The following is a 543348-nucleotide window of genomic DNA, read 5'->3' on the forward strand; positions in this document are numbered from 1 at the left end:
TAACACACACACGTAGCCACGAATGCTTTAAAGTCTTCTTGTTTCCTCTTTTCAATACTGGAAACACAAACTTATTTCATACTATTTCACCATTTTGAATCAGGTTGTTGCAACCAGTTTAGGCCATAGACATTGTTTACACACTGTAATAATATAAAATAAGAATATTTCCCCAAAAGTCAGTATCTTTTTCAGTATTGACTTTGTATCTGTTAATTAGCTTGCACAGTGTTTAAAAAGACTGAATTACAGCGTACCCATAAATTATAAAATTTGTTTTTCACCACCTCTCAAATAAAATACATTTAATCTTGGCTATGATTCTTTGTTTGTCACCATGGTGGGTATTTGTGTGTCTAATTTGGATGAATGTGTGACCAAGAATGTGAGTGGGCTAGTGAGAGTGAGTGAGTGGGCCCATTTGTGGCTGAGAGGGCCAGTGTGGGATAGCGGAGAGACGGAGGATGACTTTATGACACTGAGGGGACAGGATCAGGGGCAGGAACAGAGAGGAGCTGGTGGAGGTGGAGGTGGTATGGGAAGAGGGGCTGCCCAAGCTGTCAGCTCTGAGGGGCTGCTGGAAGGCTCAGCAGGAGCCCGGCTTGGCCCCCAGGATCCCTTGTCACCACGGCGAGGCCCTGGAATGCACCAGCACACAATGAGCTCCTGGGGCTTAGAGGGCACTCCGATTTGATAACCACATTAAAGTCCTAGCAACATCTGTTGGGGTGCAGGAGAAAGGCCTACTGGCAAGCTTTAACCCCCGAAACTGGGATCATTAACCCTCAGCCCTGTGAGAGAAGGGGGACAACAGCCCTCTATTTGTCAGCCGCCCTGCACAGGGCTGCGGGGGCTAATATTTTACCAAAAACAGCGTGAGAAGAGAAGCTGCCCTGGACACCATGGAGAGTGTTCCTTCACACTTTACACGCACAGTGACAGGAAAGTACAGTCTCTTTTGTAGCTCACAAAATAACATTTGCACAGCCTCCAAAGCCTTTCTGATCATGTTACCGATTTACTTTAAATTAATCATAATTACTTTAGATTGCATTAAAAAAGTAAACATGAACATTAATCCCATCACTCCTTTATTTAAATCAGTGCAGATCATCTTAGAAATGATCAAATAAATAAACAGAAAGGATTGTTTCATTCCTCATTAACCTAGGCTATGATGCGCAGGTTTTTTGTTCCACTCTGATTTGTTAATGTGTGGTTAGAGGAGAGGGGCTGAAGTTGATAGAAGATAGAGGAATAACAGGTGTCCTATCACAAAGACACGTCTCAGGCTCCAGGATGCTCTGGTGCTTCGTGGGTCAGCCCCAAGCCTCATCCACCTCCACAGGTTTCAAAGCAAAGGCCACCTCTCTTTAATGAATAATTAAGGAAACAAAAGGGCCCAGGGGGGTGAGAGTGTAGGGGAGGAGGGTAAAGCTGTGGAGGGCCTACTGCAGCTAGACCAGATGCAGCGAGGAGAGCTGAGGTTTTTGCCCCTGCACTTCATAGAAAACATCTTCCTAAATGTATTCCCTGAAGATGAGGGCCTGCAGGAGGTGCCCCCCGATGCACAGGGTCCTCAAGTGCCTCCACACAAGTAATCCCATTCACTGCAGCTCATTACATGGGCAATTAAGTGCTGGGGTGGAGGAGCGGGATGGGGTGTGGATGGGAGGTGATGACGAAAAAAGTGTGCATGTGGCTGTGTTTGTGTGCGTGTGTGTGTGTGTGTGTGTGTGTGTAAGTGTGCGTATGAGGAGGAGGGTAACAGGACCATCATTGGATTTTAAGGACCAAAACCACTACCAATCCAATCCCCCCTCACCAGCTTTGCCCTCACAACCCACCCCTCCCTACTCCTTCACCTGGGCTGAATCTCTATGGACACCTGCCTCTCCTAATGAAGATCCATGGCTTCATTTCCATTTCTGGAGTCATATCAGAGACTGCCAAGCACAAAACAGGCCTGTTTCCTCAGAGGCCTGGAGAGCCGGATTGAATGACGCGGCTAAGTGCTCTGGCAGAGCCGGGCAGCTGCAGAGCCTGAAAATGGGATTTGGTTGGGGGTTCTGAAGTGGGGGGCTCGGATGGAGAGGACCTGATGTTTGGATTGGCCACAATGGCAGCCGTGTGCTACCTCAGCAGCTCCTTGGTACTAATGAGGCTTTCTGCAGAGATGGAAGAGGAGCGGAGAGGGCATGAGGAGGTGGAGAAGAGAAGAACAGAGGAGGAGTGCACCACTACACACCTACCTCACACACCACTCTCACCTCCTCTGCTGATAACAGCTATGCTAACTCTTGAAGACACACACCAAAGATCTTCTATAACACACACTCGCACAGTCACACACAGGTGTCAACACTCACATAACCACAAAGCACCTGCTTTACTCTATAGCTGTTTAAGCTCTTGTCAGGGGTAGTAAAATGTTTTAGGACTAAACAATTTAAACTCTTGAAGATAGGCGTGAATTTGCTTTTACGCATTTTCTACGTACAAATATAAAGATACCTTTGGGGAAATATTTCCAAATCCTGCTTTGAAGAGATCACTCACCCCACTCCAAAATCGTCATTATCATGTCACGGGGCTCTCAGACTGTACATATACATATAAGGTTTCTCCAAAAAAACACGATTGCTTATCGGCTGGAGCTCTTTCCACCCCGCCCCGTTGCCCCCCTGTACAGCGAGCATGTGTGTCTTTCAATACAGTGGTTGAGACTGAGCTTGTTAACATGTTCTAGCTCACTGATTCCTCTCAGCACCCGGGGGTAGGGACTCAGGGAGCCAGGTGAGGAAGAGGAAGAAAGGAAAACAAACAAGGCGACACCTTAGCCATATCACAGCTGCCTGCTTCAGTGACACACCTTAAGGAAGTTTGGCCTGACTTATACAGGTACATTCAGCCAAAACAAAAACAAAATAAACTATTCTGGGAAATATATTGTTAAAGCGCAAGGTTTCAACAAAGGATTTAATCTACTCGGGTTCAACACATATTTAGCGTCTGGTACAGGACAGGAGCAAAAGTTCAGATCAGAGCAATCAGACTTAAGAGAAGTTTCCAATATGTTTGGCACAGTGTTTTAAATCATTGTATTCTACAGCAAAAAAAGGAGGTCAGTGCATGAGACATAAAGGTGACCTGTTTGTGTGTGTAAGGGCGGAGCCTGAAAAGGAGGGGGGGTTTTAGGGAGGGATTGTGTATGGTGTCATTTTGCGGGCCCCTCTGCACTCACCTGGAACAGAGCACTTCCCCTCCCTAAGTCTTATCAGTTCCCAGAGGAAATACCTGCTGCAGGTAAACACGACCCTTCGACCCCTCGGCCATCTACTCTGCCCCACACTCAGCAGCCCGATGCCCCTGTCCTGGAGACTGTCTCAGTCTAAATCCAGGGATTAGCGCTATACCTCAGACCCCAACACCCAGCTCGGTGCCTCACCTCTGCGTGTAGCCCGGAGTCTGTGTTCAGACCAGGTCTTCTTCTGACAACCCCTTTGGCCCCTGCCCCAACCACCTTAGATGTTGTTCTTCATGCTCCGCTGAGGAAACCTTTATCCCCTCCACCCTTCCTCCGTCCCCTCATTCTTCTGTCTCAAATTTAATCTTATCTACATATCACCAGGTGTAACCAAATATCCCTCTTATCAACCAAGGTGTCTTCATCTCTGTTTTGCATTGTCAGGGGAGTGATTTATTCAGGGGGGAAAATTAATTCAATAATATGTCATATGTCAAAAGAATTACGGTGTTTGCGACGGAAGTTAGCGTCATTAGAGTATGAGAAATATGATGAACTTCCAAAGTGATCACATTAAAGAATGATTGTAATTAAAATGAAGACGTAGTCTACTTTTAATGACTTTGGAGTGTAATTAATTCTTATACAGTATCTACAACAGATTTTCTAATAAATGTGTGGGTGGTGATTTATTTTTAATTACTTCCTTAAGAATTTTTGAAATAAGAGTTTTCCTATGAAATATGACATAGCCAGTCATTATGGTGAAGCGAATGCCACACCCTGCTCATTTTACAGATGACACATATGCATGCTCATTGACTTTTGCGCCAGTGTGAACGAACGTAAGCAAATATGCGTAGGTGTTTACTGCAGCTGCAGAGTGATTTAAAAAAAGAGTAGAAAAACATAAAGAAAAAGTAAAATGTGCTGAATATATCTCATTTCTGTTAGTCCTGTTGTGGTATAGATGAGGCGAAATGTGGGCAGGCTCTGGCGATACTAGCAAAAAAAAATAATTGTCTCCCAAGGGAGATATAGTCCTGTTTCCCCCAGTACCCTGTCTTCCTGCAGGAACTAGGGCCGGGCCAGAGGGCACTGCCTGCCTCCCATGGACACCCCTCTCAACACAACCCGCCTCCCCACACCACTGCCACCGCAGGGTCAGGGTTACTCTCTCACCCCTAGGCCACCTACCTCTTCCACTTCTCTACCCCTCCTCCACTGTCACCTGAGCCACACAGGTAAATGCTTGACTTTATTTGATGGATGCGGTTTCCCACGGCGACAGTGATGTATGCAGGACCAGAGGCCCCTCCTCCACTCTTCCCCCTGGTGGAGTCTGGCGCTGGAGTGGCGATTTTGTGCTGATAACCTCCTCGGCCCACCCCCTTTCGGCAGGGGCCGAGGAAACTGGAGAGGACAAGACATCCTGTGTGATGCACCTGAGTTTATGCCTCATCAGTCTGAAACAAAGAAGCCTCCATTCAGCAACCAGCCCACTAATACATCCACACGTATCAAAATAACTAACTTTCATGCTTTGTGAATGTGATAACTGTGTAATGAGTGGGTGCACATTTTGCATGTGCACGTAAAATAAATTTGTCAACTTATTTCATAATTTAGAAATGTATACATAAGATCTAGGGTAAGCAAAACAGGCTTACAACTCTAGTACAGACTATGAGGTGATAACAGCCCCCAGACTACACCTTAATTAACAAAAAATTGCGTTTTTTGTTCTCTGTCAGTGACAGCACCTCCCTCTGTGTCCTCCTGTCTCCTCCTCATCATTAGCAGATAACCCTACATTAGAGATAAGCAGTGACAATAGGCCGGGGTGAAGGCCTGGATCACAGTTGTGTTTTATCTCTCACCTCATCTGCAGCCTGTGGTGTCTCTGTCAGAGGATGTTGTTAAACCAAGTCAAACACTCAAACATCCTGTGGCATCACCCTGCCCATACATCCCGCAGCCCCACACACAAACACACACACATGCCGCACACCCCTCTTTTATGGCAGTTCACACTTGGCTGGGGTCTGGCCCCCGCGGACGGTTCACAGGCCCGGTGCTGCTGTTTATTTGGAGGATTTGAAGTCATCAAATCAGACATTTGCTTAAATACAGATTAAATTGAAGCCAGAGGATAGGTTTCATGATGAGATGAGTAACCAAATTAAATATTAAAGCCTCAGAAAGTGACAAAGGTGTTACTGTGACGAGTAAACTACCAAATTTCAATGATGACTTTTATTATAGTATAGAAATTGCCAACTTTAGTGGTGGCAAAATTATGGAGTATGGCTCTTTTTGGCCAACTTCAGTCTGCACTAGTCCTCAAAACGCTTACACTATTGCACTCACACGCACGCATCTCCTGTGTGAAGGGAGGAAGCCCCGGTGCCGGCAGGTTAATATCAGGAGCACTTGACAACAATAGTGTGTTATGAGGTGCAGCAGCGGTAATAAGGTCTTTGTTGGGACTTTAGAGCACAGCCACATCACATCATTACTCATCCTGGGAGACCAGTTGCCAGTCGGCATGGCAACCGGGACTTGGCTGAAGCCAGAAGCAAGACCAGAATCTCAATGCCCAGAGAGGGAACACACACACAAAGAATGTTCTAGTGGGAGGAAAAAGTTTACAAGTGGCCACAGTGACCCCAAATCAGTGCCTCGGAGATGGGAGAGAGTTGATCTCATACCTAACAAATTAAATCAAAATGATATTTTGCACAGAAAACTATCCAAAAGTGTGAAGTGAGGTGCAAATTACATTTCACAGCACAAAGAAATTTTAATGTTCACATCCGTGTTTATGTTACATTTTCCAACATTTTATTCTTCAAAGTAAACTTCCGATTGGCTCAGATAAATAAGACTGAGGGGATTATCCAATTGAACAGGAAACCGATTCAATTCAGTCGCATTGAGAGAGTGAATGGACAGATTAGGAGTGGACAGTGCAGTCAGTGGAGGTATGCAGCGGTGTGAGAGTTTTATCCTGCAGGTTGTTGGGAGTGTTGGGTCAGTGTGGAGCGGTCAGCAGCTGCTGCCTGGCCTAGGTCCCACAGTTCCCAGGCTGGGGGGATTGACAGGCCAGTAATAAAATCAGGCGCCCTGGTTGGGCTGTGTGCGGCCCATTGTTCCCCCAGCAAGGCCCGCGGCTGCTGTTTACTTTCTCCCATATGCATTATTCAACGGCACAGGAGCTCCCGGAGAAAGGGGCCCCATTCAGGGATCCTCTTGCCCTTGTTTTGTTTTGCTAATTTTCAATTAAAATAAACCATCTCTTGCCAGTGCCATGGCTGAGTGGGGAAAGAGAGAGGGACACTGTCCCTGCCATTTGGGCCGTCTGAGGAGATTAGACAGAATGCATAAATGAGAATAAAGTAGGATGTATCGTTGATACTGTCAGTGATATGTTTTTCTATAGTAGGATTTAAATGGAGACAATGAAAGGGGTTGCAGTTTCAGTTGAGACCATACGTTGGCCTCTTATTTATGTTGTTGTTGTGAAGCGTATCCCCCGGTGTGACCTCATTTTTTGAAAGAGGATTATATATGTAAACAGAAATCAAATATCTTCTGATTATTTTCAGCTCGTCAACAAGTGCACAACTGTTCTACTGAGGCGAAAGTCACCCTTGAGGTTGCAACAGGAGGATTCCCATATGTTAGGGGAAAGTGTGAACTAATCACAAAGACAATGACTTTTCAATAATGACTCCCAGAGGTCATTAAATGAAGCCAGCCAGGGCAGCCTGGGCTAATCAATAAGTCCAGTGATAGGTCTCTTTTTAGTCGGCTTTTTCTCACAGGAGGGGGCCGAGCCAACTTTGCGAGGAGCAGGGACAGATGCGGTGACAGTGGGGACCAGGCAGAGTTAAAGATTCACCACACATCTGTCACTTCAACTGGGGCGGGAGCTTATAGTCTGCCCCTGCTGCCTGTCTGCCGGCCTGCTTGCCTGATGCCATGCCTACCTGTGGCTGGGGTTATGGTCTGTTGCTAAGGTTTACCATATGCCTCGTTTTTGGGGTCTCTGTCGGCTTGATCCCTCTACATGTCCCTCTAATTCCTTCCTAAACTGGCTCCATTCTTTTTTTATTTTCTTCTCATGTACAACCCCAATGCCCAACACACACAAACACCTAATATGCCCCATCCTCCTCTACAATTACCTCTTGAAAAAAAATCTGGAAAGCAATCCTAACTGGCTGCCACCCAAAGCCCTCACTCTCGCTACCTGTCAAATGTTGATAATTACAGAGTTTAGCAGCAACCTGTTCTGGCCTGTTTGGAGACTTACAGAAGCCAACATTTATTGAACAAAATCATTTACCACAGCCTATACAGTACATGTACTCTTCACTGATCAACTGATGATTCTCTTCCGTCTGTAAGGAGAAATAATCATTTCTCTCTGGCGGTGCCATAGCCCGTTAGTGCCTGGTGAGTGGGGATGTGAATGTGGAGGGCCTCTTGGCTTGGCTGGACACAGTATGTTCTCCCGCTGGGTGCAGGTGAGCTCTCAATGCAGCCCTCAGCACCTGCCCTCTTTGTTCCCTTGTTGATGGCTTTACGGCGTGAAGGGGATCCGTCTGTCTGGCTCTCGTAAAGCCAGCAGCGCGGGGCCTAGTAAAAGCCACACTGCTGCCAGGGCATTGTGTGGGGCCCCCATGGCTCCCAGAGTGACCCCACCAGCCACCAAGAGAGATCATTTTAGCACCCACTACAATTAACGCACAAGCTTATAGCGTACTCCCAATTGGGTATTTATAGTAACACAAACAAATACATTAAAAATACACATGTTCGAATGCAGAGGGGTTTCCAGAGCTTTGAGATGTATCTCATTTCAAAAAAATAACACTCATGCAGAGTAACTGTACACACTTCATACACAATAAAACTACTGTATTTCAGCCATTTTATATTGGACTTTAAAAACTGAGTTTTTGAGAGTGTTAAATAGAGAGTGTTTCACTGCAGTATTTTTTAAAAATGTGCATGTGCGAGTGACTTTGCAGATTAAGATTTTATATACTGTATAAACATCTTAAAAAACGGACGTACTGATTTACATTTAACAGCCCAAGCGTGTCTAAAATAGTTAAAATAAGATGCATCTTGGTCAGTTAAAACATGAAAGTGCTAATGGTATGTTAATACAGAACTATAAAAAAATCAGATACACACTTTTTTTTAGTTTTCCTTGACAAAAATGTTCAACAGCATGCATTTTGCCTGTAATGAAATTAGATTCTGTTCATCCTGGTATTTCTGCTCATTCTTCAGAAACACTGGGGGAAAGATGGGAGTGCTTTTCACTTGTTGCATCATCTCTTTTTTAAAACCTAATCTTGAGGAAACCGTGGCTCTCCTATCACTAGGAACACAAGGTGATGTTACAAATTGAAGCCTATTCTTTCATTGCACTCGTGCATTGGTGTCATCTATAAGAGCACTGACTGATCGATCAAATCTAACTGCGAAGTCAAGGTATAACAGCATATGCAATGATACTTTTGCAAGTACCTCTCAAGTGTAAAGCTAGTCTGCGCTGAAGACTTTGCATCAGTTTGACTGACAAACACTGAGTCTCAGCCCAGATAAAGCAGCTCAATGGCTGTTGGAGGTCAGTGTTGCACAGAAATAAGCCCCACATTAATGTTTAATTTATGTGATTTTTCCCGGATATGAAATCTTACTGATAAGCTGAAGCAAATTAAGTGGCTGAAAGGAGGGTCATAAGCAGCCTGGTATTTGAGATCAGGTCTTTGAGTGGGAGCATCTTAGAAACCAATTACCAGACAAGAAATAGATCATTATTTTTTCTTAGAGGATTCCGTTGTGGGGATGTGGGGGGGCAAAGGTGGTTGCTAAAAGGAAGGGAGGGTTTTCTAGATTGAGGAGAGGGCACAATAAAGACATAATCATCTACCCTCAACTTTTCCTATCCAACTTTCAGATTTTAATTTGCCGTCTGTGAAGTGGTACCTAATTTACTTTCGCCTCATCCCTTCAATGCACCATTGTTGCCGCTGCTGAGATTCAGAGCTTCCTCTCTTAGCTCACCTCGGCGTGAAATTGGTTTAATGAAGCTGAAAGGTATGGGGCTCTCACAACACTGTGGATTCCAGTGACACTGCTTGATCCACCCACCCCTCCTCTCAGAAGCCCTCCGTGTGAAGCCCCCTACCCCAACCCGGCTCCCCGCACACTCACATTATGGTACAATTTATAACGCACCCACAAAAGATCCATATCTCACACATTACATCAGTGCATATTACTGTCCCTTTGAGAGCGTCAACCCCAAGGCAAATGGCGAAGGGGGGTTAAAAAAAAAAAAAAGCGAATCAAGCCAATCGGTTCGGCTATACGGCATGCATGAGTCACTTTAAATTATCAGTCAACCAGCATTAAAATGGATCAGCAGATACTTGGCTGGTGAGAGAGACAGGGAGAAATAGTTTTAAAGTAAAAGAGAAAGAAAGAAAAATCAGAGATATGAAGGGGTGAAAATAACCAGAGAGCAATCTCGCCTGTTTTTCCCACCTCTTCCAATCTGACCCTGTGAAAGGTGTTCTCGTGTTACCTGTCCTCCTGGGTGTGGTTTCTGATGGGAATGGGAAGGAAGTCCTGTGGGATTATCGTGTGTGTGCATTACATTAATATGATCCCCTTAAGTCATATCGCTTACTTCTTCTCGTCCCCTTTTTGGACAATCAAATGGAAATGCATCCGTAACCAAATATTCCAGCCTGTACCACTCGTTCCTGGTTTGAGGCCCAATTTGGAGCTGGTAGTCTTCGGACAAATGCTGAAGGAAGAGGAAAAGAAAGTAGGCCACATCAGAGAGTCGAAATGGCAAGATATGCAAGCACAATTTCCTATTGTGCTGGCCGCCCATGCCAGAGGTGACGAGAAACTGTTTTGTTAGAGGATATGTTGATATTTTTATAAGTGCTGCATGTGTTTAAACAACAGTCAAGGTGCTTACATGGACACTTAAACAGTTTCGGTGGCTGAATTCATTCCTCCTGCTCGTGCTGGCTATGAAAAAATAGTTTCGCAATGCACGTCCACTGTGATTTAGGACAAAAACTACAATCTGCATTCCAGACAGGCTAGTAATGAAAGTTTATCCAAATCTGTTCTGCAGCTTGGGTAGTCTGAGTCAAACAGATATCTTCCAAAGTGGCAGATGCACACAGCAACTAAGCAAGAAATTACATTCTCCAGTAAACTTTAATCTAAACCTTGAAAGACATGTTTTGCACAAGAGTGAAACACAGTCACTTGAGGGCATAATATGAATGGGCTTATTAATGGTCACTCTGATGAATGACTGAAAAATCAGTGTCCTTGTTCATGTAGGTGGCTGAACATTGTTTTCTGAAAGTCATGAAAGATAGGAACATTTCTTTAGTGAAAAGTGACAGAAAGAGACAGAAAGTTTAAAAGAAATAAAGAAAGAAAGAGAGAGAGAGGGAGAGAGAGGGAGAGAGGGGGAGAGAAGAGAAGAGAACAGGAGAGAAGAAGCTGGCAAAGTTCAAAAACTTCAAGACAAAGGGAATAGCCAAGAAAACCAGGAAAGGGACAGGGGTGACTAACAAAGGTTTTTTTTTAACACTGTAATGACACGGGCATTATGCTGAACCTCGTCTGCCGTAAGTCAAAAAGAATGAACACTTTCACTGCTGTGGACCTCTGGCCAGCAGCATGCACTGCTGTTTGTCTTTCAAATGCCATTGTGGGTGAGGCCACTAGTGTACTCACAAAATGCCTGTTACAACTTTCCATTCACTGTGGGATTGTGAAACTCACAAAGGAATGTCAAATTGTCGTCCTCCGATTTTGTTCAATTTTGAATGACCAACCATCATCTTGTCAGATTTGCTAAATGATTTTTTAAACACTTTCCTGTTTCCTGTGATTTCATAGCTGCTGAGGCCAGTTTAGTGATAGCACAAGACCAGTTATGCACGCACAGCATGTAACTCACACACATTTACACAGAGAGCAGTGCTAAACTGTCGTATTTAGCTTTTTCCCAAGCTAAAACCTGATCTGCAGTGGATAGAGATGGGAAGATTACTGCTGAACAGAACCACAGGAGTGCTATCTTTTACAGGTAATTACTCAATTATCAGTAAACACTGTCGCAGGGGACACAATGCCATAGAGGGGATCACACAAACTGCTGAATGATTCACTTCAGCACCACAACAACATGCATTCACGGAGAGGATAGTCCTGTGAGGAAATGAAAAAGTTGTTACACCCACTTGTCAATACAATTTTACTGCATGATTCAGGATAAGGAATGAAGAAGTGTGCTAAAATCATAAAGTAAATATGTCTTGGGCGTGTTTCATCATCTGCTTTTTAGCAATTGAACTGGTCCAGCTTATGTTGATGGTTTGATCCAACTTTAATTAATGTCTCTTATTCAATAATAAATCCTTTACATAGATAAACTAAACTCTATGTATTCAAGCCATGCTTTGGCCTTGACAGTACTGCTTTTCTTCCACTAGTGGGAGCTAGTAAACAGATGACACTGGGCTCCAGCGAGCTCCTGCAGGCTCAGAAAAAGTTTGTTTGAACTGTTGGGAACCAACAGTGATTTTATAGGTGTGTTTAAAGACACAGGTTAAGACACAGGCAGCCAGGTAGTTAAACAGATGAGTTTGAACGGGCTGGGTGTTAGGTTACACTGATGTAGGCTGAAAGGATGGGGAAACCAACCCAGAGTGCTTTCATTGGTCTGTAAACATTTAGGCAGAGTGGATACAGTGGGACACTTGCTCTGAAATACTGAGCTGTAGCAGAACTGCAAGGAGCGGAAGAGTCCGTTTTAAGCTGAAAGGTTAGTCAGAGTGCTGCGTCGCTCCACCTGAAGCATGAAACCACACACACTTACACGCACCACCAAGGTGGAAAACCCTCTATGGCTTTAGGTGCTTGTCAGTGGTCAGTGGTCACACACCTGGGCTAAATCCACACTCCTTCACTGTGGTCTTATACTCACCACATAGGTTAACACACACTCAGTAAAACACTCCTCTGTGCTGAAGCAGCCCTGCAGGCCTTCTAAATCTCCCATGAGACAACCTGCCGTGAGGTAATGAGGAATTAGAGGGGAGGAAGGAGGTCTCGTGAAGATTTACGGGTTTTAACTCTTGTTACTGTCACCCGGGAAGAGCCACAGGCCGGTGGCTATCAATAACAACAGCACAAACCTCCCTAACACCCTACAACTAATGCAAGACTAGTAAAATGAGAGTTAGTGGCCATGCCAGTCATTGAAAAAGCAGCTTTAAATCAACCTTAATGCGTAAGCGTGTCATACACACTGACTTCTCGGTGGTCTTTTTGAAGGCTCACGTGTGCATCTGAGTTATTTTTAGTGTTTAACTTCAATCCATGACCTCAAATATGTAAAGAAAAACCTGTCCAGAGTTCACCCTTTTCTGCTTTCTTTAGTTGCAAATCAGCAACCCACTACTGTTACATCTGCTTTTATAAAACATCAGTGTCTTTGTTTTTATTAGACAAACTTCATGGAACTAGAACCCAAATTCTCCCTATTACATTCATGTCTTAATGTTATTGTTTCTTTTTATCTGTTTTGGTCAGATACAACTTAAAGAAGGACAGATATGAGGATTGTAAATACACTGTTGCTCAAGACGTTCAAATAAAACATTTTTCTTACCTCTTCTCATGAAATGATTATGACAATGTGATTTATTCTTGATAGAAAGAGACTATATCTTCTCAGTACTTTATTGATCAATCTCTTCTAAACATATAATGGTTCATGTGTATGTGTCTAAATAGGAATAAAAAGAGGAATGTGTCTGAAAACAAAATTATTTCAGCTGCATGGAAAACCGTGTGCATTTCATTGTGATGTTCCTTATAGGAAATATCAAGCATGAAGCAACCATTAATACAGTGCAACATGAAAATGGCAAATACAAGGTATTTTAATAAACCTGAATTTCAGGTACTTGTATGATGCTTTAATTAATCTTTGTTTACAACGATATGTCTGTGTTTACCTCTAATGACTGGTTTTCAGACATGCTCATGTGACAAACATCTGTGGCCACTCCTCATTCCAGCTTGCATGTACCTGGAACACGCAGGTAAATACCCTTAAATTAGACTGCTTAACCTCCCCATGTGCTTTCATTTACTTTCGCATTTATTGTTCCTCGTTGTTTTTCTTGAGTGTAACAGGTGATTGAGTCTCCCTTCCCTTCGCTTCTACATTAAGGTAAATTCAGTGTTACAACCGGCCATCAAGTGTTGTGGTAACAATATAATGTTTTTATGAAAGTCTTATATCCGTCATACACAGGCAGCACATGTAACTACACAAGCACATATAATGTAAGAGTGGGGATTTCATAGGAGTCGGATGAGAAAAAAGAACCAAACCCTGCTGCTGATTTAATCTTGTGGGCCAAAAAGATAAGCAGGGTTTCTGATTTAAAGTTAAGAGAGAGAGTGACATGAGCAAAACAACCAAAAATAACTAACACAAAATATTTCTAGCCGATGTATGCAATACTTTTGTGGTTACAGTATACATAACGTACAACCACAGACATCACCAGCAGCCAAACACATGCTCACAGAGCCTGACTCATTCAGGTGTCGTGAAAATAACCTGCAGGATTGAGAACTCTGCTCTGATTCACATGTCAAGATGACTGTTGAAAACCATAATGACTAAATGTTTGACAGAGAAGGAGGGTTCTCTTGGTGTGGGGTGCTTGCAGCACAGGGGGAGATGCACCCTGACAATGGCTGGTACTGAATGACAGACAGGAGGGGTCCCTCTCTCTGTTACGACAATAAAGTGAGCCGTTTAACACAGGGGCCCCATGTTCAGCGGATGGGCTTACACCCTGGACAGGTATGTACCGTGCAATTATCAGACTAGCTCAGAGCGTGCAGTAATCAGTAGGTGCTCTACCATTAAGTATGGGGGCGGTGGTGAAAACAACTTTAAAGAGAGACCACTAGTGTCAGGTGTCGAGATTTACTGCACCTGACTAATTTTTCTCCCTTACAACTGAGCAGGCTGTCCTGCGATATGAGGAGAGACTAGCTGCCTGACATGGGCTGTAATGGGTGTGCCCAAGCATGGGAGAATGTGTGTAGGTGTGCTTACCGTTTTAAAAATAGGCCATGCCTGAGAGACAACTGACAAATCTAAAGCATGTGTGTGTGCGTGTGTGCGTGTGTGCGTGCGTGCGTTTGTGTGTGTGTTTACGTTTGTGCTGCTGAAGACCGTGTGAATGTGTCTTTGCCTTGTCTAGGTCTGACACATGGCATGAAAGTGTGCGACAACTCCATCATCAGAGATCGAGCGCAGAGATGGCAAGAATGTGCGTGTGTACGTACGCACAGTAAAGGGTCTTGGGCACGCGTGCAGGGTGTCATATGGAAATATGAGAAAGAAAAGTTATGCTTACATGCTTGAAAACACAAATAAAAGATATGCATGATTCTTGCGTTGTGTGTCAGTGTGTGTGCGTGCATGCGTGTGTTCAGCCATGTCTGCAGGGTGAGGTGGAGGCTGATGCTTTGGCAGCAGGTCTGGCACGTCTTTCAGGCCCAAACCTGCAGAGGAGAGAGACGGAACAGGAGCAGAAAGTAAATAGGTGTGAGAGTCTGCCTGACTTCATGTAATATGCTTCACTTATTCCTCACCATCACTAAATTCTCCTGGCCGAACTAAAAACGTCATTTTAATACCATGTCCTGTTTTTAAAGTGGGATACAGACAGTATTGGACTGAATAACAGGGCTGCAGTTACCTTAAGCTAGGTTCACACACCCAACATATGAGCTCCTAGTGCCACTGTATACGTCCACTTGTTGTTTTCATCCACCTGGGTGGTTACGGTTTCCACTTGGCACTATTTCATGATTTTCTCTTCGTAATGTTTTGGTTTAGATTTGCATCTGCACATTTCTTCTAGTGCAGAGCAAAAAGCAGGCATGTGGGGCATCTTTGTTTTGCTTCGATGTTTCAGCCAGGCGCAACGCTGCTGATGAATACATTGTACTTCAGTAGTCAAGCATTTCAGGAATGTTGTCAAAATCTATTTGCGGCGCTCTTTGGGTTCGTTTCTCCCTCAATCACCCACACATTTCAGTTCTATTTTATTTAGATTTAAGCTTTCCGGGATTCCGTTTCATGCTACTGTATTAAATTTGCTGCCATCCGAATCACCAGCTGGATTCTTCACTCATCAGGCCGGTTTACTATAGTGTGATCAAGATTAAAGGTGACTTTTCAAATTAAGTCAAAACTCTGCTGCGGATATAGTTAGATAAAAGGATTTCCTGAGTAATATCCGGATAATACCTTCACCTACACGAGAACACTTCTAAAGAGAGTATGTGTTCCCTAAGGCAGTAAGTAAATCACTGTACATTGTGACCATGGCACAAAAGTGACGTTGGAAAGAGTGTATCAACTCCATAACCTCAAAGGAAATCTCTATTCAGTGGCTATAAAAGAAAGCCTTAACCCACTATCGCTGTGGGGCCGGTTGTAGAAAGAGAGAATGGATTAAGAGAGAAAACAGAGAGGAGAAAAGTAGAGAGTGTACAGGTGAAGTCCAATGGCTGTGGAGGTTTGCTCAGCTGTGTGGTATTCTTTTCTGCGCCCCACCCAGTAACCATTTCACTCTTCTCCACCCTCCCTCTCTACATCTCGCTCTCTTTCATATTTACACAGGTGAGAGGACAGCAGTCCAATAGGTGTGGGTGGGAGACTTGAAAGTCAGGTTTGCCTGGCTGGTAGAAGCAGTTCACCTGTGGACTGTGGATGGATGGAGATCTGATGGCGGGGGCCCTGCCAGCCTTTTGTCTTGAAAGACAGACAGCAAACACAGCAACGCACGAAAACGGAGGAATTCTGTCAATGGGCAATTGGCGCTAGAGCTCATTAGCCGCGATGGCCTGTAGTCCGGTGAAATATCAGGGTGAGAGACACAACGTATGATTAAATAATAAGGTGTTGCGCTAAGGAACCTGAACATCCAGAACATCAGTTCAAGAAAGATGCACAGGAGCATGCAGGAAAGAGGGAGGGACCGATTAAAGGGAGGCAGGTGGAGCAGTGAAGGAGTCATCTGGGTGGAGTGATTTTGGTCCCGGGGCCAAAAGTTCACAACGAGAAAAAGCGAGTACGGTAACCTTAGCCGCCATGTGCCAGAGTCTCACGTGTTCTCCTCATTGTCTTAAAAGGCTGGTGCTCGGGTTTCTGGAGCACGGCAAGCTTAGTAGGATGAGGTCCAGCATACCCCCCCCCCACACACACACACACACACACACACACACCTCACCCGTCTACCCCTTGGACCCTTCACCCCACCCTGCAAAGTTAAACACACACACAATAAGCAAACACATACACAATACATCAACACTCATGAGATTTAGGCAAACACTGGAGTACAGGCAAGCACAAGGAACACCAAACCACTCCAACCTAGTGGACAAATACTGGCCCAAATCAAAGTGAGGCCTTCCTTATTACACAGAAATATCAAGAGCCTCTCAGAGCGGTTCTTAGAAAAATACGCTCAGCCCATGTAACCAGAGGAACGAGTTGTAAATCAGCATAATTACCATTACGCCCAAGAAAGTCTCGCTCAGACACATGAGGCACGGGATTATCAGACATCAGGATATGTACACCAGAGGTAATTTCCCTCCCTCCCTACCTTCCTCCCTCCCTCTCCTCCCCCTGTACAATTCCACCTGAGGATCTTTCTCTGATGCATAACTTGGTGAAATGTTAGCCTTCAGCACCCTCTGTCATTGTTATGTAAGTGAACGTCTCAGCCAATGTGCAACATGTTACACATTCAAGTACACATTTTATCCAGTATGTGAGCACAGATTTTACACATCATTTCTGTATGACTCATTTAAAGGGGTAATTTACTGAAGACAGGCTGATGGTTGAAAAGATAAATAAAGATCACTGCAAGTTTCTGAAAAGGAAGAAAACGCTGAATTGTAATCAGTAAAACAAGTGCTCTGACCAGAATGACATAAGAAAATAATGTCTCGCGTCCTTGGTTTAGATGTTTAGCCACGCTAGTATAGTTGCATAAGTGATGATCCACATCGTGAGTCTAATCCTGCTGACGCTGGTGATCTCCAGTCTTTCACCACATTCTTGGTCCCCAGAGGATGACTACCCACAAAACATATATAATATACCTATTGTTTAGAGCTAATTAGTCAATGTTAGCAGATTCACAAATAAAACCAGGACTGGAAAACATTTTAGGTTGCTAACTATAGCCTTGCAGAACTGTTAGCAACAAGTTTAGCACAGTTAGGACAAAACAAGGTGTAATTATGGAAGCTAGTTGTTTAGAAGATCTCCAGGAGGTGGACTAGTAGCCTTGAGACAAAGGTGCTGCTACGTTCCCACTTTGCATCCACTTGGGGACTTTTGTTTTATGTTGACCCTTATTTCTCCCTACTGCCTTGTCTTATCTTCACTTTCTATGGTAATCCCAATATTAAAGGAATAAAATGCTCAACCAAAGGTCCCCAAAATGCTGATAAATGCGGATATTATTAAAACAAAACTTGAATCAAGAAAAAAAAAACGATGCTGTCCGCTCTGAAACATTGTGCATGTCACCCACATACCTGCCAGCAGGATTAAAGCGAATAACCTTGAGTTTTAACTAATTGCTCTTCTCCGTGTACCTTATAAGTAGGCGATGTGAAACGCCTACCGTACTTTGGAGTATCAAGCCCACACATGCACGTTCAGAATTTAAAGCTTTCTCTGTCTCTCTCACTCTGTCGGCCTCTTTGCGAGCAGCCCAACTTGAAGCTGGTGATCCTCATGATCTCTGAACACACAGAGCCCAGAATCACTGTGATGTCATCAGGATTCCATGAGGCCTGCACAATGACCGTCTCCACGACAACATAACTCAACCAGCTATGAGCTAGAATGTGTGTCTGTGTGTGCACTATTACTCATGTTGTGGGGAGATAAATGTGTTTACAAGTTCACGTTGTTGGTCCCATTTGGGAATCAAACACAAGTCCCCATAGTGCAAATAATTTCATAGTACTTTGCCCTTTTAATACTTTTATGAACCACTGACGCATCTGAATAATAAAAAATAAATAAATCAGTGTGCATTTTTTTAACTTTGCATGTTATTGGAAAGTATTTTTCATTGGTGTTAACATGTGTGGACACAGAAACTATAGGACTGAAATTTGAATACTGAAAGTTTATTAAAAGTACATTTCATTGGTGATAAAACTTATAACATGTAGCTTTAGAACTATTTAGTGTTACTATTTTGGTGTTCAAACATGCCATATCGTTTCAGATTGCACATATTTGAACTTCACTATTTCAACAGCAAGTTAAAGAAAGGTTTGGGTGAGTCTTAAGGCCAAGTATCGCCTCTGAAGTGATGGAAGCATGACTCTGAGTATGTGTAGGAGAAAAGGAAAGGCAGATAGAACTTAAAACCTTGACCTATAAAGTACATTACAACAGCTCCTGAGAGAGTCTTTACATATGTAATATGTATGTACAGATGTAAAACACCACCTTTTTAACATGTTAATAATAGAAATGAGATCATAACATGATCTAACCTTCTTCTAAACTGCGCTTCATATCACACACCGCTGTCTTTAGTTCGAAGACTGCATAGATACTGATATACAAGCGAGTCTCTTTCTTCACGGGGGGCAACGGGTCTGGCCTTTTCCAGCCGCTGGTGACTCTCTGATTGCTGCTGACAAGGTGCTCTGGCTAATGGTCCCCCACTGGGAGAACAAAAGACTTCACGTGTTAAAGCCACGTAAGCTGCAGTAGGTGGGAACCACCGCATATGCGCGAAGTTTCACCTGGTCAGCTCATGAATGGACATGTGTCATGAAAAATTATCAGGGAGAAAAGCTGTTTTTGTTTTTGTTTTTTATAAAAAGAAAAAAAGGAAAAGAGGTTGAGGACAAACAGTTAAAAAAAAAATTTAAACAGTGTTAATAAATGTATTTATTGATCACATTTTTTAATATATTTTGCCAGATTTAGAAGCAGGATTGATAACGACTGGTTATCTTGGTTGAATAAAACAAACAGATTTTAAATTGCTATGATCCCTGTCACTGCATTTTAAATATCAGAAATAATGTAAAATATTTATTTTTACTTAAATATTTTTTTTTCTCAAAGACACCGGCTGACATGTTAATGAACTGATATACCACATGAACAGATGCAGTACTTGTGCATGAACCTGTGCATATAAGGTGCGGAACAATGAGAGGATATACCTCAATGCAGAATAAACAAACACAAACCAAAGAATCATAAATGAACTCAAATCTATACCTCCCTAGGAGTATGATAGGAATTCATTATTTTGTCTTATTTTGTCCAGCAGCTGTGTTTCTTCTGCTCAGCCAAAAGTTATCAAAGCTATGAGTGAAGTCTGGTTTCCCTGTGCATTTTGGAGCCTCTGGAAAGCCCTGGGACTCTGTGTGGAGGTGTGAATGCTAACATGGCTCAATCGGTATGCCACAGAGAAAAAATAATCCATGCTAATCTGCCACCACAGACAGGAGTCCAGTTAGGCCAATCAGGAGAGGAATCATCTGGAGTGGAGAGGGCTCGGAGAAGCCTAGATCAGTGCCCTGATTGCAGCGGGGTGATTTACAGCTCGAGAACAATGATGGCTGCCTGGGTCAGCACTGATGGAGAGGCTCTGACTGCATCAGCACAGACAGCTCAAACTCACCTGACGTTCATGTGCATACATGCATGAGGCGCGCGCTTGCACAATAGCAGCCGCCACGGCACTCACACTCGGTGTTAGTCACAAAGTTTCTGGTATCGACCTTGCTCGGTTTACTCTGTGACCTAAACGTGCCCCCGAGGCTTCCATCTGACCCGGTGCATTTTACTAACAACAGATAAACCAAAACAACTCAGCAAGCTACTTCCTATGAAGTCACCAGAGATAAAACGGGAAACTAACTTTGCCCTGCAGCCTCGTATGTAAATACGACGGGAAAGGCTGAGGTTTGCATGAATGAAAGAAGAGGAGTTCAGATGTTAAGTGTGTATGGGGAGGCAGGGAGTGGGGGGTGTCTCCATCAAGAGTTTTCTTTAAAGCACCCCCCTTTGATCTGCTTGGTCATCATTTTGGAAAAGAGGAAAGACCACAAGGGATGAAAGGTCTCTACAGAGTGACCCTGTGGCTTCACTGGCAGCATCCGCACTTGGGTGGTGCATCAGGTCATGCAACAAACATTTGTGCATAATGGACAAAACTGAAGTTATACAGACAAAAACAAATTTTATTACCCAAATCCGCCATATTATGCTAACACTTGCTGTCATTTGAGGTTGACAAGAAACAAAATATGTTAACTAACCCCACTTAAATACCTAAAGCCAAGAAATGGGGAAATGACTTTCAAGATGATCAAAGGTTTGGAGTTCAAATTTGAATATAATTTGTGGGATTTCTTAACACCTTAACTCATTACTCATGAACATCAGAGCCAGGGCATAACAATAAAAACAAATGCAGCGGCAGCTTGTTCAGTGTTTGGTCATTCTCTTCACGGATGCTTTCATTGTTGTACTTTTCAAACAGTCGCAGCAAATATGAAGTATCAAGGTTCTGCAGCTGTGAGGTGTTTTAAAACAGATCTGCTCCTACATGCATGGGAAGATAGCGGCATTAAGAGTTAATTCAGGGTTTGTCTCCCGTGTTTTAAAGTGGCCGCACTGTTGCCCGAGGTCCTGTGTGGGAGTTGTTGTGAGGCTGGCTTTGACGTGCGATACTACACAGATTGCTCTCGGCTTCTAGAACAGGCAGGTGAGTACATGCACATGTGCACCCCCCTTCCCCCCCACTCCCCATACACACACTTAAATGCAAACACGGATACAAAGTCACAGGTCACGTGGTGATCAGACTCATTCATGTAACCGTGTTAGGGACAGTGTAAGGTGGAAATTGGATATCAGAAGGTTTAATTTGTTTTGAAAGCTTTACACAGAAGTTTAATGTGGCTTGCAAGTAGAAAAAGATTCCCCAGCCTGTTTTGAAAACACCTGACAGTGATATATGGGGCGTATAGGACATCCCTGACTGATGACAGAGACTGGAAACCATGGCTACGGTTGGCAAATACATCCTGTTTTAGACCTTAGGGTTATGACTCATAACATCAAAACCAATGCTTAATAGGGTGAAGGTTTTGTTGCAGTAGGTATTCTTCTTTCATGCTGTTGAGAACAAATGAACAACTTCCAGTAGCTTGCACACTGTACACCCCAGAGTCCAGGGAGGGAGGTCTGGCGAGGGTGAGAAAGCAAAGTGGGGGGTGACGAGAGAATATTTTTAGGGTGCCTAGAGTTTTTGGGGGTGAGTGGGTCTATTTAGCCCCCAGCAGATTGCCCCCCCCACCCTCCTCCTCTCCTTCCCTCCCCTCCTCCTCCCCCACCCCTCTCCTCCCCCTGGCTTTGTGCGCCCTGAGCCCACTCCTCCCCCTTTTGTCACCCGGGCATTCCGCTTTGGTTAGCACACACAATGGGCGCTCAGTGCTCACCCTCCTGACACTGCATTCTGCCTGTGCACCAGGGAGTGGGCACGGGAGGGGGAGGGAAAGGGGTCCAGGGGGGAGGGTTAAGGGATGACAGCAACTCACCCCATGTGACCAAAATGCCATCAAGTATCAACTACCCCCTCCCTCCTTTTTTTTTTTTTTTTTTCCCTTTCCCCAACGACCATCATCTAACTTCACCCATCCATACAGATGGGCAGTAAAACTAGTGCCAGCAGGCCTGGTTGGCACAGTGAAAAACAAAACCTCGACTTCATTAGCCAAACAAACGAACAGGTGTCTCTTATGGCTGACTGGCGATATGGAGCCCTGCCTTCACCCACTTGCTTCGCTGTGTGTCCAGCTACATGTGTGTTCCCTTCATCTTTACACTGCTGGGCACACATCCTAAATGGAATTTTAAGACCCGGCTTCAGAACGTTTTTGTCTGAAAATTAATCCCCAACTTCGGCAATGGTAAGAGTAAAATTGGCATAATTACAAGTCCAGGCTTTACTGCTCTGACATGTTTATCAAAGATTTGGAATGCTTCCTGGCCTCCAGCAGTTCGCCCCCGCTGGTATAATGGCTGAGTTTGACATGCAACGGCTTATGTCATTGTGTAAATACTGTAACTGCATGTATATAACTCTCAAACTGATGATTCCACATAGCTGATGATGAGTCTCACTTCCATATGAACATATAAACACAAACACACTAATGTAACAAGAGCAGATATTGCATTCTTCCTTAGTGGAACTTACAGCAGATAAAACAGCAGACCATAATCACATGTTGCCTGAAAGTACAAAAAGTCGAGAGTAAAGTTTCAGAGCATGTACACCGGCTTAAAATTGAATTCCTGTTTAAGGAAAGCAACCAGTGGAGTGCGAGAGGATGACTGGGTCTACATATGTGTGTGTGGCAGAAGCTCAGAGGCTGGTGGGGGGTTAGTTTGAGTTTCAAAGACCCTGCTTGTTCGCCCATATTTCACACCACGGTGACATCTTAAAGCCTAGACAGGCCTGGTTGCTTCGCCCTCTCTTTCACTTTCTGAGAAAAAAAAGGAGAATTGGGATGTGAGGGAGGGGGCACTGAAATATATGCAAATGGTCCCCCAGAGGGGATACGAATTTTATGGGTTTAGAATTTAGTTCAGCCAACCTGAATAATCAAATGTGGGAACAAAAAAAAAAAAAACGAGCCCCTCTCACCATCCCACCACCACAATTCCATACCTCCAACTTCAAACCCCCACCTCTGGCCTCATCTCTGCTCCCTCCTGCCAGGTCTTCACATAAGAGGAGCTCAGTACGTCCAAACTCTTATTAGGATCTCCTTACGGGGCAGGGGAAGGGAAGAGAAATGAGGGGAGAGGGGGAGAGGAAGAGGAGGGATTTGAGGAAACGAGAAGAGGGGCTAGTGTACCTGATCAGGCAGAACTGCCGGCTCCTGATTACGACACCATTTTCTCAGCAGGCTTCCAAGCCTCATCCTGCTTCTGTGAATATGGAGCATAGGGCCAGCCAATCCCCACAGCGCTCCCTCTCATCTAATGGCAGAATTAAGACCGTTTAGAGTGATTTCCTCTGCCTTCATGGTCGCTTTCTGAAAGAGCTGAATCTTTTTCCCTTTGCGCCGATTTACAATGTGGGGGGTCTGGCATGCAACTGGTGAGAGAAAAGTTCTACATGACTGAACATAACATTACAACAGGTGGGGAATTGAACAGAGACCCGTCAGAACATGGCTGAGAACAATTTTACTTTCGCCTATATATTCTCATTAAAGTGAACTACTATTTCAGTTTGGTCAAAATCTTTACTTTTGTGGTGCACTTACCTTCACACGGGCTTGTGATTATACAACCAGCCTCCCTGCTGAATCATAACCACAATTTCTATACATGTACATTAATATATCGTATATTACAACACACAAAGTGACACCAATAACATGTTTACTCAATTTTCAAGTTGGTGTTACAGCGTGTTTTTAGAAATGAGACACCAAAAAGACCAAGAGCCTCATCTCTAAATGTTTTTCTGCCACCTCTTTGTTTTTTTCTTTTGATTTGCTGGCGGTACAAGAAAAAGATATGCCTCACATTATATTTTTATCACTTCACTGCTTAGTAAAGCTGTTTAAAAATGCATTTTAATTTTCAATATTACAACTTTATTAAACAAATAATTTGAGCTGTAGGTGCCGATGACATGAGCAAAACATAAAAGATGCAGGGGAGACCTTTTGTTTATACTTTAGTTTTAGAAAATTCAACTGCTTCTGTTTAAATAAAGTAAAATCAAATTATTTTAAAATAAGGCTAAAAATGTGATACTAAAATCAATACTAAAAAACAAAATCCTTAGTTTTACTTTTGAAGATTTCTGCTCTTTTTATATTTTGTCAAATCTTCTCCAACGCTGATCTGAAATGTCTCAAATAAACCACAGAATTAATTGTTCCTAAACAACATAAAAGTATTCACTGTCACAAAGCTGAACAAGCTTAGCTCAAGAACGTTGACATTCAAAGCTATAGAACAGCAGAGATTTGTTGAATTAACATACATGGGGTCCGTAAATGGAAGTGCTCAGGGTTGAAAGCTGATCGTGGGTCATTATGATCATCCTGATTCATAATGACACTAACCCAAACAGGGTGTAAATCTGGGCTCAAATCTGCTTAAAGTCGCTCTCTCTGTGTCAAACTGCATTACATCAAGCCCATCACTCTAGAATACGGCATAGCACCGTATCAAACAACCACAGCTTGAACCTGTTGCTTTTGTATTTCCCATGCTGTCTAATGATCCCCCCACTTTTCCTCCAACCTCCAGTAGACAAATCCTTCAGCTTTATTGCCCAGACTCAAGGGCTGCAGGTGCACAGGCCACAAAAGGGAAGAGGAGAAGGGGGGTGCAGGGGTGGAGGAGGGGATGGGATGGGAAAGAGAATGGTCAGTCGGGAGATAAGAGGGGAAGGAACCGAGCCCCCCAGCACCACCCTGGTTTAACCTTTACACCCACCCATCCCCCCCCACCCCCACCCCGCCTCCACCCCAGCCCCGTCTCTACCCTGCAGCAGCACCTCTCTGTTTTGCTCTGCTGCTTTGCCACACGTGAGAGGAGTGCAAACTGCGAGTGGTGCCGCCTGGCGCTACCAGGCCTCCCTGGGTGTGTGTGGCAGGGGACAGGGGGCAGGCGTGGCAGCCTGGCCATGTGGCGGGAGCGGCCCCTTTCTTCTAAGCCAGTAGAGGAGCAGTAATGACTACGGGCTACAGCTGTGCCTACTGAGGCTTGCCCTATACCTTGCCCTGCAGTGGCCCCTCTACTTCATTTGAACATGTTGTCTTCTGCTCCTGGCCTCTGCGGCATATGTCAGTGCGTTCACCTCCACTGAAACTCAAAAACAGTGCAGTGAGATGGTCATGTTATAATAACGGTTGGAAAAAATATTTAAACTAAAGCATACTCTGAAAAAGTTCTACAGTCAAGGACTAGCTACTGAATAATGCTTGACTGGTCAATTAATCGCTGGATCGTTTAACTGATTGTAACTTCAGTTTTTGAAAGGAACCTTCTTCAAATAAATCAGAAGTATTTCAGGTATTGTCCTTTTTACCCCAACTGCTGTCAACAGCTGGAAAGTGATTTGGGCAACCAAGGTAAATTAGGAAGCTGTTGAAGTTAGTTAAGGCCTAATATTTTAGACTGTTGTTCAAATGCAGGTCGGTTGCGCATGAATCCTTGTAACTGTTTACAACTGGTGTCTCATCCATTTGAAAAGGTACAACAATAGATTTATATTCATTCGTAATTACTGCTGCCACTTAATTGTTGTCATTTCATCCCCCTTTATCCTCTACTAATACTGTCATTATTTGAACCATCCTGTCTCAAAATGAAGCTGAAAAACTAGTCCGTGCATTTCTTACTTCTAGGCTGGATGATAACATCGTAATCCAGCTGATCATAAGACGTTATCATTTCTTCAATATAACAGTAGGTGCCAGCTTACTTCTGCAGTTTCAGAATTAGAATGGGAGCCAGAGCCCACATTATCAGGTTCCTCTCTTGTGGAACCAGTTCCAAGGCAGGCAGACACCCTCTCCACTATTAAGACTAGACACATTGTACAGTTACGGCTGGATCACCTTAGTCATGATGCTTTTAACCTAAGCAGCTCATGTGATGCACTGAACATCCCTCCTCTTGTCTCTTTTACTCTCCATATGGCATTACTGCATGCCATTACCTTTGTATTGTCGAAAACGCACTTGTTATTTCTGCCAACAAGCCGTATTTGTCTGTTTCTCGTCTCTCTCTGCTCATCTCTCACCCTAACTGGGTGAGGCAGATGTCTGGCCACCTTGAGTGTGGATCTCTTGGGGTTTTCATCCTGTTAAAAGTTTGTTTTCCCTCCCTGTAGTTGCCTAGAGCCGCTCAAGTGGGCACTGTTGGGTTTCTCTCTATAAAGATTTATGTAGTGATGCCCTGACCTGATATAAATATATAAATTGACCTGCGCTGACTTATATATATATATATATAGATAGATAGATAGATAGATAGATAGATAGATAGATAGATAGATAGATAGATAGATAGATATAGAGATAGATAGATATAGATATAGAGATATATAGATATATATCATATTTATTTATGGACATTTCTAAATTTCTTTTCATTTTGAAGGGAGAAAATATTTGAAAAAGGTGAACAGATATATAAATTTGCTTAATCTTCAAACTGGCTGTGAGTGTTTGTGTGGTTTAAATGAGTCAGGCCTTTGGAAGGCAGTATGCATAAGGTGAGTAACAGAGAAGATTATGGTGTCGTGCCAATGAAGAAACACCCAAGAGAAGTTGAAAGTCATCAGAAGTTTTGTGCTATATGGGTCAAATGTTGTCTGCTGTGCAACTTAGCTCCACCTACTGCCACATAACTTAGCCTATGCACATATAACATGCAAGCCCATGTCATCACTCATATATATATATATATATATATATATATATATATATATGTATACGTATATATATGCTCAACACTCAAAACTGCCTATGTTCCTGGAGCTGCCGTGCTGGGAACACACCCTCAGAGACAGGAATAACAGGCCACTCCAGAGCATGAGGACATCTGAGACACAGTGGCACCATGCAAGCAGGATGACTCTTTAACGTCTCCTTATCTCCATCCCTAAGCTTCTGCCGCTTCAGCATCAGCTACTGTTTACACCAAACACAAGTCAAGTGTAAAAGCAGAAAATGGACTTTCTTCATTTTGAAAAGATAAAGTCCACTAGAAAGCCATTGAGGAAGGCCTCTAGTGTGGAGGGAGCCTCATATTGAATAAGGATTGAAATTTACATGACAACTTAGGAAAAATGCTTTTTTATTACTCATTCATCCTCTAAATCACTTTGCTCCCCCACTCCTTTTCCTCTGCCTGAGCTATTAAATCACCATCTTGACCCTGCGACCTGGGGCTGCAACCATAAAGAGCCCCCTGTGGGTCAGAGGCCTGATTGTAACATTTGAATATGAAATGGACTTGGCTGGGCCTGGAAACAGCCCCATGCACCGAGACTCAGGCTGACCCCCAGGAGAGAGGCCTGCCACAGCAGCCCCAGGCCTGGAGGCTCCCTCTTCTCTCAGCGAGGATTTACTTGGACTTGAGAAGGAGCGAGAGACAGAGAGAGGGCTGAAGTCGGGGGTGGAGGGGAAGAGGGTTGAGGATGGGGGGTGAAGTGGGGTAGGGTTTGAGAGAGTGAGGGAGAGGAGAAAGAGAGAGGGCAGACATTTGAATAAGACAAGAAGCGAGTACTGTTTGCATGACAAAGGAGCCCGCCATCTCCCCTGATTGGTGTCACAGTGCGCCACTAAAGCCATGCAGGCCCCCCGGGGTGGGGTGATGTGTGGAGCACAGGCATGTTTATGCATCCAAGGTGTGATATTAGGGAGGGACAGTGGGGGCCTGTCGTCAAGTTTGGGGTTAAGAAGTTTGTGCGCATATTCTGAAAGGGAAAAGAAGTCTGCATTATTCCGACGATAAATTTACAATTTTAAGTTAAAATCAAGTCCAGAAGATTGCTTTTTCCTCTTTAAAAGTATCTTTGAAACTTTAAGAAATTGTACATACATCGATAGGACCAGAGTTAAACGATAAATCCAGTTTGTTACAGTTTAGACAGTTTCGGGCCAACTTTTCTATCGTTTATGACTGGATTGTATTCTGTTCTGTGTGTGCAGAAAACATATTAATAAGCCAACAATTGATCATGACTATGGCTCACTATTTAGTGGGACAGCTGAAAGGGAATATACCTGAAGTTACAGTGATTAGCTCGCTGTATGCAGAGAGAATCAATCCATGGACAGTTTGTGGGGATTTTTCCGCTGACATTTGTCCTTTCTTTACAAATGAATTTGGGCAATGTGGGAGTTGCATGAACTTGTATGTTTCCTGATCTCAGCAGTTAATTTGTACAAAGCAGTTTTATTATCTTACCAACAGGAAAAAAATGTCCAAACCCAAATACTTTGCCAAATAAGGGCACTATCCTTTTAAACTGAATGATTTTGATCAAAATCAGCCTCTGGAGTTTAATAACTTGTCCAGAGTAGATGGTTTACACCTGCACTCTCACTATAAAACACAAAGAGCTGTATTCTCACTCATCCTCCACCTTGTTTCCTCTGGTGTGTCGCCCATGTCTCTACCTGTAGCCCTGATTCTACTAATTATTCCAGATAGGCGTGAAGTCCGGCACCATCACTGTCCCCTGCTGGGCTGTCACTGGAGTCGTCAGCCACTGCAGATGGACCTCAGACACCACCAAGCCCTGACCATCATTCTTCCTCCGCCACTCACTCCTTCTTACGCTTTGATTGGAAAAGTGACAATAGAAAAACAGAGATGAGAGAGGATCGTATGAGTAGGCAAATCCAGGGGGCTGTGAAGGGGATTTCACAGCTCAATAAGTTTGGACAATTTGTTTACAATCCCCATTATTGCAGGTCCCTTGGGAGTAGGTGTATGCATAAACATTGATGAATTTTCTCAGAGATATTGAAGATTAGCCAGGAGTCGGTCCACTCAAGAAAAACGGTAAAGTGCAAGTAAAAGTACGGCAGGGGGTCAAAAAGAGGAGGGATGAAGATGAAGAAAGGATGAGAGAGAGTTGGCGAGGTCACAACCCTTACTCACACAGTGTAGGCAAGATAGACACACACACACACACACTAAACCCCCTGCAGACAAAGCCTCCACACTCATCTGGGCAGTGCTGCCGGCCCTCAGGGACACACCTCCAAGAGAGATGGCCTGACTAACTCTCCATGGCAACTAATCAATAAGTGACAGAGTCAGTCAGGACTGACCCATAGCCGAGTGTGTTCCACCTCCCCCTAAGTTCCCAGGGTTACAATCCTATAAACCACACACACACACACACACACACACACACACACACACACACACACACACACACACACATATAGACTGGGCTACACTAAAAGACAAAGTGCACCCAACCCGTCCAGTCCCCCAAGGAAAATAAATCTTTTCTCATACCATTTTTCAACATGTGTATGTGTGTTCCTTCTGTATGCATTGTAAGTGTGTACATGTGGGGGTCACACATGGGTACAGGTTGCTGAATGAACACTGGCTCCTGACAATAGCAATATGATCAGAGGGCCTCTGATGGAACCGAGTCACCACACCACCATTGTGTATCTGTCAATCTGTGTTCCTTCTCACTGTCCTCGACAAACACTAATCAATATCCGTGGCCTAGATGAGACGCCTAATCTTCCCCCTTGTCGCCCCCTTAAGTCTCTCTCCCCCTGGGTCTGCATTGTCTTGCAGTTGTCCCATACTCACTTCGCCATCCCCTAGGCACAGTATATATATTGGTACATGTACACTCGGCCCGTTTTTCCAGGCTTCCAGGTCAGAAGTGGGGTCAACTCTAGTTGGGCAAATTACAAGCAACTCTACATGCTCCAGTGTTCATAGACAAAGTGTTGTGTGTTACAGAAAGAGACCATCTGCAGCAGACACACTTTTACACTAGAGTGACTCTCTGGGTGTCTGAGCCTTCCTGAACGCACATCAGAAGCAACCGTTTGTGTAGTAATCGTCATTACAGGTTATTCAGGAAGGAACCTCTTGATCCAGTTTCATTCTCGATGTGCGTGTGCGTGGTTTTTCTACACATCTTTCTCCGACCACAATTACAAGCGAAAACAAGTTCAAGTAAAGCTCAGCAGCGCTTAGCCGAACAAAACGTCAAAGGCTCACCGGCAGAAAAAAACTCTCTAAACATACACACCGAGCAGCAGCGAAACAAAACAGATTCCTCCCATTTCAGCTGTTCGTGTGATTTGTATTTGTTTTGTTTGGGACAAAAGAGGCAGTAATCCCGTCTTATATTTGACAAGTCTCATATTCACACACACCTGCCGGGACAAGGTAAACACACCTTCAGAGTCAAACACCTTAATGGATGACCCTCGCATTAAAACCTTAGTCTGGATAAACCTGAAAGCATGCATGTTGACATGATATGGTACGGAGACATGCCCATTCTGGATGTGATTGATGAGGAGTAGCCACATCACAGGTAACTTGTGTGCGGTCTGTTAGGTCTGTACATAGGTCGAACAACATCATCAAGTCAATTTCTCTTGTCCATAACCACAATTATTACGGATTATTGGTTTATTTCCTGAATTGTTCAAAATGATTTTTAAAAATCTGACATGTTCCTAGAGCAACATCAATCTGTTTTAAAAGTAATTTTCCACAATTGATTTATCTACATGTCCTACTCTAGAGCAGGTGGGGCGCCTGAATGTCTATAATGCCTTAATTCAACTAATTTACTTTCCGCTGACATAAAAACAAGTAACTCACAGCTGGGCGGATGCCGTTTCTTGAGTGGCGGCATGCTTGTCTTTGAAGCAGTTCCCACTCAGCATTCCTTGCGGTTGTGTAAGGCAAGGCAATCCAACCACAGCTGTCATTAATGAGACATCACGCAAGAAGTAAGACGCTGCTCACGTAAGTTCAGGCAGGGACCTGAAAATTTGGGGCGTACTTAAAAGAGGAGAGTTATGAAAATGTGATTTTCTAGTGTTTCCTGTGAGCGGCGTCAGTGAACGAGTGGGTGAGTGAATGGAGAGGGATTCAGAGGACGGTGCACTGGAGAGGGATGGCTCTCAGTGGGTCAGCCCAAAAGCCCTGACCCCAGGAGGATTTGATGCCATTTTCCCACGCAGGGAGTCGACCTGAGAGGAGCTCGTTAACAACATCTGCCCCAGTTCAGGCAGATTAACCCCCGTCCCCAACCCCCGCACCTCTACACACTCCACTCTGCTGTCAATCTCAGTACCTCACACAGGTCTCACTACTCTGGACAGGCTGGCCCAAGCTGGACAGGCCACCCTCGGCCTCCTCCGGGCTCAGATCAAAGGGTCTCCTGGATATCCCAGCCACAGCAAATCTACACAGTCTGATTCTGTCATAGGTGCAATCCCTAACAGCACTCATGCATTCATCCGTCACAGTCAAACTACGTTGTAGGTGATGTCTGTTGTGCTCATCACAGGAAGTTCCAGATTTCAGACAGAGATTATATAAAGAGTTGCGAGTATTTTCAGAAGGTGTGCTCCTGTTGGAAGTTGCCCAGCCAGTCGAGCAGGAGAGCTAATGATGTCACAAATGTCAGTCTGCGAGACAGATTTGTGTAATGAGTTTTCCACTCATCACACTGACGTATAAAGAGACACTCGAAGCGCACTCCTATCATTTTTACTACCCTGTTCACGTATACTCTCACAAAATGTGCAACTGACGAGGCATGTTCTGACATAATATGAGGGGAGACATGTGAAAAACAGGATTGACTGAAACATGGCCCATGGCACTGCTGCTGTTAAGCCGGAGCGTTGCACACACAGATAGGTGCACACAGACACACAGTGGCAGAATCCACTGGGAATCCGCTGAATCCATGTTCTACAGGGTTATAATTAGGTTAGTTTTTGGAGAGGGGGTTAAACAAACAGGGGCTGTGAGGTCATAGGCAGATGGAAGTGGGATATGCCTGCACTTGCTGAGTGGGCACAGAACTCCACATGACAGGAGAGAGAGAGAGAGAGGGGCCCTCCGGGCACTCAGCAGGGGGAGAGCGTGTGGGGGTGGGGTGTAGGTGGGGAGCCAACTCCGATTGGCCTAACTGCCAGAACATTCAAACGCAATGAATAGATACACATGGCACGGCCGCACACCTTTCACCGAAACTAAATTTTCAGCCCTAAACCAGTAGTGGACCTTACATTTCTGCGGCAGTCCCAGCAATCACATAAAGAGCTGAAAGAAAACAGTTCACAGCACAGACATGTTTTACACCAGTTGTTGAGCAGTAATCTCAGCTGTTAGGCCGAATACATGCTGTATCTTGGTGTATTTATCAAGGCAGTCATGATGTGAAAGCCATCCTTCTGAGTTTGATAAATGACCACAAACCACTGCTCCGTCCGGACGACAGCAAACACCGCTGACACTGAGGAGCAGGAAGAGAAAAGCTGCTTAATTACAAAAAAATGAGTTGGAGAGTGTGATTAGGTGACGGGTGGCTGCTGGCACGCTAGAGTGACTTAAACCCTGTCAGTGAATGCAGGGAGGTCCGGATAATCTTTCCCTCCACAAAGGTGCGTGGGGCTAATCCAGGCCGCTGTGCTGAGCCGTGGATCAAGTCCTACAGGGAGTGTGGGAAGGCCAGCAGGACCGCCACTGCTTCGGCCCTCTTGGTGGCCAGAGCTTACTTATCCTAAGGTACACTGCAACAGCAGGCCAGTCCATTCTCCCAAACACCTTTGTATTATAGGAGTGTCTGCTACTAAGTGTGTCAAAGGGGGTTAAGTTTGTGAACAATTCCAGTGTAATTTGTTAAAAAACAAAATTCACATCATAGATTATAGTTTCTAGAGTCATAATAATTTTAACAGCTGTAGCAGCATTTAACAGATCGACCATCATCCAGCTAATTCAAAGGGTTTTAAATGTACACGAGCACAAAGTCTCTGTGCTCATCAGAACATATATGAAAGGTCAAGAGAGAAGATTCTTTTAAATCTCGTACATTATTTTCAAGTTTCAAATTACACGTGTCGACACAGAAAGTAAATTTAGTAAACACTTCACATGAGCTCCACATCTTTTATGTATTTTATGGGCTATACATTTAAATGCCACGAAAACTCTTCTGGATAATGAGTGAACTGAAACCACTTTCTGAACGTGCTCTCACAATCATCAGTTTTTTGAATTTGTTTGTGCAAATTGTTTTTTCTTAAAATAGTAGAATAATAATTGATTTAGATCAAATCTGAAAAATGCCATCCTGCGCAGTAGAGTGCTGATGGTCAGCTTTCATCTCTTGTAGATTTTTGAAATAAGGCTGTGGCTGAATTTAAATGGGAGTAATGATGCTTGTTGAGGCAACACCAGGTTTTTCAGCAACTGATCAGATTTAAAAAAAAAAGAAATAATAAAAAAAAAGAGGATACAACCACATTTTCTAGAATTATTTGCTGACCCGCTTAAAAATAACTATTTCCAAGTGCAGGCTGAAGAGATTAATATTAAACTATATATTATTTAACTATAATATGTAAACTCCAGGAATGCAAATCAATTTTTAAAGCACCTGGAGTAATTGGAAAACCAAATCATTGGCATAGAAGGAAATCTGAGTGAAGTAAAAATATCACTGTCTTTTCTTTTTCTTTAAAATGTAACTGTTGTGATCTTAAAATATTGATAACATAACGGACCATCCTTATACCTGAAGATCCTTTTTTTCCAATTTTGTGCCCTCTTTGGAAAAACAAAAACAATAATCTGTACGGGGAGATTTTGAGCAACTAAACCCAGATCTCCAAAGCTCACATCAAAAACACAAACGACAGAGTCACAAATCACGTTTCGTAGAAATTTATTCAGCATTTAAGAATAGAGGATGGTCTTAAAATATGTAGAAACGTCAGTTTAAATAAACCTTTTCGTTCAGGATAATGAGTAAACATGACACTGTCAAAACCATCACAGAACAGAACATTTTTACAAAAACAAATCTGAACATTTTCACGTGAAAAACATCGGGTTCACAAGCTAAAAAGGAAAAAAACAAAAACCTTACTATAAATAAAACTTGCGTTTGCGACCCGCACAGTCTTTATTTCATTTAACCTAGTTTATGAGGAGGGGGGGACAAAAAGACTACAAAATTTGGACACAGTCGAGACAACTGACATTCTACAAATTAAGTGTAAACATTTATGAACCAACTTTCCATCCAGCTTTTCTGAAATACACCTGCCCCTTCATGAGGCCACATGCCTTTTCGTATAGAGAAAATATGGCATTATTTAAAATATAGAAGTCCAATTCTTCTACATAACTTGATTGCTTATACTTGTGATAAAAAGCCTCTTTTCGATGCCACTGACTCTGCTGGGCTTAACGTTCAGTTTCGATCCATTTAAAATTCATTTTAAAATGGACAACTCAAACGAGATAAAAATGTTTTTGAACAAAACTGCTGAACGCTGTTTCTTTAGCAACCAAAAAGTTCAAGTATCCGAAGTACTTTTTTAAAAAGTTTGAAGTCTTTTTTCTCTCTCTCTCTTGCTCTCAGATGTGGGTGAGAGGTAGAGTCCCATTGACGCCAGTCCCTGCGGTCTGATAGTGCGGATGGACGCTGTGTAACCGGCTGCTCTGCAGGGAGGAATGCTCTGCGCTGTCCCCGCCAGGAGGCAGGTACATGCTTATCATATCCCTCAGGTCCCCCAAACACGCCCTCTGAGAGTGGGACGTGATGGCCGGCGGAGGTGAGCTCGGCTCGGTCTTGCACACGGAAGCCATGGAGCTCAGTCCCATGGCGCTGCTGGTCTGCTGCGTGTACGCCGGAGACATGCTGTATGTGGAAGCCGCGTTCATGTAGGTCTGCGCCGAAGACATCATCGGGTACTGGAGGCCCGCCATCTCGTACCGGTGCATCTGCTGAATCTGTGGGCTGTTCATGCTGTGATGTTGAGGGTAGGCCAACTGGTCCTGCATGAGGGAGTACGCACTGTTTGTCCACCCGTTCATGTGCGCGTAACCATCCATCCGCTGCCCCACAGACACAGAGTTGTTGACGGTATTGGCTCCTGGCGCCAACAGTCCCCCGGGCAAAGAATACTTGTCTTTCTTGAGCAGGGTCTTGGTCTTCCTGCGGGGACGGTATTTATAATCCGGATGCTCCTTCATGTGCATAGCCCGTAGACGCTTGGCCTCGTCGATGAATGGCCTCTTTTCAGCGTCGGTCAGAAGTTTCCAGTCAGCGCCAAGCCGCTTGCTGATTTCAGAGTTGTGCATTTTGGGATTTTCTTGTGCCATCTTCCTCCGCTGTCCCCGAGACCAGACCATGAAGGCGTTCATCGGCCGCTTTACCCGCTCCTGGTCGCTGACACTGTTGTTCTTTGCGCCCGGCGCCGAGCCCGAGTTGGACTGCGGGAGCGGGGTCTTGATCTCGGTTTCCATCATGTTATACATTCAGGCGGCTTTTAGTGTTCACTCGCAGGCAGAAAAAGAAAAAAAAGTTCACAAAACAACGCCAAGAGTCAAAGAGGTAGAGGTACTGACCAGTCACATAAGAAGATGAAAAGAAAAAGTTCTGCCCAAAGAGGCAAATGCGATTGCAGGTGCTTCTGGGTTCTCTCCGCTCAAGGCTGATCCGTTCCTCTCCGCTCTGAAACAGAAGTCTGTAAACTTGTTCGCCAAGCTCATCTGTTAATAGGCCTGGAGGCCGGACCATGTGATCCGGATTGACAGCATGACAATGAGGAGCAGGCGACCAATCAGTGCGCAGCTCCCATATCCACCGCGTAATCAACCGCAGCACACACCGCTGTGTTTTGGTTAGAGGAGGGAGAGGTAAAGTTTTAAAACAGCAGCGCAGCTCAACAACCTGAGCGGCACAATATTATACATTTACACCATTTATAATCCGAGAATGAGTCGAGAAATGAAGCCGATTCATTTTTGTCATTGCGCAGATGTTGCCTGAACGCACAGAAACCGCTCCGATGACAAATTAAATCCATGAAAATCTTACTTTGTGAACATTTTCCTGCAGACAGGACTCAGACGAATACAAATAGATCTAAAGACCGAGTATAGACATGCAGATTTTATATAAAAACTAAGAGTGTTCGCCATTGTGTATGCCGGCAAATGCATGTGGTGGGATCAGTGGCAGTAAATTAATTAGCCCGAAACAGAGGTGGATCACAAAAGGCCCAAACCGGTACATAATAAGTTCAAACACTTCAAGTAACACATTGAATATGTGAATAAAACTTGCCCCTGGAAAATCTCTTTTACCTTATTCTTCCACCTGCCGTCAGATTGGTTTTTGTTGCTTCCCTTCAAACACAATTCACAAAAAAAATATATAATATTATGACAATAAAAATCCTTTACTCTGGAGGATTTATGTTTTGTGAAAACCCTCAATAGATTGATATATAAATATATATTTTAAAAGATGACCTGAACATTTTTTTAAATAAACATTTTGCTACCTGCTTTAAAGTTTTTCCTCAACAGTCTCTTTGGGCGCTTTAAAGAAGAAAAGACCTCCACAGCATGAATTTCCCTTTAACGACTAAAGACAAAACTTTCAGAGGGGATTAATTAAATTCCTTCTTTAGTTTTCTGTTTTATTCTTAATTAAACTAAGTACAGCTAATGACTGCAGTAATTTAAATATATTTAGATTTTTGGAAATAAAATAAAGTGTCATAAACAACAGTTTAATTAAAAATAATTTAAATTGCTTTAATGTTCTGGGAATAAAATAAGGGAGAGGGATTTAATCTGAATTAAATGAACGGTCCGTTTAAACTGGACGCATCTCCAGCGTGAAGGGAGCCGCAAAGCAAAACTTTAATACATCAACGACCTCTTGTGGAGGAGACAGGCCACCTCTTTAGTCCCTGGGGAAAAGTTTGGTTTGAGACGGTCCGTGAGTGACACCCTGAAAGAAGAAGAAGAAAAAAAAGGCGACTCCAGTTTGTTTGCTGACTTGTTTTCTCTCCGCGGTGTTAATGCTTATCAAAACGATTAGCGTGGAGTGGCCTTCGTTTGCATGTGTCTCCTTACAAACTATTTTCTCCACAGAAACCAATCGCTCGTCGGGACAAACCTCACACCTGCTAATCATTACGAGCGAATCGGCCATCGAAAACGACTATTAACACCTCGGTATGCATATGTGCTCCTCGGGGATCGTGGTGGTATGTGCATTTCAGAGCGTTTCACCTCCTGGAGTTTTAAAAGTTAAAAATGCAGCCACCGTAGGCCCGCTGCATGCATTACGCACGGGCGTGCGCGCAGCAGAGCAGGATAGAAACGTTATTTATAATGTGTCTTTTTTATTATTATTTATTGTTTGTCGCTATAAATCAGATATTTTGTGAGGATACCAAACAAAGATCAATGTCCTTTCTGATATACAATGTTCCGATTATATTATATAATCATTAAACTCTACCGTTTTTCTTTTTCCCACAAAAATTATTGGATATTCCGTTTGTTATTTTTTTTTTTTAAAGCAACACCATAATCCAAGCCCATATTAGTTGAAATAAAAGCCTTAGGGATATTAAATGTATTTTCCAGCCATTACAAATGTTTTTCTTTGAGTAACTCTGGGGGCTGTGACTCAGTTGGTCCATCTCGTATAAATAAAATAAAACAGACACATGCACAAACAACGTTAAGAAAAAATGATCCGTTATCTTAAAGGAAGGGGAAGTCTGTAGCCCCTCAGCCACATAGTTGTAATAAATCAGCTGAAAAGAGACATCACTTCATGAATTTAATTTTCACCTTCAATGGGGCGTAACAAACAGAGCAGGAGCAATAAAACTAACGTCCAATTAGTAGTCATGTAATTCTCGGAGACCAGTTATTTGTTTATCTGGGCAAATCTCAATACTGATCCGCTTGTAATCTTCTTATGGAAATTGGCCGGTAGCAGAGAGAGAAAGAAAGAAAGAAAAAAAAAAACACCAGGAGTAACCCGGAGTTTGGTAATGAGGGCCTCTGTGCAGCTAATTTCCTAATTAAGGAACGGAGGACCACCAGCACAGTCTGCTCTGATTCAGACTCAACGAGCCTGACAGCCCTGAGGGGCTCTCAGGGCGCGCTGCAGCAAGATCCCACTGTTGAATGTTGGGAAATATGTGGATATCCTGATGGGAGGATGTAGAACATTGTAACTTGCATGCAGTCAGCTCACTCGCGGATCATTTTATGTTTAAAAAATAAAATAAAAAATAAAATGAAGTGGGCGTGTGCACGCAGTGTGGAAATTAAATCCAAATCTCAAACCGTCCATTTCTGTGGAGAAATTACTTTGAATATTTTCTCTTATAATGCAAGGTGTAAGATATGATTATTAGGAATGAGAATCGGCATTTATATTAACTCCCCAAACGTGGTAGGAATCAGATAAATAAAGATTTTGGATATTTGGGTAGAGATTATAACGTTGGCCTCCGGGCCCATAAAATAAAATTAATATAAAACACAAAAAAAATGGTTTTATTTGCTCAGCGCTTTAAGGGAATTAAATTCTATTCAGGTCGACTAAATGGCACAGAAAGACATTAATCCCACCCTTGATGACTGGTCTTCGGCGTGTCTGCAATCTTTCCTCGGCTGTCAGTGGAGCTTTATGGTCGGACAAGTTGAATTCATGGCGAGCAAAACGCGCCTAACTTTAATATTATAGGACAAGACACAGAAGCTGCTTGTCTGCCATTCATGCTCCAACAACTAACTGATAATAGCCTGCCATTTATTGCCTTTTTATGGCCCTTTTATAGCTATAGCCTGCCTTTAGAGTTTATTCCATTCATCATATGTTACCCAAACATCCCAAGACAGAGAAATTTTTCCAGTCGAAGGTCACATTTCAAATCCACAACAAACAACATCATTTCACGTGTCCATTTTAAACCCCGCGACCTCCACAATCAATAACTTTTTTTTTTTTTGTTTCAGCTCAGTGACTGCGGACAAGGCCTTTGAGAAACAGTAATTAACAAAGAATGGGTTTTCAATTACAGCCACAATGGAGACTGTCTCATTAAGATTTGCATGATTTTTGGACCAGGAATGCAAATGAAGATGCAATTTACGCACGGTCTGCTGTTCCCATTGTGCGGCGTGAATGGTTGCGTCCTCCCAGTTCAACACAGGTAAAAATAATATTCACGGGTCATTTAAAAGAATAAAAGTGTCGCTATTGTCACCTCTTTGTGTCACAAGGCAGGGCTAGGATTCCTCATGGCTTTTTGACGTATTTGACGCGTAAGAGCTGTGGTTGTCAAAAAACAAAAACAAACAAAACAAAAAAAAAAATATGTTTAACGTCTGTGTTTGAGAAACGTTTTTCTTTTCTTTTTTTTTTTAATCTGTGAAATGACATGTTTTATATCACCCTCTTTGACACTCATCAATCACTGCTCATCATTATAGCAGGGAATTCTTAGCAGTAAATTCTGCAAGGACATAAATAACTAAATTAAAATAAAATAAAAATATTCATTTTATGGATGATGCTTTGGTAAATTCCAGTTTCTATGGTATGATCTTGTTTAGCAACAGGTATTTACCATTTCAACGACCTTTTTAAAAGCCTTGAAACAGGAACTTCACCTAATCTCTCTAATATTATTTTTAACGTGGGAAATTTTTAATCTGTGTAATATTGCATTTCTCTTTAATTAAAATTTCATGAGAGGCTGGTTAATGTAGAAAGACATGATGATTTAAATCAAATGTACGCATTTTACTAAATATTGTGCATGCATCTGGTTGTAGTGATGGGGAAAATGCTTGGACTTAATAATCAAATCTGTTGAATATTGTTTTAAATATGTTTTCATCACCTCCTGACAGGGAGCAGATGCGAGGATGAGAAGTATCAGGGCAGGGAATAAAAAGAGGCTTTAAGAGAAATGTGATTATCAGATAGTGATTTTTAGAAGTGCTCTGCGTCATCACGTTTTCAGAGTTATTTAGAGTCTTAGTCGTCAGAGAGACTTGGAAGGCATGGAGCAGGGCGATTAGTGAACTCACCACATGTCCGGATGCGACCCTGATGATCATCTCTGACTGTCACCTTGAAGCTGAAGCTCAGTCATTAAGAGAGGGGACTGTCAATCAAACCTTCAAGAGAAGCAAAACACACACTCAGAGGACAGATGCATTGATTTCAGAGGAGCTTTAGTGGAGTGTTGCAAGTCTGTCAGGAGGCCTCCAGGCTAATGGAGAGCACTGCATTCTTCCCTGCACTGTAGCAAAGTATTTTGTGTTTTTCATTGTTTGTGGTATGGGGGAGTGAAGCCCAGAAGTGTTATGCCTGCACTCAACAGTCACCTTGCTCCACTCCTGTGGAATGTAACCGTCTTACTTATTGACCTCTGCTTGTAAAACAACACGCAAAAAGCTGTTCACCGCCTGTGAAGGCTGCTTCAAACTTGAGCCTCTTTTTCTCCCCGGCAGGCCAAGCATGTCCTTCCTCATTATGTTGCTGTGTGAGCAAGGCCAAGGCTGCTGACACGGACCCAGTGTAATCTCTTTAACCCGCCACTGTCATGAGCAGACAAGGCGTGACCACCCAACGCTCTGCTCCATCTCACTTAGCCGAGGGAATAGTTTTTTCACCTCATCACCTTCTGTGGCTTGTAGCTGCTTATCATTTAGGGATTTCAAACACATTTGATCGCACACGCACACACTCAGGGTTAATCACTGTTACAAGACCACTCCATATAATCATGTGCAGCAGTTAAAAATCCATCACTGACCCCCGGAGCTCCCATAATTGACACAAGCACTTTTGCAGTGGTTATTGACTAATGAAGCTAAAAGCAAATTAAATTACATCACAGGAGAGGACATCGGTGGAAGCATTTTTAAATGAATATACAATGATTACTAGCTCCTTGATGTCATTCCTTAGACAAAGGCTCTTTACGTTTACTTAGCAGATTAGGGGAAACATTCCCATTAAAGCATTTGGTATATGATGCGTTAAATGAAAAAATAAAATACCAAATGACTGTGAATTATAGGCTCAAATCCACTGAGAGCTAATTTCAGTTCAGTTTAAATTAAGCAGAAAATTTCAATAAATATGGTTTTGCTTCTGAGCCACTGGGTGAGGCTGTATTAAGCCATCTAGCACGACTCCTGCGTCTGCTCAGGAACAAAGTCTGCCGCCTAAACTTCCTCATCTGAAGCTCAGCTCACAGCTGTAATCTATAATCTGTGCGGTTTTCATTTAAACAGACACATGCTACATCTAATTAAATGAAAACATCTATTTTTTTTTCTTCTGCGTATGTGCAATAAAAGAAAAGCATTTAAATGAAGTCTCCAGATGCTTATTTTTCACCCGGCATTGAAGTTATGATCATCTGTCAGCAAGCAGATGCCTGCTGCTTAAAAACGGCTGCATGTGAATGGCATTATCAAGCACCTCTATACGAGGATCACTTTAAGTACTGTTATTGCCCGACCAGCTAATTACAGCCCTCATTATTTTCCATGTATCTGTTGAATCAATGCCATGTTCAGTTTTGCCAAAAACAATGGAAACTTTCTCCGTTTTGTGTTTGGTAGAAAGTGCTGAATCGTCACTTTTTGCTTTGTGCCATGCCCAAGCAAGCAGCCCTCTTTTGTTTTAGCCATAATTGAGATCCCACTAATCTAGCCTCTTTTAAAAAATGAAACAGTCTCTTTGTCAGGCCTTCATTAGCTTAAGATAATATTGTGAGAATGCACAATTAATTTGCAGTGTAACTTTAATTAATTAAATACACCCAATTTTGTAATATGATTAATGCCACCAAGTTGTTATCTGTATTCTCCACCAAAATGAATATGTAACAGCGATACAGCGCTGAGAATTAATTGCAGAAATTGGGGCTTTTAAGAGGCAAAAACTCAGTTAGGTAATTATAAGAGGTAATTTATTAAATCCTAAATAAAGAAACAAACAAGCATAAATTGATATATAAATCATGAGAACCATAAAGTGTAATCTGACCGTGATTTGGGAGAAAATGACAAATCTCTGTTCCATGCCAAGCATTTGATAAAGCAGATAGTGGTCATAAATTTAGTCCCAGTCAAGGTTTCATTAAAAAAAAAAGAAAAAGGGCCTAATTTAATTAAGAGTTAGCCATCGCCCTCTAAATATATTAATTACCTTGAGTATGACGAGATAAGTGTGGTGATTATTGCACATTTCATTAGAGTACGTCTTCTGGGAGAAGAGCAAACTAAGGTAGGGAGCTGGCTGTGTTGACAAGATAATGGATGGGCTGGCCTGAGATGAATTTGGTCACCTTGCCCTGGGTTGAGCTCAGAGAGGTGAGGCAGAGGACAATACAGGTCCTTTGACTCACCTCTCAGCTTTGTTTACCTTGATATTAAGAAGGTGAATATAAGAGATCTTAAGTAAACAGTTTTTATAAAGCATTTTATATTTGAAGAATATGACTTAATGATACCAGAGTTATGAGAGTGCATAAAAAGGTGGCAATTTAGGGATAATACTACATTTGTATTATGAAAAACTAAATTTCTAAACTACGCTGAAAGGGATTAAGCAAGATTAGAAGTATATTTAGGGGTTTGAAATCATTTATTTGGTCTTGCTTTTTCAAGAAGCTGCACCTGCATCCCTTAAGCTATGGTTTCTGATGTTAAATTTGGATTTAGTGTCTTCCATTTTAATACTTTTACCCCCTGAGTGCAAAAGACAAAAACAAAATACATGCACACAAATAATAGCAAATGACATAATCATGCTCAAGTCTTAGTAGAAATGTTGAACTAAATGCTGAGCACTGAGATTCTCCATTGATTGTGGTGGCACTACTAACGCTTCACTTACACATTCCGCCTACATTGAGTTTCGCTTTTCACTAACGCAGCTAGAAGCTACCTCGATGGGCCACCTATCCGCACCCACAACACAGACCGTGAGCGTGCGGAGGGGTGCAGAGGCGACGGCTCATGGGCTGATGTGTCAATGAAACATACAAGATGTTGCCGCTGCATTGGAGAGATTTCCAGCCTCGCTCCTCTCCTGGCTGACAGCCGGACAAAGAGCCTAAGCTACCATTATCTGGAAGCAAGCTCTCATTCTTGCTTTCATCCGTTCAATTCACTTACACAATCATAGATGTTTACAGAGCTCAGCATAAAGTCACTGATGCAGCCAGTGTGGGTATCAGACAGGATAAACCTTTAGAATTGGAGGGTGTTTGTTAAAACGGTTGAGTGTTTGGAGCTTACATTTTTATGCTTATCATGTAAAAAAATACATATATTTTAAGGATGGACAAGTTTTATATTTTGAATTTTGAGCTCATGTTGCCAAACCTTACTGTTGCAGACCAACAGGTTGACATGCCTGGCCTTTAAAAATAAATGATTTCCACACATTAAATCAGACAGTGTCTTAACAAATATAGTGACCAGACCGCAACTCGCACAACACAAAGCTCCCTACGCCCGTCTTCCTCAACGCCCCCTCCCTCTTCTCTCCTCTCTTTATTGCTATCCTCCTCCCACTCTGACCAGAAAATTGAGGACACTCACCAAGCTCTCACTGGTCCCAAGGCTGCTGCTGCTTCCCAATCCCTCTGCTAGACACACCTTCAACAGCTGACTGTCAGCAGGCCCCGGAGCAGGACCATGGACTGTAGGATGGCAGGGACATCCACAGCCCGCAGCCTTTCAAAACCTCCACCAAGGCGGCTCTTCAGTGCGGTGGGGAAATATAAACCATGAGAGAGCTGGGCAGTCACTGGTATAGTAGTGCACACTGCAGCTGAGCTCTCCCTGCTCTGGGACCCATCTCATTCAGCCAAGATTGCTTCATACAAAAGTTGACAATGCACCAGTGAAAGCCATTGTTGATATTCAACATTTTTTAAATAGCTGAGCAGAATAGACAACATGGCAGCCTGCAAAACTTGGCAAGGGAAACTGACCTGGAGCTTCCCGTTTGAAAGGGTTGCCACACTGGGTGAGAGGAGAGAGGGCTATTGTGTTTAAGAAAAAAAAAAAAAAAAAAAACAAGGAAAAGAAAAAGAGGGAGAGCTGGTGTGAAAGAGCTCAAAAAACAAAACGTCTCCCATCCCAGGAGGGCAGAGTACAATGCTTTCCGTGCAGCAGGAAGAGGACAATCACCTTGCACAGTCACAAGCATATACGCATTACCAAGAAAGGAACAGAACAATGAAATCAGTGCAATCAGATCCATTTTAAAAAGGGATATTATATTTCTGACATTTGCACCAAGCAAGGACTCAACCAAAATAAACCAGAGTTAAAGACTTTTGCTTTTGCGACCAAACCAGAACTATAGTTTATCCTCTGTGCATTGGCTCGGCTAATGTCCAAAGGAATGTACTGCGGAGAGCCATCTATTTCTCTTATGTTGCACAGATGAGGATGATATTGCCCGACGCTGTTAACGGTGTTCTGTTTCCGTCATTGTCGAGCTGACAGGCGTGCAGACTGATACGGATATTTAAGAAGCCTTTAACCTTCCACATGTCAGAGCATCACTGTGCCGCTCGTGCCTCAGAAGCTACCAATACATCTAACGCCGTGTGTGTATACTGTAGGTGCAGGTGTCTGTGTGTGTGTGAGAATAACCCTGAGGCAGATAGCAGTGTTGTGTTTCGCACATCCTTGTGTCTTGTGGCGGGAGCAGGGTGGGATGGATTGTCACAGCACTGTAAACTCAGTTTGCAGTGCGCTAATAGCTCTAAACATGTTCTAAACTCTTTTTTTTTAAATCTGTGTGACTCTTAGGATAAAGCTAGTAATAAATGGCAACAAATGTCCACTGGAAATTTCTTGGATGCTGTTTAAATTTTTTTTAAAAACACTAAGGGATTCAAATTTAATTTTATTAAAGTTAATTATTTAAATTGTTTTTCCATTATTATTAATATTAATGTTGGTTCTTTTTCTTTCACCTGACTAATAGATTAATTCTGCTTTAGTTTTTCTTATCCATTTCAAATTAATAATCGCAATAATTGCTAACAACTACAAAATCTAACTTTGTTTCCGTCAAAATCTCGACTTCTCCTCTTCAAAATACTATCATTATGATTGTCAGAGTGTGAACATCCTTTACATTTTCTCTAGCACACCTCTGAAACGTCTGTTTAAACGCAGCTACATATGTCTTGAACCATGGACGTGAACAGGGCCTGCAGAACCCAAAGCAGAGCGTGAATTCAGAAAGAACATTTCAGTGACGTGTAAAGTCCAGGACACGTGTAACAAAATCTGCACTTGCTCACATGCCACCTGTAATTTGAGAGCAAACTCTGCTAGTCTTCCCTCACTCAATGGCTGCTGTTTGCATCCGTACATGAGAAACAGGACCTGACAAGCTCTTTGACACGGGGCGAGCTGGAGCTGTCTAATTACACTGATCAGGGAGAAATCACATCTCTGAGAAAGAGGGCAGGGCCTGCGTAATCTTATAGGTGCGTCAGACAGAGAGAGGCAGGGATATGGGGAGAGAAAGAGAGAGAGAGGGAACCTGTGGCGTCTTTACTGGAAATCCACGTAAGTGCCACCCATCACACACTATTAGCCGCCATCAAAGCTCTAATTTTACTCTAGCATTACACCCCGCTCCCTATATCCCCCTCCCTCCCCTGCTGGTCTGGATGGCGCAGCCTGGTGGGAAAACGACATTCAATCCGCTGTCCACCCCATTCAGGCCAAATTGGCAAATGACAGCTTTCCTCCTCTCAGATTGCGGGAAGTGAAAGGTGCCGCTGCCACGGTCCGACTGTGCCTCCAAGAGCTGCTGGGGCTTGGGATGGAGGAAGGGTGAGTGCAGGGGGAGACTGAGAACCAGAGCGGACTGAGCTGGGTTAACAGCCTCCCTTGTCCTCCTCGGTGGTGACGGTGCTGGACAGAAAGCACAGAGAAAAGGTGGAAGAATGCCTACTCAGCAGATCAAAGGAACTTCCCCGAGACCAATGGGAAAAGTTGACCTCGGCCCTCTAATCACCCACTCTACCACCCCGGGCTGAGCTGTGAGGGCGGATGAGAAAACAGCATTTGGCCTCATGGAGGTCCACAGCAGCGAGGGATCAGTGTTAAATCTTACAGAGGTATGGACCGAGACGTCTTTTCTTTCTCTGTTCAAAATGTATTCAAACAAAAAGAAAAAAATGATCAGAAACTAAACCATAAAGACAACAGGCCGTGGCATCTTTCCTCTGACCAGCTGCTTAAGAGGTGATAAACAGAATAAAATCATAACGTGTCTTGTATATGGAAGCTGAACTCATGCACAGACAAACACCAATGTCTTTCATCAGTATTTTACCATGACGCACAGGAAAAAGACAGAACATATTATGTTAGACACTAACTTGCTGCCCAGCTGAATGGTACTCTTACCGCTAATTAAGTGCTAATGGCAGTTCCCCCTGCAGAGAATACTAATTAATGTTCCATTCTTCCCCGGGCTGAGCGTGCACTCCACCACGGCCTAATGAGGGGAGGCAGGTACGTCTTCTCCCAGGCTGGGTTAATAAGCACAACACAGTGGGGTCTGAGTAGAGAGGACCATACCAGGGGGCTGCTTCCTGTTCCCTAATCTTAACAGACCCCCCTCAGAACACTCACAATGAGCCATTGAGGTAATGAAAGGATTGGTCCTATAAAAAAAAAAAAGAAGAAAAAAAAAAAGAAAATAGGCCAGCGTATGTGTCTGCATGGATACCACCTCAAAAGTTTTGGTGTCTGTGCTTGTGTAAATACATTAACACCGGGGAAATGCTATATTTAAGAAACACAAGACAACAAAATAAGTCTGCAAACTAAGAGGAACTTGCATATAACTCTGAATATTGTGTAACTACTTTATGGACAAAAAGCAAAAACTATTCTAGAAAGAAAACACACACACACACACACACACACACGCTGAGCAGCGTTCATAGAGAGTGTCTTTCTGTGTGTCCTCCCACTGAATTGCCACCTAGAAACTGCTGATGTCTCTGAGAAAACAACTTCCATTTTATATAGTTTCCAGCTCCCTGAGAATGTGCTCTGCCGAGAAATAAATAAATACATTACCTGTTTGGATGCAGAAAGCCTGGGAATCAGATTCAAAGTGCTGAAGAATGAATGGATGTGCGAGTATGTGGGTGTGTGCATGAGCGTAAACATAGATTGAGGATGGTATTGGAATTACCTGAGTGAGATAATGGTGGTGCATTAGATTAACTTTCAGCCCTTAAATGCAACACATTTAGGCAATCTTGTCCCCCAAAAACATGTCAATGTCTGAAAGGCCTCCCTCTCGCTATCAGGAGCCTCTGGTCCCCCACACTGATGCAGCTGGCAAGGCGCTACCGTCGACTGTCAAAACGCAGCGCCAGATCTAGTTATAAAATAATTGAATTTTCATATCAGAGGGGACCAGAGTCCCAGCAGACAATAGGACTGCTGAGTCCTCTCTGATATTGGCTCAGGCCCTTTGCCATGCGCATGAAATCAGTATGTTAATGTTCCAGGGTTTTCTTTTTTTAAGGGCACTTGTGCTCTCGCAATGTACTACCGATGCGGTTTCAAAAAAAAATTGCAACTATTGATAAGTAGGCAGCCAGCAACCCCTCGACCCCTCCTCCCACCCAACATGCCCACCCCCGCCTCCCCCCATACCCACCGAGGCTCTAGACGTTCTCGCACCCCCATCCTCCCCCATTATTAAAATTGTAATTTATTTTTCTAAATCAGAATGACAGCTTGCTTTCTTTTCTCTGCAGCAGGCAGTGAATCACCGAGCTTTAATTACTTTCGTAACTTCGCTGACCCTGTGAGCGTGCTGCTCTGCCAGTGAAAATGGGACCTCCAACAAAGGCCCGCCGCAGCCTCAGCCGCCTTCGGTTCATTCAAAATGCGAAAATTTATCAAACTACGGATTTTATAAGATTTTGTTAACATTTCACCTCCTATCTTTTTCACACTCCCCCAAAACACCCCCGCTTGGAAGAGTTCTGCACTCCCAATCTCGTGCCTCACCTCCTGAAGTAACTCAGTGTAACTAAACAACCTAATTCCAACTCTCCCTCTTCACTTCCCTCTCTCTTTCTGCGTGTTGACTCAACAAGGTCGCTCCAGGTCAAAACGGCCAGAGGTCACACTATTATCAGGAACCCCTTCATATCCAGGCCGTGGCCTCGGCAGCACGGAGACAGGCAGCACGAGGTCCCGAGGCCACAAGGCACAGATCAACAGGGATGAACACTAAATTTGATCACTTCACAGGTCTCTGGCCTGCAGACATCAGGGTCAAGCTTTATTGAGCAGAGCTGTCAGAGTCTATCACGCAGCTATCAAAGGCGTTTTCCGTCCACAGGTCACTGCCACAAAAGAGTAGCTTCTGTCTTTAAAGGGATGAAAAGCTCCCTGAAACCATCACTTGCGCCGCGGCCGTGACACTGATGAGTGAGACAGCCGTGCGCGCCTCCTCGGTTGAACGGGAAGAAGGTTGAAGATACAGCCGTCCTCTGCTTTGTTGCTACAAAGTTCAGGCATGTTCACCACCAGACCTCTATTTGCTTCACATTATTCCTGGTGCGTGACTTATTAAAGTAGCTAATATGTTGTAATCCCTGCTATCGCTCTCACCTTCTCACTGGCACACCTCTGTTTTGGGCTGTGCCACTGTGTGAACCAGGGGTGCGCAGGCACGGTTGGTCTTTTGCTGACTGCCTGATAATTGAATGAGCGATTATCCCTCCCATTAATAGACAATGATACAGAAAGCACTGCCATATGTACAGAATATTAATGAGTGGCTGCAGCGGCCTAGATAAGAGAAGCGCCGTGCAGTTGCTGTAATAGGGGTTAAAACAATTTGCCCCCCCACCACCACCACCACCACCACCCTATCCCTCCTTGCATGCACACCACCTCCCATGCTTTCCACTATACTAATCCTCCATCCTCTCACCAACTAAGCAGGCCGCCACCGACAAAACACCCCCCACAGCCTGGACTTATGCTTGGTGCTGACCTCCTCGCCACCAAGGCCTACCCGCCATTGTGTTAGAAAGCGAGCGGGGTCACTTGACAACAAAATGCATGCTAATGATGGGAAGCAGCGGGTGTTTAGCGTTTATGTTAGGATACATTTTGCAATAACGGATTTGGGAGAAACACGCAGACAGAAACTATAACCGTGCATGCCATTCTTTTTTTTTTTTTTTTTCAATTTTCTAACTTTATATCAGCTTAAATCTGCCTTCATCTTCTTACTGTCACAAGTAAGTGTTTTTTTTTTTCTTCTTCTTTCTGTGTTCAAGTAAAGATGCAAGAGCAGCTGAAGCCCCCGGCGCCACAAAGGCCCATCCAGCATCACCTCCATCCAATTTCCTCAAAGGTTGCGGAGAGTCAGACAGGTGAAACAGTTGGGCCACGCTTCTATAAGAATCGCCATGCCAATCAATATCTAACATCTATTAGCATTGGAAAGCAATAGTTCCCCTTTTACCTTGCAATAATTGTGCTTAATGCTGTGAAGTACCTTATCATAGGTCTGGCGGCAAAAGAAAGGCCAGTTACCATGGCGACTATGAAAGCCATTGGTTTCCTTTTCACCAGAATAATGAACTTCTCTCCTCCGTGTGTCACTCTTCCACTCCACTCTCAGCCTCTTCGATTAAATTGAAGTCCTCGAGTCCTTGAAATCCCTCGTCTCTGCCTTATAATTTGCCAAACAAGGGGAAAAACACAGAGAGAAAATGTTCAAGGCTCAACAAATGCAACACTTTAGGCCGAGGCGTGGGTGCCTCTCACAATCAATGCGCACTGTATTTTTAAAAAACTTCACCAACATCAATGAGTCCGATTAATTAAAAGAGGATAGTCCATGTTTGCTGTCACATTCTATTATTTATCTATTTATTCAGATGAATGAATGATGCTCAAGATTTCTCTGACTTTAGGCAGCATGACATGATTGTGAGATGATCAGCATGATATTTTCTCTCAGAAAGCCTGTATTGATACTCTTAGAATATAAACAACTCTGAAATGGAGGTTAAAAACTGTTCAAAATAGGTTTCAAGACCATTATCATGAGTTGCTTTTAATAAATTATTTGCAATCTTTTAGGTGCATTAAATGAATCCCTCCGCTCTTCACTCTCACAAATCTCAGCAGCAGCAGTTTTTGCTGTGAAGAGCTGGATGGAAAGGTATTTTAAATTCAATACTATAGGAGAAACTTGATAATGGTGTATGCGTGCAGCTAAATAGATTCATCAAAGAAGTCCTCAAGGAGGTAGGCTTTCAGGTTTTTTTTCCCCTCCAAGTTTTTAAAAAGTAATAATAATAATTCTCGTCTCTAAATGTCGTGAATCTCATCATTGATTGCTCTCGCTATCCACAGTGTCCTTGAGCGCAGACATCCTCGCTGAACGTGGACATCCAGTGTTTCATTCAGAGGTGCATGACGGTCGATAAGGGGGGGGGGGCTGAAACTAATTCAAGCAAACTCTCTGAACTCCGAAAGAATCAAGACGCACATGGATCCAAACAACCCCACCAAATAATGCGGTGCATTAAACAGAGGCGGAGGACAAATCTTCATCAGTTACAGTTAAACTCATAAACAACCTTGCTTGTTAAAGCCTTTTATTTATTAATTAATTTAAACCGCAGTGGCCACTTGAATTCTTCGATTTTTGTGATATGATCGGGAACTTATGAAAGTTCAGGCTCATTATAATTCCATCATTTTATCTCATCTAATCAAATACGGAATCTTTTAATGTTTTTTTTTTTGTTTTTTTTCCCTGACTTGGAGCATCACTTAAATGTAAATTATTTTTCCCTAGGTGTTATCGCCTATAAAATGAGTAACGACTGCTGATCAAATATCATCCCAAAATAAAAATAACAATGAAAACAAATAATTACCTTGTTTTTTTTCTTTCTTCATATGTGTTTTTGCAATTTGCCAAAGAATATACAATGAATCGTGACTGAGGTGGGCTAAAATACCCGCGGTCTTGTCTTGCAGGCTAAGGGTGGGGCCCTGGCAACAAATTAATAATAATCATCGTTTCTGACGCCTCCACAAAAACATTAAACTACCAAAAAAAATGGCCCTAACATTACAACAGATCATTAATACTAATTATCATCCAATAAACAGTTTTTTTGACAGTATCTTAAAGTTGTGTGTAGCTATAATAATTTCTCTTCGGATTCATTAAACAATATCCAATCAGACATATACTACAATGTGCGTCTTGAATTATTCTGTATAAACGTGTCTCCATACTTCTGCTGTCACCAACATTTCCAGTCAGCATGAGCGCAAATCATACATATCGTTTCCATCAATCAATCGGGTCTAATTTTATTTAATGAAACTGTGACTCATAAAATAGCAAGCAGACACATGAGGTGAGTGAGGAGCATGGGTCAGGTAATGATGTGGACTTTGTCTAATTGTCACACATTAAAGCAGTCAGCTGAGCTTAAATGTAAGAAAAAAGGCATCAGCCTTCGGCTCCATGGTCAATCACCTTCTGAGCTCAGACTCAACAACACGAGGTGCATTTTAACTTCAAGTGGATGGGCGTCTCAAATGGGCTATACTGTAAATCCCCCCAAAACATTATTGAACAATTACGCATTAACCATCTTCCACGTTTCAGGTTTACTTGTCGTCAGTCCCTGTTTGCACAGGCACCTGCTCTACAAGTGGCATTACTAAGAAAATTGTACTCAGAACGTGCTTGAAATGTTGTCAGGCATAAATTGGTTTGATTATTACTTCTTTCCCGTAGAACGCTGAGGTGATCGTTGAGGCTGTAATTTTACTTAAGAATAATTCACAAATAGAGTTTATTTTTTCCCCGGCTGTGCTTTAGTCTGGATGTTGTGGCCATCTTACCAAGTCTCTGGGAATTGCTGCATTCACCCAGTTTCTTTCTTTGTGTTTAAAACAACGTCGAGTGCCCAGAGCATTCTGTGAGGAGACAAATTTACAACAACAAAAAAAACAGGTATTATTAAAAAGCTACATAATCACAGTAATTTTGAAGTTATTTATTGAAAGCGCACACCTGTATACATCTGCTTTCCCGACCTGCTACGGAGCACCGAGTCTTTACCACATCTGGCCACGGGGAGGCGCTAGTAAGCTTGCATGGCAGGAATAAAGGAGTTCCCACTGAGTGAAGGCTGTCACTGATAGCAACGTGAAGAGGTGAAATGTGCACAAAACTGACGCGTCTTCTTCTCAACAAACCTTCTTTAGATTACTAGATATTTCTTATTAAGAGCTATTCAAAATGGATCTCAAGGTAAAAACTCATCTGATAAACTTTGATGAATTTTGAATGCCAAAGGATTGTGTTTATAAAATGACACAAGGGGAATCAAACCTAATCTGATGTCTGACTGCAGTCAGTGCAACACTGGAACAATATACTATACATTTAGTCATTAACAATCCAAAAGTGCTCCCCCAAATGTTGATTATTCATTATTCATCATTTATTCAGGGCCTTTGATCTCATTTGTGTTGTTTTCTTCTACTTGACCTTTACACGGATGTGACAACATGAATGATCCAAGCTTCTTTCTCACCACTAAGGGAGATGTTTCAACCGTGTTTAGTAACTTCTGCATGTCTCTTTCATTCTCTGCTGTCAATGGTACATTTCTAAAGAAAATAATTTTCACACAGTTTGAGTCTTCTTTTTTCACTTCCCTAACAAAATCTATAGTTAGTTTCACTTTAGCTAAACAAGAGTTAGATGAATATGTTATGTGATTGTCGCAGGTCACTTTACATTACATTGGATTTTGACAAGACCTCCCTGACCAGTGACTAGACAGGAAAGACTCACTGCACAATCATTCATTCATTCATCTTCTGTACCCACTTATTCCCGTTAAGGGTCGCGGGGGTCTGCTGGAGCCTATCCCAGCTGTCATCGGGCGAGAGGCGGGGGTACACCCTGGACAGATCACCAGTCTATCACAGGGCTAACACAGAGAGACAGACAACCATTCACACTCACATGCACACCTACGGCCAATTTAGAATCACCAATTAACCTAATGAGCATGTCTTTGGAAGCCGGAGTACCCAGAGAGAACCCACGCAGACACAGGGAGAACATGCAAACTCCACACAGAAAGGCCCAGTCAGCCCATGGATTCGAACGCGGGACCTTCTCGCTGTGAGGCATCAGTGCTAACCACCTCGCCACTGTGCCGCCCACTGCACAATCAGTTCATGAGAAATACAGTTTATGACACCTTTAACTCATGTGGCAACACTTTATGATACATATCAACTGTAATAACAAAAACATCTTCAGAGATCCTGCTTGATATCATGGGAGTACAATGTGAAAACAACATTGAAACCTCGGGTGGAAGGTTCTTTATCATTGCGAAGAATTTTTCCGGCACTGATTCCCACTCCTGCTAAACTATCATGGAGATTAACCTCCATTTGTAAACTTGAAATTCCATATATCTCAAAGGTAAAAAGGAAAAGGGAAAATCCCTTTTCCCTCGACCTAGGTGTGGGTGGATTTGAGAGCACAGAGACTGTCCGGAGCCGTCTGTATGTCTTTCGCCACAGTTGAAAAACAGACAGCTGAGAAAGCTGAAGGACAAAAACAGCTGGGATCCGGAAGCTACACTGCTTCCAGCTGCAGTTTCTTGGTAACACTGTTGATACAACAGGAAGGATTGCCTCACAACTACATCATTTCTGACAAAACAGCATGGTTATCTTATCAAAAACTGGGTAGGGCTGAACACAATCAAAGTTTGTTTTTTATTGACTGAATGTTCTATCATTCATTTAAGGCGTCTGTGACCTCTTGTCTCAAAGCTGTTTACTCAAGCGTCTAACTTTCTTCTGCATTTGCAGCATTTTCTCAAAAAGAAAAATTATGTTTAGCAAAGAAAATTTCTGTCTGTTTACATGTTGAGTTCCAAGTAATACTTCATACAAATAAAAGGACCAGAGTTGTCACCTCCTGTTGAAATCTGAAGAAGGTGAGGGAAATCAAAACATGGTCTTTATGTCTGTTGAACACAGGTTCAGGTAAACTTGTTCCTGACCGATCCATTAGAAATGTCAGGACCTCTCCGCGCTGGCTCCATTGGCTGAGTTCGTATAAGTCAGACCCATATTGTTCAGCTGTGACGGTGCCTGTTCATAGTTTTGGCTGATTGTCGTCAATCTTTTTCCTGTCAGAAGAGACATCAGTTTCGAGCGGAGGTGATCCCCAGCCAGGAAATACAGAATGGGGTCGATGCAACTGTTGACGCTGGCCAGCGGCCTGGTGATCTTATAAGCAAAGTTTACAATGTTAAGGAATTCACAGTTAAGCTCCAGCACACGGGACGTGTAGTAGAGGGTCCGTGTAATATGAAATGGGACGAAGCTCACTGCAAACACCACCAGCACCACGATGATGAGTTTGATGGATTTACTACGTGAGGCAGCAGCCGCCTGGCTGGCTGATATTCCCTGTCTAGGCTGGCAAAGGGTCCGTGCCATCAGACAGTAACAAACCACAATGACCATGAATGGGATGCCAAAGAGCAGCACCATGACAACAGAGCTGTAGACCACATACTCCTTAAAGGACGCCTGATTGGTTGTGTCATGGCACAGTGTGTCATTGTCTCTCCTGGAGGTAGTGACAAAGATGAGATTGGGCACCAAGCACACTGTCACCACACCCCACACCAGGCCACACACTAGGTGTGCATGATGAGGTTTCACCCTGGTAATAGCCTTGATGGGGTGACAGATGCCAAGATAGCGATGCACGCTTATACACGTGAGAAGGAGGATGCTGCAGTAGAGGTTGGCATAGAAGAGGAAGCGCACAATTTTGCATAAGGCGACACCAAAGGGCCAGTGGCTACGGTTGGCATAGTAGTAGATAAGGGTGGGAAGGGAGCAAACATACAGGAAGTCAGACAGAGCGAGGTGGAACATAAACACTGTACTGGGGTTCCACGGACGCATCTTAAGGAACAGCCATAAAGCCGTGGCGTTGAGTATGAAGCCAACCACTAACACCAGACTGTAGGACACGGGCAGCAGGATGTATTTGAACTCCTCGTCAAAGCGGCAGCTGGAGTTGAAGATTGATGTGAACACTGATGACTGGTTGTGTGCATCGGGGATGTTGATGGTTGTTTCCATAGCGATGGGACCTCTGAGCTCAGCTTTAAAGGCAGGAGAAAAAAAAGTGTAGTGGAAAAAGAAAACATGAGACATGGAAAAAGTACATTATATAAATATAATATAAATATATATATATAAAGAATATAAACTGAACACGCATAACATTATGACTATGTTCCTAATATTGTGTAGGTCTGCCTTGTGCCTCCAAAACGGTTCTGACAGATCAGAGAATGGACATGTGCCTTCTGAGGGTGTCCTGTGGTGTCTGGTAACAGAATGTTGTTAGCGGGGGCCTTTGGGCTGTTCTTCATGTTGTTTGAGTTGTTCCTAAACCGTTTTTGTGCGTGTGCCTGTGTCAGGCTGCATCCTGCTGGGGATGGCTGCTACCATCAAGGAGTGTCATTGCTATTGGGTGGGGGGTGCCTGGTCTGGTCTAGGTGGGTGCTACATGTCTAAGCCACATCCACACGAACGCCAGGTCCAAATGTTTCCCAGCAGAACACTGAATATTCACAAGATGGTCAATGTTATTCACTTCTCCTGTCCGGTCATAATGTTGTGGCTGATTGGTGTAATTTTTGTTGATTGTTGATTGACAGAAAACTGACTGGCTTCTGAACTAATCTCAGTCTCTCTTCACAATGTTGATGTTGGGCTCTAGGAAGACTCAATCCCTGCTCATCGTGTATTCAGGATCCTTCATGTAAGTCTTAAAAAAATATATACAGTTTTCAGTAAGCTATGGAGGTTAATTCAATTTTTACCTAAGCACAGTATTTTAAGTATCACAAGCAAGAATACTCCATGTGCAGAATATTACCCTATAAAGGATCATGATTAATATTATTAGATAGTGTTGAGATACGTGTAACTACAGCAGATGTAGTGGAGGAAAAGTAACATGTTTCACTTTGAAATGTAAAACAAAAGAATAGCAAAGTAGCGAAAACCTAACCTTAGGACAGCATTTGCAACTTCCCAGTATGTCTTGTTCATAGTTTTAAAGTTTTAAAGTGAATTAAGTATCTAACAGCACCCAAAGTGCGCCCTTCTACACATGCTGAACCGATTATGGCAACACTGCCGCCACAAACTCACCCCGACAGGCTCCTAAAGTGTTGATGTCAGGCTGGGGATCCGGGCGCTACAGAGGACTCTCCCAACTTCACACTGGGTTGAAATATTCAGCCGGGATGAGCTCCTCTTTCGTCTCGTTTTCGGGACATAAACTCCAGCCGGTGAGCATCGGACACGCACTTATAACGAGTCTAATTTCTAGTCGTAGAAAGTCATGTAGTCACTGAGAGCGCAGGATTCGTGGGAGGGTGTAACACACAGGCTGAAATGGGAAGTGGGCAGTCACACTGCTGAGTGAGCAACAGCCGCTGACCTTATAGCAGCTCCGGTAAAGCTCCCATACATTTAGGTTACAGATGTTTGCCAGAAGTGTTTTAGCTTTTGGACAATTATGTCTTAAAATCGATTATTACTCCATTAATTAAAAGATCGTTCTTGGAGTGCAGCCAAATATATCAAAGTATTTATGCATGTATATGTGCAGGAACAATCGTCTTTTCTTTTCTTCTTTCATCTGCTTTACAACCAGGAGAACATTACAGTTTTATAGAACAGTTTGTTGACTGACTCTTGCAGGATTTTATTTTGTAATAGAGCATTGCTCCACTGGGATGCTGCTCAGTAAACAGTTGAAAAATTCTTCCATCATTGTCTTTGGGATGAAAGTAATTACCAGAAGAGCACTCATCTGAAGTCAATAGATTCAATACTTGCATGGCTGTACAGTAGCCTGTATACTGTGTAATCCTTTTTAAGTCATTACTCTCAGGAGTAGTAGAGTACTGACTGGTTTGACAAGGTGTCAGGTGAGTCCAATGGAAAAGCCGAAGATATCAAATGACAAGGTGTGGAATTATAAAGCCGGATCATAAAGCAATAAAAGCAGGCAGGAGGTGCAGTCCTGTTGTCGCAGGCAGGCAATAAACTCAGATGAAGTCTTACTTAATAAGTTACTTAAAACTAAAGTTTGAGTGACCCACAGCTGGAATCAAGATCATACCCACTCCAGTGAACCCATGCCTGTGACAAATTACTCTTAAAATGAACAACAGAACACAATCTAGACTCAATCTAAAAAAAAAAAACCTGAGCACATCTCTGGATTTACACTGTGGTCGGTCCTGCTTTGATAAAAGCCTAATAACTCAGAGCATGGGAAAGATTATTTAAGATACATTTACCGTTATCTATTAACATAACCTCACCTAAATCATGATAATGGTAAAAATAGTAAATACAAATAAGCATGAGGAATACCCATAGTGATGTGGTTGTGTGAGTCCACAGGTTAGCTCTGTGAATGTGCGTCTCTGGGTCAGTTACACCCAGAGAGGTTTACAGGAAACAAACACACTTGTGTTTCACTTAGCTATGCTAGTGGTTCTCATGATATTTCTTAGTCATTACAGTGGCATGTCAAGAGGAAACATTTATATTTCCTCTTTTTCAACCAAACTTTGATGCTTTGTAACAAAGGATCATCTACTGGAGAACACAAAGTCATTGTGATTCTAAAAATAAAACTTCTGAGACTTTTTAACCCATTACCTTTCAAAACGTCCCAGCACTTCTGCAGCTGATGTCATCACGACAGTCAGTAACTAAGTGACTTAGTGGTCACTGACACATACCTCCTGTCAGCAGACATGTGTTTGGCTATGCTTTAATAAGTAACTACTTCAGCTGAATGAAAAAAGAGTTGTTTTTGGCTCAGATTCACACTTGTCTCATGTCTGTCTGTAGTAGTCTATTATTATACTGACAAATACCATCTTGTGGTTTTGGACATGACTTTTCGAGCAAATGTAGTCGATATAGTTATATAACTTGTTTGACAGCAGGATTCGTCTGGACTATGGTCATTTTTGCTTTAAAAGAAGGACAGCTGTACTCTACAAGAACTTCAACAAAAATGTAAAGTACAAATTGTGCAGAACCTAGTGAGAAAAAGAAATCACAAATCAACTTTCTCAGTATGTTGGTACTTGGGCTACTTGCATGAATTCATTATACATACGATATACCAAGGCATGAGCTATAGGTCTTATTCCCTACATGGCTAAAAGGTGTGGGTGTCTGTCACAGCTTCCACATATATCAAAGGACCATCTAGTTGGAATGCATTGCATTGACATTTTGAATCTTTCTATTAGTAAAGTTAAAAATGGTTTTGTAAATTCTTTACTCATTATAGAGACTTACCTTTCTCAACAATCACCTGAACGCATCGCTGCATCAAACAATATACAAGCAGGATGGAGATTAGAAATATGCAAATGAGATTTATTTTTTGACACTGTTCCACAGCGTGAAGTGAAACGTGTGTTTGCTCAGTGACAATCAACAGTTGCTTTAGGCACTTTATAAACGATGCATTAAACCTGCACAGTGGACATCGGTACTGATTAAGTGACATGATAGTGACAATAAGAGATGGTAAACAAAATGACATATGGCAGGTCTTTCTATACCAGCTTTCCAGGCAGTCTTCCAGTAGATATGCATGGATTTTATGCTCAAATGGTTTAATAGAGGGTTTTTAAAAGCTCTGGTCCAGGCTCAATAATGACCGCGTAACGGAAGAACACCGTAGATGGCGTGAAGGTGGAAGGCAAACACTGGCCTTGTGTGAACACTGTAAATTGAAGAACTACATCTTTATAGTCATTAAAAAATCATTGAAAACAAAAAAAAAAAAAAAATCCATGAGGCACTGACACCATGATCCATTTTTTCTATACATGTCAGTAATTGGAGATGCATATCAAGGCTTTCATTGATATCACCTACCTCTTTCTTTATCTATTGAGACGGATAGATGAATAAAGCAAACTGTGCAGTGGCCACTTCCTGCATTATGCTCTCTGTGCTTTGTTGACACTGACCAACTGTTGTTACAGTATTGATTGAGTAAATGAAAATATGACAGGGCCGTGGTAAAGTCCAGCTGATGTGACAGCCCTAGCAGTTCTTCCAGTTCTAAATGAGCAGATTACAAGGCTTCGTACCATCAATGCTTTTCATCGCTCTATGTCAGTTCCAATTCCTGGGCAGGTTTTCAAGGATCCTGCGTCGATGGGATGGATTTGTCACTCCAGCAGCACACAGATCTGCCTCAGTGATGCCACTGTGAAAGAATAAATTATTGATTAAAATTACAGATATGAATCATACGGAGAGGTTTTAACCTACCGTAACTTTATAAACCAGTAATGTTATGTAAATGTATGAGGTGTAAGCATCTCTATACAGATACAAGAAGCTATATACTGTATCCAACATTAAAGAAACTACACCTACTTCATTTGAAATTTACCTTAAAAAAACTGATTCACATTCAAGTCAGTCATAAAACACACACTGTATGTCATTCCCTGCCTTTCAACTGGCCATGAAGAGGTTGGCTTTCACTAGAAGCTCACATTCAAACATTCTTACACTCATAGATGTCAAGAGAGCTTGTGTAGAAGTATTTCTGGTGCAAAATGTTCTTCCAGTGTAACTCAAGAAATAACTCTGTCTGGGAAAACACGAGGGAATTTGGGAGTGAATGTTGATTTGTGCACAAATTGTGAATGGAAGTGGTAACCAATGACGTTCGAGGTGCTAACCTGACAGCAGAGCATGACTGTCACATGACAGTGGAAATTCAATTAGGACTTCAGCTGCTTCTTCTAAGTCTCTTTTGAACACTTAGGTTATCTCTACAGGGAATTATACACTAAAGGTTATTCATCTTATGGAGGTTGGTTGTTCGTCAATATTTCTATTAAACTGCATTATGTTGAATGTGTTTCAACTTCAAATATGTAAAATCAAAGAGAAACCAAGTTCTGTTTTAGGAAGAAAGGTAAAGCAGCACATTGTTGTCATTTTGTGGAAAATACCCCTCAGCGGTGGTAACAGTGTTTCATCATTTTGTAGAGGTGGGTTATTCTTCAGTATTTCTATTTAACTGCATAATGCGGTCTGTATTTCAACTTACTACATTAAATATGCAACACAGAGTGAAGTAGAAATCGAAAGTTCTGTTTTAAAACTGTTTTAAAAATAAAAGTGGAGCAGTCCATTGGTAGAAAATACTCATTGGTTTTAGTGACAACAGCTTCTATGGTACGTATGGTAGCTGGCCTAACAGTTAACTTCTCTATGTATGTCAAATCAGAAACCACAGCCTGGGTGATGCAATAAATGCCTATTAGTTCTGTTTCTATAATGATTTCTTGTAAGTGTAGTCCACATTTAACGGAAATATAAACTGTTTTACGTACATAACACCCCCACCCCCCCATTTGCAGGACTGGTGCTTGTGTTAATGGTTCAGTCTGTCACACTCAGCTCAAATTGACATTTTGTGGCTCTAATAACTATCAAATAGTTACCACAGTATTTATTTATTTATTACATTCATCTCACCTGAAGTAATCCAGATCATCCCAGCCATTGAGGCTAAGTCCCAGGGTGTATTTCTGAAGACCCAGAGCTGTGAGAAGCTCCCGTACAGTCTCTGGTGCGCCTTGGAGGACAGACACCTGTGTGTATTGAGATAAAGTAGAAAGAATTTTTACAAAGAAACAGATGCAACTACTTTTAACATCCATCTTTGAAAGCAGGGTCATACCTCTTTCTCCCTGCTGTAGCCTCTATCTCCATGCATGGAAGGACCATTTCTGTAATTTGGCCTCTGGTTGTGTAGGGATGGGACCTGCTGCTCTGTGGGGAAGAAGTCAACTTCGCTGAGGGATTTGGCAATTTGCAAAGCAGTGAGTGAGTTGTCTCCCATAGGTCCAGGGGGCTGCAGCTCCGCCATCCACGAAGCAGAGGCCTGACAGTGTCTTGAGTGAGAAGGGGTGTAAGGTAAAGCTGATGGTGCTTTGGCTGCTTTGACACGATTGTTCCTTTCTGGGAGCAGCTGGTGTTGATCCCGTCTGGCTTTTTCCTTGATGATTGCTGAGTGGTTCATGTACAAGTTGCTTACATTACTTTCAGGCTGTATGGAGTCCTGAACAATACTTCTACCGTGGTATTTATCTCTGGGCTGTGAAGTCTGTTCCTGGTACTGTGAGATGGCGTTACTTGAGGGTGATGGTATGGGCGACTGGCTTTTGGCAGGGAAAAGCTGATAGGAGGAGTTGGTTTGGGGTGTATGGAGGTCATTGGTTGAAGTGTACTGGGGCACGATGGCTGGAATTTCAATCTCTGTAAAGTCTGATCTGCGACAGGGTCTCCTGTCAAAGCCCTGGCGGCCTGAGACTTTAGGAAGCTGCAAGGCCTCAGTACCAGACCAGATTAACTGAGAGTCTCTTCTCGGGGGTGGAGCCTCCTCCACCTTGCGTGCCACTGACACACCTTCAAAGATGAAGTAGGCTGGGTTGGTGTAGCTGCTCGGAGTTGGTTTGAGAGGGACTGCAGAGGACCTGCAATGAATATAATTAGTCTTGAGTTTTGGCATCTGAACTTGATATAACTGTTCCTAAAACTATTCTCAACTGCCACTCACTGTCTTCACAACCATTTAAAATATGTGCCTTGGCACTCAATGGTAGTTTTGCAAGTATTCAGACCAAAGCGACCTTGTGCTAAACAACACAAGTCTTCAGTGATGCGGGTTTGTGGTTACAGGTTCTGATAAGAAAATGACATACAATCCAGAAGTCTGGTTTGACTATTATGCCGACAAGGTTAAAGTCATATGAAATACCAAAACACGAGCTCTTGGTGGCAAGTATTTATCATCAATTCCAGGATAGTGCCAAAATTTTAGCTAGATTCTGGAAATTATAGCCATGTGTTTCAAACTCTAGTTGTTGAGCCTTTGAATCATTTTTCTTGCTATTGTTTTTGCAGTTTTGAATAAAAAGGATAGAAAATTTAATGGATCTCAAAACAATGCTATGCAAATTTAAGCGTGTTAATATGGCAGAATGTGCTCACAACCATGTTAGAATTTGCAAACTTCTAAAACAAAATACTGGTTTTGGAAAAGAAGGTAGATGGTGTTGCTGAAAATTGTTTTTCTTTGAGAACTGAATGTCTTCTGATGATTTACGCTCAAAAACATTAAGAGGTCCTCACCTGGTTACTGGCATCCGTGTCATTGCAGGAGACATGTGAGCCCTTGCAGGACCCTTATCATCTTTCTCAAAGGAGAACCACTCTGAAAAATTCAAATCACAAGATGTGAACAACTAATTTTGTAATGAGAAAGACTTCTTCAAAATCTGTGTGGTGCATGTAGGTCAAAGGGTATTGTCATCGCACAGTAAAGTGGTGTTTGTGTGTGTTGTGCCTGACCTGGTGGCATAATACCCATCTTTCCTGTTTCAGTGTCTCAGGATGCATCTGGTCAGGGTCAGTCATTCAGAAGACCAAAAGAGGAAACGGTCGATAGCAAGTGCAAAGCCAAGCCAGGGATCATTGAGGAACCAAATAGAGGAAGCAATGTGAGACTCATAGGAGTCAAAGGATTCAGTGACAGTGAAGATGAAAGCTTAGTGGGAAGTGATAGTGCAAGCAAGGCAGAGATTTTGAAGAAGACCAGTTTTGGCTGACGCACCATAGACCTTTTCCCTTGTTCCCCGTCTGTCTTTGGGAACATGGATTCTGACCCGTCCACGTATAGAGCCCATCTCCTCACCTCTGTGACTCAAAAATGTCTCAAATTGCTCTGATGCACCAGTGAGTGAGTGCAGAGCCACACAGCATTCACCTACGACAAAAAAGAAAACAAGAAATGACATATTACATGAATGGGGAAAACCATCCAGTAAGACCTAGTTTGTGTATGTCATGGTGTTACAGGACCAAATGAGTTCAAAACACATTATTTATGTGTTTTTTTGTATCTCTTGAATGAAAAGGGAATTACCAAAGAAACTGTTTAAAATTTCAGCATTTTAAGCACGATGAATGTGTTGATGGCATGTAAAGATGAAATCAGCAATCCTTAAAATAACATACTGGAGCCAGCTGTAGTGTGATGTGATCAGAGTAAATTCAATAAACAACAACAAAGCATTACGGTCTTGAGTAAACAGTGTCTTTAATAGCTATGACTAGCAACAACATCAGTGCAATGGAATGAAGTTTGAATGTAATAGTGACCAACCGTATGACTCAAACCCATCACATGACTTCACAGACAACAGCAGGTGCTGGTCCTGAAGATACTCCATGTCAGACATAATCGGAAGGAGCTATGACAGAGATGAACAAACCCAAAGTTATCAAAAAGGCTTAAAAAGGTGCTTTGAAGCATTTTGAGATGACCTCAGCCTCTGACCTTCGGCAGCTGTTTGTAGGACCAGCCCAGTTTCAGGAATCCAGGAACATCACAGCTCTGTGAGTCATTCTCACTGGAGCGTCGTGTCTCTGCAAAGATAGATATGAATGTATTTCTGCTACTTTTCTGCATGATGCTTTATTGTGATTTTCCTTTTGATATGACACCATACCTTCAAGGCATGAGGAATAGAATTCAATGAAGAATTTTGCTTTGCTTGCCGTTTTCACAATGGACTCGATGCCTTCAAGCTCAATCCAGGCCTTCTCCATGCTGGAATTTGAATCTGTTTAAATTAAAGAGGCAATACTGTTCACTTACTGAAAAAAGTCAGTCACATTCCAGCCGTTAGTGTCTGAAGGGCCAAAACAATGACAGCACCTGTTTTGGAGCTGAACCGTGACGCCACTCCTACTTGGAAGGTGGCAAAAACAGGCGAATGATCACTTGTGAAGATGTCATCTGTGCAACCTGGCAGGAGACAAACCATTATGTTACTTCACTTGTAAAAACAAGTTACCTATAGTACATGTCCTGTAAAATTATGTAACACCTCTCTAAGGAACATGAGCTTCCTGAAATATTTCAACAGGTGTCGCGACACTCTATTTAAAAGGAAAAAGAGGTTCTGCTGCAAACCAGAATTCGTTATGTTCGTTGTGCTTTGATGGTTTGCTGAGGTTAGAACAAACGTTCAGGCTGAAACAGAGGAAATGACTCTGTTTCTTTATGGACCACAGACCAGGATGCAGGGGTTGAGGGCTATTCGTTGACATGGTGGCCCTTATTTTATGGTGGCACAAATAAAAAAATACTAACCACTGCCCAGCCTTTACAGCTTTAACACATTTTCTAGAATGCTTTATTTATTTGTGCTTTATTTTTTATTTTTATTTTTTTAATTTAATATATAAAACAACAGATCATACCATATGCAGTGCAGATGATGTGTGTCTCTGGGTAGGACCTCCACAGAATCCTATCACACCATGATGGAACATTGACCCGCACCTACAGAAACAGAATTAGCTATAGTATCACCAGCAACATATTGTATGTTTGTCTGTTTACTAATTAAATTGACAGATACATATATAGCATATGCACTGAAGGGGGCCTTCATTCCTGTAATGCCAGATATTTTTGTTTCAGACAGGAGGTTAAATCTTAACCTCCTATTTTTAGTGGTCATGGCAGCTGCTGCCAAAATCACCTGTCTCTATAGACCTTTTAAAAAGATTAAGTTAGAAATAAATAATCTTAAGAACTGTTCACAAGTACAACTACCTAGGGTCTTACAGAAAAGACCTGCAGTTTTCTAAGTACAGTGTATAGAATCTTCTAAAAATAGATTAAACCTACAGGCTGAAAGTATAACAGCAACAAACCAGAAAATCTCCTTTAGAAAAATGATCAACATACAAAACCAGAGGAATATTAGGATTCTATGCCAGTTCAGCTGCAGACTGAACCAAAGAAATGACAGGCGAGCCTAGATAATAACCTTGATAAAGTTCAGGTAACTCTTATTATGTGTCCCATAACGAATGTGGGCATGCTTTTTTCTCTACAGTGTAAAATATTTTGGTGAAACAATTAATTACTCACCCCTGAAGACTTGTACTTTTCCCAGAGGTAGCAGTCTCTGGAGCCCCGTTCATAACGGTAGGTGGGTGGAAAAGCAATCTTCTCTTCCTCTTAACCATGATAATAAGAGAAAAAGTGCAGAGCAATTTAAGCACTTGTACAGCCAAATCAAAATGAAAAAGTATTATTTAATTATTAGTTCTTTTGTTGGTAGAAAATGACATTTTAGTGCTTTTACAAATAAATTCTTGATATTATATTTAGAGCTCACTGAAATTGAGAAAGGCCTTCCTTTTGTGTCTTTCTCGGGTCAGCTGGTCGGCACACATGAGCTCCTCAAATTCCCTCTTAGACACATGTTTCAGGATATCCTAGAGTTAGAAGCAGTAACATAAATGTCTGGGGTATCTCAATTACCTATCATTCCACATTTAAACAAGAATGAAAAGTGTCAGTCGGACCTGTACATCCAAGTCAAGCCTGTAGTTGAGGTCTCCACACCAGAACAGATGAGTGAAGCGCAGGCTGATGTCAAAGGCACTGAGGTGTTTGTCACCCAGAGAAAGCAGCCTGAGGATGTCTACAAAGTTCTGGTTCCTCCTGGAAATATGTTGCAAGACAGAAATACATTTTAAAACATAGCATAAAAATGTAAGTAGCACACACACACACCTTTTACACACTATGCACCTCAGGACTTTCTCACTTCCAGAAGTCAGGTGGCAGTTAATAAAACCAAATGATGTTCCACTGAAGTGGAAGGAGACCCCAACTGCTCCCTTGTTTCCTGAAACAAGAGAAATAGTCGACCTCAGACCTCCAGAAAAATAAAAACACATCTTGGTCCGGTTAATCATCATCAGTCTTTAATATTTAGTGCCAACAGTTATGATATTGTACATTTTCTGTATTTTCTTTGTATATATTTCTAGTGGTGTGAAAATGCAGGGTGGCCTACCCAACGTATTCCCCAAGCCAGTCTTCACACTGGCTGTGTTCACATGGCTGATGCGACTCTCATGCTCTGGCTTGACAAACACGGCCAACCTCATATTCCACAGGGACTGCACTGCCACCTACAGGATATTATCTTGCATTACATTAAATAACAACAGTAACAACAGCGGAAGAACTTTTATTTCATTACGTTCTTAAAGTATTTTTACTGAAAAATGTGAGTCCACATTCTACAGTCTACACATCTAGTATTTATGGGTGGGTGTCCTTTAAAATTCTGAAGAAAGTGTTTTCATTGCATATACCATAAAAAGAATGAATCACAGATTTGCAGGAAGTTAAAGTACAAGCTTTGTAAGACTAAAATGCCAGGGTTGAGCTAATTCTAACTGTAAATGATTGTAGACCATTACTGTAGAGTAGACTGTATGTATAAAGTGTATGGTTCATGCTTTATATAGATGGCTGTTAAAATATTTTAAGTTTACAACCACTCAAACTCTCCCAGAAAATACAAAAATAATTGTATACAGATTCAGATCAGAGGCATTATAAAAGATTAAAGTATTGCATGTTGTGTAAAATTAAAGAATAACATTAGATTACACAATAATAGTTCAGGCGTGGCAAGTTTATATAGCTAGATAATTGCTTTAAGATTTCTGTGAGGAGCATTTGGAAAAGTGAGATGAGCTTTGATAAATTGTGTATTTAGAAACCATATGAGCTGGGTGGCTGCGTAATTGTTTTAGCATTATACAAATTTGTTTGGAGGAAAAACGTGTCAAATCGCGAGGGTTTGGCCTCGTTTAGAATCAGAGCAAGCTGGGTTTTCGTAACGTATAAAATAACATAAAAATAGATGACTGATTAGCAATCATTGTGTAGAACAGGAATTTGAATTTAAATTCCTCAGAATGTATAGTGTTTACTTTTTACATTTTACTTGTTATAAATGACTCACAATAAAAGACAGATCATAATCTGATCGTGACACAATTAATCAGACTTTGTAAAGCATAAAGAGTTTGACGTACAAGTTTGGAGTTCCCCTTTGTTAAATTCTAGGTATGTGCATCTGTGAATCTTTTCTAAGATTATCCCATATGTTTGTTGGTGACTGATGAAAACGCATTTGAAGAAGATTTGAAGACAAGACATACTTGTTTGAAGTCAATACGAGTATAGCTGCGCAGGGTTGCTTTGATATGTTCTGTCCACTCTCTCTCCCCCTGAGCGTTTTCCTGAGTCCCCACGGCATAGATGTCATGAGGAAGCAAGGCGATCGACTCATCAGGAGTGTGTCCCAACCCGCAGCATGTCACCCATGACTGCAGGCTTCGAGGTGGAGGGGAACCACCTGCATATACAAAACAACACAATAAATCAGTCACTCTTGTTCAGCATGTTGGGGTATTTTCTTTATGTTGCCTGACAGCGAAAGAGACTGTCAGCACATTAATGCTAACCCATATTCCAGGTGCCAACAAAAACGGAGATCACATCAGGTTCACTCCGCTTAGAGTGCCTGGTTTTCATCAGCTGGAGGAGTTGGCAGAAGGAGTCACATTTCTGAAAAAGAAGACAGTGAATTATGGTAAAGGAAACAGTGGATTCCAGTAAATTAGAAAACCTGTTATCTTGTCTTACCCGTGCACTCTCAAACGTCATCTCACGCGGTGCGTTGTGGTGGCTGTCAACCACCATGCGTACCTTGGCTGGACTGCTATGGAACTTGACAATCTGAAGAACTGATACACACAAAACAAAACAACAGACGTATGGATATATGTTATATTACACAATATATTTGTAGGCAAGATAATGTTATTGGCACTATAAGATTTTTCTTACTTCTCTCATGTGAGACCCTCTCTATACTAAATGAACCAGATTTCTTGTCAAAAAGCACCACTCCTGTATCCACATCCACCGAAACAGTTTGTCTGCCATACCTAAACATTTTCACCTTCACAGACAAAGGAAAAAACTGTTAACACGTTTATAAAGTCAGCTGATATGTCTTTCGTTGTCATAAAGTAAGATGTAAGTGAAGGGCAGGGTTATTGTAGAATCTCTACTGATGTAAAATGAAGTTCATTTGTCACCCTGATTTACCTGAAAGGCATGAACAGGCACTTGTCTGGCAGTGTTCTTCACAGGTGTTACACTGGCGGGCGTTGGTTCTGGAGTGGGTGGGCTAGGCTGCATTGCCAGATTGTGATTGGTCACAGCATCTTGTAATGCTTTCAACACCTGTATGTGCAGAGGGTATTACAATGTTACAGTCCAACTGGTCTATTACAGGAAGGATTTGTCATTGTAAAAACTCAGAACTCAGAACTGTGAAATGCAATAATGCAGAAACAGTATTCATACATAAACACACCTTTTTCTCCAATGAAGAAAGAAGGCTGACCAAAGCTGAGATCTTACACAGCAGGTTGTCCATCTCCATCTCTGGACCCTTGATCCCGAAAACACAAGACAGAAGGCACGATAAGCTTGCATATACAGATGTATAAGAATGCACCTTCAGCCTTAACTCCTATGAACGGAATTGCTGGTAGTTTTTGTTCTTATAAAAGCATATTGCTTGGTTTGTATTGTACCTGTGCCTTAGTGGGTGTCAAAGAGCAGCTAGGATGGTCGAAGACCTTGGCCAGGGTTTCCAGACTTGAAAGAGTCAAGTCAATCTCACTGCAGAACCGATACATGTACATTCATTTAATCGCTGTAAATAAATGTTTTATATGCACATACACAGCATGCAGCAAACAAGGAAAATATTCAGCAATAATCATTCCTGACAACCGTTTATACATTCACAGCCATCAAACTACTGGTTGCTTTGTGATCCTCATTAACATTAAGTGTAGAATAATGCTAACCTGTTGAGGCCTTGGCAGGCAGCACCCAGAGTACGCTTGAGGTGGCACAGATTTGTTGCCCCTTTATGCACATTCTCAATGTCGAGAGGCAGCTCACTGAAGAGGTAGTCATTGAGCAGGGCGATCACCTCACCTGCAGTACTGTCAAAGAAACAAAATAAAAAAAACTAAATTAAAAAAGTAAAATGGTTAGAATTCAGATTCAGACAGAAATTTGTGAAAAACAGTAGTGTAAGAGCACCGCAGATACTATATGATCATCATTTATTGATAGGACAAAAAAGTTAAAAGAGGGAAGAACGTACAAGTAGTTGCTATACTTGACTGCCAGCAGAGCATAATGTATGTAAATAAAATGTAGAATCGTAGCAAACACATCATGTGATACGAACTTTACAGCTCAGTTCAGTTAATAGTTTTATAGTTCATATAAAATTGAGCTGAATAGTCATACTTTGATGTGTTCAGCTCTTGCAGCTTATCCAAGAACAGGGCATGAGGGGCTGGTTTTGCTGTGGGTCCTGTGAAAGGTGCAGTGCTGACAGAGGCTGGAACAGGAGGAGGCTTCTCATCATCTGGGCACACACGAAACATAAAAGTTAACAAAGAGCAAGTGTATTACATATAAAACATCACATACAGTTGATATGTGAAACAGCTGGTGGCTCACCTGAGCTCTCATCCCCAGTGTCTGCATCACGGGGAACAGGGAAGAGCAGTGGAATGACCAGGCCTTTGTGCGGATGCTGGTACCCCAAAACTAAGTCCTCCAGTGTCCGGAAACAATTCACCTGCACCCCTTGTGTTGTCTGTGGGACACACAAACCCAATATTAATTCATAAAAACTGCATAAACTTTTATGCATGATCCTGTGAAAAGCCAACAACAATGAAACAAACGTACTGTAAAAAACATTGAGAATAAATCAATTAAGATAATTAATTTCTGTTGACTAACTTTCTTTGAGTAAATCAGAAAAAAATATTTCACTATTGGGTTGTGCACAAAATTTGGGTAGCAGTAACAAATGTATAGCTAAAAGGTTATAGGTGTATTCTAACAAGTTATACCCAGGCTTCATTCAGCTCTAAAAAGAGAAATAAAATGGGTCGTTTACTTCCTTTATAATCCTCGTCTTTCTTAAACTAAATAAACATGATAAAAACTTGAAAACTAAACTCTAAGACTTATTTGATGCCTGTTCATTGCTCTAATTGTATTAAAAATGACTTTAAATACAACAACTTTAACTTAATGTTTCACAGAGTACACGCAACACCAAACCGCTTCCGAAATCTTTCTTGGTAGAACAAAGCAGAAGTATTTATTTGCATGACAGAAAAAGGCACATGCAGATGATTCGCTGTGATAACAGGAATCCCTGAGGGATTAAAAAAGCTGTGGCCTGAACCCCAAAGGAGAGCAAGTATCACTGACAGCTACTTCCTCTATCCAGCTGCATGCTTCATCGTGGGCTAACATTCTCATTTAGTCCAAAAAATGCATATGTTGATGCATTTGAGCCACAAGCACAAGCAAGACTTCTCTCATACTTTCCATAAAAGCCTGCACAATTACACTTCAATCTACCTCTAAGTAGCACAGGCAAAAAAATAGATTAATAAAGGTGCTGGCTTATGTACTCACAGTGACCCAATTCACTTTCAAAATCAGCATGCTACACATTAGACCACAATACCAAGTGAACTCTTTTCCTGTGCCCTCTTTTTAGCAGTTTTTGTTTTTATTCTGCGGTCAAAGAAACCATTTGTTGGCTTGAGGTACCTGTGTGTTTTGCCAGAAACTCTTCAAATAGTATTTTTTAAACCACAAGGACCTCTTGAAAAGCAATTAAAAAGAAATGAAAAGGAATAAGAGACAGCAAAAGACAAAATTGGCCCCAAAATAGCTCCATGGCCCTCTTGGAAAAACAAAAAGGCAAGCATGCGACTAGTGAGTTAGTGGAGCAACTCCAGTGAGGGAAAATACGTACTGGAGGGTTATACTGATGACAGTGGAAAAACAACTGAAATAGCAACAGAGTTTAAGGTCTTCACTGGAAAGCAGAGGATTTTTCCAAGTCAAAGACTTAAAAACGACTGCCAGACATTCAGTATTTAACTCGTCATTGGATTTCAATATGCAGACATAGTTTTAAAAAACGTCACACAATTTGTGGTTTGGCCTCGAAAAGGTTTGTTTCTATCATTCTCACGCTTTCTCTCAACCACATAGAGTGTGGTTGTAACTTTGTGCTAGTAGGTTTTTATAGTCTAATAATTAGGTCATTTGCTGACTAAATGGCCCTCTGCTCAAAGTATCAAAAACAGACACATACCATCCCTGACTTAAACCCTGCCACATCCAACGGACTCATTATGTCTAATACAAACAGCTCCTTACATACACATAACAAATAAACCACCCACTGGTCAATGACCTAGTGTGTGGGTTGAGTAGGAATCTCTGAGACATAAAAACAATTTCTTCACTGTGTTGCTGAGCTCATGCTGCAAGCATGCAGCTACATGGCAGTGATGCCATTCAAACAACAAAGTTATTGCAGTTGTAACAGTCTGTAGAGAAAGGAAAACACAAACGTGTTCTTGTTCTCATTACAACAGGCAATAACAAACCACTGTTTGATCCTTCTAACTGCATCTGACTGGCTGTTTCTTCCCGTGTTTAGAGTTTGTGCCAAGGTTTCAGACATATATCGTGTTTTCCTTTAATCTGGTGATAAACACTCACCTGAACTGCTAGAAGACCATCTGCATCAGGGAGAATACGGTAGGTGTGAACATGACGTTGGAACCTTTGGAAATCAAAAATAACTTATTAGTGAGATTGCAATTTACTACAAAAGCAAACATTCAAATGGAAAGTTTGATTTTCATATCTCTCACTGTAGTTAAAGACACTGTCATTTTTTTAACAAGGCGGCAGTTGTTTTACAGATCATTAATGATGTGCCTTGTTTTAGCTATACAATGTGTGAGATACCCTGAAATTATCACGTCCATCTGTTCCTTCAATGGAAGTTGTGTCAGACAGTATATATTAGCCAGCTACTGTATAGTACATGAACAAAGTGGAATTATTATAGTAGGAAAACAGTGGAGAAATTTAAGAAATTAAAAGAGGGAATGATATACTGAGAAAAGAATGAAGGGAAAGAAGGAGCACTGTGAGCAGCAAGAGGGCTCAGCTTTCAGGAATGTATCTGGCTTGGGCTGATGAGCAGTCAGCGTAGTGCGGTCGCTGGAGCTCCCACCCACTTTCAGGGGCCCCAGGGAAGAAAGAGGGGTAAGTGGGGAAACAGGGAGTCAAAATCTAAGGTTTGACTGACTGAGATTAACTTTATTTGGACAGAACAGTCTAACTAGTCCCCAGATGGCATTAGTGTGAAGTTGGCACAGACTTTGTGTTCCACTTTTAGCCACAGTAGTTCCTTTGCTGACTGCTGGCAGATGATGGAGAAAGTAATGGATGTGACAGGATGAGAGAAGTTGCTGAATCAAATTACAGATGGGAACATTCTGCAGAACTTAATTCATGAATAATCAATGAATCATGCCAAAAATCCCCAAATCTCCCAAGATTTGGGTATATACACTGTTAGATTTCTCCTCACATAGTAGAAGTTGTGTTTAGTTCTTCAGTGAACTATTGAACGATTCATTCGTTAATATAAAGGAAGTGGAAGACATACAGGATTTTGTCCAACTATAGGTCACAGATGCTTATGTAGAATGCACTAAGATATAATGCCAGTTAAAGGTAAGATAAACTGGCTATACTGGCTATTCAACTGGGTGAATATGTGTGTACTCACAGTAGGCACAATGCATAGGCTCCTGGCACAGACTCACTGTCTCTCACTAGGTAGCTGCCATCCCTCCCTGCCCGTGCCAACAGGTCCTCTGCATGCACACGGCTGATGTCACGATGGTACCATGCTGCCGTAGCCATGACAATCAATATTGAGAGATATGTTCTGAAAAATAATCCACATGAGGTGATGAACTTGATATAACACAAGCTTGATGCAAATGTCAGACTTGCTCAGGTGGCATCGCGCTGGAGGTCTGCCACTCAAGTCACTTCAGTGTTTGAAATGTTCCCATGATCCTTTTCTTCAGGGGCAAAGTGTCAAACAACCCTATCAGCAATCACTTCCTGGATTCCTGTTGGTTGCTTCTGGGTCCCGCATCCTGTTACACTGAAGGCAGAAAGAAGAAACATCCAGCGGACTGTGTGATTAGTCCATTCCAACAACGGCTTGCTCCTCAGCAGAAGCTCCAGTCCACCTTTCCTTGTGTAGAGAGACCCAGGTTCAGTCTGTGGTTTCAAGCTGCAGCACCCAGGTGGGTGTGTTGCTCCAACAAACACAGGCCATCACAGCAGTGCGGGGAAGGGAGAGAGAGAGAGAGAGAGAGAAGGAGGTAGAGGAAAAACAGCAAGAGGTGCGGAGTCTGAATGAAGCAGCCACCCCTGAGGCAGCAACTGTGCCTCTAGCTTAACCACAAACACAAGCCCTCCTCCTGTCCCAAAACAAAAGCCCCGCATGCAAACAACAGGAAAAGAAGAACCAAGAATGGCAAAACAAACAAATCAAGCCTCACACACGGCGCCCACACGCTCACACACGCACATAGCAGAGACAAAAACATACCAGATGGAACTCAGTCAGCACTAAAACCAGACAGGCATGCAACAGAAACCAGACTAATTCAAATGATTTCCCAGCTCTGTTGCCATATAAGGGAAAAGGAACACCCTCCAAAAAGTTCAGCTGATGAATGCAGTTGTCTTTGCTTCTTCCAAGCCCAGATTCCATTTAGACTATGTCTGGTTGGGCGCAGGCTACTCCGGGGGTCTTATTTTCATGCTGGATGTTTGTGTGCTGGCGTGTGTCTTGTCAAAAGTCCGCTCTGCACTGGCGTGGTCTCCAGCGGTTCTTCAGAGTGCTGTCAGAGCAGAGGGAGGGAGCAGAGAGGCAGAGGACAACCCTGTTAGAGCGCAGGGCAGACAGAGGAAGTGACTCGACATTCCAGATGGCGGACATAGCCAGGAGAATTCTTGTGAGGGGCTCAACTTCACCACCAGTGTGTGAAACAGCAGCCTGCTTCCTCTTTCTCTCTCTCTCCTCCTGTCTATTTTATCCTCCCCCCTCCACCCCGTCCTGTCTCTTTCCTGATATCCCAAACAGAAATCAAAGCTTTCTACTCACAGGTGAGCCGTTTGTCTTATCCTCACTTTCTTTCTTATTTTTAAAGATTTTTATCTTAAAACAATTCAGCCTCTGTCAGGCATATTTACTTCCACCCTTTATTTCTCCTGTCCCAACCCCTTTTTTTTTTGTCACCCTCCCTTTACTTTTCTTCCTCACTCCTTCCCTCTCAGCAAAACACTGTTTCCATATGGTTATGATCATTACTAACTTTCTTATTTTTGCCCTTGTAGAATAACGCCCATTATTCAGCCCTCCTACATCCCTCCCACTCCATTAAGTGGAGCGTATAACTCTGTGGGAAGCTGTTTAGTCCCACATTTACAGTTCTGCCTCTCGCTACTCAGCAGAAATGTGCAGACCACCAACCACAGACCCCATAAAACAAATAGACGCAGAGTCCATCCCAATTTGATGATGCATCTTCTCAACCTTCAATCTATAATCAGTTCTTCCTAGCACTGTTCTGTGCTTCGTACAGCACATAGTTGGAAGACACCCATTATCAAGACACTAAAGCTTTACTGCCACATACTGAGCTACATGTTGACAGGGACATGCTAAGATTTATACAATGACAATGGATACATGCAGTGCTATTATCGTTAATGCTTAGCAGATAAGGTGGTCATTAGTTTTGCTAAATATATGACAAAACCAGCCTCCTGGTGGTGCTAGAGGAAAGGTCACTGGATCACCAAATGAGTAGGGTGGACTCATTGTCTGGAAACAATGAATTCTACACCTTATTTTAAGACAATTCAATAAAAATATTGAAACATTTCAGTTTCAGTGACCTGCTGGTGATATTAGAGGGGATCACAAAGGTCACCAGAGGGTTCCTCTTCTGAGGAGAATGGATATATTGTTGCTAGAACATTAACAAAAATGTCAGCTTCATGGTGGTGCTAGAGGAAAAACTCAGGGATCACTCAACTTAGTGCAATTCATTGTTTTGGGACCACAAACGTCTTTACAAAGATTCATGGCAATCCATTCAGTTGTTGAGATATTTCACCCAAGTGTCGTAAGCACCCGAAAAATATCACACTCCCAACAATTCTACAATTTGGAAGATAACACAGCTGAGATAATTTGTCATGAACCTCCCAGAATACCATAATAATAAACACCTTATTGCTATTATAGGCTTTGAAAAAGTTACATTGAATAAATTCACTTAAATGTGGTGACAGCAGTAGGAAACTGGCTGAAAAACAGCTCTTTATCAGAATACAAGCTGTCATGAAGACATGATCAAATTATCAAAAGCACACTGTTTTCACCATGGTTACTGCAAAAGTCCAGACAATTTTCATTTTATCCCAGTTGTCATTTTCAGAAACAGCAGTCATTGTGTTTCGCTTATGTTTTTTTTGCTTTTTTTTTTACTACCAAATGTTCTTCTTATGTAAGCAATGGATTGGACAAGATACAGAGGACAGACTCAGAGACTCTGAGAATCGCCTACTCACTCTCATTTTCCATGCCAGCAGTCAGATCATTTTCTGAGTTTAATTAACTTTATTTTCAAGAATTCTAGTTTTGCTGATATTGAACAGTACCTCCATTATATTCCAGTATATTATACTATAGTCAAGGTCTATGTTATATATGAGGGACAACTAATTCACAAAATTAATTGACTAAAGTTTATTTCCATTAAACATATTCAGTTTTACCTAAAATATCAGTGGAAGATAAACTGGCTCAGACTGTGTCATGAAAACGTAACAAAACCATCCCTAACAACGCCACGTCACAAATAAAACATGGTTTATAGTCCCACAATGGATCTAGAGAAAAATATGAGTGTCTGTGTGTCAGAATTGTTTTGTAATTTCTTTGTGTATTTCAAAAAATGGTGTTTGGAACTGAGCAGCTTGTGTTGGAAAACACTGCAAGGCAGAAAAGAGAGAAGACATCGCACTCGGTGGTATGTAGGAGGCAGAAGGAGAGGCCAGCCACGGAGGGATGTGGGCGAGGAAATGCATTCTGGGCCAATCATAGCTGTTGTGGTCTATGTTGTCGTCAGGCTGGGCTAAGGTATGGCGCTACATTTTTACGGAATAGATGAGAAGACAAAATACCTAAATCTAGCTTTAGAAATGGGTAGTGAGTAAGCATTCTAGTTGTAGATGACCTTGTGCTCAAAACAGACATTTTTGCAACTGATGGCAATTACAGCCATTCATAATTACAACATCAGATGAGCTGAGTTACTAAGAAACAGCTGTTAGAAATACAGTTGGCTAAAGGTCACATGAGAGCCTATGTGACAGACGGCCAACAAGTAACAAGCCTGTGGCTGCCTGAGATTTAGTCCGTTTCATGTGCATTCAAAATTAAAATCAGCAACACTGATTAATACGTTAGTAGTAGTATTGCAGTCCAACAAATCTTTTTGAAGCTTTAACTGATAGCACAGTCTACCATGCATTAGAGGCATTAATTTCCTCAGCATCTGCAGTAGCAGGGTTCCAGTTCACAGCAAACACTGCATCACTGTCTTAATTTAGCAACACACTGAAGACCGTGTTGTTAAGAAGCGGTAATACCACAGCTCTGTAATTCACTGGGTCTAGTCTGACATCCCTTCGAGGGACAATATAGACCGTCTATGTAAAGTGTGTGCCTAAAATGGCACCAGCTTAACTATAAGGGGCTTATGGGACTGTGTGCGCCCTCACAGAGACAAAAGTGGAAAGAGAAAACTCAGGATACGCAGTTCATAATGAACTAACCTGAACATATGATTAGCCTAGGTTTTTTTAAGCGACTTTATCCTTCACAGTAACAAATGCAGTAACTCATGTACAGTAGTAGTAGTTACTGTATCTCAATAGCTACACCTTTAAAGATGACTATTCAATGCTATAAATGAACATTAACCAACACAATCATGTACATATTTGCCATGTGATTAATTAGAATTAAAGGGCATTTAAACATATTTATTTTCAAAAGAGGGGCAAGATACATAAGGAACTGCTGCTCAACATTAACTGCCTACTTATAACAGCCTTGAGTTTCAGCATCTTTTGGGTAAAGTCAAGATATCTAAGAGTGAAGCTGCATGTTTTGTGTTGAGTGAGTGGAGTGACCAGAAGAGCATTAACCAATTAAAGAGGTTAACCTCTTGGCGGACGATCCGGTGGTGGAATTCACATTAATGCTGTCTTGCCTGGGCAGATTTAAAGAGATCGAAACTTTGCCCCCAAAAGACCATTGAATGGAGGCCAATGCAAACATCCACAGATCTCATTCATTACCCTCGACTGCCAAGGTGTGACAATCCGTCCAAGAAACCAATCATCCTGCTCTCTTATTAATCAATCAATTACTCCCAGCTAAGAAAGTGAGAAGATCCTCTATGGCAGTGGATTTGCCTCTAGTGCCAGTTCAGAGGCTGGTTCGTCCAAAGACAAATAAATGTGGGTGCATTAAAATATTTGAAAGCCAAACTTGTGCATTTCAGGGAAACTACGCAAATTTTCCAAGTTCGACATTGGAAATTTAGTATATGCATTTAATTAAAATACAACATGAATGACACTTAACACTGAGTTTATGGTACAACCACCATTTCATATCAGCTATTATTCTCTCAATATGTCTGTGAAGGTTCTCATTCATCCAGGTCAAGTAACTTCTGCTGAAACTTGTTGTTAACCCATACAGCAAGTTTTAGCAGAAGTTCCTACTTAAACCTCAAACTTCCCACCAGTCCCCTAGAACTGAAGAAGCTACTCGGATGAGTGGTGAAACGTCCAGTTGCCTTTTTTTAAATGCTTTTTTTGATATACCAATATGGCCACAGATTGGCATAAACCTGACATTGCAATTTACTTAATTCTATCAAATTGCTAAACCAAACTTGATCAGAACCATAAACACTAGAACTGATTTGACAGAACAGTTTTGTAATCAAACTGACGGGAGTTGCTGCTTGGACACCAGTAAGTCATCAGGTCACCTAGCTTTCTGTAAACCTGTGAGCACAGACTGTAAAAGGCTTGGTGGAGAAGCCATCTGTCATCCCTGCTACCATAACAACTAAAATCCAACTAATACCACTCTACTCCAATCTAAGCTATAAGAAAGGGAGTCCTTGAACATTCACACAGTCCATTTCCAAGATAACCTTTTAACCTTGCTTGAATAGTATTTTAAAACTATCTCACACTTTAGAGCAAGTAAGTTATATAAATACTCTGTTACAATATTACATAAGTGAACCACTAAACTCAATATTGTAACCAAGGTGTTTACAAGCACAGACTGTGAAAAATCTGTTTGTCAATAGACTGTTTATAAAATAGGCTTTGGCAAGAAATAAAGGAAATTGGTTAAGAAACTACAACCAGCTGTGTGCTGTTTAAGCATGTCATTGAAACATGTATGTGCAGAGTGTCAAAAGCACAGCATTATTCATACACTGTACTAAATCCATTAAAAAAATAAATAAATGGCCAAAACAGTAACAGGACATGCCATGCTTTTGCTGTCCGTCCAAACCATTAGACCAAGACTGACCATTATTTATATCCAAGCTATGGACCAAAACAGTAGCATTATAATTAAAAACAACCTCCTTTCAGGCTGGGTAAGCTGAAGGGAGGGCTCCAAGGGTGGGAGGTCATGGTATAAAAGCCAACGGGAGTCAGTGATTAGGAGTCACTTCCACAGTCAACAGTGTTGGATTAGGGAAGACGGCAGAGAAGAGAGCAGACAGCACGGTAAGTGAGTGGCTTCTCTTACTCACCCACAACCTTATACTACATACTACAACTATTGCACAGAAAAGAATCAGTATTGAGTCAAGTTAGTAATTGCAAATGTAATATGAAACCATTTTCATAGTTTGAGGAATGTTGTCTTGATTGTCATGAGTCAATGATGATGAGTCTAGCATTATAAACTAAACTAAACTTTTTATTTGCAGACTGGATCTATAATTTTGCCATCAAAATGTCAAAGTGAGTATAACAATGTATTAAACAGGATAATAAAGTTTATTATTATTATTGTAACATCAATACTTTTTAAGGTACTACTTTCCCTTTATTTTATGATTTATATTATGGAAACAAGAGTGCAGGGGTCAGACATCCTCAGTAGCACAGACGTACAGTAACAAGAACAGTCTCTGGTACTCCTCTAACATTCTCATTACATGTTTTTTTTCATATGATTGATCCAAGATATGGACAAATCCATTTGAAGATGGATTGTGCAGATTTGTTCTTGGCAGAGATATTTACAAGACAAAGGAAAAGTTTTAACCGGATTACCGTACTTAGCAAGGCTTGAAAGAGGCAAAACACCACTGTGGATTACTTGTTTTTGTGAGACATGCGGATGCCGCCAAGGGATTACACCTCACAGTGTAAAAGTCTCTGGATATTTTTAGACACTGACGCAAACTTTGACAGATTTAACAATGCAAGAGTTTTGCAGGAATACGCCACTACTATTTCTCTTGCAATATATAACTTTTCCTTGGTTCCTTGGATTTTCTATAATGTTTTCATGCATACGAACTTACCACAACACAGTAAGGTTTGCCCAGATTAGACACTTGTGCCAGCAGGTTCTTTTCCATGTAATGCACTAATCCATCCTCACAGGAAAGGAGTGAGGTGGTGGGTTATCCTGTAATTAGAAATGACAAGCAGGAAAGCTGTTACAAAATCATGACATAAGACAAGTTTGGAACTAGAAAATGGATCCTAAGTATAAGCAATTACATTATGGGAGAGGCACATTTGGACTTGACCCTGAAAACCTTGTGTTTAGTGAGGCTAACATTGTTTATAGTGTGAAATAACAGTGTGATTCACTGTATTTTCCATTTTCTCTCTTTTCAGAGTATTCAAGAAGACCAGCGGGAATGGACATGTAAGTGGACTCTACAATATAGCCATTACAGGGCTCCCTTTGGTTACAGGGAGGAGTGCAGTTTGTATGCCACTCTTCCAACTCCCAAAAAAGCTTCCAAGTTCTTGTAACCTTGGTGGAGGAATAACTGCTTTCCTCTCTTTGCTTTTCTCCATTTCCTCAGATTACCCTGTACTTGGGGAAGAGAGACTTTGTTGACCACTTGGATTCAGTGGATGTAGTTGGTGCGTGGCACTATTGCAGCCTCATATGTAGCATATATATATATGAAATATAATGCTATTTTCTTGTTTGCAGATGGGGTGATTAAAGTGGACCCTTCTGGTCTTGATGGCAGAAAGGGTACTTTTATTTTGTGCACAATCATTTCTAAAAGTTTTAAATGATCAATTTAACCAACCCAGAGTAATATGCAACTATTTCTCGTTTTATTGTAGTATTTGTCTACCTTGCTTGCGCATTCCGCTATGGAAGTGAAGACTTGGATGTCATTGGGCTGTCCTTCAGGAGAGACATCTGGGTTCAGCGCGTTCAGGTGTATCCACCTACAGGTGATACCACAGCTAAAACACCAATGCAGGAATCCCTCCTGAAGAAAGTTGGAGAGCAAGGATGTCCTTTTTCCTTCCAGGTGAGGAGGCAAAATCTGTTCAGCGTTATTTCGATAAACTGCAGATCATACTTTCACCTTTCTTTTCAAGTCATCACATTATAGTGAAATGATTAATGTGCCCTGCGTCTTCTTGTTTCAGATGCCACCAAATCTTCCATGCTCAGTCTCCTTACAGCCTGGGCCAAATGATTCTGGCAAGGTACAATTAAAGGCCGATTTATTATATCCTTCCCTTCACTCTTGACATTGAATCTCTGAAAAATATTTATCCGAGTTTGGTTTTGTTCTAGGCTTGTGGTGTGGACTTTGAGGTCAAAGGATACATTGCCAATGCAGCCGATAGTGGAGATGAAGTCATCGACAAGAAGTATGTGTGCTCAGAAAAAAAAAAAAAGAAGAAGAAGAATAAAAGACATGCCGAGGGCTATCCCTGAACCCTTATCAATATATTTCTTCTGGTCTTAGGGATACTTGCCGTCTGATGATTCGCAAAATACAGTTCGCACCTGCCAGCAACAATCCCGGACCCAAGGCTGACATAAGTAAACAGTTCATGATGAGCGACAAACCAATCCACTTGGAAGCCGCCCTTGAAAAAGAGGTGAAAGGAACTCTACAGTCATTTTTGCATTATAGCCATTATATTCTATTGCTGAATTATTAAAAACCAATCATTCTCATTTATAGATTTATTACCACGGAGATCCAATCACTGTCAAAGTAAAAATCAATAATGAAACGACCAAGACTGTGAAGAAAATCAAAGTTTCAGGTAAGGAATTGTTAAAGTAATGAATTAAATTATTCAATGAATTCCAAATTATATTAGAATTACAAAATAAGAATTTCTGTTTGCGTTTATTCAAATACCTGAAAGAGAAGGCTGTATAAACATATCTAAAACCGTCTCTATAGATTCAGGAGTCATGCATTTTCACAGATACTTCTGACATTAACTATTTCTATATTTAGTTGAGCAGATAACAAATGTGGTCCTCTACTCTTCTGACACTTACGTCAAGGACGTGTGCTCCGAGGAGTTTGGGTAAGTCTTTCACTGTATCAAATGAGGCTTACAGACAGGAATTGGATAATTTCAGACTCAATTTGATTTGTTTAGATTACGCATTTTCTGCAGAATTAAATATCTGGATATCCCAGCCTTTATAATACCTGCCACCATCAATGCATATAATGGCTGTTAAGTGAATGTGTATAATTTATTATTTCTGTATTTCATTTATACACACAGAGAGACAGTAAATGCCAACTCTACACTTGAGAAGTCCTTCAAATTAACTCCCCTGCTGTCCAGCAACAAAGAGAAGCGAGGTCTTGCAGTGGATGGACGGCTAAAAGACGAGGACACCCACTTAGCATCTACAACACTGTAAGTCATTCATGTCTTTCACCAAACAGCTTAGGGGTTAGAGGTTTTCATCCTCTTATTGAGTGGTGGTGATGGAGCTATACATAGCATCATCTGCTTAAAGTGTCTTAAACCAAATCCTTGACCTCTGAAAGGTAAACTATTCCTGTCTCCTCACAGGAGTCAAGGGGAAAGGGAGATGCAAGGAATCCTCATCACCTACAAAGTCAAGATCAACCTAATGGTGTCCAGTGGAGGGTAAGGCTAAACTGAACAGAAAATATATAAAATACATAAATAATATATTATGGCAAATTGTGCAAACTAAGGGTGTCTTTTGTTGTTTCTTTTTTCCTGAAGCCTGCTGGGTGGCCTGACAGGAAGGTAAGCATACATTTTACTGTATTTAAAAAATAATAATAATAAAAAACAAAAACATAAATTACAATTCAATACGTTTTTATAATTTAACTTTTTTTTCAGTGATGTCACTTTGGAGCTTCCTCTGACTCTGATGTCACCAAAACCTGCAGGTGAGTGCAAATTTTTACACCTCATCGCAATTTAAATTATTTTTGAGTCAGTTCACTTACACAAATAAGATGGGTTTTCTGTAACTGGTTAATGGTGATGATTATATTCTTCTCTATCATGCCCTCCCCCCCTTTCTCAATTTATTGCATGTCATTGCTGAGCAGAAGTGTAAGTAGAAGTACAGAATTGTCTCCATAAAATTTGCTTGTGACTTTGATGTTTGTGACATGCTGCTGACATTTTTCTCATGTGCAATTGTGTGTTTTATGACAGCACATTGGATTAAAGGCCTCTTTAGTTCAAATGATGTCAACTCAGATTCAGTAAGTTTTACAGTGTTTACTATTTCAAGGGTTACTGTCTTTCCTGTACTGCCCCTAAACACTAAAATATTAAATACATATAACCAATGACAATCTTCAACTGTAAAATGATCATTTGAAATGCAAGGTAAGGAAGCACAGATGTGACGGCCCTTGAATGAGTTCACTGTTTCACTCTTCAGCCCTGTTTTATGTGTGTTAAATAGAATTAAAAAAGCTCCACTCCCCCAAGACGATTTTTCTAACATCCTCCAGTAGCTGAGAATAGCAACAAGTATGCTGATATGGGAAGTTGTGCAATAGCTGTCAGATAAACTACCCATAATACGCATATGCCAAAAGAGGTAGTTCACTTTATGTTATAAAAATTCACAATTGCACGTTGCCCATTTTAGTCCGAGCCATGTACAAAACAAGATCAAATATATAAGTTACTTCGGTGTGATCCTGGAGTCACAGTCAGTTGTCTGTCCATTTCATGAACAGGGCAGACATCACACTTGAGTCCACAGACGGATGAGACAAGCAAGGAAAATCATCTCTCTAACAGAAAACACAGAACACAAAGGAACTCAGCACCAACGAAGACAAACCACAAAGTGTCATACTACATTGTTCTCATTTCACCTGTACATAAACATTTTTATGATGACTTACTATGTGTGACATTTCTCTGCATTCCCTCATAGCATTACATAGTCAAACACGTATTGTACATTGTCTGTCCTATAAGATAAAGCATAGACGTCTCTGCTCATGTTATGTATACTGAAGCTGCAAAGCTTGATTTGTCTTTAATCTTTGTTGTTGTGTCATTAGAGCAATAAGAATATGAATGAATACAGCTGAAGGCTGAATATCCCCAAAATACTCTACCTGTGTCAGTCTTTATGGAAAAAAAATTAAATAAACAAATATTCCCCCAATACTCACCCATCTTTGTTTATTTTTCCTCAGTAAATTGAAGTCGTAATTTTTATTTTTTTATCCGCAATAACATAGAATTGTTTACTAGTGAAAATCTGCAAAGTGAAAAGGCTTTTTGTGAACTATTTTTCTTTTCTCTCCGTGGTTGCCTCTTGGTTGCGCTATTTCACTACTGGATGTTTAAGAAAACAATAGCGCTGGCTAGTGCAGGATAAAGATACACTGCTCGGTCCTCTCCGGTCTAGACATCACATCATTAGCCGAGTCAGCTAGTTAGCTGTTTATTTTTTGACAAAATGTCAACCACGACCGGCGGCGGAGAGTTTGGCAACCCCTTACGAAAGTTCAAGCTCGTCTTTCTGGGCGAACAGAGTGGTAAGCTGGACTCGATGTACTTCAACCAAGTGTTAATTTGGTCGGATGTAAGGAATGTTACAAGAAATGGCAAGATTAGCTAACTAGCCTCTCCGTTTAGCTTGCTGCTAGCCAACAGGGCAAACTAATCCAGTGGATGTCAACGGACAGTAATGATATGAGGCAAGGTGTTAAGGTTTCAATGTCATTACAGTTTATAAGAATAACAGGGACGCAGACGGTTTCGAACCCACCGATTTTTCTCTCTGGTGATGATGTCATTGGGTAGCTACCGTTAGCTGACGGTAGGTCGCTAAGCTAGCTAAACACCTCACTGGTTCAAGGATAAACGCTAACATTAAACTAAATAAACCTGCCATATTAGTTACATATTATTTTATTTAAAACAGCGAGCAATTTCATAATTGTGGTCATTAGTCTGCGATGCATTAGCATCATCTCACTTGCGCAATCTCACTTAAATAATGTTGACCTTCATTTCCTACTTGAAACTAGACGTATATCACACATTACTGCCTTTAAACATGATGCTGCGTATACCTTAAAATAATTAACAGTAACTATCTTCATTTGTCAATGTAGACTTGTTCAGCTCGTTAGCTGCTAGCTTCCTGCGGCAGCATCTTGCAGAGCCACGTCGGCCAGTGGGCTCAGACCAGTTGGCCTTTTCTATCCCTTTTACTTTCTGCTGCTGGGACCGACGCAGACGCTATTTGACGTGACTGTGATTTGAGGATGTTTCTTTGTCACGACAATTATAGACTTATATCACGAAATAAATAACAGGAGTTACGTTATTTTATTTTTTCCAAATTTTCTGACTCCACCCATATTGCCAGCTCAGCGTGTGGGTTCAGCAGTCCTACTGCATCAGTGATAATAGCAGTTTACTCACCATGTGATGTCACTGAGTCATATTTTTAATTTTTTTTCAGCATTAGACATTATTTGTCCCGGTATACATATTTATGTTACCGGCTAAGTTTTGGCGTGACTCTTTTAATTACTATATCAAATCCTGTGTTACCAAATGTGTAAACTACAACTAAGGTGTTACTGTGTTTGTGTGTGTACAGTTGGGAAGACCTCCCTCATCACCAGGTTTATGTATGACAGTTTCGACAACACTTACCAGGTAAGAAGAAAGTTACAGCGCTGAATTTGTGTGTCAAGAAACTCAATGAGTGTCTTCCGGTCCTGGAATAGGGTCAGCTTCTTAAATACAACTGTTATCAATATGATTCATTCATTGTAGCTGCTCCATGACCTTCCAGTCACAGGTGCTTTGTTTGCATGTATGATGACATAACATTATGCCATAAGTGAGAGCTAAAATTAAACAGAAACCCTGAGTGTGTTTACATGCACAATAGAATGGTTTTGATCATCAATCAAGATACAGTGTTTACGTGGAACATGAGGAACACGGTTTCTGATACTGCTCTAATTTTCTCAGACAAGGATAAGACAATATTCCTGATTCAGAAAAGTAAAAGATGTTTTTTCCACAAATCTGTTCATAATCAGGATATTTGTGCATTTAGGAATAATGTTATATGAGCCATCTGTGCCATTCCTACTGTGACTGTTCAAAATGTTTTGTAAAAGGTAGATAATGTTTAACCTATAATGTGGTCTAGTAGGTTTTCTTAGATATATACTCTACATTATACATTGACTGTTGGTGCATAAATATCACTGTTTAATTGCAACAATTGTCTTACAGGCAACAATTGGCATTGACTTTTTGTCAAAAACTATGTACCTTGAAGATCGCACGGTAAGCACTATATAAAATATTGTGTTTTTCATCACATCATTACATCATTGATTAAGTTTTTAAATTGCTAGAAAAGCATGCGTCTGCTTTTTATGTAGTAGCCACCATTTATTTCCATCTCACCATTTCACATTGAGTTTTTACATTATCCTAGATTTGTGTAATGTTTTTAGTTCCCATCATTATTTCAAGATTTTGTTTTCCTTCCATCCCCCTGGCCGGATCATGAAATGCCCCCTCGTTCCCTCATTTGTTTCGTGGCTGGCCACAGATTCGGCTGCAGCTCTGGGATACAGCCGGACAGGAACGTTTCCGCAGCCTCATCCCCAGTTACATCCGCGACTCAGCCGCTGCTGTGGTGGTTTATGACATAGCCAGTAGGTATCATGGCCTTGCCTCTCCTCCTTGTCCTTCGCTTAGTATGTGGAAGGGCAAAAACAAACAAGAGCACTTACTAGCAAACCCCACTGAACGGCATGGTGATGGTATATTCCAGGCCCTTTGCATCAGCTGCAGGGACACTGAACCATTTCTCTGTCAAGGGGGAGGGTGGGTCTTCTCTTCCTAAATTCTGTCACCTATGAAGCAGATGGGAGACATAAAAGAAAATGTCTACAAATGTCACTTCATGGGGAGAGATCCACTGATCCTACCTAAATAATGATTCAGCAGGGTCTCCTCTACATGTCTAATTTGCGCCACCCTCGTCCTCTTTGCGCCCTCCCCATTCCTCCATACAAATCCATTTTCATCTCTGCTGCTTGGCTTGCATTTCCTTTGTGTCTGCCCTCCACTTCTTTGTTCTTCCTGTGCCTTTCTTTATCTCTACCCTTTTTGTTGTTTTTCTTCTCCAACATTCCTATCCTCAGGTCCGGCTCCAGCTGTGGGACACTGCTGGACAGGAGCGTTTTCGTAGCCTAATTCCCAGCTACATCCGTGACTCTACCATTGCTGTGGTTGTTTATGACATCACCAGTGAGTCAGGGCTGTACTCTAACATTTTTGTAGAGCTGTAGAGAACTTGGAAGAAAACTATCTTGGCATGGTTTCATCTAATCGCTGTTTCCTCTTCTTAAAACTTCTGCTAACTAACACATGACTATGAGCTTCTCTCACATAAGACGTTCTGCCTTTTTCATGCCGAATAAGTCCAACCTATGCACACTTTTTCCTTTAGCTGTTACAAAAAAATGTCTTTTAAGGCTGCATGTGGTTGAGTGTACAATAATTCTGTTTTGTTTATTTTCCATTTGCAGATCTTAATTCATTCCAGCAAACCTCAAAGTGGATTGATGATGTTAGAACAGAACGAGGAAGTGATGTCATTATCATGCTTGTTGGGAACAAAACAGACTTAGCGGATAAAAGGTACACGGTTGTGTGATGAGTGTGGATGATTATAATAATGATTGTCATAGTCTGTTAACAGCATGATATATATACTGTAATGTTATCTTTTTACTACTATTAGAAACTTGTTAGAAGAGGATTGTTACGTAAAAACTCTGCCAATGCCTGGAGTCCCACTTTTCTTTCCTTTAGTGCATCTCATCTGATTTTTACTTTAATCATTCCCTAATATATTGCATACGCTGAACTTTCTATCAGCAATTCAAGTTTATTTTTTTTAAGTTTTTTATGATTTGATCATTTTTCTGTTCTGCTTTTTTTTTCTTTTCTTTGCCTTACCTTTTTTGTTACTCTTCCTTGTATGTTCTCTCCATTTCATCTTGTTTTTGTTTGTTTTTTTTGTGTGTGTTTCCCTCGACACAACACTCCACCACACTTCCTCCCCCTCCCCTTCCCGGGACCATGGCAGGCAAGTTTCTGTTGAGGCGGCAGAGAGGAAAGCTCGTGAGCTCAATGTGATGTACATAGAGACCAGTGCCAAGGCTGGCTATAACGTCAAACAGGTTGGTGTTCAGCTACAGCTGGTGTTAAACTGACAAATCCTCCTGTTTCCAGTGCAGGTCATGATGTCCTGTAGGTCAGCGAGGCCCATCTTAGATGTGGATCTCTTCCATGTGTTCGCTCATTATATGGATTAGAGTGTGGCAGTTGAATGAATGAGTGACCTCTGGAGTTGATTTCCTCCTGCTCCGTCTTTACTCAGCACAACAACTCCTCTACCTTTGTCCACTTCCCCGTCTGTCCGAGTTATAAACTAACCTCTCTCTCTCCCATCCAAAACAAGACTGAGTGTTGAGCTCTCTTTGTTTTTCTCTCCGTTTCTTCTCTCTTCCTACTTTCGGCCTCTTCCTCTTTGCAATGTTTCTGTTTCTGTTCGTCCATCTCCTGCCTTTCTGCTTTTACTGGAGCAGACAGATCACCACGGAGGAGGGCGAGCAGAGAGCTAAGGAACTCAATGTCATGTTCATTGAAACCAGCGCAAAGACTGGCTACAATGTCAAACAGGTAGCGACTCTGTTTTCTCTGGGTAGTTGAGCTAATTCTACCCTCAAAGTCTCTACGCCACTTCTTCTGCATCTCTTTCCTCTCTTGTTGCCCATCATAGCACTGTCGACTATATTTCTCATCCCACAGTCTTTTGCTTGTAGAGGATTTAGTATGGTTTCACTTTCTCTGCAAAGGTTTCTGTGATTTTTGTCTGATTCCCTAAAACTTCTACAACTTTCAGAAGATTTCTGTGATCTGTGAATATAATAGACTTGCTCAGTGGAGGCGGTTAGCAGTGCTACCTTCATATGTATGCTCTTGTATAAAATGGCAATGACAATCATGGTTTGTTCTCCTGCTTTAACTGGTTCTTGTGTTTGTTTTTATTTTATTTCTAGGAGTGACTAGTTGGTCACTTGCTGTCTATAGAAGGACAGTATGGCTGGGTGATATGATATATGCCATTATAAGAAAAACGAATTGTTTATCATTGTCAAGATTAATCAGCAAGACTGCATTATCTCAGTTTTGGTAGATTCATGGACATTACATAAATTTGACTTTGCAAACTGACGTACACAAAAATAGATGATTCTGACAGCATATTTTAGGTATAAATGCACAAATCTGTTTATTAGGTTCACCGGTGAAAACAAATGCCTTCTAATATAACAGCAAATGCACTAAATCTTAGCTTCATGAGCTTCATATTCAGCATTTGTTTAAAATTACAGAGAGCTGCTGTGTTTTCAGTTTGGAGGCTGTGGTTTGTGTGTACCAACACATGCTTCTGTTATTTTGACAACCTCATTTTAGTTGACGGTTAGTGGGCTAGGCTACATAGCAGAAAGACTTCAGTGTTTAATTCAATCCAGTTTAACGGCACCACAAAATACATCCCACAATATGATCATACAGTTTAATTACCACCTTTCTGATGCTGTTTCAGCATAAACTGAATATTAAAACAGTCATGCAGGAAAATGTAGCGCAGGACTATTTATATTGGAATGCATTTGTTTTCGCTAGTTTACCCACTAAACTATAGTGTAGAAAAATGACTGTCATGATATTTCAGTATCATAACAGAGGATTGTATCCATATCATCCACCCCTGTTTGATAGCACTGTGCTTTGTATCGCCTTCTTGTAAGAGCAGTTTCTAACACGTTCAACTGTTTAATTCTTCTGACTTTGTTTTTTAGCTGTTCCGACGTGTTGCTGCTGCATTGCCTGGGATGGACAGCACACCAGAGAAAAGCAAAGAGGACAGTATCCTTTTACTTTCATCAGAAATTCTTACTTTAATGTATAGAATATTTAACAAGCTGGTAATAAGTACATTTTGTTTGCGGGGCAGGAAAGAAAGAAATCATTCAGATGAGGTGACAGATAGATAGCCCTGCAAAACTGAAGTGAAATTTTCAATTCATTCACATTGTTGCTTAACTATCGCTTATCAGTGATCGACATCAAACTGGAGAAACAGCCAGAAATGACTGTAACCGAGAGCAGCTGCTCATGCTAGTACACCTCACCCCCACCCAGCCTGTCTCCGCCCCACCAACAGCTTGTCTCTCAGTGGCCACTCTCTCCACCCTTGGCACGCAGCTATTGGGATGGAGGACCTGTCTCTCTCTTTTTTTTTTTTCCCCTTTTCAACTCAGTGACTTTTCAGAGTAACCGTGTGGATGTGCATTACTGTATTGAAACAGATTATTTGGGGACAAAATGGTTCAAAAAGTAAACATTTAAAACATGGAATAAGTAAAATGATATGTTCAGATTTCATCCAGTTGCATGGCATTATATAGGATTGCAGACTGACATAGCTAACCGCTCTTGAGTTATTGCACAGTTCAGAATCTTAGTGCTGTTACTCTTGTCGTTGTAAAGTAAAACTGCTTGGGATTATTTAAATGACTCCTGCAAGGCCGAACTCTCTGCCTGTTGTATTTTATTTTTTATTTTGAGTGGAGAGTTTGCCCGTTTCATCCGACTTGGTTATTTCTTTATTTTTATTTTTTTTTCTTATTTTGAGGAAGTAGAGACAGGATCTTACCAATGAATTTACGCCATTGCTAACCAACGTATTACACTATTAGGCTCAAATGATCCCTTTGGAACCATTTACATACACTTAAACACATCTTAATAGTAAATTACAGCAGTGGCAGTGTGAATTTAAGGCTGTATTTAAAACAGTTCCTGCAAAAAGATGTGAAACCAGGAAGTTGATATCCTTTATCATCAAAGGGAAGCCATCCCAGGTTCATTTGAATGGCTACTAACCTGAAAATATGTCTGCATTAAAACTATAGCAATTATCTTTCCACTGCTGGTAAATTAGCTGCACGCGTACTAACACTTCTGAGGAGGAGTTTTCAGTTACTAGAAGGGTCTAAATAAAAAAAAAAAAGTTAAAAGTTTTCCACATTGATGGAGAGTTGACACATTGGTCGCTACGACGTACCCACCATCTCATCGATAATTTGTGTTGTGTTGATTACACTATTGCAAGAACATGCAGCATGCCCACCATGCAGGATTTATATGGATAAGAACACAGATGCCTTGCTTGTTTGTTCACCAACGTTGTGCACTGAATCAAGCCACAATATTGTAAAATATCAAAGAAGCCTGCTGACTGGTTCATGGCTTCAATAGTCGTTTTGTAGAGCTGGTAGGTAGATGTCCTCAGATACAGCTAATGCTTACTAACACCCCTTGCTGTAAAAAAGTGCAGAGAAGTTAGTTGCAGTATCCTTTGCTGTATTGCTATTGCCTGTGTAGGACTGTCGGTTTTATGCTTTTATTTATTTTGTAACTCGGACATAGAGATAACGTTGTTCGCTTGACCAAAAGTGCAGATGCTGACACGCATGTTAAACGGTTTACTTTATTTATTGTTTGCGTGTCTGCTGAGGCGCCACCTAAAGGTGACACTTGGGCCTGGTAATGTTTTTTCCTGTATAGTCAGTAGCTTGGTTTATAAGTCACAGGTAAAAGGCTGCACCGTCTCCAGACACACACACAGTGTAACACAAACCCACTAACTAGCCATAGCACAACAAAAGACACTGGTCATTTGCTGTAGCTTGTTTGGAAATGTTTTAACAAAACGGATTCGAAGGTTTAAGTATTTCCTTACATCACGAACGACCATTTTAACATGAGCAGCTCTTCTATTACGTGTCACCGACTAAATACTCAGCTTTGTGCTATTCTGAATCGTGTCTGTCCATTTGAAATATGATGTCTACTCGTGTTTAGCAACGTTTGTGTGAATAATGTACTATTACTATCTTATGTATAAAAAGGAGAGTTAATGAAACACAAGTGTAGGCCTATCACATGGAATAAAAATAAAGATATTTCACCAAAATTTAACAGCTGTGATCTTTTCCTTCTACTAGAAAATAAAGCTCCATTACTTTGATTATCAGTTTTATTTTTCCCACTTCAAATACCAGTCACATTTACACTTTCTGTGCTGTTTATAATCGACAGCACACCACTCCTAAACTAAAGATGAAAAACCTGTTGCGTGTGCGTGTGTACACTGAAACTACTCATTGGGCAATGCATGTCGGTATAAAATGTTACAACAGATAGGTGTGGCCAGATATGAGCATGAGAATGCGTTGCGCACTAAGTCCGACGTCATCACTGTTCGTTATGGGACAAAGCAATGCAGTGTGTGTGTGTGACTAAATACTGAACTGGAGTTACGTAAAGCTTACGGCCAAGATTCACTACACAGATAGGCCTTTTTAAAACGACGCTGTCTGATCTCTGTGTGTATCTGTTTTATACTCTAATTTCTGTTTGGGACCTTTAGAGTTGTGACACTATTTGGGGGAAATCAGGCCATTATTTGCAGCCCCCACTTTGGGACACAGCTTCAAAGGGATGTTTGAGGGTTGTCTTTCTATTTTTAAATCTTTAAGAGGGAACATTTCTCGATCGCGTGGTCACTTTGGCCAGTTTCACTACTTCAGAGGACTGTTTGAAGGTTGAGGTGGTCAACCATGAGTTCAGAAACACACTTTCTGATTCTGAAAGTGGCTTGGAAATAAAAAGTTGTTGAAAACGTGCAGAATAAATGGCTTCATGCAAAATGTCCTATACACTTATATTTTGAAATCAGTGTTTTTAATTGATTTCATTTTTATGTTTTGTTATAGATGTCTTGATCTGTGCTGTATAGTAGTTAGTATAATTTATATGGGGCTTTAATGTAGCGTTTTATTTATTTTTTTATCAAAGATTTTATTCAGGAGTAATTTATACAATTACATCGATAGGCCCATTTTAAGGGCAGATAAATACAGATTTAAATACAGAGGATACATCCAGATTTATATTTTATTATGTTTCTACTCATAGTTTATTGTTTAACATTTATAGTCGTGATGATACTGTGGATGCATCAACACTGAGCAATTCTCACCTACCCACTCCCCTGTTCCGCCCACGGTGCTCAGCCCACAGCACACACAGCCCTGTTTTCTACTTAAGCCCTTTCTGATATTAAAACCCATCAAATCTTTGTATTTCCTCTGGTGTCAGTTCATAACTCTAGTAGCGTGTGTGTTTGATTGTTGAAGCTGTAGCGTGTGAACCTTTAGGGGCGTGGCCATCTTTTTTTTTTTTCTTTTCTGTTTTTTTCTTTACGCACACCTGGATCCCGGAAGTAACGTCAGCGGGGAAAGGTGTTCGGAGGAGGCATGGCTCAGGAATCCAGCACAAAAATCCTGCTCGACCTGATAAGCAATCAGCGCGCATATATTCGTCTCACCGGTCGCACACAACCACAGAAGCCTTAAACTTTACCAGTGAGAAAGGTCACCGCACTTCTCTCCCCTGGACCGAGCAGCTTGATAAGATTTTTGTTTATTTTTTTTAAAGAAGATTTATTTTGTAATACACAAAGATGTCCCAGCAGTCGAATATTTTGCCCGACGATGCGGCCTTTGCTGACTTCAGAAGGCAGTGTTTATCCACCGAGAATTGGCACAGCAAGTATGACAATAATGGCATGCAAGTGTGGATCGAAGTTACTCCTCCAACTAAAGGAAGTCAAGGCCCCAAAATCCACAAGATCAAGGTAAGTTCATTTCAACTCTGTAAGCACTGTTTCTACTTAATTTTGGTCGTCATGTTTTTTTCTTTACTTTGTTTCTTTATATATATAAAAAAAACTTTGATCATGTGTGTTTCAGTGCAAAATGACAGTCAAAGATGTATCAGCTGCTACCATGTACGACGTCCTTCATGATGGCCAGTACCGTAAGAAATGGGATGCCACCATGCTGGAGAGTTTTGACATCGCCAGGCTCTCTGAGAACGCTGATGTGGGCTATTACTCCTGTGAGCACTCCTCTATCTTTTCAATCTTTCCCACATTGTGTTTGTGTCCCATCACAAACCCTTTGGTCTACAGAGCAGGCCTGACTCGGTTTCACCTTCCTTGCACAATTAAATTCAGATAAGGCAAATTATTTACAAGGGTCAATAATACTTGTTCAGTGCGGTAAATGATTAAAATCTGTACAGTTTGATGTGCTAAAGGTGCTGTACATAGTATAAAAAAGGTCAATTGTACTCCATTGCTTTACAGAGTCATAAACAATGCAGCCAGTAGCTGCCCCCAGCAAGAATGTTTAATGATATTTCTTTATGCAAACTTAACATTTTCCTTTTTAAACCCATCGATAGCTAAGTACATCCATATTTAATTAAAACCTGTTGCTACTGTCGACACACCCCCAAGCTGGTGCAGTCCTCAGGGATGAGGAATGAGCGGCTTCTTGTTACGCCTGTGTATTTATTGCCACAACAAGGGTGGACTTGATCAACGGTTGTGTTGGTAAAAAGAAAAACTGCAGAAGTCAGTCAAGATTTTTATGTCTCATTGTTTTTCTTCCTCCTTCTTTTCTCTGCAGGGCTTTGTCCAAAGCCAATAAAAAACAGAGATGTTGTGACTCTGCGTTCCTGGCGGGTGACGGATGACGAGTACATCATCGTTAACTTCTCAGTCAAACACCCGGTACGCCACCTCCTTCTCCTTCACACGCTCCAAGGCACATAGCAACCGCTGCTTTCGAACATACAGTTTCTACAGCTCCTTTGGCATCTGTAGTTCTTCATTTTTAAATTATTTTTTTTTGACCGTGTGCATGCATGTCTGGATCGCATTAGGGGTTTTTATGCAAAACAGTTTTCCTCATTATTCTCCAAACTGTTGTGGTTCGTTCACAGAAATTCCCTCCTCGCAGCGACCTTGTGAGAGCCATTTCCATCTTAACTGGCTATTTGATCAAGCCCACAGGACCAAACAGCTGTACCTTCACGTACCTTTCACAAGCCGACCCCAAAGGTAAAACTAGATCTAAAACAAATCCTTTCTGTATTCTTGCAGAAAATGTTTAGAGCTGTTCTTAAACTTTCACGTGTTTCTCTTCTAGGCTCTCTTCCAAAGTGGGTGGTGAACAAAGCATCCCAGGTTCTCGCTCCTCGGGTATGTATCTACTGTCACAAACTACTTGTTGCTCAGGTTTTCACTCCCAGTACACAGCAGAGTTGAAAGTGATCACAACTATCAGCTTATCAACGTGTCTGACGGTGTGGGTGTGTGTCCACGAGTTGGAGTGTGCGAGAGGTGTGTGCACATGAGGGAGTGGGGGTTTCACGTGTCTTAAAGGACAATGGTAACCGTGGAAACACAATTTAGGAGCCTGTCCCGGTAAGGCTGCTCACAAAGAAGTATCTTAGCTCGCTCTCCTGGAGGAACTCGTTCCCCTGGTTTCATATCGTCCGTAGATTGAAACTATTCAGAGTAAAGTGTATCAACGAGTGTGTGTGTGTGTGTGTGAGAGAGAAACTTTTCCCTGAGAGACTCTTGCCTTGAACTTAATACACTCAACGCTGAAACTCTTTTCTAGTCACAGGGTAACATATCAAGAGATCAGACACAAACGGTAATCTCAATACAAGGCTGTGATTTGAGGTACTGCCTCAACCAGCGGTGGCCCTTTTTCAAAAAAGGATTAAGACAAGATTTACTTACCATGAAGGTTCATGCTTGCTTAAATCTTTCATTGTCTTTTAATGTGCCTGATTTGTACTAGATTTAATCATTAACAGCAGAAACATGACAAATGTTCAAAACATTTTGGCATCAAGCTGACAAGCGGCTCACATAAAAGACAGTTAAGTCCATCAGATTAAACCTCAGCAGGAAGAGATGTGGAGATGTTCTCAATGTTTATGACTTCTTGGTTTCTTTCTTTGCGCTCCATGTGCATAACTAATAGCTTACTGACTTTTTCCACAATCTGGACATCAAGCGATTCTGTTCACCTCGGTATCAGTAACAGTGACATGCGCTGACTCACAGAGCTCTAAACTGTTTTCCACAATCAGTATAGCCGGTTACACAGCGCTATGTGACCGGTTTTGTTGACTGAGGACGAAGGTGTGGTTTAATCCTCATTGTCAGACTGCAGCCCTCTGATAATCGTATCGTCTCTTCTCCTTCAAGGTGATGAAGAATGTGCTCAAGGCGGGACAGAACTACCCGGAGTGGAAACGGCAGAACTCTCCCGACCAGAAGGCGTGGCTGTACCCGGAACAGAGCAATCTGCCCATGATGGACCCCGCCGAACTGTCGATACAGAGGGCGGACTCGCTAGAAAATGTGGATGAAAGTTCCAAGATGGATGCTCAGGACGGCGAGGACAGCAGCTAGATTCCACCAAAGTCACCGGAGGAAGGCTGGCCAGGAGGGAGAGACTCAACAAGAAAAACAAACAAACCAAAAAAAAAAAAAAGGACTTGAGACCTCCAGCTCTCTGTGATTTCAGGCTAATCCTCCAGTTTTCCAAATCAGTGTGCCTTTTTTCTGGATGAGCAAGAGCATGAAGTGTTTACACCTGTCTTACCAGATGGAAATGAGCGCAGATCAAGTTGCCATTCACCTCCGTCCATCTTGAACTAAGCTAAGCATCTCTTCTGTGTGCACCGCCATGGTGTTATTCCTTTACAGTGTACAGGATTAGAGGTGTTACGGTCTGAATGGGACATAGTTACAGCACTACATTTACAATAGGTCCTCTGCTGGGGCAATATTAGCTGCAGCTACGTTAAAAAAAAAAAAAACACACACGCACAACACACAAATAGTTTAAAGTTGTTGAAAATGAAGCTTAGGGGTGTGTTTTGACTGTGAATAGGAATAATATTAGGTATCGTGGTGAAAGTAGAGTTGTGTATTTCTGGCACCACGTTATTTTCTTTTTTTTTTTTACACATTCTTAAAACACGATAGAGACTGTTTTAACCTTTTTTTTGTTCAGAGACCGACACATAATATAGCCACTTTATTTTATTTTTTTACTCTTCTGCTACTAGTATTGCTTTTTAAACGTGAATGTTGGACTACTGCGTTCATATCATTTTGCCAGTTTTCTGCATTTTTCAGTGTGAAATGGAGATGTTTGTTGCATTTGCTCAGATCAGAGAGTGTGCGTGCAGATGATAGACTTGTTGTGGCTCACAATCAACATGTAAGCTGTATTAACATGTAAACTGTACATACCAATGTTATAGTCTATCAGTTAAATACGCCTTTACTTGAAGGATTTCAATGGCCTTGAAGGGTATCTTATTTTATTTATTTATTTTAAGTTACTGTAAGTTCAGATGGAGAACAGACTCTTGATGGTAATGAAGCCGCACATGCTGAGATCATCCAGTTGTTCTTCTTAGGATATTTAATGTCAGGAATGATGCACAGTCTCTTGTGAATAAACCTCACAAGGTTACCATGCTTTAGTAATCTGTCATTGACTGCATTCCCCTTCTGTGACAGTTTCAGGAGAAACCAGCCTACAGAGTGGAACAAGTTTTGCTACTTGCACCGGAGCAAACCAGTCTGTCTTCAGTAAAAAGTCAAAGTCAACTAGGGTTTAAAACTTTTTATTCTGGATATGTTATGTCAGGTTACTTTATAAAAAAATGCTGACTCGTTCATCAAATCGGAAACACACATTTATGAAAACTATTAGTGTGCAACAAGTGTTTAAACTGACTAATTATTAAAATCAAAACCTCAGAGCCTCCATTTCACACAGACACACACCCATTACAGGCTGTACCGCTACTAGATATGTGTTGTGCACCTTTAATAGCATGTCACAAGTCCTAGTTATCAGCTGTTTGGCACCTCAAGTTTATACATGAACAGAGAAGGTAAAACTTGTCATGTTTGAAACATAAAAATGACAATATTACAGTAAGTAGCCCCCAAAAGCAGTCACTGAAATGTATATTTACATTAACTTATTTCATGAACCATTACAAAATATGAGTTAAACACGTAAAACGAATCAGTGATATTTAAAAATGACCAGAAGTCTTGCACTATCATTTACTCTTGACAGTTTGAAAGCCTCTACTGTCTTTGTGTCAGTGTGTACTAAAATATACAGTCTCTATTTTATGTCAGTGCACCCATGTGCTAAAATGAAACTCTTAAAGTGGCAATCTTGAACATTTTCATTTAAATGAATGTCTGTAAGATAACTGAATGGGGGAAAAAAATAAATGAGCTTAAGGCCCTCTGATATAAATACAGCAACATTTACATATTTTCATCATTTTGAAGCGGGTGTCTGTGGCCACATTCCTGGAAGACAAACAGTATTAAGTTACAACTAATGTAATATCTACAAACAGATATCTGAATGCGAAAGCAGAATCCTAAATCGTCGCCACACAACAGCCGGGTTTCAAAGCTGTTGCTAATGAAAACTTTTTTCCTACTGCTTTTTTAAACGTGAGATTAGCGCTTGTTGCTATTGTTCATCAAAAATGCATCTATGAATGTATTTCATGGAGTGATGGAACAAGGAGCCCAGTCAACAGGCTCCACACCTCTTAACTTCCAGAGAGGAGTAACCAGTGTGCTCTGCTGTTCACAGACTCATCCCATACGAAGCATAAAATCACAGTTGCTCAAAGAATGATGGAAAAAGGCCAATTACAACACAATAGCTAGTTTTTGATTCCCCCTGGATTCTGTGGCATTAAACCACGTTTGCTGTTACCACCAGTAACTGCAGGTGTCTCCAAATCCAAAGGACTGTAATGTTTGAGATTGCAAGTTTAAGATTGCAGTTTTTATAAATGATCATTTTTATTAGTTCTATAATCCATCATGTAAAATGTCAATGGTTCTGATCCTGATGCATAAAAAAACATATAAAAAAAAGCTGCCTGTGACTACATCTCGATGGAGTAGAAATCATCATAGTAGATCACAGATAGCGTTGCACCACTCTCTTTGAAAAGAAGCCTTTAACAGATAATATTTTTTCCTCACATGGAGGACTCTGACTGAAAGTGTTTGTCATACATCAGACATCTTGAAGCTGAGACAGAATAGAGGCCAGAGCGCGTGGGAGGAAAGTACGGATGTGTCGTGTAGTGTCCACCTCTATCTCTTTCTCTCTCTCTGCTGCCACCTAGTGTACAGTCCTCTCCTTTTGCCTTTGGTAGTCTGATAAAAGAACACACAAAGGACATCATTATAGTTCTGAAAGGTGCGTTATATAACCTACCAGCATGATACAATTCACTGACTCCAAATACTGTTTTTTGTTGTTTCTCACTGAATGCCTGCAGTGAGATCCGATCAGATAGTTATCTTAGACCGTAGGTGTTAAAACATGCTAGTATCTGCTCATTCTTGAGAGATAGGTTCTTTCTTTTTCCCCTCTGTCACACGTGAACTTTTTACATTTTGATAAGCTGTATAATACCATAATAGCACAGATGGGGATGATAGATAGATACAATCTGTATTAAAAATGCAGAACAGACTGGAATCTACCGTAATCAAACACAAACTGAGCGAACGATGCCTTTGGGCTGTGTAAAATTACGTTTCATCTTATCTCATCTTAATAGCAACACTTCACAACAACAAAATTTGGTGCTGCTACAAAGAAAAGGTAAATACAGACAGGAACATTTTACCCAGTAATACAAATCTTGTATCAGAACACTGTCCTTTATATGCTGCTGCAACACTGCAAATTTGCCCACTGTGAGATAAAGAAAGGATTATCTTATCTTGCCTTATCTTAAGAAAACATAAGAAACACCAACAGATATAACAAAATAGTGCTCACTTCTGGTTTGTCATCATGCTCCTGATATAATTTAAGAGACCAAGGCTTACTGTAAGGAAAGAAGCGAACCCTCATCAGGATTTCTCTGGCAGTTTTCAGAATTTCTACAGCCTGAGAAGGAAGACAAATGTTATCCTCTATGAAATTAGTTTCAACAGAATGTGTGTTATTCATATCGACAGAATACACATACATAAAAATACATAATGCATTATTGTGATTAGACAACAATGACACTGTGGCCTCATACTAATAAACTATGAGATCTTGTGATTTGCCCGTTAACACAGAGATATTTGCGTGAGAGGCAGTGACAAAAACTGACGGGTCTAAATTACCGTATGATCTACATCTCAGTGCCTAAGCAGTACTGTTTTGACCAATTTCATTAACGTTTCTTGTACACATAAACAGGAACTGAAATGTGTGGTTATGGTTTCAGAATAAGTGCCCCACAGATGTCAGCAAGAATTACTGATAAAAAAAAACAGCTTTCTGAAGCTGTGACCATCAGACAAACACTTTTGAAGGAAGATAATATGAATGTAAATATATATACTGAAACTAGATTAACTCTACTGATGTCATGCTACATTCTCTCACATGTTGACTACTATCAAATAATGTGTCTAATTAGTTTGTTTGGACCTCTGCTCTGACTTACTCTTGAGTGCTCAATGTCTTGAAAATCAACCTCATTCACGGAAAGAACCTGATCTCCCTCCTGTAGGCCTGCTCTGTGAGCATCAGAGTCTGGAACCACCTGCCAACATATAATACACACACACACACACAAATTTATACATTGCAATGTGGACATTTTTGAAGACCAAACAATCAGTCAATCTGAGGTGAAAAAAGGAATCACCACTCTTGCAATGAGGATCTCGAAGTGTTTCTTTATTCAAGCAGTGCACAGGGTGTCACACAACACAAGGTTACGGGAGAGGAGCTCCCAGAACAGAAAAATTAAACAGTATTTATACACAATAATCTACAATGCTAGATTATCTTCATGTTATCTATTCTCTGGAAGGAGGGAGTATCTTCCTTGAGATGGCACCATGGTTTCAGGCCTCCTGCAATCTCCTTGAACTAATAGGTTTTCTACAAAACAAGGCACTTTATCGTGCATGAATATAACCTGTTTACTAAACCTAGTAACTAAACCCAATATTTTTCTATCAGTCAACAACATATCATGTATATACCGGCCCTGCACACCTACCTTTGATATAAAGATTCCTAATTGTGACGCCTTGCCCCCTCGGATGTTGAAACCCAGCTGTGCTCCTGGAGGTTTCTTCAATACTACGGTGCGAGGCAGGAACTGGGTGAGCTCATTGTTATAGTCAGGGTGATGAACTCGCTAGAAATTAAACAAGAAAGGAAGAACAGCTGACATAATGCAGTTCCACTAAAATTGTGAGAGTGAAATGTGGTAAGAGTTCACAACCTCTGCGGAAAATGGTGATACAGGACAGCACTATCATGAAAATATTCAGCGTTATATGTTTGACAAAAAGGAGGGTGAGGAGAAGAGGTCCATATGCTGCAGCTTAAAGTTAATACCTTAAAACTGGAAATTTAAAGCATTTTAATCTGTTTTAATCTACTTCTTGCAGAGCTTTCAGCCGCATAACACTGTCATCACTTTAGCGTCACGTGTGAACACACCCTGAATCTTTTTCTGATGTCCACTAACTCCAGGTCCAATAATAATAAAAGCAGTTTGAAAAAAAACACTATGATACAGTTCATGCATGTAACATGTGCAACATCTGAAACAATTTTAATCAAATAACTTCAAACTTGTACAAAAAAACAGCAAAGAAAAGGCAAAACCATGTGTCTACATATGTGCCAATATTTAAAACAAAGCTATAGCAAAGGCAGCCGGACTTGTTTAAATTTTTTTTAAGACATTTCACTACTCATCTGAGTGGCTGCTTCACTTCTGAAATTCAAATTTCTGCCGGGTCTTTTTTTAGATGTTGTGAGATCTGCATTTTGACAAAAATGTTGACTTCCACCACACCGGGAGGCAACACTTCACTGAGCAGATGTGATGTCAGTAAGTTTAGCATCTGTTCAGCATCCGTCATGATGGTGAAATGAAACTTTCACTCACTCTCACTGAGCAGCAGGTGGTTCGGGGCTTTATGCAAGATTCTCTTAGCTCTGTGGCTGTTCACTGATAGGCCAGGCGAAAGCTAGTGGAAGGAAGAATGAGTTTTCCTGTAATCTTTAAAGTTTCTTAAATGCCCTTTTATGTACACCAACACCAATCTGAGGTGCTCGCCGTTAAGAGAATTCTCAGTCATCCAGGTCTTCTTCAGTACTAAAGAAGACACTTAGATGAGTTGTGAAACGTCTCCAAGAAACTCAAACATGTTTAGATGACTTTATGTTAGTTTGACCTAGAAGATTGAGAATCTTCACATATGGGTACAGCTTCTAACTGTACATGTGAAATGTCTTTGGTATATTATACATATATCTGTATAGTGCACATGTGCTACATCTGTGGTAGTTGTGTAAAAAATAATTTTGTGCAAAATGTGTGCAGTATATGTGGTAACAGTCTGACTGTAAGTAATGTAGAGCTTTTGAGATCCAGACAATAAATAAAAGTAAAGTAAAAATTAAATTAAATTAAAGTCACTAAACGAGAGTAAATGAAAGTCAGATAAAGACAAAAGAAAACTGAGAACACCTTTATATATCCACCCATGATTATTACATGACCACAGTCAGACAGTGTTGTGGCCACAGCTGTGCCATCTCCATGACAACCGAGAAGACTCCATCACCGAATGCAACTGACAGATTCAGAAAAAAAACTAGCAGAACTTTGTGGCGCTTGAGTCGAGTTATCTAACATCTGTAAGAGGCATATATGGGTTTTATTACAGAGTGTGGTTCGACTAAAATGTAACATACCTCTTGAGGAGGTATCCACGCTGGTGGGTTCTCGTAAGAAGGCAGGAATACCACGGGCAGCTGGTAGTCATCATAGGGAATTTTCTGATCCATTGTTACCGAAAACACCTACAAACAGAGGAGTTTACTGTTATGAAAAGTCATTACATATGGTTTAGGGCACCGCAAGTCATAATTCACAATATTACACACAAGCTTCGTCTTATTGCATGTCAGCTGCGCTCAAGTCTCCTTACTAATTTACTAAGTTTAACTATAATACAGTCCCCAAAGAGTAAAATTAGAGACATAGCATGTACGTTTGTACCAGGTGGTGGAAGTAAAATGAAGTAAAATAAATGTTTTAGCCGACATCGGATACTTGTACCAACAATTTGATAGCTCACTACGGCTAGCTTACTAGCTAACTCGAAACGAGCTCCTTTAAACAAATGCCATTTAAGAATTCACTATTATCACCATCTGTACTATACATAAAGACGTTGCTTAAAGTTTTGGATGGACAAAAACAAAGTGACAGCCTTATAACAATAGAAATATCTCTCACCTGCCAGTTTGAAAGCTAGCAGTATACACTTCTTGCATTCAGCGACAACTGGGCTCCAGTGCATGAGCGCCCCCTGCTGCCGTGGAGGAGTCATGTCGACAACAACGTTAGACTAATGGATTCCTCACTGTTGGCTGTCTGAAACATGTTGCTATACTCTGCTATACTCTTTATCATAATTTATGTGGCTATATGGACTGCTAAGTTTAAGAAAAGTTAATTAGAAAGAAACAACTGCATGACGTAAATGAAACACTATTATAATAATGACACATCGTGCCAAAAATAATGTATTTGTATTTGTATGTATTTGTAATGTATTTGCTGACTTTACTGAAGCTGGTGTGCCATAATTATTATCACAGGGCCATGAGTGTTCATTAAACACTACACTTATCTCTCACAACAGAGAGCTTCATCTGAATAGTGTAAAACCCTTTGAACTTCTTCAGATGGCCTGTAATTTAATAAATTATATATTAACGTCATGTCATTAACTTACATTAACGTATAATAGTCCCTCAGGTCACCATTTTTATCTGACGACACATCCCATCATTCTCCAGAATTTTTTATACCTGTTACAACCTCTCATGTACTGTATACACTGCTTTGCAACTTCATCAGAACGTAATCAAACATTTCTATAGAAAGACCCTGAGGCTCGATTAAACACTAGATGTGGCTGCATTTCTCGGGTATGCTGTTGTGAGAAATTAACTTATAAAAGCATGACCGATCAAAGTAAACCACTCATGACGTTCAGGAGTTTCATTCACAGACAAGTTTCAAGTCTCTGCAAGTTTTAAAGTGCAATTAAACGAAACTGAAATGTTGTTGCGTGGGAGGCATGCTATGTGCATATTTGACACACAAACAACTCTTAAAAAAATGCATGCAAGGTTCGGAAAATGGAAATCATGCATTTTGGGTTAAATAAACATGCATACAGGTTCAGTCTTCTGAACCCACGTTCAGGCATTCTAGCTGCAGGGTTTCTTTAGTCGAGGTGCCATTAAATAAATATTATGTCTATAAAATGTTGTTCTCCCTGTTAGTTACTTTTTATTTAAAGCTAGCATAAGTGAGCATATCACAATGTAGAATTACTACAGGCAGCTGTTAATAACTGTGCACTGATTTTTATTTACTTTTTGTTAAGTATGCAAAGTACCAAAAGTACTCCTCGTGTAGAAGGTCCAGTTTTATTAAACAGTAAAGACATCTTTTAAAATGTCGTTATTGAGTACATACATTGTATTGAATCTGCATCGTTTATCTGGGGAATACATAGCACTGGGATGCAAGCCGGCCGAGGCAGTGTGATGCTTTGGGCAGTGTTCTTCTGGGAGACTTGCCAGACCATGCGCAACTTTTCATGGAAACTGTATTCCCTAATGGCTGTGGCCTCTTTCAGCAGGATAATGAGCCCTGCCATGATCCACAGGAATGATATGAGGAGGTGTTCCAAATTCTGGCCTCCAAATTCCCCCAGCTCTTAATCCAATTGAGCATCTGTGGGATGTGCTGGACAAACAAGTCTGATCTAGGGAGGCCCCACCTCACAATTTACAGGACTTAAAAGATGCTGCTAACATCTTTGTGCCAGGTGCCACAGCATACCTTCAAGGCTGTTTTGGCAGGAAAAGGGGGGAGGCAACACAGTATTAGTAGGGTGGTCATAATGTTATGCCTGATATGTGTGTATTGTACATATAACCCATCCATTACGACATACAAAGAGTGGGGCATACATTTTAAACCTGTGCGGAATCTTACTGAGAGGGATCCAACAAATAAAGAAATTGACCCTGACGTGATTTGAACACGCAACCTTCTGATCTGGAGTCAGACGCGCTACCGTTGCGCCACAGAGTCAGATACCGTAGAAGCGTAAGTGACGAGTCTCGGTCCACATACATTTAATTTGTTGCAGTGTTATATTTATTTATAAAAAGACATGTATAGGTTTACCTTGTTTAATAAATATATGGCCCGAAGATAATCATTTTGACGGATTTAAACAATACGCACTATCATAACTACATCCTATATTGTACAGGTGTATTTGCGCGTTTTCCAACCTAGCCAATAGTCAGAGAAGAAGCCCAATCGCCTATCTTCTGAACTAATTGGAGAAATGTCCCTATAAAAACAAAAACAAAAAAAACCTTAACAACAAATACAAGTTTATAGTTTAAAGTGACTTTGAGAACACTTTCCCTTCCCTACAACCTCGACGCTATTTGTCACAGACGCCGGTGCACCTGTCGGTACAGGTAGAAGACGTTTCCCCGCGACGCTCGCTCACCTGAACTGCACTCGCTCTGGGAACCTCCCCTGTGTCTCTGTTCGGGCTACACCCCCTCATTCCTCCCTCCTCCATTCATCGGGGCCCATTCAACAGTCAGTTCACGGACTCGAGGCAACCGAAACGCGTGAAGAGGACTGGAGGCAAACAGTGTGGGGCTTTATGCGCGTCTCGGAGAGCTCACCACATGCAGCAGGGGATTTAACGGTTGGATTACTGGTGAGTCAATTGTGATTTGTTCGACTGCGCATAAAACATAGATAGATAGATAGATAGATAGATAGATAGATAGATAGATAGATAGATAGATAGATGAAGAAATCCCTGCTAAATTTGACAGGTTGAAATGTTGTCTCATGGGGGATTACACTAATGAATGCAATGCAATATTTCATGACACCATAGTTTATTGCTTTTTGTATACAGCTTATAACTTTTTGTATTCATTCATTGATGTTCTTAATGACCGCTTGTCCTGTGAAGGGTCGAAGGGGGGCTGGGGCCTATCCCAGCTGTCATCGGGAGATGCCAGTCTATGGCAGGGCTAACTTTTTGCATATATAAGTGAATTAACTTAAGGTTGTAACAATGCAAGGAGCAAGGAAGGCGAAAAAATCCATCCAAGGACATTTCTGTCCATGTAGGACACAGGTGTCAAACATGCCCGAAAGTGGCCCACCAGAGAGTCTGATCTGGCCCGCAGCATGAATTTGCAAAGTGCAAATTATTTATCTACTGTTTTAGTGGACAGACAGTAGACAGTAATGTGAACAAATTGCACTTATTTTCTTAAATTCTCCTAATTTACTTGTTCATCTTTGCACTAAAACAAATGGACAAAATCTGGAGTTGTCGTTACTTAAAGGTTATTATTCTGTTATCTTACTGGTCTGGCCTGCTTGAGATCAATTTGGGCTGTGTGTGGCCCCCAAACGAAAATTAGTTTGACACCCCTGATGTAGGAGATTGCCTTTACCCCCCAAAGTAATGTTGGAAACATGTCATCTAATGTTAAAATGCTTCACTTTAAGAAATCCCTGTGAACATGAGCTTGATTTGACTTAAATTTGGCAGGTTGCACCATGATTATTTATTGCTTTTTGTATATAACTCCTAATTCACCCAGAATTATGACAACTTAACAATACAAGAAGCCAGAAAAGAGAGAAGGCATTAGTAAAACGACCTGTTCCTAGACAAATAAGTACATAATGAATATAATAAAATGAATAAATACAAATAAAAGTGGAGGAAACATGTCAATTAGTGTTAAATTACTTCACTCTGTTAAAAATACAAAAAAACAAAGCACATAAAACACAACACTGGCTGACATGGGTTGTATTCACACGTCTCTTGTGTGGGAATATATATTTTTTCTTTTATCATATGACTATTAGTTCAGAACACGTGAAACTGACCTTGCTGGGGTTTTTGGCAACAGTTGTTAAAAGAAAGAATGAAACTGGTTTTTGGAAAGTGGAAGCTTAAAGCGAGTATGTCAGTAACTTTGACAGCGCAGCGGGACTCAGTCCAAGAGGAAATAACTTTGTGAAGGTATGAGACAAAGTGGGAATGTGTGTGTGAGGGAGAGAGAGTTTTATTTGTTTTCCCCATGCATTTATCAACCGTCAGATGTTCGAGATTTTATCTGTCATCCTCTTTTCATTAGAGAAGTACTCCCACTGTACTGCTGCCTAATTACAGTTTATATTACAGCGATAAAGGTCGTGTGGATGAACAAATTTGGAGGGCGTGTCTGCATGCTGTCATTAATCTGGAGGACAATAGCACAGGTAAGAGTTGCACATTTATTTCACAGCGGAAACACACGCTTTAGCGTTGAGATGTGTTGCATTTAAAATATCCTTTAATAAACAAAGACATAAGAGCTCACTGTTGCAATGCCCTCAACCATGACGGCCTTTATTGTTCTTTGACTGAACAGGGACATTTTTCTTTTGTCATCTCGTCACTAGATGACAGCGTGGTTGGGCACAGATAAAGGTTATTACTCAACATTCATATCAGGTTCAAATCTTCCTGGTAAATATATACCTTGTTCAGTGAAACAGGGCGACTTATGTTTCAGACATGAAGCACGGTCCAAACATGCTCAAACAGGCTATAATGTCCTAATTCTTTTTAAGTGACGTTAATGATTGGGTGGCCCTTTTTACATATTAATTTGGAGTGATTCATTCATTTTTTTTCTTCATTTTCTTGACCCGTTTAAAACACATCTACTAACCTTGACCTTGACTATCGCCATGAGGGCTGTGACTGTGAAAACAAAACGAATAATCCTGACGAGAAGTCACAGCCCCAAGTCAAATCAAGTCCAACGAGAAACAGTTTTATCACAACAGAAACGTTTATTACCCAATGTGTCTGTTTGGTGGGTGACAAATAATGCAATAAGTTTCCCAGGTACTCGAGTGGAAGGGACCGAAACCTGACACGACTGAGGAAAGATATGCTCAAACATGTTTACTTAAGTCTCGCCATGACCTGTCACTGCACATCAGCTCAGAAATATCAGCAATCTGATCCCCTATAAACTTGTCAACCATCTGGAAGGGTTTTTCTCATAGTTCATTTCCTCCACTAGCTCTCCGTGCATTGCAGTGCCTGTCACTGCTTTGTGAACTGCAAAGGGTTGAACAGTGTGATTTCACTCTCCGGCCGGTCCCTGCACTGCTCACAATGCCCTGTGGTGTTGGTCATTGTAAAGGGAACCAGTAGCTACCCCCCACCCCACCCTTGCACACAGGCTCTATTGAGCAGGGATCGCCTTAACGCTCAAAGAAACCCCCCACTCCCATTTACTTTCTGTCACAGTCGTCTTTTTTTTTTCCTCCACAGGTTTAAGGAAGTGAATGAGAGCAGGCCTCTCGTTTGTATCAGGTGTCGAGGCTGCACAGAGCAGAATCTGAATCCTTCACTGTGAACAAGGAGCAGCAGGGATGTCTGAAGCCTGTTGCAGAGTTTGCAGCAGGGGCTTTTACAGCTGCAACTGGAGGTCCTCAAGTCAAGGGAGGAGTAAAGTGAGTATTTATTCAGGCATATTGCTGTGTGTATTTAAGCTTACCATATGTTTTTATCAGATCATGCCTCAGGTGTTTCAATTGTCTGCAGCAGCGCTCCAGGTGAGCGTTTTTTTCCCCAGGATCTTCAATTGAGCAAAACCTTTACAAATCTCTATAATCGGGTATTAACATTCCACTGAAGTTAATTCAGAATTATAAATTATGGCCAACACACTGCCCGGCCACAGGATTTAAAAATTAAGAAGAAAGCTATTCACTTCTCTTTATCACTAACAAATAAAAAGCAAAATGAAGCAAGTGATGATTGAAGCGCTGAAAATACATGTGCGTGCCAAGAATTAAAAAAAAGGTGACAGGTTCTAACAGGCCTGTTGGGGACTTAACTAGAACAGGATTATAGAGGTGGTGGTGGGGGGAGGATGGTGGTTGTCTCTAATTTTGAGAAAAGTATGAGAGTGTGTTGGAAGTGGATGTGTTGATAGAGAAACAGCATGACGGGCCTGTTTGTGTTGAGTTGGCACGGCATGGCACAGAGCAGAACACAATGGCGGGTACAGATAAAACAAAAATATTGGATTTCTTCCATTGTTTTTTCACCATGGAGTGTACACATAAACAATTTTTATCATCTTACTAAAACAACATTCCACCTGTTATTTTCATTTCAGCGTGCGTGCTTGTGGTTCTCATTTGTTGCTCTGGCCTCCCTGCTTTCCCTGTGCTGGATGTACATTTGCCTGGTTACTTTTAATGACCGGGATGAAGTTAACTGGTGAGTGATCGCAAACATAGGCACACACAAGACTCACAATGAGTCCAGTACAAAAGCCCGAAACCCTCCTTGTTTTCTGTCTATTTTTATATGTGACCTTTATCCTGCTGACCCTGTGCCACCCGCTTTTGTCCCATTATCAGGATGGGGTTCACAAAACTGAAAGTGTGGGTGAACTGGTTCATGGTGGTGATCATCATCGCTGCAGTGTTAACCATCTACTGCGTTCTGCTGCTGGTGAGAACATAGTAGTATTATTTATTGGTTTTATGTCTTGATGCACTTTTGTCTATTTTTATAATTTGCACAGTTTTGCGATGTAGCAATGTTAATTTCATTGGACATGTCCAAGAACAAATCAAGCATCCTATTCTGTTCTATTGTCTCGGTGATAATGAGGCTATAATTATGGCTATGAGACCTTATTGACCTGGTTAATTACTGAACAACATTTTAAAGTGTTTAACATCGTCTAACACAGTGAAACCAGTTCATAGGTATCGTTTCATAAGTTTCCCTATTGATTGCAGCTCTTTGCACTGTTCCAAGTTGCCTTAGGAGAACAGCTCGACTTACACTGGCTGCACAAGGTATTGTAAACATCAAACTGCCTGACATTTTACACACATAATACACATAATTTGTTGAGTTAAATCACTGAATGTCATATTTGCTTTTCCTCTCTACAGATCTTCTTATTTTTTGGTGTGATAATTGTCACTTGCAAGGTCACAGGAATTAGTCTCTGGGGGAGTCATGAATGGCCAACTGTTCTTCTTTCACTGCAGGTACAGAGAGGGCACAAATAATAGGAAAGAAAATGTTTGTTCTGTTTTTTCGTAGCTCTGGGTTGTGTGAGAATATCACATGTTTTTGATGTCCCCTTCCCAGGCCACGGCTCCTTTCCTGCAGTTTGGAGCCGTTGTAGCTTTGACACTGCTGAGCTTGTTTGTCTTTCAACTCTTCCATACGGCCAAAACAGGTAACTGCCAGATATAATTTATGAGTTTATGTGGGGTGAAAAAGGGAATAACCATTCTTGCAATGAGGATCTGGAAGTCAGCGTTTCTTTATTCAAGCATTGCACTGAATCTCACACAACACAAGGTTATGGGAGAGGAGCTCCCAGAACAGAAAAATGAAACAGTATTCATACACAATGCTGGATTATCTGCAGTACACGTCATACTGCCTTCAGTTTACATAGGCATGACGGATGGGCAACTAAAAGACTGTTGACAGACAAAAACATTGTCTGTCAATTTGAAACCGGCTTTGATCAGCAAATAGCTTCTAGAGAAGACAAACATGATCTTAATCCCAGACATTGCAATGGTACAGAAAAAACAGAATGAAATATCAACATCCATAACTAATTATCTTAACTTATAATTATCAGATTTGCTTGTGATAAGCTGGTGTAATGATGCATGCATTATGCCAGTCAGCTCACTATTACAACCATTGTCACTGACATAGTTCATAGCTTTATGAGCACGCTGTAAACCCACTAAGCTTTTGTATAATAAATGCTCTATCATGCATAGTATCTAGTATCATGTACTCTTGTTTGCATCATATGCTGCATGTATACCGTATCCAGTTGTTTACATCTCCCCTGCTCGAGGAGATTCAGGTTGTGCGTTCTGCAGAGCTTCTTGAGACAGGCAGTGTAAATATGAAACTAAAGATCATTGTTTGACTTTTGTTTTCTCCAGGATCCAAGTTCCTGATTGCACCGGTATTTCTAGTGGTATCAGCAGCCATCCTCCTGTGTCCCTTGTGGATCCAGTCTCCTTGTCTGATAGGGAGGGATGAATTACCTGAAAAACCAAAGCTCGTTGGCCACAGAGGTGCACCGATGGTGAGCATCCTGCTCTAGCTGACAGCACCCCAAGTAGTAAACTTGGCTGCTATTAAATACTATCTGGTGCTGTCATTAATACACGCTTGGAAAGAGGTGCTGAGGTTGAGATGGTAGCATATTTAATCAATCAATCAGACATCGTTTAATGGATGTATTTAATAAGAAGACCAATCCCTTTTGAAAGGAAGTCACTGCTCCTCTCAGTCCATTCCACATTTTACCAGTTTCTCTAGAATAACCAGATATACTCACACTCAACAGGGAAATCAGCTGCTATAATCCTTGCCAGTATCAATACTTCTTACCATTCAAAGCAATTTATATATATATTTATATCTGTTTGCTAATGCAATATGTAAAATGACTGTGCATATTCATATATTGCCATTATAACAAAGACCATGGCTCAGGTGTGAGCAGACGTCCAGTCATGTGAGGGGCCCCATATGTTGTCCTTGTTAGTTTGCTTTGCTTCTGGCTCAACAAATAAGCTCCACTGAACACTCTGTACGGGGGTTGTGTGTGTTCACACAGCTTCAGGGTAGTTAGGGCACTTAAGCACATGAGTGTGTCTCACCCATCTGTCCTCTCTGTGTTCAGCTGGCCCCAGAGAACACCATGATGTCTTTCAACAGGAGCGTCGCATGCGGCGTGACGGTCTTCGAGACAGATGTGCAGCTCAGGTACAGTTAACGTGAGCTCCTAGTGTTATGAAGCACCGTGGAGCAGTGTTTTCAGAGATGATCCCAAGTTTGTTTGATGAATGTGCGCAAGGACAGAAATGCATTCCATTAAGCCAATCATAATTATTACATGTTGACCTGATAGCAATTATATGTGTGGCTTTCAATACGTTTGCATGATAGCTCCAATTCACCTGTATGGAAAGAGCTGAACGTAGCTTACAGGAATGCCATGCCTCTATCACTGTTTCCACCATTTGAAGTCTGACTGGAGTGCTTTCAGTGATGTCTAGTGCCACAAACTGTTTATCTTGGGGCCAGTTTCTAATACGGTGCTGGCGTGGTCAAAGAAATGCAGTTGTGCAATTATTTATGTGACAGTCAGTAAAATTTTATGATCGTGGCAGCGTTCAGTAACATGCCAAGAAATGAAGCAATGATCCTATTTGAAGAAAAAACAAAAACAAACTTAGATCTGAAAAACCAACACAGGTTTTGATATCCTTCCAAAAACCGGTTCTACAACCGTTTGATGAAGAAATTAGTTTTAGGCCTCAGATGTACATTTTGTACTGTGTTCTGGTGAAAAAACGTGTATGCAAATATGTTAACATATATATATATTTTTTTATTTTTATTTTTACTACTTCTTGAATTTAGTAAAGACCGAGTTCCCTTCTTGATGCATGACAATGGATCTGAGTTCCTTCTGCGAACAACAAATGTCAAAGAAAAGTTCCCCGACAAAACCTTCAACAACAGCACTGACTTAACCTTCGAGGAATTACAGAGTCTGAATGCAGGCGAATGGTTCTTAAAGGTGAGGGTTGTGCTTCAGTGCATGCTTGTCCAGACGCTTGCTTGTATTGAGCAACAAAAAAAACGAGGTATTATCTGAATTTCCAGACAGATCCTTTCCACTCCGTGTCCCAGCTGTCAGACGAGGAGATTGAAAGAGCCAGGATCCAGACTATACCCTCCTTACGTCAGCTCCTTGATCTCGCCAAACAGCACAACATCTCCGTGCTATTTGACCTATATAGCCCCAACCAGGAAAATGACACAGAGGACATAGTCAACACCATCTTAGAATCTGGAATTGACCAAAGCCTGGTAAGTTAAATTCTGCCCTTTTACTCTAATTCTGGTGGATTTTGACTTAAATATTTCATTATGAGACACATTTTTAACATGTTTTCTTTTTATAGGTTTTGTGGCTTCCTCCAAAAACAAGACACATGACGGCTCCAGGCTTCATCCAGATCTATGACAACGAAGACAATATGCGTCAAGAAAATGGAAGCCACCTAAATGTAAACTACAACAAACTGAATATGAGTAAAATCAGGTAAAAAAAATAAAAAAATAAAAAAATAATGATAATAATAAACATACCTGAGTGTGCTGGTGCTATAGGGCATGCACAGCAGAGTATTAATTAAAGGCGTATGTGCAGCATGCTGAGACACGGTGCTGGGGCTTAATATAGAGGCATAGGAAACTCCCACAGGGAATAAAATTCAAAAAACGTCCCAACCAAGGACTGTTGTTAAATAAAACCAAGCATGAAAACAAAAGTTACAAAAGAAAGGAAGTGTAGCTACATGTTTGGAGAAGTTCATAAAGTGCTGCACTGAGCCCTAAATGAACTCACTGTACACAGGCTCCTCTTCTTACTTTATGACATGGGCTTTTCGCACATCTACTTTTCACTGGGTGGCACAAATTAACACATGGACAATGTTTACACATGTGTGACTGGAATAAGTCATGATGCTTTTATTGTGCAGGGTGGGTGTGTGTATGTATCCTTTTATCCCTCTCGCTACATATGCATACATGCAGGTCTGTATTTTATTTTGGTGTTGCTAAATTGCAAAATGATCTGCTAAGACAAAACATATGGACAAATAAAGACCCACAGAAGAGTTATACTTTATGCATATTTGCATGCCCATACACCCAGATACATATAGTTTACACAGAGCTAACCATACATTTACTTAATATGCTGTATGCAAATATTTACAGTCCTGCTTTCTGTGGATCCTGTCTTTCTTCTATTTGAAATATATTTTTGTTTGTATCTAACAGGGATCTTCGGAGTCAGAACTATACAGTGAACATGTGGTCGGTCAATGAGCGCTGGCTGTTCTCTCTGCTGTGGTGTGCAGGGGTCAGCTCTGTTACTACCAACACCTGCCACCTCCTAAAAGATGTAGACAGGCCTGACTGGATCATGGTGAGCCATACAGTACAGTAGATGGTTGTTTATTTCCCTATCTGTTTATATCATTACCCAGCATCTTTTTCATGATATTGCATGATATTGGTATTGCTACACTGTCATGCTTGTGTGTTTCAGGATCGTCTTACATATAAAATAATCTGGATATCAGTGGATATTGTGTCAATAGTGATAATGATTGGACTGTACATCTTTCAGTGGTAAGCTGGGCACTGGTTTTACCATATTAATTTGTGTCCGTTGTATGAAAATGTTGATCACAGTGACTGACTCCTCCAACTGACTGTTTCTCCCAGGAAAACACACTGTTTCTGTCACAGAGAAGGTAGTGTAATTTTACATGTAAATATGGTGACTGCAACTGATCATTGTCAATCAATTGATTGTTAAGTCTATAAGAGTATTCATCGTTATTATTTTATTTTTACACATAGATAGCATCTATCTCAGTTCACTATCAAATAAAACAGAATAAATCCGGGTTAGTTTTGCTATCTTGCTTGAAAAATGACAAGCAATTAATTGATTATGAAATCAGTTGCAGATTAACTTTGTGTTTACCGACTAACCAACAAATGTTACACCTCTAGTTAACATTTTGACCATTATCATACTAAAAAGGACTAGCTACCAATATGTATATGATCCACATTTGAATGTTGCACACAGTGTTCTATATTTGGGTTTGACATGGTGTTAATAACCACAAAAACAAAACAAAAAATCCAGTCAACTAACTTTTTGGTACCACTTTCTAATTCCTAATGATAATAATTCACTAACATGTTGAACATGAACTTAGCATGATTTCACAACCTGGTGGCCTAAAGGTTGATATTTATATCAGTTTAGATTCCTCTATTAATCATTATTTATGCCTTTTCTTAACTTGTGACAGGGTCCAACAGAGCGGATACTCCAACCTACAATAAGAAAGAGCTGGATCCCTTTTTATAATGAGACCAGATGCCTCCTTCCACACACAGAGTGGTTCGGACCTGAATCAGGAAGAGAGCAAGTTAATGTGAACTGCCAACACTGTATTCTGAAGCCATGAAAAGTAGACGTTGTCTTTTTTTACATTATACATACATTATGTATAAGATGTCAGTTTAAGTGTTTATGGTTTTATACAGTATATCAGGGTTTTTATGTTTGGTGATTGTTAAATGCTGGTTTTGACGCTCTGATTGTATAACATGCACTGTAGATCTGTATTGCTATTCTTCATGACGTGACAGTAACCTGAGCCAAAAGCACAACAACTTTTTTTTTTTTTAACTTTGTATTTACACACTATTTTTTACTACTTTGTATTTACACACTATTTTTTACTACTTTGTATTCAACCCTCTATGGCATTGTCTACTGTACAACATTTTTGACAGCTTTTTGTATTAGACTGCGGACCTCTGATATTTACATAAAAGAAAAAGTATTACTTACAATGAAAAAATATTCATACAATTAAAAAATAAAACTGTGAAATTAGGAAAGTTGTAGTAGTGGAACATATGCATGGTCCCTTTTTTGTGGAATGAACCATACTCCACAACACGTGTTGCTGTTTGTGCTTACAAGAATTGATTAAAGAAACGTCTCCCTCTCAAGGACAAAGGGTGTGTAGTTTCTGTGTGTTTGCTCTAGACTTTCAAAACCTGCCTTAAAATAACTGCATCTTAACCAGAATCAGAAAGACTTTATTGCCAAGTATGTTTGTACAAGGAACTTGTCTTGGTGTTGTTGCACACAGTATGCATAAATAAAATAAAAAATAAATAAAACAGCAATAGTAAATATACACACACTCAAATATACAAAAAAAAAATAAAATAAAATTGTATAAAACAACAGGAACATTTGCAGTGGGATGGTGGTGGGTTTGTTGTGTCCATGCCCCCCCCCCCCCAGTTACCTATAATTTAACTCGAATGGTGCTGAAGTATCTGAAATAATTTATCTTGAACTTAGTTAACCTAACCTAACCTTGTCTCATAGAAGAGTTTTGGAGACAATTAAACTTATACTATATAACTATATGACTTAATTGATTTAGCATTATACTCCACAAAACATTACTGAGCTTACAATGCTTAGTTTTAAAAAGAGGGCAAGAAATATCAACATATATAATTGTTTTAATATAACAGTCTTCTTCCTTGTCAAACTCGGCGCCTACATTACCCACAATGCAGCTCGGTAGTCCAATGTTGTGCCAGGGATGCTGTTGCGTTATGCTAGTAGCAGCTAATGTAGCCTCAAGCCGCTAGCCTCTTGCAGCGATGAGGAGCAGGACACATAGCTCCGGTAAGCTTTTATTTAGCTTCTGGATTTTAAAAAATATATATTTTCAAGCTTGGAGTCCTCGACTCCAGAGGACGTAGACTCACTGAGTTAGCTAGTTTATCGTTTAACTTTTTCATCCCAAGAGCTAACCTGCTGGGTTTGTAAAATAAACATTCCCTTGCACCGCCTTAAAACGCCACAAGATGGCGCACACTGCAAAAAAATGGGAAAAAGAAAGACGTTATGTGATGAGAGGGGGAAAAAAGTTAACCACGAATCAACACACAGCTTTACTAGCATACTGATTTCTACTGATAATAGCCTACCATGCAAGGTTATCTGGAGGTGATACTTTTTAAATAATTAACACCCGGGTTTGAGTGCAGCCGGTGAGGATGGGCCAAAGGGCCTTATCCACGAAGGCGAGGCATGAGTGGGATGGGAGGAGGGACATGCCGAACTTTCTGGCTCCGTTTTGCCCAAAACTTCTGGAAAGTTGTCATGAAGTGAACTCTCTCTCTACTTGTCACATCCTAACCTCAGTCTGTGGGTGTGGATCAGGCAGCTGACCGCGGCAGCAACTCTCCGGCAAACTGGGAGGGTCCAGGGACTGGATTTAAAACTCAACATCTCACTTGTTGTGAGGGAGCAGCGACAGTTGTGAAAATTATCCGAGGCGATTTGCTCTTATTGTTTTTCTTCTAAACCCCTCCCAATAACTGCATTTTACATGACTTTTCGAGTTGGCCACACCATGGTGCATAAATATGGTAAGTACCGTGAACGCAGCGTCCTTCATCTCCCTCGTGTGTCATTTATTTACTTTATTTATTTATTTATTTTTTCGCTGTAAATCTCGGTTGAAGTTAAAAGTTTTTAGGTTAATACCAGCTCATTACTCCATCAAAGTTATTGCACGGCTTTTCACTGGCCCACTAACCCCAGCTATAATCCTTTGAGTAACACAATCTTTTTTTGTTAGTCCTCGGGGAATGAAAAAGTTAAAATACTGTAACTTGAAATTGCAACTTCCGGTCTGTAGTTTATAGTTGTTTTTTATTAGATTTTCTTGATGGAAATGTTCCGGATCAGGTAGGGAACTGTGAAGTAGTAGATTTACCTTCGTGGTGTGCATCATCTCTCGGTTATGTTCCTCTCCACCCACCGGGTTCAACCACCAGCTGTACAGTCCTGTCAGAAGAGAAAAATAGCTTTAATGTGCTCTGCAGAGAATATGACAGATAACAGTGCTACTGCAGAGCATTTGGTTATAATACTGACATAAATCCTTATTATTAATATGTGATGGCTTTTAATAATCCCCATATTTTGTTCCTGAACGTGTGTCCACAACAAAAAATACTCCATAACTTCTGTGACATACTATTATTTATGTGTGCTGCATTAGAGGATTATTTGAAATGACTTTATTTTCTACAGGTTTTTGAGCTGATCTCCATAAGTGATTAGTTTAATGTTAGAGAGTAGTCAGAGACAGTTTTGTGAATTGATAGTGTAGTTTTTGAAGGAATAGTGGTAGATATGGACTTGTTCCAGCCTCAAATGTGATTTTTTTTTATCCACACCTCTGGGTTTTTAATGTTTTTAATGTTTGGTGGCTGAAACACTAATGCACACTTTAAAACCTCATACCAATATTACTATTTTATCACATTTGGTGATTTGTCACAAAGATTTATTGATGCGGCTACAACAGATTTGTCATAGTTGATAGATAGACAGACAGACAGACAGACAGATAGATTGATAGATAGATGTGTTGCTCTACAGCAGCATCACAAGCAATAGAAAAAGACAGCTTCAAAAAGAGTTACAGATATAATACAGCTACATCAGACATAATACCCCCATTTACCACTTAATTGGGCACATTAAAGTATTGGGCATGTTTGTAGTACTGTTGAACTGTATTGTGTTGTACTGACACGTTTCTATTATTTTGACAGCCCCATTTTACTCAGTGGGCTAGGCTAAATAACAGAAACGCTTTAGTGTTTGATTCAACATAGTTTATCAGCACCACGGACGACATCCTCCTAAATGATCCTACAGCTGAATTACCACCTTTCTTGTACTGTTGCAGCATAAACTGAACGTTGTATGTGTCGTGACGGAAGATTTTGTGCAGGACTGTGATATTAAAATGCATTCGTTTTTGCTAGTGTATCTAATGAACTGGCAAGTGAGTTCACTTTAATGCCAGATTGTGAGAACACCACTCTGAGACATGTATTCATTTTGTGAGGCAGACACCGAGAGGGCGGTGGGGCTGCTCAGACAATACCAGGCCAACCTGACCAGTCCAGAGGAGCAGGCACTGAAGACCAGCGTGGGCAAAGTGTCTGCCATCCTGGGGAGCCAGTTGTTCCAAGCTCTTCTTGGTAAGAACTTGTTTTGAGGAAGGGAGTCTTTCAAAACTCTGACTTCTAGTTTAAATTACATCAGACTTTCCTCAGGGTGAACTTTCTACATAACTTTTCCTGTTCACATGACTTGAGCTTTTTGCTTTGCCTTAGGAATATGAGTAATTTATTCAGTGTAGCTTATATAGTTTGAAGTGTTGTGTGAATGGCTGCAGGCAGACACAGAATGTGGACTGGGTCAGGTTGTATTAATTTGTATAGGCAGTTAACTGAGTCCTAATGTTTCCCAATTAAGTCTTATGAAAGAGGCCTTTCAGTTCACCTCACAAAGGTTTGCTGTATGTCCTTCTCTGTACCCTACTCAGATTGTAATGAAATCTCATTAAAGCCGAACACAACACAGTCTATCTATGACGGAGCTGTTATAAACTCAGCCTTGTCACACTGTTAAAGTACAATTCTTCCTTTCACTTTTACAAATAGGTGTCTTGTACTTTAAACTCCATAAACTTATGTCAACATGATCATTGCTCTGAACACACAACCAGAAAGCAGTTATTACCTTCCGACTCCGCTGCTGACTTAACTAATATTGCTGATGTTGAAGGAGTCCTGTAGTGTGCATAGTTTCTACTGCGACTCATCTGAAGAGCATCTATTATTAGCTCTAACCAGCTACACCTCCATGACGGGTTTGGTGTTTTGGGAAAGAGCTCAGAGGAGCCAGTGTAAAACTGTGTTCCTTTTTAGGGCCGATAAAGCACATTACTCCAGTTTAACCCATGGTTGAGTGGTTTTTCTAATTACCACAGTCATGTTATAAGATGCTCGCCCTCCGGTCTGCTATTGCTTCTGCTGACCCACTGCTGCTTCTTTGCTGGGGTTCTGAGGGGGAAGGGCCATCATACACTATGGCAGTTTTTACTGGTGATGTTTACTGAAGGGAGTTTAAAGTTTAATTTCCTGTGCAAGGTTGATGCAACTTTGAGGCATAAAGACAAGATCTGTTGCCTGTGATGATATGCTCTTTGTACTGAATGGGAATGCACTATTACATCTACACATACACCGCCATGCCATGAATGTCTAAGGATAGTTTTGTAGTGATTGCATACAGTTGTGTTTGAATGCTAACAGGCTAAACTAAGATGATGAACATGGTACACATTATATTTGCTAAATAATGGCATGTTAGCTTCGTTATTGTTAGCATGTAGCTTATAGCAGAGCTTTGCCTAAGGACAGCTTCCCAGAGCGGTTAGCATGGCTGTAGACTCTCCATCTTTTTATATCACAGCCTTTCAGCTGACTTTATTCTTAAGCTAAGTGCAGGCATTTAACATATCAGCAGTTTCCTTTTTGCATCTATACAAAGCCTTCATTATTGCATGCTACCAACTTCCTCCATGACACAGGTTTCAGCCTCAGAGTTATTAAGAATCAGCTGCACCTAAAGTGACCTCGAGCAAAGTACTGGTCCTCCAGGGGCCTTTAATGTTTATCTGTCACCGGACGGGGTAAAGCCATTAAAAACCCAAGTCCCGTCCCATTTCTCTAGGCATTAGTGACACTAATGGGATATACTGAGACAGCATTTTTATGAAACCTTCAGTTTTGCACAGTTTTAATGTAGTGACTAATGACATCAGCTGTAATATGTTATTTATTGCAGTGAGGTAGACTCGGAGAGGATTAGCTTTCCAAATCAGGATTCCAAACATTCCTCACAAAGAATTTTCGATCAGGACAGGGCCTGAGGCAGACAGGAAAATAAATTGCTCTTGGCTGACATGCCAGTGCTCTTCCACAACTTTCTGGGATTGCTGGATCACCCCGCACAGTGTATGAGGTTAGAAGAAGAGGCCTGTGATCGTTGTGTCTGAGGTGCAGGGTTCACCCCTCATTCAACATGTGGTTCTCATCAGGAAAGGCAGAGAGGAGGAGTTGCCGGTTCACAGCACTTATAAGAATACAGTCCAGTATAAACATTACTCATCCTCTTATCCGCTCCCCTTGTGTTTGCCTTCACATGCTCGGGGCCATGTGAACTGATTCTATTTGGACCGTTTTATGTTGTGTTCATCACTGTGGTTGTGATACAATAGGTTGAAAAGCGGAAAGCTTTTTGAGCAGAGCAGGTACTGTTGTAAACCTTTTCTGTTCAAATGAGAACTTACAAAATTAGAAAGTTTTTCTGATAATAAAAAAAGCAAAAGACAATCTGAACATAGTGATCTGTCAACATTACAGGCAAGTATTTGTCTTTAAAAGATCTCTTTAACTTTGATACACTGTGGGAAGTAAAGAGGTGTTCAGTGCAGTGTGGGAAGGTTCAGTACTGGCCACTTGATTGGATGTGCATGGTTGCACAGTCACGAACAAAGGTTGCCTTAACTCTGCATCCATCCCTTTTGTTCCAGCGTACAAACATACAGTGGAGGGCATGGAGGGGGGTATGCTTGGTGGGAGTTGGGGCACACATGCAGACAGACACTTTACTTACAGAATACTCTAAATGCCTGGGGTAAATGTTATTGAGGCAGGGACAAGGGGGTGAATTGTTTGCCCTGCCTTAAAATTGTGACCTAGTTTTCTGTCACTGTTGTTCCAGTGAGCTGTGGGTTGCTCATCACCATGTAAAGAACCAGGGACACATTCTTTTTTGCATGATTCACCCCGGGCCATGCAGACTGATGACTTCAGTCCAGTTGAATAGGTACATGACAAAGAGATGAGGCCTTTAACACACCAATCCTGCATGCAGAGTTCTGTAGGACTGGGAGAAGGCGCAGGAAAGCCCCTATGACTGTGACAAAAAGGCTCAGAGCTCCGACCAGGCCATCCCAAAATAGTCGCAACTTCAAAAAGAGATCTGGAATAAGTCTTGCGAAAGAGACTTCTGGCTTGGATTATGTATTTTGTTTCGTGGCCAGGAATGCATGTGGTCTGTGAGGGTTGGAACAGTTCACAGAGAATTTTTGGAAAGTCACAGATGTAAAATAAAAAGAAACAACTCTGTACTTTGTGTGCCTGTGAATCTTGATCTCAGAACACTTGAAAACGTGATTGAGCACCTTTGTCTGTCTTGTTACCGCTGCCAGGAATAGATGAACGACGTAATTAGAAGTGTTAGCTGTGTGACAGTAAGCCAGGTGTCCAAGATGCAACTGAAGAGCAAACCCTGCAAACTCAACAGATGCACTTTTATTTCCAAGACACATTTATAGCTGTTTTAGATGAACAATGGGTCAAATGACTGAAGATACAGTGCTGAGCAAAGGTTTGTCACTAAATGAAAGTGAGTATACTTTTAACAATAATTTGAATGACAAATAAAATAATTCAAAGTGCAGTAATAGCCCCCAATCAAAATATTTTAAACAACAGCAGTTCTCTTAGGCACTCTTTTGCACTTTTGCACTTTGAAGGTATCTTGAAATACTTCCCACAACTCTTCTGGGGATTGCCTGTCTCTTTATGTAATCTCAGACTGACTGGAGTCTGATCATGGCTTTGTGGGGGACATACCATCTGTTGCAGGACTGCTTGTTCTTCTTGTCGCTAAAGACAGTTCTTTATGGCTTTCAGCTCTTTGTGTTAGTTATAGGGCCGACATCCAACAACTTGCAGCAATAAAGGCTGACATTGGCATCGTGTCGCTTGTGTCTAGGCAAAACACTTTCATTTGAACACACCATCAAGACTACAGCCAACACCCGACTAGCACATGCATTCTGTGAGAAGAACAACTCTCCAAACCAGCAGGTGGCAGTAGTCTGCATTTGTCATTGAAAATAGGAACCTGGAAAAGCTAGGCATACGAACTGTTGTACGAAGCTGCATCCTTCTCAGTCATACTGATTTTGTTTGGATGAGCTGAAGATGAAAAATTAGAAAAGATTCTGCGTGTATCCTCTTGCTTTTATCATTTGTTACTTGTTTTGTCACTTCCTCCCGTCGTTCACTGTTTCACTTAGCTAAACAGCTAGTTAGGGTGATCTTTCTCACCGATTGGTTCAGCCACCGATTCAACAGGCTCAATTAGCCGGAAAGGTGATGGTTTGATGTGTTGTCAGCTTTAATGTCAGTCGCCTCTGTCAGCTGGCCAGCTCTGGTTAGATCACTATGAACTACGTGACCAGCATCAGACGATAGGTACTGTAGATAACATTACTGACTAGCTGGTAAACACAATGGAGCTTTCATTCATTCATTCGTCTTCTGTAACCGCTTGTCATGTGAAGGGTCGCAGGGGGCTGGAGCCTATTCCAGCTGTTGCAGTGGAGCTTTCATAAAATAAAATAAAAAACAGGAGTGTTCCTATATTAGAGCTAAAATATGAACTAAGATCTTTTTAGTGACTAGATCCATAATTGAAGATGAACTGCTCCCTTTTAAATAGGAAAACTGTTTGCTAGCAGTTATGTAATAAATACTTTATTAGGATTTATTTTAGTGATGTGTTAACAGCATGTCCTGCAGCCAGTGGAAGATAATTAGTTTATCCAGGTTTCAGAGAAAGGACACGATCAAAAGGAAACTTACATGTTGACAGCATCCAATATAAAAAAACTGATTGGTAACTACCAATAAGTAGATTTACGTGTTATCATGGGTATCTGGATGCATGTCTGTCTCTGTACATCTGTAAAACGCAGATAGGCCTTCAGTGAGTGTGTCTGTCTGCATGTATATAAGAGTTTGAGGCTGCTCTTTAGTCAGCTGGTCAATAAACTCCTCAACCCACACATGGCTTCACTCCTCCACATTCAGACACAGTGATGAGTCACATGCTCCATTCTTACACTTTTGTTCTCACAGTGTCTTGTTGGGACGTACTGACTCTTATCTCCTCGTCTCACACACACATGCAGTACACACAATAAGCAGAACTTTTGTCTCGGTGTCTGTTTCAGCAAGCGAGACACATCATTATGTAGCAAGCATCTCAGATGTGGAGCCCATCTTGTCCTGACAGTGAACTTTGGAAAGTTGATGAACTCTTCAGCAACCTCTTTATGTCAACTCTGCAGGAAGCAGGCCTGCGTTTGACATCAGCAAAATTGTCCCAGTGCATTCTCATCAAATGGCTGCCACTCAATAGGTGACCACATGAGATGGGCCAAGAGGTGACGAGTGGAGAAGACTTGAGAAGAATCGAGGAGGAGTTGAGGAATAGTCTGGGATGTAGATTTGTAACTACTCTGAGAAAGAGTGACGTGTTTGATTACCCCTTTACACACACTACGTTTCCACACAAAATACAGGGACAGTTTTCCTTGCCATCTTATTTTCTGGGAAAACCTTCTTTATCGTTTCAAAATGAGATAATATTTAACTTATTTGCCATGCTGGTGATATGTGTCCCTAGGGACGACAACATACTGTAGATCAACCAGTTGGTAATTTTGGTCAAGAATGACATTGGACTGACTGTCTGGGAATATTCGGAACATGCTTTTATGTTCTCAAGAAGAATATGACTCCTATTGACTTTTGGGATCCCGAGGGTTTTCCTCACATTGTCGCCAGCAGCTTGACGTTTATGGTTTGAAATGAAAATATTTGATGCGTTGCCATGGAATTCAGTACAATCATTGGTGTTCTGTTCAGGACGAGCTGTAATGATTCTGGCAATGCCTTCACCTTTTCGTCTTTCATCAGTCCTCCGTAACGTCACCCATGTCTTTCTTGGAGAGCACTTTTAATATCAGTGTCGTGCCTCTGGCCGATGCCATCTTGGCAGGGCTTCAATCCATCTAACTCCCAGATATTCCAAAAATGGGCAAAAAGGTGGATTTGAGGTTGATGGGTGATGCTGTAGAAGAAGACTATCAACATTTGTTGCGACACCCACCTGTCACTCAAAGCAGCCACACCCATAACTATGCATAGCTTTACGCCTTCATACAATTATTTATGTATTTGGCCTTTTGTGCCTTTATTAGGTAGTCATCAGTGGAGAGAGACAGGTATTAATGGTGCAAAAGAGAGGGGAGGACACACAGCAAAGGGTGGTGAGGACTATAGCCTCACACTTTATGGGGCACCTGCCAAACCCAAGGAGAGGGGTGTCCCACCTTCTTACAATTTAAACCTAGCCTCAAGTGGTCATTCGAGGAACTGCAATTTTGTTCACTTAAGCCCTGAAGGTTGCTGCTTTATCTAAAATCTGTCCACTGCTTTGGTGTATGACCCAATAAATGTTGCCATCATTACTCATATTTAGCACATGTTAACATTTTAGCTCACACTTCAGCACTCTGATCTGTTCATGTGTGAACTGACCATTACTCAGCTAGGGGGCAGTGTTTACATGTATCCACCATGTGTAGGAGCCTCACCTGAAAATGAAGCATCAAAGCAGCAAGACTGGAAATGATCCACTTTGTAATTAATCTGTGATCATAATGATGATGAAGTAAAAGAGTAGGCAAATGTTTTTAGTTGGTGATAATGTTCAGTGTGTGTGAAATATTGTAACGTGTTCTTCTGAGACACTGACTTGACAACTTAGTACCTGAGCCATATAGCGCAGCAAGAAGATAAGAAGAACGCTTTCAAATGTGGAGACATAACTTTCCTTGTAAACAGGCGACTTCCGCCCCCACATTTTTTTCTGCTTCACCACTGTGGAAAACAAGACATCTCCCAATGTGCAACTGATTGATCAGTGGGTTATTTGTTTTACACAACTTCCTTAGAAGGCTGAACATTTAAAAACAAAAAAATAAACATGACGAAGTGGAAAAATGCTCACAACTAATGTGTGTAATATTCCAAGTGAAAAAAATGAGTGAACAAAGAACAGCTCATAATAGTTTTTTTTTCTCACAGATATTCAAGAGTGTTACGAGGTGACCTTGCAACTGAACACAGAACAAACTGTTGTGAAAGAAGACAGCAGGCAGGATGCGTGGGAGGTAATTTTCTTGCTTCACATTATAGATTGGAAAAAATATGCTTAATGTTTGCTTTGCATCTAGTGTCACATGTGCTGTGTTGTGTGCTGTGCTATTTACTAGGTAGCCAACACACAAGATGTGACCTGCGTCCTTCTCACTCCTACATGGGTAACATGTTACATTATGAGTCAGTGCGGCTATGATTTCAACCTGGAGTGTGAGTGTCAAACGGAGAGATTGTTGGAGGGAGGCACGCACGGGTATAGAGAGAAGAGGAAATTAGACAGAGTCAAAAGAGCGCTGATTACCATTTGCTCATCAGTGGGCTGCTCTCATGAAGTCAGCCAGTCCTTTCATTATAACAAGTGTTTGTAGTCACATGGTTATTTAGAATATTTTTAGTATAGGACGCAGAAAGAAACAACTATACTGAAAGGAGAGAAAGTAGATTCTGCGTTGGCCTGGAATATTTGAATCTTGAAGAAGGTTCGGGCTGTATGTTATAGCTACTAAAATATCCATAAATCCATGCACTCAGGATAAATATGGACATTTGTTGTTGTCACTGATCCCCTTAGCCTTTGTATATTGGACAGGAACCCGTTTCTTTATATAACTTATGTGCTTTATTGTTGCCGTATAACTTTCCTCGAGCTATGCCAAAATGTTAATGAAATTGATCTTTGGCTGACTCTTATAACCCATTAACTGAATGATCTTGGGTCCGTTTTTAGCGGAGATTAGAAAAATGCTGTAGCTTCTGCATAATAAGTGTGTGTATGTCTGGATGTATCACTCACAGCGGTGCAGCTTTAGCGTCTCCATGTAGTACGCGGCGCCCCGGATGAAAAACGTGATTTCAATTTTAGCGCAACATTTTTTAAATGTAATTATAAAAATTGAATTAAATTCACAACGGCCAGCTTTGAATCCTTTGATAGATATATCAGTGAAGGATTTCATAAAATACAAAGCAGACAGCCATTCTCTAAAGTTTTTGGTTGTCTGTTATTATTATCCAGAAAGAAATAAGGATAATGTTCCTGGTTAAGAAATATGCTCAGTAAAACCAAGTGTATTGATTTGTATTTATTATATTATGTTATATTTATACTTATTTAGAGAGTTTGCAGCAGTTTATTATATATATATTAGGATCTATTTTAAAATCTGCTGTAACACTACAAAAATCCAAATGGGTACTTAACGAACTGTGTTCAACTCAAGATGAGTTGTAATAATTTTGGCAATGTATCTGCCATCAATCCAGCACTGAGGATGTATATAAAGGTGGATGAATCCTCTTAAACATCACCCATATATTTCCTGAAAAGTGTTTTTAAAGCTCAGTGCGGTGGCTCCAGCTATCACCGTCTTGGCATTGCCTGACTTTACTTCGTGGTTTACAGCAGAGACAGGGAAAGCCAGTCCAGGTGTTGTGAAAGTTCTCGGGTTAGAGGAGGCACTGTCACCACTCCCTTGTTTTGACAGGGACCGGGGGGGGGGGGGCAAAGGTGAGAGAGAAATTACGCGATTCAATCCTCACATGAGATGAGAACTTTCAATCTAACATTATTCCTTTATGCTTAGCAGCCCCTCCCTTTAGTCAATCACTTAATGTCAATGTGTATTTGGAAGTCTGAACTGGATTATGTACAGTCAGCTGAACAGGGGAACTGCAATAAACTTGTCATTTACAGTGCTTGACTGTATTAAATGGATGCTGGAGTGCAGAAGACAGTTTGTCCGCTTTATGGCTACACCTCAACACAGTGCAGGTCTTATTTTCAACAGAAAATGCATTTGTAAACGTGTGTAGAAGACATAATAGGGAACCTATCAACAGCCCTGGTTTTGGCAAGGTTTTTAAATGAATGATTCAAATTGATTTTAAACTGAATGTTTTATAACAGTTTAATTGTAGAAAAATCATACAAAACATGGCATATGTATTATGCCGTTGCAATATTTTTTGCTGTTGAATAGATAGTGTAGGGGTCTTTTAGGGCCAGTTTGCTTTCATATTGCAATGTATTCATTGAGTTACTGTAACTATTTTTACAGTTTATCCGTAACTCATGATGGTCTGTTTCAGCAATCTTAATATTTCTACCAACGATCCTTTTTAAAACTCTTACCAGGCTACTTCCCAATCTTTCCAAGTCCCCTCTGTGCATTAAACAAGTAGCCACTTGTTGGGAATCACTGGACTCTTCAATTATAAACTGCAGCTCATTACAGTGCCATGTGTTCAGAATCTGTCACTCACACTGTAGAGCACCTAAACCATAAATGGTGACTGTGACTAAAAGTTTATTCTCTCATCCAAAGCGCCTCTCCATGCGTTCAGTGATCCACCCTGTTTAGCTTCTAATTCAGTGCAGCATGCCTCTTGATCCTTCCCCCATCCCTCACTCTCTGGACTCCAGCTGTTTGTGGGACCCAGGCACTGTGCTGGAAAAAGAGAGGGAAGCTGATGGGAGGATGCAGCAGTCATAGTGGGAAGTTTGAGAGAGGGAGATACAGAGAGAGAGAGAGTGCTGCTTAATGGACACCCAGTGAGGTGCTTATCAGTATTCTAGCCATGCTGTCACCTGAGTGGAGGATGGTAGGGAAACTAAATGAGTCTGCAAATTCCCTGATTTGGTGCAGAGTAGCAGGTGAGAGTGGAAAACAGCTCCTTTGAAAAGGAACGAAACCGTAGGAGAAGAAGACGTTTTTAGTTGATTTCATGCTTGCATAGTAATTCGCGTTTTGGTTTTAAGAAAACTGTGGTCATTTGTTTGATTCTATTGTTTTATTTATCATGAAAGAGTTAAAACGGTCAACAAGAAACCGAACCATTTCATACATCTTAGATATTATTCATTCATTCATTCATCTTCTGTAACCGCTTGTTCCTGTTAAGGGTCGCGGGGTCTGCTGGATCCTGTCCCAGCTGTCATCGGGCAAGGTACACCCTGGACAGGTTGCCAGTCTATCTTAGGGCTAACACAGAGAGACAGACAACCATTCACACTCAGACCTGCGGCCAATTTAGAATCACCAATTGGTGCTCTAATGAGCATCTTTGGACAGTGGGAGGAAGCCGGAGTACCCAGAGAGAACCCATGCAGACACAGGGAGAACATGCAAACTCCACACAGAAAGGCCCCAGTCAGCCCATGGATTCAAACCCGGGACCTTCTCGCTGTGAGACATCAGTGCTAACCACCTCGCCACTGTACCGCCCTCTTAGATATTATATGAGTTGGAATTATTATTTGATTAACTCGTTTCAAATACGTCTTCTCAGATTTATGTGTGTGAATGTGTGTGAACAGTGAAAAGGTCATACTCTTAGCTCAGCTCTGGCAGGACAAGTGTCAGCTGACCTGCCTGTCAGCTCCGCCACGTGGGACTGGAGCTGTCAAAATTACACAGTTCATCTGATTCACATGGTTGCAAAATAAAAAATAAACACATATTTTAAGAATTCTGCAAACTGAAATTGACATTAATGTCATTTTCCAAGGTGTGTTTTTTTTTTAACCCCGTCGTGTACGTTGATGCCAGGTACAGCCGCCAGCGTGTTTATGGCTGTGGGTGTGTTTATATAAACACTTGTGTTTTTGACGTGAACTCAGATGGAGCTTTCGTTTTGATTTGGACGTATTCAGTGGGAGAAAAGGCATAATTTACTTTGAAAATCATTGGGCTTGTTTTGTGGCAACTCTTCTTGCAACTTTGCACCAGTGATGGCCGGCTCTAAAGCCTGCCCTCTGCTGTCAGTTCAGGCTCTGTGTGGCCTGAGCTGTGGCAATGACTCCAGTGGATGTCAGGTACTGCAGAATCTGTGTCACTATGAAACTCCATCTGTCAAAGTTAATTTATGTTGGTGGCGTGATTAACTACAGGTTTGCTGCTATGTAGTTTCATTTGTCATAAATTATAAGATTGGCTCAAACATTATGTCCTGTCCTGTGCTGCTCTGGCTTATCACTGTTTCCACAACAAACAGTACTGTGCTCAATGTTATCCTTAACATTTTCAGAAGGTACTTTGATTCTCCTTTATACTGAAATGTGCCTGTTCAAAAGATTTCAACGTCACTAAAAGTATAATTTAACATTTTGGAAAAACGTTTCTCCTTTCTAGCTGAGATGAGAAGACTGATAGCAGTCTTGTTTCTCTTAACTTCTGAAGATGAAGCTAAAGCCAACAGATGGTTAGCTTAACTAAACACAAAGCCTGGAGTCAAGGAAAACGGCTTGCCTCTATCGCAGCAAGACTATAGGAAGTCACTTTGACAGAAAAAAATAGTAAAGTTAATAGTAAATGTACACACTAGACAGATTTCTCTCATCTGATCTGACACTTTATGCTAAGGCTCTTGCAGAAGCCTTTGAAAGTCCTAAAATATTCTTTTTTAATTTTCTCAACTCGGGCGGCACAGTGGCAAGCTGGTTAGCACTGATGCCTCACAGCGAGAAGGTCCAGGGTGTACCCCGCCTCTCGCCCGATGACAGCTGGGATAGGCTCCAGCAGACCCCTGCGACCCTTAACAGGAATAAGCGGGTACAGAAGATGAATGAATGAATGAATTTTCTCAACTTAATCCTTTAGATGTGTGAGCGGTATCAGTCATTGTCCTCTTTTCTAAAATGTTTGACCTTTCTTCAAAAGACGTTGAGAACGATTACCCTTGCAACACGAGTCTTTTCAGTTTTAACGTGGCTGATTTTATTCACACATGTATCCGTCTCTGTGGTGCAGGACCAGGAGGACGAGGGCGTGTTTCGGGTGCGAGTCACCAGCAGGAGCAGCCCTCACAAAGTGGAGCGAGTGTCTGGCCTGGTGTCTCGCTCCCGTGTCGACTTACCGAAGGTGAGTAAAGCGAGAGAAAAAAAAGGAGGAGCTTCCCCAGTGTTTCCTCCTGAACCTGAACTTAAGGCATGAGACAGGGCAGCTGCTGATGATGTGATGATTACGCATTCTCCATGACATTTAGCGAGGTATTAGAAAAGTGCCCCAGCATCATGAAATGTTCGTTACTGTTCATAAAGGTTGATGACCTTTGGAACATTTGGTTAATGCTGCTGCTGAATCACAAAGCGGCCCGAGGGTCCACTGAGTTCAGGAGTTGGTGAATTTGTTTGATCAGTTTGAACTGGTGAAGTAATTTCAGTCTGAACTGCTTATGTTAGTAATGATTGTTGTAAATTATTTCATGCTTGTAGTGAGGCTAGTAATCAGCAATGTTTACGTCCAGCTGAAAACACCGTCATTCAAGCTATGTGCTAATCCAAAAAAAATAAAAGGTATAATTTAATATTTTGATAAATATGCTTAGTCCTTGCTAAGAGTTTGGTGAGAAGATCAATACACCTCTTAGATTTGCTCATTAAATATAGCTTTGTCACAGTGTTATCACTGGCTTTATGCTAATGGGAGCTTTACACATTTATAGTAACTTCTGGCAAGAAAGCAGTATACTTCCTATAATGTCAATCAGTTTCCTTAAAGCTTGTGGTCAGTCCGCTGTGCACATGAGCAACAAGCTCAGTCCTCGTCTCTATTGTTGAAAGCCCTTGTGTTCACTTGCGTTCCCCATTACAACACGGCCAGTGGCACATGGCAGCACAGTGGCCGCAGGCGTTGGCTTTTCAGCTGAGCCTAAAACTAGTGCAGTGGGTGGGGGTGTGGAGGCATGAGGATCGGGGGACTTGGAAGGGGTAAAAGAGAGGGTGATTCAGGCTGTAAGCACATGGATTCGTTGTGCTCATATGATAAAGTCTGCATAAGAATACAGTGACAGCACAGGTTGACTCTGGTGTGGATAATATGGAGCTGGCTGCGTGTGTGTGTGTGTGTGCGCACGTAACTCCCTCTATCACATGAAGGAGGGAGGTGAGGGAGCTAAGGAGGTGCAGGGAATGGAAGGGAGGGAGTGGAAGGAAGAGAGGGGGGTGTAGAGAAAAAGATATAGTGGGGGAGGCTGGAGAGAGAGAGAGAGAGAGAGAGAGAGAGAGAGAGAGAGAGAGAGAGAGAGAGAGCAAGGCGGCTGAGAGGCGAGGGCCGGTGCAGTGCAGAGCTGGAACGGACACCCAGAGCTCAGCCTTCCTCAGGTTGCCATGGAAACCACATTCCTCCCCCGCCTGCATCCCTACAGACTGCTCTGACTCTCTTTCTCTCTCTATCTATCCCTCTCCCCGCTTCTCTGTTTTTCATCCTGCCTTTTTCATTCCTCTTTTAATTCGTGTCTTTGTTTGTTTGTTTTTTTCCTTCTCTCGCTCTCTTTCTGTTCTGCTTTTACACCATACACGCATTGAGCACATTCGTGATGATGCACACTCAGCAAGCACACAGATTTCAGATGCAATGCACTCTGTGGCAAGGTGAATGGGTAATTACACCATTTATTTTGCATTCCCATGCACTCATGGATGCATAAGCACTTTGTTGTTTTCTCAGCGTCTCTCTATTTTCTTCTCTCTATTTTTACTTCCCCTTCTGTTCAGCACCATGCTTCGGTAATGCCCCCTCTAGTCATCGCATTTCTGCCCACACACGGGGCACCTTAGCTTCGTCTTTCCTCTGTTATGGCATCTGTCGTGCACCTACAGCACCCCCATCATATTTTACCAACTGATCTCACCTTCCTGGCACCCCTTTTCATGGCTCCCTCATTTTTTCACTTCTGGCTCTATATGCATGTACCGGATATACCAAACATTGTTTGGTGCAGCTCTGATACAATCTCCCACTCTCGTCTTTCCAAGTCACCCTCATTTTCCCTCTATTCCTGTTCTCATTTTTCTGCATGTGTATGTTTCTCTCTCTCATTATTCCATCAGTTGGAGGTGCTGTGTTTGGCGTGTGTGGTGGAGCAGCTGTTCTTTGGCACTAAGGCCTATTAATAGGAGTCTTAGCTGCGTAGCCTTTGTTTTCTGCGTCTGCATTGCTGGGAGAGCAACATCTTGGCAGGTTACTTTGTGTTAGTGCAAAACTGATGAGTATCTCCAGTTTCTCTGGACCTGGCTGGCTTCATTCAGCTGTGATTATTGAACGGTGAAAGTATTTACTGTAAAGAAGATTCAGCCTCCTAAAGTCTGGGCGTTATTCTATCTGTAAGATGAAACAAGTGGCTGCAATAATGCCTGAGAGGGACTCGATTCTTCATCCCATCTTGCATTTAGTTAAGGCTACAGTAGAGGAGCTTGTATGTGTTGATAAGGAGCTGCCTCTTTAAGACTGTCTCACTACCGACTGTCCTTTTATGGTGCTGCATCCGGTCAGGTGACGAAGGAGCAGTCACACAGTCACACAGCTTCTCAGAGAAATGCCTGGAAATGACTGAAAAGCTCAATACATGGTCCGTGCAGTGGTTGGGGGGTTGCAATGCTCATTATGATAGTGTGTATGTGTGTTTGTTGCAGGGTGTCCAGGTGGGTTTATGTAATAAGTGCTGTGCAGGCTGATGCTGAGCTGATAGTGTCAGGGCAGCTGCAGAGAAGCATCGCCTTTCAAAAGCACTGGATCATTTCCTCGTTTATACCATAACTTGAAGGTCCTTTTTTTTGCCATATGTCAGGAGAAGTTCAGAGGTCACAGCCTTCATTCCAAACATACATCACTATAAGGCTCTTGTCTTTTATTTGGGCACAATACTAACAAGGATTGCACACACGCTACATTTTTCCATGACTGCTACATGATTGCTGTTGTTCTGAGTCCATTATAACCACCAAGCTTTTCGCCTTTCTCCATGATAGGTTTGGTTAATTAAGATGTACAGGGTTTTTTTTTATTCACACGTTTTTATACAAATTTCGTAGATCAGACTACAATTAGGCAGACTGCTGTGTGAGTTTCTGTTCTCTTTTTGTTATTGTTTATTGGTTTTACATTTTGACAAGACCACATTTAACCAATATTTATACAGTAGGTAGTCACTAAAGAAATACCAGAACATTTCTGCTTGGCACTGTGTCAAAAATGAAGAAATCTTATATATATGAAAATGTTATTACAATCATGTCATCTAAGGTAAGGACCTTACAAATAAGTGTGTAATAGTGCAGAACCAAAACTAGGTTTTGCAGGATTATGGACTTTTCTTTTTACATTATATGGTACGTGAGTCTAGATTTCACTTGATCAGCACATAGCTGAAATATTTCTTAAAGAAGCACAAGTTAAGAGACCTTAAAACAGAAAATCTAGACTTCTTTATTGTGTGGAAAATCACCTGTCTTACAATATGTGCACCAACACTGCATTAACCTTTAAGACATTTCCTGTCCTGTGTAAAAGCTCTAATGAAATTAGATTACATTAACATTCTGTATTCCTTCCTGCTTCTTTTCTGATTCAGAAATCAGAAAAAGAAAAATATATTTTCTCTATTTTACATTACGTAATATTTAAATGTAGATGTTTCTTTCCCCTTGAGGTACTATATGCTGCCCTACATACACATGTGCCGTACATATCACAGATGTGTTTGTATGTGGACGTTCATTTGGGGCAGGAGATTTTTCTCTGCCCATCTCTCCTTCTTTTATTATGTATATCCAGCTTGCCATTTCCTCATGTTGTGCACTGCACAGTATTAATTTTATTTGTTTTATGCTGAAAACCCTCTGAATGTACTGATCGGTAAATGCGACGTGGACAGTTTCTAAGAGAGACAGAGCGAGACTATGGAGGGATGGTTGCAACATGTGCTCGGTCATGTGTGCTTTGATCGATATGCTTACATCGGTCTTTCGAGCCACTGCTTCAAAGCCCCGCCTCGCCACTCTGATTGGCTTCAGCACGGTTTATAGCTGCATTCTACAATGCAACTTGAGGCATTCAGGGCTTTCTGGCCTCCGCTTCAAAATACCCAAGTTTCTCCTTTTTTTTTTTTGCTCTTTTGCTGGGAAATTCTCTGTAGGTTAGAGTGAAAGAATATCATCATAATGAAGTGAGTTACTGTTGCATGTAATGAAGTGAGGCTGAGCCTGCTGTGTGTGCCTCCTGGTAGGGCTGAAACACAATGCAGTGTGCCCTCGTCCTGAGATCCTCTTCAGTTTAAAAGGAAGGCACTACGTTTTACGCGTTTATCAAAACACTGAAAAGCTGCTAGTGTTCATGTATGAGCACTGTAACATGCAGAGCATGTATAAATATACTCTCTCCCCCATGCAGACACACCCAGCTCCGTTCCCCGTCACATTTCATTAATAATGCATATATGCAGGGCTTTAATGGCGACACTGTAGCATTCCCTCTCTAAAAAAAATAAACCTTCACCCACAGTGTCAAGATGTTTTATATCTAGCTGTGATCAACCCACAAATTCTTAAGCATGCAAAATGGCTCACAGGCAGTCCTATCGCATTACTGAAAATATAACTGCCACAGATACATGAAAGCCATATAGTCTCTCCTTCTCTCTTTTTTCCCCTTCACACATTCTCTCTCTCAATCTCATCCTCCACCCACTCGAAAGCCCAAGCGTGTAATCTTGTTGGTTTCGTACACATGTGTTGATGTCATCATTGAGAACATAAAATAATTCCCCTATGGTTCTTAAATGAGGCTTCAGGAGCGCAGTTTTCTCTCACTTATTTTGACCCAGTCCTGTACACGGGCATGACTTAACCATAAAATAATTCAACAGCAGTGTTGATTAAGGCAGTAAGAGGGATAATGTACACCCCAAGAGTGATGCAAAGTAATGCAGTGTGAGTCAAAGGCATCCTCTGTTAAAAGGCAGGTCTAATGATCCCCAGGAGAGAAAGGATTTTCTTCTACTTCCATTGTGGGATTATTTACAGATGTGTGCTGTGACACAGAGCCCAAGGTTGACAGTTACTAGTACGAGAAAGCAGTTGAACTGCATATGACCGTGGAGGTGACCAGTGATCAGTCAGAGGGACAGGGGTGCTCATTGTAAGTTGGATTTTGGCTGTAGTGGTCTGATGAAAAACATGGATTAGACTTGCAATTAGAAGATCAGAGTGCGGTCGCTTGGCATTGATTATTTGCAGACTATTACTTCCTGACGCTTTTTCTCTATAAAATATTAAGAAAATAGACAAATATGGGAATAAAATGCGCCTTGAATTGTAAGGATGTGCTTTTTCACCCAAGGCAGGCAGCGGTGAGGTTTAAGTGTCGCTGCCCCTTTAAGAGCAGCTAGTGAAGCGCTCAGTCCTGTTGGTGCTGCTGCTGCTGATGGCAGCGCTGCAAGTTGATTGGCTGTGGCTGTCAGGGCTGAGGTGCTAGAGGGATGCTGCTACGTATCTCTACCCCCTCCCTCCCTCACCTCTCTCTCTCGCTCTCCCTCTCTCTCTCTCACCATCTCCCTCTTGCTTGCTCACATCCCTCTGAATAATCCACATCTAGGGCAAGCTGGCTGAGAGGCGATCCAGTGCTCAGCTCCTCTCTGCAGGCTGAGAAAAAGAGACAGAGAGCGAAAGACAACGATTTTCAACGCAGGAGGAAAACCGTGAGATTTGGACAGCACAGGAAGATACCAAGAATTAACAGAGGAAGATTTTCATCTGAGGATATCATTTATTTATACATATTGTTTATATATCTATATATATATTTGTACACACGCATATAGATATTTATATATATATACATTTATCCTTGTACATATCTGTATTCGTGCTTGTCTGTTTATAGTAATATTTTTATATGTATTTGTGTGTGTAAATATATATATGATATATAAACAAAAGAATATATATATATACCTATGAATTTATATGCGTATCACTGTGAACCAAGAGAAGCAAGAGGAAATTTCTATCATCAGGGCTGGTCTCTGATTGTGTGGCGGTATACAATATTTTAAATATTTCCTTTGATCTTCTACGTCAAGAGGACAAAGACTACGTGCCCATTTTGTATTTTTTTTTTTTTGTTTTCCTGTTGCTGCTTCCCATCCCTCTCAATCTCTTTTTTTTCTACATCCGAGAGGAATAAAGCGGAGAGTGACAGGATTTGACGAAAAAGGGAAAATCTGTAGAAATTCCTGTGATTAGTGTTATTTCCATCGGCATTAGCACTCTGTGAGCCGATCACAGCGTGCTGTGTGAGATCTGAGGAGGCAGCAGAGACAGAGTGCCACGCCGCTCATCTCAGCGTCAGCCCAGCCAGCACAGCCAGCATGCACAAACACCACCACTGCTGCAAGTGCCCAGAATGTTATGAGGTGACCCGTATGGCTGCCCTGCGTAGGATGGACGCCCCGTCGTATGGAGGAGACTGGCAGGCCGAGCCCTATGGATACCCACCTGGGTACGGGGGAGGCCAGACCTTACCCCCTCCAGCCTCAGGGGGAGGTGGAAGCATGAGTGGAGGAGGGGGCACTTTGGGGAGAAGTAAGGGCAAGATTATGTCTGGTGGGGGCCCTGGAGGCCCAAACCCAAAGGGCCAATCCAAAGGTGGCCCCAAAGTAAATGGCAACAACTCCAGTGGACAAGGAGGATGGTGGCCCGAGTGCACCTGTACCAACCGGGAGTGGTATGACCAGGTAACTCATCTTCCTCACTCTGTTAGGTAGCTCAGGCCTATGTGGCCTGACAGGGGAAAATGGAAGTAGAAGAGCTGTTGCTGTAGTAAAATAGAAATGACCACGTATCATCTGAAGATGTCAGTTTATGAAATGAAAATTTATATTTAGTATTCATCTCGAGCCCTCTGTTTCCCATTTGTTGACTCCTTCATCTGTTGGAAGCAGAGGAAGGAGAACAGGACTAATCCAGTTTCACTGCACACACATGTAGCCGATCTTCATGTTTGCATGTGATGCAGATGACTAATGCATATAGATTTAACACACCTAGTGTGTGTCGTCAAAGGCTTACGCTGATGCGGTTACCATAGGCCAAAAAATGGTGCATTTTCATTCATTGATGTGGGACCGAGGGGCAATTTGCAGTTAAGTTTTCTTCAAGGCCGGCGACTCTGACATTACAGACTTTTAGATTAGATGTAAGAAATGGATTGCTCAGAGATCAGCTAATTGTGGGAGTGTGTCCCATTAGCTCAGAGAAGAGAAGGCGATGATGAAATCGATGTATGATGCAAGTTTTGGCCATTTCGCTTAAAAGAATCACAATATGATGAACGTGTTGTATAATAGAGAATCAGCAGTAATTTGTGTCTCAGAGCTGCCTGTCTTTCATGTTGCACAGTGTGAATGAAACTCCCTCTTTACGTGTGCCCCATTTTGTTTCTATTATCTCCATTGATTTACATGTATTTATAAACTAAGGTTGATAAAAGGTCAGAACAGCTTCAGAAGCACAGTCTTTAATTAAGCAAGGTGCATGTATGTGAGCATGAGAGTGAGCTCGGGTGGGGGAAGGGTGGCTTGGTGAGCATGAGATTCAAGGAATGGTTCTTGCCGTGCATGAGTATGTGTCTGTGCAGTCTCGTATTTGCGGCAAGTGAAGCCACCGCGTTGATTGTCTTTCCTCCATTTATGTCTGATTGTGTCTTCTTGGAGGAAGGATAGGAAGAAGGAAGGTGAGAAGAAAATGGAGGCTGAAATTTCAGCAGCAGAGTGGAGGAGATCTTCCTGAGCTGAGCTCTCACATGAGCCGCAACCTGGCTGATATTAACAGATCACTACGGCCAAGGAGATGTTTTAGCATTGTGGAGGCAAAAACAAACGGTTCATGTTGTATTAATATCTATTCCATTAGAGCTGCAGTCACACCAATCAGGCGTATTTCATGTTCCACACATTTGAAAGCTCACAGCAGATGTGATTATGTAAGCATTTATTGCTTACATGGAGATTTTATTCTCCATCAGTATTTGACTGCTCTGTCTTTGCACATTTATTTCCATATTCAATTTACAGTGGTACAAATTAGTCTCTTCCTGAGGAAATACGTCTTTCGACTGCTTCGTGATTCATGCAAGGATCTTATGTTGTCGAAACAGCACCGTTAATGGATGAACCCCTCTAGATTTCTGTTTTGTGCCATCCTTTCAAAGGATCATCGCTTCCTTGCTGTATCATGTGAATGTACACCCCATAAAACTCTGTAGAGAAAGTATTCAACCTGGCGTTCACGTAAAGGAGCACGCATATTTATTACATTTCTCAATGAAATCAGAAGTGCTGGTAAGGAGTGAAGGATGGGGGGGGGGGTCAGTAGGGTAAAAATGCAAAGGTTGAAAACGAGAGAAATAAGCCAATAAAGGCAGGCAGCGGCCCTGATGAGGGGGAGGGGGTTATGTAAGAGGAGGCAGTTGGTGGTGCTGTCAGAGAGAGAAACAGGAGAGGCACTGACACCGTGGACAAGCATCTGCCCCTCCATCTCTTAAAACAGGCACGTGAATGGCTGATATGTGCTCCCCTTCCCGTGAACGGGTGTGGATGGAAACGCACACCCACCATCACCCCCCCCACCCTCCTAGCTCTCCTCAGTCACCATTGCTCATCCTTGCTGGGAAATGTGAATGCGACCCATCCCCCCACTACCTATACACAGCCGGAGAGCAGGGCAGCAATCACACACGCCCAGCCACGCACGAATATTATCTTATAGCCTCAATAACAACCCGTGTTTTTGGATGCTGGCGCGATGAAAAGCATTAACCTTGCACAGTCATTTAGAGTTACCAGGGCTGCCTTTTCGTAGCTGGATCATTGACATTTTTAAATGGCTCCTGTAGCGCTGAACATTTCATGTATGTGTGAGGAAATCATTAGACACCCCAAGACATAATGATGCCATATTCATTTTTTTTCCCTCTGTCATGTATTTTCAAAATTACTGTGCTGCTTTTGTCAAGAGGCTGCTAGGTTAATTGTGGACAGTGTCAGCTGGGATTATATGAACATTCTTTAAAACAAGAGCTTTTGAATTTAAATCTGAGGGAAGTAGAGACCTCAGTCTACTGGGAGCATCATTCAGCTCCCTCTTCCCCCCGCGGGCTCCAATCTGTCTTTGTGTGTTCTCCAACTCTGTGGCTATGATTAGCTTTAAATATTAATTGGATTTTACTTTATTTATTAGCATCAAGATTTAGTCCAAAATGCTTTGCCAGACCTGTTGTTTTTTAACAGCCCTCTGTAGTGGCAGTAGTGTTTTAAATTGAAGCACAAGCACGGTGGGCGTTCCATGTCCAACGCTCCCATATGATTCTGACTAGAAAGCCCTCAGGCCTTGATCAGAAATATCTGTGTGTGCATGTGTGTGTGTTTTTTTTTTTACAGTCACATTGATTTATTGGTGTCACCGGTTTGCACATCTGTCTGATGAGATTTTGTTCAGTCAGATTTGATTTGCCATTCCTGCAAGAGCAACCCGGAGAGCATTAACGGATGGGATTTACATGTGCTCCTTGTCCAAGTGTCTTGAGCTGGATCCCCTGCTGTGATCTTGAAATGCCTCATCTTAAACCTGGAATATTCTCATCAGATCAAGAGAGATTTATCAGTGAGCTTGTATTAGAAAAAAAAAGAAAAAAAGGCGAGTGTGTGACGTGTATCAAAGTGCACTCAACATATCCGCACGTTTTCTTCGGAAAATGCGCGTGAATGATAACGCCAAGATGGATGACATTTTCATTACACCTGCGGGTGCAGTTCCTGTCAATACTTTCAGTCCAGTGAGACACGTCATTACTGCACTGTTGTTTTTTAAGTGTCAAGTAAGAGAGGGAAATTTGCATATTTATTTTTTCCGATAGATATGTTAGAAAGACAGCTGATTACCATCTTGGAGTTGAACTTATGATAATGAATAAATTAAGAATAGAGGGAAGAGGAGGGAACTCATTTCAGTTCAGCTACAGGTTAAATAATAAAAGCTACAAGATACAGTTGATATTATGGATGATGTGTAGCTAGAAGTGTGTTAAATACGGGTCAAAAATATGATCCTTCTGTCTTCCCTGGCTCTCAGTTCTAACAACTCACAAGGCCAGGCAACCTCAACCATAAGAAATAAGGACATCACAAAGGCAGTGTTTTGCCATCCTTTCTCTCATTGCCTTCGTAATTCTATCTGTAAATCTCCTTCACATCACAAGCGGTGAAGCGACATAAGCTTCAGTTTGGTCATCTTTCTGTCTTATCAGAAGACTCACCCTGCTAGTGATGTCGCAGTACCTTTGGACACCGCTCTTTGGATTCAGTGCTGAATTGACATTTCATCTGAGGACCTTGGTCCTCCCTCTCTCCCACTCTCAGCCCAAGCAGCATTATTAAAATTCTGTAGGAGGGAAAAACAAGCAGAAACAATGTAGCAGTAATTACTGTTTGAAGTCGGTGTGTACTGTAGCTTAGTCCCTGTTTTTAAGCCTGCAGCACCTTCTCCAGGTGGTTTTCAGGTGGTTTTGCTGTGCATTATTGCATCTACCATACCCATAAACTTCATCATATCTGCCTGAACTACTGACGTTGTTTAAAACATTCCTTTTTCTTTTTTTTTTTTATCAGGATGCTCTCTGCTGTTTAACTCAGTAGACATGACTTAGCTCTCATGATTGGAGCTGTCAGGTTGTCACTTGTTGGCAAAAGAGTGTATTCAGCCAATACTATCATTTAATGTAGGGCAAACAGAGCAAAGCTTTCTTGCACAGGTAGTAGAAGATGAATTTCCTTTGCACATTAATGTCCAAATGGGTCCTGATTTCTACATAATTATCTGCTTAAATCTAGTGTAAGGTATCTGCTTGATATTTGTCATGCCTTGTAGGTCTTTCACACTGTACTGATAGTAACAACCTGACATAGTTTTAGGAACTCGGAGCAGAATGTGGAGCAGTTACAGTAGAAATGAGCTCCACAAACTTTGCTCTTGTGTGATCAGAATTCCCTGCAACAAAAAGATTCAAGCAAAAAGTTCAGTATAGTTTCTCCATAACCTTGACAGGCTCTGACCAGCCGTGCTCAAGCATGTTGAATAGTTCATTGAAAATAGTTTCAAATTTGCAAATTTGGCTTTCCAAATGCAAAATGTGTTGCATCAAGCTTTCACTTTGTTGCATTATAGAAGGATGCAAGTAGAGCAGCTGCTGGTTCTTATCAATGTAACACTGAACTTAGCTTTCTCATTTATGTTAATGAAGCAGAGGAAAAAAATTTCTCTTGCTGGTTACACCAGTATGCGTCTGGAACTATGTGAATGAAAGACAGTATTTTTTATTTCTTTCCACTTACAGTCAATGTATTTGCAGATTTAAATAAAACTAAAAAAAAACACCATATTGAACCATTTAACTGACAGACTTCAATTTTTGATTCTACTGATCTTATACAAATTCAGATGTCTGCTACCAAACCTCCTTCATCAACACACACGTACATACAGTATAAACACACACTCCCGTGCTTACGCAGACAGTTACACAAAAATGAAGCTTTTCCCACAAGAATTTGGAGGTAAGGGGAGGTTGGTGAATTAAAGGCAATGCACTATGAAACAAGGGAGACGAGGTACACTGCAATATTTATGTGCACTTTGACAAAAGTTAGCTTTTAATACGTTGTGAGAGGGATGGAGCGCCTGAGAAAAGGCCAGTCAGACGTTGACGTCAGCATGCTGTGGAAACTTTGACAAGCCAGCCACCATTATGGGGGCTGAAGAGCTTGATCTTTGGTGCAGAGCTGCTGTAGCTGTGACCCAGAACCTGAACTGTGATGAAGCCCACCTCCTACACTTCCCTTAAAAGCCTCCACTCAGCTTCTCTGTTGTTCTTTATCTTTGTGTTGCGTTCACAGGCTGAATCTGCTCTTATTGTTTCAACATGGTGGTCCTCTCTGAAATGCTGGATTCGGAGTCCTCTGCCAACGCAGATTTTTGCTCATCAAGTGGTTTACTCATTACTGCAGTTTGGCTTCCACTATGCAATGTATACGGAGGCTTTTGTACAGTGTTACAGGTGCAGTAGCCTGAAGCTGCAGATCCTGTGTGTGGAGGTGTGTGTCCTGCTGGAAGCCAAGGCTGCCATGCCCCTGTGATCCATATGGTCATTGTCAGAGGCCCTGCCAGGGCTCAGCCCCATATCAGCTCGCCTGTTCCCCTCTCTGGCTCTCACTGCCAACCAGGGGAGGAGAGCAGAGAAGAAAGGAGAAGGGAGGGGAATGTTGTTTGTTTGCTTGCTTGCCTGCTTTGTTTTATTTAGGGGGGGTTTTGCTTATCACAGTGAAGACTGGCCTAGAAATGTGACTGTGCTGTGCAGGGCAGACCGGACTTCTGAATCAGCAATGGAAGCATCAGATTTGCAGTGAGAGAGTAAACACAGGCCCTTTGATGGAATGATGTGGCATTTAAAATGCTGTACCACTGTAGTTGTTAATGAAAAGAATCACATATCGCGATACGCTGCACGTAAAGCTTTTATTTCGAAATCCTAGACTTCTCTTAAGCAAGAATGTGCTAGCATCCTCAGCGAAGTACACCAGTTACATCACCCACATGCTGCCATGGAATACGTGTATGTCCAATCAATATCAGTGAAGAGCTAGTCCCTAAGCCTTCTGACTCCTCTTCATTTTTGTGGGGGTGTGTGGGTGCTTTCAACAGTGCTTGTGCTTTTATTGCTTTTATTCAAGCGTCACATCAGCTGTTATTTTGGTAACTCTTCACAATAAGGTGCACAAAATCCTGAGTAGTCAGTACCAAAGAACTCGACGTTAACTGCTTAAATAGAAATAAAAACTATTTGGTAATTTCAAAGACTTGAAACTCAGTCACTATATATAGTAGAAGAAGAGCATGCTGCTGGATATTAGATATTTGTGATCATCTGAATTTCTTTTAGTAAACTGTCAAATAGTTGCCAGGGTCAGTGTTTACCCCGAAGGTAGATGGAGCTATGTCTTTATTTAAAACAGAATAAACCTCGTGTTCGTCATTTGTTGCAGAAGAAACTCACATTAGCCTGTTGTCCTGATGAATTTGTTATGTTCATCAGTACACCAACATCCTACAATCGCCTCGCCTCTCTTCTCTAAAAGAATTGCGGTTTTCATTCACTAATTATTTCCACTCGGTTCTATTTTGCCGTTTTGATTTTGTGTTAAGACGCCGTCACACTTCCTGCTCTGATGTTTCACATTAAAAGCCTTCTTGTGGGCTCAAAAGGCTTTTAATTTGAAACATCTGCAGGAAGTGTTGAGTTCAGTTTAAAGTAATTTAATGATGCTTGAAGAATGCTGAGCTAAATCTGCTTCTTTTTTTTTACTTGATGGCTGCTGCTTAATTAGAAATTATTGATTTGTTCTTCGCTGACAACTACTCAGGGTTTTTGGTACTTTCAGGCTACATTTTATTATATGCGCTCTTAAAACTGACGTTGGCTAAGTAGTTTAAGTCCTGCTTTACAGGAAATTATATGAATTCCAATCAGTGACTAGCTACTAAACATTTCTTCTTCTGTCTTCCATTTTCTGGGAACATGTGTGAATCTGTGTGTGTGGAGGACATTTGGCGAAGCAGTGCATTTCTTACCATGTGTAGCTGCTCGGAGTGCCATCTCTGTCTAATGCATTATCCAAGCAGCCCTTCAGCCATTTGGTCTGGCCTCTCATTTTTGTGTGTGTGTTGTTTTTTTTTCAGTGTTCTTCATTACTATCATCCCCCTCCTGTCTTCCACGGCCCTTCTCCTCCTCCGCTCTTTCTTTTCTTCATACATAGTACAAATCAAAGGCTTCATTTTGGGGTGTAGAGAAGTACTCGGAGAGTATGCAGCAGCATCAGACATCTCTGGACCTGTGATTTAGTTTGATAAGTGATACTTGTTTTCAGTGCTTTAGAATAATAGCACATTAAAATCTCATTCGTTACTTAAATCTCACTGATCTTGTCTGGTTGAATGCCACAATAACTGAGCCACAGTATATCCATCTCTGTATTCTTATAGGAACATTTTAAATACTTTATGATTTGATTTGTGATTTATGATAACTAACATATGTTATAAAACTGTCCACAGGGCCACAGGGTTTTTTGTCCCATTTTACAATTATATGATATGGAGTGAAACAAACTAATACCAGAATATCTTATATTTTGTCCCATATATTAGAAATTATGTTTGTTATTAATATTTTATCGCAAAAAAGAAAAAAATAACCAAATGAAGCAGCAGAATCTTTTAATAAATCTTAATGTGACTAAATTTGTCTTGCATCATTTGATATTTTTTTCTTATGTAGTTGCCTTCTGAGGTAGCCAAATGTCTTTCTGATTGATGGACTATATTGGTCAGCTTTAATCACTTTAACAGCCCTGATAGATGTGTCCAGTCTGGACTAACGTATACATACAGTACATAAACTGGATTAATGGTATTTCTAGTGACTTGTTTTAAGATGTGCTCAAGACAAACCCCAAATTTAGCAGTGGATGATCTCAATTTTATTATTTTAAACCTATTTTAAAGTAACAGTTAGGAGCTCAAGTGCTTGTTGGTCTGTGCTTCTTTGCACTGCAGCTCTGAATCACTGCATATATCGATATATAGTGACAGTGAACACTTTTTGAGTTCATAGCAGTTAAATATTATATATGGTGCATTGTGTATGTGATTAGTTATGCTATGTGATTAGTATAGACGTGCGATAACATACGTTTGGCTCAAATAGACTTCCTGTTTTTCCTCCCACTTAGATGACAGCTAACGTTGTGCAGACCCATGTCTGTTGTATGTACACAGAACCACAGATGGGCTTTAAACATGTTCCTCCATTTATTATCAGGCATTTCTATCAGGGAAAATCGACTCGATCTACCCTCTGAGTTTAGGAACAAACAAAAACACACATCTCAATCTCAGAGACAAAGAGAGAAGGATCAAGAAAGTGCGTGTCCTCGGATCATTACGGACATAAACAATACAAGCAATCCCAGCTTAATATCATACATTTTATTACACCGCTGGTAGAACATCCTTTGCTTGGATTAGATTTTTATGGATTTATTACTTTTTGTTTCTCGCAGTGGTGTGTCTTTGCATTTCTGTTGCTATTTCCTCAGAATGTAACACAACCTTTCCCAGTACGAGCCACATCCAAATTGTCTCTCTTGACCTTGCGTAGATTAAATTGAAGTATACTGTCGAGAAATATAGACAACATCCAGACCCAGCTGTAGTGGTTGTTGCTTTGTATGAAAGTATCCACAGTGTGTTTCTGATTGCCTTCTTGTCCACACGCGGCACAGACCAATTTCTTATATCTGCATCAAACCCACTCAAATGAATCCATGCTTCATGTTCATGTCAGTCAGACCAGTTAGTTCAGCTCCAAACCAGATTCTCATTTACAGTGACAACAAAGTAAATGATAAACACCTGCATCGGCATTATTATAGTCTGGTGAGATGAGATGCTAGATTATTATATAAGTATGTTGAAATACATATTTGCACTTCTGCACAACAACTTAATTCAGCTGATGTGATTGTTTTTTCGATCAGTCAAAATTGACTAGCAGCGTAACTGTAACAAACCCTCTGACTGTCACCATCTTGGTAGCGCCTGACTCCACCCAACTCCAGGGTAATTCAAAAATGGTCAAAGAAGTACAGCATCAAAGGCACATCAGTGGAGCTATGACAAGCGGGTGATGCCAAGGCAGACAGCTATCGACTTGTTGCTGAAAGTGGCCGCGCCCTTAATTATGTCTAACTTTAAGCCTTGATACCATTTGAACAGGTGGGTTGTAAAAGAAAATGTCCCCGTACTGTTGTCATGAATGGGGAAATGAACTATAGAGACTGAAATAGTTTTTCTTGCAAGTCTATAAATGTGTTAATTTTTGCTCCAAATATTAAAATTTAGTGAACGGCGGTTTTCAACACTAATTCACTTTTCTGCCCAAAGGCTGAAGTTTGAAGCTAATGCTTTAATGTTTCCTCAATCCTCCATCTAAATCTTATTTTTATATAAAGGAGAACAAAACATACAGTACATTGCATGATCATGGTGGATGTTTTATTCTGTGATGAATGCATTTTTGTAAATCTAAGGTTCAAACCTATGTCTCTATTCTGAGATTACCTTAATTTGCGAAGTTAATAACCTATTACATATACAGATAAATGTTTTATCTCAGTTCTAAGATAAAATATAAACTCCATAGTGAATATAAAATCCTGAATGACCCTATAGTGAGGATTTTACAAAAATATTTAGCACAATGCTGTAAAAAGATATTAAATGTACAGTTTGTAATAGATCACAACTACTGAGTACTGTATGACACTCGCTACCATCATTGGAACCTAATCAGGACCTGTTTTTGTTTTATTGTCACTCATCACAACTATAGATGAGGCATTTGACAAAATTTGATACTACTCTTCCCCCTTCTCTCCCACAACTGTGAAACTTGATGCTTTTGTGCTTGAAGACATAATATAGTATAATATAAATAATATAATAATATAATATTCTATTTTTTTAAACAAGTCTGCTTTTCCTGTTTTAGTTGCCTAAGCTGAAGTCACGCACACTGAGACGTGTGAGGAAAGAACAACGCAGGCATATTGTGTTTTAATGTGTTGTACACGGCAGCTGGAAATAAGTCAGAGCGCATTTTCATGACGTTCTAGTTTCTGCCTCAGATTGTTGGGATAGACTAGCAGGATGTTGTTACCTGAATCAGTTAATAAGCACATGAAAAGTGAACATCAGACCTTATATTGTAATGTTAGTTTGCAGCAATCGACCAACAATTATGGTGAAGCAACTAAATAAGATGAGTACAACTTATGGATTCATAGGAGGTTTTTTACCTTATTTTCACTGAAGATGTTTCCCATTTCAGAAAGTATGATGTTTTATACTATACTCGGATTATAGGATGCTGAGGAGGATGATTGTGTATACAAAGCAAAGCACTTTGGCACACAAACCATTATTTTTGTCCTTCACTATTTGCGAGCAATTAGAAACTTAAGGTTTGAGACTTTTATTTTGGTTAAATATCTTTCGCTGGCCTTAAGTGCTTCGAGGTGTCCAAACACTTGTGAAATGTAAAAAAAAATAGTCGTGACATTTTGGGGAAATAAACATATTTGCAGTCTTGCCAAGAGTTAACTGAGAAGATCTTGGTGTAGCTTAGCAGGAGATACAGGACATAGAAGCTAACTAGAGTTTGTCCAGAAGTTGAAAATGTGTCCACAGTCCTGTCTCACTAATCACCACTAAGACATTTAGCCTTGTTTAAAAATGAAGAAGAAATCCTTAATTACACTTTAGTAGCCAGGTAGTGGAAATCATAGAGAACACAAAAAGGAATACTTGGTGAATATTATGCAAATTGTTCAGCATAAACATTTAGTATTGTCTGTGAAGATCTTGCAGATACATTAAATGCACACATTTTGTTGTTAAAATGTACACAATCCATTCAACTATATGATACCTAAAAAAACATCAGCTGATTCAGATGAGTTCAGTATGGACGTAGATTCATCACACTGATTTTTCGTGTGTCATAAAAAGGCTCAGTCCTGTGTTGAGAATATCGAGGAAAGCAGCAACGCCGAGCCCTACCCGGCTGTGAACCAGCGAGTGTCTTTTATGGTGTGTCGGTTTTCGGCTGTGATGATGCAAGCGGGGACGGGATGCACGGGAGGGAGATTTGGAGCGGAGAAGGGCAGAGAGGAAGGGATGGGAAGCGGGAAAAAGGAGGTGAAGAAGTGAGAGGTGTGGCGTAAAGAAAGGGACGAGTCAGTGAAGAAGAGGAACGAGCTAGGGAGAGAGATGGGGGGAGGGAGGGAAAGCGTAGAGGAGCCTGTGCTCAGACACAGCCCTGTGTGTTGCCATGGTGCAGGCTCAGTCGGAGCTGCACAGTAGCTTCGCTGCTCAGCTAGCTAATTACCACAGACTGCAATGTTGATAAGCAGACGACCAAAGGCTTCTGGTTTTCATCGTCACGTTGGCACAATGTACGAGTCAAGGAACAGATCTTTTGTATATAGGTAGAACATAATTTGTGATCACATAAGGTGCAACAACTATAAGAAATGAAGGTGCTATAGGTATGTGGTGAACAGCATTATCGAACATTGTAGTGGTGCTCTGCTGTGTCAGCCGTGCCACTTGTGCAATATTAAGAGCTCTTCTAGCTCAGAGCCTCATTGTCCATAGACTGACGTTGCTTGCTGAGAGCCTGCAGATCCTGATCAGCCTGCTTATAAAACCCAATATGGGCCATTGTGGATTAATATTCACCATTAAAATTTCCAATTATGTAATCAGCCAAATCCAAGCCCTGCATATGTTCACTGGAATATCTCAGCAGGCCAGAATGAGGCAGGGGAGGAGACGTGGAGTCTGAATGATGACGCAGCACCAGTCCATGCAGCCAGAATGTTTCTGTTGAAATGAAATCTGTTTGTGTAGATGAAATTCAGCCACTCAGTCATTTATTGTACTTAACGGAAATCGAGATGTAGTTGTTTTGGTCTATTTAAAGCAGCTTAACATAAGAAATTAGGTGTGTCTTTCTGTTCATGAAATCAAATATTCCTGTTTCCTGTTTTCTTGTTACAGCAGTGATTTAATTAGTGGACAAACTGTCTGTGATTATGTAATAAAAGACTGAATCTAATAGCTGATCCTGTGGAACACAGTGAAATTAAAATTCTGCTTTAATCTCGTGGCGTTTGTTTTCTTACGAGAAACAGCGGCTTTAAATTATAGTTTGTTCTAAGATGCGTTGAGGGTGAAGAACAGCTTAATGCACATTATTATATTACAAATTCACCAAAAATATTGTTTTATAGAGTCAGAGTTTAGATCTGACCAACAGTCCAAAGAATAAACAGTAATTATGATTAAAATACTCGCATTTTAGAAGTAGTTTTGTGCTAAATATGAAGAAAAACTATCTGGGAACCCATCAGCTCCCGTGTGATGACTGTCGTGACGGCCGTGACCAATGTTTCTGGGTTCTGGTGCAGTCAGATAACCACTGACATGTAATCATCTCTGCTCCGTGCTTACAGTAGGGCAGGGTATCGCTACTGATTTCCTGAATCGATTCCAAATCACAAGATCACAATTCGATTTGATTCATCTAGAGATATTTCTGTTTCAAAACAAATGGCTTCAGAGATTTGTCGTATTTTCCACAATATTTTACCTCTTGTTGGGTTTGGATTTTTCCAGCTCTTCTCTGTCGTCATACTTTTTAAAGCCCAAATGCTTCCCCACATTAGCTCTGAGACATGACAGTACTCTCCAGTTCTAGCTTCTGTCGTGTTTTGTATCTCCCTCACACGAGGACTAATGTCGTTGCGCGGTCCCGTGGGACTAGTTATGCGAAACCAGTCTTGCGAGACGGCTGCGAGAGGACGAGAGGATGCAGGAAATAGCGTATATTTAAAAAAATCGATCCAAGGATTTTATGAATTGATATCTGATTTTTTTGATTCAAATTGTGTGCATTTTAGCTCAAGGCTCAAGATGGTTTAAATAACTGGTGATTATAAATTGGTTGTAGGTGTGCACGTGAGTGTGAATGGAATAGGTTCCACCCCACCACAACCCTCTAGAGGATAACCGATTACAGATAATGAATGAATGAACAGAAAACAATTGTTTATCTTCATTTTGTTTTAGACATCCATAGGTTTTGTCGTTGTATTCTGTCCAAGAGATCACATATGTGCTTTGACAGCCAGCTGCTAACAACTTCTTTCCTCACAGGAATCCTTCTTAAATGTCTTTGAGCATTAAAGGTCTTCAGATCAGTGTATCATATTCTCAGTCCAATAAGATGCCTGCTCTGATCTTGGCACGTTCTTTAGGGGACAGAGAGCCTTGACTGAACACACCTGAAGGTAGGCAGAGAGAAAAAAAAAAGACAAATCTGGACCCTCGACAGGAGGCAGATTGATTTGGCAATCACCAAAGTGCTACAAACGTTTAAGACAATGCCCTGTTTTTTCCCCCCTCTGCCATTTGGCGCTAAATACATCAGCATATGGATAAATGTGCTCATGTTTTCATAACTACGAGAGGGAAACAAGAGACACGGCTCTTGTTTTTGTTGCCTCGTCCGTTGTCCTACTTAATGTAATTCTTCATCACTTCCAACACCTACACTTGTTGTGAGCCAAAACTCAGGAAGGGGTAGTGAATGGAGATATGCGAGTGTGTGGGCGTTCCCTAGTGGAGCTTATAGAAGAGGATGAAACTTCAACCATGACAGGAGGATAGCTCCTCTATAGCTGTACAGAGACAGGCCGAGTCAGACATTTTTCATTGGCCTTTGGGTCAAAGTTAGCCTTGTTATGTCCCCCATATTATTTTTACAGTGGATCTCTAGGTACTGCATATGCTCTCTAGTTTTATGACTGTGTCGTAATTTGTATATACAAACCTTTGCCATGTATTGTAGTCCGACATTACACACATTACAGCCACATCTAAGGAATTAGAAAATATTAGGCTTTGTGACGAAAATCTTGTGCAGGTAAAGGAAATAAGAGAAAAACTGAATCTTCTTTTTCTAGTAAATTGCTCTGGAGGGATCATTGTGGCTCTGGGGGAGAGTGTTCAAAACATCAGTGGGACCATGAAGCAGACTCACAGTCCAATGTTCCCAATTAAAAGGGGAAAAAGTCTGAAATTGGAAGGGTCTTATTGCAGCTCAGAAGATTGTGTTCTCGGGTGATCAAGAAAGGAATGAGGCAAATGAGGATGAGAAAAGTGAATCAGAGCAGGGTGCTCCCATTGAAAAAAAAAAAAAACAACTGAGAACCACGGCCCATCAGGTGTGTTTTGTAGTAAATGTGGATCCCTGTTTGTTGCTGCAAGGTAGTTTTCTGAAAGTTCTTCTAGTTGATAAGTTTGGGCTGTAGTTAGAGATTGGAGCGGGATGGAGGCAAAAAGAGGCAGTTGAGGATTATTTCAATGGATAGTTGACTAGTCTCATGTCTGTCAGTACTTCCTACCACTTCTGACACGCATGTTGGTTGATTACTTACAAACAAATGTAAAAATGACAGGTCACCCACTCCAATATAACTCCTCGTAAACAGCTAAATTCTGTCTTTAAACTTACAGTCTTTTCTAGAGATTAAACCAATTAGATATAATATTTTAATTAATGGTCTTATAAATTCAGATTTTTGGCAGAACCAGGCCTGCTAGTCATTATTCTACGATAAGCTAACTGTGTGCTCTGTCCTTTCAGTTGATCCTCAAATTATGTATGTAATACAGTAAGGTCTGTAGACACAGTAGTTTTAAAAATTGTAATCACACTCGTATATCTTAAAACCAGTTTAATTTGTAATGCCTAAAATCCTAACTCAAAGAGCTATAACAACCTCTGTCTTTAGATAGTCAGTTAAAATATATTCTGCATCTTTAACTCCTAACTACCTCATCCACTCATGCAAGCGTACTTTTATACAGGTTTCTAATCTGTGAATGTCCGTATTATGATATGTCTAACCTTCTCGTGTCAGACAAAAGCTGTTACCTCAGCAACTCCATCAGCATCTTTGTGCCTTGCACAGAGAAAATAAAAAGTACCATACACACGCACACAAACGAATTAATTTACTTTAATGTGAACAAAAGAAAATCCTCAAATCAGAGCAGAAGAGTAATACACTCATGTGAACTGAGGAGGCAGCGTGACAGTGGTGAAAGCATCAAAATGGCAGCTCTGAGTTGTGTGTGGTTGTGCACTGTCACCGGTACTTAGCTGAGGATCCAAAACACCAGAGAGGGACAAGCTTAGCGGCTCTTTCAGCTTAGCAACAAAGGGTAGCAACTAGTCGAGAGCAGTGAGCTAACATGCTGCAGTGACCTCTGATGTAGGGGAAGAAGTGGGGGCGGCATTATGTGAAGCATACTGATGACACTCACACATGACAGGCTTCCTCTAGTGTGGAGCCTCGCCACAGCACATGTGGTACCTTTCACTGAGCCGTTATTTTGTGATTGAGTGCCGGTGATCACCAGGCTGAAGTAAACTGGCAGTACAGTAACTGTACGATGCAACTGGATAAGGAATCTGTGATGATTACTGACTGTTTATATCTTTAGCCCGACAGTCGGCTGTTGCCATGAGGGGGAGCACCTGCAATTCTGTCACACTCATTAGCAGCAACATTTGAATGGCAAGGATGACTCAATCAGAGAAACAACACTGAGACATCACTTGTAATGCTGCTCTATATACATGTACAGTACTTCATAGCAAGGAATAATGAGGAACCATGTAGGCAGTATATTTTAATAAATAAATGAACAGATTAAAGGCATTAATAGGGTGAGTCAGATGATTGAAACTATTTAACATGCATTCTCTGCTCTCAGCTTTTTGACTGGGTAATTGTCCAGTTGTATTGTTCGGTTTTCTTCCTTCAGGTTTGCCACAAGTTAAATTTATTCATTCATTCATTCATCTTCTGTAACCGTTTGTCCTGTGAAGGCTCGCAGGGGGCTGGGGCCTATCCCTATCCCCCTGAACAGGTTGCCAGTCTATCGCAGGGCCAAATAGTAGTCATAGTAGCCGGATAGTCATAGTATAATAGGTTACATTTGGGTCAGCACACAGTGAACGCAAATTAATTAGCATAGCCAACACAACTAAAATAGTTTTCCCAAGGATATTTTATGATGTCTGCTTAAATCACTCTTAATCAAATGCACAAAAAAAATAACCAAAATGATCATGAGCTGAATTAACTACGTTTCAGTGTTATGCAATAAATGACTCAAAATTCATTCACTAATTCAGACTTTTAGTTTTTCATTCATAATGCTTGGAACTGAAGACTATTATCAGTAGAAGATGATGTTGATTGAAAGTCACAGGTGTTACTGCTCTAATAACATTAACAACGGTTCAGTTTTATGTGACACTGTGACACCGAGCCAGCATGAACAAATCAGCCATCATTAATGTTATTATTTACCACCTGTGCTTTTCCCACTGAGACACATCAAAATTCACACTTGCCACACGGTGTATATATGTCAGAGGCACACGGAAAGAGGGAGCCACTGTCAGGTTCAAAGCCAATCAGCAGACTTATAGAAGGCCCACTCGTGCAACACTGTTATGAATATTCGTTACACTAAGTACTTTTCCCTGTGTGGCTGCACTTGTGAAGGTCAAACTAGCCAGCTCTCATTTGGAGCTGCTCAACATGACAGCGAGGTAAGCCAGAGCATGCTTTTGTAATATTACATAAGGATGAGGAGGGAGCGCTGCTGACAGCTGTGACAGGCTATTAATTATAGTTTCATAGATGTGCGTCGTGGTGTGTGTTGGGAGGGTTTCGAATGGGGAGGGCAGCATAGTCAAAATGCTCAATCACAGCCATCAAATCAGAAAACTTTGAGCTTTAATGGGACCGTTTAACGGGCGAACTAATTAATTTCCTCATTGAAATAAATGCCTGAATTCAACTGGCATTGTAGACGCAGAGACGGAGCAGTTGACCTTTACCGCTATGGGATTTTCTTTATTACATCTCGTTATTCCGCCTTTGTCCCTGACATTGAGTTTTGACGGTGTCTGCGAGTAAAACATCATTCGCTGTCATGTGTTCATCCTTCTCAGATCTATCCATCTGTCACTTCTTCTCTCACCTTGCTTCTTTCCTTCGCTCTTCCCCCTGGCACAGGGGATACAGCGTGAATGAGATGTTGGGTGCATGGTAATTGAGTAGGTATTGATTGGACTGCAGCGTGGCCTACGAGAGGCCAATGAGAACCAGAGGATCAGAGCAGCGCCACTGACTGCGCACCTCTCATCCTACATTCTGCAAGAAAACATAAACGCAGTGCCGCTAGAGGCATCTATGTTTTTAGGTAACATAAGAACATCATAGCCTTGATTTCCTGCCTGTTATTAGCTCCGTCTTCAAGCCCAGTAAGAGACTCCTTCACCATTGGCTGCATCATTTGACTGACTTGGTGCATCATCTGAGAGGGGTTGACTGTCATATTTCAATGCAATGTCACCACAGGAGACTGAGCTCCCGTGTCAGGACGTCTTGGTGAGATAGGAACTGATATGGAAATGTTTGCTCAGGAGGAAAGGTTTATTGCCGTGTCAGCATTTCTTCGCTGTGGCCGACCCTCTTGTTCATCTTCTCCCATCTACCTATGAGGGGTTGAAAACACAATTCTGACAGGTCTATATGCTGCAGGAAAGAGCACCGTGTTCAATTGGTATTTTCTTGATGACCATATTTTCTGCCATTTGTTTGCCACAGTAGTAACATGAATTAAAAAGAAACAGCGTGCTACCATATTTAGGCCTTTAATTAAAGAACAGAATGTTCTATGTTTTGGGAGGTATCCTTACTTGCCTTCTTGCAGAGAGTTAGGTGAGATTATTTGCACCATCTGTATAGTACATATTAAGCTACCCCCAGCAGCCAGCTAAATTAGCTTGACATAAAGACTGAAAACAAGAAGAAACGACTAGCTTGGCGCTCTTCAAAGGTAACAAATTTCCCCCATAAAGCAGCAAATTGGAAAAGAAAGAAAATCAGTTTTAATTAATTTTTGAATCTTTCCTCTTAGCTCTAGCCAAGGAAGCATGATGTGGATGATCAAGGGTACATCTGCCTGACAAACGCTGTGTTTTATTGCAAAATCAAAAATACTTGTCAGCTGACGCATGTGCGTGTCAAATGGTCATGGTTCTTTAAATACTTGTTACAGAGATTTTGAATAGTCACTTAAATCCATCCTCCTGACTCTGCTTGTGCTATAATTTTATTTTTGAACACTTCTCTCTTTTCATTCTCTCAAATCCATATGTGGTGATAGCACATGACACACACCTCAGTGTGTGTGTGTGAGATGTAGACAGGCAGCGCTGAAGGCAGTCAGGCACATCCAACCTATGGCAGGCATGTGTGAGCACAGAGCCGCATAAACTGCAGTGAGGTAACAGTGAGATCCCTGAGAGGCGAAGCACGGGGAGGTGGCTAAGCAGGCTTTCTGGCCAATACTGTGCGAGTACTGGTTACCATGGGAACACATTGATTATTTAACAATTTGGATGATGTCTGTGTCCTGCACTTGCAATGTTCACTGGGAGTCTTTGTAGCTTCACTGTCCCGTGGGTCTGCAGCCAAGTGAGTGCCGTGTGGTGCATTGCCACCAGGACATGATATGCTTACACAGTGATGCTGAGAGACAAGAGACAGACACACAATCTCAAATGGCTGAAGAGTAAGATGATAGATTGATGAATAAGAAACTATTATGAACAGATGGGTGAATGAACCTTGGGAGTGAGAGAAAGAAAGCACTGTAGCGAGTGAGTTTTCATCACTCCTGGTGGTCAGTGGGGACTCGTTGTAATGATCTCATGCTGGGGAAGCAGTCTGGACTTGTTGTCATTGTGTGTACATGAGGTCTTTGTGTCTAGTATGCTCACTTGTTTCCATATCAGAACCCATTTGAAGGCCAAAACTACTTTGCATTGCACAAAACCTTTAATAATTCATGTTTTGAATTAAATGGCAATATCTGCCATATCTCATAGGTCCCATATGTATACCTGAAAGACTGATGGTTAAGTCTTCTGGGGAAACATGTAATAAACATGTGAATGATGTCTGGATATATTATCTGGATATGGAAAATAAGAAATAAGGAATAAAAGGTGTAAATTCTCAGGGAATGCATTGTGATCTGATCAGATGGCTTGTATGTGTATATATATATATTACGACTGGATCTCAGCCACCTGTACATTTCATCTATCTGCCATGCCCATTGTATAATGAAAAAAACAACAAAAGGCTAACTTTACTCCCGTGCTGCTAACTAGTAAGTATTTATTTTTGGAAAAAGAGACATAACTGACTTCCTCTCGTTCATGGCATTGATTTCTTTGATCTGGAAAATCCATTGTACTTGCAGAGGGCTATTGATTGAAACTCATGATCCAGGTAATAAATCTGGGCACAGATCAAAGAAGCTGTAAACGAAGATGTCATGTCACCTTCTCCTTGAGGGCTAGTTCAGGTCAAGTGATGTGTTTTCTTTGTCAAATAGCTGGTTTTTATGGCTCTGTATGCTAATCGTTGCTGCATTTGAGTTTTTTTTCCTTTAAAGAGCTGATATTAGTGTTTTTCCTTTCCAAAGACCTTGTCTGTGCAGCGCAGGCATACTAATTAATATTTCATGCTGAGTGGCCATCTGTTGGGGCCTTATCTTTGGTTGTTCCAAGATTTTACCAAGTTCGAAACGAGACCCAAGTCCTCATCAAGTTTGATTGAAGTCCAGGTCTCCAGGCTCAAGTCTGCAGCTCTGGCACTGTACCACATCTGTAATCGAATCTCTTGAAGTTCTCTGACCCACATTCACCTGCAACACACTGACAGACATTCCCATCCACTCTTGGACTGACATCAGTTTGTAAGAGACCGTTTTTATTTCTTTTTTTTTTCCTCCTGCGGTAGGAGAATCCAGATTCTGCCAGATTCTGCGAGTCAGTGTTCGTCTTCTGTCTTTCCTCTATTCACTAAAGTTCAGACGGAGCTGCATGCTACCTTCATTACGTGATACAAACTTCAGTGGTGACCAGATGTCATCGTCTTTGATCAGCTGTCTTTTTTCTTGTGCATGAGGTGGCAGCAGGTCATCCACAGTCCCAAAGAGGGAGCGGTAATCCAGTCTAATTGGAAGTTACCTGAGTTAATTGCTAACTAAACAAACTCATGTCGAGATTACTCGAATTGAGATTATCTTCCAATATTCTTTTTGGTTGCTTGTTATGTGAAATTCAGATAGAGGGATTATGCAGAGCTCCCAGGCCAGGATAATACTGCTGTTTTTTTACAACTGATGGGCTTATTGTGTTTCAGCTCGACTTGTAGGTTCAGTGATCCCATTGGGTAGCATTGGCCCGCTATGATACTTACAATAAGCACCGCAGGCATAACAGGTGTGTTTTGTCACATGTGGTCACAGTAGTGGATTCAATAGCTTAGTCTGTCAGTCACCAAGGGGACAACTGTAGCTGATGTATTCCCCTGTGTTGCCCTCAGGGTGTGTTTCATCACTTCTTGCTGCATTGACTTTGGTTTTCATTCACAAGAGACCGTGGCTATCATGGCTGCCGTGGATTAAAAATAGTACAGATGCTTTCGCCATTAAAATCTCCGATGGATTTTGGACGTGAGTCGAGATCTAAGATGAAGGGGAGGGAAAAGTGCAACGCTTTTTGTAAAAAAAAAAAAAAATGTGCAAACACAAGCACAGACGTGAGCATCTGTTAGTCCATATGCAGATTACAATGAAGGCCCGATTATGCTGACTTGGGGAGGGGGGATTGCAGCCACAGCTGTCCAGAGTCACAGCGCATCACCACAGAGCGGAGCAGGTCAAAACCGCAGCTCTGGTTTATCTGGAGAGCAACCTTCATTACAAGGGACTGGACTCAGAGACGGGTGGTGGACTGGAGGAATGATCTACAGCTTGGGAGGTGCCGAATTTGTAGACAGAGGTTTTGCAGCTATATGGCATGTTGAAAAGTGTTTTATCTCTTCATGTAGTTTTGTTTCATCATTTTGTTTTATCGTTTATTGTAGTATAGTTTATTTTGATTTTATCTTACCAAATCCTAGATAATACTGAATCTCCTATCAGGATGTTTTATTTTATTGTCTAATTGTCCAATTCTGCAGTGAATCTACTACATCAGTGTTGCTGTATGTAGTTAAACATTACACAAGGAAATGTTGCAGTTCCCTTATACATTCATATCATAAATAGTGTGTAATATGTAAGGATTCAGGAGGAAGATCAGGATCATCAGCTTGAACATGACGGAGATGGGAGGGTGAGATTGAAGGAGTCGGGGGGGGGTGGTGGAGATAAAATAGACAGCTAGTGATTTTCTCCTCATTGTTGGACCTCAGGAAGTATAAGGTCCCCTAGCAGCGCTGTCAGCATCCCCTCACCCACACGACTCGATCAAATCAATGAGAAGTAGTCAGTCAGTGTGCTGGACTAAAGGACGGCCGCTGTGCCTCCTCCTCTGCTTCCACTCCGGCCGCTTTGCTTCTTCGGCTGAGAGAAACACCAGGTGGCACAAAAGAGCTGAGCCAGTTAATTGGACTGAACTTGATATATAGCACTTGATGTTGGATTTAATTTGCTTTCTAAATGCTGTTACTGACACTCTTGACGTTGATGTTTAACGTGTATTCTTAAAGAAAACTAAAATATAATGAGCCATTCCATATTTTACTTTCTCCAGCCCTCCTGTAACATCATTAAATGGCAGAGGAGACGTCAGTGTTCAGAATTATTAGACAACATTAACGAATCAAGGTTTAGCACTGCAACTGACAATTCTGTTCATCACTCATTTATCAGACGATTAGTTTTTCCTATTAAATATTTAGTATAAACGGTTAAAACACTAAAGGAGGCTCATCACAGTGCAGCATCTTCAGATTCGTTGTTGTTTCACGTAAAATACCTAGTAATATTTCTATAATAATATAATATAAGAAATATTTGACCATGGTCTGTGGACTAAACAAGTATATTAAACTGATGTTGTGCATACTGTAGGTGGAAGATAATAAATATATTTCCTTTTTACCAACCAGACATCCTGTAACACATATAACATATAATAATCAAAATTTCAAATGTATTACATTTACAACTGTATTAATCAGAAATAAGTAGTAATTTGATTTCAGCATACAATAAAAGGTCTCTGTTGGTTCAAAACACTAGATAAATCCTAAATTAGAGAATAAAACCTCGTTCCTTGTTATAGCCATATTTGCATAGGTCTGTGTAATTCTGTAAATATTAGCTTGTAAACAAATTGGTTACTAAATCCTAAAACCATGCATTTTCTATGTGATACTATGTGGTGTTAAGTTTCAAGTGTGTGAAATGAAAGTGGAAGTAGATGTGGGATAAGCGTTTTGTCCCAGCAGCTGCAACACAAGCCGGTTTGTTTTATGAGGCGACCGCAGGATGTCTGGCTGTGGCGGTTAATAAGCAGCAGTCTCGCTGCCCCAGTCCTCATTCTCAGTCCTCACACCTTTCAACACCCCCTCACCCCCCCACAGTCTCAGTCCCAAGGAGACTCACTGACTGTTCCTATGGCATCCGTTCACTTTTCTCCCGAGTGATAGTGTGTGTGTGTGTACCGCATTACGTCTGTGTGCTGCCAGCCTCGCTCACTGAGATAATGTGTATCTCTTCATATTCACAGGCCAACCCTCCCCCCATCATTGTCAACGCAGACTCACTAGATGCAGGCCCTTATGTAAGTATCTGTTCTCGCTGTCTGTACAGTATAGACCCCTCTCATTCACACTTCCTATGTGTCCGTGCATGAGCATGTTGGTATGTTTGTGTGTGTATGAAAAGGCCTCCTCCTGGTGGCAACATGCTGTTTGCCATGTGGACCGACATCCATTATCCTATTGACCCTGCCTGTTTGTAGGGAATGTGCATTCTGCGGTTGCACATGTAGCGTCACAGCCTTTATGTATCTTTCATTTAAACAAATCTGTAATTCACAGCGGTATTTTTAGATGCACACTATCTGATGAATGTATATTCTTTCTATTTTGTCGATAATGCTGTTCTCCACAGCGCTCTGTGTTCAGTCTTTATTTAGAGCCTTTTCTTCTGTATTTATAGTAAAGAATTATGGTGAAACATTTACATGCTTTTCATTTTTTTGTTCTGTATTTTAAGGAAATGACATCATGTGTGGTCAGTGATCTAACTAATGATTGTGTCTTTTTATTTTGGCAGGTAAATGGCAGTGATGGGATGTACAAATATGAAGAGATCATTTTAGAGCGGGTAAGCTTCTTCCACTTGCTTATTACATTTTTTCCACATCATACACATCCCTCATGGATTTTCTGCATCATGGATTTCTCCCCACTAGGTGGTAGTAAGCAGCTCAGTCGTTGCTCATCAAGCTTAAAGAACATGAATACCAAAGACAAATCTTACTTTCTGTACATTTATTTAGAATGATATGTTAAAGCATGTGTAAGTGAAGCTGTAGCTGTTGCGTCACCGCAATGAGAAACTCCTAAGTGTTATTTCTCATGTGAGTCTGAGCACAGAGTAACAGCAGTGAGGCATGGCTCTTTACATAATCCTGATGCACATGTCATCAGCAGACCCCAGAAATGTAAAGTGCTCTCCTGTTCAATTGTTCAGCAGGCACCACTGCACTTGTCAGTGGTGGTTCAGCCTGTAGTGGCAGAGCTATATGTTTCTGCTCTCATTATTCCTCCCACATATAGATGCACCTCCAGAACCCACGATAGATGCACAGTATCTCCCTGCCCCATCCACTCTAAGTGGCATTTCTCCATGGAGAAAGCTTAAATAAACTATGCAAAGTCACACTTTAAAAGGTCTGTGGGTGTGTAACATTTGGTGGTAAGGTCCCGTGTACTTCTCTCGTCTCCAGAGCAGCACACTGGGAGGCCTCAGCCTCCCTCTGTCCTAATTTGTTGCGACTGTTGCTCATTAATTATAGAAAATAATAAAGTGAAGTCTTTTCTCAGCTGTCTTGTTTGCTGCCTGTCTCTGTGGCCACTGCTGTCAGATGCAGCAGCGTGCCTGGACCCACTGGATCCAAATGGGTCCTCTGTCATCTCAGGGACAGGAACGGCAGGAGGTGCCAGTGTCTATCTCCTGCAGAGAGTGAGAAGCACTGTATCATGCAATCGAAATGATATTTCTGAACTCATAGTCACTTCACATCATAAATCCACTTTTCTGTGGACACAGAGCATTTCTAACACAGATGTCTGTCTGTGGGTTGATAGAATTCGTGTGACATTTACAATGAAGTGTCCTCTTCTAATGGAATAAATGGCGGTACCCTTTGTCACATGTGAGGACACATGTGAGGACACATGTGAGGACACATGTGTGTCCACGAAAGCAACATCAGAAAACATGGGAAATGCCTGCAGCAGTCTGCATCAATCACGTGATACCAATACACTTAAGACCCATATTATACCGACCTTGAGCCCATACTGGGTCCATTACTTATGTACATCTAAGTGCATGCATGTGTGTGTTGGTTGTACTGTACTGACAATGTCACTCATAACTTGTGTTCAGGGGAACTCTGGCCTGGGCTTTAGCATTGCTGGAGGAATAGACAATCCCCACATTCCTGATGATCCGGGGATCTTCATCACCAAGATTATCCCTGGAGGAGCAGCTGCTATGGATGGACGGCTGGGGTAAGCTCCCCTCTTTGCAATGTAACCTTCCTCCACACCCCCCTCCACTTCACCTCGTTCATTCGTTCTGCTCTTTCCGAGCTCCACTGCTCTCTCCATCCTCTCTCTGCTCTAACCTCTCTACTCTCATCTTTAACGTTCACCGACACTGTGTCCCGCCAGGCAGCGCCGTGTGGGAGGCGGTTTCTACAGCCCTCTGCCCCCAGGCTCTGTGTGCTTCCTCAAACTTATGATTCACTGGAAAACCAAAGCCTGAAACATGGAAAAATTATGATATAGAGTGCTTTTTTATGTGCTTTGGAGGTTTCTGATTATACTGACCTTGCTGAGTCTCCCTTCTTTTGAGCGGTGAATTAACTTCATAGGCAGTGTTGTGTGTATATATTCAATATACATATAAACCTTTTCTTTCACAGGGTCAACGACTGTGTGCTGCGTGTGAACGATGTCGACGTGTCTGAGGTGGTTCACAGCCGGGCGGTGGAAGCCCTGAAGGAGGCGGGGCCTGTGGTGCGACTGCTGGTCCGACGGAGGCAGGCACCACCTGAGACAATCCTGGAGGTCAATCTGCTGAAAGGGCCCAAAGGTCAGATACGTTTGTAGATATAGTATAGGTGAAGATTAGCACAACCAGAAGCTCTTCTTTGTACATGTTTTCACCATCTGACTGTGTGTTGCTCAATCAGGACTGGGATTCAGTATCGCTGGAGGGATCGGGAACCAGCATATCCCAGGAGACAACAGCATCTATATTACCAAGATCATAGAAGGAGGTGCTGCCCAGAAAGATGGACGACTGCAGACCGGAGACCGCCTGCTAGCTGTATGAACATTACTCTAGCACATGTTTGACACGAAAACAAACAGATTAATAGTTCATCTTTATCAAAGTCCTGATTAGAAACATCTATTTCTGTAGCTGGGCAGGTAGGCTCTCTGTATGACTCACTATTTATGGGACATGTTAAGTGCACCAGATTATCTAGTTGGTTGCTCCATCCCGTCGGATGATCCCATGAGGTGAGAAAATAAAAAGGTCCAACAGCCGGACTTAAGAGTAACAAACATTAAATTAGTTTTAGGTTGTTAAATATCAAAGAAGAAATCATTAATCACACAGTCTTTGTGGAAAACCCTGCACGTAATTAGAGATACCCTCATCACTGAACTCTCATTAGTAAGCATTTATGGATCATTTATTTTACACAGCCAAAATGCAAACACATGAGATTTTGTGCTATTCTTATTTTATTGGAAGTAACATAGACCAGATTGGGAAAATCCACTTTATCACAATGGTTATAGAGCTGTAGCCAGAAGGGTATGTTGTTTCTAACTGTATTTGCACCTAATTGTAGTAAGCACACACTACAAATTTCATCTCGGTGCCATCTCATCTTATCGACAGGCAAATTACAAAGATCTGCTGTCACACTAGACGGCAGTCATTGTGGGAGTCCAATCTCAGATGTTCTGTGTCTCTGGCCTTGGAGATGTTTTAAAAAATTATGTGATTATCAAAAGACATCTAGACGATTTAGAAGATCTGTGTTTAAGAAACGTTTGGCAGACATACTTCACTGTGCGTTTACACGACATAATGGGAGCTAAAAGTATAGATCCATGCCATCCTGAATATTTAACCATTTAGGTTCACATTTGCTGTACTGTACCATCTCCTTTACTCTCTATTGCATTATTAACAGTGTGCACATTGCTCCAGTGTAACCAAAACTGCTGTTTAAAAACTTTTGACTGACAGTGGGGAGCTGAATCTTAAAAGAGAAACAGTGGAAATTAATTTCAGAGCATCTATAAAACCTCTACCTACTGCTTTTGACCTCTGTTAACGCTGCACAACACACCAACCTTTCACTCTGCCGTTGAGATGTACTGAAATCTCATATTACCTTCAAGCTATGATTCATGATTGTGTTGGCTGGTGTGATGGCGTCTGTGATGCGTGATGTTGTCACAGCGGAGCAGAGACACGAGGCTTTCAGGTGTTGATACAAAGATTTTTCCTCCTCTCCTCTCTTGACAATCATCGCAATTCAGGTGAACAACATTGTGCTTCAGGACGTGCGTCATGAGGAGGCAGTGGCTGCACTGAAGAACACCTCCGATATGGTTTACCTCAAGGTGGCCAAGCCTGGACCGGTGCATTTGAATGACATGTATGCCCCTCCAGATTACTCCAGCAGTACGTATCTACCTCTTCTTGTTATACCTCTTCTTCAAGTTCAGTCACTATTTATGCACCGTTCAAGAAATGAACAATGATCAGAAATGTTATATTCACTAGTCCATACGCAGACAGCTCCAAAGCTAGAACATGTTTATTTATAGAAAATGTTTGACATAAAGTTAAGAGTCATTTAAAAGTCTGGGTCCATGTTCGTGCAAATCATTTTTTAGTCTTTACCAGGGATGTTTTCAGAGTTTTTGTGTTGAATAGCTGATCTCTACCCAAAACTGCTATGCCCAGGCACCCACATAGTGAATGTAGTGAATGCTAACACACACACACACACACACAATCCTTCCCACAGCATCAACAAGCGCTGTTCTCTGCCTCCCACTGAGTGTGGATGGTTTCTCACATCCCACCTGCTCATGAGAGCCCACGATCTTGATCTGCAGCATCTCAAATTTCCACGGAAACAGTGATTTAGTATCAGAGGGGACTACTGAGGGCTTTTTGTATGTTCTAAATGTTTGCACTTGTCGGGGTTGAAGCGAGTCCCTGAATGCAGACTCAACCCCGCTCTGACAGTGTAATCCGTGGTCAGATGATCAGGATCTGGATGTGATTTATCATGCTCGGCTGCCTCCATCAAGAATGTAAATTGTAAATTCGGACGAAAGAAGTGTGTGTGGGTGGGTGGGTGGGTGCGGGGTGTTGCTTGTGTTCAGCCTTTTTGCATTTATGTGCGGAAACTACACAAACTCACATCTAAATTGCTGAATCATTCTCTTCACACTCATTGCAATGCTCAACATTACATCAACAGACATAGAATACAGATTATTAGTTTGTCTTCATGAAAAGCCAACCCAATTTCCAAAATGTCATGATTTCTTTTTATATGACTGAGTTTTTGTATTCCTATTTTTGTGGCTTTGGCCAGTTATGCCTAATTCTACTTATATCACTGTTCTCACAAAGTTAATTGTTCTGGGAATGCTGAGACATCGTTAAAAAGACATTGGATATAAATACAAGCAGTCATATGATCATACAAGTTTTAAGCACACAACTTATATTTGAGGAGATTATTCTCAGTCTGTTCTGTTCATTCAATCCTACTTCACACAAATGGACTGGTTCAACTTTGACCTGCTGTAATTGTGATACTTGTGACATTTGTCAGCAGTTTTCTTGTGCAATGACTGGAACATTATGGGTGCACTCATTTCACGTTTTACTGTACATCCACATAAAATACTGCTTTTTAGCGTTTTACTTTGTTTCAAGTGCCAATGTGTTGCCACATATTAGCATTTACTCTGGAAAATGGAAAACATTTAAAAGGCAACACAAAAGTTGTAATAAAGCGGATCTTTCTCGCAGTAATATTTTATAAGTTGCAGTTATGTGCAGTCTCTCTGTGTTGTAATCATTCTTTCTTTCCCCCTACTGGCCTGGCCCTCCCTCCAGCCTTCCCCACCATGGTGGACAACCACGTCAGCCACAACTACATGGGGGGAATGGAGCCCAAGCCAGTGTACCCGCCGCCCCAAGTCACCCCGTCCAGGTACTCGCCCGTTCCCCGCCACATGCTAGGGGAGGAAGACTTCACAAGGTAGGTCACAGGCCGCTTCTTCTATGAATCATTCTCCTCTAGTACATGAAATTCATATGACTCCTTATGCATAGGTTTGGCTAAATCATAGCAGAGTTTTCTTGTGGAGATTGAATGACTTGTTGGTAGTTGTGTTGCAAACTTGTATCGGGGTAAATTGCATTTTTAAAACAGCCATTTTCATTTTGCATGTATTTTGTTTCCAGTGCCCTCTATTATGTTGCTGTTTTACAGGTGCCATCATGGTGTTTTTGATGATACGTGTATTTCAGTAGTTTGAAGCATCCTCAGAAAGTGCTTGATGAAGAAATAGAAAAGCTTAATTCACAGTTTTCAGCTCATTGGACCCCTGGTGGTGCATACTATATTACAGCGGGACAGTGTGTGTGGTGGCTGTGTGCTGAGAGAGGCCTCTTGTCACTTCTTGTACTTGTTATGACTCCGTGTTAACCTTTGAGCTCCTATCCAAGTACTGGATCAGGGTAGCATTCATAGGGGCTTGATTGGAGCGTCCCACGAGGCCTTTAGTCAGCTTAACCCACAGCTCTGGGGAGGGAGCTGTATTCCCTCTGTGCGTATGACTGCATGCAAGTGTTAGTGTGTGCTTTGGAGTGAATGCGTTACTGGACGAGTGTTTGTTATGTTGCCCTGTTATGTCCTTGTACAAGCTGTCTACGACTTGTATGTGCATTTGTCGCATTTTTGTTGGTATGTGTGTTGTATTTGTCTCCTACACTTGTCCCGTTCACTGTGATTCCTGTACCCCACAGCAGGGCCGAACCTATATACAGTGTCATCAACAAACCTGGGGACAGCAAGGTGCCCCAGGCCCTCTACAGAGGCTTCTGTCCTTCCTCTGCTCCCTTGTGCCAAGGTCCACTCCCCTTCTCTGGCAGGTACTAACCTAGTCCATCACGCCTTGCTTAGCTAACCCTCCTCTCTATAGCAGCTTCTTGATCTGGCCTCAGACAGGACTAGAGAGAGCCCACCTGCTTCACCAGCAGTAATATTGTGCCACATCTGTGCACATATGTCGCTAAAAAGCAGAGAAGATGGATAGAGAGGATAAGGACTAACATAGAGAAGTGGAAGGAAGGAAGAGTTGGAAGGGTGGTATTCTTCTTTTAGCTTCTCTTGGCTTTCTGTCTCTATGTTTGCATGTAAATGTTTCCCCATCTTGTGTTACTGTTTTATATGCTGTTACTGAGTGCAAGAGTGTTTTTCTGTGTGTGTTTGGCATACTCAGTATTCGATTCAGATGCGCCTACTACTTAATCTTTCACAACTTCTCATGAAACATGTGAAACAAAATACTGTAACAACAACTGACAACTTCCAGAGCACAAATGAAAGAAATTACCTCATTATTTATTGCCCCTCGTCAATGTGCTTTTCTCATCTCTTCTATTCAATTAAAAGTACATGTCTTTCAGTTTTCTGTTAATCTGCCCACATCTATGAATCTCAAAAGTGCCCTGTTCACTGCAGTTTAAAATGGAGCCGTACCTGCTCTTCGCAAACACATCACCACAGGAGTGCAGCCGAAAGGGCTTCACGCTCCCACAAGCTGCTCAATTCCATCTGTCAGGAGGCATTGATAAAACTAGGCCTATATCTTGGGCCAAGCTACTTTCACTAGTGGTTACTGCTGAGGGCAATAATATACATACATTGGATCTGTGGCAAAGGCTTGTGTTTTCTTTTCATTTTTTTATTTTATCTCCGTTATTTATTTACAGTATCTTTTCCATCATGCATCACTTCATGGATGAAGGTTACTATGTGTAAATCAGTGTTTCTATGTATTATATATACATACAGTATGTGTGGCGTTTAAAGAAAGGAGAGAAAATAAGCATAGTGGGGCTGACTGGAGCTGGCCAGCACAAGGTTTCTGCTTTGCAGCGTTGGAATGTTTTGCCTGCCTCTATGTATGTAAATATAAACACAGAGTCTCGCCGTTACCATAAATGCAATGGGGGGTAAGAGCCTGATCCGGTACAGGCCAGCAGACCAGTAGGAGTAGATGGTCCTGCAGCTGTCATGATTCATCTGCCCACTGCAAAAACCAGGACATGCACTCAGGTCTTACCCCTCTCATCAACCATGCTGCCACTGTACACTGAGACAGTTGGGGACACACACTAACACACGCGCATGCACACGCTTTGAGTTCAGTGCACAATTATGACACAGACACATACCTATGTGCATGCATCCTGCACACCAGATAAATCACAAATCAGCTGTACAATTGAGAGCGGCTTACATACCGGGACCACGCATGCACCTGTTTGCACCTATAGGGGTGTTGCGTGTCATGTCCGCCGTATGATCACAAAAGAGCGGCATTGTCTCCGAGGACATCATGGCTGACAACCAACTTGATCCCAATCAGAGCGGATGAGCATCCAGCTCCATCATACTGACAGGCAGATAGCAGACACCTCCCTCCAGCCTCAACAGCTTTCCCCATTGGCTCCAACCAGGAAGGCTTACTTTAAATGGATTCTATAGTAAGCACTGGCTTCCGCTGAAGTGGAGCAGGCTGGTTGTGAGGAATGAGTCAGAGCTTGTGTCGGCCCTCTGCCCATCTGCACATCCCCCTCAGTGGTGTCATCGCAAACACACCCCCCGACACCCCTCCCCTCGCTTCTCCATCTGATATTGCCCCGTTTCTCAAGATATGTCATTACTGTAATCAGTAGCTGCTTTTAATCCTTGTTTCTGTCTACACTTGACTCGATAAGAGATAAAGCCTCTGAGTTTAATGTGTGTGTTCGGTGTAAACATACATCTGCATGCACTGGTGACAGTACACACAGTCAGAACAGTCTTCTAACCAAGTACCTTGAAAAACTTGTCTGCTGGCACCAAATATTAATTGGGTTTATTTTTTTGTAGTTATCTGATAAGCATAAAACTATTTACAGTATGATTGTTGAAAGAAGGCTCCCTTTACTTTCCTATCATAAAACCTTCGCACAGTATGTACACAACAATGCTTTTAGTTTGGATGCTTTGTTTGGGTACAGCTTGGGTAAATACAGCAGCCTGAGTACGGCAGCAGCAGGTGAGCTAATCAGTAACTTTTTGTGCCTCACACAATCATGCACAAACAGAAAACCTTTGGCTGGTCATTGCAAGAATTCAGTCATCAATAACGACTTGACCTTTGGTTGGCACTTTTAAAAGCTGCAAAAGCACAAAGCGGAGTTTAAAATAAAGGTAATCGCAACAGGTTCAGCTGAGAACACGTCTGAGGCGTTAATCATTTATCACTCCGATTTTATTCTTAGTCACAGTGAGAGGCATGAAGTATAAAGTGTCTATCACCTTAGCAGTGAATAAATATTTCCCTGTCAAATTAGAGGAAACGAAAAAGGCCATAAAAAAGAGGCAGCCACAGAAGATCTATGGGTAAGATTTAGGCAGTGAAAGGACCGAGAGAAGACAGAGCACGCCTCTATACTGATGTAATCTTTTCAGGGAAGGGAGAGATAAAGTGCTGTGAGAGGTAGTGTCTGTCTGTGGAAAATGGCGTCCATCTGTGGCGTCCACCATTAATCAGCCAAGCAGAGCCAATTACTGGGCTGAGTCCAGGGCAGCGTGACCTGCTGAACCCCACAGCCCAGATATCCATTCACAGCTTTAGGATTAGGCTGCGACCGCCTCAGCCGAAGCACTAAAGCACAGAGGGAAAATGTAGTAGTGGGAGGGGAGGTGGATTCTGAATTAGAGAAATGGCTGCGCAGAGAGAGAGGGTTTTTGCCGCTCTAAAACTGTTTACATTTTTGGCGTGGATGACAAGGCGAAGGGGTGGGAGGGCGAGGAAGCAGGTCTTGTGATGAAGAGGGAGGACTCGATCCCTGCATTTAAAAGGAATTCACTCCTATTTTCCCTGAAAATGCCCTGGACTTTTCAAACATACAACAAAGAAACAATAACATACCGCTCTTTTGGAAAGTATCACCACTTCTAAAGATAGAAAGAGATAGAGACCTTAAATGTCAAAATATTCCACAGTGATCTGGACATTGTTTTTCTGTAAATCTATCTTGCTGTCCAGCAAGTCCTGAAAGTCCGTTCATGAGCTCCTCTGTTTGTTTACGCGCTGACAAATTAGCAAGGAATCTATCTGCCTAGTCTCCAGAGGGCCGGGCTGACAGAGAGGAATGCTGGTGTGCTGGACTAGAAGGGGGCTGAACCCACTGTAGCCTCTCAGCAGAGATGAAGGACCAGTACGGGGTGAATGGGAATCAAACTCGGACCACCTCAAATACGTCAGAACCCTCATTATTTCAAATGTGAGTGAGCTTCTGTCTGTCGAAAAACAAAGAAAATTATTTGTGTGGGAGTGTTAGGGTTAAGTGTCTTGCCTTGCGGGTGATAGTGAGGGAACGATTGTCACAGCCCGAAGAGAAGCTGTTTTCCATCACAGCACACGAGGATAAGATAGGGAACACACAAGTTTCTAAAATTGTAGTCCACCTCTCTGTGGATGACCAGATAGGAAGAGGGGTTGAGGACTAATGCTGAGCTGAGTGATGTGCCATAGCCAACATGTTCACAGTCAACGTCTCATCTTCCATGCCGATGGTGAGGAGCCCGCCTGATCGCACAGTTAGGAAATGCTCTTTCAGAAGCAAGCACCGGATCTGGATCCTAAGGTAACCATGGAGATCTGTGTGCCTTGTCAAGCTGAGATGAAAAGCTCAAGATGGAAAGCGAGGATATTTTAAGATGGACTTGGTTGAAACAGAGTCAGTTGTTTTAGCATATAATTTACAACTTGCCATTTTTTTATCTCGTGGTACTTAAAGATTCTAAGGCTATGAAGAAAAGTAAGAACCTAAGGGAACAACTGTCTTAAGGCTCGTCTGTTGTACAGTTGTACTTAATCTGTCCTTTAATCCCTCCTGTAGAAACACAACCTACTGTAAAAGGAATCATGCAGACCAACAGTCCCTATATGGCTACTGATCTGAATCTCTTCAGTCCTCCTACAAAAACTCTCCATATCTTCTAAATCCAGTTCATTTAAAATGAATAATGCTGTAGGCACAATTTTACTATTCAGACATTTCCATACTCTTCCGCTCCTTCAGTGGCGTAGCCAGAGCTTTTTCCAGTCACTCATGGGTATGATTCTGAGAGTCTGGAATGCTGCCTCGGCAGCCATCGATGGGAAAATGGCCTTAACAGCAAGTTTGAGCGCAGTCATTAGGGATTGTGTAGGAATTGTTCCTGTAGACCGCAGGCTGAGTACTGCTAGAGAAGACCACTAATGGGAACCATGCAGGGTTTTCTGATGAGAGAGGAAACTCTGTGTGTCTGTGTGTGTGTGCATTTATGTTTATGTGTTCATTTGTATATCAAGTCTCTGTGTGTGGGTGTGAGTCAACTGTTTGGGCTTCCTAGAGTGTGTGTGTTTGTGTGAAGTGTGTTCTCAGAGGGCTTTTGCTGGGCTGTAGCAGCGGTTTGGCCTCTGTAGCATCTTAAAACTGAGGCAGTCTGAATTGCCTGCTGGAGGATGAGTCATAGCAGCTAAAGCTAAAGCCGAGCTTCAGCAGGTCTGTCGAGCAGGAGGTGGCTCATTGTGCATTAATATGAGTGGGTGTTTTAGTACGTACACGTGTGTACATGTCCATGAGATCTCCATGTATAGGCAGAAAGTGCTATAACCAATAGAGAATAGGCATTTGAACCTAATCTTGTTGCTGCTCGTGTTATTGTAATGAGTGAACAGTGCTGTATAAGTGGTTATCAGCTATTTTCTGTATCATTATGATTACTGCAGGATTATTACATGGTTAATCATTGTTAGCTACCATTGAGTGGATCCTGGACGTGTTGCTGGTCGTAAACCTATTTCTATTTAAAGCGCTCACTTTCAAATATAAATGCAGTGGATATACGATAAAATGTCATCAGATCTTCTCCTTGTAGCTGTCTTATTTGGATGTATTTAACATTTACACTTTGTAAAAACTCTTAGGTCTTATCTGAAACAGACAAACTGTGTGCCTTGTTGTTTTAGCTATTTCTACAGCAGTTTTGGTCATATCTTTCATTCGTACTCGTGTGTGTTGTGTGTCCTGCCCTTCACCCTGACGCTGTCACTCTGTTTGGCAGGGAACCGAGGAAGGTGTTGCTGCACAAGGGCTCCACAGGTCTGGGCTTCAACATCGTTGGCGGGGAGGACGGAGAAGGGATCTTCGTCTCCTTCATCCTGGCTGGAGGGCCAGCAGACCTGAGTGGCGAACTGAGGCGGGGTGACCGGATTCTCTCAGTCAGTATTTCAGCTTTAAGCATCCTGTTTGTCCACATCAACAAGTCTGTAAGGAGTATGAGGCAGAGTGATTTTCAGCCAACTCCTGCTGTCAAAATAATGATAAAATTAAGATGGCCTGGTGTTTAGAAGGCCAGCCGACATCTGCTGAAATGCCCTTGAACAAGACATTAAATCTATAATAACTCTGAGGGAGATTAGCGGTGCTCTGCCCAAAACTTTGTGTTATTTAAAATATATTTGAAAGCTGCTTTTAGTCAGACAATACATAAAAAAGTGGAAGGCATGATTCGATCAAAGGATCAATGTATGTTTGTACTGGATCACGCGTGTTAACAGGGACAGTTAATGGTGTAAAAGCGATTTTATCTATCAGAAAATTGAGCATCAAATGATGACATTAGATTTTATCTCATTAGATTGAAATGAAACTATCTAGCTTGAAGATCAGCGGTGCTTCCTCTAACTAGATTTGTGTTCTCTACAGATCTCAAGAATTACACAAGTGACTCACCTTGGGAATATCATCGTTTTTTTTTTCTTCTCGTTAAATTTCTCCTTTTATTTTTGTAGGTGAATGGAGTGAACCTAAGGAATGCCACACATGAGCAGGCGGCTGCAGCACTGAAGAGAGCCGGACAGACTGTCACCATAATTGCTCAATATAGGCCTGAAGGTGAGGCTTACTATCTTACATAATGTATTGTATCATAAATGGTTCATGAATTCAGTTTAAATGGACCACCAAAGTTATTGTAATTTAACTAACTGTTTGATTCCCAAAGGGATTCGTGAGCTAGATTGACCTGGTGCGTAGAGATTGTTAATGTGATTTGCTTTACTGACTTGTGCTTGGAGAATATAAATGTATCACAGAACTAGATGTTGCTGGCATCACGTTTAAAGGAACGGTTTGATATTGTGGGACAGTATTTGTTTTATTGCCTACAGCTACAGCAGATTATGACCTTCACAGAGTTAGATGACAACATTCATGTTTACCACACAGCTTACGTCTGTATAGTAAATATGAAGGTTCTGCTAGAACCCAGTTAGCTTAGCTTAGCTTCGCACCAAGACTGGAAACAGGAAACAGGTAGCTGACTCTTTGAAAATGTAAAGCTCACTAATTAACATATCATATCTTGGTTGTTAAATCTGTGGGGAAAAAAAAGAAATTTGAAAACTGCAGTTTTTGCATGATTACACAAAAAAGATACCATCTGTTTCCTTCTGTTTCCGATCTTTCAAGATAAGCCAACTGGTTGCAGAGTGTAGCTTCATATTTCATGTGAGTGGTAAATCCAACTTTGATCTGTTATCCAACTCTTGGCAATGACATAAATAAGTGTTTAAGTATTCTCTTAAAAAAACATAAGCATTTAAAAATGAGAGTGGATCTCACGGTGCATCATAATTTCTGAGCTACAAAGAAAACTCTATACAACTAAATTACAACATGTTAACTTACCATCCACCTCCGTCATCTGCTGAAATGTGAGAAAACATGTCACAACCTGTGTCAGAAATTAGCAGAGTGTTGTTATGTAGTTATTGGGGGAACTGTGGAGTAGTGGTTAGAGGTGCAGCTTGGGACTGAGGGGTCTCAGGTTCGCCATGTCCATGGCTGAGGTGCCCTGAGCAAGCATCTAACCCCCAAACTGCTCCCCACAGTCCTTAGAGTATGCGAAAATTTCCCAACATTAGGTTGGCTAAATACAGCTAACCTGGCTAGTGAGAAAACCCCACTGTATTGTATCTTGTGCTAGCTTCAAATGGAACTTGTGAGTTTGTGGTTACAACATGGGAAGTCTTGTACACACAGTTCTTGAAGTTTAGGTGTTAACATCAGCTGTAAGTCATTATTACACCAGTGCTAGGCAACTGTTGGTGTCTGGAGGCCACTGAGGCTAACAGTTAGTAAGCTAATAAAAAGGCATCATGAACAGATGACAAGGGGGTGGCGTTTATTTGAACATGATAAACACCTCTCTTGAAGACAGCATTTGATTTGGAAAGTTGGACAAATGTCGCCAACCAAGTCAATGTCCATGTGGACATATTGTCCTACAGTGACTGTTTGTTGTAACAGACATAGCTGACAATGGCTAACATGAGCTAGTGAGCACACCCCACTGTTTTGTATCTTGGTTTTCTAACTTGAACTGAAAGATTGCAGCCTTTAAATTAGGTCACAGAAATATTAACGGACCTATGTTGTGGTATTTACAACCATGTAACTGGAATTTTTTGATAAGGTCCATGTTCTCGATTTGTGATGTGTTTGTTGACGTTTTGAAAAAGAGCTGGGTGGTAAAAGATGGACAGTACTTTGTGTATGACTGACTTAATGAGACATAAGTGCAAAATACACAATATATTACTGTAGCTTATGGCTACTGTTGATATATGGAGCAGCCATCTTGGATTTTAAGCTTGGGGTTTTGGTGTTCACATGCAACTTGTGAACTTGCGGTTATGACATGTTCGTGAAAAGACTGCCTCTGAGTAACTGTTGACGTTGAGAAGCCACCGAGGCTAACCATTAAGCAAGCTAACGACCAGGTAACTCAATGTGAGCCAAGAAAACACTCATACACAAAACTACAAAGAACCTCATGCAACTAAATTGATTTAACCTCTAATTTCTGAAAACGTCAACAAACAGGTCACAACTGGATAACTCTGACCTTATCAAAAAATTTCCAGTAACAATTACTTGATTGTGAATACCACAAGGGGTAGCTGGAGATGTCCCTTTGAGCATAGTAAACAAAACCATTTGACAGTGGAATTGGTTTTGAAACTTGGACTGGAAGATGATCAACCCGGCTGTGACGTTAAACCTATTCTTCAGACTTAAATGGAATGCACAGGCTGGTTGCATTACGGGAAATGTAGGAAACCTGATTTTCAGGCTCATACAAGGCAATGAAAGTCGTCATATCTTCAGAGCTGATTGTTCTTGCTTTGAGTTCTTGTTTTCTATGTGTCTCTCATAATTTCTTCAACTTGGTGAAAGTGCTTGAATCAGGTCCACCTGTGGGGGCGGGCGGTGCAGCGCTCCGTATAGGCAGCCTATGAGAAATATTCAGGTTCAGGGGCGGCTCTGGCTGAAGCGCTGAGCCAACTGCAAGGCGGGCAAACGACCCGCTGTTGTCCTTCCCTGTTCAAACGCCGAGCTCCTGAGAGCAGCCGCAGTTTGTGGACACCAACCCGGGCAGCGATGGAAAGAGGAAACTAAGGGGGAAGCACGAGGTCTAAACCCCTGTTACTACCCCAGAAGGAACTTTAAAAGAGCTCAGAGTGAAAAGGTGGAGAAGCGACAAACTTTTATGTTGTCTAGCAGCCTGTGCGGGATGGGGGATGGGCTCGGGTACAACAGCAGCAGCAGCAGCAGCAGAGCAGAAGCCGCATGAACTCCCTAATGGCTGGATGAAGAAACTGCCGGCTGCGACAGCGAAATAAAAGACAGTTTCGTTTAACTGAGGTGAGACGAGGACGGAAGGTGTCTGAAAATATTGTCACGTTGAAGCGGGGAGAAACCGCTTAAGTTACATGTTTATATTCATTGCTAATTTGCCGAGGTAGTTGGCTGCTCTGGTTAGGAGTAACCTGTAGTTTTACATTAGCATTATAGCATGAAAAAAGTAAGTTTCTTATGCCTGGCCCTCTAAAAAGCTTTAATTAACCGCATGTAAGAGGCAAACGGGCTCTATTAAAATTTAAATTAATGAGAAGTTAGTGGCAGACATGTGATAGCCTCACCCCTACTGTAGCTAGTGTAAGTTGACCACCACACATTACCTGGAATGTGATATAATCGTTGTTATTCTCGTTTGAAATTGTACTAACACTTACTTGAAGTCATGTGAACCAGCTTCGTTCAGTTCAATTCATTACAACAGTCGCTTTACTGTTCTTATGTAACTCAAACCTTTAGGTGGGGACACACAGGTGTGGTCAAACAGGTGTCTGTCAGCTTGGTGGTGGTTTGAACAGTGACCTCACCTGTGAACTCACCTCTTTCTAGTTGTTGTGTGTCTGTATGCTACAGACTTTACACATACTACCCTCTGACCACAGGTCCACTTTTCATGCTGACTAAAGCAGAATTCACATGTGGCTCAGCTTTTTAGGTCTTTTTTTCAAATTTAATGGTTTATTTAACAAAATGGCACCACCCTTTTCTCTGTAATGGTAAAGAGTAGCTTGGTTGGACATTACAGCTGCCTTGGCAGTTTCAGGGTTTCAGAGTTTCGGTCTTTGTGTGTTTGCTTGAGCATGCTAGAGTAGTGCTATAACAACAACAGGAAGGATATGGAGAGCTTTATATCTAGGCTCAGTTCTCAGGTTAGGCTATGACAGGAATGTGAAGAGGCATAAGTTGTAGCATGCTCTCACTCCACTTTTCTTTCTCTTTGAATAAAACTCAAGCCTCGAATGTCCAACAACTCTCCCAAGGTCATTGAAACTGAGCTTGAACAGGATCTGTGAGGTGGGATGTGGCTAAGCTAAAGGAACACCCGGGCTGGGATCAGAACAGACAATAGGACAGAACAGGGTTTCCTCCTGCTGCAAAATTCACATCACAAATGTTTGTACTCTGCCATGAAAGTTCATGTTGCCTCGCATACCAGATCATTCAGGCAGCATCTTGAATAATGATGTGGTTAGTTGAAGGGAACCTTTGTTTCCCATACCAAATCATGCTTTCAGCTCTATGCCCCCTTTGTAACTCAGTGGAGTGCACTTATCTGTTTGTGTACAGTTCTTAACTGCTCTAAACGAACGAGTCGAGTGCTGCCAAATGATTGACTTCCTGCATCCCCTCTGGTGACCTAAGATCTGTCGGCAGTAGTTCTGCTGGCATCCTAAAGTGGCGTGCGACATGTTGTTCATTTGAGTTTGGAGCAGGAGGAACCCCCAGTGCGCTGTACAAGGAGGACTGTCAGTCAGAAGAGGGAAGTGTAGATTGAGTGCCAGCCAAACTCCTGGCAGAGTATTCTCAGGGGCCTGGGACCGGGCATCCATGGATCTCTGATAGAGGGCCAGCACTAAACTACGAGAAGTCACTTTGGGGCACCCATGCTGCAGCAAGAGCCTCCCCAGACTCTCAGTGGCGTACCGGAACATCCCAACTTGCATTTAGTAATGGAAGTGAGGGGTGTGTTTCCACATACCGCCATGACCCACTATCATGGAGTGTAATTACACTCAAATCTTTGCATGTAGGAAATGGGAGGAGGGCCATGGAGAGGAACTCTGTGCACTCTCATTAAATACATAACAGCGTGCATTACAGGGTTTATAGGAATATTGAAGCAAGGGTCTGCATTGGACGGGGTGAGTGCAGTCTCTGACTCGACTATCCATAACAACGTAACACACGCTCACATTACAAGCACATGCCTGCTGTGTTGCATAACTGGATCAAAAGAGAGGCGACCGTTCCCCAAAATAAAAAAGCTGTACAACTAATGAGGACACGCAGTGGGAGTGAGTGATACAGAATAGTCCCAGTTTCTATTAGCTGTCTTTTTTTCCTCTGGGTCACTCCTAAAAATATGGGCAGGCTCTGGAGTATTAGTTGCCTTAAGGAACCAGAATTTAGCTTTCAAAATTGTAGACTCCCACTTTCCCGGCACTCCAAAGATGTGCCTGGAATTAGGGATGTTGGTGAATAATTTATGTGGGATTGATCCATGTTAAGGGTCTGACCAGTCAAGAATATATCTGTTGAGGCTTGACACATGACTTGTCCCTAACTTGCTCTTAAATCATATGAGATAACTGGGACACCCTAGCTCATTTCTACTTCATATAAGTACTTATTGTTGGAAGTCTGAGCCAATTTCTTTGATTCAGTGTAATGGAGTGTCTTTTTGGTTTTATTTGGCCATTTGTTAAATAATGGCAGGCAGAGTGAGAGCGAAGAAACTATTTTGATTGATGACATTATCTAAAAAAAAAAAAAAAATCAAATTAACTCTCATTCTGCAAAAATAGACTGTTTGCTTTAAATCTCATGGAAGTTAGAATGGGAACTGAAGAGATTGTGTTAGGCGGTTAGTGCTTTAAGCCCTGGGGATGTTTAATCATCAGTCAGTTACTGATCATTAACATGGTCAGCACTCAGTTGAGTAAGTTGCTTGATTTGCATCTCTTTTTGTGGTGCAGTTGACTTGGATTTGTTAGGTTTTGTCTGATTTCCTCACTCTCACGCACACTTGTGAAAGATTTGTTTGCGTTACACCTGCTCGCCATTTGAGGAGGCACAAATGATCAATACAGAGCTTATGTTTTAGCATAACTTTTTATCTTGTGATGCAATAAGGAGATGGTGACTTTATCTTTCTCTTCCTGTGTGACAGGCATGTCTTTTTTTATTTCAAATCCTCTGACACAAACTGGAAAACGCTTCCTTGTAAATGAAATTAGTGCTTGTGGTTTGTCAGAGACTGACTATAGTGAGATTTCTTATTCACTTACACACATATATTGTGTACATGGATTGTGATGCAGAAATGTCTGTATTCTGATATCATTATTATCAGCAAGGCGCGGCTGTAGTTCATGGCTGTCATGTGATTCCCTCCCCAACTTCCCACAAAGGCGTAAAGCTGATTATAGTCCAGTGCTCTCTCTGCAGCTCCTGGACGTCCACAGTATTTAGATTAATCATTTAGACATTAGGAATGTGAACAAGCAAAACATTTAGCTCTACCACCTGTGCTCCTGATAGCACTGTTCCTATCTCCCTGGCACAGCTTTCAGGCAGCCCTTCAGGTTGGTGGTTTTGTGAAGCAGGGCATTAAGACCGCTCTCTCTATTTAGCTACTCTTTGTCTTGTCCCTCAGCCCCTCCTCTCCCAAGCTTGTGCTCCTTTCTCTCGTCTCTCCTGTGCCTGAAAGCCAAGTGGACTAATGTGAATGGCTGTTTCCGCGTCTGCTGTCCCTGTTCTAGGAGTGCTAGAAGGTTGCTCTTGGTTACAAGCATTGAGGCGGTGTCTGGTTACCTCACCTTGCAGCGTGACTCTGTTGTGTTGTTAACCCTTTGAGCCAAGACCAGGGTGGAGAGCTGTCACCGGGCCCGGGCCGGATCAGTATTTGCTTTGAATCCCCTGTAGCTTTCGGCAGGGGCTTATAGTTCAGCGACCCTGAAGCTTGTTTTTGCACCTGTCCAGAATTTTCCTGGAGCTTGGACAAACTTTGGGTATATTATCTTTGTAGGCATAGGTGTTTGTTTTTCAAGGAAGCTGCAAGGCTTGTTCGACCGAATATGGACTTTGATCTCTTGTTGTTCACATCACAGGAAGTGTTGCCAGCTATGGATGATTAAGCAGAAAGGTAGGAGTCCACCCCTACAGGCATGGCAGAAATGTGTAAGAAATCTGGATAATATTCTTTTGCACTGGTATTTTTACAGACTAATAATGATGAAAACGTGTTGTGTCATTACTGCAATCTTGTACTTTATCACATAGTTCTGTCTTCTAAAGCTAAATTTCATGCAGCTGTCTCAGCTGTGCATCATAAAACATTAATACTTCTAACTTGATTTACGTCCTTTCATCTGCAGGGTTGAGAACATTGTCAAAACAAAAATTAGATGGTTGCTCTTAGAGCTGCCTTTTTGTGGCCAAGCTCATCCTACTAGTTTTTCTAGCTGCCTCTGCCACTCTGTTTATCTCACCGTGTGCTGTGTGGTGTGGTGGCCTTGCTTGTTCCAGCAGCCTGGGCACAGAGCATGCTGTGCACAGCAGGCTAATGAGAGCATTCTTAATGAGGAGGTCCAGGTGGATTCATACATCATCCCTGTGCTCCTGAGCAGCAACTGGATTTACACACCTATGACAAATGGTCATGCATTTGAAATTGTTGGAGGCCTTCCCTTTTTTTAACCACACTAAAGAGCCCATGTTGAACTTAATTAATCTGTATAATGAATTACCTGACATGAGACATTACTGGATGTGTAAGGCAGATCTGTGATAAACCATCTGTTCCTGGGGTCATTAATCAGCCTAAGGATTGGCCGAACCTTTCCTCTATTCACTGTAGCTCACTGCTGCACCAACTGAGGCACAGTGCTCCAATAATATTGTACTGAAACGAGAGAGCGTGTTCAACATGAACACTGCTCACAAGATGTGCAATACCACCTTAACCTTGGGTTTGTCAACCTTCAGACCCAAAAGTAAAGTGTATGCTCGAGGGCCTATATTTTTGAGATGCTGTTGACACAGTTTGTGTTGTTTGTTTCTTCACACGCAGAGTACAGTCGCTTTGAGTCTAAGATCCACGACCTGAGGGAGCAGATGATGAACAGCAGCATGAGCTCAGGATCAGGCTCCCTGCGCACCAGTGAGAAACGCTCCCTCTATGTCAGGTAAAGCTGGGACACACAACCACACACTCACTACATCAAATTACAGACGTGCTGTCAGAATAACCACTCTTATATAATAAACCCCAACCTGTCTGGGGGGGGGGGGGGGGATAAAGCCTCAATCCATGTGTTGTCAAAAGCAGCAGTCACTTTGTCAGAGTACAGCAGCATGACGTGTGACATACATCGTATGATTAAACATGGTATCTCACACAGAGCTTTTTGTAGGGTAACATTTAATGCAGGGCATTGATGGGGTTGATACTATTCATCACAGTCTAAAAGCAGACGCACAGGCATTCCCTGTTGATGTTTTGATGCCACGTATGACATTGACTATTTAATGTAGATTGACAGTGGAGCTCGTCGAAGTGACCTGTGTTATGACACTTTGGGCCAGTTGCCAAACTGGATGGAGGCTCATTTAGGAATTAAAACGAGTGCCATCCTTCTGCTCACACACACACACACAGACACAGACACACACACACAGTGAGTCACTGAGGACTCGCAGGGGTCAAGGTGAGAGGACGGTGTGATGTAACGCCATAGGCCGAGTGCTTCCCCATATTTCTGCTAAGGCACTAATGCGCTTCACTTAGCCTAAGCTTAATAGCTGCATTACTAGATTGATTTAGCCTAAGTTCAATAGCGAGCGATGGACCTTACTTGGATGTATCAAAAGTATAGAGGTGTTATCTCATTGGGGGCCTGCTATAGTTGGAGTGTTAACCAGTCTGACTCATGACTCCCTTATAGACCGAATCCTATGAGGCATGTAGAGCCTAGCCTGCTCCTGTGCGGGTGACTAAGCCCACAGTTATGTAGGAAAAGCAGTCTAGTTTGCCGGCTGATGCGGGAGCCGCCATGTCCTCCCAGCCCTGCCTCAGGAATGCGGAGGCGTTCAGCTTCTAAGGTGCACTTTGGAAGAGAGGGAAAAAAAAAGCGTCACGTGTGCTCACACACTCTTCAGTCCCACAAATACATCAAGGTGTTATAACTCGGCTAAGGCATGGCATTTGATTATGTCTCATCAGAATGATTTGAAAGTGCACTTGTTTCCCTGTTGAGAACAGAAACCGATGAGCTGGATTGCATCATGACAGTTTCACCATTACTGTTTATGTAAGGCCAGCTCCAGTTTCAGCTGTGTGAAATCTGAAAACAGAGGAGGAAAAAAATGTTTGTTGGCCCAGCCTGCCTGTCCACTGACCCGTGCTGTAGCTCTTGTAGTTATAGGCTTGTAGGTCAAGAAACGTTTAAACCTGTAAAGCAGGAATTCATACCCTTAGAAATGACAGTGGGTTTACCTGTCTGACAAGATACTGACTTACTCATTCAGACAATAAACCGTGTTTGGGCTGTGGAAAGAATGTGGAAACAGAAGTTACAAATGCCACGTGGAAAGTTATGTATGCACCTTTTGTTTATATATACACACACACACACACGCACACATTTCAGTACAATAGTAAAGGTAAAGTTAAAAGCCCAGTTATGTAGATCTGGAGATTCATACCTGCCATTTTGTGCCAGATTTGAACTCTTGGTGCGTGTGGAATCCCTCCACAGAAATTCAAGTTCAAAGGAAATGAGTATAACCAGAGCTTTTGTTTTCCCAGAGCTTTGTTTGACTACGATCGAACGAGGGACAGCTGCCTGCCCAGCCAAGGCCTGAGCTTCTCTTATGGGGATATCCTTCATGTCATAAATGCTTCTGATGACGAGTGGTGGCAGGCGAGGCTCGTCACACCTCATGGAGAGAGCGAGCAGATTGGGGTCATTCCAAGCAAGAAAAGGTAGCGTCCCCCTTCATTTGGAGCGGTGTGCTAACGTCAGACGAGGCTAACGTAATGACTCCCATTCATGGCCGGCCAAAACCTAAAGTATTTCCCGTTTTCTCCCCCAGAGTGGAGAAGAAGGAGCGGGCCAGGTTAAAAACAGTCAAGTTCCACGCCAGGACAGGCATGATTGAGTCTAACAGGGTAAGTGTAGAGGGCCAGCTGCTCCCTGCCCCGGTGCCAGAGCGGCTGTCTTCAGAGCTGCTGCTGGGCTCCCAGGGAGATGGCCTACTTCCCCCTGAGTGTGGGAAAGGGACCAGCACCTGCTCACTGAAGCAAGCACAAAAAGCGCTCATATTACTGTATAGATTACGCAGAAGCTCCGTGGAGACAAGAGGCCTCTGCAGCCTCCACAGAGCTTGCTCTCAGTGATATGAAGAAATGTGCACTTAACAAAATGTCTGAACGTTTGTCAGACTGCCACATTTAGGCTGCAGACGTATGAATCAGTTGTAATGATGTGTCTGCATAATTTATTATGAAGAGACATATATTAAAAATGTTTAATTTGGTCATCAGACGCCCGTTTCCTTCACATTGATGTGCCATTCATTTTCACCCATTACCTGCTTCTCGTTTTCATTATTTGACATGTATTGTGTGTTTCATATCATTTGTTTTTTTGCATGGTTGTCAAGTGATTTCATTGAAACCCATTCTGTTTTTTTGGTCCCACCCTCTCATTGCCCCTTCCCCCCCTTCTCACCCACACATCAACAAGCAGCCTGTCAAAGTAAAGCGCAAAAAAAGCTTCAACCTCTCACGCAAGTTCCCGTTTTACAAGAGCAAGGAGAATATTGCACAGGAGTTGGAGCCTGAACGTGAGTACCAGCTGTGTGATCGGGGGTGGGGAGGGGGTGCTGTTGTTTTTCGTCTTTCCCCCTTCATGCTTCAGTTCTGTCTCTCAGCTTTCATCTTTCCGCTCACCTCCAGGGATGGTTTGTGTGACGGCGCCACTCTCATCCCTTTCTCACAGTCCCAGAGAGAAGCCAGCATCACCAGCCTGGAGATGTGGGCTTCTCTCTGGTGTGTCTGTGCATCTGTCTGTGGGCTCCGGAGGAGTGTCTCACTGTGTGTGTTTGCAAGTTCTTGGCTGCATTAACACACGGGCCTTCTAATTCTGCAAGCCAGCGCTATGAGTCCTGATCAATTCTCCAGTCAGTCACTGACCCACAACAACAAGAATCTCATTAACTGGACAGAAGCTTTAACACTTAACAGGTCAAAATCCCATTTAATGGGATTGGGATTGGGATTGTGTAATTGAAAGGCTGTGGAGCTCTGGCTTAATGAGTGCCACAGCGCCATGTGACAGCAAGCCTAGTGAGCACAACGGAGCACTCCTCTCCCTCTCTGTCCCAACTCTCACTAACCTCTTCTTCTTCCTGTTTGCTTTCTTCTCTTGGTCTCTGCTCTCACCTGTCGGGACACCTAGGACTTCCCAGGGTTAAGCGATGACTTTTATGGATCAAAGAGTTTGAGTAAGTGTGTGGTTGTACTGTGTCAAGCAGCTGTCCCCCTGAGCTCAGAGAAAAAATGCTTTGTCACTGCAGGCCCAGCTGGGAATGTAAAAACCACGCACATCTAGAGCGACACACACACACACACACACACACACACACACACACACACACACACACACACACACACACACAGACTTACGGGGGGCTCCCACAAAACACACACACACCTACTCAGATTCACAGTGCATACAAAAGATGCATTCCCAAGGGAGGGTGAGTGAGTGCTACACTTATTCTGAATGTCTCATAGGGTCCTTTACAATACATGATTTTGTCACAGAAGGTCACACAGAGCTACAATACATCTGTCACCAGAGCAGGGTGTTTCTATCTCTGGTTGGAAACACTTTTTCCTCCGTTCCCCTGAGTCAGCCAGCTCCTGCCTTCCTACTGTGGACAATGTGCTTGTTTTCTTTTGTCTTTTCCCTGATATGAAATCCGCTGCCACACGCACAGATGCAGCAATAGGAAACACTGGCCAGGGAATTTGGTCATTTGGGATACTATCACAGGAAACACTTGTTTTTCTATTGCTTGCACCTAAAACCACTTCCCTAATATTGCAAGTGCATGGCTGCTGCACCAAACTAGACTTCTGCTTTCTTTACTTCCTTTTTTTTTTTTTTTTTTTTAATGCCATAGTGGAGGCAGGTGAAAATAATTTTCACCTATAAGAGACTTTATTTGAATGTGAAAACAGTTTTGGATTTGGATCTGAGACTCTCTCTTTCGCTTTTTCAGAATGCCTGACATCCAACACAAGTGACAGCGAAAGTAGTTCGAGTGAGTCAATCTAATATCTCATGGTCTTTCTGGTTTGATTTACACTGCCCACATAGATGAATGGCACTGTAGCTGCCCTTATATTCAGTTGTGAAATAAATTCTGTAATTCAGTATTTCATTTGGGGTTTAGTCAGCAATGATGGGTTTATTATATTTGTTTAGAAGAGATGTTAAATGTCTGATCTTCATTTGTGTTATAACAGAGGGTCAGGAGGACACGATTCTTTCCTATGAGCCAGTCATTCGACAGGAAAGTGAGTGCAACACTTCAAGCTCCAAAATACATGCAGCACAAGTGAAGCTATGTATCGTTTGTATTTCCATATATCCTCACCTGGCTTCTGTGTCTCCAACTCAGTCCACTACACGAGGCCTGTGATCATTTTAGGCCCATTGAAGGACCGAGTAAACGATGACCTCATCTCTGAGTTTCCCCACAAGTTTGGCTCATGTGTACCCCGTGAGTTGACAACACGCAACACCTCTACACAACAAACGCACCAAACACAACAGTGTGAGAGACAAAAATAAACTTATTCCATTCGCATCTGCAGATACAACTCGTCCCAGACGAGAAAACGAGATGGACGGCCAGGACTACCACTTTGTGGCCTCAAGAGAACAAATGGAGAAGGACATTCAGGATAATAAATTCATCGAGGCTGGCCAGTTCAACGAGAACCTCTACGGGACAAGCATCTTGTCTGTCAGAACTGTGGCTGAGAGGGTGAGCGTCAAGATCTGTGTTTCTATTTAGGGTTGAGTTGCCACATGGTGTAATCAGAGGCACGTTAGGTGGCCTGCTAATTCATGCCATTTGTAATTAACGTTGCAGCATTATAAAAACTACAATCAATCCGTCATGAATATGTGGTGTAGCTGTGTGACAGAAACTCATATTTAACAAAGCGTTGTCAACCTGCCTACAGGGGAAACACTGCATTCTGGATGTGTCTGGGAATGCCATAAAACGACTGCAGCAAGCACAACTTTATCCGATTGCCATCTTTATTAAACCAAAATCCATTGAAGCCCTAATGTAAGTCCAAACCCTTAAACATACTGAAACATTAGTAGCTCTAATTATGTGTGTTATGCTAACCATAACTACTGTCGTTTTCAGGGAAATGAATAAGAGGCAGACGTATGAGCAGGCCAATAAAGTGTTTGACAAGGCAGTTAAGCTGGAGCAAGACTTTGGAGAGTTTTTCACAGGTTGGTCTCACTGCACCTTTGTTTTAATAAATATCTGTAGTTGTGATTTGGGTTCTAACTAATGATGTATCAATCTGATATGATCTCACTAAATTGTTAGGTTCATAAATAGCTCATCTTTTAAAATTCAACCATTCAGTTTAACAAGGTGTATGACGTGAAGTGATTAATTGATTGCGAAAAATGTGCGGATACATTTTCTGTCAACCAGCTTATTACTGACAATGTGCAAATAATAAAATGACACAATTCGGGAAATTGGTTTCATTTGAAAAGCAAATGTTTGGCATTTAATCAATTTTTTTTGTCTGTCGACATATTGATTTGTCATCCCATTGTTTCAGCTCCAGTTGTGATGCAACCATCCAACTAACACATCTGCCTGTGTGTTTGTCTACAGCTATCGTACAGGGTGACTCACTAGAGGAGATCTACAACAAAATCAAGCTAATCATCGAGGAGCAGTCTGGACCCTACATCTGGATCCCCTCCTCAGAGAAGCTCTGAGCTCCCTGCCGTCCTCTCTGCATCCATGCAGAGCTCCCCACCTGCCTCCCAGAGACCCCACCCAAGCCCAAAAATTCCCTCTCCTCACCTCCTTTTTGCAGATATGTTTCATATCAAGTTTTAGTGTCATCATTATGTTACTCTCTAAATGAAAAAGAAGTCTTATCACCATTACTGTGACTGTGCACACCCCTGCATGAGTTTCTCAACAAATCCATTCAAGACTGGAAATGTCATTCCAAAGGAATTTGTCAAATGAAAACAAAAGGGAAAAGGAATAAACCATTTTGTGAACTGGGACTGACTGAGGATCAGAATGTTTTACAGAAATCAGGAGAGAGGAGTTGGGATTCAAAAAGAAGTTGCAGGGGAACAGAGACAAATCATACCAAGTTGGAACACTTTGTAAATGTTCATCAAATCACATTTAAAAAGACACGCAAGATGAGAAGTTGAAGACCAATTGAGATTTTTCTTTTTTCTAAAAAGACTGGATAAAATCGAGCCCTGCTGATGGTACTGTTCAAGGAGTCATCTCTCTTGTTTATAATGACTGAGGAAATTAGTGGAGGAGCCTACAAACTGGTGATCTATTTATCACAAACCAGCTTGCTGTTTGGTCGTCTGCCAGTTGTCTGTGCTGCAGCCGATAAAGACATCTTGGGAGGCAGATCAAGAGGAAGAAATGCGTTGTGAATCTCTACATTTATATTATGAAATCACAAGATAAATGATAAAATCCTACTGAGATTTTACTACATATTAAAAACTACACATTTTACACTTCACTAGAATTGTCAATTTGGAGGGCTGTTAGATTTCATTTTTGTTCTGTTTAATTATTTTTTTTTTTTCTTGTGGGATTTTTTGCTTGTGGTTTTTAGCTGCTCTGTGTAAAGGACGGGGGTAGAGAAGTGTAACTGGGCTCTCTGCAAAACACCAAACTGCCTTACATCAAATACAAATTCTGTTTTGTGACTACCTGTTGTCTGTGAGGGAGGCTGCACACAATTGAGAGGAAACATTCTCATCTTTCCTTGCTTTTTTGTGTCCTCCAACTGTCAGGAGGCCTGACTTGAGTGCAATAGATTAAAAAAAAAAAGAAGTTCGCCCCTGTGGGCACCTTTTCTCCCCCGTACTTCAACCTTTTTCCTGAGTAACTAAAGGATAATTTGGCCATTGGACTACAGTTTGGACAGCCAGAGCCTCCTAACTCATGTTGAGCAGCAGACCACCCTATTACACTCTCTGCCTTCCCAGATTCTCTTCTGATTGGTCACATGGTACTGTCCTATCTGCCGCCATGACGGTGGCCTTAAAACGGGTAGAACAAGACAATAATTGTATTGGATGTCCTTACGATTAAAGAGTCAATATAACCTGTTTTGGATTGTCCCCATGTCCCCCTACCAAATACAACACTAAAGTTGGGTTTGAGTAAACCTTACATGCTTTGTGTATCTATAACGTATGAATTCTTAATGAATCTGTTGCCGGCAGGTGCTGAACCACTGTGTTGAGCTCTTAGTGTGTCTGGGGTGAGCTAGATCAGCTCAGGAATCTTAATGTACAGATACCATGTCCCCTATGACCGAAAGGCCAAGTTTGGGCAATGACACAGAGTTCATAGTTGTCAAATGTGAACAAACACGTACTTGAGGTACAGTCATCTTAATTACAGGCGATTTCATCTGGACCATGTAATCAGGTTGTATTATAAGTCTCCTCTTTTTGGCGAGGCTGGGCGCTTGTTCAAGGCTGTATGGCATCACCAGGACTGTAAAGACCTGCTCCACCCTCCCGTTCAGACCGTGGCGCTATATGTGAATGTGTGCATGTGAGAGGGCACATCTGAAGGAGCAGCGCCATGGACCCCGATCCAGTGAACGGTCGTGTTTTTGTTTTTGTTTTTTGTTTTTTTTGTTGTTTTTTTTGAAGAGTGCAAAGGGATTTTCTTTTTCTTCTCGGAGAGCAAGACCCAACAACAAGTGTTAACCTAGACCTCTGGGGTCCCTTGCTCTCTCCCACCCACAGAGCACCTGTACCTGCAGGCATTTTCTGAACAGGTGTGCCCACCTGCCAGGCACCACTGCTAAACCAGCTGTCATTACCTGTGTCAAAACCAGAGTTCAGGGAATAACCGAAGGGAACAGAGCCATTTATAAACTGCTTGCAGACTGTTTCAAAGGGTGTGGTAGCTGTACAATGTAAATAAGCCCCCAGCAGATCCCCCTCACCTGTGCTTCATGCATGTGTGAATCAAACTGGGACAAACATGTTTTATAGACCACAAATGTCAGGTAAGTAAAGTTTGAGCTACTCTTGAGAAATAATTTCCATACAAATGTGCTGTATTGTTGGTATTTCTCTTCAAATGCCTATTGGAACACTTAACTAGTCAGTTGGGGATTCAGTTCCCTCACGTAGGGCCTGTCTACATGTGATTCTTGTGGAACGTGTCTGGGTGTATAGATTAAAAAAAATATATATATATTGTAAAATAAAATGATGCAGGCAGAAACCTACACAATATCACAAAAACCAGGAGCATTGATCAATACATTATTAGAGGTTTAGAATTGGTCCTCTCTGGTGTTTAGTTGAAATACAGCTGACTGTTAACAATGTGTGTGGTATTCATACCTCAGTCAGCCATGTCAAAGCCCAAAGAACTTGATTTCATTTTACTCTTTCCATTGAGGTTGTGGTAACAAGATGGAACCTGAATGCCTCCGTGTGTGTATAATTGATGAGGGTCTTTGTTCTGATGAGAGGAATGACAACATATTTGCTTTTATTTTTTGGGTTGGGGGGGGTCAGGGTTCTTGTTTGTACTTTTGGGTGATAATATGTTTATGTTATAGCACATCTGTGCAGTAAGTGCTTGCAAACATGAACCCTTTGATTGTACAGTAGTTTCCTTCCTGTCACTGCAGGTGGTACAGGACACTTGGCCTCATGGTCTTCCCTGTCCTAGTCATGAGGGAACACAGTCCTGCAACTTTTGTTTGGGTTTTATTTTGGGACTTGACAAGAGTTTATTTGTTTGAAAATAAAATATGTGACTCAGTTATGATTTTGATGTGCTTGTTATTCTGCTTTAAGCGACTCATTGGCTTTGGGAATAGCTGAATTTTTGCAGTTATACAAATTGGATTGTTTGTTGGCCTTTTAGCTTTTATTGAGAAGGAGTGAAAAGGTGGGACTGGAACAAATGCCAAATCAAAACTGTAAAAAATCATGGCCATCTACATGGGTCCCACATACATATTTAAAGCAGTATATCAGATAAACATTTTGCTTGTAACATTAAGAACATTTAGCTTCAGTGAACTGATGGAACTAAAGCCCTTTAAATTCAGGAGTGTATAACAGCAGACTGACAGCAGACCAGTCCTAGTTTGTCTATTCTTCCATGAGGTGTTTCTTTGCTTTGTCCAATTGTTCCAGGAATTCAGTGTAGAGACCAGACATCTGTGAGCACACAACACACAACTATAACTTAATGCTTCTTAGACTTCAAAGACTTTGTTTTCTTTCTAGCAGTGCATACCTATTTTGTTAACCAAAATATTAAATACTTAAAATGTGTTTTGCAAGGAAACTGAAGGTCTACAATGACGTTTTATACAGACAAGTGTTCCCTGGGACAAAGCCTTTGTCTAGCAGGATGTTTCAAGTTCTATCACGCTGCTACCACTTCAGTCTTTTTATTCTACCTGTGTCTCATAGCTCTCCTGCAGAGTTCCCAGGTGGCGGACGAAGCTCATGGCAAGGCCGCACCACTTCTCCGCTTCGGGGTATTGAGCCAAGCTGTACAACGTTATCCCCGTGTTCCAAGCTCGAGTCAGCAGCCACAGGGTCTCCATCTCTGGGAAGTCGTCCGGCTACGGTGAAGAGCAGGAAGATCTTCAAAAGGCTTTTTAACAGAGGCCACCTGGGTGACTGACTTGAAAATCGTTTATAGAGGGTTGGGCAGCAAGCAGCAAGTAAACTTCCATCAAATCCTGTCCGTTTGTACGTTAACCTTCACTAAAAACCAACCATGAACAAACTCGTTTTAAACGTTTCATTCATATTCTGCAACACTTTAATCTTGTCCCTTTACTTTGATCCAAAGAATTCCACAGCTTTCGAGTAATAACTCAATATGAAAAGGGAAATATGTGCTGCCTCTAAAGCAGTGTAATGCCTCAATAATTTCATGTCTCTTTCAGAGCTGCAGCTCACCGGCAGTGTGATGACTTGTACAGCACATTAACATTCAAATTGGCAGGAAGGGGTGGTGAATGGAAGCATCTGCTAATTGAAGTACGGCTGAAAGCCCATTGATAAAAAGAGGCTTCTAGAACAGCAGGCAGGCATGAAGTGGAGGAGAGGGGGTTAATTATATAGCAGGGAGCCGTTCTGTTGGAGGGAACAGGAGGTGGGAGCCAAGGGATGTCTCTGTGTGATTGGTGCTGACTCACTGCGGCTGCGATGATCGACAGGGCCTCCTCATAGTAGTCCCATACCTCCTTGAGCACATGGGCCTCCACCTCAGTCACACCACTTGGGAGGGACAGCTTGATCAGGATGTGAAGATACTTGCTAACATGGGGACAAAGAAAACATCCACACAATCAGAAACTCATCCTAATAGCGAGTTTAAGGAAATGGATCGTTAATGAAATGTCAGAATAGTGGTGGGTTTGCCTGCAGCGGGCCAGGTCAGCTTGTGGTTGTTTCTTGTGCAGAGAGACAGCGACCCTCAGAGCCTTCTTACACAGCAGAGGGAAGTGGGCTGGAGGCTCCATGGCTAAAGCTACATAAAGCATATAATCAATACTAGCAAATGTTACAAATACTAAAATGTTTGTTTATTTAGGTATTTCATCTGAGATAATATTAACAATACATTCAGGGTTTTTTCTTACCTGCAATAGTCTCTAGCACTTTGGTTTCCACATTTTCCAGCTCCAGGACTGACTCCAGTACTGTCTCAACTTTGGGATCATTCAGCTTAGCACGAGCTTCAAACTCATACAGCAGCAGTAGTGTGTCTGTTTTGTCCACTGGGAAGTTTCCTGTAAATACATGTTGAGAATACAGATTAGCTCAGTCTTGATTCATGATGAATGACCTAAAATAGGTCTTTGCTTCTTTATCTTCTTCAGTTTTAACTACTTTTATATCTGTAAGCAAATAACCACTGCTGGTATTTGGAGCTACTTAAGGTACCTGATGCTTTCAAGGTTTTCCAGATCTCCCAACAGATCTGAATTTGCTCGAGGGCCCCAGTGAGCTCCTCAGTCTGTGAATCAAACACAAAACAAACATTCTGGATTCACTGTCGCCCTCTAGTGTCCACCTCCTCTTCAAAGATTGAAATTAAACACCTACGCCAGCACCAATAATGTTGTTAGTCACCTCCTCTCCACTGGGCTTGGTAAATTTCCATCCATATGGATGGAGAGTGTGCTAAATGTAGGAGATGGGCAGTGGGTGGCACACCTGGGCTGAGTGAGGAGACTTCCTGCAAAGCTCCAAAGAGGCAGCAGCAGCCATTAGCAGACAAGTCTTCTGGCCTATGAGCAGCGTGCGATCTGGAGGGCACAGCTGGGAGAGCTATGTATGGGTCCATAAAGAAGTACACACACGTACGCCAATTAAATAAGGCACTATAGTGGCATTTCTAAAATACTGTGCCATTCTGACAGTGTTAAACCAAAGCAGAGTTGGTCAATTGAATAACTATTATTAATGGCTAATGCTGAAATAACATAAGTAACATAAGTCCCAGTTTCTGTACAACAGCTTCTCAACATCCAACTACAGAAGTGTCTTAATGTACTAATGGTCTAAAGCATGAATACATTTACTTAGATCAGGTATGTACACCCAGTCTACATCACATGGAGAAATGGAGGTTAAATGTATTCTGATAAATGTAAGGCCGGGAAGGATTTATTCTAAATGAAAAGCCAGAAAGTCTGAGTTAACTATCACTGTGACTGTAAATTGATGTTTCTCTTTCTAAACCAACGTTTAATCCCTGTTCAAGTGTTCTCGATCTACACCCACGTACAGCAGATATTGATTAATTCACCCGACAAAGCTAATAAGGCGACTTGCCTGGTAAGAGAGAACAAAGAAATCCCTCATTCTGTCAGGGCTGCTCTCGCACTGCAGAGCCGAGTTCCAAGCTGCAACAAACACACGCAGAGAAAAAATGAAGGTGCTGCAAGATTTTAAGTGATAGCATGCTATGTCAGATTGAAGTGACAAGGAATGAAAGAATCTTAGTACCAATCTTTCTGAACCAGTTGGCGTCCTCTGTGCGTTGCTCAGTAGTCACGTGAGACTGACGTGAAACTGTCTGCAGAGCTGCAGGAATAGCAAACAAAACATTTGAGGGTTATGACGCACAGCGGACACTGTAGTGAGACACTAATTCCTGAAATGCAATTTAACCTGTGTTGCATATGTACTCACCCATTTTTAGATATGGCAGCAGGGCATCCAGATTCTCATTCCTGCAAGGAGTGAATGTGGTAAATGTATGTACTATATATACACTATACATATTTGGTACTTTGTCTTTTCCTCACCTCGTCTCTTCACTCGTTTTTTCCATTTTAGAGAGCACAAGCCGAACCAAACACCTACAGAAATATGAATGAAGAACACTGGTGTTGACCTCCTTTCTTTCACCTACTAACTGTTTAATACAGAGACACACTTTCAGTGGAGAAGTAAGGGAATATAGGTCAGTGGATCATAGAGGTGTATGGAACAGACTCACAACAATCTGTAAGCCACCTCTACTAAATGCACCCACTTAATGTGTGAAATACTACCACTCTGTTCCATTGCAACACATGAATACTGTATGTTTCATGGTTTGTGTGATGTATGTCATGTGGTGGTCTATAAGTGTAAAGGATGTCCTGCCTCTTAGACTGTAAACCTAGTTTACCTATGGGTACCAATAAAGTAACCTGAACCTGAACCTGAACCTGAAGACACATTATAAAAACTGTAGTAATTGTCTGGATTCTGGCTTACCGCTAACACTTTATATCTTTGCCTACCATATATCTTTCATTTGTATATTTAAGTTATACTCCAGCTCTCACAGACCTCAGAGCAGTCAGAACCCGAGCTTCATATTTGTAGTTTTCACAGAAACTCTCCAGCGCTCTCATGGCAGTTTCCTGCTGTTCATTCTATCACAGGAGAGAAAAACAACCTCATCATCATTATTACCACCACCCACCAGCCACGATCATTACAATCACACAGTACACTAAAGGAAATCTTTGCTAATAACTGGTTGCTGCGCATTACGCTTGATGATAGTTGCTTAGGAGAGGATATACACTGATCCGCCACAACATTAAAACCACCAAGCGGTGAAATGAATAACATTGATGATCTGATTACAATGTAGTGTTCCCCTCGGAAACCTGTGACGTGGTATTTATGCGGATGCCACTTTGGCAAGAACCACCACCTGAATTTTTGCAGACCGAGTACAACCCTATAGCAATAGCAAGGGGGTGTGCTTGCAATGTGGTTTCTGACACGTTTCAATCAAAACCCACAAAATAATTTGTTAACATAATTTTTTAGCAATTGGAGCAACAGCTGCTCGCCTGTTGGATTGGACCGCACATGTCAGGCTTTGTTTCCTAGGTGCACGCTGTGTCGCTGGTTCACTGCTTTTCCTTCCTTGGACCACTTTTGATGCTGACCACTGCAGACTGGGAACACCCCACAACAGCTGCAGTTTTGAAGATGCTCTGACCCAAACAACTAGCCATCCTAATTTGTCCCTCGTCAAAGACGCTCAAATCCTTCCACTTGCCCAATTTTCCTGCTTCTAATACCAATATATCCCAATATATCCCACCCACCAACAGATGCCATGATAACCAGATAATCAGTGTTATTCACTTGAATGATGACAGTCGGTCATAATGTTATGACTGACTGGTGTATATACATTGAACAATCATGTGAACTGTGTCGTGCAACCATTAAAGCTTAATTTCAACATGTCTCTACTCATATTTATGTCCATGCGCAATAGGCTTGTGAAGGTGGCATGCTGTAATGCTCGAACTGGGATTGCAGCTTTCTTTTTCTTTTTACTCAACAAAGAAAACAATGAGGAGAATTCCTGGAAAGGTGTGACATGTTCAAACATCTGCTATTCTGCCATTCTTCTCAGAACTCCCTCCCTCCTGCACAGTAGGCCTTCAGTGACAAGGATATGATCCCTCATCAGCTTCCCACTCACAAACAATGCAGATTGTGGTCAACTGAGTCTATGCCCAACCTATATGAGGCTCCAAGTCATCATAATAATACCAGAAGACTAGAAATTGTGATAATAATTCCATCAGAAATTCCCAAATTGTATGACTGTGTACAGAAACAAGCAAGACCCTTATGATGAGTTCTACCTCCAAAGCAATCTGAGCAGCCAGAATGAGGAGCTTGGACGCTGCATCCTCAGATACAAGCAGTCTGTCCTCACTGGCTACAGGACTCTTGGACAGAAGTCCCATTGCATTCACTGCAGCGGCAGCTGTCACAAATAAGCAGAGGAAATATAATGAAGCTGTAATGAAGCTGCCACATTGAAACCATCCATGCATTTGATGTATATATCTAAAGTTTTGTAGTTACCTTTTTCTGCATCGTTCTCTTTAACAGCAATCTTGTACACAATGAACTGAGTGAAAATGCAGTCAGGATCACATGTCTCTGCTTCTTTAATTGCCTCTTTGGCCTGAAAACACAAGTTTTTAATATCCATGCAAACACGATTCACATGGATAAACAAAATGGCAGGAGCACTTACCTTTGTGACAAATGATGCAGCAAATCCTGGACATTTATTTAATTGCTGTTGGTGTTGTGTCTGTATGTCCTACCTTTTCCAGTTGCCTCAGTTCCAGGAAACAGGAAGCTCTGTTCCTTTGCAGTTTGGCTACATTAGGCTCCATTTGGCCTGCCTTGAAGAAGCTCAGGGAATAGTTATACCACTGAAGAGCCTCAGAATAGCTTTTTGCCTGGAAAGAAAAATTCAAATAAATTGGTCATAAAATGTGTTCTGATCTTCATTGAAGTCACAACAACAGACAAACACAGCTTAAAATAACACCACACAAAAAATTATGTTTTCATGTTTTTATTGACCACAACATGCAAACATTCACAGTGCAGGGTGAAACAAGTATGTGAAACCCTAGGCTAATGAAAAGAAGGCTAACTTCTCCAAGAGCTAACTGGAGCCAGGAGTCAGCCAACCTGGAGTCCAATCAATGTGATGAGATTGGAGGTGTTGGTTAAATCTGTTGTCAGGAAGCATTGCCTGATGTGAACCATGCCTCGCACAAAAGAGCTCTCAGAAGACCTACGATCAAGAATTGTTGACTTGCATGAAGCTGGCGAGTGTTACAAAAGTATCTCTAAAAGCCTTGACATTCATGTGTCCACGGTAAGACAGACTGTCTACAAATGGAGAAAGTTCAGCACTGTTGCTACTTTCTCTAGGCGTGGTTGTCCTGTAAAGATGACTGCAAGAGCACAGCGCTGAACGCTCAATGAGGTGAAGAAGAATCCTAGAGTGTCAACTAAAGTCTTACAGAAATCTCTGGCACGTGCTAACATTTTTGTTGACAAATCTACAATAAGTAAAGAATGGAGTTCATGGGAGGACACCACGGAGGAAGCCACTGCTGTCCAAAAAAACCATTGCTGAATATCTGAAGTTTGCAAAAGAGCACCTGGATGTACCACAGCACTACTAGCAGAATATTCTGTAGACAGATGAAACCAAAATTGAGTTGTTTGGAAAGAACACACAACGCTATGTGTGGAGAAAAAATGGCACAGCACACCAACATCAAAACCTCATCCCAACTGTGAAATATGGTGGAGGGGGCATCATGGTTTGGGGCTGCTCTGCTGCCTCAGGGCCTGGATGGATTGCTGTCATCGACGGAAAAATTAATTCCCAAGTTTATCAAGACATTTTACAGGAAAACGTAAGACCATCTGTCCACAAACTGAAGCTCAACAGAGGATGGGCGATGCAACAGGACAACAACCCAAAGCATAGAAGTAAATCAACAACAGAATGGCTTCAACAGAAGAAAATACGCCTTCTGGAGTGGCCCAGTCAGAGTGCTGACCTCAACCTGATTGAGATGCTGTGGCATGACCTCAAGAGAGCGATTCACACCAGACATCCCCAGAATATTGCTGAACTGAAAGTTTTGTAAAGAGGAATGGTCCAAAATTCCTCCTGACCGTTGAGCAGGTCTGATCTGCAACTACAGGAAATGTTTGGTTGAGGTTATTGCTGCCAAAGGAAAGTCAACCAGTTATTAAATCCAAAGATTCACATACTTTTTCCACCCTGTACTTAGAATGTTTACATGTTGTGTTCAATTAAAAACATGAAAACATTTTTTGTGCAGTAGTAATTTAAGCAGACTGTGTTTGTTTATTGTTGTGACTTAGATGAAGATCAGATAATTTTATGACCAATTTATGCAGAAATGCAAGTAATCCCAAAGGGTTCACATACTTTTTCTTGCAACTGTACAACGAATACAAGGAAATGACAGCACACCAATCAAAACCAACACATACACAGAAAAAAACATGCACACTTCATACCTTCCTTCTTGCTGAGGCAACAGAACCGATCACTGAGTGTTCATGCTGATAAGTGTATATGCATTATGAAATATCTTATAAATTAAGCATGAGGAAGGCTATGTTTGGCATACCTCAATGTGCTTGGATGCTTTATCCCACACAATGACATGTAGACTTGTAAGGGCTTGTGGAGACAGCTGTTTACCTGCATAGTGGCCTGTGCGGGCATGATTAAAAAAAAAATGTTACTATGAAATGTTTCATGTTATTATTTAACATTTATCACTGATAAAGCAAAACTACCAATGATGATGTCCTCTATCTTCTGTTTGCCCAGTAGCTCCTTGCCTCTCTGCAGCAGTAGCTCAATGTGCAAGACGAGAGCAGATCCCAGGTCAGGAGACGACTCAAAGTGCTGACACACACGTTTCAAATACTCAAATGCCAGCACTTCTCTACAAAAGTCAAAACATATATTACGCAGTTGGATAGAGAAATGTCTGGGTGTGTCTATAAGCACATGTTCACGTGCAATTGTGACATACCTGTCTTCAGACATGAGTAGTTTCACTGTGCTCAGACATACATCAAGAGAAACCTTTGATTCCAGCATCTCATTAAGTCCTGAAAACATATTTTTCATTAACATTTCCAGGGACCCAATACAAGAATTTTACAGTTTGACTTTGAGCAGCTCATTGGGGATACCTGATCTGAGTTGTTAAATCCTCTGGAGTATCAGACTCCCAGGGGTTTCAGAATAAAAACTACCAACATTTTAATGTTTCATTTGCTTCCCCAACTTTTCAGCCAATTACATCCCACTGCTCCCGATGTTAATCACATTCTGAATAAATAATTCATGGAGGCCTGGAATTAACTAACCTGCTCTGATATCATTGTCTGAGGCCCCACATCTCAGGAGTATTCTGATCTTTAAGTACAGTCCAGATGCGCTTACACATTCCTGTCAAAATCCACAATACTGTCAGATACAAAGTTCGTGGTTCACAATGCACATATAAATAATTACATGAAAATAACTTCTCATATTCCACCTTGTTGGCTAAGCTGACAGCATTAAGAGCCTTGTCCTGAAACATCTGGCAGTCCCACTCTAAATAAACTGTGGCAAGGAGCCGCAAAACCTTGGCCTATTATGAAGCAAAATTAAAATAAAAAATATTATTTTGACTTCAAAATGATAGCCATTGCTATCACTAAACTTTGTATAGCATTGTCTTACCTGGACTTCAGCTCCAGGGGCATATTTCAGATTCATTTTCCCAATGTCATAGCTTTGCCTGGAAAAGAAGGACAACCATTCCTACTTTTGTTTTTCCTCAGCTATTTTCTGTAGAAATTAAACATTATATTTACCTCAACCAAAATACACTGTCTTCAAACTTTCTCAGATTGTAAGTGTCTATTCCAAAGTTGCAGCACATGAGGGCGAGGTATGCAGTCTGTATTGAAAAAGTATATCCACAGTTAACATCCTCCGCACTTTCAGTAACAATATGTACTACAAATGTGAAACCAAAAATAGTGATAACAGATAACTTTACGTCTTTCGGCAGGTGCAGCAACATGTCTTTACAACGTTGCATGTAGACAACAGCTTCATGGTTATTGCCTTGACTTATGGCCTGTGGAGAACAGTACTTCCTCTTATATGTCAGCAAACAATATAATGCTCCTATTAGCTTTTAGAGATTTCCCCCCTCTCATTGTTTCTCAGTTCACATTTTAGCTGTCTCACACTTCACACTGGAAGTCTGTCAGAATAGCACTTCCTAAGCTGCCAAATATCACAAGAACAAATATTCACATTGAAGGTGTTGAACATCACATGCGCCACAGCTCACCGATTCTGCCTGGTATGACAGAACTCGAAGCAGATCCTTCTCCACATCCCCCTTGGCTAAAGTGATGTCAGCTGCACTGTCGCCTCTGGACGTTAGTTGGCTATAGAGTTTTTCCAGACGCTAGGGGTATTGTATGTTGAGTAATTTGTCAAGACAACATATTTCTGCTTGCTCTAAGCTTAAAGACAGAATCTCTCTCTCATTTTGAGTGTTAATTTTTCTTCACCTTGACAGCAAGCTTTAAGAAATGATCTGCCATCTGGGGATTTTTGCAGTCCAGCCAGGATCTTCCTGTTTTGCTGGCCATCTGTAAACATTAGACACTGACAAACATGGCTTGTCCAGCTGAAATGTTGAGCAATCAGAGAGTGGCTGCAGTTTTGCTTACCAAGATCTGCTTGCGAACAATGCCCTCTGTTGGATTCTCAGGCTCACAGCAGTACAACAGACTGCACGCAACATGACGCACTGTGAGGATGATGAAAATGTCACAACCATGGCTGCCCCTGTATTTACCCCCCAGCATTGTGTCAGATGGTATATCTGGATGTTTTCAAATAATATGAGCATCTGTAAAATTGAGTAAAATGGACTGGAACTAGAAGTGCACCTTTGGCTTTCTGATTTTGACTTAGAGAAGCACCCACATTCTTAGTAACAGCCCAGTTCCACAGCTGGATGGCACACTCCCCAAGCTGTAATATGAGTAAGAAAAAGAAAAACACATGCAACTTAAAAAAATATGGAATCTTCTAATTTTTGATTTGGTGCTAGACAAACAAAACAGATGTAAAACTTTGCAGTGACTCACTGAAATGGACAAGGTGTCTGCAGCCCAATATAGTGTGTTTTATATGGGTGTTTATTTGTTTACTATCTGAGTAAATCAAGAGTAAATATCCCACTACCCATATGTATATGCTATTATCTACCTGTGGATCTGGTATTTCTGGAAAAGCCTCGAGGCCAGACACTTCAAAAAAGAGCTTCTCTATCACCTCATCATAGTCTGTCATCTGTCTCTGCAGCAGGTTTTCTGTGAGACCTGTGTGTGTGAACAAAAGCAGATAAACCCCACTGACAAGACACGAACAAGGCAGTAAAAGACACATCATCTCCGGAAGTGACAGCTTACACAAAACAACAGATATAACACATCATTTTGACTAGTACACCGACAGCAAACTTCACTTCAGCAAACTTTTTTCAGTATGTCAATGGAAGACAAGAAGAGAAAAAAAAAATAGTCCATCACTAGCTTCTGGATGCATTGAAAAGTTAATCAAACCTACCTGAAAGAATAGTTCTTTCAGAGACAAAAAGCACTAATGTGAAGTTAAAGTCAATTTCACACTCAGTTGGTCGCTTAAGTGGAACACGGAAAACAATATTCAGGTAGGTAATGGTCTCAAAAATAGCAATTATTCGCTCGCAACAATAAAGTCCATTATGCTACATACTAATACTTACCTGGTTTCTTTGAACGCAGATCTTTAAAAGTATTACTAGTATAAAAAAAAACAATTCAACCGTAACCAGTGCTGCCCCATTTGTTCTAATCCAAAGCTAGGTAATTGTGAAAATGGTTTAAAGTTTTCTTTATGGAGTTGTCGACACCGATTATTGGAGGAGTTAGGAACAGTGAATGTTTTCAAACATTACTGGTTGAGGAATGATATTAAACATGTCAATTTATAATCGTTTAATTGAAAGTACCGTTTTTTAAAACTTTTTACGCATTTTCGCTGCAGTGAAGTGTGAATCAGCTGAATTTTCGCTGCAGCGCTGTTTTGATTCGGTTCTGCAGTAGTAGTAGTGTAAACCCGGATCTTTCGAGGGATTCGGATCATGCCGAGTCAGTATGAGCCGGGTTGTGCAGTCACTTGACCCAAAATGGCCCGATTGCGAAAGAAAGTGTTTCCAGTACATTCACTCGAGACATAATAAAGCATAGTAAACACCAAAGAACGGATATTACAGTTACCTGTTATTGCCATTTATCAGTTTAAGTTTCGCTTAGTGAAAAGTCAGTGAGCGGCTGTCAAGTCGGGTAGTACGCTGTCATTACAGCAGTGGCACTTGATGGAATCCTAATTAACTTGGGGTTGTAGCAGGAGCCGACTCGTCCTCACTTGCCAAAGCGACCAATAAAATTGCCTATTTTAATAAAACAAAAAATTTGCTTGGATTGAAATGACGGACATTTTGACCGGCGGGGTTAAAAACACCGTACATTTGCAGATTTCACCGGATAAAGGAAACACAGGAGGTTAGTATACATTCAAGCTAACCCAGCTAGTTTGCGAGATAGCTAGCGATGTCAGAAGCTAGCTAAACGACCTAGTAAACGGGCTAGGTGGCTAACGCTAGGTAGCTAGCTGGTAGCTAACGCTAAAAAAAAGTTACGACTACAGTTTGTACCCACAAAAACTGTCTTAAATAAAAGCTTTGTTTAACAAATAGTAGTTAGATAAGATGAACCGGGCAGTTACTCACATTTTACTGTTGAAACAAATTGTTCCATGTTTTAAGTTTCACTCCTTGGAACTCCAATCGATTGATTGACAGCTGTCGCATATGCCCGCGAAACAAACAAACAAAAAAAATAAATGAATAAAATATAAAATAAATATATTTCACTTAGGGCCTTTTTAAAACGGCAAATAAAGACACAGAACGAGGCAGTGTTCATTTTCTATCCCTCTCTGGCAGGGGCATGTAAGATTAAATAATATATGACATACACAGTACTGCTTTTGGAAACTTTAGCTCCTGAACCTGGTGTCATAACATTACAAAGATTCCTTTAATCTGATATGTGTTCTCTCGTTTTACATCAATTGTGCAAATATCTCAATTTGGTGAAAACGGTTATGACCCTTTATTGTGCTAGTTTCCCCTTGTAAACAGAATGTGATAACAAAAAAGTGTGTTGATTTACTTATGCATAGTTTTGTCTGTAACTGATACGAATCAGTTATTAATGGTTTAAAGGTTGGCACTTAAAGTTGTGTTTGAGTTTTCACTCAGTGTAAATATCACATTAAAACCACTTTAGAATAAATAAAAGACAGAAATATATGTTAAGTTAGAGTTGTTTGTTGATTTCTGCTCTTGATCCAACAATGAGGAGCCTAAATGAAAAATATTTAATATGAATATACAATATTGTTTTAAACTACAGGCTGATTTTTTATATGTCACCATAAAACTTCCCAAGTAGATTACTTTACTTAATTATTTAGTATTACAGAGTCTGAAAACGTTGAAAACATATCCTCAAATATGCCAGTTATTAAACATGTGATCATTTGCATATATTACTATGGACAAACTTAAGTAAAGGAAACAAAACACTCATTTTTTTTTTTTCTGAACATGGGACCCTCTGTCCCAATCTGCACCTCTAACCACTACTCCACAGCTCCCTGCATATTGCTGTTGTCATGCAAGAAACTGTAATATTTTGGTCTATAGATCCCACCAAGACCCAAAGCTGCAGCATGAATGGAGTCTGGAGACTGTGACAGTGTTTTCACCCTAGACTGACTACAGTGGTTTGAGCAGCAGGGCAGTCAGTCAGACGCCCTCCACCTCGCCTGAAAAAAAGACATTTCTACCAGTTCATTTACCCAAGAAGCTCAAAAGGAAGACTTTGGGCTGCTGTGTGTAGAACCAGTTAGTCCCCCACAGTTTGTTTTGAGCCCAAGCTTTTAAAATAAATCACTTTAAATCCAGCCCTCTCAGCTAGCAACTTCCAGCAATTGTTCATCAGGAGACTTATCTGTTGCCTTCTTAGCCCAAAGGGAATGCGTCCCGTGCTGAGGACTTAAATTTGAACGCATGCCAACACAGTTGTAGTCGTAGACTAGATTCTTACCAAACTCAACAATTTCTTGTCCATGTTATGGGATATTGTTCTCTTGAAATGTTAAATCATATATAAGTATATTCCCAAAAGAATTTGCTGTTGCTTCAACACCAGATTGTGGGGGTGGGGGGTGTCTCACTTGAAAGTAATTCAGCACATTTGATACTTAACCAAAAATGTACACATTTCCTTCAGTGACTTAGTCAGGAAACATAAACCATGCTTGACTGTTAACTAAAATACTGATAGTAGGAACTCTCTGAATTCTTGAGTTATGACAGTGCTGAAACCAAAAAGACTCCCACTACTGGTATGCTCTGAATGGTTTCCCATGCATTCTGTCATGTACTTTGTCACAATTTGCAGGGATGGACGAGCATGCCTCACCTACTCTACTGCACGCACGACCACTCCTGATCCAATCCCCAAAATGGCAGCTGTTGTGTCCTGATGTGGGTGGAAAGGTGAGGGCAGGATGTTCTTATTTACAGTGCCTGCTACTATGACCTGCAACATCAATGTGATTGTTGTTGTGATAAAAGAAAACAGTCTGCGGCACATCCACACACTGCAGGGTACTGGACAAAAGACGATTATTTACATTGATATAAAAAGCAGTGCATCCTGTTACTCGGGTTAAAAATAAATCAGGCAAACGTTTACTCTGGGCGATAGATTCATCCTGATATCACAGTGATTGTTTGCATTTCATTGTTTTTTCCTCCTGATAACTGCCGCTACCTTTATCCTTAGCTACACAGTAGGTTGATTTTGTCAAAGACACAAAGGTCGGTTAAGGAAATAACTAAAGGTGGTGTACTGATCTGCTTTATAATTTCATTTAACACAGTTGATTGCTTGTGTAATTTCTATTGCATATTTGCATTGTCCAATTAGTGTACAATGGCATTCTGGTAATTGTCCATCAAAAATTATGCCTGATAATCATTTGTTAGTGTGTCCAGATTTTTCTGTGTTCACAAGTGTCCTCCTCCTCCTCCTCCTCCTCCTCCTAAGTACCCAGAAGAGAACAGTTCATCCTTCCCAACAAAGTGACGTTGCGTCCTTCCTCCATGTCTCCATAAAACGTGTGTCACGCATGGACTCTGAAGTGTTGCACAGAGGCGAAAGGGAGGAGAAATTGTCCAATGCGCGCACCAAAAGCTGATTGATCATATAGTTTAGAGAGTTTTCCCGAGGCTGGTTTGGAACCAAAATACCTCTCGCTCGGCTTTTAGACCTTGCCACTCATTAAATTTGTTTCGTTTAACTTGTATTTGTTGTTGTTGCACCTGCCCCGAGGATACAGCGGTACATCCGTCTCCTCACTGCAGGATCGGGAGTTGGACTTACCAGGCTGGGGAGAGCTCCCCCGCGAAACGCGCCATGGGATACGGGAGAACCACTGCTGCTTTTTCCTTGCGCACCTGAAGACTTTGTGGATTTTTAAGGCGATTTTTTTAACAGACATTTGAGATTTGATTTCATTTCATTTGTGAAGAAACTTTTTGACCTTTTTTTCGGAATTGAAAGCCCCTGCCAGGGACTGTTTTACTTCATTTCTAACTTTGAATTTTGGTGAAGTTGGCAGGATGGGCTCATCCGACTGCTTCAAACTGATCGTTGTCATCTCGTGTTTTTTATCACTCACAAATGGTAAGAAGCCATTCGTTCAAAGTTATTTACGCGTAAACGACTTACGAATGAAAGAACAGACATTTAGCATCGCGCAGTTATTTTATGTTTGATTCCCTTCAATGAATGAATGAATGAATGCACTATTGATTTACAGACTTTTGTTGTAATAAGCTGTCAATTATCGGAAGGAGACGTGTTATTGTGGAGTATTTTAATCCGATTTAATCTCTTAACAGTAATCTTACACCATGCGTTTAATTGATAATTTGTTTTATAATTTTTCCTTTTATCCAAATCTTTACAGCATTTATTTTAATTTTGTTTTTTTATGGCTATGACAGCAGAAAATACACAATATATTTGCACGTTTTGAGAAAATTATGCGTCAACAATTAAAGTCAGGCTGCAGTCCTCATGGTCGCCGCTAGAGGTCGTCTTACCCCGTTGTAATGAGCTGATTATTAATATAAAATGTTTCAGACTGGTAATTGGGCAGACAAGATTTTAGAATAAGATTGACTTTATTTGTGATTTTCTATTGGACCTTTCTTGGATATACTTAAAATTTTGCAAATCATCATTTTGTTATGTATTATGAAAAAAAGGTTTATTCCAGCAATTGTTATCTGTGAGGGAACAGGACGAAACATTTGGGGAAGAGACCGTGTGTATTTTTCTATCAGCACAATCAGCTTCATTGTCTCAGTGTCAAACAGACAGAGTATAAAACATGGATGTTCCTCCACCTTGCGCCAGGTCGAGTGCGCCACTGAGATACACACTGAGGCTTCCTCACCATTTCCAAATAAACAGCCCATCCAAACAAAGGAAATGCTATTCACATTCAACCCCCTCCCGCACTACACACACGCACACACACACTCTCAAACACACTTTCAGCGTATGAAGCTTTGTCTACAGTGTTTTTAAGTAGATTTCCTTCACTGTCCACACACAAAGCGTGGGAAAGACGCAAGGAGGAAGCGGATGCAGGGACAACAGGCAGCCTGGAATTGTTCTGGCTAGTAAAGGTCACGGAAACGTGACACGCTACCTGAGCAAAGATATTCTTCCTGGGGCTCCTTGTGATCATACTCAGTTATGTCAAGCTTCATCCACAAGACAATGGCAAGGAGGAAAGTGGGGTATTGTTTTTGCACAAGAGCCACTGACTGGTAGAGTCATTAGTAATTGATGGTCTTCAGGTTGTCTCTTTTTATTCTGAGATGTAATCGACCAAAATCAAGATTCATGTAGTCTTCTTTCAGTGAGGTCACGGTATTAAAGTTATGGTCTGAACTGCTAATTTTAGTGAGGCACATTTTAGTCTTTAAATAATACAATAGTGAAGAAGAAAGAAGTAAATGCTCTTCCCTAAAGTATCTATTCAGAAAAGAGCAAGGTCAAGGTTTGTGACCTTTTGACATCAATTTAGATGAAGCATAACTGCTCAGACTGAGGGGACAACCTTTTTGCTGTTCTGTGCAATGTACATATCATTTGGAATATGATGCACACAATAATGCTTCAGTGTGGGAATTTCATAGATATGTATACCAGGTAGTTAGTAAAACCTAAGGAGTAATCGGTTCTAAATGTAGAGTCACATTGAGTCTATTATTCTAATTCTGGGGAAAAATACAAGTGAAGCAAAGCAATTATTTAAACAAGTAATGATTTAAGAGTTGAGTCAAATTAAATGTCCTCCTCCCCACATTGAATCGGTCAGACATTTATTCCTGTACAATCTAGACATTCTATCAGACTGGGCTGATGTTGTGTGCAATTTGTATGGAGTAATGTCTTCTTCCCTGCTTGGACATTTGAGAAGGACTGTAAAATGGGAGTGACGAGAGGTCAGCCAAGTGGAGTGGGCCCATGGGTCCATGCAGGCAGCTCAAGAAAAATACATCCATGGACACATACCCTCACCTGGATTTGAAGACCTACCAGGAGAGCAGAAGTCATTCCCTTACACAGTGATAGTCAACATTACAAATTGCACTATGTAGCTGTTCTTATTGGATTATTGGGGCATCTGTTTCATACTAGGTATATCCACTCTGAGCCAGCAATATATTTTCTTAGAGTCCTGCATGCGATTTCAATTTCAAGGAGCTTCTGTCTGCCTAGTAGTCTTAATCATATATTATGGAACAGGAGTCCACTGGGTTTATTATTTAGGAGTCTCATGCAGGAGATTCCTGCTTGTTGGCTTCACTCAGCTTTATATAACCTGGAATGGCCACCCATCATGGCCAGATGTTCCTTTATTTTGCTGTTTTAAGAGGAGTCTGGGGCATTTTGCCTCCAAATCTCCAAAGGCTAATATACGGCTAATAAAAAAGGCACTCTCCGTAACTGTTGTCTTAACCTTGCAGTTGGCAAATAGGCAGGTTTTTCAGAAGGGCTCAGTGTGTAAGAATACTGCATAATACATGGACTGTAGCACACAGACTCTTCTTATTATGGCAGGTGGTCCGAAGACTTGTCAGAGGTTTAGTTTTGGGTCAGTGTAGTAAATTTGTCTCAGTGTTCTCCTTGAAACTCTCAACCTAAAATCACAAAGTCTTTGTGCAGCAGGATGCTACTATGACAATGAGATGTGTCATTCTTTAACTTATTGTACTGTAGATAAGAATCAAGCTGATTCATTAAATGGTAAACGCGTAACAGCATGTCCCGTTAAGCACTGAAAGACCATTTTATGTTTGTAGACTGTTAATGTGTTCATCAGGTTGCATCCTTAGTTCTTTCAGGAATATCTTCAGTAACCACAAATGTTTCTTTCCCGTCGCCATGGTAACACTTCAGAGAAGATGACTCACCAAGAGTGACCATGCACTCTTTTGTTAAACAGTCACTGACTCTCTACTCTCTCTACATCTTTTGTTGTCACAGAAATTGAAGGGAAACGGTGGCAAGGTTAGATGTCAGCCAGTATTGTTACTTTTGGCATTGCAGTACCAAAAAAAGATTCCTCCCCCCAACTCTCAAGACAGTCGCGTTGTTTCATGACGGGATGGGAAGTACGAGGACGTGAAGTGTACTCTCAACAGAAGAGATGGGAGTTCCGCACATTATGCCACACACTTGAGGGGCAGTGACCTGGGGTTTCCTGTTCAGTTTAATGACAGTACAGTCATCTTATACAGTAATAGTGGTTTTTATTGCGCAACAGCCATGACCTGCATCACCAAGGCTGGTCTTGTCTTGCCAATAGTTACACCAACTTGTGTCTTCTTCTCGTGCATTTTCTCTAAGCTTCTTTCCTGTTGTTCATTCATTACCCGTCTGTAACCATTTGTTATCTCTTCACTGTTTCTAAAGTTGTTGTAAAACTGTATGACATAGATATTGTATGAAAGCTGATATAGATGGCTGCTGAGCAATCTAGAAATATTCAATATGAAATAACACTTGACATTAATACATGTTTTCCTCTCTCTTACTATTAATGTCATATCATCTCATTGTAGTTGCAGTTCTCACCATGTCACAACACACCTAAATGAGTGCTTTTATAATTCTAAATAACATGCATAACATATTATTCATGATCCTTTAGACTTGTTGAAAAGTATGCTTTGGCCTTTGCTTTTCTTTCAGGCTAAATATTTGAGCAAACATTTCTGAACAGTGTAGAGTAATCCAGGAATCCGTCACTGCAAGATTTTTACTTTCTCTTTCCCTGACTTGTAGTGAACCTACCACAAATGTTTTCCAAATAAAATGTCCTGTGCCACTTCGCTCAATCAATGCCAAGCGACGACACAAGGACATGCAACGACACTCAAATCTGATCCTCGTCTAATCTTAGTTAACTTGGCCTTGTGCCAGTAATCAGTTAGATTCGTGGTGACTGAGAAACTGAACCAGAAGTCACTCAGCCTCTCTCTCTCTCCTTCACGCTGTTTGTTCCATGCTTGTCTTCTTTTTAATGGCTCTTAATGAGAACCAGCTTCAGGGCTCTTTGAACCGACACAATAAGAGCCATTTCTGGCATTTTTCAGGCAATATCCTGGAGGAATGCAGCACACAGCTGTTGCGGGGGGTTAGGGCTATTGGGATGCTTGCTGAGGTCAGCGCTGGGCAGGCACAGGGGCAGGTGGGAGTTTTGAGGGTGTGGGTGTAGAGAGACAACCACGGGATGTTTTTTCTCCCTTTTCTTCTCTTGTCTTTTTTTAGCGGGCTGCTGGGGGCCCATGCTGATTCTTCCATCTGGGGTGCATTACTAAGGAGAATAGGGCAAAAATAGGCTAGTTTTAAGAGATGAGCCGCTTAACCACAAAAGTCAAGGTCAAGATGATGTTTTTGGTTGTTATGTGTGCAAAGAGATGCCAGAATTTGTATCTTTAAGTTAAAGTAAACCACAAGTTAGCTGTGCAGAAATTAGTCTGTCAGACAGCAAAGCAATGGACTTTTTTTTTTACCTTGTATCTGACTTGCCTCATAAGTCAACTTCAGTTTGATTCATTATTGTTGGTCCAGCAATCAGCGAGCCAAGGAAAATGCAAATTAGAAAGTTCTTGAGAAAATTACTTTGACAGCAACAAAGAAACCAGTATTAGATATTATAGTTATTAACCTTTGAACTGTGTGTGAAATTATTGTTCATTAAGGCCACAAACTGTGATTTTTAGTCATGTAATATGCAGTCTAAAACATGAGGTATCATAACATGAAAGTGTGTGAGCCACAACCCTTCCCCTCTGCTTAACCTTGAACAATAAAACAATGATGTTACAATATTTTTGTGAGGAAGTGGATATTGAGAGCCACTGCCAACACTGGCACCATCAGCTCTTTCTTTGTGCAACAGCTGTTCAGAATAATAGACAAATACTGGTCAAATTTGAGAGTTTGTGTGTGTGTATGTGTTTGCATTTGTAAATGCAGGTGTGCTTGACTGAGTTTGTGTGTGCATGTAAATGTGCATACACGCGTGTTTACATTAACTAGTCCATGGGTCTGCAATGTCAAACTCTGGTCTTTCTTATAGATGTGCTACAAATTGGAGAGTACACTTAAACTTGTTTTCTGACCGCAATGACCAACGGTTCGGGGATCTCAGTGAAAAGGAGGAACTCACATATGGGACTGTAACACCTCCTGGACAGCTGGGATAATCACAAAGTTTCCTATGTTGATTGCTCTTAGAGAGACCTATCAACAGATTCAGCTGGCTGCACGCCAAAGCAAGGGCACCTTTAAATCCAGCATCTCGACCTCTTGTTTTTGATCATGATATTTTCAGAATAGCATTCAGAGTGCAAGGTCATTAGTAAGTGAAAAAAAAACGCTTATTCCATAAAGAGAGGAAAGGTGCACCCACAAAAGACGGTTGAGTGAGGTGAGGAAACACATGCAAAGACAGTCATCGGGGTCTGCCTCAGTCATGATTGTGACCTTCCATGAAAAGTGGCACAGCTGCTCTCTGTATAATCTCCATCCTCCATCTTTTCCATCCATGTCTATCTTTCTGCTCATCCAAGACAACAACAATTGACAACAGCCCCACAGCGCCGGAAACATCCCTGTTGTGCTCACAGCAGACAATCACTTGCATAAGAGGCAAAAGTAGAGCTCCACAAAGTGAACACACATGCAGAGCACTGAAGTGATTCATGGGAATTTCCAGTGGTGTTTTTCATTCGCTGTAGCGCAATGGTGACAGACACACATCATTAAACCGATGCTGTAAATGTACAAGTGTGTTGAAGTTGTTCCCTAAGTGCTGTGTGTGTGTTCAACAGGACACACAGAGAGAGACCGCTCACCGAAGATTCAGCCGTCTGACAAAACACTCATTCTTCATAAAGATGACTCTTTGATCCTCATATGCAGGTAATTATGTCACCTAATATACCTACTTGTTTTCGATGCCAGTAGGTGTAAAACATTATATTTCTCCAGTGCTGAATGTAACTCAGTAAACCTACTCACGTATCGTTCTCAATTACAACTAACATCTGTTTTTATTGTAACTAAATCGTCACAGCCCCCATTTCTCTCGCATATTCCTGGTCAGTTATCAGAGCTCAGTCAGGAGTTACTGAACTCACTGCAGCTATAACGTCTCTGGTCTCATTACATGACAGAAAGACCAGGGGGGAAATAAATGGCCCATGCCTGGTGCTCAGGCCACTTGCTACAGTCTACAATTAAGCTTGACAGGAAGCAGTGGTCCACATTTATCAGTCCTTTAGGGATTGTGGGACCCAACTGTGCTCCATTCACATTTGTTAAGAATGTAGGTTATTGCATCACTTTGCAGGCCTGCAAGGAATGTTCAGAAATTCTTGGCTATCTAATGCAATGCTTCCCTACAAGGCCATATGCATAGACATCTGACCCATACAGCACCGTCTCGTTTTCTGTCACTGCATGAGAACTGAAGGTTGCTTGACCCAAGATTCTGCAGGCAAAGTCCATGGTATGCAAGACATGTTTGATGTTCCTCTGGGATCTCTTTAATGAGAGTTTTAAAATGGATTCTGTGTGGAAAGAATGTGTTAGCAAAGCACATATTTCAAGAGAAACATGTTCCCATGTGAAAGTTCAAGTTATCGGATGACTCAAGATTAACTCAAAATAAACCCAGAATGAACATCAAGCCAAAACGTCCCAAGGGAAGGATCAGCCGCTGCCATCCTGAACTGAAAAGCTTGTAAGGCCATTGCCAGCTGTGACACTTTTCCTAAAAATAGATCCAAGTTATGCACTATTTTGTTTACAGAGAACAGGCCCGCTGTGGAACTCATATTAAAGGTTCAAATCAAACACTTTTAGTTGTACATCTTATGCAAATTATTCTCAGTCTTTAAATCTTGGCTCAGCAGGAGTGATTTAAGAGATGTTGTCTATAAGTTCATCTAAAACTGTCCCTCACTGCCTTCCAACAGAGGTCATGGTGCTTTGCACTGGACACTTGGCAATGCCCAACGATCAGTCTCATCGGAGGGGGTGAAGGTGGAACAGTGTGAGGCCAAGCATCCCTCTCGCTCGCACTGCAGCAACCTGACAATCACACACTTGAGTGCCAGTGATACAGGGAGGTATATCTGCAAATACTCCAAAGCTGGTTCAGACCACATCACCTCAACCTACGTCTATGTCGAAGGTGAGAACTTCATAACCTTCATTATATGAACTACAGTCAATGAGCCAGTTGGAATAGGATAACAGAAACCTCCACTGACGTTTTAGTTTCATAACACTCAGATAATCCCTTCCGGTTTAGAATACAAGTCATTTTTCAGCATGGGAAAAAAAATAATGTAATAATGTTTAGAAACACAGTGAACTGGTCTATAAACTGTAACACTGATAAGAGTTGTTTCTGTTTGAACTGATTTTTTTTTTCTTAATCCAAATTTCGGCTGTTTGTTTTTGTCAAAGTCATGGGAGACTCGTTATTTAAAAAAGAACGGTTGTGATAGGATGATTGCCATCAGCCGACGCCAGTTGAAGGGTCTGGTGTGAACTGAGCCCACAAACAATGGTTCTTAATGGACACAATGAAATGGACAAAGAGCAATCTGATATTTCCTGCAGAAAAAAAAACATTCACTTTAGCAAGACAAAAAGGAGTGAATTAGTAAGTAAGAATGGACAAAACTGCAAAAAAGAAAAGCTGATGATAGGAAGAACATACGAAGGAAAAGGGAAATAAGTAGTTATCTTATTTTTTCATTGTTTATATAAGCTATGCCTACAGTTACAAAGGAAGTGGATTCTGTGGTACTGTGGTTTCTGGAGGTGAAAGGGTGAGCAGGATTGCCCGGGAAGCCCTGGTCATTGACTGTGGTTTCCTGCTATAGCTACTGTTTTTCCAAGTCTTCTCTAAACCGTCACAAGGAACCAGTTACGGTTACAGTATCATGCAAATGGAGATTGGATGTTAGCTCCAGCCCATTTGATCTTTTTACTTTCAAGCAGTTGATAGAAAGATGAAGTTATTAAATATTGATCTAAGATGTAGCTATTATATAAAACGGGAAGCTCTTGGAATGTGGTTTTCACAGCCTGCTGGGCCTCATTAGCTGTCCATTAGATTATTTTCCATGCACACTTTTCAACACATAGTTCCTTTATCACACCACTAAAGCTTGACTTCACACCGTTCACAGACTATTTGTGTAGCTTTGAAGTTCCCACAGTTACTGTTTGATGCCCGGCTGCCCAGTAGGAACACACCCCTAACCTGGTGGCTCTGTCTTTGCCCTGCTGTCTGTTTTGACAAGAATAAACTAATCTTCGATGTGATCTCTGTTTGATTACTGTGCTGAATGCCCTGACATTGCACTTATTCATTTCCATTTGTTATCATTTGTTATAGCCGCTTATCCTTCTGGATAATCTGTGCAACTGAACCATTCACTCTCTCTGATTTTGGTCACTGGGAAAAATCCACCATACTATCGCTTTTTTTTTTTTTTTTATCTCCCAGATCCTGAGCAACCATTTGTGGAACCCTATGATCGTACACCTCGTATGTTGGGCATCTACAGACATGAGACCACTCTTGTGATCCCCTGTCGGACAACCTCTCCTAATACTTCTGTAACACTGGCAGTGGTAAGTCATGTCAAAGACAGTCACCTTATGCTCGTGCCTTGCACTAGTGGAGCAAAGTGTTTTACTGTAGTTTATTATGCTATTATAAGTTCCATAAGCTCCACACGATAGCTAGTAATACCATAGCACAGTGTATCCTTAGTTATCAACTTTCGGGGGAAAAAGTGTTTCCTTTCTGTGCTCCCACTGCATCCCACTGGTTCTCACACCCTTTGTGTGTTAATTCACTTTAGCACACAGAAACAAACAAACAGGGGACAGTGGCTTGTCTGAGGGAAGCTCATGGGCAGTAAAGGGAGTCATCCTGTCTGCTTCCTGTACGAGCCGGAAGGTGCTCCAAGAGTGCTTTTCTCAGAATAGACTCTGAGACTAAATTTAGACCCTCCTCTCTTACAAACATCAGGAAAGGCACCAAAACAGTACGGCCTGTGTCCAGTCACAGGAAACAGCAGGTAACATTTGATCTTAGATTTAAGTTGCAGATACCAGTAGATGAATGCAGTGATTTCACAATACAGCAGAATGAAACTCAGAATGAAACTCAACGGCATGTGGTTGTGATTGATATACTGTGCCTCCTTTATACAAACACACCAAACTGATGGCACAGATAGTGGTATTGTGACCTTCCTGCTCTCCTTCCTTCCCTTCTTTTGCTTCTTCTCCCAACCAACCACTGACATGAGAACAAACAGCAGCAGGCACGTTCATCTTTTCATCTTTTCACGCGTCTACAGTGTGATTATTTTCTCCATTGCATAAATAATTGCAGAGGTTACACTGCAAAAAAACTAACAAAAAACCCCCCAACTGATTAGACCTTCACTCTAGAAGATGTCTTTCCCCAGCTGAGCTCAGTAGAGCATGAGTTAAACGTTAAATGAGGTTGTGTTTTTAGTCTGTCTGACTCAGTGCTCTTTAATTTTTATAATTTTTATCATTACAGGCCCCACATTTGCCAGAGAAAATAGACTGGGATCCAGAGGTGGGGTTCACGATTCCATATGGTCCTATTGCACAGTACTCACAGCTCACCTGTAACACTGTGGTCAACGGCCACGTGTTCAAGTCATTATACATCCCTTTCAGACAGAGTGAGTCTGTTGTCTTTCTAGTGAAATTTACTCTTAAAGAATAAAGACTTGTGTCGATTTCTCTTATTGCTTTGCATTTCACAGTCTTTATATTTGTCTCCATATCACAGCTCTTGTTCTTAATAACGTGAAAATCACCCCAAACCGTGTCAGACTGGTGGTTGGACAGACCCTTGTTCTCAACTGTAGTGGGGAGACCACCTTTAATGGGAGAATCAACTTCACCTGGTATTTTCCTGGGAAGGAAGTAAGTTCAGGGTTTACTGTTGACACAATGTATCTAAAAGTGACCATCACACATTGTATTAGCTGCATTTATGGCGCTTCTTTTGTCTGCAGGAAAACCAACATAATATACACAAGCCCAGACACTTGACACCTGCTCAGGTTTTTGGAATGAGCAATGTTTTGGAGTTGCCAAACATCACCATGGCAAATAAGGGAGAGTACCACTGCAAAGCTGAACTGTACCCCAAATCTAAGAATGTTTCAGCTAAAGTCATTGTCTATGGTCAGTATGCTTTGGACGGTCTAGTATTAATATCATAATACAACTAAAGGACAAACAGCTATTATATGTCCTTTCTTCTCTTCTTCTTTTATCATTAATCTTCTGTTGCAGATCATCCATTCCTGGACATCTTCTATAAGAATGAGCCGCCTACAGTGACTGTCAATGAAAGTAGAAAAAGGCTTGTGCTTGACCCCAAGGTCGACGCCGTGCCTCCACCAGACATGATAGCATGGTATGTAGTGGTTTAGAGTCGCAATAAATAAAACTTATGCAGTGAGTGTGGGATGCCTCTAATATAAAAAACACAGCATTTTTTTTTTCTTTTATGTATCATTTCACTGACAAACACCATGTCTTAATTGATGACATTTATTGGTAGACAGAACGTGAGGGAAATAGATTGAGGGATGAGAGGGGGTCGAGGGGATGGATGAAAGGAAAGAGAGGGGTTAAATCCAGAGATGGATGATGGCCTTCAAACATGTTATAACCCAGGGAGCTTTGGCTCCTGGCCCCCTGGTTCCTGTAATGAAAGGCGGAAGAGAATAAAAGAGATGGGGAGGTGGATAGTTGAGAACTGAGACGGAGTGAGAGAGAGGAGTTAGACACACCTTTATAGGTAAGTGTGGAAAATAGAACAACGTAAGGCTCTGGTGGTCTTGTTCCTGAACTTAAGTTATAATAACTTCATGATATAACTTTGCTCCAATTTTAGGTATAAGGATGGGGTCCTTATCCAGAAGAATTCCACTTGTTACAAGATGTCTGGTTATAAACTGTCCATCAATGATGTGCAGCGGAACCATGCTGGTGTTTTCACTCTAAGCCTCGGAATCAAAGAGAAGGGCCTTTACAGGAATCTGAGCTACACTCTGGTGGTTGACGGTAAGCCACTACTTTAACTTGTTAATGATTAACTGATTCCTGAGGAAGTGAAGCAGAGCCTTAGTCTGAGCACTGAGGCTGCTGCAGCACTGCTGCTGCTTTCAGGCCAGTTCGTTGGACGGCAGGTAGCAGCTCTAGTATGAGAGGAATTTGGGGGCTTGTTGATTCCAGGGCAGGATTGACGTAGCAGTGGCAGCTGTTGTTGATTATTGGGGCTCTTTTGAAGGGGCTTGGCGCAGTGTGTAAATGGCCCAAGCTCTGTTCTGCACACAGACTCCAGACCCCCCTTAGTCCACAGCATTTATTTGCGTCCTCAACATGTGTATGTACAGCGCAGCTCATATAAACAATATGTTCTTATACAATATGTATACAGCTTGGGAAGAACAAGGACCAAACATGTAATTTATTGTCATGATGACTTGGCAAAGAATACTCATAATTCTTAACTCTTGAGAGGAGTCTGCCTGTGACAGTGTATAGCTGTGACTTCAAACCTAGATAAACTATTTTTATTGCTTTCTTTAGATATTTTTGAGGAATCCCAATAGCGCGCCAAAAAGTGGAAAAATCAGACCCCTTCTTGTTTGTATAAACTTTATTTATGATCTTTGACTCTCCCACTTCACAAAACATTTATCGGAATGACAAAAAAATAAAACATACACAACTAACAAAAAGGAAGAGGGATTCATGGCGTCAGTTCATCAGAGTACTATTTTAAACTTTGTTCATCAGTTGTTTGTAAGGATGTGTACTATGTGATGGCAAATGTCTGTCTGGGTAGTCTTTGTCCCTCGTTTTACAGGCTGTTCAAAATGCAGAGAATGGCTGTGATGAGTGATGTGGACTGCTTCCTGAGGTGGCACAAGTACCTTTGCCTGTTGTTCATTACAGCTCACATGGTTGAATCACTGACCCATAGACATGGGCCACGGCAGGGTCGTTCCCCGACCTATAGCCTCGGGCTAGCCAATCATCCCACCGTTCTTCTCTTACGCTGTGTCTAAAGGACAACCTGTGTCAGTGGCACGTTTTTTATGGCCATCCATCATGACTGTCGTCCCTCATTATAAAGACATTATGAGATTCCCGATCTAACCTATTGTCCCTCTCCCTCTTTTCTCTTTTAATCTCTCTCTCTCTGTGTCTGTATGCGTGTGTCGGTATGTGCATACCTGTGTGTGTGTTTATGTGCGCTACTCTTTCACAGTAAAGCCAAGTATTTCAGAGGCGGAGCTTGCCACTGCGGACGTGCAACCCTACATGTCTGGCAAGCAGCATCAGCTAACCTGCACAGCTTTCGGGTCGCCCTTGCCAACCATCACTTGGTTCTGGCAACCGTGCAATGCAACGTCTTCACTTATAAAGTGAGCTACACTCTAAATTTTAGGCACTGTAATGTTTAAAAAAGACCTTCCACAATTATTGTCTGTCTCTATAAAATATTTTCAGTGCTTGAAGTAATGTAATAGAAAGACATCATGAAAAATAGAATCAGATAGAATTGAATTGACAGAATCAGTTGAATGCCACATGGTAGTGTCCCACTCAGTTACCTGTGCCAGTTTACTCCTAATGTTTCTCTCTGTTCATAAAAATGTGTGCTTTTCTGGTCTAGATGAACAACAATAATGAATCAGATAAGTCTACTGTTGCTGCTTTTGTACAAATCAGTATCAAAAACTCAAAATAAAAATCCCAAGCACACAGGATCACACAGAGATGCTAATGTAGGCTACAGAACCACCAGTCTGACCCGGGGATCCCTCTATAAAACAGATCTACATTGAATGTCCCAGGACATGACGCATTAATCAAAGGAACGCAGCCCTGGAGAACTGCCCTTTCTTTGTGGTCAGCCGTTCTGCTCGCTAACGGGGAAACATGGGGGAGATATATTAATCTCAGAATCCCAGAGCTATTACAGAGCTGAACAGAACTGTGTGTATATGGCTGACGTCAAATGAATAAGTTACCGCTAGTGAACCCACAAACAAAAGGAACATTGGAACATTCCCTAAAATCCTGGCTTGTCAATGACAGCAGGAGACCTGTGAGTCGTAATGTCAGAAAAACAATGGGCCTTTACCCTTGGGTTATCAGGCCACGGCTTCATTAACAAAAACAACACTGTGGACCGAAAGAGACTAAATTATGCTACTTTCTAGACAATGTTGATCCACTAGTGTCTCAGTTATGCTATTCATTAAATTATCTCAGACTTGCCAGATTTATGAGAAATAATAGCAGAGGGTTGGTAAGGTCAAAGCAGCTCTTTCTGCAGGCATAAAGATAATCAGGGCTGGCACCGGGAACAGTGGCTGCACTGTGGCAGGCAACTAATGAGACAGAGGAACAGCTATAGCCTGGTGGGAGGCCAATTGTGCAAAATGTTTGTTTTATATTGCCCTGACCCTGCAAAGTACCTGTCACTGTAAATCCAACATGTAGCCCCTCAAGATCGTATCTCATCTTAATCCTAGGAAGTTTGGAGAGGAGGGAAAACGTTGGGTCTGCAGGTTAGAGAGTAGAGTTTAGAGGTGAGGGGAGCTTGCTATGTTGGCTATCGAATAAGGTAGATAGTGTCGGGGGCAGAAATATGGGGATGACTTTACCAACAGGTTGAGAAGTTATCAGCTCTCCCTTGCTGACCACCAAGGTCTCAGGATCAGCCTTATCTCCTCTGGCCAGAGTGTGGAGGGGGAGGGGGGTCTTCCTGTACGAGGTGACGCGCAGCACAGCCCTTCCTGTCGCTGCTGCTGTTTCCTTCTCTGCCTCTCCACTCATCAGACTGATTGTTCCCCACCACAGGCGGTGAAGAGTTTGGGGGTGGGGGGTTAAATCAAGGCTTTCTCTGTTTTACAACAACCTGGTTTTGACCTGGACTGTCTCAAATCAGTAGGGCTTTTACAATAAAATGGCAGATTTTACTTCAAGGATCTGGCAAGATGTGTTCTAATGTTGTACTAAAGTTTCCATGAAAACAACCTAAAATGTGTTGCATTCTTCATGATCAGCTTTGTTTTCCTTTTCTTTTTGTTTTCCTGCAGTTGCTTACCTTACACTGAGCCAATCCTGGTAGTCCGTCATAACAAGAGAAATAATTCCTACAACTTCATTAAGAGCATAAATTCCAAGACTGAACTAGTTAAAGGAAAAAACAAGGTATGTCTTTACCATTTTACTTTATATATATATAATATATAATAATAATCCCAAATTTTCACACACACATGTCGCATCCATAACTAATGTGCTTTGATTATCAAAATGCTTAAAAAATACATTTACGATTAATTCAACGATCTAAAGTGCATTTAGTCGTCTCAAAATATGGTTTTCGCCATCAGTTTGAGATCTACCAGCATGTCAGCTTTAATCAGTGACATACCAGCCCAAAACAGAGCTCATAATGTGGAAACTGTAGACATTACTGTGGATGTCTTGTACAGCCATGTTGCTACAGGTTGACCCCAAACATAATTAAGAGCAGGCCTCCGCTGCCGTAACCTTAGTCTACGTATAGGATTAGGTTAAAGAAAGCCATTAGACTGGGTCAAATTAGGGCACAAACTGATTGACAGCAGAAAGCACCAGTGATTATTCTCAATCCAAAACCTTTTGTTCAGTCTTGACCTGCATTTTACATCCACGTATAGTTGATTTAATGATTTCTGCTCTTTCATATTGAATTATTTTGCAAGTAAAGAAATTGTGATTTCATCCTTATGCCACCCGACATCAGTTCTAATGTGTGCCTGACATAAATTGGGAGGCACTACTTATTTACAAGTGCTTTTGGCCAGTTGCTGGTGCTTTATGAGGGTTAGGACTAAGGGTCAATGATAACAAGCAGCAGTTTAAAAGAAGTGGGATTTGTTGGAAGCAAATTCCTCTCTGTCACCCTACATAAATCGTGTTGGCCCGTGAATAAGAACATAGTCAGGGCTGGGCCTCTTGAGTGGCTCCCCAGAAGGCCCAGTACAGAGGGAGACTGGACCTGGTCATAATATAAGGAAAACACAAGGGGAAGACATAGGCACAGAGGTCACAGTGTGTCTGGTCAGGTCACCTCTTCAGGACGGTGCGCAATCGTTTAAATGACTGTTTTCACTATCAGGTTACATTATAGTGAGTAATAGCTGTAACACAATACCATTAGGCCACTCCATCGATGTTTTGATAAACGTCATATTGGCATGGCTTGGACAATTTGATATAACACTCATTCTTTTACTGCCTGAATGTTTGTTTAGTGAACAATGTCAGTGCAGGGACGCTGAAAGAGTTTCATGGCTACAGCTGGGTTTCTGAGAGTCAACACAATAGCTCCTCCAAGCTCAGGAAGTTTAGGGCAGAAAATACACCCACATCATTCACTCTCTTTGATGTATTTGCTGACTGCCTCCAAAAAACAGATGTCACTATGAACACTAAACAGACCCCCACGCAGTCTGGCCCGCACCCAAGTTTCACTTATTATTTTGTCTATTCAAGCAATTAAATTGTTGTAGTGATAAAATTGAGTATGGCATTAGAAGTGCTTTCCAGGAAATGGACATGGAGCTCCAGGTTTAGACCTATGGCACAGGTCTGACAGAGACTTAGTGGGCTCTTAAACTCCAGATGTATCCTTTCATCAATGTCAAGCACTGGAGAGTATAAAACACACCAGGCTTGGTCCAGACCTCTCACTTGTTTGTTAAGGGCAGCTCTGATGGCGAATGAAAGTCAAACAATAAATCACACCGACACTTCACAGTTGAAGTATTGTGATAGTAAGCATTTGTTGTATTCTTTGAAGAATAAATGATAATTGTCTTGTTGATCCCAATTAGACCGTGAGCACCCTGGTGATTGGAGAGGCACATTTGTCAGGAAATTACTCCTGCGTTGCCCAAAATGTGAACGGCAAGAGCACAATGACGATGCCTTTCTATGTTGATGGTAAGTGGGTCACCGGAGTACACCATTATAGATATATATCAGCATGGAAATGCTGCTGAGCTTTATTAGGATTGCAAAGCGCACTATACCATGAGCTGGATTCTTTTAAATGATCTATGCTTACATTGCACGCTGTAATGAACTGCAAGAACAGGCAGGAATGTGCAGACTGTATTGTGCAATAAAGAGACCAAAGGGGGGCATTAATTGAAAACATCTTCCACTGTAGCTGAATGGCTTCAGGGTGGAAGAGAGGCAAACATGTCCTGAGCCATATGGAGCGCTATAAGGGCACGCATTTTTAAACAGCTATGTATAACTGCATTCCTACTCGGGTGCCAGCAGGTCATTCCCCTTTCTCCATGAGCATGTGCAATGAGACTTTACTTTTTTATGTGCATCTGAGCATTTCCAAATGTTCCCAAAATGAAAATCCATTGAGACAGTTATGCAATAACAGCAGGGATGAGGTGTCGCTACGCACAAGCAGCGGTTCACTTTGCAACAAAATGAATCACATTCCCTTAAAAGTTCTGTGAATCACATCACCTGAAGGACCGCTATTGGAGATGGGGGCGTGGGGTGTAGATGAACCCATGATAGCGAGAATGCCATGCACCATAAAAAAGACTCTCCCAGAGCGAGAAAATTCCCAAGAGGAATCCTGCTCTCTTCCAGAGGTGAGGAAGACAGGGAATGAAGGAATGCTGCTAAAAAAAAAAAAAAGAAAAAGAAAAAGAGGACAGAATTGTGATAACAGCTGTCTTCTCTTACGGAACAGAGAATGCTTTCCAGCAAACTGAATAAACAAGCACAGTCCGGTTCCCTTGGGGCACATACTCAGCCTCACTCCAAATGGATGAGTGCAGGAGCACCATCAGCAACGCCATCCACCGGCAACGTGCTTCCAATTAATGGTGATGAAACAGGAAATAGCTGCAAATTTGACATTCCTGTCCTTCTGATGAGCAGTTTTGTATCCAAATCTGTTGTCCAAATTAGGATCTCCGGTCAGAAGTATGCGTGCATGCGTGTAAAACAGATGTAGAATACAATTAATTCATACTGTAAATTAACTTGACCTTATCTTACCACTAATCACGCATCTGTTACTGAAGTGAATTTACCATAACCAGAAATTACCATATTCCTCTGCTTTGTCACATTAGATCGCCGCGAGGAAATCACAATCGAGCCACGGACGGCCATCGAAGGGGAAGACATCACTCTGATATGTCGTGCAACCCGTTTCCTCTACACAGGCCTACAGTGGTTGGATTCCAAAAATCGAACGATCATTTCTAACGTGTCTCAACTCCAGCTCAGCTCCCACTCCATTTCCCTTTCGCTGTTCCTGCGTAATGTGTCCAGAAACAGCACTGCAGGTTACAGGTGTCAAGCCTACAAGCTCCACAACAGAGTTGAACACAAGATTGCTGCGCTTGCTGTGGAGGGTAAGTTAGAGCAGGACGTGAGGAGCCATGTAGTACATTTCTATTGTGCAACAATATTTCCATGAATTGTATCTATTTTCAAATAGTCAGCTGATGTTCTTAGATAAAATCTGTCATTCAGCTGAAGTGTAGTCACGTGTGGGCATGCTACTGCAGGCCAGTACACACAGGAACATCTTGCAACCCTTGACGAGTTTCTGTCTAAAACGACAGAGTAGCAGCACGTCTAACTAATGTTTTTTTGTTGTTGTTACAGAGAGACAACAGCCGTGGCTGAGTCAAAATCTGACTAATCAAGATGTGAACAGTAGCAGCACCTTAGTTCTGTCTTGCCTTGCTGGGGGGGTTCCTCATCCCTACATTGTTTGGTACAAAAATGGTGTCCCAGTGGAACAAAGCCCAGGTAGGAAAAGAATAGTCTGTGTGCTGTTATATAAACTTTTTGCAATTTTGGTGACTGTTTTAACCAATTTGAGGCAGAAAAACATTAACCGATTGAATATATAGAAAGGTCTGAATGTATGTTGTTGCTAGCATGGTTGACAACGTAAGGGTGGATTCAGTTGGATTTATACAGATTTATACAGCCATATTTATATACTGTGAGAAGAGAAATGTGCTAATTATTTTGATATCTTTTTATGACTGTGAGCTCCTACTCAAATCCAGTGTAAAAAGCTAGCACAGTCCCGCCCACTCCGCAATGAAAATGATATTTACAAGCTCAGGCATTTCACCTGCTATTGCACTACTGCCATCCTGCGCCTGAACAAAAATGTAGTCCTAAGTGTTAAAAGCCACACCTTTTAAAGCTTTATGGTGTCATTAACTAAAACTTAACTCAAAGTATTTGTGTTGCAGGCATCACGCTGGGACTGAACGGGACTCTGACCATCGAGAGGGTGAAGAAAGATGATGAGGGTCTGTACGAGTGTGAAGCCAGAAATGTAGAAGGTGTTGTGAAAACAAGTGCCATTGTTACTGTGCTTGGTGAGTCATTCAGACACTGTGGGACTTCCTAAAACATAAAGAAATATGCCTGCTGCATTTACACATCAAATACACTAATCACATGTCCAAGCCGTGGGATCAATGCATTATCTGCATATCCACTCAAAACAACTCGGAGACCCTTTTGGCCTCATGTTTTATTTTCATCACTACAAATAATTTTGGTCTGACTTCAGTGAGAAAAAGTCTCCCTTGACAGAACATTTGTGGCTGTGAGGAATGCCAAGTGAATTCCTTCTTGTGTTTTATGATCATGGCTTTGGCTGAGGGCCGTTACCTAGAGGACACAACCTCTGTGAAGTGTTAAGAGGTCCACTAATGACTTCCACAACCACCAAGGGACTTGAAACACACAGAGGATAATTGGAGTAGAAGGCTTGTCTTTCAGCATGTATCTACCTGTGTACCTTTGCAAGAACAATGACATGAGAAAGTGAGATATCGTTCTTCCAGGGCCCTTAATAATATTTATGCTTGTGCTTAACCTTGCCATCTTTATCATAAAAATATTCCAGCAACCAGCTGTATGCATGTTCTCCTGTTTAGTCAAGGACTGCTTGAAATAAGAGCTGGAAAAACTTCAAAAACATCCATTCAAGGATGGTTAGAAAAACAGAAAACGCTACAGAAGGAAGTGTGGTATGCGTGTCCTAAATAATCCAGAAATAAACACCAAAGTGTATTTCCACTTCATTTTTATATACAACCACTCAGAGAAAATTTAGGAAGAAACAAATAAACAAGAGAAAAAATGACATCAAATAAAAGTTTGTGCGCCGTCAGTTGAAAACCACACTCTTTATTTGCAAATTAGTAACAGACTGTTTCACTTTTTTTCCAATTTTCCATAAATCCCTGTAAATAGAATGACAACTTATGAGATGGTGAAAAGTACACAATGATTTTCTGCCAAAGAGGTCTGGTAGTTGACGACAGTTCTTCTCTTTCCAGGAGATGAAGGGAAGCCAAATGTTGAGGTCATAATTTTGGTGTGTACGGGAGCTGCAGCCACCTTCCTCTGGCTCATGCTTATCCTCTTCATTCGCAAACTAAGGAAGGTAAGGCATTCCAGTTCTTTTTTCTTAGGAACCACATGCCAAGATGTGGGACGTGACATTGCTTTCATACAAAACTTTGCCATTCCTCTTTTATGTTCTTTTCTGGAAGGCTGATTTGGCTCCCGAGGACAACTGACTCATGCCTGTTGTGAAAGATGGTTTAATTTAGGGATAAATTTAGCCAGAAGTTATGATTTGCACATTTACTGACAGGAAGTGCTTAGTTTATGTCTCAATCTACGGTATGTCCTCAGAGGAGAACATAATGTGGTCGTGCAAACAAAGTAAGCGAGAATCTCCATGGCTTAGTTCAAAACACTAACAGCATACAATTCATGTTCCTTTAAAACAGCAACCTGCACACTATAAGATGGGTCCATCTATCATAATTGACCCTGACGAGTATCCCCTCGAGGAGCAGAATGACCTTCTACAGTATGACAGCAGCAAGTGGGAGTTTCCCCGAGACCGCCTGCGACTAGGTAAGCTCCGTGTAAACCTGCCAATACATTATTCTGCCGTTAATTGGCAAAGACAGTATTTAATATGATTTAGCTTTCATGGATTGTAATTGGAAATGCACCACAGGCTTATTATTATTATTATTATTATTATTATTTTCTGCATTACTGGCAGTGACAATAATTAAGCATGGACCCTAGTCACAATATTAATGGTGTAATGGTTTATTTGTTGACCACATGTGAGATGTGTAATTGCACATTCCAGTTTGCAAATGACTAAAAATCTTATAAGTATTTCTTAATAAAAGCTTAAAGCTGCGTTAAGATACGTGGAATAGGGGTCATCTTGTGCTGTAGGGTGATTACTTATCAGTGACCCGTGCTGTCGTCCAGTCTTTAACTGAACCATAAACCAGCCTGGTGATCAGAGCTTCAGCAGGTTGGTTTAATCACATAGCCTGACTTACAGAGAATCCATTCTTTTTCCATTTTTTTTTTTTTTTTTTGCCCGAGGGACGGAAAGCTCTGATGTCGTCCCACTTACCAAATATCTTCTTGCTTTAACAGGCAAAACTCTCGGCCATGGTGCTTTTGGAAAAGTGGTCGAGGCGTCTGCCTTTGGGATCGACAAGCTCTCAACCTGCAAGACAGTTGCGGTCAAAATGCTGAAAGGTAGGATGTCAAAAAAGCCATTGATGCTAACAAAATTAGGAAGAAGTAGAGAGTTACACTGATGCATGTTCTGCATAATTTTAGCTTGTGAACATGGTCGTTCTAGTTAATTGTACACAGAAAGCTTAAACCTCCTCCATAAACTTCTCAGCACTTGCTGTTATATGCGTAGCAGATGACTGTCTGACATTTCTGCGGAAGATTTACTTTATGTACACACTACAGTCTCATAAGCTACAGCAGAACATGTGTAATTAATGTTTGTAAGGTGTATTAGTTCAAGCAAAGAATTCAATGTCTGTTCCTTACAAAGTGCAGGGAGAGGTTAGGTCTAAGACCTCTAACCCTGTCCCTGATGAAGAGATTGAGTGTCTGCACATCTGAGAGCTTGTCCAAAATCTGCAGGTGAAGAAGAGTTCAAAAGTATGAAAGACGAGTACAAAATGTAGATTAAAAAGTATGTTTATATTTGCCACGTTTAGAGAAACATTTGGAAATAATCTTGTCTCCGGATGTGATTTTACCAGGAATTATTTACAGTCCTATTCCAAAGTCTTTCCGAATATTCACAACAAACTATAAATGCTGGGTCAAAATGAAAGCAGGAAAACCAAGAAACAGAGAGTTTTGACTTGACTTGCTTAGCTTTTTTTCATTCAGCGCAACTTTATGTGTGAGTGACATCTTTCATTGTTAAAACTCTCGCTCTTGTTTATTACTAGAGAAGCAAACTGCAGACCTATCAGTGATTTGTGGTAACAGGTGATGTATCAGTAATAATCGAAAATAGGCCTGTTGGCTAGATGTATTGCTCACTTTCTTATCATTGATCATGTTTCAGCATAAATCAAAAGCTCTCTGAGAGGAACAGACTCTCTGGCTGTTGTTAGTCGTAGGTCAAACTTAATGGAAAGCAGCAGGTCTCTCCAAACTGACCGTGATTTAGCCAGTGACTCCCCCGGCTGCTTTCACTTTCAGCTCATAAATATGTGGTTGGTCAAAGCAACATGAAACAACCTCTAAATCTTGATTGTCATCATTCAAAGTGAAGACCGTGTATCATTTTTGAGACTTATCAAAATCAGCCATGTAATGCGATCACTTCACATTTTGTTTCTCTAATTTTATCCGCATTTATCTGTGAGGATGTACTCCAACAAAAGCTGCTTCAAATCACTGGCCCTTATGCAAAATTGCTATTCCATCTAGTTTCTCTATGTACTGTCACAGGCGGATTTTTAATTTGAAATTCATAAGGGGGAAAATGTGTAAAAAAAAATCATATTCATGGATCTAAACATTTAAGGCTTATAATCGATACAGATTTCTACAAAATATGTTTTATACAGTAAATAAAATAATAAATTCTCTTCTTTTCAGCTGCAAAAATAGGCTGTTTACAAAGATTTATTTCAATTAAGACATTAGGATAAGCCTGACAAAATGGTGTTTTATAGATTTTCACTGGGAATTTTGTATTATTCAAAAGTATATCAGTTTTTTTCGAGATGTTTAATCGTATACAGTTCAATTCTGAATGCGTGCATGTCTATATTGTTGCAGGAGGAGCTACTTCGAATGAGCGGAAAGCCCTCATGTCAGAACTGAAGATATTGATACACATTGGCCATCATCTGAATGTGGTCAACCTGCTGGGAGCCTGCACAAAACCTGGAGGTAAGACTATAATAACTCCTATAATTGTATAGGAGTTCTAATAAGAATTTATAAGTACTTCAATAAATGTTAGTTATATCATTTAAGTGTCTGTGTATGTTTTAATTAGCATCGCTGTCTTTCTGGATTTCTTTACTGTAAGCATTGTGATCATCGTTCGAAATATATCATCTCAACAGGACCATTGATGATGATTGTTGAGTTCTGCAAATACGGCAACTTGTCCAACTATTTGAGGAGCAAGAGAGAAGACTTTATTGTCTGTAAGGTGAGTCATGTGTTCTCTTGCTTTCTTATTTTTTTAGCTGCAAGCTCAGCACTGTGAGTAGGAAGTAACTGGAAGTTGCTAAATAGTTATTGGGATAAGTTGGATGAGTCGTTGTTTTTTTAATTTCTGTCAATGACACAAGACTGCTGTTCGTCATTGTTTTAAGTTTCTGTGTAACCTCTTCTGATTATTATGTGTGTGTGATGATCAGAACCAGGACGGTAAGGTGGTGCCGACAGGATCGGGCTGTGAGCTGAGCGAGCTCATGAAGCGTCGTTTGGAGAGTGTGGCCAGCACCGGAAGCTCAGCCAGCTCTGGCTTTATCGAAGATAAGAGCTATTGCGACTCAGAGGAAGAGGAAGAAGGTAAAGGCCAAGAAGGCCAAGCACGTCTTGCTTCCTTTCAACCCCCGCATGCCTGTTTGTCCCTCCTTCCCCCCACCCCCACCCCCCACTCCTATCACCTCTGCTCCACCCCTCCAGCCGAGAGCTCCCCTCAGATTGTTTTCTAGTCGGAGTCTGATGGGACATTTCCTCCTCCTGTTCAGCAGTACAATCACTGCAGCGGGAGCCACTGTCACCCCACTGAGTCTGGGGAGGCGTCTGTTTATTTCCTGTCATGACCCGAGCATTGCTTTGCTCTCTGGCTTCAACTCGGCACGTCAGCCATGTTTTTTCTGATGTGTTATTTCTGGTTTGATTAGCTGTTTACTCAGGTGGCTCAGTGGTAGGACTCCTTGTGAGTTCCTCCCTCAGACCTCAGACCTCAGACCAGCGCACTGCAACCATAACCACACGTTTCACCTGACATCTTAAAACTAGAAGGAATCGCAACGTGTTTTTATCGCTCTTCTTACAAGGATGTTTAAAAGACTGAGTGTGTAGGAGGACACAAGTACGTAACAGGATGGATTGTTAAGATGACGTGCTGTAGTTCAGGACTTAACATTTGCAGATTCCCCATGATAATTGTTCCTGATCCATCGTCTCTGATTTATCTGACAGGTGTAGGGAGCTCTTGATCACACTGACCGCGTTTAAAAACTTGTCTAGATGAGTAGGATTATTGTCTTAAATTTAAAAGCCATATATGTCCGGACTGAAAAATATATCTCACTGGGGAAACTTCATGTCCTTTTGTTTCACAGAATCAGAGGATTTATATAAGCGAGTCCTGACACTGGAAGATTTAATATGCTACAGTTTCCAAGTTGCAAAAGGCATGGAGTTCTTGGCTTCACGCAAGGTATTCTCTTCTTCACAACAGAACAGTGTACATCTTTTATTATTTAATGTGGGTGTTTTTATGTTTTATCAGAATATTTAATCAGCAAAATGTTCAGGTAGAAACAATGAAGTAAAAATGTTAAAAGAGGAAATATTGCTTCTTATTTGACCCAGTTTATACAGATGATTTTTAAAGGACCTCAGTCTAAAACTCAAACTTCATTTTTCATTCATAGTTTTGTGTAAACCGGATGAGACTGATGAGAGAATAAAGCCATTGTTGCGAACAATTTACAACAGAAATAATTTCCTATTGTAATATCACTGATGACCTGACCATGTGTTTCTCTGCACGTAGTGCAAAGTCAGTAATATGAAGAAAACGTGATGTTATGGACACCTCATTGAATATGATTTTGTCTCTTTCTTTTCTTCATCAGTGCATTCATCGCGATTTGGCTGCACGAAATATCCTCCTTTCCGAAAATAATGTTGTAAAGATTTGTGATTTTGGACTCGCCAGAGACATCTACAAAGACCCGGATTATGTGCGCAAAGGAGATGTAAGTTTATCAAAGCCTGTTTCACGGTATTAGTTTATTTTCACAGCTGTGCTTTCTGTGTTGCAGAAAAAAATTTTCAAAAGCAGTTTGATTAATAAATAGCAACCACAGCAAGGCTACCACTGACTTGGCAGAAACAAGGATTCAATAAATTCAGCAGTTGCTGGAAATGTCCCACAAATTTCTGTGTTTGTTTGAAGTACGCTGCTCAGGAAACTGAGTTAGCTGAATCAAGCCTGCTCTCAGAATTCAGATTAACAATGAAAAGGCAGTAAATTATTTCTTATCTCGATACTCGTACACAGGCAAGGCTGCCTCTCAAGTGGATGGCTCCTGAGGCCATATTTGACAAGATCTACACGACTCAGAGTGACGTTTGGTCGTTCGGTGTTCTCATGTGGGAGATCTTCTCTCTGGGTAAGTGTCACAGCATTTAGAGTGCAGCATCCATTTATACTTGTTAACATGCACAGCAGCAAAATAACCTTGTTAGAAAAACAAACACATCTGATCTATAATGAACTAAATACACAGGAACTTAAACTTGCTGCGAAGGTACCTTGGGTTTGTTTAATGACAGATTTTAAATAGGCCTTACAGTCAGGGACTTGACAGGTGAGTTTTCAAGCAAAGGGTGGCACCTATATCATCTGCATCCAAACTGTATGTGGTTCGGTCAAAAATGAGTTCTGTCACAAGTTAAAACCATCATAAGACGTTATACAGTAGATTTTATTTGAGCATTTACAGTGGAAATTCATTTTCATTACAGGTTAACAATGTTTTTCAAACACTTAAAAATGCATTTAAAACCCAACATATGTGTAACACTGGGTTATAATATACAGTATGATCAGTGAGAAGAGAGCTCCAAATTGGTGGACTGGCTTGGTGCCCCCACTTATACAGTCTCACCAGATGTACTGGGCAGTAACGGTCTTCTTCCATTGTGTAATTGTGCCTTCGGGACAAAGCCCCTCGACTTCCATTGTCAGTCTGAGGAAACTATTTTCCTGGCACTCATGCAAATACCATTAGTGCCCATGTAAGCCTATTAGCACAGGCATGGGACACTGAAACACAGGAGAACACCTCCTGTTTAAGTTGTGCACTTCTTCCCAGCTGGCAACGTAAAGTCACAGTAACCAAGCAGCCGGTAAAGTGTAAAGTGCGCCCCTGCTGTGAAACCACTGCAGCCTTTAAGGCAGCATTGTGTGTCGGCCCATGATTGCCTGCGCACCATGGCACAGAGCTCACAACACGTTTCTATAGCTAGACTCAACATGAAATATTATATGTTCAAAGGTCTCCATAGGAAGCAGGGAAAACATAGGAGTCCAAAGCTATGTTGCTACACTGTACTTTTTGGCTGTGCTGCTTTTGAATCAGCGCCATTCAGTGCTGTCGAGTGTGACGAATTGTATATTCTTTTCAACAGAAAGAGCACTGACGTCATGATGGCACCTTTTTCTTTCTCTTCCTCTTCTTTGCTCTTGACACACATTTTCCATTAAAGAAACACATCTGGGTAGTGTTAGCTGGTCCTCAGAAAAATAAATCAGGAAACGTGGTTACAAAGCGTCCAAAAAAAAAAAAATGGCAATGGAGTGAGTTTTGCAACCTGATCATGTTTGGAGGTCAGATTTTGGTAACCCAGGTGTGTTTTTCAGATGGTTTTGTGAACCAAAAGTGTGTCATTTTGTGAGTCCAGGTATTTCATTAGCTTGTTAGTATAATAAAAAGTGTACCAGGAAGGATAACATGGTGTTATTCTTACTAAATAATAATGATTCGATACAAGCGTTTAAAAATGTCTTCTTTCTAATAAATTAAGATGAATAATTAATTAAATTATTAACACATTAAGGTACAAACAGATACAATGAAATATGATCATTTTATAGGACACAGTTTTTTACATAATACATACAGATGTCATATATCAATATCTATATATCAGATATGTACAGATATCAGTTAGATTTGGAGCCTTATAAGGTTAAACGTCGAAATGACGCTTGATAAGATCATATAAGGCGTACTGCACATATTTTACACACCAACTCTCACATCAGGGAAACGTGGAGTCCACACCGGCTGCAAGTAGAATTATGGAGCATGTGACAGCTGAAATGTTTTTCCTTCACAAATCACAGACTGTCTTTTCTTCATGCAGTGCACTTTGCCAAGCTGAATCTGTGCTTCCCTATGGATCTGGACAGCCACAGAGATGATATATTACAGCGTGTGCGGGGATTCAAGCAAACAAAAATATTATTTAATGAGTCCAAATATTATATTAATGGCATTATTTCCCAGAACCAACCAAACTGGATATTGGATTTAACCTTTTTTTCACGTTTCCCCAGAGAACAGAAACTGAAGCAGACTTTACATTAAGATGTTATTACAGACGATATAGTTCGTGACCCAATAAAGCAAGCAAAGATTCATGAGTCAACATTACACTTTTACTGTATGTCATTAGTGGGTCATTGTACAAACATTAAAAGTATTTTATATTTACATGTTTTCTAATAGTTTGGTGGGTACGCATGGTTTTATGTTTATGTAGAGGTTACACTGACATCTCTCAAGATATACGTAGTCCAACAAATGGATTACCTTTTTTATGCACGACAATTCATTTTCTTCCTCTCCCAGGTGCCTCGCCATACCCCGGCGTCCAGATGGATGAAGAATTTTGCTGTAGACTGAAAGAAGGGACCAGGATGAGAGCACCAGAATATTCTTCCTCTGAAATGTAAGAATAACTATTAACTATACTTCAGTAAAGAGCAAAAGAAAGTAAAAAGCCTGCTCCTGTACTTACTGTACTGATCATCTAGCTTTATTGTTTGCACTTCAGGAAAAAACTAAAATATATAGTTTAATCTGTGAAAAGAAATACTGATATATGTATGTATATATTTGAAGTGTTTTGGCTTCATTGTAATTAAAGCACATGATTATTCCAGGCAGCAGGCTCCATGCTACTGGCTTTTATTACAGAGGCCAGTGAAACAAATGCAGCAAGTACAAGCCTCCCTTATCAATATAATAAGAGGAGGCATTGTTTCTGTCTCCCCTATTACTATCGCACCAGCAGGTCAGGGGCGTCTGATAAGAATCAAGGGTAATCCTGCTCCACATGTTGCAGAAGGAAACATTAGCTGCTGATTGGCTCTGCAGTGGCAAGCCTAAAACTCTCAGAAGCATTTTCTGTTTGACAGTGGTGCAGACATAACTGAGCACTACATTCAAATTGTAGTAAGTGTTTTTCAGCAGGGGCCAGAGGATACAAAAATATCTGTGGTAGAACACTGAGTACTTCTGTGGTATCATCGCTGTCAGTCAGAGACTTATCTTGTCAAACCTTTTTTTTGTAATAAGACTCTTCCTTTGAATGTGCATCTGATCCAGCAATCACAGTCTGAGCTCTACTCTCACTCTGACATGTGTGCATACGTTGCGTCTGGTTTTAATTTGATACGACTCGCACAGTTATACTTTACATATCTTATTTATTTTGAAAGCATAAAGCTGCGCTCCGTCTTAATGATGTCGTGGTATCAAAAGGTCCAGAATTTTAAATCATGTTGTGCCAAATAAAGCTAACCGAATGAATTCATTGGCCTCACAATGGAGACAGTGATTGGAAATGATACACAAAATCAAGTCCAGACTGAGATTTAAGTCAGAGCAAAAGATCTGTAGATGCAGACCTTCTGGTGCCAAGAATCTCTCAGGCTGTCCTGCCTGGACTGAGGAACTGAAAAAATAGACCTGCCAGATCACATATTTCACATTCTTATAGCAGCGAGGCCTGCCTCTAATTTAAAGTCAAGATAAAAGCTGCTGATATCAGTTTAAATGGGATGCCCAGCAATGCACTCGGAGTCAGTGCGGTGAAATCTGTTGATCCCGTCAGGAGCTCTGCAGTTGATCACAGGTGTCCCTGATCCTGGGTTATGACACCATGACCCTCATCCCAAACTGAATATACGAATGATGAGAATACACATGAGGCTAGAGGCAGTGTCATTTTATTTGTTATATTTAAGCACTGGTTCATGGGAATGTTGTCTGTTAATAGGATCCCTTATTTTGATGCATTTCAGTGGAATTTAAAGGATGCTTCCCGGCGAGTGGGAGTACAATGACTAGGTTGCTCATTTCCCATTCTATCTCTCTTGTTCAACCGGACGAACTAGCTCAATTCTACAGAATTTTCCCACTCAGAAACACCAAATTCCCTAAAGACCCAAAGCATGTGGGGCCATGCTATTTATTCTCATTATTGACCAGGCAGGAAATGTGGTTTAAACTGTGCATTCATACAATGTGTCTACTTCCTCCTCAATGATATGCTTAAGGGCTGTGATCATGCTCAACACATCCTGTCACTGTTAGGAGGCCTACCACCTGGAGTCTCCACATTCATTTTGATGGGCTTCTTTCGGCCTGACGATGAGAGGAGCAGACACATGAAAACACAGATGGAGAGGTGGTGGAGTCTTTACCGCAGGAAGAGACCAACAGCTTGTCCAAGTCCTCCAACCTGAGATTGACTAAATATGACTCCATCATCATAGTGGCTATACTTACATAAAACCTAATATCTCTATAGGGACACTGGTGGTGGCTGCAACAGAAACAGGATAGGGATCTGACAGTGATCAGTCAGTAACATGCTGTGAAGGTAATTTAAACAGCAGCCCTGGTGCTCTGTTTCTAAATGAATCCGCAAAATGAGGCAGACTGCTGCAATGGAAACTCACATGAAGACTCAGGGTCTTCCCACATGAGCATAGACGTTGACAGCTTGTCAGAGACCTTAGTGAGGCTGTGTTCTCTCCTATTCAAGACAAGGAGAGAGTCAGGTAGAGTCCCAGAGGCTCAGGATTGGTCCAGATGACAGCTGATTTAAAGGTGGACCAGATGTGGTTGCTCAGTGGACAGAGGTTTGTTTATTGAAGACACTGAGACAGAAGACCACCAGTCCTGAGGTTTTTCTTCCTGAAGGTGCTAAATGTTTTTGCACGGATTTTGTTAAATGTTACAATACGTCAACCCAAATATACTGCCGGTTGTTCTTGGCATGAACATTAATCATGTCCATCCAGTATGCTTGCAGTGTGTGTGTGTGTTCACCGGTGTATTCTTTACTCACAGATACCAGACCATGCTGGACTGTTGGCAGGGTGAACCGCAAGAGCGACCAACCTTCACTGAGCTGGTGGAAAGACTGGGAGACCTGCTTCAGGCCAGCGTGCAGCAGGTAGGACACACAAGAAAGTGTCTACCCATAGAACTCTACATGTTAAAGCTTTAGTGTGTGAAAGTTCAACAGTTTAACATCACCAGCTGTTGGGTTCTGATGTGAAGTCAGACTTTATTTAAACTTGTTTATTGAGATACAAGATTTATGGAGGTGTTTTCTCACTAACTTACAAATACTGAAGTCATGTATTTAAAGTACCCCCACATATTGGAGAAGTCTGGCCATGCTTTGGCTTTGCAAGACAGTGTTAGCAATATTAGTCACTAGTTCTGCAGAGTGAGTCACAAACACTGCAGATATTTAGGAAGCATCGGTGCCGATCAGAGCCCAGCTGCGTGAAAAGGTTTTATTGTGGCATTTTACCCTGGAGGGTCCCTTTACTGCAACTGAGAAGGGAAGGAACACTCAACACGAACACTTGGCTCCCTTTGAAAGGGCCTCGAAAGAGGAACCACACTTCAAAACACATGGAGAAACAACGTAATTGTTAGTTTGATGCAAGATAACCTTGTCTAGTATGAATGTTACACACTGCTTGTAGATTTTATATAACTCTCAGAAGGCTGAACAACTGTCGGGTCAGCATAATTGGTTGTTATGCAAAGATATTAAAGTGAAAGGAAATACCAAAATTAAATACAGCTGACTAAGCCTTTTCACTGCAGACATTTTGACTCGCTGTTTGGCTGTTACTAATAACATTGACAATGGCTCCATTCTGTTGAAGTGTCCAATAAGTTGTTACAGTACAACAGTTTCAAGTGACAGATACCGAAGCCGCTAAATTACATTTGTTGATTTTTGCGTTGTTTGTGTGCATGTGCTGCAAAAAGAAAAAAAAAAAATCCCAACATATGATCAGGTCACTTTCACTAATGGCATATGTCATGTCTCTGTGTGTCAAGATGTCTTGTACAAGAGCTCTGAACAGGTTATGACTGATCATAAGTGAAGCAGAGAATCTGAAACATAAGGCTTGTCATGTGCCAGTGAGTGACATTGTTCTGTATTTTAAACGACCCTTTGAAGACAGGTTGTTCTGTTCTTTATTGAAAGGAATATGAACGATTATTATCACCTCTATAAAGCAGTATAACTTACATAGGGGAATGAAATTTAAAACAAAAACGCATTTTTGGCAAAAGAATACCAAGCTGTTATAGCAAGAGGAGCACTTAGCATCAACTGTCACTGATTACAGAAAATTTGTTCAGACCAAACAATCTTCAGTCATCAGGATCTGTCATGTATCTTCTTTTCACTGAAGAGAACTGGCTTCTTGTCAACAATGTACATTACCGCAGACAGATAGGAACTAAAGGAAAAAGGAATTATATTTCACTTCTCCTGCCAAGACTGCACAGAACTGTCGGTTGCCCAGTGAAGTAATAAGAGATAAGGACAAGGCCACACATTGCGTCAAAACTACAGCATGCTGCACTACAAATGAATCTGGATCTTGATGAGAAACAGTTCACACTGGGCTGAAAGAACAGTGAAGGGGTTTGGCTCTCATTAATAAAGCTGTTGTTTCACTGCCGACAGGCTGGTCATGAACTCTGCTGCTTTCTGCTCCAACTTCATGAATAGGGTTATGGATTTATTAGGCATGACCCTGGTTTCTTTGGCTGCATGCCACGAGCTGTGGGTGTGTGTGTTTGCGTAGCGCGCACGGCATTGACTATAAATCTGGCTGTTTCGTTGATTTAGGAGGGTAAGCACTACATACCCATCAACACAGCGTTGCTAGCGAAGGTGGGAGAGCAGACTGCCACATCACCATCAGAGGAGACACCCACACGACCAGCCTCACACCGCAACTCTGGGAGCACCTGGTAAGAACATGCATCATATGAGTTTTGATTAACACCTGGAAGGTAGAACGTTTTGAACAGACTGATCGCTGTTTTAGCTGTTCTTCTTAGCTACAGTACCGGCATAGAACAAGTGACAGCAGTGTTGACTTGTGCACCACATTGGTCAAGACTGAAAATGTTCCACAACTGGATGGATTGGTGTGAAAGTTTGTTCAGATATTAGTGAATTTATCCTACTGGTTTTGGAGTTTCACTGACTTATTTTTCTAGCAACATCAGTACGGTAAAATATTTCACATAGTGAAATAGTTGAGCATCTGTTAAATGGGCTGAGACAAAATTTTTCACTTGACTTCTCTTGCCCACCATGAGTTTCACATTTGTGGCTTTTTTCTTGAATTCTGTCATGGACCTTTATGCTCGACTAAGCATGAACTTTGACATTCTTAATTTTTTAATCGAGAGCCATCATCAGGTCAAAATTAATATTTGTCCAAGATTTGGATTTACGACCAAATTCCTGCAAAACTAATAAACACAGCTGTCCCCGAGTGCAGTCGCACAGAGCCACTAGCTGGACTGTAAACTCTTGGTTTTGTTGGCTCAAATCTGTTGCACTCCCATATGAACTTGTTAAGACATTGAAAGGGAATAAATCACCTTGTCTTACGTATATGTAAACCAATCCTCACAGTGTTACAGCCAAGCAGCGCATAGTCTGTTTTGAAAAGGAAGTGGCTAAATCATTTTCTTATTTTATTCTGACAAATATCCAGAACAATTATTGTTCCTTTAGCGCTCAGACTAAACTCAACCAGGGGAACATTCAGGACCGACCTGAGGACAATGAGAGTCCTGATTGGCATGTGATAAGAAATCAGCAAACACAGCAGCTCGATGGCCGGAGGACTTTCAGAACTGTGGCTCCTGTGAGGAAATTCCCTCAGAACTATAGAACCAGCTTCAAGATTTATGTCCACTTAAAACAATATTTGTGGAGCTCTTGGATTTTAACAGGTCCTCCAAGTGTGTGCATTGAGGAGGTGCTGAAAAGCACTAAAGACAGTTACCCCTTGCGTTAGATTAAGCTGCTGTTTTAGCCTCAGAGTGTTGAAATGCAAAACAAACAAGGTGTGTTTTCAAAGTACAATGTCGTAGATGCACCTCGTTGTTGATCTTAGTGATTAAGTTCTTGGGGTTTTGTTTCTGAACTTTGGCTTATTTGGCTCCACGATAGTCAAATGATTCTCTAAACGGCAGCAGAGCTTTTTAGGGCATTGTAGTGTCTTAATAGAAATGCTTTTTTTCCAGGAACATCAAGATCCGTCCCGCTAGTGTAAAAACCTTTGATGAGGTTACCATGGAGAACGGGACAAATGAGAATCATGGGGTGAGTTTTTCAGCCTAAAGCTAATCCAGAAACAGTCAGTACAATATGGATTATTGCTAGTGATGCACCGATACCACTTACTGTCGGACCAAGGCAGATACCAAGTACCAATATGAGTAATTAAAATGAATTCTCAAAACATATTTTATTGTCAGCTCAGTTGTTAGAGTTGCACCTATACCAACTGTGTATTGATGTTTGATAATTACACCTAACTAATATCATAGCTACAATATTACACAGATCTAGTATGCAAAGTCTTTCTGAGCTGCACCTGAATGCCTTCCAGGTGTGAGTAGGTTGAATCTAAATGTTTAAAATGTCCAATTTATTATACATCCAACTGCTGCTGCAAAGTCAGCACGGCCTACTAACCTACAACATTGGTTACATGTTGTAACCCCAGATTCTGCAAGTATAGGCATAGTATGTGTTTTCCGTAAAGTGGTACCGGGAGCAACTGAGTCCGAGCCATTTTACAAATAGAAATGCAAGTATATGAGCACAGTTTCTGCCCAATACTTGATACTAGATTTGTACGATAAAAATGACCATAGTTATGCTAAACTAGGCTTGAACTTCAGACAAAGACTCAGATCTTGTCACTTATACTTGAACTGTTTGAACTGGTAAAGAAGAATGTTTCATTATTTCTCAGGGACAAATTTCCTGGTATTCTTGTTCTAATGATAAAAGTTTAATAAGTTGTGCTTTGTATTTTATATACACATGTAAATTTCTCACTTACTTATATTTTTACTAATAAAGACGCAAATGTCAATTGTGTTCACCATATATTTGTCTCTCCATCTTCATCAGGGTCATTCGGACAGCGGGATGAGCCTTTCGTCCGACAACATGAAGACACTGATGTGCCTCGAATCGTTGGCGGGCCGACCTCTGAGCATCATGGCTCTGGCGTACGTACATTAACACCGCAGAACACCACACTGTCACTGTCCTGCAAGTGACAGATACAACAAACACACTGCAAGTAACTGCGAACTAAACCAGAAACAGACAGCGCTTGGAAACCTCCCCGCTGTGCTGGAATGTAGACGCTATAACTGTCATACAGCACACACACACAGAGTTTCTTAAAAAGAAGTCGGCAGCTAGTTTCCCCCTTTGTGTGAAGAAACCAAGCATGAGGGACGGCAGCACAAAGGGAAAGTGGGACAGAAAAAGCTTGAAGGTGACAAACTGAATGACTGACCACAAAAGCAGAATAAGGTTGGGCTGTTTTAAGAGCACACATTAAAAACTCTTTGTTTTCACGTAGAAAGTCCTGAATAAGATCCCCCCCAGACTTCATGAGATTTAACTTCATGAGTCATGGCTGTCTGCTATAATCCAAGGCAACAAATAAATATAATCTGAAAGGAGTGATGTAGACAGCCTTTACTCCAAAATCCCGTGGATTGTTTGATGACTTTAAGATGTGGATCTTGAGAATACATAAAACTGCTGAAAAGAAAAAACAATGAGACAATATGTTCTCACTTTAGGGGTTATTCAAGGGGGAAGTCAAATATGAGTGAGATTTCTGTAAATCTTTTTCTGATGAGGGTCTCTGTTGGTGTCTTAAGGCTTACATGTGAAGTTTATAGCAGCTTGGTGGCAGGGTTAATTTACAGGGTCAAACCCTCAAACTAAATAATGACACTTTAAACCTTTTCCTATTATTCTGTTGCTCCCTGCTCAGAAAGTTATTATGAATGCTCCTTGGAGGTTTTGTGGCCTACACTTAAAGGATTTAAAGGCAGAACAGTAGTAAATTGTTCCAAGGCAAATCTGAAAAATCTGACAACAGGAAAGCATCCAAACAACATAGAAGGGTTTTTAAATTATTAGGAGTGAACATGTAACAGAGCAGAGTTAATGACTCTCTCCAAAGCTCTGTAATTAATTTACAGCTTACTAAACTCACTTCTGCCAACAGTCTCCTTAGATCTCAAAACTTTGACTTTGTCCCATCAGGACCTCAGTGCAGCAGAAAGAGTGAGCCCGGGCATCCAGAGAATGGTCTATATTTTATGGGGAGGACTTTCTTACTGGACAACTGCTCCATCTCTGTAACCTTTGAACTGTAATGGGCCTCCCCTGCTGTCATTGCTGACTCTAAGTCAAAAACTAAAGCTAGTTCTGTTTAAGAGTGTGCTTTAAAATTATATAAACAGTTAATCTACTTTTTACCCTGACTCACTAGGTTTCCCGTGGCCCATTCTACCTCCGCCCTGGGCTTGGCATTAGCAAAAGCTCTCTATTGTTTAATATTTTGATGCCCGGGTTAACCAGGTAGTTTATTTATTAGTATAGCATTCCAGGACAGGGGCGTCACTTCTCCCCGCTGAGCACTGACCCTTTAGCCTCCAGAGACAGAGGAGCACTGAAAACCCTTAGCAACGTCCATGACAATCACAGGCAATTACTCATATTCTGGGCAACAAATGAAGCAGAAAAAATGCAGGATGATTGATTACATCATACATGAATAAGGGAAGGTTTGTCTGGTCAAACGGCTTCACAAGAGGCACAATGTCAAAACAGCCCTCTATTGTGAGAGCGATCAAATTAAGTTGTACTCAAGAAAAAACAGCTTGCTTTTACCTACTCCACTATCCACCTCTGCAATGAGAAGTGCTTTCAGGATCATTTCACAGATGCTGCAGTACTATAAGAAACGCATGGGGGTTAAATTATTTAGTAAAAATGAAAATTGCTTTGAGGCAAATTTGGGTCATTCCTTGGTCAACTGATGTCAACTGATTTGGTCATGCCACACTGGTTTGTTGTGTCTATTGTGTCAGGTTTGTGTTTCAGTATTTTTTGCAATTAGGAGAGTCTGTTTACTGTACAGGCCTGAGGATGTGTCCTCTGACGTAGCTGCATCTCTGGCAAAATTCCGTAACGCCATGTTTTGTCCGTGTAACTGAATACAGTTCAGTTTACAGTGATGTAAAACTGGAAAACATTGAATTGTCACATTTAAGATGCTGTTTTTTTCTATTAAAGTCCCTTAGAGGTTGCCCATTTATTTCTTATAGATGGGCTACTCGACTATTTGCTTTAAGTCTAACCGATACAGGTTAAAATTGTTTAAAATCACAAAACAGGTAAATTAGGGATTACTGCGCTCTAGATAAATAAAAAGCAGCACAGTCAGTTAAATTAAATTACATATCTTTATTCTTTTTCAGCTTGCCTCTAATTTCTCCTTTTATTTTTTGTGGAAGTTTCAGATTTTGATATTTACATCTGCCATGTTTAAGTTGTATATCTTTGTGTTTTCAGGATGAATGCAGTAAGTAAGAGCAAGGAGTCTGTGCTGACTGATTCAGAGAAGGAGAAGTACCCGCCCACAGTGCCCCTTTTAGACTTCAGTCTGGACGACTCGGCTCTGGACGCCGACCTGGAGTGTCACAGCCCGCCGCCTGACTACAACTATGTGGTGCGCTACTCCACCCCTCCTGTGTAACCTCCTGTTTGGCCCCTGGAGAGTCCAAGACTGACAGCCTCAAGGCCTTTGTTTTGTTCCCCTCTGTTTTGACTCTTATCTCCGGACTGTTATGTAGCAGCGTTTGAGAGGAAAACCTGAGATTCAATCTTGAAGTATTTGGAGAGGACGCTCATGAATCACCTCGACTGTAACTCCTGCATCGTCAAACTCCCAGAGCGTCTGACGTGCAACAAAAGGAAACCTGTTGATTCCTTTCCAGATTTCAGGCGTAGGTCAATGCTGCTGGTCCGTTCCACTTTCACTGTGATGTATCAGACAGCTGAAAACAGGCTCAGGTATCTCTTTGATCTACTGTGAAACAAACTGCAATGATTCCAACTTTAGTACAGATCTGAACATCCTTTGAGGATGTTAATGTCCAGATAGGAAAACTCTTTTAATTTGAACTGAAAATCTAATTTTAAATGTGGAAGAGAAACTGGCTACTTGTAAATGTTCAGTTTCGCGCAAAGCAAAAATCAGAATGTAATGTCATTAAAACTATTAGCTCAACTAACTCAGGTTGACCCAAAGTGGTAAAAGGAGAGGAGTACTCTGTTCTGCATTGATGTTTTTAAGCTCTCTTAGGTTTTCTAAAGTCACAATTTAATAGTGCAAACAGGGTAGAGCTGAGAGAAAAAAGAGACGGCTTAAAATTTATCGTGAACAGAGAAAGCATTTAATGGAAGACTGTCAATGTTGGCTGTTCTTCCTGTCCCAGTATTGAAAGAACACTGTGTCGTTTTTGTCCGGTCAAACTGAAACCCAGAAACAGGATTTGTGTATTTACTTGTGTACAGCTTTAGTTAGAAGGAAAGAGCTTTGTAGAAACAGTTTATTCAAAGAGCACTAGTATTTATATAGGTTATAAACACTGTCACTTAGTAATCTAGTTCTGTTGTCCATTTAGATTCATGTTTAAATTTAACCAAAGGACTTTTTTTTTTCTTTTTTTTAGCACAGCCTTCCTCAACACATAATGTCATGCCAGTATTTCATTCCAGACTTATATGCTACTGGTGCTGCTGTATTCACTGATAATAAAGCTGAGGGTTTCTGCAGATATGTCTGGCTTCCAGTACAGGCTACAGAAACATGTAAAATCAGCATTTTAATACAGGATGTGCTCAAAGTACTGTGGACCAAAACCTCCAGTCCCGCTTATATTAGCTCACTCGCCCTGTAGAAATGCAGCTAGCTTGTGTTTGTTGACCACTAGAGAAAAACTGCAGTCTACAGTGGATATTTTTGATTTGATTTCCAAATGATGTTTTTGTTTGTGACCCTTTTTTTTTCATGTGGAGGGGAAGTGATTATGCACTGATACTATATATTAAGTCCGTATTTTTAAAGGTGTTACAAAGATTTCTGATTTTATTTGTTGTTTTTATTTAACTCTTGTCTGTAGTGCATTGTATGAAATTAACCATTTCAGTATTTGTGGTATTATTTCTCTCCAAACTAATCGTCATGCTTTGATTTAATGTTTTATATGTCTGACATTTCAGTTATTTCATTGACTAATAATTCCTGCAGCAACATAAACTTTACTTATCTCTGCTTCTATGCCATTTGTGTAGTGTAACAAGTTATAATGAAAGCAATGTTCCCCAACACTGTTAACTGAGTGTATGAAGCAAATAAATGAATAAAGATCTATATATTTATACATTACCTGCAGTCTCACGTTATATTTTCTTGAACTTTGAACACATTCCTTTCAGGTACTACACTGCACTGGCTTCAGGAATGTTTTACTCACATTTATGACTCCCAGAGGGTGAATGCTTATAGTTGATACTTAGACTTTTCCTCTAGCGCCACCATGAGGCTCTTGTTCATGGTAAAAAGTTGCCGTATAGATTTGATTTGATGGAGAAATAAGTGGTCTTTGTGAATCTTTGTTGATCCCCAGATTTTCCATTTAACACCATCATCTGGTCAAAACTTAAATGTATCTAATATCTTGGTTTATTTCTCCTGACAAAGCTTCTGGCATGGCTGTAAACTCTCTTTAGATATGACCAGGCTGTTGTTTTACTTCTTCTTGCCTCACAGAACTGTGCACATTTCTGTGTGCTTTGGATTATACAGCAACAAAATGCAATAGACCAAATGCAATAATGTGAACTACAAGCTGTTAGGAGACCAGTGCAAATCTTTCTTCTCAGTGACATTCAAGCACACAAAATGTGTCTGTTTTTTTTTCTTTATTGGTTTGCAACCAAAGACGACCTACAGTATGACTTATAATATTGTTGAAATAGGTGAACTGTATCATAAAGCAGTAGTTCCCACCATGCAACTTTATCACTGGACCATTTGTGATGGTGAAAGATGTTTACTGAATATATGAATATTCTTGATGTTTCTATACCATTTTGTTGTGAAATACTGGATATTTTTTTCCTGTCTCTCCCTGTGATGAAATCAATCTTTGACTGTGCTGCAAGCAATTAAAGCTACAGTGGTAGGTGGTACAGTCGTAAGTCAAAAAGATAGGAACCACTAGTGCTGCTATTATCAATTATCAAGCAGCAAAGGGTGATATACTCTTTGCACATGGTTTCATATGAATAGTTTTACGGGATAAAACTCTATATTGCTCAATTAAAATGTAAAAAATAAAGAAGAAAAGTGGGAAAAATACAAACTCAAAATATGCTTTTGTCTTTGTTTCCTGTTAATCATGCACGACCTCTCAGATGTATCCCACAACCTCTTGGGAGGGTCCCAGCCTCCATGTTGCGCACAACAATGTGAGGAGTCTTCAGGTTATACTTAACTCTGATTCACTCAATCAAATTCACATCTCTGTTCTCAGACTTTGATTAACATATTTGTTTATAGTGGAATACACCATCAGTTTTTGTTTCCTCTCCTGCTCCTGAGAGACTCACTTCCTTGCCGGGAGAAGGTGTCGGCAGCCTGTCTGTTCACCGGGACATTGCCCCTCCAAGCGGAAAAGGAAGGAACTCTTAATCATCCCGCTCCCGACCGGAGGACGCCACACAGCGGGCTTCCTATGGGAGCCTCTGGTTACCGGCATCGGGTGTGCCCGGGTGGACCACACGCCACTGGACAGGGCCCTTCACTGTCTCTGCTTGTCCTCACAGGAATTACTATGTTTACAGTAAGGTGAGTGACCATTCCCAAATGCATGTCAACAACCTCCGGTGTGGACTATTTCCAGAATATATCAGGAACAAACAAACAAGGGAAGGATGTAAGAGGAGGAGGGTATTTCTTGACTGTCATGTTATTTTCTGTCTATCTACACCTACAGATAGTAATTTTCCTTAAGTATGAGGATCCTTGGCTGAGGGGCTTCTGTGCTTGGGAGTTAACAATGAATATGAACAATAACGATCAGATCATAGCGATCAGTCCATGTTCCTGGAGACCTGAGATGAAGAAGAAATCAAGACTGATTTCACAACATTGCTTCTTCTTGTAGTTGTGCACAGCCACTTAATCAACCACAGGATCAAGTCATTTTGACCACCTCACCCTCAAAATTTATGACTGAGAAAGAAATGATGAATAAAGTAAGGAGGTAAAGTGGGTTTAATGTTGCCTTTTTTGGTTGGAAACATGGCACAATTTCACAAAAGTCTATTCAACACCTTTACATCAAACTTATTCATGACATGTGCATGAGTTTCCAATGACAACTGAGGGTTGAGAAACACATCTTAATATTCCTAAACTGTGACTTCCCAATAGTTGCCTGAAGGAAACATTGTGCATTTTAGTTGTCAGGGGACACTGCTCAGTGTTTTTGCACTTTTATTTCTTATACTGTGTATTTATTTTGCAAAGACAGAGTGCAGAAAATGTGATGCCCATTTAAAGCAGCAACTGCCTGTGGCTTCAAACCAGAAACCAAAAAATGAAACCCAGCATGAAAAATATTTGATACTTTTTTTTTCCATTTGCAATTGCTACTATAGCATAACCTTTGTTCATTTTTTTCTAACTCACCACATCGCATTATTCTGTCAAATTGGCACATAGTGGCAACAAAATATTTCACAGTGAAATATTTCTGCCAAAACCCACACATTTTTTTTTAGCTGCAGTACATTTTTGGGAAGATTATCATGACTTATAGTAAGAAAAAGTATTTCTGTTGTCACCATGTAGGAATTACACGGTTTAGTGTCATACTGTAAACTGCAATACAATACAATAACTTCCCATTATTGTTCTGAGTGTCTTACTAATGAAACACATGAGAGCATAAATCTCTCATCAGAAAAGCCAAGAGCAGGATATGAGTCGAGGTTGGAATGTGAAAAGTAATGCAAAGGGTTTTGGCTTTAACTTGACTTCTCTATGATTTCAATTGAATTCAATTTTATTTATATAGCATCAATAACAATACAATAAAAAATCTCAAGACGCTTTACAAAACCCAGCCTGAAACCCCCAGCCTGAAGGTGACGGTGGCGAGGAAAAACTCCCTTTTAACAGGAAGAAACCTTGAGCAGAACCCAGCTCATATGGAGGGAGCCAGCTGGGTACAGACAGAAAAGAGAGAGAATATTTAAGTGTGTTTTTAATAATATAGGCTAAAGTAAAACGAATAACAACTTTTAAAACCGACAAGGCTTTGACTGCACAATCAGATTAGGAAAGGATAGAAAATAAACGTATTAACAGAACAAACAGGGAGCGCATCAGAGGGATTCCCTCTGTCAGGACTTATTACTCAGAAACGTTTTACAAATTCATTAATGTCCCGTTTGTATCACACCCACTGTGCGGTCTGTTTTTGTTTCCCTCATTTAACAATTGCGTTTATGAACACTCCTCACCCCCACCCACCACTTCCAGCAGCCTCTTCCCAAAGAAAACAGAGCTGCAAAACACTTCATTAATCACAGAAAAAAGAACCCTTAATGAATTCGGGGAAGTATGCCAAAAACATCTGCGATGCAGCTCGAAATTGTACCATACGCTGATTTGAGGCCATTGACCAAACTGTACAATCGTGCCAAAAAAGAAGAAAGAAAAAAAGTTAACCCCCTCCCCATATAAAAGCCTTCACAATGTTATTCCCAGACCCCTGCCCAAGAAGGTGAATGGTGGGTAGGCCACGTCCACGCCTCTCACCAAAATACAGAACAATGAGCCGGATACCGTCCCCTTAGAACACCTAACTTTAGTCCACCTTTAACAAGCGAGCCAACGACACGTACAGCTATATAAAGACTCGGAACCGCTGTGGTTCAAAGAGCAAGAGGAAAAAACAAACAGATCAGTGGCAGGTTGGTATACGGTCATGTGTTGTAGACGTGCGGCTGTTGAGATGATGAGGGTGTCGCATATGAGAAAGGGGGATTAAAGCAAAAGTACAAAACATTGCTGGTTTTGACAGAAGGGCTTTATTTGTTTCTCCTCTCTGTTTCCTCTGCACTGTCACTATTACATCAAGGCAAGCCCAAAAACCTCATGGTGTCACCACAGAAACAGTCAGGGATCACCACAGTCAGCAGGATTCATCCTCTACAGATGTCTGAACAAAATGATATGTGTGTCCATCAAATATTTGTCGGTATATTTTACAGGAAAAAAAGCACATTTTTGATTCTCCCTCTAATGTTGTGATTGATTGTCAGGGGAACATAAATGCTACTTTTTGATGGTAGCCCATTTAATAGTTGTTTAGATATTTCCATCAGGATTAACACTCATCTCGAACATAATAAAACAAAAACCTATAAAACATTTTTAAAAGAGTAAAACCAAGAAACAAACTAGCAGTACAAACCCATTCTGGGTGACACAGCAGAAAACAATGTGGAAATTCATTCACGAAACATTTATGGTAACTGAAGCCACATAATTCCCCTCCATTTGAATGCAGTGCAGCATGGATGAAAGGAGAGGGCCCGCCACCACACATTTACAATGTGCTCGGGGCAGCAAACGTGAGGATCTGATGTCCCACATTTGGACTCAATAAGTTTGGCAGGGTGGGCAGCGGAAGCTCCAGACATTTCACAGAAAAGAGATGAAAAAACGTGAATCTGAACTCCAAAACAACCCCTCCACGTTCACATTAATTATGCCACTGTGGTCGCAGCATTTTTCCCAGGCCCTACAGCGTAGGAGCCCTCTGTGCACCCCCTCACCTCCTGCCAGGGAGGTAAACAAAGGGGCTAAGTGAGCGAGCTGGTTTCACTGCATTTGTGAAGTTGAAGTCGGTAAATATAGCATCAGACATATGTAGGCTCTGTGTGCCTTGTGTTTTCACAGAGGGTCGTGGAAGACGGTGATGACCAGAGATCCAGGTCTTGTCTCCAAAGCAGAAAATAGAGTTTAATCAGGAGGAGCAACATGTGCTGTGAATCATGTACATTGTGCAATTTTTCTCTTTTTTTTTTTTTTTTTTTTTTTAACCACTGGCATGCCAGGCAGACAGATTCAAATTAAGTGTACAAGCTGTCCTTGTGTTTTCTTAGAAAGTGTTTTAAGAGATCCAGTAAAGGTCTATATTTAAACTTAATTGTTGTGCTCCTGGCTAATTAACAACACATGAATTGCTCAACCACAGAAAAATACAACTTTTAAAATCACTTGACGTTCTTAAAACTTCAGCAACATGACAGATCCTCACAGCGCTTACACAACACAGAAACATCAGAAGGATGTGTCTGTTGCTTTTCCTCATTGTTACCTGATCCGACAAAGAACCATAACCAAAATGACCCCATACGGCTTACTCCATCAATAAGCCACACAGCTGCCCTGCCTCTATTCAACTAATAACATGGATGCTTCTGAGTCACAAACTAATTTCATGCATGGTTTTAGTCTTGTCATTAGATTTGATTATCATAACTGAAAAAAACATCTTAGCCCCAACCTTATATGTAAGGGTTGATTAGTTCTTGATTAAGTTAATAATCTTCAGCTTTTCAGCTTTAGGTACCTGGCACCTCCTTTTTCTTTTTCTACAGATCAGAAACACTGCCTGGCCAAAAAAAAGTCACCACCTGGATTTAACTAAGCAAATAGGTACGAGCCTCCTATTGGATAATTACTGCATGGGTGATTATCTTCCAGCTGGCAACAAGTTATTTAACCCCAACTGATGCAATGAGTAACTTCTCATTTCTTAAACAAGCATGTTGAAAGACACATCCTATGGTTGTGGAACAGATGTTAGTCTGTTTGAGAAGGGTCAAATGATTGGCATGCATCAAGCAGAGAAGACATCTAAGGAGATTGAAGAAACTGCTAAAATTGGGTTAAGAACTGTCCAACACATTATTAAAAACTGAAAGGATAGTGGGGAACCACTGTCTTCGAGGAAGAAATGTGGTCAGAAAAAACATCCTGATTGATCAGTGATCACTTAAACGTTTGGTGAAATCAAATCAAAGAAAAACAACAGTAGAACTCAGGGCTATGTTTAATAGTGAAAGTAAGAGCATTTCCACACGTACAATGTGAAGGGAACTCAATGGATTGGGACTGAAAAGCTGTGTAGCCTTAAGAAAACCACTAATCAGTGAGGCTAACTGGAAAAAATTTGCTGGGGAGCATAAAGATTGGACTCTGGAGCAATGGGAGAAGATCATGTGGTCTGATGAGTCCAGGGGACAATGCTATGATCCGGAGATGCCGCATTCCAAGATGACAATGCCAGGATTCATTGGGCTCAAATTGTGAAAGAGTGGTTGAGGGAGCATGAGACATCATGTTCACACATTGATTGGCCACCACAGAGTCCAGACCTTAACCCCATTGAGAATCTTTGAGATGTGCTGGAGAAGGCTTTGTGCAGTGGTCAGACTCTCCCATCATCAATACTAGATCTTGGTGAAAAATGAATGCAACACTGGATGGAAATAAATCTGGTGACATTACAGAACCTTATTGAAACAATGCCAGAGTGAATGTGTGATGTAATCAAAGCTAAAGGTGGTCCAACAAAATATTAGAGTGTGTGACCTTTTATTTTTGGTGGTGACTATTTCTTTGGCCAAGCAGTGTATCACCATTTCTAAAAAGTGAGAAGCTATCAGTGGTGGAAAGTATAGGTACATATGCTGGAATTACATTTTATTTTCTTGACACTTCACTACATTTACAGACAGAAAAGTAGATACTGTTTTTACATATTAAACACATAAACAACTCATAAACAATATTATTCAATTTCAGGTTTTTTTTTATGTATAGTGTCAATAACAATACAAATTGTCTCAAGACGCTTTACAACATCTGGTCTGAAACTTTTCTCTATTTTCTCACACAAGTAACTTTGAACATTTTTCACATTCCTGCCAACATCTATTTCTGTCATATCCCGAACAAATTAACAGACATACTTGAATGTGACTTGTGTCTGCCGTGTCCCGTTTTACATGTGTTTAAATTACAGTTGACAAACTCATGTTTGGAGTCTGGGTGTCAAATTGTGTGTCTAAAAATAGCAGCAGATGGTCCTGTTTTGCCTTCTTTCCTGCAGAGAAATGCTGAGGGCTCTTCAGTGACACTATTAAATTGCTGTGCTGCTTCACCACAGACCGTCATTTATCTGTTTCATCTATGCTGAGTTCAAGGAAGATTGTGGCTTTCCTTAATGCATTCTCTTAAGTAATTTTGTTTTTTGCAGATTTGTTGACAGCCCAAGAAAGAAATGGGGTGCACATCATTTTGTAATCATGTGTTGTTCCGTGTTACCACACAGCTAATTTTAACTTTTAACCAATTTCTTATTTTCAATTAAACTAGTCAACAAATCTGTAATTCGTCAGTTCCTAAAAGCAGATGTATGAGACTCAAGTGTTGTCTGGAGATTACTTTGTGCCACACAAACTGGAGTTTACAGCCTAAGTTGTCTGTCTTTAGACGGGCTTTTAAATTTCATAATATCGACAACATGTACAAGAGACAGTACAAAACAAGAACAAACAGCACATTACAAGGCACAGTGCACAACAAGATCAAACAAAGGCACTGTAAAACAAGAAGCGGCAGATCACTCATAACTACGTGACTGATCCCTCTTTAAAAAAAACTGTTAGAGCTTAAGATGATCTCACTCAGGTTTCAATTCAGTAAAATACTTCCACATGTTTAATATCTGCGCATCATCACAACATCTCTGAGGGAGAAAAAATATGGTGAATTTATATAAAACATATGAAACATCCGTCAGTTACAGTGTTTTCATGGAGGAGTCTGTCTTTCGACGACCAACAGCTTTGTTCATTTTCAAGACTGGAGGCTGTGTATAAGTAACTCGACTGCACCATCTAGAGAAAACATACAATCGGTACAGAGGCACCACGCATGTACTGTGTATGTGAAACTTAAAAAGAAATTACGCTGGCATTTTGTAAATAAATGCCACCATTAAGTTAATGAGAACTAAATAACATTAAGGGACCTTATAAGAACACTCATTTTAACATCTAATATGTTTAGAGCTGTAATCAAGATACAGAATTAAAGAAAATACTTATATGAGTGCTGAAACATCTTCACAAAAGTCCACACATTTACATGTTTGTCAGTGAGACAACTATAATCCATACACTTCCATATTCATTTCTTCGTTTTTATGTTTCATTTATTTATTCTACATTCAGTGAAAGGAGCCTTTGCCAGGATCAGACTGTGGCTGGTATAAAAATTCAACAGACTGCATTTTTTCCTAAGGTTGTCAAAGTCTATGAAGAGGCCACACTGGTATGACTAGGACTAAAACGTATGTTGCATTGTTGTATCAAATGTTGTACGGCTGCAGAATTTTTGAGTTTTAAGTTCTGTGTTTGCTGGCTCATATTATTGGGTTTAATTTATACTTTCTCTGGAGTTTTCCCAGTCTCACTCTGGCCTGGTGATAGAGATAAGGAAAGAATAATCAACATTCCCCCACATTTCTTGTCCATACAACTCGAGGCTGATCATTTTGACCTCACACTTTTCCAGCTGTGAAACATGCAGGTTTATAACTTCATGGTGGATTATCTCCTTTAAACAGGTGAGGTGCAGGAAAATATTGACCTGTACGCAGATAAAATGATCTCTCCAGTGCAATACGTGTAAATTAATGTTGTTTGTGGGTGGAGGCTGCCCCCTTGAGGTAAATATTCTGCCAGGCTCCTTCAGACATCAGGTTCACCAGCAGCAGCTGTAGTTCTGCATAAATCCACAAGAGGGCATGAGTGAGTCTGAATAGTTCATAGAATGCAGGTCAACAAAGTGACCTCAGTGTAAACACAACACAGTGTAGTGATGTAAGTCACATACGCACATTTATTTATTCATTTTTTTTAAAGAGAGAGTTTTTTGATTAATAAAATAAAATGCACAGTGATGCTTTTCAGTATTTGTTTCTTTTTCTTGCTGCCAACAAGCCAGGAACCAAGTAAATTTAAAGAGATTATTTAGAGCAAAGACATCTGACAACCAGCACAAATCACTGGACTGGCCGTGGCCTGTCCCAACGAACAGCTAAATCAGACTGTCTCATAAATAGTTTGTGATCAATAAACAAATTTGGGCTTGAAACATCTATCTATTTATCTATCTATCAATCTATCTATAGAAATGGTCAATAATAGTTTCTGAAACTCTTAAATGGCGATGTTCATTTTCTGATCAAATATTAATGGGCCGAGCTGCACTTCAGCATCCAGTAAAGTCTGAGAAACATAAATTCCCTGTAATTTCAGGCCTGTGACCTGATGTGTCACAGGCCGCTGTTTGTCTCAGGGGGGGTTGTTGGAGTTTCCTTGTAACCGGAATTAGCTGTGAAGTGCGACCTTGAGGTGTGAACACGGAATACTAAAGGTCCGGCTTGCTTCAAGAACAAGTCCCTCATACTTTGCACCTCGTTTGCAAGTGAATATCTTAACAAATAAATCGGGATTTACGTGTGAAGCGTGGCTGGAAATCGATGAATTCCCACAGTAAAAGTAAAATCCAAATGAATGTTAAGCGTGTTGGATCTTTAAGGTTTAATTTGGTAATGTGAAACTGTATAAATAAAGAGCATTAGCTGTCATTATTTCGTTATAGCTATAACTAGAATATGGATTCTTATAACGGGTCTTTTATTACAAAAAAGATCTGTGCGCATTTACGCACAGGCCTTTTCACTTGGTGCGCTTGAGGACGTGTTGCTTTGGTTTATTGCCGGTTCGTGCAGCCTGTGCAGCCTGTGCAGCTGATAGGCCGTGTTGTTAATTTATTCATGGAACTGAGAACTCATGTTCAGGATAGGCCCACTGTCAGGTGATGACGCGCTGCACTACAGGCGCAAGGGGGACAGCTGGGCCCGCAGTCCGGTCACTCTCATTTGGATGCAAATCTACAAGAGTTGAAGAGTTGGCTGACGTCAGGCAGACCATAGTATACCTTTAGCTTCTTGTCAACAGAGCCACATCATGTGAGACTTGAGACGGACTGGAACTACGGCGCATTTCACTTTGGGAACCCATTTGGACTATAAACAGCAGAAGGATTGTTTTTAACAGTTGCAGGGCAACAATGTCGCCTTGAGATAGGCCACATTTACCCCTTTGCTGTTTTAGCTATATTTAAATACTTTTTTTTTTCTTCAAATCATGTATGTGGGATACCTACTGGACAAAGAAAGCGGCATGTATCACCAAGGGCCAATAAGAAGATCAAGCATCAATCTGCCTCCACAGAACTTTGTTTCTACACCACAGTACCCAGACTTTACTGGATACCATCATGTGCCAAACATGGATACGCACGCACAGTCTGCGGGGAGTTGGGGAACTTCATATAGCGCCCCACGGGAGGACTGGGGCGCATACAGTCTGGGACCCCCTAATACTATTCCTACACCAATGAACAACTCATCTCCTGGACAGGTTCCTTACTGTTCATCTGAGTACAGTCATATGCATCCTCCGGGATCTGCGGTTTTACAGCCGCCACCAGACAACGTTACTGTTGCACAACTTTCTCCTGATAGAGAAAGACGCAATTCGTACCAGTGGATGAGTAAAACTGCTCAGTCGTCTTCAACAGGTGAGGTCATCATCTTGAACATTGTGAGAAAAATTGTACAATTCGTGGACATACTCTGCTATTGCAACAAATGGTTGGCAAAGGATTATTTATTTATTTATTGGGCCGCTGTGTTTCCGTTTGATCCAGGATTTTACGCACGCATGGGAAGCCCTGTGCCATTTAAAGTAAAGTGTTCCTATCGAATTCGTTTAATCAAAAGGCGTCTAAATTCATTGTTGCCAAAATGTCAAAAGCAGAAAGTGGATATAACCTGGGAAACGTCCGATCCTGTGACACTTACATGGTGCGTTTTGATTACATTTCGGCTAATATGTGCTTAGAATGAGAATATTGATGATTCTGTAAATGACTCGACTTCTATGAAATTTTTAACAGAAATCAGTCACATGTGCCCATAAATTATTCCCATATCTTACAATGCTTCTGAGTTTAAGATTGTCTGAAGGCCAGGAGCCCAGTCTGCTGTATTCTCTTCCGAGGAAGAAATTTGTAAAAGGTGTGAGGAATCGGCGCCAGGCCCAGTTGTGATGTTAATGCCATTATTCCTGGAGATGTGAGGTCGACTTCCCTGTTACATTGTTTGGTGTTTTGAGTGTCATCCGTCATATCCAGGCAGTGGCCTTTGGTTTCAACACCTCTTCACTTTGATATGCGCCAACCTCCCTTCCTCTCCAAGAGTTATATTGCCGGAAAGAGTGACATTTTTCACAGCTAATATCCCAAACGTGGAGTAGTACATACTAGTACATACTGTATGTTTTTACAGTAGCGTGTATTTCAGATCGAATATACCAACATTTTATTATTTTGGACATGTGGTGTCCTCCAAACTCTTTTTCTTTAAAATTATTTTCACAGGATTCATCATCACATATTTCTTTTCAGTAGTTCAGATATGAAATATTGACATGTGCTCTTGTAACAGGTCTCTAAAACTGTAAAACTAATGCAACAATTTCACATAATAACCTGTTGCCTGCAGGTCTTTTACGCAGAAAAAAACAACAACTTTTCTACAGATGTGTTCTTATCTCCCGTGTTCCTTTTTTACTGGTCAGTGGAGGATCTGGGCCGTGGCTGTTTGAAATTCAGTAAGCGTAAAGAAAGATCAAAAAGCTCAATTTGCCTATCTGTAGAAAAAAGGCGAGGAGATGTGGATTTAAGACGTCTCTAATAAAGATGCTATGTGCAGATAGGCCGGTCCTGGCATGCAGCCTGCTCTGTGGAAATCTTCCAGTTTGACCACTTAACCGCGGACAGATGCAGGCAAAATATTCACGGGGTGTTTTGCCTATTTCTCACCTTCACAGGTAAAACAAGAACGAAGGAGAAATACAGGGTAGTGTACACAGACCATCAGAGACTGGAGCTGGAGAAGGAGTTTCATTTCAACAGATACATCACCATCAGGAGGAAATCTGAATTGGCTGTTAACCTCGGTCTCTCGGAAAGACAGGTAGGTGTCTGTCAGGCAGTAGACTAAATTTAAGATATATAAATAAACCCATGCGTATTAACGCATAGGCCTCTCGTATATGCATGTATAATGTAAACTTTCCTCCCAGAGTGCCCTACAGTATGAGGTCAGCAATGTCATGTCTGTAAGATGTGGCTGTTTTTAAAATAATACAACAGAAGAACAGATTCTTAGTCTATATTTTATATTTTATTTATGTGTATTAATATGTATGTCTTATTTTGCCCACTGTCTGAAACAAAGAGTAATTTTACGAGCAATAAAACTGCTGATATTACTAAAACTCCTTCAGTTTACATTTTGATAGTCAGTTAATGAGCGTTACGACATGACAAGCATTATTCAGTTTATATTAATGTCATTATTTATTATCCACTTCTTTTTAGTCGTTTTATTCTTTTATTTTCATTTTAGTAAAGCACATGGAATACAACAGAAATTAAATAAAGCAGGAAAGGCAACTACTGTCCCTACTCAACTCAGTGACAACGTTTTTATGTCCTATCTATGCTTTTTTTTTTTTTTTTATTGTATTTTATTTTATTCTTTTATACTTTATTCATCGACGTCTATGGAAATCTTTGAGATAATGTTTTATGTAGACATTTCTGTATATATTCTCTATTTCTTTAAGGGTTTAGGAATACCATAAGTAAGCTTATTAAAGCAGGTAGACGAGAACATATTTATTTAAATGATTTATTTTTATTTTGTGTGCCTTTTCAGGTTAAGATTTGGTTTCAGAACCGCAGGGCCAAGGAGAGGAAGCTGATCAAGAAGAAGATGGGTCAGTCCGACGGCAGCGGCGGCTCTGTGCACAGTGACCCGGGTTCAGTGAGCCCTTTGCCCGTGCCTGGATCTCTTAGCCCCTCAGAAATCCACGGCTCTCTGTACCCTCCTCAGGGAATGAACACCTTGCCATCTATCAGGAATATACAGCAAGTGACTGTGACTCAGTAGAACAGTTCACCCTCTGGACCATCTCTCCTAACTGAGCACTCCGACACGCTGACAGGACACTTGATAGGCAGCCAGAGGATCTGGACTCACGTCCTGAAGCACATAGCTGCGGATAAACATTTGATTTATAGCAACGAAATGCTGGAGGCTCTTGAAATATTGCTTTTTATAGAATAGTTCTAATAACGTGGGGATTGCAAACTGAAAAAAATCGACGTGTTTCAAACTTAAAAGCTTTTAAATTGTTTGTGAGTTATTAAGATATAAATATCGTTTTTTTTGTATGTGATAAAGTGTATGTGTTTGTGAATAAAATGAGAAATCAGGGACATGCCATTGAAGTTTCAAACTAGACTGCTTCGACTTGACAAATAAATCATTTACGCACATTTTCAGCACCGTTTGTGCAAAGAGCAGATGTTGATGATACGGGTAGAAAGGTCGTTTAATGGCAGCTTTCAAAATGTAAATAAAATGCTTTTTTTTTGCAGTACACCTGTCATTTGTTCTTATTTCTAACATTTGCATAAATGGATTTGCCTTTGTGCATTGTGGATTCTCACTTTATACATAAAACCAAATATTTCCCACAAGTACTGGCTGGCATGCCACAAATTAAGATATACACAACAATTAAGCTTTTAGATTACCATGGCAAGGTGACATGTTTTTTTTCTGCGCAAGATAGATTTGTGTTCAATTTCCCTTAAATGACCTAACTGTAAACTGTAGGCCCCAGAGCTACCTCAACTGTAAATAAATAATGTAACAGTATCCAACGTTGACATGCAGTGATGGACATATGTATCAGATACTTTCATTTAAACCTTCAGACGTTTGTGTTTTCCTTTAAATGAAAAGAATCATCTTGCAGCAAAATAACTAGACTTTCAGTGGTAGCTATATCTAGTCTACAGGATGTTTCTTGACAGTCAGAAAAGTCAGAAATCATTTAAAACCAGATAAACCGTGTACAAATGAAATATGAGAAACCAACAAAGTGTACAGCCTACGAACGGAGAGGCTATAGAAGTGTCTGAGGCTTATTATTGTCTGACGTTCTGCGTAATCCGCATGATCTGTTTTTGAATTCTTTAACCATTTAAATACTTTTTGTCCATTTGAAATATGTTAAACGGGGTATGTGTAATCATCAGGTACACTGGGCTTTCAGATGTCTGATTTATAAAGGGGAGATAGCTTTAAAGCATTTTAGAAGCGACGTCTCATGCTTATTCAAAGTGTAGGGTTCATGCGTAATCAGCTGAAGTGACCTGTTAATTGTGGCTAGACTGGATATTTTGAGGCCCTTCCTGTCTTTGACCATGTCTGAGCTGAAGAAGTTCATCAGTTATCCCTGTCACAAGATGCAGGACGCCTGTATGTGTTATGGTGTCTTCCAATGTCTGTCCTGTCTCACCGGTGTTGGCTTTATGAACAAATACCCGCCTCGGCGCGCTCTCGCTCTTGCGTTCCGTGCGCGGCCCCGCAGGAAGACGTCATGAGCGTCTTACTACCCAACATGGCGGACTTTGATACCATTTATGAGTTAGAAGACGAAGAGGATGAGCACGTAGTAAGCGAGGAACACTTGCCCAGATACTGCCCGGAGCCTGTGGTCATGCGAGGGGCCGGGCACATCACAGTGTAAGCAGAGCCGTGTTTGTCGCTGCTGTCTGTGCGTGTGTCGCTTTGTTATGCTTTAGCCTGTTTAGCTGGTGCTAGCATGCTAGCTAACGCAAATCACAACAGTTAGCCATATGTTTAGCCCAGGGGATAGTTGGTTTGGACACAAACGGGACATTATTACGACAAAAAACTAACATTGACGGATTTATGTTTTCATGGCCACTGTGCGTGTGGTAGATTAGCAAGCTATATTCATGGCTGTCAAGTTTACATGTTGTGTCGTTGGCTAAAAATCTTCTGACCGAGAAAACTGTCATCACCAGCCTTGGGTTTTTATCAGACATTATTATCTTGTCCGTGTCACCGACTTAATCATAGTTTAGCAGTTCTTTATTACAAGTCTTATTATTTGTTTACATGGGGACGTCAGCCTATTTTCTACGTATATTTGATGGAGGCACTTTATCAGGGTGATTAATAGAGCATAAAGCTCAGAGCACCATTGTGTTAGTTTTTCTCACTGTCATCTTAATCAAATCCTCAGTCATCTTCATCTCAGAAGATGCTGAGTCCCAGCTGCCAACTTTCTCCAGATTTGCATGTGGATAAAATAAAAATGAGCATGCCATAAAAAAATAACTGTTGTGAATTGCTGTTATTAAAGCAGCACCACTAGTGTTAAAATAAAACCCTATACATTGCTGTCAGGCTGCCAGTTCTTTACTCTATGTGGACTATTCAACCACATCATGCAGTCTTCCTCAGGTGAACGATCAAGGTCTGGACAGACCTGCATGTACAGATAAGTGGGGATGACATACCATTTATCATATGTGACCTGGATAAAGGATCACACCTGGACTCTTCCACCTTTAATATCATCACACCAAGAACTACAGTAACCTATATATTTATAACCTATAACATATATCTTCAAAAGTTGTACACTTACTTGCCAGTTCATTAGGTATGCAAGCGCAAATAAATGCATCCTGATACAACAGTCCTGCACTAAATCTTAGCCTCATGAAGGCTATGATATTCAGCATTTGTTTAAAATAACAGAGAGAGCTATTGAGTGAACAGTGGGCCAGGCTAAATTACAGAAACACCTTTGTGTTTATTTCAGTTTCAGTGTGTTTATAACAGCACCACAAACTAAATCCAATACAAAATGATCGTACGGTTCAGTTACCATCTTTCTTACACTGTTTCTGCATAAACCGCATATTATTATAACAGTCATGAAGGAGGAGTTAGGGCAGGGCGGTTATATAAGAATGTATTCATATTCATTAGTGCTTCTAAAGAACTGTCTAGTGAATACATGTGGATTTCATCCCAAATTAAAAGTAGCAAAAACATTCTCTCAACTATTAATATACATTAGGAGGGCACTGTTTATGGATGAGTTATAATGGCAGGCCACATTAATCTGAACTGCATAAAAGATAATAAAAATGTAAGGATGATGGCCGGAGCAATCTCACAGTGCACATTTAATTGTTGCAAGAAGTCTGCCTAACCATATAAAAACAGAAATATGTTTTGTGTAATGCTTTTGTGTGAATTAATGTCAGTTAAACTAAACTTTAAAGTTAACTAATAAGCATGGGGCAATATATATCTGCTTAATTTTGCAATGATGTTCACACTAAAGTGAGATTTTTTTCTTTGTTTTGGTTACATTTTCATCTAAAATGCTTTATTTCCCCCCCAGGTTTGGACTGAGCAACAGATTTGACACAGAATTTCCGTCTGTTCTCACGGGAAAGGTACAGTTGCTTTTTAGTTCTCTTGCACTTCGGTCTTGCAGGCCGCTCTCTGTTCAAATCCAAGTAGGAAGAATGAAGCAATTAAAGCTGCACTGATTCTTTTGTTCCTTTGGGCCTTTAACAGCCCCAACTTCCCCGAATCGCCCCATTCAAACTTCCCAGAGTGGTTTTGATCTGATGGAGATGCATTATAAGTAACGTACCACACTGCATAGAAAAGAGCCTGAATGTGCTGCTGTCCAGCTCTGTCAATGAGTAAGCCGTCTTTGGGGCTCCGTTGGCGGGGACCCCAGTGTTTTGGATGGTCCAGCTCCAGGTGATAAAATAATGAAATGAAGAGTCTGCCGTAGACAAGAAAGGAAAGCTTCCTGGGTCGGACGCAGAAACACAAAAAGGCTGCAGGGGTAAGAGCAGGCCGAGGGAAGTGTGGGGCAATAAAAAGTACCTTCAGTATTGTGACCCAGGGTGACATGTGATAGATGAGGTCACAATTATGATGATTGAAGGGTGCAGATCAGGCCCTGCTGGGCTTTATTCTGAGGTCTTTGGCTGTTTGCAAAGAGACCTTTGCATCCTGTCATAAAAGATTACGACCCCTGTTTTATGGCGTACAGACTCAGTGAGGAATGAGCATCCATTCAAGTTGTTTAGCCAGCGCTGCCACAGGCATTGAGCTTATCTCTCCTTTGAGTCCCTCCTTGCCTTGAACAGTCTAGAGCGTAGTTAGCAAGTCAGGGACATAGTATTTAGAGATCTCATCTCTGGACAACATCTGTAAATATCTACCTTTTGGTTTTCTGAAGCTCTTTGATCTTAGTGCACAGGTTCCTTTTGAGCAATTGGGAATCTTTCAAGTCAACAACACCGTGGCACAATTGTCTCACTCCCTCTTGCTCTTAGCTATTTGACTTATACTTAAGTTTTTTTGACGACTTCCCCTTCTGCACAGCCCCTCTGTTCATTTTCTTTCTCTCTCGTTTTTTAGGTAGCACCAGAGGAATTCAAAACCAGCATCAGCAGGGTGAACGCTTGCTTAAAGAAGAACTTGCCTGTGAATGTGAAGTGGCTTCTTTGCGGCTGCCTGTGTTGTTGCTGTACAGTAGGCTGCAGTCTATGGCCTGTTATCTGCCTCAACAAGAGAGTAAGTCTCAGACCTCCAGTGACACGAGTTGGACAGTTTAACTCTCCCTTACATCAGCGCTGATTACTCAAGGGCTGTTGTAGCAATTCATCTGGTCTAAGTGTAGAGGGTAATAACAACTCATGTTCACTTAGTGGCTGTGTGTAGAAATGATGCATTGCGCTGCACAGCCCCAACTCAAGGGTGTGTCATTTAAAGGTGGTGTTACCACTCAGAATTACTGACAACAAAGTGGAAATTACTAGCTGGTAAATTGGGAGTTCAGTCCATAAACCCTAACACTGTGGCTGTTTACTGTTACCTGTTAATGTGTTAAACTGAGTAATGAGTATTTTGCTGCTTACATTAATGTGCATGTGTTTGTCTTCTGTTCCCAAAGACAAGGCGGTCGATTCAGAAGTTGTTAGAGTGGGAAAATAACCGGTTATACCACAAGGTAAGAAAGATGCCAAATTGCAGATTATCACCTGTGTGAAAGTGCTTAATTGTCTGTGTGCAGTTTAAGTTGAGTGTTGTCATGATGGAGAATGACCATTAATCTGGTTTGTAAACTTCAACCCGTCCCATAAGCCCCTAAAAGCTGTTTGAGTCAGATCTGGTGCACAAGGTCTGAGAGGACCGCGAGGTCAGCAGTAAAATGGCCGTGTTAATTTTGTTTTGTCTCGCAGCAACAAATTACAGCTAGTAGCTGTGCAAAGGTATAAAGGAAGCTCTTCAGGGTGTCTGGCCACAGTTTGACCTCAGTGAGACCAGACAGCCCCGCTCCCAAATTCCCCTAACACTGAAGGGGAGATTTCAGACAGATTTTCCTTTGTGTGTTTGTGTGTGTGTGTTTGTGTCTGTTCGAGTGTGAAAGAGATGGTCAGTCATTGTGTTTGTGTCTTTTCTTCTCATCAGCTGGGGCTGCACTGGAAACTCAGTAAAAGAAAATGTGAAAGCAGCAATATGATGGAATATGTAAGTAAGCTGTGTCAAAAATTCAGTCATAAATTTATGACTTATAACACAAACATTTTTGTGATCTGCTGATTTGTCTAATAAAATATTGAAAATGCCCTTTATAATTCAACAAAGCCCCAAAGAAATGTCTTGCTTTGTTTTATCAACACTCCAAAACACAATGATATAATGTATCGTATTTTGGTACAGTTTAAATGAACACTTAATTGTAAATTTAATCTAATGTTCTTCAAAAATAAATAATGTAATTTGGTGCTAATCATAGACTATAGAAATCCTGAAAATATGAGATAACTCTCTAGATAATCTTAGAATTGAATAAACCCGCTCTATCCAGTTTATTAGATACATCAAGCAAAAATGAACGCAGTACTACCATCATAACAAATGGTCAGTTTATATAAATATAAATACATGTGGGGCTAGGTGCACATAATACACATATTTTATATATGAGCAATTAGTGTTCCAGTCATAAATGAATAATAAATGAATATTTATTATACAGTTATGGATTTGCCCTGAAAGATGATCAGTTTTTTTCGTTTTCTCTCTTCAGGTGATTCTTATAGAATTCTTACCCAAATATCCTATATTCAGACCAGACTGAGGATGCTGGTAACCGACTGGATGAGTGGCCCTTGAATCTTATCCTTAGTGCCTTGTATATACAGTATGTTGGAATGAGGGTCTGCGCCGACGTCTCTTGGGACGACCCTGTACATTTCCCAGTACCTTGTACATTAAGCAACACTGTCACTTTGCTTTAGAGCAGGTTTTGCACATTTTCCCAACAGAACTCAACATGTCCCCTTTGTTGCACTCTGATGTGTTTTTTGTTACGTGTGAAAAACAAGTGAAACTCTCAAAAAGTGCATTTACCCCAAAGAACCATCAGCCTGAGTCCCATTTATGATATCAGTAATCCCTTGCAAAGAATGTGATGCCTCCACCTTCTGTAACTGTCCTTGCCTTATGTATGATTTTTTTTTTTAAAGAATATCTCTACATGTAACTGGAGGAGGAAGGCTTCGGGTAATTCAACAAGTCTGTCGATTCAGATGCTGTTTGTTGGGTTTCCTCTCTTTGAATCCAGTTCTTTGCAGGAGGGTGGGATGGTTGAAATTGCCTAACATACATTAATCCTCTGTACATGGGAACTAGCTAGTACAAGAACTTGACCTGTAAATACCATGTTAGAATAAGCTGTACAGTGATATACCATTGTTTACATAAAGTTACTTAGCTCTTTAGTTTTTTTGCCAATATATTGCTGTACCATAGTTTCGATTAATGAAAGATGTCTGCATACCTTTCTAGTTTATGGACCTGTTTACCTTGTAAGCCATATAGTGACAATGTACCTGATGCCAGAGTTAGGACTGATTATTGCACTGTGCCTGGAGGAAAGTCAGGATTTCAGACTAAAGTTCATCCTGAATATTCATCCATTGACAACAGCAGTGCGTGTTACAAAGTGTTTTTTGCCAATGAAGATGACGTTTCGGTGACTTGTCATCCGTTAAAGCTGGAAGACTATGATTTGAACCCTGCACTTCCATAAATTTTTATTTTTATTTCATGTTGTCACAACTTTGCATTAGTTTTGTAGTTTTGTACTTTTCCCCTGTGCCGTGTGTGGTCCTCCTGATGTGTTTGGAAGCACATGCATCTACAGTATGTGGTGTATTGAGCAGATGGTTCCTTTGTGTCAGTCATTCTCTCCAGTGTTAGTATTACTTTCCTGAATCTTAGTCAACAGATTGCTGCATCGCATTGTATTAGAGTGCCTCTGAAGTAGTTGAAGAACCACAGAGAAGTACAGGTTCAAATCTGTTCTCCAGTATAAAGGAGACTTTAATCCTCTTCCCAGTATTGTCCCTGTTACTATTCTTGTAAATGTTTTGTCTTGATGATCTAATCCCTTCGGAGAGAGAAAATAAATGGTTGATTTTAATTTTTCTTTGCGGCTTCTTCTTTCATTTAAAAGCTCATTCTGATACTACTCAAAAAAACTGATGATTACTGACCTCTGCTATTGCACTTTGACCGCGGCCTGCTGCCCTACTAGCAGAAATGTGGCTATTTGTCATGTTTAACAAGGTGTTGAATCGTTAACTTTAACAAGACAGCCTGCAGTTACTCAACACATTTGTACAACTCAGGAATGCTGTTACCATAACCTGCTGCTACTTCCTAATGTTACACACCAGTGGTCAGAGAGCTGAAAATACTACACCATGTTTCTACTGTATCTCAATACAACCCCCAAAGTACTGCAGTGGTAGGTTTCACTTCAGGGTGGTAGGTTTTATGATCCTTTGTTTTTTTGTTTTCACATTCACAGCCTTCTGTTGCTCAGACTGGAGACGTTTTCAGTAACTGTTAGTTAATCCACGACTTTTAGGTGATTTAGATAGGATTTATTAATTGTAGTGCAATTTATGAGGTGTTAGGGTGGTTAACTGCAGCACTCAACCAGGCAGTACGTTATTTTCAGGACATCTAAAAAAAAGTCCTGAAACAAGAATTTGAATGGAACTTAAGTTTTGACGTGCAACCGTCTTTAAATTACTTAAAACTGGTACCTGAGTATTTCTTCCAGCGCAGACTTACTCCATTTCACTGACACTATGTTGAGTATCTGTGTGTGTGATTTGCATGTGCACTTTATGAATTTCTGTCTAGCTGTACTGGTCTTACGGTCTTGTGTGTTTGCATGTACAAACACCAGTGTGTCTGTGTGTAATAGTACAGAAGAAGTTGTAAAGGAGTATGAAGGTAAAATACACTCTTCATACACCTTCTTTTGTAATCATTTCCTTCTTTTATACAGACATTTCGTATCATACTTGCTAAAAAAAAATCTCTGAGGAAGTAATAACACTTTTCAAGTGTTTCAAAGAGTCTTAAACCTAGGTCACCTTTTTTATGCTTTCAGACCACCAGGGGTCAGGCTGAACCGACTGATAAAGTGTACAGCCGTACAGTTTGTTTGACATTATTGACCATGTTATATAATTTCATGCATTTGTACTTTATCCTTTGTGTTCTTTATTAGACACTATATCAGATAACTCATGTTCCCTTGTGAACTGCTTTTTCATCATGAAAAACAAAGGGAGGTTTGTACAGCCCAGTAACATGGACGTTAAAGTGATTGCCCTGACAATTCCAATTTAAAAGTTAAAACCTTTTGTACTTATGTCCTTTACTCTTAGCTACACTATGTAAAATTTCGTTTTGGTTATCTATCCAAAACGGCATGTCACTTTAAGAAACATCCACCAAAAAAAACACAGAGGAACTCCATGATTTAATGAGATTTTATTGAACATAAAGAAACAGCAGACGGGCTGATACTGACGTATATTTCACCGCCACTATAAATTGTTCATTAAGTCTTGCATCCATTAAGACACAAGCAAGGCCACTGGGAATGTGCTGACACACATTTGTCTGAACAAGGCCGTTCTCCTTTGGATTCCTATGAACAGAACATGATGAGAGGAAATAATGACAGAAAACACATTTTTGGTACAGTTGCAATTAAGGCTTTAAGTATACATTCTGGTTTGTCATTCAATATCTACAAGGCACCCACTTATCAACATCATTCAGTACAAACCATTTCAACATTTGAAAATAAATACAGAGTGCTGCTACATGGACATGTATCATTGTGAACAAATCAAAAGCAGATAAATGTCTGATTTATGTATTGACAACACTTCTGATTAAGACCAAACATTAACCTCAGAATTTATTAGCTTCTTTAGACCTGCCAAGATTTTACTAAAATGTGTATTTCCTGTTTCATAATGTATTAACATCAAACCATAACACAAAATAAACCAAAGCGATTTCCTATCAATGTGATTCTGATTCAGTGGTCACAGGTTAAAGGTTTGTTGTGTGTGTTCTTCATGTCAATTTTAGTCAATTGTTTTGTCCTTCCGTGCACAGTTTGAAAGTGCAGTGATATTTAAGTAGATTAAATCACACTAGTGGTGCAGCGGGTACAAGTTGGGGGGTGTATGTTTGTCTTTGGCATCGATCTATAGAGTCAGCAGCCATTTTGTTAAATGTAGTCATCTGATCTATTCTATTATTCAATGTTATAATATGGGACAGGAAAAAAATATACATACAGTTTAAAAACAAGATAACAAAGATGTTTCAAGATAACAATCCTTCCAGTTTGTCTTTAGCATATAATTTACTGATTGTCGACATTTCTGCACCCTGATACAGTCATCAACTGCCCTGTGAGCACACCAGACCAAGAGACGAGCACCTGCTGAGATTATACCTGTGAAAATGATTTGCTTTGTACATGGGATGGATCACAAATTTAAAACCTTGACAAAACAAGTTACGCACGGAAAGGATAGTGAGTGTCTCAGTGAAGAATGCAGCTAAACAGGGCAAAGTGTGTGAATTCATGTGACAACTAAAAGGGTGACACAGAGAAAATAAAAAACAATCAGTGTGTGTTTTCGCTACACTAGACTTCCCGGCCAGGACACCACAGTCAGTGTGACTTTATTCTTCTGCAGCTTGAGCATGGGGATGAGAGAGGAGTTGTTCATTCCCACAGTTGTGGCTCCATTCACTGCAACAATCTCATCACCACACCTAAAGAGAACCACAGATTATTATTGTCTGGCTAGTAACAGTGATGATAGGATGCACTAGCTGATGAAATCATGGTTGGGTTTAACTTACTTGAGGCGTCCGTCAAAGTGAGCAGGTGTACCAGGCACAATGGTTTTAATAAAGAAGGGCTGCTGCCCGTGGCTCTCCTCGTAGCCACCAACGATACTAAAGCCCCAGCTCTCGTTGTTGGTCTTCTGCAGGACGATGTCTCGGCACCAGTGCATTTGACTGAAGTGACAAATTCAGTTTCTTAACTTTGTACCACGTCACATAAAAACTGTGGAGGAACAGATATCAGCTAACTGGTGCTACTGAAGGTGACACTACTGTACCTTGGTAATCCCAGCCAACGAGTCCACAGTGGTGTCCAGTTGAGGGTGTCGTCTCGTGGGTCGTCAATGGGGTCGAGTTCATCCTTGTTGGCAGCCTCGGTGTCCTCCTCTGAGTCCTCAGAGAGGGTCTGGATGACACGGAGCACCACCTGGGACTGAGCCGTCTGAGCCTTGAGCACAGAAACGGCCTCATTGTAGGTAAGCTGAGTCAAATCAACACCATTGATGCTCAGCAGAACGTCACCTGAAGACAAACAGATGATTTCAGTTAAAATGCTCCATGTTTTAATCAGTGGTAAAGTCAAGCTGCTGTCGTTTTAATGAGAATAAGGTGAGTACATGGTTTAGAGACAGAACCTCTCCTAGAGAAGTCAGTGTCAAGCCTCTAGTTTTGCACACATCCTTTCTGCTGTCCGTGAGCAAGTCATTGTTACTATAAATAGTAGCAGGAAAAAAGACAATAGCCCTTTCCTTCTCAGCCAGTCATCATATTTTCAAACTGAAAATGTGTCTGCCAAATATTTAACCCAGTTCTCATTTCAAAGATTAAATTCACCCTCTCGATACTTTCACTGTGTCACATTTGATAGTAATCAAGAGTGTGAATGAAGAGTGTCTTTGTATTTTGGACTTTTGGTTGAACAAACCAAAGCATGTGGACACATCATGGGAAGCATTTCTAAATATCAAGAAAATGAATATGTGCTGCTCTGTACCTCTTTTGATGGTGCCATCTCGGTGCAGACAACCAACAGGCTGCACACTTGTGATGTAAACGGGCAGACGGCTACGACAATCCCTCCCCCCAGCAATGGTGATGCCCAGGGAAAGCCGAGGCTCCTTCTTTAAGCTCACAGTCTTCTCCTGACTGGAAAACCCACCTGGAGGATCCTGTATGAAGAATGAGACATGTTAATACTAATCAATAACCAGTGTTTGGAATAACGCCGTTTAAAGTAACGGCGTTAGGTAACGCCGTCATTTTTTCAGTAACGGGGTAATCTAACTAATTACTTTTCTCGTCGTTACAACGCCGTTAACGTTACTGGACGTTAAATGCGGTGCGTTACTATGCATTGATTGAATAAACTGTGTAATCCGAACGCACCCCTGGCTCACCGCTAGTGAGGAGGTGGGTTAATAACGAGGTAAGCGATTATGATTGGCTAAGGCAGAGTCATGTTTCATGGTAGCCAATCAGAGCCAGTGGTTTTACACACATGACAGCACACGCGCCACACACACACACACACACAACAGCTCAACAGAGATTCGATGAAGCAGCAGAGATGGCGAGTCAGGAGCAATCCGATGAAAAGTTGGCATTTTCAAGGTGGAGATATAAGCACTACTTCAATAAATAAAAAAATTCATTGTGGTCAAAGGGAGGAACGTGCATGTAATGTGTACATTATGTCCAGGAGCAAAGACTTTCTCGACATCCGCTGTAAGCAACTCTAATTTAATGAAGCATCTCACAACGACACACGCATCTACAAAGCTAGTGGCCAAAAACACCGATACCTCCACCACAGACGATAGCTCTCCGTCTAAACCCTACCGAAATATAAATATTATAAAAATAAATTTAATATAAATATAATTATAAAATATATATATAAATATCAAAAGTTATGTACAAACACCTGTCTGTTCTACTCATTTCAACTGACTTGTGAAAACTGCTCAAAAAAATCCAAATTCTTTGACATATAGCAACTTTTTTTTTAACAGTAACGCAAATAGTTACTTTCCCTGGTAATGAGTTACTTTTATTATAGAGTAATTCAGTTACTAACTCAGTTACTTTTTGGAACAAGTAGTGAGTAACTATAACTAATTACTTTTTTAAAGTAACGTTCCCAACACTGTCAATAACAAACATTTAAAAAAAACTTAAAGTTTAATTTTTGCCATCAGATGCATCAAATCTGTGCTGCCATGTGATCTCAGCCTCTCCAGAATCCTTTGACGTAATTGATCCCTCTCAGAAAACCACTTGTAGAAACAAATGTGAAACATTTGAGATGGAGCTGAGAGGTAAGAGTAGAGCAAACGTGTGAGGATCAACACTAGGCTCTCGTAGCGGAAAAGATGTGTGGAAAATGACAACTTCAACCAGCCTCCTTGTTGCTCTCTGGAGTCTGTAAACCATCGGAAGGGAAGCTCGGGGGAGGTGGGGGCTCTTCCTCCCCACAGCAGGGAACCCATCCCCCCCAGCGAGACGAAAAGGCTCGACTCTGCAGGCGAAAGCTAACTGTTACCAGCTTTGATCCTCTGCCTCCCAAAGAAACAACCAAAAAACAACAAGACAGTGGCCCCGTAGCGGCAGAGTGAGCAGCACCCCGGGCCTTTTGATCAGGACAGAGGGAGGCCCCAGAGAAGGGCTTTCATCTCTGCTCACCAATGCAGGTGTCTGCTCTCAGAGATTCTCACCCCTAACCGGGGGTTGCTGTTCTTTCTGCTGACAGTGTATGGTACAAGTCAGTGCGAGAGAAACCATTACACTGTGTAAACAGAAACATGCAAAGTTTGCAAGACTTTGCCACAGACATTAGTGGTTACAGATGTAAAGGAGCTGGGAAAGGCACGGATAAATGTGAACATAAACCATATGATTTTGAAAAAGAGGTCAGGAGAAGTCTTCTATTTTGAGCATTGGCTTGTGAGAAACTACTTCACGTTACCTTCATGTAGGTGGATCGGCGCCTGAAGTACTGTGGCTCAGGTGGGCGCCTGGCTGTTCGGCTGTGCTGTGCTTCTCTGTTGCTTCCTCCTTCCTCCTCAGCGTCTGCAGGTCTCATCACCACAAAGTTCACACGCACCTCACTGGCCTAAAGGACACAAATGAAAAGCCAACAACAGTAAATACATTTTTACCTGTAGTTTTGGTGTTTATGTTGGTAGTTATAGATTGCTATTGTCAGCCATTTTCCATATCAATATTTATGCCTCTGACTTCTGACTTTTGGTTAATGGCAATTTCATGTTGGAATTCAACTTGCAGGAGCTTAAAACTATGTTGGGATAGAATCTTCTTTATGTTTACACCAGCTGCAGTGGTGATTGTGAGAATACTGGTCCATCTATCACTTTGATTTTATACCCAACAACTATCCTAAAAGGCTTGGCATTTTGTAAGGACGTGCATCACACTTAAAATAATTTGTTGACACATAGATTTTTTTGCCTTTACTGCCACGATCAAGTGAAAAGACCTCATAGCAGGCATTTTGTCAGAATCAGAATGCAATTATATGTGCTGTACAGATTCATCCAGTGCATTGAGGTCAGGTCCTTCACTATTGTGCAATTTTATGTATGCTACAGAGTCTATTGTTGTTTTGTTAATGTTGCACTATTGCAATGTAAGTGAAAGCAGTGACTGGAAGTTTGCCTTGTTGCTACATTCAAGTGGTTGTGGGAACTACAGACGTTGGGAAATGTAGCACATCAAGCGCCTTCTTCTTTGGTTTGTTGTTCATTGGTGTGATGCTTTTTGGCAACAATCTAAAATGTCTAATTACATAAATATTGGATTTGAAAACCTTGTAAGCAAAGAAATCAATCTTTAAACTTACATCATGCTTTGAAAATGGTCAATATTACTGTTGATTGCCTGTCCTTTGTAGTTAATGTTCTGAAATGTTAATATACCTGTATGATCTGGGCAGCACTCTCAGGTGTACCGTGCCTCAAGTCATGTCCATTGATGGCCAACACTTTGTCATTGTTCCTCAGTTTTCCGTCTTTGGCTGCCAAACCACCAGACAGCAGGTCCAGGATAAAAACCCCACTCTCATCTGATTTGCGGATGAGTTTGATGCCGAGCGCCTCTGTGCGCTGACTCTTCATTAGCGTCACCTGCAGGACGGTGCCGGGGTTGTGATTGGAGGTAGCGTTACCATGGGGACTGAGAGCAGGTTGGGAGCCAGGGGGAGTGGTGGAAGTGGAAGGGTGATGATCAGCCCGTTGATCCCTTAATTTGAAACCTTTCTCCTGCATGACAGTGAGCCTGAGGAGGGAGGGCTGCCGCAGCACTGCGATGGCGCGGGTGTGGGGAACTGAAGCCAAACTGACGTCATTCACCTGGAAACACGACACCATGGAAATAACAATGTCAGTGGTAACGCAGTCAAGCACAAACATTGCACTACATACTATACAATAAGTATGCTTGTGAGCAGGGTTGGGTAGTAACTGATTACATGTAATCTAGATTACGTAATCAGATTATAAAAATCAAGTAACTGTAATCAGCCCAGACTACAATACAAAAATGCGAAATTAGATTACAGTTACATTGTTGGGGATTACCTGATTACATTTTATCATGCAAACAATGCAACTTTTTTATGATAGCCTAGCCAGTGTTTTCATTTGACAAGCAGCCGATTTGTTTGTTCACTAGATGTCATTATCATCCATTTGCCTGTGTAGTTTCTTGACAAGAAAAAGGTTCAAATCAAAACCCAAGATGGAGGAACCGTCAACGTCAACCAACCCAGATAGCAAAATCAGATTGGCAGATAGCAGACCGCTGGTGGCATGCCACTTGTGGTCCACCGTTGGACCACCATCTCTTGAAATTTAACTTATCATGAATATTAAGAAAATACATGAAATGTTATTAAAGTGATGGATGAAGTATAACTGAATAAATGAAAAAGGTTTTAGACCAATAGTGACAAAATATTGGGGCATTTGACGACAACTCGCTCGCGGACCGCCAGTGAACCGATGAGCAAAACTCCAGCGGACTGCCAGGTCTATCCCCAGTGGGCTGACGGTGGTCCGCCAGCCTCTTGCTATCTGGGAATAGACCTGTTCCAGTCGGCAAAAATACGTTCAGTACTTGGCAACATCACCACAACTTTGAATTAAAGACAGAGGAAAATAAGATTGTGTATGTCTTGTACAAGTTGTGTAAAAAGTAATCCTAAAGTAATCAGATTACGTTACATGTTTTGGGTAATCCAATAGATTATGTTACTGATTACAAAATTTGCCATGTAATCTGTAATCAGTAATCGATTACATTTCAAAGTAATCTGACCCAACCCTGCTTGTGAGTGTGCTTTGGAGAGTAACAGTTTTTTATCAAGTTAAATGTGAGATTACAAAATTAGCTCATTTTTCTTCAAAGTGTTTTTCTCCAAACAGGTTATTAGGATGTAAAGCTCGGCTTCAATTTGTGATTCAGACTTTTATGTATCATTTCCTTCAACCTCTTTCTATATTAAAATGATCTAACTATAATAAATGCATGACAAATAATAGTTGGAAGTTTCTCTGTTTAAAGTAAGTGCATGTCAAATGAATTTTTGCTTTAAAAAGGGAAAAGAAAGATTGAGTTTCAAAACCTTAGAGATGTAATCTGCACTCATCTCCACCATATCTCTTTACATCCACAAACTTTACAAACACACAAAACTGTGCAGCTATAATTTTACATCCTGAGAGCGGCCTGTTGACTGGAGGGTTTTTGTTTTCATTTCCAGGTTTGGGATTGGTTGGCTTTAGAGAAAAAGCTGCATTTGAGAGGACACACTGAAGCTGAAATAGTCTGTCAGCTCAGTTTACAGCAGTACCACATAACAGGACGGCCAGAGGGTAGAAATCCAAGGAGGGGAACAATAGTGGAGATCACTAGTTATTCTGCACTTTCAGTCTCCCCTATGTAACTAAAAGTGTAACTGCAAATGAAACACTAAACCAAATCAGTTGCTAACTACATAAAACATTTACACTGGTATAGAACTGGAATTGGTTACATCTAATATTCACATTAAGAAATTATTGACACCAATAACCGGCTGTATTGCTCTCTTTCTCCGATTAAATATTTTCAGACACTTCATGCTTGAACACTGACCCTCTCAAACTGAAAAGGCAGTGAGTCAGTGACCAGGTAAGGTAGAGTACACTGATGTGACGTTGCCTGTGCATGGCAACACAAACCACGCCTTGTTGCCATGGAACTAAACTTGTTTATCTGGAAGATCTACTTTCCCATTCCCTGCTCGAAAAGCGCTGTGTTTACAGTACAATGAGAATGGAAGTTCAAGGTGTCTCTTCAAAGACATGTTGACCTGAGCTATTACACAATATGAGTATTTCTGAATCCCCACGCTGCAGAAGAGATGGATAGTTACTGTGTCTTTTCTCATTTAGTCTCTCTCTCTCACCTCCAATATGTGGTCCCCTGGGGCCAGTCTGCCATCTCGAGCCGCTAGTGAGTCCCGGACAATCTCCTGGATGACTATGTTTCCGAGCGGTGTGTCTTTCCCCCCAACGATGCGAAGGCCCAGCTCTTCCTCTGGTTCCTCTCTGAACAGCTCCACCACATTGGCCTCGGCCACCAAACTGGACCGCAGCGGGGTGTTGTCTGGATGAAAGAGAGTGAGAGAACCGAGCAGAATAAACATGGCTATATTTGCTACTTATCAAGTTCCCAATCCTCCACTCTTTGACTGTAAAATGTCTGATAAACACGTGATAACTATCATCACTAAAAGAAGTTCACTGGGGCAACGATCACTGATTGATATACAGGTTTTAAGTCTGATAATTATGCTTTGTTTCCCTTTGTTCAGCTAAAAGTTTGACATTTAATTTTTTCAATTTAATGAAGTATAAAGCTACCGGGCATTCAAAAATGTAGGCGATATTACCGATACTGTCCTTTTACATGTAAAGGGAAATTATAAACTCATTTTGTGCCCTTTAACTGAAAATTTCCCATCATCAATGTGCCTGAATTCAATCAACCTGCCTGTACAACACATTAATAAATTCATGTCACTATAAACAAAACACGCTCAGTAGATGAGACCTGGTGTGAGTGGTTGGAGGGATGCCACCACGAAGAAGGACGATGAGAGATGATGAGGGATGAGAGCAAGGGTATAAAGTATGAGTATGCAAAACATTTGAATCTTTTACTGCCATTTTCTGTGGCTTTTGCAACTAAAGTTTAGATTTATACATGTTCTGTGTAGAAGAGAAAACGCACAGCATTCATGTGGATGTTACTTAGACATGTACCCACAAAGACCAGACCAAACACCCCCACCCCATAGCAATGACACTCCTTGATGGCAGCAGCCATCCCCAGCAGGATGCAGCCTGACACAGTTTTTTTTTCACTGTGTTTCCAATCGATGTTACTCTTCACTACGTACTGGAAAAACAAACATCACCTGAAGTTCAAGAGTCTGAAGTTACTGGTTGACTCAACACTGTGTAATAAAATGCACGTCTCTACCGGTAAAGAAACATTGCAAAATTTTGGTGAATTAAGTTTGAGTTGTTTAGGAACAACTCACCAAACATGAAGAACAGCACAAGGTGTTGACTTGACCTATAGGTCCCAAACTGATCAAGTATCTGTGGGATGATCCACAGAGGCCCCTCCCCTCAACCCATAGGACCCAAAGGCCCCCACTAACAACATTCTGTTGCCAGACACCACAGGACACCCTCAGAAGGCCCATGTCCATTCTCTGGTGGTCACAACTGTTTTGGAGGCACAAGGGAAAACTACACAATATTAGGAAGGTGGTTTTAATGTTATGCCTGATCAGTGTATATTACATGATATTAACAAATACCCAAGTGAGTACAATATCACTGTAAGCCATGGACATGATGACCAGAAATATAAAAATATACCTCGCTGTAATTAGCTGCAATTATCCTTTGAAGTAACACCATGAAAATAGTACTTAAACTTTTATTGATCGCTATGCACTAATACTTTTAAAAATGTCTAATGTTTACATTTAATTTGCAAACCTTACAGAAAAACAACCTGTAGCTACAGAAATGTGATGCAGTGATATAGATGTAATCTTCTCATCTAGCTCACAGAGAAACAGCAAGAAACTTAATTCACCAAAAATTTTGCAATGTTTCTTTACCGGTAGAGACGTGCATGTAATTACACGGTGTTGAGTCAACCAGTAACTTCAGACTCTTGAACTTCAGGTGATGTTTGTTTTTCCAGTACGTAGTGAAGAGTAACATCAACTGGAAACAGAGTGAAGCAGAGGAGATCTCGGCTCATAATCTCCATCTGAACCACATAAAGTATATCTACCGTAGGGCTGGCATGTTCACACAGATCAAACAGGTATGTGCATGCCATCCTACCAATCTACTTAGTCCCATGGGCACTGGAAAGGCATGAATTCATCTGACAGTAGAGATGTAATCTGGATGACTCAAGATACTGACATTTTTATAACTCGTTTCCACTGTAATGTGCAGTGATTCATTGTTTTTTGATTTTCATAGATTTTAAGAGGATACAGACACAATTTGATCAAAATAGAGTTTATAATGGCAAGAATAAAAACTTCTCTGCCGTTGCCTGGCAACTGTGTTTTAGCGGACTTTAGTCCATGGTGTCTGCTGCCAGGTTGTTTTAAGGGGGTTTTCCGATGATGAACCCGTCTAGTTAAAACATCTGTGAGCTGGCATACAATAGGCTGATGATTCACCAGAGACAGACGGAATCAAACCCTTGAGGCTCAAAACAGTTATTCCTGTGTGTGTCTTAATAATAACCAAAGCAGGGAAGCTCTATAAACATTATTTACCGTCATTGCCACACATGAACCTCCAACTGCCAAACACATCCTCAGACGTGTGGAATTTACTTTTCATGTTTGGACAGAAAACAGACTTGCAGGGTTGTGTCACTGTAATATAATGGTGGCTGTTGTAATGATAAAATGACTTCTTACCATCCTCACTTTCCTCAAAGGCAGGATTAATCAGGCCAGGCTCAGGCTGATCCCGGCTGGGATTTCGGGACAGCGTTACTGAATGTTTAGCATCCCCTGACAACTCGCCGTCACTCTTACGTCCCTTTAATTCATTCCACGAGGGCCTCTTCCTCTTCTCTGCTTCTTCCCTCAGCCTTCTAAAAACCGGACATCTGGGGATAGACAGGAAGAATCAGGAAATGAGTGGTCTTTGACTAGGGATTTTACTATTTTAGAAACAGCACGTGTGAATGACAGTCATGAACTAGAAAGAGTGGTATCTAAATGTTTCATGTCACCAGGAGTTGAAACACAATAATTCAAGGAGCAAAAACTAATGTTTTGAGAAGGCAAAGAGAAAAGAAGAAAAGCACTATGCAGATGAGTAGAACATTTCACTGCATTGCAGGGTGTCTGGAGAGACAGGTTGAGTCTGATTAAGTCAGTCAGAGTGCTGGGACTGCTGCTCGGCCCTTCATGCCTGAACTTTGCCTCCACATTGTTTGCACAGAGAGGCTGCGGCAGGACAGCCTGCCTCCCACAACTGACTGCGTCATGGCTGGCCACCGGGACGATAACAGTGACCACACTGGCCATGAGAAAAACAAGACGACCAACCTGCACCTCGTCTTGAGCTCAGTAATTACGTGGCTGTGTGTTTACAGAGGAAGAGTGCTACCAGAGGTAACTGGTACAGCTTCAAAGTAGGAAAAGACATTCTTTGAAAGGGCACGAGAGAAAACATTGATGATAGTTACTTTAAAGTAGTTAATCATAAATTAACAGACTACTCATTTTAAGTTTATTTTTTGCATTTTTTTATGAGAGTGAGACAAGAGTGTCTGTAATCTGTAAATATCAAACTATCAACAGCAGCCGTTTTGCTTAGCCAAGCACATAGACTGGAAACAGGGAGAACAACTAGTTTAGTCTAGCTCTGTCCAAAAAAAAAATAACCTTCAGCACCTCTATTCCTTCAGTTCAGCAGGGGAAAAGGTCAAGCGTGGAACATGCTTTTGGAAACTGTTACTCTGAACCAACAATATGTGTTCAAAGGAGATATCAATACCAATTAAAGAGGCCAGATTCACTATGTTATATTCAGGAAATTACCAAATATTAAGTAAGTCTCCAAAAAATTATGGCCCTACTGTAAATGTTAGAATAATGAGGTGGGGGTAAAACAATATTCACTAAAACATCTGTCATGAACTGTCAGCATCCCACCCAAACCCTTACCTGTTGTGCAGGTGAGGCTGCAGTTCACAGCGCTGCATCTGCTGCTGGCACTCTGCATAGTGGGGGCACATCACAGTCAGCTTGTCCAGCAGGTTCCTGACCAGCAGGCTGGAGGGACGGCACTGATGCAGCTGCAGCCGCTGTCGGTCCACTGGGCAGAAGTCCTGCTCTTTCAAGAAGTTGCTCAGGCAAAGAAAGCAATAAGTGTGACCACAGGGTGTATCCATAGGTTTGAGAAGGGGTTGCAGACAGATATGGCACACCAGTTCATCGTCCACCTCGTCCTGATATTCGTACAAGTGGCTCTCCTGGCCCTCGTGCTGCTGACCGCACTCCTTACAGACCCGTGCCCATGACAGACCTGCAGCACTGCTGCTGCCGACAGTTTTGGTTTCTGTTGTAGCCATTCTCTGAGGGAGCTCAATCCAAACTTCTGGATAGAATGAACGTCCTCTTATCTACTCACAAAATCTCACTGTTGTGTTTCTTGCGTCTACGTGTGCATGTCCAAAGCTGATTTCGCTCCAACGATAAAACGACGATTCAACACTGTTATCTCCGTGTCTTCATCTTGATTTTCTGTCGAGAGAGAAACACAGTAAGGTTTACAGCAGAAGTGGGACTATTCCTACTCGTACTGGCCAGCTCCACAGGAAAGGACAAATCCACAAAGCAGCAGCAATAAGGCAGCAAGCTACAGCTGCTTCCTCTCAGCAAGTTTCCTGAGGGACAAAAGGAATTCTCATCTCAGCTAAAAGTCACCGTGCTTCTCACTGAAAGCACGAAACTGTGTGAAATGAGGCAGAAGAAAAGGGACTAAAGTCAAACCGCTGCTAATGGGAAGGAACAAAGGCATTGCACTACACGAGAGTAAGAATTCTGAATGAACTCGGTAGAAATGCAATCCCCTTCACTAATGACCCCTAGCACCAAATCAACAGCGGTCTCCATCCCTTTGTGCAGCTCCTAATCTCCTTTTAATTCCTTCTCATGAGGAGTACTGATTAGGAACACATTCTTTGGAGAAACTTTTGGACACCTATTCCACACTGAACTTTTAAATTAAACAGAAGATTAAATAAAGTGGAATATCATAAAACCCTCATAAAATCTACCTCATCAGATGAATTACATCTACTAAAATGGAGTGTGAAGGGATGTAATTGGTCTTAGAGGACTTCCAAATGGAGTTAATTTAGAAAGAAACACAACTTAAACATTGAATTAATAATCATAATCAGAAGCAAAACATGTAGCCGAGTTGCGGTAATATAGTGCCATCATTCCTGCCTGAGTACTTTTATTTTCGATTTGGGACAAGGAAATGCACAACAGCACAAAACACCACCTTAAGATGCCTTTGAAGATTTTGTCCTCAGCACACAAGAGTCACAGCGGGAAAAAAAAAGAAATTGAGCCACTATAATCAAGTCACTACCTTCAGCTTCCTTGTCATCGAGATCCTAGTCCAGCTTTCAGGCACAAAAAGACTGCTTTATCTTCAATGTTACTGAAGCGACTCACCCAAGATGATATCTTTGTTGTCAAGCGCCCAGTAGCCACTGCACGCAAACACGAGACTCTAGCAGTTGCCTGAAGCCTGAATGAAACCAGAGCTCTGCCTCCCCGAGCAGTAGCAGACGGTCAGAATAATGCCTCTGTGTGAGTAAGAGTGTGTGCACATTTTTGTGTGCATCAGTGTGGATGTGTATGAGCTCCGACTGCACCGGCGCGAGGAATGCAGAAGGGAATTGGTATAACTAGGCAGCGTGAGAGGAAAGAAGAAATGTTCCTTCTGCCTCTGTCGTCAGTGCCTCCGAGTATGTGTGTGTGTGTGTGTGTGTGTGTGTGTGTGTGTGTGTGTGTTTGGGGGTTGGGAGCTCAGACTGCTGATGTTGCACTAGCACAGGTAAAGTACTCTCAGTGGCTGAATGACTGATTGCAAACACAAAAGCCTGGGTACAAATATGTGTGCACACATTTTTCCTTAAACATGCACACAGGCCTTCTCCCTCTCTTTGTCTTTACTTTGTACAAGCGATACCTATTCCTGAAACGGATAGGGGTCATGGATCCTTCAGCTCTGAGAGAGACACAGTAAAAACAGGCTGTGCACCACTTATGTAGAAACCACATGACCTGGTGCAAGAATGTGAAATAAGAGATAAACAAAACAGCACATTAAATACACTATGGTGCCTTTCCGCAAAGCTGCTCCTATCTATAACACATTCCCAGTTTTGCTCCATCAAAGCCCCTTTCTATTGCTTTATACTGAAAGTGTATTATTTGACTTGTGATAAGAATAGAATAGAATAGATTGTATTTCCATTTGCACAGGTACAAGAAGGTACAGGTACATTGGAATTCTCGTGTGAAATTCCCTGAGTAAGCTTTTTTATAAAAAAACAAACAAAAGGTAAACAAGTGACTAATGTACTAGCTATGTACTAGCTGGTCACAGAGAGCTCACTGCAAATGTGAACTCCTGATTTTTCTACTGAACACTTTTTCAACGGTTCACACTGGCATATTATTCTGATAGATACCATGTAAATGTCACCAGTGTTAATCATTTCCAAACTAACACAACAGTTTATCAGTATGTTTCTCATGGACATGAGATCAATAAAAGTACTCATCTTTCTTGGATCCCTCATGTGAAATGGAGACTCCTTGAAATGGTACAGAATTATGCAGATCAATAAAGGATCAAAGAATCGGTTGCTTGATTTTCTACTCGCGGCTTTCTAATTGCAAGCTGCTTTTCTCTGTTTTTCTGTGTCACTGTAAACTGATCATCCCTGAAGGTTTGGCTGCTGGCCAGTGAAATAGGAAAGCTCAAGACGTCACATCAGGCTTTAGTAAAGTGTGACCAACATTTTTTCATGTTTTCTGACAAAATGCAGCAAATTACCTTTTAAGCGTTTAGAGCCAATCAGTACAACCAGCCTCAACAAGGGATCGCCGTGTCCATATGAAATGTCACCATGTGACAGCGTAAGCTTTCGAGGGAAATGTCTGTGGCGCTACAGAGTCCTCAGGTCGCCCAGAGAATTACCGGATGAGGCGTTTCTTCAAAGCAAACCGAACCACTCGCTTTGACGGCCGATATGAGTGAGTCACATGCACTGCCACACCTTCGGTGAACACAGGTGAGGCTGTGTTATTCAATTGTTTTTCCAAGCCATGAGGCAGCACGTGTGTCATGTCTACCTCTACCTTATGTCTGGTATTACTAATATGACTAGCAGGTAAAATACTGCACACGAAATGGAAAATTAAACTAATTACCAACCAGACGTGAATAATCATCAGTGTCTGAGTATTATCCAGAAAAAAGCTCTACCATGTGTAAAAATTCAAACACCTCTTTGATTAAACCATGAATATGTACTGAACAGTGCATAAAAATACATCTTTGTTCTGCCTCAGTACAAAGAATGAATTGTTCCAGCGGTCAAGGTAACCTTAGATAAGTAGAAGACTTGGAAACAAGGGAGATGTTTAAAAGCGAACCTTTAGCTAACCTTCGACAGATTCCTATAAACTGAGTGTTACTTGTGTATGTGTACAAGCGCCTGCTAATAATAACTTCAGTCTTTGAGAGACACTGTGAGCTGCTGATGAAACTCGGTGGTGGTCTCGGGTGTTAGAATTTCATGTATTATTTCCCTCATTATTAAAAAAAGGAAAGCAGTCTATTTTGAGCGCTGTCAAAACATTATGTAACTACTGAAGCAGCAGCATGCAAAGTCCCCTGCTTTAAATACAATGGCCAATATTTGCATTGCATGTCTGTATCCGGTAAATGATCCACTCTAACAACACAAACCATCTGGGTACATTGATCCCATCATTCTCCAAACTGCTTTTCATGCCAGTTTCCACGTGGCTCATGAAATCATACAACAAAAGCCACCTCATCTTCAGACTCGTGTATACGGGGAGTGCCGCTAACTCGCCCACAAATTGCACATGGGAGGTTAAGCTCATATTCACAGGGCATGTGAGCCTACCACTGTACAGCACATACTAAACAAACGCCACACACAGAGCAAACTTAGGATAAGCACATTGTATTCAGAGTAAAGGGCAGATTGGAAGTGTCACTTATAAACAAGAGCCTGACTGACTTTACTAACAAAGGGATAAACATGAAGATCTGAAATTTCCTAGTTGACTAACATATAAATAGTCAACATTTGTACTGGCATATGTATAACAATACCACTAATACTTGTACTCTGTTGCCTGGATACTTGCAAAACCTACTGCAAATGTGGCAAAAACACTAAAGTTGATGCACTTTTAATCTAGTAAACTTTAACTTTTAAAGAAAGTGTCTATAACAAAGACGCTTGACGGAACAGACACTAAGACGAAAAGTGGCAATGCACAACTCTTGTTTAACAGGCAGGCACCTTAAGCAGAACCAAGCTTATATGGGAGACCCATTTGACTGAGGTCGGACAGAGAAAGACAGTAAAAAAAAAAAAACGCCACAAGCAAACTTAAATGCATACGTCTAGATAAAGCATACATACAAGAGTAAAAGATATAGGTAATGCATGATACATGCTGATGTTTAAAAAGAATGGATGGAGCTAGAATTGGAAGTATTAATTGTAGATACTTTAGTATTTGTGCCACTTTTGCAACCAGTGCTGAAGACCACCTTTACAGGTGTATGTGTTATAATTAATGAACAAAGTGTACTCTAACTCACTGTATACTGTTGGGTGTGAGTGTAAATGGATTGTATGTTAAATGTTAATTAGAGATGGATTTAGAAACCTGCACGATGAGGAGCATTTTAACACTATCTGCTGGAAAAGAACATAAAGGTTAAGGTGGTGAGAAATGAAGACACTGCTGAACACGGTGATTCAGAGTTCAGTGTTACTATAATGATGATGCATGCAATGATGCGAATAGGCGTTTCTCATGACATCTCTAAACACCATTCCTCAAATATGATCGAAATCTGGGTGAGATTTAAAGCTGGAAAAGTGACGTGCATGTAAACTCGCTGTATGTTCAGTGTGTGCAGCGTAACGTAAGTAAGTACAACTACTTTGGTACAGTTACCAAAGTATTTTATTTTCAAGGAAGACTCCTTTGAAACGCTACATTTTGGAAAGAAATATTATACCTTTTACTCCACTACCTTTATTTCATATTACAAATGAAACTACTGGGCATTATGTTAAATGTTAATTAGCACAGCAACACCAATCATATAACTACAGTGGGATATAAAAATGGTATTCCTTATTTGAATCAAAAAATAAATTAGAATTTAAATGGAAATTCTAATTTGAAAAACTGAAAACTCTACTACAGTTCAGTTTTGAGCATCCTTCAGAGTAAACATAATTCATTAACTATTCATGAAAAAGCTACTCAATAACAGTAACAAGGACATTTGTAATCACTTTCCACTCCTGCCTGGATGTGTGTGTTGTCCCTGCCGCCATAAATAACTCACTGTCCCCCTTTGACAAGCCACGACTGTCGGTGTGCCCTAATCGTTGCACCGCTGTGACAGATCCAAATGACAGAGGAGGCAATAAAAGTTGGGTTTGATAGGTAACAATGGGATCCTTCAGCCTTCAGCAGCTAAAGTCAGGACAACATGGCTTCACCTTCAGCTCCGCGCTCGGAGGGCGCTAACTGCTACACACCTGGAGCACCGAAACTCACCTTTCTGTTCTGATACATACAGACACATGTTAACATTCACTGTGGGGTTGTTTAAAAATGTTAATGAAAACATGAGCTTATAACGATGTGTGTTTACTGGGGGTAATCATAATGTGCCCAAGTCGACACCGAAACTCGTCTTACCTGTGCGGACGTCGTTTTGCGGAAGCAGCTAACGTGTCGCTATCGAAAACAAAGAGATCCCTGTAAAGTCGACGATCGACGATTATAAAGCAGCACAAAGTCTGACCAGAGTTTAACCCGCCGAGCCTTTCATTCACTATCATTTTCGCCGCATAGCTGTGGTTAAATTGTCGCAGCCCCCTCTGGTCCAGGTGGAGTTCAACCTGCAGGCGAACACCGGGCGACTTTCCCAGTTTCGAGCAAACACACAAACCGTGAGAGGTTCAGCGCAGGAGGAAACCCAGGCAGGTGTACACGCAGGCACTGTGCCCTTTTCTTTGACTTACGACAGAGCTGCAGCAGCCTGCAACTACATAACCATCAGCTGCACAACAAATAGTCTTTTAAAATACATTTACAACATTTAATTTATCTATATGAATAGAAGTTTCTCATGTTCTATGTAAACACCATTTCCCAAATATGGTCAAAATGAGGGTAAGATTTAAAGCTGGAAAAGTGATGTGCATCTAAACGCACTGTAGGTAAGTACAGTTACTTAGGTACAGGTATTTAATTTACTTGAGTATTTTAGTTTCAAGTCTGTTTTATTCGGCTACATTTAAGAGGGAAATATTGTACTTTTCACAAAAATCATGACGCTCTGTTGCAAATTAAACTACTCAGCAGTATATGACAAATGACAGAAAATGTACAGGCATTTTAATTACTTTATTTTTTCATGCGAAATGCCTCAAATGTTCATATTCCAGCTTTTTCAGACATAAGGCTTTTTAATCATTTTCATCGTGATAGCACGTCTCACTACTGAATGGTGACTGCAGCTAACTAAATTAGTTGCAGTCCTATACAAAATATTTAAATATTTGCCACCTCAGCCACTGGTTCGTATCTTTGGCTGGTTCCCTTGGGCAAGGCACCAAACCTCTAAACTGCTCCCCTGCTGCCTTGTGTGGCTGCCACCTTCTCCATATGTGCTCACTGCTCTTTATGTGTACAAATGGATGAGTTAAATGCAGAGAACAATTTTGATTTTAAAATAGAATTTTTGCATTCGATAATGTCACTAAAATTGTCCGATTCTTTTACGTACAACTTACAACATTTAGTTGTAATGAGGTACTACTTCCAACTGTCCAGAAGATCAGCTTTTCAACGTAAAAACACAGCCAACCAGTCAGTCTCCATCTAAGCGGTAGTGTCCAGTTGGTTTATAGCTTTATGTATATGAAAGGCCTGCGCCACTGTAATTACTTTATGGCACTGCAGTAAAATAGTTAATTGTGTGTTTTACATATCATGTAGCAAAGACGTCGGGATGCACAGGTCTCAAATGTGCATGAAATTGGGTTCAAGCCTGTAAGACAGTACTAACATTAGACTTTCATTATGTTCCATTTTACAACAGTGTGATTTTGTCTTTGTTTCTTCTCGATATGCACTACAAATCTGTTTTTCATTGTCAACAATTATGAAAACACTTTAAATGCTTGTCAAACCTTTAATGCCTAATTTCTTGTTGTCATTATCAGTACATTAATTATTTATTTTTAATTAACTAACCAGTCTTAAGATGTCATGAAGTTGTAAAAATGGACATCTGTTTCCCAGAGCCAAATGTGACATAATAACATAGCTCAACTCACATTGAGCAATTTGCTGAAAGTCAAATATAAAGTGTCGGCCTTTGCTTAAGTTTCCACATCTATAGATACTAGAAGAGAAAAATGCTGGTAGTTTTGTGACTGTACCAGTTAAAAGGAGTGCGACACATGAACGGTGTAAAGCGTCATACCCCCTGCAGAATGGAAGGGAAGTCTCTGTGCCATAAAACCGCTCTGTGAAAGCCTGTTTCCCCCAGGATTTATAGCCGTAGTAGGAAACCTCAATACAAAGTGACATTTGCTGATACAAGCTTGTAGAATGAGACACTCTACCGAGGCAACGCGGATGTCAATCGGTCTATATTTTATAAGAGAGACAGGAAGTGAGGCTGCTAATCAGTTTAGTGTGACATGGATTTTGGGGTTAAGTGGGAAGTGTCATAATGTCCATGAAAAAGATTAACACGCATTCTTGCTTTGTTCACTGTGAAAATTAAAAGGTAGCGGACATTCATAAGCAAGTCTTTTTTATGTACATACTGTAGCACACAGTTTTCAATAGCAAATATGCAGCTGCAATGCTCATTTGGAAATCTTTTAGCATAACGCTTGCACCATTGTGATATTTCAGATCTAACCATTCTAAACTCAATAATGCAACTATAGAGCCAAAAAGAGGCAGCATTGTAATGTTTAAGTGCAACAAAGAAATCATATGTAACTTTTAAATTTCACATTGACACTTCTGGCTGTCAGAGTTAGACATATTGTGCCAGAAATAGGCTGACAGCATGATGGTTTGAGTAAATGTGGACTAGGTAACACGCAGTCTGAGGGCTTTCTCCAGCGGCTGATGATTTAGATGAGAAAGAGTGACACCATGTGTTGAGCTGAGGTATCACAGCTTTACTTAGGAGATTACAACTAATTTAATGGTGGTTTTGTTTGTTGATGGTTGACATGTAACTATACTATTTTACTATAATTAGAGATGTTAATAGCAATATGTAGATTTTAGTTAGTTTATTGCATTTTGTACAAATCCAGTGTGTGTAACTTACAAAACACATGTCCGTCTTCTTCACAGCATTGAATTTGGTGACGGGAAACCTGCAGTGCGTTGAAAAGACAGGGACAAGATAAACAATGGCCCAACAACACAATATATCCTGAAGCTCTGTTTCGCTCTCTCTCTCTTGCACACACATACACAGAGTGTAAGTCTGTGTTTGAGCTACGGTACCTACAAAAGAAACAGGCTGTTTGTCTTTCCTGGGATCAGTAAACATCCTCAACACAAACAAGTTCCTCAGGAGTGAGAGAGGAGAAACTCACACCGTCAGGGCAGCTGCACTCTCACTCCGCCGCAGCCTTTGATGTCCTTCAGAGAGAGCTGATAATGAAGGCTCCTTACATCTTAATTCTTTTAATTGGAGCGTGGATGTAACAGGTTGCTGACACCTTGCTGTCATTGTCTTGTGGACTAAGGACAATTTTAAGGAAATCATAATCTGTATTTTTCAAGCTAGGAGGAGGATTTAACTGCAGTTTGTCTAAATAAAGAATAATTCCGAACCAGATTGCTGACAATAAGAGAAAATAATGATAGCGATATATTACCTTATTAAAGGATAAGGCTGGAAATATTCTATACCTTTGTTAGTGTGACTCATTGTTTCTGTGGTACTGAAGCACCTTGGTATTATTTATACAATATATGTCTTAAAAATGTCATAAAGTTTCACCTTTTCATTTTTAAACACAGCATTAACACGTCCCTAAACCTGCTAGGCATTAATCCAGTGTGGCATGCGGCTCATTTATGAGTCTGTAATGTTTTTCAGTCATCAGTTTATATCTCAGAGGAATACGCCATATCAGACACTAGCTACACATTAATTCTTCTTAGATTTTAACTTGAAAATGAAAAAGTAAAAGTGTATTATCATCAAACTGTTTCCTTTAACTTTTTACTACACCTCACCAGGCCTTGTGTTGCAAAAGAGAGGGAGGCTTTTATATGTGGATCTGCTCTTTTGTTTTTAACTGTTGCTAAGGGGAAACCAAGGACACTTTAACACTGCAGCAGCTTGCTAACCCCCCATCTGGACACTTCAGGAAAAAAAAAATCCCTCCTCCATTTTGCCCTGGGCCGAGACAGTGAGGCATTTGGTTCAGGCTGTAGCTTGCACTGCTGCCTCGGGTCCTGTCTGGCCTCCACATGACAGCTTTTAATCGGTGACTTATGAGACAAAAGCCACCAGACTACACTGCTACGTTCAAGCTCCTCTTCAGTGGTTCTGCGTCATTTGTGGATTTTAAAATATTGCCTGATTATGGCTTGAATTGGTTAAGATTTGCTGCATATTAAAACAAATAACATTATTAGCTAAATGTGTCAGAAAAATGCCCATTATTTGTGCCTAAAAAAAATCATAAAATCAAAGACGATAACAATTCTACTATGGTGTGAAAGCATTAACAAGTTTGTATGTTAGTGTGTGTGAGTCCGACGTCTTCCTGTGTAAATATGCTTTAGCCACAGATGATCTTCAAGGGCTTGCTTGTTTGTACCTGCTGTGTCATTCTGCTCGTCCACTCAGCATGACACCCTGTAGCTCAGAATCAGCCCTTCTGAGATCAAAAGACTTCTGTGATTCTTATCAGATAATATTCTTGTCCGCCATCCCTCCCTTTTGAGTCCAGTCTCCTTACACTGTTGACCTGGATCATGCACACTGTTTGTTACGGCCCCTTGTCCTTTCCTCTTCTTATCACCGTGATGGCCAGGCCATGATAAGGCAGGTCCAGCCTCAGGACAGAGGGAGGGAGCTGTCCACCACTCATTTAAACAGTTGCATAACTCAAAGGCAGTAAAGAGGTTATCTCAGCTCTGTATATAGTGGTTTGTTTTGCACACTCGCAAAAGGCAAAAGTGACATATTTCTCACCATGCAAATTATATTGATCATAAATGTATTCTGGCTTGCACAGAACAGACTGGAGTGTCAACGCATAAGTAACAATCACATCAGTCTCATTTATTGTTACTGTTGTAGATAGGATTTTAGGGTTACACCTGTATTCATCTTGTTAGTTCAAAGAACCAGCAACGTTTTAATATTGACATGTGACGACTCCACATCTGTCTGAGTGCTACATGCATTTATGAGTATGCTGGCTGGGCAGACAGACAGGGAAGACTGGTGTCCAAAGTCACGACCCTGCCCTGACCTGAGTGAAGGAAATGGTCACGTTGCTCGAGACAAAGCAGGGCAAAGGAGAGTCTGAGGGGCTGGCTGGTCAGCCTCTAACAATGGGTCCGTGCTCTAAGACTGTGGGCCACACAAAGGCCAGAGAAACCCCCTCCTTCCCGCTCCCACATTGGAATAGAGCCGGCATTTCACACTGGCCTGTGAACAGCCATTCAATCAAACTACTGTTTAACCTGACCCCTGGCCTACACAGAAATCAAGATGAGTCTGGATGTATGTAGGTAATCGACCTCACCGACCTTACTTCAACTAGCCAGCAGCTAGTCACCCCACCAACTTCACTATCTTCACTTAATATCATAATCATTTCAGTGTAAAGTGCAAGATGTGTCTTGTTTTTCAGCTGCTGCTGCAAATTCCTCTGAATATTCCTTAAAAGCACGTAATCAATAGGCCACCCAATAAATAATGTGTCTAGTGATGGCTGTAAGGAGCAATGGCTCCCTGGGGAACAAGAGACACCACCAGACCCCTCGTCTGGGTCAACTACCCTCGAGCCAGGGCTTAGAGGGGCAACCACATGACCCTCTCTCTGCTCAATGGGCTGCTCCTCCCTTCTACCTGTACATGGCTCGGAACAAGGTGTGGGGGCCGCATATCAAACAGACTGGGGCCTTTGATGTCAATGGAAACACAAACACTGATTTGAGCACAGTCGTAACAGCTTATTTGTTCCCTTTAGTCATTCATTGAGTCGCTTGTTGAATGTGTATGTCTTCAAAGGACTGCAGCATGCACCGGTGGTACAGTAGCTAAGGAGGCCTTGAGAGCGCCCTGGCCTGGAGAGGTTGCGGGAAGGCCATCTGGCTTCCTGTTCCTTAGATTTGATATTGATTTATTGACTGTACATGTGAAGATAAGGGGACAACAGCTGCCAGAAGTTGTCCTCTGCATCCTCACACACACAATGGGATTCCTGGTCGTTCGCATCCTGACCAAATGCATGATGCATTGTTTTTACAAGGAAACTGGAAAGTATTGGGTATTTTTTGCACAAATTTAAACTGTCTTAAAAAAATCCCACATCTTTTTTTTTTTTTTTTTTAAGTGACAACAAATTCAGAATCCTGTCATTATTTTTGTTTTATAAATATTCCATTAATTGCTGAATTAACATGTTATAGACTGTACTATTTGAGCACTTATACTGGTCTGCAGAGCTGACATAACAGCGCTTACAGTGTTTGTTGTAATAAAGACTGTTCCCAGTAATGAGGTGCAAAATTGCATTTACTATTCCTTACAAACACTGACAACCTTTCACAGTTTGCACCATCACAGAAACCATTAATTCAAAATTAGGCTCCTATGAATAACAAGTCTCCCATTCCTGTTAAGTGAGCCAGGAGCAGTTTGTCCTGAGCCTTGTCGGCAGAGGTGTGAACATGGTGCCACAGTGAATTGTACTTACGCCTGATTTTTCTCACCAGTGCACCCCCACCTAAGAGAAAAGACACACTCACATACATACAGACTCTAGTGTCAGCTACCCAAGCCTGTTCCTCTTACCCACCCCCAACCTTTCTTCCCTTTCCCCTCCCCTGCCAACACAAGCCTGTGATGTGACTGTCTGAGATAATGAGGTGAGAATTTTATTGCAGCAGTCTGTGAGCCTGGCACCAGTCTGCGAGGACAGTTACCGTGGCCTCTGAGCCAGGCTCTCTGGTAGTGGGCGCCCTCTGTTGACTGCTGTGAGCTCATACTGCATGCACACACTGCTCTGTGGGTCCTGCATCATCGCACTTCAAAGTGGGAGATCAAGGGCTGACTTGCGCATGACATCCAGAGAATGACAATGCCTCAGCCAGCCTACACCTACTGCAAGGTGCCAGTCCCAGAGACACAAAGGCATGCAGGCAGCTCCCGCACTACTTTTCTTAATGGAGGAAGTGCTCATTCAGGAGAGGGACATACATACAGGAAGAGGGCAGTGCTCTATCTGTATTCTATACAAACACTGGTGGGCAGAGGCAATTTGAGGGGCAGAGGAAGGAGACAGGCTGGCAGCAGATTCTTGGTGTTGTCCTGTATGATTACTGAAGCATTAATTGATAAGAGAAAGCCGGCATCACACCACTTATCTCTAAAGAAAGACACTCTATTATCTTGGGTACAACAAGACATATGACAGTGAGATCAAAGAATTTTGAAGCATTTACAAAAAGGGCTCTTTTGGCTACTTTGATGTTCTTCGGATGGTGTAGAGATATTAAGTAATGCTCCAATTACCAGCCTGTGATCCAGGCTCTAAAAATTATATTGATTAAAAACAGACTTTAAACAGTGGCCTAGCAGCTGAATGACTACATAATTTAACAATGTCAGTTAAGTTCTGCACAGAACCTTCATCCCAACTACATGAAAATTGGTGAGTTTGCAGCAGTGAAAACCACACACACACAGGGGACACACCCTTTTCCACCCCCAGTATGCAGCTAGAGGGGGAGTGAGGGGAACCTCTTGTGATCAGGCTGTCATTTCCTCTGCTCGGCTCTGTTATTCCAGAGAGCCTTTGTGAAGGAGCCAAGTGGCCCCGGCACAGACAGAAGGTGGGCTCCTCGCATGGATCTGAGGTTGTCAGCCCGGCAGGGGAGGGAGGCTCTCCTGGCAGGCTGAGACAAGGAGAAAACAAACATGGAGCTGGAACAAGACAGTGACATCGAATTCACCGCTGATGAATACACTTATACTGTGAATCAGAATTTATTTTTAAAGCTGCTGCTATAAAGTAAATATGATAGAGGATTAACCTGGTTTGTGCGGACTCATGTTGACGGCGTCACTGCAGATGTTGAGACAAAAAAAGGATTGAACCTAATCAGCGCTTTTCACATCCTCGTGTTGTCATTCCATTTTGACCAAGACATGTTTGAAAAAGTGTCTCTCAGAAGTCGAATTGAAAATTAAATAAATTAATAAAAGTGTTAAAGTGTAAATGATATTACAACTGTTCCAGTGGTTTCAAAAACATACTATTACTTAAGCTTTTTGAGATTCCGATCCTGGCTCTACATGAGTAGGATATTCAGACTTTTATTTCATGCTCAGTTGCCACAATAAAGACTAATCAAAGAGCTGGACTACTGCAGCACTTGCAGAGATAAAGTCACACCACTAATGCCAAAAATATGTGGTTCCAAAAACCCCTCATTATTTCACTTCTGCTTATTTACTGACAAAAGGTTAAAAATATGACTCAATATACCACACTTTTCACTTCCTCCACTGATAGATGTGCGTATTTAAATTTAACTGATGTTTTCAGTCAGTCAACTCCATGCATAAATAAGTCATCAGGTATCTGAGTGTATTCAAGGAAAACTTGCAATATTTCCTTGAAATTAAGTTTTTAAAAACAATGAATATTTTTACAAAATGGAAATACTCTGTATTTGGCATCGCCTCCTTTCAAACTGTAGCATGTGCATGAGGTCAAATTTGTTCAAACTTATACCAAACAAATATTCAGAAAAAAAATGTAATTATCAGTATAAAAAAATGCAAATTAATGCAAATTCATTCGAGCTCTATGCATGAAAACCGGATTGAACAAAAAGCTGTCACATATGTTTATACATTTTTTGTTTGCTTATTAATGATAACCTACATTTACCCAAGTAATACTATTTAAATATAGTTTGACATTATTATACTTTCATGTTTCCATTTTGTGCAACACCACACTTTCTCTGCACTTAAAGGTAAATGTTGAACTCTTGACAGCACTTTATTTAGTTAGCAGCTAGGTCCAATTTACTTTGCAGACAATAACAGAAGAAGCCGCCTATTTAATATTAGCTGCAGCTCATTGTAATGCTGCTCATACACTCATACACAATAATCTAGTAGTATAACAGGTTTTGTACATTCACTTTGGATGGGATGCTCCCACGTTTTAGCCTATTTATTTAGCCTATACACGGAATGCATGAATAGTGTGCTTATTTTGTAGCATTGCCACATGTACAGTTGAGTTGAATGGCTCTCGGTTTAAAAACAGGTCAAAGGACGCCCTCTAGTGTTTAGTCCTGACCTACATCTCTGCTCAAAGTGACGTGAGTTTGTCACATAACACCCCTGGTCAGGATACGGAGACCTCATAGCTGTTTATATTTAGATGTCTAACCTGTATAAACAAATCCTCGGTTTTGCCTGAGAGAGAAGTGAAATCACCGCAGAAGCCGGACAGTTCAGAGTAAGGCCAGTCGGTGATGGCCTCAGTTAAAAAGGACAACAGACTGACGAGGTCTCAAAGCTTTTTGTGCGTCGGTTTCTCCGGGGTTTTCAGCAAAACCGTCGCGTCACCTCTGGAGGTGGTGAAAATTAAAAGCCAGGTGGGCACTTTTCACTGCAAGCAGGGTTTCTGGCAAAGTTTCCTCGTCATCTATCAACATGAGGGACTTCGAGGATTTTGGAAAGGAAACCTCGCCTCTTGTCTCCGGTTGTTCCCTTACTCTGCAGTTCACCTCGCAACATACAAACAGTAAGCGAATCTTAATGTAATTGTACTCTTATTGCAGCACTGTCACAATATATTTTGTGTTTGTTTCCATTCTTTTAATTAGCTTGTTAGCCAACTTGGTCAGCTGACTTAGCAAGTTTGTGTGGCGAACAGTTGAAAATAGGCGACAACATATTAGCTTCATGCGAAGACAAAGCAGCATTCACGTTAACTGTGTATTGTCTGACAATGTTTATAAATAAATAACAAAACGGTTCGTTTAAATTCTTTATTTACATTCCTGTAGATAAAGATATACTTCCTGTTGTGCCTTATGAAGCGCACCTTCTATTTTCAGCCAATCAGGAGGCTGCATTTACTCAGTCGATTTTCAAAGTGGGAGGGGTAGATGGCCCGGAGTATTGCCTCACAGGTAGTGAATTTGAGCTACGGTGGCCCTGACGCACAAAACGCAAACCAATTTGGAAAACACATCTTAAATGTGAAACTGTGGGATACATTCCAATGGTACAATAACCCAAAGTGAAACTAAACAAACAAAATTTTAAATATATTCCCATTTTCATTCATAAAACAAAAAAAAGTCTAAATTTAGAAGCAGAAACTTGGGGTAATTTTGCTTGAAAAAAAATGTTATATCAAAACAAATCTGCAAAGATTGACTGACTAAACTATTAATTGATTTCCTTTTATAGATTATGGACTGTTATACAATGTATTGCATCCTACCACTGTTAATATTCTATCATTACCTTTGCAGTCTGTAACAATAAACTGAATACCTTTGGGATTTGGACTGTTGTGGTCTGAACATGACAACTTGTTTTCCTAGGGATTTTTTAGGACAAATGATCAAAATAATGCACCCCTGGTATATAGATAGTATATTATCATTACATTGATTATTTACTCTTGATCTCTGTTATGATGGTTTGTCACAGGAAGTACTGCCTGTGAGGCTGAATCCAGGGCGCAGGCCACAACTACATCTGTTGGGTTACTACAGGACAAAACATGCTGCAGCTTCGACAGCATGGCTGATAGGGCAAAATAAACATGCAGGACAGGGAGGATAACGGTAATCCTGCACAAAGTCATAAATCCAATATCTACTGTATGCACACCTCAGAAAAAGTAGGTTTCCTCTCACGTGTTTCTACGTAAACACCACTTCCCGATAAACCACCATCCTGTTCTGTACACCGTGTTCCAGGAAAAGAAAGCCCACTCCTCTCTGTCTCTGCCACTCACGTGATGCCAGTTATTCATGCAATCCACTGTAAGAAGCTTTCTATTAATTAAAAATTAAAAATAATATTAAAAATAATTACTTGAGTACTTACTGTAGTCTATGGGGAGATTCCTATTAGTCCCTTAATCATAGAAGTCTGTGCCCAAGTGTGCTTTATACAGTTAAAAAAAGAAAAGAAATTGAATACTCTGATAGGATGCACAAGATACACAAACAAAAAGTTTCTATACACATCAAACTTCAGCTGCAACTAACTTAGTCTGTAAAACTAAATTAATTAAAGTACAAATAACTATCATAATTGCAAAGAACCCAATACATTTTTCTTCCTGTTCAACTCTCCAAGACTTAAAAATATTTACTTTAGGGTAATAAAATAAATTGTATCCTTCATGTGATTCCACAGTGGGGAAATCTCTGCCATCCATTTATACACACAAAGAGGATTTGAACTGATAACCATGTGATCCCAAATCAGCTTTTCTAATTAGTAGTCCACAAGTTCCCTTAATATCAACCAGAAATCCTCAAATTTGAGAATCTTCAATCAGAAATTTTTATCTAGAGGTATATATGGGGGTTAATAAATGTAACATAGCTTAAATTTAATGTCTAGACTTTAAACTGTCTAATAAAACCATCAGACTGCCAACAATAATGCGTCATTAATCGCGTTATTTCCTCCCTGTGTGTGCAGGATAGTCCACCTCCACATGGATGAACTGGGCTTCATCTCTCAGTGGAGGGCCATATTTGCAGGTGGACTAGCAGGTGTTGCTGCTGCTCTGGCCACGTACCCTCTGGAGGTAGCAGAGACCAGACTAATCGTCCAGAACTGCAGACAGCCCACGTATATCGGTGTAGTTCACACTCTGTCAAAGATCTACAGGAATGAAGGCCTGCTTGCTCTTTACAGGGGATTTTCCCTTACTGTTTTGGGTGTGTATGAACATTCTTGCAAATTTATGAATTTCCCTTTGGTGGTGTTGAGATATGGGGCTACTTGTTACTTCCTTTGAGTAGCAGTCATCTGGTTTTGTAGTTTAGTTACCAAAATATTTAATATCAGCCCAATCTTTACTTCCTGGTGTAAGTGTTTCATGAACAATACTGTAGTTCATGGTACATTTTATTTGTCTACAGGTGCATTTCCCTTTTCTGTGGGGTGCTATGCAGTGTACATGAACTTGGACAAGCTCTGGCAGGAGCCTCCTTCTCGCTTCACTCCTCTGCAGAACTTCATTAATGGCTGTGTTGCAGCAGGAGTGGCACAGACACTCTCATACCCATTTGAAACTGTAAAACGGAAAATGCAAGTAAGTTACCAGAAAGCTTTTACTAAATGTCAGCTGTGGTTTCTAGGAAAACTGAAACACGCCTATTAAAATAGCCATGCCTGCTATTAGTCAACAACATAATTGTTCTAAAAGCTAAAAGCATCTAACTGCAGGGCAATGGAGGCCGTAATGTGGTACACATTTTAAGAAAACCCCCTGTTAACTACTGACTGAATAATTGCGCAAATTTACAATGAGGAAGGTTTTGTGTAGTGACCACAGTACCACCTTAAATCCACAAGAGGGCAGATGTGGTGTACCTAAATTCAGACTTAGCTTGCTTTGCCACTTGTGTTTGAGTGTAGAAAGTAAAAGTGGAGCATCAGAATAACATATGCAACAAGGTTTTTCAGAGTATAATTACAAATTAGTCAGTTTGCATCAATTTTATGTGAGGATTATCTTTAAAAAACATGTTAGTGTTCACTCAGCTGCTTTTAAATAAAGTTTGACATGTCTTTAGCATGTTTGTGGGAGCACAGGAGGAACAATGGCGCTGCAAAGGACAGAATGCTACATCCGGTTCTATCGGCCTATTATTAGATGCCACAAGATTCAACAGCAGCTGGGAATGTGAAAGTGCCCCAGGTCTGCAGAAGCTATAGATAAGTCCTCCAAAGATAGTCAGCAACTATCAGACAGACAGCAGGCACACTGAGAACTACATTGCCTTACAGTGAAGAATAATGTTTTATTTCATGTAGCATTCAGTCTCGGTCATAAAGAGTTAAACATTAATTGCAAGTCAGAGAATAGATGACAAGGAAACAGCTGAGGGTGTTTGCAGAAGCCTAGGGTAATGATTTAAGCTAAGTATAGTTTAAACTTTCTGTGTTTTCTCTACAAATGAATCTGTTTGAATAGTCTTAATACTCTTAAGTTGGCGTGCTTTCTTTGAGGGCCTTGAAGGGACTGCAGATACATTTCCTCTGTCATATGACAGTCAGTCTTCAGACTTGTGGTTAACAGGAGCACAGGACACAGCGTGTGACATTGTGTGTGTCTGTGTGTTAGAAATCTTTATTATAATTTTATCAAGATTTACTACCACATTTCCATCGCTTCTGTCAATAATGCCCTCAAACCTGAATAGTCATTGTCATATTGTATGAAAATATTTTATACTACTACAAACAAACACACAAAAAAAGGTATGCACAACACACAATGACAATAATCTTTGAGTTAATCAAGCACCCTCTGATTGCAGTAAATAGACAAGCAGGAGGGTCATTTATCATTTACCACCTCTGCTGATAAATAATAACTGAATTACATGCAGCAGGAAATTCCTGTAATGCTTCACTCTTCCTTCCTAGTTATTACTTTACTGGATCATTGTATCACTTTGCTAATTCACTGTCATTCTTTCTCAGGCGCAGAGTGCCCGTCTTCCTCATCTTGGTGGAGTTGACGTCCATTTTACTGGAATGATTGACTGCTTCATACAGGTTGTTAGAAACAAGGGCGTCCTCTCACTGTGGAACGGCCTCACAGCCAGCACAATAAAGGTACAGTCGGCTTTTATATCGGTAAGCGTTGCTATGGTCAGAGCAGTGGTCTGCTTGATCTTGTGTTACAGGCAAGTAGGGACTGAAATAACTGCACGTGATTTGGAACATGAGTGGCAGGGAAAGAATTGTAACCCATGGCCTACGTAGAAGGGGAGGAGGGGTAAGGTGGCATTGCATGGAAAGTCATGTTCAGTGTTTAATACGTAGCAGGAATATCATGAGCAGAGTGGAACATCTTGCTCCACTCTCCTATTTCAGCTGCAAATATCATCAGAGCTGTACATTGTTTTACATATTTGAATAAAATCCTAAGCTGTTTTGAGCACATACACTTTATCAGTGTCCAAATCTGTGTGGGGATAAGGTAAACACATCATAGAGATCATTTATCTAAAAGCATTATATTGAAATACACTCATCTCTAACTCCCATCCTGTTGCCATTCCTTCACAGATCGTTCCCTACTTTGGCCTCCTTTTCACCTGCTTTGAGATGTGTAAGCAGGTGTGCCTTTACCGCAACGGGTACATCGTCTCACCTCTGAGCTACAAGCTCACACCAGGGGTCGACCAGAGCCTTGGGCCATACGAGCTGCAGGAGGTGAAGCGCTACTTGAAAAACAGGAACTTTGGGTCAGGGGAGTCATCTTTGGGAAATCGTTGGTGAAGATGTCTGGACCACACTTCCAGCAAAAACAATTAAAAGCAAATGATTTTCTGTCATCCATGGTCTACCTCTTTCAGAAGTTCATCCCACAGTATTCTGTGTTTTTGAATTATTGTGCCTTTATGACTGTGGAGAGTTTAATATTTATTTTGGGGCTTATTGCAGTTATCACTGCATTAACGTTAAATAGCGCTACCATAGTTTGTTCACATGAAGCAGCAAATGCTCTTAAATTAAATTTGGCCATTATGACTGCATGCCATTGTCGTATGACAGGCAACCTGTTTGATTATATTTTTAATGGATAATGATAATGAAAGTGTTTATGCTTCGTAAGCAGGTTATGGATAATTATGTACAATGTTAACATGGAAGAAATGTGTCTTTAACATTAAAATGTGTCTTTTTACTTACAATATTCATTTGTGTCCATTTTGATTATTTAGTTTAATCTCAACAGTGTAAGTTCAAGTCTTTTAACCTTCACGCAGTTTGCTTGTATACATTTTCCTTATTCAGTGAGTGCCCTGCAGTAAAACCGGTTATAGTTGTTTCTAGTGATGGAAAGTAACTAAGTACATTTACAAAAGTATACTCAATTATGAGGTACTTCTGCTTTATATGACTTCAGCTATTTCATATATGTGCTACATTTCACGGCCAAATAATGTACCCTTTACTTGCAAATTAATGATTTTATTCACAAAAAAAAAAGATTAACTAATAACCTTAATGTAGTAGTACATGGAGTTTATTGATCCCTGTGGGGAAATTGACTAGCTACTCAGAAGAACGATATTAAGTAAGTATATACTGAGGCTTGTACTTATTTTTGTAGTTTCACTCATACTTTTGTACTTGCACTTTTGTACTCTGTACTTTTACTTGCAGAAAGTGTATTTTTATGAGTGTATTTCTGCTTAATGATCTGAGTAATTTTCTTGCCACTTCAGGTCAAATATTCCTGTTTAGTGTTAATCTGTTATAAAAGTCAACGTCCGGTGTTATTTAGTTTGTAAGACTGAATCAGAGTGCTGATACAGGCTTTGCGTGGAATCAGTCAGCTGATTGAATCATGTCCTTCCCACTGTGGGAATCTGAGTGACAGCGCAAGGACACGGACAGATGGGATGACCTTTATCCACCATAGCCTTCAGGCTTCAGCTGCTTCAGACTGACATCTGACACGACCTTGAGCGTAATTTAAAAAATAAAATAAAAAAAATAATTAATTTAACGACTTAAAGGTGAGCTTTGCTTAGACATGATTCAATCAAACTATTTTCAACTTTTTAAGTAATAGATAAACTTTCGATCTCGTGTTTCTATGTACCTGAATGACAGGGCATAATATCAAATCTGAATCAAAGGGCATCTCTTGGCCCCGCCCACTATTCCCCACAGACGACCAATGAAAAGCGGGAGTCGAAGTTCACGTATTTTCTCGCGTTCAGTCTCCTTAAATCCCCTCACTTCCAGATTGAGTTCGGCCATTTCAGCTCCACAGGCAAACCCCACCGAGCAAGTAGGCGCTTGATAACACCTGAAGATGAGTGAACAAGCTATTTCCTTCGCCAAGGACTTCTTGGCTGGTGGTATTGCCGCTGCCATCTCCAAAACAGCTGTAGCCCCCATCGAGAGAGTCAAGCTTCTCCTCCAGGTGAGTCTTAGTTTTTTAATGCACCTGACTTTCTCATGGCACTTTAGTTACAGCTCCCATTTACATGCTACATGCACAAAAGTGGCACCTGCAACATCTTTTGTCCTGCTTTTCTAATTTCAAAGAGATGGTGTGCCCTTCTAACTAAATGCAACAACATAATACGATAAGATGCTGAATTATCAGGAGTAGAAACTGGACTAAATATAGTAAATCGCTTTGTCAGAGATTGCTGTATCACAGATGAGGAATGAGCATAATCGAGGCGTATCAGACCTGTTATGTAATACACTGGCCAGAAAGCTGCAGTCTCTCCAAGCTCAAATACAGTGTCTTGTAAAAGGCATACACGACCATATACTGCGCCTATGGTGTTCAGAAGCACTCCTCTTCCATGACAGGTCATAAGTTTGGCTTGACACCAAACAGACAAGGTCAGAGCAAGTGTTGCGCCATTTCTTTCCACTGCTGCATTTGGGCCTGTGCTCAGTAGCACAAGCAGCAGCAGCAGCAGGAGGAGCAGGAGGAGCAGGAGGAGGAGGGGTTTTGAATTGTTTAATGGAAGCAAAAGAGTTGTTTACTGGCACATGGCTACAAATGTCCTTCTAAGGAAGATAAGTTAAAATAGCTTCAGATTTTAGTTAACAGTTAAAAGCAAAATGCAGATCTGCTTCTTTGTGTTAATGTTTCTAATGTATTGCAGTATCTCTGCTTTAATTACAGGTACAACATGCCAGCAAACAGATTGCAGTTGACAAGCAGTACAAGGGCATCGTGGACTGTGTCGTCCGTATCCCTAAAGAGCAGGGCTTCCTCTCTTTTTGGAGAGGGAATCTGGCCAACGTCATCAGATACTTCCCCACCCAGGCCCTCAACTTTGCTTTCAAGGACAAGTACAAGAAGGTTTTCCTCGACGGCGTGGACAAGCACAAACAGTTCTGGAGATACTTTGCAGGTAACCTGGCATCCGGCGGTGCTGCCGGAGCCACGTCGCTCTGTTTCGTCTACCCCCTCGACTTCGCCAGAACACGTCTCGCTGCTGATGTTGGCAAAGCAGGAGCAGGGCGTGAGTTCAAAGGCCTGGGAGACTGTTTGGTGAAGATCAGCAAGTCTGATGGCATCAAGGGTCTGTACCAGGGCTTCAGCGTTTCAGTGCAGGGCATCATCATTTACAGAGCTGCCTACTTTGGTGTCTATGACACAGCAAAGGGTGAGTTTTCATTATCAGACATTACAAAGGTTGAGTTCTCAGTGGACTCATTTGACACTTGTTAACCTTCTTGATTGATGTTTCTCTCACAGGCATGCTTCCAGACCCCAAGAACACACACATTGTTGTGAGCTGGATGATCGCTCAGTCTGTGACGGCCGTCGCCGGTCTCGTGTCCTACCCCTTCGACACCGTCCGTCGTCGTATGATGATGCAGTCTGGACGCAAAGGAGGTAATGAACACAACACATCAACTGTTTTCCTTATTGTTACTTGAAAAAATGTGTGACGTCTTTGTATTTCTGTTTCTTTAGCCGACATCATGTACACCGGCACTATTGACTGCTGGAGGAAGATTGCGCGTGATGAGGGCAGCAAGGCCTTCTTCAAGGGAGCCTGGTCTAATGTGCTCAGAGGCATGGGTGGCGCCTTTGTGCTTGTCTTGTACGACGAGCTTAAGAAAGTCATCTAAGCTGTTTTTGTATGCCCACTGTCCATGTTGTGAAGTTTAACTGTAACATATCTTGTACATTTGGAAGGACTTAAATGCAGAGCTATATTTATAGGGACCAACTAGTATTTTCTACTAGTTGTACCGGAGGAGTTTTTTTTGTTTTGCCCCTCACCAGAATGTCATTCCCTGAACACAGGAATTTTGCCAGAAAAAGAGAAATAAAGGCAACCTACTGAGTGAATTTCCTGCCTGGTTTTGAAATGTAATGCCATGCATGAAGGGTACCATTACAAACAGACTCTGACTTACTGTAAGTGTCCTGGTGGCGTGTGTCCTCAGCCGTGTTGCTTCAGGAAGCCGCTTGGCAGCCTCCTGTGTGAAATGTAAGCTTAGAACTGCAGGTTGTAGTTGGGAGTGATCCAAAATCAGCTGACAGAGTTGACCTGCTGACAAAGTTTCAACCAAGACACGCTTGCAGAAAAGTGATATGAAGGAAGTCAAGAGATTTACAGGTGTATTCGACATATACTGGTATTTCAGCAGAACATTAGCACAACTGACTCGCTGCAGACAAACATTCAGGATTACCTGTAGTAAGGTGGATTATTCCAACTTTCTAAATATACTTTTGTCTCCTGCCAAGACTGTTCTGACTCCAACTGGTGTGACTGAGGACTTTGACCTTGAGCTGTTTGGCCATTCACCATTATGACACACAAGTTATTTACTATTGCGATCGCGTGATCTTTATATCTCTGTCACTTTAAAGCGTGTAGAAACAGATGAACAACTTTAAAGCTAGTTTTTGCAAAAAAGAAAGGACAATGTCATTTGGTCTGCAGCTGGCATTAATGTTTATTTTAAGGAGTGTCATAAACTGAATTCCTCCTGAAACATGATCTTGGCAAGAAGCATGTGATTATAGCCTGCTCAGGACAGGACATTGTGTGCTTCTTGGTTGAGTTTGTACAGGCCATCAAGTGATCTTCAGTAGTAATGGAAGTAGTAGTTCTGTCTGCCGGAATATTGGAAAGTTGCGGTAAATGTTTAAATTGCATCGAAACAATCCTAGACAGTAAGAAATGTCTCGGTTTATCGTCTGAGGTGGCAGATGATGGCAGCACAGTAAAGATCTCTGTCAACTCTGGGCTTTTAGCGTCTTAGAAATGAGTATGAAGTCACTGCTGCTATAATTACTCATTGAAAATGTGACTGCATAATTTGAGTGAATATGAAAAGATATATTGGGGTCTGTGAACTATTATCCTGCTCTCAAAGTTCATCAAAAGTTTAATTCTTTCATATTTTTCACTTTTTGGATCATGTGAAATGTCTTCAGACTAAATCACGTACTTCCAAATTAACAACTAAAATTAATCAAATTAATCTTGATGAGACACGATGGCTACGCTTTGGACAATTGACCCAGACGGATCACGAATGGACAACATAGCCTTGTGTTAGCAACGCTATCAGATTACACCATGGACACAGTCTAATCTGTCTTTCAGTGATTCACCAAGTCTTGAGACATGACCTCTAACCTGGAGCAATCAAGTGTAGTACTGTTTCTACCAGTCCATTCCTAAAAGCCCTTCTCAGCAGGTAGTCCATAGTTAATCCTTCCTTCAGCGAGCCTCTTCCATTACAGCTTTAACAGGGATCACGGCCGGTTAGCCACTGTCTGTCTGTGTGGCTCAAGATATGCCGTGACTCCTTGAGGTCACACGGATAACAAGTCCCACAAGTGCAGATACAAAACTACATCTGCCAGGCTGCAGTGATCCTGCAAGCATTTTCACAATCTTTCAAACACCTGTTACTGATCAGTGTAAAGCACAGTGTAAAACTTAAAAACTGAAGTATAATTAATTAAAGTATAAAATGTGCATGTATTGAGAGCAGAAACAGAAACATGCATCCTGTGAGTATTTTATCAAGTTGATATGTAAGTAACATTTTTCTGTTGCTTTCACATGGCATATAAAATAAGTCTATCATGGTTCAGCAGATTTAGATGTTTAAAATGTATCTAGATTTCTAAAGAAACTACAATCAAAATCTAGTGTAGTGTCTCAAATATTTCAAACATTGCTTGAGTAGAAGTGCACGTAGCAGTGATGTTTCCCCGCTTCAAAGACCTTCTCTTTAAATAGACTTGCTGGTCAGTTTGTATCCACAGTCCACATGCAGGTCTGCGAATCACTGAAGCTACCGTTCACTCTGGGTCACTAAAAGCCTTCTGTTCACCGGGCTGTTGCGTAACTTCAGCTGTTAGACTGAATTATGTCATAGCTTGACGGGGTCATGGACTCAGTGCTTTACACTCATGGGGATTATCTATCTATCTATCTATCTATCTATCTATCTATCTATCTATCTATCTATCTATCTGTCTATCTATCTATCTATCTATACCAGAAACCATATTATTTTCAGTAATTGTAGGCTTTTTCCTACCCTTTATTTGTTGTGTTGTTTGTGTCTATTTATGTCTCTGCCAGATCCAGATGCACAATGTTTTGACAGACATGTCCACAGTTTGTGAATGTACACACAGCAGTAAGTCACAGGCCTGTCAGTCACATCTTTGTGTGTCTGACTGATCAGCACATGATCTGTTATATCCAGATCAAAAATCCTGTCATCCTAGTCTCGTTGTGAAAATCAAAACGCTGCGTCTCTTTGGTTTTCTGCTCAGTATGATCTACAAGAGATGTGTCAGCACCACCTTGTGGTCCTTAACAAGCAACTAGCTTTGCTTAAATTCAAAACACATGGCAGTTTTAAAGCTATCCTATAGACTCCTATAGACATTGCAAAATCAGAATAATTTATGAGAAGAGGCAATTGTGTGCAAAAAAAATAAAAAATCACTCTCACTTAAACTGACCTACTAAGTGACTGATTTGGACATATAAGTTATTTGTGTGTTTACTATTTTGTGTTGACGATAAGTATGAGGAAGACTGCAGTTGATTTAGCAACATCTGGAGTAAATATTCCTTCATGACCTGAGGAAATACTACAGATTTTTGGCCCCAAACAATATATAAATACTGAAAACAGATGTATCATAATATAACAGCCCTGCACTAAATCTTAGGTTATGTGTTCAGATCTGAATAGTGAATAGTATTGTCACTTTGAGGAGCATATTTTTCTAATTCTCTGCATTTTTTTAAAGCAAACTTTTAAATGTGAGGCTCCTCATTTGAAACTGAGTGTTTCTACTCTACAGCCCTGCTGCTGTTGAAGATGCACAGAAGATGCTCCATTTTGTTGAACGTTGTCAGGTAAAGCTGCGACCTGTAGATGGCATCCTGTTACAATCAACAGCTGACACCTAGTCTATACAGTCGATGGCTGACACGCGGGAAGCGCCTGCGGCCAATCACAGCTCCGCTTCGACCAGTTTCCTAAAGTTTGCTTTTTTTCCGCGTATGATTTCTTCGCTCGATCAAACCGTTTACCCCACAGAGCTGAAGATGAGACCCAGCGAACCAGCTTCGACTTTATTCAACACACGACAGCTCAAAGTCGGTGCCACGAGCAAAAGGAGGCTGCTTTAAGGAAGGAAGATGTATCTATGGCGCGTCTCCATCGCCGTAACTCTCGGCTTGGTTTGGTATTTTTCAGACTGCGGCCGCACAGTGACACAGTACTTCATGTGTTTCCTCTTTTGTCTTTCTTCTCCGCTGTTGTTTGGAAACAGCGGCCGAGAGAGCAGCACTCAAACTGATGAAGAGACGAGTTGCAATCCGCTCCAGGTACTCTGAACATTTGTTTTGCATTTTATTGCATCAAGGAGTTGCGTTTAGCGAGCAGCGTTGCCACATCCATACCGAGTTAACAATTGAAAATGTCAGCGTGGGATGCATTTGTTGATCATGTGATGGCACAAAACGGAGATACGGCTCCTTTACATGCATTTGAAGGTGACACGAGTAAACAAATATGTGCTAATTGTGTCTTTAAAATCGTTATAAAAGTGGAAGTCATTTATTTTGCGCCGTGTTTGCACTCTCAACTGAGCTGTGAGATTAGTAGAACTAGTCAAATTGGGATATCACCATATTTAGCCTGAGGTGTTTTTTTTTTGTTGTTGTTGTTTTTAGTTTTTTCACTGAGGCCTGAAAAACAGGTTTTCACAGTTTAACATTACAAATGATACAGTTGCATTTGTGCTCTTAGCCCCTGGCATTTGATCCATCAGTGTCTTGTTTTCCAGGATTCCTCAAAAGAAGAGGTATGCATTGATGGAGTTATTAGTGAACAGACCCAACCACTGGAGTCCCAGTATCCACATGTGAAGAGGTCTCTTCAGCAAGGTGAGGGGTGTTTTTCACAGAAGAAACCGCCTGTCTTGGTGCAGGTTAGAAAAGTTTGCACTGGGATTGAACCCACTGTAAAAACTCACTGTTCCACCGCTGGTTTCGTGGTGTTTTGTCAGCAGTTTTCAGCTCTATTTTGACTTGACACAGTTGGAAAAGGACAGTTTCGCATAGACACAGCTGCAGCTGGAGCTCATGTTACACGTTGAGGAGGAGCTTTATGAATAGAAAAGATAAAAAACACACCCTCTGTAGATGTATGTAACTGCGATGTGTTAAAACAGGAAGTCAGACGGAGGCTTTCATGCTGCGTTACTGATGTGTGTGTTTGCTTTGCATCTATTTGTGCATCGATAATTTAATTTATGTTGATCTCTTAATGAGCTCTGTTCCTTTGAGGTTTTACAGATTGATATTCATTCTCTATCAGATTGGTTCAGGTTTCCACAAGTATTGAAATCCTTTGAACATTTGAGGAATTTAAAAAAGGTAAATGTAGCACTTTAATACATGTGTGAACCTTCTAGAGACCACATCAGATTTGGCTCGTTTTGTCTTTGTCCTTATCCCGCAGTTGTATCACTTTTTTTAACTTTAAATCTATCTATGTAAATGTATCTAAAAGATACAATAAAAGTATTATTTAGTCCACTTACAATTTTTATATTGAGACCATATAGCTATACTACTTTAAAAAATATGAACAATTCACAGCCTTAAATGTATCTCAGTACTGTTAAACCTGTCGAAGGAGCTCATGTTTAAAAGTTCCAGGTCAGTGGTTTCTTAGCTCGTCCCTTGATGATATATAAATAGAGTTACCTTACTGGAAATGAAACGGTTCTGTGTGTTAATGAAATCCAGATACATCCTCTTGTTCAGAGGAAAAGCTTTGCTATTTGCACTGAGTTTTGAAATAAAGTTTTTTATTTACTTATTTATTTTATGAGTGGTTGAATTTCACCAGACAAGCTTAAAAGTCAGTGCAGTGCTGGAGTTTGATGTTCGGGGGAGTGAGCGTGGGAGCTTGCTGTGAATGTCATTTTCCTCTTCGACTTGCTGACACTGTTATGGCTCTCTTTAGTGTTTGAATGCGCCTACGCTCAGCTGGTCCTGCCTTGGTACGAGGTCCCTGAGCCATGTGATGACCAGCCTCTGCACCAGGTGCTCAGCAGGGAGTTTGACTTTGTAATCGACCGCATCATTGAGAGAGCCAAAGACTTTGATCTCTGCCAGGCAGTCGTGGGCTCAATTCGGATTCTGACCCAGCACTTGCATAATGCGAAGCAGTCTGACAGGTGAATCTTTACACCTCTCTTTAGTGTGACTCAGAATTCATACTGGCTCAGTTGCTCTTTGCTCATCATAAAACGTCTGAGCTCTATAAATACCACAATAATGTTTATCACTTATGAATAAGTTACCATACTTTTACTGGATCATGCCTGGATCACTGTATGTCTGTCCTATTGTATGTACGGACGGGTTGAGTGCTGTAATTTCGTTACTTGTTATAGTGACAATAAAGTTCATTCATTCATTCATTCATTGTTTTCTAGATGTCTTTGGACCCATGGCTTTTAGAGAGCTGTGAATCACACTTGTTAGTGCTGGCAAACATCTAGTGCTCATTAGTGATAGCACTTCCTGTTCTTCTGCTTCTGTTTCAGAGAGCTCTTGTTCAGCTCCAGAGCAGAGGAGATTGCAGTTCTCCGAGAGTTTTCTGACACCCTGGTACGTAACCTTTTTCCGAAATCTCTCTGGGGCCAAGAAGTCAACCGCTGTGCCTTAAATGAGATCATTGCCTTAAAGGGTAAGGAAGCTTTAAATTACTTCTCAGTCGTATCTCAGTATTGTATAAGGACTAAGCCTCCTGCGGCTTCTTTTTGGGAGTGTGAGTTGTATGTAATCTCTTATTGTCAGAGGCATTGTAGAGCTTAGACATGAACTTCAGGGCACATACAAAGAAGGATCCCTCTGCAGTGATCCGCCAGTGCAAGTCTTGCTATGGGGCACGCTTGGGCAGTTATGCACATTTGCTCATTTAAAATAAGTGCATTTTACAGCTGTAGTTAAAACTTGGTATGCCTTTTTAGCCGGCACTTTTTAGCCGACGATTTCTGACAACATAAATCAGCAAATTAATTTTTGCCTTATTTTGAACCAATTTGATGCTGAGATGTACATCAGAACATGCTCATCATTACCTTCAGTGTAAAGATGGAAGACTGTTAGCTTAGCTTGATGTAAGCTTTTATGATATGATTGTCAGTCAGAGAGGTCAGAGGTTTCTCCTTCTGTCACATAATCACCCATAAACCAGATAAAACTCATCGTGTTAATTAGTGAGTTGTTTCTGTTGCATTTGGATGCAGCTATGTTAGCTGGTTTCCCATTTGTTGTCTTTATGCTAAGCTAAGCTAACCAGCTAACCATAGACTTGTATTCACCGTTTGAAGTAACAGCAATATCAACTTTCTTACTAAAAAAGTAAATGTGCATATTCCCCTGTGTGCTTAATGATCCATTTAAAACTTTTACTGTGGAACCTATAATTACTGATCATGCAGCTGTATCAGTGATTCAAACCAGAACTCATTACACTCTGTTATTACTTTAAAATTGGAATCTTTTGCCTCAGAATAGTGTGCAGAATCTGTGTGCATTAACATCATGAAAGACAACGTTTCTAGGATTAGTCTGTTGGCTCTTTTCTCAGGGCTGGGACTGTTGGTCACATGGCTGTCCGACCCCGACAACCTGAACCAGCTGGTTGTGAGCCAGCTCGACAGCGTGACCCCCAAAAGCTCCGCAGAGGAGCTGTGTGGATCAGACCCAGATCAAGTCTCTCTGGCTTCGCAGGAGGACAGAGGCGAGGGCGAAGGCAGTGAAGTGTGAGTGCCTGTCATCTTTTGCACCCCACTGAGTTGACCTAGTGGTAGTGAGCCCCGAATCAATAACTGTAACAGCCCCCTTCTGTGTTTGAAATTGGAATTGACCTGGTTTTGTTTGGTGTCTGTTCTTTCGGATTTCCAGGAGCGTGCAGGGAGCAGGGATTTCAAATGGCAGCGGGATCAAAGGCAAAAGGAAAGGTGTGTTTAGTGTTACAACTCCAAGCTTCATTCAGTTCAAAGCTCTGTGTCATATGAACACGTAAGAACTCATTTCTTTCATATCATTTCTCAAGGAAGAGGTTTCAAATGAAGGAAGATGGGGGGTTGGAAAAGACAGATGGAGTGGTTTGTGGGTATTTTGAGAAAAGATGACTGTGCTTGAGTAACGTCTTGAACAACAGTTTGATGAACAGCGATGTGTTGTGAGCTATTTGACATTATAATTTCATTTACCAGCTTGCCTTCCAGCACATAATTAGTCCCCCGCTTCTTTTGTTTGTTGGTCCGGACAGTTAATCACACAAACGGCAAGCTGAATGCCAAACAATTTCTGTGCTGTCTTCGAGGAACTCTGATCTTCGTATTGAAAACAATCCAACAGCAGTGACTGAATAAGAATTGATTATGTCATAACAATAATATGATATGTGATATGATAAAAAATATGCATATTATCTGCATTGGTCACACTGTAAACTATGAGGCACCCTCATCCTTCATAATCTGTGAGAATTCATTAAATCTGTTTTGACTTATTGACTAATAGTTAGCTTATCACAAAGTCAACAACATTGAAAGTCTGATTGTTAATCATAAATCATGCTTGTACTGCTGCAAGGCCTAATTAAGTACGTGTTATATTATCTGAATATTTTTTTTCTCACATATATTCCCCACCACTCGCAGTTGCTTCACTTCCTTCTGGTGTGCAAAGTCTTTGCAGATTTTCAGCCAAAGCGTTCTTCGGTGTCTTGGAGAGAATGTATTGTTATTCACTTCATGTACAATAGTCAGTATACAGAGGATAGAAACTGTGTCCCTTTTGCACTAAGGTAAACAAAAGGTAATATGAGGTAAGACATTGCCTGATTTGTGTTATGTCCCGATTTGAAATTCTTAGGCAACAAGTTAAAGAAAGGATGGTCCAAATTTGTGGACAAAATGAAGTCTAAGAGAGATAAGAAAAAGAAGATGAAAAAGATGGAGCAGGAGCTGGTGATGAGGATCATGTCGATCCAGAGCGACGTGTCCAACGATGACGATGTCACTAGCATGGCGGGCTCCGTTCATAGCCAGGAGGACTCTGACAGGGTGAGGCTGCTTCTCACATATTAAAATGAACGCAGTCATTTGTTAAACATGACGGATTCATTACTGCTTTTTGGCCAAACACCATTATAGGAGGATAGCGATCTGGATGAATATCTGACAAGCGTCCAGGAGGATATGATGGAATTCAAGCTGTCATATGAGATGTGGCGCATTGGCCGCTGGACTGTCAGCATCCCTCATGTGAGTTATAAATATCAGTGACAGCATGGAATGTCCTGGAGGCTTGTTATCTGTCTGCCAGGGTGCTGTAAAAGCTTGTCCTTGGATGGTATGTTAATGATTGAGCTGCATTTTTGAGCAGGAGTTAACTGTGTTGTAGGCTGACTGGGACGATGAGGATGAGGAGGTAATCTTCACTGTTCACCTGGAGGAAAAGGACAGCCCCGAGAACCTACAGTGGGACATCAGGAAGACCTACATGGAGGTTATATATTTCCGCAATAGATGGCAGGTAAAAGTAAAATAGGTAAAATGATCTGATTAGGATATACAGTATGTGTTTATATGACGCATAGCATCAGTCAGAATTTTAACTGATATAATTTAAGAGAGGAAAAAGATGCCTATGACAGACTGAGGCGTATTGATCATCTTTTCAAATTTTCTTACTGCAGTGTTTTGCTAACAAAACAATGAGTTGTTTGCTCCGTGTGGGGTGGACATGGACAGAAAACATTTATTTATTCCACCAACAGAGAAACTAATGTTTGTTCTGGTTGAGCTATTATTTTGAATATTGGTGCACTTCTAGTGTCCATGTGAATGGCAGATCACGATTCATAAATTTGTTTATACACAGTATGCTTTTAACTAATCCTGTGTGACTTCATTGTGTTCATAGAAACATGTAACTTATTTGTGTGCCTGTGCTGTTTTGCTGTTAATGGAGAAATATCCAACTGCATACCCCAAAAAACAACTTTGTATTTAGATCAAAACAGCTTCTTGTAATTGACTGATTTTTCTGAAAGTGGAAAAGCAGTACTCTGCTTAATTAGACTTGATTTTTATTGACTTCACTTCGCCTGCTTCTCACTGAACTGAGCTGTCATGATGAACAGATAACAGCCTTTCTGATCAATTAAACCATTATTGGCTCAATTCTAGATGTAACAGGTCCAATGGTTATTTGAATCATTAACTTGATGTCCAAGCTGGAAGCCAGCACGCCAAAATGATTCACTTGTCAAGCGAGATGATGCCAATATATTGGCATTTTAATATTTAACAGTCTTTAAGGAGCAATAGCCACGGTTTCAGCTTGTCTCTGTCTGGTGAACAGTGCTCATGAGAAGTGTTTTGACAGCTCACATGTCTTACTGAAAGGAGGATTTTCTGTCCAAATAAACCAATAATCACATGTTCACAAGTACAGTGAAACAGTTACTGGTCTCTGCTGTCATCCTTCTTCTCTGTGCTGACCATGAAGAGACAAAAATTATTAGTTTTTTAAAAAAATGAAATAGCTCAAGCTTCAAAATTAACTAAACTTTAAAAAACAGCTTTAAATAGAGAGGACTCTTTTCAATATGTGAGAATTGTTTAGCTAGATCTGAGTATTGGCTCAATAGAGTTTGGGTGGAGCCAGTTTGGACAACAAAGGTAAAATCTAAAAATCCCAGGTAGCGTTGAGTATGGAGTCTCCAAAAACTGGAAGAGTGACTTACTATTGGGAACCACCATTTACACATTTCTAATGTTTGCAATAAGGCTTTTCCAAGAGCAGACATGTCAACATAAACGCATTGAGGGATATGTGTTTTTATAACCTAAAGATAACACATTTAAACAAAAATCCAAAACCAAAAGATATTACATTTGCAGTAACATAAAGCAACAATTGATAGCTTTGAAAGCCCTTAGCAAGCGAACGTTATTATTTTGTCTTACTTAAATACTTTTTTGTCGATTAAAATTGAGTTAAATAATCAATTGCTATGTAGTTGTTGTTGGGAATTTCTATTGGATTTTTTCAGATAATTAGAGAGCTGGGTGCGTGACTGACTTTAGAGTTTTTCTGTTATTCTTTATCGCCTGTTCATTCATTCGTGCAAGAGAGAAGAACAGGAAACCACAGCATTGTTTCACCAGCCTGTAATCGAACGTGCTATTGTAAACCCCAACGTTTAACTGCATTCATGTGTGATACAGTTTTACAAGAGGTTTGGACGGAGAACTGTCATATCACAAAACATGTTTTTTTCAGGACTCCACCAGCCTGCCTGTGATCTTGGTGCTGGAGAAGTCGGAAGTCAACGATGAGGTTAAAGAAGAAGCCAGACTATCAGTGGAGCACTTCCTACAGGTGAAACACGTGAAGAGCTTAGGTGTGTAACGTAACACCCGCAAAAGCTTCATGACTGTGCATTGTGTTATTTTCTCTTCCAGGAATTGGTTTCTGACAGTCTGATCGGCCACACTCAACCAGTTTTTCAGTTCCTGTGCCCACTTGAGAAATTGTTAAATGAAGAGGAACATTATGAAGGCGTGTGGGGCCTTCTTAGTGGTTTGGCTTATTTCCTGAGTCCCACCCAAGAGGAAGAAGAGGTAACGTTTCACGGCTGCTTAAATGTATTTCCAAGCAGAGTTTTATTTTGTACTTTTGCTGATTCTTTTATAAAACCTGAGATTGCTAACAACACAGTTTTACATTTACACTCAGGACTTAAACTTCTGGGCTCTGACCTGTTCATGCTAGATAGACATAGTTCAGTCAGCACATGGTTGATCTTCTTATTTTGTGTCATGTATCATAGTTGACGGCAACTAATACTACATTTAAGATGCCTCACAATGTCTTAATAAAAGGACTAGCATGTCATAATTTGTCATGCGACAACTTCCAAAATGTGTTCGTAAGGCTGACCAGTATCAACCCAAAGCACTCTTCCAGCGAGGTGAAGCTAAGATGGCTGAAGGACAGACCATATCATGGCTTTTCCTCTGGTGTATAGTTCATGTCATTGTTTAGTTTGTTGTTACCAGTTGTTGGTCCCCGCCACTTCCCTCTCGACGCAGGTTGAAGAGAGCAAGCAAGTTACTGAGTTTTTGATATTCTGACTTTATGAACTGCTAATCACACTGTGAATTATTATTGTGTTGTCAACCAAAGTTCAATAGAAAAACTGTTACTAAACCTATTTTAGTAACCTTTCAGTTTACAGAACGACTACCTGGTTCAGCTTTGACCTATTTACTGTGGTTGAACATACCATACGCACACAATATACATGCTGAGTCTTACTCTAAATGAAGAGTGGCTTTGATAATGTTGATGAACTGTTGGCTTGCTTGCAACTTGTCCGATCATGTGTCGGACATTGTTGGAGTAGTGTCTCTGTTTATACAGATCTCGGATCTCTTATTTTGTCTTAGCTTTATTAGAACCAATAATATAAAAATGAGACACAAGACATGAAAGTTGTGAGCATTGCAGAAAAAAAACTATGAAAATGGATATGGTCACCCTGATGCTATAAAACTACTAAAATGAATCTTCTTTGTCTTGAAAATTTCAAAATCACCACTTTGAGAGGCTTGGAGAAATCACCGTTGTTAGTGGCAAGGGGTGATATATAGCTACAGTAAACTAGACTGAAGATGGTACTATACTGGAATAGCCTATTTTAGGTTTGTTGGTAGTTAGTCTCAAGTGACCATTCAAGGAACCAAGCATGTTTCAGGGTGGTAATATGTCCGTCTCTAAAAGCAAATGAATCCCCATAGACCTCCATGTTAAAATGATTCAAATTTACAGCATTAATAAACATGTTTACAGCCTGGAGCAAAGAACTGTTTTAGTCTCTAAGGCTAATTTTTGTCTTTCATGGCAACTGTAGGATTGACGCACACAAATTATATTTGAATCTATGCAAAACAAAGGACGTGGTCACTTTGAACGACAAACGGTTGCCGTCACAGGTCGCTAGCTGCCTGGCTAGGTGACACTCGCCCGCCTTAGCACCACTCATGCTCCACCTCTTTGGCTATTTTTATCTAGGAGTCAGGCACCGCCAAGATGGTGCACTAAGAGCCATCATGCTTAAGGTGACATCACAGAGGGTTCGTCCATCTTTGTATACACTGCATGGCTGACTTCACATGACTAGTCTCACGAGACCTTGCGAGAGGATCAAGACTAGTCCACGTGTGTTTGAGATCCAAATCATGAATGAAGCTATAACTCTGAGAGCACCATCAGACCTTAAAGCTGATGTGTCAGCATTTTGGATTTAAAAAGTATGACGACAAAGAACAATTGGACAAATGCAAAGCCGCATTCGAGATGTGCCAACTAGAAGAACAATATTGTGAAACAATTTGTCTTTAAATGGAAATTTTTCTAAATGGACTGAATGGAACATGGTCTGATAACTACAGCTGACGCCTTTACTTATATAAAGGTGTGATATGGTCATAATTAATTGTGAACTAAATTTAGTTTTTAGTAATTGTCAAACTACACTTCCCACAATGCATCTTGACAGGATCTTTCATTAGACCCTCACTGAATGAAAAATGTGTGAAATCTCAAGCAGAGCCAGAGATAACCCTGCTGAGGGATTATTGTCACATATTGTGCAGCAGTCCTTCTAATAAGTAAGCTAAACTTCATGTGGGGTTTCCCTTTAAAATGTCTCTGCAGCTCAGTACCATGAAGCCCAGTGCCTGTTATAACTTGATTGTGCTGTTTTTCTCTGCAGAACTTGAGTCCTCGGACAGAAGCACCAAAAGAAATCATAACGCCATCTCCACCTGCAGAATCCACAGCTGCATCTCCAGAAAACCACAGTGCCAGTACTGCTGAGAAAGGCAGCGATGTTCCCACTGCTGCTCTCCCAACTATCGTTATCTCCGAGTATGAGTCTCCTTCAGAAGTGCCTGAGGAAGCTGAGACAGAAACTGATCCACAGCCTGCTATTAACTCAGATTCCTCAAATGAAAACGGTCCCCAAGACAAAACAGACAAAACCTCTCACTTCAAAATGATCATCAAAGGACTGACCCGGTCTAAATCACAAGAGTCTTTGGCCTCAACAAAAATGAGCTGTGAAGAAGAAGTGCCTGACTCACCCTGCAACCAAAATGGAGGCTCGCTGCGGGAGAGCCCAGAAAGCCCTTCCTGGCTTCATTTCAGTGCAAGGTCAAACAAAAAGGAGAAGATGTCACTGAAGATGTCTGGTGGTGCAAACAAGGTTCAAGGAAAGGAAACGCAGACCACATTGCAGAGAGGAGAGGACTCACAGTGTCAAAAGAGCCAGGTCAACTGGGAGCACCTGGAGGCGACCAAAGCCATACTTGATCTGCTGAAAGAAATATCTGGTTGGTTCACTGTTTAAAATCAGACGGTATTGTCATGTGTACTTCACTATGAATTCAATATGCGGAGACTTAAAACTTGCCTGAGAAAGCTAATCGAGTGAGAAGGTAGTTTCTGTTCATTGTTACATGGCTTTTTAAGGGGAAAGGTTGGCTTGCTTTATATGACCTGCGTGGTGCATTCATGTGCTCAGATAATGCAGGACTGACAGCAGACATCCATACAGCATCTTCTTGTGGAAAAGGCTCTTACAGTTTACAGGATATCTAGGATAATAAGTCAGAGAATCCTGGTCAGATACATTAATCAATTCATCTCTGAACCGCTGCACCATGCAACAGTAATGCAGCCTTGAAGTCTACTGTGATAAATTTTCAACCTCAGGCAATCTTTAGACCTGTGGAAACTAATTTTTACACTGTACTGAAATAAACTGAGAAGAGATCAAAGGTAGGAAAATATAACAGATTTTGTATGCTTTATAAAATGTAGCTTGTGGTTCTGTATTCATATATACTTTTGGAACTAATGTCGACTCAGAAGAGTTTGAGGGAGCTTTAAAGTTTGTGCAGCATAAAGCAAAGCATCGTTGATTTGTGTAAGAAAAATATAATCGCACCAATCTCTGCAGCAGTTTTGTTGCAGCTTAGCTTACATTGGGATCTCCAGCTTATGATGTTCATGAATACCCTGATATATTGTGCTCTAAAAGCTTGTGCGTGTCTTGGTTTGTCACTGGGTAGGTAGACAAACTTAAAATATGCTGTGGCTCTATTTGATTGTGGGGTTATCTCTGCCTAGAGGTGAAAAATTTAATCATGTAGCTTTAAGAATACTTGAAAAATTGACAAAAACCTAAAGCATGATGGTAAAGCTAATACTCTTGTCTCTACAGGAAATTCCATCCTAATAAACATATTCGATGCCATCTTGAAACCCGTGATGCCTATCTTGAAAAAGTAAGTGTGATGTGAACGCCCTCCCACAGTTAACACAATTGTTGAGTCTTTGTGTGTGAAGTTTTTTGGTTTGTGCTCCTCTCTAGGAAAGTGAACTCTTTCCTCAGCAAAGTGAACCCAACAGAAGCACAGATGGCTGGGTACATCGACACCATGCGTGACAAACAGTGGCCGGAGGTTCAGCCTGCAGCACCTCCTCTTCCTTCTTCTCCCCCTCGCACCGATGAACAAAAGGATGAAACCAGGGAACGAGCACATAACCTCATCAACGCCAGATGTAGGCGACACTTTTCTGGACATCAGCGGGAAATATCCAGGTATTTGTTGTCAGTCAGCGCATCGAAAATGAACCTTTCTGTTCTTTCTGTAGATTCAAATTATCTTGTCTTGAAGAAGACGGACGTGGAGTCTGTTTTTAATCTTCTCCAGAATGGTGAGGAAAACAAAACGCTTATCTATGTAAGTATCTTCTGTCACCTGATGTGACTTCTGTTTCACTTGATGCGGTGCATAAATCGTATTCTTATTTTGTTGGCCTGTCTTTCATAACAGATGCTCCTTTCATTCCTGTTGAGAGAATTTTTTCCCAACGAGCATTCACTGAATTTGAGCGCTCTACACAAAGTGACCAACACCGGCAACTGAAACGTGAATCCCTGCTTGTGTTTTTAATGGTACTATTTTTTTAAGTTTTTAGAATATCCAATTATTTATTAATTGTCTTACAATGCCTTAAACATCCATGACCACTTCTGTATCAATGTGAAGCACTCATTTCTGCTGTTATTGTTTTTTTGTTGTTGTTGTTTTTTATCTCAAACTTACTGTGAATATTTGCTCTGGGTTTATATTTTGGATCATTTTCTTCACTTGTCAGTGACTTATCTGTGAGAAATCAGAAGCATTTGTTTGGGAGCCGGTATTGATTATTGTACTTTTTTTTTGTACTCAAACTTTATTTCATATTTGTTTTTTTGAATTTCACCCCTCACATTTTAATGTAAATGTATTTTCTAAAATCTTTCTTGTCACTTTGAGCACTTTTGTATGGTGAGAGTGTAAACTGGTTGATTTGACCTAAAGTTTTATAGAAACAGAATATCTCATAATTCCTCATCACTTAAATCTGAAAGAGTACTGTCTAAAGCATGGACAGTACTCTTTCAAAGGAAACTTGAAATAATGTTAATCTGAGTAACTTAAATTTATTTCAAATAAAATGTTTTCATAAATCATTATTTCAGTGTTATTTCTGGGTTCATGTGTTTAAGTTGAATTTGACTGGTTAATGATTTGCTGTAAATGAGACTGGGTTGCTTATTCCAATAGCACATTTGCCTTCAAGCAGTATCTGAGTAAATGATGACTCAGTCCAGTTAATCCTCTAAGGGAACTTGCATTATTTATAAAAATAATAATAATAATACAGACTCAAATAACACACCATCCTCTTGATGTTTTTCCTATAAGCTACCGTCATTTAGATCTGCTGAAGAACGCATTCTTCAAATAAAAACAAGATTAGGTCTCTAAAATGATGCTGATTCTTGTGCTGAAGATAGCTTTGTTGTTCAGGTGAAAAAAAATATTGCCCTTAATGGAAATGCTGTCAGTAATATTCACGCTGTTTGATTATGGAAGTGAAACAGAATTAATTACAGGCTTATTCTGGTCCAGGTCACAGGAGGGAGATTATCTGACACTGTTACAATATGAATTCATTTTTTATTCCCTTAAGTTCCTTGAGCCAGTTAACTGCATCACACAGAACCAAACGCTTTCATTTCCAGAAGGAAACGGCTAAATCCTGTGCAATCCTATTACTAGCCTTATTCATGAGCCCATGATGAAAATGCAGGTGAATGTTTAGTCTGTACTGTAAAACATACATTTAGAATGAAAGTCTGATTTATTTATTGACCTTATCAACTGCTGATGACAATGTCTAGCTTCCAGCAACAGCACATGGACTGAAACAGAAGAGTTAGTCTTTATAGAGCTGCTAAATCCACCTCATGGTCAAAATTCAATGAATTTTACCTCATAAGAAAATAGTAACTGGAAAACTTGATTTACCCAAAGTGTACACAACATCTTGCGATCAGATTTGAAGAAATCAAAATAATCAATGTTATAGCTAACCCACAGTTTCACCACAGTATAGTCATCATGACTAGAACAAAAAAAAAAAAAAAAAACGAACAAAATGCAAATAGATCAGTCCAAAATAATCTGCTTAACAGTTATTTGAATTGTATAGGCTAATGGTAATACCTCAGGCTCCAATATTTAGTAGCCTGCAACATATAACATGATTAACAGTATAAACTAAATTCATTCATTCATTCATTCATTCACTCATCTTCTGTAACCGCTTGCCCCGTGAGCAGTCGCGAGGGGGGGCTGGAGCCTATCCCAGCTGTCATCGGGCGAGGTACACCCTGGACAGGATGCCAGTCTATCGCGGGGCTAACACAGAGAGACAGACAACCATTCACACTGTATAAACAAAATAAACACACCAAAAATAAATATATAGAAATTCAGCAACAGCTGTAAATCATGTACAGATAATCCTCCAAGACATCTATTTTGGCAATCTGTAGGTAGTCACTTAAGTATGTTGCTTCAACATTTGACTTTGTTTTTTACGCCCTCTAGTGGAGAAAAACTGAAATAATACTGCTTTAAGAATACTTGGGCACTTTGTAAAAGCTAACACATGAAGCTAAATATATTTTGTATTTAAAGCTTATAGTCAAACACTCATACATCTGTCAGCTGTGCAGCCCAACCTTAAATGAATGCTGTAGCCTATTAGCAACACCTGCCCCACATTTGCTATTATAAAAAGAGTATGTACAAATAATCCTCTGAGGAGGGCATTTGGGGAGGAGGTGAAAGGTGTTTGTCCATGTAACAAAAAATGCAACTAAATGGCTGATGAAAAAAAATGTCAGTCAACTGCAAAGACACTGCATGATTGGTCGCCACTACAACAGAATGTTCAGCTGAAACATGACACAGGAAATGTGTTTTCCCAAACCACATCTGAGTAATAAGAAAAAAGGTTCAATATGTGCATTTATTTCCACTTAGTGAGAAGAAACCATTAAACTCTAACCCTAACCCTAAGTCATTTATGATTGGGAAATACCAGTTACATTAAGAATTATGTTGTGTAGACCAAGAGTTGGAACAATCTAATTCAACCAATAAAGACATGTGATAGTGTCCTTACAGCAGCTGGAGGGATTATAATTATGGATGAATTCTATGCAAGAAATGGTGGTATTCCAACACGGAGGTTGACAGTATTAGCTCAGCTTTACCCATTATAATGCATCCTAGTTTATTTGTTGTTTATATGCTATATTAGTCCTCTGAAGGAATGAACTACCTACATAAAATGTAGTGGTGTAAAGCAGTATAGCAGTTCTCTTTCAGTTGTAATAGAGAAAAACTGTAGTAAAATATTTGATGCATTCATGTATACACATCATGTCAATTTTACTACTGGTAAAGGTCATACTTTACAGTGTATATATACACCAAATAAATCAACAGAATTTATCCTTCTGAATCTGAAATGTATTACTGACGAGGTGTCAAATACTTGGAGGCTTAATGAAATAAAAGTTCAGTATTTCTCAGTTGTATAAAGTTGTGTAAAGAAAAAGAAAAATGTAAACACTCAAATAGGTTAATCTTATTATGAATATTAGACTAAGTAAAAGCTTAAAGCTGTGGTACAAACACCACCTTCCATGCTAACCTGTCCTTTAATAAGACTGCGGACACTACAGCTGTTGCAGTTACTCCTCCAGTCCAGCAGGTGACAGCCTTGAGATCAGCGGCAGCAAACACTCCGCCGTGTTCAGTAATCCAAGATGTCTGCGCCCTGAAGGATGCTGCTAACGGCGTGAAGGTACAGGGCAAACCACAGGTATGATAATACTAATTCGCCTGTGTCGTTTCGATAGAGTTTAATTCTGCTCTGTTTGACCTGTTCTTACGATTCAAAGTCGTTTGTCTGGATGCGGGGAGTGTTAGCCTTAGCTAAGCTAAGTAGCTTCTTGCTGTTCAATGTGACTGTGGACAGACACCAAGTCCTGCTGCTGCTGTGCGTGTCTGATTAGTATTATAAAGATGAAGTGTGTAATTGGTTGTCATCGAGTGGTTTCATGAAATAACCGGTCACCAAAGGAAACATTTTAAACAAATCTCAAAATATTAGTTTCAGGCTCAACCTGGAAGAAAAGTCAAAGACTCCATTGAAGCCTAAATATCTGGTGGGTTTATTAATTATGAAAACGTAAGTGTGACTTTCTGCTTCAAAGAAGTGTTATCAGTATTGTCTGTTACGCATATTAATAGTTTTTTAGTAAGTGCTAACACTGCTGGATACATTTCAGAGAAATTACAATAACGTTAAATATAAATATAATCCGTTTCTTATAAGTGATGTGAGCCACTTTGAACAGTTTTGGACGTGTTTACTTGTGAAATTTCATTATTTGGGTTTTTGTTTGGTGTTTTTAAACCATTTGAAATGAGCGAGACTCAGATGGAAAGACATGTTGTCACAAGCCCTCTGCGTGTTACATTATTTATCTCTAGTTTATTTTTTTTGCCATTCAACATAGTAAAGATCCCGGGAAATAAGCACAGACCTATGACATGCAAAACATTTCCACAGGCCAAGAACAAAATTGTGGATGTTAACATTTAATCCATATGGTATGTTTTCGGGCCCTTAAACTCTTCAACTAGTCTTCATTTACATTTTGTTGTAAATATTTAACGTTATAACGAAGTGCATATAATTTAAATCCAGAATTTCAGGAGCTTTCTTTACACACAGGAGATACAGAAATGTTCTTCTGCTGTTTTGACAGTGAAATTGGGAGTCTTTTCCTTATTTTAGACTTGACTGAAGTTCTTTCATTATGAGTAGCATCTGTCAAGAATCTTTATGTTTCACTAAATAAATCCCACTGACATCAAAATACTTTTGTTTCCTAATAATTCCCAAGTGAATCCAGAGTTTTATTAGTGGACAACAGGAAAAGCACACATGGAACTAACAGCAATAACCTCAGCTTTGTTCTTGTAATTATTGCAAATAAGTGCTTAAGACATAAGACATTGTTTATTTATCCCATGTGTATGGGAAATTTCCATGTCACAGTAGCGCGGAATTTGGCAAAAATATATACAAAAAACAATAATGAATTTGACAGGAAAATTACAAAAATAACGATAACAAATTTGAAAAATATATACAAAAATACTAACACTGAAAAATATATAGAGAAAAATAGAAATATATAGACATTCATTGTATGAACATTGCATGTACATTGTAGTGGATGGAAACTTTACAAATAAATAATAGCAAAAACTATGAGACGGTGAGGTAGTGGTTCGTGCAACATAAGGCAGTGTAAAAAGCAGATTTAATTTGTGCATACAATGACTGTAAAAAAACAAAAATGAGGCCAAGTCTAACATGTGGGTTATTTTTGACTCAGGCTAGTGTTGTACAGCCTGATGGCAGTTAGTATGAAGGACCTGTGGTAGCGTTCCTTTTTGCAGCCTGGATGCAGCAGTCTGCTGCTGAAGGAGCTGCTTAGGTCAAATAAGTGTTTCTAATAATGCTGTTACTGATTATACACAGTAGTTGACAAGCTGGCATGCAAAAATATGTTTTTGTTTTAATTTTACTCCCTCATTTATCCCCGGGTATTGGATCTGTTAGTTTCAGTCATATATGATGGCTGAGATTTTATTTTAATTAATAAATCTTAATTGTCAAACTTTAAATGCTTGATTTTCAACCTTATTGAATGGCTCAATTTCTGCGGCTAAATACCGTCACCATATTAGAAGTTAAGCGCCTCGAGATTAACAGCTGAAGACACTAATTTTCCCCACAGGTGCCATTAGACCATATCAGAGGAAGGGGAAGCCAGTAAGTGATGTCAGTAGTAGAGCACCAGTCAAACCTTAAATGATGGAAGACGATTTGGAAATAGTGATTGAAATACTATGTTAATTTCATCCTACTTTTAGATCCTTTTAGGTGAATAATGACGCTATTCCAATGGTTATTCTAAATGATCACGATTGGTCAAATAACTGTCATCATAGTAATTTCGACATTTTTTTATTATTATTATTAGTAGCAGTAGTAGTAGTACTACTATCTTTGATATCTTTGACTGTAATTCCTCCTGTTTATATATGATGAAGCTACTGGACAGTCTACGTTGAGTCTACGTAAAGTTTTGTTTTGAGTGAAGAGATATTGCCCATGTGAATGTCATCGGTGTCATTAAATAGCTGAGTCATTTCCTAACTTAAGCTACTTCATACAGCGTCCTCGTAGTTAAAAGTGACGGATTCAGATTTGACCTCTGTAAAAGTCTGGTGTCTGTTTCCAAGGTGCCCAAACATCCACCCGCGTATACTGTTACACACTGCCTGGCCAAAAAAACAAGTCCCCCCACCTCCCCACAAAAAAAAAGTTCACACAGATTTATTTCCATCCAGTGTTGCATTCATTTTTCACCAAGATCTTGTATTGATGATGGGAGAGTCTGACCACTGCGTAAAGCCTTCTCCAACGAGGGGTTAAGGTCTGGACTCTGTGGTGGCCAATCCATGTGTGAAAATGATGTCTCATGCTCTCTGAACCACTCTTTCACAATTTGAGCCCCATGAATCCTGGCATTGTCATCTTGGAATATGCCCGTGCCATCAGGGAAGAAAAAACCCATTGATGGAATAACCTGGTCATTCAGTATATTCAGGTAGTCAGCTGACCTCATTCTTTGGGCACATAATGTTGCTGAACCTAGACCTGACCAACTGCAGCAACCCCAGATCATAGCACTGCCCCCACAGGCTTGTACAGTAGACACTAGGCATGATGGATGCATCACTTCATCTGCCTCTCTTCTTACCCTGATGCCCCCATCACTCTGGAACAGGATAAATCTGGACCCATCAGACCACATGATCTTCTCCCATTGCTCCAGAGTCCAATCTTTATGCTCCCTAGCAAACTGAAGCATTTTTTTTTTGCAGTTAGCCTCACTGATTAGTGGTTTTCTTAAGGCTACCCAGCTGCTCTGTCCCAATCCCTTGAGTTCCCTTCACATTGTTCGTGTGGAAATGCTCTTACTTTCACTATTAAACATAGCCCTGAGTTCTACTGTTGTTTTTCTTCAATTTGATTTCAAAAAACGTTTGATCGTGAACGGCGATCACGCAATCAGGATTTTTTTCCAACCACATTTCTTCCTCGGAGACGGTGGTTCCCCACTATCCTTCCAGTTTTTAATAATGCGTTGGACAGTTCTTAACCCAATTTTAGTAGTTTGCAGAACATGAGGTCCAGCTGCAGCAGGAGCTCAGACCCAAGGGAGCAGATGGCTTCACAGTTCAGAGTGTTTACTGTCACATTTTGGCTGCCGTCACACTCGGCTTGCAGTTTCTGGGCTGCAATTCTGAAGAATGAATTTTATAATGTCAGGGCCTCATGTATTCACATGTCGCCTAGAGATGGTCATGAGGCTCTTCCTGTGTGTGTAATCAATCATCTGAATCTGTTGCTGTACTGCATTCCCTCCTCTCGTTCTCCTGGCATTACATGTTTGTATAGTGTCATCCACAGCTTGACGATGTTGTGAGCAATAAAAATGTATTTTTTGTACATCCATGCCATACAAATCATGAATCCAAGCTTAAAACTAAACATATCCTGCTGCAAATTAGAAGATAACATTTTCAGCTTGAGCTTCAAATGTAACTGGTGCATGTTTCTTGGCACACCAGTCAGTGGTTTTGTTGTGCTTTGTGCTCTGACACCAGAAAAATACTGACAGCCATGTAGCTTCGACATTTAAAACAAGCTGCCTGCCTCCAAATTATTTCAGAAAAAAAATGTGAAGTCAGAGCAGTTTTCCCATTTTTTTATACAGACACTCTATTTCTTAAGTGTCACCTCGGCTGCTGATTTTTCATTGTTGCTGTTTGCTGCTTTTTTAGATTTATTCTAAGTACAGGCAGTTTGCCATTCAAAGATGATGGAGGAAGGAAAATGTAATTTGGCCGGTAAAGAAATAGGCCTCCCTGGGATTTGATCACAGGCAAGCAGAGATAATACATTCAAGTTGTTTGGAGTGGGAGTCATCACTATTCAAGTATAAGGTCCTGATTCGAACCCGAACTGCAGTGACGTGCATGTGTGCACCTGCAGCTGTCAGCACTCTGCAAAATAGCATTGAAGTAGTGAAGAAGACGCCTGCTTTTCTCATTAGCTGTCTTATTTTTCTACTATGGAAAATACCAGCCTGTGGCCAAAAGCATGTGGCTGGTTTGAGCATTGCACAGAACCTGCTGTGTGCATGCTGTGGACATTATGTAGTTGAAACAAGCAAACAAGTGTTGGAAGCGAACTATTGTGTAGATACTAAATGTTGTGTCCACGTATTATTTAGTATGTTAAAATTACAGCAAGGACAGGTATTGTATGAGCTTGAAACTTTTAGTCCTTGGTTTTGTTGATTACTCCATCAGTCGGCAGAAAATAAATTAGTCGTATCAAAAACAGTTTTGATAGTTAATTAATTGTTACAATTGGCTGAAACTCTTAAGTCCTGGATGAATTGGCAACACTTTTAATTACTAAAAAAAATCATTAATTAATTTTCCTATTATTCCTTGAGTAACTGTGATCAGATTTTATGCTCCACACGACATGAACAGCGGATCGCACAGGTTCCGTTGGAGTTGTGCAGTGTGTTGCCAACAGCTCTTCATCCAACAGCTCACTGTGGCTGCTCATTCTTGTTCCATTACTGAAACATCTCAAATTGAGCCACTCTCAAAAAATGACTGTTTTCTCGCTTTAACGAAGGACAGCAAAATGAATTTCCTGCGACGACTTCATGATGAAAGTCGGCTCGTGTCTTGACAGTTTTGCATTTTCTCTGCAAAAGTCACCACAGACACACAGCTCATAATAATGGAAATATACAGCCTACATATTAGACCTGACATTCTTTCAGTGCACCATAGGCACAGGTCTTTGTATCTGAACACCAAACATTTACTGTCTTTGGGTTCTCCAGTGTGAAGTAATAATTTGCTGTTCTTCTCTAAATGTCTAAATGACTAAATGTCTGGGCTGAAAGAAAACAACTAACTGGAAGACATCGTGTTGAGCTCTGTGAAACTGTATTACTATTTTTTGTTTTTATAAACTCCAATCTTTGGAAAGAAAAATAAATCTGCATGCTCAGGCCTGTGCAAAACTCGCAACTAAATCCCCACGAAATGTATAGATTTGTCACTAATAAACTCAATTGAGCAAAGGTGGCTATAATTTTGTACTCTTAAGATTTTTAAACTAGGGACTCTAAGAATAAACACAGGAGCATGGGCGTCACACCCGTGGGGGATGGGGGTGTTGCAACACCCCCACTTTTTCAACAAGCTGATTTCATCCCCCCCACTTTTTCCTGAGGTATTAAACCGTTTGCCCGCCCTGGCTGTGTACCAGCGTACTGAAATGGAGCGCGCCTCAGTCCCCCAGACATTTAGATTGATTGACAGCCATCCAGCCAATCACAGTCATTTGACCAAACCCACTAGTCCCGGCCGCCCGGCAAAGTAAACGCTAACACGGAGCTGCCGACCATTCACTCTCAGCAGCAGACAGCAAACAGAGCAGCGGTATGAAACGGTAATTTAACTAGTTAATAATGTCGAATTTTCTCTGTAAATAACGAAACTATTAAGCAAGCCAGGTGGCAAACAAAGTTAATGCAAAGTTTTGCAAGCATTATTTTTTGTTAGGAATGCCAAAAAGGAAAAGGCAGCAGAAGATTGACTTATTTTTCCACTCAAGTTGTCATGTAATTAGGAGACAGGAGGGAAACAGAAAGCTGTCAATCCATAAATGAACTAATTCAATTTTGTAGTAGTACATATTCTTGCATTAGTGCCATATAGGTGTTCATTTACGTAACTTAAAGGTATTTGTTGGAGCTTAAGACTTTCTTTTCAATGAAGAAAATCCCCTACATCAACTCATCCCTGTTACTGCTCTCAGAAACTAGAAAATAATAGAAATGAAGACAATGAAATGCAATAAAACTATTAAAATCTTATCATCTAATAAGATGAATAAAATAATAATATAGAGTACGGTAAAGCAGATAAAAGAACAACAAAAGAAATTAATGTTTCCTCATCAAAATCAAGTTTACATAAAATATTTCAACACTTCCATGTTCAGGAATATTAACACTGAGTTCTTTATGTAGGATGAGGAAGGGAAGTCCAGGCAATGCAATATTATTTGCATATCCTGATGAAGAAAATCTAGAAAGAGAACAGGGGCCAAAGGCGGTTGCGGTGCTCATGTGCTACCCCTAGAACCCCCCCCACTTTTAAAATTGCTGCTCCACCCCTGCACAGGAGTATGTACTTAGATAGTACTTAGGTAGATTTGGCCATACAGCATTAAATTGTTATGATGGGCACTTAACCCGACACACAGAGTTACACACAGTTTGAGCTGCAAGCTGCCCAGTCTGATCCGACTGCCGCTTAGCAGCTGTTAAAGATCTAGCAAAGACACAAAGAATTACCCAGCGCCCCTCCTGTCACAAACCCGCAGACTTTAGGTCGGCCACATATTTCTTCTTTTAACTTATACATGAAAAACATGGACCTTTGGCAGATTGAGGTCAGTTGATTCTTCTGCAGTATATGTGGAGACTGTTTTGGATTGTAAAACATTCTCTGTGCAGTCCAGATTAATATTGTAGCAGAGATTAAATGTCTGTCTTTACAGTAAGATCATGCAAGGGTCAGATATGAATTTAATACCTTAATCAGAATATTATTTTTAAAATGTACTGTATATCTACATATTGAAATTTTGAAATGTAGAAACTCTTGCAGCTTTCTGCTTATTTTGTCATTTAAAACTAATGAGTTCTGGAGTTACATCAGGCTATTTGGTTCATTTATTTCTGAAATTGCGGAAGTAATGAGTTGTTTATTTCTGCAATGCACAGCTGAGTTAAGAACTCAGACAGATGAGACTTGGAGGTTCAGATCTAGGTTAAACCTGGTTCCCCTTTTCAGTCTTGAGGGATCATTCAGACTCCTCTGGAGTTCTTCGTTTTATTTGACTGGCCTTTAGCACTTGGCATTCAGCAATCAATAGCTCTAGGCCTGGGGTTTGATGGGATGAATACTAATGTAGTGGAACAGCACTGGCATATGACTGGCTCTCTATAACTTTACATCTGACGTTATCTCTTAATCGTATCGAGCCAGTTTTATGTGGCTCCGTGAATGATCACAGCCCAGTACATTTGTTCTGTTTGGTCACTGCATTAGGCTCATCAATTACACTTAAATCTGTAGCTCCTAATTCATAACATGGTGCCATCTAAACAGACCCTGCATCCCAATCCCAGAGTTCCCTGCTGCTGCTGAAGGTCCTTCCTGTGATGTTTATTGTCATTGCTATTAACAGACATTTGTTAGTCTTATATATTCAAGGACGCCAATCATTTATCATGACTCCAATGGTATTCGATATGCAGAAACAGGAAATTGCTATTATAATTTTAATATGCTTGTGCTTTTTTCTGTAAACATCCAGGGACTGCAGCTTGTCTCCAAGGTTTTTCCTGATTATCTTAAATATGTTTGGCAGCAGGCTCTAGTTGTGTTGACAGAGGCTATCTCCGAAGCCACACTCTCGGCTTGTGTTCAAGTGTTCCACTGACTGACTGGGAAGTAACCTCTTGGCTTAATGTCTTTTAAGAAATGTAAAGGTGAACGCTGCCACTAGATGGACCGCTGAACTAAGAGTTGAATGAAACAGATCTATCTAGAAGATAAGAATGAATTTGGTCCATTTCTTTAGATTTTAAAGAATACTAATCATAGCTTCTGTTTGGAGAAGGACTGTGACAGGTTTTATCTGTTTAAAGAGATGGAAACAGGGACATTTCATTTCTGTTAAGACTGAGTGATGAGACCAGAATAAAAATAATTCAGTCCCTATCAGAGTATGACAAAATTAGACCCTCAGGACATGAAATATCAAGTAATGGATCACGCATTTCAGACTTTACCAAGGATAGAAGCTTGCTAAAGTAAATTTAATCTGCTAAGCGAAATCATCCTAATTAGGGTTGGGAATTATCAGCTAAGCTGCAGATACCATGTTATCAGAACGAACAAGGAACAGTAGGAAAAAATAGAACAGGGCGCTGCACCAGTTCAAAAATAAGTAAAATCCTGAGCCGTTCTGCCAACGCTACAATGCTGCTATAAAATGATAATATATATGCTTTTTTAGCAGGTGCAATGCTCAGTTTAAATTAGCGTGTTTGCATGTTAGTATTAGTTAATAAACACTAAATATAGTACAATACAGTCTTTCAGTTTGCTGGTATCCAAAACCCAAGTACTGGAAGTCTTACAGGTTCATTGTGAGCAGAGATGTCTGGAATCTGTTTCATTTGTCATCTAGACATTTCATTCAAAACCAAAAATGTCAACTCCATGGCGGAAAGGACAGGGCGTTGCTGGGTTTGTGAGAGCCCATATGCTAGACATTATATATTTCACAGGATAAGTATAGAGTTTTGGCCTGCTGGTGGAACTGCTTGAGAAATCGAGAGATCAGAAGTCTTTACGATTCATCCTGTGGGCATAATGGATATTTGTAGCAAATGTCATGGTAATCCATCCAATAGTTCTCGAGATATTTCACTCAGATCCAGAAATGCCAACCTCAGGAAAAGTCAGTCGATTGGCAGAATCATTAGGATTCATCATCCGAACACTAGCAGTGAAAAGGCAGTCCACCGGAGAGATGGCACAACAGTGTGAAGCTAAGAATTGAGACCTACAGAAGAGTGAGAGGGCAATAGGTTTACATCATTGACTGTAAAGATGGACAAACACTCTGTGACATCAGCCAGAGGATTCCTGAAGAGTGGTTTTAAAGCTCATGTTTGTGCATAACTCACAGCTAATTCAAAAATTGGCAGAGGCGTGGAGTGTCAGTGGAGCTGAGGCGGACAGATGACACCATGGCTTAACTTTAAGCTTTGATATCATTTAAATAGGTGGGTTAAATAAATGTTCTTGCCCCTCAAAGTTGTTAAGGTGGGGAAATTAGCTATAGAGATTAAAACCATTTTTTGTACCTGGCTGTAAACATGTTTATTTCTGCTGTAGAGTTGGCATTTTTAAAATGGAGGTCTATGGAGACTGACTTGCTTTTGGAGCCAACCTTAAGTGGCCATCTGAAGAAATGCAGTTTTTGGCACTTTCTCGTTGGCATCATTGTTAATTACCCGAAGTTGCCAACTGGGATAAACCTGTTGTTGCACAGGCTTCAGAATAATGGCAGTGGATGGTAATAGTACTTCTAAGTATAGAAACCACGAAAGTAGGATATTCCAACAAAGCTGTAGGTATCTTAGCTTTAGCATTACTAGCAGGTACAAAGTGAAGATTGTTTAAATAAACTCTCAGGTCAGGATGTTTAATATTTAAAATAAATTAGAAAGACGGTGGAGATTAAGGTAAATTTGTATTGCCTCACTTTTATAGCCAGCCTCAGTTGCCCTTTTACATAACTGCCGTTTTCTTCATGCGATGGCTTAAGGTTTTAAGCCCTGGGGGTTGCAGCTTTGTTTACATATTATGTCCCATCGGCCATAATTTGACTTTTGTGACTTGTGTTTTAATATGATGCGGTAACTTTTACTAGTTCCTCATATCACGTAATCTAAAATACTAAGCACTAAAGGCCTTAAGAGTGGTGGATGTCAGATGGCCAGAAGTAATAGTTGCTGAGAATAATAAAGGAGCCACATTATAGCTGCTCTGATGAAGTGAAAAGCCTGTGCTGAAGTACAGTTTTCAGGTTAACACACATTTACACTTCCGCTGAATCTTTGTTAGTGTTTTCCTTTGATATGCTAATAAGGTAAGATTCTTCATTTCATGTAGCAAAGGAGAATCTGTGTTATTGAGCAATATTGACTTCATTTTTTTCTCTTTTTCCAATTTAATTCAGCAGAGATTTGAACACAAGAAGGCAGATAATATGAAACAAAGATTATTGATACTGTGGGGTTCCAGGTACAAAGCTAGAATCCACTGAGAAATTAATTACTTCTCAGATTTTAATTCACCAGACTGCAGCAAAAAGATATGAAAGATGGGAAGAGAAGAAGACATAATTTCCTCCAGGCTGAGCAAGTATCGGTGTCACTCATGTCGAGCGTGGTTTGGTGCTATCAAACCAACCTTAAGGATCATTTTGTCAATTTTTCAAAGAGTTCATTTTATAGAGAATCATTATGTGTCAAATCATTATCCGTGAATAACTGAAGCTGATACTGGTTACGATTTGGCTTGCCTCCTTAATGAAGACTAAAGTGAACCTAATAGCCTAAACAACAAACAGCGGTGGGCCTCACCAATGCAATTAAGATCACATTTTTAATAGCAAACTGATTAATTTCTTCAATCAAAGTCAGTTTTATCCTTGAAATGCAGTCAGTTTTAATCATGTTGAAACACACCACGGAAGCTGACGTTACTGTTCTGAGGCCTAATAATGAAAAGGTGATAAAATGTAACGAGTTTTTACACGGGGAGATTATCTTCACACTACGGTGTGTATAGACCTGCACATTGTCACGACAGGTGGGACTTTTCTCCAGCTTTTCTCAGGAGAGCTCAGTTTTATTGACATGTTTACTTCTGCCAAAGATGTTGTTTCTATCCCTGATTGTTTATCTGACAGGCAGCAGGGGCAACTGAAAAGTCCCAGATTTTCTTGGAAATTGTGGATTTATAGTTTGGATTTTGGTTGTCATAGTCGATTTATTGACCAAAACCCGACAAATCCTAAAGGTATAACTGTAAGGAAACGATGTGAATTGAACTTGTAATGAATAGGAGCGATGTTGTAGTGTTCAGGAGCAATTTGCAGCATTGTCCAAAATGTGCAGCAATTTTTACTCTATTATAGCCCACCTTCCTTTATTAGCTGGTCATTTAAATGCTGGGTTTGTGGCATGTCATTTATCAAGCGTGTTTTAACAAAGTGCTTTCACGCAGTAACTCTGCATGGGCCAGACAAATTGCTGTTTCTGTGTACTCCTTGTTATCGACGTTGTGGCCGTAATTGCCGTTGGAATGTAATGTTCAGTCTAAAGAGCAGCTCAAAATTGTGTCTGTTCCTTTCAAATTACTGCGGCTTTGATTTGATTATTCACAGCAAAACATTAACCCGGCTCTGATTGAGGCTTATTGTACAGCCTTGAACCATGTTTCCTGCTGCTGCACCGTCGGTGCTGCTTTATTCTTTGAATCTAATGTAAATTCAGCTGCGTGAAACCCACTGTGTGTGCAGTTGTGATGCCATATGTAGGTCAATTCTTCTTCAGCTTTCATGGCCCTGTGATGAGTGATTTCATTTTGCGGGGGAACTGCAGTTTTATTATTCATACTCCAACAGAGATTGAAGTTGCGGTGCATTAAAGCATGACGATGTCATTTCCCCATGCGCAGAACTTTTATTCCCTTTGCCCCAAATTGGAATTAAACCCACTTTTTGATGCCTGTCCTAACTGTTTTTCCCTCTCAGTAGCAAAACTAGTTAAGCTTCGTCTCTGTGGATGTACAGTATGTCATTTTATTCTTTCATATTTTTATAGCTCTTGTTTTCACCTTCAAATAGCCATTTTAGTCATTTAGCTTATCTCTCCAGTTAGAGTCTTTCAGTCATTGTTTGACAAGAGAAGCGGCCCTTCTCACTTTAGATTTAATGCATAACGGTCTCTGCATTTCTAACTTGAACACATTAGGTGAGTAGCGTGAAATTGACCTCTGAAAAGTAGCGGGGTATGTGAGTTACATAGTAAATACAGCTATTGAGGGAATCCAAGCTAAATGGACTCTTTCTGCAGAGTGCGTATCACCTTAATGCCCTTACAAATATTGCCTCATGGTGGTTGCACTTTAACGGCCGCTGGATAATCAGCAGTCCAGACAGAATGGCAACTTTGCTTGGGAGTAACTTCTCCCTTTTTGTTGCTTCAAAGCAGCATGGGGTCCCATATATCTTTCTGCTACTGTCTCTCTGTTGATCTAATTGGATACCCTCTGTTGCCTACAATGAATCATTGCTGGAGCTATTCTCTCCCCTCAAGTACTTATTTTTATTGAATGCAGGGTTCCCCTGAATCACAAAGGCTCAACCTTAAAACTTGTATTTGTCCCTTGGCTCCAGTCATTGATCTTTTTTTTTTTTCCACTGCTGTGTCCCGATCACTTTTATTCCAGGGAAGGATTATAGGCCTGCTTTTATGTCCCCAGTCTCCCCAGAGAAAGGCCAGGAGTTCAGGCTGTTCTCCCCACTCCACTAATTGACTCCTAATTTGGTAAATGCATTTTAAGGTGGGATGAAAAAGCTGACCCCTCTTTGCGTTCATACATGGTAGTGACACTTCAACCTTTGTCCATGTATTGATGTTGTTTCCCATCTCTACTCTGCCCTTGACTGTTGGCTCTTCAACAGCACAGATAGTTTATTGGTGACACATTTCATACAGAGGTGAAGCGACAGAGACGTTTTGGCATGCACCGCATGATTTTTCAGAGAGAAGTTTAAATCCTGCCAGTTCTCAGGGTCTTCCAATGTGGCAAGCCTCTCACTCAGCTGCTGATCCACATTGCAACCACCTCCAGGAAAGTGGCTGATGCTGGGCCAATCGAAGGCAAAGATTATTTTAATTACTCCCTCCTCCTGCAGAATGGAAAGGCACTGGTTTTGCCTATGGGTATCCATATCGACTCGAGTGTATGATGTTTTAATGAGCCCGCCGTGAGAATGATTTGTTGCAGTTGTGTATGCTTGCAAGGCTAATTTGTTTGTTTTTTTCTTCTGCGTTTTTCAGTGGATGGATTCTCAGTTGACTCGGAGACAGATTTAAGGCTTTCCAGAAATACCAGGATGTCAAAGATCTCTAAGGCAGCGAAGGCTGTGAAGAAATTGGATACTGGCAGCGTAATCCGGGCTATAGTGAGGTCAGGACAAGCTGCCCCTGGACCCCCACTAGGCCCCGTCTTGGGACAGGTAAAATTACTGACGATTCCACTTCATGTCCAATCTGTTCGCTCTGAGTAATCCCTAGTATTTACTTAATTGCGGAAGCAGGGCTTCATTTCATCAACTGACCATCTGCACAGAGCTCTTATTAAGCGCGAGACAAACTGATCCACCCATCACATATCAGCCTCTCTCCCCATAGTCATCTCACCATAGATCCGCACCACATCCGTCTCCTCTCGTAGTCCTATTCATATTCCCATTCTTATTCTAGTCGCACAGCTCCATTGTGCAGGTGGATGCCACACACCGTCTCCGTCTGCAACTATTTTCTCACAGTTTCCAGGCTAAAGACACTAACACCTCCATCCACAGCAGCTGTCCATATACATTAGCCTCACTCTTTACAAGCCAGCTGATGAAATGTGGTTGAACTTGTGAAGGTTTTGTCTTAAATTCTTGTATACCTCTTTCTGCTTCAATTGCTCCAGAGAGACAGCTGAGCTTGTCTTGTTTTTTATATTGCTCTGAGATGCACCACGACAACTTTTTCGTCACAGATGCCAATTCCAAGTTAAAAAATAAATAAATACTGGCTGGTACTATAATAAAGTAAGCCGCCAGTCCTCAAGCAGTGAACAAAGTGGGGTGAATAAGAGTAGCAGAGGCTGAATTATTTTTTTTGTTGTAAATAAAGTCATCCCTCTGTAGCTCAGCTGATTCTCTGCTCATTAACCTTGCTTTGCTTCTGAACACAGAGTATTGCTTTAAGTCTTTCTTGTAACTTTTATATTTTATTTCACACCATAAAGACACAATCTGCTGCAGCTTTAATGGTGATTAAAGTTGGATTGTTCTCTGCAGGACTGTGTGAAAGCACTTCTATGGCTTGTTGTGTACATACAAATTATCCTGTTAACCGCTTTAATGGACAGCACTCATCAGCCCTGCATGCTGTTGCACACTAGGAAACAAGATCAATTCTCACGGTTAATCCATCTTTAGTGCTTAATGACGACACACAGACAGAATAATGAAAAAGTGAGCAACGCTGACAGAAAAGAGAACAACACAGGATTGATAATATAAAAATAATGCAAATATTCAGACATCAGAAAGAAGTCAAATAGTGGGAAAATATATTTATCTGAATTTGACAGTAACAGTTGCATAATTACTTTAGGCTTTATTATAAATATCTGGTTATCATATGTACTTAATGTCAAATCAACACTTACTGAATTATTTTTCACAGACTCTAAATAATTCATTGTTACAAGCCAAAAGTAATGAATTTACACTCATTATTTTCTCTTTTCATTATGTAATATTTTGGTACAGAAAATGGTACAAGATATCCATCACATTTTCTTTCTACCAACCAAGCCAATTGACCACCCACTAGAATAAGATTTACAACTAAAAGAAGGTGATTTTAACAATTTATGGTCATCACATCTGGTGTGCTATGTCTCATTTTGTTGACAGTAGATTCATAATAGAATTTCTGCTACTTCCCTTTTGACAATGAACGCTTAAGTTATTTTCCCAGTAAATTTTGCTTTACTGTACGTCTCTTCAAAACCGGCCTCAGCCATTACTCTTCCTCACTTCTGTACTTGGAGTCTCTTTCCTAGCAAATGCTGCATCATTCATAAAGGTAGTTGTCTGTGTTGAGGCTTTGCAGTTGACACTTCCTCCCCTAAACCCAGTGAGTGAGTTGTCACTCAGTTATTCAGTGTTAGAAATCAGAGATCTTTCACATGATAGAAATGAAATGGTTGTGTTTATGCAGGTCTGCTTTACAGCTGCCATTTTAAAAAATGGATCGCATGACAACGTGGAATAGAAAATAACTGCTTTCATGTGGTTGTTTTGAGCTGCTGCAGGGAGCTGATTTCAGAAAAAGAATTTAAAATGACAACACTACCTTCTCAGACTGATACAGTTGGTGACTAGTTGGGGAGCAAATTAGAGCATTTGGCAGCCAAAGGGTCAGAATGAGTAGTGGACAGTCGACAGTTGAACAGAAACACAACTCAAAATCAATGCTACATATTCAATTCAATTCAATTTTATTTATATAGCGTCAATAACAATACAAATCGTCTCAAGACGCTTTACAAAAACCCGGCCTGAAAGGCTAATTTCCATATCCATATTTGCTGGATAAATGAGCAACAGTTTACTAAGAAGTTTATCCCCTAAACATAAAAGTTGATTGCACACCATTGCTGGTTCGTCTGCTGCCTCCAAGTGACCAAAAAATCAATGTATGTTTCAGAAAGTTTTCCTGTGACTTTACTTTTAGGGGAAATATACAGTGGCTTGTGCAGAAATTATTTCCCCAGCAGACTCTTTTATCTAACAATAAAGTGTTGAATCTATGATTCAATTTCATCCCGCTTCTTTTATTCCTGCTCAAATATGCAGCAGCCAGAATTTAACTGCTGCCAAGAGAAGAGAACGTAATAACCCACTTTTACCATCTTTGCACTGTTTATCAGTTAGATGTATAATTGATTTTAAGATTTGTACTTATCACATTTAAGGCGCGTCTAAATCTTCCCTCCCCTTTCAGCTACAGCGGAGACCCCTGAGTTCCCTCTGAGCCAAATCACAGAATTAAGCAACTTACTCCGGTTGTCACTGAACTCTAAAAGGTCAATGATTGTTTCAGTTTGGCACGTTTGTAGATTATACCTGATTTTAAAATTGTTATGTTCTTATCATTAAGGGACAAAAGTGTCCTCCTAAAAAAATCCACAAAAATAGCATATGTTAATATTTTTTTCTACTTTTTTTTTCATAAATCTTTTAATCAACTTCAGTCCTAATCATGAATACCAAAAGTTTGATTAATTTCTGACTTGTAACCCTTTATAAGCCAGTGTTTGTAATAATAATAAGTCAATACTTTAAATGCAAAGTAGATTTTTTTTCTTGCGATTATTAGAGCCTTGGATATGTCAGTGATTAGTAGCAACATTAATTTTTATTAATTTATTTATTAATTTTTTTGTAGTGTCAGATTTTAAAAAAAAAAGCAACTCCCATTAAAACCCATTGAAACTGCAATTGCCAGCTGCACTTTGGCTCACATTCATTCTGGTTCACTACGTCTTTCAAGTAACAGGATAAAAAAAATATATAGTTGAAACACATGCACACATGTGTAGTGTATACGTGTGTGCACAGGAACTACAGCAGAGGGATGTGTGCACTTTGCAAATATACTTTCCACACTTGCAGCAGGTATTGGTAGCCTCCCACTGACCAGTGCAGTACATGCACAGTCAACTTTTGTGGGATTTGGAGGTCCCTAAGTAACCACTAATACAGGCACTGTGATCCTGCCGCTCTGGCTTGGTGCGCAGGACAGTCACTGTTGTCGTTGCATTTACAGAGTGATCGATGCCATTCCCAGCTCCTCCAGGAAAATTTGGCGCTTGTACAGTTTGCCCTGGTTCCATGTTGGATGCACAGCCATCCACAACACAAAGGAGTTGATAGCAAAGACAATCAGGATGTTGTAAAACAAAATCAGTGGCCAACAGCAGATCTTTCAGTGGCAGCTGTAGGCACCTACACACTGCAAAAAACTAAAAGAAGAAATTCATGAATGAAATAGGCTATTCTTCCTCATCACACCTAAATATATAATTTATTATTTAAATAAATGCAAGAAAAACTGAATAATAAATGCACTAAATGTATCTCAGACAAGAACATAAATCCAGTAATAATAAAGTGTGTGCGTACCTTATCCAGACAGACAGATCCCCACTGACTTTGCCGGATTATTTTGGGCTTGTGGTAGGCCTCATCACTAATGGCCGGCTCCTTGTGTTCAGTGCTGAGCAGCAGCATGTTCTTGCCGCACTTTGGGATGCAGGAGACGGCTGTGTGGGTCTTGGCAAAGTAGAAGAGGGAGGAGTGGATGGTTACAGGCTGTGTTTACTTGTTGCCCTGCTGTGGTTTGTAGCTCCCAAGTTTGTTATGATGCAGAGGTGATGTTATAGTGTTCATAGTGATCTCTGTATTGACCTGTGTGTGTGTGTAATTGAGGGTTTTTCAACTATAGTTTTTCAATCCTGCTACTTGAAAGACAGAGTTAATTAGAGTGAATGTGGAAAAAAGCCAAAGTGCAGCTTGCAATTGCAGTTTCAATGGATTTTAATGAGGTTTAAAGGGAGTTGTTTTTGTAAATCTGAACTAAAATCCATCAGAATCAACGTTGCTACTAATCATTGACATATCCAAGGCTCTAATAATCCCCTCAAGAAAATTCACTTTGCATTTAGATTGTTGAAAATAAGGACACTTTTGTCCCTTAGTGGTAACAACACAACAATTTAGGTTACACAGTGTAAAAATGGAGTATTGTGGGATTTGAGTTTGAAATATTAAAATTTGCAAAAAAATACACACTTTTGCCAAATTCAACTGGGAAAGGGCACTTTTGTCCTTTGAGCAGTTGTACACTTTAATCTTTGGTAGCACCAACATTTTTTATTTTTTTTTTAAATGAAATCCATACAAACTGCTCGTTGCAGCTGTTAAAGCAGCCACTTTCTAGTTTGTGTGCTCCCTTGAGGTATCACTAATTCACACCTACAGAGGGCAGAATTTCGATAGCAGACAACCAATAGGCAAAACTCAATTTTATTCATTTTTGAACAACAGGTTTCTCACACCATACACACCTGTCACGCCACCATGAGTGACGATACCTCAGCATCAGTGGGACTGTGTGATATTTCTCTGTGTTCTTCCCTCAAAAAACATTGTTTCCTTTCCCAAACAGGCACTGGTAGCAATGTGATCATTTTGAAGAAATGAAGTGACATCTCAAGCAAACACACAACCTAAGAATAGTGGCTGCTTTACCAGTTGCAACAAGCAACACAAGTGTGAATTTCATTTTTGAACATGCCTTGCTGTGGCGTGTCAAAATATTCAGTTTTTGCAAGAAGCTTTTTCAATAATGCATGCAAGACAGCACTAAAATTATCTTTAGATTATTATGGGGTTGGCGTTGGAGTTGTACACCTTTCCTTAAACCCACTTGGTTTTAAGTTCATAATATGTGAAACTTTCCTTTTGGCATCCACATTTCAGGTTTTTGAGTTCATGATTTCAGCTTATGGTTTCGTTTATGCCTGCACATATCAATATTGTGAGTGATAATTTGATCATTTAGATTATAAAGCATTAGAAAGTAGTGACACAAAGCCACTCATGATTTCCCAGAACCCAAGGCAATGTGTTTAAATTGGATTTTTGTCAGACTAATAGTCCAAAGAATATTTCATTTCAGTGGTGGAAAGAAGCCGAGCAAATGTATTCACATGCTATAGTTAAGAGGTACTTTTGAGAAATTCTACCCCATTTCAGAGGTGGAAATGAAACTTTTTACTCCTGCACAGTTTTGACAGCTTTAATTACTTTGCAGAATCTGAGATTAATACAGGATATAGTTAAGAAATACTGTACATTATCATTATTCATTATTAAAAAGTTAAATCTTTCTAGCAGCAAGTGGTTAAAACTGCGGGAACACTGAAGAATACTGATGAACATATTGATGCTTTAGAAGGTATTATCAGCAGTGGTTTTTACTGGAATTGATCGCTTTGCATGAATTACAACTGGTATTTAAGGTAGTAATTATAGAAATGATTGTTGAATACTCTTCCGTTTATCAACTCTTTGTTTTGACTCCAGTTCCTTTTGTTTCATTTAATTTCAGCCTCAGGCAAAAGTCACCCCAACATCTGAGGCCAGTATTAGTATGCATTTGTCTCCACTATTGCATTTCATATCATAAGAGTTTTGGATTCTTTTGCATCATTTCTTTCACATAGAGCGAATACTTTGAAGTTCTTTTGGAAGGCAGTGGTGCTGATGGTTTGCGCTATGATGAATGATTTAGACATCTGTCTATTAAATGTGGCTCCTTCTGCCAGGCGAGGTGGGTGTGAGCTTGTAGACTGTAGCTGTCGCTGCGTTAGGGGTAACGAGAGGAGATGGGTTGTAACCGAGTGTTCAACCAAGCAAAACAAAGCCATATGTTTGTCTAAAGGTGCCTCTTTTTGGACTGTTTGCCATGTCATTGTTGTCAGGTCGGCATGTTGTTTTGTTTGTCTCTCTTGGCTCCCGTGCTCCATCAAGTTCTCAGCGCGTGTAGCAAACGGTAAATAAATGGCAGTCGGCAGCTGTTGTGCTTTAGGCAGTGGCCTCGGCCCTTTAATCTTAGCCAGCCTCTCCTCCTCACTTTTTTTCCTTGTCTCTGACTAACCACCCTTGACAGGGGACGTGCAGAGAGGTAGGCTGCCTGTCGGCTGTGGGGCAAATTTAAACAAACGAGAGAAATAAAAGAAGGAATGGGAGACAAAAAAGGGAAACTGACAGCTTTGCTACATGAGAATAATAACAGGCTGGAGTGAAATTAGCACAGGCGAATGGAGGGGAAGAATAGGGAGCACCGGAGAGAGCGGCAAAAGAAGAAAGAAAATTGGAGAGCAGCTCACGCACTTTTCTTCATGAGCAGGTTATGAGAGTCTGTGGGAGCTGAGGGAAAATGCTGAGCGTTGTATCTGGAGCTTAACACGTGTAACAAATTCTAGGAGGTAGTCATTTGCAGAGGCGGCTGCCTATGCAGGCACTGCTTTTAGTATAATAGAAATATGAAAAGTTGCCCAACAGGGAGTGCATCCAGAATGCATGTGTTTGAAATGTAGAATGAGCAAAGGAAGGGGGAGATGAAAGAAAGAGAGTAGGCGAGAGTTGGATGGCGTCTACTACACTGGATATCCCTCTGTGGCGTTTCCTTAAAAGTCTCTGAACTGATGAGAAATTCCCAACAGAAACTTTAAATGAAAATTTCTTTCTGTGGTGGAGACTCTACATTAGTCTTTATACCATCTGTAAATACAGCCTGTAAATCAAGCGTAAAGCAGTGAGAATAAGTGCTTGCATTTTGACAAATAGCCTCAATTTCAATTAATAGGACCATTAAAGCTCAGAGGACAGGCCGACGGGTGCATTCATAGCCTCTGTGACCAAAGAGCCAGTGGTTTGCTCTGAAAAACATCGCACACACTTACTACAACTCTTGACATGCGCACCCCATCACATCAAGACCTCTCTCTTTCAGCATGAAAGGCAGACAACACGACAGCACACTCAAGGATTACTGCGAGAGGATCTGAGCTGATGGGGCCGCTGGCATAATTGTGATAAATGACGGCCTTTCGTCAGTGTGCCGCTCCGTGAAGCAAAGAGGGTGCCTTTCTGCTCTGAATATGAGGGGAGGCTTCCATTCACTTCACCAGTTCAGCAGGAGAAAAACATAAAAACATTTCCCAATTTCCTGTGCCTGCAGAATGAGCTCTGATTGACTTTAATTTGGTGGAGGCTTTTTCAGGAATGAGACAGTTATTTGTCCCTGAATAATTTGGACTGACTCCTCTTATTTTTATGTGTGTGAGTGCGTGACAGTCCGCCAGTAATGCTCCGGCAAAATAGCCAATGAACTGTCAACACTGGGCGAGTATGAAACACTTTATTATTTTGCACTCTGTCCTGGAGGTGTAGCTGACAACAGCTGTGGAATAACTTCACAGTATACACATGGCATATGTCCAAGTTCCACATGGTGCACATAATGTGTGCGCCTCTCGGCAACCCAGAGGCTCGCAGCTCCATGAGGAAACAAGGCACTTGACATCCACTACACCTGCTGCTCTGACCAATAAACCCACGATGTCCAACATCTTGATCAAATTGTGAAGGAATTAAAAAAAAAAAAAAAAAACTATTTTATACAAAGGCAAACAAACGGATTTGAGGATTGGAAGAGCAGCCAGACAGGTTGTTGTTTTCTTTTTGAAAATGATAAAATGACTGAGACTTTAAGACAAATACAAAAGACAATGATTATGGATTCTCAATGTGTTTTGAAACCGTAAAGGGATTACTTACATTGGTATTCAGTCTTTGTGTAGTAAAATCCACCTGTAGTGTAGTCTGTGTTGGCATAAAGATGATGCACAATGTTTATTGCCCATCCTTAACCGAACATGCAAACAGTGACTGCTTTTACATGGACAATATTTCTGATTGAGATCATCCTGTTCAGAGATTCCAACTGAACTGTTCACGTGGACGCCACATGAAATGATCCGACAAGATTATGGATTATTAACTTTTTGACGTGAGTAGAGTTGTGGAGCATCAAATCTGCCGCTAATACAACAGAAGAGGAAGGAGTTTATTCCCACATTTATTGGTAACATTGAGTTAATTTAATAGAAGAAGATGGAGCAGCATTTTCAACAATGCTGCCCAAATTGATTCTGATTTTGCCCATCTTTTCAAACACTTGTTTCAGCAACGTGTTGTGTTGATGCCTCCTGGAAAGTTGTCACATCTCCTGATGTCAGTCTCTTGTGGGGCAAACATGTGCTGAAAGAATAGATTAATTACAACTAAGGAGAAGTGGTTGGATTGAATTTCCTTCCAATCGGATCAGTTTGTTGTGACTGAGGAGCTTTTTATTCTTTTTAGTAGAATACTAGCGTCCAAGTTAATGTAGTCCGCATTTTTCATAGTTGGCGTCCTAAGTACATTTTGTTGTGCTAAAATCACTTCTAATATTAATGGTAAATGTATGTGAAGGTACACGATACATTTCTCTGCTACTAAAGTCATATCCAGGTAACAGATATTTCTCTCAGTTTTATAGTGTGGAAAAACTGTAGTTTTGCTCCTTCAGGCATCTAAAATACCTAAGATAGGGGTTGTGAGTACACTTTGATTTTAAAGGGTCATTGAGTTTGACTCTACGTTAAAATATTGAAGCACAGTTTAGAGTGGATTTTTTTTTTAGTTTTTACTGTTAGATGGATTTTGAATCTGGCCTCTGTGGTGCTGAAAGAAAAAAATGAATCACCACTCTTCTGTATTAAACTTTCCTCTGTAAAGTGACAGAGAAAATTTACACTGAAAGGTCACGGTCTGTATTTTGGCATTTAATAGTCTAACAGCCAAAAGAGTGTCGAACCAATTTTTCTTATGTGTTCCTTGCCACCACACGCATACATTATATGAAGTGGTATTAGATATTTAGCAAGACATCTGAGTTAAAACTCAAGTTATAGATGTAAAAAAATCCAACGCTCCACCTAAGGACAGAATTCATCAAAATGTGTCAGGTAAGGCTGTTAAGCCCAGATTAAACAACAATGAACACTACTCCAACACACATTTCTGGAATACTCTTTCCACTCTGACAGATTCACAGTGTTGACTGTAAAAATACACTCCCACAAATCACATCAATGCATTTTGAGTTTTTCTTAGCACAACAAAATGTGCAGAAAGACAAGCATGCCAAATGCATTTCCACACTCTGCATTATACCCATCACTGCTGTACTGAAATTCAATACAAGTTATCTGTTTGAATGTGATACTGACTCTGCTGGTCCGGGTTTTCAGTTTGGGTGTGCGTGTTTGCATTTGCGCACGCGTGCATGTTGAGAGTGATCCTCTAGAGTTCATGAGAGATGAAAGAGGGTCCTAAGGGTGTTGCTGAGGGCTCCAGGCTGACATGGGAGAGAGTGTGGCTTTGGGAACGAGTCAGTGAGTGATAATGAGTGGGAGGAGTTTTGCCCTGGGCCTGGCCCTCTCCCTGCTCTGAGCTCTGGCTTGGCAAGGTCGAACCTCCTGATTCGGCTCCAGCCACGGTCCCAGCTCCAGCAGCACCGCGCTCCTGCTTGTGTTTCTCCCAGGCTGAGCTCAGCTTCACAGCCAGAGCCAGCAGGTTCTTCCCCAGAAATACAGTGGACACACGGGGGTCCCTATACCACAGCATGCCTGTGCCCCTCAGTCCCAGGGTGAAGATATTGATAGTGACCAAGCTGAGCCAAGGGTACAAAGCCTCCTTACGGGGTCCTCTCTGTCCTGGCAGTCCGGTGGCCCCCAGCTCTGTAAGGGCCACGCATGGGAGCAGCAGCAGGAGAGCATAGCAGTAAAAGAAGACCAGACCCTCAGCCCAAATAGGCAGCTTCTGCTCAGCGACTCCTCCAGTGCCTGCTGTGGACCCTCCTTGGGCTTCCCACAGCCCCGCCTGCAGGTCCAACACATCCAGGAGGTCAACCACCACCCACAGGAGCCGACCTCGCACCTCCTGCTTCCTGCGCTGCGGGGTCATGTGGTCAGCTCCCGTCAGGATGAGGAACAAGGAGGGCAGGCAGATGGACAGCAGCAGCGTCAGGGTCTTTCTGGCCAGTGGGTCTGGCGGCCGGCGCTCCTGCCTGTAGTTATGGCAGACGAAGAAGAGCTTGAGCTGCAGCAGGGACAGGAACAGGAACCAGAGGGCGTTGGCGAAACCACGCCGTGGCGACCGCGCCTCAGACACCACGCCAGCTGAGACGAAGCGCAGCGCGAGCAGAAAGCCCACATCGCTTAGCAACACTGCCGCACACTGCCACACACTAGGTCCTGAAACACCACGAGCTCCCAGCATGCTCTGCTCCAGTAAGTAGAGGTCCACCACTGCCATTGTGCTCACCGTGACCAGGGTTGATACGCACACCTGGGGCGTGGGCACCATGCCTGAAAAAGACATACACACAAATGCACCGTGGAAAGTCTGTTACATCGACAGAATTAAAACTCGGCTCTCATCTATTCGCATGGTGCCATCTGTCACCAGTAACACTGACAAATGTGCAGTAGAAGATTATTTTTTTCCCAGCAGAAATTCAAAAGCACATGTTAACATAGTTTGATCCTTGTTGCTGTGGTTAAATACATCAGCTGCAGAGTAAGCAGCGAGCACCCTTCATCTTTGGCCAGAGCTACATCTACCCCGGCTGCTCAAGCTGGGAAGCCTATTAAATTGCTGTTGTTTTTCCTCTGCGGTTCTTTGAATTAAATAGACTTCATTTTCCATAAATGTTCTCACATTGCTTCTTTTTGAGTCAGAGATTTTCCCAGAATTCTCTACTCTTACTTTTTCTGTTTATTGTTTCTGCTGTTCTTTTTTTCCTACTCAGCTCATTCATTATTAATTAATTGCATTCAGGCGCAGCTAGGTGCCCTGTCAAAGCTTTTTCTTTGCCTCCATAGTCTGCCATGTTTATTCCCATACTGCGCTGCAGCCTTTAATCATCCCAAATTCTCCTCTCATTTCAGATGAATATTGATAACTCGCTATTTGTTTAGACATGTTGTTTGATTTGTCGTTTCTTTGTGTACAGACGCCGTACATCCGGGTGAATGCATGCAGGCAATGCTAATTAGGATGAGTTCAAGGCTTCATGTTATTGTGTTACAGCTCATATCTCAGCCACTGGCAGTATAAAGCTTCATATTGATCGCAGGATGAGAAATCATCATTGACTTTACAGTGTAATCGAACGAGCGTCTTCTTATTGTATTTAGCTGAAAAGCACAGCACAGACCACTGGATTGTCTGTTATCTGGGGTGTCAACCCCTCGGCTGAATCGATGGCATTATAATATAAAATCATTACCAGCTCAGATGTGTCCTAACAGCAACAGTTGAGTGTGATCGAGCGAGAGATTGTCAGCATGATTGCGGCCTCTGAGAAAAGTCTGCCTGTGAAAAATGTGTATTGATATGTTGCCGATGGAAGACACATCACTTCCTTCACTGTAAGACTAACAGGAGCTCTGCCATCTCCTCTGTGCTTTCTGAATCATTGACGAGGGCTGAGGAATTCCTTTGGGTAAAAAGGGAGGTTTGTGTGTGTGAAAGAGGAGAATGAGAATAAGACTGCAAGTGAAAGATTAATAGGCCTTTTGGCTGTCTACATGCCTAATAAAGTGTTACGGCATGACGGTAATAGTTCATAAATAAGCTCAGGGGGAGAAGGGGTGAAAGTGATGAAGAAGAAAAGACTCAAATGCAGATAGAAGGTGACCCCCCCCCACACTTATATGAAGACATAGATTTCACGAGCCATCCTGGCCTGGATGGATCCATATGCATCCATCACCGCGAGTATTGAAAAATCACAGACATTAAGGGTTTGTTCTGAAACATGTGAATCAAAGAGATGAGGAAAGGAGCGATGTCGACTGATTAATCTGCTCGGAGGCATGGTGGGAGGACAGGCGTGGATCATGCCAGCCAGCATTCGAAATATCTGATTGTGTGCGAAGCTTTTTGTCTCACCCGCGCGCAGCAACTTGATTATCATTTCCTCAAAATTGAATGAATTTCACCAAGCCGCAGATTGAAAGGATATTGGAATTTAAATTTGTCTTTCTTGGGGAACAACCTCAGCCTGCAGGGGGAAAATGAGGAAGTTTAAAGCCACTGTTGCCGGTTGCTTTGTCGAGGTCGTACCTCTTAAGTTATTCCACCTGCGCCTTAAATTTCACCCTGGAAATCCTCCTGTCAGTCCCTGTTTGTGTTTTGACTCCCTGTCAGCGCTGTGTAATTTATTCTGTTCTGAGTGAGGGACGGGGATGACAGCCTCTGTGTCCACTCAGCTCATCAATAATGTCCAAATTCATCATTCTGCTGTCTGGGAAGTGACACCTCTGTTGACAAGGTGAGGCAACCTATTTCTCCGTAAGCATGAGTAATGACATATAATGGTGTGTCGGTGAAAGATTTGTGTATAGTCCATTTAGCACTAAAAACCAATCCCCCCCCAAAATTTATCCACCTCTTTTCTCATGTACAACATGCACACCATGGCAGCCGCTGTCTAAATAATCACCCAAAAAGCACTTAAATTCTTTGCAACACTGACAGAGATCCAGAGGGGGCGGGGTTGCCTCTTGCTTGTTTTTCTATTAATATTGAGTGATTCCCAGGTGAACTGAAATCCATGTGGAGAGCAGATGAATTTGTCTACACCTGCAGTTTATCTCCATAAACACCCCTCACTGAGCTCCAAATTGCATCAGAGACAAAATCCTTCATAAGTTATCAGAGGTGGCACAGGAACACCAAGGGCATCAGGGCAACATCTGAGCCATTATGTGCAAACTAATTAATAAAGGGAGTCTGGAGAGCGCAATCCCCGATAATGCAGAATAAATCCTCTCTCCAGACCTAAAGCCACACGACTGAAACATCTGTTGATTTATCAGGTGGAGAGTTGCCTGAAGGGGTTTGTTGCTGCAATTTGTACACACTTATCATGCTCGTGCTTTGTCTTGAAATGTGTGTTTATCGTTAGCTGGCCAGCGCGCAGTGCCGTCGTGAGGATGTCTTGCATCCTCTGGCAATTTAACAGCCTCTATTAAACGGCTTCCCTGCAACACCTGTTTCATAACTGCCCTATTAACAGCAGGTATTGTGGATTTATCCGTGCATGGCTGGTAGTAAAAGAGAAGCTTTAGTTACCCGAACCATTCGTCTTGCACTTGGGCTCGATCTTCCCGGCTTGATTTACAGCAAGAACTGTGTTTTTTTCCCCAAGTAGAAGCGCTGTCGGTGACCAATAAAGTCTCTTTTATTGTCGTTGATGAGCCGCTGATAAAAGTCTTATTCTCACTGGCTTTGTGCACAATCAGGCTCCAGGAAAATGCTCATGGAGAGGCTGTGAGAGGGCAAAGTCATTGCTACTGCCACACCAAGCAGACTCGAGTTTGTTTTGTAGGAGCAAAAAAAAAAAAAAAAAGCTCATACTTATCAAGATTTCCTCTTCCGTGCAGATCTAGCATGGCAGATATTTCCGTCCGTCCGCCGGCTCCGCGGTTATTGCAGTGGCTCGATCTGGATCTGTCGCCTCCCCGCAGTGTCGGTGTCTGCTGTTGTCGGCTTATCTTTTGGCACAGCAGCGGGGGCAGAGAGCCGTGCAGGGCTGCTGCTGCTACTGCTGCTGCTGCTGCACGGTCGGGCTCCGGCTGTGTGCGGAGCAGCCGGGAAGTCGGTCAGAAGTGGAGCACCAGCAGCAGAAGCAGCTTCACCACCGGCGTATCGTCAAAGTGGAGACCGCAGACCGATCCAACCGAGAAGATGGCTCATGAGAGAGGTTAAAAAAAGGAAAGAAGGAAAGAAAGAGGCAGAGTGGTGCTACACCGAGAGGAGGACGAGGAGAAACTCACTCACGCTGTCCGGTTGTGGTGTTAATTTGTAAGCAGGTTACGTGCTCCAGCTCAGACCTCACACCCTCCTCCTCCTCCTCCTCCTCCTCCTCAGTTTCTCCTCATTTTTCTCCACCATCAGCTGTGGAAGTTTAGCTGCAAGAAGGTGCTGTGAATATTGCACAGCGCTCGGTTACAGTATTGGCTGCGGTAGTAATGATGATGTCACTTGCAGAAGATTAGTTGCATTGTTTGGGAGCAGGCAGGAACCTTATTTACCCCTCTGTGCTTGGAGTAAGAGCGGAGGAAGTGGAGCGAAAGATGCTTGTAGCCTGTAGACACATTTGGAGGCTCAGAAGGCAGATGTTACAACTTTAATTAGTCCTCCTTCTGTCTACTTACTGTCTTAGTCACACAAGAAAATCATTCCTCTGTTGTAGATTAACTCATTACGGACAGCTTAGTGAATACTCAAACAGAAGGATTGGGAATTTACGGAGGAAGATCTAGTCGATTTTTTATTTTTTATTTTTTCCTCTCAAGGCTGCCTCATTTTCCGTGTTCAAGAATTCAGTTTTGGTCATTTTGTCAGCCACAGATGGAGTTTTAAGGAATTTCACGGTGTCACCTTGTCCTCAAGGTCCTGCTCCTTCAAGTGTATCTGCAGGCAGTTGACACCTTTTCCTAAGGCTCCAGCCCTCAGCTCTGTGGCTCTCTCTCTCTATGTGCCCAGTTCATTTTAGAGTGAGAGGTTTAATCAGACTGGTGAGAAAGGGGATGGAGAGTCATCTTTCTTGTCAGATTCAGCTCTGCGCTCCACTGGCTTCCAAGAGTAGAGAGATTTTCCATTTTCCTCTCTTCAGCGTGGGTTTTCGTGTGTTTGTGTGCGTGCGTGTGTTCTTCACCCCTCTTATTCTTTCCACCGTCTGTCACCCCTCTCCTCATGTTTACCCCATTCCCTCCTCCCTCCTGCTACTACCCCCTCCTCGTTCATTCCCTTTCTTTTTTTGTTCCCCATGGGTGTGGTTGAAGGTCACTGTGCACACTGGCTCACTTTCATAGAGAAAGACGAGGAGAGCGAGCCAGGGAAAAAAGGACGAGGGGAACAGCGAAAATAGGAGAAGAGGGCGAGGGGCAGCCAGGCGGACAGGCTGTCCACAGCGCTCTGCACTCATCACTTTTTGCTTCGGACATGATTGGGGAAGTTTGGAAGGACGTGTGGGGTTACAGACCGTCCCAGACTGCTAAAGGCATCAACAGTGAGCCATTCTCCACATCAGACCAGAGGCTGACCTCCCCAGACATGGAGGACTCACTTTCCTGCACTTGACTTTTACTCTAAGCAAAGAGTACCCCACCATTCAGCTTTGCACTACAGACAGAGTAGATATTGTTTGTTTTACTCCACACATTTTCCTATAATTTAGCTGGTCCGTGACCCTAGTTTTTGTCCATTGTGTCCTGCAACGTTGGCTCTAGCCGGACCCCTGTCACTGACTTATCAGACGATTCAGCACATTTAGCTCAGAGAACCACTGCACGAGAAGAAAAACTAAGGTGACTAAAGTAATCGATACAACAGAGTTGCACACAGAATGCTTTTGTCTCTTACACTTTCATCTCATCTCGTCATTCAAATACACAAATATTTTCACAATGACATGATCATCTAGAAATAATTAACTGTAGACAAATTGATCAGCATGATTCTGGAAAGACCAGCTGCTAGCTGCCCGCAGAGCTACACACTTTTGATCTAGATAACTTTAGCTCAAACTCAGGTGACATCAGTTGAAGAAACGTATCAGATTTGTTACAACTTTAAGCAAATTAATTCTCCACATAAAGGATGTAGCATTACTTCCAAACACCTGTCAAGTTCCCCTTTAAATAACAACTTGAGTAAAAAAAAAAAAAAAAAAAACCCACATTGTCTCTCTGAATTCTCCACTAAGGCAACACTAGCTTTGTTAAAACATTTATTCCAGCCCCCGACTCTCTTTTCTTTGTGTGCCCCTTCTCCACATGTCAGCCTATCTTGTGATTTTTCAGACATCTCCAGCGTGGAGCCACGGCTGCCTGCAGTTCAGGCTCCCATGTTTCTGCTGCAGCCTCCACACGTGATTAATCATGTGAAGTGGCAAAAAGCACAACACTGTCAGGACTGTAAGGGGGACCTAATGGAGTTGAAAATGGGATGTTTTGTCATGATGCAATCCATTTCGTTGCACCGCCGCCTTTCTTGCTTGCTCGCTTTCACGGTGCCCTCAAACAGCAAATTCTTCTTCCTGTGCCAGGTATGAAAAGTGAAGGCTGTGTCTATTTTAAGAAAAGATCCAGACGGAAAAAACCCACTGCTGACAAGTTTTGGCTTGTGTTGGTTGTTATAAAGACGAGTGTGAATTTGGTCCACATTGTCAGTTCTGCACCCATTTGAGCCACTCTCCTCGTCTCTTTAATGTTTATGGGCCTCAGCACAGTTCACTGGAGACTAGGGGTGAAAATCGTTTTCATATTCCACTTTTAAGGCTAATCCACTGATTCTACTGTGGAAAATCAAATAAAATGCACGTCCGGCGTGAACTCAATTTATTTGGCGCTTGTTGCTGTGTGCGACCGTGTCTGTTAGACCTGAACTGACCTGCTACTCAGCCCCTCACTCTCAGTTACCCCCACTGCAGCTGAGGGGTTCGGCATGAAACCTAATCAGCTGTATGACGCTACATTGAGGCTGAATGTGATAAAATGCCAACACCGGAGCAGATTAAATGAACAAGTTAATGAAGGTAATGAATGAGAGTGTTTCACACTGAAGAGTTTAATTAACCTCGCCTCGCACCGGCCTCTCTCCACTGTAACACCTTTGTCACCACATTGCAGCCCTCCTCCGGGCCGACCGTCCGGGGCAATTTATCCAGTGGCCTTGTGTGCCAGGGGCAATTAATCCTGCCTCCTGCCCCAAGGCCCCATCCTGTGCCTGTATCCTTTATCTCTAGTTAGCCATGCTTCCATAAGCACAATACTCTTCTCTTGACCTACTCTCTTTCTCATCTCCATCCATCTCTTCCTCTCTTCCCCCCTGCTCCCCTTTCTCTTCTTTCTTTTTTTCCCTCTTGTTTCCAGATTCAGAAACACCTGCGACCACACACAATGAGCACTTCTTCACAGTCAGCAATCCCTGGCAGCTTAATATGCACAGATATCCATTCTTCAACTGATAGTCTTGTCGGATTGAAATGAGGCCAAAGTATTCATACATAAACATACCCACACACTCACCCATATTTATGAGGACCTCCCACGGCCTTTGCTTTACTTGTCCCCCGTTGTTCCCCTCAATCAAACAAACCCCGTCTCATTGTTCAAATATTGACCACGATTGCTGTCCACACTCTGACAACTTTAATACACCTCAGCTGTCTCTTCCTTGCCCATTCTTGTCTCTTCTCTCTTCCCATCAGGTTCCCTCCCCGGCGCACACACACCATCCTGCCACACCAGTGGTACATCTTGTTAAAAAGAGTTAGTGAAGCTGAAAGGCCAATCACATTAACACGGAAGGGAGTGTCAAAAAAGACTGCAGAGAAATTGGTGGAAGGGTCAAATCAAATGGACACTTTTCAGATTTTAATTGCAAATGCCTAATTACTCCCATAATTATGAGTAATAAGACTCGGCCATGCTGATCTCAAATGGATCATACAGCAATTACTCACCACTGTTACTGCGTCGATTTGACGGCGAGAAATATCTTCGTAGATTAGCGATTAATCCCGGTATCCAGGATCTCAGAAAGCTTTGAAGATGCGCTGCTGAATGCCCTTGTCCAGAGTCGGCGTGGACCGCCCCCGCCTCGGGTGTTGGGCTGCAGCCATTTTATACTGGAGAGCTCTAATCAGTCATGGTGGAAGAGCGAGGATTTATCCAGCAGCTCGGACTCGAGGATGATTAGATGCTCAGATGCAGTCAGTGGGGTTAGCAATTTGGCCAGGGCATGAATGTTACTGCCCCAGCTCTCTCTCTAGCTGATAAATGTCAGGGGAAGTTGGAGGAGCCAACCTTGAACCTTGCTTTCATGGAACGCCAGACCTCTGCCACATTTAAAGACTGGGATTGCAATTACCAACATGGTTCAATCGTAGTAATTACAGCAGTTAAACTATTAAATAGCCCGCAGCCAAAATAAAACTTCATCTTCAGAGACTGCGATGCCTGGACTTCTGCGAAACGCTTTAATTAAAACATGATTACCTGTCTCTGGTGCATACTTAAATGTGCACGCTCAGAGCAAACTGTCTGTTTTGCCCCAAGTGGGTCGCGTCCCTCATCCTAAGGCAAATTTTTGTCTTATTTGCACTCTTTTTTTTCATGTTGGCTTGAGCTCTTTTTAGCAGGGAAGGACTGTATGGTCAGGAAAGGCCGTGTGAAGTCTTCGCCTCTGTCTATCTTTAGCACAGTCCCTTTTCTGTCTGCATAATGTCTCGCTGTCCGTGCTTAAGCACATTTTAGAAGCATCAGGCATTATCTCTTGCTGGTCCGGGAGGCCTTTTCAGGGCTTTGTGCGGCATGAAAGGGCCGCCCGAGTCGGTGGGAGAGATCATTATCTGACACGGGCTGAACAGAAGGAAAGGAACGGGAGCTGAATGTGTGAGGTAGAGCCAGAGGGTATACTTTGACTCATACCCAACATCACAGCCTTTATATTAATCCATATTTAATTAGACTTTCTTTTAGTGCACCCTCCTTGCTTGTTTACCCTTGGTGTGTTGTTTTATGGAGGGAGGAGTACGGGTAGAAGGTACCGAGGTTGACATGGGATTACTATTAATAAGTACAGAGTGGAGGGAAGGTAGAGCCTAGTGAGGACTCCAGGGATGTAGCTGCGTTTCATTTCATTAGTAGGATATTGTAATTCAGATAGCACCCATCAGCTCAAACAATAACCTGCCCCGGCTCATGTGTTGAAATTTCAATCAGTTTGTTGGTATTACGTTAGCGGATGCAAAGGAACGCCAGTGAGCTGGGAGTAGCATTTTAGACGCTAATGAAGTGGTGGGGTTGTGTAGATCAAGGGACTGATAAGCAGTCATCAGGTGCTGTTGAAGCCTTTAACATGGATGATGTTCAGAGAACTTTCTGCTCCGTTAAGTTCAAATAAATGTCTTCCCCATCCTGTCAACGGAGGGCCTCTCAGGATGACTGACGTTCCATCAGATCCATTATTAGAATCTGCTCAGTGTGCTCTGCGGAGGAAAAAAGAAGCATGCAAGTCCATTAAACTGTGTATAAAACACCCTCTTTTTTTCTTCCTTCCTTCATTTCTAAAATGAACATTTCAATCAGTGTGTTGCCTGTGGGGACGATGGCGAATGAAGGTCAGTTTAAATTTCAGCAGTAATAATTAGATTCTTTATTAGTCTTTGCCTCTGAATTCAGCTCCAAAGAGGAATACTGCGAAGGAGCAGCGTTGGCCGGGTGTTGACTTAATGTCACCCATCCATTTTGCTTTCGCTCTGGTTGGCCTCGCAGGAGCTGGAAAATGGGAGCTCATTCATCACAGGGTTTCTCTGGCTCTGGGCACCAACATGCATTCAGTCATAGCTCGAGTGACAGACACGTACGCACACAAACACTTTGTCTTGAGCAACAGAGGGCTTCACACACACACACACACACACACACACACAGATGCATCTCAGTGTGAATATAACGAACGTTGAGTGTAAGAAAATAAATAAAAAATATCTCCAGCAAAATATTATTGCATATAAACACTCACACACACATACATCACATTTCTATATACTACCTTCTCATGACTGCTCCCTGAACCATTCATGCATGTGAATATAGTCAGACCTTTGGAAGCTTTTGTGATTGACTGACTGACAGCAGCCCAGGCATCTGCATTCTGGCAGCTTAGTATGACATGAGTGACGTTCAGCTGAATGTTTTGTGAGCACACAACCCTCATGCATTTTAAAGCAATCCTCCACTATTTCTTCCACACTTATTTCCCTCTTTTCCCCATTTTACCCCTTGTTTCTATCCAGAGAGGAATCCCCATTGGGCAGTTCTGCAAGGACTTCAATGAGCAAACCAAGGAGCTGAAAGAAGGCATCCCCCTCCCTATCAAGATCCATGTCAAGGTGCGTATGAGCAGCTTGTTGCGGGTCTCTCTAACCCATCCCTGACCCTTTACACTTACGCCACCACCCCCCACCCCCCTCACGCGATTGTGGTTAATTCCACTAGCTGCATAACATTACCACAGCACTTCCATTATTCATACTCTACCACTGAAGTAAGCCTTTCCATTTGCATTCATTAATGAAGCAATACCCAGAGGAACACGGAGTCAAGAAGCATTAAGTGCAAGCAAGAGATGTGAATTACTCAGAAAAGAGGTGTTACGCACTTGTAGTGTTTATTTTACCCAGCCGCATATTGTTAGACCCGTCATACCTTCCCTCCCACCTTGTGTGCAGTTTCAAATCCAGAGTTGTGTCCTTTCAGCTGAGTAAATGTGAGTTGTAATGAGGTTTGTGATGTAAGGAGGTGAAGCCTAATCCTTTAAAAGGCGTAAATTTATTTTGACATGCAATATTCAGCAACAGCTCTCCCATCACATTTGGGGGCCCCCACTGCTGTTCATCAGTGCCATCTGCTGGTGGTCACGCTGTGCTGTGCGTGCTGTAATATTTAATATGTGCATGCAACATTCGTTCTGAGTCGAATGTTTCTCAGTGGGCTTTCACCTCAGCCTTGTCAGTAGCTTTAGGCACATGTCTCCATGCCTTTCATCGCGCTTTAAAAAAATAAATTGACATTCTGGACAAACCTTTTTTTTTTTTTTACTTTCTTGCAGGTAGCTAGATGAGAAAGTTGATAGCACTTTCATGTCTGTGTGTTAAGTAAGAGATGAACCAGGAGGCAGTTAACTCTCCCTAAAGACTGGAAGCAGTGGCAACAGCTAGCCTGACTCTCTCCACAGTTATAAAAGTCAGCGCTGTAATAATTAACCTGATATCATAGTTATTTAATCCATACACAAACAGACATGTATCAAGAAAGTCACTCTTAGTCACTGCTGCGCTTTCAGCTAAATGCTAACATAAATGACAGCTGATGGGATCACAATTAATTTAGCAGTGTTTGAAGACAAAAATTGCACAAATTAAAATCTTGACCTTATAATGGTACAAAAAGAAAAGTCAGGAGATGAGCCAAGTGATTACAGTTTATTCTGAAAGAGGCGTAAATGTGTGAACCAAATTTCATGGAAATACACCCAGTCGTTCACTTTATTACTGACATTTACTGAAATCCAAAGAGTTATGCTGGCTAAAACAACCAAATTAGTTAGTTAAACTGTAGTGTCCACCTGGTATTGTGTCGTCATAGAAGTTGCCAGGCAACAGTTTAAATGAGTCCAAAGTTAACAACACATAGCCAATTAATAAATGAGCTTCAGACTTTCAGGCAGATTTTGTACGGACAGAGTTAGGCCAGCTTTTTCACTATGTTTTCTGCCTTTATGCTAAGCTAAGCTAATTCCCCCTCCTCCAAATCTTAGTGTGATCTCCAAGTGTACTTCCGTGAATGTTGAACTATTTCTTAAACATTTTTGTGGTTTTCACTGCTTCTTTACGCTCTCCTTTTTTATTTTTGCCTGTCAGAAAAACTGCTGCAGTAAATGTTTGTGTTGCCTTTTATAAACTGGAAGAGCAGCAACAATTCATTGAAGCTTTAGAAAACAATAGCTTTTCCATGGACTGAGGAAAACTCACTGTCGAAAGGTCACCACTGACTCTGATGATGAATCACCTGCTCTCTGGTGTCTTCTCATCTCAGCTACACTTTCCTCAGATGATGTATTGATTGGTTAAGATGTCAGATATTAGCTAATAAAGGCCCCCAGCGGGGAATCTGGATTAAAAGAAAAGGGTTCAGAATAAGTCAGTGAGGCTGGAGAGATTATTTTTTATTGGGTCCTGAGGGAAAGATGGAAAGGCTAAGCAGATGTGCTGACTTAAACTTGTACAGGGTAGACATAAAAAAATGAAAGCGCCCCATGCAGATGGTTTAGCTTACTTCAAAGTCGAGTGATTGCTTTTTTCTGTCAATCATCTTCAAAGCTGCACTGGTCAGTATTTTATATGATCAAATGACTATGTGAAAGAAATAGTTTTTAGTTGTCGACCAACTCTGCTGTTCCATTCAGCTCATTCTTTTGGTCAGTGGCCGGCAGCTTTCCTGTTCTGATTCAGTCCCATCTGTGTCATTTCCTGCCAGCTGTCCAGTGAAAACAGTAATCTGCCCTGCACCACACAGCAGATTTGTGATGTTTGGTTAAAAAAACTGGAAAATTTAGCATCTAAAGAGGCAAAGATTTCTTTGAGGAGATGGAAGAGACCAAAACTAGAGCTAGAAGAAACTATAAAAACCAAGTGTCCACAAGCACAACTCACAATCAATAACCATCTATCTTTGTAGCTGCTGGATGTCTATAAACAGCTTTCTTACAGTTTGAGTTATAATGTGTCAGACAGTATTGTGGCATTGCACATAAAGTAGGCAAAAGGAAATATGAATTCACAAAACAGCACCTCATAACCAGTAACAAAAGAATAAAAACTCTGACTGTTACAGCATAGGCTCGACAGTGAAGAAAGAAAAAGTAATTCTGAGATCAATGTGGGAAGATTAATACTTTGATTTAATTCCTCCAAAAAAACTCAAGGCACACTGCTTTAAATCCTAGAGGAAGGACCAGCTGATGTGTGTTTATTTTTTGCATTAAAGCTTCAGTAGTTAAGACATTTTGAACTTCTTTTTGCTCAGAAAAATAATGCCTTGAATCGTTATGGAATGAATTCCCAGAAATATAAGTAATGTTTGAAATTTGCTAATTTGCTAGTGTTTATATCATGTGTGGGTTTCAGCCAAAATCAGCAATACAGAAAAATGTAATGACTCTTTTCTGTGTTTTAAGATCATCAGCTAATTTTAGCCATTATTAAGGCTTAGGAACTGAGAAAATTAATCTTAATTTTAATTGTTCATTAAATAAAACCAACCAGATGAACCTCTCTCGTTTCTCCACCAGAGTTATACTCCAGGCAGTGTTGTGAAGTCTCTAAAGCTGCCTTGGTCTCAGTTTTTTTCTCTGCATGGAAGTATAGAAAGAGACTTTTAAAGAGTTGCGAGCATTTTGAGATTTTTTGGACCATTCCAAAGCTAAATCTCGCTGTGCGTATTTGTCTGCTCCAACAAAAGCTGTAATCATTAGCATTGTGGGCTTATTAGCCACAGTCGTTATCTGAGGCAACTTTCATCAGATTTTCTTTTAAAGCGGGTTAGCTAGACGCATTAAAAACGCGTCAAGTCAAACCTTAACTTCTTCTTTTTGTTCTAGCTTCTTTGCTGCATTTTGTTCGCCATGGGCTTTAAGACACATTCAGATCAAAGAGGTGGTTTCTCTTAAAAACATGTCATGTTTGGAAAACCCAGAAGGTCATTTAGAATACTTTCCATTAATATTCAGTAATAATAAGTTGCCTGACTGAGAAGAAGTCCTTCAAACCTGCCTCCCAAGTTGCTCTACTGCTCTCTAACAAAACAAAAATGGCAGCCTGCCAAAACAGGTTAAGACCCCTTTTGTGCTGTGCAGCAGACAGAAAATTTTTTAAACCAGATGGTTGAAAGCGTTATTGAGAATTCAGAAAGTATCGCTGGTAATTGTCTGGGTTTTTCAAGCGTCACTGGATAATTATCTTTTAGAGAAACAAACGCTAACGCATGCTAATACCTGAGAGGAACAGGCTGGGGCGTGTTGAAACCGCTGATAAAATCTGTTCGCCCGGAAGATTGATGCTTGCTGGCTCCAAATGATGAGCTTATTTTTTATCTACCCTGGAATACTTGTTCCAGAAATGATAATTAATTTCAAAAAGTAAATCTGCCATCTTTGTGACCATAAATTGCGTAGCTGCTCTGTGAGAATGGAAAGTTTGACAGGTGTAGTAACAGTGACTTATGGGACTGGGAGTTAGGACACAGTCATATTAATAAATGAAGAAATATGATTAAAGAAGCTTTTATTGACGGACTTCTGGTACATGAGATAAGCAAAGGTTTCTTAGGACTGCTGGTGCTGGGAGTCATGAACTCACTGACATTTTATTTATTTATTTTATTTTATTCTATTTTTTTTCCATGAAAATCCATTTAAAAATCTCCTTGAGCACATTCCCACTGATCACAGGCTCTAATTATACTTCCTCTCTGTCTCATCAGCCGGACAGAACTTATGACCTGAAGATCGGCCAGCCCACGGTTTCTTACTTCCTCAAACAAGCAGCAGGCATTGCGAAAGGCGCTGGCAAGACAGGTGAGAAGTGCTGCTGCTACAGTCGTATGTCAGCTCTCACTTAAGCTTTCACCTACTGTCAGCCCAGGCTGTAGCGGACGCACGTATCTCCACGGGCCCGGTTGTGAGCGTTGCTTTGATTGATGTTATATTCATGAAATGCGGGGGAGCTGCAGCAGAGGAAGAAGTGGCAAAGGTGGTGTGTTAGGAAAAGAGAATTATGGATCTTCACCTTTTGTGTTTCAAGCTACCTCCACTACTTTTCAACTGATGACTCCTAACAACCGCTGCTGCAGCTTCTTCGACACACACACACACACACACACGTTGCCTTTACTTTGACCTCTTCTGTGTCAAGCTGTTCCTGATTTTCTTATTGAATGTTTTTATTACGTTTTAGTCATACTTTGCCTTCTGTTTTGTGTATGTGAAGGCCATGAGACAGCAGGCATGGTGTCGGTGAGAGCGGTGTATGAAATCGCACAGGTGAAAGCTCAGGACGAGTGCTTCAAAAAGAAGAACACCTCCCTCGAGACGGTCGTCAAATCCATCGTCGGCTCAGCCCGATCGCTGGGCATTAAGATCGTCAATGAGTAAGTCCCTGTTTTGTTCTTCTGTATCTCATTTCATCAGACTTGTAGCTGGTGGAGAAATGATCACAAACAAATCCTAGTTCAGTGTTTCAACCAAACACCCACTAGTGGTCAGAGGAGATTAGTGGCCTCACCACAATAGGTGTAGTAGGAAGGAGCAGTTTCAATAAACATGAAAAAAGTTGAGTAAAATAGCATCAAAACTAAATATTCATTGTGTTTTGGCTTTTTTTTTTTTTTTTTTTTAAATTATTCCTGATCCTGATTTGATTCACTGGTGGATCACAGACCCAAGCCCCTGTGTACTATACAGTGCGTATAAAAAGCATTCAGCACCTTGTATTGCTGTTACAAATGGAAAACTCATTTCTTTAAAGTAATTTTAATTAATGAAATGTAAAAATAAGTGTCTTTGGTTGAGATTGAAATGAACAGTGCAGTTGTAATAATCACATGGTGCCCCTCTCTTAAGCAACTTGAGGAAATCTTTTGACAGTTAGATCCATTCCTGGGTCCTCTGATGATGGTCAGAAAACAGCTGAATAGAAAATCACTTCCCTACTCTCTGAAAACGAATTTATTGTCTATTTATGAGGTGGAATTTTGATATTTATTGACTTCTTGCATAATATCCCGTTAGTAATGATACGTTTATTTAGTTTATTTTATAAATACTAACTGTAAAAATAGTGCACTGGGATACATTATTTAGTTTGTACTGTATGCAGTCAGTATAAAATCAGCACCTAATCTCTCTAAATTGTTTGCTCATCTTGCCTTTGTTTTGAAACCACAAACCTGCTGGGTTTGCATCCTAAGATCCACCTGTGATTTTCTTTCATGCATTCTCAAATTGCTCTTTTATGACTAGCACAGAGCTCCATTTATTCTGCTGTCTAGTTTGGTATTCAATCACAATCATGTGCTTCTGCCGCTTCTATTTCTTCTCCAGCTAATGATGTTGTACTTTTGCCTGAATCGGTTTCTCGCCCTTATTTAAAACTTAACTTGTCTTGCGGCTGCAGTGCATTATGATTTATTGAGAGCACTGTCAGTGGAGAAATTGGTATCTCTGCCTCTTTTACAATGGATTTCTCCCTGGATGGTTGTTGAGCACTGCTGCATTGTGGTGAGTCCAGAAAGAAGCCATCGCTCTTTGTTTCTGGGGGACTGAAGCCAAAAGCTGATCAGAATTAATGTTGCAGATAGCTGAAGGATTTCCTGCTATCATCAAGAACTCTTAAATATCACTTAACATCCTCTGGAATTACATGAATATAATGTTTGTCATCCACTTTAGTTCAGTTTTATCACGTTTTAAATCCACAAAAATTACTTTATATTAAATTAACTTACTTTAGGTTGTATTTTCCTGTGAGAGTTATATATAAATTTTCCTTCTTTCTCTCCCGCCTCCTCTTCAGTCTATCAGCAGATGAGTACAAACTCTTCATGGAGCAGAGAGAGGAGAAGTTGAAAGCAGATGCCGCTGCTGCCGCAGCAGCTGCAGCGGCGGCGGCTGATTCCGCCTCGGGCAAGAAAAAATAAAGACCTGCAACGTCCTTCAGCCCTGACCCCGCATTCCTGTTTATACTGACTTTATACATGTACCACAAAACACTCTTAATGTTCTGTGTGTCAGATCTTAATAAACAGATTTAAAACCTATATTTTTCTGTGTTCTTTTTTTACGTCTGATATTAACATAATTATTTACAGCAAATAGTTTAAACTCAGCATTTCCAACACCTACAGTTTGGCAACCAAAACATACTCACAAACTTTGAAAATATTTATGACCCCGGGTGATTCATTTCCTCTGAGCCGAGCTAATGAAAATGTAATTGCTCAGTCTTGGAAGGATTTGTATATTCAGTCTCTTTGATGTTATTATCTATTATTAACACCTCTGGAAGCAGTTTGGCTTTTTGACAGGTTGTACAGATGGCTTCCTGCACATTTCACACATTTTCTATCAATCTGGGATTGAAAGGCTTCAGCGCATTAATTATTACATAAACTTAGTGCTGTGGCATAATTCAATATTACTGACTTCCAGAGGAATTATGATCGTATCGTTCTTCAGATTTCTGTTGTTCAAATTAATGAGTTTTTACTATTTAATGTTTTTTTTTTTTTTTTTAAATGTGTTTGTTCTCCTGCGCTGCATAAAATTTGCACTAGTGCCAATATAACTCATTAACTGAAACTGTCAGTTAAGTCATTTATCAAGCTGAAGGAGAAACGATAATCTTCACGTAATCATATCATTTTGAACTATCATTTGGAGATGATAAGTGCAACACGTCCTTTGACTTTGCCAACTTGTGTTGAGCATTTTTCCAAATTTTGTCACATTTATTTACTGTACTGTTCACTCAACTTAAGATTGAATGAAACATCCCCTAAATATAGGTGGTTAACTTGTCAATGAGGATGAATAAGTAATGAAATTAATTAAATGAATAAAACACTTAAACATATAATTCTGGCAGAACTGTTGCAAGTAGTGCTGATTTATTAATTTCATAACTACTTTTGTTTTTCTTGATGGCATACATTTTGGAAGATGTGGCTTTAAACTAGACTTATTCATTTAGTTTGTTGCTGCTTTTAAAAGCAAAGAAGGAAGGTCGACGGAGACCCCAGAACACACCTCTCAGCAAATTCATGTGTCTGGAGCTAAGGGGACCCTAACTTTGGTCTGAGGATTTGATTTGACAGAAGGGATCTAAAGAAGATTTCCAGATTTGATAACATTTCTCCATTTTTTTCCCAAAACAGAATTTAATCTTCTCTAATTGACACTCCTTCAGGTCAGGACTCAGCTGAAGACAGATGGTTTGAAAGAGGAGTAAAGGGAGTCATCTATGTAAAATTGGAAAACTCTTCTCTGAGCATGGTTGGTGGACTCAGTCACCAGTTAGGAGCCACTTACACGCTATCTCAACACTACTACAGTTTAATCCCCAAACGTAACTTGAGTTTGGAATCTGAGACTTTAGAGAACCAGACAGCTGAACAACATCCTCCAATTACTGGTGAGTATCTGGTCATGAACAGACCCATGCACAGATGTTTCTAATAACAACCTAAACCGGTCATTTAGAACAGAAGAAGCTGCTTGGATGAGTGGTGAAACGTTTGCAAGAAAGCTCAGTTGCTTTTATTCTATTTTTATTTGTTTTTAATCTAATTTACCTCATTCAGTTTTCTGTTTCCAATCCTAGATTCTGTTCCACATTTTGAGGGAGAATCAGTGTGTCTGTGCAAAATTTTTAAAAAAGTCAGAGCATAACTTCTAATTGATAATCTGAATCCCTCCAGAACATACGCCGTAATGATGCTCGTACACGCCCCCATCGTTCATATGAAGAATCTGTATCTGTACATTTTGCTGAGCTCCTGTTTGGATGATGTACCACCTTGAATTGTCTCACACAGACCGAAGAGCTTCTTGATTAATTAGAGAACTCATCATCAGAAATATTCATTAACTGCAGCTGGAACAGTTAATTACTTGAAGCACCACTTTGATTATTTATTTATATATGCGATTTTTTCAATCAATTTTATATATCACCATTATATACATCGATCAGCCACAACATTATAACCACTGACAGGTGAAGTAAATAACACTGACCATCTTGTAAATGGTAAATGGCCTTGCTTTTATATAGCGCTTTTCTACCTATTGGTACTCAAAGCGCTTTACAGTCATAGACACATCTACCCATTCGCTCACACAAGTACACACACATTCACACACCAGTGCCACGCACTGGGAGCAACTGGGGGTTCAGTGTCTTGCTCAAGGACACTTTGGCATGTGGCACATTCCGGGGATCGAACCGCTAACCCTCTGGTTCGTGGACAACCCGCTCTACCTACTGAGCCACAGCCGCCCCTTGTGACAATACAATCTCAGTTCTGCTGGGAGACTTTTAGACCTGGCATTCATGTACAGTCAGGTCCATAAATATTGGGACATCGACACAGTTCTAATCTTTTTTGCTCTATACACCACCGCAATGGATTTGAAATGAAACGAACAAGATGTGCTTTAACTGCAGACTTTCAGCTTTAATATGAGGGTATTTACATCCAAATCAGGTGAACGGTGTAGGAATTACAACAGTTTGTATATGTGCCTCCCACTTTTTAAGGGACCAAAAGTAATGGGACAAATTAACAATCATAAATCAAACTTTCACTTTTTAATACTTGGTTGCAAATCAATTACAGCCTGAAGTCTGGAACGCATAGACATCACCAGGCGCTGGGTTTCATCCCTGGTGATGCTCTGCCAGGCCTCTACTGCAACTGTCTTCAGTTCCTGCTTGTTCTTGGGGCATTTTCCCTTCAGTTTTGTCTTCAGCAAGTGAAATGCATGCTCAATCGGATTCAGGTCAGGTGATTGACTTGGCCATTGCATAACATTCCACTTCTTTGCCTTAAAAAACTCTTTGGTTGCTTTCGCAGTATGCTTCGGGTCATTGTCCATCTGCACTGTGAAGTGCCGTCCACTGAGTTCTGAAGCATTTGGCTGAATATGAGCAGATAATATTGCCCGAAACACTTCAGAATTCATCCTGCTGCTTTTGTCAGCAGTCACATCATCAATAAATACAAGGGAATCAGTTCCATTGGCAGCCATACATGCCCACACCATGACACTACCACCACCATGCTTCCCTGATGAGATGGTATGCTTTGGATCATGAGCAGTTTCTTTCCTTCTCCATACTTTTCTCTTCCCATCACTCTGGTACAAGTTGATCTTTGTCTCATCTGTCCATAGGATGTTGTTCCAGAATTGTGAAGGCTTTTTTAGATGTTGTTTGGCTAACTCTAATCTGGCCTTCCTGTTTTTGAGGCTCACCAATGGTTTACATCTTGTGGTGAACCCTCTGTATTCACTCTGGTGAATTCTTCTCTTGATTGTTGACTTTGACACACATACACCTACATGGGCGTTACACACCCGTGGGGGATGGGGGTGTTGCAACACCCCCACTTTTTCAACAAGCTGATTTGAAATGCAATAAAACTATTAAAATTTTAAATAATAAGAGGAATAAAATAATAATATAGAGTATGATAAAAGCTAGGATGAAAGAATAGTTAAAACAGATTAGAACAACAAAATATATGTGAAATAATTAATAAAAAGCAGATAAAAGAACAACAAAAGAAATGAATGTTTCCTCATCAAAATCAAGGCTGTAGAGGTTCGTTCTAAGTTTACATAAAATATTTCAACACTTCCATGTTCAGGAATATTAACATTGAGCTCTTTATGTAGGATGAGGAAGGGAAGTCCAGGCAATGCAATATTATTTGCATATCCTGATGAAGAAAATCTAGAAATGCATTGCATTAGTTTTGGAGACTGAAACAGGGGCCAAAGGCGTTTGCGGTGCTCATGTGCTACCCCTAGAACCCCCCAACTTTTAAAATTGCTGCTCCACCCCTGTACACCTACCTCCTGGAGAGTGTTCTTGATCTGGCCAACTGTTGTGAAGGGTGTTTTCTTCACCAGGGAAAGAATTCTTCGGTCATCCACCACAGTTGGTTTCTGTGGTCTTCCGGGTCTTTTGGTGTTGCTGAGCTCACTGGTGCGCTCTTTCTTTTTAAGAATGTTCCAAACAGTTGATTTGGCCACACCTAATGTTTTTGCTGTCTCTCTGATGGGTTTGTTTTGATTTTTCTGCCTAATGATGGCTTGCTTCACTGATAGTGACAGCTCTTTGGATCTCATATTGAGAGCTGACAGCAACAGATTCCAAATGCAAATAGAACACTTGAAATGAACTCTAGACCTTTTATCTGCTCCTTGTAAATGGGATAATGAGAGAATAACACACACCTGGCCATGGAACAGCTGAGCAGCCAATTGTCCCATTACTTTTGGTCCCTCAAAAAGTGGGAGGCACATATACAAACTGTTGTAATTCCTACACCGTTCACCTGATTTGGATGTAAATACCCTCAAATTAAAGCTGAAAGTCTGCAGTTAAAGCACATCTTGTTCGTTTCATTTCAAATCCATTGTGGTGGTGTATAGAGCCAAGAAGATTAGAATTGTGTCGATGTCCCAATATTTATGGACCTGACTGTAGATGTTACTTAGACATGTACCACCCACCTAGACCAGACCAGGCACCCCCACCCCATAGTAATGACACTCCTTGATGGCAGCAGCCATCCACAGCAGGATGCAGCCTGACATAGGCACACACACAAAAACGGTTTCAGAACAACTAAAAAAACGTGAAGAACAGCACAAGGTGTTGACCTGGCCTCCAAATTCACTAGATCCCAAACTGATCAAGTATCTGTGGGATGATCCACAGAGGCCTCTCCCCTCAACCCATAGGACTCAAAGGCTCCCACTAACAACATCCTGTTGCCAGACACCACAGGACACCCTCAGAAGGCCCATGTCCATTCTCTGATGAGTCACAACTGTTTTGGAGGCACGAGGGAGACCTACACAATATTAGGAAAGGAAGGTGGTCATAATGTTATGCCCGATCAGTGTACCTATCCAATACTCATAATTAGCATCAAAATAATATCACTAAGTCCTACATGGACTGTATGTTTATTTAAGCCTTGAATAGTGTCAGCTGCATCTTGATTAAACATGAAAACTGATGTGGTCAATATGAAATATAAACCGTCCTCTCTGTTTGCCCTCTTCACAACCTTTTACTCATAGCTTCACACTCAACATACAGTACAGGCTCCTCTCAGGTGCAGTGCTCATCTTTACCAGAAGATAGCAGCAGTCAGCTGCAAAGTGGCCCCTCCGCTCTGCTTACCTCCATCACTAACACTGCAGCAGGTAGTGGTGGAACAAAATGTTCGATTGCAGGGAAACGGTGCAATGTTGAAGTCTTTGCTTCATTACAGACATTAAATTCTGTTTTATTTTTTTCTGTTCTGTGGCACAGATGATGAGATGTTGATGAGATATTTTCCATCCGTAAAGCCAATCCTCTATCTTTTCTCTGCCATGAATTATAGAAATTCAGTTATATCATACTAATAGTGTGATTTTGGTTATGTCTACCTTTCCAGTGTGTGGCAGCAAAGCATTGGTTTGTCCCATATCCCTATTTACTGTACCTCTAATTTTAGCCTCCTCTCACTCTTTCTTTGTCTCCCCACTCTCTCTCCAGCCCTCCCCTCTCTGATGCTTGTGAATAGCGTCTGAGAATAGATGCGAGGCTGTTTCAGTCAGAGCTCTTGAGCAGGAATGCCTATATATGGAGTCTTACACCACACTGAGCGCAGATAGAGTCGAAGGTACATCAGCAAATGTGGGCTACTGCGATTTGTAAAGAGGGTTGGTGGAGGTGGGGGTGTGTGTGTGGGGGGTGGTCATATGCCTACTATTGTGTGCGTGCGTGTGTGCATCATCATAAGTGGGAGGCCAACTGTGCGTGTGTGCGCCTGTGTGCACATCCTTACACGCAAATACCTTGATGCCAAGTGTGTGCGTCAGTCTGAGTCAGATAGTGTCTCATTCTGTCTCGTCATGTGTGTGCGTCAGTGCTGTTGCTGAGCGAAACTCGCTCCAGGGGAAGAAATGGAGGAGAGTGAAGGGGAGGGAGGAAAAGAGGCAGGGATGGTGGGATGATGACGATGATGATGATGATGAGGCTGAGGGAGGAAAAGGGGGCTTGACTATGACGACAGAAATGCATCAGCCGCATTAAGTGCACTTTAATATAAATGCATTTGTATGACAACCAAATACACTTATAAGCATCACAATAGAACACTGGTCCACAATGTCCATTCTGCAGTAATAAGATGTTTAGAATATATTCCATCTTATGCGATAAAAATCTCTTTCTCATATGTACAGACCAATAGCTGTTTCATACAAATGTACAAATGTGTACAACCTTTCTGAAAAGAACATATGCCTATATCCACAGACATAATGCATATGCAATAACATCTTTTTCAAATAACACACATACAATAATATAATTTTACACATGTATATTAACTTAGCCTTTAATAGCTAGAACGTAGGAATCAATCCTTTACTTGACCGTAGACAACTCTACGTGAGCATGTCGACACCATGGGAATTAAACCATTCTCAACCCGTGTCGCTTGGTAACTGAATAGAAATAGCACCCCATCCTTATTTTTCATTTTTTAAAACAAAATCTTTTGTATTCTAACCCCTCTCAAAAAAGAAGAATCGCTCATTCACATAGTCAATTGTGCCTCACTACACCGCACTCCAGTGGAGCAACGATGTAACTGTCCATGGTGAATGGACATGATAAAGAGTTCAGAGTTCAGCAGGTCAGGGCCGTTTCAGGCACACAGGAGCCGCTATAAGCTGCCAGCATTGCAAATATTGATGCTGCAAGAATATCCAGCCGACTGCCCTCAGGCCAGGAGGGACCTGAAGAGCCCACATTCAGAGTCTAATGTACAGTACAATGTAGCAGTGGATTAGTGGCATGATCAGAGCCCTGGTAAACTTCCAGACAATCTCGTTTGATGTTGCATCTTGTAAAGCAATGGACATATTCGACATTCTTGAGATCTTCACATGCCATGATCTCTTCACATGTTTTCTTTTTTTTTTGTTTGCACATCACATTGATACACAAGATTTTAGATGGAGAGATAAATATGAAACGTTAAAGGTCTGAAGTCGCAAACTCAAAGCTCAAAGTATCTCAGGTTAGTTGAATACCGTTTGTTAGTTTTGATGTAGCCTTGAAGGCTGTGAAGAAAAGTGCTTTGAAACCAGAGCTGCTCCAGCTCTGAAGACTGAATCTAAGATTTCATAGAAGAAATGTTTCTTCTTTTGTACTGACGGTGGTCGTCGAAAGGATGTAAACAATTTGTAAACATTTGACTTTCAATACATTTGAGGTTTGGGTTTGCGTTGCTGCATGTCAGGCAAAAGTGCTGTATTTCATCTCCCAATCGAAATAACAAGAAATGTATAATTTTTTTTTTGTTCACAACAGATTTTTCACTACGAGTGAATACAAATGCGCGTCTGGAAGTTAAAGAGCGCTTAGAAGTTCAGAGAGGTGTCTCTGTCTGATCATATCTGAAGCTCATATAACAGAGAAGCAGAGAGACGCCACATGGACTCAGAACCCAGTCAGTTATGAGTCCATGTAGTTGCACCATCTTGTAAATGTTGCACCAGTTTTGTAGTATACAGATAAATGACTGAACAAAAATATAAAGCCAATCTTTGTTCTTAGGAGACATGTAGGAGTTAAAGTCCTTAAGTTGTATATACATTATGTATATTTATACACTTAATAATTTTTTACTTTTCAGTAAAAGGGGCTCCACAAAATATGACAATATGCCATACTTAATGAAGTAAGTCACAGACTTATTTTAGAACGGAGGAACACTTCCACTCCCATCTGAAAGACAAAAAAAATGGAACAGAGAGAAAGAGGAAGTTAGTGGTGCATTTTCAAAGAATGTTTTTTTCACCTCATTTAACAGAACTGTTAAATATTCTTACCTTTGTGGAAGCACTGTGGCGATGGATGACATTGGAGTTGATACAACTCAGGTTGTTGCCCTAAGCCAGGGGCGATCGAGGCACCTGCCCCAAACATGGGTTCCAGGACGGCCAGTTCCTCCAGGAGGGACTGAGTGCAAGACACGGCGGGCGTGGGCGAGCCGATGGGCGTGGAGGTGGTGGGGCTTGGGGAGGCAGTGAGAATGAGGGGAGGGGAAGCTGGAATGGAGGAGCAAGAGGACACAGGAGATGACACCACCTCGATCTCCATTGCTTCCTCCACTAGCCCCTCCCCTTCTGCCGTCGCCCCGGCCTCAGTAGCCACAGTCGCCCCGCACCCAGCCATGGAGTTACATTGCGCCGATTGGACGCTACAGATGTGGCCCACTCCCTCAAACTGGGAGGGTTGGTGCCAGCACACTGGGGTTTGAGGAGAGGTTGGGCTGGAGGGATTGGGCATAGGGGAGGGGGACGGGGAGCAGAGGCCAGGTGACTGGGGGGGAGCAAAGTCATCTTGGAGAAGGGTTTCTAGGATGCTCTCTTCAAACAGAGAATCATCATCGTCAAGAAACATGGGAATGTCCAGACCTCTCCATGCTTTGATGGGATAAAACTCCCTAAGCATGTGGACTGAATCAGCAGTTTCTATGGCTGGGGAAAGGAAGGGGGAGGGAGGGGAGGATGAGGGTGATATGGTGGGGGGAGAGAGTTTGGACAAGAGTGGATCCAGGTAGAACCCCTCTGCCAGTGAGCTGATGTGTTGAGCTAAGAGGGATATTTCTGCTCTCTCCTTCTCCCTGTCAAGAGAGAAAAAGGTGAGGCAGGGCTGTTTACCGGGTGATGCCTCTGGGGTGAGGAGGCCTTCAGGGGGACACTGGAAGGGCCCCAGTGGTACATCTACATACAGGGGACCCCGAACCTCAGGCAGGGTCATCACTGTGCAGTCCCCATCTCCGGGGCTGTCAGGTGTGGGGGGCAGTTTCTCATACAGGGAGCCACTGCAGGGGTCGATAGGGAAGAGGAGGTCAGTAGAGGGAGTAGGTAGCACGAGGGGGAGCTTGGTAGAGAGGGTGGTGGGAGGAGTGGGGCTGGAGGCAGTAGTTGGTGGGGCTGTGGAGGATGTTGAGGGGGCCATGGAAGTGCTGGCAGTGGCAGTTGTAGCAGAAGGTGGAGGAGTGGTAGTGCCAGTGGGGTCGAAGCTGAAGAGGGGTTCACCAAACAGAAAGCTGGACCCACCAACCTGGGGAGTGTAAGGGGGAGTGCACACAAACTCTTTGGTCTGCTGAGCTTGTGAGGTGGGCACAGGGGGAAGAGGCAGGGGGAGGGCCGGCAGTGGAGGGTCGAGCTGGAAGGAGGGGGGCAGAAGAATGTTCTGGGTTAAAAAGTCTAAGTCTGCTACTGTCTCAACAGTGACTGGAGTGGGGGAGGAGGCAGCTGAAGGGGTTTCGGTAGGATGCTGCTGAAAGAAGCTTTCCTCCTCCAGAGAGGAGATACTGGAGCGGGGGTCACCTTCCAACTGCATGGCCTCAGCAGCAGAGCTCCCTGGTTCATCAGAGGAGCCCACACTGCAGCCAGCAGTGCTAAAGTCAAAGGACTGGGCAGACAGGCCACTGCTGCCTGGGGTGAAGACCTGGTCTGGGCTTGACAAGGTTTCTGGGGACTGGAGACTCAGACCCTCCTGCTGAGAGGTACCAGCACTCAGGACCAAGGTCAGCTGATTCTGCTCTGAGCTGAGCTGCTGACGCACTGCCCAGGCCTCAGAGTCACTGAGAGACAAGAAGAAAAAAAAGAGGAGAAGCAGAGAGTTAAGTTTTTGTCTCCATTTATCAGTCTTTTGTCACCAAACTGATGTGGGCCATGTGTGTGTTTTGAGGGCAAATACCTGATGATGTAGTTGTTGCTGCTGATGGGGTTTTCTCCAGGCTGCAGTTGAAGAACCATGTAGAGCCAAACCCACGACTGGTCTTGAGCCTGCACACGAACCACCATCTCAGCTCTGCCCTCGCCTCCTTCTCTCACTGTTGAACAACAGAAGCGGCACAAGTTGGCATCAGTTCGTAATCCTGTTAATCATCATAGTGTTTTTCACTGTGTGGATGTTTCAGTGGGTGCGATGTGTGTAATTGTGTAGGCACTGATTGTTGTAACTAGTAGGTTTGCGTGAAGAGTACACTTACATAGGCTGCGGTGCTGAGCAGAGGCATGTGACAGATCCTGTGGGTGGAGGAGGCTGTACCAGGAGCGAGAGCGTAAAGCTGTCACATCAAAGCCAAGATAGGCGCTCACACTGCAGGGGAGAGTGGGCGGTGATGTGTTAGAAGGATAATGTTTCACCACTTTAGTTATCTCATAAACATATTTTATACCAATTCATTTATTAAAGCAATGGGTTAAACCATTTATGTGAGCTCACCTGTCCTGTGCTGTCTGCAGCCTCATGTCACGGCCATGCTGGGAGTGGAAGCAGGCCAGGAACAGGTTGGTGTCAGCTGGGGGAGGGGTGGAGGTCGACTCCCTCTCTGCCCCGGGGCTGGAGCGGGTCGGGTGAGGCTCCAGAGGGGAGCAAAAACACACCCACACGGGGTTGGAGGTCCAGTAGGACCCGGTGGCAGGAGAGGTGGAGGGGGGAGAGAGGCAGCGAGCTCGGATCAGAACAAGCTTGTTTCCAGCACTCTGCCTGCGCACGGACTTGGAGGTGTTGAAACGGCAGCGAAAGAGACGATCTGCGGAGGAGAGGATGAGAGGAGGTTTATAAGAAGACAAAAAGGCATCCGGAGGTCGATCTGTATTAGGTCGAGAAAAAATATATATATCTTTAACTTGTGAAATTAATATGTGCATTTTGTCTTACCTGTCTCAAGTGAAGTGGAAGCTGACAGGTTGGTCCTCATGATGTAGTGGTCTGAGGCGTCGATGATATCATACACACTGTCCCCCTGAGCCACAAGATCCACCTGGAGAATGAAACGCGGAGATGTTATTTATAAATCCCAAACTGAAGCTTGAACCTTAAAAAACTATAAATAAATCAGTTCTGCGTAAACTCACCATGGAGTGTCCTAGGTGCTCGGAGACGCTGTCTGACAGGTACAGGAGCTTCCCTTCTCCAGTCAGCAGCATCAAAAAGCCCGGCAGCGCCTGCATCAACTCCGACAGTTCGTGAAAAGACAGAAACCTTGCGCTCTCCTCAAGACTGGCAGCAGCTCCTCCTAGAAGAACAAAAATGGTCACATTTATTATAAAACCTGAAAATAATAACAACAACAAAAAAAAAAGAAGAACACAGTGTATCTGATCTCTTGAATAGTAGAAGTAGCTGCCGCAGCGTGTTTCAGTACCACGGACAGCGGCGAGGCTGCGCTCATGATGTTAAAGCGTTTCAGCACCACGAACAGCGACAGGTTGACATGTCCACACATAACAGATTCAGAGTCGATTATTTAAGATCAGTTATTAGGACACTGTTCTACAGTTTATCCTAAAACCTGATTTATATCAAGAGATTTGTCCGTGGAGCCACTAAAGCACTTGTTGATTCCATCGCTGAGAGAAACTGCAGTGTGTCTATGCAGCAGAGAAATCATCAACAGGTCGTTTTTACCCTGAGTATAAAGTCGGTCTTACCTTGAGTGAAGAAGACGGATTTCCTGGTGTACATGCAGGCGAGTGACATGATGTGCAGGTATGAGAGCCGTGCTTTATCGGCTTCGGAAATGGGCAACAAGTCCTTCAGGTTCCGGATCTCGGCGTTGATCTGATCCCGTCGCGCCTTGGACGCTCCTTTGGTTGAGCGGTACATTGTGGCCTGTTGCTGCGGAGAACTGAAATTCCTCCAGATACAAGTTGTAGAGTTGTGAGCGGAGTGTTAGTTAGCGGCGTGCCTCTGCTGAAGTGCCCTGTCTCCGAGATGTATTGAGAGACAGGTTGTAAAAGCGGAAAAGCTCTGAGGTGTGTTATTGGACTTTCATGTCAGCTATTCTGTTTTTTTCAGAGCAAGGTTTAAAAACCTTCTCCTGTCTTGTCTCGATCCGCCTTAGCTCCGCCACAGCGTCCAGCTCGGATGCTGGCCGGCTGCTGGGTGTCTGTCCCTCCTTTCGGAGTGCAGGTGAATCGGCGGCTGAGGTAGCCGTCTTTCGCACAGAAGTCCGGAACCTGTAAATCTGGTTGAGGGACTCTGCTCGCCGGTTACTTATATAGCCTGGGACTCCGCCGGAGTAGGGGGGCTCCCAACGCACCAACACCGACGTAAAACGGAGGGAGGAGGGTGCAGGAGAAGGGGGGGGCGAGCGGGCTCGATATGCCTCATATCAGTGGAAGCAATGGTGAAACTCGCCCCCTCCCTCACCCGTGCCCTCTCCTCTCGGTGACTCTTCCTCGACGTCAGCTCTTCCCTTTACTCGGTGATGACGTCGGGATGAAATCGGGAGCTCCGGCGACGCAAAAAGCCCGATTTGGACAAAACCGAGTAAGGGGCGGAGCAAGCGTAAAACGTAAACGGAGTCACCGGACTCCGGTGTATTGGAGGAGAAGGAGGAGGAGGAGGGGGGTGTGAGGGGGATGGGAAGACTGGGGTGAATACGAAAGAGGTTTGTGTGTTTATATGTCTGGCACCTGAGGTAGCTACCCGTCACTGCCTGTTTGCCCGGACCTGTCAGTAAACACGGCAGGTGCTTGTTAGGTGCGATTCAACAATTAACTCCGACTACATTTACTGTCAGTGGTTCAAACATGAGAGATTGACGATGCTCAGCTGCAGCAGACACTGAGCTGCTGTTGGAGGAGGCGGACATGGATGCTGAGGCTCCGTCTCCCCTTCGTCTTTTGTGAATGGAAATCATTTCTGAGGCTACGCATACACAGAATTTACCGTATTTAGTCTCCGTTAGACATGCAGATTTTCTCATTGTCATGAGACGATCTTTGGCATTTTTCTAAATATAAGGAGCACGCTGAATCGAGGTGTAGTCTGCTTTTGCTTCATCTGTGTGTATTGTGTGAGCCACGTCAAACAAAAATTTCCACTGCTGCCTTTCATCGTCCACTTGGGTGGTCGGTAAAAATAATATTATTTTGAGATTAATTAAAAATTAACAATCCATAATACTGATTCTGTGGGAATTTGCTGTAAATGTAGATTTTAATAAAACAAACAATTAACGTAGCCTACTGTCAGTACTGAAAACATGAATTTTCCATTTCTTATTGATCGTTTACCAGTTTAACAAATGACGTTCGTGTCTGAGTCAGGGTCCTTTTTGATCTCCGTAAAACTTCCAGTGACGATATTCGAGATCTGAATGAAAAAGTGAAGCCGTTTTAATGAATGAGATTCATTAATAATTTGACGCGCACGCAACCAGCACGGAGCCAGTCAGTCAGTATTGCGCAACCCGCAAACCTGTCTCCAGTCGCACGTGAGGCATAGCGGCGCCGTTTCTAAAAATAGATCCCACCAGTGACCGGCCCCAGGACTGCGAGGCGCGCCCCCGCATCCAGCTCCTTCGTCCTATTTTTAGAGAGGAGATTTCACTTTTAACCTCCCAGAATAGACCTGTAGTATGTGCTTCACACGTGGGGACCAGCACATCTGTAACCCCCCACCCCACCCCACCCATACACACACACACACATTCGTATTTCATAAACAATATGGCCCCACAACCTCATAAACAAAGGCTATACACATACATACAAACACTTAGAGATGACTCTATCTAGTCTCTGAATGTATGCTATATTGCTCATGTTGTAGGGATATGCATCAGTTTATGCAGTCACATCATATGGACCCGTTTAAGAACAAAACATTACTCCCTGTAATACAGATCATGTGCAGTCATTACGTTTTAGTGTGGTTGTTTTGTATTAAGTCTTGAAGTCAAAGTCAGATCTATTTATTCTGTGTAAAATGTTTCTAAAAGGGCCTCATCCTTTATCTTCTTGTATTTTCTGTTATGTTTCTTGTTCCATATTATAGTTATTGTCTTGATGAATGGAGAGTCAACAGCACCATTGATTACTTGTTTACCTGCTGTGACATTTTTCAATATGCAGATGATATCTCATTGATAAATCATTCTACTTCAGCCTCATTTGTCTCTGTTCCTGTGTGTGTGTGTGCGTCTGTTTTTTGTTCTACATTTCTTTCCCAGGTGCTTGTGGGTCTGCCTCTCATTTTTCCTCATTGGATGACTCAGCCACCTCTGCGTCCTCTTCGGTAGCTGATCCTAAAGGTATCAAATTTTTACCAGATAATCAGGGAAGACCTGCAAGTTTGCAGATTCCTTCCATTTTGTCTGTATAGTTTTAATTTGCTTTACCCTGGAGGTCCCTGCAGCCGTTGTAATGAGAGATATGAGTTTGTCATCCCTGCTGTGCATCACATGGGTGAGCAGCGCCCCTAGAGCAGAGAGAGAGAGACACATCACACACCAGTCTGTTGCTAAAGCGGAGACCGAGATGTGTCAGGACAGTGACATCAGTTTTCCTCTTGGCTATTCTGGATGCAGCGTCACACTCATTCATTAGTGCAGTTCACTCAGAGAAGACAAAATTATAGAGGCTGAGAGGACTAAAGTTGATTCATGCTCTTTGTTTCAGGTTCATCAGATGACCCATTGTTTGGTTTGATGTGTCACAGATCATCGAGGCGGTGCACTTGTCTCTGGATGTGTTAACGAACAGGTGGGTTTAACTAAGATGTCTGAAAATGAGAGAATCCAGAGGGCAACGTTAAAAAATGCAAACTGCAGAAACCCTGATCTGTGTTCAGGATCAATTTGGACATACTTTGGTTTAATTAAGACTAAGTTTAGTTAGAATCACGAATGAATACACAGCTAGAGTAGCTTTATTTGATTAAAATGTGATTATTTACAGATGGCATAGAAAATGTTTCATCGTAAATCACCTTAAATCTCAATTAGAACTGCAGATAATGATCAATTAAACGGTTAATCAACAAAAAATGAATCAGAAACTATGATAATCCACAAATCCAAACATTATCTGGTTCCAGTTATCAGTCACTGTCATCGTCCTTGATCTCTTTTGTTTTCTTTTAGTTTTCTTCCTTCTTTAAAGATCAACAACTTTGCAGACAGTCAGTTATGTAGGATTTTTACTGCTTACAGGATAAGTGTATGCCTACAAAACTAATGACAATCCTGTTAACCTCAGCTGTACTTAGGTATTAGGTATTAATTCACATTTGCTAATTAGTGTTAGCATTGTCATTTTTAGCATGCTACCATGCTGCTATTTACATCTAGAGCAATGCACCACTGTGCCTCAATGGCTACAGTTCAGACAGTGTCTTTTATGGGTTTTCTAGTGTTTACAGATAATAACATTAAATTAAATAGTATGCTTGCATGGAAAACCTTTACAGCCTACAATATACTAGGGGCTGAAACGATTAGTCGACTAGTCAATTTTACTGCTGTGCCATGACGCTTTTAGCAGGAAGTCGACTAGTCGCCGATCACGTGACAATAACAACACGCCTCCGAGAAGACAGGTGAGGAGCCCAGTGGGACATTGCAGCATACTAACAGCGGTTCATCACGTGTGTGGAAATACTTCACGAAAGATGAAGCCCATTCTACTGTGACATCCAGAATATGTAAGTCCTGAGTACAACAAATATACTACAGCAATGCACACTCATCTGAAAAGGCGTCCGCTAATGCTAACAGAGGAACGGTCCAAATCCTCTCAACAGCAGTCAGTTAACAACTTCACTAAACGTCCTGCGGTAACATAGAGAAGGAGACTCCACATCAACAGTTTGTTGGAGAATTTCATTGTCTAAAGTTATTAAACCTTTAGCTGCTATACACGGAAAAGGCTTCGGAAATATACCGCTTTTTTATCCTATCTTACAACACACCGTGAAGTAAGTACCGTCAATAGTACTATTGACGGTGCCGATTTATATAGACAATACATATCTGCAGCGCGCAGTATTGATACGCTCATGTCAGTTCTGTTGTGCTATATTAGTTGACAATTTAGTGTTTATGGTGTTGACGTGGTCTACAGCCGACAGTAGCCCGTGTTCAAGCTACCTTGCACAAAAGCCTCCGTATAGCTTATTTTTACAATAGCCTATATATTCAGATCAAGAATCATTGTTGCATTACTTTCTACTGTGTTTTTATGTGTGACGTCATCGATTAGTCGACGTCGATATTAGTCGACTTTAAAAAATCCGAAGTCGTTCAACCCCTAATTAGTATTGGAGGAGCCATTTTCACTATCCACCTGAGTGGCGCTGTGGGGGATAGTGGAAGCATATTTAAGGTGCCCACTAATTGATTCAGGTGTGGCGCACAGGAAGTCTTTTGTTTTTTGATCGCAGGCTGGCGGGAGTTTTGAGTTCTTTGTTTGATCGCTTTATGCTTTTGTTTTACAAATAATTAAATGGATTGACATATCCGATCTTAATTTTTTGCCTACAAGAGTATGATTGAGTGCACTTAATGGAAGTCACGGAAGCAAAGAAGATCCTACAGCCGCGAGTGCATAACTAAGCCAAATTGCGTCACCAAGTATTACATTTATTATTGTTATTATGACGCTTGGTATTTGCTAGTACTTTTTAACAAAGCTGGAGGTTTGGGGTAATTTAGATGAGAATGGATGAAAAATTTGGGTGATGATTAAAAATAATCTTGTACCTGATGTGCACCAACACTGTTAAACACAGAACATAAAGAAACTTATTTTTGCTGGTGTGTTTATGGAGCTTCTAAAGTCTTGTGTAAATGTCAGCCGCTGGACAGTAGGTACCTGTTTTGAATGTGGTATTTCAACTTGACATACTCTGCATAAACCACTGGTAATAGCCACACAACACACTCACATCGGCCCACCATGTTAGCAACCCAACAGAGTCAGCTGCCATATATTTCAACATCAACGGTGGACACTTGTGACCTGTTTGTGGCTGTCAAAGACTTTAAAATAACAGACCAGGTGATTGTGTGCACACAGTAGAAGCTCCTGTGTTGTCATCTCCTAATTCCCTGCCTTCATATTTTGTTCTCATATGTGTATATTACGGCGGCACAGTGGTGTGGTGGTTAGCACTGTTGCCTCACAGCAAGAAGGTTCGGGCTTCAAATCCATGGGCCGATGGTGCCTTTCTGTGTGGAGTTTGCATATTCTCCCTGTGTCTGCGTGGGTTCTGTCCGGGTTTCCTCCCACTGTCCAAAGACATGCACGTTAGATTAATCTGTGATTCTAAATTGGTAGTAGGTGTGAATGTGAGTGTGAATGGTTGTCTGTCTCTCTGTGTTAGCCCCGCCTATCACCTGGGATAGACTCCAGCCCCCCCGCTGGTTATTTTCATTCAGTGAATGTGTATATTACACTGGACAACATTACTGCGCAATCCAGGATAATCACTCTGCCAGTTTCCGTCCATACTCTAAAGCATTTCCTCTTTCATCTGTAAAAAGTGTTGTTTACTGTATTGACCCACACCACTCTTTTCTGTAACTCTCCCTTTCCTGACATTTGCCTCAGGAGCTCATCCTTCATGATGGCATTTCCTTCTTCTTGATTTTTCTCATAAAAATTTTTTCATCCATCACCAGAAGTTTGGATCAAAATCTACTCAAAGTCCTCATGGTTTGGTTTCTTCAGCCACCCCAAGGTGATGAACTGTGCTCCACAGCATACTGTGTGGAGCAATTAATAGTAAATAAAGTCCTCATATTCTTCAACATAACTATTTCAGGGTTATAGTTTCTTAATTTCTTAATTATGCACACAATACATTTAAGTCTGCTACCTCATTAGCTTACTGATTAGTACATCTATGGCCTTGTCTCATTTTGGCCATCATTAGAGTAATTGACGACGAACAACAATCTTTAATGACAAACATTTTATTTTTTTGTATTTTCCAAAGGATGACTGACTAAAAAAAAATCACATTTATTCTGGTTTTGACCTTTGACACTGCCCAGTGGGTCATCTTGGAAAAGACATTTCCTTACAGGGAGTAAAGTTGCTGAAAACCATTGACTTTGTGGAGGAAATCTCCGATCACTATTATCAGTGGGGCCCCAGCGAAGAAACAAGTATCTTGATACGAGTAAATCTGGATCTTGGATACATAGTCACCCGGGAAACCATTTCATACTGGCAGTTTAAAAATATATATATATATATATACATATATATATATATATATATTCATTGTCTTTATTATATTTGCATTATTTTTGCTTTGTTTGCACTTGTCCTGATAACTTTGTCCTACAGATAACTGGCATGGTGAAGGAGACTGAGGCTGTCACCACCAACTTTAGTTTTTCATTATTTTTGTGGAGAACATGACATTTTACTCCATCTTGACTTACCTTATTCAGTAAGCGAAATTAAAATACTTTAATAGTGTCATGTTCAGTGTGTCAGGACATACAGATTAGTGTTTATCAAGTAACATTAAAAAAAACAGGAACCAAACACAATGAATAAAAAATCAAATTAACATTTTAATCAAAGATGAGCAAATAATTAGAATAAAATGATGCTGTAGATTTCTCTGCATCTTCGAGACCAGAAACACCACAATGTCTAATGAAATTTTGAATGGAACTTCATGGTTCCCAGAGGATTAATCTTAATGATGTTTGTGATCCTGTGACCTTTCCTCCCCTTTCAGACACACTGTAGTGATTAAATGCTACATGAAATTTTCTGGCAGTCCAGTTACGATAATCTCTTGAGTTTTCCTCTACCGCCACCATCTTTGTAGTGCTGCTAACATGCTAACGTCATAGCTGCTAAGCATGTGCGTTTTATTGTTTCATACGTTATTAGCATCTAATTCAAGGCAGAACTGTGTCTCGGTGGAGCCTTGTAGAGCTACTAACAGGGCTCCACGTTTGTTTAACAGAAATCTACTGGACTGAATCACTAATTTAAGGTGTTCCTCAAGGCCTAACGGGGAAATCAAAATGACCCCTGGGCAGTGTTTTGCATGAACGCTCATATTTTTGTGAACTGAACACATCATTCACGACAGCTGTCAGCCGACGTGCGATTTACAGCGTACAGCATGGGTGGTGCAGTTGAAAGAGAAGCTGATCCACACAGTTGAGTTATTTCCTAGTATATACAGTCAAGGGATGGAAAAAAAATGAACGCAATCTGTTCATTTTGGAGTCTATGAACTTAGTTCAAAATTAAAATATGTGAACTATGAACTTGAACTAGTTCACTTTTATCTGTGCAAACTGAACTTTGAACTAGTTCCTGTTTTGTGTGAACTTGTACAACACTGCCCCTGGGTTTCAGGAAGCCATCTTTGAGTTAGATGTCAAAATTTTAATTGTCTAGTTTGAGACAGAGACCAGACCTTACAAGGATTTACAAGGAACAGCAAGACATATAGACATTAATCAACTCAAAACAACAAGATAAAAATATTACACATTTTGATAATCCTTTCTACGCTGTGAAAACTTGTGTAACTGACTGAATTACACAATCAGAAACCCTCTGCATACTAAACTAGTAGATAAAATGTGCATCTTGTTTTCACTGGATATGAAACCCAGCACATGTCACTTTCTTGTGCATGTGTTTTCAGAGATTGCCTTAAAAACAACACTAGACAGACTTTCTGTGGGCAAAAATAGCACGCATCTTTATGCAGGAGCTCCCTGAACAAAAACACTCCAAGTTGTTTGTTTTTCTACACCCAGCAGTCTCGTAGGTACTTAAGCTGTCCCGGTGTCCCACACACTGTGTTGTTTCAAGCGCTGCCATTGTTGGGGTTGTCATGAGAATCGCAGCCATTATGAGAGGGGGATGTGTTGGTATCATAGGTGGGTGGCAGAGAAGAACATGGCCATGGAGAGCAGGATGTATGAAGAGCGAGGGGTCGGAGAGATGAGTGCCTCATCTCCCTGACAGCAAATGGACTCAAATGAATCCAATTAGTGGGCCGTCTTTGTGCCAGAAACTCCTGTTTGTCTCAGTATTCATGTGGAGGCTCATTTAGTCTTATAACCCTCTTTAGTAAAACCACTCATCAAGGCACATTAACTCAGGCTCTCGCTCATTCACTCGCTCATTTTCCCACTTTTCAATCAATCTCTCCCTCACTTTTGCACAAGTTTCATTAATCTGTTCACTCAGTCACACTTTTAATAGCACTGGTACATTTGACCATTTTCAAATGTAATTTATTAAGAGACACAATACTCAGCAAAGTTAGTTAATGTGTGCCATTAGCATTGCATCCTACCAATCACTAATGAATGCAATAAGGCAGAAATATTAATAATCTGGGAATATTCACAGACTCATACTAAACTGCGCTAACTCATAGACTTTTTGGCCATTTGCAGACATTAGCATCTTCCTTTAAATAAACGCTAGTCTTAAATATTTGACTGCCTTGGTTTGTGTAGTGCTGCTGCATTTCATTTCATTTCATTTCATTTGGCACATAAAATACGATAAAGACACAACAACAATACAAAAAATACATTAACAATACGTAATTAAAGAAGGTACGCATAAAGGCATGCCAGGGAAACCCCAAAAAACCCTCAAGGGGCTTGTATAGGAGGGTTCCTCAAAAGAACATTTAAACTTTAATTAAAAAAAAGCAATCAAAAACATAAAACAGACGACAAAACAGTAAATGACAGAAAAAGAAAGAAAAAATAAATAAATAAAATAATGGTGATGCTTATTCATAGAGTAATAAGTTTTTGACAGAATTTTTAAATAATGACCTTGGAGAAAGTTTAATCATGTGAGGAGGAAGTGAATTCCATATCCTGGGACCTCTGGATGCTATACTAAATTGTGATGACGCAGTACGTCATTGGGGGGGGACAAAGCTCGAGAGCTTATGGGAGCTCATTTTTTAGCAGTCCAGCTACAATATTTCTGTTTTAGTTCGCCGTCACTGCTTAAAATAATAACAGTTATTACCAAGCATCAGTCAGTCACTTTTAGTGACCAGCTACAGAACACAATGGAGCATTTAGCACCTCAAAAGCCAGATATTTCCCTGTGGAGGTGGTTGAGACCAAAAACCGAGTTGAAAGACATTTTGCACCCACATTCATCAGACTCCAAATGAATGATAATGTTGCTTTGCAATTTTTGAGTGTGTAAATAAGCAACTGTTTGCTAAAAAATTACCTCATAAAAAACACAGTTTTGCCCACAACGAGTCGAGTCGCACCAGAAAACACTCATAGTAGGTTTAAGCAATTATTTTAAGCAACAACAACAACAAAAAAACATTTTAATCAAGTTTTATATTCCTTTGACACCATCATTAAATGCTCTGAGTGACAAATTAGACAATAATGAAACGGAGAAAAAAAAATCTTGTTTCAGTCATTCACATTCACTCTGTCACTCACCCACACAAGGCCTTGGATACACTCTCCAATTTCCCCATTCAGCCACATTTCACTCATTCAGTCTCTCAAACACCCATTCATCCACACTTTCTCTCTGTCACCACACACACTGAGCAGATGTACAAAGGGCAGGAGTATTCTGGCTCTCTCTGTACACACACTTCTTCAGTAGCAGTCGCCAACAGGTGTGACTTTCACAGCTTCAGCCGTTGGCAGCGAGTGAAACTGCGGCTGAGGGACGGGCAGCATGTTCCTCCACAACCTTAGTCATCACGTCGCAGGGAACAGAGTGGATGGATCATCAGTCTCTGCAACAGCTCCATCATATTGTAGTGTGAAAGTTTATTACACATGAAACACCGACCGTTTAGCTAATAATGACTGAGTGATTGTGTTTATCTCAAATGTAAATGCGGCTATAAATAAGTGGATTATTTTTGAACCACTTCAGGGTGGATGAGAGGGGGAAAGAGGCTGAGTGGGGTGGGCTGTATAGAAAATATTTTCAGGGTAAACACCGAGTGTGGTTCTCATGCCAGAGGTGAATGATACTTGTCTGTTTTTTTCCTCTAAGACTGTCTTTTCTTTTTCTGTTTATTTTTACACCCAGAGAGTCAAGGTCTGCGCTCTGCCTCTTGAAAGGAAGGAGCTAATCTGTCGCCTAGCAACACCTCCCACTCCTGCACCGAAGCGGGAGCGAGAGACGATGTGGAGTAAAGAGAAGAGTTTAGAAAAAATATATATATTTCAGAAATTTAGACATTTAGGGACACGGACAGGTAGAGAGGCACGACTTGGAACGCTGGAAACTGACTGAGAGGACGAGAAGCGGATGAACGTTATGATCATCTCCTAAACTCTAGAAAGCAGGGATGAATTTGTGACAACACTCACAACTGTCGACTTCAACTGTTCTGATTATTACATCCCAAATATGTTTGAACGAATAGATTGTTTAGTGGTTTTATACTGAATATTAGTAATAGTATTTCAAAATAAACTCTCTCACTAACAAATTCTTATCTGTACACTTCCTTTTGAGCATATATTTATAGACAGAGAGAGAGAGAGAGAGAGAGATGCCATATATTACAGAAAACAAACAGTCCATGCATTAGGTAATAAGGCATGATGAGGTACATTCCTAGAAATCGCCTTTCAAACATAAAAGCTAAACCTTATGACTATAAATTAGATGCTGAAGCCAGCAACAAAGGCCTAATTCGTTTTTTTCGAAGTGAACCGGTTATCTGCATGTACTTGTATATAATCAAGAGCTTTGTAGTATTTTTATATTGTTGGAATCTGTTAAGTTGTGAACATGACACATTACACCAAGAGAAATTATTCAGGGGTGCCTTGGTCACTTGTGAACCACCAACATATCCGCTTTGCATCTGGTCTATGCTGTTCCTTCTGTCTTCACTTGTTTCTCTCACCTCTCTTAAAATGATTCAGGAAGTGTTGACTTGTCTGTTTTTAACTTTGACTTTATATTTGATAGGATGTGCTGTGGCCTAAAACCTTTGTAACAATGAACACATGAGGTTTAGAAGATATTGAAACTTGTGAACTTTTACTATTACGGACTTGTGATCCATTAGAATGAAGACGACTTGAAACCAGCCATCATCCGTTGTATACCAGTTCCCCCATGTTCAAATAAGTAGTGATTATCTAGGAGGGGAAAATATGCACAATTTTGCACAAGTATTTATTATTTCTTTTTGCTTCTGAGCCTGAGCTGTGTTCGGGAACAACTGCTGTAGATGAGTCCTACCTCACTCCCAATGCATGCCAGGACACTCACCACTTCTGTTGTGGTCCTGAGTAAGATAGAAAATGCCAGATTCATTCATCCATGCCACATAATGAGTCCGTAAATATGTAAATAGCAACACAAAGATAAGTGTTATGTACATATCAGTCAATTTCACATTTATAGTGGAAGTAATGTACTCTTTGCGGTATTTGAACATACATGTTATCTGCTTCTAAGTTCATTCTTCAACTTTGTTGGATTTGAAGTTGGTCAGATACATCGACAAACAGACGCAACCTGTGAATATGAACCATACAAACACCCACACACACAGCTCCACCCACGCGCCTGCTCCTCACCTCCCGCCTTTATCCATCACTGCCTGCCTCCTTCTATTGGCTTGGCTTTGTGAGCCGGTAGCCTTGTGCCTTTTCTCTTTGCTTTTCAATAACCAGTTTATTTTTAGCAGCCAGGGCACAGAAGTTTTTCAGTAGTGCTCTTTAGTTGTGCTCAAGTTCTCTGTTTTCCCAAGGTCCCTGGATTATACTTAGACTCACAGGAGAACATGGGGACAATAACTCAGTAAATAGCCTCGATATTTCTATTGAGAATGGCATCGGCCACGAGAGGCTTTATTATACTGCATGAGACTGAGCTTGTGTCTATGCTCAAGGATAAGATCAGAATATTTAAGTTCTGCTGCATGCAGTTCTCAGGGTAAAACATGTGAATCCAAGAAAAGTCTGTGGAGACTTTATGTAGTTCGGAAGCTATCATGTATTTATTTACCATGTAAATATGTTTTATATAATAATATGTATTATTTATACAGTTGTTTGGACACGTTCCAGTATTTTGTCCTCAATGTTCTTTTTTTGTTGTGGACAGACACTTTTTGTCCAAGAGTACTGTACTGTAACATACCAGCACAGACACTGACTCTTTCTCCCTACAGTCAGTTGGTGCTGATGCGGGGTTGCTATGGTGACGTGATGTAGATGTGTTACATCATGAGAGACCTCCTAGCAACAGATCTTTCATTGAGACTGCCTCTCTGCCTGTTTCCCCCCTCTGTGTCCGGCTCCCCTCGATTAACTCTCCGCCTCTTTTTCCACACAAAAGGTCAAGTGCAGATAAAACTGGGCAAAACACAAAGAGGCGGTAACATTTTACATTTGGCATTAGCTTTAGTGCTAATGTGTCTCACCTGGACATATGTTTCGAGGTGAGCAGATAGCTCGAGGTGTTGCGTAACAAAAGCAGAGAGTGGGTTGATGCAAGAGTGGGTTGAATGGATTTGCACCTCGTTCTTTTCTTAGACTCAGTCTGTTTGTCCTCTTTTTCCCTCGCTGTCCTTGAGCAGCAAAGCTCAAAATACATCTCTATTGACCCAGCGTTTTGAAACCGATCACATGACTCCACTCACATAACTGTCATTACTTCTTTTTTTTTTTCGTCCCCCACTATGTTGCCTACTGTCCTGAGCAATTTACGGATCCATTCATTCCGGGCTGATTCGTGAATGGATGGGGTCAATTACTATCAGCTGTGGCTCTTCCATTGCGGCCCGCTTTCTATCTATAGTGCTCCAAAAATACATAAACACACCAAACAAGACCTGTAGGATGTCAACAAGCTGGAAAACAGGTAGCAGGTTATAGACAAGCCTCTTTTTTTTTTTTTTTTTTTCTTTTTTCAGAAAAGCAGTGTCTAAGTGGATGTTATTATTGTACTGTCTTGTTAACACTAAATTAGAAATTCCTATGAAAGGCAAGTTTAGAAATAAATAATTCAAATATTATCGTCCGTAAATTGCCTGGTGGGAATTAGAGGTTTGTTGTGTTTTTACAGGACAAAAAGATTTAATCTATTTCAGGAGCAGTTTACTGTATGTGGGTGGATGTAAAAGTTTTTGTAGCCAGGGGCTGATAAATACATTAAAATAGCAAGTATTTACCCCATAGTTTTGGAAAGAACTTGAATAAACAATTGAACTTATTCAAGCTGTTAAAACCCCACCTTGACCGGTGACGATGGGTAAATGCTTTTTATATATTCTAGCAGGGGCCTTTTTTGTGAAGTAGTTTTACTTTTTAGTAATCTAATCTTGAATGCAGTATTTGCCATTTTTATAGCTGCTTGGTTTTACTGCAATACAATGTAAGATTCCTGCATTCAAAAACATAACAACAACTAAACGCACTGCCAAAAACAAAATAGTCTGTATCTATCTATAATGTGAAATATATATATATACTAATATATACAGAAGTATTTAATTATTTTTAGGCATCACTTTAGTGTTCATGGCTTTACATACAGCTGCGTAACTTAATTTATAATAATACATCATGATTTAACGGCTGATACCTCAAAATTGCACATATACTTGAGTACTTAGTTACTTTCCATTGAACCCACAAATGTCTCTTTCACAATCAGTTTGTATTTTGTGTTTCACAGAATTCCTCTCCAGCCTTCTGCTTCTCTCTGCCTTTCACACACTGTTACCTCTGAGTTTTTCTTTTCTGTTATTTTTCTCAGGGCTGAATGTCTTTTCAGCATTGGTCTCTTTTGCCGCTCTACACCCACACACCCATAGCAACACGTTGTCGTCTCTTGGTAACCACATTTACGCAACATGTTAAGAAACAGAAAGTAAAGTAGGCATGAGTCCAGCTTAGAGCCTTGTATGAATCTATCTCAACGGCTCTCATGAAATCCAACATCTCAGTTTAACATTTGTTTGTTGTTTGAATGAAGATGTTGAAGTGCATTTAGGGGATCCAGTGTTTTTGTTTGCAGCTGTATCTCAACATAGGCTTCAGGCAGAGTGCATGTCGTATGTGCAGTCATACGTATTTTTAATTACACCGTTGTTAATCACTGACATGTGATCCAATATCCTGCTCACTGTGATGCCCTGCACTAAATTCCCAGGGTGTTCATAAGAGATTACATTGACCCGAGGTAATGAACATAACCAGCAACTGAACCTGTAATTGGACCAGGATGATAAGCTAATTATTTCCATCTGCTTACAAGAAATGTCTCCTGTTGTATTAAAGGATGGCAGTTTAGGGAGCGTTGCAAAGGGAGCTCCTGTGTGATGTGTGGAGTTTAAAATGTAAACCTGTTTTGTCATCCATGCTTGCGGTACAGGTAAGTCTCTACCATGTCAGTGCAAACATACTAATAATAATACACAAAACATCATAAGAAGAAGACATACAATGCAATATTATAAAGGCAGATTTAAGTACATAGAAATGAGCTGGTTAGATGGAGTAAGCTATTTTAAAAAGATGTGTTTTGAGTCGTCTGGATTTGAAACATGTCAGAGTGTCTGTGTTTTGAATGTCAGTTGTTAGAATGTTTTATTGCTGTTCATTTGTAAGAAGTTGCAAGAGAACCAGGATTTAATGTCTGACAGGTGGAAAGGGCAGGGGGTTGAATAGTTGAATCTTTGTAGACAAGTAGAGCAAGGTGTCATCTGTGTAGGAATGAAAATGAACCTTATGTTTGCAGGAGATATTGCCAAGTGGAAGAAGATGAATGATGAACAGTAGTGGACCCAGGACGGAGCCCTGGTGGACTCCTCCGGTGACGGGTAAGAGGGGTGAGATCTGAAAATGCCATGAAAATTGGTGTAGACATTTATGAGCCCCACAATATATATTGTAATAACTATCCCCTGGAGTTTGTGTTTTGTGCTAATTAGTTAACATGCTAATACGCTAACGTTTGCATGGCAAACAGTTCCCCTGCTAAATATCGGTATGTTAGCGTTTTTTTATTTTTCTGACGTTCAAATGGAACTTATGACTTTGTGGTTTTGACATGGGGATAGTGCTGCTAGGCAGTTGTTAGCAAAGCTAATTTAGTTAGCAAACAACCAATGTAATGTAAGAGATCCAAAGACAAAATGATGGGGTTATTGCAATATAAATGTTTTTGTGACATATTATACTATCAAGATGAAGCTTCAATGCAAACAATTTAACATATATTAACTCAAGATCCTGAAAACAGACATGACACCAAGCATGTCATAATTTGTCAACTTGGACCATACCAACATATTTTTAGATATTTTAGAGCATCATTTGAGCATATTAGCATGCTAGTGTTTTAGCATGCTACAGAATTTAGCTCAAAAGTTGAAATGGCTGTTGGTGACATTAGTGTGTATTTCTTTCTGTATTTCTTGTTTGTTTAACAAGTTTACCATAAAAGTATACAAAACTGAAGCAAAAAGGAAGGGGGCAACAAGAAATATGCAATTAAATAAAAACATAACAGACAAGGTGGAGGTCAAGATGCTGGAGTGGTACTGGAAACACTTTATGTAGGTCAGAGGCGTCAAACATACAGGGAATTTTGCAAAGTGCAAACATTAAATTGAAGACATTAACTGCAATTTTTCAATAAAAGTAACGGGTCCGGCCCCCTTAAGATCAGATCGGGCTGTATGTGGCCCCTGAACTAAAATGAGTTTGACACCCCTGGTATTTTAGGGCATCATTTGAGCATATTGTCATGCTAATATTAGAACTGAGCTCAAAATAGTTGTTAGTGTTGTTAATGTGGCTGCACAATAATGTGCAAATTCTTCACATCTGTTTATTCCAAGGGCTTCTTTGGCTATAACTCTTTTATTAAGTACATCTCGCTAAAACTATTGCAGTGGAACAGTTCTTGTTGAGGCTGTCATTTTGTCTTCCCCATTTTTATTACGTTTTGCCAAATGAATAGGAATATGTCTTTCTGTAACAGCACCACAAACTGGATCCTTCAAACTTATTGGTTAATTGGTTTAAATTTATTGGTTAATAGAACAAGAAGTAGACCAAGATTAAACTCACGCCAGTTGGTGTATTATCTTCCTAAACACATATACTGGACACATTTATTTTCCTACCATGTCATAGTTTATGTGTATTTCAAGTTAGCTGAGCTATCCCTCCAAGTATTTCTTTCATTGATCAAGAGGAACTTGTGATAACAGAGAAAGGTTTCAGTCCATTTTAAATACAGAATGCATTAGTTTACTCTTTCCTCTTTCTACATGACAGGTCTATTTGTTTCTGTAGAACAATAAGGCATCATTTGAAATTGTCTATTTAAAGTGCCACACTATGAATACAAGCGTGTCTTGTTTTTTATATTTGTCATTGTTCATTTTTTATGTCATATTTTGTAATTGTCCTCCCCTGAAAACCCTCTCTTCATATATCCATGCAAACTGTATGCAAATATCCAGAAGAGAGAGCCATTTCCTGCCTCATGCCCTCACTAATTTACACTCCCTAATCACTCGGCCCTCGTCGCATTGTGCGTCCTGTTTTTCATGTCTCACAGATTCCACTGCCCGCTCTTTTCATTAATGAACTAATCTCTATGCTCGGGGTTGTGCGTGGAGGGAAATGACACTCCACCTCGCTCTTTCATTCACAAATATAATACCTGTATTGTAGTGTAGTGGAGGGGGAGGCATTGAGAGCTTTTTGTAATGCAATAGGAGTAGATCAAAGGGGAAAAGATTGCTCCTCTATTATGGCAACATGTCTCAGACTGAGGAACAGAACAGGACGGCACAACATGGAAAGGTCTGCCATGTTTGCTATTTTTTTTCTAATTTTTTTAGCTGCTGGTGACCCACATGAGCCTCGGTTTCTCTGCTTCCGGTCCCACTCCATCCCCCCCCGCTGCGGGCTGCAGGGCACGACTTGCCCGAAATGAGATCATACTCCGGCTAAGGTGCCAAACAACCGAGGCCCAGGCGCTCCAACATTCCCCTGTGCCACCCCAAACACTCCTCCCACTCATCTGTGTGGGCACTGCCACTCTCAAACAAATACTCGCCTATGTAAACACCCACAACCCGGACACAAATACAAGCTTAAAAATGTGGATACTGGATGCAAACGAAGTAACCTTCTAGTGTACACATTTAAAATGCTCTACTTGATTCTTCCAGTTACATTATTATGCTCAAACAGAGACACACATGCTCTCCGGTGTGCACTCTAAGCTATTACAGTGTCCTTGAAAGGGTTATGAGACACATGGGCACCTGAGCTCAGACATGTAAAAGGCCCCTTCACCTTCCTACAAGAGCGTTACGCCACAAAATGAAAGACATATTAGTAGATTCACGACAACAGTTAGACTATTTTGTGATTCAGTCTAATCTTTCGTATTTCTTTGTGGTTATTCTGTGTTCATTTTAGCCATTTTACGACGGTTTATTTCCAGTCATTATGCATCTATTTTTAGCCATTTTGCATCTGTTTTAATCATTTTGTATTTCTTTATGTATTTTGTGTCTTGGTGGTAATTTTACATATCTTTGTGGTCATTTTTGACCATTTTGTGATCATTTTGCATCCCCATATGATCATTTTGCAGGTTTTTGTAGTTGCTTAAGTGTCTCTCTGTAGTAATCTCGTGGTTCTGTGTTACAGACTGTGTTTCAAGTGAACCCCAGAGTCTGCTGACCCCTTGAACCCCCAGTCCTGTTAAGGTATTCACCCATGACAGTGACAGTTCAGGTTTTTCTTTCTGTCTGAATGCCAACAGGAAACGCCAGGGCTACTTTAACCCATTGCGAACACACACACACACCTCCTACCCTACCACACCATCACCAGGCCATGTCATCTTTGTTCTCCATCATCACAAGATGTCAAGTTATGCAAGAAAATATCTGTGCTAGGACACATTGCAGAGCTCGGAAGTTGTTGAATTATACATTATTTATGAGAAGGAGACAAAGTTGCATTGGATTTTCCTCCCACAGGTGTATAAGTTTGTGGAAAATTTGAGAAAATGTAGGCTCAATAGCCAATTAGGTTATAAAACCAACACTGTCTCCTCAGGTTGTTGCTATTCCTGGACTGCTGCTGCAGAGGAGATCTGTGGGATCTGCTGCCCCCTGGTGGCTGAAGGCCGTCTATTCTGATTACATAAAACAGGGTGTGTGTGAGTCATCACCCCCCAGTGAGGACAGATGGGAGGTGTGTGTGGTGTATTGTGTGTAGGACTGGGCGGAGAAAACAGCAGTGAACAGTGAAATAAGGGCTTCCCCCTCTCTCTCTCTCTTTCTCCCTCAGTCTCTGTTTTTTTCCCTTTTTTTTGGTGGGTGAGGAGTATCAGTTAACACCATTGAAGTGCTGTGACAGTAGAAACAGACAGAAAGCGTTAGAGCTTCAGTCTTGTTTAATTTAAACTGATACAGTTCCTCACTAATTTAAAGATCTTTGGAAGTGGATACAAGATTTCATCTTCCTCACACGCTCTTTTTAGATCATTAATGAACATGACAGACACCAAACAGGAAGTGACGTTTCTCTCTTTGTTTAAAGTTACTATTAAAGGATTAAAGGCTGCATCTGATGGCATTTCAGAATGGAGCTTGTACAGATATCATGAAGATGTGAGCTGCCAGCTAGGATAATGTTGTAGACACACACACACATGTCCTGTTTGGGAGCTTTGTGTCAAGTGTCTGGGTGCAGTTAAAGACGAGGTGGCTCTGGGATGCTCAGGCATACTGTTCGTGTTCTTCGTATTGTGAGCCTTTGGGTACTTTGCGTTACTGAGGATGTCGTGGACAATTTGAATGTAAACTGGTCAGACAAGAGCGTGGAAACGTTTCTGATGCAGCTAGTGGGTTTGACTAAAGCAGGTAAATAAGCCTCTGACTGAGCACTACGTGGCTTTCAGATGAAGCAGTGTATCGTGTCAGTGGGGCCAGTCATTAGCCTGAGCTGATGTTGTGCAGCCAGTTTATTTTAATTATTATTATTGTTTTAATTTAATGGCGGTTTAAGAGAGACATAGTATGAGCACATTTAGGAGTGTCTTATCATACGTGCAGTAGACAGCTTTAGCTTGTCAGTGGATGGCTCCTTAATGATGGAGAGGCAGACAACCAGAAACGCAATTCAATTTGTCTTCATTATTTAAGTATTTTCCTCTGTAAAGCAAAAAATAAAATCTAAGAAAGCAATATTGTAAAAAAGTAATGGGCTCAATACTGCCCCCTAATGATGGAGGCTGGGAACCCCTGGCGGTTACTGAGAACTGCACTTGTAGTGGGTGTTTTTCCACCAGCAACCACACGGGGCAGCAGTGAGCCTATTTCATTCAAAAACATAATTTCACGAAGGTAGATTAAGGTCAGATTGATGCCTTTTTTTCTTTCTAACAAGAGGAAAGGTTTCAAGGATGAATACTTATTCCATGTCAACGTGGTGGCCCGGACTGTCGCCATTTTGGCAGTGCCTGACTGACCCACAGCCAAAGAGATGTGGAGCATGAGTGGAGCTGAGGCAGTGGGTGACTCCTAGGCAGACAGCTAGTAATTAATTATATATGACTTTAAGTCTTAATAAAATCAGGAGAGGTGTGAAAAAAAAAATCAAACCTGTTGACAGATTAATAATTCAGTTCTTCTAAAACGCTCCGAAGCTCTGGAGAGTAGCATGCTGCATAACAAAAATCATATTTAGTTATTCTGTCACGCACAGATGAAAAGGTAGGCCCTATATTGTTTTATTTGGTTTCAAATCTTAAACAAGAAAAAACAAAGCACAACACAATGTGACAAAGAAACGGCAGCGACGAAGAGCTCGAACATTAGGAGTGAACAGTGGAGGGTGAAGGAGGAGCGTGGGTACTGAGGTCTGATGTGAGTGGTTACTGAATCATGTCTGTCAACAGGAAACAGGGCTGACAAGAATAAAGTGACTAACAGAAGATAAGGATGTAAACTGGTGACAACAGATTAATCTAGTGACGCTGGGCTGTGAAGCGCTGCACCTAAAGGCAGGAAGAAAACATGTCACACAGATTTGTTATCACCCTGAACAGATGAGGAGAAATATTCCAAATAACACGATAAAAAAAACAAAAAAAAAAAACACATCAGATTAAACACAAGGGGACAACTTTGACTGGATTAATTGTTTTAAGGCTGCTATTTATCAGTGAGACATTGCTGCTACAATGTGTTTGTATACTGTACTGCGTGTATATTCTTACACATAATATGGGCTGACAGGAAAGTACAAAAATCTGTTAATGTAACATCACAGTGACTGGTTGAACTGCATCGACCACTTCTGTTTACAGCTTCATTTTTCTTTTTTTGCATCTCCACATTTCTCTTTCTCTCTCTTTGTGTCCCTCCACTCTTCCTCTTTAAAAGGTGTATGGCCCGACGTAGATGGAGAGTCTGAGGGCGGAGCTGGTCTGGTAGTTGCCCTGGTAGCTGACCAGAGGGTTAACTGACACCATCTCCAGGTCCAACGTGTACTCTCTGGGGCCCGACACGGCACGGGCCAGCACCAGCATGGCGCTGATGTTATTGATTTGCTGGAGAAGACAAAACAAATACTATTGAGCAGACTGGCACAGCAGGTGGGACTGATCACATCGACTCTGTTCTGTAACATATCAAAATATCTTCTGGTAAAAAGAAGGACTATTGCTGAGAGTTGCTTCAAAGCTCCTGCACATCCACACAGATGTTTTCACTTATTATGGCTGATAAAGCTCAGGTTGATGTCGTGCTGAGCTGTGCTGGAAATTACCTCACAAAAGTTCATGAAACAACTGTTCTGTCCAGACAGATTCTGCTCTACTAGAAGAGTCAGGGAAATGTCAGTCAAATTTAAATCAGTCAAATAAAGTAAAAACTTGTAGAGGAGTGCGCCGCATCTGTGTAGGGTCAACAAGTTTTAAAAGAGCATTGGACCGATGTTGCTTTTCATGGGAACTTGTAAAAACACTAGCTAATGTTTTCTGTGGCTTTGAAGGAGCCTTTAGTAATGCCGTCATGCTTATGCTGGTCCAAGTTAAAGACTATAACTTTAGCTTGGATTAATGAGGCAGGTAGGATCTACTTTAGAGTTCCATTATTGGAAATGTCATATTCTGTGATTTTAGAGCTTGATCCATTCAGGATATTTTTGCCTCTACACAACTGGTGTACAGGTTGCATGTTTGTTTGTATTCATAGTTGAAATAATAAAAAGGTTTAAAAGCTGTTTAGCTCGTGTTGAAAAGGCACAGTTCAGTGAGAAAGTTATTTAGACATTCAAAACCATAATAAAGTTAGCTTTAAAACAAAATAGGAAAATCCGAACTACACACACTCATAACTCATGCTTTCAGTTACATTTAAATTATTTTATAACTGTTAAACTATTTTGCACACGTTTCTTTCTCTTGTAAAACGCAAAGTTTAAAATGCATGTTTTATTGCCAGACATATGTGTTAGACTAAGATCACTGAACTTCCTTGTTGTTCCACAAAGCACTATTAAATCATCTATTAAATTATAGAAACATTCTCAGGATTTTTAGGCCAATAAACATTAAATTCTTTGTAAGAATGAAACGACATAAATGACTTCAAACTACTAGTATAACTAGTATAAGTCAAAAAGTCCCTCTTATTTTTGTCTAGGTGTGAATAAAACTGGTTTGTACAGTCTGAGCACTATGAGATAAAACTCTTGGTAAACTTAACCAACAAAAATAACATCAGTACTCCGTCACACTCCCCTCAGCCCTCTCTAACAGCTCTCACCCTGATGTAAAAGTCGCCGTTCTCGTCACCAGAGCGAATGCGGAAGGTGTTGTAAGCCCCGGCAGAAACGCTGGTGGCCTGAATTTGGAAGATGTCAGAGGGGACGGAGCGCTCCGAGGTGATGCTCATGTAGCGGTGGACAATGGAGAAAGGCAGCTCTCGACAGGCGGGCTTGTTGACGGGGCATACACAGCGGCTGGACACACACAAACACACACAGAGTTTGAGTACAGTAAGTTCACAGGCATTTGTCACATCAGAAGCAGCAGTTCATAAATCTGCCAGCAGAGGGAGTAATATGACTGAGAGGAAAGCTCCTTAAAGTTAAACAAATATTGAACAGTAGCCATTTTCCCCTATGTTTTTCTAAAACACATTTTATACTACCAAATCATGTGGGATATGTTAATAGTGACCCACACCTGTTACCAAGCCAGCACTTGTTCACGGCTGTAATAGTTTTCTTATTGCACTGGAACGTGTTCAAAAGAAAAGGTTGCAAAGTTGGACTCATATGTGGAAAAAGTAATTGGGGTAATCTTGCAGCTGGAGCCGCACTCAGCACAGGGGCTGATTATACTCTGATCACCAGCACATATTTGAGTAATTGGGAAAAGGTGTGTGTAAGCGTGTGTTTGTGTTTGAACACACACACAAGCTTTCATAAGGTGTCACTCACTTCTCAGACACTTGTACGTAAGGGTCTTGGCAGCGGTTGTTGTCCACACATTGGTATCGTCCATGGATGTTCACACAGGTCTGTTTCTCCGTACACTGATGTTCACCTGTTTCACATTCGTTTATATCTGCAGAGGACAAACAGCCCATGATGTTCCACTGAACTGGACGAGAACAGAGCCGCCACCAAATGAACACGCACTGACTCAGTGCAGCATTTGTGAGTCTTGAGGGAACATAGAGGAAGGTGTTCACTTCGGGAGGAAATGGAGGCGGGTGTGCTTACCCTGGCACATTCGGGTGCCCAGCAGCTGGTATCCGTCTGGGCACACACAGGAGAACTTCCCTGGTTCGTTGACACACTGGAACTGGCACAGGTAACTGGAGTAGCTGCACTCATCGATGTCTGACAAGTTACAAGTTCGGGTTTTATTTATTATGCAACATTACGAGCAATGAGGAACAGAAACAGAGCCGGGGAGTTTGACTATCACACTTTGATCCTTCATTAAAGGCAAGAATGAGTCCCTTACCGTTACAAGCAAAGCCATCAGGCCCAAGCTCGTAGCCCTGATCACAGCGACAAAGGAAGGTGCCATATGTGTTGTAGCACCTCTGAGAGCAGGGGGCACCCATATCGCATTCATTCACATCTACAAAGAGGAAAGAAGGAGAATAAACTAAGTGCATCATAACTGACCAGAGCATCCAAAAAAACATTCACAGGTTCTGAGATGAAATTTGAAATGAAGGTTGACATCAGAACGACGGCTCCAATAAATTTAAAGTCCTTGAAAACATATTTTCTCAATCAGCTTGTTACAAAAACTAAAGAGGTCCAACATTCTTCTGCCAAAGCTGAAACTGTTTTGGTTACACTAAAAAACAAATGAGACGAGCTCTGTCAATAACAATTGATGTCAAGATCTGTTCATCTGTCCCAAATAAAATGTAGCATTAGGGATTCAGTTTGTGGTGACAGTTGTGGCTTATGTTTTAGTGTTTTATGTCAAATGATGAAGAAGCAGATTAGCAGCTTTTCTGTGTTAAACCTCTAATAAATAAATCTTACATTTATTTGTCACATATTTCAACATGAATATTTAATGTTAATGTTTTCAGAGGCTTTACTTTTTGTTCAGCAAGAGAAGAGCTAAGAGTTTATTTATTTACTCTGATTTCTGTCGTACTTATTGTAGAGCACAGCCCTGTTAACTATACACAGCTGCAGTTAACAACAGTCTAAGGCATTTAAGATTTCACATACAAATGTATCATCATCTGAAACAATAAATGTACGTGTAACTGGTCGTAAGAAATCAGCAATAATCTTCATTATCAATGAAACTCTATAGTGAGTTTTTAAGCCAAAAACTGTGACTTTTTAGAAAAATATTTCTAATTTCAGTTTCTTAAATATGGGGACTGTTGTATCCTTGTGCTTTTAATCTAGTTTTAGACTGTTGGAGGGAAAAGGCTAGCTTATTGATTATTTAAATCAATAAATCCCCTATTAAAATAGTTGCATATTTAGTTTATATATTACAGATTAACCTTCCAAATGGTTAGTTACATTAACTAATAAATATGAAAGGGATCAGCAGTTCCTTTGCTCTAAGAGGTAAAATTAGTTTTTTGGTTTTGAACAGAGCAATCTGGCAGCTTCCCAGTCAGAAACGGTAATCTGATGTCACCATAAAGCAGTAATAATAATCTAAATATTATCAGCAAACAAACCGATAGCGATTTGTTTTCTTATGTGGGTCTTGTTTTAGGTTTCTGAAATCTGTTTTGCTGCTGACCCTGTTCACACCAGTTTACTGCTCTCCTGCCGACCATGATCTACTATACGCTGACTAAATACCTCATACAACCTCTCTTCCACAAAACTGATCTGTGCCTTTAAATTGCTTCTGAATGGCACCGGGGAGGGACGTTGAGAGAGGGGAACAGAGATAGAAGCCAGCATAACATACAAAAACATTTCCTCGTATCTCTCAGTAATTTCTTCGCAGAAATGTTTCTGATAAGCTTATGCATCAGTAATAATAATTCTCTTACATAATATGTTATATTACTCTACTGCAACCATTACTATGGGATAACAAGTACTTTTACTTTTAATACTTTCATACTTTTATGTAAGGAGGATTATGCATGTAGGATTTTACATGAGTGGAGGCTTGTACTGTTATATATTTACTTGACATAAATGACATTAAAACTCACCAATGCAAGATCGGTTGTTTCCTGCCAGCTGGAAACCAGGTTCACACTGACAAGAGAAGGAACCGGGGACATTGACACAGCGATGCTGGCAGTATCTGTACCTGCACTCATCGATGTCTGAGAGAGAGAAATAGCTTCAGAAGGATTCCTGCAGGTTTTTAAGCTCCAACAAACAAACTTTAGCTCAGACTGTGTCTCGGAAAATGGCTATATCCAAGTTGGGCTACACTAACTACAGGAGAAATTCATATTGTCTCACCAATGCACTCTGTGCCAACCTTGCGGTAACCATCCGGACACTGACAAGTGAAGGCCCCCAGTGTGTTGATGCACTGCTGACTCGGCTGGCAGTCATGTTCGTCTCGCTCACACTCATCGACATCTGTGTTTGTGGGTGAAATGAAACAGAGAAAACACATCATGACTGACAGATACAGATACAGTGTGACTGAGGTGATGGCATCTTTGTTCCCCTCACTTGCACCCAACAGCTGAGAATATCATGTTGAGTCATGTTTGCTGTCTCATGCAGGCCAGATGAACACCTCGCCATCCTCCAGCACAAGTAAGATACTCGCCGCAAGTCAGTTACTTAAAATGCAGCAGCTGTCCTCGTGTGAAATCTTCCAAATTCCTACACTGCCTGTCTTCCTCCCGTGGACTCATACTCACTCACACCCACACAGATTGCACCAACACACTGCCTCCAGTCCCAACACCTGCTACGGCCACCTGTCCCTCACAATCTGTGGCCACCAACAATAAATTTACACAATAACACACACACACACACACAAACTTAATGATCACTCATCCTGTGACCACCTGTCCACCTCCAGCCCCCAGACGCACAAACCAGACACCCACCCACACAGCTGTCTCCATGCGGCTCGTAGCCTAGAGGGCATGGGTTAAAGGCCTCGGTGGGCGTGATGTGGGGCTCTGGAGCAGGGATGACTGAAGCAGAGCGGGGAAGGCACAGGTAGCCTCCGTAGTGGTTGAAGCACTTCATTTCCCCTTTGCAGGCATCTGGAATGGTCTCACATTCGTTTATGTCTGATGGAAGATTCAGATGTGGATATTAAAGCACAGAGTATATAGATAGAGATAAACAGTTAAAAAATAAAAGGACATAAGAATAAACTGCACATAAAAGAGAGATTTACCTTTGCAGTGCTCAGTCTGAGGGTCCCAGTGATACCCATCTGTGCATTCCTGCAAAGCGAAGCAAAGAAAGAGCGAGTGTGAGAAAATGATGGAAAGAAAGATGTGAACAGTTCCTCTGAGCCAAGTAGTTGCATAATATATTCATAATACATAATAAATCCAGAGTAGTGAGATGTGAAAATATAAGCAGGGGATAGAGAAACTTATTTCCTCTGTATTCGCGCAGGAGTGCTGGGCCGAACAGACGAGAAGTCTATTTCTGTAAAAGGTTGTGTGACATTTTAAACTACTTCCCTGGAACCAAATGTCACATCAAAAACAAAGTATTTAAGGCCACTGTTTGGAAAGAGGGTCATTATCATTCAGGGGAAAAATCCTGCTGTGATGGAAAGGAAAACTAAGGCCTGAAGAAACGTGGCATTAAAACCAAATTTATCCCCAGCAACGGCCACTATAAAGTACGGAGAGGGAAACATTTATGTGGAACATTGAACAAGAAGAAGATGGGGTATTAAGAAAGAGAGAGAAGAGAGGGGATTTGAGGCCAGCACTTCAACATGAGAAGAAGGAAAGATGATTCAAATAAAAGGAAAGGAATGAGCAGAGAAGAGAAAGGGAGAGTGATTCATCCATCTTTACCGTGTAGGTGTCACTTTCTGTATGTTGCTGTGAAATCGCACTGCGGAGGAGCACAGACACACATATGCACACACACAAGATTGACACACAAGCACCCTGCATACTAATGCACTAATTAAAGGGAGATGGGACAGGAACACACATAAAACATGCACACAGACACACGCACAACTTTCAGGCAGGTAGCTGTGTCCTGCAGACGAGAATTGCGATGTGAAGGGCCGTGGAGGAGTGGTATCTGTGTTTCAGAGAGAGACAGAAGGAAATCACATAAAAAAGACAACATTACAAACATGAAGTAGTTCGGGTCAGTCTCAAATCGGTCTTAAGCTGTGAGCTGCTCCCAAAGCTGAAAAAAGATAAATCAACTTGAAGCAAAAGCACTGGAGCCAGTTTTTAAGAAGTCAGTCAGACCACGAACGGTTAGCCATTTGGACTTGGTTCACCGTTTGTCAACCAAACAGTACCCCCTTGATCACAGCAAGAATAACTGGAATTAAATACTCTGCCAGGTAAAAACATAAATATCGTGACGAACTACGACCTTCGGCTGAAAATAACCCGAGTCAACAGAAATACTTTCATATTGGCTGCTTACAGAAAGCCCTCTGTGTCTGCACACTGGCAGCCGCTGGAATAACAGTCTCGCTGAGCGCCGCCTCCAGAGGTTTGCTTTGTATCAGAGCTGCGTCGGAGGGGCCACATAAATCCCAGTCATTACTTGCATATTTTATAGCAGCATCTCCTCAGCTCCTTTAGTTTGTGAAATTAAACCTAAATGAGTAAATTTGTCTCTGTAACAAGAAGTTTACCTTCCTAAAGATGTGTTGAGTCTGTTGTAACTTTAACTTTTTACTTTATACTTCTACTGCACTTAATTTCAGATGGAAATATTGTAGTTTTACTACTTGCTTTTACATACAAATCATGGCCTATAAAATAAAACATGATGGACTGTTGTAGTTTAAAGGCTCTGAACACCCACACAGGTGTTTAGTGGTTATGTGGCTGAACAGTAGGAAGACTGCAAAGCTTTTACATGTGTGGTCACCAATTGAGAACAATGCATCTGCGATTTGTCCTACAACAAAAACAAAAGAGGGGCAGACATCCTGAAAAAAGAGCCATTTTTGTTTTATTCATGTGTGTGTACATGTTTCAAGTCCTAGTCGGCTGCAAAATTTAACTGCAACAGGTGCCATTAGGGTACTTTATCTTTGAATGCAGTTTTACTTTAAACCTAATCACGTTTGTACTATGGTAAAGAATCTGAGTTCTTCTTCCACCACTGGTCTTTTTCCATAGTGTTCTGTACAGAGTAGAATAGTCATGAGGTAGCTTTATATTGAATTATATTTGTCTCCCAGTAGAGACATAACCATCCCTCAGTTATTTTTCCTGAAAAGTTTAAACTGACTCAAACCATAAACAAATCGCCCGTTCCATCCCTGGCAGACCAAAAAAGTACAAGTAATAAAGAAGAAAATCCAAGGAAGTGCTGTTTTCAAAGTGAGTGAGCTCCAGCTAAAATACATGACAGGAAAGTTATAATCACAGCCTGTCTACGTGCATAGACTCACGCTCTGACATAAACTCCAGAGGCCACATTTGCAGGCATTGCTTATTGTTGTATTTCAGGTTGAAACAAACACAAGGCCGCAGGATGACTTGGACGCTGTAAAATACTCGATGGATGACATCACAGGCCGTTAGTGACCTTTCGCGGGGTGAAAAGCAGCAAAACATACTCTCGTACAGACAGCTCAGACGGGAACACATACCACCGTGCAATCAGACGGCCGCAGTACGTGACCTCCCCGAACTGGCCAGGCAGAATCTTACAACCAGCAAGAATGTGACTCAAAACCACCCGAAAACAAACTGACCATCAGCCCGGGGTCCACTCACTCACTGGCTACTCAGTGTGGGCAGCAGGGATGCATGGGTGTCGCCTTGCTGCCGCTGGAGATCAAGTGGCGGTGGACCTCTGGAATGCCCGTGGCAAGGATGTGGGCGCCGGTTCTCAGCTGGGATGCCCTGCCACTGCAGTGGTTCCCAGAGTATCAGGTTCTGGGAAACCCCCCCATGGTTCACATAGGAGGACAGCTGGTGCCAAACCACCAGCCGCTGCTCCCCTAACCTCTCATCTCTCTGCAGGATGTGGAGGAGGATCTCAGAGTTCATTGTCTGGCAGTGACTATCACTGACAATGAGAAACACTGATTTACTAGAGCTGAAACAACTGTTTGATTAATCGATAAGTTAATCAAGAGAAACTTCACCAGAAAGCATTTTAATGAAGAGTTTCTGTCACTTTTCAAGTAAACACTCAACACTTGTTGGTTTTAGCCTCACAAATATGTGTTTTCTTTGCTATTCTTTGTTAAAATAATAATAAATTAAACATTTTTGGTGTTTTGGACTGATAGACAAAATAAGACTTCTGGGAACTTGCCATGGACATTTCGTGTAACTATTTTGACATGTACTAGACCAGAAAAACAATAGACTAAATAACAGATAAATGGACAAAGAAAAGAATCATTATTTGCAGCCTCAGTTTAAAACTGTAAATATTAATGTTTAGTAAAATAATAATAAAGCTATTCTTAGAAATCAAGTGTGTTTATCACTTGGGGCTTGGCTCGGCCTCAGGTCAGCAGTCTGACCCATTTTTAAAGTCACACAATCAGCACAACTTAACAAGCGAAATGTCAGACGTCCCAAAAAGTGACCACATGGGTGACCAGAAAAAACACAGCTGGACCACACACACACACACACTGAGTGTAGACGGCAAGATGGTCATTTGTTGTACTGTATACACATCTAGCTTTGTGTTGCTGTGCTCGGCTGTGCGTGGAGCAGCCTGAGAACATGGTGGCCCAGTGCGCTCCAGCTGCGCTCTGTTACTACCTGCAAATCCACAACCAGGGGGTCTCCATCTCCCACCTAGTCCCACCTGACTCCTGTTCTAAGAAATGCCACAGGTAATGATGGGTGGTGGCCTGTGGGAGAAATTCACACACTGTAACTGTAACAAACGTTCTCCTGAGCTGCTCTGCAGTCCCAGGGGTGATGCTGCCATGTCTCCTTTAAAGAGAGCAGACAGTGTGACGTGAGATAATCGGCTGCTCTCGTGGGAACAGCGCTCCTTCCTGTTGTCTTTATAAACCCACCTGATTCACAACAGTTAAGTGGAGCCGTCTGTTGAGCTGTATAAACAGTGATAAAACTACACTGTTAAATCATAGCGAGGTTATTCGGGTTTAGAGAGAGTTGGCACCTGTTTGTCCCAAACTGTCTTATTGTTGTTTGCCCCACTTAGTGACTAAACTGAGATTGTGACACTGACTTTCAATGTTGGATAAGAGGAGTGAGGTGGAAGAATTTTGCAATATACGCTACAATAATACATGTCCTCTGACTCACTGCCTCTCTTCCTGTCTAACCCCCTATTACAGTCAGAGCCAGAACTACCCAGACTGTTAGCCACGTTATCTTGGCTCGAGCAGGGAGCCAAGTGCCGCTGGGAGAGTACAGCACTGAGAAGAGCAGCGGTGCAGCTGTGACGTGTATGGCCTGTACCAGAAAAGTGGGAAAGATCTCACCTCAGTTATTTTTTCCTGAAAAGACTTTCAAACATGTTAAGTCATCCACCAGTTCTGAACTTCTTTCATGAGTATAAGACATTGAAGAAACAGTAAAACTCACAGATTAATCTTTGCCAGTGGGTATTCTGTCTCTCAGTGTCCCCTCTGACCAGTGTGTCTTTCTGCTGGCTGCGGTCGTCCCGGCTGAGTTGGCGTCCAGAAGTGGTCCCTTAAACTCCTGCCTGTTTGACCCTGAGAGAGTGAGTGGGGAGACCGACAGCTGGAGCAGCTGAACACATGCAAAGGGAGGGAGAGAGGGAGTGAGCAAGAGAGTCTGAGGAGGAAGCGAGGGAGGAGAGAGGGACAGCCCATTCTTACCCCCCCTCTGGCCCCCTGCACTGCCATCCTCCACTCTCAAAACCCCCTCTCCCTGCTCCCTGACCCCCCAGGATGCAAATTCCTGGTCTGCGGCCCAAATACCAAAATTCCAAATCCGTCCAAATCACAGGCACAACAACAACTCACAGATTCACACACGCATGCCCCCCATCTTCTTACGCAGTGCCCCCTCTCACTGGTCCCACAACACACCTGGTTTCATTTAAACTAAACCCCAGCAAAAGCCCCAAGCTCTCCCACCCTTTCCTCAGTGCCTTTTCCCATTTACCCCCCATCTATCTATACTTACCTCCCCCATCTTTTTCCTTTTCTTTTTTTCCCCCTCCATAAAGCGACTGAAGCCCTCGCTCTCGTCCAATCTGACATGCAGGATATTTATAGCCAGGGAGAGAGAAGTTAATGGAATGTGGACAAAAATTAGAGAGTGGAAGAGAGAGTGTGTGGAGAGCAACTCGGAAAATTTGTCAGCTTATTTCGCTGAATAAACCGGTGGCGCTCTCTGGGACAAAATACAGAAAATAAGACGCTATGCTTACTCTTGACCAACTATGCTTTTCTCTGTTTGTGCGTGACTAATCCATTGCTGCACTTGGAATCATTACGGCTGTATTTTTTCTTGCAAAATTTGACGTCTATCGTGTTGCGAACTGGCTCAGAGATGTTGCTCAACGGATGTTGGTCCTTGTTAGTTTACGCAACTGAAAGTCAAATTTAAAGGTCATCCTTGTTCTAGGCACAAACTACATTTTAAAATTCAAGAAATTTACAGTTGTGACATCTGTTACCAAATAAATAACTTGCATTCAATTCTAAAACTAAAGTTTTTTAGTATTGTAGAGAAGCAGAAGTAGGTATATTTTTTCTTTCTCTCTTTTTTTTTTAACTAAAGTAAACCTCCAGGTAAAAAAAAACGTTACTTAGTCTCTGGTTGTTTATCTGCCCTGTGAGTCTGTGTGGTGGCAGAGATGGCAGCTGTCATTACAAGAGATGTTGTTAATAATCACACTTACTACCCCCCTCAGTTAGACCAACTGTGCCCCCCTGGATGGTCCCTTATGCCCATGACCACACACAGACATCCCACACACTGGTTTTAGTCTCATTTCATCATACACGTGATCTTCTGGTCCCATTTAAAATCCAAAACACTCGTCTGACTCTGTTCTAGTAATAGTATGATTTGTATCATTTTTTTCTCTCTTTCTGTCTCTTAACTCCATCCAACACCCACAACTTCAGTAAATCCTGTTTCTGGGATGGGTTAACGATAGCATCTCTTCTCTGCTGTATCACAGCTGATTAAACACTAACATAAAGCATTAAGTAATATAAAACAGAGCTGCATTTTAATGTAAATACGTCAATTTTATTTACAAACCAAATGTACAGACCCAGCGGGGACACTAGGGGTGCAAACAAGGGGTTTGAAGCAATAACCAAGGATGCGAAATTCATCACGAACAGAGAAAGAAAAACTGAAGGAACAAAAGTAACGGGGTAAACAAACTGAGGGAGAGCAGGGAGAAAAGATGGGTCGAGCCGAAAACGCTTCAGTCATGATACATTTTGAAGATGCAGCTTTTGATGACGCCCATGTATCTGTCCCACACACCCTGGTGTCTGAGGGGCAGAAGAGAGACACAGAAAGAGAGTAAACAGTGAGTGAATGGAGCAAAGAGGCTGTACTGTAAGTCTCATGACCAACTGTAATTGTGAAATCTGGGTGAAGAGAGTAAATGAGGCAATCTTTGGTCCCTTCAGTGTAATCGGAGCGAGGAGGGGGTCTATATTTCTTTTTATGAATATCTCTTTGTTAAGCTTGTAGTGGTGCAGGGCTGTGTAAACCCTTAACTAAATTCCTGAGTGTTTGCATGAGAAACAAGGTGACTACAGTTTAAGAAATCATGGGCGAGATAGAGACACCCACTGGTCGAACAGAGACGTCAGTTTTAGAGGATTTCAACACAACTTAATGCTTGAGCTGTGTTTAATGGGTGCTGCTGTGTATATCCTTATTGGGTTATTTTTCTAGTTTTCCTAAATCTCTCCACAAAATCATGATGGTATTTTTAGTGTGAGTTACCCCTGGGAATTGATAACCGTGCCAGGGCTGGTGCCACTCGCCGCCTGATAAGAGTTGCAGAATAAAAGCACATTAACTCACTTGAATGTGTCGAGTATGTGAGCAGAGTTGGTGTAGTGAGTGAGGTAGAGTTTCATGTCCGCAGCTGTCCATCTGTCCGAACGGCACGGCTCAATAAACTGTGGGGGGAAAAGAAGGGGAGGAGGTTACATCATACCGTCTCAAAGGCAGACTGAAGCTGGCACAGACCTCAGAAAATCTGGGCCAGGAGAGCTGTCTTCACTTACAACTTGGAAAAATCTAACTATTTTTTGAGGACGTACTCACCTTCTCCACAAGATCAATGAAGAAATCTCTGACGTCTTTTGTGTTGGTTAACTTTGCTGCAATGTTGACGAGGCCTCTGGAAAGATTCTACAAAAACAAAAAAGCAGTGATTTGAAAAACTATTATTTCCTTTTACTGCAAACAGACTACATTTAGGATATTACGAGGGTGTTTCTAACCTTAAAATTAGCCTCCATCTCAGTAAAAGCTTTAGTCTTTCCTCTGAGAGCTGTACAGACCAAACTGAGCAGAGAGAACAGAAACAGAAAGATTACTGATATAAGAGAGTATGGATGAAACTGAATTAAAAATACAATATCTTCTTCAGTATTCAGGAAAAAAATGTAGGGCTCATGATGTGTTTCTGTTACCTTTTGTGTTGATCCAACAGATCTTTGTCGGTGATTAAAATCTTAAGTTCTTTTAGCTCTTGTAAAAACTCTTTATCGAGATCAACATCCATGTCCTCCACCATGTTATCTACAAAGAAAACTTAAGTCAGATTCTGTCAAATCAGTTTAAAGAATGTCTTTTTTTTCTTATGTTAAATATTATATGTTTTCCTTACAATTGCAGCTCAGTTATTGTGCCGTTACTCTGCTCAACTCAATAACCTTTTTCCCACTTTGCTAATAACTCAACTTACACAATTTAAATGTATTTTCATTCTAATGAGGGCCTACAAGACCTTAAGGACCTCTGGTGGTCAGTGAGCCTCATTGACAAAGCAGCGCTTTACATATTATTTATTTTACACAATCAACATAGACAGCATTCCCTTCGTTGTCAAGGGAGACTTCACGTCAAGCCCTTTTTAGATTCTGTTGTCATATCAAATGTTTATTTAAAATTTGTGTCCTTCTTGGATTTATAATTTTTACCACTGTGCAAACCTTAAACTTAAATGAAGGCTGTGTCATTTAAAATGGTATAGATACCCCTCAAGTCTCATGTCAGAAAACTGGTCCAAGAAACAACTAAAATCACTCACCAACAGCTCCAACTGTCCAGTTGTTGATGAGCTGCCCAGCACAGAAAGCAAAGTCTTGGAAAGTAAGATATTGCAGCTTTCTTTTTCCTGTCTCAAACCGATTGTTGGCAAAGAAAACAATGGCTGCGTAATCTCTGAAACAAGGACAGGAGACGTAGGAGATAACATAACAGAACAAGACAATCAGATAGTTGTTTTCAGTGTTTCAGACATGAATATTGGCCTTTTCGTGCGTTACAATTTATTCCAAAATCATGAAAATATTTAACATAAAAAACTACAGCAAGACTGATTTGAAGTTAAAGCAATGCTTTAAAGGGTAAACCTAAATTTGAAATCAATTCTCCTCACTGATTACCTTGCAAGCTTGTCAGAGAGAAGGAAATGCTGACGTATGTTCTCCACCAGGGGTCCCTTCAGCTCTTCCACAACTTTGAAAACACGTTTGAAGTTGTCAAACTGAAATTAAACACATGAGGCAGGCGATTTAATAAGATTACAACAATGTGACTTCAGCAAAACCTGCCTAACTATTTTCTCTGCAATCAGCTATCCTAGCACAACTAATAAACTGTACCCACTGCTACAAAATCAGCTTGTTGACATGTTGAAACCAGCTTTTTACAGAAAACAAATTAAAGTAACTCCAAACTGGCCGCTATTAAACTAAAAGGCAGATCCACAACTAAATATTTCAGAAATGAACCATGTTCTATCAATAAATACTGGTGCAGACAAATATTTTTTAATATTGAGCACAAAACTCACATTGGAAATTAACAATCATGGTAGAGTTTATAATGTATTTACCTGTCGTCTGCAGCTCTTTAACGTTACCCCTGTCTTGGCACTAATGTCATCTAAGTCTTTCTTTGTTCCTTTGGAGAGTTTCTTTCCCAGGACCTCACGAACAAATGAATCATCGAAGGCATAGTATCTAAGAAAAGAAACAAGACAGTAAAGAGTAAACTGCTCACTGTATAATCATATATATATAATGTCAGGAAAGAAAAATAAGACAGGGGTTGCATGACAAAAAAAATTCCATGACAGTATCTGCCTTAAGTGAAGAGTAACCAAGTTTAATCATGAAATGGGCAACAAACAAATCAGATATTTATAAGTTTAAAAGATTATCATTATTATCTCTGCACCTCTCTATAAGGACAGTTTGTCGATGTGGTGGAATCTGAAACAGCAGCTGGTTTGCTAGTTTGCCAGGACTGTGCAGCAGACGCTCACACATCTGGAAAGTCCTGTACTGGTCCATGGTGTCACTTTGAAGAACATCTGCACTTGCCTCACACTCCTCCAACACGCCTCCCTCCATGCGTACCTTAACTGCATCATTCACTGTTGGACAAATCACAGAGGTTCACAGAGTTAATGATCCAGTCATGACTGAAGTCAAGATAATTACGGCTGTCAAAGCTAACATAACAGTGACGCATTAATGCTAATCCCACCACAAAAACTGTTGACGCTTAACACAGACGTTTTGTTGACCCTTGGGCTGACCCATAGTTTGTGAAATCAGTCAGCCCAAGGCAGACTTGTCACAACATATTCTTTGAGCATGCATTATTTTGGGCGTTACTTTGGAGAACATTTGGGGCAGCATTTGTCATTGTTTTAGATTGATGCAATAATAATGACACACATTTGCATAAAGAAAGCATATTTGTTCACTTCCAGATCAATAAGAGTATTAAAATGATGAACAAATATCCCTATAAGCTACAGTTTTTGTTTAACTACAGATTTTTAAAAATGTGTGATTAATTTATGACTCATCTCACCGTAACTATGGAAATCATGTGATTGTTAAAATAAATATTTTAATCATAACATGTACTAACTAAGTCACTGCTGCGCTGTGAATAATCTCTGAGCAGCTCTGTATCTTCACAATTCAAACTGTTAATAATGTGCAAGACAACGATGAGAACATCACTGAATTTGTGAATTTATTTTTTTCTTAAGGGGTGGATTTATTCAGTATTTAACAGCAAAGAAGAAAATAGTGGAAACAAGCTGGGGAAAAACATTATTTGGTAAGTGTTAATGTTAGTTTGTTTCTTTTATTTCTGACCCTTAATTTCATCTTGCAGTCATTTAAAGGTGTTGACCTCAGAATGGGAACCACAGTTAGACTAGTCATGCTCATCCTGTTACATCCAGACTTTTAACATCTTTATAAAACACTTTAAATACACCAGGACTTTGTGAAAGCACACCTATTCATTCAAATTACTTTGATGTAAACCTTACCTGTATATCCATCCAACCAGAGTTGGTAAACCACCTCATCCATGATAGTGGTGTTGCCTACAAATACATCCAGCTCTACTGACATCTGCCAGGAATACAGACGCAAAAGGAAAAAGATGAGGACATTTTTAATATTTAGTGTTTAGCTAAGGTAACTATCAATAGTCAGATTAGCTTAAAAGTGTCCCACAGCCAATAGGTTATACTGTACCTTGTTTGACGTCTTGTCCCACTCAGTATAAAGCACCTAGCAACAATAAAAACGTGTCTCCAGAGTGTTTAATTCTATTAATTGAGCTTAAAGGTTCTCTCCATGGTTTACTAATTAGCTAACTTCCTCCATTACAGGTTAGCTCCCGATGCTAAGTTAGCAGCTGTCAGAGGAGAACAAACAGACAACCAACAAAACACAAAACGGTAGAATAAAACCTAATTAACGCGAAGGTACAAATAAAGAATTAGCAGTAGATACGTTTCTTTGTATTTATACCACGGACATCTATGAACTGGTAACGTCCCTGTATTTCCGTGGGTCCGCAGTGTCAACAACAGCAGTCGTGCAGCACACACTTCCGGGCCGGTGACGTCACAGAAAAACGCTCTTAGTGCAGTCAGGTATTGTAGTCACTAACTGGCCACTTCATAAATTATACGAGTGAAAATACCTTCTAATATAACAGTCCTGCACGAAACTTCGCTTCAGGGAGGTTATGATGTTCAGTATTTGTTTAACAGAGCTGATGATTCAAGTGTTTTTTCATTTTGGAGGCTGTCGTGTGTAGAACTATTGAATTGTACCGACACCTGTTTCTATTATTTTGACAAAACCATTTAAATTAGTGGGCTAGGCTAAATAGCAGGAACACTTTTGTGTTTAATTCATTCATTCATACAGTTTAACAGCGAGACAGACTACGTCCTCCAAAATGATTTTACATCATTCTTGCATAAACTGAACATTATAACAATCATGAAGGGAGATTTAGTGCAGGACTGTTATAGTACAATGCATTTGTTTTCACTAATATACCTAATGAACTGGCGAGTGAGTGTTTATGGGTCATATTTAAGGTTAAAAAGATATTTCATTCATTGTTTTATGTACTTTGTATATATATATATATATATATATATAATTTTTAAAGTTGTAAGTCTGAAACTATGTTTTGAAAGCCAGCATTACATCAGAAAAAGGTCCAAATCTCGGTAAAAATATTTTATATTAGAATTTTCCTTCTTTGTAGCTGCAGCTCTTTTCACTGTGTTTGTACAACATATTTTCGAATTTGTGACTGCACTGGTATTTGTTACTTTTTCAGGTTTGAAACCTTGTAAATGATAGTAATGCATAAAAAATATGTCGAAAATATATTTAATTAAATTACTTTGTGTAGAATACACGTGATATGATATATGTCAAGACATAGCTATGAGATATTAGATGTTCATCTGTTGTTATGGGTGATCAGAGAAAGTGATCTCACATAACATTATGCAACATTATTATATTTACATCAAGATAATGAGGAAATCACACCGATAGAGTAATCAATTTTTCACCAGCCAGGACCTCCTCCCGTCAGAGCTTTTCAATTATCTGTGATTGTGATTATCTTCAGTTTTGCATTTCTATAGAGCCAAGATGTCTCTCATCCAATGTGAGTAGGTTGTTGCTCAATTCCAAGGCTATGATGTGCATATGTTCATAATAATAATAATAATAATAACAACAACAACAACAATAATAGGGAGGAGTTCCTATTTAAACCTTAGACTTCCCACCAGTCCCCTAGAACTGAAGAAGCTACTCGGATGAGTGGTGAAACATCTTCTCAAAAAAAAAAAAACTCTACAAGTCCAGTTGCCTTTTTTGAACCTTTGTTGGATATAACAATAATAATAATAATAATGATTTTGTCCTTTGGATTTTAGGTGCTGATTATGTGATGGACTTCAGCAGTGGCAGACAAATGTAGCGACTAAGTCTCAATCTAAGATAAAACTGTAAGAATCTTTTTTTTTTCAGTAACATTACACTTATTATAACTTGTGATATAACATATTGGCTATTATATAGATGGAAACTTGGATTAATTTGCTGGACTGAGGTAGACTGCAGACAGGACATTTGCTTTTATTAATGTCTTTAAAGTTTTGTCTCACTTCTTAACCAAACCCCCTCTGAGTGACTTCACAATGCAATAAACCCAACAAACTTCATAAATGGCATCTATAGCCTATCAATTTACAGTCAGTCATCTTTTTTTTTAAAAAAGAACAAAAATCAAAATATAACAGATGATTATGTGAAGACTCAAATTACAACAGAGCTTTTGGCAGGTAGACAGAAGCCTATTGTCCTTTCATTTGTGCTCTTATAAAATGTGTCAGATCACAGATAGGACTCTGTGTGAGCAGGGGGCCCCTACGCTGCTTGCTGCCTGCGTGTACACAATCTGCTCTCTTTTTCTACAACGATTAATCTAAATAAATCCCTGCAAATCCCTCTCCTCACCCTCCCTTTCTGTGTTTCTGCATGTGTCCTTCAAAATCACAACATGGCAGGGGGGAAACAACTCCGTGAACGTGTCTGCACATCAACACTCTCATTTCTAACCTCACATGACACCCTGATTCCATCCCCAGATCCCCCTTGCACGGTTAACACCCTACATTGTTATGGCCTCAGTGAAACAATGGAGGTGGGACAGAGGGCGGAAGGATGTGGCTGAATGCCTCAGCATAAACCCATGGAAAAAAAGGCTGCAGTCACACTTTCCGCCAGTGTTCTTTGAAAAGAAAAAGTACAACCAGGAGTCACTGATATATATCTACACTGTACTGTACAGCATTTGTAGTGAACTCTAAAGAGATGTAGATCATATTACGTATATGTGCAGAGATTTGGGGACAGCACAGATCAGATAATTTATAGTTTTTGAAAAGGAGTTCATTTTAAAGGACAGAAAACCCCAGAGGAAGTGGCTCCACGTGTGCACAATTGAAAATTATGCTTATCGTGTTGGTTTAGTTTCATAACTGGAAAATGAGGTTTAAATACAAATGGGGGCGCACAAGTTCCACACTGACAGAGCACATGGAGGAGACTTTCACCCTCAAATCTTTATGTTTTTAATCCCGTAGCTGTGATCCAGAGTCAGATCAACTGCACTACACACGTAATCAGTTCGTTTCTGCCATTTGCAAAGAAACAAGGCCTGAATATGACATGTCGAAGACACACTGGGAACATCAAAGTAAGCCACAAACATTTCTGATTACTGTCAAATTAACAGTCACCATAAAATTTATAACTTCCTGTTAAGTCTCTCAAAATAAAACAAATGCTGCTAACTAATATGATTACCCTGAAACACGACTAACACCCATATAGTGAGAGTGGAAACTTTAATTGGAAAAAGGTCAATATTATAATTCAGTATGTTCATCGAAACATGTTTATGCGGAAATAATTAAAAAAAAAACAACTCGGTGCTTTTACTTGGAAGGTCGATGAGACAGACTTCCGGTAAAGGTCCTGCTTCACAGAGCTCTCGCTGCACAGAGAGTCACAGCCGTGGAAGTGGCGGAGGCGGACATTGTTATGGTAAGAGTCCAGCAACAGAGGATGAGCACAGATGATGCACGTACTGTGAGCGGATAACCGGTGATCTGTGTCGTTGCGGATCTGGAGGAATGGATTGTTTTTAGGGAAGACACTGCAGCACTGTGCCGACTTGTACCCCCAGCCAGAGGAGTTCATTCAGCCGAGGCGAGCGGAGCATAGCCGGATGAGACGATGCGAGCGACGTAAAAATCACAACATCTGCAGGGTGTGCATCCGAGGCTGCTGGATTAAGCCTCCGTGGATCGACCGGGCCTTTGTATGTAGGCCTACAGGAAAGAGAGAGAGAGAGAGAGAGAGAGCGAGGGGTGGCTGTTGCCTTGAAAATACTGCGAGAGGAGGAGAAATAAGGACGGCTGTATGTCCTGGAGGCCTTTGGAGAACACAGCCTGCTGCTGAGAGGATGACAGATTGACATTAATGTCGGCTTGTGGTGCATTTTCATACACGACCTCATTAACAGAACAGATAGCAAAAAGCAGGGGCGAAGTCACATTGAAAGAACCCCTAAATCTAAATAAAGACACCACATGCCACTGTGTCGATTTCCCTTTCTGATGCTGTGGTGATCGCATATAACATCTGGAGCACAGATGAAGGCGACGAGGATGTGATGACACTGTGGACCATTAAATCTTGCTACATCTCAGCGCTTTTAATAGATTCTCAGGTACCCAAAGGTTTGTGTTTTTTAAAAAAATAGAAAATGGGTAGCGAAGGTGAGATAATAAACAGAGAACTGTCAAAGATGTCTGACGAGGATCTGCTGGCTTGCTCCAAAGAGGAGCTGGTGAGCCGGCTGCGTAAAGAAGAGTCAGACAAAATCTCAGCCCTGATCCAGCGCGGTCGGCTCATCAAGGAGGTAAATAAACAGCTGCAGGGGCACCTCCTCGAGATCAGGGAACTGAAAGTCATCAATCAGCGCCTTCAGGAGGAAAACGTGGAGCTGCGGGACCTGTGCTGCTTCCTGGACGACGACCGGCTCAAAGTGAAGAAGCTGGCCAGGGAATGGCAGCTGTTCGGGCACCACGCAGCCAAAGTGATGCGGGAGGACCTGGGCGGGTACTTGAAAAAGCTCGCAGACCTCGAACGCATGCAGGACGGACTGGTGAAGGAGAATCTGGACCTGAAGGAGCTGTGTCTGGTCCTGGAGGAGGAGTGTGTGAGCAGGAGTGACTCCAGCCCTGGGGGCTCCACTGAGCTCAATCTGCCCTGCATGGTGGCCCGGGATCTGGGAGATGGAAGCTCAAGCACAGGCAGCGTGGGAAGCCCAGACCAGCTTCATCTGGTGTGCTCACCTGATGACTGATGGCAGGTTGTCAGCAGCTACAATTGACACATGAGCTCTATCAGACAAATTCAAAAAAAAAAAAAAAAGAGAGAGAGAGAGAGAGCGAAAAAAAAAATAGAAAAGAAAAAAGCATTAGGGCCTTCTGAATGCTGCAAAAAATAAAATGTGTGCCACTCTAGATTTTGACAACCACACTACACACTTCAGGACTTCTCAAAGACATTTAATAGATATTTGCCAGATGATAACGTCTAAATTTTACAGTGTTTTTCTAATGACTCTAATGGAAACTCTCCTTTTTCAGTGAGAAAAAAAATGGGACCAAAAAGTGGGTCACATATATAAATTTATCTCATGCACTGGACTAGCCTACACTGGTAGAAGCCTTTTTTTTCTATTGCACTGGACAACATTATCTTGGATCTTTAAATCACAGATCTGAAGATTAACTTCAATCCAGTTTTGAGCCATATTTAGTCCACTGAATTCCAATAGCACTGAACTAGATGAGTTGTGATAAATAAATTAAAAAAAGAAACTATTTGATATTAGCTTTTGCTAGACGCCCAATAATGTGTAATATTTTATGCACTCTCTTCCTCAGGACAGGATTTGGAGTGCCATATGTGCATGATGATTGTCACAATTTGTATAGGCCTGTGAACCAGTCTGATGTGAAGGCCCTTCAGGTTTACCATGGGTGGGGCTGCTGCTGTGCATAATGCAACATGTGCTGGAGCCTGGGCAGAGCCAGCACACTTGTTAACATTTTGGATCAGACATGATAGATGTCGCTGGACCTCATTCAGAGCTGGAAAAAAAAAAAAAGGTTTGGCCACTTTTTTTAACTGGAAACTCTTTGTATCAAACTGGAAGGTCTACGAGTTTTAATGGTTTCTATTCTATTCTATTCTATTCAAGACAGGCTGTTTAAATTCACCTGTATGACTTTTTTTTTTTTAAATGACGTTGTTGATGTTCAATTAGCATATCACAGAATTTGTTTAAATTGGCGATTGTCAGCTTTCTCTTCTGTAACTCATGCTTTGTATTTAATCTGTAACATTAGGAATAATCCCTTCTTTATCTTGATTTATCTGTATTAACTAGCATTACTAACCAATTTCAGTTTAAATCATAGATAATGCACAAGATTTATTTTGTCGTTAGCTGTTTATTGGTGGGCTATGCTCGTAGTGCACTGAAGAGCTTTAAATACAGTGGGTATGACACTTTGCGCTGTCCTGACCTTTATTTGCGTGCTTGACTTTGCAGAAACAAACATTTACATGACACAGAGTGAAGAATTGATTTGTACACTTGTTGTTTTGACCTTCGTGTCTGAACCAGCAGCGTTTGATTGATGCTCCCTTCATGTCATACAGTCGGACTTTATGGATGTTCATCAGTTTTATTTTTGGATCCCTACTTGCACAGTGTGGAGAGCTGAAGAGGGCAGTAATGCTTTTACCCACTTAGTGATGCACAGACGTCCTTTGACAGCAGCATACACGCAGATATTTTTCTCCATCATGCTTTCTAGCTCTGAGGTCCGCCCGTCTCTCTCTCTCTCCCTCTCTCTCTCTCTCATTCTGTCTATTTTAGCAATCCAATGTTCTCTGAGCCATGGATGTATTAGCAAGAGATTCGCTTCATTTCTGGAAAATGGAGTGACAGAGACCACAGTGTTTGCAGTGGAGGGTCAAAGAACGGTCATTTCAGTGTGTCAGTATATGCTGCAGTAATCAAACTCCTTTACTAGCTGCCACTAGTGATTACTTTCATTATTGATTCATCTACCAGACATTTTCTCAATTAACTGATTAACTGTGAAATTGTGAAGTATGCACAAAATGATAAGATTATGTCTTGATTATGCTTGTTTTTTAGCAAACAGACCAAAGATGTCAAGTTTATAGATGACAAAAAAAAAACAATGTGAAGCAGAAAATCTTAATTTTTGTTGAATTAAATGCAAATTAGTTGCTGTTAGGGTTATTCTAACATTTGAAGGTTATGGAATTCAGCATTTCTTCAAAATTACAGAGAGAGCTGTTGATTCAGCTGTGTTTGGGAGCATTTTGGAGACTGTGGTTTATATTACTATTGAATTGTATCGTGTTTCTATCATTCTGACAACACCATGTTAACCAGTGACCTGGGCTAAATAACAGAAACATTATGTTTATTTCAATGCATTTTAACAGCACCAAATATGCATCATTCAAAATTATCATACAGTTGAATAACCACCTTTCCTACACTGTTACAACATAAATTGAACGGAAGAGAGACTCGATGGGACAGACACACAGATATCAGCCAGAACAAGAAGCACGAATACGAGAAAGCTAAAACAAATGACACTAACTGGTGTGGAATTCACAATAAGGTGCCATTGCGGGGAAGCCTGCAAAAGCGCCAGAGGGCTCAAGCAACATTAGAGCAGGGCTGGGTGTGGAACATCGGCAACCCAAGCATAGCACACAGACTCCACATCTGGTAGGACAAAGGAGAACTCCATCCAGGAAGCACCCCACAGTGCTGAAGATATCTACATGCTTGAGCTGCCTCAGCACTAGAGACCACGTGAACTCCTCTCCCGCAACCCCAATCCATTCGTCGAGGAGAAAGAGGATCAAATGGCCCAAATCGTCAGACAGCATTGCTTGGAAGACCTTGATGGCATCCTGGAAGCAACTGTAGCTGGGCCAATTAACAAAAATATTGACTCGCTTACTATCGCATACAACCTTGCTAAGGAACGCTTTGGCACAATCGAGGTGAAAGGCCTGCACCAACCATTGCAGCAACCAAACAGGAGAGAAAGGGAGATCCGCCAACAGTAATCTGGCACACTCTCCAGCACAAATCTGGACGTTGAGGAATTCCTTTTGGAAGCTCACAGCGACCCCATTAGGAGCCAGGGACTGGGAGTCAACTGCAATATCTCCAAGCCTGAAAAACCATCAACCGAGCTGAATGTGAAGGAGCCCACATGGCAGGAAATCCACAAAACCAAAGCATGAGCTGCCCCCGGCGGTATACCATATAAGGTGTAGGAACAATGCCCAAAACTTCTCTGGAGGTTGTGGAAGATCATGAGGAAGATCTGCGCCAAAGGCACAATACCACCAAACTGGAAGCTGGCACAGGGATGCATTGCCCATCCAGGGAAGAGGAGGACTCCTCCACAAACTCAGATTTACATCAGCCCTTTTCACTACCAGCTGGCAGGACCTCCAAAAGGGGATTCCAACAGGGTGCTTGGCGACTGGAGCCCTACCACATTTCCTTCCTCTTGCGATCCGTTTATGACACCCTTCCTTTGCCATCATATCTGCACACATGGGGGCTTAGAGAAGATCCGGACATTGTGCTGTGGTCAACCAAAGACCAGAAGATAGTGCTGGTTGAGCTAATAGTGCCATGGGCCTTCGAAGCCAATGAGAGGTTGCAGGGGCTTCCCAACCAAGTCAGCATGCCGTTTGTTGCCAGGTCTGGGCTCATTGTGATTGAGGGCTGAAACGCTCTAAGAAGGTTGTGTACCACCTGATGATGTCTGCTCCTGGCCGACAGCTATAGTTACCTATTAAGGTAACTGTGTAACAAGTGTATGCACAAGTGCAGGACTGTTATATTAAGAGAGTTTTCACTAGTGTACCTAATGTGTTGGTATGTATATATCCTTCTGTACTAATAATTTTACACCATGACATCTTGCACACACCTTTGTTCTTTATTGTCTGCAAAGTAGTACAGTTTAGACAAAAGTAAGGCACTGCCCACCCGAAACAAACATTACCAAAAAAATATATATTACACTCTCAAAAATAAATATGTTATAATATAATCTATATTAACTCTCTATGGCCCAGCCTTAGTGGTCAATAATTTGCATAGACACTATTAAGATTCTTAAAGAATCCGTACAAAAATAAGGACCATTTGGTAAGTACTCCATTTCCCTTTGAGGACTATTATAAAGTATTACATATGACAGAAAATGTAACAAGTTACTAATATTATCTTGAATAATCAGTATTCAGTATAATAATCTAATAATGGTGTTATCTCAGTCATTTCAAAAACTCTTAACAATTCTTTAGAGAATATATTCAGCATGCAATGCTTTCATAAACCTCAAACATATTAAGCCCATCTTAGAGCTTTTATATTAAGAAATATAAAGATTTTATATGAAATCTAAAAAGAGTGTAACATTCATATCCTGATAATGCCTCTAATTTTCATACTATCTAAGCAAAAAAATCAACTTTCTGAAGAGATAAAGAGAAGCAGTTCAAAGTGGTTATTACAATCATCATTATCATTCCACATTTTCCAGAGATCCTTTCTGTCACACACAACTATGACTGCATTGAAATGAACATTAGTGTTTTGCAAGAACGGTAGGACCGTCGATCACAGTGTGAGGATGGTTGGTGAGTGCAAGGAATGATCTGATTGGTCACCGCTGCTGCTGCTGCGGCGATGAGCTATCCCACACGGCTGAGGGGCTTGAGACTGCTGGACGTTTCCCTGATGTGATGTACCTTGGGACGAGATGGAGGCGCCGGTGTCTAAAGGAGCGGAGGGATAGGTAAAAACCATACCAGCTGCGAAGGACAGTAGAGAGGGAGTAGATGTGAGAACAGGGGTGTGGAGTGACTCTGATTCAGTGGCAGCAGCTGAGGGGGTTGATGTTACTGGCTTGGTGGGGATAGATATCTTTGGTTTGGGCTTCTCCATCTTTAGTGGCACTTTGGTTGAGGGTCCAGGTCTGCTGGATTCCTCTGGCTCCAATTTAATGGCTCCCAACAAGGATACTGATGGGTTTGGGTCAGAATCTGAATCAGAGTCCTCTATTTTGCAAATGGGACGGTGAGCTTCCAGGACCAGCTCGAGCTTCTCTTTCTCTTTTTGTAGTTCAGCTATTTCCTTCTGCAAACGGGACTTTTCATCCTCCAGCTGATCAGTCTCCTACATTGAGGGAAACACAGACATATTTTGATTCAATACACGCCTGAATGAGACTGTTATCTTACTTTTGACGAATTAATGTTATGATAATTGTTTACTCACATTTTGCAGTGTATCTGTCAGCTCCCGACGACGATTGCGACATTTCGCTGCAGCCAATTTATTCCGCTCCCTTCTTATTTTGCGTCTTTCCATTTCTTCCTGCGATAACTTTAATGAGAAAGAGAAGGAGAACTATTACAATACATGAAATGGGTTAACCTGACATTGTGCCATCTAGCTTTGGCAAGTAACTAATTTCAAAATAACAGATTTACAGGGAAATTTTTTGAGAGTCCCCTATAGGCAACATGACACAGGAGAAACACTACCACCATGTGTGCACTCTGAGTCATCACAGTCATGGCGGCTGAATTATTCAGAAACGTCTGAGCTTTTGTGCCTTTGTTACACCCTAACTCTGAATCCACCCAGCGCCCTTCCAAATAATTGCTGTTGATCCATCGATATTTCCCGCCCTTTGGGGGGTGAGTCACCATCAGACCCCAGTGGTGACTCAGGTGTGAGTCACATAAAATGACTTACCCATGTGAGTCACATGACAGTCTACTTCCTGTACCATGAAATTACTACTCTGTGACGGGGATATGTGCCAATATGTGCCTGACAAAACCACAAGAAATGACACAACGTGCTGCTTACAATAAACGATGATGTTCTTAAAGGTAAAGTTTCTTTAAATTGTGCACTTAACTTTAACAGGTAACATTGCTCTTCTAACTGAAAGCAGATCTTTGAGCTGATATGTGATAATTTCACTATGTCAACAACGACTCAAAGTAAACACCATCAAAGAACGCAGAGAACGACATTGTGTGCCTGTCTTTAGGAAGTTAATGTTTCTTATCCACCAAAGAGCTGAAAACGCAATATATTACACAGCAATTCTAATTTGTATTCTTGTATTCTTCTTCGTCATCTAAATGGATGATCTGGTGTGCACGTCTGAAGGAACAGGCTCAGTTGTGTCACAGACAATTACAGGATATTACACACTAGTTACACAGAAATGATTGAGCCACTATCCAAACCTCTGTATCTGTATTCCCCCTGGGGAAACTATGAATCCCAAGAGGGGAGTTTTCACTTAGATTTCACTCAGCCTGACAATTCTCTTTTCAAAAGTGGAAACTAAAAATCAACAAACACTTTTACTAAGAAGGACTAGTTACTTACATAATCATCATTTCTGCGCCGTGTTGAAGTTGTGGTATGTGTAGCTGCTCTTATGACCCCTGGTCTGAGAAGATGGGAATGGGATGGTGTTGGAATGAATGGCCGGGCCCCTGGATGGGTTGGGTAAGGAGGTACTGGTGATCGTGAAGGGCCTGGTGGGTGCATGAGGGAGGGCTGGACCAACCACTGGAGGTCCTGGTTGGTGGTGATGGCATTGAGGCTTGGTACAAACTGACTGCTGCCTGCCATTGTAAATTTCTGAAAAGAGAACAAAAAATAGTCTATACATAGAACAAATGTAAAGTAGTGTAACAGATCATCAGTAACATTGATCAGTAATAAGGCACATTGTGTGAGGAGTAAACTGTGTAATCAAAGTAAAACATAACAATTTTAAAAATATATCAGTTTATTGTTTACTACACTGGATTTAACAATTTGTGTAAACTATAAAAAAATAGCCTACTCATATGTTGTGAAATTAATAGTGTTACAGGTTTAGTATAATGAAATTCAATTCAAAAACTTGTACACCGCATTTTACTGAGTTGACCCTTAAACCTGTAACCTAGATTAGTGAAAGCAAACCTACCTGCTCCTGTTGCGTGGTGGAAGTGCTGGTGCTTCCCAGTGATGCAGAGTCTGACCCAGAGTACGGCGGGTTGGCTCTGCCTTGGCTCCCAAAGTTTCGGTACATCCTTTTTGCTTCAGTGAAAAGAAAATTCAGTCCAGCTGCGACTCACTAATGGTATCACGAAAAGACTTTCGGGTTGAGTCCTGTTTGTCAATTCAAATCAAGGGGCGAACTCCCCCTTTGCGGTAATCGGTAGAGTCCAAACGTGTACGTCTTCAAGGGGGGACACGGAAGAACACACCTCCTTGCGTGTTTTCCAAATTGCCCTTAAACTTAAACAAAATATTTTCTGTGTACCCTGCCGTCCTTAGTCACACACCTAGAATCGGAAGTCTGGAAATGATTGTGAGGTTGTAAACTCTTAAAGAAACACGATTGGTTTACCACGCCCCTCCGTAGTTACGGGAAATACTGTTGTCTGGAATCTCTCACGAATTTTATCACGTGTCGTGACGTCATTGCCCATATTTGGTGAGAGTTTCCTCTCGAGAGTTGAACTAGGGATTCCTCGGGCAGCTTCACCTCATGGTATGAAACTAGTAGTTTTTCTGCCATGCTATCTAATGCAGTGGTGGAAATACTACTACTACGCTTTCCAGCGTCAAGTGGAAGTGTTGTTTAAACGTGTTTATGTGATCACTAGACAAAGATTTAAAAGCAGATTGGAGAGAGATCATCACTGCTACAGAAATGACACTAAAAAAAATCACAGTTTTTTTTTTTTCTTTATCACTGCAAACCACTATCTCCAATGAGTATGGACGGTTTGAAATAAAAATCCCACCCACAATAAAATCTAATATTTACTTGTAATTAAACTCCATTATAATTAATACATTTAATTTTGAGATAAGTCAAAGATAAGTGATGTTCAGATCAATGTCAGAAATTATAAATGTCTTGAAACGATGTACACATTTGAAGTCAATGCTGGATATCATTTTAATCAAATTACAGATATATTAAAGAAGAAATGACTCACATCAAGATTTGACCACTCTCATCTTTCACCATAAAGCTGTGTTTTCCAAAAAAAGTTATTTCTCTTATCATGAGTGTAACACATGTATTATATCTTACACATGAATGAATTCAAGGTGACATATATAACCCAGGATGAGTTATGAAATATAAATAAAGCTTGGTTTCATCTAGATACTTGTGTTGAAGCTTTTAGCAGTGACTCTCACTTTACAAACCACATCAATGTGCACACATGCTTGTGGTGATGAGTCAGTCCAGTGGCATAAAGCTGCTCAGTTATTTCACCACCCGTTTCAACGTCTGTTTTTTAACTCGCAAGCACAATATAGTACCTAGTAAAGATTCAAAAAACGCCTGCTGTAAATTTGGTAAGCTTAGTCTGTCACAACAGCTGCTGACCTTGCATTCCCTGAGGACATAGTTCCCGGCATCGGCTGATTTCTACTAGCTGCTGACTGTTGAACAATGTCTCATATTGCTGCTAATTCCTCTCCTGGGCATAAAGACTGCTGATATTTTCAAAAAGGTAGGTTGATTGCAAAGACAGCTACTTGTCCACTGGAAAAAAGTATTTTTTTTGGAAGCAAAAGAAAATATATTGTAGATCAATGACCCTTGCTTATATACTGCAGGTTTTGAGGCAATAAGCTGAGGTCTTGGGCTTTTCATATCTTGTGATGACATGAACAAAACTGAAACTGCCAGAGGTAATACATTTTACAAGGTCTATACCTGTTGCTCCCTGCCCCATTTGTCTGGGACTCACGTTTCAGATTTCAGAAATATTACACCCTGTAATATTGAGGACACACATGCAAGAAGTTTTTTTCACTGTGTGTAATAGCATCATCTGAGACAAATATGGGGGAAAGGTGAGCATCAGGTGACTAAAGCTTCAGGAATGCAATGATGACACACTTGCTTTGTACCATATCTCTCTAATAGTGACATGCCGTAACATGTCCGCTGCCATCTTTTCCCCAATTACACCTCCATTCATCCAATAGCAGTTTATTTTATCCTTTAGCTGACCAGGAAATTACTGCACAATACTCATTTTGTTAAATTACAATTAAAAAAAGTTTGGTTTATTTGCATTTGAGAGGAAAGTTTATGCTTTCTGTTTTACTCCACAGTTTCCCTCTAAAAAGTATTTTGTTTGTTTGCATTTGAGAGTGTAAGCTTTTATTTTCAGTTTGACTCCACAGTTTCCCTCCAAATCTAAACATTGACTGGGGGAATAAAGGAAGTTTGGATTCCATTACTATTTACTCATCCTAAAACTCTCCACATGTATTCACATAACTCATCCACACCTACCCACCCACTCACTCATCCCACACACTCGTCCCACACACTCATTCCACACGCACATGCTTCACAGAGCATAACATCATTGTCATGTTTTATTTGGTTAAGTGAGTACTGTAATTCCCGCTATGTCAATTTATGCTTAGGCACCATGGGCTAGCCAGATTATCTTAATATGATAGTGCAGTCTTGAACATGCCCGTACTGATTGTCCCAGCCATGTACATACTGTATGTATCTCATGTCCACTATGTTCATTATACTGAGATGTTTACAATTAAATAAATCTTTTATAATATTTAGCATTACTATATTCTTAATTAAGCATTCTTATTAGATAGTTGGGAATATTGCCCTTTACTGTTGAAACCTTGTCATTCTTTATTTATAGTACAGACTTATTTATTAGCAAGAAAATGTTCTCACATAATTAGTTTTATAATCGGAAATAAAACTAAATGCGCTGCACAGGTTTCTGTTCAGTAGCTTTATGTGTTCATCATCATGTGTTTATTGCTGTTGTTTTTTTTTTTTGCAAATGTGCTGTAAATTGTCACACAAATAAAGCCAAGTGGAAGCACACACTTTCATTAAAATGAAGTGAATTTTTCAAAATAAAAAATAACTTAATCACTGCCTATTTCAACTGCATTTTTATCTCTGGACAGTGCAAATTTAACAGAATATGAAAGACTCTGTGGTATATTTGTGACATAACTGACCTAATAAGTTCTCTAGTAATGAGTATACACTGATCAGCCACAACATTATGACCACTTTCCTAATATTGTGTAGGTCTCCCTTGCGCCTCCACAACAGTTGCGACTCATCAGAAAATGGACATGGGCCTTCTGAGGATGTCCTGTGGTGTCTGGCAACATGATGTTGTTAGTGGGAGTCTTTGCAAATAGTAACTGCTGTAGAACATATTATAAAATGCATCGTTGCATTTTGTTTTATGCTCAGACTTAGTTAAGTTAGCTCCCTTGATGTAGATGTAATATAGCCTACCCCGCTAAACCTACGGCTAGTATAAAGTAACATGGAGGACCCATTACCAACCTTAGCCGTGTGCACTGTGTAAGCGCTCTTCTACTTACCCTAGTTTCTGCCACGCAGGCACACTGAAGTCAACCAACCGCTGTGGATGGGTGGGATCAGCCAGAGCAGTCTGATAGCCACGTAGCTAGCTACCAACGTTAGCTGCACAGGTAAGTGCTCTTATCCTCACCATTTTCTTCTTAAACTTGAAATTATTCCATAGACAAGTTATTTGGACATTTATAATGCAACCAATGAAGCAAATTATCCCGACTGTCCTGTTCCGCCGATTATCATGAAAGTTATGATGTGATCAACTTAGCTTGTCTGGCTGGTAGTAGCTAGCATAAACTGGTATCAACGTTTACCGTTGACTAAGTTTATTCGCATGTTAGCTGCGTAGCTAGCATGTATAATCAGAATAAAGAGTTGAAAGGAAGCCTCTTAATAATATCTGAGAATTTAACGCCATAAGCGTTAAATGTGACTTGAAACCTCAGTGCCCTCTTGGGCTAGCTTAGTAATACGTACAGACAGCTAAACGAGCTAAAATGTTGCTAACGTGTCAGTGTTTTTATTTTAAGCTAACGTCAGCGAACGTTACGATGGACTTGAATCATGGATACCGAGCAAGTAAGTGGAAACCATGAGCTGTCCCTTTTTTTTTTTTTTTTTTTACAAAGTTTTGCAGAATGCCCACCCGTAGTAGCTACTTCCTTTTTTATTTTGCTAATGCACTCACAGAGCTCATGAAATTGAACTGGTGATGACCTCTGACTGGTGATATATGTATAGCAGTTTAGTAGATGCACTTAACTAAAACTGAGACAGTCTAGTATACACCGATCAGGCATTACATTGTGACCACTGACAGATGAAATGAATAATAATAACACTGATTATCTCGTTATCATGGTACTGGTCAGTGGGTGGGATATTATAGGGAGGGAAATGATCAGTTTGCCCTCAAAGTTGGTGTTAGAAGCAGGAAAATGGACTTTGGTGAGGGCCATATTATGATGGGTTGACCTCAGAGTTTGAGCACATCTGCAGGTGCACTAGTTTAACATAAAATTGCTTTATAATTAATGCTGCAACACAGCAGAGGTCACCAGCTTAAACTAAACACGGCAGCATTAATTATAGAGCTCCTTGTGTTATCTTGTTCATCACTGAGCATTGTTTTGCTTAATGCAGGTAAAACTTGATATGTTAATCAGTCCACATGGATTTCATTGTGTCTTCTACTTGATATTGGGGTTAATAAGCGAGCTGTTTTTAATATATAACTCCCAATGCCCATTTACTCACTTGTGTTATTTTTTTTTTCACAGCTAAGCCGAGAGCTCGAGCAGCTCCCCCCACATCAGATTCGGTTTTGTTTGACGACACCAGCTCAGCAGCACCAGCAATGAACAGTCAGGGGTATTATACTCCTGGGTACAATATGGCAGCACCCTCAAATGACATGCAAGGAGGTGCTGGGGTGAACAACCTGTTTACTGACCCAGTGGCCAACGCTGCAATGATGTATGGCTCGTCTTTAGCCAACCAAGGAAAGGATATGGTAAACAAAGAGGTGAGAATAAGCAGGACTTTGTCACAAATTATATATGGTTCTGTACATGTTTGAATGGATGAAGAGATTTTAAGACAGTGACCTGTAAATTACACCCTGGACTAGAATGGCTCATTTGCAATTGGCTCACTTTGCGTCTGTTACTTGCTTCAGTTAGAAGTCATCAGTTGTAAATGCAAGTAAAGTTTAGATGTACCTCAAACACACTGGAACAATTTCCACGTGGTGTTGAAAGATCCAAATGTGCAAATGTTGTCACAACATGGCTTTATATACATTCTTAGGAGAAGTATGGAGTTATCTGAAATAGATTTCCTGTTCAGATCTTACATAATAAATGTGTTCCTCTGTGTTGGTTGTTAGTTTTGTGCCATTTAGTTTATTTCTTCCCAAAAGTGTCCCCTCTTCACGGGTTCACCAAAGAACCACACAAACACACAGGTATTATTTCACTGACACGCTCTCTCTAGGAGCAGCTTAATGCTTCTTGCCTGGCGTTAATCATATCCAGTGAAAACTTCAATGTGTAGGGTTGTCGTATTCAGTGGACAGGTTTTCAATCAAGAAGAACGCTTTCTGTTTCATTTTTTAATATAACATTAATATAACATTACAGTCTATGATTTTCATCACCCGAAAGGGGAAGAAAAAAAAATTTAAACCAATGTGTCACCTGTGGATGACTCATAAATAAAACTGATGCTGTTCTGCTGGTACAGCAGTATTGATACACATCATGCCCAAGTGATGTATAATCCCGAGGCCAGACACCGCCTTCTTAAAAAATTACTACGACACAACTGTATTTATTAACTTTGGCTGACCGTCGCTTCCCATTTGTTAAGTTAATGTTTGCATTTCCTTTGCCTTCCAGTTCAGCAGATTCATGTCCGTGAACAAGCTGAAATACTTCTTTGCAGTCGACACCAGATACGTGCTGAAGAAACTTATGATCCTAATGTTCCCTTACACACATCAGGTAATCTGAACCATTTGTCCTGACAGACTTTGTCCCACAACAACATACGGGAACATTTAATAGCTAAAATCTGCATGATAATTTTGCTATCATATTTTCAAACACATATCACACTGAAACTTTGCAAACAAGATAATCAGCCACTGTATCGCTTCTCCAGCTTTATTTATGGACATTATAACTGTGATTGCTAGTGTGAATGTAAAAGCACACTGGACTCAGTTAATTCCCACACACTTATTCAGATTGTAAATTAGGTCACCAGTCCAAATATTATGTGCCCTGATAATGTGCAGACCACGCAGAGTGTAAACTCTCCTTACAAGATCAGGGTCACATTGTATCTACTATTACACACAGATTACAAGTATGAGAAATATGTTATACACCTCAAGGCTAGTGTTTACTGAAATGTTAGGTGATTTCTATAATCATTCAATCTTTTTCTTAATGTCTGTTTCGCCAAAGCCTGATATATCTTATTCCTTTGAGCCACGAAGCGCCTGTGTTCTCATGAAGTATGTTAACAGACATTTCACTGTTTGTATACTTCTGGACGGCACTGTTCACCATCCTTCTGCTATAAATACATATTAGTGCACCAAATACACTGCTAAAATTAGTTTTTTATGAACAGTAGTCTATTGCTTCAGTAAAATATTATTCAACATGAATACACTCACTTGCCAGTCCTTCACTAAATGCTATTTGGCATTTATTTAAAAAACTGATAGGGCTGTTGATTTAACTGTGTTTTTATTTTGGAGGTTGTGGTTTGTAGTATTACTGAACTGCACTGAGTCGTACCGACACGTGTTTCTGTTATTTTGACAACCCCATTTTAGTCAGTGGGCTAGACTAAATAACAGAAACAATCATGTTTAACTCAGTACAGTTTAACAGAACCACAAACTACATCCTCCAAAATGATCATACAGTTGAATTACCATCTTTCTTACACTGTTCCAAGATAAACTGAACATTGTGAAGGAGGATTCAGTGTAGGACTGTTCTGTTTACTAGTGCACGTAATCTCAGATTTGAAGTCATAAGGTTGATGCAACAACCAATGGACATTACTGATATGTTTGATTGATATATGATGCAAACATGGTTTCCCCAAGGACTTCTGGTCCTACCACCAAATTCACCATGCTGATGGTGTGCTTTGAGCATTTGGTGAACTCCAATGAAGCAGCATCTCTGTCCATAAATTCCGCTTGTTTCAGAAATATACAGTTGTTACCTTGGCCACCAGAGCCTGCAACATAGATTAGCGACCAACTGTTGGCTGCAAAGCAAGCAAATTGCTTCATATGTGGACAGGGCTTAACTGATTAACTGTTTAATATGAGGTAGTCCTAGAGCTTCATTTGAATATAACACCTGGAGTCTAGTCTACTGAGTGATTCACACTGTACACACTGAACATTTGTGTGTTCTTCATAGGACTGGGAAGTCCGTTACCATCGGGACACGCCTTTGACTCCAAGGCAGGATGTGAATGCTCCTGATCTTTACATACCAAGTAAGTTTTGTATAAACACACATTCATCATTTGCAGAATGTTTTGAGTAGCTTGTTATGAGTACTTTTTGTCTTTTTAGCAATGGCTTTCATTACCTACATTTTACTGGCTGGAATGGCTCTTGGCATCCAGAAAAGGTGAGCAACTCTTCCTCATCTAATTTATTCTATGACTCACAGTAAACATGTTGGTATCAGATAGACTAAATGGGTGTTGACTTTGTGTGAAGGTTCAGTCCAGAGGTTCTTGGCCTGTGTGCCAGCACTGCCCTTGTGTGGATCATCATCGAGGTCTTGGTGATGTTGTTGAGTTTGTATTTGCTGACAGTGCACAGCGACCTCTCAACCTTTGATCTCATCGCCTACAGTGGATACAAATATGTTGGGTAAATAGACCTTGAATTCACATTTTTTTAAATTAATTATAGTGTATCATAATTAAATTGTCTGTTGAATAAAACATGAATACAGTTTAATTATCATCAGGTCAGTGAGTTAAATTCCTTTAGCTATTAAGTTACTTTTAAAATGTGGCTTGGCTGTGCTGACTGAGTGAATGTGTCTGTTCATGTATTCCCTAGGATGATCTTCACAGTGTTATGTGGCTTACTGTTTGGCAGTGATGGTTATTTTGTGGCCCTCGCCTGGTGCTCCTGTGCCCTTATGTTCTTCATCGTAAGTATTTTTTAGTCTACGAATATTGACATCATCCACTACATTTAGAAATCTGAAGTTTATAATTCTAAAGAAAATATTTTGTCTTCACAAAGCTTGATCGCTTCATGGACGAATTTCTGCTCAGTTTTGCTCACTACTTTAAACATTTATACAAACTAGGGTACACAGTGCAACTGATAAAGATGGAAGATGCTAAACAGCACATTATCTTTATTGGTTGGTTCTGCTGCCTATCACAAGATCAACTGCTCATTTGCACATGTGCAACGGTAACTCTACTTGGACAAACTCTCTGAAATGCGTTGCCAGAGACATTCAGAGTCATTCTGTGCTACAGATGGGTTAATTGCGTTAATACAAATACATTTTTGTTTATTGCTTCAGCAGAAACCGACACCTGAGCTCTAAACTACTAATTTGTTTTCCGCAGTTTTCATTTATCCATTATTAATTATATTCCGTAAGAAGGTAATATGTGTAGGTGCTGTGTTCTTTCCCATTGTGTTTAAAAGTTACATAAACAGTCACATAAATAAGAATATAGAATACACACAAATCTTTAATTAGTACAGCAACAAAACATATCTGCTTTTAGTGATATTCAGTGATCAATTATATATACACTATATTTTACAAAAAAAGAGATAAAGAAAAAAAAAAAAAAAACGGCCCAAGAATCTAACTTTTTAAACTGTTTCTTGGAAACACGTTAATTACCGTATTTTCCGCACTATAGGGCGCACTGGATTATAAGGCGCTCTGTCAATGAATGGTCTATTTTCGATCTTTTTTCATATATAAGGCGCACCGGACTATAAGGCGCATTAAGAGAGCCGAAGTCCCGCCCCCTCTGCTTCCGGGGTATGGGACCTATCTTTCGAAAAAATATGAACGGCAGTCTATGGCGAAAGATAAATTATTTTCTGGTCCCGATCGACTTGTGCCTTGGATTATACATATGTTGTTTTTCAGGATAAAAAAATTATTTTACATGTCAAGAATGTCACAGTTTGTCGCAAGATAGTTAAGTAAAACGCTATGGAAAATACGTAATTAAACGAACTACAAGTCCCGCATGCTGGCGCGTACAGAACCGACCAAAACTCCCTTGGTGTAACTACAGCTCTCGACATGACCCGATTTATAATGATTTTCACCTCGTTTGATGCTTCTGCCTTCGTCCTGCATTGCTGAGCATTGCTCCGTGATTCTCCTGACTATGGTAGCCGTAATGCTGCAAGCGGTGCGGCTTTGAGCGCCGTGAGCGCCGTGTACGACACAAAATCGCTTCGAGGTCAGTAAGCACAACCAGAATGAATCCATATATAAGGCGCTCCGGATTATAAGGCGCACTGTCGTTTTTTGAGAAAATTAAAGGCTTTTAAGTGCGCCTTATAGTGCGGAAAATACGGTACATAGATTTTGAAAGGACTAGTTTAACATTGTGTAACAAGATATAAATAAGTGGCAGATAAAAAGCTGGTTAGCTAAGCTTAGCTCATAGCTAACATGACTAATTGGTTTCAGGGTGACCAGTGGACACCCCAGGAAGTTGTTAATAAGGAATACTCTCACTTCTTGTCCAGTGTTTGGACAACACAAAGCTTTCTCTTTGGACTGAACTTGGCTAGCTGTTTCTCCCTGCATTCAGTTTTTGTGCTAAGCTAAGCTAAGCTAGCCAGATGCTGGCAGTAGCCTCATATTTCCCATCATTGTAATTTGAATACTGGCTTAATCTGAATTTCAGGTTTAAAGATGTTTCTTCCTTCCCAGGTGCGTTCTCTGAAAATGAAGATCCTTCCATCTCTGTCCTCGGACTCCATGGGAATGGGTTCAAGTGCCAAACCTCAGCTCCGCCTTTATATCACAGTAGCAACTGCAGTCTTTCAGCCAATCATTATATACTGGTTAACCTCTCACTTGGTCAGGTGACTTGTGAGGCATTCAATGATCTCATGTCCGAGTGTACTGGACCCAAAACTTTGTGGTTGTTGAGTGTTTGTACACCTGCCTTTATACGCTCTTTTGTCATTAACATTTGTAGGCTGTGTTGAGCTTCAGCATGTGGTGAGCTTGTCAGCTGGACATGTTCACACTGAAATGGTTTCACTGATGTAACCAGAAAGTGTGACTGTACATTAACATCAAATGCTTCTTTTTGGCCACCTAACTTTGAACACAAGGGCTTTGATCAAGAGGTTAGTTTAATCAGAACTGATATGGTTCAAGTTTCCTTTTATATAATGTCTCTGGACGTACTTTCCAGTATTTACACCAGACAGACAGACAGACAGACAGACAGAATAAAAACATGATTCCAGTACCATGTTTCTGGTATGGTAATGCTGCAACATTCTCTCCCTCTCTTTTGTCAATCCTTGATTTTATTTATCTGCATTTGACAAAGCATGACAATGTTTGGGTTTTTGTAGAAAACAATAAATATATCTAGCTTTGTGTATTCAATTTGAACAGTTTGATTTTTCTTTGTACAAAACTATTTCCTGTATTTGCTGTGCATGACTTAGACATTTTTTTTCTCTACAGTATTTGCAGCATTGCCGTAATTAATATCGAATTATAAAGCCAGTGTAAGGTGTTATAAGCCAAACATAATAATTAGCTCAGAATACAATAGTATTAGTTACTTAACTGTAACTGTACTATACTTCTTTATCATAATCAGTTACTTGTACTTTATTAATGCTAATTTTTACGTGGACTATACAAGAATTCAGAGAAAATAGTGTTTGAACTCACTTTGTTTGCTTTACATTTACACTCACAACACTCCTCCGCCTGCTGCGACACCAAATATGCAGTGATAATGCATCAGTAATAATGTAATAATGTGATACAGATCAATAACAAGGATCCTATGCTAGGGACTATTCCAATACTTGAAGCACATTTGCTGAAAATATTGACTTAACTACAAATTCAGTACTGAGTTATTAGAGTAATTATCAGCATTTTTAACACATCATATGGTATTATTATTATTATTTTACTCAGAAAATGCTGTTGTATTTACATACCGTTTCCTTTGCTGGATGGTGTCAGACTCTATAATTGGTACGGGAGCGCGCCAGCGGACGCGCACACTGCGGAGCGTCCTTTTGGTTTCCATGGACACCGCGGACAGCAACAGAGCACGGAGGAAGAGGTGTCCGACTGCGACTCCACTTTTGAACATCAGGATTTCGCCTTTAACTTTTCAAATACGAGTTCCGGCCTTTTGCATGAAGACCGTTTCTGCCAGAGTCGCCGTTTTTGGAAATTTGGTGAGAAATGGGTTAATATTTGCATTTGAAGGACTACGCTAACAGCGCCCAGTGTGTTACCTGTGAGGGAGAAAAGGCGGCTTTCTTGACTAGCTAAATGAAACTTTATATTGTTCCGCCATTTGCCTCCTGAACTGCTTTGTAGAGCCATGTGGCATCACACGCACAAAGTTTCAGGACGTTATCAGTGATTTTTCTTTTTGTTCGTACACACTAAGTGGATGATCGGTCTTAGTTTGTTAAAATCATGTAATCGGTGCACCTTCGATCGGTGCGATCAACTCCGACTCTCTAAGAGACATGCACCTGTCCACTGAACACGTTTTGTCTCTTATTAAAACGGGAGACAGTACTGCAGGAGTGGACTCTGAACGCTAAGTCAATGCTCATGAGATGGGTGGTAAACATTTAACTGAACCAAGCTGTAGAGATTGTATCTTCCTTGTAAAGGGCAAAATTTTAAACTTAAAATGAACCTGAGGAAACTTCCTGCACGTTTTAATTATGCCTTTTTTGAAGGGTAGTTTTCAAAGTCTAGATAAGATACAGTTGTATCCAACCAAAGTTAAAAGAGTAAAGTTAAGTGAAAAACACTTACTCTCTTATATATTTAATATTCTGTATTCATAAATATTGAATAAAGGCTCTACTTCAGTAGTGCACTACAGAAAACAAATATTTCACAGAATACCATGATGACTAAGCAATAATAAGTAATAACACATTCCACAGATTCACACAGGAACACTCACTTGCCACTTCATTAGGTACATTACTGAAAACGAATGTATTATAATGTAACACTCCTGTTTTAAATCTTTGCTGCACGATGGTTATGGTATTCAGCATTTGTTAAAAGCAATGGAGAGAGCAGTTGATTCAACTGTGTTTTCATTTTGGAGAATTACTTGCTTGTTGTACTATTGAACTGTATTCTCTTGTTCCGACACATGTTTCTATTATTTTGACAACCGCCTATTATTTTGACAATATTTTTGTTTTCAGTTCAATACAGTTTAACAGCACCACAAACCACATCCTCAAAAATTGATCATACCGTTGAATTACACTGTTTCAACATAAAGTGAACATAATAACAGTGATGAAGTGGGATTTAGCGCAGGAAAGTTATATTTGAATCGTTTTCACTAGTGTGCCTAATGAGCTGTCAAGTGTTCATGAGAGTTCAAGAGTCTGACTGCTGTTTGGACTAAGCATCTCTGGAGTGCTCTCTTCTTGGACTGTGTGTGACTCAGTAAGTTACCTGAGGTCCCAGCAGTCTCATACAGGGGGTGATATGGGTTGTTCAAGTAATTGTGGGCTAGTCAGACTTCATTCCTTGCGGCTGTGACTTTCATTATTTTCTCTTGTATCTTTCAGCATCCGTACAGCTGAATGACCCTTGAGGTTTTGTCCTGAGAAAGAGATGGAGAATAGCTCTCATATACTGCCACCCTTGTCCCCATGTCCCACCACTCTGCCTTTCTCCTCCTCACCCCTGCAGACCCCCCCAAGTTGCCGCCTTTCGCTCCCACTTTCACCTTTCTCATTCCCCCCGTCCCCCACCTCGCTTTCTCCGACGACAGCAGAGACTGTTCACTCCTCCTCCCCTCTTTCGAACTGCACAGCGTCTCATCGCCTCGAAGGACAAAACATACAATGCCTCAGCCCGGAAAACTTATCTGACCAAGATGACCTGACCTGTCTCAGCTGGCTGCATCAGAGGGGAAACCTGCTACCTTTGCAGCCCCTCGCCAAAATGACACCGCTGCCCCAGCAAGAGTCCTCCACTCTTGCCCAGTCCCTTCTTCCGGTCCCATCCAAGCCTCCTTACTCCTTTAGCAGTCTAATTTTCATGGCAATTGAAGATTCCCCTGAGAAGAGGCTTCCAGTGAAGGACATTTACGAGTGGATTGTGAACAATTTCCCATACTACAGAACGGCCACCGGAGGCTGGAGGAACTCTGTCAGACACAACCTCTCCCTGAGCAAGAGCTTCCGTCGCATTCAGAGGGACAAGAGCCAGGTGGGTACACAAATCAGGATTTCTCCGTCTGAAAGCAAACAACCTCCTGAACCGTGTTTGGGCAACTCACTAAATCCATATGTTCCGTGATCACAAGTGATCATGAAGTACTCTCCATGTATTACAGATGTATCAGCACTCCTGAAGGCTAACACCTTTGCAGCTTGAATGTTTCAAGATGATTTGTATGCTTGTTGCAGTCAGTGGGGAAGGGTTCGCTGTGGTGTGTGTGTCCAGAGTATCGGCCAGCGCTCCTCGAAGTGCTGAGAAAGACCCACAGTTATCACAGCACCAACAGCAATCTGATCAACAAGCCAGCACTGTGAGTAGGATTCACACTGTTAAAGCTTTGCATTGCTGTCTTTTAGTGTCAGCTAAATTCGCATTTTGGAGTCTAAGTGGGAAATAGTCTATTGATTAACTGCAAAAAAAAAAAAAGTAATAAAAATAGAAACGTGTTGGGGGCTTACAAAGAATGTATTGAAATATTTTTTTCAGTTAACAGTATTATTCCTCTGGATTGCTTTCTTACCATATGATTAAATACGTTAGTAAACTAGTAAAAATGAATGTGTACTTGAACTGGCAAGTGAGTATAAATTGCCTGTAGTGGGTGAGGTGTAGACTCTTTCTTATTAGGATGTATTTTAAACAAATGTCTGTGATTGCTGTGTGCAGGTTGGAAGGAGCTGACTATGAGGTGCCTTCAATCTGTGATTCAATGGAAATCTCAGGTTTGTGACTCTTGATGTCTCTGAATTTGCTCTAGGAGCAACATATGTGACCCTGCATGAATCCGTTTTAGTATTAGTATTGGTATACAGTATTTCATCAGTGGGGTAACAGCTCTCTGTGACGTTTTCATTACCTGCAGCTTTTCTCCCGCTCTGCAGCTTTCTCAACATGCAGCATTGTTCCTGTGTTTGTGTTCCGTTGGCATGGCAACTTCCTTCTATTACCTAGGCAACCCAGCAATAGCGTAGCTTAGTGTTCTGTATGAGTACCCACTGTTTTATTTCAGATCCTATGCGCTATACGGGCCCACATGCTCGCTGGAGAATCTGACAAGTGGTTGTTCAACCAGCAGTGAAAGCAGATTATCAGTATAAATGTCTTGCTTTATGTCGTTTCTAATTTTTTTATATTGTTTTATCATGCAGATCCTCTGTCTCACACGCTGTTCCTCTCTACGTCCTCCTCTCAAATCCTCACCACTGATAACCCAAATTTCGCTGACAACCCATCATGCCCTTTGACCCCGGACCATGAGGAACTTGTCACCATGGAGTCAGTTGAATACCAGCAGGAGGAGGTCAGCGAAGAGATGGAGAAGGACCCCCTGTCAGACAGTGGATACATCGAGTTACACTATTACCAGTCTCACCAGTACCAGTACCTAGTGCTGCCGGGTGACTCCGAGCTGGACCTGGAGACCGTGGAGATCCTTCAGCTCGATGCCGAGGCCCAGGAGGCGGCTGGGTCACTGCTGGACCTAGCAGGCGGTGGATATTAATTAAAATCACAATGCTTCGCAAATACTATGTCAAATCAACATAAGTTGGGATTTATGTTGCTTCTTCCTGAGATGTTGACACTGCCCTAAATCTTGTTGTGTAGTTAGATAACCACATGGATAAACATGGACTAACCTCATCTATGAAAAACTGAAAAATATACACAAAATGATACTCAAAACTGAGGGGAAAGTATTAATAACTTTTAGGGTTTCCACTGTGATTTTCTAAGAGATTAAGTTCATTCTCAGGGGTGGAAGGAGTGCTTCCAGCTCACGTACTGTCTCTTCTTTAAGATGTGTCTTCAAGTGTGATTTATAAACTGCACAAGAAATCTTCAATAGTAGTTTGAAGAATACAATGACCATACACACTGACCATACAACCTTCTCCAGCTCTTTTTTTTTTAAACAAGAAAGTTTCTATACAGGTAAAAGACAAAAACAAACCATAGTAGAGTATTTTTTTTCTTTTAACCCAGTAGTTTATTAAAAATATTTAATTTATAATGTAGGTGAAATTGTAGATTGTACATAAGAAGCACTACTCAGTTACATTAACATAAGTACTTGAAGCTTTATTATTGTCTTAACACTTGTCATTCTTCAAATTATGTTTGCTAGAGTTGATTCTGTGTAACTGGATCTATGAACATCTTTGAATTTGGAATCCTCCATGTGATGTTGTAAGTTAAACCGTCTTCGATCAGGAAAAGTTTGATTGAAATTTTTTGACAAATTCACTGCCATTTAAATAACTTTACATTTCTTGATCTAACAAATAAAATCTGTGATGCAGCTCTTGTGAATTAAAATCTGGTACTTGTGTCTGTTGATTTTATTTTTAAGTGATACAAGTTAATAATAACTGAGAGAAATTTTGATCAAACTGTGTTTTCGTTTGGAGGCTGTGGTTTGTAGAACTGTTTAATTGTACTATTTTGTACTCACATGTATCTAGTTTTTTGACTACCCCATTTTACTGAATGGTCTAAGCTTAATAATTCAATACAAGTTAACAGCACCAAAAACCATTAAGCAGCATGTGATTCCTTCCAGCCCACCCCACAAATCCGTCCACCAGCCTTCTATAGGCCTACTCCTCCTCATCCTGTCCACCGCTTATACACCCTACAACTGCAGAGTCATCAGAAAATTTCTGTATATGACATGACTCTGAGTTGTGCTGGAAGTCAGTGGTGTATAAGGTGAACAGGAACGGAGAAAGCACAGTGCCCTGTGGGGCTCCCACACCACTCACCACCACATCAGACAGGACATGACCCAGATGCACGAACTGTGGCCTGTCTGTCAGGTAGTCAGTGATCCAGGAGACAGTGGACGCACCAACACCCATCGACCGCAGCTTATCACCCAGCAACAAAGGCTGGATGGTGTTGAAGGCACTGGAGAAATCAAAGAATGTGATTCTCACTAAGCCTCCACCACCATCCAGGTGTGAGTGAGCTCGCTGCAGAAGATAGATGACATCCACCCCCAGACACGGCTGGTAGGCAAACTGTAGGGGGTCTAAAGAAGATCTCACCTGTGGCTTTAGGTGGGCCAACACCAACCTCTCCAGCACCTTCATCACATGGAATGTAAGGGCAACTGGACGGTAATCACTGAGGCCAGATGGAGATGACTTCTTAGGCACAGTGATTGCCCACTCCGGGTCGGGGAGGAGGTCCTGCCTCAAGTGGAGGAGTTCAAGTATCTCGGGGTGTTGTTCATGAGTGAGGGTAGGAGGGAGCGGGAGACTGACAGGCGGATTGGAGCGGCATCTGCAGTGATGCGGATGCTTAACCGGTCAGTCGTGATGAAGAGAGAGCTAAGCCGAAAGGTGAAGCTCTCAATTTACCGGTCGATCTACGTTACAACTCTTACCTATGGTCATGAACTTTGGGTAATGACTGAAAGAACAAGATCACGAATACAAGCAGCCGAAATATGTTTCCTTCACAGGGTGGCCGGGCTCAGCCTTAGAGATAGGGTAAGGAGCTCGGACATAAGGGAGGAGCTCAGAGTAGAACCGCTGCTCCTCCACATCGAGAGGAGTCAGTTGAGGTGGTTAGGGCATCTGGCAAGGAAAAATGTCATCTTCAACCAGAAGTATATCAAGTATTTGACAAACGGCCTCCATTGAACTGCAAACAACTAGTTCAGCTTTGGATCCCATTTCTGAAGCAGCCTGGTGGATATCTCATCATCAAACAGAAAGAAATCGTGGCAGACTACCCCTGTTGGTATATTATTGCCCGCAACTCACCTGTAATTGACAGGTAAGATCATATTTTTAATAAGACTTTCTTCCTATGATGTTTTTGTTTGAAATGCCTCATGGCATGTGTTATCAGTTAGTCACTGATAGACAGTCATTTGTGCCACAGTGTGTTACAACTGATAGCCTATGTGATGTCTGTCTCTCCATTCTCTGCCTTGTGCCAATCTATAAACACTCATGCCACCCTGCCCTCTGTCATTAGTCCATGTGACAGTGTTTCTGTGTGTAATTTGTGCATTTTGTAAAAGTTGCCATGTGCAAATCATGAGAAATTTTTTTTAAACACACAACCAGCCCCAAATGTACATTTGTTTAGGTGGACTGTAATTGTCGGATAGAGAACCTCTAACAGTTCTCTTTGGATAATTTAAATGCAGTTGGCACTACACAGCAGTGAAACAGTGTTTGTGTTCACTTTGTAGATTCATTGATGGTATTTCAGGCCTTCAGTTTCTCACTACACTACAGCAACACCCTTCTTTGCTGACCCCCTGTCCTGTGCCACTCTGAAAAGCTTTGAACTTGAGAGACTCTTCGAACCTGACCTCAGCCCTTCAGGGAGTAACAGGAGACTAAAAGAAAGTCAAACCTTGGGGTCCCATGGCGTGGTAGGTTCTTCTGATAAATTACACCACTAGATGGCGCAACATCGACAGCCAACAAAATAAATTCTTTCACATATTTACATTGAATGACTTAAAATAAGCCCTGTTGCCAAGCTACAGCCCTCGTTTCATCCGCAGAAATCTGTTGTGTATAATTTGTATAAATGCAAACCGTCAGTCCTAGTTCACGTCAGCTGTACGGTAGTTCCGTATTCGTTACTTTAACATTAAAAAAAACTACGTTTCCCGAAGCTGTGACGTTGTGTCGGCACGATGGAGAATGAAGTTTGTAGACCGTCTGAAATAGAGGCTGAAACCCGTGATTAAACTACACTTCCCATGAGACCCTGCGCAGACTGAAGGCGGAAGTGTGTGAATTTCGTGTTGGAAAAAAGTTCTCATCGTTGTTTTCATACCAGAGTACGAGGAAAGTTACGTTTCAGTTGTTTCTCGACTCGTGTGAGGTTTTGTTGAAGTCGTTTGAAGAAACCAAAGGTAACTTTAAACCTTCTAACAGGAGCTAAAGCGTGGAGAAAATGTATTTAAAAGGTCTCTCTGTGTTGACGTCTTTAACGACTGCTGCAACGTTGGGTTTTAACAGTCGTTTACTTTAACAGCTAATAACGGTTACATGTTAGCTTTTTGATTATGTTTGATTTCATGCAGCCATATAGGCTAAAGACTACAACCCTTCACCAGTGAGTTAGTCGGCTCGTTGTTATATTTATTTAGCTATTTAGCATCTCCAAGATATTAGGCAAGTAATCTTAGCTTAGCTGTAGTGACAGTTCTTGAGATATTATCGTTTAAATAATTGAAATTGAATCGAAATGCAGTGTACAAATCAGTTTATGTTTATTAGAACTTGCATTGAAGACTATTTCCTTCATTGCATCAAGTCAAACCATCAGATTTACTGCAGAGAAATGGCTGGCATGCTGCTCTTCAGTGCCACACCTTGGAGGTGTTGAACTTTAGTTTTAAAAGCGTCTCCCTGCCTCAATCCTTGTGGGAGAGGACAGCTTCCCCAGAAACAATGGCAACAATGAATTCCTTTGAAGCAGCTGAAATGATCAGAGTATTGGAAAGTGTGCTGAATCTTAAAGCTGCAGGCGGAGCAGCATGACACCCATGAGAGCTGCCCACAGTCCGCTTCACACAGATAAATACTGTCTCTGATGGAGGGATCAGTGTGTGTCTGACTCTTCAGCAGACGCAGTATAATAATATTCACTGAGGTAACGGCTTGTAAATCTCATAATTTAGTGAAGTTGGGAGAATGACCAATATCACGGCTACACAGAGTGGTCTGTAAAGAATCTGACCTTTAAGCCTTGTTGCCTTTATTGCTTAAACGCTGTAGTTTTCTTGTGACCAAGTTTTGCTTGAGTGATTATTTGTCTGGTGAAAGACAAAGTGTGTCACAGTTTCTCAGAGTAATATTTCGTCCATTAGTTTATGATTATACGCAAACATTGTGTCTTTATTATACAACTTTAATGAACTTGCCTGTGAAACTGTAACCAGAATCTGATTTATTATCACGTATGCATATCATGTATTTATAAAGTACACAAAATATACAAGGAATACATAGACATACTTTAATTAGAAAATGAACTAAACAGCTTGTGCATGGATGTGCAAAAACAAATGTTTATGTGATTGTGTCTGGTAAATACCATAGTCTGGTAAAAGTGATTATCACAATTTTATTTATTAAATGTAGAGTAATTGTTTAGATTTAAAGAAATAGGATACCAGAAAATGAATGTTAACCGTTAGCCAACAACCTTTGAATCGTTAAAGTTAATTATTTTATGCAGATATACATAAAGTGCACAAATATAATAAAATTGGATTGGATCCCGAAATGTACTCCAGCATCCATACCAGCCTGGTGCTTCTGTTTGTGATCTCCACAGGGACCAGTACATCTGAAGAATGGGGAGTGAACCAGGCCCAGTTCAGATCGTCACAGTGTGTAAGGAGAATCACTCCTTTGAGTTGGATACAGAGGCTTTGGCTCGGATTCTGTTGGCTCCGGAGGTCCGAGACAAACATGTGGTGGTGCTGTCAGTGGCCGGAGCATTCAGAAAAGGGAAAAGCTTCCTGCTTGATTTCATGATCCGTTACATGTACAGAAAGGTGAGTAACAGCCGCTGTAGCTATCAGTGTCTGTGAAAGTTCCCAGTCATGCATGTCATACATCCTAAAACACATCTAAAACAAAGGCCACCGGAGTTGTTGAGCTTTCTTGAAGACATTGCATCATCATCAAAGAGGCATCTTTAGATATAAATGATTGGTGGGAAGTTTGAATTTTTATTAGGATAATCTGTGGGTGGTGCCCACCTGAAATTCACATAACTGGGGTCTGGTAACAAGCAGATACTCACTTGTAACCTGGTGGTGTCCTGTTTTTTCACAGTCAGTAATTATACTCTAACAGCCCTTTAATGGCCACTTACACCAAAGTCAAGGAGCGATTAAGGATGAAACTTTGTGGTTGACAGATGTTTAGACTGTGGGTTTGTTTTGTTTTCCCAGTGTACGAGTTAATTCCTCACTGCACTGAACTGCATATACAATGTCACAAAAAAGAAGCAGAAACATTTCACCCCCAGGACAAAACACGCAGGTAAAGGCTGAGCAGTGTCATTTAAGTAAATGCAAAGACTTAGGAAACAAAACAACCACTCACAGACACATAGCTCAACACAGGAGAGCCAGTTATTCAGGTCAGAACTCGGCTATCTACCTACACTCTTCAAGGATGTTCAAATTTTTAGACTCTTGAAAGACGATTAAAGGAGACAGTCTTTGTAAAAAGGAAAAGCCCTTGTTGGACAGGGGAGGTGAACTGATATATCATTTATCAGCCATTTACAACACAGTCTTATCATTTGTCCCTAAGAGGTTTCACCCCTTATCCAGATGTCCCAAATAAAATCACCAGTCGTCTTTATCTTCATCACCAGAAACATCTTCAAGAAAACTCAGTGCAACAAGTGTAGTTTACTCATTTTTTAGTTTAGGTTTTTGTTCTTGGACATGATCATTTAGTGTCTCATCTCCTTAAATATCATATCTGATTGCCCATATCTCTCTGCAGTCGCTTCTTGCACCCGAGAGAGCTTAAAACTGTCTGATGCTTGAATACTTCCAGGTTATAGTGGGTGGTTTATAGCAGCTAGTTAAACCACATTTTGTAGGTGTGAATCTCGAAACTTATCATGTCTGTGTCTTGAATGACAATAAACCGTGTGTGCAGTCATGACACATAAATGCCCATCCCTGCTGTAACATGTGATCTAACGAGTTTACTGAAAAGGAATATATTTTGAATTTAGTCATTACCCCTGTTAAGGAGTGGAGTCTATGGGAGCAGTGGGAATGCTTTGTCTTTGATTTTTCTGTACGTATTTTGTAAAGCATTACGTTCACTGTGCTCATTGATAAATCTCATTGATTCTGGCAACTCCATTACTTTTCCTGTAGTGCCACCACCAGGCCCTAAACTACGACTGCCAATAAATTATTTTATCTCTCTCAGTTAAATAAATAATTAACTGACGAGATAACTATCACTTGAAAGCTCAACACTGCACTTACTGTCTTTGTGGGGATTTATTTGACGTTCGGGGCAATATGGCATCCTTGTCAGTTCTTGAAGGAGCCTGACTTTGTGTCTCTGCAGAATAATGAGAACTGGCTGGGTCAAGATGACGAGCTTCTGACTGGATTTTCTTGGAGAGGAGGTTCAGAACCAGAGACGACAGGCATCCAGATATGGAGCGAAGTTTTTCTTGTCAAAAAGAGCGACGAAACAGAGGTACTCACACATTTGTTTATTTACTAGATTAGAGTTCACATGCAGTACAACCTCAGCAAGAAAGAAAGCAACAATTGCACCGTTAATTTTAGAGAAATATTCATAGATTCAAGATATTTATGTTCCTTATTTTAGTTCAGCTGTTTCCGAACGAATCATTAAATACGGTTAATTTTCCTGGCCTTCATGTTAGAGTATGGATCAGCAGAGAAAATTTCAAACTGATCCAGCTTTGTAGTTGAATGTTTTCTACATTTCTATGTTGTTCTACATTCTTTTTCTTGTCTGATTTGCTTATTTGACTCTTCTGCTACAAATGAGCGTAACAGTTGAATTAATGAATAGAGGTAGACGGTAGGTCAGATGAATCAAGGCATTACAGGTCGTGACACACCAAGCAATGGTCAACCGTTTTCTGCGTCAGGCCATCGTTGAGCATCTGTGGCTGATGTTTTTGTGTCCCGCACTGTTGACACTAGTCAAACTGGTTGCAAACCCTTATTGTTTTTCCATTCCTTATCTGAACATTCAAATAAACAAATACTTACACAACAACACGATCAACTAGAATCAATAAACTCTAGACCAACTCGTTTCATACATTTCATTTATGGCTGTATTCTTTACGGTGTGTTCAAGTGCAACATTTTGGTCCAAACACAGGCGACATGATTCCCACATATACTGTACCTGTATTCACACACATCATTCCGGTATCTTGTCTCTCTGCTGCTGTAGGTGGCCGTGTTGTTGATGGACACTCAGGGAGCGTTTGATGATCAGTCCACCGTGAAGGACTGTGCCACCATCTTTGCCCTCAGCACCATGACCAGCTCAATACAAGTGACTGATCTCCTCTGATTATCATAGAATCATAATATCTTCTGGATGTTCTAGTAAAGTGTGCTAACGCGGCTTCTCTTTTAGATCTACAACCTCTCGCAGAACATTCAAGAGGACGATCTGCAGCAGCTACAGGTCTGTTTGTGAGACAGTGTCATGTGATGTCCACAGATTGTTGATGATTTCACAGTCCTGATGTCCTCAGTGTTCATTTACAGTGCAGAAATGAACAATAAATAGAATGAGTAGGCGTCCAGGTTTAACTGGTGATGATGTGAGATAATATGGTTTTCACAGAAGCGTCATTCTGTGATTTCACTGCTTAATATGTTTCGCACTCTCGCTCTGTGCCTTGAAGTTTAAACTTTGCATAATCAGCACCTCCTCCTCACAGCTGTTCACAGAGTATGGTCGTCTTGCCATGGATGAGATCTTTCAGAAGCCTTTTCAGGTAAGATAAACCCTCGTATTTAAGTCATTGTTGCTGATGTTGAGCCTTGATTTAAAATATCTCTTTATTAAATTTTTTATTTAAAAAAAAAAAAAAACTTTTACACGTTTCTTCTCTTCCTGCAGTCTTTGATGTTTCTAATCAGGGACTGGAGCTTTCCCTATGAATACTCCTACGGGTTTAAAGGCGGCAATGAATTCCTGGATAAACGGTTACAGGTGTGTGTCGTCTCTGTTGAGTTGGCAGGGTATTTTGAATGCACATTTATATAAAGGTGTAAATAATAAAGTTGTATGTAACAGATCTTGAACACTGAGTTTTTTTTTCTGTTTTTTTAAGGTTAAGGAGGCCCAACATGAAGAGCTGCAAACAGTGAGGGAGCACATCCATTCATGCTTCACCAAAATTTCCTGCTTCTTGTTACCTCACCCTGGGTTGAAGGTTGCCACCAGCCCTGCTTTTAAGGGACAACTTCGTGGTAAGATCCACAGATTTCCATAATATGTTACTTTGTTTAAAGGAGATTACTGAGCAGAATGCCTGAGTTTAAAGACATTTGTTTTGTCAGATGTGGCCCCAGAATTCACAGAGCAACTGCAGAATCTGATTCCTAAACTGTTGCATCCTGATCGTCTGGCTGAGAAAGAAATAAATGGAAACAAAGTCACTTGCAGGGGCTTGCTTGAGTTTTTCAAGGTAACATATTCATCTGAACAGCTCCTATGATGAATAAGACTCATTATAGTTCATTGTACCTGATATTGTCATTTTTGCGTTAACAGGCTTACATCAAGATTTATCAGGGAGAAGACTTACCACAGCCAAAGACGATGCTCATGGTATGTGCAGAATTAATACGTTTATTAATAAGTTTAATGAAGCCACATACCCCTTCCTCAGAAAGGCAATTCAAGGGCTCTTTCAGATCCAGTGCCTGATCTCTAACAACAGACAGTCAAATAACTGTCTCCCTGCTGAGTTCAAGAGTGGCAACAACTTCTTTGCTGGTTTAAAACATCAGGGGCTGTAATGATTATTGTGATCGACAAGACGGAGTAAATCTTTATGACTCCGTTATTAAAAAAAATTGAACTAGTGCGTAGTCTAGTCCTTCTGATCAAAAGAAGAAGAAAAACAAGAGCGTGTAATCAAAGAATAAACTAGAGGAGATGTTCAAGAACGAAACCGGCGCTCAAGCATGCAACAGACGTATGCAGTAACATGGCTTTCCAGCCAGAGGACAAGCAAACAACTATATAAGCTGTGCCACATGGTTTTCTCAACTTTAACGAAGTTATTTGCATTTACTATCGATGTTGAACGGATTTACTACCGGATGCTCTCTTTTCTGTATCTACCCGGCTGGCCTTAGGCAGATGGGTCCCTCCAAATGAGCTGCTCAGGGTTTCTTCCTGTTAAAAGGGAGTTCTTCCTTGTCACCGTCGCCTTCAGGCTTGCTCTGGGGGTTTCAGGCCGGGTTTCAGACTAGATGTTTTAAAGCGTCTTGAGACAATTTGTATTGTTATTGATGCTATATAAATAGAATTGAATTGAATTACACCAAGGCTCAAATATACAGCTGATACTGGGAGTCCTCCTCCCCCTGCCCAAACATGGTGGATAGTTTGCAGCATATTTTTTGAGCATCAGTACCTTTTTGTGGAGATTTTAGTGGCGAATATTCTGAACAGTATTTGTCATTGTTTTTGATTATTGCTGTAATAATAACATACATTTGCATAAAGCAAGCATACTAACTTAACTTAGAACAGATGAAGAAATGTGTGATTAATTTGCAATTAATCGCAATTAAATATTTTAATAGATTCGCAAGTTGAACTAACTTTGAAGCAGCACTGGCTCCTGTTTTCTATTGATAAAAAGGGGATATAAGATATGGCATCATGTTTAACTTCTGTCTCTTCAGGCTACAGCAGAGGCCAATAACCTGGCAGCTGTGGCAGCAGCCAAAGATCAGTATTACAAGAACATGGAGAAGGTGAGTTCATGTAAAGTAACCACACCTCTGTGTGCAGCGTGGGAATGGTAACACAATAAGAGTGACTTTAGTGCCATTGGTTTAGAATATGTCTTATTTATTGGTGAAGATGTACGATTTAAACGAATCTAATGTAAGAAACAAGTATTGCTCTTGTACATCTTGACTGCTTTGTTTCTCTCTGCGTCCTTTGCTCAAGGTATGTGGGGGAGACCTGCCCTACGTGTCTCCCAACTCTCTGGAGGAGAAGCATCACTTTTTCTTCCGAGAGGCTCTCCATGCCTTTTCGTCCACCAAGAAGATGGGCGGACAAGAGTTTTGTGACCGTTACCAAGCACAGCTGGAAAAGGAGCTGGAGGAGATGTGGCAGTCTTTCAGCAAGCACAATGAGGTAGGAGGAAGTTTGTTTTATTTTCTTTGAAGAATTTTGCATCAAGCATAAAAAAAATAAAACCTTTGTAAATAGGATGATATAATTTCACAACTGTTCCTGATTATGAGTTTTCTTTTTGTTGTGAAAGTCAAAAAACCTCTTCAGTGCCTTCCGGACTCCGGCTGTGCTGTTCGTCCTGGTGTGTCTCCTCTACGTGCTGTCCGGCATCTTGCTCTTCATTGGCCTGTCTACCTTCGCCTTGGTGTGTGACTGCACTCTGGGCGTGGTCATGGTGTCCATGCTGACGTGGGCCTTCATCCGCTACTCTGGTCGGTATCAGACTGTGGGAGGAGCCATTGACCAGGCTGCAGGTGTTGTTTTGGAGCAGGTGAGAACAAAAGGGCTGGAGGTCAGTTTGTGTATGTGTTTCACAGCTTTCAGTTTTATGGCAGGGACACAAAAAACTGAGCTCAAAGAACCACCAGTAATGAAGGCCGATTGTGACGTTGCCTCACTTTGCATGTCTAGACCATAAATTTGCATTTGAACACATCACGAACACTGCAGTCAACTGCCAACTGGCACATACTGTACTTGTGCTCCTGCATGAGAAGAAATATCTCTCGGAAATGACAGAACTATAAACGGTCGTACAGAGCTGGCCTCCCCTGAATTTCACTCTAGAGTGGATGATCATGTTGTAGTGAGAATATTTTTGGACAGCCAGCAGAATGATTTCTGTGACCGACTCGTTCCATCTCGATTCAACGTGAAGCCACAAACATTCTCAGATGATCCGACATCCAACATTTTATTCACAGTAATTTCCCAGTTGAAGCCACTAGAGGGAGTAATTGAATGAAAAGACCAACAAGAATGACAGGAGAAAAAATAACAGTAGTTTTGTCCCAAAAAGTGCTCAGACAATGCAGTTGAATATCAAGTAACTTTCCACTTTACGTTATTGTGTAAAAATGATACATTTGGACAAATTTAAAATTTTACTCCTGTCATTAATCACTAAACCACTTAACGGTTAATTCCTAATGTCTACAAAATATAGCAGACATTTGATTGATCCTGCCTCTAGGCGTTTCTTCTTTTGGCATCATTTCATTGACTGACTGTATGAGAGTGTGTGGTGATAAACAAGGGCAAAGTTTACTAATAAGCTTTCCTCCGTCATATCTGACCATTTGACAGTAAAGCATTTGGTGTGGTTAGAAAAAACAGGTGTGGCGTGTTTAAAATATCAGGTTCACTGTGGATTTCTATGTAACTCAGTGACAGTTCTCTCAATTTTCATCCACAAGGGTAAAGAAAAAACGGATAAAAGCGAACATATATTTTATTACCTTATAAAGTTCTTACATAATTATATAGTTAACATTTACTTAAGCCTGGGGAATTCTAGCTACTGTTTTTACTGACCATCTGTAGCATCTGTAGTTGTTTCAAATAGCCACACGCAAAGCTGGTTATCATTAAGAGTGATATTGTTTAAGTTTGGGTAAAAGGAGTGGGAAGAATAAACAAACAGAGTATGACGTGAATGTGACCATCATACAGAGTCACACAAAGTCAGACACTGGACAGGTGTATCAGCCGGGAGTTTCTGACAAGCACTTCTGTTGGATTACACCGGATACTATACTTATCATCGCTTTGCAGCTGCCCTGTTAGATGTGAGACAGCATTCACAAGCTCTTTGCTAAGTCTTGGTGTGCTTTTTGGTGCTGGATAGGCCAAAGTGGGTTTATCAGTTTGTTTGCTGAAAACGGTTCGACTGTTGCTCCTTGAAACAGAGCTGATAAGAGCAGTGGGACTGAACGCTGCAGTAAAAATGGGTGTCATAATAGACTGCGCAAAGAAAGGCAAATAACAGTGTCTGATGATAAATTATCTGTGGGCTATTGAAACCTCTCAGAACATTTAATCGTGTGTTAAACAAAATTAAAAATGAATGAGGTGCCTCCACCAAGAAGAGAGCACATACAGAAAATGAAACTAGCGGTGAAGTTCACTTCTCTTACACGAAACTGGAAGTGGTTGACATTGATCAACCGCACTCTTGCTGGCAGATTCACAGATATGGATGGATATGGTTAAGAGGTTTCAGCGAATAAACCACAACACAGCAATACTGAAGTCAGCGGATGTTGTAAGCAACTCTTCAACCCAGCGCGCAGTCAAATGAACTGTCTTCCCTGTTTTTTCTGTTTTCAGGCCACTGTGGTGTTGAACAAGTCGAGAGGGATGAGCGCCGGAGACCAGAAGAAATCCAGTTAGAGGACCTCTGAACCGTCTTTATCTCGATGCACACAGCACAAGCATACAGCACTAAAAGCCTTATCATGCCACCCATTGGAGCAAACCCGCAGCTCAACCACACTGGCCCAGGGTAACAATATTCACCAGCAACTCTATTTATGCACATTATTCTGACTCTAGGCTTAAATAAAAGTGACCAAATTCTCTTAGGCAGGGACTTAAACCATCCCTGTCTCTCCTATTGATACTTAAATTGACACTGCCATCAATGTACAAGTTTACAGTTGGTCTTAATAGACGAGTCAATGTTTACCTTTAAAGAAACGTGTTTATTTTCTGTTTCTGCTGCAACTTCTGTACACTGATCAGATGAGGGAGAAGTCTTCTTTAAATAATTACCTTTTAAAAATGCTCACTTTAAAGCCTTTCTACATATTTCTGTGCGGCTATATATTTTTTTTTTATCTTATTAGCCTTTAAACATTCCATTCAGTTTGTAGATTTGCTTTATATTTGACATAAACTTGCATTTCCAGGTGGGTGAATGTCACTACTTTGAGTGGAGGAAGACAAATAAACGCACTTTCTACTTATCTATTGCTTTTTAATGCTATTGTTTCAAGGGCTTCTCTGTTTCTTCCAATATGGAAATATGTTACACTTTGTAGATGTTATAACAGGATGAAGAAAAATTATATTAATGGAACATATATTTACGTAGCTTCAAAATCCAAAGGAAAATAGTTGAAGGAATTGAATGCCCAATATAATCTGCCAAAGAGTTTTGGCCAAAGAGCTTTAAATATTGTAACATTATACTGCTATCGGCCACAACATTAAAACCACTGACTTGCATTGTTCTGCTGGGAAGCCTTTGGTCCTGGCATTCATGTGGATATTATTTAGATATTATCGTACCACCTATTAAAGCGTTGTTGCTGACCAGGTAACCCTGCTCCAAAGCAACGACAGTCGGTAGCAGCCATCCTCAGCAGGACAATGCCACACCACAAAAAATACTCAGGAACATCTAAAAAAAACATAGAGAAGCCATAGATCCTAAACTGATGCAGTATGTAGTTGTGGAATGCACTGGAACAAGCCTGATCCACAGGACTCAAGGGCTTCCACTACCTACGTCCTGGTGCCAGACTCCACAGGGCACCCTCAGAAGGCCTGTGTCTGTGTCCTGATGAGCCCAAACTGTTTTGAAGTCACAAAGGACACCAAAACAATATAAGCCAGGTGGTTTTAACGTTGTGGCTGATTGGTGCACATTTACTCCTATCACTTTAAATATCAGTGAATATAAGCTGAAACATAGCCCAGAGGTGAAACAAAAGGCTTTTATTCCGTAAAACAATTAAAGATCTCAGTCAGCACAGTGAGAGAACAGTTATTTTATCCATACATGGAACAAATAAAAAGCAAGATGACCATATAGAACAAATACTGAAGAAACACCTGCACAGATTATGATCTAATTTAATTCATCTTTATCCTGATGTCCTGGGCCTGTGCTCATTAGGCCAGCGAGATGTAACACTGTTGGTTCACACTGATGTTCTGACTGCCTGTAAAACGGATATTTCTTCAAAAAGGTGATCTTGACTATACTATATGAGAAGAACGTATGTTTGTGGATTATAATTATATAACTCTTTTTGATAATCATCATGTACATGCAGCTTGAAACCATTGCGTGCTTGGCTCAGAGCTCTTTTGCTTTAAATGACTCACATGGTTGTGTAACCCCTAATGAAACCCTATTACAGAACGGCAACAATAATACATTTGGGCTGACTTGACTCTTATGTCCTTGTTTACGTTTAGCCATTAACCAATCAGGATGTATTAGTTTAAGTCATTAATTATACTGAGAATTAAAAAGAAGGACTACGCAGTGGATTTATTGGGTTTTAGTTTTTCTTTGTGGAGCCACACAGGACTACTAAGAATGAATGGTGGATTAAAGGACTATGATTATTTGCAATTTTGCCCTAGATCTCACAATACGATGAAGTGCAGATTAATTTAACATTTGGATGGAGAAATGGAATGGAAAGTAACCATGTGTTTGTATGACCCGAGAGCATACATAGGATCCTAGCGTCTATAATGAAGGAGCATAGTGCACTTATACAACTAAGTATATCATTTCTTATGCAGATTGGAGACCCAAAACACTGATTTAATAATGCTTTATTCTGACAGTGATGGCACGATACTGTATGCATAAGATAAAAATACAGGGCTAAAAGACGTGGAGGATCCATAATTGCTGACCATCATTTTGCACTTTCTGTGTCTGTTTCTTTCCAAGAGAGGAGGAAAGATGTTGTACAAGCAGTCACTGTTGCACTTCCCCTCCTCTTTGGTGCTTTTTCTGCACAGCTCATTTCAAAAGTTAATAAATGCATGCATTATTGTAGTAACAGCTAATGTAATCATCTCTTGCAGGGACATGGTGGCCTTGACTTGAGAAAATGCTGTTTTATAAAGAATAAACAGAGCTTGAAAGAGTTGATGTTTCTTTATGTCTTTTTATTTTTTTATTTTATAAAGTGGCATTTTATTACAAAAACTTTACTGTGTAGCAAAGCATTGATAAAGACCTGTGAATCTTAGGTTTGGTTTCTCATTTATACCAAAAACTTATTATTTATTTTATTACTTGCTGTAATTGTGCAGCCACAAAATTGTCTGTTAAAAGGTTGTGTTTAGATATGTCATTTAGGTTAGATTACATCAGGTCAGATTGAGTGGCAGTGCCTTTGCACAGAGTAAGCACAAAAAAATGCAGTTTAGTGTCCCACCAGACAGTGCAACCTGTATCAAAATAAACATAGATATTTTAAACATCAAGATTTTAACAAAGTGAAGAATAATCAAATTGAATATTAATACTACAAGAAAATTTACAACATAAACAATAAATCAGGTGTAACCTTCCACTTATTCAAAAAAAAAAATATTGAATACATGTATTGTTTTATATTTAATCTAAATATTAAATTGCCCAATGACAGCTGGGATAGGCTCCAGCCCCCTGCGATGCTCCAGGGGATTAGTGGTAACAGATAATGAATGGATGAATGATTAAACCATAATACAATACAGAGCATAGAAAATCCATAGTATATACAGAAAATGCAATACAATACAATACAATACAAGTACTTAGGCACAATAATAGATAATAAGTTGCAATGGAACAGTAACACCGACACAATCTATAAAAAGGGGCTGCAGAGGCTGCATTTTATGCGCAAATTACGACAATTTAGAGTGGATAGGGATATGATGTTACTTTTCTATCACTCATTTGTGGAGAGCATGCTACTTTTTTGTTGTGTTGCCTGGTATTTCTCCTTGTCTGTGACCAATAAAAACAAACTGAGCAAGATAGTCAACATGGCCAGCAAGGTTGCGGGGCAAAAACTAGACAGTATGGCTGTGACCTGTGAAAGAAGGGTAGTGAAGAAAGGTCAAGCAATAAATGAAGATCTGTCACATCCCCTACACCAGGCATATGAGGTGTTGCCATCAGGGAGGAGGTTCAGGTCACCTTCTTTCCAAACAAATCGAGCCAGTCGGTCATTCATTCCAACCAGTATTACACTGATGAACAAGAAGTTACCTGTAGGACAGCACTTTAAATAGCACCATGCACTTTCTTTCCAGCTGGACTGTCACAGTATGCATAACTGCACTTTATTATCCTGTTTATGTGTAGTGGGATCTGTGTCTTCTGTCCAGATGTTGTGAATGTGTGGGGGTATGGTAGGGTGGGGGTGGTTGGGGTGAGGGAAATTCTGTTGTATATTCTGTCTTGTATTTCGTCTTGTCTGTCTTACTGTCTTTGTATAAATGTATCAGATGTACTGTATGGCACAGAACAATTTTCCGCATAGGACAAATAAATCTATCATCATCATCATACAATAGTACTATAACATGCACTATAATGTAGCTGTCTAGTAAGTTGCTGTTTTCATTGTAATTAAACTACAATACAGTAATTAATACAACGTGCAATTAGTAGTAACAGTAACAATAGTAAGTGCAATATTTGAAAAATAAACCAGCATGTAGCCAGCTCCAGTAATGTATATAGGAAATAATAATAAGCAGGTAGGATCAATAGAAAATAGTTATTAATCACCACATCTTTTGCTAAGGTGGAAAAATACACACTTGCCAGTTTATTAAGTAGAGAAAACTAATTACAATACAACAGTCCTGCATTAAATCTTTGTTTCATGGTTTGTATGATTTTCATGTTTTCAATGACAAAAACACATTCGTGTTTAATTCAATCCAGTTTAACATCATCACAAACTACATCTATGAATCACCACTTTTCTTACTCTGCGTTTCCATTCATATGTTTTTGTTTTTATTCTACCAAATGAATGTAGGTCAGTCTCCAGGATGTGTGTTTACGACCCCATTGCTCCTTTTTTTCCCCACATGGACTATAAATATTTACATGTGTTATAAATGTGTTAACAGCCATTACTGCCTCTTTTTCTCTCCCCGTGCTTCACGTGCCACTCTTGTCCCTCATCTTCCGCTTCCTCCTGACGGGAATTCTGCTTCTCATCCTCGCGCTGACCGCCTCTCGGTGTCTCTCTCTCCCAATCCACGCGATGCCGCACAAAAAAAAAAAAAAAAAAAAAGGAAAAAAAATCCGCTCCGGTGAATTTCGTGTCCCTTGTTTCCTTATATGGTGATCAGCGTCGCGGCCCGAGCCTCTCCACGCGCATGATGTGAGCGAGGCGCGTGCACAGACCGGCCGCCGCCGCCGCTCACCGTTCGCTTCCATATTTGGAAGTGAGTTCAACAAAAACCACACGGAGGGGAGGGGAGATTGGGAGAGAAGGGATGTGCAGGGAGAGGGGATGGATGGCGGAGGACTTCCTCCCCAGCCTGGAAGCCGCTCTGCGTCTGGCTGACAGCTGAATGTCGGTCAAAACAGCAGCGAGGCCGCATTACTTATTAATCAGCCCAACGTTGTAATCATTAATGTCACCGTTTGTGAAAGCATACTCAAATTACTCTGTGGCTCTCAAAGATGGCAACAAAAGCTAGTTTGTTTTTAAAATAGGCTGCGACAAAAGCAACAACGTAGCCTAGAGGTAGATATACCTGCTGGTAATCCTTTTATAATTTAGTACATCACATATTAGCACGGTGTTGTAGGTTTGTTCAAATACTACATTAACACATATTCCCATAATGCTCTCCTCTACACATTTTGGTGTGTTTGATTTGTTAACACATGCTGGCTGGAGAAAAACCAATTACAGTTAGAAACGGTAAAGAAGATGAAAGTTAGTTTAACACATGCTGGCTGAAGAAAAAACAATTACAGTTAGAGATGGTAAAGCAGCTGAAAATCACTTCAAAAAAAATAAAAGATAACATATTGCTATTGTTACAATAGTGGTCAATAATATTATATAATATATATAATATGTATAGATAAAAAATGTTTTTGTGTGTATGATATATTGACAAAGAATATATAATTATTAATGAGTTCAGATTTAAAATACATTAGTCAGTAGTAAACAAACACCCCGACTGTCATGGTTAATAGACACGCGCTCCCGCTCGTGCACCTTCCTCGAATCGGGGACGTGCTTGTATGCGCGTTCACATTGTGTATCCAGTGTGTGAGACGCAATTCATCATCACAGTCCATTCAATTTCTACCAGACGCTGACCTACTCAGAGCTACAGCAATGGTAGGTTCGCCGTCGTTTTATTTATTTTTTATCTCCTTTATACATATTCTCACGGGTTTAGCTGCCTAAAACCAATTTAATCTTCATGTCTGGGAATGTTTGTGGTCAGCCGGTGTTTATTTTGTAGATATCGGTTTCGGCATTAAACATGCCAAGCCGGTTTTGTGCCGCAAGAGCCGCTGTTAGCACCGGGGCTAGGCAGCGACCAGCTCGGCTATCCCGGAGGTTGGACAGCTGATAAAGCTTTAACGGGCCACCGTGAAGCCGCTTTTTACCTTCATCACACTCGGGAGAGCTTTCCGTGCGGCAGTTTTTACAGGATCGAGATAACAGACCAGATAAACCTCCAACGGTCCTGAAGTGCTGGCGCCATTTCGTTCATCTCGCCGTGTTTCGCTGACAAAAAGCGGATTTAGAGGGCCTCGTCTGGGTTAACATCCACACCGTTGCCATGGCGCTGCTTCAGTGTTTTCACTGCATCATGTTTCCATTATTTCACCTCTGCTCGTCGATGCTTCCTCAGTAATGGAGCACAGCGGTGGCAGGTGCAGCAGCGCCTCAGGGCCACCTAGCTCAGGGTATTGTTAGCTAGCCGCGTTAGCGGACTCAGAAAATGACACCCATTATGGCTGGCGCTAGCTGAGATTTTCTGTTTCTTTGTCTGTACACGGCTCCCTCTCTGTCGGTGTGTTAGGCGCTGGTTGACTGCGTGCTCCAGATGGGGACATTTTTAGCCCCCAGTGATGGCAAACAGATAGATATTAGGATTATGACCGAGTTGTATTGTGTCAATAAATGCGTGAATTAACCGACTAACTGGCCGGTTTGAGTCCAGTTTTGCCTTATATAGCAAGCTAGCGCACACATGTGCGTGTGCTGCATTCATGGCCCCACCCTGAATTTGGTGCAAAGACCATTTTGTTTGGTGGCGTATTATAATGGATCTGCAATTACAGTCAGCTTACTGCCGATTGAGACGTGATCGTTTTGCCTTTTTATCTATAAGCTTTTTCCAGATATTTTACTGAACTGTCACCATTATGTAACGTCAGATTGGCAGCGCTGGATCCGCTCGCTAAAGCTAACGGGCCACTGACTGGGTCTGCACGGTCGCTGCTGCGTATCTCTTCTAGTTGCGCATCACACCATTAGAGTACCACACAGTACTAATATGGAATAACTAATTTATGTCTCTGTTCAGTCATACATGATCATCAGCGATTAGAGATAAAGAAAACGACAGAATATGGCGTTATTGTTCGTGCATCACTACAACACGAAACATTTAAAATATATGTATGACTAAATATCACAGTTTCTGTTAACGGCCAGCTGTGTTTTGTGGTTTTCACTGCTGAGTCTGCATCCTGGTCTCACAGCAAGTAAATCTGCCTGCTGAACACTTTAAGAGTTTGAATGGTGTGAGGCCTGCAAAGGAATGAAAGACTTGGACTATGACTGGCACTGAGTCATGTGAACCTTGTCTTCTATAAAGAAAGGTATCCGTGGTTAAGATTAGATAAGTAGCATAGTGATCACCCTGGTGATATTAGCTTGCTGCTACACCAAAGAAATTAATAGAAACTAAACAATAAAATTAGGCCAAAGCTACGTAGTGGGAAGGAGGTAATGGAAACGGACAAATAGTTCAAGTAACTTGTGTTTATATACTGAAGAATGACCCATGTAAACAATATGGTCATTGTAATTTCTTAACATCACTATGGAGGAAGATTTTAGTGGGGCAAAAAAATGCAAAATGAGTTAAAAAAAATGTAAATTTAAGTCTATCTTAAGTCTAACTTAAGTATAATCCTTACTTTTATTGTTTTTTAAGGGGAATTCAGGAAGTGAAGGATGGGATTATGCTTGTTTGCTAGTTAATTATTAATCAGATATTCCCTGTTATCTCACACAGGCCTTTGACGCCCTGAACAAACATACACTGTCTGCCAGTGTTGCTTTGCAGCCGGGTTCCTTTTCCGTCTTTCCTGTCCCATTATTTCCTTTTCATTGTTGTTTCTTTCCATGTCTGGTTTTTCACTGACACGCTGTTGGTAGATAGCATTAGTTTTCTTCTCATGAGACTGCACTTTCCTGTGATGAAGGCCTTAAACGGAGTCAGAAGACACGACTGACTGGGTTTATTGGGCAGCCTTGACTTAGCGATGTGACTTGTATTCTATATTTCAACAGAAGCCCCATTGTTTGTAACTGAAACGCTTAATTCCCGACCACACCCTCGCCCACACGGTCGTCTTTATGGCGATACACGGCTGTTCTGTCTGCCTGCCTGCAGAAAAAACTTACGTAATGTGTCATGCCTGCAGAAGCCACACCTGTTAGCTGAACTTATTTTCAAGTGTTCGTATTCGAGGTGGACTTTGGTCAAGCAGGACGGCCCACGTATATTCTTTCTTTTCTTTGTCGTCGTCACAACTTCACCTTATTCATAATAAATACTTCTAAAAGGCTGCACTGAGTGAATCACCAGTGTTGATTTCATTTGAACCACCTGTGCTAACCAGTTGGATCATTTTCGGATTGCTTTACACAGCTTAACTCTTGCACCACCACCACGGCCAACAGCTTGTCACAGCAGCACCATTTGTGTTTCAGTCCTCCTTATCAGTCGCCCTTGTAAGAAACATTCCTGTGGTGTGTGATAGTCACATGCCGCCCTCTCAGGCCCTTCTTCAGCTTCATGATGTCTGCTTTTACTCTACCTAAATGGCCACTTCTGGTCTGTTGAAGACTGTGGCCACTCATTTAAGCAAAACTGTCACAGTGGAATACGCCATATTAATAGTTAATAGTTAATTAATAGTTATTTGCTCATTATTTTGAGATTAAATGATTGTTTGGTCTGTACTGTCAAAGAAATGGCAAGAAAACCTCATCACAGTTTCTCCCACCCCTACTAGATCTATTCAGATTAACTGTTTTGTCCTACCATGAATCTTGCACACAAATATATTTATTTTAATATTAGCACAGATCAAGTAAGCAACATATTTACATCTGGAAAGCTGGTTGTTATGGGATTTCTTTAATTGACCCAAAACTGTTTGTAGATTAATCTTTTTTTTTAACTCGCGTGTGTTCTGCTTTGTCTTCCATAAAACAACTTGGAAATCAGGTTCATTTACATTTTTAGCGAAGTGTATCCTGGTGAAATTAGTATTAATGGGTTGTACGCTGTAATAGACCTCAACTTTTCAGCCAAACACACTGGACCCTGTATTAACAGCTTGTTCTCTCTGCAGGCCTCCGGTGTGAAAGTGACAGATGAAGTCATCGCAGTCTTCAATGACATGAAGGTGCGTAAGGCACAGGCAAACGAGGATGAGAAGAGGAAGAGGAAGAAGGCCATTCTGTTCTGCCTGAGCAAGGACCTCAAGAACATTGTCCTGGATGATGGTAAGGAGATCCTCCTCGGTGACCTGGGAACCACCGTCCAGGATCCATACCAGCACTTTGTGAAGATGCTGCCCCCAGACGACTGCCGCTACGCCCTGTATGACGCCACCTATGAGACCAAAGAAACAAAGAAGGAGGACCTGGTCTTCATCTTCTGGTGAGGGCAGCCATAATCAAACATTAATAGGTTTATGACCTCCATTGAGATGTCTTTAGACTTTAATGTCTTCCCTCTCTTCACAGGGCTCCAGATAGTGCTCCGTTGAAGAGCAAGATGATCTATGCCAGCTCAAAAGATGCTATCAAGAGGAAATTTGAAGGTGAGTAGCAGTATGTGTGTTGGTTTAGATTGAGAACCATCAAGCACAAACATATTTATTTAATCCTGGACTACACCTGACAGATATCCAAACCTGAAGCTGTACTGACTCAAATCATGTGAACATGAAAGAAAGGAGTCAAGTGACAAACCCATTAGCAGATTCAACAGTTACCTTCAGCTCTGCAAATCATTTTAGGATCTTTCAGCTCATTGTTTTGAGTTTCCTGCTCACGGTTTAGTCTCGGGTGTCTCATGACATTGTTTAAATGCACTCTCAATGCTACCAGTTCAAGCAGCAAGCCAGCACAGTTCTAGCCTCTGGAGATGTTCGAGACCCAAGCAGAGTTAAAAGGACAGCGAATATTAAACTAAGCTTTTGTCCTGAGCAGGGCAGGGGCATGCTCAAACCAATGAGAGTTTTGAACGAGGATCTTCTGATGTTATAAATATCACCGTCTCACCTCAGATGACATATGAGAAATTGTTAATTTTGCCTTTGTACTAGCGCCACTGGCCTGAATATGTGGTTCTTATTTGTTTTTTATTTGCTTAATGTGGCTTTTAGACAGGAGGTGTGCTGAATGAATACAACAAACATCTTTCATACATAATAAAATCAGATGTTTATGGTTTGAAGAGCAAAACATTTTAATTAAGTCACACAATGATTGAATTAGATGGCACAGCTGGGCGGCATCATCAGACGATATAATGCTTTCAATTAGAACTCGTGGTCACGACAATGAAAGTCGCGTACTCAAAATGTTTCGCCTTTTAAGTGGCAACATTACCTGTAAGTCGTGAGAACACTGCTGCTAGGCAACCGTTGACGTCAAGAAGCCACCACGGCTAGCAGTTTAGCAAGGTAATGACCAGGGGCCTTGATTTAGGCGTAACGAAAACATGAAGTTGTTTGAATATCCATATTTTCCTCAACACATTTTATAAAAGAAAATTATAACCCCCTTCTATGTCCCAACCGGGTTGACGCACCCCCAGTCCTCCACACCTTCAAAAACAACAAAAAAATGCACTCTCGCATTTGAATTAAACTGAAACACTAAACATTTTCAATATAATGCAACAAAGTTACGCACAAGCTTCCACTTTTAAGAGCAAAGAGGATGGATGACGGGCTCAGGCTCAGAGGCCAAAAGCAGACAAGTTGGGGGAAATTATATATTTTTAGCCACATTAAACAAAAATTGCAGCAACTTTAAATGACCGTGGAGATGACATCATCAACCCCATCATCAGCCAGATCTGTTGCACTTCTCTCCTCTGTTGCCTCAAATTCCTCACTCTCTCTTGGTTCCTCTCCTCCTTCATTGCTAACTTTGTCTTGAGATATACAGTGCGTTACATTTTTCATCTCGTGCACCCCCTACAAACTTGGACCACACTAAGCTTTTTAGTTACGTGGCAGTGAGTGCCACAAGAGGGCGCTGTTTAAATGGCGTTTACTTGCGCACACCACATAAAGGCAGTAAAATTGTTCTATTTTAGTGTCTGTGTGGCATTTATACCTGGTTAACAATAGATTAAAGTCACTTCACAGAACTTGATTTATATATTTTAATTTTGCACCAAAGTGATGTAAATACCTCCAGTTGTCAGGTGTAGTGAATAATTTGTACATATCTATTGACACTTAATTAAACATGTTGGTCAACGGACATTCACGTGTTAATCTTAAAGAATACAAACCTTATTTTCCACCATAACTTGCCTGATGAAAATCTGTTAGAGATGCATTTCTCTGAAAACAAACCGATACATAATTGTGACTGCTTCGTTTATTTTTCTTTCAGGTATTAAGCACGAGTGGCAGGTGAACGGTTTGGAGGACCTCAAAGACCGGCACACCCTGGCAGAAAAGCTCGGCGGCTCATCAGTAGTCAGCCTGGAAGGATCCCCTATATAAATACCACTCCCCTCTCCTCTCTGGCTTCGACTGAGGCCTTTCAGACACATCTGTTGGGTTTAGCTGTTCATTCCAGTGTGGTGTGGAGAAGGGCAAAAGCAGAACCAGCATCATTCGTGGGCCTCTCGGGGAGGGATATTGTGGGTGGGTTTGGGGTCAAGTGACAGTAAAAAGAAAAGAAAAAAAAAAAAAGCAGACTGTCATTTCAGTTCATGCAACATAAAGATTACGAACAAAACACACACAAAGGAAAAACATTAAGATACAACTGAGGAAGGATGATGACGATAAAACTTAAATACACATATTGTTCATGTTTAAGGACAGGGTTTTGTTCTTTCTGAGTTCCATTTGAAGGATTGCAGAGAAAGGGACAACTTTAGTTTTCCAACCATTGACTCCTGACAAATAATTGTTCCAACTACATTTAATTATATTTTTTTTTTTGCCAAACTTCTAGTTAAGTTTTGTAAGTGTGTGTAGTTGAGACTAGATGTAGTGTGAACTAATTCATTCTTGATTGCACAACATGTATCAAAACCTTCTCTGGGGGAACACGGTTATTAAATATATATATTTTTTCTTTGTTTTGTTATTCCATTGTTTTGGGTTTTTTTTCTTTTCTTTTTCAACATACAAATTCCAAAACTTGAGTGATTCCTTTTTATTTCTGGTTCTGGGTCAGACAACATTTGATGTAGTAAAACACAACATTCCTTGTACTTGTTAAAACCAGGATTTAAAAACTTTGGTGTTATGAAGGTCTGATGGGGAGCGATGTGTATATGAAGGACCAGCGGTCAGAGTTTAGACTGAATATTGAATGGTGGATGTTTTGTATCGTCTCCTTATCTCTAATAAAAAGCACTAAACTACTGATTTGTTCTGCTCTTATTGAATTTCTTAAAACTTGTTTTGAGGATTATCTATTTACAGCAACATGATTACACTGATTTTTGAAATCTAAACTGATGTTGCAATTGTTTTGTTTATTGTAGAAAAATAGACAAATATATCATCAATGTCATGAATATTTATCTAAATTCAAAGATATGCACTTTACAGTTAATGCATAAAATATGATAAAATAAAAAACATAATCTCTGGCGTCAGGTCAAGTGAAGCTGCAGTACTCGTTATGACCACAGAGGGGCAGCTCAGCACCACTCCTGAAATCAAAACCATTCACACAAACATTGTTATAAATCTCTGTTTATTAAAATATATCAAGCATTTTTCAAAAAATAAAATTAGCTCTCTGTGTTTTCAGTCCACACTGAGAAGATATACTGTCTGCTGAAAAGTACTGTCCTTGAACTACATCAGGCTTTATTCTGAATGCAGGCTGAAGCAAAAGGAGGTGAATGATCCACAAAGAGCAATAAAAATATTAAAACCATGTCCCAAAGGAAAAAGCAGGAAAAATAAAAATCCTCGGAAGGAAAATAATCTGCTGCTACTCACAACACTCTTATGTTAATTCTGTGGAAACACTGACCGTGCTATTAATCTGAATGTGGGCAACAACATATTAAAAGATGCCGTGGTGATGATCTCACAGGCTAATTTGTTTAATAGGCCCAGAAGTTCAAGGGAGCAAATTAAATACAGACCAAAAGTAGATGAGCTTCACTGTGGTTTAACTGAAGGATGTAACCTCTGTGTGGAATTAAGCCTGTTTCACTCTTCTTTCTTCAGGAGAAATGGGACATTTCACCTTGTTTATACTTTCACAACACCCCCCGTCTTAGTCCTGGACACAGTCTAGTCGGTTTCCGTGCACCCAGTAACAGATCTGAGCAAACTTCAGAGGAGTAATACGCACAGCCACATTGTAATCCCGGTTCTCTCCATCTATCTCCAACCACTGGTGTCCAGAGAAAATGCCAATGACCTTCCTTTCCCAGCGCTCTAAGCTGTTGTCCCACACTCGTCCATACACACCAGAGCCGCTGGCTCCAGGTCGGGCATCACAGTGCTGGTATATCAGGTTGCTGGACTCTTCTTCCACGGGACAAAATCTGTACACCAGCTCTCCGGGTCTGTCGCTGTCAAAACCAGAGAAGTGGATGCGCTTCCCTGCCAGATCATCAGAGGAGGGAGCCACAGACAGGCGCATGAAGGGACGTCGGTGAGGCCAACGCAGCTCCAACAGGGCGTAATCAAAGTCCATGCTGACCTCCTGAGGACCCTGGATCCAGCCCTTTGGCACACGAGTACGTTTCACCCGTACCCAACGAACTAGAGACTTCTTGCCAGAGGTGAGGCCAGTTTTGGTGCCGTTGATGGAGGGAGGAATCAAGAAGCCCACCCTCAGCTTCCGTGCCCCATTGACATAATCCTTCCCATCATGAACACAGTGGGCGGCTGTGAGGACGTGCTGCTGGGACACGAGAACACCGGTGCAGCCAGTGGAGATCCGCACGGCAGTGGAGAAGGGGTAATCTAATAGGAAGTCGTCACCTTGGATGTTAAAGCGGCCATCAGCTCCGTAGATCTGTCTCCTCACACGCTTATGTCTGGGCTTTGCTCTAAATCTCCTCCCCAGGGGCAGCTGAGCAAAGTCATCCCTTTCAAACTCATCATCACCCTCCACGTCCACCGTAGTGAGAGTGCGGGAGCCGTCGGCGTACAGCGTCTCAAATGCCAGCTGCTCAGAGAGCTGCTCCCTCTGCTCCTCTTGCTCTCCTCTGTGGAAGCAGCTGGAGTTGCAGTGAGTGGTGAAGTCCAGCTGAGTGTGAGCACTGAAGCGGGAGCGGGTGAGAGGGGTCGGCGTGTGAGGGACCAGCGTGGGGACGTGGGCAGACGGCTGTTGAGGAGCGTGGAGGAGAGACAAGGTGAAAGGGAGGAGAAGATGGAGGAGCAGGAGCAGGTGAGTTAGGAGAAAGCTCTCGTGTGGCGCCATCATGGTGATGGAAAACACTGTAGGAAAATAATCAGAGGACAACAGTTTAGCGATGAGGGACTGCCAAGAAAACAACTGTGGAAAACATTCCTAAACAAGCGGCCTCACAAACACACAAAATCTAATCCCTCATAAATCTGAACTCGCTCACAACTGATTGTTGATTGTAAATCACAGCGTCTAACTGAGGTCAGCTTACAAATGTTGCAAGGCAGGCCTGAATTTCATCTGGTGTGACGAGGCAACAATGAACCTCTTGTTCCTACAATATAGATTACCAGGAAAATAGGATTTCCGCCCAATGGAAGCAAACAAGCATTTTAATGTCCGTTTGGTACAAAAGCTTCAAGATGAAGACAAAGCTGAGTGGTCAGATTTTTTGTTTACAGTAACAACCCTCAATCAAATATTTGTTAAAGCTCAAAGATAAGAAGGTGTTTTCTATCAACCATTAACTACTTCACACTGTATGTGGGGCTTTCAGGGCAGATTAGCAGGGACAAGGAGATACTTGATCCCCTCTCTAATGGCTGCAGATCCCGAGGCACTCATGGCACGAACCGAGCAGGTGTGTAAAAAGTGAAACAAGTTGAGGCAGGGCGGTGGAACAGAGCATTATTGCTAACAAAAGGCAGGGTGGGGCCTGTCTACACACCTATGAGCTGGTCCATATAACACTGCAAAGGAGGCACAAAAGAGAGCAAGCAGGGAAAGTACAAGCCACATCATCTTAAGTGGTAAATTGGCTGCTGCTCAAGTATTGAAATGAGTTTGTAACACTGACACATTGTATAGCTTTTTTAATACAATACATGTGATTCAAATATCAAACCAAGCTCTGGAAAGACAGATATAATCTAAGATTTAGGATGTGAAGGAAATAAACTGTATGTGTAGAGTACATGGTAAAATATAGCTAATAGAGCATCTTTAATGAGTGAAAAATAAGTGTAAACTCACATGTTTATAGAACCTGAACTGCAAATAAACTGCATCAAAGGCAGATATTCAAAAATCCTACATAATCTTCTAAAACTGATGTAATTTGATTTATTCATGCAGTAAAGTCAAACTAAGTTCAGCTCTCTCTAACACCTGCCACACATCAAGGAAGAACACATATTATTTCAGTTAAAACTATGAAGATGGTTAAAAAGCGACACCATATAAAGAAATTCATCATCACCCAAATATCTGTCCTGAACAATCTTCCATTTTACATCTAGACTGTAAATCCACCCACATTTATTCATGCAATGACCCCTGAATGCAACATTTTAGGCAGTAGATAGAGCAGGGAAATGTGTTCACTTCCCAAACAACACTATTAATGTAATATATTACCTCCTGATTAGAGATCAATGGTCCGTGTTTACATCCCAGTCAAGTTTTCCTCCCCATCAGACAAGTCCCTCAGGATCATTTCCCCAAGTTTCCCTCATCATCTCCGGTGACAGGTAGTCAGTTTCTCCCCTCGTCTCTATCTCTCTCCGGAAGGGAAACTTTCCTCTCTCTTTTACAGCTGTAGAAATGCAGCGCCAGGTGTGGGCTGGGTGTCGGGACGTCCTCTGAAACCTGCTCGGCTCAGACTCAGAGACACAAATGAAATCTCTTCTCTGAAAGACGTGTTTTCTCTCCGTGCAGCCTCCGGCCTCACGGTCCTAGCGCCCCTCCCTGTCCCATATGAGAATCTGCAACTCATGAAGGAACTGATGACCATACGATATCCCACTTTGTACCATTTTTACGTTGATAACATATAATAATAAATACCTTCAAATATTTTAACTAAGTACAGTCAGAGAATAATTTGTGAAATTTTTTATGGATAAATAATAAGAAAAGCTAACCACCTCTAACATAAACATGCTAACATACATACTGTTACCCATTTAGTGTGCTGGCATGCTAACCCGTGCTATTTAGCTGACTTGATTTTATTTGCTTGGTCACAAATGTCATCCTGCAAACTTGCTAATATATTTACCCCGTTTCCTTTCTCGGCTAAGCATGCCAGCATGCTAACATTTAATGACTAGCACTGAGGCTGACATATGCACACAATCACAATGCTAACACATTTAACTGTTAAAAATGTTCACCATTTAGTGTGTTGGCATGCTAACTTCGGCTAATTAACACTATAGTACAGCTGAGGCAGACAAATTTAATTTGTTAAATTGTCTGGTGACCTGTCCAGGGTGTACCCCGCCTCTCGCCCGATGACAGCTGGGATAGGCTCCAGCAGACCCTGCGACCCTTAGCAGGAATAAGCGGGTACAGAAGATGAATGAATGAATTAATGAAATTGTCTGGTCAAAAAGGTCAACATGTTAATTGCTTACAGTAATGAGGCTGCTATATTTAATTAGACTAGCCATTTGTTATCTAAGTGAGCGCGAATGCTAACATTTGATAAATATTACTGGCTGACGGGACGGCACAGTGGTGAGGTGGTTAGCACTGATGCCTCACAGCAAGAAGGTCCTACGTTCGAATCCATGGGCCGACTGGGCCTTTCTGTGTGGAGTTTGCATGTTCTCCCTGTGTCTGCGTGGGTTCTCTCCGGGTACTCCGGCTTCCTCCCACTGTCCAAAGACATGCTGGTTAGGTTAATTGGTGATTCTAAATTGTGCATAGGTGTGTATGTGAGTGTGAATGGTTGTCTGTCTCTCTGTGTTAGCCCTGCGATAGACTGGTGACCTGTCCAGGGTGTACCCCGCCTCCAGCCCGATGACAGCTGGGATGGGCTCCAGCAGACCCCACGAGCCTTCACAGGAACAAGCGTTTACAGAAGATGAATGAATGAATTACTGGCTGACATATGCATACAATCACAATGCAGACATTTAACTGGTGGTATATAAGTATGCTAACTTTGGTTAATAAGCAATGGAAGTGGCGCTGAGGCTGACAAATGTCAATTGTTTAACCTTTTGGTAACAAAGGTCAACGTGCTTGCAATACAAATACCTGAAGTGACAAATATTTACCTTGTTTTCCATCTCATTAAGTATGCTAACATGTTAACATTTGATCACTAACACTCATTTGGTTAAGTCAGCTAACATATTTTGCAGATGTAATGTTTACTGTATTCACTTTCTTATATTATCACGTTAGCATTTTGACACATTGATGACACATTTATCAAAAACCTTTATAACATGTTATACTGCAAACTTGATAACTTCAACTGAACTTCTATAAAGATTACCAATCAGGCTGGTTAGCTTTATAAGTGGTACTAATGAAATTGTGCAAAAGGAATGCCATTAGCTGCCTGGTCACTTAAAAAGCCCCTACCACCCACCTCTCAATGTGACACAGTAGGCCTTAAATATATGAATATAAGTTAAAAGAAAACATATTAAAAACAAAGGGTACCACTCAGACTAAAGAGTCTCAGTTTAAATATCCCCAAACCCATCAAAAAAACAAAAAACAAAAAAACATCAGTGCAGTGAATCACCAAGACTAATGATAGTTTCTTCTTTACTGACTCAGTAACAGATTATAAGTGTTTATTTTCATATCATAACAGACTTTTGGCATTCAATTTGGTAGCCTACAGCTACACCCAAGCAAGAAAAATCTTGTTTCTGGCATTACTGCACTCCAATTATAATCCGTGCCAAGAGCTATGATAGATAAAAGTGAAGACCAGTACGCTAAGAGATTGTAGCTGGCAGGCAGAGGATTGTTGGAACTTGTTGGCTGCAGCATTCACCTCGTCCTTTGACCTTGATTTCCAAGAGGTCTTTCAGAACTGTCAACCTGTGGAATTCGGGAAGCTGAGCACCGACGCTCCCACGGGGCTTCCCGAAGCTTCAGGAGTGCCGAAAACAGAGGTCCCAGTCACTGCGACATTGCTTTCAGGAATGCTGAGGAATCTCCCAACAAGGACACAAGTCAGGCTGTCGGCACAATGTGGCTACTGTCACCCTAGAGGAAACACCTACCCAACCTGCTTCTTGTCCCTGTAATAAAACCTTCAGTGAATAGCGTGGTGATGACAGATTAAGTGTAAGGCATATTCCCTCTGAGATAAAGAAGGAAATCATTGTGGATAGCAAGGAATGTATCATGAAAAAAGCTAGAGAGGTGTAAACCTAAACTCTGCAAGTGTGATGGTATCACTGTGTTTCTGCTACACAGCGAGTACAAGAGATTTTATTTCTGTATGTGTGTGTGTGTGTGTGTGTGTGTGTGTGTTTGGCATTGACCTATTCGGCTTCTGTTTCTCACTGGATTCCCCTCTTTTCATTCTCTTCTTTTCAGTGGTCCTTGCAAAACGTTAAATGGGAAGATTTTAAAATGACAAGGAAACATTTATAAAATACAGAAGATTGTCACTGCTCTTTTCTCTTTGTAGTAAATACAAAGCTACAGGCAGCAACCTATCAGGTTGTCCATGGGTTATGGTTCGTTCATGGTTCAGTTTTCAGAAGAGGCACCAACAGCACATTTGACAGTTAAAAGACAAAATGGAGGACTGACTGGCTGCCTAGCTCTGTCCACAGGTAACCAAATCAGTCTACAAAGACATCTAAAGCTCACCAAGAAACACATTATGTCTTGTTTGTTACAAAAAACTGAAGAAAAAATATATATATAATAATCTGCAGATTTACAGCAGTTTATGTTCCAGCCAAGAAATAGTTTGGCACATAACTCCCTCCAAAACCACATGCTATTGCTTCTACAGCTTTGTTTTAAATTAAACATTGCTCATACAAATAGTGAACTTTGGAAGTACTGGTGGACACGCTTGTTTTTCCATGCTTTATGTTAAGCTATGATACTCATGTTCATGGATAAAACAGATAAACTAACCATCTTGTGACGTAGACATGATAACATATGTGCACAATCACAATACCAACACATTTAGCAGGTAAACATGTTCACTATTCACCATGATCACATTTGGGAAATTAAAAATACTGCAATGATAAAAGCTAGCCTAAAAATGGTTTGGCATGTAACTTCCTGCAAAACAACAAATAGTTTCTTCTACACTTTTGTTTTAAACTGAACATACTCCACACAAACAGTGCGGACCATAGCTTTATATTTGGCTTAGAGACATAACATTGGTATGCACTCATCTAATTCACAGCAGGAATGTAATTAATTGCATCTACCAAAATATTAATCGATGCTTTCAATTTAAAATACAATTCAACTGATTCCATTGTCTTTTCCTTCAGATGTTTGTCTGTTTCAATAAAACAGTGTAGCACATAAAAGTTGATTGGTCTTTGTCATGGTATTTTAGCTGCTAATAATTATATAGTATTATATAATTCAATTAAACTACTGAGGAGTTGAACATGCCAAGGTAGTAGTAAACTGATATCCCATTAAGCATTTTAAAGTTGTTTTTTTTTTTTTATTTATTTATTTATTAACAAACCATACCAATGTATGTCAGCAACTTTCCAGTGTAGTTTCTCAATTTGTTATCTTGCGTAAATTGATGTGTTTAAGAAACCTTTAAGGATCTGGTGTTCCACCTGTCTCCTGTTTGTAGTACGGTCGATTAGCAGCTCCTCATCAGACACGCGTTTCATGGTTCGTTCATGGTTCAGTTTTCAGAAGAGGCACCAGCAGCACATTTGACAGTTAAACGAAATGGTTTGAAAACATCTGCTGGTAATGGTATCTGATGTTTCCGAAGCAATTTGTTTTACTTGTCAGTGTAAATTCAATTGTTTGGTCTTTACCTGATTATTGAAGTCACAAAGCATTTCAGCCGGGAACAAATCTCCCAGACTGCTTTGATAAAGAGGAGAAGCTTAAATGAACAGGTTTGTAGTCCACCACAGGACTAATACAGTCAATTACTTCACACATTGTAGAGGGTAAATCTGCCTGACGCGTATGTCTTTGGTATTTGGGAGGAAAGTCGTTTGAACTCCACGAGAACACGTCAGTGCCACATGAAAGAAAATATCCGGACCCAGAATCGACCCCATGACACTGACACACTGCTGCCTCTGTTTAGTGGCATATTTTTTTCCACACTACTCTGCAGTCTACAAATGCCGCTTCACACATTGTTCGCATTCAGACATGGACACCAGGTGGGACCGTCATTTCATTCCCCCCCCCCCCCTTGGCTATTTCACATGAAGTCCTTCTGGTTGGGGAACAGACCAGATGTGGACATGACTTTGGACAAACTTTGCAAAAGCGCAGCATAGAAAATATGACTTTACAATCACATTTTCTGTATATAAAATTACTTCTTTGTTTTAATAATGTACGCTTTCACTTTTTAAGACATTTAAAAACCCTTCACATGAAAAATATCGGAAAATGGGAACTGACTGTTTGTTGGAGGAAATAACTTCTGATAAGAACTAACAAGTAGATAATACTTCAAGACCCAAAGATTGGAAAATGTGCAGCTGCAGCATAACTTCTTTGTGTGAATATCATGTTCTTGTGACTTATTCTTGCTGATAAAAAGCCAAATATGAGTAATGTGCACACATTTCCAGTGTATGGTCTGGTAGAGCCAATCCACTAGGCGGCTAAAAAATATAGTGTTTAGTTAATTCTGGTATAGAAAATACACCACAGCTGAATACTGGGAGTTCACTGAAGTCCTCTAGTGTCAATAATCATTTTAGATGCATATCAAAGGGGGAAAAAAGTAACAATTATAATTAAAAAAAGTAAATTATACCTTGTCACAAAATAGCACACTAGAGATATTTCACAGAGTCAGTGACATATTTTTCTTCACATTCACGTCTGTATATTTAACACTCAGGTCCTGGAGGTCAGTGACCTTCTTGCTCAACTCTCGAGCCCCCACAGCTCTTAACACTCTCATTTTCTCTGACCCACGCTCTCACACTTTCCAAGATGATTCATTTAAGAAAACACAGTCCCCACTTTTCCCCCCGTCCGGTAAAAAAGGCTGTCATGTTTGTTAACATCTGGCCACTTTTCAGGGAAGTCCATAGTTAGTCTGTCACCTCATGAAGGGAGAGACAGGAAAACAAATGAGAAAATGAATAGGATAGGAAATAGGATTTTCTGTTATATCTCAATACTGGTGGCTGTCCGGGCTGAGCTTGAGTTCAGAGTTCCAGATGAGTGAGTTCATGCTAGGTACATGTGAGTAGGCATACCTTAAATTTCCATGGAAAAGGTGCAAGTTAAAGCCTGTAATAGCTCCATAATGTACAAACAGAGCTCAACCATTACATGTTTCTTTGTGGCTGGAACTGGCTTAAATATATCAGTATATTAAGGTAGCAAACACAGATATGGTGCCTGTTATAATGCCAACACGGTGGGCCCGGGGTATCAAGACTTGTGTAAGCGTTCAGCTGACATGCTGTGAGGGCCCCACATCAGTTTCTCTAAGCAATTGGAAGGATTTATTACTAGGATCACAGGGTTTACTCTGCACGCTTTAATTTGATAATTGGCTTCAGATTAGAACATGCTATCTGAGCCTAAAAACTGTAGAACGAAGCCCTTTAACAATCCTGCAGCTCTTGACCTGCTCTAGGCCTGACTCCGTTGTCACTGTGAAACCACAGAAACCAGGAGCCTTTTCAGAGAGCAGCTTTTTAAAGAGCAAGACTGGGAACACAAAGAATGTCCCTTTTCTCCTCTCCAGCCTGTGCCTCAGTGTTTTATGTCCCCTTTTTTCCATCTAGATGTATTTATTGCCTCTTGACTACATCCCTTTTCATCAAAGCCCTCCCATCCCATCTGTCTGTGCTCCCTCTCTCCTCATCATCAGGACAAAAGATATTTTCCACATTTCGGTCCTCGTGTTTTTGCAGCTTCATCTACGCCAGGAATTACCTTTTCAAATGTGAGATTTTCCCCTCTGATAAATATCTCATCCTCCTGTTGAGCAGATTCCCCTCCTGCCGTTGGTCCCTGGTCCTCCTGCAGGGCCTTGTGGGTACGCATTCAGCCTGACTTCCCCTCGGCATGATGTCATTTCAGTTTGGCTGCATGAGCTGTAAGAGGAAAAGAAAAAAAAGGGAAAAAACAGAGTTAGCAAAAACAGAACTTAGGAATGCAAACTGAAATCCATCAGGAGAGAGGTGGAGTGTGTCTTTTCATATCTTGAACCAGTCTGGGCAGAGGGAGTCTGCTGCTGAGATTGGAAGCCATCCCAAACGGTATGCTGTCGCTCCAACCTCTGGCCTCCTTTAACAACTTGAAACCATCTCTCTGGCCTGGATATATGGAAAGGAGAGGAGCTGTTGGTTTAATCAGGCATTGTAACAGTTACAAAAAGATTTATGGTTCCTAGGGGCAAAATAAATCCACTTATCACAGTCAAAGTGTCAGTTTCCTACAGGGGGATGTTGGCGACAGACATGTTGTGTAAGTGTGTTAACAATTGCTTTTGCAAATATTGTTTCTCAATAAGATGTGGTTGAAGAAAACTTTGTAAGATTTTGGTTTCATTTTTTTGTCATCAGTATTCTGCTGAACAAAACTCGACCTTAAAAACAATACAGTCCATCGGGGAGATTAACAAATTAAAATAAATTCTGTCTTCAGTTTCTAATGAAAAAAAAAATAAAATAAAAAAAATACTTTCCACACGGCCTCCCAGTAATATTTAAAAAGATATTTGTCCCAAAAATATTTGATAGGAACTCCAGAATAGCAGGCACAAAAGTGTGGCTCATTTTAAATGATAGCAGAAGGGAGAAATTACTCAGGGAATGCCAGAAATCTTAAGAGATGTGAGTCATTTGGTGAGACCAGAGATAATACAGAGTTGTCACTCCCGTAGTTATCAGCAGTAATAGGCCCTGCAGCTGTTGCACGTTGTGGAAAGCGCAAACATGTGGGCCTCAACTCGAATGACAGGCAGTCTCACTGCAAAGCTTTCATCACTTTAATATGGTTTGAGTATTGAGAAATCCTCTAAAGAGTCCATAAAAGATACACAGCACAGGCGACTGCAAAGCATCTGACCACATGAGATGGGTCACACTTCCTAAAGCGGTTTCTTTGGAGGAGACAGAGACAAAGAGCATTCGTGTCCTTTGACTAGAGGAACAAATCTTCTGTAAAGGACTCGGTAAACAGACCCAAATATTTACAGCCTCGGAGTGAACATTCTGACTCACACTCTTCTGTGTGAATCTCTCCTTCAAACTCATGGAGTTTACTGAAGACTTTTCTGCTAAGAAATACTTTTGCCTGGTGTTAATAAAATATATGAATATAAAATACGAGAGTATGATGAAGCACTTAAAAGTTGGCTTGACCTTTTCTCCCATGTGGGAAACTCCAGATAATAGATTTCTTTAAAAGTGTACAGCTATGTACCAAACCCAGGAAATATATTTATATTAATTCGTTGTATTAGAGGGTACAAAGACACTGTTTAGCAAGTATGCCAAATTCATGGGAAAACATATAATAACCTGTAGAATATACAATAATGTGGATTAGCTTTATTGAATAAAAAATATATATATGGGTGTAATATATATATATAAATAAAACTGTAAAGACTAAACATATCAGAGTTAGAGTTGAAAGTGATGGTAAACAAATGCTAATTCATGACATAAGCATATATTTGACTATCCAAAGAACAGAACAATATTAATTATGCTTTTAGCTTTTGTCCTTGGATAAAACTATTTGGTCTTTTCTTAGCTTGATGCCCTATTGCTGTACGTCAGCCACAACATTAAGACCAGCAACCAGCGAAGTGAATACCATTGATGAGCTTGTTGCGATGTAATGTTCTTTTGGGAAACTGGGGTCCTGGCATTTATGTGGATGTAAGATTGATATGTACCACTACCTGAGCCAGGCCACATTCGTCCATTGTTCCATTGTCCAGTTCTGACTCTCGTGTGTCCAGTGTAGGAGTTTTCAGCAGAGTACAGGGGTCACTGTGGACACGCCGACAGGTCTGCAGCTACACAACCTCATACAAAACAAACTGTGATGCACTATGTGTTCTGACACCTTTGTATCAGAACCAGAATGAACAGTTTCAGCAATCTAAGCTACAGTAGCTCGTCTGTGGGATTGGACCACACGGCCCAGCCTTTGCTCCCTACGTGCATCAATGAGCCTGTTTCCAGGAATCTAGCCATCGAAATTTGGCTCTTGTCAAAGTCACTTAAATCCTTCCACTTGTCTATTTTTCCTGCTTCTAACGTCACCTTTAAGGAAAAAATGTTCACTTGCTGACTAATGTATCCCACCCACTGACAGGTGCAGTGATAATCAGATAATCAGTCATAATGTTATGGCTAATTGGTATATGTCCACAGGCTAGCTGCCAACTATCTCTGTGTAATACTTAAAACATATTCCTGCATTGGTAACTCTTTCTACTTTCTCTTATTTTGCTAATTAACAGCATTTTACTAACCTGACTCAATTAATTATTATTATTTATTTTATTATTTTTACGCACATTTCACCTCAGTCAAGAGTTTTTTCCTTTTGCCGCGTGGTAATGAGTGCAAATGCTGTAGTTTCATTACCATGACAACCACAGCGAACAGTTACAACAGTTACAGTTAATAAAGGCCAAGGAGCACCTGAGTTCTGAATGGAATGCTCCGGAACGTTCTGGAATGTTACCACCATAGTCCTTTGCTCCAGAGAATTTACACCACGGTTGCCAGGTAACAAAGAAGTCTTGATAACGACCACAGTGTAATGTGGTAACAGGCCGTGTGTGTACTTTTAGCCCAGCCCCCAAACACAACACAGAGCACCTCAGAGGAATAAAATCATCCCAAGCTTGTCAGTAACAACCAGGACTTGACTGTAACATCTATTCAAGAATATATCAATAAGCTGGAAGGTCTTAGTTTTGTTTATTTTCAGATTAGTGCAGGTAACACCATGTTTTAAATAGTAATAAAAGGCTTTGGTAATGTGTAAATCATGTTGCTAGGGAACATCTATAGCATTTGCCAGTGAAGAGCAGTTAGCTACGTAAACAGGAAGTCACTTTAATACACACAAGTTAGCTAACCTATTATTATTGTTATGCAGATGCCGTAGAAATCTATGTTCCACTACACAGCTTACACTAGTTGATGTCTTAAACTTGTGAAATCAGGTTGAATGTCACAGAACCTTCTCCAATTAAAGGAACAGTGTGCAGGATTTAGTGTCATCTAGTGGTGAGGTGGCAGACTGCAACCAGCTGAATACTTTTCCTTTGCCTCACCCTTTCCAAATTTGTATGGAAACCTACGATGGCTGGCACTTCCAGTGCTTGGTTTGTTCCTTCTAGGCTACTGTAGAAACAACAAAGGTGAAGTCAGAGGTGATTTTACACGTATTAAAGCATTATTATGATACTGTACTCAAGTTCTGCTAATTTATTCCCCTAAATCCTTCAGCCTGAACTTATTAATGAAAATAAATGTGTAAAATATTAAACTGGCAGCCAGTTAGTCTTTGATAATCTTACATTTGACGAACAGATCAACAGGTCAAGTCACAATTAGCTCTTTAGTTTCCTGTGCTGATTTTAAGAAGGTCACACATGCATGTATTGTCTCAACTGGAGTTTTTCAGTTTGCTGTATTTGGGTCTAAGCCAAAAAAAAAAAATGTCATGCCCGCAGCTACGAGACAAGATCATATCACTCGTGTTTTAGTTTCTTTTCACTGGTTACTGAGTTTATTTTATTTTACAAATAATAACATTCAAGGGAAAGCCAAATCACACTGCAGGATCAGTGTCACCTTTTATATAATTTCTAAAAACTTTAATAACCTTTCATCAGTTTTAAAGCACACAGTCTCATTATCATTCCAGAAATTACAAATTTTATCTTATTATTATTTTACTGGTGTTTTTCATTTACTTTTATATATTGCTATTTAAAATAGATGAATTGGATTTGACGGTGTAGTTAAATTGTTTGTTGGTATAATAGAACAAGGCCGATCTTTAACTCACAAACAACTGATACTGACATTCTAACATTTATGAGTCTATTGGAATGTTTTTATTTTACTCTACCATTTTATTTCTTTAATCAACTTAAACAACATTTGTTGTTTTGTCCTCAGTCCGCTGCATGAAGTTAGCAGAGATGAGCCAGATGCAGCTGTGACAAACAGAGCAGTGCAGCTGCCAGATCCCCTCACTCTGTGCTAATCCTCGCAGTAACATGCAATATTAATTTGGTGACATCGCTCCCTTACAATATACAACAGTAGAGTACATAATCAATGTCAGCAGACATTTCCGAGGCAGTGTACTAAACAACATGTCTGTGAACAAAGAGAAACAAGACCTTCTTTCGCGGCCCGACACACCCCATCACTCTCCCCAATGAGTAAATTAAAGTTCCTCACAAGGGGTAAATGATCAGTGCGTGTGTTGAGCTGTTGCTGTGTTCCCTCAGTGAAATTAAGGTATTTTTCCACTGCTCACCTCTTTCCCCAGATATCTACAACATGGATTTTTATGATTCTGACTCTGCCAGAGCTGTGCAAGTGAATGAGGAGCTGAGCGAGCCAAAAGACTGCACTGGAAAAAGTCTTAATAGGACAAGAACGTGGCGTCTTATGCTGCATTCTTTCCTTCATCAGGAATTCACTGAGGTTTGGCCATGCATTTTTTTACTGGAGCCTTTTCCTGCTTGCCTCACAGAAACAAGGCTGTCCGTTTCTTGTCCCAGTTAGCTTTGAAGAGAGAACCTCAGACCAGGCTTCAGAGCTGTCCAAGTGCTCAGGGCAACTCCACACCCACAATTTAATCCTCTAAACCCTGCACATCACACAGAAACAAAGCCCACTCCCTGTGTCCGAAACCAACCCCTGAAAGCGGTAGAGCTCATTTTCCTGAGAATAATGCTCTCTATGCAGATCAGCCACAAGCATGGGTTCAAGGTTTTGTGCCCATGACTGGGTTTCCTTTCAGCCACAGGCAGAACGATGAGGCAACGACGCTCATAATTGGATTCCAGCATGACACATCTCTGCTCTGCGCTCAGCTGGAGCTTATTGTTTTTGACCAGCATTTTAATCCACGGCTGATTGGGGTCTTATAAATTCAACAGACAGGAGATGCAGCAGAGATTTGCAGCTCCTAAAAGACATCAGAGCGATGATAAAACATTCCAGCGACAACTGTTTAATTGTAAACTTATCTGAAGGCTTCCCACAGCCAGATGAACAAAGGACATGAGCGCCCGCGAATTTATGATGATCACAAAAGCTTTGCAAATGCCTGTCTGTTTATAATGAAGTGATACCCCATACAAAGCCATGGAAAACTTGGAGAAAACACCAGTGGTCCAGTGGGAGGAAGCTCAGAAACGGGCGTTCAGCACCAGTAAGACCAGTATGACCTGTCAATAAATATCACAGTCATCTTTAGCTGTCTTATTAAATATTTTATTCAAAGGAAAAACAAGGTAAAATAAAGAGGAATATAACTTTTCAAAACCCATTTCCCCTGGGTCTTCACTTCCTCCTCTCCGTCCTCTCATATCTCTCTCACAAATTGTTAAGGAATTGATGATTGTGTAATCCTGAGCAAAAATTACAACCCATGCTAATCACTTTGGATCCATCTCCCACAAAGCTTTACCTCTGATCCAATACATCTGACATCTCGAACCAATTTTCCCATTTTTTAAAAAAAAAATTTGGATTTCCTGAACCATGCAAGACAGGACAAAAGTCTGGCAGCTTGGAGCAGACTGCAAAACGGATGACAATAGTCTGAAAATGCAAAGAGAAACGAGAAAAAGAGAGAGAGGGGGATACAAGGCTGGCCCGCAGCTGCGTGTCCTCACGTTCAACTCCCAAATAGATCCAGATTAGTAACACTACTGCTGGGCCAAGACCTGCTCCTACTGACACGATATATATTTTCTTTATATTTCTGTGGATGTACTGCTCCTACAACATGAATTTATAAACAGCTGTATTGACTGAACTCTGTATATCTTTACTATTGCTGTAAAGTTTGATGATTTTGCAAATAATATGGGGCTTGTATAATAGGCAGATCTACTAAATGCAGAGGACAGTAACACATATTAACACCACATGATGTTGTAATGCACTGTAACATGAGGCAAAGTGCCATTAAAAGAAGAAAATAAAAATCCAGGAGCAACAGCTGGGTCTTAAAGCATATTTTAAATGACTTGGCCAATTGCATCCACACAAATATATCTGTTGTTGTTGTACAAGATTTTAAATGCATTGTATGGTCTTAATATCCCATCAGTCCAAAAACGTTAACCCTATAAAGTGACCAAGAGCTCATTTTCTTGGGCTCTGCATATATTTCAATATATATTAAAAGTAACCATGATTTTGATTTGAACCTCATCATTCACCTGTGCCACAGAGCAAGTAGCAGATTTAAAAGGTTTAATCAAGGCAACTTAATGCTCTAGAAGTCTTGTTTTTTCCATCCTCCAGTTAACTTCCCACCTTAATGCCATCATGTGAATATTTTTCTTTCAGGTTGCCCATCATGTCAAGGCCGTATCTCCTCTAGCTCCCATGCTGCGTACACTATTTGTGTTGCCATCACTCGTTCTCTCTTCTCATGCAGGGCCCCTGGAGCCAGAAGGTGTTGTTGAATTATGAGCCTGTGACTTGGCAGGGTGTTGAATGACTGTCAACTTAAAGAGCACCGGTTCACCAGCTCTGCTGCAGAACCAAAGCAACTCCATTCAGCCGCCAAGTCACCCACAACAAACACCCCGAGGACACATGGAAACCACAGAGGATTTAACCCGAGCCGGGCTGTCATAGGTCCCCTAATGCTTTTATTTTCTTTTTTACTTTGCACAGAAAATTGCACAATGTGTGATGATGTTCTTATATCTGACAGTTGACTGGTGGAGTTTTCTCGTATAACAAGGAGCTTCAAGAGCTTTGCTCAAGATATCTTGGCAGATGATTGATTCAGCTCAACTATTTCAAGAACATATTATTTGTTTAAATAATTTTTTGCAGCTTCCCCAATTTGTGACATGTGGCATCTTTAAGAAATTGCAATGGTTAGTTATTGGTATTAAATTAAAGATAGCTGCAGCCCTGTACATAAGCTGCAGAGTCCTCAGATTACATTTACACCTGGTACAAGACAAAAGAAGTAGAGACTGTGCCGAATCCAGAGCCTACACACTATTTCCCTTCTAAATCATATCTGTCACTTCCTGTACATGAAACAAAAATATGGAAACAGTGACTGTGTTAAGGCCCCACAAACAGTGTGAACCTGCTATCCATAAATCAGAGTCCTGGCAGCTCTATAACAATGGTCTCCACCTGACCTTTCCTTTTCGTTGCTGCTCTTTGCACCAGAGCTGCTGCTGCACTGTAATGTGAGTCTGAGGACATGAGCGGGGCAACACGCAGGAGCTTTTTCTGCACAGAATAAGGAGAGGAACAAGCAGCAGTCGTGCATAGCTACATGTTGCCAGAAACAGATAGAATCTAATGCTGGCAGAAAAGTTTGATGAATAACACATATGTAAACAACAAGAAAACAAGACACAAACAAGCTGAAGGCAGAGGTGGTGGTGTTGTAGTTTGTCTTCATTAAGCTGTGCTGTTTCTTTTAAAGAGTTGCCCAGACACCATGTGACACACAGATGGAGAGTTGAGTCGTGACTCACACAGACTGTAGTGACCAAACATGATGAAGGTTTAAAAATACACAAGTGGGGACAGACACAAGCTAGAGGAACATATCTGAAACCATACTCTGTCTCTTCTGTTTTAATATCTTAGTAAACAGAACAGATTTTCATTCTTCACAACTTTTTGAAGAGCAAAGACATGGTGACTTATTCCGCCCTCAACTCTTTGTGTCCTCCAAGTTAAGACTTTCTCTCTGTTTAGCTGAGGAAACTGCTGAGAAACAAATCCAACAACGTCACTCAAATCAAACATTGTATAAGGTTAGTGTTTAGAGCTGTCTCTCCAGTCAGAGTGTCTCCCAGCACTCCATCAGCTGATACTCTCTCAATGAGTTGCAAACGGAGTCCGATTCAACTGGGTCAAGGTAGAAATGCTGCATGTGTGTGTGGAGAGGGTGAATACAAGACCGATTTCTGACAATCTGGCTGTGAACGCTCATAATTCTGCTTCCAGTCTCAGATTTTTGTGGTCCCCTTGCGTATGTGGAGATGTAAAGCTTCCAGCAGCCGTCCGGGCATGTGCAACATATTTGCGGCGCCCCACATGGTAAATGGCGCATGGGAGTGAGGCCAGGTATCTTAATCCCCATCACCCTTGGGATTCCCCACCAAGAGATCCCATTAGTGAGGATAAAAGCTGTAATGTAGTCCGGAGAGGCTCGGTGGACTGGTGGTGTGCTGCAACCCCCACAGGCCAGCAGTGACCTCCATCTGATCCCTCACTAACTGGAATTACAGCTCCGGCTCCAGCAGGCAGTGTAAAAGAGCAATGAACTGTAAAACATTTTGATGTCTTAATGAACAACATACACACAGAAACAAGTCCAATAAAGGGCACCAATAAATTCTAAAAGAGCAACAGTTTGCAGATACCATAGAAACTGCTTCAAATACTTGAAGGCTTGCAGTGCAACGTGAGGAAAAACTAAAGTTACTTGTTTGGGAAGATGCAGCGGTGTTATGAAGCTGGCAGCAGTTCTGTGTGATTACATGTGTTTTTAATGCAGAAAAATGCTGAGCTTTTGTCCTAAAAAACTGAAGTTAAACTGAGGAATATGGGTTACACTCGTCCACATTCTTCTCAGACATACAGTAACAGCCCATAGCCCTGGGTCAGCATCTGGTGTCACTGAGCAATAATCACACACAATGTGAACACATGAAATAATTCAAGGACTAGATCCGGAGATCAGGAAATTTATTCACTTTAATGATGTCTGGAGAGCGATCAGAGCGGGTGTTGGAGCGTGAAAGTGAAGAAATCTGAGACACCTGAACTTCAACCGCAACCTTCATCTTGAATGTAAACGAGGATGAAAAGAGAAACGCTGCGTTGAAGCAAGTGGTGATCGATTCTCATGATTACCAGAACATATAGTATTTTAATGGTTGTTAAGTATAAGCAGCAGGAAAAGGCAGGGTACACTAAAAACAATCATCAAATGATTTGCAGGTACACAAACCAAACAGCAATCAGCTGGAGGGTTGTGTGTAACAAGTCTGAAATACTCTGGACTCGTTTTGGCCTCGACTCTGGCAGTGATTACACGAGCAGTCTCCCCTCATAGTTTGTGCTTTTCATTTTAAAAGAAATAAAGGAAGAAAGTTTGGTCGGACGCCAATGCCCTCAGATGACCATTTGTCTTAACTAAACAATGAGCAAACTTTCTCTGGAGCCAAGAAGAACAGAAACATGTTGCTGTGAGGAAAACATTTGTGATGTCCGTGAATCATCTGGGAGCTATGTGAGCAGCAGAGGTTAGCGTAACTGTCATTGTTTTATCATCAGATTCCAATGTTTAATACGCGATTTATGCTCATGTAGGAAAGTCAGGAGTTGAACACTTCTTAATGTCTTCTTTTTCAACTCTTCGTATCAATAAGATACATACTGGGTAAAGTATTGGCAAATATACAAATTTAGGAGCAGAAGCTGTAACAACCTTGAATAATATTACCTCAGTATTCAAATGATGGTCTACATTTTACGACCAATTTCACAGCTGTGCAGTTATTTGTAAGGCGTATAGTGCATAAAAATCATTAGTAACCAAGACACTTAGTCAAAGTCTGTTGGCCCCTTCTTTGTGCACTTAATCATTTCATGTAAAATGCTCTTATAGTGAGTTTATCTCAAACCCCTCTATCTAATAGCAAAGTTATTATCCTTCCTCCTGTCTGCCTTCATAGCTATCAGTAGATTTTGTGTAATTCTTGGCCTCAAAATGAAAACTTTCCGACCTTATTGTAGTGATTATAAAGCCTGCTTTTGGCTCCAGTATGATCATGCTAACGTAGAGAGATACAAGCTGGAAATACACCTGTAAAGAGAATGGATGTTTTTTGATTCAGCAGGAAGTACAGCTGCAGTTTTGGTTAATTGACTGTTAATTAACTTTCTAAAAATTAATGGTAATCATCGGCTTTTTTTGTGGCACAAATTCTGAGTGTTGCTTCTCTGATTTCTACTGTGCATCAGTGTCTTACTGTTATAATATTACGACTGACATGTGATAATAATCTGCATTAAAGACAAGTCTGAATTTACTTTTGTGTCTGGTGTTTTTCTGCTTTGTCGTATATATAAAATCACACTAATATTTACAACTTTTTGTCTATAGTTTGCTTTGTGTGGTATAATCAATGCAAACTTTTGTGAGAGAAGGTAATTTATCACGATTAAACAGGTCAAACATGATTTCTGGATTATTCTGAATCATTTTTAATCAGATTTTTTCAATCAAAATGTGATATTCCTGCACCTCAGTATCAAGCCAGGGGCCATGAGATGTGATTTTATAATGTACAGCACAATGAGCTAACTACTCTACTTCTGTTTACACAGTATATAACGAGAATCTGACACTGTGAAAATAGTGTTTATTAGGATTAAGATTAAGGATTTGACAATGTATGTCTCTCAGTTCAGAGTTCAGTGCGAAGAATTCACTATGTACAGAGGTCAGAGTCAGAACTCTGAGCTGGACTGGAGGAATGTTTACCAGAGCACAGAGGCTGAAATAATATATTCCAGTGGTAGTAAGGTTTTTATATTATTAATCCTTCATAGTAAAAATGGGAAATCTGTGAGGTTTGGTTATTTGTGAACGAGAAATGGTAAATTCTGTAGCAGAAAGCTTAACATTTCCTTTCCCTGCTCGACAGTAAAGCAGAGAAAAGATTAGGTCTCCATCTTGTGAATAAGCTCCGCAGGTTTTTTTCTGCCTCTCCGTCTCTGGTGCACAAAGCTGATATTGTTGTCAAAGCTCTTTTACAGTGGCACGTTACAAGGGACTGGGGACCATCTGGTAAAATAAACGGTCAAATGAAAAGCGGCTAACAGACCACGCCCTCACTTCTGTTACAGCTCGGTCATGGAAACGCTGAAGCTACAACCCTTCCCTCTCCTCTACACACACCTGGTCAAGTCCCACATCCCCCCGGCTTTCCTGCTTCCCTTCATTTACCATAAGAACAAGTGTCGTTTTCCAATTAGGAGAAGAAACAAGGGCCTGGAAATGAAGAGAGACAGCAGCAGCTTCTGGAGTCAGCATGAAAGCTGCTCATTTGCTAACACCATGCTGTGTTAATTCCACCCCTGCATGAGTGTGTATGTTTTCACACTGGCCTACTGAACTCTTTCATTTCATGCCATCAGAGGACCTCTGGTGTGGACAAATACACTCGAGGGAATGAACACATGATGCCACACAGCTCTCACATGACACAAAAACATCAAGTCGATCGTTTTTTTGTGATCAACACAAAAGATTTGCACGTCTTTTTAGGCACCTGTGTCGTTTTACTTCAGTTTCTTTGGTTTATTTTTATACTTTATATCATTAATACTTCTTTAAATTGACAAAATGTGTTGTCAGACTTTAAGCCTAGAGTTATACCAACAAGGAATATTTCAAAATATTTTAAGAATTGCTTAACAGAGGCAAAATTAATGGTCAGAGAGAAAAAATCAGAGGGTTATTAAATTGATATTGTATCAGTAGCCTTCAGTCTACTGTATGTACTTTCCTTTGTGTGTGTGTGTTCACAGCTGGTTTTCATAAGAGAAAAAACTGGCAGATAAGAAAATGGTCCAAAGCTGTGCAACGGGAAAAGAAGGATTTGGAGAAGTACTTTCTGGAGAACAGAATTTAGCACATATATCACAACCCCCTGTTGATCCAGGCATTTGGTTATTTTCTGTGAATCTAATCCAGTCTCCATGTGCATTTAAAGAGAAAGAAAGACCAAACCATATATCAAACATATTATTCACTGATCCATCCAAACAAAATCCTCCTCTAAAGCTGATAATTAAATGTCGTTGGTGCGAGAAAGGCTGAATGCTTCCTGTCTTTATGCTAAGCTAAGCTAACTGCTAACAGCTCTGGCTTCATACGCAACTGATAAAGAGACGAGCGTTGTAGCGGTCTTCTAACTATTTAAGACAACTTATATGTTTCCAAGTCTCAGAACACTTTACAGGAAGCAGAGCTTGAAGCCACCAGAGCCATTACTAAGGATAAGGATGGTGGGAAGAAGAGGGAGACAGAGAGAAGAGGGGAGAAAGTGGAGGAGAGCTGCTCAGTGTATCATGAAAGAAGTTTTACCATGAAGTCCATTAACAGAAGCTCTTGTGGAGCTTTTGAGCACTTCAGATGATGTTCAACAGAGCCTTACACATTGGGCCTCACTGGCCCTTTCACTGTGATGTTTCTTACTAGTGTACAGTTTAAGTGCAACAGTAACTTGAGCAGCGTGTTTTTATACTCACAGACAGACAGGACACTCAGCTGCCGCAGCCAGAGTAAAGCCATCCATATCAGGAGTGGGGTAAGCGTGCAGACCAGCCACCAGCAGTGAGTGGTGGTTGGACTGCAGCCCACCACAGTACACCCAAGAAACTGGCTGCACACGTGCTTTGAGTCACGCCGACCACAGAGAGCAATTCATCCTGCAGAGGCAGCCGTGAATGTGACGGAGTTAAGAGCAGAGATTTCCTCCCTGGGCTCTCGTTTAAGTGCTGTTGATCACCTCTGTGGTCGGCTCCTGTTCAGACTCTGTCCCCAGACAGCTTCAGATAAGTGGAAAATGAGAGGAGACGTAAAATGAACAGGCGGTTCAACACAATAGCAGGTTTGGAGGTACAGTAAGAAAGAAGAGGGTTGACTGCACTTTTCCTAAGGTACACTGCCAGTGTCAACTGGAAACCTGGACTTCTTGCAGAAACACATCAGCAGCAGATTTCTGAGGGAGACGAGGAGAAAGCTGCTGAAAACACAAGGTTATGACCCAGTTATAACAACACAATGATAGTCTCATTTGATGGCAATGACAGCATGTGTTAACAAACTGTCTACAGATACAGTTTGTTTAAGTGAAATGTTTCTATCAGACTCTGGTCAAACTGAATAACTATTTACTTTTTAAATTCACCAGTGAAAAATCACCTTCATAAACACTCTTAACAACTTTATAAACTCCCCCATCTTACCGTGACACCCGTCAGTCACCAGGCTCACAGAGGAACACTGCCACCTAGAGGTCACATAAAACCACATAGAACACTTCAAATATTGCACTTAACACACACTTTTAGTGATTTCTTAGATGAATCACCCCCATCACGTCTGAATGAACTCCTTCTACTGATGAAGGCCACCACAAGGCTGTAAAACATTAGTTTATTTTAGCTGTGTCCCAATGTCATATATTTTAAGTTTAATCAGGTTTTAAATTCGTATGGTGTACATAGTGGAAAATGTGCTTTACTTTTTGTTACTTCGATGTTGCTTGCAAACAGACTTAAATGATGCAAGTGAAAACTTTAAAAAAAAAAAAAAAAAAAACATTTTCTGGAAGGAATATTTCTACTGGAAACAGTGAGCTGTAGATGTACGACTGTCTCACAACAGGAAATGGCTATAAGCTTATAGATGGCAGTAAGAAAAGAACAAAAAATTGGTATAATTTCCAGATTGTCAATATAGTAGAATATATTCTTATATATTATGTTATTATATATGAAGGTGCTTAAGTTAAATCAGAAGGCACCATGGAGCTGGGACCAGCTGGACCTGAAACATTAAGTGAATTTATCAATTATTAAACTGACAAGAGAAATTACTCTGATAAAGATATTAATAAATAATTAAGTTAAATGTTCCATCTTCTTGAATTTGCAGTTAAATCTTTCGTGTTAGCTTGCAAATCATGGATTAAATAACACTAAAATATGATATCAAATTAATCAAAAGCTTTATCAATAATGAATGATGCTGAATGTTTGTTGGAGAAACAGTAAATCTGAATCAAGAGAAGTTGCCTTATGTAAAGATTTATTAATTTATAATACAAGCTTTTATGTAGACCACATTGCATTTTAGTTTTTACATTTATTCATACTGAGCTAAACTTCATAGCAGTGACACTGATTGACAAAAACACAAACCGAAGGACACTCGATGGAAGGAATCAAAAGGTTTCCGACTGTTTCTGATGAAACCACAGACCATCAACACTCCCAGTGCACCACCTTAATTTTTTTTTAAGACCACATGCCCTCAACTAGTCCTCATTCAGTATGCCACGTGCATCACACACCCTCACTCGCACACAAACGCACCCACACTAAAATTCAACACATACCTATACACAAGATAAAAATCGATATATTTAAATTTCAATATTAATGATATTACTGAATTCCACGATAAAAGGCAAATGAGAAGTAACGACAGCATCCAAATGAAAAAGGAGGTGAAACACCACCAAAACTTTCCTTTTTAACTCTTCATCCAACGGGAGGATCTCTCCCTCTGCCTCGTTTTCAGTGTCCGCTAGAGGAGGGTCTCACGCCGACGCCTCCCATTTCAAACTCTTCTTCCATCTGCGTTGAACTGGCCCGCCGTGTCGACAGTCTAATCAATAAAGTCTCCACCAGGCAAACACCTGATGGCGATCCGCCGATTCTCCCGACTACATCTTTTTCTTGCCGCTCCTGTTTTTCTTGTGGACCCTCAGGTGTTTAACTCTCCCTGATAAAAGTTTTCCATTGGTCCACTGCCAGGAACAAGCAGATGCAGGTAATCGGTCCAGACCAAACGGTTCAGTCAGTGAGGCAGAGATAGTCTATGAGGAGGATGGCACGTTTTCTACCACGTAGGGAATATTAAGGTCAGTTCATCTGACCCAAAAACAAAAAAAGCCATGAGGAAGGGGAGGTGAAACACAATAAACACTTCAGAATTAAACTGGTTAAGTGCAATGAGAGGGTTAACACCATTCAGTAAGACCTAGGGAAACATCCACGTGACTAGTAGGGAAGGGTTAAAGCCCCACACATCCTTTATAGCACTTCTGTGTCCATGAAGAGCGAAGAGTTCCTGGGTCTTCATCACTACATATGACAGCTCTAAAAAAACGTCTCCAGAGGCGAAGGGATCCGCACACGGAGCGCAGGTATTGTTCAAAGTCGTGGTCTAACTACGACTAGGCTGACAGAGTAAAGGTTCAGGGGCAGAGAAGTGAACACATATTGGCACAAAAAAAAAAAAAAGCTTCAGATTGGACAAAAGTTCAACCGAAGCGAGCGATGGCCCCAAACGGACTTCCTGCGATTTATTCCAGATCCGCAGCTGACGGGACGACAGGCGGGAGAGAACGGAGAGAGAGCGAATGCATGTTTAATATGTGTGTTATGTTTGTGTGTGTGTGAGGTTGGGGTAGGGGAAGGAGGGGGAGTCTTTTCTTTACAAGAGGAGGCAGCAGTTGCTCTCTGTGGTTTTTTCTCTGTTCCTTTGACCTACAAAGAAAGGACAGCAGAGACGTGAGACAAAAACAAGCAGAGGTTAGCGGCAGGAAGTAGAAAGGTCCCCACGCATGAAGTACGACAAAGATACTCGCTTTTCTATTTTACTCAGACGAGTGAGTCGTGAGAACGAACGCGACATTCACACTGCAAACAAAGAAAAGCTCCTCACCATGAGAGTTGGGCTCTGGAAGAGTCTCTCTGGCGACCAGGTGCATGACGGTCGTCCGGCCCGGTGGCAGCTTTAGAGCTTCAAACATGAAAATACACATTATGATGATTATTATTATTCAACCTAAACTCACTTGCCAGTTTATTAGGTACACAAGACAAAATGAATGCTTTCTAATATAGCTTTGTAAACGTCATAATATTCAGCCTTTATTTAAAACAACAGAGCTTCTGATTCAACTATTCTGAATACTGTACTGACACATTATTTTGACAACCTCATTTTAGTCGGTGGGCTAAATAACACAAACGTTTGCTTTTAATTCAATCCAGTTTAACAGTACCACAAACTACAATCATCCAAAATGATCATACAGTTCAACCACGATCTTTCTGACGGCGTTTCGACATAATACAGTCATGATTTAGCACAGGACTGTTATATTAGAATTAGTTAATTTTCACTAGTCTACATAAAAAAAAACTGTCTAGAGCAGCAACAAAAATCTTATTGTGGCTTCTGCTACGGCAACAATTCAGATGTTACTGACAAGAAAATACTTAAACCCAAAGATTTTCCATAATAAGGAAATCAGCTTTGAGAGACTTGGCACATTTATTAACTTTTCACCAGATAAATGTAATTGCTCCAATTTATTTTACTGTAATAAAGTCACTTTCTCCATCTATACATAAAAGTGAGCCAATCAAGCAATAACTATTCAGACTCAGAGACAACTCCTTCAACCCTTCTCTCTCTCTGAAGGGGAATGTCCAGTCAGTGTGAGAGAGTCTAAGACACTGCTCAGACCTGGCATTAACATGATTACCGAGTGACCTGATCACAAGTGACCGGCTTACAGCACAGATGTGTACACACCTGAGATGAACTGGGGACGCATTCGAGATCAGATCCCTTAGAGCAGTGATCCCCAACCCCCGGGCCGCACAGAAATAATAAATAACTTCCATTATTTCCGTTTGATCTATTATCTGTGTCTGAATGATGTTTTATTTTGAAAAATGACCGGATTCTCTCCATTACATCCGTTTATGACTCACTCTTGACGCATGTCAAGGCCTCGAGACCATCACGTGATACGTCCCGAGATCGCAAATGACGGGGGTCTTAAACGTATGTTCGAGACAACAGCTCTGCCGGTGTTCTGGATTAAAGTCATGGCAAAATACCCCGAGATCGCCACAACAGCATTGAAAACGCTGTTGCCATTTCCGACATCTTGTGTGTGTGAAGCAGGGTTTTCTGCAGTGACAGCAACCAAAACAAAATTACGAAGCAGACTGGTCATAAGCAACACACTTCGGGTTTCATTGTTTCCCATTACCCCAAGATGGGACCGTCTTGTTGCAGCAAAACAAGCGCAGGGCTCCCACTGATTCAGTGCTATTGTGAGTAGCTAGTATTTTCATGCACTTTTAGTTTTTGTGGTGTGTCTTATTTTGAAGACATGTTTTAACGTTACCATAGCGACCAGAGAGCGTTGGGGCAGAGACGCTACTCATGTCATGTTCGGTTGTTGGTGTGACGTTATGAGGACGCTGCTAATAAAGTTGCACATGAATACACAGTGGATTTACGTTTATTATTATTATTATTTTATAGAGAAAATACTACAGTTTTTATGCCGGTCTTATCATTTTATTTTGTTTTTATCTGCTACACCTTCCGGTCCGTGAAAATACTGTCTGACATTAAACCGGTCCGTGGCGCAAAAAAGGTTGGGGGCCACTGTCTTAGAGCACATCTGGAGGTTAGAGTCGACTGTGACCACATTCTTTTAGCAGTATCAACACACAATTTGTCCAGACCATTATCACTTGTCCTTGTAGCTTAAAACCAGGTTTGAACATGGCCTAAAATAAAAGTAGCTGGACATGTTTGATGTTTCTTGAAGACATGTCACCACTCATCTATACAAAGTCCAGGTACCTGTTTTTATTTATTCCCTGACTTGGATGATGGTATATTCACAGATAGTATGTGAGAGGTGACAGACTATGAGACCAAAGTATTATTCTAAAAATATTGTTCTGGTTTAATAACCATCTGGAGGAATAATCATTGGACACTCTGGATGAAAAGGGGCGCCGACTAGGATTGTGAGGACAGTAGCAGAGGCTAATGACAACCACATTTTGCTATCTCCTTCAGTTTGTTTACAACTGGACTCTACACTACTTCCTGTCCCACCTTATTTCAAGAACACCAGATGAAATACCCTCTTACTGCAGCTTCTCACTTAACACCGAACCAGTCCGTCTGAGAGTAAATCTCATGCAAGGTACAGGTTGGAAAGTCCACAAGGTTAACAGATTAGGGAGATTAAAATAATTAAATCGGATGTTCTACTGTTTTCATTTGCTGCCTCCACTGCTTTGTTTTGACTCAACTGCTACTACGCTTAAACCGCTTGATTACAGGAAGACTCTTACTGCGGCACCAGATTTGTCCATTTTATCAGACCCGACATATGTGAAGCTTTGTAACGACAGTCCGTGTTGTTGTGGATGAAATTAATTATTATTATTATTTTATTCTTGGTCATTTATTGATAATATCACCTGTAAATCCTGTAGTTGTACCTGTGGCTGTTTATCTCAGTTAGATTGAATGAAACACACCCAACAAACCTGGGACAAACACCCACTTGTAATACTATAATTATAATTACATTATTATTATTGAGTGTTGACATTTTCTGACTGATTTACATTGACATCAGTGAACAGAACTTCATGAGACTTGTGTGAGAATTAGTTTTTCTTTCAGGATGTGTTTAACTGTCTCAACGGGCTGAAGTAAAATAAAAGTCACTATGTGTTGACTCTAATCTGCCTTAAAATGCTTTCACTTAACAGAAATGTTTTGATCTTTCAGTCTCATATCATGTCCTAATAAGTACATGAAACAACCTGTAAGGTCTATGTGGAGGTGTCTTACCTCCCAGGGTAACGTTGCCATGAAGGAAGCGTCCCTGAAAGATGAGGCGCAGTATACTCGGACTGCTCACCTGCTCCTCCTCCCATCCTGAAAACACACAAAAAATAAATGTATGACTTACTACTACTTACAACCGATAATGGATTTCAGAAACTGATATCCATACACAGATGTTTAAAATTCAAATAAATATGAGCCTGTTGTATTTTATTCACACACTGATACAGATTGCTTAGATATATGTACACTGGTAATGGTATAAGCGCATATCTATATCACTGTTGTTCATTTACAATTTGAATAAACAAACAAAAGGTTTTGATTACTTCATGTAGCAGTACACCTTTGGAGTCCCATCCGTAAAGACGGACTCTGATGAATTACGGAGTATTTTGAGTATGTAAAGTGAAAAATACAGTAAACTGAATCATATATAATGTACCTGCAGGCCAGTTGTCAAACACATGTTTGGCGATGTCTGTGGCCGAGTCGTTCGGGGAGAAAGTGAAGTCTTGCGTTTTGCCACTGACCAGGATGAGGCGGAGGTGCACCTAAAACGACAAAAACATCTAAATAACTGTACATAGAAATGACGTACCAGCCAACACAAACTTCCTTTAAAATTCTTCCTAATTAGTCGCGGTGAAATCCATCCACTTCCTCTAACCTCCTCAGACATGGGGTGACCTTCAGAGGGCTGTGAAGAGACAGGCATTCCAGTCTAATTAGATTTATCCACACCAGATCTCCACCCTTTGACTGGGCGACTTCATTCACCGAGGGCTTACACTGAAGTGAGCCTCTGATGCTAGAGACAACAACAGATAAGGGTGGGGCTGAGGGGGAGAACACTGGCCCTTTAGTTCCAGGGTGCTGCCGCTCCGCTCCGGGCTGTCGGCCTAATGCGATAACCCCAGGTGTCCCAGACAGCCCTGGGCCATGTTATTAAATTTACATGGCTAGCGCATAGCCCCAAGGGGGACTGTGTGTGTGTGTGTGTGTGTGTGTGTGTGTGTGTGTGTGTGTGTGTGTGTGTGTGTGTGTGTGTGTGTGGGGAGGGTCTCTAACAGCAGGGCTTCCTCTGAATTTTGTGTCCTCCAGGCAACTACACAAGCCAATCTGTTAGAACCAATAAAGACTGGACTTCTTGTCCAACATGCCTATAAAGCTGAAATATTACAATAAGGTCAAGATACTACAAGATTTTGAAATACTACAAACTGTTAATACATTTTAAAATGTTTATTTACAGCAAAACATACAAATAAAACACGTTCATATGGCATAACAGTCAGATTTAGTTTAATTACCATGTATATTTATGTGTCGCTTTGTTTTGTTTTTCCGACTGTAGGATTGTATTAAAAAGGTAAAAAATGATAGATACAGAATGATGAACTTACATGCTGTTTCGTCTTATTTTACACAAGTTAAATTTCATTTTATTGTGATTTTTGTTTTGTATTTAATAACTAAAAAGGCAAAGAATTGATCCTGATCGTGAAAACAAAACAATTTTTTGGACCAAACAATGGAGAGGTCTTGATCGGCCAAATTCACCACCCGACCTCCAAACAAAGTGAGACATGCAATTAGTACGGACAGTTTAAACTTGAGATTATCAGAGATGACACCAAATAAGACGATGTCTATGGGTCACACTCCAGGAAATCCACTCCAAACCACCAATTAGGTACACTAGTGAAAACAAATGCATTCTAATATAACAGCGCTGCACTAAATCACCTTTCATGACTGTTATAATGTTCAGTTTATGTTAGATAAGTGTTAATAAGAATTCAACTGTATGATGAGCCTTCTGACAAAAATAAGGTTGTCAAAATAATAGAAACGTGTCAGTATAAGAAAATACAGTTCAGTAGCACTACAAACCACAGCCATTAAGATGAAAACACAGTTGAATCAACAGCTGTTGCAGTTATTTTAAACTAACGCTAAATACCGTAACCTTCATGAAGATAAGATTTAGTGCAGGACTGTTACATTTGAAAGTATTTGTTTTCAGTAGTGAACCTAATGAATTGGCAAGTGAGTGTATTTAAAAAGTCAATGTTGGGCTGAGCCAGCGTGCCAAAATGGATTTATTTATATATACACACACTATACCACAAGGTTTATGGACTATATGATTGCAGTCATGGCTAACCACCAAATTTTCCCCTCGTTATAAATATAATTATATATTAATCAAAAAATGTGATTTAAATGAGTGGAGTTCTTTTGGATAAATATGTTTCATTGCCTGCTGTCACACACGTTATTTAAAGTAACTGAAAACTACTTGTGATATTTTTAATATTTACAATCTCTCCATGTATGCTCCTCCTCAAAACAGCCATAATCATAACCATGTATTCCCTTTGTCCATCTATTTTATTCTGTGTGTTCAGTTAGCTCATGGTCAGAATTGCATGGCCCTAAATTATTGATCCACTCTGGTCTTTAAGTTATCCATTTTTTTCTGGCCCATATTAATCCATTATCTTAAATCAATCACGCTGCTACTCAAACATCCCCATCAACTAAATCTTTGTGCTGAACTCTGGAGTGAGAACTGACAGATGGGAGTACTTTTCCCTGACATTTGCCCTTCTTAAAAAGGTGGAAAATTAACTTTCCTTGGTTCACAAATCACAAAGGAGAGAACAAAGAGACTTAACCACGAGGTGTGACGTCAGGGAGGGACAACCCCACTCTCTGATCTGTTTACAAATACAATCCCCCCTTTGGTGGTCCTCGGGCCTCCCCTCCCCCTCATATGAACTGAATAACCTCAATGTGGGGTTACATACCCATGTCATCATTGACAAGCTTTGTCCTCATTCCTTTCATCCCCAACAAAATAAAAACAGTCAAATCTGCCGCGGTACCCATGGCAACATCCTGCATCAAACCCGTCCTTGAGGTTCTCCAATCAAAATAAAGATACTAAATCTATCAAATGCTGTTGTGAGTAATGTTTGAAAGGTTAACATGACTACCAAAGGCTTATCCGTTTCTGATTCTGGTCAAGCTTCCTAAAAACATAGTCAACCACAAGTGAATGCCTGGGGGTAGATGCCAAGATAGACGATCCCTTAAATCCCACTCTGCCTTGCTGTGGGTTTTTACCTGATGTAGGTTTCCTAGATAAAATGTTGGACATGGTTTTTGTTTACATAGAATTTAAAACAATGTTCTGCTGAGAACAATGTGTGCTGTAAATAGTACTGTGCTTGTGTTCAATGGTGGCAGATAGATATCTTTTCTCATATCTTTTTTTAATCAAGTGACTGTTTGGTTCATGACTGACATGAAATAATAAAAGAATAAAAATGAAAAAAGCTCAAGGTAATCTTTTCAAATGTCTTGTTTTGTCTCCCCAACAAACCAAAACACAAATTACACTGCCTGGCAAAAAAAAAAAAAAAGTCACCACCTGGATTTAACTACGCAAATGGGTACGAGCCTCCTATTGGATAATTACTGCATGGGTGATTATCTTCCAGCTGGAAACAAGTCATTTAACCCCAACTGATGCAATGAGTAGCTTCTCATTTCTTAAACAACCATGTCGAAAGACACATCCTGTGGTCGTGGAAAAGATGTTAGTCTGTTTGAGATCAAGCAGAGAAAACATCTAAGGAGATTGTAGAAACTACTAAAATTGGGTTAAGAACTGTCCAACGCATTATTAAAAACTGGAAGGATAGTGGGGAACCATTGTCTTCAAGGAAGAAATGCGGTCAGACAAAACTGAAAAATGTTTGGTGAAATCATATGGAAAACAACATTAGAACTCAGGACTATATTTAATAGTGAAAGTAAGAGCATTTCTACATGTACAATGAGAAGGGAACTCAAGGAACTGGGACTGAACATCTGTGTAGCCTTAAGAAAACCACACACCAGTGAGGCTAACTGGAAAGAAAGTTCTCCAATTTGCTAGGGAGCATAAAGATTGGACTCTGGAGCAATGGAAGAAGGTCATGTGGTCTGATGAGTCCAGATTTACCCTGTTCCAGAGTGATGGGGGCATCAGGGTAAGAAGAGAGGCAGATGAAGTGATGCACCCATCATTGATTATTAAAATGATTGCACAACATTCCTTATAATATTGTGTTCCTGGCATTACATTATCCTTAAAACAGCTGAATGTCTAATTAAACAAGATAAAAACAATGCTTTTTGACATGGGTCTAAATAAGTGTTGTTCATTCCTGTAGTAGTAGTGGTGGTGGTGGTGGTGGGGGGGATACAATCAATTGGCATCAAAACCTTCAAAGGAAAGTAGGGCAACGTTTGAACTGAGATTAGACAGATGGCGTTCACAGGAACAGCAGTCACTATCCCAGCTAAGTGTTTGTGGACGTTGGCTAATCCATAACCAACCCCCACTCCTACAACCCAAACACCTCAATTATTTTAACTTAGGGGAACCATTTATGTTACATCTCTAGCCCCATGCTGATCAAACATAACTGTCAACTACATGCAGAGAGAACACATGCCACTGGACAACAGAAATGATCATTTTAGCTTTATGTTGCTCTTGTTTAACAACTAAAGGAGGATGTTACTCACCATATCAAGATCCCTCTGGGTGGTCATGGCTCAGCGAGGAGGAAGTCCGTGGACGTGGAGCAGAGTGGACAGGACTGGTGTGCTTCAGCTGCTGGAGACGGGGCCAGAGCCCTGACAGAGACAACAGCAACACTGTGAGGCTGGTTCCCACAGCCTGGCACCATAGCTGCATAGCAGACTATTATCCACAGAGCTAGCATGTCACTAAAGCCACAGCTAACATCATAACAATATCAACACAGCGTCACACCTGTACACGATCAATTAGTTACATAAAAGCACATTTGCAGTGAGCAAACCAACTTGTTCCATCGCGATTTAGCCAATTTCAATAGCAAATTTAGGTTGTCTGGCAACGACAGCGATGAGCTAAGTGGCTAAGTCAGATTCCAGCAGTTAGCCCAACACTGAGCTAGCGGGCTAACGATTCTTATTCACCTAAATTCAGTCATCGCAGCTAATTGGCTTGATGAGGCAATTATATTTTTGACGCCGTTGAGCAGCTGAAATATGCATCTCACCCGAGCACACCAATTAACGCCGAATTTCGCTCTGATACAATGTCGAAAAAGAGTCCTGCGAAAGGAACAGGGTTGTGCTATCTTTAGCATCAGCTCCTGTGTTTTCTTAGCCAATTTCGATGTCGCTGGCTAGCTGGCTAACTAAATATGCAACGGCGATTTTTTGTCGCGTCGACCTCACCTGCATCTGATGAACACGATGGGATTTTGCATGCAGTTGAGTTGACGAATCAGCAGGGATCGATTTTCATGAGGAAATTATCGAGTGCAGATGGGTATCGTTATGGTTGACTCTGGGTATCGAAGGCTAATGGACGGGAAGACACCGGATGTCAGCTGGTTGTAAACACACAGGCGGCCGCAAAGACCTCTGGGAGTTGAAGTCTTGGTCGAAGAAGGCAAATCTTGTGACATTATCTCCGCAAAAAAAAAAAAAAAAAAAAAACATTTCTGGGACAGTTCTTCTCATTGTGGCACCGCTTTAAGTGTCAGCCGTGCCTACGACCTTGTCAATTAATATATTTCTCGACAATTTAGACGCCTGTTGAGCAAGCAGACCTACATGGCGCTACATTTAACAGGAATTTCTCAAAAGATATAATGCTTTGCATTATAATAGTGACACAAAGATGGGACCACGTCCAAAACGTCTGTTAAACAGACCTAAGTAGTCCCAGGGCAAAAGATTAAGGTTTATTCTCGACTTTGAGGGCTTCAATGTATTAGCTTTTGTCGGGAACATATCACGTGGTTGCTCAGTTGCCATGAAGATCATCACCATGACAACTGAGAAAACCCCAAAGATTGTTTAGTAAAAGTTTAATGTTTAGGATCCACAACGTAGCAAGATTTGTATTTTCACATTATAGAATCTTTCTTATGATTAATTATTTATGTCGACTATGTTTAACTTATTCCACATAAGGCATGCTTGTAAAACATATTGGCAAACAAAGCTTTAGATGAGAGTAAACACAGAAAGTCAACTGAGGAACCAGTTGTGAATGTTGAAAATTTACTTTGTCTTATGGCTCCACATTTCTTCTCCTGAGGGCAGCAAAAATGGTCAGTCAAAAAAAAAAAAAAAAAAAAGCAGCAAAAGGAGACATTACTTCATTCAAACGCAGCTCTGCAACTGCAGATGAAAAAGGATAATCAATGACAATACGAGTACAGGGAACAAGTCAGAGTCCAATTTAAATATAAGAAATACAGCAATTTATTTAATACATACACCAACCATTGTCATTATCACCTGGGGCAGTTTTGATGGGTAACCAAGCCTTTTATTATAGGAAACAAGTGGCAGCCAACATTGCCTTTTTAAATACATTTGTGGTTTGAAGTCAATATCTAAAGTATGACCCATAGTTCGTCCACTCACTTGGTGTTTTTCTTGCTGATGAACCGCCATCTTTAGTTTAAACTGTCTTTACTATTTGCAGGTTTCAAAACAATTGTGTCTTTATTTTGTTTGTGTCCGTACCACGTACAACAATTCCATAGTACTACAAACTACAGCCACAGGTGAATCAACAGCTCTCTCAGTTATTTTTAACAAATGCTGAATACCATAACCTTCATGAAGATAAGATTTAGTGCAGGACTGTTATAGTAGAATGCATTAGTTTTCACCAGTGTGCATAATGAACTGGCAAATGAGTGTACATCTTCAGAGTGGGTTTGCTGATGTGATTCTCACCCAGATGTAACTGATGTGTGTGACTGTGTCTGGCTTTTCCTTAACTGAACCACCCACCAAGAGTGTTCAATTATTCAATGGCAAATAAGACAGGTGTGTGTTTTTTTTTAAATAAGGCCAAGAGTAAGACACACAAGTATTACTGTTCTGCCAAAGTTAAAATCATTACTCAGTGGGGAATTGCAACTTATTCATTAATATACAGTTAACAATATCAAACCATAAAATGTCACAACATTAAGCAGATTTACCGTCTACTTCAGTTTTTTTTTTTTTCCCCAGGTCTTTTTGCTACTTGTACAGCAACACCCAAAAGCAAGTATTAAATCATTTAGTGACTACTAGGCTTTCTCCACAGGCTACAGTCACAAACCTTGCAGAATCTGGGACCCAAATAAAACCTAGTGACTCCATGTTGACATTTAAGGAAGAAACGCTGGTGGTCTCTGTTATCTGCAGGTCTACTGGCTGCTACGTCTACCACATCATTCCTGTGGTCACAAAATGCTCAGAAACACAGTTATCCAGGTCTCAAGGCAGGAAAGTGTTAATCTCAACTGAAAACAGTGTCTGTGACGAACTGTGTTTTACAAAAAAATTCCTTGCGTATGCATTTTGGCCAGAGACATCAAAAAGAACTTGTGATATGATATTTTTCATGTCCACCTTTTTACAATGAAAACTCACCTGAAACTTCAGTGAGATACATCATAGTTGTCAGATTTTCACTGGCATTTTGTAGTTGCAGAATAAAATATCAATATTATTTGTTACACTTCACTAGTTTACCAAGAGACACGTCAGATATGTTTGTATCATGAGTCGCAAAAATTACTCTCAATTGGTCATGGTGTGTTGGGACAGCTGGCCCAGTAGAAGTATTCACTAAAACACCTCTTATCATTAAAAAAAATGTGGTTGATTGCTCTGGGGCAAATTTTTTTGACATGTCTGAACAGCCACACTTATGGATGTACTGAAGCTGCCGCCATCCAGATGTGCGAACCTCTACTTTGCCGCTCCAGATACAAAAAGATGTATCAGTGGAACTCACATGAATGGCATCGGTACAAGGTTCAGACAAAACAGCCACAAACTTAGCTTTTAATAAACTGTGAAACTTCCTGCTAAACCAGATTATCAAATTTGAGGCCTGTGCAATAATCATTGTGGCAGAGAACCAAGTGATTAAAACAGAAAGGTGTGGATGTTCAGGCATCATCATTAAAGCCTCAGGTCAATTTAAACAGCTAAATTACAATTGATTTAACAACCCCTCAGCCTTGTGTGTTGCCTTGTGTGTTCAGGCTGAATTAAAACAGATGTCAGTGTTTGCTTTTTCAAACTGAGCCTCTCATTTTCATCTAAGAAGGCAGCAAGTGGTGAAGGCCCAGATCACTCACTATTGCTCACGCTGATCCATTTTTGGTGGAAAGTGGGTACAATACAGAAAAAAATAATGAACTTACAGTATGAGAAAACACAGCACTGTGGTGGGTCTACCTGCAGACAGCACATGGTCTCTCTAGTCCCTTATGTTGATTCCACGGCATGTGCAATTAGGTTAGTCATAGCAGAGCACAGAGAAACTGGGTCTGCACCTGGCTATCAGACACCTGGAGCCACTGAAGCATTTTACACAGGAAACCTCTCACCAGCCTCTTCTCAGTCATGACTCAGTTAATGAGAGCCAGTGCAGGGTTTAAAGACAAGCATTAAAGATGGAGATGAAGTGCAGTATGGGTGGGGTGAGTTACTTTTCACCACAATAACCAGGAAGCTTCACAAATAAAAGAAGATTACCACATAAAAGGCTAAGTCTAGGTTAAAGCACAGATTGTGCTGGGACAAAGCAAACATAGTATCCTGCCTAACATCAGTCAACGATGGTGCTGCATGTGTTTTCATTTTCAAATTAACACTGTCTCTAATCAAACTGTGTTATTATATATATCCTGAGATTAAATCTAAATATATCAGATCTAAATTATAGAAAGAAAAGTTAGCCAAGTAAAATGAAACATGTCAAGTTAAGAGATAACAACCACAAACCAAAAAGCTCTTATATGTTTAGCTCCTCAGCAGAACTGAACAATTTCTTAAAGGATATAGATTACATTAACACATTTGTCTTTTAGATTGCATATCCATAGCCAGCTTTTCAAGTGAGAAGAAAATGTTGATGTCTAACTAATGGCTTAATGACACTAGTGCACACTAAGTCACATCTTAAATGTAAATGTGACTGCTGTCAGACTTCAACACACAAACCAAATGTCCATTCAACAGATATTAAACCAAATATAATAGATCAATAAATGGAACTGGCTTGTTGATGCCTTGAACTATGAGATGCAGTTGAAAGCCCATAAAAGTTGTGAATTATTTGGTCAGGCACGTCGTTCTCAAATACAAGAGCAGATTTCCATTGTTATATTCTAAAATGTGGAGAGTGGAGAAAACATAGATTACAACTATCTTAATGACCCAAGGCCAAGTAAATATGAGTAAGTTGCACACAGAGCATCTGATGACATGTCCCTTTTGCTCAGTGCTTGCATTTTCTGTCTATATCTATAAAGATACACTCACTTTCCAGTTCATAACTACAGAAGTGATTTGTTAAAAATAACCGAGAGAGCTGTTGGTTGAACTGTGCTTTCATTTTCGAGACTGTGGTTTGTGGTAATGTTGAACTGCACTGTGTTGTACAGACACATTTCAAACTACATCCTCAAAAGTTACCTTACAGTTGAATAACCACCTTTCTGTCACTGTTTCAACTGAACTGACTATCATAACAGTCATGAAGGATGATTTTGTTCAGGACCTTTATATCAGAATGCATTCATTTTTACTAGTGTACCTAATATGTTGGCAAATAGTCACACATATTCAAATTGTAATAGGTATTTGCAACCTCAAGGTATAATATCAACCAAGGAGGTCCTGAATTATTTATGGGTCTTGTGGCTAGTCGTAGTTTTTGCTCATATTGTGCTCACTGTTTTTTGCACTAGCTCTTTCCTTTTCCTTTTAGCACCCTAATGTAAATCTAACACATAAAGACAGCACAAAAATCCCACATGAAATATTACGATTATATTTAAAACCAGTTGTTTTGTTGTTTTGTAGTCTATGGACAGTCTCGCCTCTCTAATTACAGTTAACACCTTGCATGGACTGAGCCCACTTGGCAAACTTCCAAGTGCTGTTACATAATGCATCATAACAGGTAACCTACATGTTGCCTCGAGGAGCTGCTGTTTACGCCTGTGCTGTCACACGAATGACTCAGTTTCCCAGAGTTCTGTTCCGCGCAGGCGCAGAGCGCGTTGCCTGACAGTGGTAAACAGACGTCAGAAGGGAGTCTTCGCCTCGAGTCAAAACAAAACAAAACAAATCGAAAAGATAGTGAAGGAGTGAATATTGGGACAGCCACGACGACAAGAACTTTCACAAAAGTCGTCGCCGGTCAGAAGCGGTCACTTGGAGGAAGTTATCGGCGGCTTTTCACGGACTTTTCCACGGATTGTAAACTCTGGAGTAGCAGGAGCTTAACGCAGCTAGCGTTACGGTGGCTATCGTGCTGTTTTCAAAGTGCGGCGAGTGGGTGCCGACAGACCTCCGGGCGCCCCAGCTTCAACCCAACACAGAGAAGACGCTGCAAGCTTCGCTTACCGAGACTGCGGGGCGAAGATCGGCGGAGCTCCGGGCCTCGGTCGAGGGTTTTTTGTAACGGCTTCTTCGTGCATCGTGTGCCGCGGCAGGAGTGTGGAGAAACATGGCAGATGGTGACATGCGCCTGGACGCAATGTGGCGGATCGTGCAGACCTGAGGCACGGACTTCTCTTACTACATTTCTACCATCGTCCCTCTTTTATAAAAACTATTAAACCGTAAATCTTAAACCTTTCTTAGCTGGAGACCTGTTTGGACGTTTAATTAAAGCGGCTTCAACGTAACAGGCCGAAGACACTTTGGAGCAGTTGTTGGACAAACCGGACACATTTACTCTGATTAACCGGTTAGTGGTTGTTTGTGGGTCATTGTGTTTTTTGTTTTGTTTTTTCTTGTTTTTTTTTCTTCTGTTTGTTTTCTGTAAAATGAAGGTTTGAGTCTTTTATTTGTCTTAGCTCAGACACCACGTTGTTTACAAGTGCAGACGGACTGGAGCTAATCCTTGCTCAGTCTTCACAGTTTTACTGTAAAACACTTGTACATCGAGATAATTCTTTTTTAAAAAAACAAAAAAAAAACAGATTTACAACCTTTACAAAATATTTAAATTGGGGTTTTATTAAGAGCAATGGCATTGTTTTGTATCTCAAGACTTTGTGATTCATTTCCAGGTGAGCCCAAACATCTGTAGAGCCAGATGTTGTGGTGCTCATTGCCACTCTTTTGTTTTTATTTCATTCAAACAAAGGGCCCGAGGTCCCAGCCCTCCTTCATTCTCTATAAATCGGAAGGTTTATGATAGTTACTATTAAGGAGATTATTTGGGTTCCCTAATCTCCAATCTGAGGATTAACCGAGGCTGTTGGTGTGTCCAGATTATTACGTCTCTTTCTAGGCCCCTCAGTTGACACCCCCGCACCGGGAGAAGCATATTGTTGTTGTTTTGACTCCGTCGTCGGCCCAGAGTTACCTTTAAACTTTAAAGGTGGATGTTTTAGTAACTGCTTGTAGTTGAGTGGAAGTTCAGAGGACCGCCATGGAGGAGTCATCGGTGCCCCCGATTGACCCGGACTTCGAGCCGCAGAGCAGACCTCGCTCCTGCACGTGGCCGCTGCCGAGACCCGACATCTCGGCTGTCAAACCGGAGGTCGCGGACGGCACCGAGTCCGCCGCTGGGACCCCGCCCGCCGACGAGGACAAGCCCGAGCCGCAGCAAATCACATCCGAGTCCGAGAAAGCGGCGGCGGCTGCGGAGGGCGGAGTCGTGGCGAGCGTGGGCGGAGCCGGCGCGACGCCCCGCAAAGGATCTTCCCGGCGCAACGCGTGGGGGAACCAGAGCTACGCGGATCTGATCAGCCAGGCCATCGAGAACTCACCTGAGAAGAGACTGACCCTGGCTCAGATCTACGAGTGGATGGTGAAAACTGTGCCTTACTTCAGAGACAAAGGAGACAGCAACAGCTCAGCTGGCTGGAAGGTGAGTTAAAACTGCAAACGCAGATCCACTGGTCTGTCCTATTCTATGAGTGGGGAAATATAGACAGAATGTGAAAACACCTGTCAGTATAAACGTATTAAATACAAAGTGTACCATTGTATTTATTTAGTTAAGTTTCTGTTTGGGTTACTTGAAACAAACCACTGACTTTCATTCATACAAGCAGCACTTTTAATTGTGTTTTGTTTTGTCTTTATGTGGATTTTTTCCTTTTGCTGAATGGTCTGACCTGACTTGGGATAAATCTGACCTAATAAGTACTCTTGTACTCGACTGTTAGTCCAGACCACAGGTTCCCAGTCTTTCCGAAGGAAGAAATAATAACCACCTTTGGTTCATTTTAAGTTTCTAATCTCTTTTTCAAGTTTGCATAATCCAGAAATGTAGACGTAAAATTGACTAGTATGTCAGAAAGACGTACATATACGGTATATCGGTATATCTTGTTTATCCCGTGGCCTCTTGGGGGTAATGGGACTCGACTCGTAGGTTCATCTAGATGACTCAACATTGGGCCATGATTTGATCAAAATAAAAGTTTCCTTTAGTATATTTTTTCTCTAGGTGTATTTGTGCTTCAGTCTTGGAAGGATAATTTTAACAGTGGTTAATCCTAATCCCAATTTAAAGGCGGTTAATCCTAAAATGTAAGGAAAGTAACTCTTGACTTGCCAAACGTAATTCTTTCTAATTTTCTTCCCTTTATCAGAATTCAATTCGCCACAATTTATCACTCCACAACAAGTTCTTGAGGGTACACAATGAATCGACAGGAAAGAGCTCTTGGTGGATGCTCAATCCTGAGGGAGGGAAGACGGGGAAAGCCCCTCGGCGCCGGGCCGCCTCCATGGACAACAGCAGCAAACTTCTGAAGAGCCGGATGAGGGCCAAGCAGACCAAGAAGCAGGCGGGAGCAGCCGGGCTGGGAGGTGCTGGCAGCGTGCTGCAGGGTGACGGCAGCACAGGTTCAGGGGGCGCGGACAGCCCGAACTCGTCTCAACAGTTTCCTAAATGGAACAGTGGCAGCCCCTCGTCCCGTGGCAGTCTGGAAGACTCTGACATGTGGACCACATTTCGCCCACGCACAAGCTCTAACGCCAGCACCCTGAGCGGACGCCTTTCCCCAATCGCTCCTGGTCAGGAGGACGACGATAACCTGCCTGAGGACAGTCTGCTGGGGAGATATACTTCCAGCAGCTTGACCCCCACCCTCACAGAGACCCTCATGGAGGAGCTGGACCTGATTGACGGCCTCACCTTGATGACTGGGCAGCAGGGAGGGGCAAGTCCCAGCACAGCCCCACCAGCACCACCCACTCCGCTGCCCTCAGCCTCCACTCTGCTGCCTCGAGGCCCCAGCTTTCCCTCCTTCCATCAGCTGCAATCATCCAGCCTCCCGCAGGCCTCCACCCACAGCGGGACCCAGGCCTCCGTCTCTCAGTGCGTCCCCAGCAGCAAAGAGCCTTCGACCTTCAGCAACTCCCTCTTCAACCCCATGTCCAGCTCTGGCTCTCGTGGGAGCGGCCATTACGGCACCCACGTACCTTCGAGCCTGGAGGCGCTTCTCACCTCTGACTCCCCTCCTCCAAGCGATGTCTTGATGACCCAAGTGGATCCCATCATGCCCAATCCTGGAGGCGTGGGTCTGATGGGTTTGGGTTCATCTGTGGTGGGTGTGAGATCTAAACCCAACCAGCTGTTGTTGGGTAAAGTGCTGGAGCCGAACGCCATGGCCCCCATCACGCTGCAGGCTCAGATGCAGCAGCAGCAGCAGCAGCAGCAGCAGCAGCAACATCATCTTCACCAACACCAGCAGCAGCAGCAGCAGCAGCAGCACCAGCATCACTCTCAGATGGGGTTGGGGATGATCCTCTCAGGTATGTCTCAGGACCCGTCACAGCTCTCTGCTCTCAAAGCCCAGCACAGCACGGTGTCAGGCGTGGGCTCTCATCACGGAGGCCCCATCGCTTCAGCCAATCCAAGTGTGAACCTGCAGGGGATGAATCAGTTCGGAGCTCCGCCCTGCTTCCCCACCGGTCAGGACCGACTGCCCACTGACTTGGACATAGACATGTTCACAGAGAACCTGGATTGTGATGTGGACTACATAATCAACAGTGACCTCATGGACGGAGACGGCATTGACTTCAACTTTGACCCCATACTGCCTGGAGGCCAAGGCTACCCGGGCCCAGCCACCACACAGGGCTCCGCTCACAACTGGGTGCCCAGCTAATTCTTCAGCTGACCACGCGACATTAGCCAGGTACACTCAGGTTCTCCAGAACAAATTCTTTGATGTATAATCCTTCATTAAGCTGGAAACTGAATATTTGGTCTTTTGTCGTGATAAAAAAAAAATCAAGTGAGAGATTTATGTTTGGAAGTCAATAAATGATCTCAGGAACATTGTTGCTGTTCCTGAGAAACAAACATAATAGAAGGGTTAAATAAATTGAATTTGCCTCTTTTATCTGTTTTATATCACTTTAAATTGACTATCTTGTTGCCATTTCATATGTCATGTTAACCTCTAACTTGCATAATGTGGATTTATGAGCCAGTCAACAAAACAACACAAGTGACCTTCTTATCGTCTTTTCTTGCAGGAACTGATGTCCAGTCAAGATAACCTCACAACCTGACAGAACATCCGGTGTGTCCCCTCCTCCCTGCTGGCTGAGGACACTTTTTTTTTTTTTCTCTAATGCGACGTTTCTCTTGGACTTTAAACGGCAAAACCAGACCTCACCCATGTCACGTGCCAAGACATGCAGAGGACAGGGAGGAGATTCAGGCTACTATGCACAAGTTTTCTCAATTCATTATTTTTTTCTAAATAACACTTGCAAAAATTTGGCTGCTGGCCTTCTGTTTTTTTTCTCTTTAATCCAAACTGATGATTTTTCAAGATGCGTGACATGATGTTTTTAGAGTGAAAAGACAAATCATGCACTCCCCTCCGCTGGGAGTCAGTACTTCAGTTACTTTACACCAGAATAGCTTTAGGGTGGATACGGTACCTTTGGATGTAGATGGTGTTGGTGTTGAAAACTCCATGGACTGTGTGTTGTTTTTTTTTTTTTTTGTTTTTTGAGAAATGGCCAGTTTTTTTGCGCTGACACTTGCACAGCATGAATGCTCATCCGAATCAGGTGCGCTTACTCTGATGCACCGTGAGAGAGACAGAGAGAGAGGGGAGTCTGTAAAGAACGCTGAACAGGTGGAAGATAAATACTTGGACGACTGGAGGCATAAGATGTTTGACTCAACACGTTTCACCCGGACTAAATGTACGATTATCACTCAGCAGAAAAAAAAATGACTCGACAGTTAGGAGGGTATGTATTTGCAGTTTGGCATTTTTTTTTTGATCAAGCGTGTTAGGGTAGGTGTCACTTAGAGGGTGTTTTTATTTTGTAAATCCCTGATGTGCAGTTGAACTAACAGAAATGAAGAAATGTGATTTGTGAATTTACACACGGGGCATTCAAGGGTAAATGAATGATTGGTCAGCCAAGTATTACATTGTTATAGAGAGCAGTATGCCTCCACTGTCTAAAGGTCCACCTGATTTAAAAAAAACAAACAAAACAAAACAAAAAACTTTCCTTTCCTCGAGCCTGTGCATTTTCTAAGCACTTAGGTTTCCTGCGACACAGGGAACTCGAACTAAATACACACATTACATTGGGTTTTACCATTTCAACAAGAGAGAGTTTATAATCCTGTAAAAGAACCATGTGATGTACACGTTGCACACGACGGCATGCTATGCAGACTTATCAGGAGAGCTAAATGAAATCTTGAAGGAAAAAAAAGAATCTGAATCTTGAAGGCTATTTAACGTTGTTTCCTGATATTATTGGAGGGGATTTGGGTGCTTCAAGTCAGAATATCCTCTCACACTGTAATCTTTTCAGTACTAAAGAAATTAAATAATTTGTGTGTGAGAAATACAAAAAAAAAAGAATATATTTGATTATAGTTTTAATATACAATTTAGGTGGAGATAATAAATCAGATATTAATACATATGAGTATATTACTAATGACAAGGGTTTTTTTTACATTGGAAGAAGCATTCTCAGATCATTTTTAACGGTAATTTTCTATACTTTTATTTTTGTAAAGGATGAGATGCATGTAGATTTTTTTACATAACCAAAGGAACACTAATATTTGCATGGCATTTAGGGAGCGCTTGGGCCTGACACAGTATCCTCGGTGTGTACATAAGCTTTGCAAGAGACGCCCTGCGACGTGAGGCAGATACTTGACCGTTTTAATCTTAAATTCCCACCAGGCGTCTGCCTCCTTTTCTTTGAATCCAAGTTTTTAGTTTTTTTTTTTTAAATCTGCGTTGAAAATGAAAGAAATGTTCGCAGAATTCTCATCTCAAGACGAGACAACCGTTACCTCTCAGGGTCTTTCGGAGGACAAAAACAACGACAGGAAAACGGTTCTGCACAGACGTAATCAGATGAGAGCAAAAAAAAAAAAAAAAGTTTATTTTGCACAATTTCTTTTTTACGGCAGACTGGAAACCAACACTTTGTTTTGTTTTTTCTGGAGACTTAAAAAGAGTTGATCTCAAATTTAACTTCCCTTTATTTCTTTTAGATCAATTTGTTCTAGCTGTCCAGCCATGTGTATCAGTACTAGCCTACCCCTTGTTGTTTTGTTTTTGACTGCCAATATTTAAAACACTATAGCATGATGTTACTCTGTAACTTTTATTTTGTCATCTTCCTCTTTTACAATTTTTGTGTATTTAAATTTGTCTTCAGACGTAACATCCCTGCAGTTTAAACTCATTTCACTGTAGCTGTGTGAATATGTTAGCCTCTCATTTGTATAAAGCACTCTCTTCTTTTCACAAAGGTTTTTTCTGTTTTAAAAAAAAAAAATGGTGCTAGATGTCATCTGTGATGTATCCCGGAGGACGCCATGATGCAGTAGTTGCATATCAGGGCCTTTGATATTTCTGTGTACGGCACAAGGATATTAATTTGGTGTTATGGTAGAAGTTAGCACACAATCAACAATCCCTTCCCCCCTTTATGTTTTTATATTATGATAATTAACCCTCCAATCCCAACCTGGTCACTTAAATCTGGAAACTAAAGACCAGCTTGTTTAAACATGCATGATTTTACTATTATATCCAATCATAAGTACTTATTTTAGAAAGTCAAGCCCAATATTTTTCTTAACAGCTGATAGTCTGTAGCAAGTACAGGAGCAGCTGCTGGTTTATCTGCAGCTGCACCAGGCGTTAATGTCTCTAGTTTACTGCTGCCTGCTTGTATCTCCCCCTTTATGTAACAACAACTATTTACATATTATTTTATTAAAGTAGCAGTTAGTCCCTGTATGTTTTGAATTTTTTAAAATCGCCCCATTTGATACAGTATTTTAGTATTTGGCAAAGGTTGCTCCGTTTTTACCCACAGGGAAAGGGTAATAACGACAAATTGTGCATAAGCCAATTAAGATTTTCTTTTTTATAATGTTGATAGTTTTTCTCTCTTTCTGATCCCCCTTCCTTCAGTCTTTTTCTTTCTTTACACAATGTAAAGTCAGCCAGAGAAGACGGACAGTTCTGAACAACGGAAATCAATTCAATAAACTGTTTAACCCACTTCGTCTCACTGTCAACTCTGTGTAGTGCTGCAGGTCTGCCACTAGAGGCTGCTGGTGTCCAGAAAGTTCTTGGTAAATGAACACAGTAGTCAAAGACACAAGGCATGCACTAAGTTTTAGTTTCATGAAGGTGATGGTATTGAATACTTGTTTAAAATAACTGAAAGAGCTGATGATTCAACTGTGTTTTCATTCTGGAGGCTGTGGTTTGTAGTTCTATTGAATCGCATTGTGTTGTACCGGTCTACATGTTTCTATTATTGTGACTAGCCCCTTGTCGTCAGTGGGCAGTGCTAAATAATAGAATGATTTTTGTGTTTAGTTCAATCCAGTTTAACAGCACCACAAACGTCCAAAATGATCATCCAGTCGAATGACCTCTCTAACACTGTTTCAGAGTAAACTGAATATTATAACAGTAATGATAAGATGGCTGAGATGTTATGTTATGATGACATATTTAGAAAAGAGGAAGGGACTGGGTCACTAAATCTTAGTGCAGGACTATTAGAATACATTAGTTTTCACTATTGCATCCAATGAACTCTAGTCGGGTGAGTTTTCTCAGTTCATCTTTTTATTTTGTACGGTATTGTGACGCTTTCAGTTACATTTCCCAGTCTACTTCAGCAGATAAGATTGTAATTTACACCCCACAGGCCAAGAATAACTGTGTGATGTTACTGAAAACTCAAGAAACAGCTCCTTGTGGACAATAAGTTCTAAAATTTGAGACTTGAAATCCAATTAACATTTTGTTATCAAGGTACAATTGTCTGCCCGTGCCAGCGTGTATTCCCTTCCAACACACAAAGAGTGTTTTTATAATTAGGAATATTGTTGGCAGCTAGTAAGAAAGCTATAACCAGGAAATGGCTAATGAGTAAAGACCCCTGACTGCATATCCACTTCTTTATCATTGCCAACAAAATTAACTTTAGGTTATGAATGAGCAGAAAACCCATCCTTCTCTTAAGTATCTGGGCTGTGTGAAGTCATGGATCACATGGACCTTTATAATTTCACTGGACAGGTCATAGACACAAATGACCCACAAACCTTATGTGTGAAAGAGCAACTTATGATTTGTTAATTAATTAAAACAGACTTGATGACAAAGTCTGAAAATGTTCTTTTGTGGTAATATGACAGAAGACCATGTTTTTAAGGAATATGTAAAAGAAAAGAAGACAGAAGGCGTCAGTTATTTTCATAGAACATCTTTATAGAAAACATTTTTTCACATTTTCAAAAACTGTTTTTTTTTTTTTTTTGCCTTTTCAGTTGATTTCTCTCTTTTTTTTCCCAGTTGTTTTTTATTTATTTATTTATTTTTTAAGATAACTGTCCATTTTTGTTTTTTTATCTGCTAAAGTTGAACATTTTTAACATCCATCTGTGTCAAAGGCTCTAGATGAGCTGCTGGGGCTAGTAGAAGGTGTCTGATGGAAAACTAGGGCGTTCACAGCTGTAATATTAATCTGAAATGTTGAAACACAAGGAGAAATGAAAAAACTTCCCAATTAAGCAGGAAAAGTTTTAGGTGGCTGTGTTTCCAGCTGCGACCGAAGCCCACATTCAGCCTCCAGTAGTCCCTCCACTTAAGCAGCACTCCAGTTTTAGCCTGAAGGCACCTGTGTTAACAGCACTTTTTCTTTTGTCGATATGCAGTTCTATTTCTACGTCCTGCGGTTAACTAGGTCTAACTCTAAACAGTCTACGACCAGCAGGTCCTATCGTCACACACAGAAACAAACAAAAAAAGTACCCCAAAGTTTACAAAACTGTAAAAATAAAAAGAGAAACAAACAGTTACAGTTTTTAACAACTGGTTCGTACATTGTTCTGCTTTGCAAATCTTACCGCGGATTCTGACTTGATAATCAGCTTTGATACAGCTCACAAAAAAAGCTCTGAGTTGAATTCTGAACTTCAGGCTGGTGCAGATCTACTGATGGACATTTTGAATACAGTATATCCAATTCAATATCAATCATGAACATCTCAGCTCCCTGACCTCTTCAGCTTTGTCACAAATCTGCAAATATCGTTACCTTCAAAATCCTTCTCTATGTAACACAAAAACAACATTTCACTGAAATATCTTGAATCCGTACCTTCACTCAGAGATCTGGGGCAGACTACAAAAGCAAAGTTTGACAAAAAAAAAAAACAGTCAACAAAAAAAAATCTTCATACACTTTAGAAGAAAAGATGTCAGACCGACGAACTCTTTGTCTACTTTTGAGCTACCTTACAATATAAATATATAAAGTTTAAAAAAGTGCTTATTAAAAGAAACTATAGTGATGTGATCTCTTCCAGCAGTGTCACTGTTGTTTGTTCTTGACCAGCATTAACACAAAGAAAAACAGTCATCCTTCACAGTCCACTTCATGAACGTCCTCCTCCAACACTGACTAGGATTGTCCAACAAAACGAAAACAAAGGCCCTGGTCTCCCATTAACATTCATCCAACTTGTACAAAAGAAGATTTTTTTTGGGGTGCTGTGAGGAACGCACAGTTAATACAAAAGGAGACTTCTCAAACTAAAAGGAGAGAATTGGCCACTGGTAACATACTGCTGCAACTGGAATACAAGACAACAGGTAAAAATTAAAAGTACTAGTAATCATTGCACATAACCTTCAATGAGGGGACTTCACAATGAGACAATTTGCAGGAGGGGTGAGAAGGGTGCTGTGGCACACTATGGTATAAACACATTGAAAAAGAAAAGCACATTCATGAGGCACAGCTGCAAAACAACGGATCTCTGTGTCCTTTAAAAGTGCCGCTCTCGTCCCACGTCTCCATCTCTGTACCGGCGAAGAGTTTTTAAACATGATTGCCTAACTACTCTCTGAGCAGTTAGGCAATCATGTATTGAGTGATGGCTCTCAGAGCATACAGCATCTCTGCCTGCAGCCGGGCCTCCATGATTAATAGATTAACATGTATCTGTGGAGAGAACACAGGATTAACACCGAGATCCAAAACCACACGGCGCAGAAACTTATAAATACTAAACTGTTTTCTGTCAAACACTGTGTTGAGGGACGGTTGAAGGAATAGTTTGGTTTTTGTTGCTGCTAATTTAATGAGACGACTGAAGATACTCTCATGTCTGTGCAGCTAACACATTAGCTTAGTTTGGTTCCGTCTTTAAATATTCCACCCTACCAGCACTTCTACAGCTCAGTGATAAACATGTACGTTTGCCAGGGAACCACCTGAGATGCCAGGAAGCTATAGTCCCTGTTTAAGTCTGGCTGATAGCTCTCAAAGTAATGATGACCACACTGGGTTTTAAACAAGAAATACAACATGATAATTAATGTGTTTTCATAAATATTCACCCTCTATAAATTTGTCATGAATGGGTAAATTAGCTACACAGACCAAAACAGTTTTTGCACCAGGCCGTAAACATGTTTAGTTTTGCTTTTAACATCGAAGTCTGTGGGGATTCACTCGCTCTGGGAACTAGTTTCAAGTGTTCGTTTGAGGAACTGCAGTTCTGTGCTGGATTCGTTTTGATATCAGTCTCAACTGAATACGTGTACGACCTTTTCCTTTAACAGATCGGTAGAGAGCCCTCTTACCCGCTCTAAAGTTTTGAGTGGAGTCCAACTCAACGGGCGCACTGGAGTTTTTGTGGCGTCTGGAAAACAGGCCACAGCCTTGATGTACAGCTTCAAATCTCGCTCCAGCAACTGGTTCACCTCTCCGTACTCGTAATCATCGTAACTGTGAGCAAAGGCAAACACATTTTTATCCACTAAACACAATGAAAAGCAGAGGTTTGTATGACTAAAAGGGCATGTTCGTATTATTTTATTACTTATTAAAAAAATAAATAAATAAAATAAAAGTCTTACCGAATTCCTAACACACAGTGGATGTAATTCCAGATCGCCCTCTTCAGGTCGGCGCTGTGCAACGAAGGGAGGGTGGTCACACTCCTGAATCTGTCGTCGAGGAGGTGGCCGATGTCAGAATACAATCTGTTGACTAAGGAGAAACCGTGGTCTTCCCATGAATAGTCCTGTAGGGTCAATGGGACAAGTCAGTAAAATGAAACAGAACACACATAAAATTAAAGGCAAACCAGAGAAAAATCTGCATAATTGTGCATTTACAAAAAGGTAGAATCTTAAAAACACTTGGTAAACTGGCTTTAACAACACGCCACATACACTTTTCATCTGTATCTGCAGAAAAAAATACAACTATTCGAAATATAAGCTACTCTTACTTATTATTGTCTCTCATGGACTCTCAGATGTGAGAAAAAAAACTATATTGTTTAACTTGCTCTGCCTGAGGCTGCCTGACTGCAGACACCAAATTTACATCTAATTTGGTTGCTGATCTCCTGGAGGAAGTATGTTAGATGTACTGACTGAGGCAGACACCTGCCAGCCAGTCAGACACAATAATTTCCTGTAGCCATAAAATTAAATACCATTACACACATACTGTATGTTTACTGACACCAGAACCAGCTGACTGACACACACAAATGTAACATCCTCACCTGAACTCTAAATACTTGGAAGTGGTCCTCCTCCTGGCGTGCAAACTCCTGATAGCAAAAGTCAGGGTCTGTGATAAAACGTGACGGATCTGCGAAGCATATCATCTCCTCCTCTTCTTCCATGTCTAAAAAAAGAGACAAGAGACACGTAGGAGAGGCAGTGAGAGTGCGTCACCAAGTGTACGTGGTAATCGCTCAAGATTCACACCACGCGACCCAATTTAAACGCGCAAGATAATCATCAGAGGCGAGTGGGAACATCTAAGCAGTGTCAGTCTGTTTGTGGGTTACCTGTTTGCTGGAGTGTTTGTGTCTGCAGAAGACGCTCCTCTCTCTTCTCGCGCTCCTCCTGGGACTTTTGGATCCTCTCCTTCAGACACATCATGTCACAACTGGAGTCCAGAGACTATCGGGACAAACACCAGGAGACGGAGCGATGAAGTTAAACACATGAAGGAGACAGCCTCTGCTACTGTGGCAAGAAATACTCTGATGCTGCATTTAACATAATATCAGACATTACATATTTACACAAAGTGATCAGATCATATTCCTCAATTGTGTGTTTTAGACTCTGAGCTTTACTTTATTTTAACTTGTTTTGGAACAATTTAATTGGAAAAAATGAAGATATGGGAGCGCCAGCAGAAAATATTTTATATCAGCATATTTTGAACATAAAAAAATTCAGCAAATGCATTATTTAAAATTGATTATTTAAACAGACTGTATCCACTCAGTGATTTTTAAGAAAAAGTCTGTTACCCTTCTTCGTGTTATGTGTTCAGAGGGAGCGGCGAGGGACTGAGGCACGTTGGCGTTGCCGTTGGCAGCATCAAAGGGGCAGAAGGTCGGAGGGGTACCGTTAGGAGATTTGGAGAGTGGAACAAAGTCCGAGTCAGCGTCGCATCCGAACACAAAGCTGCAGAGGGAGTGGCAGTGGGCAAGGATCACCACGGCCTGCACCAGCTCGGCCAGCGACCAGCACTGCTCACCCGACTTCAGCAGAGTCTGAGGAAACGACAACAAAACGCTGCTTCAGTCCCAGATAACAACAATAAAGAAAAAAGATTTAGCTCGAATCTTTATTTTTGTGAATATTAAACAATTCAGTGGGGAAACATTTAATAGTGTCTTATTACTGATTATGTGTGTGTCTCTGTTTTTTTGTCCCGTACCTGAATGTGTGAGCAGGCTATGAGCCAGGGCTGGTGGGCCAGCACCTTGTTGATGTTGTCAAGAAGGCGAAGGCGAGGGGGTGCTGCCTCCAAACCCTGCAACCACAGAGGGTCCCCGCCCACTCTCAGAAAATGAGCTGAGTGTAGGTACACCAGGTAGTTGCAATGATGTCGTGCCGCAGCCTATAAGTGACGGGGCGAGAATATTGAGGAGGCAGATTTGGGAAAATTACCAACTCAAACTGTATCTTTAATTTTGTGTAACGCTATTATGATCCCTGTGTTTGTTTATTTTTATGTGATGTAACTGATGAGGCTCTTGGTGTGTGGCGGGGTCACTGACCATGATGGCGATATAATGGCGGTATGGCAGCGGCAGTGGGCCGTCCATGTGCAGGATGTAGTGCTGCGTACGCAGGAAGCTCTCCAAGTACTGAGGGTGAGACGCCATCTGCTGGGACACAGCGTCCACGCTCCCCCTGCTGACCAGAGCCTTCATGAACAACAGTGACACCCGCTCCTTCTCACCGTTCACCATCACCTGCAGAAACCAGGACAAGGAGGGGAGAGGACAAGGTTGGTTCCTGACGAGAAACTTAAAAAAAACATGAACTGTTTATTAATGCAGTTCACTCTGAGGAGTTTTCCACGTTGTGTTCATATGTCTGTCAACGATGTCTGTGTAAATTCCTTTATCTTTGGGGCTTTTTGTACGGTTAGTCGATCAAAACACGCAGTTTCAAGACAAAGAGACGAGGTATTTTTTTTTTTTTTATCATTCTTAGGACAAAATAACTGTGTAAGCTATTTAATCAAAAAAGAAAATAAAGAAATCAAAACTGTCACATCACCCTTAATGACGGTGATACATGTATTTATTGATTATACTGATCTATGCACCGTGTGTTAAGTTTCCATATATACTGAGTAGTCCTTCTCATGTTAAATTACACGAAAACCAGCAACAATGGGCTGAAGTTCCTTTGGGACAATTATTAGATTTCAATTTGTAGACAAATCAGGTTGATGATGATGTTGGACTTCAGTGACGACCGGCCAGACTGTGCTCTGGACTGGAATCATGTTCCACGCTTTAAATCAACTAGCAGACTTGGAAGAATAGCCGCCGTGATGCTGTGATACCGGCACCGCTGGCAAGGGAGTGCATTCCTTACGTTATTCTTTCTCCAAATAAAACAAGCAAACAACAGAAGCTCAGCTGGGAGCTTGGCAGACTCACAGACAGTCAGGTTGGCTGAAGCAGGCTCATTTAAATCCACTATGTCATTATTAAGTGAAGTAGAAGTGCTCTGGAGTGCACTTCTGTGAAATTAAAGTGGACGCAGCAAACAAAAACAATGCTGGTGTACGGAAAGAAAGAAAAAAAACACCCAAAATTATGCTCTGAAGGGGGATTTACACGCTGGGAGGAAGCACAGATGAAGGAACTAATGTGAAAGTTGAGCTTAGGAGGCCTTGAAGAGGGAAGCTCGACAGCAGTAAAGAAATGGATGAGGCCAAACACACAAACATGGGAGCGACTGGGCTAAGGAGCCTGAGGCCAAGAGAAACAGACCCATGTGGAGTGGGAAGCTGGCTTGGCCTCACAGGCACAGCCGTTTATTAGCTCTCTCTGTCGTACAGTGGCCTCCAGGAAAAGGGGTACGGGAGCTCGGCCACGGGCGAGGACTCAGTTCCCCTGCATGTGAAACTCGAGCGCACAGCACTGATCACACGCCAAACGGTTCGCTGCAATTTCAACCGTACAAATTTTGGCAAAGAGTTCTCCTTTAAACAACACAAACGGCCGTCTAGGATTATTACCGTCCCGTCAAATCACAGACACCTCAACTTATGCCACAGTTAGTTGGAGCAAATGTCAACTAGCGGGCCTTGTTACTTAATTTTAGCCCCGTACAGCTCTTTGGCATTCTGCACCATGTTTATCTGGATGGTAGCTCCATGTGGTATTTCACTTCTTGCTGCAGTGGATGAGGGTTTCCTCCAGATCGTGCACAAGGCTCCACCTCTTGACCTATATACAATCTATTCTCAGCCCATAAAAGATGTTTTAACACTCCACACATTAAACAAGCCGTCTCATTCTGACGTTTACATCTTCCTAATCTCATAGTTTATACAACCAAAGGAAGCGGGAGGATTGAAAGAAAAAAAAAAAAAAAAAGGCGGAGCGAGTGAGTGGAGTTGGCACTAAATGAAACGCGGACCCTGACCCGCTCTCGTCTGTCAGCGTCCATGAGAAACGATGTGGAGGCAACGTAGTGCACACAGGTGCCTGCCAATCAACGACTGACAAAAGCACATTCACACAAGTATCCCTCTGCAAACACGAGAGCTGCTGATTAGTATGCCAAGCTGCAGAATCTAGGTTACTGCTCCATCAAGCACTAACTGGCTTGGACACTGAAAGGAAGAGGCCTACACCGTACAGAAAACATGCTTTGAGTCTGACTTAACATGTAACCAATCTGTTATTATAGAGTAAGAAGGAACTTCCACATGGTAGTATCAGCAACTATAATTATTTAAAAGTTATATACACTCAGCTGCCAGTTCATTAGGTACACGAGTGAAAACAAATGGATTTTAATACATCAGTCCTGCACTAAATCCTCCTTCATGATTGATATAATGTTTGGTCTATTCTGAAACAGTGTAAGAAAGGTGGTGATTCAACTCTATGATCATTTAGGAGAGTTAGGGTTAAAAAAAAAAAAAAATGAAAACACAGTTGAATCAACAGCTCTCTCAGTTATTTTAAACAAATGCTAAATACCAAAGCCTTCAAGCTAAGATTTTGTGCAGGACTGTTATATTAGAGTACGTTCGTTTTCACTGGTGAATCTAATGAACTGGCATTAAGTGTATTTTTCAGAATGACTATAAATGTACTTGGCTTTTAGGTTTAATTAGCATGTACAGAAAACATTTCAGACTGGAGCACAGTGGGACATCATTAGAAACCAAGTGACGCAACAACCCTGGGCAGGACACAGGCAACTGGCCTGTTCATTGTCTTTTGATTCAGAGGGAGAAACACTATTTACGTACGAGAATCACTTCAACAAAAGGTTACTGCTGTTGTTAGACGGGCTGAAGCTAAAATGATAGACTTCATTGCACTGAACTGTGAACCCGGTGCCCACACGGGACACGCCACTGTCTTTAAATGGGCTTCAGAGAAAGGGGACAAACACATCGCGGTTGTCAACAAGTCTCTAAAAGTCACCATTTAATGGTCACATTCTGTCCTTTATCAAATAAAATTGCTTACCCTTTTACAGCCGAGGAGGTGGCATTAGTCATCAATGGGATCACGCAATCAAAGAGGAAATTGATATTTTGCGTAATCTCATAAACATGTCTGGGCAAATACCACAAAGAGAGGCAAAAATGAAACAGGAACTACATAGTGAGCAGGAAATGACAAATCTCGCAGCTTAACCGGCTGACAGCACAAAAACAATTCAGATAAACCTACAGTCCAATCTACAATATATTCACATCTACATCTGCTAGGCCCATTCGCAAAGATCAGACATCCAACTGAAGTTAAATCCAGCTAAACTGAACAGGAACTTTTCATTTTTAGAAAACCTTACATTTAGCCACAAACGTGATCCATCACACTTCATTTAAAGACCCATTTCCCTCCAAACTAATCAATATTTGTGACTAATACACGCTGCAGGAGAAGGTTTTGACAGATGCCGTTTGTCAAAGCTGTGCCCAGACACCCATGCACACCACTTCATTCTTATTGCCACAGAAAACAAGGCAGAGAAGCTGCACACAGCAGTACTTTTGATAAGGCTTTGATACACTCCTTATTGTCCACCCACATGAAAAAAAATACAGAATAAAGAGGAAAAAAAACAACTGCTAACAAGCATGTGTAGGCGGCTATATAAAGCAACAAGGAACACATCATCATGCAACTGTGCATTACAAAGCATCTTTTGGTTTCACACGTATGCGCACAAATCTTTTAATTCTGCTCACAGTATGCCCGGCAGCAACTGATTCTGTAATACAAACAATGTTGTCTTGTCTAAAATAAGCCTGACAAAGGCAATGTTTATATTAGGGATGCTGCTGTATTCAATTCACAAGAGGAATTCAAACGTGCGGCCTGGCTGCATAAATATATATATAAAAAAAAAAAAATCTGACAGAGGGCGTGTTGTTGTGAGAAAAAAAAATAATTCACAGGTGCAGATCATTTGACATTCAAAAGAAATCCTCCCGTCCTAACACAGGCGAGGTCATTTGTTTATTGATCAGAGAGGACCAAGAGGCAGGGATGAAATGAAAAACAGGTGGTGACGTCACTGAGGGGAGGAAAGGTAAGTGGAGACAAAGACGGGCTTTGATAGCAGGCTGACAAACAAAACAGCAGCACTGTTCAAGCAAGGATATGAAGCAAGAGCGCAGGACTGAGATGACACACAGAGAAGTGGAAAAATTATACCAGCCGTCTTCCAAGGGTAAATGTGTCAGCTCGAGATGAGACGTGCATGTGCGCATGTAGTGTGTAAGTGTGTGTGTGTGTGTGTGTGTGTGTGTGGGGGGGGGGGGGGGCTGCTGCAGATATAGGAGAAGGACATTCAATCTGCATTCCGATTGAGCCTTTAGGGGGTCTGTCGTTATCATGCGCCAGTGTCCTGGCGACATTAACTCCCCAACACCCTCACCGGAAACACAAGCAGACGGGGACGATTTTGGCTCTGCAACCTGAACTCGAGGAGAAGTGCAAAAAACAAACCAGCTGCAGCCCAGAGAGGTTTGGAGGGGGGGGAGGCTGCACATACAACACAACCAAGACAAACAAAACACTGTGCCGTAGGATGAAAAAAAAAAAAAAAAAAACACATAGAGCAGATGAGTGATAAGATCTGTCAGACAGGTAGATCAATGACTGAAAGCAGGTAGGAAATGATAACAGAGTCATTTATGACACCTCTAATTCACAAGCTAGAAGAAGTATGTTATCATATCAAACTCAGATAAGATTTTATTTCCCTTTGCAACCACACAAATACTTATTTGTGTCTCCAATTACAAACATGTACAAATGAGCAGCAAACTATTCAAAAGTAGCATTCTTTGGACTTGAGAGCAGAGCTGCTGCTGCTGCTCACATTACTGCCTGTGTTTTTTTTTTTGGTCCATTTCTGGACTCTAATCTGCAGCAAACATGTATTTTTGGGAATGCACTCGAGACAGCGCCCCCTTCCTGTTGCACGGCGGAAAAACAGCGGCGGAGGAGAAAAACAACTTTGATTGGCAGTCCAGTTCAGCCAGCAAAAACAGCACAATAAAAAGTCGACATCATTAGGAAGGAGGAAAAGACGCAACAATCCTTCATGGATATGGCATATACACATATACTACTGTGCATATAACTCGTGCTCGTGTGTTATTTTTTTAGCAAATAAATGCCTCTGCATTACTTCACAGCCACCAAACTTGACATTTTCTCCCCCAATTCCTGAGATGATGTCATCGTCACCTGCAGCTTTCTCCTCACACCGCAGCCGTTAACGCTCGTGTACATTAAATATCATCAATATCTGGTTAATATATCGATGTGTAATAGTATAATAGTGCCCTTTGATTACAAGGAAATACTTGAACCGTCCAAGGAGAAACAACAAAGGCAGAGTCGCCTGTTCAGCCACTGTGATGTTAAGCTCAAAAAAACACGGCGCAGATATCACTTTTGAGGTTTTAATTTAGCCTAGCACAGCGACGGTTAATCACTAATGTTAGCTCTACGTGACATTTTTAACGGATGGAGACAGAAACCGCGACATGTCTCTGGGAGGTGGGCAAAGGTGACATCCCCTTACACCGAAATCCGACCATAAAAACCCATTTGTCGCCCTTTTTTTTTTTTTTTTTTTACTTGTGATTTCACACGTTTGCTCGGTAAACCGTTAGCTGACTTAGCAGGGAGCTACGTTAGAACTTTGGCTATTTAGGTTAGCTACGTGCAGCCGTTGACGTTACTAACGGGTGTTTAAAAAAAGTTTAAGGACTTAAGACTGTTCAGGTAAGTCAACCTTCATCTTCCACCTCCTCTTATTTGATACCACAATATGTTGTTTAAATCTTTAAATGCCAGCAAAGGTGAATACAAGAGTAGGTTAAGATGTTATTTCTTTGATAAAAAAAAATACCCCTTCGACAAATGAATGAACGCTACTCAGTTAGCCGCTAGCTTTAATTGTGTTAGAACTATTTTCCAGCCCCGGATAACGCCAGATAATGCTGTAACCTACCTGTTTTTGGACTCGCTGGTACTGGGTTCTCAGGGGGTACTCCATTTTATTCGTACAGATGATCATTTTCTAAAAAACTGTGCTATTGCATGGATGCGGCTGTGTCCTTTCTTGGTGCCTTCCAAGCTAGCTAACAAAGGCAGAGGGGAGCCTGCCGCTGGCTGCAGTCAGCCCGTCTGTAGCTGCAGACTAGACTGAGAGGAGAGAAAGCCTTCCTGCAGCCGAGCTGACAGCTCCAGTAACAGTGGGCCCAATCAAAGCGCAGGAGGCGGAGCCGGCTGCCTCAGGGTTATATCCAAATGCTAATGAACATCTGCAAAACAACAGCGCAGAGAGGCAAAACAGGCCGAGGCACTGAGAGCAGAAGTCAGACTACAGTTCCTGGGACGGGGCAGTTTCTAGGAAGGAACCCAAGAATACACTGTTGTTGTTTCTGTGCTGCCTTTTTGTAATATCTCTGTTCATTTAGCTACTAGAAACATTTGCTGCATTAATGGATGGGTTCGCAATTTTTTATTTGCCTTAAAAACCACAGTCAGGTTTCCATATTATAACATTTTATTTGCTGTAGTCATCACTCCTGACCATATGGGCCACACAACTCCCTTTCTAAACTAAAAGACGCATCAAAATGACATGAAACTAGCCCAAAGTTACCCCACCCACACGATTTTAGTGGGAGAATTTCCCACATTGTGCCCATCAATGAACTGCTGGGGCAAATTATTGATAGCTACTGAAGAGTGACACCAACTTATTCAAACATGTCATCTGAGCGCACTGCTAGGCAACTGTTGGCGTCTATAAGCCACTAAAGCTAACAGTTAGCAAGCTAATCACCAGGTAACTTAATGTAGGAAATGTTCTTGAGGCTATTGACAATATTTGTGGTCGGCAACTGTTTGTGCGCCAAGTTGCAGTTGAAAACGTGTAAAGACCTTAGCCAGCTAGCAGATATATATATTGTGTGCGTGAGAGCGAAAATGACTCTTCATTCCAGCAGGTTACAGTAGTCTGTATTCGTCATTCAAAAGGGGAAACTGGAGGAGTTAAGGCCAGCGAGGGACCTCAGAAGTGCTGACCTCTCCTGACTCATGCAGATCTGCTGGTACACAGTTTGTCTGTTCTTTCATTCATTGCTTATTCATTTTAGCTCACTGTGTAAATGTTTACGTATTGTAATTCTTCCTGGAGTCATTTTTGTGTTTTTCATTCTTTATTATGATTAGAAACAAGTAGTTGCTACTAGTTGATGGATTTTGAATGTGGAGAATTTAGCAGTATTGAATAGGACCTTTTGACTTTCTCCTTTGTTTGCTTTCATCACTTGTATTTATTTTCTCCATCTTTGGTTCCTAATCTGATTTTAGATTAGCAGACAACAACCAACAGTACAAGACACTCTGCAGAGACTACAGTAGGATCCGGGTTCGAATCCATGGGTTTACTGGCGCCTTTCTGTGTGGAGTTTGCATGTTCTCCCTGTGTCTGCGTGGGTTCTCTCCGGGTACTCCAACTTCCTCCCACTGTCAAGAGACTGGCGACATGTCCAGGGTGTACCCTGCCTCTTGCCCGATGACAGCTGGGATATGCTCAAGCCCCCCGTGACCCTTCACAGGACAAGTGGTTACAGAAGATGAATGAATGAATGAATATATGGTTCCTTGCTCTCAAGTGGTAAACAAATGTAGACATGTATTTAGATAATTAGAACATAAGTGCTGATTCAGACACGTGTCAACATACACATTATCACATTAGACAACATTAGGCCACTTCTCCACAGTACCTAATAAAGCAGTTATGCTCAGCGTTCATGCAGAGGTGGACCTTGCAGACCACATTTGACACTGATTTGACATGATAATGTTGCCTTGATCTTTGCTTATTGGCTGGGTGATAACCAGATGCTTCTAAACTTTACTGGGAGGCACAGGGACGCGATTTAAAATGTGCGTGGAAGTTACCAAATATTGTTCCTTGCCCCATAAAGGGTTAAGACAAACTTAAAATAGTTGCGAGCATGTACTTTAACTACTTCAACACCCGCTACTGTGTTATCTAGGTAAGCACTAAATCTGATACTTAGACTAAAAAAAGTTTTTCACAAACTCGTTCTTCTTTGCGGGCCTGACTCAGGTTTTGAGGTTAGACACTTGGAGAAGTGTTACCAAAGCATAAACACGTCATCCGACACTACCCATGATGCAGCTTGATTCGCTCTTCAGAGTCTGTGAAACTCCTGATGTCTGTAACTTTTAAGGCAGGTTTCCTGTATACAGTGTTAGGCTCCGAGCTCAGACCGCAGTGACAATAATCCTCCTTCAAGATGAAAACATTATACAACTGCTTTTATAGGCTTAGAAGTAATTCTTGTGATGAGTAAACTGACCATCATGTGTGAAATCAGAGGAGTTCTCATCTAATGCTACAAAATACAACATTTTAATGCGCTTCGTAATCTGTAGCAGCAGTTTATGTTCATGTTTCAATATCTCAACATCTGTATATATAAATTCCACCTTAAATTTTACATATCAATTAAAACTCCACATACATGGAGGGGCTGAGCAGCATATTACTATACAACTTATGTGAAACTGGGTTATACTACTGAGTACAGACTCAAAAAATGGACAGATGTGACCATATGTGGAACAAGAGGAGGTTGGAATAAAACCAGTTACACAAATAAAATGTGTCTAATGTGTTCATCCAAGTCACGCAAGTCTGTAAATGAACAGGGGATACTGTAAAATCTTTATCATCTTGCTCTTATACATCAAATAATCTAATTGTCCCAAAGGAAAGTGAATAATGCGTTGTTCATGCTCGTGTCCTCATCTGAACTAAATACACAACAAGAATTGATTAGACTCCCTCTTGCCATGTGATATCCACTACTGACCGCTGCATTCAGGCTCGTTTGATTGACCCTCCGGTCTGACCCAGTTGCTACTTGGTGTATGGACTCTTTCATTCCACTCTTGTCTTGGTGAAAGGCACGTTTGTTCCTTAATCAGAAATCTTCCCACTGAATTTGTCGTTTTCCGAGTACAGGAGTCTCGGCCTTCATTTCAATTAGCTGCGTCTGGAGTCATTTCTGTGTTTTACTACTTTATTATGATTAGAAACAGAATCCACTAGTTGATGGATTTACAGTATTAAATGGGACTTTATTTCCTCTTGTTTGGTAAAAATGGACACAAAACACAAGAAAATGAGCTAAAATACAACAGCTACATGAAACTAGATTTTATGTTTTGGTTAAAATCAGTGTTGAGGCATTTTGCTCTCAGAGTGAGGATGATGAGTAATGTTGATGTACACACAGACAGTACTTTAAACAGCATGTAAACATAAACTCACAGTTCATTAGGTCCCCTAACGAAGATGAATGTATTTAACATGATAGTCCTGCACTAAATCTTAGCTTCTTAAAGGTCATAATATTCAACATTAGTCCAAAATAACTGAGAGAGCTGTTGTTTCGACTGCATTTTCATTTTGAAGGCTGTGGTTTATATTATTCTCGGATTGTATTGTGTTGTACTGACATGTGTTTCTATTATTTTAACAACCCCAGTTTAGTCAGTGGGCTAAATAACAGAAACACTTTGTGTTTAACGTGTTTAAACACGTTAAACACATCCTCCTTCATCCTCCAAACTTATCATACAGTTCAATTATAATTATAATGTCTGTGAAGACTTTTATCCAACTCATGGTCTCTCCCAGGACAAATCTAAAACAAAAGCTGGACTTGTTTGGTTTTCTTGAAGAGCTTTCGCCACTCATCCAGTTATCATTTGTTTTGGTCTGTAACAACCAACATTATAACCATCATGAAGCTAAGATTTAGTGCAGGGCTGTCATATTTCGGTGCATTCGTTTTGTAATTAACTGACATGCGAGTGTATACATTCACAGTACTGTTGTCTAAACTTCAATGCATTAAAAATCATGCTTTACAATTACTATAATGTATCAAAGAACAAGTTGTAAAGGTGTATAAAGCTGGAGAAGACACTTTAGTGTGGAAAAACAAGACTCTATTAAAGACTAATATGCTCTATTAGACTCACATGCAGTTGGTGTAAACATCATGTGAATCGCATTGTGTATCAGACTGAAGCCGACCAAATTAGATAACTGTAGCTGAACTGAATAAGGTTATGGTGTTGTCCAAAACATCTGCAGAAAGAAGGCTTTTCAGTCAGACTTTAAACACAGTCCCGTATTTAAACAATATTTGATGAAAATAACGTCTAATATCTGTCTGATGAGAATCATTAGAGAGCAAATCTAATGTTAGTATTTCATTAAGGTGTTTTCGAGTGCTTTCACTATGTTGTGTGGTTGACCTTTTCCTGTTTTGGTTGTATGTTAAAATGAACCCATATACTTAATTAAACTGCAGCCATCTGACCATACAATCAGAAAGTGTTTTTTATTTTGTCAGCTGTGACACGTTATACTGAAGAAAGCCATCTGTCCCAACAGGTTTCCTATCACAGCGAATCCTCTTTCCGCTGAAATTCATCGAGAAACAAACAGTAGGGACTTTTCTGAATGAAATGCCATCTAAACCTCTTGAAACCTGGGCAATGACTTCTTACAGTACTGCAACTAAATGTGGGTGAAACAGGTTTTGCCAGTCATGTGAACAAGTTAGATCAGATAAAATAAGAAGCTGGTTGGTAATAAAATAAACTTTATCATTAATGTGGGCCTCCAACCAGAGTGGACAAACAGTGTTTCCTGTTATGACATTCAGCATTGTTCAGGCTGAAGAGCCAAATGAGACTACGTGCTGCTGTTCACCAACCGTTTCCTGTGAAACAAAACCTCTTCTAGTGAAGAAACTCAAAGAAATGAGGAATCGTGGTGTCTAACCAACATTATCACTCTCTAAATCTGAGAGTATGACTTCCTGAATCAGATTTAAAGACTTTAAAACTCAAGAAAGTATAAAATAGAAGTGAAAAGGAGTTTGCCTGTTAAGCTACAGCACATACAGTTTATCTCTTCTCTGCGGTTTAGATGATTTATGACGACCTCTCCTACACTGATCGCACAAGCAGATGAAAAAAAATAAATAATTTCATGCAGTTTTACAGTATACGCAGACACACAAAAATAAGGAATAGTAGCTAAAATATCAGCATTAAATGATGGTTTACAGCAACCCAGTGTCAGCTTCTGTTCTGGAGACGGTAGAGAGCTGTGGTTGGACTGGAAGGACAAATGATAATAAACCCGCAAGGTTACAGATTTAAACTTCATCTCACCCTTGTGGTACTTATTGGAACAACTCCCCTCTCTGTTCCTTCACTATCGGTGGAAATATGCATCTTTTACACCAAAACTCTGTTTTTGGTCACATTTTGTGGAAGTGGAAAATAGAAGGAAATTATATTTTTTATATTCAGACACCCTTGTAGAGTTTAGGTTCTTCAAACTGCATTCCCAGTAGTACTTAATGATATTTATTGACTTGTTTGTGCATTTATATGTCCTCCAGCGGGTGGACAGACAACTGTGCTGGGGACTGTAAATATAAATCACATATGCCACAAATACAAATCACACCTCAAAATAAATCTGGAGCAACGAGTCAAAATGCCCATCAGAGATAAGCTTACAGCTATACATAGTAATGGCTCTCAATTTCCCATCAGGCCACAGAGACTAAAAGTGGTACATCTTCATAAAATGGATGCAGTTAAGATGTTTTGTCTAAAATTAGGAGTCAGCATTGAGCCTGACCTTTCTAACTGTCGCTAGATTTATAAATCAGCTCTTGATGTCAACACTTCACCGCAGACAAAATGTAAGAATTAAAAGTTGAAATTGTATCTACAGCTCAGTCACTCATCTTCAAATGACGCTCATAGATGATCACATTTAAAAAAAAAAAAAGTTTGGTCTTTGTTTCTGCTACCCTGAACTAGCACAACGTTCTGTCTTCAACCCTGTCAGACAAGGTGAGTAATCAGAATATTTTGGGGTGTGTTGACACTTTTAGCTTTTGTAACGCTTTATAGATGAATTAATGTGACTCAAACTCATGGAAACTGAAATAATTCACAACGTACACTAGGATTTTAAGTTAGACAAGAATTATTATTGCATATAAAAATATAGAACATTCAACAGTGTCAATAGTGTGCAATCTCTCTCTGTCTGTAACAAAGTAAGCAGAACGTATAGTTTAAGTTTCACTGGAAGCCGAGACCTCTGTCTAGAAAGTTTGCAAACTTCTTTGGCTGTCCGGGCTCAAAGGGCAGGAGGACGGAGAGGTCCATGGTCCTCAGTGTTTCTGTCAGGGTGCTGAAACATTCATCAAGAGATTAAAAAAAAAAAAAACAGTCTCTTATTGTATCTTTGCTGGATAATCTCACACGAATAAAGCTGTACAAGGTCTTTGAGGAACACATACCTGCATGTGCAGTACAACAAGTGTCCATCCATGTGCAGCTGTCTGGCCAGCTCCAGTTGGTGGTTGTCCATCAGCTTGTCATTGACGACGACCAGCAGAGGTTTGCCTGCACCGAGAGTCTCCAAACAACTTCCTGCCCCTGTGGAGAAAAACAAGACCCTTCAATTACACAGTCACTACAACTAAACTCTTTTTACTATAAACATTTATTTTGACAGCGATTCAAAACAAGCTTAAAACTGATAATCAATTGTCTGTACTGTTGGATCCATAAGGAAAGAACTTATCTTTCGCTGTCATTTTTATTCTGCAATGTTTAATGTTGTTATTTCTACTTTTTCTTGTTTTTAAATCCTAATGTCAGTTTTTCATGTTGCCTTTCATTTATTTGGTATTTGCTCCATTAGATCACATGTTAATCATCTATTCGTAGTCTAATCATCTATCCATGTGCAACTACTAACACTAACTCTGGCCCATTAAGTATCCCAGGAGGCCTCTACAGTCAGCCAACATGTATAATACACAGACCTGGACCTAACTCACCTTAAATGGAGAATAGAGATCATTAATGCTACTAATTGCACCTGCACATTACCTGCTTTGACATGTCACAAAGTCTCCTGGGAAAAACACGTCCACTGGGACAGGAAAACAAGAAAATAAGGAGCGCACACCACTCAAAAGACAGAGCAGCGACTCTACGGCTGATTAATTATCTGATTAGTTTATCAAAAGAAAACGAATCATCATGATTTATTAATCATTTTAAGGGACGTCATTAACCTCGGTTATTCAAATATGATGCTTTCTGATCTTATTTTGCATAACAGTAATCAGAATATCTTTGGGGTTTTAGAGTTGGTCAGAAAAAATATGAGGATGATACTTTCTGTTTTAAAGACACTTTAGAAAATACACAACTAACCCTTTAAATGACTTAAACACTAAAACATGAACTTTAGACCAATACTGGATAATGAGTATTGAGTGTGTAAATACAATTACATGATATTAACTGTTTGAATATCTTCCCGTTTTCAACAGTTGGCCCGAGGCCCTCTGATGCCCTTGTGTTTTATCTGTCTGCTGCATCAATCATCTGGTTTCTGTTTGCACACCGCTAACAAACCTCTATTTGTTTTTCCTTTGAATTTAAAAAAGACAGTAATACCTTCAAGGCAGGTCATGAATATATAAAATACTTAAAATAATATTTATTAATCTGCACTCTGTTGAAAAATTCATGACATGGACAAAGGCCTGGCTCATGGAACAGCTTGAGTTCAGGGCGATGGAATAAAAACGTGTTAATTAATTAATGTGTATCATCTATTTACCCCCGGCAGTGTCAACACTGACGGCATTATCTTAAGGAGCCTTTTGTTTATTCACTCACCTGCGTGGCTGATGACAAGGTCCGCCTGCTTGATGTCCTCTGCTATTGACTCTTTGAATCGAAAAGCCTCCAGTCTGAGCTGTGGACAGCTGTCAGCAGCTGGAAGAAGAGATCCTCTTCCAACCTGAACCACCAAACGCTCATATCCACGCGCCTTTAAAGCCTGTGGGATGAAAAATTAACACGGTATGAAAATAGTCACAAATTCACGTTCACAAAATATACCTATGTGGTTTTAAAAATATTAGACTATTACAAAACCATCAGTCACAGCTGTAATTATAAACACAACTGAATCTAATGAAAAAAAACATGACTACTTTGGTCAGTAAACACACTGATATATACAGTTAGGCCCAGAAATATTTGGACAGTGACCTAATAATCTTCATGATTCAGGCTCCGCATGACACCACATTGGATGTGAAATGAAATAACTGAGATGCATCTGAAGTGCAGACTTTCAGGTTTAATTCAAGGAGTTGAACAAAAATGTAATACTTTGTTGATAAGCCTTTGCAGGCAATGACTGCCTGAAGTCTGGAACCCATGGACACCAACAAACACTGGGTTTCTTCCTTTCTGATGCTTTGCCAGGCCTTTACTGCAGCTGTCTTCAGTTGTCCTTTGTTTGTTGGTCTCTCTGTCCTACATTTTGTCTTAAGCAAGTGAAATGCAGCTCAATCAGGTTGAGATCTTTTAAGCCATTGCAGAAAGTTCCACTTCTTTTCCTTAAAAACTCCTGGGTTGCTTTTGCTGTATGTTTAGGGTCATTGTCCAAAGCACCGTCCGATAAACGTTGCTGCATTTGACTGAATCCGAGCAGAAAGTATATCCCTATACACTTCAAAATTCATCCGGCTGCTTCTGTCTTTGGATCATGAGCCGTCCCAAGCCTTCTCCATACTTTCGTCTTCCCATCATTCTGGCACAGGCTGATCTTAGTCTCATCTGTTCAAAGAACGCTGTTCCTGAACTGGGCTGGCTTCTTCTGACTTCTGGCAAAGTCTAATCTGGCCTTTCAATTTTTAAGGCTGAATAATGGTTTGCACCTTGAGGTGAACACTCTGTATTTACTGTCATGAAGTCTTCTCTTTATGGTAGACTTAGATACTAACACACCTACTTCCTGGAGAGTGTTCTTCACTTGGGTGGATGTTGTGAAGAGGTTTTTCTTAACCATGGAAAGAATCCTGCGATCATCCACCACTGTTGTCTTCCGTGGATGTCCAGGCCTTTTTGAGTTCCTTTCTCTTTATGAACCAAACTGCTGCCAAATGTTGACCACTCCTAACATTTCTGCAATCTCTCTGATGGATATCTTCTTTTTTTCAGCCTAAGCATGACTTGTTTCACTCCCACTGAGATCTCCTTTGACCACATGTTGTTTGTTCACAGCAGCAGCTTAACAAATACAAATGTCACACATGGAATCAACACCAGACCATTTACGTGCTTAATGATGATGGACTACCGAGGGAACAGCCCATGCAGCCCATCAAATAGCTTCAGTGCCAATTGTCCAAATACTTTTGGTGCCTTGAAAAAGAGGTGACTATATATTAAAGAGCTGTAATTCCTAAACCCTTCCTCCAGCTTGGATGTGAATACCCTCAAGCTGAAGTCTGCACTTTAAGCCCATACTGATTATATAACTGTATCTTGAATATGTTTTGGTAAACAGCTAAAATAACAAAGCTTGTGTCAGTGTCCAAATATATATGGACCGAACTGTATTTATTTAGTGGCATGTGTAGTTCTCGTAGGAACAATACACTGATCAGCCATAACATCATGACCTACTGGCCAAGCGAATAACAGTGATTATCTTGTTATCATGGCACCTCTCAGTGGGCTGGACATACACTCGCCAGTTCATTAAGTACACGAGTGAAAATAAATGTGTTCTAAGATAAAAGCCCTGATGACTCTTGTAATGTTCAGTTCATGTTGAAACAGTGTTAGAAAGGTGGTATTTCAACTGTATGGTCATTGAGCAGTATGTATTTTTGATGGTGTTAAACTGTTTTGAACAATAAAGTGTTTTTTATTTAGCACAGCCCACTGACTAAATGGAGTTGTCACAATAATAGAAATGTGTCTCGGTAGAACACAATACAACTCAATAAAACTACAAACCACAGTCTCCAAGACAGAAAACACAGTTCAATCAACATCCCTCAGTTATTTTAAACAAATGCCAAAAACCATAACTTTCATGAAGCTAAGATTTATAATGTATTCATTTTCACTAGTGTACCTAATGAACTGGCAAATGAGTGTATTTAAGCCTCTGTTAGTGGCACCAAGTAACAGCTGCTTTAAGGCATCATCTAATCATTTTGTTCAACTTTTTAGCTCTCCTCACCTGAGCGGCCTCGGAGCACGTGACGCTTTCAATCAGCTCGTCAAAGCTCGTGGTGCCGACGGTTACAAACACCGTCTTCATGTCCGCTCGGTTTCAGCTTCACTGTCAAATGTTTTAATCTCTTTGCTCACAACTCATCACAGCTCAATCCTGCAGCAGAAGCAGCAGCAGCAGCCGCAGACATGACAGCTACTTCCGCTTTGTGCGGGATGACGTCGTGTGGGTGTCTTTTTTTAGAACTGCGTCATGGCGCCACCTGAAGATTCGGAGGTGTTACTGTAGACTGGGGTGAGATACAATGAAAAAATAAATGTTTACTGCTTCTATAGAGGTGAAGTCGCCATTTAATGCTGCTGAGCCTCTTTCCTCTGAAATCTTATAGATTTAAATAAGTGTTAACCATGGATGGTAGATAAACAGGTGTCAACAGGCAGGTTATCTACACCTTAAAACAGTTTGTTCCATTCTTGTCTAATAGAGGTGTGTTGTAAAAGAAGTCTCCTGCGGTTTCCTCTCAGATAGTTTGTGATGGAGCTCTCAACGCAAAGTATTAGGCTGAGATTTCACCTTTCACCTTTATGACTGCCGTCACATTTATCGTAATATTTCAGTTCAGTTTCAGTATCAGTCATTGTCTATGTCTCTGTCTGATTGTAATATTACCAATCGTACTGCTAGGTGTCATGTTTGTGTCATCAGTGATTAAAGGTGTCTCATCAGTAAGTAAGTAAGTAAGTAAATTTAATTTATAAAGCACATTTAAACACAGCATAGACTGACCAAAGTGCTGTACAGGGGATAACAAGGATTAAAACAAATAATACAGAAAAACACATTGGACCATTAGTCATAAAAACATAATTAAAAGGAACCACATAAGATAAGCAGGAGTACAGGATTAGGGAATCAGCAAGTATAACTGATTTTAACATAGACTTCTTCTTATAATCTACTATCCGTCCATTATCTACAACTGCTCCTCCTGTAGCTGGTCGAGGGGGGTTGGAGATTATCCCAGATGACATCAGGCGGTCCATCACAGGACCAACACAAACGAACAACCACTCACATCCACATCTACAGCAACTGTACCATCTCCAACACGAAACTGGAGCACCACACAGATACATGCAAACTCCACATAAAGAAGCCATGATCAGATTCAGTCCCAGGAAAAGGAAAAACTTATTAACAAGAATAAACCTTGATACAAACAAGAGCATGTGCATGATACATGGAGGGTTGATTAAGGGGAAGAACAGACCCAAAGGTTACTGTTATAACAATAAACAAGTAAGTACACATCATACAGTCTGGCGAGACACATATCCTGTCCATAGTTGTTCATCTGGACCCCTGAGACTCAACACCTGCCTCCTGTGAATGAGACAAAGTTTATGTTGAGTATCTGCCCTTGTTCTGAGCCCAGGCTCTTTACTGAGAGGGAACTAATGGTCCTGTCCTTTCCATTTGTGCCACGCAAGCATATTTCTGCAACATGGAGCATAACAGTGGGGGCAGCATGACATGCAAAGACTTCCTGTACCTGGGGCCTGCAGGTGTACAGAAACAAACCAGCTGATGGTGCTCCGCAGAGGAATCAGGGCACAAGTTTGTACTTGACACCGACCACTGGACCCTGTTGTCAGCGCTGCCAAAACTCTTCAAACAGCAACAGCATGTAAATATTGTTCCAGTGACAGTTTTAAAGTCGGCCATGACCTCTTTTCTCAAAGATGTTATTGTTTATCCCATATGCAAAACATACTCTTGATGTATACCACTTGCTCTGAGCACATTCTTTTTGTATTGTTGCAGATTTAATGACCTATTTCTTTATTGTGTTTAAGGTTTATGCTTCAGTTAGACCTTGGGGCTGATGTCCTCCTGTGGGACAGGAAACATCTGAACTATAGTTTTGTACTTTTCACATTGTCACTTTTAATGTTCATTCAATAACTGTACTAAGAATTTATAGAGATACCATAAGGAAAACATATCCTACAAATGTTTTCCTAAAGATTCTACCATACCAAGCATATTCTCTGGATGGATGGATGGATGGATGGATGGATGGATGGATGGGAATCATAGAAATTTTGGATTTTACAACTGTATTGATCAATAAATGTATAGACTAAATGAGTAGTTTGATGAGACATGGGACTTGCGGTCCTCTTCCTAAATATTCTCATCTTCTTGACTCTATATGGCTCCAGTCAAATAATCCTAAACTACAACAAAAACAAATTCTTCATTTGTTGTTGGTTCCTCATAGTCCTAGCTTTTGCTGTTTTTTAGTTTCTTGTGAAGCTGACAGATATAAATGCAGCAGAAACCTGGACAGGATATTCAGAGGGAGTTTGTTTCCACCAAGGAGCTGCAGTGACCCTGTGGATTCAGAGATGTCACAGTTGATGCCAGCTCGGTGCGACGAGCATCCGGCGGCTCTACCAGACAGCAGCAAGCGTTCTGCTCTGTGGGGAAGTGTGAGAACACAAAAACAACCTGCAGAGCAACCCGACAGCATAAAAAAAACACACACACACTGCAACAAGGAAGTGGAAACTGTGGGCAATTTGTGACAACTGGTATTTTTAGACAATGAAAACCTTTAGGACTTGACTAGAAGCATCAAAGTAATTTATGTGGAGCTGAACTACACTTATGAGATTTACTGTTTAAAACACTTAATTCAGTTTGTCTGTACTACTAAACAAGCTACTTAAAACACAGATACTTAAAATGAACACTTTCAAATTAAGTTGTCCAGTATATATATATATATATATATATATATATATATATACATCGTAATAATTAGTTCTTAAGTCTCAGAAATGTGTTCTGCTGTTTTGTTGCCACTCACATCTGTCTGTGTAAAACAAATACCTACATGTAGCTGAAAGTTACTGGTTCCTCCTTTAGCTGAAGCCAACATGCCAATGTTAAAACTGTAGTCAGTTTTTTTTTAACTCATACTGTGCATCCGGAAAGTATTCACAGCGATTCACTTTTTCCACATTTTGTTATGTTACAGCCGTATCCCAAAACAGATTCAATTCATTTTCCCCAAAATTCTACACACAACGCCCCACAATGACAACGTGAAAACATTTCTTTTTGAGAATTTTGCAAATTTATTAAAAATAAAAAACTAAGAAATCACATGTACAGAAGTATTCACAGCCTTTGCAATGAAGCTCAGAATTGAGCTCAGGTGTATCCTGTTTCCACTGATCATCCTTGAGATGTTTCTACAGCTTTATTGGAGTCCACCTGTAAATTCAGTTGACTGGACAGTGGTATGGTGGTTAGCACTGATGCATCACAGCAAGAAGGTTCTGGGTTTGATTCCATTGTGTGGCGTTTGGATGTTCTTCCTCTCACCATCCAAAGACGTGCTCCTTAGGTTAATTGGTGATTCTATATTGGTCGTATGTGTGCATGTGAGTTTTTCTATATAAGGTCCCACAGTCGACAGAGCATGTCAGGGAACAAACCAAGCATCAAGTGAAAGGAACTGTCTTTAGACCTCCGAGACAGGATTGTCTTCGAGGCATAAATCTGGGGAAGATTTCTGCTGCTTTAAAACTCCCAGTGAGCACAGTGGACTCAATCATCCATAAATGGAAGAAGTTTGGAACCACGAGGACTCTAGAGCTGGCTGGACATCTAAACTGAGCGATCGGAGAAGGGCTCTAGTCAGGGAGGTAACCAAGGACCCGATGGTCACTCTGTCAGAGCACCAGCATTCCTCTGTGGAGAGAGGAAAACCCTCCAGAAGGACAACCATCTCTGCAGCAATCCACCAATCAGGCCTGTGTGGTAGAGTGGCCAGACAGAAGCCACTCTGTAGTAAAAGGCACATGGCTGCTCACCTGGAGTTTGCCAAAAGGCACCTGAAGGATTCTCAGACCATGAGAAGCATAATTTTCTGGTCTGATGAGACAAAAATTTAATTCTTTTGATGTGAATACCAGGCATCATGTTTGGAGGAAACCAGGCACCACTCATCACCAGGCCACTATCATCCCTACAGCGAAGCATGGTGGTGGCAGCATCATGCTGTGGGGAACTGGGAGACTAGTCAGGACAGAGGGAAAGATGAATGCAGCAATGTACAGAGACTTCCTGGATGAAAACCTGCTCCAGAGCGCTCTTGACCTCAGGACAATGGTTCATCTTTCAGCAGGACAATGATCCTAGGCACACAGCCAAGATATCAAAGGAGTGGCTTCAGGACAACTCTGTGAATGTCCTTGATGCCAGACCTGAATCTGATTGAACATCTGTGGAGAAATGCGAATGTGCACCGACGCTTCCGATCCAACCTGAAGGAGCTTGAGAGGTGCTGCAAAACTGCCGAAAGTTAGGCGTGCCAAGCTTGTGGCATCATATTCGAAAAGACTCGAGGCTGTAATACTAATGTACATGTGATTTCTTGTTTTTCTGTAACATAACAAAATTTGGAAAAAGTGAAGCGCTGTGAATACTTTCTAGATGCACTACGGTTCCTTTACAAACTGTGCAGAGGAAAAAACAAAAAACGAGACAACGTCCCACTAAATGACTCACATTTAAACTGATGAAGTCTCTTTATAACTTTATAATGAATACATCTTGGCACAGAAACACCTGTGTGGGTCTCAGTTACAGGTATCGAAAACACTAATCAGCCATAATATTATGACCGCTCAAAGGTGAAGTGAACAACACTAATTATCTCATTACCAGGATATATTAGGCAGCAAGTAAACATATTGTCCTCAAAGTTGAGGACAGAAGCAGGAAAGATGGGCAAGTGGAAGAATCTGACCAACTTGAACGAGGGCTAAATTATGAGGGCTAGACAACTGGGTGAGAGCATCTGCAGCTCTTGTGGGGTATTCCAGGTCTGCAGTGGTCATCGAAAGGGCCCAATGAACCAGTGACAGGGGTACAGCCAACCAAGGCTCACTGAAGACCCACAGGAGGTAAAGGCCTTTGGGTCCTGTCATTCATGTAGATGTCACTTTAACACATACCACACGACAAAGCATTGTTACACACCGTGTACATGTACCTTTCATGAAAACAGTATTCCCTGATGCCACTGGTATCTTATAGCAGTATAATGATCCCTGCCACAAAGCAAAAATGGTTTAGGAATGATCTGAGGAACACAATGAGTCCAAGGTGTTGATTCCCCAGAGCTCAATCGATTTGAGCATCTGTAGGATGTGCTGGACAAACAAATACGAATCCCCAGGGGCCTAATGTCACAACTTGCAGTACTTAAAGGATCTGTTGCTAATGTCTTGGTACCAGACACCACAGCAGACCTTCAGAGGAATAGTAGAGTCAATGCCTCACTGGCTGAGGGATGTTTTGGCAGCAAAAAAGTGGGAAATATTTACTTTTAAATTACAGGATAACCTCCACCGTTCGTTTTTAATGAGAAATGGTTCCCAAACTGTTGGGTGCTCAGTATTTAGAACAATTAGACATGACTGAATCAATGCCAATACTCTTATCTGTGTCCCATCACAAGCGCAGAGAGTCCTGCATGTTTATTACCAAACGATGACAGCTGTTTATCTTCAAGGTTCGAAAAAAGAAACATGACACCAGAGTGCAGCAGAAATGTTAAGGCTCTGTTAAATTCTCAGCTTCAAAGAAACAGAAGTACAACATACCATGTATTCTGAAAACCCACGAAAAGAAAAAACTAGTATAAAATTAAAAGTTTCAAACTGGCTACCCATATCATTAGCTTTTAATAAATACATTACTATAAGAAAAAGAAAAAATACAAAGTTAAGTCTGATTAACTGTGCCAGAACTCTTAAAAAAAAATTTAAACCAAACCACATCGCGGCGGGAGTTATTAGACGACGAGAAATCAGCGCCTCCTGAATTTAAAGCAACACACGTCATGTAGTCAAACACAAATATGCACTGTGAGCCTCCTTTGGTCGTTCCAAAATCGTTCTCCCGCACAGACTCCTCGAGAAAACGGTAAATGGAAGACCTGCGTCCACGTGAGTCATGCCTCGTTGAGACGTTTGACAGAATTCAGGCTAAAAACAGTAAAATGGCTCATCCTCATCACTTCAAGGTAAACATTTTCACTTTTAAAAACATGCATATTTTCAGTTGAGTTTAGCTGCTTCAGGCTACTGCAAAGAACAACAATTAAAATCCCTCTTAATGTAAATATTACTGGTTTATTCCACAGTTATTCACTCTGTTTACGAAGCTTTAAAAACTCAACACATGTAAGTTAATAGAAATATTTAGCGTAAGATTTTCTAAATAAAATGAGCAGTACACCTGGGCAGCAAACCGGTTGAAGTATGCATGCCTAAAAGTCAAAATGTTTTATGAAATACTTTTTTCAAATTTCAAACTTGAGACATAATATAAGTAATAATAAAGTATATAATAGTGATTAAAGCAGCTTTAAAAAGTAGCCGCAACCTCACAAACACTCCTGCTTAGTATTTCAGAGATACTTCCACCTACGAGGAAAAAAAACAGAGAAATTCACAGATGGCCGTTCTTACAGGTCAGTTTGTCTGACTCCGTCCTGGGTCGTCACAAAAGGCCGTTGAGGTTGCAGCAGAAACATCTTCTAACAGTTATGATATCAAAAATAGGACCAATGTCTTTGCTGTCAGAAACGGCCTTGAGCAGAAACTTTACCAGCTGTGGTAAGTTTTTTGTCAGTAGGGTTGAAAGTCAGGCTGTGCCCAGGTTCATGTTTACTTGTGGTGATCCACACAAACGCACCATCTGTTCAAAAAAAAAAAGAGAGAAAGAGAAAAAAATAGACATTAGCAAGTGTGACAAGAGGGCAGGGGTTAGTGCAGACAGTATCTCTCACAAGAATCTAAAGTGAACTTCCTGTTTTGGAACATATTTCTTTTTCAGGATGTTACATTTTCCTCTTTGTGCGGCTCGGCTCACAGGACTGTCTGCTTCATTAAACCCTGCTCTTTGGGCCCTGAGCAGCTCACAGTTGTGTTCTTCATGCCACATACTTTCTGCGATCATATGATAACAAGCTAAACCAACGGTTTGTGCAGAGCAGCACCACCCACTCGTCTTTCTCACTTCCAGCCAAATCGCTCCTCTCCCTCACACTGCACTGAAATGGCACACACTCATCCATGTGTCAGATTTCTCCTCAGGCCGTGAAGCATCTTTACACAAGCAACGCAGGGACATTTCATCACATTTTGTAAAAATTTGCGAGCCGCCAACTGTGCTGTGCGATCCGAGTATAAATGTAACCTTGCTAATAGCACGTCCGTACCTCTTCCTCACTGCACCACGCAGGCCGTGCAGCACTGTTCTTGCTTCTCCGGCAGCGTGGAATAATTCATCTGTCGGACGATCTCGGCGAAGAGTTCGTCCACCATGGTCTTGCTCTTGGCAGAAGTTTCAATAAAGGGGCAGCCCCACTCTTGAGCCAGAGCTCGTCCGTCTGACCCGGCGACCTCGCGCTCAGACTCCAGGTCGACCTTGTTGCCGACCAGGATCAACGGCACCTTCTCAAAGCGCTTCACCCGCACTATTTGGTCTCGCATCGGTCTGATGTCCTGAAAGGCCGAGAGAAGGAGGAACCCATAAGGTTTTCAGTAAACAAACGAGACAAATGAGTGAGGCATTAGAATCCTTTCCAATGTATTAGTAAATATTAGCGTAGAGAAGTTATAAAAATGAAGGAAATGTCTGCATTACCACAAAACAGGAAACACAGACATATAAACAGCTGCAGACACAGCTGATGGAAAATTTCTGTTTCAGCTGCAAAGGAACTTCAACTTCAGTCTGACAGGGGCACGACTTCATCATTACAATGTTATTACTGACTTCACTCAATATTTAGATTGTTGTTATTTATCTAAAACCCACTTTGCTTTAGTAAGTTGTCTTTTAGCTGAAACTTGCAAAATCAAAGTTTGGAGCATGATAAAGCAAATGTGAGGTAGCTCTATAGACACAAACAGAGCCAGTGAATAGCAAATGAATGTTTATCATAAGGTGCATATGTGTTGGTGTCAGTCGACCATGGTGGCAACACACTATTAGAGCATTTAATGTGTGCACCTTTAGCCACAAGGCTTCCGGTCTTATAATAATAAAGTTCAGTTTGGGTGGTGTAATTACCAACACTGCTGCCTACGCCCATGTGGATGTCCTGATTGACAAGCTACAGGTGTGTCTGGTGCAGCTACCTGGAATGACTGCTGGTTGACCAGGCTGTAGACCAGGATGAAGCCCTGGCCGTTCTTTATGTACAGGTCCCTCATGGAGGCGAACTGCTCCGTCCCCGCCGTGTCCAGGATCTCCAGCACGGAGGGCGAAGAGTCCACCTCGATCTCTTTCCGGTAAAAGTCCTCGATGGTCGGGTCGTATTTCTCGATGAAGGTGCCGGTCACAAACTGGACGGTGAGCGCGGACTTGCCGACACCGCCGCTGCCCAGCACGACAACTTTGTATTCTTTCATTGGGGCGGTCGAGGCAGGCTAAGCTAGCAGCTAACGACGTAGCTACGCTGCTATACTCGCTCCAGAAACATTGACCAGGCCTTTAAAAGAGCTAATTGCCAAAAGTAAGGCGACATAAAATGAACCTCCTTCATTCAATAAACCCCACTGCTCATATTTGTCGTTTTTCCAACGCTGTCTGGCTAGTTAGTAAAAGTTGACGTCCGTTAACTCCGGTGTTAGCTAGTGCTGAAGCTACCTCGCGTCTGGCTAAATTCCCGCTGTGCCATACCGGGGCTTCAAGCTTACATCGGATCCGATAAACCGCAACTATCGGCAAACTTGCTGTCCAGCTATAGACAGCAAGTCACGGAGCATTACACCGTCCCAACAGACAGCATGCCAGGTCCCTCACACAGCAGCCCGCCGGTGTCGCAGCGCTGGATGTGTCCCGACAGTCCAGGCCTGGTTCTGGTTCCGGCCCGGCCCGGCGCCTCGGGAACCGGGCGTGCTATCGACGGACACCCCGCAGATTCAGTGTTGCAGTCCCAGGGTCCATTGGTTTCTGTTTACCGCCGCCTCGGTGTATGTTTGAGTGCGTTCACGGAAGCTTTGGTTTCAGAAAGAAAAGCTTTTTCCACCAACTGATTTCCTGAAGCTAACAACCTGCTTCCGCTAACGAAAACCACATTTCCGGCGCGATTGTTTTCAGAATAAAAGCCCATTTAAGGCAGTAGGAAGAATATTTATAGCTGCTGAAAACATGAATACATGACTTAATTTAACCCCATACACAAAAACAAGTCTCTTGCAGTCAGTGCTTTTTCTTAGTTTATTGAGAATGCAATCAAATAAAAAGTTTAACAATTTACGTTTTATGTAATTTATGTTTTTACTGAGATCCAATGAATTGCTACTGGATACAATTACAATAGTTCTAGACTATAATAGTTGTAGAATGAGCCTTTACTTTAATAAATATCAAATTTAAGGACTGCCCTTGTCACACCATACATCATACCATAACTACAATGTTACATGCCACAATGATCTCCCCTTTCTCCTCATGTTTCCTGTCAGTATCACATGTGTCACCAACAGATTTCTTATTCTCTAAGTCGAAATGACCACTGACAGTGCCTGTATGTCACTAACGAAAGCTTAAATGTTCCCAATTAAATCAGCAGATGTGTCACAGGAACTAACTTAATTCCAAACTTATTGAACGAGCTAACGATTACATTGGTTGCCATCCTCCAGAGGATTACCTCACCCATACAGTGACATATAATATACCATGACACGACATTTGGATGTGTTTATAGCAGCATCAAACTTGAAATTACAATTGAAATACAGTTTGTGGTTCTCTATCTTTATCTTATACTTGGAAAAAGTAAAAATGTGACAGAATTAATGTAGTATAGCACTTTAACACATATTGGCAGTCATCACTATATTTCCGCCACAGGTGCATGTGTTTACTTGTTATTTGTTCAGGCAAGTGGATGGATGGTTATAAAAGCGACATGGGTCCCAGTGAGGGACACATTTTTTTTGGGTGACACCACTGATTGGTATGACTCACTGTTTAAACATTGGGCAGGAAGGGTTGTGTTGATTTTCTGATCAAATGTGGTTTCTTATATAATATTTAATATACTGTAAGCAATGTACACAAGTCATCCAAGACTTCCACTTTAAATCTTTCATTCATACATATATACATATATACATATATATATATATATAGATAGATAGATAGATAGATAGATAGATACACACACTGGCCAGTTCAATAGGCATACCTGTACAACTGCTTATTAATGCAAGTATTTAATCAGCCAATCACATGTCAGTAACTCAGTGCATTTAGACATGTATGGTCACAACGATCTGCTGAAGTTCAAACAAAGCAGCAGAATGGGTGATTTAAGTGACTTTGAATGTGGCATGGTTGTTGGTGCCCGACAAACCGCTCTGAGTATTTCAGAAACGTCTGATTTACTGTGATTTTCACACACATAGAGCGGTCTGAAACGGTGAAAACATCCAGTGAGCGGTTGTTATCTGAGTGAAGATGTCTTGTTGATGGCAAAGGAGGATGACCAGACAGGTTTGAGCTGATAGAAAGGGAACATTAACTCAAATAATTACTTGCCTAATTATGCAGACGAGCACCAGGGAATGGACAACATGTTGAACCTTGAAGATGGTACCACATCGAATGTGACTAGGACAGAACAGGAAGGTGAGGCTACAATTCACAAGGGCTCAACAAAGTCGGACAACAGAAGACAGAAAACTGTTGCTTGATCTTATGAGGCTCCATTTCTGTTGTGACATTTGGATGGTAGGGTCAGAATTGGGTTTGAACAATATGAAACAACTGAGACATCCTGCCTTATGTCGATAGTTAAGGCAGCTGGTGGTCTAATGGTGTGAGGGATATTTTCTTGGTACGCTTATGTTATGTTAGTACCCCTTAGTATCTTTTAAATGCCACTGCCTACCTGAGTGTTGTTGCTGACCATGTCCACCCCTTTATGACCTCAGTGTACCCATCTTCACACATTCACAAGATCTCAATCTAATAGAGCAACTTTGGGATGTGGTGAAACGTCGTGGCTGTACAGTCAGTACATGTTCATGTCAAACTCTCTGAGGGATGTTTCCAGCACTTTGTTGAATCTGTGGTAGTTCTCAGGACAGAAGGGGGTTTAACCCAGTACTATAGCAAGATGTACCTAATGAACTGGCCAGTGAGTGTAATCAAGTCACGTTAAAAAAAAAAAAAAATCACAATACAGTTGATAAATTGTATTGTTAAAAAGTTTAAACAAATGTCTGTTGAACAACAAAACACACAGCCAGGAGATCACAATGATGTGTTTTATTTAAGGTCAAAACAGAGCTCATCATAGGCACAGTAACTTACTCTTAATAGCTATACACTGCAAAATAAATTGGCATGTAGCACGGCAGCACATACAAGCACCACAAGCAGAAAAATAGAGTGAAGCAGTAGCTGACTAAGAAACAGCAGTCACGTTCAAGTCTGTCCTAGAGTGTCAGAGAGAGTTTTTCAGATATGGCTTAGTCCTGAACAGTCTTTGGCCCTCATCATCTCATCCACAGGTTCAGTCTGAGATTGTACCCAAATGGAAAGATTATTTAACGACTCACCAACAAAGGATTTTAAATAAAAGTGTTTCACACACTCTGTACATGTTCTATTTTTTTGTCAATTTAAATGAGGAACATTTTGCACAATAAAGGCACAAACACAACTGAAATTAATGGTAACAATACACCAATTTAAAACCTTATTCAGCTGATGGGTAAACACACAGTATTTTAAAATGGCTGTACAGTGGGACAGCGGCGATGAAGGGAGCTGGTGAGTCACAGTAAAGAAGCTTTGGTGAGTTTTGGGTACACATCGTTCGGAGACGCTTTCAAGTCAATACTCAACAGTCAGAGGGCTGTGAACCAATTCTCCAGGATGACTCAGTCAATCCACCGCTAGGACAAGTGCCATGGCAACAAAATCGCTGGCTTTAAGAGCAATTGAAGAGCATCACATGTCCAAATTTGCAGGGACACAGCTGTATAAGGATGTTGCTGCGAGAATAACATCGGAAAACAAGGTTTGATTGCAGCTTTGACTAAACTCCTGATTTATTGTTCTGGATAACGACAGCAAGGGAGCGAAAATAACCAGTTTGACAAAATGACAGAAATCAAAGTGAATTTAAAACACTGTGAACACGTCTCTCATCAATGTTCCTCTGTGATTTCAAGTCTGCTCCGAGTTTTTCCTGGTTGTTTGCTGATGGAGCTACTCTGTGCTTTACTTTGGTGCTTTACTTTAGCTTAAAGAAGAATATATCTGGACACTGTTTATTCATGATGAGCGTTATGTTAGTACCAGTTTATCACGGGCGGACTCTTCCCTCTAACCCACCTCTCCTGTCTGATGTCAGGGTCACTTATCTCTGAAACAGAAATGATCCTGAAACTGAACTGAAATAAGCTTTTTTGAAGCAAACCATTTGTAGTTTACAGTTAGGCAATGTCATGCTTGGCAAAGAACAGGGCTCGAGCAAACATACAAACAAAGGACAGATCCTTCAAAGCAATCTTTTCACACTGTAATAAAACAATAAAACAATAGACATACTGTATCATTAACAATACATTGATTTTTTAATCAGCTCTTTTATCTGTATTTATTCAAAATAAATTTTGAGTATTTTGACATAGTTATGTACATAAGTGCAAACAAGGTGAACGTCACACATTCGTATACACCTCAGCAAGGATCGACATCACCCAGCACAGCTGGGCAGGAAGAGACTTCTGGACCACCTTCAGGGCCCAAACGGAAACACAACTCGCCAACAAAAGCTCAACATAGACGACATCGAGCCAGGCTGTCCGGTCTGTGGGATGCGACCAGTGACGACCGCTGACTAGTCTGACTTTACAGAAAACCTTCAGTGAGTCCAGAAGCCTCTTTACCTCCCTGACAGAAAGGTGTTTGCTTTAAAAGCCAAAGTCCATTCTTATTTCTCAAAAACACAATGTACAAGAAAAAAAACAACAATTAAGGTCAAATAAACACAACAAAATAAACACCTGACCTCCCCTAAGGACCTTTGGATATAACAAGGATTTAAGTTTTCATATAAAATATTTAATCAAGTTGCAAGAACAAGACAAACTAATTAGACATTCCCTTTTTGAATAAGTTAGTGTTGTATGTCATTTTAATTAATGTGAGAAAAACAAAATCACTATTAAGGATAATAGAAAGGTAGCCATGTTGTCATTTTGTTGCCATAGCAACAACAACTATTACCATTAACAATGACTCCATCATTGCGTACAAATGATTTTTAGGTTATACTGTTTTCTTGTTGGTCTACACAAAGTATTAACTATATATAAATGACAGTTTATTATTATTATTATTATTATTTCCATGCTGTGTTTTTTATGTCAGATAAAAAGAAACTTAACAGTTAATACATTTTCATACACAGCTATCACATCTTTATACAGTGATCCAGAAATAAGGCCCTTTGTTTATTTGTATTCTGTATTGACTGTCCACATCTGATCACAACGATCATTTCATATGTTCCACAGTTGTGATTCAGGTCTGTGTGGAAAAAATACAGTGAGGCCAAAATAGGAAATCAAGTACAAGAGAATGAGAGAGGGAAAGAGGTAAAACTATTTCTTTTTTTTTCTCATGACAACCACAGTTCCCCAAACTAACACAATCTTGAGCGTTGACAGATAATAGAAATTCAGATGCCCTCAGCAGGCACCATTTATTAATCAAGTATTCTGTTTTTTGTTTTTTTGTTTTGTATTTCAGCTGGACAGCAGTCAGTCAGTGAAGGCATGTGAGGGTGAGGGTCGATAGACGGGGAGGGGGGGGGTTCTTGGCTGGACAAAGCTAGTGTTTCAAAGCTGTAAGACAGCTGTTAGACAAACTGATTTGTCTTGACATTCTGTTGTTTTCATCAAGTCAGAATCAAGCTAGGTGCTGAGAGAAAACACACAAGGGCCGACAAACTGCCTGATTCACCAAACCAGACAGAAATAAACAGCATTTAGGAAGACACACTTATTCACCTTCTTTCTGAGGGTCAAATGAGGAGATTGATGTCACTCAGTAAATATGAAGCTTGAACCAGGAGACAATTAGCTGAGCATAAAGACTGGAAAGAGACTATCAGAAGTAGAGCTAGACCAATATTAGGTATATTAGGTAATTAGTTCTCCCAACAGAGCGACTCCAGACCAAAATTTCTCCACAAGTATTTTCTGTACGGGGGAATTTTGTCATCTAGGCTATTCAACATCCCATGGGATCTCACTGGGAAGTAAAAATAAACAAGTGAATGAAGTCTAAACAAATGTGAATGATAAAATGGTTGGGGAGACGCAGTCAACACTGAGAGTCTATTCTTTATTTAGTAATGGAGGTGAGATTAGTTTTAATATCTGTCTGCTGTAGCTACTGTGCTAGCTACTCACGGCTAATAAGGGGGCTAATATGTTTATTGTCGCTTGGTTTACTATTAATCAGGACGACCCTGATTTATCTGCAGGCGGTTTAAGGGTCTGAAAATCTGTAACTATCTTACATCACCAAATGGGTGGGTTGAACATGGTACCAAATGAGGTGTGGATCCTTGAGAGAGATACATTCTCCTGTTTACTGATACAATAGGAACTCATAACGCTGAGCGTTTGTGCACTGATTGAACAAACAAGTGTTGATTAATGAGCTATAGAAGTGCTGTAAAGCGTACTTTGTCATTTTTAGACAGATTGAGGCCGGAACTGTTTCCAGTCCAAATTAATTAGCGGCTGGTTTTAGCTTCATATTTACATGCACACAAACATGAGAGCTGCATCGATCTTCTCACTAAAAGTAGAAAGAAACCAAACGAGTGTGCTGTTTCTTTAACTGCTACGGTTAAGGTGTAATTGGGGCGTCCAGGTGGTAAAGAGGAAAAAGCTTTCACTCGTCTAAAACCAGGATCAATCCCAGGAGGCGGTGCTTCTTACTTGCCCCCATTGAACACATCTGGCGGCGTTGATGGGTGTTAAACCAGCGTGAGATTACATCCTTGTCTCAGCAGTAGCAGCGCCTCCTGGATATTGTCTACACTGTTACTTCTCACGTAAAGAGTTAACAGAAACAGGGCTGCAGACACAGGGACATCAGAAGAGGACTTGTAACGTGAAACAGGAAAGAAATGCTAAAAATAATGTTAGAACGCTGACTTTGTCAATTTAATGATTATATGTTACGTTTATAGTGCATTTGGCCTCTTTGGGTGCTTTCCAGGGTACATGTACAAAAACTGACCAGCAATAAATGGTGCCGTCATGTACATTTGTACTTCAAAGAGTACAACTCTGCTCTACCTTTTCTGACAGTGAAAGATATTTCTAAAAGTAGTCACACCACCCATTGACATTAAATATAAATCTATATAACAATACACATACTTTAATATGTCTTAACACAGTATCAGCATGGTACCTATGTGACCTCAGAAATAGTTTATATATAGTGAATCATTACATTTCAGCATGCCTGTCTTTTTGAAGGGCATGTGTAGTTTTTGCATTAGATACATTCACGACACATTAACATTATTTAAAATGAATAATGCTCGGTGGGAAATGCTGGAATATCTGCAGCATTTACAACTAATATGTGATTCATTATCTCTTTCGAAACACTTACTGTATGTATGCACACAACTGACTGATTTATCTTTACATTAAGACAGCACAGCTGTCACAGAGAAGAAACTGGTTCAGGTGTGATTTTGTATTATAATAATGTACCAAATAACACATCTGTCTTTGAGCACTGGTTTGTTCTTACAGTGTGTTGATAGCGGCGGTTTGAGGAGACTTGAAAGAGGCACATTTGAATTTGGATAAAAGTGATTTCAGTCCAGTTTCCAAAGTTGTTAAGTTCAATTTTACACGCCTAGAATAGTACAAACCAAGAATCCCACTGGTTTGTACTACATCAGACATCAAACGCGTGATTCATTCCTCCATTTCCTCACTTTACCACAAGTTGATTCTGGTTACAACCAGTGTGGCTTCAATATTTAGAGTCTGACGACTTCTGACAAAAAGGACACAACCGTAGAAAAGACGAAGAGACATTTTCAAGTTCTAAACTTTCTCCCTGAATAAAGAGCCGTAAAACATAAAAATCTTGTGCCACTTATTCAATTTAAAAGCCGCATGAAAGGAGATAAGCACACAAACAAACTGCCTTTTTCAAATGCATCTCTGTGTTTGAGAGGAGGTATTAATTTGGACTCAGATATTGCATCAAGTGGGCAACTCCTTGCATATACCGCAGACTTTAGGCACAACATCAGAAAACAAATCTGGCTTCCATCTTGTGCAATAAATGACATAAAGGTTGAAAAGTTTACGTGGTGCCAATTATAAAAATCTGATTCAGGAGTTTCAGATAAGTTGAACACAGAAATTCACAGACAATTCATTACACGACTACCCATCCCAAACAAAATACAATCACTGATCAGACATCACGACTCAGGTAACCTCACCACTCTGATTTATCAGTTTTACTAATGTGAGCTGTCTGGGTTTTTACTGGTGAGTTATACAGCGAGCCTTCATACACAGAACCTGACCTCACCTGCTTTAAGGCAGTTTGTTTCGTCAATCATTGTTTCTTAAAAGACATTAGCAGCTACATCTTAAAAAAACCCACAACTTAGCCCCTTTAATAAAAGTGATTGTATTTTAATTGACATATTTTCTACCCATTTGTAGATTGTTGTGTTGCATGACAAGTAATGGCTCCTTTTCTGCCATGAATTATTGACTCAAATCGTACTTTACATTTATATTTATGAAACAATAGATGTTCTTCCAATAAGAGCTATAACAGGTTTCTGTATTTTTTGTAATAGTAGTAGTTAATATCTGTTTTCTATTAAGTGTTTTGAATCGTTTTGGGAAACTAAGTCTCCTCTGCAGCTGAGCAGAAAAATCAAAGGCACAAACAAATGAACAACAACTCCTTACTGACATTTCATGAGACCATGAGAACAAACTATACATGTTACAACACAAATGTTACATTTGTAATCATCTTGACACGTAAACATGACATGATATGCAACACAAACATGTCATGGTTGTAGACCAGTGGCAGAGACGTCTGCAGCTCAAATGGTGTGAATTTCCACAATTAAGTTTTCAGAGTTTCTGATTTTGGAACAGTCAAAATGTGTTGGGTCGCCTCGTGTGATGGCTCCAACCCATAAAGGGCTTTTAGTCTTAAACGTGTGTGTGTGTGTTTCTGTGCACATGTCTGCTGCACTTTTAAGGTGTGGGGATGTATGGCTCTAAGAAC

The 543348-nt window shown here is 41.0% G+C and overlaps 34 protein-coding genes across 41 annotated transcripts; 18 read left to right on the forward strand and 16 right to left on the reverse strand.

The window, feature by feature from the left end:
- Window positions 1-33914: 33914 nt before the first annotated feature.
- Window positions 33915-36356, reverse strand: sox3 (SRY-box transcription factor 3). Its single transcript, XM_084549622.1, has one exon. The coding sequence runs from the start codon at window positions 35529-35531 to the stop codon at window positions 34629-34631; it is 903 nt and encodes a 300-aa protein (XP_084405748.1). The 5' UTR covers window positions 35532-36356; the 3' UTR covers window positions 33915-34628.
- A 17472-nt stretch (window positions 36357-53828) lies between these two features.
- LOC311491753 (P2Y purinoceptor 4) lies at window positions 53829-56627 on the reverse strand. The gene is made up of 2 exons (XM_084549773.1): window positions 56406-56627; window positions 53829-55345 (listed from the first exon to the last, which is right to left on the reverse strand). Exon 2 carries the CDS (start codon window positions 55320-55322, stop codon window positions 54240-54242), a length of 1083 nt encoding a protein of 360 aa, XP_084405899.1. The 5' UTR covers window positions 55323-55345; window positions 56406-56627; the 3' UTR covers window positions 53829-54239.
- Window positions 56628-58585: 1958 nt separating this feature from the next.
- inppl1b (inositol polyphosphate phosphatase-like 1b) lies at window positions 58586-74060 on the reverse strand. Of its 2 annotated transcripts, XM_084549335.1 has the most exons (27): window positions 72938-74060; window positions 71854-71917; window positions 69772-69910; window positions 69556-69676; window positions 69102-69242; window positions 68823-68910; window positions 68600-68677; window positions 68329-68466; window positions 68065-68179; window positions 67861-67961; window positions 67680-67782; window positions 67374-67570; window positions 66212-66329; window positions 65944-66040; window positions 65715-65853; window positions 65525-65624; window positions 65275-65363; window positions 64596-64677; window positions 64048-64137; window positions 63839-63952; window positions 63667-63755; window positions 63493-63580; window positions 62941-63093; window positions 62460-62541; window positions 61006-61801; window positions 60801-60916; window positions 58586-59511 (listed from the first exon to the last, which is right to left on the reverse strand). In XM_084549335.1, the coding sequence occupies exons 1-27, from the start codon at window positions 73072-73074 to the stop codon at window positions 59418-59420; spliced, it is 3669 nt and encodes a 1222-aa protein (XP_084405461.1). In that variant the 5' UTR covers window positions 73075-74060; the 3' UTR covers window positions 58586-59417. The 2 variants fall into 2 exon arrangements, with proteins under 2 accessions (XP_084405461.1, XP_084405460.1); XM_084549334.1 differs by having other exon boundaries at window positions 65715-66040.
- A 5246-nt stretch (window positions 74061-79306) lies between these two features.
- On the forward strand, window positions 79307-83133 carry arr3b (arrestin 3b, retinal (X-arrestin); the record flags this gene model as incomplete). The annotated part of the gene is made up of 16 exons (XM_084549246.1): window positions 79307-79314; window positions 80206-80236; window positions 80400-80460; window positions 80534-80578; window positions 80674-80867; window positions 80989-81048; window positions 81140-81216; window positions 81315-81450; window positions 81537-81621; window positions 81822-81894; window positions 82102-82239; window positions 82399-82476; window positions 82579-82602; window positions 82702-82751; window positions 83026-83049; window positions 83105-83133. 16 exons carry the CDS (start codon window positions 79307-79309, stop codon window positions 83131-83133), a joined length of 1113 nt encoding a protein of 370 aa, XP_084405372.1.
- Window positions 83134-84214: 1081 nt separating this feature from the next.
- On the forward strand, window positions 84215-92556 carry rab41 (RAB41, member RAS oncogene family). 2 transcript variants are annotated; one of them, XM_084550217.1, is made up of 8 exons: window positions 84215-84377; window positions 85454-85512; window positions 86104-86157; window positions 87027-87132; window positions 87414-87525; window positions 87977-88070; window positions 89760-89826; window positions 90018-92556. In XM_084550217.1, the coding sequence occupies exons 1-8, from the start codon at window positions 84299-84301 to the stop codon at window positions 90080-90082; spliced, it is 636 nt and encodes a 211-aa protein (XP_084406343.1). In that variant the 5' UTR covers window positions 84215-84298; the 3' UTR covers window positions 90083-92556. The 2 variants fall into 2 exon arrangements, with proteins under 2 accessions (XP_084406343.1, XP_084406342.1); XM_084550216.1 differs by lacking the exon at window positions 87027-87132 and adding an exon at window positions 86429-86534 and having other exon boundaries at window positions 90018-92554.
- A 407-nt stretch (window positions 92557-92963) lies between these two features.
- Window positions 92964-97382, forward strand: stard14 (START domain containing 14). Its single transcript, XM_084550034.1, has 6 exons — window positions 92964-93664; window positions 93780-93927; window positions 94503-94606; window positions 94819-94936; window positions 95025-95077; window positions 96101-97382. Exons 1-6 carry the CDS (start codon window positions 93491-93493, stop codon window positions 96305-96307), a joined length of 804 nt encoding a protein of 267 aa, XP_084406160.1. The 5' UTR covers window positions 92964-93490; the 3' UTR covers window positions 96308-97382.
- Window positions 97383-97533: 151 nt separating this feature from the next.
- pdzd11 (PDZ domain containing 11) lies at window positions 97534-103843 on the reverse strand. 3 transcript variants are annotated; one of them, XR_014699200.1, is made up of 7 exons: window positions 103243-103839; window positions 102696-102803; window positions 100981-101121; window positions 100417-100515; window positions 99803-99863; window positions 98975-99118; window positions 97534-98245 (listed from the first exon to the last, which is right to left on the reverse strand). XR_014699200.1 is itself a non-coding variant. In XM_084550036.1 (7 exons), exons 2-6 carry the CDS (start codon window positions 102786-102788, stop codon window positions 99084-99086), a joined length of 429 nt encoding a protein of 142 aa, XP_084406162.1. In that variant the 5' UTR covers window positions 102789-102803; window positions 103243-103843; the 3' UTR covers window positions 97534-98245; window positions 99054-99083. The 3 variants fall into 3 exon arrangements, 2 of the variants coding, with proteins under 2 accessions (XP_084406162.1, XP_084406161.1); XM_084550036.1 differs by having other exon boundaries at window positions 99054-99118; window positions 103243-103843; XM_084550035.1 differs by having other exon boundaries at window positions 97534-99118; window positions 103243-103838.
- Window positions 103844-105642: 1799 nt separating this feature from the next.
- gdpd2 (glycerophosphodiester phosphodiesterase domain containing 2) lies at window positions 105643-115771 on the forward strand. 2 transcript variants are annotated; one of them, XM_084549336.1, is made up of 17 exons: window positions 105643-105772; window positions 107273-107349; window positions 108419-108600; window positions 109272-109375; window positions 109519-109612; window positions 109906-109965; window positions 110065-110163; window positions 110267-110357; window positions 111094-111239; window positions 111843-111925; window positions 112586-112745; window positions 112832-113038; window positions 113134-113273; window positions 114020-114167; window positions 114291-114373; window positions 114470-114498; window positions 115072-115771. In XM_084549336.1, the coding sequence occupies exons 3-17, from the start codon at window positions 108520-108522 to the stop codon at window positions 115128-115130; spliced, it is 1584 nt and encodes a 527-aa protein (XP_084405462.1). In that variant the 5' UTR covers window positions 105643-105772; window positions 107273-107349; window positions 108419-108519; the 3' UTR covers window positions 115131-115771. The 2 variants fall into 2 exon arrangements, with proteins under 2 accessions (XP_084405462.1, XP_084405463.1); XM_084549337.1 differs by lacking the exon at window positions 114470-114498.
- A 2463-nt stretch (window positions 115772-118234) lies between these two features.
- On the forward strand, window positions 118235-189405 carry dlg3 (discs, large homolog 3). The gene is made up of 23 exons (XM_084550218.1): window positions 118235-118861; window positions 125681-125766; window positions 130504-130614; window positions 159953-160006; window positions 160504-160554; window positions 161845-161969; window positions 162386-162555; window positions 162656-162792; window positions 164028-164172; window positions 165631-165775; window positions 171911-172067; window positions 172641-172743; window positions 180344-180458; window positions 182081-182257; window positions 182368-182443; window positions 183024-183120; window positions 184564-184605; window positions 184811-184861; window positions 184966-185067; window positions 185162-185334; window positions 185537-185646; window positions 185731-185822; window positions 186223-189405. The coding sequence occupies exons 1-23, from the start codon at window positions 118708-118710 to the stop codon at window positions 186327-186329; spliced, it is 2580 nt and encodes an 859-aa protein (XP_084406344.1). The 5' UTR covers window positions 118235-118707; the 3' UTR covers window positions 186330-189405.
- A 137-nt stretch (window positions 189406-189542) lies between these two features.
- On the reverse strand, window positions 189543-201380 carry tex11 (testis expressed 11; the record flags this gene model as incomplete). The annotated part of the gene is made up of 29 exons (XM_084549774.1): window positions 189543-189803; window positions 190049-190216; window positions 190799-190919; window positions 191025-191133; window positions 191246-191395; window positions 191550-191622; window positions 191823-191936; window positions 192444-192514; window positions 192618-192695; window positions 192804-192844; window positions 192920-192973; window positions 193452-193537; window positions 194780-194904; window positions 195006-195108; window positions 195254-195391; window positions 197120-197205; window positions 197292-197443; window positions 197534-197612; window positions 197874-197955; window positions 198047-198142; window positions 198235-198292; window positions 198369-198454; window positions 198557-198637; window positions 198857-198976; window positions 199083-199163; window positions 199245-199324; window positions 199467-199551; window positions 199789-199901; window positions 201353-201380. 29 exons carry the CDS (start codon window positions 201378-201380, stop codon window positions 189735-189737), a joined length of 2727 nt encoding a protein of 908 aa, XP_084405900.1. The 3' UTR covers window positions 189543-189734.
- A 2880-nt stretch (window positions 201381-204260) lies between these two features.
- kdrl (kinase insert domain receptor like) lies at window positions 204261-242391 on the forward strand. The gene is made up of 30 exons (XM_084549623.1): window positions 204261-204383; window positions 210122-210212; window positions 211271-211488; window positions 212818-212945; window positions 213892-214039; window positions 214150-214286; window positions 214379-214550; window positions 214662-214785; window positions 215269-215438; window positions 216652-216808; window positions 218492-218606; window positions 220280-220388; window positions 221558-221842; window positions 222099-222245; window positions 222704-222832; window positions 223805-223911; window positions 224264-224393; window positions 224943-225047; window positions 226611-226724; window positions 226904-226992; window positions 227204-227357; window positions 228140-228237; window positions 228659-228781; window positions 229087-229198; window positions 231446-231545; window positions 233957-234062; window positions 235776-235900; window positions 237194-237272; window positions 238092-238192; window positions 240567-242391. The coding sequence occupies exons 1-30, from the start codon at window positions 204320-204322 to the stop codon at window positions 240748-240750; spliced, it is 3921 nt and encodes a 1306-aa protein (XP_084405749.1). The 5' UTR covers window positions 204261-204319; the 3' UTR covers window positions 240751-242391.
- Window positions 242392-251972: 9581 nt separating this feature from the next.
- On the forward strand, window positions 251973-255420 carry cdx4 (caudal type homeobox 4). The gene is made up of 3 exons (XM_084549809.1): window positions 251973-252801; window positions 254115-254260; window positions 255008-255420. The coding sequence occupies exons 1-3, from the start codon at window positions 252366-252368 to the stop codon at window positions 255239-255241; spliced, it is 816 nt and encodes a 271-aa protein (XP_084405935.1). The 5' UTR covers window positions 251973-252365; the 3' UTR covers window positions 255242-255420.
- Window positions 255421-256700: 1280 nt separating this feature from the next.
- chic1 (cysteine-rich hydrophobic domain 1) lies at window positions 256701-263287 on the forward strand. The gene is made up of 6 exons (XM_084550467.1): window positions 256701-256888; window positions 258591-258645; window positions 259631-259786; window positions 260166-260222; window positions 260684-260743; window positions 261306-263287. Exons 1-6 carry the CDS (start codon window positions 256743-256745, stop codon window positions 261354-261356), a joined length of 525 nt encoding a protein of 174 aa, XP_084406593.1. The 5' UTR covers window positions 256701-256742; the 3' UTR covers window positions 261357-263287.
- A 38-nt stretch (window positions 263288-263325) lies between these two features.
- On the reverse strand, window positions 263326-281940 carry lnx2b (ligand of numb-protein X 2b). Its single transcript, XM_084549737.1, has 10 exons — window positions 281598-281940; window positions 275748-276326; window positions 274488-274681; window positions 271926-272125; window positions 269395-269826; window positions 268425-268571; window positions 266454-266628; window positions 265738-265981; window positions 265475-265633; window positions 263326-265384 (listed from the first exon to the last, which is right to left on the reverse strand). The coding sequence occupies exons 2-10, from the start codon at window positions 276152-276154 to the stop codon at window positions 265249-265251; spliced, it is 2094 nt and encodes a 697-aa protein (XP_084405863.1). The 5' UTR covers window positions 276155-276326; window positions 281598-281940; the 3' UTR covers window positions 263326-265248.
- An 8212-nt stretch (window positions 281941-290152) lies between these two features.
- Window positions 290153-296125, forward strand: slc25a43 (solute carrier family 25 member 43). Its single transcript, XM_084549689.1, has 5 exons — window positions 290153-290959; window positions 292888-293129; window positions 293334-293506; window positions 294904-295038; window positions 295495-296125. The coding sequence occupies exons 1-5, from the start codon at window positions 290688-290690 to the stop codon at window positions 295705-295707; spliced, it is 1035 nt and encodes a 344-aa protein (XP_084405815.1). The 5' UTR covers window positions 290153-290687; the 3' UTR covers window positions 295708-296125.
- A 1099-nt stretch (window positions 296126-297224) lies between these two features.
- On the forward strand, window positions 297225-299267 carry slc25a5 (solute carrier family 25 member 5). The gene is made up of 4 exons (XM_084549435.1): window positions 297225-297367; window positions 298091-298577; window positions 298670-298810; window positions 298892-299267. Exons 1-4 carry the CDS (start codon window positions 297257-297259, stop codon window positions 299047-299049), a joined length of 897 nt encoding a protein of 298 aa, XP_084405561.1. The 5' UTR covers window positions 297225-297256; the 3' UTR covers window positions 299050-299267.
- Window positions 299268-301497: 2230 nt separating this feature from the next.
- LOC311491423 (uncharacterized protein) lies at window positions 301498-315070 on the forward strand. Of its 3 annotated transcripts, none has more exons than XM_084549339.1 (16): window positions 301498-302801; window positions 303263-303362; window positions 304450-304663; window positions 305036-305178; window positions 306085-306259; window positions 306402-306457; window positions 307380-307570; window positions 307661-307771; window positions 307911-308042; window positions 309798-309896; window positions 309980-310138; window positions 312295-312913; window positions 313807-313870; window positions 313957-314147; window positions 314241-314329; window positions 314423-315070. In XM_084549339.1, exons 1-16 carry the CDS (start codon window positions 302613-302615, stop codon window positions 314513-314515), a joined length of 2625 nt encoding a protein of 874 aa, XP_084405465.1. In that variant the 5' UTR covers window positions 301498-302612; the 3' UTR covers window positions 314516-315070. The 3 variants fall into 3 exon arrangements, with proteins under 3 accessions (XP_084405465.1, XP_084405464.1, XP_084405466.1); XM_084549338.1 differs by having other exon boundaries at window positions 314241-314303; XM_084549340.1 differs by lacking the exon at window positions 301498-302801 and adding an exon at window positions 302921-302969 and having other exon boundaries at window positions 314241-314303.
- Window positions 315071-317711: 2641 nt separating this feature from the next.
- Window positions 317712-357775, forward strand: mrpl11 (mitochondrial ribosomal protein L11). Its single transcript, XM_084550152.1, has 6 exons — window positions 317712-317816; window positions 330895-331073; window positions 351178-351273; window positions 355424-355517; window positions 355930-356089; window positions 357514-357775. The coding sequence occupies exons 2-6, from the start codon at window positions 330951-330953 to the stop codon at window positions 357635-357637; spliced, it is 597 nt and encodes a 198-aa protein (XP_084406278.1). The 5' UTR covers window positions 317712-317816; window positions 330895-330950; the 3' UTR covers window positions 357638-357775.
- On the reverse strand, window positions 338257-344745 carry tmem265 (transmembrane protein 265). The gene is made up of 2 exons (XM_084549465.1): window positions 344727-344745; window positions 338257-341668 (listed from the first exon to the last, which is right to left on the reverse strand). The coding sequence occupies exon 2, from the start codon at window positions 341664-341666 to the stop codon at window positions 340602-340604; it is 1065 nt and encodes a 354-aa protein (XP_084405591.1). The 5' UTR covers window positions 341667-341668; window positions 344727-344745; the 3' UTR covers window positions 338257-340601.
- Window positions 357776-365494: 7719 nt separating the features above from the next.
- Window positions 365495-369492, reverse strand: npas4a (neuronal PAS domain protein 4a; the record flags this gene model as incomplete). The annotated part of the gene is made up of 8 exons (XM_084549479.1): window positions 369252-369492; window positions 368676-368836; window positions 368479-368581; window positions 368041-368350; window positions 367805-367914; window positions 367510-367645; window positions 365628-367393; window positions 365495-365523 (listed from the first exon to the last, which is right to left on the reverse strand). Exons 1-8 carry the CDS (start codon window positions 369424-369426, stop codon window positions 365495-365497), a joined length of 2790 nt encoding a protein of 929 aa, XP_084405605.1. The 5' UTR covers window positions 369427-369492.
- Window positions 369493-389330: 19838 nt separating this feature from the next.
- Window positions 389331-399953, reverse strand: efemp2a (EGF containing fibulin extracellular matrix protein 2a). Its single transcript, XM_084549573.1, has 11 exons — window positions 399823-399953; window positions 396109-396346; window positions 395469-395517; window positions 395170-395358; window positions 394562-394684; window positions 394303-394419; window positions 392607-392726; window positions 392360-392479; window positions 392075-392201; window positions 391396-391591; window positions 389331-390176 (listed from the first exon to the last, which is right to left on the reverse strand). The coding sequence occupies exons 2-11, from the start codon at window positions 396208-396210 to the stop codon at window positions 390003-390005; spliced, it is 1317 nt and encodes a 438-aa protein (XP_084405699.1). The 5' UTR covers window positions 396211-396346; window positions 399823-399953; the 3' UTR covers window positions 389331-390002.
- A 1493-nt stretch (window positions 399954-401446) lies between these two features.
- On the reverse strand, window positions 401447-406620 carry fibpa (fibroblast growth factor (acidic) intracellular binding protein a). The gene is made up of 11 exons (XM_084549624.1): window positions 405984-406620; window positions 405773-405857; window positions 404656-404854; window positions 404312-404438; window positions 403860-403960; window positions 403502-403635; window positions 402882-402990; window positions 402690-402753; window positions 402511-402597; window positions 402265-402362; window positions 401447-401720 (listed from the first exon to the last, which is right to left on the reverse strand). Exons 2-11 carry the CDS (start codon window positions 405855-405857, stop codon window positions 401651-401653), a joined length of 1074 nt encoding a protein of 357 aa, XP_084405750.1. The 5' UTR covers window positions 405984-406620; the 3' UTR covers window positions 401447-401650.
- Window positions 406621-408611: 1991 nt separating this feature from the next.
- ccdc85b (coiled-coil domain containing 85B) lies at window positions 408612-411799 on the forward strand. The gene has a single exon (XM_084549625.1). It carries the CDS (start codon window positions 410104-410106, stop codon window positions 410704-410706), a length of 603 nt encoding a protein of 200 aa, XP_084405751.1. The 5' UTR covers window positions 408612-410103; the 3' UTR covers window positions 410707-411799.
- A 2583-nt stretch (window positions 411800-414382) lies between these two features.
- Window positions 414383-417248, reverse strand: fosl1a (FOS like 1, AP-1 transcription factor subunit a). The gene is made up of 3 exons (XM_084549925.1): window positions 416908-417248; window positions 415774-415881; window positions 414383-415671 (listed from the first exon to the last, which is right to left on the reverse strand). Exons 1-3 carry the CDS (start codon window positions 417154-417156, stop codon window positions 415114-415116), a joined length of 915 nt encoding a protein of 304 aa, XP_084406051.1. The 5' UTR covers window positions 417157-417248; the 3' UTR covers window positions 414383-415113.
- Window positions 417249-420897: 3649 nt separating this feature from the next.
- yif1a (Yip1 interacting factor homolog A) lies at window positions 420898-427939 on the forward strand. The gene is made up of 9 exons (XM_084549924.1): window positions 420898-421047; window positions 421462-421510; window positions 422212-422456; window positions 423331-423435; window positions 424885-424963; window positions 425043-425100; window positions 425193-425348; window positions 425544-425637; window positions 427414-427939. The coding sequence occupies exons 2-9, from the start codon at window positions 421483-421485 to the stop codon at window positions 427570-427572; spliced, it is 924 nt and encodes a 307-aa protein (XP_084406050.1). The 5' UTR covers window positions 420898-421047; window positions 421462-421482; the 3' UTR covers window positions 427573-427939.
- A 2411-nt stretch (window positions 427940-430350) lies between these two features.
- On the forward strand, window positions 430351-432791 carry LOC311491342 (uncharacterized protein; the record flags this gene model as incomplete). Its single annotated transcript, XM_084549247.1, has 4 exons — window positions 430351-430950; window positions 431151-431272; window positions 431629-431684; window positions 432111-432791. 4 exons carry the CDS (start codon window positions 430351-430353, stop codon window positions 432461-432463), a joined length of 1131 nt encoding a protein of 376 aa, XP_084405373.1. The 3' UTR covers window positions 432464-432791.
- Window positions 432792-435714: 2923 nt separating this feature from the next.
- On the forward strand, window positions 435715-447630 carry LOC311491557 (atlastin-3-like). Its single transcript, XM_084549495.1, has 14 exons — window positions 435715-435847; window positions 437278-437500; window positions 439053-439187; window positions 439926-440030; window positions 440115-440165; window positions 440425-440481; window positions 440607-440699; window positions 440821-440959; window positions 441050-441177; window positions 441264-441320; window positions 442409-442480; window positions 442680-442871; window positions 443002-443241; window positions 445080-447630. Exons 2-14 carry the CDS (start codon window positions 437297-437299, stop codon window positions 445140-445142), a joined length of 1536 nt encoding a protein of 511 aa, XP_084405621.1. The 5' UTR covers window positions 435715-435847; window positions 437278-437296; the 3' UTR covers window positions 445143-447630.
- A 3146-nt stretch (window positions 447631-450776) lies between these two features.
- cfl1 (cofilin 1) lies at window positions 450777-457420 on the forward strand. Its single transcript, XM_084550468.1, has 4 exons — window positions 450777-450877; window positions 454144-454454; window positions 454541-454617; window positions 456431-457420. The coding sequence occupies exons 1-4, from the start codon at window positions 450875-450877 to the stop codon at window positions 456541-456543; spliced, it is 504 nt and encodes a 167-aa protein (XP_084406594.1). The 5' UTR covers window positions 450777-450874; the 3' UTR covers window positions 456544-457420.
- A 241-nt stretch (window positions 457421-457661) lies between these two features.
- prss23 (serine protease 23) lies at window positions 457662-461150 on the reverse strand. Its single transcript, XM_084550363.1, has 2 exons — window positions 460793-461150; window positions 457662-459465 (listed from the first exon to the last, which is right to left on the reverse strand). The coding sequence occupies exon 2, from the start codon at window positions 459449-459451 to the stop codon at window positions 458291-458293; it is 1161 nt and encodes a 386-aa protein (XP_084406489.1). The 5' UTR covers window positions 459452-459465; window positions 460793-461150; the 3' UTR covers window positions 457662-458290.
- Window positions 461151-481436: 20286 nt separating this feature from the next.
- ubl3b (ubiquitin-like 3b) lies at window positions 481437-491474 on the reverse strand. Its single transcript, XM_084549341.1, has 6 exons — window positions 491345-491474; window positions 490643-490753; window positions 486501-486609; window positions 486059-486145; window positions 483098-483175; window positions 481437-482919 (listed from the first exon to the last, which is right to left on the reverse strand). Exons 2-6 carry the CDS (start codon window positions 490667-490669, stop codon window positions 482867-482869), a joined length of 354 nt encoding a protein of 117 aa, XP_084405467.1. The 5' UTR covers window positions 490670-490753; window positions 491345-491474; the 3' UTR covers window positions 481437-482866.
- Window positions 491475-496087: 4613 nt separating this feature from the next.
- foxo4 (forkhead box O4) lies at window positions 496088-503799 on the forward strand. The gene is made up of 4 exons (XM_084549808.1): window positions 496088-496892; window positions 497422-498023; window positions 498754-500310; window positions 500654-503799. The coding sequence occupies exons 2-3, from the start codon at window positions 497583-497585 to the stop codon at window positions 500278-500280; spliced, it is 1968 nt and encodes a 655-aa protein (XP_084405934.1). The 5' UTR covers window positions 496088-496892; window positions 497422-497582; the 3' UTR covers window positions 500281-500310; window positions 500654-503799.
- Window positions 503800-505013: 1214 nt separating this feature from the next.
- sesn4 (sestrin 4) lies at window positions 505014-515892 on the reverse strand. Its single transcript, XM_084550038.1, has 9 exons — window positions 515716-515892; window positions 509754-509951; window positions 509411-509593; window positions 508998-509243; window positions 508524-508638; window positions 508233-508357; window positions 507574-507740; window positions 507298-507442; window positions 505014-506653 (listed from the first exon to the last, which is right to left on the reverse strand). Exons 1-9 carry the CDS (start codon window positions 515779-515781, stop codon window positions 506564-506566), a joined length of 1335 nt encoding a protein of 444 aa, XP_084406164.1. The 5' UTR covers window positions 515782-515892; the 3' UTR covers window positions 505014-506563.
- Window positions 515893-520507: 4615 nt separating this feature from the next.
- Window positions 520508-526008, reverse strand: LOC311492279 (UDP-N-acetylglucosamine transferase subunit ALG13). The gene is made up of 4 exons (XM_084550515.1): window positions 525925-526008; window positions 523557-523719; window positions 522158-522296; window positions 520508-522048 (listed from the first exon to the last, which is right to left on the reverse strand). Exons 1-4 carry the CDS (start codon window positions 526003-526005, stop codon window positions 521937-521939), a joined length of 495 nt encoding a protein of 164 aa, XP_084406641.1. The 5' UTR covers window positions 526006-526008; the 3' UTR covers window positions 520508-521936.
- A 5428-nt stretch (window positions 526009-531436) lies between these two features.
- Window positions 531437-535211, reverse strand: rap2c (RAP2C, member of RAS oncogene family). The gene is made up of 3 exons (XM_084549978.1): window positions 534150-535211; window positions 533225-533510; window positions 531437-532701 (listed from the first exon to the last, which is right to left on the reverse strand). The coding sequence occupies exons 1-2, from the start codon at window positions 534420-534422 to the stop codon at window positions 533232-533234; spliced, it is 552 nt and encodes a 183-aa protein (XP_084406104.1). The 5' UTR covers window positions 534423-535211; the 3' UTR covers window positions 531437-532701; window positions 533225-533231.
- Between the last annotated feature and the right edge of the window lie 8137 nt (window positions 535212-543348).

The sequence above is a fragment of the Chelon labrosus genome (assembly GCF_963514085.1).
Source record: "Chelon labrosus genome assembly, chromosome: 8".
Taxonomy (NCBI): domain Eukaryota; kingdom Metazoa; phylum Chordata; class Actinopteri; order Mugiliformes; family Mugilidae; genus Chelon; species Chelon labrosus.

Bases quoted from the DNA above. Each gene is read 5' to 3' on its own strand.
- sox3 (XM_084549622.1), bottom strand. From the start codon at position 35,531: ATGTATAACATGATGGAAACCGAGATCAAGACCCCGCTCCCGCAGTCC.
- LOC311491753 (XM_084549773.1), bottom strand. From the start codon at position 55,322: ATGGAAACAACCATCAACATCCCCGATGCACACAACCAGTCATCAGTG.
- inppl1b (XM_084549334.1), bottom strand. From the start codon at position 73,074: ATGGCTACGGCAGCATGGTACCATCGTGACATCAGCCGTGTGCATGCA. The intron at 68,467-68,599 runs GTGTGTTTATGT...CTGCACATACAG, and splicing joins TTTCTTCATTGGAGAAAAAG to GTGTTGAAAGCATTACAAGA. The intron at 68,180-68,328 runs GTAAATCAGGGT...TTGTCTGTGAAG, and splicing joins TGCCTGTTCATGCCTTTCAG to GTGAAAATGTTTAGGTATGG.
- rab41 (XM_084550217.1), top strand. From the start codon at position 84,299: ATGTCAACCACGACCGGCGGCGGAGAGTTTGGCAACCCCTTACGAAAG. The intron at 84,378-85,453 runs GTAAGCTGGACT...GTGTGTGTACAG, and splicing joins CTTTCTGGGCGAACAGAGTG to TTGGGAAGACCTCCCTCATC. The intron at 88,071-89,759 runs GTTGGTGTTCAG...TTTGTTTTTTAG, and splicing joins CTGGCTATAACGTCAAACAG to CTGTTCCGACGTGTTGCTGC.
- stard14 (XM_084550034.1), top strand. From the start codon at position 93,491: ATGTCCCAGCAGTCGAATATTTTGCCCGACGATGCGGCCTTTGCTGAC. The intron at 94,937-95,024 runs GTAAAACTAGAT...TTTCTCTTCTAG, and splicing joins TTCACAAGCCGACCCCAAAG to GCTCTCTTCCAAAGTGGGTG. The intron at 95,078-96,100 runs GTATGTATCTAC...TTCTCCTTCAAG, and splicing joins CCCAGGTTCTCGCTCCTCGG to GTGATGAAGAATGTGCTCAA.
- pdzd11 (XM_084550036.1), bottom strand. From the start codon at position 102,788: ATGGATCAGAAAATTCCCTATGATGACTACCAGCTGCCCGTGGTATTC. The intron at 99,864-100,416 runs GTAAGTCAGAGC...CTTCCTTCTCAG, and splicing joins AAGACATTGAGCACTCAAGA to GCTGTAGAAATTCTGAAAAC. The intron at 99,119-99,802 runs GTAAGCCTTGGT...TTCTTTTATCAG, and splicing joins GGTTCGCTTCTTTCCTTACA to ACTACCAAAGGCAAAAGGAG.
- gdpd2 (XM_084549336.1), top strand. From the start codon at position 108,520: ATGTCTGAAGCCTGTTGCAGAGTTTGCAGCAGGGGCTTTTACAGCTGC. The intron at 109,613-109,905 runs GTGAGAACATAG...TATTGATTGCAG, and splicing joins TCTACTGCGTTCTGCTGCTG to CTCTTTGCACTGTTCCAAGT. The intron at 109,966-110,064 runs GTATTGTAAACA...TCCTCTCTACAG, and splicing joins ACTTACACTGGCTGCACAAG to ATCTTCTTATTTTTTGGTGT.
- dlg3 (XM_084550218.1), top strand. From the start codon at position 118,708: ATGTATTCATTTTGTGAGGCAGACACCGAGAGGGCGGTGGGGCTGCTC. The intron at 162,793-164,027 runs GTATGAACATTA...ATCGCAATTCAG, and splicing joins CCGGAGACCGCCTGCTAGCT to GTGAACAACATTGTGCTTCA. The intron at 164,173-165,630 runs GTACGTATCTAC...CCCTCCCTCCAG, and splicing joins CCCTCCAGATTACTCCAGCA to CCTTCCCCACCATGGTGGAC.
- kdrl (XM_084549623.1), top strand. From the start codon at position 204,320: ATGGGCTCATCCGACTGCTTCAAACTGATCGTTGTCATCTCGTGTTTT. The intron at 218,607-220,279 runs GTATGTCTTTAC...GATCCCAATTAG, and splicing joins TAGTTAAAGGAAAAAACAAG to ACCGTGAGCACCCTGGTGAT. The intron at 231,546-233,956 runs GTAAGAATAACT...CTTTACTCACAG, and splicing joins GAATATTCTTCCTCTGAAAT to ATACCAGACCATGCTGGACT.
- cdx4 (XM_084549809.1), top strand. From the start codon at position 252,366: ATGTATGTGGGATACCTACTGGACAAAGAAAGCGGCATGTATCACCAA. The intron at 252,802-254,114 runs GTGAGGTCATCA...TCACCTTCACAG, and splicing joins TGCTCAGTCGTCTTCAACAG to GTAAAACAAGAACGAAGGAG. The intron at 254,261-255,007 runs GTAGGTGTCTGT...GTGCCTTTTCAG, and splicing joins TCGGTCTCTCGGAAAGACAG to GTTAAGATTTGGTTTCAGAA.
- chic1 (XM_084550467.1), top strand. From the start codon at position 256,743: ATGAGCGTCTTACTACCCAACATGGCGGACTTTGATACCATTTATGAG. The intron at 256,889-258,590 runs GTAAGCAGAGCC...TTTCCCCCCCAG, and splicing joins GGGGCCGGGCACATCACAGT to GTTTGGACTGAGCAACAGAT. The intron at 258,646-259,630 runs GTACAGTTGCTT...CTCGTTTTTTAG, and splicing joins CGTCTGTTCTCACGGGAAAG to GTAGCACCAGAGGAATTCAA.
- lnx2b (XM_084549737.1), bottom strand. From the start codon at position 276,154: ATGGCTACAACAGAAACCAAAACTGTCGGCAGCAGCAGTGCTGCAGGT. The intron at 272,126-274,487 runs GTAAGAAGTCAT...TCTTTCATCCAG, and splicing joins CTTTGAGGAAAGTGAGGATG to ACAACACCCCGCTGCGGTCC. The intron at 269,827-271,925 runs GTGAGAGAGAGA...TCGTGTTTCCAG, and splicing joins CAGGGGACCACATATTGGAG to GTGAATGACGTCAGTTTGGC.
- slc25a43 (XM_084549689.1), top strand. From the start codon at position 290,688: ATGGCCTCAGTTAAAAAGGACAACAGACTGACGAGGTCTCAAAGCTTT. The intron at 293,130-293,333 runs GTGTGTATGAAC...ATTTGTCTACAG, and splicing joins ATTTTCCCTTACTGTTTTGG to GTGCATTTCCCTTTTCTGTG. The intron at 293,507-294,903 runs GTAAGTTACCAG...ATTCTTTCTCAG, and splicing joins CTGTAAAACGGAAAATGCAA to GCGCAGAGTGCCCGTCTTCC.
- slc25a5 (XM_084549435.1), top strand. From the start codon at position 297,257: ATGAGTGAACAAGCTATTTCCTTCGCCAAGGACTTCTTGGCTGGTGGT. The intron at 297,368-298,090 runs GTGAGTCTTAGT...CTTTAATTACAG, and splicing joins GAGTCAAGCTTCTCCTCCAG to GTACAACATGCCAGCAAACA. The intron at 298,578-298,669 runs GTGAGTTTTCAT...TTTCTCTCACAG, and splicing joins TGTCTATGACACAGCAAAGG to GCATGCTTCCAGACCCCAAG.
- LOC311491423 (XM_084549338.1), top strand. From the start codon at position 302,613: ATGTATCTATGGCGCGTCTCCATCGCCGTAACTCTCGGCTTGGTTTGG. The intron at 307,571-307,660 runs GTGAGGCTGCTT...ACACCATTATAG, and splicing joins GCCAGGAGGACTCTGACAGG to GAGGATAGCGATCTGGATGA. The intron at 309,897-309,979 runs GTGAAACACGTG...TTTCTCTTCCAG, and splicing joins CAGTGGAGCACTTCCTACAG to GAATTGGTTTCTGACAGTCT.
- mrpl11 (XM_084550152.1), top strand. From the start codon at position 330,951: ATGTCAAAGATCTCTAAGGCAGCGAAGGCTGTGAAGAAATTGGATACT. The intron at 351,274-355,423 runs GTGCGTATGAGC...CTGTCTCATCAG, and splicing joins CTATCAAGATCCATGTCAAG to CCGGACAGAACTTATGACCT. The intron at 356,090-357,513 runs GTAAGTCCCTGT...CCTCCTCTTCAG, and splicing joins GGCATTAAGATCGTCAATGA to TCTATCAGCAGATGAGTACA.
- tmem265 (XM_084549465.1), bottom strand. From the start codon at position 341,666: ATGGTGCCCACGCCCCAGGTGTGCGTATCAACCCTGGTCACGGTGAGC.
- efemp2a (XM_084549573.1), bottom strand. From the start codon at position 396,210: ATGCAGGGTGCTTGTGTGTCAATCTTGTGTGTGTGCATATGTGTGTCT. The intron at 394,685-395,169 runs GTGGGTGTCTGG...CCACAAACACAG, and splicing joins GCATGGAGACAGCTGTGTGG to ATGTCGATGAGTGTGAGCGA. The intron at 394,420-394,561 runs GTGAGACAATAT...TCTCTCTCTCAG, and splicing joins GGTTGGCACAGAGTGCATTG to ACATCGATGAGTGCAGGTAC.
- fibpa (XM_084549624.1), bottom strand. From the start codon at position 405,857: ATGTCAGTAGAGCTGGATGTATTTGTAGGCAACACCACTATCATGGAT. The intron at 403,636-403,859 runs GTAATCAGTGAG...TCCTTGTTTCAG, and splicing joins CTCTCTGACAAGCTTGCAAG to AGATTACGCAGCCATTGTTT. The intron at 402,754-402,881 runs GTAACAGAAACA...CTCTCTGCTCAG, and splicing joins CTGTTGGATCAACACAAAAG to TTTGGTCTGTACAGCTCTCA.
- ccdc85b (XM_084549625.1), top strand. From the start codon at position 410,104: ATGGGTAGCGAAGGTGAGATAATAAACAGAGAACTGTCAAAGATGTCT.
- fosl1a (XM_084549925.1), bottom strand. From the start codon at position 417,156: ATGGCAGGCAGCAGTCAGTTTGTACCAAGCCTCAATGCCATCACCACC. The intron at 415,882-416,907 runs GTAAGTAACTAG...TTCTCATTAAAG, and splicing joins GGCGCAGAAATGATGATTAT to TTATCGCAGGAAGAAATGGA. The intron at 415,672-415,773 runs GTGAGTAAACAA...CCCTCAATGTAG, and splicing joins TGACAGATACACTGCAAAAT to GAGACTGATCAGCTGGAGGA.
- yif1a (XM_084549924.1), top strand. From the start codon at position 421,483: ATGGACTTGAATCATGGATACCGAGCAA. The intron at 422,457-423,330 runs GTGAGAATAAGC...TTTGCCTTCCAG, and splicing joins AGGATATGGTAAACAAAGAG to TTCAGCAGATTCATGTCCGT. The intron at 425,349-425,543 runs GTAAATAGACCT...TGTATTCCCTAG, and splicing joins AGTGGATACAAATATGTTGG to GATGATCTTCACAGTGTTAT.
- LOC311491557 (XM_084549495.1), top strand. From the start codon at position 437,297: ATGGGGAGTGAACCAGGCCCAGTTCAGATCGTCACAGTGTGTAAGGAG. The intron at 437,501-439,052 runs GTGAGTAACAGC...GTGTCTCTGCAG, and splicing joins TCCGTTACATGTACAGAAAG to AATAATGAGAACTGGCTGGG. The intron at 440,166-440,424 runs GTCTGTTTGTGA...TCCTCCTCACAG, and splicing joins ACGATCTGCAGCAGCTACAG to CTGTTCACAGAGTATGGTCG.
- cfl1 (XM_084550468.1), top strand. The intron at 454,455-454,540 runs GTGAGGGCAGCC...CTCTCTTCACAG, and splicing joins GACCTGGTCTTCATCTTCTG to GGCTCCAGATAGTGCTCCGT. The intron at 454,618-456,430 runs GTGAGTAGCAGT...TTTTTCTTTCAG, and splicing joins TATCAAGAGGAAATTTGAAG to GTATTAAGCACGAGTGGCAG.
- prss23 (XM_084550363.1), bottom strand. From the start codon at position 459,451: ATGATGGCGCCACACGAGAGCTTTCTCCTAACTCACCTGCTCCTGCTC.
- ubl3b (XM_084549341.1), bottom strand. From the start codon at position 490,669: ATGACCACCCAGAGGGATCTTGATATG. The intron at 486,146-486,500 runs GTACATTATATA...GTGTGTTTTCAG, and splicing joins GTTTGACAACTGGCCTGCAG to GATGGGAGGAGGAGCAGGTG. The intron at 482,920-483,097 runs GTGAGGAGCTTT...CTTTCTTTGTAG, and splicing joins TCCAGAGCCCAACTCTCATG to GTCAAAGGAACAGAGAAAAA.
- foxo4 (XM_084549808.1), top strand. From the start codon at position 497,583: ATGGAGGAGTCATCGGTGCCCCCGATTGACCCGGACTTCGAGCCGCAG. The intron at 498,024-498,753 runs GTGAGTTAAAAC...TCCCTTTATCAG, and splicing joins ACAGCTCAGCTGGCTGGAAG to AATTCAATTCGCCACAATTT.
- sesn4 (XM_084550038.1), bottom strand. From the start codon at position 515,781: ATGATCATCTGTACGAATAAAATGGAGTACCCCCTGAGAACCCAGTAC. The intron at 509,952-515,715 runs GTAGGTTACAGC...TGGTTTCTGCAG, and splicing joins ACCAGCGAGTCCAAAAACAG to GTGATGGTGAACGGTGAGAA. The intron at 508,639-508,997 runs GTAACAGACTTT...TTGTCCCGATAG, and splicing joins AACACATAACACGAAGAAGG to TCTCTGGACTCCAGTTGTGA.
- LOC311492279 (XM_084550515.1), bottom strand. From the start codon at position 526,005: ATGAAGACGGTGTTTGTAACCGTCGGCACCACGAGCTTTGACGAGCTG. The intron at 523,720-525,924 runs GTGAGGAGAGCT...TTCATCCCACAG, and splicing joins CGTGCTCCGAGGCCGCTCAG to GCTTTAAAGGCGCGTGGATA. The intron at 522,297-523,556 runs GTGAGTGAATAA...TTTTCTCCACAG, and splicing joins CCTTGTCATCAGCCACGCAG to GGGCAGGAAGTTGTTTGGAG.
- rap2c (XM_084549978.1), bottom strand. From the start codon at position 534,422: ATGAAAGAATACAAAGTTGTCGTGCTGGGCAGCGGCGGTGTCGGCAAG. The intron at 533,511-534,149 runs GTAGCTGCACCA...TCGGCCTTTCAG, and splicing joins TCAACCAGCAGTCATTCCAG to GACATCAGACCGATGCGAGA.